At 50.3% G+C, this 576716-nt stretch overlaps 2 protein-coding genes and 2 long non-coding RNA genes across 12 annotated transcripts; 2 read left to right on the top strand and 2 right to left on the bottom strand.

Annotated features, from left to right (window-relative positions):
* Window positions 1-61088: 61088 nt before the first annotated feature.
* LOC125754144 (uncharacterized) lies at window positions 61089-83531 on the bottom strand. The gene is made up of 3 exons (XR_007407634.1): window positions 83445-83531; window positions 65449-65630; window positions 61089-61271 (listed from the first exon to the last, which is right to left on the bottom strand). It is a non-coding gene; the product is annotated as an uncharacterized LOC125754144 (long non-coding RNA).
* On the top strand, window positions 79623-94248 carry C2H16orf78 (chromosome 2 C16orf78 homolog). 2 transcript variants are annotated; one of them, XM_025447853.3, is made up of 5 exons: window positions 79623-79933; window positions 82743-82853; window positions 83305-83431; window positions 91363-91621; window positions 93950-94248. In XM_025447853.3, exons 1-5 carry the CDS (start codon window positions 79784-79786, stop codon window positions 94095-94097), a joined length of 795 nt encoding a protein of 264 aa, XP_025303638.3. In that variant the 5' UTR covers window positions 79623-79783; the 3' UTR covers window positions 94098-94248. The 2 variants fall into 2 exon arrangements, with proteins under 2 accessions (XP_025303638.3, XP_025303639.3); XM_025447854.3 differs by having other exon boundaries at window positions 79624-79933; window positions 82746-82853.
* An 89028-nt stretch (window positions 94249-183276) lies between these two features.
* On the bottom strand, window positions 183277-527298 carry ZNF423 (zinc finger protein 423). Of its 8 annotated transcripts, none has more exons than XM_049104667.1 (10): window positions 526937-527288; window positions 526575-526606; window positions 525057-525183; window positions 454765-454824; window positions 403723-403923; window positions 321300-324529; window positions 314267-314351; window positions 214258-214389; window positions 212539-212654; window positions 183277-183982 (listed from the first exon to the last, which is right to left on the bottom strand). In XM_049104667.1, the coding sequence occupies exons 3-10, from the start codon at window positions 525133-525135 to the stop codon at window positions 183953-183955; spliced, it is 3933 nt and encodes a 1310-aa protein (XP_048960624.1). In that variant the 5' UTR covers window positions 525136-525183; window positions 526575-526606; window positions 526937-527288; the 3' UTR covers window positions 183277-183952. The 8 variants fall into 8 exon arrangements, with proteins under 8 accessions (XP_048960624.1, XP_048960627.1, XP_048960629.1 ...); XM_049104670.1 differs by having other exon boundaries at window positions 525057-525180; XM_049104672.1 differs by lacking the exon at window positions 526575-526606.
* LOC118353992 (uncharacterized) lies at window positions 208453-209140 on the top strand. Its single transcript, XR_004813784.2, has 2 exons — window positions 208453-208662; window positions 208803-209140. It is a non-coding gene; the product is annotated as an uncharacterized LOC118353992 (long non-coding RNA).
* Window positions 527299-576716: the final 49418 nt, after the last annotated feature.

The raw sequence follows: 576716 nt of genomic DNA, 5'->3' as shown, positions 1-576716 counted from the left end.
GCTTTATCTTTATATTATATGAGGATCCTAGCATGATAGAATGCGCCTGAGAGAATAGCGTAGGTGAGCATACTTGAACAAAATTTAGTGTAGGCACATTTGTGTATTTAGTTTATACACTTTACAAATTCTTACTGTATAATTATTATGAATTTGGCTATCAAATTACATTTTCTTTTGTTAACTCTGTAAATTAGAAATGTACTCATTTATTTAGCAAAGTAGAGGGAAAGAAAATGGCAGAAGTTTAAACCAGAATGTTTAAACCAGAATGATCTGATAATCTAAAACAATGTCCTTTTTCTTCTCCTCAGTGTTTCCTCCTCAAAGTCCAGTTTACTCTTAGAAGTCTATTCCAACAGGCACCATGTCATAGTGAACCATGGTTTTAATATACTTTGAAAACTGGTACATCTGTTCTGTAAATCAGTATACCAATTTTAGCCTCTTTACAAAGTACAAAGGAGACTTTACTAACCAGAGAAATCTAGAACTTAGTAATTCAAATACCATTCAAAACACATATTTATCTAATAACTGGAACTAAATGTTAGGCCTCATGGCAGCTAGCTCAACAGCTAAACAAGTGTTAATAATAGGATAAGCCCACTGTATCCAGAGCAAAGAGAAGCATACCATGTTTACATATCCAAATCACTTACCTTCTATGCTCTGATTTTAGCCCTCTGGACTCATGACTGTTGCAGCAAGTGGTTGTTTTCGGTGCCTTCAACCTCCATAGTATACTGTATATTGTATATATTGCTTTTAGCAGCTACTACAAGTACCAAGTACCAGGCTAAATTCTCTACATGCAGTGGTTAGTTAATCATTGGAATAATCTTATGATTGTTTTTTTTTTTAATCTCATTTTGCAGATGAGGAACCCAGGATAAATAGATTGCCCAAGACCTCCCAGAGCCCTGCCAGAATGTGTTGAACAGGGATTTCAACCTGTCTAGTCAGACTCTAGAGGCAGTGCTCTTTAACTGTTGCAACTCGTCTCTTCCAGGCATGCATCGCATGAGCCTCATAGCCAACTTTATGAGATATGTAGTATGGATAGAATTACTACTATTTTACAGATGGCAAAACTGAGATCCAGAGATTTCTAGTGACCATGAGCAGTGGCACTGGCCTATAAACTCTATGCCAGGTAGTCTTCTCTCCTATAGCACTGCAACTCCTCAGATTTCTTCTTCTGACACTGGCAAGGGTGTGTTCTATATATTGATATTTCTAGTTTGGAATGAAACATTCTGTGGGTTTTCATCTTGATCAGTAACCCATCTACACTGCACCCCACTGCAGTAGGGATGGCCTACCTCTAAACATGGCATCTGTTTGTTCCCACCTCACTCCCAGAACTATAACAGGTAGAGCTGGCCAGATATAACAGGGGTGCTTTGTCTTGGTCACCGACCACTTCCCCCTTCTCTGGCTTTTATTTGACAGGGACATTCCTTCCCCTTTTTTAGTTCATTACTGTCCTTATACCATAAATACTTCCCCACCGTAAAAATAGAAAAGAAGCTGTGAGTCATTTACACGTTAGCATAAATGTGCCTTCATGATTTCATCAAGGCTGCTGGTGCCTAACTCTTTAACTGCAGAATGAAAGTCTCTGGACTATCCTGGTTTCCTTCCTGAGAAGGATCAACTGGGAGTTGGTCTAGACATCAGGACCACCACAGACTTATTACCCAGAAATACATGGACTACATAATTGTTGCAGATCAGCACCTAGGGCAGCTTTTTCTAACCAATGGGACTCTTAGCTCCTGCTCTCTCTTCCCCTCTCTGCTGCGCCAGGTAGACTCTTGCCCTCACCCTCTTCCAACTTGTCAGGAATCCAGAGAACATACTCCATTCTATTAATGATCACATATTCTTTTCTCTTCCTGGGGTCCATAGCATGATGAGTGCTGCCCTCAGGAGCAGCACAAGCTTTTAGCATAGCTCTTCAGCAGATGGCTGTATATGGGAAGGCTGGATGTGATTGGTTGTGTGTGTGTGTGTGTGTGTGTGTGTGTAGAGTAGGAAAGCCCTTAGAGGAAGGGAATGCATCTGACTTGCAGCCCCATCACTGGAGCACTCTCTTACTTTGTGTTCCCCCCAGAAGCAGACCTGGAGATAAGGATTCAGGTGCAAGTGGCATATATGCAAGGTGACTCCATGAAGCACTGGTGAGAGAGTGGAGAAGTGAAGCAAGGAAAGAAAGACGGTCAGAGGGGCATTCATGAGTGTTTAGCACCGTGGACAGCCCATTGGAGAACTCTGGGGGTGCCTCAGCATTACTGCCCCTTTCCCTGAGGGCTAAGAGGTAAGAATCTTCCACAGATTCCCCTTAGTCACTGGTGAGAGCTGCTGGGTGGCAGTTATTATTTCCCAACAATTCTCATGTACCCCTTTGGGTCATAGAGTCTTTCTTTAGTTTCTTTGTTTCATAAAGGCAGAGATCCAGCCATTAAAGTGGGAATACACTGACATGTAGCTGTGGGCAGAGTACCCATATGCTTCTGCTTCACGTGTTTTAGGAGGTCGAAGGAGTTCAGAGAGCCTTACCTACCAAGCCTTACCTACCTAAAAACCCTGTCTTTAACAAGGGTTTCTGTGTCTCTGCACTGAAGATTAAATTATTCATTTCTGAAAAGCCGTTCAGCACTGGTAGTTATATTAGGTACAGAGAATTAGCAACAAAGAAAGGGGGAAAATGCCAAGCAGTTGGTTTGGTTGAACACAAGTAAAGACTCTTATAGTCATTGGCTTAGACAGCTTATTATTAATGGCTATTACAATGCTGCATAATAATAATTATGCATGTCATTAAATATGTGTCTGATTAACTTTGTCATAAAATTTATGACAATATTAAGCTTTATTCACATGCTCAACCTTCATAATTTATTGCTTATATAGCATAGTTATGACTTTAAAAAATCTCCAAGACACTGTTGGTTTGATGACTACTTTCTTATCCATAAGTCTAGTTTATCCATTCATTTGGAATTTCCATATTACATGAGTCACCAACTCTGCTTCTGCTACTGCCCATGGCAAAGCAATTTCACTTGCCCTGTTATTGTGGCTGAGAGGATCTCCTCCCTTATGGTGTGAGTTCTCTCATCATATATTACTGATTAATTCAACCAACATTTATTTGGCCCCAGTCATATTACATTCATTCAGATGGTATGAATTTACATGTGGATTAGAACCTATCTGTCCTCAAAGGGCTCATGGTTTAGTAGAGTATGGCACCTCCTTATAGATGACTATTCAAGAAGGGAGCAAACATGAATAAAGAACCAGGCATCTTCTGTTTCCATAGGTATGCAATAACAAAGCTGTTCTTATATTTGGTTTCCAGAAAACATCTCTAAAGCTACCAGTCATCATTTTGTGCCTTCAACAATGAGTAGCACTGTAGGATAGTGCTTATTACATGGCCTTAGCTTTTCATGCTGGCTGGGAATTTGATAAATGAAAGTCATTCACTGGTAAAATGTACTTCCTTTAGCCAAGTGCACAGTGGTAGCCCTTTCTAGAATCTAAGTCTAAAGATGCCATCCATCAGACTCCATGCCTATGCACTTCTTAACAATAAAGTAACTAAAAGAACTTTACTATTCACAACAAAGGTAAAATGCTATCAAGAATGAAGCTTAGTATCACAGGGGAAAGAGTCAAATAGGTTCTTTAAGTTTGTAAGTTTACATAAAAAGGATGTTCTGGGAAGCCAAGCCTGCCACTGTCAGCTCTCAGAATTGCTGTTGGCAGGAGACATAAGGGTCAGAAATGGAATGCAGCAGGTCAATAGAAGATTGGCTAGAGACACGATAAGTGTTGATCCTGTAGTCCAATGACCTCCCAAGGACTCTAATGTGGGTCTGGCAGTAGACTAGATAAGTGGATATGGGTCACACTTGCACCCTAAAGTGAGAAAGAGGTTAGTGTGGAAAGAATTTATTTATTTTTAAAGATTTTATTTATTTATTCATGAGAGACAGAGAGAGAGAGACAGAGAGAGAGAGAGAGAGAGGCAGAGACGCAGGTAGAGGGAGAAGCAGGCTCCATGCAAGGAGCCCAATGTGGAACTTGATCCTGTGACTCCAGGATCATGCCCTGGGCCAAAGGCAAGCGCTTAACCCCTGAACCTCCCAGGTGTCCTGGAAAGAATTTAAACAGCTTATTTTTAGTCCCTTCAAAGAATTTTATTTTCCTAGCTACCAACATAGAACATCCCAGATGATCATGCAATTTAAAGTTATGGTATACCCATGGCAAGTAGAATAGTCCCAAGAATAGCAGGTAAGTCAAATGATAGCAACCAGGTTTGAAGCAACTCCATCCTTTCTTTGTGGAGCAGTGATTAAAAATCACAAAAATGCATACAGTAGTACATCCTTAAAGAGAAGATCTGGCCACACCACTTTCCTCTCCCTCCACACCGAATCTGTACTACATGAGTTCCCTGTATTAGTAGGAAACTTTACTCCCCACCTCCTCCTTCAGGCTGGAACTTTGAGGCCATCTTGGGATCCTCCTTGGCTCTCTACAGCCAGCAGGGAGCAAACCTCACTTTTATCTCTTTAAATGTTTCTCAAGCCTCTACCTTCCTTCTCAATCCCATTCCTTCTGCTGTAGTCATAGCCTTTGTGAGACCAAGTAGATTTCTTGCTTCTGTCCTTCCTTTTCTTCAACTCATCTTCCAGAGTCGATGGCATGATTTCTCCTGCTTGCCTAGAGAATAAAGTCCAGACAGTTTGCAACAATCCTTAGTTCACTTTCCCAGTTTCATCTCCAGTGACCCCTTGCTTTCTCTGCTCCATACCTGTTACTCTGACTGACCTCACCTTCATTCTTTGGACATACCAAACGGTTCACATCACCATCCCTTACCTACCCAATTCACTACCTTTCTGGAAATGACCAAAATCCTCCCAAGAGTATTTGTCACTTCTGCATCTATACTCTAAAAGCTAAGTTTCCATTAGAGTGTTTATCATATTGGTTGTCAATCTTAATTAGCTTTGTAACACCTAGCATAGTCATTGAAACAAGAGTAGATGCTCAAATATAGATTTATTTTTAACTTAAAGTGAGATAGGATTTTTACAATGCCAGAATCTTTAGGTCAAAAAGATTTGGCTTTTTATATTAGAGTTCTTAGTTTCAAGCAATATAAACAACTCTGACCCATTCAAGCAAGGAAAGCATGAACTGAGGGCTGTTGGGTTTCTCACAGGCTTTCTGGGAGGTCCATAGAGGTACTGGGGACCCCAGTAGTAGAGCAGTACATAAAATCTCTGCAGAGAACCATGTAGCTGTTGCTGCTGGGTGCAGGTTCTACCAGAAGTACCCTGTACACCCCAAGCCTGACATTAGACTCAGCTACTCCCTTTGGAAACTGACATAGCTCCCGGTTCTGCTGCTGCTTCAGCCAAAATGGATTCTCTGCAGTCCCCACTTGTCCCATGTCATGTTAAGAGTCAAACTCCTATCCAGTTGGTTGAGCTTGGATCACATGTCTGAGCCTAGCTGCAGGGGAGGTTGGGAAAGTGAGCATGTGGCTTCCAGGAGGTAAACAGTTTCTGTCACCCATCAAGAACCATGAGGTAGGGAAATCCCCAGACAGCTCAGATACAGGAAGGGAGTGGGTTTAAGGAAAGTGCAAGAAGAATGACAAGTTTTTACTTGAACTTTCTTTCTGGACACCAAGGACCTGATTAAGAGCTTCCTTTGATAATGTATTCTGAGTCTTAGCAGGAAAAAAAAAGATGGCACACTCAAAATGGGTGATTGGAGAAGAACTGAGTAAAGAGCATATTTACAGAGGATAAGCCGGGTATAGGGAAACCACAAGGGACAATACAATATTCTAGGACTAATAACAAGAGCTGTTACCACCTAAAGGGGATGAGAGACAGAGGGAGAGAGAGTTATAGTGTTCATATGTGTGTGTCACCTGATAGGAGCCATGCAAAGGAGACACAGCCAGCCCTCAGTAACCCCTCAAGGAGAGAACAAGAGTTGTAAGTGCCCTGACTCTTCCCCTTCCTTTCCTATGAACTCTAGGCAAGGCTCCCATTGGCCCCAGTCAGATGCCAGAGAATGAGGAGCCCATTCGGGCTATTCATTCTTGTCAGTCTGGTAGAGCAGAAGCGTAGTGGGGAAGGATAGAAGTGGATTTGGAAGGGGATCCCTGGGTGGCTCAGCGGTTTAGCGCCTGCCTTCAGCACAGGGCATGATCCTGGAGTCCCAGGATCGAGTCCCAGGATCGAGTCCCATGTCGGGCTTCCTGCATGGAGCCTGCTTCTCCCCCTGCCTGTGTCTCTGCCTCTCTCTCTCTCTCTCTCTCTCTCTCTGTGTGTGTGTGTGTGTGTCTCTCATGAATAATAAATAAAATCTTAAAAAAGAAAAAAGAAGTGGATTTGGAGGAACAAATAAAGATATGCAGCGCACGAGGTTTAATCAATATATCACCAACATTTTTCTTTTCGTTTTATTCAATATCCCCTTTGGGACGTCACTTTACATTTTTAGTACCCCAGCCTACAAGATAGATGATCTTAAAGTGTCCTTCTCATATTGAATTTAACAAGATTCTCTTTTCCCCTTGCTTGCTGTTTAGAATGCTCTATCATATGGTTCAACAATCTGTACCATTAAAGGGTAGTGAATACCAACTAGTCCATTTTTTTCCTTCACAGAATTGGGGGAAAAGAGTGGGAAGTGGGACCTGTGCACACATCAAGATTCTCCCTTTGTATTATCTTCATATGTATTTTGTCAACACATGAGATTCCCTGCTGCTTATCTCTGCCTCTGCCTCATTAATATCTAGCCTTACTAAAGAAAGTGGTTATAAGAATTATCATTAAAATGAGCCCCATGCCATCACTAGTTATAAGCCCCCATAAAGATTCATGCAATGTAACACCCAGTGCTTCCAAAGTATATGGTAACGTATACAAGAACAACCAGTTATTGGCTGTTTACTCTGGAAAAGAATACTGTGGGGAAACTTTCATCGTTGTTTCCAAGTATATTATGGGTTCCTTTGCAGAATATGGAAACCAATGGTTTTTCCTATTCCCAGGAGCCTCAAATAGGGGAATTGTGGTGTATCATGAGATGTGTAGATAAGAGAAGAATATTCATTTTTTTACTCTTAAAAAAACTACATTAATTGAAATCTTATGTTTAAAATGCAAATGATAGAGAAATACACTGAGCAAAAAGCAGAAGTCCCCCTTTCTCTGTGTTCACTTCCTTCTCTACCCCTTGTCCCTTCCTTCCCACTACCAACATTTACAGTATGGCAGATAAAGGAAGACTTTTTCCTAGCCACATTATTATAAGCTATGTTCTAATGGGTCATTGAGAATAGGGTCTTGAATTGGTGTTTACTGTGCTGCTCTTTCAAGGCCCAGGCAGCCTTCTACATCCTGCTGCATCACACTTTATGAGAACGAAAACCATTTGCAAAGCTGCAAACCTGAGTTGTGTCCATGGCAGCCACTTGCATGGGGTTCCTAAGCTCCTTCCATCTATTATTTATTTTAAGGGCTAATTGTACATTTCAGATTTGCCACTTACCTACCAAAATAGGGATTTTGCTTCATTATTTTCCTTTTTTTTTTAAGATTTTATTTATGAGGGAGAGAGAGAGAGAGAGGTGGAGACACAGGCAGAGAGGGAGAAGCAGGCTCCCTGCAAGGAGCCCAGTGTGGGACTAGATCCCGGATCCCAGGATCACGCCCTGAGCCAAAGACAGATGCTCAGCCGCTGAGCTACCCAGGTATCCCTTGCCTCAGTATTTTCAAAATTTGAGTGAAGGACTCTACTACTAATGAATATTTTACATTTCTAGATATGGTTTTTGGCACTTGTAGGTATCAAATGCTAAGAGCATTTGCTTGCCAAGAGCAGAATACGTACACTTTTGTTAAGAAGAGATGTCCATGCAATGAGTATGATTTATATTTGATACTAAGTATAAGAAATAATTGTTTTCAGCATTACACCAAACACAGTGAGTTTTTAACATGAACTTTAGGGATCTGTTAACAAGGATTTTGAAAGCTGCTCACGTGTCTCATCCTGCAGGAGGCACTCACTCACCTAGCCCATCCTGGCCCTTCTCTTCTTCGGACTTTTAGGTCATGTGGTGTCAGTATTTCTTATTGTATCTGATCTACTTATCTGATCCCAAGCACTGTAAATGGGCAGATGCTTAGGCGCTCAGCTCACCTTAGCAGATTCTGAGTTCCTAGAGGACAAGGAATTTATCATGGCTAACACAAACAGTGAGTTCCTTGACCCTTCCCATCTGTAGACCTCTTACAAGTACCTTAACCTCTCTTTTATTTACAGCTATGGCAAAATATCAATATTGGGTGAATAAGAAAGCTCACCATTGGCAGTTGTCTCTTATTACCCATAGCTCATTCACCACCTATGAAATCTATAGATTTTACCTCTGAAAAATATCTCTGAAATCCATCCACTTCTATCTTCATGACCACATCTTTATCCAGCCACCATCATCCTACTCCTAGAACACTACAGTGGCCATGTAGCTGGCTTCCTCCCATCCATTCTCGTGGCTTCCCCCTGTCTATTCTGAAGCCCTTCCATCAGTTCTCCACGTGGCAGAAAGAATTGTATTTCTAAAATGCAAATGTGTTCATATCACTCCTTACTTAAAATTCTTCAAAAGCTTCCCATTTACCATTCAAGAGGAACAACATTCTTACCATAGCCTGCCCCCGGGACCTGCCTCTCCAGCCTCATCTCACTTGTACTCTCCTTTATCTCTGACCTCCAGTCCCACTGGCCTCTCTGACTCTCCATGCTCTCCCCTGACTATAGGCCTTTGCACATGCTGAGCCTCTGCCTGGAAAACTTCTCCAGTCCCTCACTCACTAAAATCTCTTTGTCATTCAGATCTCAGCGAAATTGACACCTCCTGAGTGAAGATGTCACTGTGACCCCTTGTAAGTGGATCACTTTGCCCTGCACCCCCTCCTTAGGAATTACCACAGTTGGTAATTAAACAGTTTGCTTAATGTCTGTCTTCTCCGCTAGTCCATAAAGTCTGTGAGGCCAGGTACCCAGTCCATTTTTCTTCATCATTGTAAACCCCACACTATATCTAGCCTATGATAAACTCTTCATACTTATTTATTTTAAAAAGAAGAAAGAAAGGAAAGAAAGGAGAGAACAGAGGAAGAAACAGTACGAAAGGCGGGAAAGATGGTGAAAGATTGTTGAAAGCCAGTTTAGGCTGCTTGCTTCTAAAATTATTCAGGGATTTCCACATTTACTACCTACAATGGCTTTTTTGCTGTTGCTCTGTTGCTGTGGAATTTGATAAAAGTCATTTTCTTTTAATATTTTCCTTCGGGCTTCATGTTGTGTGTAAAAGTACATTTTTGTCATGCAGATCCTCTTACTCAGCCTGCTGCAAACATCCAGCTGGCTGCTGGATATCTCAGCCTGGCCTTCCCACCAGTGAACCTGTGCAGTACTTACTTGTGCAATCCAAAACTAGTGCATGCAATATTTAACTCTTCGTACCCCCCAAAGCCCCAGTCCTCTTTCTGAATGTATGACTCCGTGCTCACCTACCACTCAGTCTACTGATTTGTCCTGCATGTGCCTTGCCCGCCTTCCCATACCACTTTCTAGTTCACTCATCTGTTACCTCTACCTCTCACCCTGGAGGGTTACAGTAGCCTCTCTACTGGCCTTTCAGTTCCAAAATTCAGGCACCTCCAGATCATCTTTCTCTGTATTGCCCCCAGAATTCCCTCTTGAACATGCAAATCTTACCATGCACCTTCCTATAGAGTTCCTCCATGATGGCTACCACCCTTGGCTTCACAGCAAAACATGACCTGGCATTCAAAGCCTTTTGTCACTTATCCCTTGTCATCTCTTATCCCCAGGCGTATGCCTCCTGGCTTCTTGTCTGCAGTCACACTGAGCTGCTCAGTATCCCTCTACTGGTGGAGCTGATGGAGACCCTCATACTTTTGCACATGCTGTTCCCCTGGGCTGGATACCCTTCCCCATCTGTCTGGTAAACCTCTCATCATTGAATCCCACTCTTGACAACACCGGTGTGAAGAACCAGCCAAACATGTGATCACAGTCACTTTCTCTATACTTGCTTCATAGAACAGGGCATGAAATCTGCCTAGAGAAGGCTAACATAGCTGAGAGGGGGTGGTAGCTGAAATTAGGGTGGTAGCTGGGGGGTGGAATGAAGAAGGTCTTGAATGTACTCCAAATATAGGGCTTTTAGGACCTGCTGAAAGAGCGGATGTTGGAATGAGAAGATGGGAGGAATCCAGGGGGCTATAGCCTCTAATCAGAGGAGACAGCCTCAATAGCAAAATTATAAGGAAAAAATTCACGTGCTGATCACCCAACTTCAGTAAATTTTAACTCTTGCCTCAATCTCATTTCTACCCCTTTATGACCCTATCCACACTGTCTGTACTCCCTATATCCCACCTTCCCCCCACACACAATGGATTATTTTGAAGTAAACCCTTATCATTTCCTCTGTAAATATTCTAGCTTGTGCCTCAAACAATATCACTCCTAACAAACATTAACAGGAAAAGAACACAATGAAAAATTGAAAAATTGTGTCTTTGTATCATCGGATATATATTTAGTGACCATATTTCCTGATTTGTCTTTTTTTCAAAAGCAAGTGTTTTATTTCTTTTGTTGTAGGTATGTTTGGATCAGGATCTAAGTTAGCCTGGGCATTGAACTCATCTGCTATGTCTCTTTGACTCCGCCCCCCCACCATCCCTTTGGTTATTTTTTCCAGTTTGGTTGCTGTTGCATTGTTGCTGAAGAAACCTGGATGTTTGCCCAATAGTATCAGGATCCCACTGCATCCCTCTGGTGTTGTCCATCTTGTTCCTGTGTCTCCTTTATTTCCATGAATTGACTTTATCAGATACAAGAGTGATGTTGTTGTTGCTTTTGGGAGGGGGTGGGCAGTAGGACTGTTTCATAGGTGGTGTTTTATACCTTCATCAGGAAGTTCATAATGTCTAACAATCCCTGTTTTTGTGATGTTAACAGCCATTGACAATTATTGCTTATACCTTATTTATTTAGTAGGACTGCAAAAATGGCAATATTCTAATTCTGTTATTTCTTCATTTATTAACTAAAATGTTCTCTAAGAGAAAATTCATCTCTTTACCCATTTGGCTGTCTTGGGACATAGTTCATATAGGAAAGGCAGGATAAGAGCTTTATTCTTTCCCTTATACACAGTTGTCAAAAGAATGAGTTATTTCCCTTGCGCCTTCTAAAGGTAACCAATGAACATTTGTATTGGTTACTATTATTTTATTGTGAATATTGTTAAGAGTTTATGTGTTAAATATGTTTTATGTATCAGTCAAAGTTACTGTATGTTATTGATGTTTAAATGGTTCTGTCTGGGACCCCCAGTGGATTTTCAAGTTGGCTCTGGAATTCATTTGACATGGTCATAATTCTCTTTGATAGCTTCTTTGCTTTCTGGTATGTTCCAGGCTCATCTTGTATATATCCTGCCCCAGATCTGGAAGCAGCCATTTCTCTTCAGTTCCTTACAGTTGGGAATGTTGTTTGGAGACCACGAAATCTGGATAGTAAGTGGATAGAAGCCTCTGGTAGAAGGTTATTGCTTCTCAGTTGTTTACCATTTACAGTGGGAAAAGGTAGAAAATTTTTTTGTTTTTGTTTTTTAATAAAATGATGACTCCATTCTGATAAATGCAATTCAAATTCAAGACAACAGTGGGGTTTTTTGTTTTTTGTTTTAGAGAGAGAGAGAAAGAGGGTGCACAGGCACAAGTAGGGGGAGGGAGAGAGGGGCAGAGGGAGTGAAAGAGAATCTCATGCAGGGTCAGTGCCCAGCATGGAGCCTGAGGCTGGAGCTCAATCTCATGACCTTCAGATCATGACCTGAGCCAAAATGAAGAACTGGGTGCTTAACCAACTGAGCCACCCAGGTGCACCAACAGTGTTTTTACTTATTTTATGGATCTTATATCCATGAAGTATCTCCTTCCTCTCATGCCAAAAATCCCAGTTCTGAATAACCCTGATGTAATTACCATTTTGCTACATCCCACACTACACACGATCAGCCTCAGAGTAATTATACAAAAACTACAGTCAACAATATGATTAATGAAAACAGCCAAGCTTTTTTCTCTTTTCCTCTAGGGTATATCCCACCAGGGACATAAATTATTGTGTTTTAGAGTCACTTAGAATAGACTCTATCTGTGTCACTGTCCCCGCAACTATATACATAGTTAGGTTATTTGTTTTATTTTGCTTTAAATTTTTAATAATTCATTTTAAAATTTTATTTTATAATTATAAAAATATTAACATGGTTGCAAAGTCAAATCTACTAAGCAAGGCATATTCAAATCTAGCTTCCCTGCACTCTCTTTCCCTGCTCTCCCTCCAAATAACCATTTAAAAAAATATGCAAGGACCTCTTCACCTTGTCCCCACTTCTACCCTCCACCCTTATGGTCTATTCTCAATACAGTTGCCATCATGAGCCTTTGAAACATAAGCCAGTGCTCTGCTCAGGACCATCAGAGGATCTCATCTCAATCTGAGTGGAAGCCCAGATCCTTACAATGGCCAGCAGGCTTCTACACTGTCACTTGCCTACCCTTCTCATCACCCTTCTCTCTGATCGCTCTCCTACCCCTTTCCTCCTCGCTCCACTCCAGCCTCTGCTGCACTCCTACCTTAGGTCTCTTGTAGCAGCTCTTATCTCTGCCTGGTGTGCTCTTCCTTCTAATATCTGCAGTGCACGCTCTCTCACTTCCTTAAAGTAATTGCTCAAATGGCACTTTCTCAGTGAACCCAACCCTCCACCCCTTAAAAATTGCAACCTGACCCTTCCCCAACTTCAGATTTCCTATAACTCCTCTATCTTTCCTATTGTACTTTTTTAAACCTTTAATCATGCTACATAATCTACTTATGTAGATTACATAATCTACTTATATATATCATGCTGATTGCTTGAGTTTTGCACTAGAATATAAATTCTACAAGGATAGGGATCTTTATATGTTCTGTTTACTGATATAGCTCAGTGCCTAGAATAGTGCCAGGCATATAATAAGAACTCAGTAAGTGTTTGTTGAGCAAATGAATGAATGAATGAATGAAAAATTTCTGAATTTCAGCAGAAAAGGTTATCAAATTATGTCCCAATGTTAGGAAAACATTCAGAGCCACACTGACTCTTGGGCCTAAAGTGAATAAGGATCTCCCTTCTGACCAGAACATTGCTTCTTCCTCTGTCATGTTCTGGTGCTCTGGAAGTGAGGCATGATGAGACCCATGTGGCACATCAGTAAAACAGATGAAAGACAATAATAACTTCCTATTTATATGATGTTTATTACATTGATATAAGCTCTACGTTTAATCCTTACAGCAATCCAGTAAAGAGGATCTTATGATTTTCCTCATTTTACGGGTGAGGCCAGAGGCAATATAGATTAAGAAATTTGCTTATGGGCAGCCCTGGTGGCGCAGCGGTTTAGCGCCGCCTGCAGCCCAGGGCGTGATCCTGGAGACCCTGGATCGAGTCCCACGTCAGGCTCTCTGTATGATGCCTGCTTCTCCCTCTGTCTGTGTCTCTGCCTCTCTCTCTCTGTATCTATGAATAAATAAATAAAATCTTAAAAAAAAAAAGAGACTTGATTATGGTAAAATGTTGCAAAATCACGAGGAAGTGACGAGTTGTATTATCTTTAAAAAAAAAAAAAAAGAAAAGAAATTTGCTTATTGGCCAGGTAGTTTGTAAGTTGTAGAGTTGGGACCCTGGAACCCATGCTCTAAACTAGTGCTGTCCAATAGAACTTTCTGCAATGAAGGACATGTTCCATATTGGAACTATCTAAAATGGTAGCCTCTAACATGAGCATCTGAAATGTGGTTAATGTGACTGAGGAACTGAATTTTTAATTTTATTTACTTTCAATTAATTTAAATTTAAATTTAAATAAGAGCCTGTCATTACTGTCCTAGACAGCTCCGTTCTAAACAGCTATACTATAGTGCATCTTGGTTTTGACTGGCAGAGTGACAAAGAGTTATTTAACTCTCTGTTGCAACTGTGATTTAAATCCAAAGGTGCAACATCTTTGTGGGATTCCATGGAATGCTGCAACCCATGAGCTCCTTTTCCAAACAGTGTCACCCATGACTTAATGAAACATACGCCTGCTTGATCTTAAAACTCTCTCAAACAAGCAAAAAAATGTCCCAACACATTATGTTCCCTTCTATTGAAGGAAATGGAGGACCAAAGTGTTCTGATCCTAATTTGTTCTTACTTAAGAGCCTAGGTTTGTAAGAAAAAATAAAGAAAAGCTAATGACAAGAGGTAGTGTGTGACACTGCAGGGTCAGCTGAAAAGTACAAGTTGTATTTCTATTGATTTTTAAATTATCTATTTTTTTACTTTGGAAAATTGAAAAAATGTGGAAGTTTTTTTAAAAAAAGAAAAGAGCAAACATATTTTTACCATCTGGAGTTAATTACTGGCATATTTGATTCAGGCTTTTTTATGTATATAGTGTTTTTAAAATTATATGAGTGATATAAGAGTTTCTCCCTTTAAAAAGAAGAAAGACCACCTTATTTTTTTTTAAAGATTTTATTTATTTATTCATGAGAGACACACACAGAGAGAGAGAGAGGCAGAGACACTGGCAGAGGGAGAAGCAGGCTCCATGCAGGGAGCCCGATATTGGACTCCATCAGGGTTTCCAGGATCACGCCCTGGGCCAAAGGCAGGTGCTAAACCGCTGAGCCACCTGGGCTGCCCGAAAGACCACCTTATTGAGTTAAATCTCCCTTTGCACTTTCTTCCAATTCCAGTCCCCTTGCCTTACTCCCCAGAAGTACACACTAACCTGAACTTGGTATATATTCTTCCAGCTATTTTATATACTCTTATATATACATGCTTATAATTACACACATATACATAAATACTTGTATATATGTACATATATGTGTATAAGATATGCATGTGTCTTACATATATAATGTATATATATGTGTGTGTGCATATATGTATGTGTGTACATATGTGTATGTATATTGTTGACCTTTGAACAACACAGGCTTGAACTGCAGAAATCCACTTATATACAGTTTTTTAAAAATAAATATAGTACAGTACTGTAAATGTATCTTCTCTTCCTTGTGACTTTCTTAATAACATTTTCTAATAATGATCTTAATAACATTTTCTTTTCTCTAGCTTAGTATACTGTAAGAATACAGTATATCCTATATATACATGTAATACATAATACATATAGTATACAAAATAAGTGTTAGTCGATTGTCTATGTTAGTGGTGAGCTTCTGGTCAACAGTAAGTTACTAGTAGTTAAGTTTTTGGAGTGAAAAGTTATATGTGAATTTTTTACTATTTTTGGCATTCCTAACCACCCCCCATTGTTCAAGAGTCAATTGGACATATACATACATTCACATATATATGCAAATTCTTGGAAACATGTAATATTTTTGTATGGGTTTGTTGACACTTATATCAAGAATATCACACTGCATCCTGTCCTGCAACTTTTTTCACTTCTTATGGTTTTTGAGCTTTGTGCATTTTTGCTACATTTAAATCTAGATTAGTGTCCCTATTATATCATATGAACATGCCACACTTTGGTTATCTATTTCCTTACTAATGAATATTTATGTTATGTCCAATTTATTTTAAATAATACTGCAGTGACAATTCTGCTAGTGGATCTCAAGGACAAATAATTTTTAAGATCATAGAATTTACTCATTTTCCCTTTTACTAGGTACTTCTACAATGCCTCAAAATTGTGCCATTTATTATCCCACTAGTAGTATAGAAAAGCATTCCTTTTCCTACACTTACACCAGCATCTGATGCTGACCAACTTAAAAATTTTGCCCGGCTGAAGTAGGTAGCTTATTGTGGTTTAAATTTGTGTTTACCTAATTACGTTCTACATCCTTCCCTGTTTATTAGTTGCTCTCATTTCCTTTTCTATGGAATTCTTGGATATATCATGTATGCTTTTTTTCTGTTTATTTTATTGATTTATAGGAATTCTTTATAACTTCTGGTTAATCCTTTGTATACTAGATATGTTACAAGTATTTAATCCTCATTTATAACTTGTCTTTTAATCTTTTTATGGTTTATTCTGTTATACAAAAGTTTTAAGTCTTAGACTCTAATGGTGGCTTCTAGCAGGCTTCTCTCATTCCCGCCGAACTGGTTACAGATCTTACTAAGTCTTCATGTGTTAAGTTCTTGGAAAAGAGACAAAAGCTGATATGTGATGATGGTTTATGGGTTGATTGCCATTTTGGGGAGAAAAATGTTATCTTGTGCATATTTATAGCATTTTCCTTAAGAAACAGAGTTTATTTTTATATTGTGAATATTGTGTTGTTGTGGTAATGATTTTTTTCTATCTAATAATAAAATGTTGACAGTGGTAAAATCCTTATAATAGATTTTAAAATAAGAATTGATTTTGCCTTTTATTGTATACCCTTTGAAAGTGTTTATTTAGGACTCTTTTTCTTGGATTTTGTATTTATTCGGATCTTCTATCTATGATTATGCTGCAAATGATTTCAGACTGTTTAAAAAATATCTTAAATAATGTCTCTTTATGGACAGAAATCATAGCATGCTGGAACCAGTCTACTAGCTTTGAATCCCAGCTCTCCACTTATTAAGCAAAAACCTTTGGCAAGCCACTTGTGTTCTTTGTTTTTCAGTTTCCTCATCTGTAAGAAGGGGTAATAATAGTACTGATCATGGGACTGGTCTAAGGGATAAATGTTAACACACTTCAGAACATCCCAGGGTAGTGGTTTGGCATAGGGAAAGCCCTCTACAGATGCTGGCAGTAACTGTTTCTCAGATCTTTCAAGATTATTATAAATGAGGAAATACATTGTAGATTTAGTGCTCTCTGGAAAATATATTCAAGCTGAAGAGCAGCTAATTTTCCTAAATGTCATGTGATGTGCTATTAGTGATACCAGAAAATGTACAAATACAAAAAATGCTGAGAGTGCTGATTAACCCAGAACTCTTTTATAGATTCTTTGTGACACCTTTCAGTCCCCAAAGCTCAGTCCTTGTCTCCTCCAAACACATGAAATCAACAATTTAAAAACCAAAACACAAAAGGTATGACTTTGAACCACACCTCCAAAAGCCTGGCCCTTCACATGCGTAATTGTACAATTGTTTGGTGTAAATATTTGTTCACTTCTCCCTCCCCTACTCATCTGTAAGCTCCATGAAGGCGAAGGCAATAGAAATGCCAAATTGTGTATCAGTTGCACTCACTCATTCATATGTATTTACAGCAGCTTGATGACCCTCTGTTCTGCCCACAGTCCCCAGCTGGCTGGATGCCTGGTTGTGGACACCCTTCCATCAGCTTACCATAGGGCACAGGGTCTGGAGTGACAAGAGCTGAGTTTGAGACCTGGTCCTCCACTAACTGAACAGGAATTGACACAACCTCTGTACATTCCAATTTTTTCAACCATAAAGGAGATGCTATCATTAAAGATTGAGTGAAATTAATATGTAAAGTGTTGTAAAAATGTAGGGTTTTAAATGGTGAACGTGGAATTCACTAGAAATTCCTCTGATGACAGTAGCTGGATATTAAAACGAAGACTGATGTATTACGTATGATATGAACTCGAATGATTTTTATGTTTGCAGTCTACACTCTCCTTTTACCTTGGTAAATCATTCTGAAACAAGCTCACCCCCGCCCCGCAGCTTCTCCATTCAAGAATGATGCAATCCTGACCTGTGATGTTTTCAGAAGTGTTTTCTGAGCATTGGCAGCTTAAACTAAAAGCATCCTCTCTATTTTTTCTTCTTGCTATTGCATATGGGATAACTGCTCTCACCTGTTAACCCCCTCGCAGAAAATCCGCCCACCGCACAATAGCTTGCAAAACACAGCGTGGCACTCTGTGTGTGCTGCATAAAGAAGTCAGTGGGCAGGGTGTGGGGTCAGCCTGCTGTTGGGGGCAGGCTGGTTTTGTTGGCACGTCCCTTTTGTGAAGGATGTAGTCATTGTTCTACAGTCTGTACCGGGCTGCACACCATCTATTTACTTGCTGTCCTTGAACTAACAGGGGGTCTTTTCCCCCAACCATAAATGGGTTGGTGTGAGAGAATCTTCTCCCGCTGAGGGACTCACTTCTGCACCAAGTCCTCTTTGTTAATCTTCTGCAAAATAAGGCAGTTTTTTGTTGAAGAGAAAGCAATCATTAATTTTTCATAAGAGCAGCAAAGTTGTGAATAGCAGAGGACCTCTTGAATAAAGAGCTTAGAGGTTCCAAAGAGAGAAGAATAACAAAGCCCAGGGGGGGAAAAAGTGTATTCTTTCTTATACTATTTATCATTCCCCCAACCCCTTCATGCCCTGTTAAGAAGGAAGAAGCCATTTATGCAAACTAACAGTTCTTCAAATCTCATGAACCTTAATTTTAATCTTTATCAGTGCCTTTTTAAATGAATAATACAGTGACCTTCAGTTTTGTCCTGTATTATGTGAGGTTGATTCATAAAGACCGCTTTAGTTTTTTAAATTAAGGCAGAAGCTGTATGTATTCTACTCAATTCTAGCATTAGCGTTATCCCAAGTGTGGCATTTATGTTCTTTCGCTTCTTTGGTATAAATAAATATCAAAGTAGGAAGACCAGTGTGAACTCTACAAGGAATAATAAACTAAAATAATATGGCATTGATTTTGTTCAGGGTGTCTAAATGCATTTTTATGATTGTGTATGTTTATAGCTTCTTCACACAAGTGACATGAATTCCAGGCAATTAAAAAGGACATGAATTTCAAGACATTTAGAAAGAGTCTCTGCTTTCCAGTAGCCCTGCATTTGACCAAATTGTAGTTCTTGAGAAAAGCACGGCAGATTTGAGACCTCCACCTTAAGAAATGGTGGAGTTATTGCCATTTTGTATTGTTTTACAATATTATTGCAAGGAAACCACATTAGGGGACTTGATTTTGGCTGCTGAAGTGCTGTAGGAGGATATAACAATTTAATAAAAGAGCAGAGAAAGATTCCCTTACACTGCATGTGTGTTTTCATTTTGCGTTTCCTCCAATCAGGGGCTCTCAGACTGGCCTAGAGTCTTGTTGCTGAGGTCTCAACCTATGTCACCTTGAGTGAAGGAGACATGACACAGGAGCTTGGGAGCCCTGCAGGGTCACAGAGAGGACTCCTTGATAAAGGGAAAGGGAACACCACATGGACAGCCTTCCACAGAATGAATTTAAGATGTGTGATGTTCTTGTGCATTTCAGTAAGATAATAGACACTCTCTTTATTGTTCAGCTAACTTCTCTGTCTCCTCTCTGACCTTCTCAGGGCATTACTGTTATTCTCTTGAATTTTTTTTGTATTATCTAAATTACTCAAGTAATACATAAATATCAACTCCTTGAAGAAATTAAAACATTACAGAGAAGTTAAAGTCCTCTCAGACCCCCTACCACTAATACATGTTCCTGTTTGCCCTCCTCTCCCTGTACCTCTATCTCCCATTTCAGCAACCATGCTCAGTTTAGTCTGCATCCTTGGAAATGTCTTAGATACATTTAAGCACCATCATTAGCATTAAACAACTAGATAGAACTGCTTTTAAAAGGTTCCCCTCTCCCATATTGGTATAATATTCTGTGTATCTTTCTGCTTTTTAAATTCATTAATATTTCCTGGAGATCTTTCCATGTTAATCCATATAGATCTACTTCATTTGTTTTAATTGCTTCATGATATTTCATGGTGTGTCTGTGCTGTAGTTATTCAGCTTTTATCCTAGACGGGCTCATTTAATTGTTTTTCCAATTTTTCTCTATTAAAAATTCTGCAGTAGTCTGTGGCTTCTTGTGCACAAGAGTGCTTCTCTAGATCCATACCTACAGGCAGGATTGCTGGACCACAGAACATGCACATTTTAGGGTTTAACAGGTAGGGCCAAATTGCTCTCGAAACTGGAGGCACCAATTTACTTTCCAACCAGCAAGGTATGGGGGTTTGCATTTCTCTGCATCCTCACCAATATTATCAGACATTAAAAGTTATGTGACTTGAATGGGTACAAAATGGTGTCTTTTATAATATTTCTCTTATTACTAATGAGATTAAGCCACTTGTTGTATGTTTATTGGCTTTTGGCATTTCCTCCGTATGATTTGTTTATTCTATTGGGTTATTTGCCTTACGGATTTGTAGGAGTTTTGTGTGTGTGTGTACATGTATATATATGGACATATACATGTGTATATGTACATGTACACCTATATTTTTACACACACACTGTATTGTAATCTTGTATCTGTTGGATGCATTACTGTCTCTGGGACCATGGCCTTCATTTAAATGTGTTTCTGGTATCTTTTTTCTCACCATTGTTTTTGACTTAGATTTTTTTTTCTCAATCTTACTGTTCTTTTCCCCCAACTTCCTTGTAAACATGCAGTGATTATCATCCTGAGCACATGGTACATTGGTTACTTTTTCCATATCAGAGGGGGGTTTGATGACTTTGTTGCCACCTCCCATTCATAGCTGTAGGAGAAGCTCAAGTGAGAAGGAAATAGTAATTGCTACTAAAACCCATTAGCAGCAGCCTACCTTGGATGCAACTTTTCTTCCACGTATTTATCTACGTTGAGGGCTTGAAGTTTGAGGAAACGTATATATGGGGATGGTGAGTGCAATTATATGTGGGAGGTTGAGGTTTTTTTTTTTTTTTTAAGTATAATTGGGAAGGGGAAAAAAACCAACTCAGCAGTTTACCTGCCATCTACTTTTCAGAAACTATGGGCCACGACTCCCAAGGCTGTATTCTGGGTTTTATTGTACACTTCAAATTGGGATATATCTCACAACAGTTGCATTTAATTGGGAGATTATTAAGAAGCATGCACAAATTCAGAGCTTCTCACCCAGAAAATGCAGCTGATATCCAGCCTAAATGAAGTTATTCTTCCCTCTGTGTTCCACTGTCCAGCAAGGAAACACATAGAGAGGGTAAACCAGGACAGAGCTTTGGTTACACTGCTGTCCCCCAAACTTCAGTGATTTGAAAACCACCTTTCCAAATATTGCCATAATAACTTTCCTCCTGTGCTATTATTTACTTAATAGTCTTCTTAAATCACCTAATCTCTGATTGTAAATAACTTCATTGAAGAGGATATATTTAACCTTTACCACTACCACAAGTGTTTCACTTGTCATATATAAAATAGATTGTAACCATGAAAATAAATACAAACACAGTAATTATGTAGCAGGAAAATACTCTGCACCTGCAGTCTGCTAGCTCTTGTTTAAAGAGGAGATTCAGTTAGGGCGCTTGGGTGGCTCAGTCAGATGAGCGTCCAACTCTTGATTTCAGCGCAGGTCATGATCTCAGGGTTGTGAGATTGAGCCTGGCTCCACTCAGGCGGGAGTCTGCTGGAGATTCTCTCCCTGCGCTCTTACCCCTGCCTGCGGGGGTGCACAAATGTGTGTGTGCGCGTGCTCTCTCTCTCTCTTTCAAATACATACATACATACATACATACACACACACACACATGAAATCTTTTTTAAGGGAGGAGAGGGGCACATGGCTGGCCCAGCGATTTAAGCATCTGCCTTCGGCTCAGGTCACGATCTCAGAGCTCTGGAATCAAACCCCAAGTGGGACAACCTGCTCAGTGGGAAGCCAGCTTCTCCCTCTCCCCGCCCCCACCTCTCCCTCCCACTCAACACACACACACACCCTCCCTCTCACACAAATAAATAAGTAAAATCTTTAAATTAAAAAAAAATTTAAAGGGGGAGATTTAGCAACTATTACAAAGAGAAAAAGGTGTTAAATACATAATGGTACCAAACTAAGATTTTTCTTTCTGATGTAAATAGAATGGAAAGAAGATTGAAATGAGATCCAATGCTGTGCTGCCAAAATCATGTTGGGAATCACCACTATCCCACATTCAGGAAAATGTTGGTATGGCCAATGGTTTGGAGTAACCCAGTGAAGTAGAGTATCCTTAATCTGTTTAGTGCAAAGTATGTCCCTAACACTTTTCTTAGTAATTCTGAGGCCAAGTTGCCTCTTCCTCCAAAACACTTGCTTTGTCCTATCTCCCCTTAAATCTAGTGCCATTGATTGAACACATCACCTTCGAATGAATTGATTGATTGTACAGACCTTTGGGTACCTGCATGCTTTTATTGGTGTGAGGCCATTGCTGTGTATCCAGATCAGATACTCGGTTGGGTTTTGCTTGGTCCTAAACCAGTGAGCCTCACCCAGAAGCAGTGTTCCATCAGAGTCACACCCAACAAATGCTGTTTTTCACAGAGAGCATAAGGTGGGAGGAGGGAGAGAGTAGGAAGGATCAGAAACCTATTCAGTGGAATTGATGCCTATTTTAAGAAGAAAACAAGTGGCAACATGCAGTGACATAAGATGTCATGGCCATATTTTGAAAAGTACATCTAGGTGACCTTAGAGTCTACTTACCTTCCTTTGGGTTCAGATGCCATCATGTACCCATTTTATTTTTTAAATATTTGGAAACCATGCATGGACTTTAAAAATAAGCAATAAAAGGGGTTTTTTTAATGATTGCACTTATTTCCTACCCCATATTCTTTCCCTTCTAGCCCTACTCCTAGAGGGAGCCAGCCAATTTTAACCCATTTGTTTGTAGGTCTTCTGCTGATAAGCTCCACGTTTCTATATAATATGCTCCCACTTTTGTTTGGCCATTTACTACCTTTAAACAATGTCTATCTACTTCTTGCTGTTTGGGATGAAAATATAAGTAATAGCATCACCCTCCCCTTTTCCTCTTGCTTCATTGTGTTTTGGCTGTTGAGAAGTCTAATGATAATCTGATTTTCAGTCCTTTATAGGCAGTCTGTTTAGTTCCTGTGGAAACCTCAGGATTCCTTATTTTTTTAAAGATTTTATGTATTTATTCATGAGAGACACACAGAGAGAGAGAGAGAGAGAGAGAGGCAGAGACACAGGCAGAGGGAGAAGCAGGCTCCATGCCGGGAGCCCAACGTGGGACTCAATCCTGGGGCTCCAGGATCACACCCTGGGCTGAAGGCAGAGCTAAACTGCTGAACCACCTGGCTGCCCAGGATCCCTTATTTTTATGGTTCTGAAATTTCATTATGATGTATGCATAATTTATGCCCACGTATTTCAGATTTTTATAAAGATACCAATTCAGTTATCTCCAGTAATTTCTTAGTATTTCATATCTTTTGATGCTATTAGTAACAGTATCGTTTTTTACATTTTAATTTCTGAGTATTCATTTTAGCATATGTAAATATAATTGAAATTGCATAATGATGTACCTTACAACATTGTTAGACTCATATTAATTACATTAGCATTTTTGTACATTCTCTTGGATTTTCTACCTAGACAATCATGTCATCTAAAGACCATTTTACTTCTTCCTTTCCAATCTGGCCTTTTGTTTCTTTTACTTAACCTCATCCATTGGCTAGAAACTCAAGAGCACTATTGAATAGGAAGGGTGAGGGTAGACATCTTTGTCTTGTTTCTGGTCTTGGGGGGAAATGTTCAGTCTGTTACCATTAAGTATGATACTAGTATATGTTTTTGGTAGATACATTTTTTTCATGTGGAGGTATTCCTTTTTAATTCCTACTTTTTGAGAGTTCTTATCAGGAATGTATGTTACAATATATAAAAAACTTATATAACTCAACACCCAAAAAACAATCCAATTAAAAATGGGCAGAGGGATGCCTGGGTCGCTCAGCGATTGAGCAGTCTGCCTTTGGCTCAGGGCGTGATTCCAGAGTTCTGGGATTGAGTCCCGCATCAGGCTCCCTGCAGGAAGCCTGCTTCTCCCTCTGCCCCTGTCTTAGCCTCCCTCTGTGTGTCTCTCATGAATAAATAAAATCTTTAAAAAAAAATGGGCAGAAGATGTGAACAGACATTTCTCCAAAGAATACCTAGAGATGGCCAAAGACACATGAAAAGGTAATCAACAACACTTATCATCTTGGAAATGCAAATCAAAACTACAATGAAATATCACTTCACATCTGTCAGAACAGCTAATATCAACAACATAAGAAACAAGTGTTGGCAAGGATGTGGAGAGAAAGGAACGCTCTTGAGCTTCTGGTGGGAATGCAAATTGGTGCAGCTACTCTGGAATACAGTATAGAGGTTCCTTAAAAAGTTAAAAATAGGGGCACCTGGGTTGCTCAGTCAGTTAAGCATCTTTCTTCGGCTCAGGTCATTATCCCAGGGTCCTGGGATGAAGCCCCAGGACGGACTTCCTGCTTAGCAAGGAGGCAGCTTCTCCCTCTCCCTCTACTTGCCCCACCCCACTTGTTTTTTTTTTTTCTTTCTCTTTTTCTCTTAAATAAATAAGTAAAATCTTTTTTTTTTTAAGTTAAAAATAGAACTACCCTAGCATCCAATAATTGCACTAGTGGGTATTTACCTGAAAAAAACACAAAGACACTAATTCAAAGGGATACATGCACCCCTATATTTATACGACATTATTTACAATAGCTAAGATATGGAAGCCACCCAAGTATCCATCAGCTGATGAATGGATAAAGAAGATATGGTATATGTATACAATAGAATACTAAACCATCAGAAAAGACGAATACCCACCATTTGCTTCGATGTGGATGGAACTAGAGGGTATTATGCTGAGTGAAATAAGTCAATTGGAGAAAGACAGTCATCATATGGTTTCACTCATGTGGAATATAAGAAATAATGAAAGGAATTATAATGGAAAGAAAGGAAACTGGGGGGGGGGGGCGCGGAATTAGAGAGGAAGACAAACCATGAGAGACTCCTAACTCTGGGAAACAAAGGATTGCAGAAGGAGAGGGGGGGTATGGGGTGACAGAGTGATGGCACTAAGGAGGGCACTTGATGTGATGACCACTGAGTGTTATAGTATAAGTTGGCAAATTAAATTTAAATTTTAAAAAGATGTGGTATGTATATACAATGGAATACTATTTCATCCATAAAAAAAAAAAAAGAATGAAATGTTGCCATTTGCAACAACATAGATTGGAGCTAGAGAGTATAATGCTAAGCAAAAGTCTGTCGGGGAAAGACAAATACCATATGATTTCACTCACATATGGAATTTAAGGAAAAAAAATGAACAAAGGGAAATAAGAGACAGACGAACAAAGCAAGAAAGAGACTCTTAACTATAGAGAACAAACTGATGGTTACCCGAGCGGAACGGTGTGGAGGATGAGTTAAGTAGGTGACGGGGATTAAGAAGTGCACTTGTGCTGAGCATTGGGTGATGTATGCAACCGTTGACTCACTCTCTTGTACACCTGAAATTAGTTTAACACTATATGTTAACTACACTGGGATAAAAATTTAAAACTCAATAAATAAAAAAGGAATGTATGTTAGATTTTATCAGAGACTTTTCTGTGTCTATTAAGGTGACCATATGGTTTTTTTTACAGCTTATTAATATAGTGAATTACACTGGTTGATTTTTAAATGTTAAGCCAACTTGATGTTTCTGGGACAAAACTTTCTTTGTCTCTCTATGTATTGTTGGATTTGATATACTGAAATTTTTTTGGAATTTTTGTAGGCTCATGAGGGATATTGGTCTGTTTTGTTGTTGTTTTTTCTTCTGTCAACATCTTTGTCTAGTTTTGGTATTAGGGCAATATTGAGCTCATACAAAAAATTAGAAATTATCTCCTCCATTCCAATTTTCTGGAAAGGTTGTATAGACTTGGTATTATTTCTTCCTTAATATTTAATGTAATTCACCAGTGAGTTCTCTGGCCTGGAGTTTTCTTTGTGGAATGTTATTTTTTAATTAAAAATGTCTTTAGTAGATATAGGGCTCTTAGGTTATCTGTTTCACTCTCAGTGAACTTTGCTAATAATTTGTGTCTTTCAAAGAATTTGTCCATTTCATCTAGTTATCAAATTTGTTGGCATAAAGTTCTTCACAATATTCTCCTTGTTATCTTTTTATTCTCTGTAGAGTATATAGTGATGTCACTTCTCTTGGTCCTATTATCTGCAATTCTGTCTTCTTTTTTTTTTCTTGATAAAACTGACTACAGGTTTATCATTTTTATTCATATTTTCAAAGAACCAGTTTTTGGTCTCATTGATTTTTTTCTATTGTTATTCTTTTTTCTATGTCATTGTCTTATGTTCCTGTCTTTATTATTTCCTTCCTTCTACATAGTTAGGTTTAATTTGCTTTTGCTAGGATGCCTCGGTGGCTAGGGGTTGAGCATTTGCCTTTGGCTCAAGTTGTGATCCCGGGTCCTGGGGTCAAGTCCCACATTGGTCTCCCTGCAGGGAGGCTGATTCTCCCTGTCTGTGTCTCTGACTCTGTGTGTCTCTCATGAATCAATCAATAAAGTATTTTTAAGAAATATTTGCTTTTGATTTTTAAGTTTTGTACAGGGAAAATTAAGACTTGTCTTCTTTTCTAATATAGGCAGCTGGTACTATAAATTTCCCCCTCCATACTGCTTTAGTGGCATCCTCCAAATTCTGTTATCTTAATTTTCATTCAGTTAAAAATAACTTTCTAAATTCCAATTCACCTTTGACCTATGAGAAATTCAAAAGTATATTATTTTGTTTCCAAATATTTAGTGATTTTTCAGGGACTATTCTGTTGCTGATTTTTAATTTAACTCCATTATGATCCTAGAATATGCTTTGTGTGACTAGAATCTTCTTTAATTTACTGAGACTTGTTTTATAGCCCACAATATGGTCTATCGTTGTAAATGTCCATATGCTCATGAAAAGAATGTGTGTTCTGCTGTTGGGTGAAATTGTTCTATAAATGTCAATTAAATAAGTTGTTTGATAGGGTTGTTTAGATCTTCTATTTCCTTATTGATTTTCTGTCTACTTGTTCTATATATCATTGAGACAAGAGTATTGAAATATCTGGCTACATTTATGGTTAGTCAATTTCTTCTTGCAATTATACTAGTTTTATCTCATGTATTTTGAAGCTCTGTTATTAGGTTTGTGATTATATGTGCTCTTGATGGATGAAACCCTTTATCAATATGCAATGACATTCTTCATCCCAAGTGATACTCTTTGATGTGAAATCTCCTTTATTTAATGTTAATTTAGCTTTCCTTTGATTGTTCTGAATATATGTTTTTCCATTCTTTTACTTTTAACCTACTCTGTCATTATATTTGGAATGTGTTGCTTATAGGTAAGTCTTGCTTTTATTTAATCTGACAATCTCTGCCTTTTAATTGTGGCATTTAGACCATTTATATTTAATGTGACAGGTGATGTATAGGTTTAAATGCTATTTCTTTTTTATTTGTTGCATCCCCTCTTTTTTTCTTTCTTCCTCTTTTCCTCCCTTACTTTGGATTAATTGAATTTTTTTACAATTCTATTTTATGTCCTTTGTTGGCTTATCAGCTCTAACTTTGCTTTTTGTTATTTTACTCGTTACTTTAGGGTTTATGAGAATATATTTAGCTTATCATAGTCCACTTTCTAGTGATTTTATGCCACTGCACATTTGGGGTAAGAATCTTGAAGTAGTATATTCCTGTTTCTCCCCTGCCAACCTTTTTTGTCATTATTACCATACCTTTAACCTCTAGAAATGTTACAAACCCCACATTATATTATTAATTTTATTTAGACAATTATCTTTCAAAGATATTTTCAATAAGGGTCTATATATGTATATATACACATATGTATTTATGTATGTATGTATGTGTATATATATGTGTGTATATCCATTTCCATTATTCTTCTCTCCTTTTTGTAAATTCATATATCCATCTCACATCATTTTTCTTTTGCTTAAATTATTTTCTTTAACATTTCTTATAGTGCAGTCTGCTAGTATTGAGTTCTTTTAGCTTTTATATGACTTAAAAAGCATTATTTACCTTTTTTTAAATTATAATGTCCAATTTTATTCCTATAAAACTGAATGAGTTGTCCATGAGTTGAAAACTTATGTCCACATAAAACCCTGCATATAAATGTTTACAACAGCTTTATTAATAATTGCCAAAACATGGGAGCAGCCAAGAGATCTTTCAGCAGTGAATAGATGAATGAACTGTGGTACTTTCAATAATGGAATATTATTCAGCAATAAAAAGAAGTGAACTATCAAGCAACAGAAAGACATAAAGGAGCCTGGAACACACTGTTAAGTGAAAGAAGCCAATCTGAAAAGGCTACAAGCTATATAATTCCAACTCTATGATGTTCTGGAAAAGGCAAACTAGGGGGCAGTAAAAAAGATCAGTGGGGCAGGCAGAGGGGGTGAGGCAGACATGCTAGTTGGGAGGGAGGGATGAACAAGCAGAGCACAGAGGGCTTTTAGGAAGAAAAAGGGGCTTGGCAAGAGTCACAACATCACCCTTTTTTTTCTACAATCAAATTTACTTTCCCCCAAATATTAAATGACACATGGATACTTAGAAGGACAAAGAAAAAGCAAAATAAGAAAGAAAACAAAGAAAATCACTCATGAGTACACTACACAGACTACTGGGAAATTTTAAGTGTATTTTTTATTTTCAAACATTAGGAATATTTTCCTTTGTTATAAGAAAATACCCATCTAACACAAATTTAATGAATAAAATTGGTGTAAAAACCAAGAAAAAGAGGGCTTTTAGGGCAGTAGAACTATTCTGTGTGGTATTGGAATGGTGAGCATATGTCATTATACCTTTGCCAAAACCCATAGAATGGTGCAGCCTGGGTGGCTCAGCAGTTTAGCGCCGCCTTCAGCCCAGGGCGTGATCCTGGAGACCCGGGATCGAGTCCCACGTCGGGCTCCCTGCATGGAGCCTACTTCTTCCTCTGCCTCTCTCTCTCATTCTCTCTCTCTCTCTCTCTCTCTGTGTCTCTCATAAATAAATAAAATTTAAAAAAAATTAAAAAAGAAAAAAAAACCCATAGAATGTACAACACAAAGAGTGAACCCTAATGTAAACTATGGACTTTAATAACATATTAATAATGACACTTATCAATTGTAACAAATATATCACAGTAATGTAAGATGTTAATAATAGGGTAATGAGTAAGGAGTGGCAGGGTACATGGGAACTCTGTACCTTAGTTCAGTTTTTCCCTAAAATTAAAATTGATTAAAAAAAATGAAATCTATTTTTTAAAAATTGAGTTAAATAGTATATATTGTAGTTACAGAGTATGTGTGTGTGTGTATAAAGTATATATTAAAAAAATAAGTATGTATTTATTTATTATGTTGATATATACTACTTAACATAGTAGTTAAGCCCATGGATTCTGGAATCACATTGTCTGGGCTCAAATCCTGACCCTGCCACTCAAAAACTCTGTGACTTTTAGGCGGGTGGCTTAAAAACTTTGTGCCTCAGTGTCCCCACATAGAAAATAATAATAAAATGATAAAAATAAAACAATAATAGAATCAGGGTGACTCAGTGAGTTAAGTATCTGCCTTTGGCTCAGGTTGTGATGTCAGGGTCCTGGGATTGAGCCCTGAGTCATCAGGCTCCCTGCTCAGTAGGGAGTCTGCTTCTCCCTCCCCCTATGCCCCTCCTCTCTGCTCATGTGTGTGTGCTCTCTCTCTCTCTCTCTCACAAATAAATAGTTTTAAAAAACAATAATAGGATATTTCACAGTTGTTATGAGGATTAAATCACATGTGAAGCCTTTGAACAAACCCTGGTACATGCTAAATACACATAATGATATCTATGGTTAATGTTATTTGATCATGAATACTCACTTGAAAAAGAAAGACTGAACATATTTTGGAAACTACTTCTTGAATACACTTTACATGATGAAGAGTGGGGTCTTAAATATGTAAATTTTTATAAGGATGCAAAGTATGCCAATCCAATATAATTGCCATTTTGCACATTAAATTCCTGGTTTTGGTACTGCCTGATTGGTGCTGCTGGCCATGGTGGCATTGGTTTTGGTGCCATTTCATTTCATTTCATTTCCTTCAGATAAAATATTTCTGAATTTAAGAATTCTATAAGGACACTCAATTAAAGCACTTGTTAAAAGCCAGAGGCTTTCCACAGATTCCTGCTCTGGGCAGGAATAGCATGAAGCTACTGAACATCTTCCTTGAACTAGTTCTGTTTCCATGAGCCAGTCAACTGCAGATGTCACAGCATGGGTGCTGTAGCAGTCTCTGCAGAGGAAAGATGTGGATGGCCAGATACTCTTCCTCAAGGGACTACACCAGTACTCATGGATCTCTCACCTGCTATAGGCACCCAGCCCATTCAGTCTCTACTTGCCCTTTCATTTAAAAAGGATAGGTTCACTACATATAGAATTCTAGGTTAACAGGTTTTTGTTTTCCTTTTAGTACTTAAAAAAATGTGATTCCACTGTCTTCTCACATGCATTATTTCTATCTAGAAAGCCACTATAATCCTTAGCCTTTATTATCTCTGTATAATGTGTCTGTTTATCTAAAGCTGCTTTCATGATTTTCTTCCCATCACTGGCTTTAAGAAAGTTGATTAGGATATACTTTGTGGTCTCATTCTTCATGTTTCTTATACTCAGGACTCACTGAGCTTTGTGGATCTGTGGTTTTATTGGTTTTTTTTTTTAATCAAATTTGGAAGTTTTTTGCCATTTGTTCCTCAACATTTTTTTCTGTCCCACCCTTTCTCTACTGTATTTCGGGGACTCCAAATTCCCATGTATTCAGTGGCTTCAAGTTATCCCACGGCTTATGGATGCTCTGCTCATTTTATAAAATTCTCTTTCTCCTGGTCTTTTGTTCTGAATGTTTCCCATTGCCTTGTCTTCAAATTCACTAGTATTTTCTTCTGCAGTCTCTAATCTGCCATTAATCCTAGCCAATGTAATTTTTGTCTTAGATTTTGTAGTTTGCTCTAAAGATTTGTTAGGTAAGGGTCATCTGAGTGGTACAGTTGGTTAAGTGTCCGTCTCATGATTTCAGCTCAGGTGGTGATCTCCGGGTGATGGGGTCAAGCCCCACATCAGGCTCCATACACAGTGTGGAGTCTGTTTGTCCCTGTTTCTCTGCTCCTCCACCTGCTCATGCTTCTCTCTCTCTCAAATAAATAAAATGTTTAAAGATGTGTTAGGTAAGATCAAAGAAGTGTTTGGTTTGGGGGTAATTATTCCCCACAATTGAGGCAAATCATTCTGCATATGTACACAAGGTACTGCAAATCTTGAAGTTTTCCAATCTCAGTGGTTGGAAATAGGCATTATTTCCAGGCCTATGTCACCAATTGACACTGTTCTCTATCCTTTTGAATGGATTTTTACCTGGCCTTGGGTAGCATCTCCCCATGCACACACTTTTATTTCCTCAGCTGAATACTCAAGTAGAACCATGTTAAGATCTTTGGAGTTCTCTCTCTGTACAGCCAGCTCTCTCTCTCTGGTACTCTTCTCTGTAAGTTCTGGCTGCCAAGGTCAGTTCTTTTTTTTTTTTTTTTTTAATGAGTCTTTTTTTTTTAAGATTTTATTTATTCATGAGAGACACAGAGAGAGAGGCAGAGACACAGGCAGAGGGAGAAGCAGGCTCCATGAAGGGAGCCTGATGTGGGACTCAATCCCAGGACTCCAGGATCAGGCCCTGGGCTGAAGGCAGCGCTAAACCGCTGACCCACCCAGGCTGCCCCCCAACGTCAGTTCTTATATTCATCTGCATCCACTTAACTCCAGGACTCCCACCTGGGTTCACCCTCTTTGTGCTGTGGCCTGGAACCTCCTTCCAGGCAGTAAGCTTGGGGAATCAGAGGGTTACCTCATTTGTTTCCCTGTTCTCAAGGACCACTAGTTTTTTTTTGACCAATGTCTAGTGTCTGGTATCCTATTGTTTCCTACATTTTGTCCATTTTTTCTAGGTTGTCCTAGATAGGACGGTAAATCAGGTTCCTGTTATTCCATTTTGGCTAGAACTAGAAATTTGGCATTTACTCTCATTTTAGTGGGGTTTCAGTGAAAAGAGGAAATACATATACTCATTTCACTATATTGAACCAGAAGCGCAGAGAGCACATTTTTTTAAAAGGATGCTGCTGCTTATTGTATTAGAGCCTCTATTAACACAAGCTCATGGCCTTGTAATTATTTATTCAAATTCATAACCTCTGAATGGACTTCTTGAAGAGTGGAAACTGTGTCTCATTGATTTTGGGCTTATCTTAGTGCTAAATGGGAGACCTATAGATGTTTGTTGAATGAGTGAGTGAATGAATGATGCTGTTACTTCAGCATCATTAATATCTATAAGGTTGCAGCATCATTAATATCGGTAAGGTTGCAGATATTAGGAGTTGAGACTGCAGGTAAGTTAAGATCTTTGTAGGGAAATGCAGTTTACCCTCCAGAACATTATTCTTTTAGGCTGCAGCTTTTTGGGAGTCATTAACATTAGCACTTGCTTCTGCCTTCATGGCAGGAAACACTTCTTTAAAATGCTGTCATACATTGTTCTGGTGGAACATGTCCAAAACACTTGGGGAAATTTTATTCTTGGCCATTAATCCTCGTAGTTTTCTAATCTGATCTCAGTGTGAAAATTATTGTAGAATAACAGAAAAATATATCTTTCCAACCCATCTATTCGCTTGTTTTATTTTCATGTAATAACAATTTAATATTTTAAAAGTTCCTTAAGGTTCAATGTATAGTGATAAAGACAAATGGATATATTTTAAGACCAGATTATCCTTTTCTAAAGAGTATGGAACTGTATCATATACTTATTGAATCTTTCAGAGACTCAGAAACTGAGAAATGTGAGTGAAATCATCTAAGTATGTCACTTCTTAATTCCTTGGATTATAAAGGTAGCATAGCATCATGGTCTCAAGTAACTATGGAGCCCGATTGCTTGTGTACACTTTCACCTTTTACTAGCTGTCTGACCTTGAGCGAGTCACTTAACCTTTCCAAGCCCCAGTGTACCTTATGTAAAAATGGGCTAACAATAGCACATTCTCTGTTGTTACAAAGATTAAAATGGTTATTGCTAATGAAATGCTTTAAATGGTGCCTGCTACATGGCAAGGACTAGGTAAGTGTAAGAAAATTAAAATAAGACAAAATGAAGTGAGATAGAATAAGAATAAAACCTTACTCCATCATTTAGCATTTTGTCTCATTCTACCGCTCCCAAAGGTAAAAACTCCAGTGCTTTATCAAAGTATTTCCTGCTTTAATAGATTGCATTTTTGGAAATCAGTTGGCTATTGAAGATAAAAGAACCTTTCCTAATTTCCTCTTCTAGATCTTTTATGCAACAATGATTCCTGTCTCTGTTTATTTCATTGAGTCATGTTTAATCAGGCTCTTTCCTTGGTACCTTCATGTTTTCTTTAGTCAAGACCTTCAGTTTTCCTCAGTTATACCATAAATTCTACCTCTGCGCTGTCCCCTCCCCAGCACCAAGTAGACGCTAGGGATTTCCCATCATAATGTCCAATCTACCCTCACCTTTGTTATGTGGCTATTACCTGGCATGCTTTAACACAAATATGCTTTCCATCCTCACTGGGTTCCTTCCTAATTTAATATCCTTATTTTCTACGGTATCCTGATTTCACAGGTATCTAAGGCTTACAGCATTATTTTGGGTTGTTAGAGACATACTTTTGATTTACTATCCCTTTTCCATTTTTAAGCTTATTTATCTGTTATATTATTTAATTTGCTATTATAATATGTATAATATTCTCTATTTTATATAATATGATTTTTAGTATGCATTTAAAGTACTTGTTTTATTAAATAATAATAATAATGTTTAATTAAATACGTTTTATTATTTAGCACCATCTGTCTGCGTTATGATTGTCCTAGCATATCATTGTCCAGATTATTAAAAAGTTGTTTAAAAAAGCTTAGTCAGCAATGAGTGATTGAATTTATTTTGTAAATATGACTCAGCTCATGGCTTTTTGAAATTTATATTGATTTATGTTTTTATTCTGTATCTCGGTCTATCTGATGCCATCTTTGGGGACTTCTGTGCACAATGCATATCCTTATATCTGTTTCTATCTGGGTATTTGAGACAAGGGAGACCCACAAGGAAAAGTCCACAGCAACAAAGATGAGCCTAAAATCAAGGTTTCCTAATTAGAATTAAATTTTTTAAGATTTTTTTACTTATTCGTTTCAGAGAGAGAGCAAGAGAAAGCATGAGTGGTGGGGAGGTGCAGAGGGAGAAGGAGAAGAAGACTTCCTGCTGAGCAGGGAGCCCTATATGGGGCTCCATCCCAGGACTCTGGGATCATGACCTGAGCTGAAGGCAGACGCTTAACTGCTTAGCTGACTGAGCCATCCAGGCGCCCCCCTAATTAGAATTAATTTCAATTCAGCGCAGTCCCGTCCAACATCAGAAGACTTGACAGCTATCAAAAGGGCATCTCAAACACACATCACAGATACCTCTGCCTGCCTGCCCCACTGGGGCAGTCACTGTTCTCAGTGTGTAGATGGCAAAGGCTCTGTGGGTATCTGACAAGAGAACCTCAGTTATGCAGGCTACACTTACATCACACAGCAGCCCTGCGCAATAACAAGTACTTATTATGAGGATGGGATAAAGTGTAGATTAAATAAAGCCACATTGTGATGGGTCACGGTTTCTAAACAAACCTTCCTGGCTGATTTGGGCCTGACACTTTGAAAGCTGCTGGTATGACTGCACTTGAACATGTGGAAAGAAGAGTCAAGACAGAATGATGAAATCCTTTTTTTTAAGATTTTATTTTTATTATTTATTCATGGGAGATACAGAGAGGGAGGCAAAGACATAGGCAGAGGGAAAAGCAGGCTCCTCAAGGGGAGCCCGATGTAGGTCTTGATCCTGGGACTCTGGGACCACACCCTGAGCCAAAGGCAGATGCTCAACCCCTGAGCTGCCCAGGCATCCCCAGAATGATGAAATTCTGGAATGCTTTTGTTTAAAATTACTCTCTTGTATGTGTGTATGGACACAGGCACACACACACACACACACACACACAAACCCCTCCCCCACATCCATATCCACATGCACCTGCGTATGTGAACTGTTCCCTGGGTGCACTTCTTATCATTTTATCCAACCAAACGCTGGTCATTCCTACTGTGGTCCTTCTCTAGATGAATTCTCTAAATATTTGGAGAAATAAGAGGGTATCCTCTATATGTGTGCAGTAGTAGATTTTGCTGGCTCTTAAAACATTATCTTTTATAAATCCCCAAGTGTTAGAAGTGAGAAAATCATCTTTCTTTTGAATTTAGCAAATAGCATTTGTGTGCATACATGCTTATGCCATCTACACACTTACACTGTAATTGAAACACTGTGGAAAAGCAAACCATCAGCTTTTAACGTTGTCAGGCATGAGCTTCTCCTTCTTATCTTCTCCTAAATTGATGTTTAGAAGAACAAGAGGCCTCTCTGGCTTGGTGTTTATAAGCCCTACTGGAAAAAAATGTCAGTGCCTTTTTAGACTCAGAATCACATGATAGTAAATGTGAATCTAAGCAATGGCTCAAGTGCTTTCTAAGCAATGATTCCGATAATCACACACATCCTTCTTTTGTTTAGTAAATGGCCATAAAAGCTAATAAGAAAGTAGTGCTATTTGCATGTTTCATGCTCTTACTCTGTATGGAGTCCAGTAGTTGAATAGTCTCATCTGGGAGCTAAGAGAGGCAAACAGAACTGATTTCCTGAATCCCCTAGTGAGTGTCTCCAGACCTAGGGAACAAGTGTTTTGGGGTACAAGTTAAGACTGGAAAGGTTTTGCTAGTACAGTGACCTGGACATGCTGCTGGAGAAACGAAATGCAGTCCTAGGGAAGTTGAAGCCTTTCCTCTCCTTGAATGGGCTCTGTTCTAGGATGTTCCCCCATGTGAGGGTATTGTACTTACCATGGAGTTAAATGTCAGATCATCACATCCTTGGGATGGAAGCAATTAGAACAAGATTTATGTTTGTAAAAACATTTGATTATCAAAGTAAGTAATCAGGGTACTTGGAAAAAAGATAATGCAGAGATATGGGTTCTGAAGTCAGACAACCTCGTTTCAAATCCCAGTTCTACTTGCTGAGTGATCTCAGGCTAGTGACTTAAACTCTCTGGGCCTCAGATTCTTTCTGTATAAAAGGAGGGAAATATTGGATAATCATACATTTATAATAAGTGTTAAATGAGTTGTTATGTGCAAAACAATTCACAAATAATATGCACTAAATAAATGTGAATTATTATGATTTTATTCATATGTGTGAAGAAAGGACTTTCACAGCTAAGGTATCAAAAGAAGTGGAGATGTTGAGGAACTGTTTGGCTTTAAAGGATAAATTCCAGTATGGAATGAGGCCCTGTCTAACAACCAAATCCCATATGACATAATGTGTACCTCAGGCTTCAGAGGGGGAAAATGTTTAAAGGTGCCAAAAATTACTTTGTGGGTTTTTTTTTTCAAATTATAATAAAGGATATCCTCATTCCTGTCTTAACTTTCTCTCCCCTAGCACTATCTCTTACTCTATGGTCTGTGAGTGTATCTCTCTTCCGAGTTTGGCCCTTTTTTTAGAACTAGTTGTGAACTCTTTGTTCTCTCACATAGACATATGATAGTGGGGGAGGAGGGGTGTGTATTTTTTAAATTTCAGTTAGAAATCTGTCTTGCCATCTCCGTAGAGTAGAAAATTTAGAGTCTGTTAATTTCATTCCCCTTTCAAATCCCATTCAACAGTGTACTTAATGCATGATCCAGGTTAACCAGACATTTCCACGTGAGTAATGTGCAGCCTTCAGAGGTTTGGGGTGGGCTTTGGATTTTGTATATATTAGAGAGAATCCTTGGGGTATCTTTTGAAGTGGTCTATTTGGGGACTGTGCTAATATTCACTGTCAGACAGCCCAACCCTAGGCTACTGGAATACCTTTTGTCCCTAAGCATGGGAAGCTGCAAGTATCTGCAAAGTTAGGATCTCCTTGGAATCCTTAACCAACAACTGCCAGGTATGAGTATAAATACCCCAGCTTCCTTGCACTTTGGCTGAGGGAATTCTGAGGCATGTGTGTTGCAGTTTTCCAGTTTCCCTCTGAGTCACCCACTGGGATGGCTGGCTTCCCACTGTCCCTCTTCCCCTGTCCACCTTCCCTTCTTTGTCTCATGTCTCCCCTCACTTCCCCCAAACTCCCTGCGCCACCCCAGAAACCACTTAGCTCTCAGATCCTTGGCTCTGAGTCTCTTCTAAGATGGTATACACACTGTAAAGGCAGAAGGGCATCTGCTAAGCCTGGATTGGGTTTTGCCAAAACCACTTTGTGCCCTGACTTGGCACAATTAGTAGACCATTGCTTTCCCTGGGTTTGAAATTCTCTACCCACTCAGAGAACAGCTTATCATGGATGCCAACCTGTCAAGGTTTAGACTGTTGGAAAGTGGGCGAGGACCATAGCCACTCATTGACTTACTCAACTGGGACAGCAGGACAGCCAATTTGTCTTGGGGGAGGAAAATTTTAGTAGCAGCAGACTGGCTTCTAGCATCCAGCATACTGTGAGTGCTGGTTTCTCAGCATGAGTGGGCCTCAGCAAATGCTGCTATCCATTTCATCCTCTCTCTTTGCAGACAGACTTTTGAGACAAGTACTTTGCTGTTATTCTAGTACCAACCTAGCTAAACCAGTCACCATACCCACTATTGTGTCAAAGAAAACACCTGCTTCCTATAAGATTCTCTAGCTAATGGGGAAAACAGGTTAGTTCATGTGGTCTCTTACTGCAAGCCAGCTCATCCTTTGGCAATTGGAAACCAAGATTGCACATTTAGACAGGTGGATCTTTTAAAAGCATCTCCTTTACCATATTCTCCGTTTCAGACTTATCCCTATCTTCTTTCCTGTTTTGCTTTATCACCTTTGTGATGCTTTAATCCTCAGCACACCAGCTGAAGCTCTGTGAAATCTGTATCACAGTATATTAGCATTCCAAAATACAGGCAATCTCTGAGTAGACAATAAATTTGATTTTGCACAAGTGGCATCCTTTATACTTTGCTCATAAGGCAATCTCTCAAGTGTATCTTTTTTTTTTTTTTTGAAACACAACACAAATAGTCTGGTGAAGTAAAAATGGGTTGCATGATGGGTTTTGTGCTCAGCAAAAAGAACTTGGACAAAGCAGCCATGCTGATGTTCTTATTTACAAAGGTTGCCGTCTGGGAAATTAGTGTCTGCTGCTGCTCAGTAATTAGGAAAATTTAGGACCCCTAGCGCTCCAACATCTTGCATTAAAGGTTGTATGTCATCGGTGTTTTCATGAGAATTTGCTGGATTTCTGTCATTAATAACAGGCATAAACCCAGCAAGCAGTAGAATATGCATTACATTTAATCAATTTGCTATTTGTATTCATTATGTATGTCCTCCATTTTGAGTCATGAAAAATTGAAAGGCCGTTACAAATAGAAGGAGCATCATGGATTACAAATGATGGAACAAGAGCATAAGCACTATTAATTGGTCAATTGTTCTTGTCAGTACATTTAAAGTGATTAAGGCAGAAAAATTAGAAGGGACATGAATGTGCTTGGGAAGTAGAAGCCCAGGAACACTGGGGTGCTCCCAAGTGCCTCGTGCCCACATAAATGCAGCAAAAGCCAACGGCATTTATTCCAGCAAATTCACTCAACAAGTGTTTGTTGAGCACATGCTGTGTGCCAGGGGTTGTGCTGAGTGTTGGGAATACAGCAGAAAACAAAGTAAATGAAGTCTTTGACCTCTGGAGGCTTATATGCAGGTGGGGAGGGAGAACTGTGAAATGATGCAAAATATGTAGAGCTAAATACTTAACACAGATATATAATATCTAGTAGTGGTAAGACCCGTGAAGAGCACCAAAACAAGAGAAGGGCATTGAGAGTGATGGATGGTAGGGGGGCAGGCCTCTTTGGGGAAGTGACATGTGAACAGAGGTTTAAATGAAGAGAGAAGACAAGCCATATGGCTCTCGGGCCAACGAAGGGTATTTCATTCATATGAATTGGTCTAACATCTCAACTTTTATCTAACTCTCAAGAATACAGGAATCCTTGTAATTCTTTGTGTTGGCTTTACCCAGTGGAATCACTTCTCCAGAGCTACAAAGTCTATCAATAGCAATTGTCTCACTACTGCCCCCTTCTGTGCTAGCAGTCCTGTTAAAGTGAAAACTGATGGCTTTAGTTAGCATTTTAATTGCTAGCATCTAAAGCGCTCATCACAAAAATAAAAATAAAAATAAAAAATAAAGCTCTCATCACGGCTCACAAAGCCTGAGGTGATCTGGCTCCTGTCTCTCATTTCATACCAGTCTTCTCTCTCTTGCTAAGTTCTAACCCCTGGACTTCCTGTTGCTCACACTGCTAGCTCTAGCTGTCCCTCTGCCTGGTAATCTGCCCTCAGACTCAGAGAAGCCCTTCCTGACTAGCAGGCCAAAGTTGTTTCTTGGTCCCTTGCTATGAGGTCCTCCTGCTTTATTTTCATCACGGTCCTTACTGTTGCCTGAAGTGCATGCTCTCTGCTTGTTTGTTTCTTGTGTAGCTCCCATATTTGAGTACACACTCCCTGAGACCAGACACTCACCACCTGAGTTCACTGCTATATTCTGGTGCCTGAAACAGTGCCTGGCACACACAAGAGTCTCAAAGGCCCAAGATGAAGGAAGAGATGAGTGCATTAATGAGTGAGTCAATCGATCAATCTGCTAAGCAGCCAAAATAAAGGTAAAAATGGACAGTTTGATGTCTGCCTTTTTTATTCAGGTAGCTATTTTCAAATTTTGCCTGAAATCCACATGGAAGAAATGGGTGTACATTCTGAGCAGTGCTATCTACAGTTTGGGGCAAAGGAAAGTAATTAGGTAACATTGATATTTGTACTATTTGGCTCTTGCTATACCTTTTTAAGTAACTTAAAATTTATTTTCAATGCATTGATTCATTTCTATAGGTTAAAATGGTATGTTACTGTCTTTGATTATTTGCGGGTGATAGAATGGGGGCCCAGGTGAACCATGGCAAAGGAGTTTCATGGCAATTCTGCTTTTCAGAATTGATGATCTAAGAATCCTTACTTAACACATAGCATCTGGAAAATAGATCAGGAGAGGGTGATGTTGTGTGGTGGTTCCAGACCCCACGTTCATTCCAGGATATGGTTCGTAGCAGACTTATGAGTATCTATCATGTAACAGACTCTGTGGCAGGTTCTGGGGTACCAGGTGAAGGAGGCAGTATTGCTCCCTACCACCAGGAAGAGCTGATGGTCAACAGCAGTGGTTCTCAAACACCCCCTCACACACACACTAGAATCACCTGGGGGTCCCCTGTATATACCTATGTCTGAACCCCCTTCCAGGAGGCCAGTTGGTTCAAAATCTCTGGCCCAGGGACTTACACATTCATATTTTTTAAACCCTACATGCTGCTCATGAGCATCCAGAGTTGAGACCCACTGGTCTAGTAGAAGAATGGACGTATATAGAGCAAACCACAGGCAATGGCCTGATATTTCTCTTTGGTGCGTAACTGCAAGTCAGAAAGAAATGTTTTTAGGGATCCAGAGGCCAGATGACCTGGTTACACAGAAGATAAATGTTACATGTATTTATTATCCACTCCTACCCCCCAAAAAAAAACTGATAAAAAAAATGGCAAATACCATGTATTAAATGATTATTTTTCCTATATGGAGCCAAGCAGATGATTTTATTTTTCTCTATAAGTCAGGAGCTGGCTATTGTGTCCTTAGGCAAATAAAGAATTTTAATTAAAACATAGTGTCTTTCCTAACCGGCAGACATGAGAGAAAGGAAAATATGAGAATCCACAGGGTAACCGTCAAAGGGAAGGAATTAACATGTCCTCTAAAATGATTTTAAAAGGTCAGAATTTCCCGAAGTGCGGTGGTGAAGGTGATCTGAAACTGTTCCTTGCCCTGCCTGTGCCTTTGATGGTGGGCATTGAAGTGTTTAGACTGGAAAAAAGGCAGATCTTTCTGAGTAATTAATTGAGGTTTAGGTTATTCAGCTGAAGATCAAGCTTTGCTTGTTCCCCCCTTGAGTTGGGTGAAAAAGAACAAGAAAGTGAGAATGATTTCATAAGGGCTAACATGTTGTTCTGAGTGGCACTTCTAAGTAAAATATTGGTAAAATATTCCTGTCTTGTCTAGTGATGAAAGGTGAGGTTTTAAAAAGCAGTCTTTGCCATCAGATAGGTACTTCACAAAAGTCAGCTATCATCTTGTCAGGAAGTCTGCAGGCAGCGTCTTGTCCTCAGGCTTTGGCCTCCCTTGCTCTACCACACTCTCCGCTCTTTGCAGGGAAGACTGAAGTTTCCATCCACCGTATAAACTCAGATGAACACCTTTGATGGTAGAAGGAACAGTCGCCCAAACCTCCAAATATCCACTCTGCCACTCTGTCTTCTTGGATTTGAGTTACCAACAGTTGATGATCTTGAGAAACACTCAGTTTCACAGAAACCTCATACTCAAATACTTAAAGAAAGTGATATTTTACAAAACAGAGGGGTGACCTGGGAGAGTGGAAGAGGGAAGCAATGAAGACCCAGGGGCCTCTCTAGAAATGAAGGTGACCAAGAAGGCCGGCCCCAGGCATGTGGCTCCTGGGGACACACTCCATCCAAGGAAGTGGCAGGTCTCAATACTGGCTGCACACTGCAGTCACCTAAGGTCCTGAAAAATACTGATTCCCCCTGCCCAGATTCCTGAGGGTCAGGGGTACTGGGTCTATGCATACTTTGTAAAAACTCCTAAGGGACCTGAACGTGCAGCCAGGATTGGGAACCACAGATGACATCCCAGATTAGTTACCACAGTGGGTCACCAGGGAAGTACCATTGATGGTACAATCCCCTGAGCTCAAGGTCTTGGCACATTTGGGGGTCAGCAGAGGACAAAGACTCATCATCAAGGGAGACACTTTGATGAGAAAAACTGAATATATCCACAGCGGGGCCATTGTCCCCTTCCTCCTGTGACTTCTTGACTGTAATTTCCTGCAGAAATTGCAACATGCAGGACGGACATGTCTTTCAGATAAATAAATTCCTGTCGTGCAGGTCCCTCCTCCAGTTAATGATACTATGGTGAGAAAAGCCATTTGCAGATGAAGGGAATAACGTGAGAGAGAATCAGAAGTGGGGTGATAGGATGCCTCGGTGGCTCAGTGGTTGAGCGTCTGCCTTTGGCTCAGGGCGTGATCCTGGGGTCCTGGGATCAAGTCTCACATCAGCCTCCCTGCAAGGAGTCAGGAGTCTGCTTCCCCCTCTGCCTATGTCTTTGCTTCTCTCTCGGTGTCTCTCATGAATAAATAAAACATTTTTAAAAAAGATGAAGTGGGGTGATAGTGGGCCTGGTAAGCTCCACTTTGTAGGAGAACAGGTAGGGTCTTTGGGGAGGTTTATGCAGAGATCCAGGGCAGCCTGGGGCACCACAGGCCAATGCTGACTAGGGCTCCAGGGTTTGGAGATGCCATATGATTTCACACCTCCTCCATTTTCCCAGGACAAATCAGAGGCAGGGAGAAGATAGGGAAGGGGAAGAAGCCAAACAAGGATGCAATAGAGGTGACATCTCAAATGCAACCTGGTCCCAAGAGGAGCCTGGGCACAAATTATATCTTGGGGCTTGTTCAGCCTTGGGGCAGAGGAGAGTGAGGTCTGTGTACTCCCAAAGGGGCCATGCATCGGGTAAAGGCCATCTGAGGCTTGGTGGGTTCATTTTAGGAAAGGTAGCCCCAAGGCCCAAGGAGCATCCCCTGAAGGTCATAGGTGGGAGCTGGTAGCAGCATAGCCTACAGAAACTGGGAGATAGGTGCACAAGCTGATAAAGGGATCCAGAGGGGTCTGGGCAGGGTGCTAACTACCTGCTTCCCCAGCCAAAGCATCACCTCCTAGCTCCCTGTATTTCTATTGACAAATCATAGATCATGTTTCTACATTCCCTCCTCTGACTCAGTAGATTTCCTCTCATAACCTTTCTCTTCCTTACTGTCTGGTTCCTTGTTTTCATTGTTTTCTGTTTCTTGTGATCAGTGTGGGACATCTAGGAAGCCTGGAGGGTGCCACTGAGGGAAATGGGACAAGGAGTCCACTCTGACCTGCGCAGCAGCTGTGATGCTCTCTGCAGCCAGAGACAAGACACCCAACCAAAAGGGCCCTTGTAATGGGAGACTTTTGCTCAACACAAGAAATCAGGCAGCAGGTGGCCCAGGTTTGACTCAGTTGCTCAGCAACGTCAGGACTCTTAGTAAGGGTGTGATATTCTGATTTATATAGTAAGAAATATGTATTTGGTCTTTGTTCCGTGCTTCAGGTACAGACTTCCTAAAACTTGGAACTTCCTAACTGAAGAGAGCTACAGGTGATTTTGTTATGTTAATCAGGCAAATTTTGGATCCCGCCTCAAGGATGGGGGAAATTTCAGCCCCACCCCCAAGCCCTAGGGAGGGGAAAGGGGCTGGAGGTTGAGTTCAGTCACCAGTGGCCAGTGATCTAATCAGTCAGCCTTGTTAATGAAGTACCCATAAAAACCCAAAAGGATGGGGTTTGGTGAACACATGGAGATTTAGGGAGGGTGGTACACTCAGAGATAGCATGCAAGCCCCTCACTCTTTCCCAGGACCTTGCCCGTGCATCTCTCCCATCTGGCTGTTTCTGAGTTCCATCCTTTTATAACAAACTAGTAATCTACTAGGTAAAATGTTCCTCTGCGTTCTGTGAGCTGCTCTAACAAATTGAACCCGAGGAGAACATCTTTAGAACCTCCTGTCTGTAGCTGATTGGTCACAAGCACAGGTGACAACGTGAACATGCAATTGGCATCTGAAGTGGGGGAGGGGAAGGGGCAGTCTTGGGAAACTGAGCCCCTAACCTGTGGGATCAGATGCTATCTCCAGGTAGATGTGTAAGAACTGAGTTGAATACTTGTAGGACGCCAGCTGGTATTGGAGGACTACTTATTGGTGGGGGAGCTGCCCCCCTACCCCCAAACACACACATGTTTAAATTGGGTGCAGAATTATAAAGGGCTCTCTGCCATCCTCTTGGCCTTCTGTCCTTCATGGTGGTTGCATGGCTTCTAACATCACGTCCTCACACAAAAATGTCCAAAATCAGGGATGGAGGGATTGGCTTTTCCTCACACATCATTCTCCAATCAAAAAGGAAAATATCTGCCAGAACCAGGCACAGACTCTATAGGTAAAGGGTTAGCCAGGTATCATTTTTCCATTACTTTGTTTTAAGGAAGATTGAGGACAAGTAATATCTGGCATTTTTGGCTTCTGCCTGCCAGCAAAAGGAGGGTACTGGTTATTCTCCAGTTGCCCCTTTGGATTCATCCTCTGCCCTTTTCTGCCCTGCCCCTTACTCCATGCTCTTGGAGGTCGGTATCTACAGATTCACCACCAGACTTTGCCCTTTGGCTTTTGATGGGGTTCAGCCCAGGGGAGGCCCAGGAGGAGATGAGAAGGAGTAGGAGAGAAGTTGACATATTTCTTCCCTCTGCTATGACCCTGCCAAACCAGAGTTTGGCAGTGTCTGTGTTTCTCTACTAAAGGACAAGATCAGGAAGGTACTACCTCTTGTTATCTTCTGAGGTCCTGTTTCACTCTCCCTACTTAGATCTACAGTCCACCTGGAATGGATATTTTCCTTCTACCTTTTATTTTGAAAGTTTTAAATCGACTGAAAAGTTAAATAAGTTAATAAAACACATTCTTCAATAAAACACATTCTTCAGTCCCAAGTGGTTAATATTTTGTCACGTTTTCTTTATGTCTCTCAATACAGAGAAATAAATAGATATACAGTTAACCCTTGAACAGCACAGGTTTAAATTACACAGGTCTGCTTATATGTGTATTTTTTTTCAATAAATATAGTACAGTACTCTAAATGTATTTTCTCTTCCTTATAATTTTCTTAATAACATCTCCTCTCTAGCTTATTTTATTGTAGGAACACAGTATAATGTTTAACTACAAAATATGCATTAACTGACAGTTTATGTCATCAGTAAGGCTTCCAGCTAACAGTAGGCTACTAGTGGTTAAGTTTTGGGGAGAGTCAAAAGTTACATGTGGATTTTCAACTGCACAGGGATTAGTACTGTAACCTCTGAGTTGTTCAAGGGTCAATTGTGTATAGAAACATAGTAGATAATTCACGGAGCTATACAATCTTGGATTTTGCTGAACCTTTTGAATGTTTTAGACATCTTGACATTTCACTCCTTAACACTTCAGCATGCATCTCCCAAAGATAAAGAAATTCTTTTACCTAATACCCTCAAATTAACAGTAATTCAATAATATCACCCAATTTTTTTTTAAAAAATTCGTTTAAAAATACTTTCTTGAGGGGCACCTGGGTGGCTCAGTTGGTTAAGTATCTGCCTTTGGCTCAGGTCATGCATGATCCCAAGATCATGGGATCAAGCCCCACATCAGGCTCCCTGCTTGGCAGAGTCTGCTTCTCCCTCTCCCTCTGCCATTCCTGCTTGTTCGTTCTCTCTCTCTCTCTCTCTCTCTCTCTCTTTCTGTCAAATAAATAAATAAAATCTTTTTTAAAATCCTTTCTTGACAATTCCTGACATTTGAGCTCTTTCTTAACAAAGCACTCTCACCTATGTTTTTTCATTTCATACCACAGTCACCTTCTGAAGCATTTGTTATCATCCTGGCCGTATAGATGAGGAACAGAAGAATCAGAGAAGCCAAGTGACCCACCCCAGGTCACACAGCTAATAAGTAGCATGACTGGGATTCCAAGGCAGGTCTTCCAACTCCAAGTTCCACATACTTTCTGTGACATTTTGGCCAGAGTGTTAAGTTTTCCAGAACTTATGTCCCTCAACACTTCCCTTATTTTTTCCCTACCAACTTGCTATCCACCATAAATAACGAGGCTCCTATTCTCCTGCTTCAAATAGTGATACTCTAGATATGCTGGATTTTCCTCCTTGGCCTCTCTTTGATGTAGAAGAATGCTAGGCAACGTATTTGGACCTTGCATTTAATTTAAGCTAGCGTGATTGATTGCATAGTAGTTCTTAACTGCATTATGCTTGATTCTCGCCTTCATACCCTGGCACAGGGTGAAAGAAAGCTTCCCTCTGGAAACCCCTGGATTTTATCCTCCTTGGTGGCCTGCTTTATGCTACTCGATAAGCAGGTGAGAACAAATATCCTGAAGCCCCACCAGGGCAGGATTTCAGACTCTGGGCTGCCAGACCTTCCTCTCAAACATTTCAAGGATCAGCCTCTTTCTGTGCTTTGCCACTGTCATGTACCAGACCTGGCCTCCTCCACTCTCACTGGGACATGGCAACAGCCCCTCACCTGGTCCTAGATGGCCCTCTGCCCTCCGTTCTTGCCTCCTGCATTAAACAGGCGAACCTTATCAGTGATGTTCGATGACCCTGGAATGAGGTGTATAGTCCATGCTCTGGCCCATGCCACCCTTCCCCGACCAGCGCCCACTGACCTCACTGCCACCTCTCACACCACACTCCCCAACCCCACCCCAAGTTCTGCTATGCTAGCCTGTTTTCCTCAAACGAGCCGGGGCCCCACCTCAGGGCCACTCAACCTGCCTTGTTGTCTGACTGCCTTGTTGTCTGCTGCTTTGCCCCCATCCTTTACACCTCAGCCTGAGACCTGGGCCCTGAACCCCACCCTAGATCCCCATAAATGCTTGCCTAACACCCTATTTTTCCTGAGTGCAGCCCTAGCATCTCCACATAATAGATGTTCAGCAAAGTGTTCATATCCCTCCGTATCTCTTGAGAAAGAAGGGAGACCCAGAGGGGTCAACACCTGAAGTCATTCCATGGGTCACTATCAGAGCCATGGTCTTTCTCACCCAAAGCTGCTCCTTCAGGAAGGAATCTCCTCCTGCTTCATCCTTAGGCTCCATCGTCAAGGAGAGGGAAGTCCCCTTGCCCCTGCCACTGTCACAAGACACCGCCTTCCCTATCCTTCCTTTCGTGTCTTCTCATGAATCCGCACCTGTTTGCCCATCCATTTGTCCATCCCCCTCCCTATTACCATTCGCCTATTTATCAAATATTTATTGAGCTCAATTACATGTGTGGCATTGTACTATTCATAGGGACACAGTGTTGAGTGGGACAGACAGGTTGCTGTCCTCAGGGAGTCACCAGGTGGTAAAAACCACAGACCGAATCACGTAAACAGATCAGAGAATGTTGGCTGGCACTCAGAGGTGCTGGGAAGGAAACCAGGAGAGCAGTGTGATGGAGGAAGCAGTAGGCAGTTCCCCGTTCCTTCCTCCTTCCTAACAGAACCCCAATTGCTTTCAATGGTCACCCCCTCAAGCATCCCCTTGAGCCTCAGGAGAAACCACCCTGACCCCCACGTCCCAGGGTGGACCAGATTGTCCCAATGGTACTTTCACCCCCTTGACAGTGATGGGCTTAAGAAAGAGTATATGAATCACTTTGGGCCAGATAGTTCCTCCAGGGGGCTAGAAACTTCTAGGGAGAGTGTCCTTGCTTTAAAGCCACAGAAGAATGGCTTCTCTTCTTCCTCTGGATGTTGTTATGTTCAGATGTGATGATTAGAACTGCTGCAGCCACTTGCTCCCAGCAGAGGGTGAAGCCAACGCCACACCAGCTGAGCGGAGAGGCAGAAACCTGAGTGAGCTGCTCTATCACCCAGTCCTGGAGGCCTCAGACTTCCCATCCAGGGTAGATCAAAAGTTATTGTTTAATGTTCCTTTTTGTTTTTTTTTATGGCCCATGGAAAGCACTGGAGACATGGACTTCGCTGCTTTGTCTCTAGCTCTGACCCTGGTGACTGATAGATAGTAGATGCTCAATAAATACTTGTGGAATGAATGGTATGTCTAAAGTCAGATTCCCCAGAGGCAGACCTTGGAGACAGGCTTCCTGTGAAACTGCTATGTTATGGAAATGCTCCCAGGGGGCTAATAAAAGGAAGTGAGAAAAGGGGAAAGCCAAGCACAGTGAGGAAGCTTAACCAAAGCCCCCTGGAGGCAACTTTCACCTGATCCCCAGATAACTCTGGAGTGTAAGCCCCTCCTCCTGAGTTGTTCCACCTTCAGCAAGGGGGCTGGTCTTCCTAATCCCACTCCTCATCTCTGGCTGAGGGTCATCCCAGGAGAATATAAACACCAAGCCTCCTCCCAGCTCTCAGCTCTTATAATGGTTCTAGGAACCCAAGAGTGGCACCTGCTGACCACTGGAGGCAAAAGTATAGTGACACTACCAGAAGGAAACATAGAAATGATAGAGGGATCAAAGAGGATCTAAATGTGGGCCACAGTGTAGAAGAATGAACAGGCTATGGGTGCTTCCACAATTGATTCTCAAACAAATAGCAAAGCTGAAGCTGCCTTCTGGTCTGCAAATCCTCCCCCCACCATCCCTCCTATGAGGGGGGGTGTCTTTTTCTGCGGCCCACACAGGATGGCCAATGGGACTCCCCAAATCTTATTAACATGGAAAAAATTGGGGATGCCTGCGTGGCTCAGTGGTTGAGCGTCTGCCTTTGGCTCAGGGCGTGATCCCGGGGTCCTGGGATCGAGTCCTGCATTGGGCTCCTGATGCAGGGAACCGTCTTCTCCCTCTGCCTATGTCTCTGCCTCTCTCTGTGTGTCTCTAATGAATAAATAAATAAAATCTTTAAAATAAAATAAAGTGGAAAAAATGCTGCATTTCAAAATTATTACTGTGCTTTAATATTCATCTTGAGGTTCTTTTGCAAAACATTGAGAGCTAGATCATGATTTGATGATGGAATATTGATTAAACATCTATATTTGTATTCAGAGGTCTGTGCTGTGTAGATAAAACACCCACCCTGTAATATCTTCTATTTTAAGTCAATATGAAGATGGATGTTCCCCCCCTGGCAAGTTTTGATAAAATGCTGCTGTCGATACAAAAAGACATTAATGCCAATGCAAGTCAATACCTGTTTATTGGTTTGGGTTGCTGCTTCTCCATGCAGCAGACTCCAAGAGGGGTTTTCAAACACCACCAACTCCTAGCCAGTCTGCATATTTCTTCATTTATATCATGTGAGTGGGAAATGTCAGGGGAATGTGGACTGGCAGGGGGCTGCCCATGCCTGCTCCCAAATTGAGAAAGGAAGGAAAATAAAAGCAAGCACAACCTGTAAGTAAGTCTGGGAGAAGCTTTATTACTGTCATTAGCAGTGTGCTTGTCTTCTCTCAGTTTCAAAAAGAGTAAAATTAAAACAGCAGAAGAAACAAGAATCATCTCCATCTCTGTTAGGTTCTCAGCATGTGACAGATACTAGGGCTCATCTTGACTGTATCTGCTGTGTTTTCCTGCCTGGCACTTAATCATCACCTGAAACTCCATATATTTAGTACTTCTGAAAAATCTCGTTTATTGTCTGCCTTCCACACCAGAAAGTGAGATCCAAAGGGACAGAGGGTTTTTTGTTTTATTCACTGCTGTATTTTTTTTTTTACTGCTGTATTTTTTTTAAAGATTTTATTTATTTATTCATAAGAGACACACAGAGAGGCAGAGACTAGGCAGAGGGAGAAGCAGGCTCCCTGCAGGGAGCCCCATGTAGGACTCAGTCCCTGGACCTCAGGATCACACCCTGAGCCAAAGGCAGATGCTCAACCACTGAGCCACCCAGGCATCCGATCACTGCTGTATTTCTAATGTCTGGATGTTGAATTAATTTCTTTCTGCTTCATGCGTTCATCCAATAAATTGAGCAACTACTATGTGACAGGATTCTACTGGGTTCTTAGGATACACCAGTGAATAAAACAGACATTCTAGGAGTGCCTGGGTGGCTCAGTCAGTTTTAAGTCCCTGCCTTCAGCTCAGGTCATGATCCCAGGGTCCTGGGATCAAGCCCCATGTTGGAGTCCCTGCTCAGCAAGGAGTCTGCTTCTCCCTCTGCCTCTGCCCCTCCCCACACATATTCTCTTTCTCTGACTCTCGCACACGTGCATGCATATGCACACTCTCTCCAATAAGTGAATAAAATAAACACCATTCTAGTGGGCTGTAGGGCAGTAAAGATAGTAAATAGTATGTAGAGTAAATTAGAAGGCAATGATTGATAAGGTGGAAGAGCAAAGTAAGAACTGGAATGCTGGGGACACAGATTCTGTTTCTAGATCAGGTGGTCAGGTTCAGCCTGCATGATAAGGTAGATTCCAGCAGAGTCTTGTAGGAGGTCAGCAAATGAGAATGCAGGGGAGGTAAGGATTTCCAGGCACTGGAGTAGAGCACACTTCCCAAGACAGGAATATCCCTGGCTTATTTTTTAAAAACACAGAGAAAAGTGGGTGGCTAGATGGAGTGAAGAGAATGTTAAGACAATGAAAGGGGTGATTCTGAGGTACCCACAGACCACCTTGCCCTCAACAGCTGCCCCCTGGGGAGAGCTCATGTGAAGAATAAGCAGAGACAAACAGCCCCTGGATCCAGCCACACCTGAAGCAACTTCTAGCCCACATCTTATCAGTGCTTGAGCCAATATATTCCCTTTTTAGAATCACTTGTCACTGAACGAGTCCCTGCTGGTTTTTATGAGTTTAGCCCTGCATCTATCTGCTCCTTGCGGTGTGGTCTCAGTTTCCCCATCTATGAAATAAGATGAGCAATGGTCTGTTAACTTCCTTTTGCTTCCCTTCCCTCCCTCTTGCACTGGTATTGATTCTACATGTGGCTGTCATTGAGTTGAGGAATATTCCAGGATGGAGGGCCAACCTTGGCAGCTGGTCCGAGGTAAGGAACAGGGCAGGAACTCTGTCCCCTTGCTGTCTATGGCCTCTGCTCCCTCGAGAGCCCTGAAACCCGAGGGCCTAGGACACCTGAGTTGCTGTGCCCATGGTGGATCTCAGAGATACCGGCTGGCTGGCTCTCAAGCAGTGGGAAATCTAGCTGGGAGGGCGAGGCCTGGAATCTGTCTATGCAGGGAAGGCCTGGACAGCTGACAAGTGAGAAGGAACCTTTCAAATTTGCAATTTTCAAGTGTCAGAAGGATATTGCGCCGCTCCTCTGACACTTAGCATCTCAGGCAGATTCTCCCCATTTTTCATCAACACATCTACTGTGTGACATATGCCCTTTGCACTCACACGATCCGGAACCCACAGCTGAGAGCAAGAACTCCAGGTGTTAGGTTTTCCACCAAGTCACATTTGAAGGACCAGACAGGCCCTCTTCTTCAATTACCCACATTGTCAACACAACACTTTGAAAGGAACCTGTTCAATTCAGCAGGCGCTTTGCATGGTTGTTCTTTAAGATGTCGGAGAGCCAGAGACACACACAACTTGGTCTGTCCCCTTAAGAGGCAGATAATCTAGTGAGTGAGGGGTCCTTTGATTCATTGCATGTGTATTCCATGCTAAAGGCAAGACACTGGGTGCTGGGGTAGAGATTCCCCAAACGGGAAAGACAGACATTCACATGTAAGTACTTTGTATGTGCCCACTCATCATTATTCATTCAGCAAATGTGAAGTAAGTGCTCCTTGTGAGCCCAGCACTCTTTTAGGTAATGAGGTTACAGCATCCAGCAAGATAGGCAAGACCTCAATTCATGCGGAGCTTATGACCTATGGTGTAGATAGACAATAAAGCGACACCAATTTTTTTAAGATTTATTTATTTTAGAGAGAGAAAGAGAAAGAAGAAAGAAAGAAAAAAAAAGAAAAGAAAGCAGAGGGAGAGAGAGAATCTCAAGCAGACTCTGCGCTGAGTGATGAGCCCAACAGGGGGCTCGATCCCACAACCTGAACTGAGATCAAGAGTCAGACACCCAACCAAATGAGCCATCCAGGCACCTTGACACTAATAAAAAAAAAAAAAAAAAAAAAAAGATGATTTCTGTCAGCAAAACATGAAAGAGAGACCAGAAAGGATCAAAGGAAGTCTTCAGAAACAACCACAAAACAAGTAATAAGATGGCAATAAATACATATCTATCAATAATTACTTTGAATATAAATGAACTAAATGCTCCAATCAAAAGACATAAGGTGACAGAATGGATTAAAAAAAAAACAAGACTCAGGGCACCTGGGTGACTTAGTTGGTTAAGGGTCTGATTCTTGATTTCAGCTCAGATCATGATCTCAGTCTTGTGAGATCAAGCCCCATGGCCAGGCTCTGTGTTGGGCATGGAACCTGCTTAAGATTGTCTCTTCCTCTCCCTCTCCCTCAGCCCCTCCCCACCCCACTCATGCTCTCTCTCTCTTTCTCTAAAACAAACAAAACAAAACAAGAAAAAAAAAACACACTTCCATATGCTGCCTACAAGAGACTCATTTATTTATTTATTTATTTTAGTCTCATTATTTTTTAATGTGGACATTAATTTAATGATAAGTAGTAAATGGTTCAAGCAAAACACAAGTGAATTTATCACTCTGTATGGGCTTCCAAAATTGTACAGCAGAATCACCATGTATCTGCATGCTGAGAATCCCTCACCCCGCAAACCTCAGGCAGATGTTGATTCAACTTCCAGGAGCCTCTAACAGAGAATCAATGCCCACGATACTCTGCAGAATCTAGGGAAGCTTTTGCTAATTTGTTCTGGGGTGAAATCTTATCAGTATCAATCAGGCATGAAAGTAGATTATTTTCCAATGTCCATCAATATTGTGATTGATATGTTTAATGAACTTCCACTGGTTTAGTGGTCCCTAGACAGTGTGAAGAGGCTGAGAAGAACAAGATATACTCAGTGCTGAAATCCAGCAGGTACACACCTCTACTGCCACACCAGTTATTTACCTATTTATTTCCCTCCATCCTACTTGGTCAGCTGTCACCATCCAAGTCCCAGCCCTGTTGGCCCTCAGGCCCTGCAGGAAAGAGAGTGCCCCAGGCACTACAGAGGCCAATCCTCACTCATCTCACTGCCTGGGACTGTGGCCACCTGTGGCTTTCCTGCAGTTGCCCTCATGTGGCCACTTGTAGGAACTGCAGCATCACACACCAACTCTAAGAGAAAATAAAATGATGAATGTCCTCCCAAATGCCCAAATTGCTTCACAAGAGACTCATTTTAGACCTAAAGACACCTAATGATTGAAAGTGAGGGGATGGAGAAACATCTGTCACGTAAATGGATGTCAAAAGGAAGCCAGAGTAGCAGTGCTTATAAATAAATAAAGATATTAAATTAAAGATAAAATAGACTTTAAAACAAAGACTGTAACAAGAGACAAAGAAGGACTCTATATAATCATAAAGGGGACGATCCAAAAAAGAATATGTAACAACTGATATTTATGCACCCAACATAGGAGCACCCAAATACATAAAACATAAAGGAACTGGGAACAGTACAATGATAGTAGGGGACTTTAACACCCCACTTACATCAACAGACAGACCATCTAAATAGAAAATCAACAAAGAAACAGTGGCTTTGAATGAAATACTGGAACAGGTAGATTTAAGACATCAGAACATTCCATCCTAAAACAGCAGAATACACTTTATTCTCAAATGCTTATGGAACACTGTCCAGAATAGATCACATATTAGCCCACAGAACAAGCCTCATCAGATTCCAGAACAACAAAGTCATGCCATGCACATTTTCTGATCATGTCTCTATGAAACTAGAAGTCAAACACTAGAAAAAACCTGGGAAGACCACAAATACATGAGGTTAAATACTATGTTACTAAACAATGAGGGTCAATCAGGAAATAAAAGAAGAAATAAAAAAGTACATGGAAACAAATGAAAATGAAAACACAACAGCCCAAAACCTCTGGGGTGCAGCAAAAGCGGTCCTAAGAGGAAAGTATATAGTATTACAAGCCTTCCACAAGAAGCAAGAGAAATTGTGAATAAACAATCTTACACCGAAGAGAGCTAGAAAAAGAACAAACAAACCTAAAGCCAGCAGAAGGAAGCAAGTAATAAAGATTAGAGCATAAATAAAGGATATAGAAATGAAAAAAAATAGAACAGACCAACAAAAACAGGAGGTGATTCTTTGAAAAAAAAAATAATAAAACTGATAAACCTCTAGCCAGACTTATTAGGAAAAAAGAGAAAGGACTCAAAGAAAATCACAAATAGAAGAGGAGAAGTAACAACAAACACTACCAAAACAATAATAAGAGAATATTATTTATTGATTTGAGAGAGAGAGAGAGCACAAGCAGGGAGAGCAGGAGAGGGAGAAGCAGGCCGCCCATTGAGCAGGGAGCCTGATGCAGGGCTTGAGCCCAGGACCCTGGTATCATGACCTGAGCCAAAGGCAGATGCTGCACCAACTGAACCACTCAGGTGCCCCAATTATAAGAGAATATTATGGAAAACTATATGCCAACAAATTCAACAGCCTGCAAGAAATGGGTAAATTCCTAGAAATATGTAAACTACCAAAACTGAAACAGGAAGAATTAGAAAATTTGAACAGACTGATAACCAGTGAAGAAATTGAATCAGTATTCAAAAAAACTCCCAACAAACAAAAGTCCAGGACCAGATGGCTTCACAGGCAAATTCTACCAAACACTTAAAGAATTAATACCTATTCTTCTCAAACTATTCCAAAAAATAGAAAAGCAATGAAAACTTCCAAATTCATTCTATGGGGTTAGCATTACGCTGATACTAAAACCAGATAAAGACTCTGCTAAGAGAACTACAAGCCAATATCCCTGATGAACATAGATGCAAAAATTCACCACAATCAAGAAAGATTTATTCCTGAGTTTCAAGGGCGGTTCATTATTTGCAAATCAATCAACGTGATACATCACATCAATAAGAGAAAGGATAAGAACCATATGATCATTTCAATAGATGCAGAAAGAGCATTTGACAAAGTACAACATCCATTCATGATAAAAACCCTCAATAAAGTAGGTTTAGGGGAAACTTACCTCAACATGATAAAGACCATATACAAAAAACTTACAGCTAATATCATCCTCAATGGGGAAAGACTGAGAGCTTTTCCTCTATGGTCAGGAACAAGACAGGATGTCCACTCTCACCACTGTTATTTAGCACAGTACTAGAAGTCCTAGCCACAGCAGCCAAACAACAAAAAGAAATAAAAGGCATCCAAATTGGCAAGGAAGAAGTAAGACTTTCACTATCTGCAGATGACATGATACTCTATGTAGAAAACCTGAAGGACCCCACCAAAAAACAGCTAGAACTGATAAATTCAGTAAAGTCACAGGATACAAAATCAACATACAGAAATCTGTTGCATTTCTATATACCAATAATGAAGCAACAGAAAGAGGAATTAAGAAAACAATCCTATTTACAACTGTACCAAAAACAGTAAGATACATAGGAATAAACCTAATGAAAGAGGTGAAAGATCTGTACTCTGAAGACTATAAAACATTGATGAAAGAAATTGAAGATAACAGAAAGAAATAGAAAGACATTCCATGCTCATGGATTGGAAGAACAAATATCATTAAAATACCTATACTACCCCCAAAGCAATCTATATATACATTTAATAACCCCATCCAAATACCAAAAATACCTCCGTATTTTTCACAGACCTGGAACAAACAATCCTAAAATTTGCATAGAACCACAAATGACCCCAAATAGCCAAAGCAATCTTGAGAAAAAAGCAAAGCTGGAGGCATCACAATTCTGGACTTCAGGTTATATCACAAAACCATAGTAGACAAAAATAGATACACAGATCAACAGAACAAAATATAAAATCCAGAAATAAACCCACAATTATATGGTCAATTAACCTTTGACAAAGCAGGAAGCAATATCCAATGGGAACAAGACAGTCTCTTCAACAAATGGTGTTGGGAAAACTGGACAACAGCCTTCAGAATAATGAACCTGGACCACTTTCTTACACCACATGCAAAAATAAATTCAAAATCTATTAAAGACCTAAATGTGAGATCTGAAGCCATAAGAATCCTAAAAGAGAAGATAGGCAGGAACTTCTTTGACATTGGCCATAGCAACTTCTTTCTAGAAATGTCTCCTGAGGCAAAGGAAACAAAAGCAAAAATAAATTATTTATTTAAAATAAATAAATAAAAAAAAAAAGCTCTACACAGTGAAGGAAACAATCAACAAATCTAAAGGGCAACCTACAGAATAGGAAATAATATTTGCAAATGACATATTCAGTCAAGGGTTAATATCCAAAATATGTAAAGAATTTCTAAATCTCAACATTCAAAAAACAAATAATCCAGTTACAAAATGGGCAGAAGACATGAACAGACATTTCTCCAAAGCAGAGTTAACAGACTCATAAAAAAATGCCCCTTATCACTTATTATCAGGGAAATGCAAATCAAAACTACAAGGAGATATCACCTCACACCTGTCGTAATGGCTAAAATCAACAACACAAGAAATGAAGGTGTTGGCGAGGATGTGGGGAGAAGGGAACCCATGTGCACTGTTGATGGGAATGCAAACTGGTGCAGCCACGTGAGAAAACAGTATGGAGGTTCCTCAAAAAGTAAAAAGAAGAGAGCTACCCTATGATCCAGAGATGAACTATTGGGTGTTTACCAAAAGAATACAAAACATTAATTCAAAGGGATAATGCCCTCCTATGTTTATAGCAGCGTTATCTTCAATAGCCAAGATATGGAAACAGCCCCAGTGTCCATCGATTGATGACTGGATAAAGAAGATGTATACATGCAATGGAATATTACTCACCCATCAAAAGAATAAAATCTTGCCACTTACAACAACAGATGGAACTAGAGTATAATGCTAAGCAAGGTAAATCAGCCAGAGAAAGACAAATACCATATGATTTCACTCGCATGTGAAATTTAAGAAACAAACAAGCAGAGGGAAAAAATAAGAGAGGGTGAGAAAGAGAAAAAAAACAACTCTTAACTCTAGAGAACAAACTGCTGGTTACCAGAGGGGAGGTGGGGGGGGAATGGATGAAACAGGTGTTGGGGATTAAGGAGTGCACTTGTGATGAGCATGGGATGATGTATGGAAGTGTTGAATTACTATGTTGTACGCCTAAAACTAATATAACTCTATATACTAACCAACTAAAATAAAAACTTAACAATTTTTTCTTTAAGATTTTATTTATCTATTCATAAGAGACACAGAGAGAGAGAGAGGTGGAGACACAGGCAGAGGGAGAAGCGGCTCCATGCAGGGAGCCTAACATGTGACTCCATCCCAGGTCTCCAGGATCACGCCCTGGGCCGAAGGTGGCGCTAAACCGCTGGGCCGCCGGGACTGCCTTAAAATTTTTTTAATAAAAAAAAAACAAAAAAACAATGATTTCTGAAATTGATAAGTGCAGCAGGGAAAATACATCAGAGAGAGCTATTACAAAAGAGAGGTAATGGGGAGTAAGGAGCAAGATGGAGAGATCAGGAGAGGCCAAAATGAGACCCATATTGGTCTGGCTGGGAAGGAGCCAGCTGGAGAGATGCAGGGAAGTGTGCCCGAGGCAGAAAGGAGGGTGGGTGCAAAGGCCCTGAGCAGAAGGGAGCTTGGCCCACCTGAAGACCAGAATCAAGGTTTGTGTGGCTAGGGCTTAGTAATGGGCAGAAATGGGAGGTGAGGTCAGGATGAGCATAGCCAGATCATGAGGAGCTGGGGTTTTATTCTGGGTGCCGGCACCTTTATTTCCGGGTGATGGTGACATACTCCTACTCAGATAAAATAACATTCTCACCTTAGCAGATCATTTGGGTAGAAACCAGAAATGTACCCAGCAATGCAAAAAGATGAGGGGGTTCTATTTCTCAAGATTCCAAACATGGCACTTTGTTTTTCTAAAAAAAGGGGGGGAGGGGGGAGGGGGGAGAGAAAGCCAGCAAATATACAGAGCCCCAGATGGAAAGTAAAGGAGGGAGCAACACAACACACAAAGTGAAGAGCAGCACCAAGGCCAGAGCAGTTCATCCTGAGCTGAGAGGCTTGAGCGGAGTCGGGGCGGGGGGGTGGGGGGGGGGGGCTCACAGAGGTGGGGAGAGATATGTCTGCTCTTGGAGTTGGCAGGAAGACCAGCGGCAGGGCGTGTGGAGGAGAGTGGGGTCTGAAGGCAGATGTAAAGTTAATTGGCTGCTGTGGACTTCGTGTGACCCCATCGGCCTCTACCCTCCTAGGGAAACCTCAGTGCCAGGCCCAGGGAGGTCTTCCCAGACCTCTGTTTGGTACGTGGGCTGCTGTCGTGGCCATCAGGCTGTTGGAAGACTGAGTTCCCAGGCTTACAACAAGCCACACATCTCATCCTCAGCAGTGGCTGCCATGGTTTTTGGCAGTGGGAAAAACGCAAAGGAAGTTCATTTCTCTGTGGCAGCTACAGTGATGAGCAGAGAGAAGTAACTGAAAAGGTCAAACATGCCCTTCACCTACTCAGCTCATAAACCAGGGGGAAGGCTGAGCACTGAGACCTCAGGAGGAGAGTAAATCATCCCCCGTGCTGAGGCCTGTAGAGCTGGGGTCAGAGTCAGCCCATCTGGGGGGACAGCTCCATCTGCTCCAGCGCCCTGGGCCCTCTGGCTTAGCTTTCTGTACAGAGTGGGCTAGGAGGCACTCTGCCTCCAGAGTTTAAAGTCAAGACACCTTAGAGAAGCAGTATAGGGTTGGGCTGACTGCAGAGAATGGGCCCTGGACTCAATGATATCAATTCAAATCCTGACTGTCATTTTAACTTGAGGATGGCACCACTGAGGCTATAAACAACCAATAAGATATTCCAAAAGGAGTCCATCAGCACGAGGAAGGGGCTTGTTCCTCCCACTGTACCAATGCTAGAGGGCCACCCCAAGGTTTGTACCATGCTGAGAGAACAGATTCTCAACTGCCACTAAACCCTGAAGCAGTTAAGAGAGGCAGCAGCTTGAGTGTCTCAGGCGGGTCCCATGCTAACAGGTGCAAGTCAGCGCAGAGCCCAAAGGTAAAGTGTTAGTGGATTGCTTCCAGCATTATCTGGGACAGAGTGGGGTCATCATTCCTGAAAGGCCCTGAATAAAACCTCCAGGAAGTTATATCCCAACAGCCATCATAGTTTGGAGACCACGTCATTAAAACTATCCAATGAATTTAACTCTAGTTTTGTGCCCACCAAGCATTTGTCTGGTTTCAAATTAGTTTCCCATGTCATGTGCAATAGGGAGAGAAGGTGTTGACAGAAATGAGACCAACTAATTATTTCCCTTGGCAGGCATGTTTTTCATTAGTAAACCAACCTTTTAGTTAATTTCTCTCTGTCTCTGTCTCTCTCTCTCTCTCTCTCACACACACACACACACACACACACACACCTACACACACACACATTCAGAATGCCTCTCACTATATTCACAGTGGAGGGAGTTGAGGGGGTTATGAATTTCATCTTCCAGGTGTGGATTAAACCAAACACCAGGGGATATCTCGATGGTTCCAATCCCCAAGGTAAATGTCGCTGGCCCACAACAACTGCATCTCCTTTCTCCTCTTCTGTGCCTGCTCTACTCCTCCCTTCTTGGTACTTCAGAGCTCAACAGAATCAGGTCAGAGCTAGAAGGATTCTGAGAGTCTATTGAAAACAATGACTCCTGCTCTGAGGTTCACAGAAGTAGCACCGGGTTCTGTGAATTCTTGGCAAAAATTCAGAAAACCTAAGGGAATCCACACATTAGCCGATAATGAGGCCACACGGACTAACTAAAGCATCAGCCACCTCATTAAACCGGGAAGCTTAATACTGTTTTTATTGCACAATCACTTCTAAATGTCTTTTATTAATAAAATTGGGGAAATGAATTTGTTATTCCTTAATAAGTGCAGTGTATTTAGTTGACAAAATGATTACCAAGATAGGGATCAATGAGTGTTGAGAATACTAAAAGATACCCTTGTTCTACGAGGTTGGAAACCACCAAGGTACCACCCCACTACCAACCATTTTGTAAATGAAGAAGCTAAGGGGGAGAGCAAAAAACCACAGACTTTTATTCAAGCTTCAAATTTCCTTTAAACTTTTAGAATATTCTGTAACCCCATATAGCCAGTAGCAGCTATAGTAATTAGAGTTAATATCTCTAGAATCTGTTTGTTTCTCTTAATTCACTCAAACTTCGGTGAATAACTGGCTCTTGAAGTCAATATTACACAAAAGTATGAAATTGTCCTCTTTAGCTGCTACTTTTGGTAGAGAGGGGAAAGAAAAGGTTGGATTTTTTTTTAAGGGGGGAAAGGGGATGTAAAAAAAAAAAAAAACCCACACCTATTACACTAATAGTTTTTCTGCATTATTTAATGTCCACAACAATCTCATGGGGAAAGTATAATTTCCCATTTTACAGGTAAGAAAATTATCATTGGAGAGGTTTAAAGACTTTCCAAGGGAATATATGTTTAGAAGTAAAATCCAGGTCTAATGTTTGAGTCCAGGATCATTTCCACTACTCCGCTCTGTAAATCCCACTAGATTCAGCACCGTGGACAGAGGCAGAGTCCCTAGAGTCTTCACTGGGGAAGGGATGGGGGCAGAGTGGGTGGGAAGGTGGGTATTGAATCCCAGAGAAGAGCTAAAACTACAGAAATACCTGAACTAATAGGATTGGGTCAGGGCCAAGGAAGGGCCCATCATCATAATCCTTTCACATTCATATCAAACTGCTCTTTTTGGAACCGATTTCTAACCTTCCGCCAACTAGTTAAGCTAGGAAAAGCATTTTCATCTGTAAAATGCCATTCCCAGACTGCCACCCAGAGTTTTTATAAAGCAAAGGTGAATCAATGAATGGAAAAGTTATCTGAAATTCATAAAAATTCACTGTTAAAAAAAAACAACTGTAACAACCCCTCAAATTCCAGTGATTTAACATAACAGACCCTTAATTCTCATTTGTGTGTGCCCCAAGCAGGGATTCCTGATTGTCATGAAGCTCGCCTCCAAGAGTGATTCTGGTACCCAGGATCCTTGCTCCTTGTGACTCTGCCACCTTACATCATGGCTTTGAAGATCCTCATGTTTATCTGCATCAATCTAGAAGAGTAAAAATCATGAAGAATATCCAAGAAGATTTTTATAAGCCAAGTCTGGAAGTGGCACACATCCCTTCTGCTCACATTCTATTGGTTAGAACCCAGCTCATGGCTACACCTACCAGAAAGGGTCTGGGAAGTATAGTCTAGCTGTTGGTACAGGAAGATAAACAAGCTTTGAGGAACACAGAGCAGTCTCCCAATCTTGTACAAAGCTGAGAAATTGTCACAATTACGTGATTTTTAGCCCCATGCAAGAGCTTGAGAATGGGAATAAACTGAGGACCAATTTTATAAAATATTTTGACTACTGGGCTTTTACTGGATGCATGTGTGGGTAATTTTAGATTCCCTAAATGAGCATCTTGCATCCTTCCGTGGTAATTGATAATTGAGATTATCAAAAGCTAGAGTTGTTAGAACATTAGATTCTCCAGAAAGATCAATCTATCTATCTATCATTTATCTATCGCCTCCATATTCCTGGAGATTCTAATTCAACTACCAGGGAATTCTAAATCAGTGAACTTGGGAATGTGTTTTTAACATAAGGGAATTAAGACTCAGTTGCAAGTGACAGAAGTCCAATTCACATGGTCTTAAGCACCAAAGGAAATGTATTAGTTCATGAGACTGTGCCAGTGGTGGGACTACTTTGGGGCATAGATGGATATAGACATGAAGAGTCTCATCGGGTCAATCCCGCTCTCCATCTATCACCTGATCTCCTCAGTAAAGGATCCAGTTTTGGGCCATCTCCTGTCATGGGTCAAGGTAGCCATTAGCAGCTCCAGGCATATGTTTTTATGAACAGCCCCATGAGAACTACTCTCTCAGTAAAAGTCCCATAATTTATCCCTTTGGCACTAATTGTCCTGGTTTGGATCCCATGCCTGTTCCTGAAGCAATCACTGTGACAAAAAAAAATAATAATATCCTCTGATTGTCCAGGCCTGGGTCATGAGACCATCCTGAATCTGAAGGTAAGGTTAGACCCATATCACAAACGTAGACCAGTGGGCAGCAGGGGTAGCTCCTGAAGAGAGAATGGGGGCAGGGAAGGGATGTTAGGCAAGCATCAACAACAGGATTCTCATACACTAAGTTGTAGGAGGCTCCAAGAGAAGTGGGAGCTCTGAGCTTGGGACTCCCCACAGGACTGTGGGAAGGAGCAATCCCTCAGACCTGCATAAGGGCCTCCACTCACCAAGCTGCTCGATGCCTTCCACCCACCCCATCCCAGACCCTCTGTGGAGTTCCCCATGCTTGAACACATGAAGCTGGTGTGACTCTCAGACTTTCTTTGTCAGAAGGCCAGGAATCTACTTGGCCCTTTCACCCAGACCCTCTCAGTGGCCCTACCCCCAGCAGGCTTGCCCCTCCCTGCCCCCAGCCAAGGCCTAGTGCTTGATTACCAACAACACTGAGGACTTAAGCTAATAATGACTTAAAACAGAGATTTCTGACTTCAGGCTTATGGGCAACAGAGGACCCATGAACTCCTAAATATGAATTCAACATTCTGTGTGTATGGACATAATGTATGTGAGTGTTTCTCCTCCTAATCAAGGGAAAAAATTCACAACTTTCTTTAAATTACCTAAAGACACTTAACCTAAAAAGGACTTAAGAACCACCAATGTCAATTGTGGCTTCTCTGGGCATCTGTTTCAAGTATTTAGTGGTGCAGTTTCATGTTCTGTAGTACTTATTCTGGAGAAGCAGGAAGCTATGGGCCAAATTGAAATGATGCTCTTAGATCAGTATTTCCTGAAATGGGCTCTCTGGAAGATAGGTTGATGTGATTTTTTTGTCTAGCAAGAGAAACAAAAATATCTTCATGTTCAAATAAGTTGGGGGAATGCTGGGTGAAACAGACTTCTTTTCTGCAGGACTTGTCATAATGTTCTTTAATGTTCTAATATGTCAAGTGACTCTCCAGGAGGGGTTGTAGCAGGCACCGTTTCCCAGACTGACTTACCACAAGCAGTCTTGTATGGGGCTTTGCTATGTTTGCAGCATCCTGTTAAACATTTCCCTGAAAAGGACTCATGGGATTAGCCATTTGGGAAGCCCCTTGTCCTCAAGGCATGTATGTTTGTAGTAGCAGCTTTGAGTTTGTGCTGTGAAGGGATCTGGGAGCAAGCATGGAAAGGCTTCAAAAGGGGCAATATTTAAGAGAAATCGTTCTCTGTTCTTTGCCTGAATTAGAACAAACGAGGTGTCAAGATGTTTGCGAGGCTCCATGGCATCTCTGTATCTGTGAGCTGTGGAGTGTCAGGTAGAAAGAGCAAGGGGCTGGGGTCAGCATGCCTTGGGCAGACTCCTGGCTCTGCCACTGACTGACTATGTAATTAAGGCATGGGCTTAACCCCTCTGAGCATCTGCCAGTTATCTGTAAAAGGATCTGATGGGAGGATTAAATGAGATCGGGTACTGAATGTACAGTGTCTGGCACACAGAAATGCTCCTCCATAGCAGCTGAGGCAAAAAACTGTCTTGGTTCTTTACCCTTTGTTCTGGAGGCTCCAGGAAATTCTCCCATTGTTCTTACCTCCCTTATCCTCTTGCCTCAACCATCTCTCACCTGCTCTTGACAGCTCCCCACTCTCTCCTCCTCGAGCTGCTTTGCTTATGCTCCAGACATGTCCAAATGCTGCTGACCCTCTTCCCTGCCCTCTTGGGGCAGCTGGGGTGATGGCAGCTGGACCATGACCTCCAAGGCCAGCAACTTTCCATGTGCCCCAGAAACTACCCTGGCACCACCTTGGGCTGAAAAACCACATGGAAATGGATGCAAAGGCCACACTATTTGCTGATGCTTGCAGACTGTCCTTAAGGTCACCCTTTGTGGTATGTCACCAAAAGCCAACAACTCCACGCTGCGTCTACTCTATCAGAGCTTGTTTCTATCTGCATCTGTCATCGCTGATTGCATTTGAATGGGTTTAGTCTCTATTTTAAATAAAAGATTTATGCCTTAGCTGTCAGAGCCTGCTTTTATTTGAAAATTTAATCTTGTTTCTAGGAGTCTAGATTAACTTATTAGATTTAAGCGTCCCTTGTGTGTCTCTGAGAGAAAAGGAGTACATTCTCTCCTCTACATACGGCCCTGCACACACCATACAGTGGAAGCTAAGAGCTGCATGGCCTTCACTGTCAGCGAACCAAAGCAGGATAGATGCCCCTCCTGGACAGCTTTCTTTGGTTACCTCGGGTCCAGGGAGTGTTTCTCCGGTCTCTGGGCCAGCTTCCAGGCCGTTCCCTCCAGTGTCTGTCTTCCCTACAAGTGCACCCCACCAAACTTGCCCATTCTTGGGGGCTTTGAGGAGGCTCCCCACAAGGCCCCAATGGGAGAGCAATCTGTCAGCCTTGGCTGTGCCAAGGAGTTCCAAGTTTCCTTCACATCTGCATTGTATCTTCTACCCCTGTCAAGGCTCTCACCTTACTGGATGGACCATGGAGTCAGAAGACCCGGTTTGAGTCTCAGCTCAGACCTTAGGCAAGCCACTTAACCCCCTGACCCTTGGTCTCCTCATCTGAAAGATGGAGATAATGTAATGCCCATCTCATAGGTTGCGGTATCACTGAGTGAGGAAATGGGGAGAAGCTCTTGAGAGCTCCTCTCTGTGACCTTGTCACTATTTCAGTGTGTACGGGGTGTGGGGTGTACCATGATCCCCTTTGGAGGTAAGGATGGGACAACCAAAGGGAAGAGTGACTCGCTCAGGATTGCAATAAGGTAAACAGCAAAGCCAGCCCAGGACCAGTAATCTAGACCTCCACCCAGTGCCACAGGCTCTTCTCTCCTTCTCTCACCCCACCCCACCTCACCCCCACCCTTTGCCTCTCTCTATCTCTCCCCTCCTTTCTTCCTCTCTCTCTCTCTCTCCAATGGATTCAGTTGTGTCCCACTGAAATTCATATGTCGAAGCCCAATGTGACTGCATCTGTTTTCTGGGAGAGGGTCTTTAGGAGGTAATTAAGGTTAAATGAGGTCCTGAGGATGCGGCCCTAATCCAAAAGGACTGGTTGCCTTATAGGAATAGGAAGAGCTGTCTGTCTCTCTCTGTCCCCCATGCTCCCCCACACACCTACACGCACTGAAGAAAGGCCTGTGAGCACAAGGTGGGAAGGAAGCCACCTCAAGCCAAGAGAAGACGCAGAATGAAACCTACCTTGCTGGCACTTTGACCCCTGGACATCCTTGCCTCCAGAATTGTAAGACATTTCTGTTGTTTAAACCAGCCAGCCAGGGGCGCCTGGGTGGCGCAGTGTGGAACATCTGCCTTCAGCCCAGGTCCTGATCCCAGGGTCCTGGGATCGAGTCCAGCATCAGACTCCCTCTGTCTCCCTCTCTCTGTCTCTCATGAATAAACAAATAAAATCTTTAATTAAAAATAAAATAAAATAAATAAACCAGCTGGCCTATGGTATTTTGCTGTGAAGGCCCAAAGAGACCAATGCACTCGGTGTCTGTCTCTCCTCCTCACCCACCAGCTGTCCCTGACTTTCCCGTAGCACTCCCGCCATCTGCTGGTCAGTCTTAAGATAGCAGACAAGTGCCGGTCTCAGGGAGGCGGGGCCTCCTCCAGGGCAGACACACACACACACACACACACACACACACACACACACACACACACACTCAGCAGCCAAGGAGGAGAGCTGAGATGGCTTCTCACTCCCCTTCGTTTGTCCTCTCTCATACCCTGTAACCTGACATACCTCAACTCCTGACATGAACCCTTATTTTTCGTTATAAGCTCCTTAGAGTGGGGCACCTCGGTGGCTCAGCCCTTTGGGCATCTGCCTTCACCCAGGGTCATGATCTCAGGGTCCTGGGATCCAGCCCTGCATCTAGCTCCCTGCTCAGCAAAGAGTCTGCTTCTCCCTCTCCCTCTCGCTCTCGAATAAATAAAATCTTTTTTAAATTTTTTGAAAAAAGCTCCTTAGAGTCAGGGCCACAAGTGACCCATCTCTGTCAACCCTCATTCCCACCTACTAACTGCCCCGGCACACAGTAGGTGCTCACTAAATGCTCCTCACATGACAAAGGTAAGAGACTTCCTTTTAGGGATTTCATTCATGGCCCCTAACTTTGGGGGCCTGGGACTAAGGAACAGCTCTTCCTCCTGGTGGGATCCCATAGCACCACACTCACATGAGCTCACACCCAGACTCTGGCCCCCATGTGCGGCACCAGGTGCCCACCTGGCTGGATCAACAGGTCATGGACGAGGAGCACCGTCTCCCGTCTCATTAGAACGGCCTCAAACCCAGCTCTGCAGGCCAACCCTTAGCGGGGACATGTGTCTCCTGGTTTGTCACTTGGCAAAACAACTCGAAGGGAAGGAAGACACAGTGACTGTGTCTATAAGTCAGCTGCCTCAGCCTCAGAAAGAACTGTTATCTGAGGGGGCTAATTAAGATGAATCTGCTCAATGGGGGAAGAAGCTCCAGCTCCAGCTTTCCAACTTAGAGGCTCCTCTACGACTCCAGTTGCTTAATCAGCCCAGAGTGGCTGGGGAGAGGAGACTCCCGGGCCCAGTGCGCTCAGCCAGGCCCCACTCATCCCCACCAGAGCCAGGACTGGGTGAGGAGGTGAAGCGCTTCTTTGGGGAGAGGATTTAAGGGGGCACCACAGACAGGCTCATGGCAGGTGCTAATTACCCACACCTCCTTTCGCCTCAGACTCTTGCGTGGCTCAGCACAGTGCCGATCCTGATCTTGTCTTTCACATGTTGACAGTTTATTCATCACGGACTTTTTTGCATGAGTTGTGATTTTTATAAAATATTATAGAAATGAAAATGGGGACTTAAACAGTATCTGTACACTCACGTTCATAACGGCATTATTTATAACAGTCAAAAGGTAGAAAGCACCCCACATGTCCATCGATGGGTGAGTGGATAATCAAAATGTGGTATATCCACAATCAAATAGGATTCCACCTTAAAAAAAGAAGGAAGTTCTGACCCCTGCTTCCAAATGGACAAACCCGGAGAACATCATGCTAAGTGAAATAAGCCAGACACAAAAAGACAAAGACTGTATGATGACGTTCCTAGAGTAGTCGACGTCATAGAGACAGTAAGCCGAATGGAGGTTGCCTGGGGTTGGGCCCAGGGTTGGGGGAGCAGGGAATATGCAGTCAGTGTTTCATGGGGATAGAGTTTCAGTTGGGGAAGATAGGAACATTCTGGAGATGAATGGAGGGGATGGTGTGACTGAATTGAACACCACTGGACTACACACTTAAAGATGGTTAAAATGATCAGTTTTATAGTATATTTTACCATAATAAAAAATTGCATTAAAATATTATTGAGCCTACTTGCCGAGCTTTTTGGCACCCTCTGAAATTATATGCCTGAGTCCAGAGCCTCTGGCCTCACCCTTGCCTGACCCTGAATGCTTCACATTGTCCCCATTTTACCAACAAAGGAACCCAGCCTGGGGGATATTAGGGATTAACAGCCCTGCTCAAGGTCCCCTAGAAGATTATTCGTGAACCAGGAAGTCAAAAGCCAAGGCCCTGGCTTCCAGCTAAGGACTTCATTCAGTACAGCTCCCCTTGCCTGCCAGGTGCTTCCAGGGAGCTCTGGAAGGTACCACCATCCTGCCAGAGTCAGCTGAACCTGGGGTGAAGTCTTACCCCACAAATAAGGGGCTCAGTGGACCCAGCCCCAGCCCACCCTCCTCTTATGGAGACCCCTCATCTGAAGCTACTATTCCCCTTGCAGACAAATCTCTAGGCAGAGGGCAGGGCCATTGGGCAGATAGTGTAGGCGAAGGGGCCAAGTCTATTTTCACACTCCCTAGCTACGTATGCCAATGGCTGCTACTTTTCCCCCAGCATCTATGCCCCCTCCTGCCCAGTAACAGAATCCAAATTTAGCTGGACACAGGCTACCTAGAAAAAAGCATTCATTTCCTAGTTTCCTTGCTAGCTGGATGTGCTGACACACTTTAGATGTGGCCCCAAACCTGGAAGCCAAAGCATCATGTGCACATTTGAAGATGTGACCTTACAGAGAGTGGCACCCCCTTTCTACTCCCTCCTCCCTCCTGTTGGCTGGAAGACCAGGTGTGATGGCTGGATCCTGTGCTGCCATATTGGAGGCTGGCAGGCCCAGGATAAAAGGGGGCTGGGTCCCTGACTGGGGCAAGGCCAGAGCAGCCCTGGAAGCCCCATACACACAGGTCCAGTTCCCAGCAGGACATAGGCCACGAGTGAGCTGCCCCAGCCTCCCTCTCCACAGGACAAGTCCTCTCTCTCCATGTAGATCACACCTCAGCCCCTACTGGTCATTTCAGCAACACTTCCTAATGAATTATTTTCACAGGAGTCTAAGATGAAGGGTCCTTCTGGGAACCCAACCTACAACATTCCTCCCTTCACAGCTTGTATGATATAGGCCAGCAGGGAGGTAATATAGCTGGGCCTAAGGGCCTGCCCTGGGCCATCAACTTGCACACTTCTATAAATGACAGAGAAACTTCTATCAAGCTTAAGTCACTGGTGCGTGAACCTGGGCAAATCCCTTGACCTCTCTGGCTTTAAGTTTCATTTCTGTAAAATGCAGATAAAGCCAAGTGAGAAAATGAACATGAATGCATTCTGTAAGGGGTAAGAGGTTACAGACTGAGTATTCGTACCCCCAACCTCCAAATTCATATGTTGAAATCCTAACCCCCAATGTGACAGCATTAGGAGGTGGGGCCCTTGAGGAGTTAATGAGGTCAAGATGTGATTAGTGTCCCTATAAGAACACAGGAGAGCTGGGTTCCTCTCTGCTCTCTAGTATGTCAGGACACGGCCAGAAGACAGCCGTCTGCAAACCAGCCAAGAGGGCTCTCGCCAGAGCTCGAACAAGCTGGCACTCTGATTTGGGGCTTCCAGCCTCCAGAACCGTGAGAAATACATTTCTGTTCTTTAAGCCACCCAGTCTATCGTATTTTTGTTACAGCGACCAGAGCTAAGACAAGGCACTTGTTTGTATTATCTGGTGAGTGGCCAGTCCCAAAACCAAGAGCTCCCCCAAAGATCAATGATCAACTGCAAGCCCCAGATATTTGCTTTATTCCCAGAAGTTCTGGCTGAGAAATCGGGTCCCTCAGACTTTGTTACAGGGAATGTGACCTGAATGTTGTCTATTCAGAGCACAGCTGTGGGGACCAGCCTATCGGGAAGTGGCTGAGGACCTGCCACCACACTTCCAGTCCTCACCACATCCCCCACACACCCCATCCTGGGGCCACCTCGGCCCCTCACCCCACTCTGCCGACTGCCTAGCACCTCTCCCCTCCAGATGAGGGAAAAAGGACAAGACCCTGGAAAAGTCTCCCTACAGGAACACAGGCAGGTGTGAGCCCTAAGGGTGAAGGCAGGGAGAAGGCAGAGGAGGGTCCTGGGGGGAGAGATGGCCAAGGGAGCTGATGGTCAGGAGGCAAACAGGCAGCTTCCTCCTGAGTCCTCACCAGAGACCAAAGCAGTCCAAGCACTTTTCCTTCTATGTTCCTTATTCCCAGCAAGGAGACAGGTTCAGAGAAGGCAGCCAGTTTGCCCATGGCCACACGGCAGCCAGAGAGACTGCGTTGACGCGCCTTAAACATCCCTCAGACTTTGGAGAACATTCTGGACCCTTGGGCCCTTTAGCGATAGACTTAGGGGCAATGTGAAGGGACACCTGACTTTTCCCAGCTGTGACCTGGCCCTTAGGAGAGGATCTGGACAGATGTTGGGGCCGAGGCAGAGCAACTTCCCTGGGGTCCGACACGCCTCCCCTCACAGATGTGGACAACACATGCCCGTCCCAGAAACGTAGACTGGCTCAGTGGAGGGGACGCATATGTGGGCCCGCTCCCCTCTTCTGGTGCTAGCACCCCAGGATTGCTTTGGAGAGCCAGCCCTCCTCACAGGAGACATTTTGAGTCCTTCATCGAGGGTCCCACCCCCACTTCTTGGCAGAGGGGTGGTCATGTAATGGTGGCCCAGACAGTTAGCTCTGTTTCCCCTGGACCTTCAAGCAGAGGGACACACAGACAGCATCGGGGTCTGCCTGCATCTCAGGCTCCCTAAGACCTAATTTTCTACCTCTTCCTCCTACTCTGAGAGCTACTCCAGATCCTTCCAATAGATGCCTACCTGGTTCAAGTTAGCCTTGGCTCCCAACCCAAGCACCTTCTGGATAACCCAGCCAGGCCCAACAAAGGGAGACTCTCAGGGCTCGGGAGTTCCCAGCAGGGCACAGGACACAAGCCCTCCAGCTGCCGCCCTGACCTGCCCCGCCTCTCAGGGCAACACTCCCCAGACCCCACTTGTCTTTTCTGGGATTTTTAATGAATCACTTTCATAGGAACCCTGGATGCAGAACTATTCCTGGGAACCCAGCCTCCCCATGGACTTTCACAGGCCTTAAGATGTCCAGCCAGCAAGCCGCACAGATGGCCAGAGGCCCGTGAGGTCTCCCACCTTGCCCCAGTGAGAGATGACCCACCCCTGTGGGCCCTTGCTTGCCCTGCTGCCTCCTGGCCTCATGCTAGTGCCCGCTCACTCCAGCCTCCTCCCCTTGGCAGGCACCCCAGGCGCCCCTGCCATCCTAGGACCCCTCCCAGAGCCACAACGTCTCCCTTCTCTTGTTCACCCTTTGGGTGTGAGTTCCAGCAACACCTTCTCAGTGAGGCCCCCCAGGACCCCCAAAAGATGGAACTCTACCTCGCCCCACCACCACCACCCCAGGCCTGCTTGAAAGCAGTGCCACCAGGGCAAGACAGGGTGGAAGGGGTCATCCCTGCAGGCTATATTTTGGAATCAGAGGTGAAGGGCGAAGATGGTAGAGAAAGCCCCTGTCGGCGGGAAGAGAACCAGCCAAGGTTGGTGGCGACTCAGGGACCTGAGGCAGCGTGGAATTAAGGAGAGAGAGAAGAGAACTGGGAAAGATGAGCTGGAGCAGACGGTGGGGGGTGTGAGAGCCAGGTAAGGACGGTAAGGACATAGGAGTTTCTCCTGTGAGGTAATCGGACATCCAGGGCCGACATTAAAGACAGCACAGTCTCGGTACTTGCGGTCCTGCAAGGTCACCATGATGGGCAGAGCCAGAGACCCGAGCGGGCCAGGCCCCGGAGCATGACAGAGGGTAAAGTGGCAGCTCAAGGGGGGCCAACTGAGGGCACTGCGGGGAGGCTGCTCCTCCTGGAGCTGCTCCTCCCAGCTCCATGTCCTTGCAGAGCGCAGTAGAAGGCAGTTCCAGCCTGTCTTTCTATCCCCCTGGGAACCCCAAGGCCTCTCTTAGGGGAGGGGACGAGAGGGGACGGGAGGGGTTGGAGCACCCCAATCCCTTCTAAGGGCATTGGCCCTTTATCTCTCCGGAGGCAGTAGCCCTCTGCTTTGTAAGCTAATGCTATTATATTAGGATTTTTCAAGTGCTTATTGGGTTAGGAAACGTTCACATTGATTAATCCTTGCCACAACCTGGTCGGCGGCGGGGGGGGGGGGGGGGGGGGGGGCGCTTATAGGTGTGGTTATGAATCCTAGATTTTACAGGGAAGGACACCGGGCCTGAGAGGTTGGAAATCATGTCCATGGTCACCTGGGGCCCATCAGTGGCAGGGCCATGACTCAATAGCGCTCTGGCTCTACCGCAGACCTGACCAGGTACCACAGTGCCTGAAACGAAAGGGGGCTCATCATCCGCACACCACAGAGCTGTCCCCAGACCTGCCCAGTCCCTGTGGCCAGCTCCCTCCCCGCCTTCCTGAAGTCCCATCAACCCCCCCACCCCCAGCGCTAACAGTGGCTCCAAAATCCTGACAGCCTCTGCTCCCTTCCAGCCCCCTCCAGCCCCACCCTACACCCCTATCCACAGCCCCCCACAGTGATTACCATGTCTTCACCCTCCACCCCGGGGCCCCTTTCAACTGTTTCTCCTAGAAGCGTTAAGCAGGAGAGACAGCTGGGAATCTGCTCTGCAACCTGCTTGGGACGGCCACACTGGGGCCACCCAGGCCTCCCGCTGCCACCGCCGCCCAAAGGCAGACATTTGGAGCTTCTCAGCCGACTCCAGCAGAGAATTCGCCGCACCGTCACCGACTGCCATCATGCTGTGATTAGTTAATCACTAAGTGCATGGGGCTTTTAATTAACTGCCAGCCCCGCGCAGGCGGGCAGCTGTTCCACGAACCACATCAGCTCGTGGCTCCCCCAGTCCGAACCGATGGAACACTTCCATCCCGCAACTGACGCTTGGATATTTTGATGCTTCAGGGATGGCAAATGCCACTGCTGCAGCCCTGACGGGAGCTGCCAGCTACAGGAAGGAGAAAAGAAGGCCGGCGGTCAGTTGGGGTGGGGGCAGCATCAAATAAGGGCGAAAGGGGGAGTCTGCACAAGATCTGTGACTGTGCAAATGTGTCATCTATCTACCTATAGATGAAAAGTAACTCAACTCAAATAAATGTAAGGCACAAAAAGCAAACCTATAGGTGCCACGTAACCAAAAAGTATGAGACTTCAGGCATGGCTGGATCCAGGGGTGCAAGTGAAATCACCAGAGCAGCAGCAGTTGCATCCTGGGTGAGTGAAGTGCATACCAGGAGCTCACATGAGGCATGAGCAAGATAGCAATGTTGTGGCTTCTCCAAACAGGGATTTCTCTTTCTTCTTTCTGATTTAGCTATTCCCTCCCACCTCTGGGCTTCCAACTAATTCTGGCCCTATTTCTATCAGAGTCTTACTAAATTTCATTTTAACCATTTGTTCACGTGTCTGTGTTGCCTGATAGATCAAGATTCCCCAACCCTCGCACTGTTAGCATTTGGTGTTGGATAATCCCTCAGTGCAGGAGCTGTCCTGTGTGCTCTAGGATGTTCAGCAGCATGCCTGGCCTCTACCTGCTAGATGTCAGTAGCACCACCTCTCCTGCTTGTCACCACCAAAAATATCTCCAGACATCACTAAATGTCCACAGAGGCAAACGCCGCCCCCAGGGGAGCCCCTGCAAGAGACGCTGAGGCGTAGGGAGTGTTACATCCATGGGCACAGGGCCTGGGGCCTGGGACCTGGTGGGCTTCCCAGGTGACTTAGGTTGGGGGGTGGGGGAAGCCGGTGGGGGGTGCAGAGAATACATGGAGGGCCTGACAGCACATAGTCTCTGTGCAGGACGGAGGTCTACCTGTGTGATGTGTGCCCCATCTCAAGAGGGAAGATGCTAACCCTGTCATACCACATCATTCATTAAACAGACCAGAAATCTGATTTTGTTTATGACATGCCCTGATTTCCAAAATACTTACACAGGCTGAATGAAATACATCTGCAGGCGGAATATCGCCTGCACCAGTTTGCAACCCCTCCCTGAGTCCTATTCCCTCTAAGACTACAGAGGCCAGAGGGCAAAACCAAGGTTACACAGCCAGGAAGCAGGGCCATGGGGCCCCCTCCTGGGCCTCTGGCTCCCTGACCAGCACAGTCTCCCCAGCCCCATGCTGCTCAGGGCACCCCCAGAGCCATCCAGGGCCAAGGCCTGGCCCCTGGAAAGCCCTGGAGCCTCCTTGAGGCCCTGCAGAGTGAAGGAAGGACATTCTCAGGCCGCAGGAGACTGCAGGGCTCTGAATATGTAAATCACAGCCCACTCCACAGCACATCCATCCTGTGGCCTAATTGAGACATTTGCTTGGAGTGTCCTGGAAAACTAGGGCAGATGTGGCGTTCTGAGAATAAGAGCCACCCTCCTCGGACAGCCTGCCGAGACTGGGGACCAATGGCTGTTCTCTGGAACTTGGACCAGCCACAGGGAAATAGTTTTTGCTAATAAGACTATATATGTGTGTGTGTATATATATATATATATTTTTTTAATGGCCCTTGAGTACTGCCATGATACTGGGTATTAAAATGGCAGAAAGGAGGGCAAAGTGAGAACACACAGCTAGCCCATCTCTACAGAAACGATGTAGCACCAAGTGGAAAAACCTGCTGATTTGCCCCCATATGTCCCTGCAGCCTGAGCTGTGAGGTTGCAGGTGTATTCAAAGTTTTCCTGACCCTGGAAGTTTCCTCAATTTGCAGTTTGTCTCACTAAGTATCACTTGGTGATGGGAGTGAGGGGAACACTGTCCCCCGCTCTACCCTAATATCCCCCCATGGCTTTGTTCCTTTCTCAAAACCCTCAGCCCCAGCCCAGGCCCTATTCTGGACTCGGGATGCCAGCTTGCCAGCAACAGTGCTCTATTTGATGCTGCCTCTATATATATGTATGGATTCTTCTGGGTGTTTCTCTGGCTCAGCCTGCCCACTCTCCTCCTCACCAGCCCCCATTTCTGCTTACATCACTCAGAGGTACCCAGCCCCTTGGAAGCATTCAAGAGCCGCTTGTTGAATGAATAAATGAATGAATGAATGAGCTCTAAAACAGCAGAGCACCTCAACATCTTCCTTCTCTGGCTCTGAGCTAATTCTCCACTCCCTGTCCTCACGCTTCCACTCTTTTCTTTTTTTTTTTTCACGCCTCCACTCTTAACACACAGGTTGTTTCCTCCTCCCCACCCACCTGCAGCCCTTGGCAGCTGCCTGTTCCCTCCAGGTGGATGCCACTCCCCTATTGTCGAAGGCTCTGATTCCTTCAAGCTTTCTCGTTTTTCTTGATGGAATGTCCTCTGACACCCCCCCCCCCCACCAGCAGACTTCACAATGCCCTCTCTTGTTCCTGTAGCACATTTTCGTGATGCCACTCTTGTACCATTACCATCTCCCCTATATTATTAGCTATCTGTTTCACATGAAAGATTTGTATTGCAAGTAAGAGAAAACACAATTGAAGCTCATTAAAGGTCTGAAAAGCTCAGACAATGGCTCCATTTCTCGGTGAGTCCCTTGGCTCTGCTCTGCTCTGCTCTCTGAACGGCATTCATCTTCACCATAGCTTCCCTCCTCATCAGAGCAAAATGACCACCACCATTCTGGGCTTCACATCCAAATAAATGCCCCACTATTCCCAAGAGGAGGCTTTTTCCTCACATTGCCAGCAGAAGCTCCCAATTCTATGCCTATTGGGTCCCTCTTGTATCAATCACTCCAGCCTGGGGAACGCAGGGTATCAATTTCCACTCCAGAAGAGGGCTTCAAGAATATAGACACTGATTTCTACTGCAGATTTGGGGATAAGAATCCAGAGATGAGGAGGCCCCGATGTATTATCCATTCACTCACTCACTCACTGACCTACTCACTGTATTGATGCCTATTTATCATTGCCACCCCCCCATACACACACAGTCCCTCCTCAATGGGGACAGACCATATGACTGTACACCACCACCACTATCCCAACCACCCTTAATTGGTTACAATTAATTATTTCATTGGTTCTTAATGGGGTGGTTCCATTCCCTAAGAGGCATTTAGAAAATTTGAAGGATTGCCTTCTATTTTAGTTGTGACCAAGCATTAAAATATTGAGATAGACCCAAGGGGAGACTGTATGTTTTTGAAAAATTTCTCTTTTATACTGGTTTCGAGGATTATAGTAACTTTTAAAAATACATGTGTGCAAACAGGTTAAGTTGTATATGAATTGTATGTCAAGATGGTAAAGGGGATCTTAACAGAACATATAAGAGTGTATTGGCAGAAGACTTCTGTCAATGGCTGATTAAGGAGATAATGAGTCCTCTTCCCTAAAAGCAATAATAAAGCTGGACAAAATTGATCAAAACAACCATGTCGCACACTGGACACCAACCAAAGGCATACCACAATGGGAGAAGTGTTTGTGCTTGAAAGCTAGAAATTTGGGCAATAACAGTGAGAATCTGTGGCATTCTCTCTTCCTAGCTCCCAGCAGACAGCTTCCGCTAGTGTGGAGAAGTTTCTCTGCTTTGGTTACAAGGGGATCGCTGGATTTGGGGCAGTAGGCAGCACCCGCTCTTGGCAGCCTTATAGGTTTAAATGAAAATCTCCAAGGCGGAAACGCAGGAGGGCCAGCAGCTCCCCCAGATTCAGGTTGCCAGTTGTGGGGGCAAATATATCCCTAGCTAAACTTGCAAGCATGCACTGTGGAAACTAGAGAAAGCCCAACCCAGCCACACCCTCCTGGCTAATCCCTAAGCTGTGCATGTGCACAAAGATGGGAATGAGTCCAGCAGAAAGTAAACGGTAGGAAACACATGAAAACGGCCTGCATTTGGAGTGTGCTCTTGTTAATCAGCTGCTTCTAAAATGACTCCCACTGACCCTCACCTCCTAGGATTGGTGCCCTGTGTAATCCTTACTCTGGGTGAGGCCTGCACATAGTGATCAGCTTCTTCTAAACAGAACATAGCAGAGTGATGGGTGTCACTTCTGAGGCTAGGTTATAAAAAAAAATGACTTCCGCCTCACCCTCATTCTCCCTCTGGTTCCTCTCCCTTGCTGCTCTGATGAAGCAAGCTGCCATATTGTGAGCCTCCCTATGGAGAGTCACATGTCACAACAGCCAGTGAACGTGGCATTCTGCCAACAGCCAGTGAAGAACAAACGCAGTTCAGTGACCTGCAAGCAACCCAGGCCTGCCGACCACCAGATCGGATTGGAACTTGGAGAAAGATCCTCCTCCAGTCAAGCCTCCAGATGACTGCAACTTGGCCAACACCCTGATTTTAGCCTGAGTCAGAGGACCTGGCTAAGTTATACCCAGAATCCTGACCCATGGAAACTGCAAAAATCAATGTTTTTGTTTTAAGCCACTAAACTTTGGGATGATTTGTTATACAGCAATAGGATGACTGACACAGCTCCCCTCCCCACACACAGATTCCTCAGCAAAGGACAGATAGCTTAGTGGCTTGAGGTATTTGAGCACAATCTATGTCCAGTCAGATATGTGGACATGGAAACAATGCTTAGGAAGCCAGACTAAAGTATAAAAAGAAAAATTAAAAAAAAAACTAATCAGAAACTTCAATTGCTTCACACCATGAGGAAGACAGGATTCCCAGATTCCTATGACAGGAATTGTCTGATTCACAGAGTCTGGGTAAGTTATTAAATAAATAAACACAGGGAAAAAAACAGCAATGATAAACCTGGCAGGAATCAGAATCCAAAGTTGCTACAATATTTTTTAGTGTCCAGTTTTCAACAAAAAAATTACAAGATATGCAAAGAAATAGGAAAGTCTGAGACATACTCAGAAAAACATCTGTCAATAGACACCGTCTCTGAGTTTTCTCAGATGTTAGATTTAGCAAACACCTCAAATAACTACTTATAAATATGGCCAAAGAATTAAAATTAATGATGCTTAAAATTTTAAATGAAAGTATGACAACAATGAATAAACATAAATTCTAAATAAGAGGACAAATTATTTTTCAAAACAGGGAAATTCTGGGGTTGAAAAGTAAAATTGAAATGAAAATTATACTATAAAGATTCAACAAAAGATTATATTAGGAAGAAAGAATTAGTGTACTTGGAGATAGATTGATAGGAACTTTCTAAGATGATAGAAATTATCTTAGAAAAATCTAAGAACAGGGAAAAATTATTGAATAAAAATAAACAAAACTTTAGAGCACAGGGGCACTTGGGTGGCTCAGTTGGTTAGGCATCTGATTCTTGGTTTTGGCTCACGTCATGATCTCAGGATCATGAGATCGAGCCCCTTGGCAGGCTCTGCACTCAGTGGGGAGTCTGTTTGAGAGTCTCTCCCTCTGCCCCTCCCCCCATTCATGCTCTCTCGCTATCACTCTCGGTATCAAATTTTTTAAAGCTTAGAAAAAAGAAAACTTTAATTTTTTGTCCCCCCAAAATGGGACATTAAGCACATCAACAGATATGTAATGACTGTTCCAGAAGTAGAGAGAAAAAGGAACAGAGAAAAATAAGGGGAAAAACAATGGCCAAGGTTTGGATGGAAACATTAAACACATAACCCAAAAGTTCAGCAGGCCCCAAAGAGAATAAACACAAAGAGAGCCACACCCAGACACACCATAGTAAAATTTAAAAGACAAGAACAGAGAGAAAAAATCAGCAAAAGGAAAATTACTTGCATGTGTAGGGGAGTGACATGATTAACAGCAAACTTCCCCCTCAAAACAATGGAGAACAGAAGGCAGTGAAATGGCATATGCAAAATGCTGGCGGGTTGGGGGACTGGTAACCAAGAATTCTACTACCCAGCAAATCTTTCTCCAAAAATGAAGATAAAATATAGACATTTCCACATACATAAAGGCTAATAGAATCCATTGTTAAAACCCTGAAAATATATTTGTAAAATGAATGAAGCCAGCTACCAAAGACTACATGTAAACATTTCCATTTGTAAAACTCTAATGGACAAAACAAACCTATGAAATTAGCAGTGAGGATAGTGTTTACCCTTAGAGGGAGACCATGACCAGGACCCTGGGATCACTGCCCAAGCTGAAGGCAGATGTTCAACTGCTGAGCCACCCAGGTGTCCCTGATTCTGGAACATTTCTGTGTACATTGTTTCCTTCCATAAATGTTTACTAAAACAAACAAACAAAAAAAAGGAAGCTTGATATTATCAATCTTTCCTCTCTTTTTGAACCCCTTTATTGTTTTCCCCTTCCTTCACCATTTGAGCACATCTGTGGCTTCCAAGGTCATTTTCTCTGGCTTTTGCACACGTCTCCAGCACTACCTGGTGCTCTAGACTTTGCCCTTCTGTTAGTCTTCAAGTCTGTTGTGCTTTGATCCTGCCACAGGGCCTTTGCATGTGCTTGAGTCCCCACAGAGACCTACTTACCCTTTAGCTCTGAGCTTGAGTGGTAACCCACCCACCACACATCCAAATGTAATTCTCTTGTTTGGCCTAGCTTCCAGAATCACATTTCTTTCCTTCAGAGTGCTCATTTTCACTTGCCATTATGGATTCATAGAGTCATTTGACAGCAGCTTTCTCTTTCCCACTAGCCTGTATGTTTTAGGAAGTCTGGCTATGTTATTTTGCATTGTGTCGCCAAGACTGTGCCTGGCATATAGTAGATATCTGATAACTATCTGCTCAATGAACACAAAAGTTATTGAGACTATAAAAATCTTCATTCTAACACATTGTGAAAAGCCTGGGTACCAAACTGAGGAATTTAGATTTTTTTTATAGGCTGCAGGGAGCCACTGAAGTTTTTTTGAGAAAGGGAGATACGTGACCTTTGTTTAAGATCTCTATGGAAGTAGAGGTGGAGAGGCCATAAGGGAGGCTGTGGTGGGTTCCAGATGAGGGACAGTGCCTACAGAGGGGCAGTGGCCATGTGGGGAAGCCGATGTTGTGCCCCACTCTGACCCCACGGGCCAGCCGGACAGTGACCTCACAATCACCCTCCAGGCCTCCCACCCTTGAAAGCCATCATCCCAGCTGTTGGCCTACATCTGCCTTTTACATTCACATCCTAAAGGTCACGTCTGAGGCCCTCCGGGCCAGCTTCTAGAGACACAGGGGTCAGCCAAGCCAGAGCGTGCCACCTTCCCACCAAACACACAGCCAGGACTTCAAAATGACAGAGAAATCGGAGCCCCTAAAGGACGTGACACCCACAGAGAGGAAGTCCATGTGGAGGACCGCCGAGGAGAGGCGGATGTCTGACCTCACGCGGGTGCTGGAGTGGCTGGAGCGGAGACAGGGGAAGAAAAGACTCATTTTCCAGGTGTGTGCTGTCCAAGCAAAACTGTAGGGCAGATGGACTCCAGACTATTACAAGAGGGGAGAGATGGAATTTGACTCCCAGAAACCAGGAGGTGGGAGGAGCTTTAAGCATGGGAGTAAATGGGAAGAATAATCCTCGGGGAGAGGAGAGGTTGTCCATGGGGTTAGGCGGGCTGTGTTTGCCAGCTGTCGCTCAAGTAGTTAGGCTCCTACCCTCCCACAGAGCCTGAAGAAGCGGATGCTATCTTTCCAGGTGACTACATTTCTTTCCTTTATTATTTATTTTTTAAGATTTCATTTATTTATTCATGAGAGACACACAGAGAGAGGCAGAGACATAGACAGAGGGCAAGGCAGGCTCCCTGTGGGGAGCCCAATGTAGGACTCAATCTCAGGACCCCAGGATCACACCCTGAGCTGAAGGCAGATGCTCAACCATGGAGCCACCCAGTGTCCCTGGTCTCTTATAAGGGCACAGAGCCCATTCATGAGGGCTCCCCACTCACAATCTAACCACCTTCCCAAGGCCCCACCTCCTAACACCATCACACTGGAAGTTAGAATTTCAACATATGAGTTGGGGTGGGGGGAGACACACTATCAGTCTGTGTACTGCCCTTCCCTCTTTCTCGAGGAACTATGGCAGTTTTGCCTCAGTTTCCCCCAGAGTTCCCCCAGGCCCATCATCTATGGAAACTCAAGCCATGTCCTTAGCAAATGGTCCCCTCTGTAGAGGATGCCACTGGACCTTGAATTCCCCAGCCCCCAGAGAAAAATGGGTGAAACATGGCATTCCTAATGACAATGTTTATTAAGCATCTACTGTGTGCCAGGCCCCGAGCTTAGCATCGCACATGAGTTAGCTTGTTGGCTGCTCCCCGCGGGGCTACAAGGTAGGCACCATTCTTACCCCTCAGCTCAAGTGAGGTGGTAATAAGGAAGCTGAGTGGGGGGCAGAGTAGTCATTTGCTTGAGCTCATAGAATTAATAAAGGGACAAGCCGGGGCTCGAACTCAGATTTCTCCTGTTCTCAAGCTCATGGGCTTTGTCAGAGTAACTCCCCATAGCCACCCCCACCTTCTCTGCTCCAACCACTATGGTACCCCTGCCTTTCCAAAAAGCTCCCGTCTGTTTATATGCTTACTTGAAATTTATGTTCAGAAAGATCTGGAGTGCCAGTTCCATCAAACATACAACAACACATCTGATAAACATATTTCACATTAAGGTGCATTTAATGATTTATGGATGGGCTACCCCCTGCCCCCCATTTCGACTGCTGAGTCACTTGGAACTCAGTATCAATCACGGAAATTTATATTCACTTCTGTGATTAACATGCGTCTCTTCTCACGAAGATCATATTCTAATAATGTTTTCACAGCTTTACCTCTTATGTGGCTTTTACTGGAAATAATTTTGGACTCAGGGAGGGAACAAATTTAAATTGAAAATACAATGAAATCTTCAGGCGTTATTATCCTTCCCAGAGGCACCTGGCTTTTGAAAGCAGCTCCTGTGGGGTAACTGGGTGATGGGCACTTGATGGGATGAGCACTGGGTGTTATACTATATGTTGGCAAATTTAATTTATCTTATTTTTTTTAATGAAAGAAGCTCCTGAGAAAGACGATGGTTCTGTGGCAGCTCTCAGGCAGCACAGGTGGAGGGCGCCCTTTAGTGGAGCTGGTTGGAGGGAGCCTGTCTGTGGTCTCCTCTCCCTTCTCCTGGTCTCCACATAGTGATTCATTAATTTCTCAAAATAACCCTAGGACGTAGATCCTATTATTCCTTCCATCTTCGGATGAGGAAACCAAGCCGTGGTTCCTCTGCCACCAAGCAGCCGAGCAGGATCCTCACTAGGCACCTGACCTGGAGACCAGTCCCAGCCGGCATGTTCACACAACCACAAGCAGCACACCCTAAGCGGAGACCATGTAGATTCAGCCTTCCTCGAGGGGCTTTGTCCCCCCAACCCTCTACGGCCCCTCCCCCCTGGACCCTGGAGCTCCCTAACCAATGCGTCCTCCCTGCCTGCCTGGTGGGAGTAGAGGGCCAGGCAGGTGCACAAGAAAGTCCATATATGGGCCACCTGGGAGGCTCAGCAGTTGAGTGTCTGCCTTTGGCTCAGACCGTGATCCCAGGTCTGGGGATTGAGTCCCATATCGGGCTCCTTGTGAGGAACCTGTTTCTCCCTCTGCCTGTGTCTCTGCCTCTTTCTGTGTCTCTCATGAATAAATAATAAAATAAAATAAAATAAAATAAAATAAAAAAGAAAGAAAGAAAAGAAAGAAAGAAAGTCACATATGCCCTGAGGAGCACCTAGGGAAAGAGAAAGGTAGGATGAATTGTGATGATGGGCTGGATGGGGAGAGGTCAGGCCAGAAGGGAGCTCTGGGGACAGAGGGAGTGTCCTGGCCCGACTCTGAGACAGGGCAGCCCTCCTGTGGCTTCAGACCACAGGCCATGGCAACAGCTATGCAGGCTATTTGGGAGCCAGAAGGAATTCCTACCAGCTTGGGGAGAGGGGGCCCTTGTGTAGAGGGTAATAGGGAGCCAGTGATGGCTTCTGAGGTTGGGAGGCACAGCCAGACCTGAGGTTTAGAAGGTTGTTCTGGGAGGGCAGTGACATTACACCGGGGCATGTCTGGAGGCAGGACAATGGTGAGGGGGCCCGAAGTACCAGAGTGGGGGCCAAATCTGGTGGTGGGGAGGGGGCAGCCCGCTGGCCAGGGGGCCACCCCTCTGTGGGAGCCAAAGTGGCCTCTGACCACTTGGCAGTCACAGGGCAATCCTCTTTTTTTCAAAAGCAGAAACCCAAGGGGATAGTGCTACCGAAAGTAAATGGAAAGGAAGAAAAGAAAACCCAAAACATCCAGAAACAGCAGAAAGGAAAACCCCAGGGGGCATTCATCAAGAAGGTAACACGGGCCCCCCACGTTCAGGAGGGGTACCTGCTCTGCTCCTGCACAGTGCCTGGTTGCGTTTCTTAAATTTAAGGCTCTGAAGTCTGCTCCTGCCCCACAGGAATACCCAAATGAATCACCGCACCCCCCCCACTTCGCATCCCCCCCCCAAAACTGCCTGCCCCGTGGAGACTGGCACTCCTGTGCTAAGGGGCCTTCTTCCCAGGTGCGGCCCACCTGCTCCTGCCCCCCTCTGAGATAGCACGCCGGAAAGTGAGACGTGGCTGAGCAGCCACCAACATGCCATCCCTGCCCCCCTGACCTGTCCCAGGGCCCAGAGAGGCCTCTCCTTGGGCCACTTTGCCTGCCTTTCAGCAAACCCTTGCAGTCACTCATTTCCGGGGTGGAGGGGCCCTGCCCAGTCCTATTCCTCATGCCTTGACTTCTCCCCCCGCTCCCCTCCAAGCCCTCCAGTCACGTCGCCAAGAACGGGGACCCCATCATGTACCGAAGGCTCTACAGTATAGACCCGAAGGGACCCCGCCTCAGCATAATTCCTGGCAACTACACCAAGGATGGCCCCAGGAAATCCGGTAAGGGATGCACCTCGGTCCTGCAGTGCCAGTATCGTCCCCCACGATCACCTGCCTCTCAGAGGGAAGTGAGGCTCACTCTGCTCTTAGGGCAGCAGTGTCCGCGACAACCTGGCCACTGTGGATGGTCATAGAGGCCACACGGCTCTGTAGGGATGACACCATCAGCCAGGTATGACCCAGGCAGCAGACGAGGGGATGTCTAGGCTCGGCCCACACCTGGGGCTCTCTGCTCAGGAGGCCAGCCTTCATGGGCCTGCCCCAGTCCGTGAGCTCCAAATTATCTAATTAGGTACGTGACAACGTCAGAGTAGCACAAAGGGACCTCACCTGCTGGCTCGAGACCTACCAGGTGTTGCTCACACCCAAGAAGAGGCAAGCTTAGGTCATGCTAGATCTCCGGTTCCCAGAGCTGCCCGGGTTCGAACCTTGGCCCCACCACTCTGCAGCGAACTCAGAGTCGTGCAGTCTGGGGTGAGTCAACCGCTCCATCTCCGGGGCTCAGCGTTCACGTCTACAATATGGGACGGTAACACGACTCGCCTCGCAGTAGCGTATCCGTGAGATGAGGCATATAAAGCATGTAGCCTGATACAGACTAGGTGCTCAATAAACAGGGGCAAATAGCGATTTCTAAGAAAAGAAAAATTTGCTAAAATGCTCAGGGGGGCTGGACCCTGGTGCTGGAAAAACAATTGCTTTAATTGTGCCTGGCTTCTTGGGAGCGAGGTGTGTGGTTAAAGAACGGCGGAAGGTATCCCAGTTAGCCCAAAGGGGGAGCCGGCAAAAGCGTTTGAGCAGCCGCTGCCAGTTCGCCTGCGCAGAACTGCTCCCACTGTGCCCCGCAAAACGTCCTTTTCTTTCCTTCTCATTTAATACACCGAAGCCAATGAAACCAAATTGCGCTCACTTGCCTGTCAGATTTAAATATGATTGGCTCTAAATGCCGCGCAGGATCCTGGACTGAATCCTGGAACCGCGCTTTAGTGGGAAAACTGGCGAAATCCAAAAAAGCTGTTATGCGCCTGTGTTAATTTCTGAGTTTTGATAAACGCGTCCTGCTTGCGTAAGATGTTAGCATTCGGGAAACCATTTTTGCAACCCATCAGCAAATCTAAAATTACTCCAAAATAAAAAGTTTAGATATAGTTACAGATAGATTGACATACGGCCTACGGGGGGCCCGACACCTTTCCCAAGTTTTCTGTGACTCCGGGTGCAAGTCTGGCTCCCAAGTCCTAGCTCCGCTGAGCCTCTGAGCACCTGCGGCTCTCGATTCCGGGGGTCGTTCCCTTTTCCCTGCTCCTTGCCACCGCAGACACAGACACAGAACACGGCCCCGTTTCCCCCCAAACCTCTCACGTGAACCCTTTGTGTGTAAACAGACTTTACTGAAGGTTTGGAGCAGCAGAGGGAAAGAATTTCGTGGCAGATTTATACAGAAAACAGAAGTTGAGGGATCCCTGGGTGGCTCAGCGGTTTAGTGCTGCCTTCAGCCCAGGGCGTGATCCTGGAGTCCAGGGATCGAGTCCCACGTCGGGCTCCCTGCATGGAGCCTGCTTCTCCCTCTGCCTGGGTCTCTGCCTCTCTCTGTGTGTCTGTCATGAATAAATAAATAAAATCTTAAAAAAAAAAAATTGATCACAAAACCCTCTCAAGGGTTCTCAGAGTCCTTCCTCCCCTGCCACCAGGAGTTCCCTGGCTGCATTTGCCTGCAGGGGTGACCTCCGGGTGTTTCCCTCACCCCAGCACAGGAACCTGAAGGAGCCGAGCCAGGCACCCAAGGCGAGCCAGGCACCCAAGGCGCAAGGTTTCAGGAGTCACTCCCCCTCTGGACTCTGCACTTGCGGGAGCCTCAGGGTGAACACCTCCTTAAATTTTGCACCCCCCTGGGCGCTTGGCTGGTGTCCTGGGCCTGCCTCGCTCCACATCTTCCTCTCTCTTTCCTCTTCCCTTTCCTCCAGGCTCTGTTGTCCTCACGCCACGGTTCCCACTGGCTTGCTACCTGGAAGGACCACTTACTTTCCTTTGTTCCACTGTCTTAAACCCTCAAAAGATGTCTATCAAGATATTTTCCTAAACAAAGGCAGTTCCTTCCCTAAGAGAAATTCACGTACCAGCTGATTAAATAATCCTTTTCATAACTGCACAAAAACGCCAGCAGGGCGGACTGACTTAGCAGTTCTTTGGTTTCTCTGCAGTACCCACCCCTCTCCCGACCCCCCCAAGACAAGTCCACCCAGTTCAAAGAGGGTCGGTTTTGTCCGACCTAATGTAACGCAACAAATAGCCACTGGAGGGCAGCAGGTGCTCAGTCGCCACAGGTGCTCGGAGGCACCCAGGAACCACCTGGGCATCCGAGTGGGGGACCCAGGAACTGGGTCAGGGCTGAGTCTGTGCACAGCAAGGGGAGCTTCCTGTGCAGGCCAGCAAGAGGCCTACAATGAGTGGGAGTCAAGTTCAACACAAGGCGGCGCCTAGGAAGGGCATGGAGCCAGTTAAAGGGCGATGGCAGGAGTCCAAGTGGAGATACCCGTGGATCAAGGAAGGGTATTCTAGACCAGACTCCTAGTTCTGGCCTCCTCCGCCCCAGTCAGTACTGGAACCATCGGAGTCCTTGTCAAGAGCCGGATCCCCAGCCTGTCCAGGTTTCCCTCTCAGCAGAGTGAGCCCCTTGCACTCTCGATGCCAAGTTTCTGTGTGATCCGGTGAGCAAGAGTCTGTGAGGAATGACCAGCAGCCTCAACACTGAATGTGACCCCTCCATCTGTACAGACACAACAACTCCCACTCGTCCACAGTTTTAGTGTTGGGACGGCCACAAAATCAAAATCTGTGTGAAACTCTGTGTGTCCCAAATGAGTGACATATAAGTGTCTCCAGCTCCAGAACCCCAAAGCTAATTGAAAACAGCAGTGACAGCCCCGATGTGGAACACAGTGCTCCTCGAAGCTGACCATTTCATCTTTGTCCCCCTCCTCATTTTCACAAACCTCCCTTTCACTTCTCTTAACAGCTGAAATGCCACCTCCCACCACATCCCACATCCCACCACTGACCCCCCCGCCACCATATCCAGGAGGCAACAGCCTGCTGCCACAATGACACTGTGCTCCAGGGCCACTGCCCTCTCCCTGCGGCCTCTCCTCCCTTTAGTTCCCTGAAAACAGTCTTTTCTGTTTTCCCTTCCTTTTTCACCACCCTCCTGGGCCCTTCTGAGGGCCACCATGTTGATTTTGAATTCGTAAAAGGTCACTCCATCTTTGGGCCAGCAGAAGAGCCTGGGAAAGCAATTGGAATATTTTTCCAAAGTAAATCTTGGCAAAGTCTGAGAAGCTGGACTAAAAAAATGGAATTCACTTGGCTTTCTCTCCCCGGGTACCTATGCCCAGGGAGAGAAAGTCATTCTGTAGATGCCAGAGCAGGAGTGCATCCCTATTGCCAAGGTCTAGAAGGCAATAATACCCTCTGTCTCCATGAGCACAGTCAGCCTCTGGAGTCTCAAACACAGTGACTATTCAGCCACAGATTCAGGAATATGTCATTTTTACCCAGACAGTACCCAGGATGGGTGCCCAGAAAAAGGGACCATATTCTATGTTCACATTTCCCTGGATCCACCACTAATCAGCTCTGGTGTCTAGGGCACATGACTTAATCTCTCTGATCCTCAGTTTCTCATTTGTTAAATGGGCATGATATGGTTGTGAGACTGTAGTGCCACCCTCCCTGGAAAGCTCTTTGAGCACTGCCTGGCACACAAGTCACTCAATAAATATTAGTTCATATGTTTAATTATCATTACAATTTATAGTAGTGCTCTTCTTTTCTACATGAGACCTACCTGGACGCAGGCGATGCTCAGATATCTCAGAAAAAGCTATGGTTCTTTCTCCAAGGGATTTTCCATTTGTGTTGATGAGGATAGGCAGCTCATGATTCCTCTGGAACATAGCACCAGTTTTCACTATGTATAAACAGAATCTGTTAAGGCTCCCTGGCCAGGGACCTGCTGGCAGTCCAGAGCACCAAACTGGGTATACAGAGTCCCAATTCAGCCACTAATTTATATGAGACTTTGGGCAAATCACAGCCTCTTTCCAGGTGGCTACTCCTCCATTTATATAACTGTGGGAGGTCTAGACTCATTCTCCCTAGACAGATCTCAGTAAAATTCTTGAACTTTATTGATGAAATCTTGTAGCCTTACAGGAAGAATGACTTACTTAAAGGGAAAAAAAAGGGAAAAAAAATACTCTAGGTGAGAGCAGAGGTACTAAACTAGAAATAATTGGTTTAAAAATCAGAATCTAGATACGCTTAAAATCAGATTTAGTATAGAAAGTTTGAAAACAAAAGGATAAGCCAAGACTTAACAAGAAGTGCAAACACGAGGTGGAATTAAGGATAAAGGAAACACATAGAGTAAAAGGATATTTTTAAATGTTAAGGAGAATAAGTAATAATCATAAGCCTACACATACCAAAAAATACAGTAATTAAGTAGATAACTATTGAGACTGCAAAAAGAACCTAATAAAACTACAGTTATAGTGGGAGATTTTAATATACCTCTTTTAGAATCAAATAGACATAACTTTATATTTGAATACAGAAGGCATTTTTGTGTGGCCAAAGAATATCTACAAAGTTCATCCGCATATTTACCACTAAGAAAATATTAACATTGAGAAAGTAAAGATTTTAAGGCAACCTACATTATCTTAAAGCAATAACTAGAAATACAGTTTAAATTAAACGATATTCCCAACTTAACAGTCAGAAATTAAGAAAAAACTCCTACAATACCCTGTACCAGAGAAAACAAAGCTCATAAATATGCTCCTGTTTCTTACCAAAACCTATGAGAACAAAGGCAAAATCTATTCTCAGAAGAAAATTTATGGTAACAACTAAAATTAATAATTCTTGTCTTTATAATACAAAAAAAGAAAAAAATGAATACTTTTAGCAATTCTTTATTTACAATAAGATAGGAGAAATAATATGAGAAAAAGAGTTTTCATACATTAAATACCAGCTGAGATTAATGAAACCCAAGATAAAAAGTAGTCAAAAGGATAAATCCAAAGCTAGCTTTCTGAAAAGCAAGTAATAAATAGTATAAACACCTCATGACAACTGTTCAAAAGAAGAGTAAAGGGGTGCCTAGGTGGCTCAGTTGACTGAGCATCTATCTGACTCTTGGTTTCAGCTGAGCTCATGATCTCAGGGTTGTGAGATCCAGCCCTGCAACAGGCTCTGAGCTCAGCAGGGAGTCTGCTTGAGATTCCCTCCCTCTGCCCCTCCTCCTGCTCATGCTAAATCAATCAATTAATCAACCAATCAATCAATCCAAGATTTGATATGAGAAAGATTACATAAGCAAAGATGAGAAATATGTAACTGAGCGATAATAGAACACTAGATGCACCTCTCTATGATATATTTGAAAACCTAGAATAATTTCCACTCCCACAATAAATTATTAAAAGTGATAGAATAAAGAAATTTGAAGACAGTAATTTCTGAAGTAAAAACTGAAAGGTGATTGACGCTTTACCACTGAACAAGTCACCAAGACAAAAGGCTTCACACCAGGTTCTGTTTGCCTTTTCAGGAACGAACAATCCTAATGTTGCTTCAGCTACTCCAGACCATGTAAACTACAGACACTTCTGCATTAATCCAACAAGCCATCAGAACCATAGTATTAAAATATTTGCAAAGAAATAATATAGATGCAAAAAATATATTAAAATTTTAGCAAATATACCAAATACATGTGTGAAAATACATCAGTGTATGAAATCAATAACATGCCATGACCAAATGGGATTTCTTTTTTTTAAGAGAATAAAGTTTATTTATTTATTTATTTATTCATTTATTTATTTATTTATTTCCAAGATTTTATTTAAATTCGTTAGCTCACATATAGTGCATTAGTTTCATGTGTAGAATTTGGTGACAAATGGGATTTCTTATAGCAGGTTAGGAATGGTTAGGTTTTCAATATCAGAATATCTAAGAACATAATTTATTCCATCAACAAAGTAAAGGAAAAACCATAAGAGCATGTCAGTAAATGACAGAAAAGCAAAAAGTAGAATCAAGCAATTATTGCTTATAAAAACTGTATGTAAACTAAGAATTAGGCTGCTAAATATTATAGAACATACCAAATGTGTCAAGTATCATTCTGAATGATGAAATACTAATTATTTTAATTAAAATCAGGAACAAAATGAGGCATGACTGCTATCATCATTATTGACACTGTTAGAAAGTCTGTCAAATGCAATATGTCAAGAAGAGCATATCATTTTCCTAAATGTTAGAAGGAAGATATTTTCATTTTTTCCCTTGATATGATTACACAGCCATAAAATTCAAGAAATTCTAGTAAAGAAATAATAAAATATGGTTTTGTTGTTAGTGTACTAGAAAAAATACATTGAAAGACGATAGCCCTTTCTCTGTACTAGTACCATTTCTAGAAATGGAAATGCGAAGGAAATATCACATTCTTATCAGTAAAAAATCTATAAAATACTTAGTGGTAAATTTAGAAAGAAAAAAATTAAGTTCTTTACCCACTAGCCCTACAGTGTTTAATTCAGTACAAGTCCCGTATTTGGGTAACATCAGACACCATCACAGTTCATATATTTGTGTCTGTGTGCAGCTGTCCTGCTGTTCCTCACACCTGTACATGCTGTTCCGCCTGCCTGCATATGCTGTTCCTCACACTTGTACATGCTGTTCCCCCTGCCTGCACCTGCTGCTCCTCACACCTGTACATGCTGTTCCCCCTGCCTGCACCTGCTGCTCCTCACACCTGTACATGCTGTTCCCCCTGCCTGCACCTGCTATTTCTCACAGGTGCTATTTCTCATCTGTACATGCTGTTCCTCTTGCCTGTACCTACTGTTCTCCTTGCCTGCGCATGCTGTTCCTCACACCTGTACGTGTTGTTCCTCCTGCCTACACCTGCTGTTCCTCACACCTGTACATGCTGTTCCCCCTGCCTGCACCTGCTGTTCCCCCTGCCTGTACATGCTGTTCCCCCTGCCTAGACCTGTTGTTCCTCACACCTATACATGCTGTTCCCCCTGCCTACACCTGCTGTTTCTCACACCTGCGCCTGCTGCTCCTCACACCTGTGTCTGCTGCTCCTCACACCTGTACGTGTTGTTCCTCCTGCCTACACCTGCTGTTCCTCACACCTGTACATGCTGTTCCCCCTGCCTGCACCTGCTGTTCCCCCTGCCTGTACATGCTGTTCCCCCTGCCTAGACCTGTTGTTCCTCACACCTATACATGCTGTTCCCCCTGCCTACACCTGCTGTTTCTCACACCTGCGCCTGCTGCTCCTCACACCTGTGTCTGCTGCTCCTCACACCTGTACATGTTGTTCCTCCTGCCTACACCTGCTGTTCCTCACACCTGTACATGCTGTTCCTCCTGCCTGCACCTACTGTTCTCCTCTTTCATCCAATAAACTGTTTTTCCTTTAAAAACCCCATCTTGGGGCACGAGGGTGGCTCAGCGGTTGAGCATCTGCCTTTGGCTCAGGTGGTGATCCCGGGGTCTTGGGATCGAGTCCCACATCGGGCTCCCTGCATGGAGCCTGCTTCTCCCTCTGCCTGTGTCTCTGCCTCTCTCTCTGCGTCTCTCATGAATAAATAAATAAAACCTTTTTAAAAAAATAAAACATAAACAACGCATGTCGAGCAACCACCCAAACAACCACCAGGTCCAAGTCCATCTGGGGGTTCCTTGGGGGAGGAGGGGCGGGCGGCGGGGAGCTGGGGCCACGCTGGAGGGAGGAAAAGGCTGCGGGAGCTGAACCCTGCGGACAGGGGCCCCGGGACAGGGCTTTGTCCCCCTCCCCCCGCCCCCCAGGCCAGCTCTAACTCCCGTTTCAGAAATCAACATCAAGGACGCCATCGCCCTGGAGTCCACGCAGCGGCCCCTGTCCTACCGCCACCAAAGCATCGCCGACTCCCTGCTGCAGGAGCCGTCAGCCTTCAGCGCTCGGAAGTCCACCCTCCTGAGAGACTGGGTAATGAGCAGGACGTCCGACGTGTCCTACGAGCGCAAGCTGAGGAGCCTCATGGAGAAGGGCGCGGAGCCCAAGGCCGAGGCGGTGAGGATGCTGAAGCCCGAGGAGGTGCTGAGCTGCCGGTGAGCAGGTCCCCACTGCTCCAGACGCCTGGGCTGAGCCTGGGCTGGGGCCCCCGGGGGTGGCGGACCCCGCTCTTTGTGTCCCGAGGGGCCCTTCCAGGGCTGAAGCAGTGGGTTCCCCCGCAGCCTCGCCTGCTAGTTGGTGGATGAGCTCTGGGATGGGCATGACATTTGGGTCCTGCCATTCTGATGCCACACTTTTGGACCCGTGCGCCACCCTTCCAATATTTCCACATGTCTCACAATAGACATCATTATCAAAAAGAAAAAATGAGTTGTCTGTGGCCTAGTGTTAAGAGAAAAATCCCCCTATGATTTGCTGGTTGAGCTGTTGGCGGCCTTGGGTTGCTGGTGTTGTCGAGTTGCTGGTGATTGTAGCCACCATCCCCCAGATTGTGGCCACCATCCACCCACACATGGCTACCTGCTACGTGTGGGGTCTTAGACATCCCAGGGTACTACGGGTGAAGCCCTTTGGTATTTACCGCTCTTACCAGAGGTCTTCCTCCTCACTTGCCCTTCGTCTTATTTATCAGGAACCCCCCACCCCCAAGCCCAATGCTAGCAAGGCTCAGAAACTTCAGTAGAAGAAACAGACAACACAATGATGTGCATGTCCTTGTAGACTGAACAGCAGTGAGCTCATCTGTAGGTTTCAGATGGCCTCAGATGCCTGGCATCCAGTGACCCCATTACAAAGTGCTACTCTGTTCCCTGACTGGCTGAGAGATGGATGTGGCAACCTCCCCAACCGGAGGGGGCTTTAAAAAAAAAAAGATTTTATTTATTTATTTATGAGAGACACAGCGAGAGAGAGGCAGAGACATAGGCAGAGGGAGAAGCAGGCTCCATGCAGGGAGCCTGACATGGGACTTGATCCCAAGTCTCCAGGACCATGCCCTGGACCGAAGATGGAACTAAACCGCTGAGCCACCCAGGCTGCCCTGAAGGGAGCTTTTTGCTTGACCTTTCCATGGATGGATGACTTTGGTTATGGCTTTCACTTTGATGGGTTGATTCTCATTGACTCCGGCCAATGGACAGCCTACCTGGGCTTCAGGGTGGGCAGAAAAGAGATTTGGGCAGGGCCCCTGCCTGCCAAGGAGAGAGGGAGAATATTGGGAAAGATGGCCTCTGATGAGCCATTAGAAAAACATTCAAGACAAAGACGAAATCGTCCAGAATGGGATCCTAGCGAGTGCTCACGTGTACATTTGTGTGAGACCCTATAGGGCTGGGTTGGCAAGGAAGGGAAGGGGACAGACCCTGCCTGGCGCTGTGAGGGAAAGGTAGTCCAGACATGGGGCTGTGGAGAGGGGTGTAAGATGTCTGTAAGAACAGGTAAGCTCTGGGCAGATCTTAAAGGACAAGGAGACCATTCCCAGTGGGTAGAAAACCCAGGTTATATCAATATGCAGCTCCTCCTCCATCGTCTGTAGCAAAGTGACTAAGCAGCAGGTGGCCTGAGTAGGAGACCCTTCTCCTTATTCTAGAGCTGAGAACGAGGTCAAAGCCCCTTGTAGAACTAAGAGCTCTGAGGATATGATGGTAGAGCATCTCTCTGGACAACACAGCATTGACGGCATCACTTCTCTCCAGTACAAGTCAGGATTGTGGGGCTTTAGCTAAGATTTTAAATCAACGGCCTAATTTTTTGTTTGAATATTATTAAAAGAAAATACTCACCTTTCCTACAATTTTACTCAGCTTTTATTGCCACTGTTCTGTATTTTGCCCAGGCCTTGGCATCACTGAGATTAGACACACCTGGCAGTGATGGAAGTCCTGACCACTGCATCTCTCCCCATGTGGCATAATGCATCGCCATCACCATAGTGCACCTGCTTCTTCCAATGCCATGTTAATGCTGGCAGAAGGGTCCTTGAGATGGATATTCCATTATTTGCTTAACCACTCCTCTGTGGATGGAATTTCCTCTTTTCCTATTGTTGATAACCCCGAAACGAACACTTTCATTTATGTAGTTTTTCATTCCATTGGCTTCTTTTCTTGGGATTAGTTGAAGGCCTGAGTGGAGTTCCTGAGTCAAAGATACTGACTTGTGGGGGGACTTGTGGGGATGGGGACGGTGCCTGGAACAGATGTTGCCGAATTAATTTCCAAAAGAGTTACACCGGTAAAAACTCCTACCAACTCTGTGGGGTATCCCACTCTTTGATAAGACCTCTGTCAGTTCCAGAAACATCTACAGAGTCAGTTCTCTTTAGAGACCCCACACTGCTTAAATCTAAGCTCTTTTCAATAAAGGTTGAAGCTACGAGGACTCCACACTCAACTAACTAACCCATTTGGCCTTGTCTTGCACAGATACCTGAGGTTGTCCAAGAACAACATTCGAACCTTGCTCAAGCTGTGCAAGGATGCAGGCATGAATGTGGACATCCATCCCCACATGGTCGAAGGAGAGATAGATGCCAAAAAGGTGTTCGCCCCAAACCCCAGCATAGCCCTCTAAGCAGCTCGTCTCCCCGGCCACCTCAGGGTCCCTCTGTGTTGGGCCCTCGCCCCCCACACAACATCCTCTGGTATGGCACACCAAGTCCTTCAAACCTGGTGCATCCCTTTTAGATGGTCGTGATTAGCAAACAAGGCTAAACTGCATGGATCATTGTGTTCATGTAGCGTTTGTCCTTGACTCGGATCAGAACCAATTTAGAAGGAACTATGGACCTTCCCCCCCACCAAAAGCAGATTCTGTAGAAAAGCCTTCTTAGAAAAGTAGTCTTATTTTTATTTTATTTTATTTTATTTTATTTTATTATTTTATTTTATTTTATTTTATTTTATTTTATTTTTATTTTACACACACACCGAAGGTCTCACACACCACCCCCACCCCTGCCCATGCAGGACTTGGTTCTGTGGGGAAGTGAATGCCACATTTTCAAGGGACTGCTTGGTGCTCCCAGGCCCTCAAGGAGGGTGTGCTGCAGGAGCCTCACCTTTCAGACCCCAAGTGCCCCTGCAGAGTTGGGTTGCAGGCTTCCTCTGGGGTTCAACAGGAACTGGAAAAGGGAGGGGAAATGAATGAACAGGAGACATCTTGTCCTACCCCAGCAACTAGGGCCACCTGGGTGCTCTCCTAGGGTCCAGAGGGCTTTCCTGTGCGGACTCGACAGGCACAAGCCTCCAACTCAGCTTCTTGGCATTCTAACCAAATAAGCCTACAGTGAGCCCCAAGATTTATAGATAACACTGAGAAAGGAACACTTATCAGCAACCCCAAGCCAGGGTCGCTTGGCAGACAGGACCACCTGCAGCACACTATACACTAGTGTTTTATTAACTCTGAAATGACCTCGTGATTACATTTCTTAACAGAGTTATCACTAGATACAGAAACAGACACATATACTAGGAACAGATTCACACAGGTACAACCCCCTGGTTTATGGCAAAGGTGACACTGTGGCCCAGTGGGGAAAAGACAATCTTTTCAATAAATCAAGCTGGTCAATTAAATGTCCATATGGAAAAAAATATCGACCCTCCACCTCCCAGCATATGCAAAAATCAGTTCCAGATGGATGCAGATTGTGAAGGCTTCTAGAAGAAACATGGAAGACAATCTCCATGACCTTGGGGTAGGCCAAAAAATTTTAAACAACACAAAAAGCCCCAGTAATAAAAGAAAATATTAATAAATTATATCATAGTAAAAATAAAACTTCTGCTCCTCTAAACACATCAGTAAGAGAATGAAAAGACAAGTAACCCAAGTGGGAGAAGATAGACCTGACAAAGGGCTCATACCCAGATGACCTATTTTCAACTCCTATAAATCAATATGAAAAACGCAGGTAACCCAATCAAAAAATGGGCAAAAGTCTTGCATAGGCACTTCACAAAAAGTGTTAGCTAAGTGACCCATAAACAGAAGAAATTTCATGAGTTATCAGGAATGCAAATGAAAAATATAAGGCAGTACAACTAACACCCATCAGAATGGCTAAAAAGAGTGACAGTGTCAATTATAGATGAAAATGTAGAGCAAAGAAGACACTCAACATGTGATTGAGATGGTAGATTGGCACAACCATTTTTGGAAAACTGGTCATATATACAAAAGTTGCATATACGCCTAAGCTGTGGCCCAGCATTTCCATTCCTTGATACATGCTTCACAGGATCTTACAAATAAGTGCACCTAAAGACTGTCCCAGAATGTTCATCGTGGCTTTATTCAATACAGCCAAATACTGGAATCAACCCAAACATCCTTTGGCAGTAGAAAGGATAACTCGCAGTATATCTGTACAATGGAATACTGCGTAAAAATGAGAATGAACAAATATGGGTGAGCAAACCACACAATATCGCACAAAAGTAGCAAGATACCAGAGAGAGCGGCTGGGTATAGTTCTGTGTATACAACAGTCCCTCAGGCAAGATGAATCTACTGAGTCAGAAGCCAGGCTAGTGGCAGCCCCTAGGGGAGGGTGTGTCGTGGCTGGAGGGGCACCTGCTGTGCTGACCACACAGGCGTTCACTTGTGAAGTTCATTCACTGTAAGCTTGGCTTTATGCCTTTTAGGCAGGTACACACTTTAACTAAAAGTGCATTTTTAGGACAGCCCCAGTGGCTCAGCAGTTTAGCCCCGCCTTCAGTCCAGGGTGTGATCCTGGAGACCTGGGATGAGTCCCACATGGGGCTCCCTGCTCCTCCCTCTGCCTCTCTCTCTCTCTCTCTCTCTCTATGTCTGTGTGTGTCTCTCATGAGTGAATAAATAAAACCTTTTTTTAAAAAGTGCATTTTTAAAAGTATCCTAACAGAGTTCTGGTTTTGTTTGCTAAAAACAGTAACAGCCTCAAAAGTAAAGCAGTTCAGGTTACCTCCACCTTCAAGGTCAAGGTGGCCAGAGGGGTAGAAACTTCTAGTTAAAAGAAAAATAAGTCTTGGAGCGGGGGTGGTGGTGTAGTCTACATCATGGCGACTTTGGTTAAGAATGGGGAGCTGAATATCTAGGGGTTGCGGTGTATTTGGATCTGAAAATTCTCATCACGAGAAAAAAAATGCATCCTACACACCAGAAACCAACATGTTATATGTTCATTATATCTCAATAAAAAATAAAATCGGAAAAACCATTAAAAAAAAAAACAAAAAAACAGGAGCCTCAAAAGTGAAGGTGGTTCAGAGTAGCTCCCCTCCCCCTCCCCTTCCGCAGCTGCAGTTCCCACTCTGCGCCACCAGGTGGGGCTCGATCACAGCAGAAGACCTGCGCCCACACCTGCCGGGCTGCTGCTAGTGGAGCGGGCAAGCCCAGGTGAGGGGCAGCGGGGCCCCAGGTGACTCCAGCCTGAGCCCAGAGCCGGTGGGCAAAGCCCAGCCAGGCAGGCACCAGCTGAGGCCCCCTGGGCACATCACTTCTCTGAAGCTTCAATCCCTCCCCGCAAACGGGGACAAGAAATGCAATTTAAAACAACAATAAGGTATCACTCTACACCTAATTAGACTGGGAAAATATTAGTAAGCTGGGGAATGCCAGCGTTGGCCCAGATACGGAAATAAAGGCGCTTCTGGCCTCTCTAGTAGGTAGTCCAGGCCACTGTGGCCTTTCTTGGTGAAGTCACACAGATTTCTTCACTGTCACATACACATCACAGCCACTAGCAATTCCACTCCTTGGTCTATATTCCAAAGAAGGTCCATCCCAGGGGAGATATTTGAGGGGGCTTCCCCCACTGTTGACAGGTGGTGGGTGCTGGGGGCCATCCGTGCGTGGGAAGGTGGACGGCAAAATGCGAGTGGGATGAGATGTGACACAGCAGCCCTTGTATAAATTAAAAGTACATACATGTGAACAATACAGTGCTGATAAGAAGAGGTGTAAATGCATCAGGACAGCTGAAGTAGGGGAGGGAGGAAAACCGTGGACAAGAATACCAAGTTTCTAGAGTGATTATAAAAAGAAGAATCTAAGGGAAGCCTCTATAGAATCTCTAGTATTTCGTGGGTGCCCAATAAGTTATTTTCTACTTGTGCCTTTACATATTCGTATTTCTCGAATGCCTGTTGTGCGTTAAGCACTGTACTAGGCTCTGTAAGACAACAAGAAGCAAAACAGACCAGAAAGAAAAAAGTTCCGGCCACCAGGAGCTTTGAGCCTTATTCTACAAACCTGGGTGTGAAAGAAACAGCACATTTTCCAAACCAAACTACTACCCATATGATTTTGTGCCCCTGTCATGCTGGACGGGTGGGAAACTCAGTTGCAGTCAGCAGTGCGGTTCCCTTGGTCACAGGTCCTGGGATATAATATGGGGTGGTACCCCAGGGTGTGTACAATTCCCTGTCCCTGGCATCAGGTCACTGCTGGATCACTATGCGTCACGGCCCACAAAAGCCCAAAAGTTTCCTGCAGATGGGAAGCTCCATTTGGTTCTGCACCAAGCTGGCTCCAGGACTTGCATGGAGGCCCACGGCTATGATCCTGCCTCCTGAGAAGGGCCACACAACCGAGGACCTGACACATCCAGGACACTGACAACAATGAAGACACATCTCCATCACAGCCCTGTCAGCTCCTTTTTCCCCTGGCCTATGCTTCTTTTCCCCCCAGTTCCCACCTCAAAGCACTCAGGCCACCAGGCCAGGGCAAGCAGGCAGTCTGCAGACACCTTCTGCCCCTGGCCTGGCAACAGAAGAGTCCTGTAGATGGTGAGTCAGAGCTGCTCACCCCTGGGAAGGTCGGGGAGGGAGAGTGAAATCCAGAGAACCAAGCATAAGGAATTTTCAGGCTTTTCCATTCCTCTCCCATTGTGCAAACAAAAATACAAATTTAAACCACGATAAATAGCCCTGACATCATATTTCTAGGCTCTTATTTATTCAACACGGTGGTTGAGTGCATACTGAATGATGTGTGTTCTAGGCACTCAGGGGGCCTTCAGTGATTGGTGTGACAGTTGATGGTGCTGTGAAGACCGTGAGAGGGAGGTGGCATCCCTATCCGGTTTATTTGGTTGCCAAAAATAGTCAACTCTGGGAAAAAAAAAAAGAGAGAGAGAGAATGCATGTGTTTGTGTACATGGGCGTATATGTGTACACACGTTGTGCACATTTGTGTGTATGTATACATGTGTGTATACAATGCATGTATGTGTGCATGTAATGATACATGCGTGCGTGTTTATATGTACATAGTTTGCATGTACATAGGTATGTGTGTGTGGTATCACGTAGTTTTTAGAATTGCCTTACCTCCCAGTGCTGGACCAGTATTTCAGCTGCAGACACAAATCCAGGGAGAGAGCCTGACTGCCTCTCCAGACTCAGGCCCTCATCCCTCGGCCCAGCGAGGGCGGAGCACCAGGAGAGACCAGTCCACCAAAGCCACACAAGGGGAAACAGGCCAGTTCCCCAAAGGAAACGGAGGATGCTCACTGGTTATCTCCTCCCAGGGAAGAATTTCCCCCACTAACCACAAACACCGTCTCACACTGTGTCTGTCGGTTGGGAGTGGAAGAGCAGTTTGCAGGATGTTGTGGCTTGGGAGCACTCATGAGGTCACGCTGTCTGTCTGTCGTCTGAAGGCTCGCGCCAGCTTATCACAAGGGTGGCTGGTTGGCGCTGAGTGTGGCGGGGAGGCCTCAGGACCTACACACGGGTCTGTCCTGATGACACGGCTGCGTCCTCTGAGCGAGCAATCCAAAATACACAAAGGCAGACGCTCCAGGATCCTCTACACTCTCATCTTGGAAGTCATGGGCACCATCACTCATGCAATGTCCTGTGGTCACACAGTTCAGCCCCATTCAGTGTGACAGGGAACAGGCATGAAGAGCAGGAATTGAGTGTCACTAGGGGCCATTGTGGGGACTAGCCGCCACAGGTGCCGTTATTGGAAAAAGGGGACATGGAGGAAGGCAAGCAGAAATGACACGTTCGACACACAGATGATGCCCTTGGAGCTTGCGGTCTAGAGGAGGACAGAAGGTAAGAACGTCCCAGTTAATTGGCAATTACTCAGCTGAAATATGCACAATAATGGAAGGAAGGTAGGAACCCAAAGAGGTAGCAAGTGACCTTGACTGAAAGGGTCAAGGGAGGCCTCTCAGAGGAGGTGACATCTGAGTTGGACCTTGAGGGTAAGTAGAAGTTCACCAGGCAGAAATGGAAGGAAGAGCACCCCAGGAAGTGGGATGCGGTGGAGACTCGGGCAGAGAAAGCCTTTGAAGCACCCCCAGCACTGCCTGCCAGTGTGGGGCCTGCTCCCAGGCCTTCCTGGCTTCCTGCCCCCAGGACTCCAGAGTCCAGCTGCTAGGGGAGAATGGGCTTGGTGTCTCTGCAGGAAGGACCCACTTGCCCCAGCTGTCTGCCCATCTGGGAAGATGTGACATGAGGCTATCCCTTCCTGGGAGAAAGGCTAGACTCCTGCGGGGCCCCGTCCTGTACCCCCACTGAGGGCCAGGGCGCAGGGTGAAGGGGTGGAGGTGGGGGCATCTCTACGGCTTCCTAGTGTCACCGGGCCCAGGCCAGCCTCACTATACTCTATTCCTTTCTGGGTTTGGGGACAGCCAGTCAGAGCCCGACTGGTCCATTTGGCCATCCCTGAGGCCTCCAGCCCCCCACCCTCACCCCTGCCCCCCAAACACACATACAAATTCCCACTGGTTCCAGGCCAGCAGCCCCAAGCTTCAGCAGGGCCAGGGGAGCCACTTTGCCTAAGGCATCTGCCTCCCCCAGGATGCATTAGGCAGGCTTCGCTGGCCAGAGCAGGGCAAGTCTGCAGAGAAACAGGCTGGGGATGGGGTGGGGGGAGCTCAAATCCCCAGAGGAGTGGGGGCTGTCTGGCCCCTGCTGTAGAAACAGCAAATGGGCATGGGTGCACACAGCACCTTCTCCCTCCTCTCCCGTGGTGGGAGGGAATGAAGGAGGAGGGAATTAAGGTGCAGGCAGCAATGTCACTTTGCATCCTGAGTAGCTGGGGGCCAGAGTCAAGTCCACACCTCCTGCCGCAGAGCCCAGTGCCTGGGACCCGAGGCTGCTGCCCCCGAGGCTCCAGGAGCTGCCACCCAGGACCCAGGACCTTTGTCCACGGAGGGCCCCCCACCCCACCCCAGTTCTAAAATAAACCAACTCTCAAGTTCAAAATATAATTCCCTGAGGCCACCAAGCTCAGAGGGACAGGCTTTGTCCCAGATCTTTGGAACCCCTGAGGTGGGAGGGTTAGAGTCCCCACATAAACAGCTCCAGGCCCTGGTGTAGAGAAGGGGACAGACTTGGCCCAGCACCTGGTTAGGAAAGTACAGAGCCTGGACTCAACCCAGGTATGTTGACAAGCAGACCTGGGTTCTCGCTTCACCTCATGGACTAAGCCATTCAGTCCACTTGCAGGTCCACTTGCAGGTCCCCACTGGGGACCTGTGGGACTAGACCAGTTAGGTTTTAGACTGTAACTCAGAGCACATGGTGGCAGTTCCTCTCAAGTCCTGCTTCCCTGCCTCAGGGAGGGAAGATCCCCAGGAGCAGACAGGGAGCCCACAGCCTCTGCATCTCAGGCCACCGCTTGGCTACTTCTCACAGTTTAGAAGAAGCCAATGCTTCTCACCCACGTGCCTACTCTGTTCACCCTGGGGCCATGTGCTGACACCTACAAGGCAGATGCCTAGGAAGTTGATGGACCTTTGGAGAGAGAAGATTAGCCTGACAGTGAGTAAGTCCAGTGCACATAGAATCGATGTGTGAGAACTCGCAACAGGAGCTCAGGGAGGACGGGCCAGTCTCAGAAGGCACCTGGGAGGCAGGTCTATCAGGACGAGTAGACCTTAGATGAGGAGGAAAGACAATGGGGAGAAGGGACTTGCATGGAGAGGGGGAGAGTAGAGAGGGATGAGGAAGGAGATGGCTGTGTAGGGAGTAGAGATCTTAGGTAGATTTGGCGAATGCGAAGGAAAGGTAAAGTGCAGCCAACTCATGGTGAACCTTGGTTGTCAGCCTGTGAGTTTGGAGTCATGCTCTGAGCCTAAGGACCATGGGAAGCCACCATGACTCTTCCAGACAAAGAGCCCAGAGCCCGTTGTCTGGGGCTTTAGGAGGGATGGGCCGAAGACACATCCGTGCCACTTGGAGGCCAGATTTTGTAGACAAGGGGAGAAAGGCCTCAGGGAGCCAGCAATGGATGACTCCTCCACAGCTTGGTTTTCAGACCGTGTCTCATCAAAGGGGGCCGGTCGCCTTATTAGTTCTCCAAACAGCACGTCTTCCCTAGATCAAGAGTCCGGTAGAAACACAATGGCCACAAAAGTGGTTTTTGTGTCTTGGTTTTCTGGGTCTCCCATTCCCCCCTCCTCCCGCCAATATCTGTTCTCCATTATTGGCCAGACAAAGCCCATCCCAAGATGCCCACGACTCCGTTGTCGGGCACATCTGTCTTTGCTCACCTGAGCATTTACCCGTCCGCGTCTCCACGAAATCTTTCATCCCGTCCCCACTGTAAGGATTCAAAGTAAGGAGGTTCATGTCGTCAAAGAAGCCTTGAACTGAATGCCTTCCCCCCACTTTCTCCTTAAATGAGTTGTTAACAGGAACCCAAGTGTCTGTTGAACCTAAAATACTTTTTTTTTTTTTAAATATAACATTTCAAGGTAACTTACGGCGCGCACTTTAAGAAGCGAGGGCTCAGCGTGTCCCCACAGCTTCCTCCTTGAAGCTCTGGTCTTCAGGGCTGTGGGAGGCATCCAATCAGACAGGCCGCCGCTGAGGGCCAGGGGAGGAGGGCTGCGCTGGTTTTATTTCAGATTTGAGCTAAGACCATGAAATGGAAGGCAGGAGGAAAAGTGAGTGAGCGAGCGAGTGTGTGTGCGCGCGCGTGTGTGTGTCTGTGTGCGTATGGCCAGAATAATGAGTCGCACTAATTCATAGAATTCCATTTTGGCCATCACACACGGCTCCCTTTTCTCTTGAAGGCTACTTTGAAAAATCCCGTTTTCATAAGTCATTTACTTCCCCTAGGAGGGCAGGCCTTCTAAAAATATTCCCCATTTCTTACACCTCAGAAGCAAATTATTTATGTTAAAGCAGCTTCGTTATCCTGGTCCCACTGGGCCAAGCTTGGAAGTGGAGGTGACTTCAAGAAGGCACCATTGTCAACGGCAAAGTCCGTCCCAGCGAGGCGAGGCTTTCTGCAGGGCCGAGAGAACGTTTGTGGGTCAAGAAGGAGAAGTTGTGCTCCCTTTCCCACAAATATTTATGGACCAGGCACTGCACTAGGCACCAGAGACAGGCCAGCTGGTGGGAGCTTGTGTTTCAGTGAGGGGGCACCGGCACTTGATAAACACACCAAGTCGTGAAATAGGGGAGAGCGCCCTCTGCAGGGTGGACATGGCCTTCTATACTGGGTCAGTGGGTCTTCAGGGTCATGGGGAGCAACATCCTGATGACAGGATGGGGGTGGGGGGTGGGTTGCACAGAGGTTTAGGAGTTGGCTTTTGCAGGGAGGAGAAGGCCAGAGGTGGGGGTGAGCTGGAGGTGTTAGGAGGAGGGTGAGGGGGTACGCAGGGCAGCGAGGTGGGGGGAGGTGAGCTTCACTGGGAGGCAGGAGGGACCAGGATGGTGAATTTGCCCACTACCCGTCACCCTTCAGGCTGCCCTCTTGCACACGTTCACCAAGAATTGAAACACTGCAAGACCTGGGTGCCCCAGTACGACTGGGGTGAGGCAGGTCCCTGGCATTGAGAAAGTCCCCGGCCCCCCACTCCTCTTCCCAATCAGGAAAACGCAATTAGGAATCACCTCTGAAAAGTCAGCCGGAGGAGGAGGGGTACCGGGGAGGGTGTAGGGAGGGTGTAGGGAGGGTGTGCGCTCTCAGTGCCGAGGAACCTGCCAGGGCCCCCAGGAGGGGGCTCACCTCCCCGTCTCATCAGTCATGAGTTCTGTCCTTGTCCAATGGGGGAGAGAAACCACTCCCTGGAGAAGCCCCTCCATTCTTTCCGCGTCCATAAGGCAATTAAGTCTTAGCCCTCGTGAAGCGGAAAGCTTTCAGGGGCTGAGCCAATTGGTGTCTCTGTAATGAGGGGGGGCCTTCTGCTCCCAGAGACGCATTTTCCCAGAGCTTGTCCCAGCCCCGGCCTCGTGGAGAGGCTGAGGGGCAAGGAGGCCGGAGCAGCTCCGGTGCTCCTGGGGCTTACCTGGGACGGGACACACACGGCCCAGGGTGCCAGAGGAGGCCAGAGGCACGGTGAGCCCGGCCAGGGTGCAAGTGAGGGGCTTGCGCCCCCTCTACCCTGCCCCCATTAACAAAAGGGGGGACTCGGTCGCACAGCTGCCAAGGTAGGAGCTCTGGAGCCGAGGGCCGGGATAAAAGGCCTTCTGTGAACAGCCTCGTTACCAATGAGCCTTAGTTTAAGCCTCTCTTATGGGCCTAATTGGAGAGTTAATTATTAGGTGCCATTGTGTGCTGCCAAGGAGCCAGGATGTCTCACCCAGACATGGGGCCAGGTTCCACCCTATAAGGGAGGGACAGAAGCAGGAGCAGAAGAGCCCCTACCCCTGGTACCCACCACCCATGTGAGGCCTGTAATCTCGGGGGCTGGGAGGGCGCAGGGGATAAATAACCCCAGGGAACAAGAGATCACACATCAGGGAAGGAACACATCCAGGGCATGCTGAGGGTGGTGATAAAGGGCCCTGCTCCAGACTCGGGGCGGGGCAGCCAGGGAAAGCCTCCTAGGAAGAGATGTTGAGCTAGACAGGAGCCACAGTGATGGGAAGGGTGCCCCAGGTTGAGGGAACAGCATGTGCAAAGGCCCTGGTGACGGACCGGGAAAATGGGGCTAGAGGGGCTACCATGCTGGGTGTGCGGGTAAGACCCAGAGACTGGTGGGGACCCGACTCTGCAGACCGTGAAGACATGGCAGGGATTTTGAAACCCAAATCCTTCCCGGCCAACTCCTCCAAGTCTCTTCGAAGTGCCAAGAGATCTAGACACACTAGCAAGGATAGAAGGCCCATATTCCTCCAAAACCCACCTCCACATGGGTACTTAGGGCTGGCAAAGAGGGAGAGCACCTCCATGGAGCAGACAGGACTTAACATCCACTGTCAGGTGCCCGCCTGGAGGAGGTGATAGTCAAGAGGAGAGAGGCATGGTAAGACTTGCCTAGAGCTACCAGAAAACCAACCCTCCAAACCCCAGATTTTCAGGATTCACAAGGACTGGGCTTTCTATGGGGCTCACACCTGTGTGTTCCAAGGCAAGAGTGAGTAATCCCAGGAGTCAGCATTGGCTGGGGATGGTGAGGAGCCTTGAAGACCCCAAGGACCCTCCCAGTCCTGAAGTCTCAGAATCCCTCTGAGTCCATGTGTCAAAAGCTCAGCGGGTGTGGGGCTTTGGGTTTGGAACTGCCACTCCCATGACTGGGGAAGCAGCTCCATGATTGCTTCCTCTTCATAACAGTGGGGGAGAGGGGCAGCCCAGGTAGCTCAGTAGTTTAGCACCGCCTTCAGCCCAGGGTGTGATCCTGGAGACCCGGGATCGAGTCCCACGTCGGGGTCCCTGCGTGGAGCCTGCTTCTCCCTCTGCCTGTGTCTCTGCCTCTCTCTCTCTCTGTGTCTTTCATGAATGAATGAATAAATAAAATCTTTAAAAAAAAATAACAAAAAAAAAAAAAAACAGTGGGGAGAGCCTCTTGAAGGGAAGGAGCCAAGCCCACGGCTGACACAGCCCGGGACCCTGAGCTTTCTCATGACCATTTCAGTGGCAAAATTGGCCACATTGTTCTTCTGGGATTCCTGGAGTGGAAGCCCATTCCTCATTAGCAAGGACAGTAGCGGCTGACTCAGAGGCCAGACACGCTGCCATCCCCTTCATGGGCATCCTCAAACCCCATTTTACAGATGAGAACCAGGATTGGAGAAGTGGCATGAGTTGACAAGAGTTACAGAAGCCATCTGACTCCAAACACTAAGCTCTCAGCCTTCTCAGTACGCCACAGTAAAGGGATGACATTTGGTGTTTGGTGACATCTGTGGAAAAGTTGGAGCTGTCCTTTGCACTAAGATATGGCCTGGCATGTCCCTAAAGCCACCAAGGAGCTGGGGCCCCTCTCAGGTGGTCTCTGCCGAGAAGCCCAGGGCCTGGCCACACTGCAGATCCCCCCACCGTGGACCCCAAGCTTTCATCACAGCCACCCAACGCCCAAAGCGGTCAGGGGCCTGGGCTGGGCATCACTGTCTCTAACAAGTTAATTGCAACGGTGGAATGTGTGTCCCCCGCCCCCACCCAGGCCCCCATCAAAGCAATCCCATAATGACATGGGACCATGAAAGGAACCTCGCAGGTGGCTAAATGAGGTATCTTGCCTTTGCAAGGCAGCGGGGCGGGCCAGGGCTGTTTTGTTTAAGGAAAGCTGCCTGGCCACTTTGATGTGAAGCTCATTCTCTCACGGAGCAGATGCTTGTGAGGGAAGCCGGTGCCAGAATGGGTAGACGGCGGAGCATCACTCTCCATGGCAGATGGAGGCAACAGGCAGAGAGACAAGGCGGCAGAGCCAAGTCAGGGTGAGTGGGGGCTAGGTTGCTCTCTTGTCTTCCTGGATGCTGTCTGCAGTGAGGCTTAGTGCTTGCCACTCCTCAGTTCAAAAACTTACAGTGACTCACTGTAGCCCCCGCAAGTGGGTTTTCAAACTTCCAGGGGCTGGATATGTTGTAGCAGTTACAAATCCTTTAGTCGCAAGTGACAAAAACCACAACCGAAGGTGGCTAACCTAAAGGGTAATATGTTGGCTTTTATTATTTTTTTATTTTTTATTTTTTTATGTTGGCTTTTATTAACAGACAAGTCCGTGGCCGGTCTTCCTTCAGATACGGCTTGATCCAAGAGCTTAATGGTGTCATCAGGACTCAGGTGGTCTCTTCCCACCCCTCAGCTCTCCCTCCTTTGTGGGTTTTGTCCCTCTGGCAGATTCTCCTCTCAGGATGGCCAGGTGGCCATAGCTGTTCCAAATTTACCCCCACCGGCCTCAAAGCCAGCAGGAGGAAGACTGAAGATCACTTACTGGTCACTCAAGCAAATGCCTGTTGATTGGCTCTGACAGCGTGGCTTGGATGACAAGGACCCCCCAAACCAATAGTGTTGGCCAGGTCAATGGGGGCTTCTAAAAACTTCAGAGACTTGGGAACTGGAAGCTGAGCTTGGAGCTAAGAGCTAGCAGTCTTGTGGGGATGTCCTAAGCCCTAGGCAGGCCAAGAGTGAGACCGCTCTTACTTCCTGGGAACCAGGAAGATACATCACCTGATGCTAATCACAAACCAGTTTGGGCCACTGCACCTTAGCATATTATGATTTTTCCACTCAGCAGGGTTTTTTTTTACTTGTCTTAAATGGTCTTCCTTCCAGCCTCCAAGTGGCATGCCTCCAGGTCTGAAGCATGGCGATGTCATGCTTTCACCTCTCCAAGCTCCTGTGGGATTGAACCCCACAGGCAGAGAGCCCCTCTGTAACTTAGCCCAGAACAGAGAGGACCAGCAGTTGATGGCTCAGCCTCTAGAGTCAAGTCTTGTTTCTACCAGGAAAGGTATTTCACCTCCAGCAACCCCAGTTCCCCCATTTCTAAAATGAGGCTATTAAAGATATCTAATTTATAGCATCATCAGGAGAACCAAATAAGACCACACATAGAAAGTGCTTAACCCAGCGCTAGCCTGGATGAAGTTCTGGAAAGTAGTGCTACTGTGGAGGAATATCCTGCTGTGTCTCTTAGCAAGACTAGCAGCTCCAGGTCATGGGAGGGGCTGCTGACCAGACGGGGCTGGAAGTGGGGAGAAGAACCCACTGGAAAGCCATGCCTCAGCATCCTTGCATTCCTTCCTGATTATAGCACCCCGATTTTGTCAGTAAACACAGCCCTCCATGGCTCTAAGGGGCCAGTGAGCTATGGGCCAAACAAATGGGATTGTTGGACAAATATTTGTGAAGGCTTCACCCCAAACCAACAGTAATAAATAACTTCTGTCTGTTGCGCTCCTAGGATAGGCCAGGCACTGAGCTCAGCATGATGCACATGACCTCACTTCATCCCACAATGCCTGGTCCGGTGGGTCTGTCATTAGTCCCATTTTTCAGATGAGAATACAGGTTCAGAGAAGGTAGGTGGCTCACCCAAGGTCACAGAGCTAATGACCAGCAGAGCAGCATCCCCACCCAGAGCTGTTGGTCTTGTTACCCATCAGTGCTTCACTGCCAAATGGGACATCCACAAGCCGTGGGGGCTGTGCAGCAGCCACCTTGCCCTCCGCCCACCACCAGGAGCACCATCCCCTCGTGACCACAGGAATGCCCCCAGATTACAAACCCTGCCCCTTGTGGCTCTCACCTGCAGGAAACTCCAAGTGGCTAGACCCAGTCCTATTTCACTCTTTCCCGGCCTCACTGAGAGCCCTCTGGGGATCCCTCTGCCCATCGGACCACAGACAAACATGACATGCTGGCCTCCCCAGGGTGCCTGACTCCAGAGCTGGGGATGGCACCAAGCTCCCCGACCTCCTCTGCTCAGCACCACATGAGTCCCAGCCTCCGTGGCCACTCCTGTCTGTCCTGCCCAGGGCAAGGCTGATTCAGTGCCAGTGTTAGAAGCCGGGAACCCCCATGCCACTTATAACCACCTTGCCACGTGTGAGTCGGTGTGGCATGGGCTACTGAACAGGCGTCCTGAAGGCTTCCTCAGCTTTCTACCCTCAACACCCACCTGCTCTGCCCTGCCTGGAGGTCAGCCTGTAAGGCTAAGGGGGATTCTTTCCAGGAGCTGTGAAGGGTGAGCTAGCCACAGGCACAGGACAGCAGGTCCCCCTGCCCTGCCAGGGCCCCAGTGTGGACAGTGGCCATCAGGGGGCTGCTTTTCAAGAACACCATCGACATCGGTACCCCCACCTCTGAGTTTAGCATACTCCCTCATCTCTTTTTATTGATGATTTCGTGAGCCAATAGTAAGTGTGTGTCATGTGCTAGGCTCTGGGCTGAGCACATTTTACACACTATTCATTCATTCACCAATGGGCTCAATAAATACATTTAACCTTAATCATGGAAATCTTAAAACCCACCCAAAAGAAAGCCAATAATATGATTAACCCAAATGCAATCATTGTCTGCTTTTAAGTTAACACTCAGCATTCTTGCTTCATCGACTCCCAGTTTTCTCTTAAACTGGAATATTCTAGAGCAAATCCCAGGCAGGCCACTTTGCCCACAAATACTTCAGCTTGTGTCCAATAGTTAAGGCCTCTTGATTTTCATCGTGACCTCAATGCCATTATCACACTCGACCAAATTAACAGTGATTTCTTTTATTTATTTATCTATTTCAGAGAGAAAGAGAGAGAGAGCACAGGGGGCGGGGGGAGGCAGCGGGAGAAGGAGAGAGTATCTCCAGCAGACTCCCTGCTGAGTACAGAACATGACGAGGGGCTGGATCCCATGACCCTGAAATCATGATCTGAGCCAAAATCAAGAGTTGGACGCCTAAACAACTGAGTCACCCAGGCACCCCAACAGTGATTTCTTACTGTCTTTTGATCCCCAGTTCTTAGTCCATTCCTTCCAATTCTTGCCAAAATGGCTTTCACAGCCAACAAACATTTTCAGGCACCAACACATTATTCACACTTGTGAATAAATAAATGCTGTAATTTAATATAGCAATAAAGATGAGAAAGAAAACTAAAGAACAGGCAAGGCATGAGATGTGCACACATGGATCCTCCAGGCAGAGCAGACAGCAGGTGCAAAGGCCCCGTGCAGGCATAGGCTCAGTGAATTCCAGGAAAACATGGCTGGAGGGACTGTGAATGGGGGCGGACAGAGGGCCCTGCTAACTGCTGGGAGGTACTGAGTGGGATGGGAATTACAGAGGGTTTGGGACAGAGAAGGGACTTGCCTGGGATGGAGGCAGGGTGGGGATATTAAGAGTTGTTTGGGACAGATTACATTTTGATGTCCATTAGACATTGGGGATGAGCTATCACGTGAGTTTCTTTTTTTTTTAATTTTTATTTATTTATTTATGATAGTCACACAGAGAGAGAGAGAGGCAGAGACACAGGCAGAGGGAGAAGCAGGCCCTATGCACCGGGAGCCCAACGTGGGATTCGATCCCGGGTCTCCAGGATCGCGCCCTGGGCCAAAGGCAGGCGCTAAACCACTGCGCCACCCAGGGATCCCTCACGTGAGTTTCTAATTCACACAACAGCCCTCGAGAAATGTGCATCATGAGCCCATTTCACAGATAAGGAAACAGAGGCTTCAAGTGGTGAAAACCATGGTCATTCAGCAGGCACGTGTTGGAGTCACCCTACCCACCATGCTCTGTAAGCTCCTAATTATCTGAGTCAGGTGGCAGGGTACAGATGGGGAGCCCATTTGACAGATGGAAAGACAGTTCAGAGACTTAGATGATCACTCAAGCTTCCACAGCAAGACAACAGCAGAGACCAGACCAGAACCCACCCCTGTCACCAACTCCAGCACCTTGGGAATGGCTGGGATTGCTCACTGGGTGCATCTCCACCAAGAGGTGCTCACAAGTTGTCTCACCGCTTCTGCTTCCTGGGAAGCCTGGTCTGGTCTCAAGCGGGAGCGGATGCGTACCTGGGTTCGTTTCTGCCAATCTTTAAATTCCAGGAAGCTGCTCCTCACTCTAAATGGATTTACAAAAGGCATGAAGTATTATCATGAGGACTAACGAACATTCTATTAGGTCCTTGTGTGGCTGGAATGGTGGGTGTCAGTGGCAGTGCCCACTCATGGTCCAGCAGTGAGCCTGGGGTCTCAGAAAGCCCCAGTGGGGATGGCCAGCCCACAGAGACAAGATTCAGAAGGAAGGTAAGGAATTAGACGCGTCTCAGTTATTCCAGATCAGCACTCTTAAACCTAGAGTCCACTTTTGCATTTTGCAGAGATGACATGAGACCTTCAAGATGAGACATTGGGTCAGGTATGTTCTCTAATCTCATGAAATCCCTTGAGGTATCTCGATCAGCACTTCAATATCACGTAACTAAGGAATCATGGAATCTGCAAATGTGGACAGAAAAACAAACGATGTCTTTATTTTTACTCACCTCTACCTAAGTTGTGGCAGATGCCTCAAAATAGCACGCATCACGCCTTAGAAGATAGCGCAATTCCACCTGCAATGATTATTACACAGCGTGCCTACAAGAAGCATGCCTCTAAATCACAATTTAAAATATATTTTAGGGCTTCTGGGTAGCTCAGTCAGTTAGTCGTCTGCTCTCAGCTCAGGTCATGATCCTGGGGTTCTGGGATGGAGCCCTGCATCTTGCTCCCTGCTCAGCAGGGAGTCTGCTCCTCGCTCTCCTTCTCCCTCTGCCTGCTGCTCTCCCTGCTTGTGCTTACTCTCTTTCTCTCTCTCTCTCTCTCTCTCTCTCTCTCTCTCTCTCACACACACACACACACACATAAATAAGTAAATCTTTTTAAAAATTTTAGTAGCTGCATTTCTATATAATTGTCTTCCTTTGCAATGCTATATTGTTTATTTTGTGCCATTTAAAAGCATTATTCTCCGACTGCCAAGGGGTCCGTGGCACAATAGAGGTTAAGATGCTTTTTCTCCAGCGAGCTGGGCACAGGACCTGATGCCAGGCTGGAGTTCTGGAAGGAAGGGGAAGGCGGGAGAGGACATTGGGGCTGGGCAGGCCAAGGCGTCTACCCATCAGTGAAGAGGTGTGCAGAGCATCCCGGTTGCCAGCACTTGCCCATCTTTTTGCTCATACATCCCATAGTGCTCATAGTCCTCTGACTAAGCATGTGCAGGCTCCCCTTCCTCCCCTTCACTCTGGGCTTTCCCTTCTATTTCTGTTCTGTTAAAATTACCCGAGACTTCCTGTGCTATTAGTTGACCCATATCCTTTTAGGAAAGTGATGGAATCTTTTTTTTTTTTTTTTAAGCCAAACTTGTGAAGAGGGAGAGGCATTTTTAACCTGATTTTACTCAGAAAGGCACTGACATATGAAGTGACTTGGTGAAGATCTCACATCAAGCACGGCCCCTCCATCTCCTTACACCTGCTGCTTCACCCGACTGCCAGGCAGAGTGTGCCGCTGGAAGCAGAGCTCAGCTCGCCGTGGCTGGGGTCTAGCTCTAAATAGCATGCTCCACGTGTTCACCAAGGTTCAGGACCCCAAACACCTGGGGGCCCCTTCCCCACTTCCACTGCCAGATTCATCCTCCTGCCACTGCTTGCAGCCAGCACGGACCTGGCCAAAGGATCACATGTTTCTAAGTAATTTCCACCTCTTGATTCTAAAAGTCATTCAAGGAGATCTGATGCCAAATGTCCTTTAGTTCTGCAAGCTGTCCTACCTTTGGCTACCCTTTGGCCTGGATTGCGATGGGAGTGGGCTGGGGAAATATGAGGATGGTGCACTGGACTAACGTAGGCAAAGTCAGACCTCTCCCAAATCTCAGGGGTGCAGAGTAGCTGCTTACGAGGGGAAGCACGACCTTTGCGAGTGTGGCCTCCTAAAAGCTCTGACAATCCCCTGTCTGAGCTCACATTGGGGAAGTCTTCTATATTACCAAGATAATACTGTATTAAGAGAGATTTTGTATTTGGTGTATTTAATGAGCAAGCAACTCCCCAAAGACCTTTCAATAAAGCCAGTAAATTTAACAGGAGAAATGCATCAATTGGCTTTGCTGCTCTGGTTAAGAGGGCCGCCACTTTCTGCTTTTACAGACCCAGGCATATATTATGCTAAGAAAGCCCTGGAATCAATCTTCGAGGAGAGGACTAAAAGGTGGGTGCAATTAAGCAGCTAACGTTCAGCCCCAGCTGCCCCAGCTGAAGTGATTATTTTAATGTAAAAGCGATGAACTTGATGAGAAGTCACCCAAGTTAGGACACTGCCTATTCGCCATCAGAATGTCCCTGCTCTGAAGGGTCGCAGAGCGAGGCTGTTCATAAAGGCAGGCCAGAGGCCAAATGAAGGAATAAATACATAAAGGCATGCCGCACCCCGAACAGAGTGCTCGAAGGACGTTGACTAATGGAAGGCAATAGAGTGGATTTTGACAAGAAGGGAGAGAATATAAAATATTCATACCCGTCATCTCTTACCCTGCCTATCATGCCAAGCCACCTTGGTCCCCTTGCGGAGAGGGCTGAACAGAAGTTATATATGGGGATGGAGATGGGGGGTTGACTGAGGAAGACCTGCATCTGGTCTTGTCTTTATCCATAAGCAATATGGAACCTCAGCCAATCACTTACCCCGCCTGGCTCCCGAAACTCAGCTAGAAGTTCTGGTGGAGTGTATATGTCTACTCAGTAAACATTTTTAAGAGCAGGTTTAGGTTCCCAGCAGAATAGAGCAGAAAGTATGGAGAGTTCCCAGATAGTCTCTGTCCCCACACATGCACAACCTCTCCAACTGTCCATATCCCACAGCAGAGCGGTACATTGTTACACTCAATAAACCTACATTGAGGGGAGCCTGGGTGCCTCAGGCAATCAAGCATCTGACCCTTAATTTCAACTAAGGTCATGATCTCAGGTTTGTGAGATCGAGCCCCAAATCAGGCTCTATGCTCAGGGCGGAGTCAGCTTGAGATTCTCTCTCCCTCTTCCTCTGCCCCTGCCCCCATTCACACTTGGCTATTGAAATATAAATAAATAAATAAATAAATAAATAAATAAATAAATAAATAAATCTTTAAGAAAAATAAAAATACACCTACATTGATACATCATTATCACCCAAAGCCCATGGTCTGGGGGCAAGCTTGTAAATGGAATTCACTAGTCTTTTAACACTACTAAACACCTACTACATGCCAAGCCTCAGTTGAGGGGCTAAAGAAACAGAAACTAATAGCACTTAGTTCCAATCCTAAGGTGCTTACAATCACAGACATCCCGCGTGGACAATCTCATGAACTGAGGCCTCCAGTACGAACCTACAGATATGCTACTCATCACTGGAAATCTGCATACAGTGTATCACTTAGCACTCTCTTTTTTTTATTGTATGACAAACCATCCCAAACTTAGTGGCTTGAAACAACCATTCATTTAGCTCATGATTCCGTAAACTGGCATTCTGGGCTGGACTCGGCACAGCGGGCCTTCTGATCTTGGCTGGGCTCCCTCGTGCATCTGCGGTCAGCTGCCGGCCAGCAGGGTGGCTCTGGTCCTGGAGATTGGCTGGCTGTTGGCTGGGGCGATGGGAGTGGAGAAGGGGACAGCTAGAACACAGGTCTTTCATCACCCAGCAGGCTAGCCTGGGCTCGTGCGCAGGCCGTCTCAGGGTTCCAAGAGCAGGGAGAAAGCAAGTCCTTTCCCAGGTCCTGTGTCAAGTTTGCCCCTATTTCGCTGATGAACAAAGTCTTGGGGCCAGGCTGATTCAAGAGATAGAGCGTCTATCTTACGGGAAGAGCTGCGCTTTGGATGGGTGTGGACACGAAACCAGGAGCAGTCTGTGGCGGCTCTTACAACCTGCCACATGTATGTGTCCAGTTTAAGAGAAAACAGAATCAGGAAAATCATTGAGCCTCCTCTCCTTTGTTGCCACCCTTTCTTCACATTGCAAATTTCACAGAACACTTGACACTTGCTGCCTTTGTCCTGGCTGCTTGCCTGTCCCCACCATGGTGAGGACAGTGGACATCTACTAACTGCCACATCTGGGTGGTGCTCTTCGGACCTTGTCGTCCTGGTTCTCTTGACTGTGTTTCAAGCTGTTTGTCTCTCCTTTCTTCTTGAATCTCTATAATCTGTGTCTAGGGCATAATTGTTCAGGATATCTGGTGTCCTCTTTCTGGGGAGGATTATATCCTGCCATGTTGACCAAAGGCTTGGCCTGGGACTGGCTTTGGCCAAGGAAATGTGAGTAGGAGTGGTATCTGTCACTTTGGAGTCAACGTTTCAAGAGATGGCACTTGGTTCCAATGTCCCTTTTTACCTCTGCTAGGAGACTGGTGTGGTGGCAGGGACAGGCTGCACCATCAGCCTGGGTCCCGGCAGAGGGCAGGAGCTGACTGAGATGGTTATGTTATGTAGTCTCTGCTATAAATCTCTGTTGTGGAAGGCACTGAGACTCGGGAGGTTGTTTGTTACTGCAGCATAACATAGCATATCCTGACTGATACAGAACTCATACGGGCTTCCATAGCACCACATTCTTCCTGTTTTCCATCCATGGCTCTTTGTCCTCCTCCCTCTTAGGTTCTTCTTCCCTCTTCCTCTTCCCCATGGTTCTGTGTTTGGCCTCCTGTTTCTCCCACTCACGTGCTACCTGGTCTCACTGTCTCTGCAAAGACACCCAGGTCCCTACAATCAGCCCGGATCTATTTGCTCAAGCTCAGTCTCATAGCTCAGTTATCTGCTGGGTATACACTATCAGATGTTTCACACATACCCATAACTTACCCACCCCTTCATGCCAGTTCTCCACCAGTGGCTCCTCTGTCCTTGAAATCCCCAGGTTGTCCTTAACTTCACACTCTTCCTTGGGACATCCCAGCAGTTGAGCGCCATAGTCAGTTCCTTCGATGTCCCCAGTCTATATCCTCTTCCCTCCCAACCATTCTGCTGCCACTTCCTTTGTTCCAACCACCAACCACTGTTCCCTGGATAATGGCCACAGCCTCTGATAACCTTTACTGTTCCCTCCAGTCTCATTTCCCCACTCCTACCTACTGTCACTCAGCCCAGACCATAGTTCATTTTGGCTTCGAGATCTATCAAAAATATACATCTGGCCAGGCTGGTCTGCTCATAGCTGCCAAGGTTCCCCATTGTCCATGACACAATCCAAACCCCTCACCGAGACTCACAAGGTCCCCACAGTGGGGCCCCTACAACCCTCAGCCCCTCTCATTGTCCCACTGTACACTCCTGTACATGCCAGGACCCTTGTCCCATTGTCTACTGTGCCATTGCCTCTGCTGCTGCTGGGTTTTTGCCAATACCCATCCCTCTATTCCTGGGTAAATCCTATTTGCTCTTTAGCATTCAGCCCCCTACCTCACCACACACACACACACACACACACACACACACACACACACTGGATTAATGCCTTTCTCTCCTTTCAGAAGATGAGCTTCCCCTCATATCCTGGCATTTATGATGCATCTGTCACATGCTGCTACCACGTGATGCTTGTTAAATGTATGTCTGAGCAAGTGAATAAAAAAATAACCATTTTCTACAATGTCTTATTTTTGGCCAATCTGGAAACCTGTTTCCATCTCTACTGACCACTCTTTACATACTTCAGGTCATTGTTCCTGTGGGCCAAAGAGCAATGCCCAGCATCCCCAGATCCTGTCATAACAACTGTAGCCAATACTTCAGAGCATCCTCACCCACATGGCCACTGGCACCTGTGACCACATGCACAAATGGCTGGAGAAGGTTCATCACATGTGTGAATCCTCCTTCCCATCCAAGTACTGTTCTTTGCAGGAGGACATCCCTGGTGCTACACCCCACCTGCCTGTACGACACCCAGCTCCAAGTCAGGGCCACATGCATTGACAGCTTTCCACGGGCAGTGGTATGTGGCTGGTCTCATGGAATCCTGACAGTTATCCATTACCTAGGCTGTGATTAGTCCCTTTTTACATGTTAGGAAACTAAAGCACAGGGAGGTTAGGTAAAATTCCCTTGGCCACACAGTTTCTAAATGGTTGAACTGGGATTCCCACCCAGGTGGCCAGTCCCTAGAAAACCTGCTCTCCATCACTTTGCTCTGCACATGCATGAGCACAGGGAACATCTAGTGACTTCAGTCAGGGACAGAGTGATCAGACATTTAGACTTGCCCACATTTTAGCCTAATGTCTAACCAGATCATTCTTCTAAAATTTTGGTCCCCAAAACCTGGGTTGTGATGCAAGGACCTAGAACCTGGATTCTGAAGAGGCAACCCAAGGCTCAGCTGGACCACACCATCATGTGATGAACCTCTCCAACTCCTGGCTCCTTACCTGTAAGGTGGGCTGTTGCTACAGATGCTGCAGGGAGAATTCAGGGGTGGATGTCAGGGGCACCCCGAGGCACCATGCAGCCTCGCCCTGGTTCCCTCAGGAGAACCACTCTCCATTTCTATTGGAGAAAAGGGAGTGGTGTAATGCACTCGCCTCACCTGTGCTGTGTGTGTGACACCTGACACCAGCAGCCGATAGGAGGTGACCCGTTGTTCAGTCCACACAACCCTGCAAATGGACTTGGCCATCCTGCTCTTTCTCGACTGAAGTGATTGATTGTTTTGGCATCATGAGGACAACCCAGACTGGATGCCAAAATATCTAACCAGTTCCATCAAACCAGGTGTCAGGTTGCCCAGTGCCAGCCACCAGCACTCAGATTGCGCCTTTTCTCACAACTGGGTCAGGATATGGTTGAACAGCACGACCAGTTCTCCGTCAGCAAGCAGCTGCTAACCAGCTGTTCATGGGAATCTGCTCTTCTATTGTTATTTTTCACTTCCCTATGGAAGATATTTACCAGCCCTACCCTATGACCTGCACTAAGGATTCAATGTCAAAATCGGGTTCTTTCCCCCAAGATCTCACCAATCAGGGGGAAATGCAGGCAAAGAAAAACTTGGCTGATGTGCAGATCAAAGAAAGCACTCTCTTGGCCCAGCCTTGCCCAGCTCCAGCCTCCTGCTCTGCTCAGCCCGGTGTGTACACTGAGCCCAGACACACACACAGACCCACAACTTGGCTCTTCGCCCTCTGGACACTCTCCTCCCTCTCCTCTACCCAAAGCCCCTCCTCCAGCCAAGCCTGCCTCGAGCCCACCTCCCCTCAAACCTTCCTGAGCCCCTGCCACCCACCTAAGTCCCACTCTTCTGAATTCTTGGTTCACAGTACAGGTGTTTGGGCCAGGCTTTTCAGAGGGCACATACGCTGCCCTGTACCACAGGTGGTGCTATATCAAAACAAACAAAACCTTTTCAGATCATGTAAATAATGCACGTTTACGTTACAGTATGTAGATAAGCAGAAACAGTCACCTGTCACTGCAAACATCTCAACGTCTATCCCTCCAGTTCATTTTCTTGTAGACATATTTGCCGGCATGGATATTTTATTTTTGTTCTGTTGTTTTGTAGCTGCTTCTCAAGGGCAGGAATCCTGCCTCCCGTCTTTACACTCCCCCAGGACCTCACCTCCAGCAGGTGCTCACAGCCTGTCAGGTGGGTGTTTACAGCGACAAGTGCTCACAAAGCTGAAGACTCTCGAGTTCAGGTTCACTGACCATTTAGGGTTCTTGAACCCTTGCAAAAGAGTTCGTTTTGAGCGGGTTGCATGGGTTACTCCAGTGAGGGGCCTGCTAATAGGCTGCTGAGCACCAGTGCCCCAGAAGGGCTCCTCTCAGGGAGATCCTATCAGGCAGCCAGTCAGAGGAACCCACAGCTCAGGCTTCCACTCTGTACCTGACACCATACAGTGAAACTAAATGAGTGGTAGCCCTTGACCACCATCTCCTGTGGGACTCATCTCTCACAGGTGACAAAATAAGCTCAAAGAGGGATGCCAAGCGAAAGACAGATACCCTCTGGTTTCTACCCAGGAGACAGTGATGGCAAAATCCACCAGTAGATGCATCCTGCCCGAGATAGAACCTGTTCTCCACCCTGCCATCTCACATGGCCTCTTTAGAATCAAATCTGGTTCACTCATTTATCCTCATCCTACACATGTTCTTGGAGCACCTACTATGCACCAGACATTTTTTCTAGGCTCCAAGGAGGCAGCAGCTAGCAACATAGTCTTCATGACACTTATAGTCTCATGGGAGAGAAACAGGCAATGAACAAGTAAGTAAGTAAGTAAACAAATAAATAAGCCAAGTTCCAGAGATAGTAACATAAACAATAAATGGGGAGGCAGGATAGAGGGATGTGTGGTAGGAGTGGAGAAGCTACTCTACTTTGGTCAGAGAAACTGCACATAGGAAGTGAAATGTGAGCTGAGACCTAAATAATAAGAAGGAGCATCCAAGCAAAGACATGGGGCAGAGGAAACAGCAAGTGCAAAGGCTCTGGGGCAGGAACAAACTTTGCATATGTGAGAAACAGAAAATAGACTCCTTTGGCTGGAGTGGCATGGGTGGGAGGCTATAGGACAGTGTCCATGGCACAGGAAAAGGTGCTCAACATCACTTACCATCAGGGAAATGCAAATCAAAGCTACAGTGAGATATCAACCCATACCTGTCAGAATGGCTAAAATCGACAACACAAGGAACAACAAGTGTTGGCAAGGATGAGGAAAAGGGGAACCATCCTGCACTGTTGGTGGGAATGCAAACTGGTGCAACCACTCTGGAAAACAGTATGGAGTCTCCTCAAAAAGTTAAAAATAGAACTACCCAGTAATTGCACTACTAGATATTTACCCAAAGAATACAAAAATATTAACTCAAAGGGATACATTCACCCCAATGTTTATAGCAGCATTATCTACAATAGTCAATTATGGAAATAGCCCATGCATCCATCAACTGATGAATGGAGATATATATATATAAAATATTATGTTATATATATATAATGGAATATTACTGAGTGATATAGAAGAATGAAATCTCATCCTTAGAAATGACATGAATGGAGCTAAAATATATATATATATATATTTTTTTTGGAGCTAAAAAATATTATGCTAAGTGACATAAGCTGATCAGAGAAAGACAAATACCACATGATTTCCTCATATGTGGAACTTAAGAAATAAAACAAATGATCACAGGGAAAAAGAGAGAAGGAGGCAAACCAAGAAACAGACGCAACTCTAGAGAAGAAACTGCTGGTCACCAGAGGGGAGGCAGGCAGGGAGGTGGGTGAAACAGGTGATGAGGATGAAGGAATGTGATTACCGTGATGAGTACCGGGTGTTGTATGGAAGTGTTGAATCGCTATATTGCACACCTGAAACTAATATTATACTGTGTGTTAACTAACCGGGATTTAAATAAAAACTTAAAAACAAAGAGGACGTCAGTGGGGTCAGAGACAGATCACCAGTCATGATGACAAGCTGGATTTTATTCTAGGAGACATAGGACAGGATTGAAGGGTTTCTTTCACCGGGGTCTTTATGAATAGAATGTTCTAGAGCTGGGCCAGTGTTAAATGTGGCCCCAGGACAAGATGTAGGTAAGAAAGAAGTGGAAGTCAGATTAAACAGCTACAGTTAGCTCACCAGACATCTTTACTTCCTTCTTTAAAAATAATACCACAGGGTGCCGGGGTGGTTCAGTCAGTTAAGCATCTGCCTTTGGTTCATGTCACAATCCCCGGGTCCTGAGATCAAGCCCGCATGGGGCTTCCTGCTCAGTGGAGAGTCTGTTTATCCCTCTCCCCCTGCCCCTTCCCCTGCTTGATAAAGCAAAATAAATTTTGGCAAAATCCAAATTAAAAAAAAAACCTTTAAAAAATTAAAAAATCAAAATGATACCACGACTAGAAATCTGCAATGATGTCTTTCCAGAACTGAGGATGTCCCTGGGCTCACTCATTGTCCTCTGTGAGGTCCTAACACATGGCTCTCATGTATTCTCCCCACCTCCATCCCGTCCACCTCCTCTGGCTGGTGGCACAGCTCGGCCAGAGGGCCTGTGGTTCAGTGAGTCCTTACCAAGCATCTATGATGGCCAGACCCTGCACGGGGCTGGGGGAGGGGGGTTCCACAGCGAGGACAACTCATGACCCCTGACCCCACTGGGCCAGACTTTGGCCAGAGAGCCAGATACTGAACAAATGATCACACCTATATATCACTGAACAGGTATCAGAGTGTGAAGAGAAAGATTGGGATGATAAGAGAGTTTATTGTGGGGTCCCATGTACATCAGGGCTCAGGACATGCACAGAACTAGATGAGACGGGGTGCAGGGGATGGATTCCAGCAGAGAACAGCCTATCCCAAGCCCCGAGAAGAACATTTGTTGAACAAGATACACATGGTTGCTGCCCTCATGGAGCCTGCGGCCTGCCAGGGAAAGGAAATGAGCCCCAGTCCTGTCCAAACGCAGCCCCCACACCACCGCAGCAGAGGCCCCCAGCTGGCCTAGATGGCCAGGCCCAGCCCCAGCACCAGCCGGTCAAGATTCTTAGAAATAGGTTCCTTAAAAACAAACAAAACAGGGACACCTGGGTGGCTCAGTGGTTGAGTGTCTGCCTTCAGCTCAGATCATGATCCCGGGGTCCTGGGATCGAGTCCTGCATCGGGGTCCCCATGGGGCGCCTGCTTCTCCCTCTGCCTATGTCTCTGCCTCTCTCTCTGTGTCTCATGAATAAATAAATAAAATCATTAAAAACAAAACACTAATAAGGGTTTTTGTTGAATAGAGAGCTGCCACAGCACCAAGGGAAACATCTCCCAGAGATTTGAACACAGAAGCTTCTTTTCAGGGGCGCCTGGGTGGCTCAGTTGGTTAAAGTGTCTGACTCTTGGTTTCAGCTCAAGCACTGATCTCAGGGTGGTGGGATCCAGCCCCAGGAGGGGCTCCATACACAGCCCAGAGTCTGCTTAAGACTCTCCCTCTCCCCCTCCCCCTCCCCTCGGTGCGCACGCGCACATGCTCTGTCTCCTTATCTGTCTCTAAAATTAATCATTAAAAAAAAAAAAAAGATTCTTTTCAGGCTCAGGCTTTTCCTTCCACTCAGAGGGTGGACCTTTCTGGGCCTCAGCCTCCCCAACTTTCAAATGGATTACCCTGACCTGCTCAACGGCATTTCATGGGGATCAAATGAGGGGGGAAAAGCCCACTGCTCACAAACGGCCTGCAGCTGGAACCGGCGTGCATGAGACTGTCCCACCTTTTGGTGGTGGGCTCCGGATCTTCCTGCCCATATCCACTGAGGAAAGAAACCCCGAACGGAAACAAAAATCATTTCAATGAGACCATATAGTAGAATCAGAGCTATGGGGACACCTGGCTGGCTCAGTAGTTAAGCATCTACCTTTGACTCATGAGGTGATCCCCAGGGTCCTGGGATCGAGTCCCACATCGGGCTCCCCACAGAGAGCCTGCTTCTCCCTCTGCCTATGTCTCTGCCTCTCTCTCTCTGTGTCTCTCATGAATAGATAGATAAAATTTAAAAAAAGAGAAGAATCAGAGCCAGGTAACTTTGAGCAAAAGACTCCAGCTTTCTGAACCTCAGTTTCTGCATCCGTAAAATGGGGATAGGAATAGTACTGGTCTCACCGGGTCGTGGAGTAAATAGGGAGTAAATAGAACGGTGCAGGCAGAGCACTTTGCATGGGTCAAGGACTCCTTCACATTGGCCATCGCTATTGTAATCAGATTTCCCCCAGATCTGACATTTCTGAGCCTTGTAGAGAGGCCAGCCTGGAGCTAGCAAAGTGCCACCACCTCCCCACCCCACACCCCCTGCATCCCAGTGCCACAGGGGACGATGTCAGGAATCAGGGTGGGGGTGAGCAAAGGGTTGCAGTGGGGGCTCAGGCACCCAGTCTCAAGAAGGCTGGAGGAAAGGGCCAATCCCAAGGCTTGAGCTTATGGAGAGCCTCCATATACTTCATCCAGCCAAGCCTCACCGGGATACCCCACGTTCTGGGCTCCCTTGGAACCAGCCTCAGGCTAAATCTGCTGCAATAATTCCAGGAGCTGGAATGGGGAGAGAAATGGTGGTGGCAGTGTTGGCTGAGCTGGCCCCACGGGCCTGCAGAGGACGGCCCTGGCCACGCGGTCGGCATGCAGACCCAGCCAAGGAGGCAGTGGTGAGGGCACACAAAGACTCCAGGACCCAAGTTCCCATCGTTTGCAAAAATCAAACCGAGAAATGCCAAGCTGCCTTAAGGAGGCGGCAAGTGCTCCCCAGACTTGCAGCACAACAGTTTCGAATGCAAATGGCACAAAGGAGGACAGGAAGCGAGGGACAAGATCCTGGGTGTGGGGGACAGGGATGTGACTCGGCATGGTGAGTGTGCGTGTGTGTGTCCCGTGTGTGCACAGATGCACTGATGCACAGATGCGGGCGTGCTGGGGGGCAGAGCGCTGGGCGCGGCCGCAGCAGAGGGAACTTTCCCAGCCGCAGCCTTGGAAGCAGGCGTGTGTTTTATCTCATCCCACCCCGGCCTCCTCTTCCCGCGTCCGTCTCTGTCTCCAGTTCTTTCCTCCTGTCTGTCCCTTTCTGCATTTCTAGGTCTTTTATCCTCAGTTTGTTCCTGTTTGGCTGTCTCTGTCTCTGTCTCTCCGTCTGCCTCTCTCTGGGAGTCTCCCAGTCTCTGTCCGTCTCTTTGTCTCCCCATCCGTGTGTGTCCCTGTCTCTCCCGGTGTGTCTCTGTTCTCGCTCCCTCCAGGGGCCTGATCTCATCTCTCCGCCCTTCATCCCCATCAGCTGCTTCCTCCTCCTCTGCGCTGGGAGAGGTTCTGTTTCCAAAAGAGCAGCTCCCTTGGGGGACGCGGGGTTGCCAGCTCTGCATGCTTCATGTCACATTCCCGTTGCACAAGGGCAAAGCTTGCAGCCACATTGCATCCAGGCTTATCACACACACCCCACCAGCTCTGGGGCAGCTGCGCTCCAGGGCCGCCAGCCCCTGCTGCGGGAGAGGGGGAGGCGGCACATTTCAGGTGTTCTGGCCAACCCCCACCCCCGCCCCTATGAGGGACACTGGGGGCAGGAAGTCAGCAAATTCCAGGGGAGACCCGCACCCTCTCACCACCCTGAGGGTGAGCCTGAGGCTCAGGAAGGGCAGCTCAACTCAGCTTTCCCGAGGGTCACACTCGTGCTATCTGTTCTCTTCTTTTCTATCTTACTCTATTCCAATTCTATGAAGTAGTGCTTACTGGCTTCCAATTGTACTTTGTCCTGTTACAATTTGAAAAAAAGAAGAAAAAAAAAGAAAACCTACATAAAACAGGCAAAAGTTCCTCAACTACTTAAGTGAATGAACACACGCAAAAATACAAGGCTTATTCCTTCTAATGTGTCCCCATTTTACAGATGAGGAAACTGAGACACGGAGAAGTTAGATAACTTCCAAGGATACAGCCCGCCTTCAGGGACACAGGTGTCCCCTGGGCAGAGCCTCCCACCTCAAGACAACGCAGAAACGCACTTCGGCATTTTGTAGGATCTTCTAGAACAACCTCATCCCCCCCTCCCCCCCCAGCCGGTGGGCCTGGGCTCCCTCACATTTGTACAGGGCTGCTCCCTTCTCTGATCCTTCTGGTCTCAGCCCATCCAGGAGCGCCTCCTCAGTGCAGGAGCCCCCTGAGTGCTCCAAAACATCACCCTGTCTGTTCCCTCCAAAGCTTATCACGTTAGAGATTTCATTGCTATTTTTCCTAAATCTGTGTTCTTAGTCACTGTCTCTCCTCCCCAGTTTAATCCCAATGTCCAGAACAGAGTCAGAGTTCCAGAAAGATTGCATAAACAAATAAATGCAAAAGGAGCAAGATTTGATCTTGTCCAGATTATGATGCACAAGGCTGTCAGGAGTGTTTCAGGAGGAGAGCACAGGTGAGCAAAGGCACAAAGGTATAGAAACATGGTGTATAACCAAGGCACACAGACATTCTGTGCCTTCTGTGCCCTCTGCTCCTCGGGGGTGCTGGCAGGAGGGTCTGGAGAGGTGGATGGGCTGGGATGAAGGGCCTTGAATGCCAGGTAAGGAGTTTGGGCTTTACCATCAGGCAATGGGGAGCTAGTGAAGGAGCCAGAGAAATGCCAGGACAGCTGCTCTGGTTTCAGGGAGAATGACCTGGCGGGGCAGGGTTTGAAGGAGGGAGAGGCTAGGGCAGGAGGCCCTATAGGACCTAGCTGAGGGCTCATCCTAGCAAGGAAGACCCAGAGACCCAGAGGAGGGGCAGGGGCAAAGGAGGCCCAATCTTGGTCTTCAGCTGGCAGTACCTGGGTGCAGGGAAATGCCAGCTGCACACAGTGGCAGGAGCAGGATTGAGAGAGAAGGAGCCCCCATGATCTGAAAGAGTGCCCTGGGGCCTGAAGGAGCCCCCCCATGATCTGAAGGACTCCTCCATCCAGGATCTGAAATGGCCCAGATGCATTTTCTACAAATCAGAGCAGCTCAGAATCTTTGTTTTCTATTTCTCCCCCTGCCCACTTCAGGGCAATGCGGAGCAGATTGTGTTTCCAAACACATCACAAGAATCTGCAGTGGAAGTTGGAAGAATAACCCCAGGCTTCTTGGTCTAATTCTCAAGGTCAACTGATATCATTAGAATAACATGAACTCAATTTGAGTTACAGCAGGGAAATCACGTTAGGAAATATGGGTCACTCATCGCTGAGGAATGAAGCTGTTACCTCGCGCGATCGCAAACGCGCTCAGAAGCCCGTCAACCACCCTCGTCCCGCGGTCGGGTGGCTCCTAACAATGGAGTCACCCACGAAAACCAAAGACCACTTGGAGAGGGAGGGACACGCGTGGCGGAGCGGGGACGCTCAGCCTGCAGCCTCAGAGCCAGCCAGAAGGGTGGGGACGTCCCGGAACAAAGGGCACACCTGTTCCTGGTGGTTCTCATTGAGAAGCGTTCGCTGCGATTTTTGAGATTTGCCTTAAAAGCCACAGTGGGACACAGGCAGAGGGAAAGGCCCTGAAATCACTGACCACGCAAACCCCAGTGCTCCATCTGCCAGGGAGGACTGGTTAAGGGGACAAACAGCCAGGCTTGCCCAGGGGCCCGCTCCAGCAGTAGCTCCTGTCAAGGGTAAGACTCGTGACCCAGATGTGTAACCGAGGGTCGTGGGCCAAGGCCACCCACCCTGTAAAAGGGCCCCCAGCTGCACAGCATGAATGTGGCCCTCCATTGCAGGATCTCCCGCAATGAAAACTAGAAATTCAGAGCTCTGTATGAAATCTCCTCGTGATGAGGGTGGTAGCAACTAATTAAACATATTTTAGGGATGCCTGGCCGGCTCAGAAGGTAGAGCACATGACTCTTGATCTTGAGGTTGTGAGTTCGAGCCCACGTTGGGTCCAGCAATTGCTTAAAAATAAAATCTTAAAAAAAAAAAAACTTCAGGGCTGTAGCATCTACACAAAACATGTCTTGGTGTTTGTTGCCAGTTTGTGACTTCTGGGGTTGAGAAAAGCTAACTCATACTCTGCCAAGAATTTAAGGTCTGGCGTTAGACCTGGGGCTCCATGGACTCCCCATGTCACACTAAAGAGGCACTGTGGCTCTGCTCTGGAGCCGGCCTGGACGAGGGTTCAAGCCCCTTGTGGTAGATGCCCTGCTGCGCCCGTGCCCCCTCCCGAGCTGAATCACTTGGCAGACGGCAGCCAGGAGAGAGTTGGCCCTCTGCTCTCCTCGAGGCGCTCCCAGGTCCTGCCCTCCGCTGAAAGAGACCCTTCACCCACAGACACCCCCTCCCTGGAGCAGCCCACATCTGAGGGCTGATGTTGGGGGCTGGTGGTACAGTGGCCTGGATTCCTTACCCCATGTGGGAATAGTTCTGATGAACCGCACCAGCTCCAGGGCTCCCAGGACGATCGCCTGAGCCCTTTGTTGTGACTGCATCATCACTAGGCTTGTCCTACCCACTCCTGCTTCTCTCCCTCCCTACGAGTGACCCCGACTACTACCTCACAGGAAACCCCCCTTAAGCCCCAATCCCCTCATGTGTCCCATGGAGAGCATCACCTGCCTTATCACGTCTTATGAGGATGTAATGAGCGAATGCTGGTGGAGGTGGCGGAGCTGGGACCACACCACACATGCACCGCGCATGCCTACAGCTCCATGAATACTTGCTACTCGCAGAGTGAGGGCTTAGAAGGCGGTCACGTGCAGTTCATTCCTCTGACCCAGAGTTCCTCTGCCTGATAGTCTGGGCCCAGGGGTCCTTTGTCGTGGCGGAGGAGGGCCTTGTTCTGTGTGTTGTAGGATGTTTAACAGCCTCTACCCACTAGATGCCAGTAGCAACCCCCAGTTGTGACAACCAAAAATGTTTCCAGACCGTGCCAGCTGTCCCCTGAGAGGCAAAGTGGTTCCCACGTGAGAATCACCACTGCCCTAACCCACAGCTGGAAGAGACCCCAGTCTGGGCCCTCCTTAGGCCTCCTCCCCCGGGAACTGGGAACCCAAACCAGGACAAGGGGTGGTACGGGACAGTGAAAGGAGCCCAATGGCTTGACATCCCATTTCACTCATTCCCCCTTACCAGCCAGGGGTCCCAGGGACTGTGTGCCACCTGGCAAATGGCTGCCCTTCCCCTGCCTCCATGTCCTCATAGGAAACAGAGAGGTAGCAGCTCCGCTCTTTCCAACCTCCCAGGGATTGGGGAGTGTAAGAGTATTTTGACAAAATGAAAGTAATGTGCGGAAGTACAATAGAATTGATTCATATCTACAGCTGGCTGCCTTACCCAAATTCAGCTGAGTGAGCTCAGCCAGAGAGAGGGACGGAAAAACAGGCAGGCAGACAGACAGAGGGGCCTTAATGTCACTCTTCCTTTGCCCTCACCACCCCGGGGAATGGGAAGCCATGGCTGAAATGCCCAAGTATGAGATTCTAATAATTTGCAGGATTTTCAAGGTAAATTGGTAAAACTCATGGGTGATTTTGCCTTATATGGCCACTTTCCTAACCTTGGGTAGAATGTGACGAGGCTTTTAAAATATTTTTCTCCAAAAAAGTGGGGAAAAAAAAAAAGCCTTTCAAAGAAAGTTATGCTAATGCGACAAGCCCCTTCCACCAGCAGTGGGCAGCAGAAACAGGAGAAGAAAAGTTTGCCTCTGAAACACCTGGTGGAAGCAGACACACTGGCTCCACCTTCCTCCACTGCCTGCCCTCCATCCTTCCCTCCCTGGAACAGAAGGGAAGCAGTGAGATCCTGAAATAGCCTTACTCCCAACGGTGAGGCAGGAAGCCACCAGCCCCAGACCGAAGCCATCATGCGGTTGACACAGAGAGCCCGCCACTGCCCGTGTCATTTGCCTTCGGGGGACTCGCAGCCTCCCACGCAGCCAGGGTGGGGAAGCTGGCAGGGGTCTGCGGGCGGGGGGGGGGGGGGGGGGGGGGGCAGGTTGGCTTCCCCAGAGCTGTCCAGAAGGAAGCAGGATGGAGGGGGGCAAGTGGCTCCCTCGCACCCACCCGGGAACCCCTTACTCTGGCTCATCTTTCCCAGACCCATGGCTCAGCCTGGTTTACCCTTGGGTAAGCAGCGAAGTCTACAGATTTTTCAGGGGTCATTAAACATGCTTGAGATACAAACAAACAAAACTAGGGTATTGGCTAAAAGACAAAAAGAGAATTATGAAATCAAAATAACTAATCTAATAATTTCAAAAACAAGACTCTAAACCCCATTCTAACATGTTTAAAGCAAAATGATCATACAAAATAATTTCGTTCAATGTCAGCTGAGTAGATTTTAATATGTTGACATAATATGGAAGAGGTCTTAAATTCACTCCCAAAACATGCTCCTATCACCCCCTGAAGCAAAAATTGTCTTACCCTGCTATATCTAAATGGGACACGAAGGCCGAAAATCTCTGGGCCCACACGGCACCCTTCTTGAATCTGCAAGACGGCCCCAGAGACCATGGGGCACAAACACAGAGCCCGTGTTCTGAAGCTATGGAGGGTATTACACAGATCTGGGTTCCTGGGAGCCTCGAGCACGCCTCCAGCTCATGTCATCAGAGCCTGTGTAAAACCACCCGCTTTCATCTTGGCAGGTTTGGTGGAAGGTTCTAGGCTATGAGTTGGGAGCAGGGTTCTGGGCCAAGCCTTGTCCTCTGACTATAGGCAAAGGAAATAGAATATTTTCTGCATCGGTATCACTACAAAAACAGAGAAAAGCAGGAGAAAAGACCAACAGTGTCGTTTTTATTAGAAATAGAAATGGGGAAAGGCACATTTCCTTGTGAAAGGGGCCAGCTCTTTGTGAAAGAAGAAACTCTTCTCGCTGATTCCAGATGCAAGTAAAGGGTACCTGCGTCTCCATCTTGACATCCCATTTCACTCATTCCCCCTTACCAGCCGGCCCTGGGGGGGCACCTGACCTTGCAAGCCCTAAACTGGGTGCTTCCCACCTCTGACACCGTGATCCTCCGAGGTCCTGAAATCCTCCAGGAGATCACACTCGGCCAGTGTGGAGCGCAAATGCTGCCAGAACCAAAGGCGGCCCCTGACACTGCCTGCTGGTTACCCCGGTTGGCAGAAATCTCTCCCCACAGTCGGTGGGCAGGGTTGTGTTTATTTTGCAATTAACAAAGAACAAAGGAAGTGACAGTGGGGTTTGGGGGTGGTGCTCATGGCCTGCTTTTGGGGACCAGAATTCCTGCCTTGCCCTGGTTCTGTTGACTGCAGGTTTGGGGAGGGTGGGAGGGATGTTAATGGCTTCAACGATTTCCGTCTGAGTCTCTTTTGGCCAGATCACCAGCTGCTCAGATGGGCCTGTTCTCCAAGAGAGGCAAGGGGCAGAGCACTGCTCCGACAGGCCTCCAGGCCTGCACGGGTCTGGGGTGATGAGCACAGGTGCCCCTTTACCCATCGAGGGTGCCTACGGGAGACCAACGGACTAAGGGACTCTGGCTGGGCAAGTCTCAGAGGACAGCCTCTGCTGGCTGTTTGTTATGCCATCTTCAAAGTGGGCACTGGGTCCCTGTGCCCTACATGAGAATGTGGCAGGCCCCTGGTAACAAAAACGGGGAAATTTGGGGGGCACGGGCAGTGCTGATACAAAAGATAGGGCTCCATATTACCCACAGTAAACAAAGCAAATTATATTTACTTCCACGGGAGCCTGAGATTTTGACAGCAAAGAGAGACTTATGCTGGAGTTGTTGCTGCATTTATATTTAATAAATTTAAGAGAGAGATGAAATAGACTTTAGCAAGGCTAGTGAAATATTTATAAAAGCACACCGAAGCCATGTAAGGGAGAGAGAGGGAAATAAAACAGCTCACATGTGGGATCAAATCGAGCAAGCCAGCTTTTAACCTGACAGCTCCCTAGCACTGCGGGCAAGAAAGCTGCCAATGGGCCACAGATGCGCCACACCTGAGCTAGCCGGGAAGCGGAGGGAGGTTTGGAGAGGGGAGGTGGGATGGGACGGTGGCGTGTGCGCAAGGCACAGCCAGCTCCATGTGGTCCAGGGCATCTGTCACACCTGCCCGGCTGCTCAGGTGTGCCTGGCACCTTGCAATGCCAGCCAGAGCAGGTTCTCCCGCCGCTGGCCTACGTCCAGTCAAGCCTATGGCCTGATAGGAGCTGCAGGGCCCCTGGGAAGGCTCACAGACAGATGGAGGCTGGACACCCCTGGGCTTCCATCTCGCAGGGAGAGCCGGTCTGTCCTCCGGCTACTGTTCCGGGAAGGTCTGGTCTTGAAAGGAAACAGGTTAGGTTTGCTGGTTTGCAGATTCATAGCATATTTTTTTTTGAATGACACAGGTAACATACACTGGTGGTGGAAAAATCACTAGAAAACACATTAACAAGCGTACAAACCTTACCACCCATAATCTCAACCACTGTTGGCATTTCCAAACTGGCTGCATACCATTAATCAAGGGGTGGTTCTAATATTACGCAGGATCATTTGGAAGTGAGCGCTCCTGACACTGACATGACACAGAACTCGCTGGCTATTGTACATCTCATCTCTTACCCTCCGCTCAGGGCCTTTCCCTCCGCCTGGAAAATCCTTCTTTCCTGTCCTCATCCAAATCTAAATTCATCTTGTAGGCCCGTGTCGGTCCTGTCTCACCAAAAAGACATTCACAGCCACCTGCCACCCCTGTGGCCCCGTTTTTCCTCTGCTGAGCCACCATATCATCTTTCATGTCACCCCATTGTCCTTTCTTTGGCCATCTTGTTTGCGGACCGTATTGAATATGGATTTTTCTTGTCTGCCCTGTCCCATGCAGATCCTGCCTTGTCCCTTCTCCCTGCCACCTCTGCCTTCATCAGGCACCCCCAGCACAGCCTAGGCCCACAGAGGATTTCAGACAACACCCCACTCACAACCCTGCCCGGGGGGTCACATCCATATTTGTCGGTCCCTCTCAGGGCCAGCAGGAGGGTTTGCAAAAATCAGGTTGGGGAAGATCACCCACAAAATGATCAGCTGGCCTAGCTACTGAGGGGTGTTCTGGAAGTGTCAGTTTCCCTGTTCTGCTCTTTGCCCTGCTATGGACACTTCTCATGCAAGTGCATGGGATGTTTCAAACCCTGCTTGCCCAGTGCTCTGCCTCCCCATCCAGCCTTTGCTCTTGACACAGCTGCAGAGAACTCTGATAGGCCCATGTGCGTCAGACAACCCATTCAGCAAACCGGGCTTGGTCAAACATATCCTCTGCACATAAGCTTTTGTGAACTCATGCAGATCCCCACGGGGACATGGTCTGGGGCCCATCGGCCTGCACATCCCCAGGCCACCCCCTCCAGCCTCTGAACTCATGATACTGGGCACTTGCCATCCTCTCCTCCCAGCTGACAGCCTCCTTCCTTCAAGCCCTGACTATTCTGGGCCCTGACCTCAGGAACGGGCTCACTTGAACATCTCCATGGGATGGCTGAGTGTCACGGGAGCCTGCAAGAAGCAGGAAAAACAGGATCGCCGTGGGGCAGGCCTGGGCACCGTCCAAAGCTTCCCACAGATCCTGAAGGAGGCACAAAACAAATTATAAACGCATCACAAGGGACCAATAATCAGCTTCATGTCTCCCTACTCTCAACTTCCCGCCATGTTCTCCAGCCATGCAGAACCTTCTCACTTCTTAGAACCCCTCCTGTCCTCATCTCCAGGCCTCTGAAACCTCTGCCTGGAGCATGTTCCTGTCCCTTCTCCCTCACTACCTCCTTTTTTTAATAAAAACAAAACAAAACAGGGCAGCCCGGGTGGCTCAGCAGTTTAGTGCCGCCTTCAGCCCAGGGTGTGATCCTGGAGACCCAGGATCGAGTCCCATGTCAGGCTCCCTGCATGGAGCCTGCTTCTCCCTCTGCCTGTGTCTCTGCCTCTCTCTCTCTCTCTCTCTCTCTCTGTCTCTCATGAATAAATAAATAAAATCTTAACAAAACAAAACAAAACAAAAAAACAGCTTTATTGAAGTGTAATTGAGATGCAATAAATTGTACACGTTTGAAGAGCATATTGTGCTCAGTTTTGACCCACAAACACACCTCTGAAACCATCACCACAGTCATGGTAGTGAGCCTAGCCAGCGCTCCCCAAAATTGCCTCCTGACTCTGCACCCCTTTGCCCTCGTACCCAGCCAACCATTGATCTGCTATCTCCACAGATTCCTTTACAGTTTCTAGAGGTTTATGTACACTGACTCCTATGACTCTTATGACTCACATGCCCTTTTTATGTCAGGCTTCTTTCACTCAGCATAATTATTTTGAGATTCATTGATGTTGTTGTGTGTATCAGCAGCTCGTTCCTTTCTTTTGCTAAATGTTATCCTATTGTATGAATATACCACTTTGCATACCCATTCACCCATCAGTGGACATTTGGGTTGTTGCCCGTCTGTTACTATTAAACATAAAGCTGCTATGAACATTCATGTACAAGTTTTTTTTTTTTTTTTTTGATAGTCACAGAGAGAGAGAGAGAGAGGCAGAGACACAGGCAGAGGGAGAAGCAGGCTCCATGCACCGGGAGCCCGACGTGGGATTCGATCCCGGGTCTCCGGGATCGCGCCCTGGGCCAAAGGCAGGCGCCAAACCGCTGCGCCACCCAGGGATCCCAATGTACAAGTTTTTTGATCACATATACTTTTATTTCCTTAGATGTAGAATGGCTGGATTGTACAACAGGTATATGTTTAAATTTTTAAGAAACTGCTAAACTGCTGTTTTTTGAATCAGCATTATAACAAGTATTCTGGTTTAACAACATTCTCACCAACCCTTGGTATGGTCAGTCTTGTTCGTTTTAAATATTTTATTTTATTTAAATTTTTAAAGATTTTATTTATTTATTTTGAGAGACAGCAAGCAAATGTGGACAAGTAGGAGGAGGGGCAGAAGGAGAGGGAGAGAATCTGAGGCAGGCTCCATGGTGAGTGCAGAGCCTGATGGGGGACTCAATCTCACGACCCTGAGATCATGACCTGAGTTGGTCACTTAACTGGCTGAGCCTCCCAAGCACCCCCATTTTAACCATTTTAATAGGTGATTAGTGGTAGCTCTTTATGGCATTATGTCGCATTTCCCTAATGACTAATAATGCTGAGCATTTTTTCACGTGCCTATTTGCCATGTATCTTCTTTGGTGAAGTGTTTCTTCAAATCATCTGCGTTTTCTATTGCTTTATTTGTGTTCTTATTATTAAATTTTGAAATCTCTTTATATATTCTAGAAACAAAGCCATTATCAGTTATGTGGTTGAAAATGTTCCATCACATTCTGCAGTTTGTGTTTTTATCTCTAATGGTAGTTTTCAAAGAACAGAGGTTTTTAATGCTAATGAAGTCCAATTTACTGATTTTTTTTGCTTCTAGAGTTTTTATGTCATTTCTATGAAATCTTTGCCTACCATAAGCTCAAAATTTGTCTCCTCTATTTTCTTTCATGTTTTCTTTGGGATTTGTATGGCTTCCTATTTTACATTTAGGTGTGTGATTCATTCTAGGTTACATTTCATACATGATGAAGGGTGTAAATCAGAGTTCATTTTTTGCACATGGATATCCAATTGTTTCAACGTTATTTGTTAAGACAAGTATCTTTTCTCCACCTTTGCCCTTTTGTCAAGAGTCAGTTTCCACATATATGGGGGGAGCCCATTTCGGGATTTGCAATTCTGTTCCATTCATCTCTTGATCATTACACCAGTACCACACTCTCTTGATTACTGTGGCTTTTTGTAAGCCTTGAAATCAGGTCATCCTAATCCCTAAATTTGTCTTTTGCAAAGTTGTTTTGGCTGTTCTACTTCCCCCTTTGCACTTCTGAATGAATTTTAGAATTAGCTTGTCAATTTCACAAAAAAGCCTGCAGGGATTTTGATTGGGATTGCTTTGGATCTGTAGATAAATTTGGGAAGACATCTTAAAAATACTGAGTCTTCTGACCCATGAACAAGGCATAGCTCTCTATTTCTCTCAGCAGCGTTTTGTAGTTTTCAGCTGTCACACAACTTTTATCAGAAATATTCCTAAGTATTTTTTGAAATTAGTATAAATGGTATTTTTAATTTTAATTTCATATTGTTCCTTGCTAGTATATAAAAATAGAATTAATTTCCGTGTATTGATCTTGGCCTGCCAGTCTTTTTTTTTTTTTTTTTTTAGATTTATTTATTTATTTATTTAGAGCGAAAGAGAGGCAGAGACACAGGCAGAGAGAGAAGCAGGCTGCACACAGGGAGCCTGACATGGGACTCGATCCCGGGTCTCCAGGATCACACCCCGGGCTGCAGGCGGTGCTAAGCCACTGCGCCACCGGGGCTGTCCTGGCCTGCCAGTCTTATTAATTCTAGTGGCTGTTTACAGATTCCATCTGATTTTCTACATAGACAATCATGTCATCTGCAAATAAAGATATTTTTACTTTTTTGCCAATATAAATGCCTTTTCTTTCTTTTTCTATATTTCTTTTTCTTTCTTTCTCTTTCTTTCTTCCTTCCTCCCTCCTCTCCCCTTTGCCCAACCTCCTCATTCTTTCCTTCACCTTCTCCTCCTTCTTCTTCATCTCCTCTTTCTCTCTCCAGTTTTCCCATTCTCTTTTCCCCCATTTCACTGGCTAGAACATCTGCTACAGAACTGAATAGAAGCAGTGAGAATGGACATCCTTGTTTTCTTTTTTATCTTAGGAGAAATGCATTCAATCTTTCATCATTAAATGTGGTATTAGCTATAGGTTTTTCAAGTTAAAGAAGTTCCCTTCTATGCCTAATTTGTTGAGAATTTATTTTTAGTCAGGAAAGGATATTGAATTTTATCCAGTGCTTTTTCTGTATCTGTTAAGGTGATCATATAGGGTTTTGTGTCTACTTTTTGAATATGGTCAATTGCATTGATTAGTTTTCAAATATTAAACCATCTTGGTCATGATATTTTTAAATGTTATTGGATTCAATGTCCTAAAATTTTGTTTAAAATTTTTACATCTAAACATGAAGGATATTAGTCTATAGCTTTTGCATGTCTGAAAAACTCTATTTTGCCTTCATTTTTTCATTGTAGTAAAATACATATAATTCATGAAGGAATTGGTCTGTAGCCTCCTTCTATTGTAGTGCTTTTCTCTGGTTTTGATATCAGGGTAATGCTAACCTCATAGGATGAGGTGGTAATATTCCCCCCTCTTCAATTTTCTAGAAGAGGTGGGTAAAATTGGTGTTATTTCTTTTTTTAATATTTGATAGAATTCACTAGAAGGCACCAGGGCCTGCAGTTTTCTTTGTGGGAATGTTTTTAATTACAAATTCAATTATTTTAAAAGACATGGAGAAATTCAGGTTACCTACTTCTTGCATGAGATTTGGTAGTTTGTGACTTTCAAGGATTTTGTTCATTTCATCTAAAATTTTGAATCTATTGACATAGAGTTGTTCATAAGATTCTCTTTTCTTTTTTTAAGATTTATTTATTTATTTTAGAGAGAGTGGGGGGAGGGGCAGAGGGAGAAGGAGAAAATCTCAAGCAGACTCCACACTGAGCACAGAGCCTGTCACAGGGCTCAAACCCCTGACCCTGAAACCTAACCTGAGCTGAAACCAAAAGTCAGACATTCAATCGACTGTGCCACCCAGGCACCACAAGATTCTCCTACTATCTTTTTAATATCTCTAAAGTCTGTAATGACATTAACACTCTCATTACTGGGGTGCCTGGCTGGCTCAGTGGGTTAGGTGTCCAACTCTTGGTTTCAGCTCAGGTCATGGTCTCAGGGTTGGGGGATCTAGCCGTGGGACAGGCTTCACGCTTAGCATGGAGTCTACTTGAGATTCTCTTCCTCTCCCTCTGTCCCTCCCCAGCCTGCTCGGGTGCTCTCTCTCTCTCCCTCTCTCAAATAAATAAATAAATAAATATTTATAAAACAAAAATTAAAAAACCCACCCTCATTATTGAAGTTAATTTTTTGATCAGTCCAATTAAGGGTTTACTTTTTTAAAAGATTTTATTTTATTTATTTGACAGATGGAAAAAGAGAGTGGGGGGAGCACACAAGCAGGGGGAGAAGCAGCAGAGGGAGAAGGAGAAGCAGGCTCCCTGCTGAGCATGAAGCTCAATGTGGGGCTCAATCCCAGGACCCTGGGATCATGACCTGAGATGAAGACAGACACTTGACTGACTGAGCCATCCAGGTACCCCAGGGTTTACTATTCTTATTGCCCTCCTAAGGGAACTAGTTTTTTGTTTCATTCATTTCCTCTATTTCTAGTTCATTGATTTCCACTGATTTTTTTTCCACTGATTTTTATATTTGCTTTTTTCTGCTTACTTTCAGCTTAATATGCTCTTCTGTTTCTAGTTTTTTAAGGCAAAAGAGGAGATCATTGGTTTGAGAATGTTCTTCCTTTCTAATGGAGGCATCTAATGCTATAAATGTCCCTGTAAGTACTGCTTTGGAGCATCCCACAAGCTGTGATGTAGGTTTCATCTTTTTAATTCAAAAAAATACCTTATAATTTCCCCCCTTTTGATTTCTTCTTAGAGCCATGGGTTACTTAGAAATGTCTTTTTGTTTCCAAATATCTGTGGTCTTTCACAGATCTTTCTGTTACTCATTTCTAATTTAATTCCTTTGTGAGCAGACTTAAATCCTTTTAAGTTTATCAAGATTCAGCTGATGGCCCTGAATATAGTCTAGCTTGGCCAATATTCTGTGTGCCCTTGCACTTGCAAAGCATGCCCTTATTGGTGGAGTCAGGGTAGTGCTGTTCGAGCCTTCTACACTTTTTTTTTTTTTTTTAAGATTTTATTTATTTGAGAGAGAGGAAGACAGAGCATGCAAGCACAGGTAGAGAGAGGGGCAGAGGGAGAAGACAGAGAAAGCCTCAAGCAGACTCCTGCTGAGCACAGAGACTGACGCAGAGTTCAATCTCAGGACCCTGAGATCATGACCTGAGCCAAAATCAAGCGTTGGAGGCTTAACCAACTGAATCACCCAGGTGCCCCCAGCCTTCTACACTCTTATTGATTTTCTGTGTATGTGTTTTATTAAGTAATGACAGAAATACTTGTTGTTGTTGTTGGAACCCCTAGCTTTAATTGTAGATTTTCCTATTTCTCCTTGTAGTTCTTAGTTTTTGCTTCATGTAATTCGAATCTTAGTTAATAGGTATATACAAATTAATAATTGTTATTGCCTCTTGATGTACTGAGCCCTTTCTTATAAAATAACCTTCTTGTAGTTGTACTTGTTTGGTGTAAAATTGATTATCTACTTTCTTTTATTAGCGTTAGCGATGGTTTACCTTTTCCCATCTTTTTGTTTAACCTATTTATGTCTTTGTATCTAAAATGGAGTCCTTGTGTTTTTGTATGTCTAAACAGTCTTTATTTTTGTCTCCAATTTTTTTTATTGTGGTGAAATATGCATAACATGAAATTTTCTATCTCAACCATTTAAGGCATAAAGTTCAGTGATATTGAGTACGTTCATAGGTTGTACAGCTGTACCACCATCTATCTCCAGAATCCTTACACCTTGGGAAACTGAAAGTCTACACCATTAAACAATAATCTCCCATTCCCTTCCCCTGAGCTCCTGGCAACAATCTTTCTCCTTTCTGCTTCTTTGATTTTGACAGAGTGAGAACCTCACATAAGTGGAATCATACAGTTTTTGTCTTTTTGTGACTGGCTTATTCCATTTAGCATAATGTCCTCAAGATTCATTCATGTTGTAGTATATATCAGAATTTCCTTCCTTTTTAAAGCTAAATAATATTCCATTGCATACATATACCACATTTTGCTTATCACTCATCCATGGATAGACACTTGGATTATCTCCATGTTTTAGATATTGTGGATTAATACTGCTATGAACATGAGTGTACCAATGTATATGCCCAGAAATAGAATTGCTGGATCACATGGTAATTCTATTTTTAATTTTTTGAGGAATCTCCATACTGGTTTCCATAGTAGCTAAAACATTTTACATTGTTACCAGTGTGCCCAAGGGTTACAACTCCTCCACATCCTTGCCAAAACTTGTTATTTCTTTTCTTTTCTTTTTTTTTTTTACAATACCCATCCCAATGGGTGTGAGGTGGTATCTCATTATAGTTTTGATTTGTATCCCCCTAATGATGAGTGATGTTGAAACACCTTTCTATGCATTTATTGGCTATTTGACTATCTTCTATGGAGAAAAAACTATTTGAATCCTTTGCCTGTTTTTAAAACTGAGTTGGATTTGGGAGTTCCCTATTCTGAATATTAATCCCTATCAGTCATATGTTTTGTAAATATTTTCTCCCATTCTGTGGGTTGCCTTTTTACTCTGTTGACAGTGTCTTTGTTGTTTTAGTGGGATCAATTTTCAAAGAAAAGCATCATTTTATTTATTTTGGGTTTATCTTTATGTTTTTAGTTAACGTACAGTGTTATATTAATTTCAGGTGTACAATAGAGTGATTCAACACTTCCATACAACACCCTGTGCTCTCCATGACAAGTGCACTCCTTAATTCCCTGTTGACAGTGTCTTTCAGTATGCAAAAATTCTTAAATTTTCATAAAGTCCAATTTGTCTCCTTTTATTTTGTCGCTTACGCCTTTGATGTGATATCCAAGAAATCATTGCCAAATACAATGCTGTGAAGCTTTAGTGCAGTTTTCCTCTAAGAGTTTTATTGCTTTAGGTCTTTCATTTGGGTCCTTCACCCATTTTGAGTTCATTTTTTTATACGGTGTTAGGTAGATGTCCAACTTCATTCTTTTATATGTGAATATCCAGTTTTTCCAGCACCATTTGTTGAAAAGAGAGTTTTTCCGCACTGAATAGTCTTAGCTCCCTTGTCAAAACTTATTTGAATATGTATGTACAGGTTTAGTTCTGAGCTTTTTATTCTATTTCATTTTCTGTATGTATCTCTATGCCAACACCACACTGTTTTAACTATCATAGCTTTGTAGTAAGTTTTGAAATAAGGAACTGTGAGTCTTTCAGTTTTGTTGTTCTTTTTTCAAGATTATTTGTGGCCTAATATATGTTCTATCCTAGAAATTTTCCCATGTACACTTGATAGAAATGTGTATACTGTAGTTGTTGGGTAAGATGTTCTGTACATGTCTGTTATATCCTGTTGGTTTGTTGTGTTAAGCTCTTCATTTCCTTACTTATCTTTAGTCTGGTTGTTCTGTCCAGTATTGAGAGGGGGGTATTGATGTCTCCAACTATTATTGTAGAACTATTTTCCCCTTCAATTCTGTCAGTTTTTGCTGTCTATATATTTTGATGGCCTGTCATGAGTTACACAGGTGTTTATAATTGTTCATCTTCCTTATGTATTGAACATTTTATTAATGTAAAATGTCCTTCCTCTCTCATAAACTTTTTTGCTTTAAAGTCTATTTTGTGGTACGCTTGGGTGGCTCAGTGGTTGAGCGTCTGCCTTTGGCTCTGGGCGTGATCCTGGAGTTCCTGGATTGAGTCCCACGTCGGGCTTCCTGCATGGAGCCTGCTTCTCCCTCTGTCTGTGTCTGCCTCTCTCTCTCTGAATAAATAAATAAAATCTTATTTAAAAAATAATAAATAAAGTCTATTTTGTCTAATGCTAGTATAGCTAGCCACAACTGCTCTCTTGCTCAGTCTCTCTCTCTCTCTCCTTTTTAATATTTTCAAGGAATATCTATTTTCTTCCTTTCACTTCAATCTATTTCTGTCTTTGAACCTAAAGTGAGTCTCTTTTTTTTTTTAATTTATTTTTTATTGGTGTTCAATTTACTAACATACAGAATAACCCCCAGTGCCCGTCACCCATTCACTCCCACCCCCCGCCCTCCTCCCCTTCTACCACCCCTAGTTCGTTTCCCAGAGTTAGCAGTCTTTACGTTCTGTCTCCCTTTCTGATATTTCCCACACATTTCTTCCCCCTTCCCTTATATTCCCTTTCACTATTATTTATATTCCCCAAATGAATGAGAACATATAATGTTTGTCCTTCTCCGACTGGCTTACTTCACTCAGCATAATACCCTCCAGTTCCATCCACGTTGAAGCAAATGGTGGGTATTTGTCATTTCTAATAGCTGAGTAATATTCCATTGTATACATAAACCACATCTTCTTTATCCATTCATCTTTCGATGGACACCAAGGCTCCTTCCACAGTTTGGCTATCGTGGCCATTGCTGCTAGAAACATCGGGGTGCAGGTGTCCCAGCGTTTCATTGCATTTGTATCTTTGGGGTAAATCCCCAACAGTGCAATTGCTGGGTCGTAGGGCAGGTATATTTTTAACTGTTTGAGGAACCTCCACACAGTTTTCCAGAGTGGCTGCACCAGTTCACATTCCCACCAACAGTGTATGAGGGTTCCCTTTTCTCCACATCCTCTCCAACATTTGTTGTTTCCTGCCTTGTTAATTTTCCCCATTCTCACTGGTGTGAGGTGGTATCTCATTGTGGTTTTGATTTGTATTTCCCTGATGGCAAGTGATGCAGAGCATTTTCTCATGCTTGTAAATACCGTATGATTGGATCATGTTTTTATCCATACTGCCAATTCCTGTCCTTTGATTGGAGAGTTTAATCCATTTATATTTAAAGTAATTACTGATGAAGGATTTCTCTCACTTTGGTATTTGTTTCCCATATGACTTAGAGCTTTTGTCCCTTATTTCCTGCACTACTGTCTGCTTTTCTGTTTAGTTGATTTTTTTTGCAGTGAAATGTTTAGATTCCTTTCTCATTTCCTTTTGTTTATATTCTATAGCTGTTTTCTTTGTGGTTACCATAGGGATTACATTTAATTTCTTTTTTTTTTTTTTTTTTTTACATTTAATTTCTTAAAGTCATAACACTCTAATTTTGGGCACCTGGGTTGTTCAGTGGTTGAGCATCTGCCTTCCATTCAGGTCATGATCCCAGGGTCCTGGGATCAAGTCCCACATGGGGCTCCCTGCAGGGAGCTTGCTTCTCCCTCTGCCTATGTCTCTGCCTCTCTCCGTGTCTCTCATGAATAAATAAATAAAATCTTTTTAAAAATAACAGTCTAGGTTTTTGTGGGTGGCTCAGTGGTTGAGTATCTGTCTTCAGCTCAGGGCATGATCCCTGGGATCGAGTCTCACATCAGGCTTCCTGCAAGGAGCCTGTTTCTCTCTCTACCTGTGTCTTTGCCTCTTTCTCTGTCTCTTATGAATAAGTAAGTAAAATCTTTAAAAAAAGAACAGTCTAATTTTCATTTATACCAGCTTAACTTCAATCACATACAAAAAAAACTGCTTCTTTTCAACTCTGTCCTCACCTCCTTTCTGTTGTCGATTTCACAAAATCCTACCTTTACACACTAAGTGCCTCACAACATAAGTTAATAATTCTTTTAACATTAGTGTCTCGAGTTATGTAGATACAAAATGTGGAATTATAAAACAAAGTTATAATAATCCTCTTAGACATTAATCATTTTTAATGTATTGATCTTTTAAATTACGTATAAAACAAAGTAGAGTTATAAAACATTGATATAATAATGCTAGCTTTTGTAATTTCCCACATATTACCTTCATTGAGATCTTTATTTCTCCATGTAGTTCCACATTACTATTTTGTGTCCTCTCTTTTCACCTTGTAGTACTCTCATGAACATTTCTTGCAGGACAGGTCTAGGGGTCACAAACTCACTCAGTTTTTGTTCATCTAGGTATTTCTCCCTCACATTGGAAGAATAGTTTTGCCAGATATCAGATTCTTGGTTGACAGTTTCTCTTTTAGCACTTTAAATATATCGGCCTACTGACTTCCAACATTTCTGATGAGAAATATGCTGCTGTTCTTATTGAGGATCCCTCGAATATGATTATTCACTACTTTTTGCTGCTTTCAGGATTTTCATTTGTCTTTGGGTTTTTGCAATTTTAAATACAATGTGTCTTTGTGTGGATCTCTTTGAACTCATCTTAACCTGGAATTTGTTGAGCCTCTTGGATATTTATATTCATGTATTTCATTAAATTTGGGAAGTTTTCAGCCATTATTTCTTCACATATTCTCTCTGCCCTCTCTCTTTCTGGGATTCTGAACCACATTGCTTATGCTTCTACTTGATGGTGCTCCACAGGTCCCTTAAGCTCTGTTCACTTTTCTTTATTTTTTCGTCTTTCAGATTTCATATTCAAATTCAATCATTTCCACTGTCCTCTCTTCAAGTTTGCTCACTCTTTCTCCTGCCTGCTCAAATATGCCTTTGAATCCCTCAGTGAAGTTTTCATTTCAACTACTGTACTTTTAAGCTCCAGAATTTCTTTTTGGTTTTCTTTTTATGTTTTCTATCTCTTTTTGAGATTTCCACTTCTTTCATACATCATTTCCTTGACTTTCTCCACATCTTCTATTAGTTCTTTGGACAGCGTTATGACAGTTGCTTTAAACTCTTTGTCTAGTAGATCTGCCTTCAGACTTTTTCAAGGACAGTTTCTGTCAATTTCTTTTTTCTTTTGAATGGGCATACTTTCCTGGGTTTTCTTTTTTTTTTTATATGCCTTATGATGTTTTTGTTGAAAACTGAGCATTCAAATCTAATAATGTGATTTCACTAGATATCAGATTCTCTCCCTTTCTTATGGATTATTGGTTGTTGTCATTGCTTTGGATTTTGTTTTTTATCATTTGTACTAAGGATCAGCCTGGCATGGAAATGTAAGGTCTTTCCAAGTTTTCTTCTGAACCTATGCCTTTCCCTAGACATGTGTGGTCATTTTCTAATTTTCCCTGTATATGCAGTTACTTATGGAGGTCCTAGGCTTGTGTGTCTGGCTCCCAAAAGGAAGAAAGAAGAGAATGAAGATGTGGGGAATATGTGTAAGCTTTTCAAATCTCTTGACAGTCACTTCAGCAAGAGAAGGTGTTCTCACAATGGGAAGAGGTGCAACAAAAAGTGGCTGCCAACCTCTTGGCTGTAACTCTGTGAATAAAACCTGTAAGTAGCAATCAGAGCACAGATTCCTACTGTTTGGGGGACAGAGTCATTTCTGCCCACTCTGGCTCCCATAAACTGCATTAAAGCTGCTTCAAAAACATGGGTATGGGGGATCCCTGGGTGGCTCAGTGGTTTGGCGCCTGCCTTTGGCCCAGGGCGCAATCCTGGAGTCCCGGGATCGAGTCCCACATCGGGCTTCTGGCATGGAGCCTGCTTCTCATTCCTCCTATGTCTCTGCCTCTCTCTCTCTCTCTCTCTCTCTATCATAAATAAATAAATAAATAAATAAATAAATAAATAAATCTTTTTAAAAAATGGGTATGGCTGCCTGCTATGGGACTGAGTGCGGGAGATGGATACCACTCTACAAGCTGAAATTAACCAATATTAACTGCAATTGACCATCCAAGCCTCCCCTTGGAAGTTGCAAGGCTTCAATAGACTTCAGAGTTCCAAAATAGTTATATCAGAAAGGTTCTGCCAGTGTAATTATTGTCTAGATGGGGAGACACTGATATTTCCTACTTCACCATATTTTCAGGGTCTTCTCTCTACTTGCGTTCATTTTTGAAAAATATTTTCATAAAAAAAAGAAAATTATTTTCACTAGGTATAGAACTATAAGTTGACCATTCTTTCAATATTGGCATACCTTGTTTTATCGCATTTCACCTTAGTGCACTATGCACATGCTGTGGTTTGTTTGTTTTACAAATTGAAGGTTTGTGGCAAACCCTGCATTGAGCACCATTTTCCAACTGCATTTGTTCACTTTGTGTGTCTGTGTCGCACATCACAATATCTCATAGTCTTTCATTGTTATTAAATCTGTTATGGTGATCCATGATCATGATGATGGCTTGCTGAAATTACAAATGACAGCAATTTTTAGCAATAAAGTATTTTTAAATCAAAATATATACATTTTTCTGGACATAACACTATTACACACTTAATAGACTACAATATAGTATAAACCGACTTTCATATGTACTGAGAAACCACAACAGTCCTTTGACTCACTTTATTGTGATATTCACTTTATTACAATGGTCTGACACCAAACCCACAATATCTTTGAGTTGTGCCCGTTATTTTAAAATATTTTGCTTTACTATCTCTCATTTGCATTGATTCTTGCAAGAAATCTTTTGTAATCTTTTGTTTCTCTGTACATCATGTCTTTTTCTCTCTTTTGCTTCTTTAAAATTTTTCTCCTTATGACTGGTTTTGAGCAATTTGGTTATGATAGGTTTGGGGGTAGTTTTCTTTATGTTTCCTGTGCTTAGAGTTCATTGAGCTTCCTGGAACCATGGGTTTATACTTCTCATAAAGTTTGGAGGAATTTGGGTCACTATTATTTCAAATAAATTTACTGTACACACCCTTTTCCTTAAGGTACTCTCATTACAAGTATGTTGCCACTGAATATTGTCCCATGGTTCACGTATGCTATTTACTGACTTGTTTTCTTTGTATTATTTTTCCCCTCTTTGTTTCATTTTGAATAGTTACTATTGCTTTGTTTTAAAGTTCACTAGTCTTTTGTGCTGCAATGTGTAATCTATTATCCCATCCATGTGCTTTCCAGTCTCCATCATTGGAGCCTTCCTTTCTCCTAGCTTGATCTGGGTCTTTTTCATGTCTTCTGTGTCTCTAATTAACTTTTTGAACATATGGAATAGGGTCATGAGAACTGTTTTAACGTCCTTGCCTGCTAATTCTAACATCTGCATCAGTTCTAGGTCAGTGTTGATTGAGTCATTTTCCTTCATCCTGGCTCATATTTTCCTGCTTCTTCACATGCCTGGTAATTTGTCAGTGGAGGCCAGACAATGCATTTTACCTCTCTGGGTTCTGGATGTTTTTGTAATCCTGTAAACATTCTCGTGCTTTATTCTGGATGCAGTCACTCTTCACTCTGACCCTTTGGGTGATTCATTCCCTCGCCTCACTTACCATTCCGCACACATATGGGCTGGTTGATATTCTGCTGAATACTTGAGAAGGGCATCCCTCTGCATATCTCCAGAGTTCTCTCTGTCTTGAACTTTCTCCTGTCAGAGCTCCTCCCCTGCAAACTCTGGCCACCTCAGTCTCCAGGTTCTCAGCTCAGTCACCCCAACACAGGGAATCTATCAGTCTTCCCCTAAATTCCCCTCCTTGTGCTGTGGTCTGGTACCTCCCTCAAGGCAGTGAGGTGCAGTCGGAGGGCTCACCTCATTTGATTTCCATCTCTCAGGGAACTGAGAGATCTTAATGTCTTCGTTTCTTAATGTCTAATGTCTTGCAAATCATTGTTTCATATGTCTTGTCCAGTTTTAGGTTGTTTCAGGCAGGAAGGTAAACCTGATCCATGCTACTCCATCTTGGCTGGAAGTAGAATCCCCCTCACTAGCAGCTAATGACTCTTCACAACTCAGCTCAAGCGTCCACACCCCCCTCCAGTAGGTGTCCCTGAAGGTCCAGAGACCAGGTTCAGCACCCTCCCCAGCCACAAGGCTTCCTCTGTTATCGTTCTGTAACGGTCTGTATTGCTCTTGCTTATTTGCTCACCTCCCCACCTAGACTACAGGTTTTGTTTTGTTTTGTTTTTTAGATTTTATTTATTTATTTATGAGAAACAGAGAGAGAGAGAGGTAGAAACACAGGCAGAGGGAGAAGCAGGCTCCATGCAGGGAGCCCGATGCAGGACTTGACCCCAGGACTCCAGGATCACACCCGGGGCCAAAGGCAAGCACTAAACCGCTGAGCCACCAAGGGATTCCCCTAGACTACAGGTTTCTAAACACAAGGATCTAGGTCTTGCTCATGAGACTTTACCTGGCACGTAATAGGTATCTCCTTGATTAATGTTGCCAATCTCGGACATGTTTTAGTTCCAGAAGACTGGAACGGTGTGATCGAGGATGTCCTTCTGCCTGCAGCCAGACAGTGGGAGCCCCGAAGGTCCATCTGGAAAGGTGTGGGCATAAGGTGCAGCGCGCCCCCTGGGGCAGGATGCTAACTCACCTGTTCTTGTCCTTCAGACGGCAGAAATCACAGTGGGTAGCTGGGGAGCCCGCAGAAGCAACCAGGAGGTGACCAGGGAACCCGTCTCTGGAACGAACCACTCGTGCAGCTGCAGCCCTGTGGCCCCTCCAAAACTCCCCACGCCCCCCGGCCGCCGAGTGCGGGAGAGGACCCCAGCCCAGGGCCCTGAAGGACTGAGGCAAGTTTGCAAACAGAAGAGATTTCACGCGCTCTTCAAGTCTGCGCTGGGCGAGGGGGGAAAAACTCCCGCTTTTCAAAGAATGAAAAGGCTTCCCCCACCGTCCCCTCCCTTTCTCTTCAACGCCGGCATTTCCATAAGAGAACCGGCTTGATAGGCCTGTTCCCTTTAAATTATTTTCTAACGATCCAGGCAGTCGCACGCGCCGGCCGCCTCTCCTTGCCTCACCTTTCCTTTCAATTACTCGGCTTCTTAAGCGAACAATGGCGTTGGCGGCGCGGCCTCTCCTCGCCCGGCCTCTGCGGCCAGGTGCCCGGGCCGGGCTCCGGCTTTGTTCCCCTGGCCAGACGGCCGCCCTTTCATCTTCCCGGCTCCCCTTTCTGTGCCATTTAAACTTTAACCTGGTAGTAACTTTGCCCGCCTTGATTCCCCATTCAAAGGCTGGCAGATGAAAAGCCCTCCCCTTGGATGTGGCTTGAAAACTCCATCCCCAGTCTCGCTCTTCTTTGAACTGCCTTGGAGCCTTTTGCCCAGACTCTTTTATTCGCCCTGGGCCTCTAGCTTTCAGGCCTGGTGGCTTGGGAAAGGCAGCCACCGAGGCTGCTCGGTTGGGGCCCAGGAGGAGCCCCAAGTGCCCAGGGTGGGTAACCCTGTGCCCCCCACCTGCACCCCGGACCCGCGGGGCCCACACCAGGCTGGGGGTCTGGATCAGGAGACCGTCGCTGGCCCTGGGGGCCGGGCCCCTGCCCTCCCCCAGCCCTCCCCCATCTCGGCTTCCCTTCACAAGCCCCAGACCCACAGCACTTCAAGGCTTCTGGCCCCAGGTGCGTCCTCCAGAAACTTTTTCCTTTTCAATGCCAGGCGGGCCGCTTGCTGTTTTAGATGTCGGGCAAGGCACAATGAGAGATTCTGTGATCACAGAAAAATTCACGTAATCAAGACCAAATGGGACGGTGGGGGAAATGAGCCAGGGAGAGGTTAGAAGTAAACCCCAGGGCCGACCTCACTTTTCCTCCTCCTCCAGGCAGGTCCTGCTCTGCTGCACCTCTCAGCCTCCTCACCCGCCAAGGTCTCCTAGGGAGCCCGCTTTGTTAGATGCTCAGTGTCTTGCCTGTCTCCCAAGATGAGTTTCCCCCACCGGCTTTACTTATCTCCACTGACAGGACTAAAGAATATTGAAGTGGGTTGAACGTGGTGCTCAGAAACATATGTCCACATCCCAGCCTCTGAATCTGTTACCGACCTGATTCAGAAGAGGGCCTTGACGCACATAACTAAGTTAAGGAGTTTGAGATAAGAGCATCCTGAGTTGCCCGGGTGGACCTAAATGCAAGGACTTGTGTCTTTATGAGAGGCTCAGGGGAGAAGGGGAGGCCCTGTGACCACACAGGCAGAGTAGCACAACGTGGCTGCAAGCCAAGGAACACCTGGAGCCACCGGAAGCTGGAAGAAGCAAAAACTGATCATTCCCTAGAGCCTTTGGAGAAAAGCATGGCCTTGCCGACACCTTGCTTCCAGACTTCCGGCTTCCAGCACTGTACAAGAAGAAATTTCTGTTGTTTGAAGTCAGGGGGTTTGTAGTAATTTGTTACAGCAGCCTCGGGAAGCTCAAACAAGTATGCAAAGGTGCAGAGGGGAGTTTTCATGGGTGGTCACGCTCCTCACCAGTGCCTGGTGCTGGGTGGGGGAAGCTCAGCCCCTCCCCAGCCTCAGAGGATGGGTCCCCAGAGGTGTCGGCCAATCATGATTGCCCTGCGACCTTCATCAGTGACTTAAAGGTGGGAGCACCTGGGTGGCTCAGGAAGTTGAGTGTCTGACTTCAACTCGGGGTGTGATCCTGGAGTCCTGGGATTGGGCCCTGCATCGGGCTCCCTGGTGATCAAGGAGCCCATTTCCCCTTCTGCCCCTTACTGCACTCGTGCTCTCTCTCATTTCCTCTATCCAATAAATAAATAAATAAATAAATAAATAAATAAACAAATAAATAAATAAATATTAAGAAAAAAAAATGGTGGGCATGTGACCATATGTGAGGCAATGAGAGAGGAGGGGAAATTATGCTGGGAAGAAGGTATGCTGGAGGACACACTTCCCTAGTGTGATCAGCTCTATCGGTGAGTCCACACAGCCAGCCTGAGGACAACGGCAGGATGGAGAGACAGAAAGGGCCTGCAGAAAAGCAGGGCAGGAACAGGCCATGATACAACCTATCATGGGACAACCAGTTCTCTCCCAACTGCTTCCCAGAGATTCATGTCCCAAGTCCTTGTGAAAGGGAAAAGTGATCAACAGAAACTAAAAGACTGGTTTGCATTGAAACTCAAAAGACATCAGGACCAATGACAGCAGAAGAGAAAAGGGATTGGGGTAGAGGAGAACCTTCCCCATGGCAGCTCTGCACAAGGAGGACTCCACAATGCGAGGAGCCATTGGCTGCTCGAGAGCACCAGCCCAACAGCATCGGAAGCATGATGCTCAGAGGCAGCTGTGGGGCCGGAGATGAGTGGCCCATTGGAGGCAGTGGGAGCCAGCAAAGGGTCTCAGGTGTGTCCAGCTGGCAACACGGGGCCTAAAAGGGACCAGACCCAGTGGAGGCACAGAGAGCAAGGGACTGGGAGACAGGGCCTACAGAGGCAGGGCTGGGCCACTGGTAACAGCTCCGTGGGCAGATGATCGGAAGCAGAATGGAGGTCTATCTGTGCCACGAGGTAGCTAACAGGTTCGTTTACAAGTCCACATGAGACAAGCCTAGGGAGTCCCAAAAACAACTGAGTGACAATTTGGGGGGTTTCAGGAGTCCAGCAATACCGAGGAACGATGTAAATACATATCCCTGTTGCTGGTGCCCTGGTGTGGCCTTAGGTTGTGTGGCCTGGAAGACACAGTCACATCATTCAGCAGCAGCAGCAATTCAGATCGAAGCTACTCCCTTTACTCGCCCTGTGTATCCACCCCAAGCATTTCAGAGACCCTGGAGGCCTGTAAAAGATGCAGAGCACAGGCCGACCGGACTCGGTCCCAGGCTCATATTTGTTCAGGGCTACCCAGGAGAGGCTGATGTGCAGCCAGCGTTGAGATCCACACTCTGTGCTGGTGCTATCGACCCACCCAGGCAGGAAGCAGGATGGAACAAACCAGAGAACCTCAGTTTCTCCAGATCTAACGTAGGAGGTTGAGCTCAGTGGCTTCCCAGGACATTCTCGGCTCAGCTCTACTGCAGAGTGAAAGGCTGCTGAGTGTGACGTGCCCCCACCCCCAGCTGAGCTAGAGAGCAGGAAGGAGGAGGCAGGGGGAGGCAAGGGGGGTGGGGGGGGGCAGGGACTGCCAAAGCCCCTCCTCCCAGACTCTATGGCAGTCACTCCCCATGTCTTCCTACTGTGAAGGTTGAGCCTTTGGCGGTGTCCCAGCCCCGGGTGGGTGTGAAGGAGGAACAGCCCCCACCCAGGAGGCAGGAGTCACCCCGGAGCAAGCCTGTGCACCAGCCCAGGAACTGCTAATAGGTCTGCACAGTCGTTAGGCAGAGGACAGACCTAGAGGGGCCATCTGAGCCACATTTAACTCATCATTTAAATTTACTAACAGATGTAAACTACCCTCAATGAGAGAGAGATGGGCCATAAGCACCCTTCCTCTGACCCACTCTGAGGAGGCTGAGCTTTCATTTCAGGGTGGATGGCCTTCCGGAGAGCTCTGGGCCCTGTAACGGCCATTGCTAAGTGATGATGACAGGCAAAATGGAGGGCAGGCGGCCCCAAGCTCTCCTCGAGGGAGGCATCCACCATCCAGAGGCTCCCTTGCCCCCTGCAAAGGTCCCAGTGTCCTTCACCACCCCCATGCTTGTGCCTCCTCCTGCCTGACCCCAGGCTCAGCAGCTCAGCAAGTTCTCTGGTCCCAAGGCAGAAATGGTGGCATCCAGGCCTCTGGAGCAGAAGCCATACTCTACCCAATGGGAGAAGAGGAGGTCCAAGGGAGGCCTAGTCAGCCCAACGGCTGAGTCCTCAAGAGGCCTACTCACTCAGGGACTCGGCCTGTAGTTCCGGGGCCTGCTTAGGCAGAACTTTAAGGAGCTGTTTGCGAGCTGCTGAAGTGCTTTTTGCCAAGGTGGAGCCACTAACCGTCTTTAAGCAAATCTTCTCTGTTCACAAAAGGGCCTTTTGAGAGGCTTCCTTGGGTGGGCAAATGATCAGCAAGTAGACACCTATGGTGAAGGAGGAGAATGTGGCCACGTTTCTGGGGACCTGATCAAGTCTACCTCTCCACAGCTCTCATCCTCACCTCCCACCTCCCATGCCATGGACACATTTGCCCAGGAACCCAGGAACCTCACGGGAGGAGAATTGACACTTGCCCCTTGCTTACTAAAGCACAGGGCTTTGTGAATTAGCAGAGTTCTGACCACAAGCCCTGGCTGGAAGGGACCTGAGGACCCCAAGAGGACTCACCCCAAGGAAGTCTGGACTAGAGAAGAGGCTCTTCCCTGCCTGGATGGTCAGAAAGGGAGTTGGCTCTGACCCAGCCACTTGGCTTGGAGGGTGACCTTTGGTTGGCATGGTTGGCCATGTGGCTGTGAGCTGGAACCAGAGGAGGCCACACATAGCCAAAGAGCAAGTAGGAACCCTTCTTTGGAGAACTCTGTCCACCTGCTGGCGCAGAGAACATAATGTTCCCCAGCACCCCAGCGGCTCAGTAGCCCAAGCTACCTGTTCTCACCAGATTTATTTGTCCTTCTTACTTGTCTCTTCCCTCCACAGGGGTCCTGTAAAGACAGGTACCTTGTCCTATTCGCCAACACCTAGCACATAACTAATAATTCATAACTATGGATTAAGCAAACAAATAAATAACACATCTGAATCCCATTTTATGTGTGGACACACCTTATTACCCACGTGCTTCCCCACCCTGTGGATTTTCCACAGCAAACACCTCCTCCTGGCTCCTAGCCCGCTTCAGGCATCCCACCCTCACTTTCTGTGAGCTCAAGGATTACAAACTAATCCTAATATATTTGCCTGAGCAAAACCTAATTAGGAAGGTAAATCTGAAAAAAATAAAAGGTAAAACAATATAAAAACTCAAGGAGTGTGCCCCTTAGCCCCCAGAGCAGAAGAGAAGGTGGTTTGGACTTCCTCATTCTGCACTGTCCCTCCCTCGGCTTAAAGAGGAGGAGACAGATCCCCTCTCTCCACCAGGCAAGGGCAAAGGAAAGACACAGGATAATTTGTTTAAAAAGGCAGCCCGGCCTGGAATCCCGCTGTGGAAAGGACCTTGGGGGGGTGGGGGGGGCCTTGACCTGTCTTCCTGCTTTCAGGGCTTGGAATTTCAGAGCCACTGGAGGCTCTAGCAAATGGTTAGATATTTCTATTGCAAGGGATGAAAATCCAATTCCGAGTGGCTTTTTAAAAAGAGAGGTAGGTGTGTGTGTGTGTGTGTGTGTGTGTGTGTGTGTGTGTGTGTGTTTGCATGCGTGTGCACATAGGCAGCATTCATTGGCTCATGCCACTGAAAGTCCAGAAGTAGGACTGGTAGAAACGGTGACTTACACTTGTCTTTTTTTTTTTTTTTAATTTTATTTATTTATTTGAAAGAGAGAGCACAAGTGGGATGAGGAGAAGAGAGAGAAGCAGACTCTGCAGAACACAGGGCCTGATGCTGTTTCATCTCTGGACTCTGGGATCACAACCTGAGCCAAAGGCAGCCCTTGACCTACTAAGCCACCCAGGAGCCCCAGAATTCAGGACCAAGAGCAGGTGGGGTCTCTTTGTAGCCTATGGAGTGGCAGTGATTGGCCCTGATTGGCTTCTCTTTGGCCACGTGGGCATCCATGAGCCAATCACACAGCCAGAGGGATTTGATACTCTGACTGGTCAGCAGTGGGTCACAGGGTCCACCCTGGGCCGCAGGGTGCAGTCCATCACTCCCAAGGCCCAAGGGCCTAACCTGAAGGCAGGAGGTGGTTCCCCAAAGGAAAATAAGCAGGAAGAGTGTGTTTGATCCCAAAAAGGGGAATAGAGGCTGTCCAAACAATAGGAAATGTCCACTATCAACTTGAATCATGAAGGGAGGGGAGTTTGAAGTTCAATGGGCAGGACATACAAGGATGGGTCGGGGTGGAGGGCGGTGAAATGCTGTGCTGGTGTGGGACCTGAGAAGCTGGGCTGAGTGCAGCAAGGGCTTCCCAAATGCAGACCCATGGGTCTAAGTGGGTAGGCTCCACGGACAAATGCTGAGGTGTCCCTGGGGCCGTGGATAGGGCTGAAGGGTCTGAGCTCCCTGTTGAAAGAAGCATCTGAAAAGCCTCACTTTGGGGGAACAGCAAAGCAATGTATTAGCCTTATGTTCTACTTTGGGGAGACCAACGTTATGCAAAAGGGGAAAGAGAGGAGGAAGAAGCAGACAGACCATCTGATGACCAGGGAGCTGCGAAGTTGTTATTGTGCATCCCCCAAACCCAAACCGACTTTGGGTTTCCTGGAACAGCTGAGCTTTTTTTTTTTAAAGCATCAGGATAGAGCAGAGAGCTGCCTTCAGGCTCCAGAGCACTGGGGATTGGCTAAGTTGAGTGGTAGCCTAACCCGAGGCAACTTTCAAGGGGTGGGCTTCTAAAGATCAGTTTTAATTCAGTTCAGAGTACTTATGAGGCATCTAGTGTGTGCAGGAGACTGGCTGTGTCCTGCAGAGTCAGTGGACAACAGAAACTCCATATGGCCTCCAAACGTCCAGTTGAGCCCATTGCTGCCATGGCATGGGGCATCATCAGTCCGTCTACAGATCCATCTCATCAGAGAACCCTGCAAGGGCAGAGAGAGCACCCATTCCTCTGGAACCCTCTTGTGCCAGACCAGTGTCCTGTATACAGGAGCCATTCCACATTTGCATCTTATAATGAATGAGTAAGTGAATGTTTCTCAATAATAATGGGCATTATGAAGAGGACTGCCATCTGTTGAGTATTGTTTATATGCCAAGTAGTTAAGAATCCTATCAACCCAGTGGTCATCATTTCTGGTAACTTATTTGTTGAGCACCTACTGTGTTCCCCTGCTGGAAATATAGCAGGATGTAAGAAACAGAAAGCCCCTCTCTCATGGAGCTTACACAATGGAGGATATAGTCATCCCCATCTCCAGCTGGGGGAAGTGAGGCTCCCAGGGATTCAGGAGTATGCTTACAGTTGTTCAGGCACGAAATGAGGACACTAGCTTCCCCTGCTTCCAAAGTAAAATAAAAACCAAATTCAATCATACAACCACTGAAGAAGGTGTGGCTAATTTTTACTTGAGGGAGGTGGAGAAAGATGTCCCAGAGTAGGTGGCACTGAGCTGACCCTTGAAGGATGGAGGAGACTTTCAACCTGAGGAGGAAGTATGAAAGAGGGACCCAGGGAGGCAAAGCAGGATCAACAGAGATTCAGAATTGGAAAGGTGCAGGGTGAGTTGTGCCACCAGACTGGCGCTTGGTGGAGAGCAGGTGTTTTAAGTAGCTGATGAAGCTGCATGAGAATTGAGGACCAACTCTCGGATGTCTAGGGGACCAAGGGCTTGCCCTCTTGTGATGGGTACCATTTATCAATCCTTCACTCTGTGCCAAGCACCGTGCTAAGCACTTTCTGTGTATCATCTTACTGCATTCTTATTTATACCATCTCTTTGTGAGTACGCGTTAAGTACTTATTACTACTATATTAGAATCCAGTTGCTGTTCCCACTGTACAGATGGAACAGCTGAGGCCCAGAGAGTGCAAGTACCTGCCCAAGGCTGGAACACAGGCAGCCTGCCTCCCACCATGAGGTCTCCCGCTGCTTGATGAATGGAGGGTCTGGGGGAGGCAGGCAGCTGAGAGCCCTGCCTTCCTCCATCCAAGCTGGGCCAGCCAGAGGAGGGCTGAAAAAGCCGCTGCTCCGAGGCCCCAACCCCTTCCAAGCCCACGAGCAGAGCAAGGAGCAGATGGGAAGTCGCCCACCCAGGGACCAGCTCCAAACCTTCCAGAAACCTGCAAACATGAAACAATCACAGATGAGAGGAGGCTTGAAAGCCACCGTTTTTAAAATAAAAGGAAATCGCATTGTAAAAGCCCTGGCAAAGATGACAAAAAAAAAAAAAAAAAAAAAACTTGTTAAGATCAAAAATGCAGCCAAACCTCAAAAAAGAGGCTTGGGATAAAGGAAGGGAGTGGGGGTTTACCTGGGGGCTTTCAAGGGGGCTTCTGAAGCAGGTGAGGGCGGGGCTGTCCCCAGCCTGAGCTGGGGCAGGGCTGTTCCTCGTCCTCCCCTCTGAGGGCCCCTTTCATGTACCCCTCCCCCCACCAGGCCCACAAGGCCGGATGGTGGCGCCGAGACATCGAGACATCGGACACCCATCAACTTTTCCAACTTGAAACTCATTTCTTTCCCTTTAAACTGAGGAAACTTGGAGTCCTTTCAAGACACAGAGAATGGCAGGGATTCAAAGGGTGCCTTCTCTCAGCCTTCTCACCCCTCCTCCCCCGACGGAGGTGGAGGGACTTTTCCGGCCCCGCCTGGGAGAAGTTCAATCCTCACCCAGGTGGCCAAGGGCAGGCCTAGTGGGACAGTCTGTGGCCAGAGTCCCTGAGCTGCCCCTCGGAAGGCTGCTCCTGTCCTCGGGCCCCTGAGGAACAGATGACCAGACAAGCCCTCAGCACAGCTCTGACTTACAGCAGGTGTTCTATGGGGATTTATGGAATAACATTTCTCAAAAATAATTTTATCCTGCCACACAGCAAAGGGGGAGCGAGGAAGGAAGAAAGCGGGCCTTGAGGTTCCCCAAGACTCAGCTCGGCCTTTCAGCATCTCCTCAGCCCTGCCGGAGGGCCGGAGGGCCAAGCAGGGGTTCCTGCGGCCTCTGGCTTCTGTGGCTGACCTGCTTGCACGTCATGCAGCACCTGCTGTGGGCCGGACCCCGTGGGGCACCCCAGAGAGGTCCCAGAGGAGCCCGGCAGAGTAGAGGCAGGGCCTCCTGTGTGTGTCCGACCGTGGCAAAGCTTTGGCTCGGTGACAAGGTAGGGGCTGGGAAGGTGTGGCAGGGTCCCCCGCCTTCAGGACACGCTTGGCCCAAGCCCGGGGATGCAGGCGCCCACACACAGGTGGTGTGGCTGGGTTCTTTCTAGGCTCCTTCCTTTGCCAGCCAGTGGCAGCCTGCTGGCCGCCGTGCACCTCTGGCCCCAGCCTTCCCAGCTGGGGTGGGGACCAGGCCCTGGGCCTGCCTGCTGCCCGCAGGGCTGTGGGTTCACACAGGGCCACGTCGGCCTAACGGGCCGGGCTTCCTGAGATCATGGACAAGACCTACTCTGACAGAGCGGGGGGAGGATAGGATAGAAGTGGGCGGAAGATGACAGACGGGACCTGGGAGGACTTCAGAGGAAGCAAAGGAAGGGGGGCAGACAGAGAGGTGGGGTGAGCGAGACAGCGTGAAACAGGCCCGCCCTGAAGCAGACAGAGAGGAGCTGAGCCCAAGGTAGACGGACAAAGGGAGGGTGAGGAGACCCAGACAGACTGGCAGGAGCAGAGAGAAGGACCCAGACAGACTGCCCCCATCCTCAGAGACACACACTTACAGAGACGAAGACCCAGAAGCAACACACACATGTGCTCAGTGCCCGTCCGTCCGTCCACCTGTCATGCCCCCAGTCAGGGGATCCCGGCACTCGTGCTTTCAGGGAGACAGTCCTGGTCGACAGGCCGGCACTCGGGAAAGCTGGAAGCAGCAGCTTCGGCAGCTAAGAGCACAGGCCCTGGGGTCAGGCTGGGGTGGAAAACTAGCCGTGAGCCTCGGTTTTCTCATCTGTGAAATGGGAATTCTGTGACACGCAACTTCACAGGTCACCAAGAGTTTCCAGAAATAGACACCGAAAGCCCCTTAGTGCTGGCCAGTCCCCTGTGAACACAGCCACCTTCCTCAGGGGCCTTTGGCCTCCGCTCCTCCCCTTCACAACCTCCCTTTCTCTGTCTCTTCTCTCCTTCACTAGGATGCCCTCCGGTTCTGGGGCCCCACTGCTCGAGGGGCACATTAGCACCCAGATTAGCAGCACTTTCCACTCTGATGGACACATGCCTGCTGCCAGCGACCACAGGGAGTGTCATGGGGACCTGTGACCTCTCAGCAGGGGATTTCATCCTAGGATTGGCCTTCCCCGTGACACACTCCACAGGCCCAGCCTCTCAAAGGCCAAGAAAATAAATGCCAAGATTCATACTTCTTCCCTTTAAAGAAATTCCTATGTTAACTTCCAGGAATCAGGGGGTGGGGGACAGCGAGCAGGTCAGGGGGGGACATGTGGAGCAGGTGGGTCTCACTAAAGCTGATGAGCGGCTTTTGCACAGAGGTTTCAATGCTCCAGTTACTGGACAGTTGTCAACCTCGTGACTAAAGCCTCCCAGGACCACGGCCAAGGAAAGGGCCAAGAGGTCAGCATGGCACAAAAGCACAGACTCGAAAAAGCAAGGCAGGTGGTCGGGGACCTGCAGGAGGTAGCAGTTTAAATGTCACCCCCTCAGAGAGGCCTTCCCTGTCCCCTCTCCCCAATGAGGCCCATTCACATCCGTCTCTGAATCTCAGTGTTTAAAATGAATACATTTAGTTACCTACCTGGTAGCTGGACTAGTCCCGGGGCCACGCGGTGCCTGGGAAGCCCCTCCACTGCGGTCAGTCTTCATGCTCTGTGCCTGGCACAGCATAGGTACTCTTGTGATAGTTTTTGTGAAGAAATATAAGTTACTTCAAGTTAACGGAGAAGCTGGGCTGTCAGCACACCTGGAGATGGGGTTCTGGGAAGGGAGAAGAATTGGACATCAGGAGGAGCTGGCATGGAGCTTCGGCCTGGAAGGGCAGGTCACCAGGGTCTCGGCCCTCTGTCACTGCCCATGCAGCCTGAAAGGTCCCCTCCCTGCCTTGTCTCTGTGTCTCCCCACCTGTAGAATGGGAGGATGGCACGTAAGTAACTGTGAGTCACCGGTGATGCTTTGGCAGCTCTGGGGTCAGAGGGGCAGTCTCGGACACCGTGTAATTAAAAAGTAGTATTATGTTGGGCCCACGACAGTGCACTTCCTTGTGGATCAGAAATGGCCAAATATTAGCAATTTCATATGGTTTGACCTAAAAATAATAAGAATCACAATAACAATAATCGAGATTTAAAGGGACCATGAAAACAGAATGGATCTGAGGTCCTTGTAGGACAAAGAAATGAGCCCCCTGGGTGGCTTAGTTGGTTACACAGCTGCCTTCAGCTCAGGTCATGATGTCAGGGTCCTGGGATCAAACCCTGAATAAGACCTCCCACTCAGAGGGGAGTTCTTCTTCTCCCTCTCCCTCCTCACTGCTCATGCTCTCTCTCTCTCTCAAATAAATAAATCTTAAAAAAAAAAAAAAAAGAAAGAAAGAAAGAAAGGATCCCTGTGCTCTGTTAGCCCAGTCCCTCCTGAGCCAGCCATGTGTGACATTGAACAAATCTCTTCCTCTCAGAGCCGAGCAGAGATGGTCTGCAACACCTAGCCTTGTCCACGGGGCTGCTCCCAGGTGACAAAGGGTGAAGTGCCTGGAAATTAGAAGAGTGGTCCAAATGTAAGGCAAAGTCACCTTTGTCAAAAGTGAACACCCTTAACTCCACATTAGGGGCAAGCAAAAATCCTGGGGTGCAGCCAAAAGGGTTCAGAAGCATCCATATTGTGGAGGAGAGAAGATTCCATCAGTTACCCCAGGATGGTACAGCCAAACCCCAGCTGTGTCTGCCAAACAGCACCAATTATTATAAAATACACACACACACCAATAATAAATAAATAAATTAAGAAAGGAAAAATATGAACAGAATTTTAATGGAAAGAACACTGGGGAATCTCAGCTTCCCCACCTGCCTGCTGTGTGACTTTGGGCAACTTATTAACCTCTCTGACCCCTCGTTCCCTCACCTGTGAGATAAGAATAAGAACATCCCTTTTGCAGGATTGTCCAATCCCTTCCAGCCAAAGACCACCAAGAACACCATTTTCGTCTGACAAAGTTGGGTTTCCTGGTGGATTGCATGGATGGAGAATGCACTCCCGGGGCCTGTCAGGGAAAGGATGTTAGAAAGATTATTCTCAGACTTTGGCTTGTGTTAAATTATTTTGTGGGCTTTTTCTCTGAGTCAGATGCGTCAGGAAGCAGGGGTAATTCTAGGATTGGACATCTCAACAATTCTTATCTGGAAGGCAGGAGGAACCAAGCAAAGCAACACTCCAATTAGAAGAAACCATTTTAGCCAGGATGGAGGATGTTTGCGCAGTTGTGTGGTTCGGACAATGTTCACATTCTGTCTGCATTCAGACATGGTTACGGGGTGGCCTTGTCTTTGGGTGCTTAGCCTTGGTTTCAGCTCTGCTGGAGCCACAGTGATCCAGAGGCTGGTACATAATGCAGCTCCAGCTGCCCATAGCACAGTGGCTCAAAGGAGGGAGACCCTAGTGTGCCCCCAGAAGCTTCCAGCCGCAGTTAGGGCCTGAGCTGGGTTTTTAAGGATGAGTAGGAGATGCAGGGAGAGGAGAGCTGACTCTAAAAGAATTAGAGAGCACTGGCTGGATTAGTCCAGTGTGGTTGCCAGAGATAGTAGCCCCATTCCCTCTCGCCCCTGTAGTTAGTAGACGGGATCACTGCTCCCCCACCTCAGACTGCAGGCCCTGGGCCAGGCCACATCTGGGTTTGAGGGTCACAGGACCTGTCCTGGCCAACCTGCAGCTCCATCCATGGCCATGTGACTGTGTAGGTTGGGGCTGTGAGTGAGCTGGTCCAGTCAGAGAGCATCTAGAGCTTTCCTGAAGGGCCAGGCCCTGTCCTGTCCTGTATGGGAGCCTGGAAGAGTGCTATCCCAGAGCCATTGGTGGTTATTTGGTGAACTGGACGGGAACACTTGTAAAAGCTGGGCTCTAGCCCAGGGAGAAGGGCTAAAGAGAGAGAGGGAAAAAAAAAAAAGAGAAATAAGCAGAGCCTCTGGGGGCACCCCAGCCCTGTGCTGGGCTATTCCTGATGCAGATCATCTGGGGACCCTTCCCACCCAGGAGCTGGTGCAATTCCCTCTGGGCTGAAGGAGCTGGGATTGTGTTGCTGTCACTTGCAACCAGAGAAGCCTGACCGATTCGCCGGGCATTCTGATTCCAGTGTCCATGCAAGACTCTTCCCCAGCCTCCTTTTCCAGACCCAGTTTCACAAAAGAGTTTTCCTCCTGTACCAGGTTTCCTTCCCCTCCCACTCTCCCACCCTCTTGGCCACTCCTGCTATCTACAGATGTCTGGAGTGAGCTAGTTAGCTCCTTTCCTGCAGGGGAGGAGCACAGAACCCATTTTATAGATGAAAAGTGGAGGCTGGGATGCCTGGGTGGCTCAGTGGTTGAGCATCTGCCTTCAGCTCAGGTTGTGATCCCGGAGCCCTGGGATCGAGCCCTGCATTGGGCTCCACACAGGGAGCCTGCTTCCCCTTCTGCCTGTGTCTCTGCCTCTCTGTGTGTCTCTCTCTTTTTTTTTTTTTCTCTGTGTGTCTCTTAAGAATAAAAAAGAAAGAGAAAAGAAAGAAAGAAAGAAAGAAAGAAAGAAAGAAAGAAAGAAAGAAAGAAAGAAAGAAAGAAGGAAGGAAGGAAGGAAGGAAGGAAGGAAGGAAGGAAGGAAGGAAGGAAGGAAGAAAGAAAGAAAGAAAGGAAGAAAGAAAGGAAGGAAGAAAGGAGACTTACAGGTCCAAGGCCCTACAGCCCATTGAGTGGTGGGGCCACACCTGGCTGATTTCAGCAGCCTGTTCATCTATGCCAGGCCCATTCCAGATGCTGCCTTCTGACCAAGTGGATTAATCTACAAGTTATCCACAAACATTTCTCAGTATGTATGATTGCACCCAGCTTTAGGCCAGCTGCTAACATGATCTTTAGGGGAAGGGGCACCTGTGGGTGATGAGAGAGACCAGCTGCCCCAACACAGGACCCCCTTCAGCAAACTACTCATGCCCAGATTCTGTGGTGCCTGTGGTAATGGAAGAGGAGCTTCGGTAAGGCCAGCGTGGGGCCCCTGCTCCATGGAGAGGCATCTGAAGAACAGTCAGGGTTTGGGAAAGGACAGAAAGGTGAGAGTTGGGGCCTCACAGTGGACACTGTGCTGGCCTCGAAGTCAGGCTGATGTGGGTCCAAGCCCACCCTTTCCTAGTGTGACTGCCTGGCTGAGCCTCAGGGAGAATAATGATTCCCCTTCCTTGGAGAATCATTCCCCACCAGCCCTAGGTCCCAGCAGGCACTAACCTTCCATTGCCCGGTGCCAAATCCTGTAGGGGGCATTGGCTGGCCACATCCTCCCCACCCCCCGTATCGCCTACTCATCCTAAAACATCCAGCTCAGGCCCTAACTGTGGCTGGACCGACCCAGGAGAGCTTTAGGTGGCGAACTGAGGACCCCAGGCAAGGAAGCTGTCGTCTGGAGACTGAGCATGCAGGCTCCATGCCCTATGAGCCTCCCTCTCCCTGCCCAGGACCACTGGAACAGAAGCGCCAGAGGGCAGGGCTTCTGGATTGTTCGACTCATAGACCCAGCCCAGCACTTGGGGTGGAGTCTGACAAAGAGCAGATGCTCCATATGTATTTGCTGCATGAACGAAGGAATGACCCTCCACTCCGGTGGGAAGGAGGCTCTTTAGTAAGCTCAAGAAACGGAAATGTTATTAGCATAGCTGCACACCAGAGTTTTCCCGTGAGAGGCCATCCCAAGGTTTGCTTGCATGTAGAAGATTCTTCTGTGAAGAACTTGAAGTTGCTAAAGCAAAGAACTCAAAAGCAAATGAGAGGTAATGGGAGGGGGGGCAGGTGTCCATCGAGTGGGATGGGAGGACACTGTGGCCACACAGAAAAGACCGGACACACTAAGGGTATTCAGACCACAAGAACTAATTCCCACCCAAGCAGGCCAGTGAGAAGCCCCCTGAGGGCCACAGTCAGCCCAAGGCCTCCAGTGTGTGGTTCCTGAGTCCCGTCCACCTCGAAGCCCAGAGGGATGCCTTCTGGGACAGTGCCTTTCACGTGCAGGGCAGCCTTTCCCATGACATCCTGCTCTGTCCACATCCTTCTTGCTCCCTACAAACCCTCCACCTCCTGAGGAGAGACGGTCCCCTCTTGACTCCTCTTGCTGCTTTCAGAGCCTCAGCTGGGTCCCTGGGGCACCTGGTAACATCGGGCCCACGAGACCCAGCTCTGGGCCCATATGCGTGCATCCTGACACTCAGAACCGACTATGCACGCACATGTACAGGTATGAGTATCCAAGCACCTGTTCCCAAACACATGTAAAGGGACTTCTGGGCCCCTGCTGCTCTGTTCAGGGGTCCCCTGCTCCAGGAAGTCCTTCCTGACCGACCACACCCCAACACCCTGCAGGCCAGGCCTGCCGCCCTTCTCCAGGCCTCCATCCCACCTGCTCTGACTTGCAGCATCCTCTCCTCTTGGGATGATTATTTTGGGAGGAAGGAGCGTATAGGACTCACCTCTGTTGTACCCTCAGCACAGACCTGGCACAGAGCAGGTGTTGACTGAGCACAAGAGGGAGGGCTGAGGAGCATTTCAGATAAAAGCACGGGGCCTGGGTTCAGCTCTCAGCACCACTCTTTGCCCAGGTGCATTGCTTTGACGTGAGCAAGTTTTTAAACCTCTCTGTCTTCATTTTCCCCAAGTGCGAAATGGCGGTGCCTACGTTGTTAGTCTGGTGAAAATGACCTGCAGGTGAGTTTCTATAGCATGTGTGGAACCCAGCTGGCTGCATGGCCTCCCTGAATCCAGCTGGGCGGGGTAGGATTGGATGAAGACATGAAGTACTCCCTGTGGTCTTTCCGGAGAGATGCTCCAGCGGTGGGGCGAGACAGCCTCCCCCAAGTGTGCGGCCTGGCCAGCCAGGCTCCTCCACACTCGGTATTGACCCGCCCGTCCTGGGGCATGTGACCTCTTCCCTGATCAGCACGTGTGGCGAGCATGGGCAGGCCCCACAGGCTGGATTGATTTTGAAATCTTGTCTCTTACACAGGAAAAGGTCATGTTTGCAGGTGGGCATCCCAAGGCCTCTTTCCAGCAGGGTGCCCTGGCCGAGCAACAGGACTTCCATTAGCATTAACGGGGGGCTTTCGGCGGAGGGCTCTAAAGGCCCGACCAAGTGTACCTCAATGTGGAATCACTCCTGAGGAAGCTGCCCAGAGAAAGCTCATCTCCAGGACAGGCGGGACCATGGGGCAGTCCCAGCCTCTGCCCACCAGGAGCAAGTGGAGCTCTGATGTGGGGGTCCCAGGCAGCAGCAAGGTCCCCAACAAAGCTGGAGCAAAAGGCCCTCCATCCTCACATTCTCAGGCAGGGCTGCATCTGGCTGGCTGGTGGACCCTGGTCAGGCACCAGGAAAAGTGGGTCAGTGGAAGAGGCAGAGGTCCCCCCACGGAGCGGAGCACAGCTCCTGCCCCTCGCTGCCAGACTCTGCTCTGTCTGGGACAGGCCTGGGAGAGGGGAGGCCCTGGAGACAGGTGTTTGGATTGGCTCTCCAGGCCCTCTAGCCTCTTAAATCAGAACTGAAGTCCCCCCTGGCCTTGCCCAGACCCTCACCCCCAAACACCTCTGGGCCCCTTCTGGCTGCCCTCTGGGGTTGGGATCCAGGATTCAGAATCATGCCCAGGAGGAACCCCACAGAGAGCTGAATCCAAAGCTGCCAACTGGTTGCTCACAGGCTGGATCTGGCCTGTAACTGAGTTTTGTTTGGCGTAAGCAAGGTTTTAAAAAATATTTTCAAATTAGCTTCCAACACTTCAAAGTTGGAAGATTCCACATTTTAAAAGATAAAGATTTTAGCTTCATCTGAAGCATTAGAAGCTCTGGCTGCTGCAGGCCTGCAATCCCGTGTCACCTGCTGGCTGCCTGCTGCAGACCTGCCACATCTGCCACAGACCTCATCCCCCCACCCCACCCCGTGGCTTCACTAATGCAGATCTGATGTCACGTGCATTTGCCAACACATTCCTGCCTGGCCCACCTCCCCTGTGACCATTGCCTGGAGCCCTGGGCACTGGAAGTCACGATTCCTGTGTGTTTCAGTGGCTGAAATCTAGTAAGGCCAACCCATTCCTGTCTCAGAGTCTTTGCATGTGCTGTTCCCTCCATCTAGAATGTTCTTCTCCAGGGTGGCCACACAGTCACTCTCATTTCATTCAGACCTCTGCTCCAGTGTCAGAGAAGCCATGGCTTCCCATTCCCATTGTTCCCTTAGCCATACCCTGCTTTGTCCCTCATAGCTCATCTCTCCTCCCCACACGCAACACATTCATCTGTTCATTTGCCCTTTGTCTCCACTCAACCCTCCAGTAGAAGGTCAGCTCCACCAGAACAGTCACGTTGTGTATCTTATTCACTATCTTACCTTCAGCCCCTGGATAGGACTTGGCACCTGATAGGTGCTCAATAAAATGTTTAAATGAATGAAAAGGAAGAAAGGTCAGGTGCAGAGCCAACTGTGAAGAGCTTTGCATGGCAGTCTGCAAGTAGGAATGGAGGCCCTCCATGGTCTGTAGGCAACAGACTAGCAGAGTTGGGTTTGCATTCTTGAAACTCTTCTCTAGGAACTACTTTCTGGGTGTATTTATGTAACCCTTGGGGAACCACATTTCCATATTAGCCACATGATCTGTATGACAGTGGCCACTGTGTGGCCACCATCTTGGGCAGCAAAGGCTATGGCCCCTGCCCTCTGGGGGCTTCAGTATAATTGGAAAACAAAATACTGCAAAGGACACAACAACAGGGTGGGAGAGAGGAAGCGAGAGGGAGAAAATACCCACCGGATTGTAATCTCTGTGAGAGCAGAATCCCCTAAATCATCCAACCAAGAATTTTTTTTTAAGATAGTATTTATTATTCATGAGAGACACACAGAGAGAGGCAGAGACACAGGCAGAGGGAGAAGCAGGCTCCATGCAGGGAGCCCGATGCGGACCTCAATCCCAGGACCCCGGGATCACGACCTGAGCCAAAGGCAGGTGCTCAACCACTGAGTCATCCAGGTGCTCCCGTTCAACCAAGATTTATTGAGCACCTACCATGGGTCAGGAACCCTCCCCCTCCCCTGGTGGAGCTCAGTCTGATGATGGAGAGATGCATTTGTTCAACAAATATACACTTATCTAAATATAAGCTGATGGGGGCTTTGCAGGAAAGGAAAGAGGCTTTGAGGACCTGTCTCCCTCCTCACTGTCCAGCAGGAAGTAGGTGCTCCCATCTATCTTCCGAATGAATGCAGGACTGTCGTGTGGACCAGCTCAGGGCAGAGGGAGACAGAGCTTGGAGAGCTGCAGAGAGGGTGCTCGAAGGAAGTGGAGGAAAGAGGTGGAGGAGCAGGAAGGGTGGCCCTCCTGGAATCAGGTTTGGCCATTCCTGGCCTCGGACACCATGCTGGGTGCTGGGTGCGGGGTCCTGGGCCCTGGGCAGGGCACCCCTTGGGAGAAGAAGGGGGCTCCTTCTCCTTTTCTGAGGATGTGCACTGCCCCTTCCCCCGCCCCGGGTGGGCCAGGCGCCACTTGGTCTGCCATTTTGATGCTCTCGGCGGGACCAGGATGCTGTAAACACCCATACGCGACTCTCCTGCAGGGTCTCCGGGTTGCCAACAATCACGGCCATCTGCTCGCATGGCATCGGGCCCAAGCCCAGCGCCCAGGGAACCGTGCCAGGCAGCGATTGGTTCTGAGGCGTGCCCCTTAAACCGGGCGGGGGGCTTCCTCTTCTGAGGGGCCCCTGGGGGAGCAGGAGAACAAAAGACAGATTTCTCTTTCCTTAAAAAAAAAAGATCAATTTCACTTAAGACTCAGCACAAAACGAGGAGCAGGAGAAGAAACAGAGAACTGGGTCTATGGGGTCCTGAATATTCACGAGCTGGCTTTGCACAGCTCAGAGTCCTGGTGATGGGGGAGGAACGAGGGCGCGCTCCATATTTAAAACATCCTTCTAAAGCCAGTTCCTTCCTGCGGGTGCCCCGTCTCCAGCCTGAGGCTCCGGGCACCAGAGGGAGGGAGGCCAGGAGGCCTCCTGGAGAGAAGCCACAGCAAGCCCTGGCCTGGGCCTCAGAGCCATCTCACCCAGCTGGGCTGTTCAGGAGCGATGTGGCTTTGGGCAGTGCACTTAGCTTCTCTGAGACCCCATAGGATGGAGGTGAAAGATAGCTGGGCGGATCGGATGGCTTAGGGGACGTGGTGGTAGCATGTCTCTCCGGAGCAAGGAACTGTCCCAGTAGGGGGTGGTCACTAAGTGCTATGCACGTCTCTTGCATGTATGCACACAGTTGTGTGTATCTAGTGAGCTCAGACCTATCAGCATCCCTCTGGGTGTGCGTGCTATTGACCGTGTCCTGGTGTGGGGCCATCTGGGTTTGCACATGAGACTCCGGGAAATTATATGGGCGAGTCTCAGCTCTAGCGTCAGGCCCACTTGTGCCTGTGGGTACATGGAGGTTCGAGTGGGCACTGGGGTATGCGTGTATGTGTGCAGATAAAGGGACTCGGCCCCCACCCTGGCCTCACCACTTCTGGGAGCCAGGCCGACAGTGCAGATGGGAGCTGGACCCCAGGGAGGACTGGGGAGCTCTTTTCCAGCCACTCTCCTCTCTGCAGAGGCCATAGCACCTTCTTGGTGGCTTACCCTCAGCCCACCCCACCCACTGTCCAGCTGGCACACACCAGGGGCTGGCACTTGCTTCAGAGTCCACACAGAACAGGGATTGTGCATTGGTGAAATCACTCTGGACACCCCAGCACCAACTGGGCCTAGGTCAAGGACTCTGGGGTTCTCTCCCCCAGGTCCTCACTACTGGGGCAGGTGACCTGCACGGAGGGGTTTGGATGGGCTTGGAGCTGAGCTGTATCCCCAGCTCTGTGCTCCCCGGAACAGGCTCTAGAGGGGAGGAAGTTATGGCACAGGATCCCACAGGGAAGTCTCAATAAGAGAAGTGTGGAAGAGGAGGGAGGCCACATTGCCCTTGGGCACAGCACCCAGTGGTTTGTCACATTCATTGCCGTACAGTAGCCCATTCCATTCTTGCCAGAGTGAGTGGCAAGCCCACTCCAGAGATGGGGGACTCTGGGGAGAGGGTGCAATTGCACGGCGATGTCACTGGCACTGGATCTCAGACCTCACCCTCGGCATGTGAGGAGACCTGGGCCAGGTCTGCTTTGTGGAGCAGGACCTCACGTGCAGGGGTGGTTAGCTAGCAAGTCCCCTAGCTAGCAAGTAGTGTCCGTATGGGCAGCCTGTCACCACCATCCTGGGCTGCCTTCCACAGAGGCCCATTTAAAAGAACAGAGAGAGGGCCAAGTGGAAGCACTTCTTGCCTCCCCTGCCCAGAAGAGGTGGGTACCATGGCCATTCTGCTGGACAGAGGGGCTCCCCAGCATCCAGATGCACTCCTCTGCCCTAAGACCCATATGGGAAGTTCACCACAGCAAGAGTGGGGGACAGGTGGCTCCTAAGCCACAGGACAGCACAGGGTTTTCCCCAGACCACCATCCAGCCCCCATCCTTCCTCAGGTTCTGACAAGTGACCCTGTAGCCAAGGGTGCCTCTGCTCTGGAGCCCTAGGCAAGGGGGCGGCTGGGAAGGTACGGGACTGAGGTAGGCATCCAGGCCCCTCGTCCCCCAGCCCACCACAGCTGCCTCTGCCACCACTGAGCCCGCGCTGGATTATTCAATGTAACATTTAATTACACTGAGAGTCTAACGAACACAAGGAAAGTCAGATGTGGAACTCGCACCCCCCACTGGGCCTCCTGGAAACCATGGGGGAAGGCAGGGTTGCTCCATATGCTGCCATGTGGGTGTGTGCGGTTCACGCATGTGTGTGTATCTGGGCAGGGAGGGGGGTTGGGCGCTGTCTCCACGTGTGTGCGTGTGTCCAAGTGGGCGGTCTCTATATCTGCCTGGTGGACGCCTCTACATGTGTGCTCACGCGCGTGCATGTGCATCTGGCTGCGTGTGGGCTGTCTCTGTGCCTGCCTGTCTTTGTCATGGCTGCTCAAAGTGGTTTGCCTCTAATAATAAATAATGCTGTCAGGCCTCCAGTAAGAGAAGACTGGTCCAATAGCCCTCCTCGAGTCCCCAGGACCCCCCCTTGGGACTGCCAGAACCTGGAGGAATTCATTCCAACTCCAACTCTCGGGCAAGCCTATGCCAGTGACCACGCATGTGCAGGGGCCTCCCTTCATCCCCTCCTCATCACTGCTGTTCCTTCAGGACTTTCCCTAGACCCAGACAGCCTTCTTTCTGGTCATTTTCCCCAATATGTCCATTCTAGAATGTGGCTTTGGAAAGGAACTGCTCCACTGACTTCGGGCTTCAGAACCAAATCCCCAGCGACAGAACTCTGTGTCTGCCCTTCCCTGGTGTGTGACCTTAGATGAGTCACTTCACCTTGCTGAGCCTGCCCTCCCACATGATAGAGTACCAAAGGAGATGATGCGTGGTAAGTGTGCTGTGTGCTGCGCAGTGCAGTCAGGGGAGCTCCATCACAATGGGAAGGAAGCACCATGAGAGAGGACACCCTTTGGCCTCTACCAGAACCATCCCTCCATGGGCAAGAAGAGAAGGTTGCGTAGTATCCAAAACCGACCTCAGGGAAAGATGGAAATCAGAGGGTGGTGCCTCCTGGACACAGAACCAGGCTGGGTCAGGGCCCACTAGGAGTTTCCCAGAGATCTGGGCAACACCTCTGACATAAACTGGGGCAGTGCTGTGGATGATCAGCCCCAGCCCTTCTCTCCCCTCCCCACTCATTCTCACTGACCTTCCATCTGTTCCCCACCCAAGTCTTCCACCCAGAGAGCCAGCTTACCAAATGAAATCTAATCTGCTCAGTCACCACATTCCAGAATAGTTACACGCTCATACAAAGGCACAAAGACCTGTGAATAAAAGTGTTCATGGTAGCACTGTTTATATCACAAAGGCTCCAAACAACATAAATGCCCAACAACAAAAGGGGGTCGGTTCAATCGATTATCATTCACTTTTCTAACCGGATCCATTGTGGCCCTGATAAAAGAAATAAAACTGGGGGGACTTCCAGCAAGGTGGTAAAGACATATTTTCCTTATTTCTCCCTCTACATACAACAACAACAACAGCAACAACAACAACAAAATCCCTGGACATTATATATTTAAAAAAAAATAGAAAGACTCAGAAAGGTGACAAAGGCAGACTGGCTAGGGACCTTAGGACCTGAGAAACAACATGCTGGTGGGCTCAGTGGGCTTTCTTTCTGCTTCCTATATCCCACACTTAAAGCTGAAAAAAGCTAGAAACCAAGAAACACTAATGGGCACAGACCAAAAAAAAAGCCTGCTAACAAATGCTTGACCTCCATAGCCAAAGAATCAGTAAAGAGACAGCCTTCTAAGACAGAAAGCTTTTAGACACTAACCACTCTACTCCAACACTGTGGAGAAAGACCTGTGGCTTCACTCCCACCATCTAGGGTCCCTAAGCCTTGACCCTCACCAGTCCATAGTGACATCCCTGGTGCTCCTGACCAGGGTAGGGAATTGGAGGCTGAGTAGCAAGCCAGGTTTTCATCCTTACTGTTAGTAACGAAACCCTCCTCCAGAGTGCCAGGGGAAGCTGGGCATCTGCTGCCCAGCCAGCATTACTGATGCACTTTACTCCCTCCCTTCCCACTGGGGTGGTATCAGAGCAGGCCTACTGGGGAAGCTGACTTGTGTCCCTGCCCAGGAGTAACAAGGCTACCCATGTGTGTGTTATCAGTGAAGACTACACAGGAAGCAGTAACTAGGCACGCCTACCTTTTCCATTCAGAGCTATCACTGCACACCTAGTAGGGAGCCAGAACTCCTACCCTCACCCACTGTAATAAAGAACCCCCTCAGGTATCCATAAAGGTGAAGTGGGAAACTTGACATTCCAATCCCACCTGGCTTTAATGAAGCTGTGACTTGCGCTTTCACCTTCCCCTGCTGGGGCAGTATCAGAGGAAGGCAGCTAAGAGAGAAGACTTAAATAAGATTCAGAGTCTCATTACTTAATATGCAAAACATAGACTTTCAATAAAGAATCAATTGTCCTACCAAAAAGTAAGAAGATATCAAACAGAATGAAAGAAGACAATTAATAGATGGAAAATTAAAATGACGGAGATATTAGAATTATCTGCTTTAATGAGCACTTACAACCTACTTAATAAATGAATAAAGTAGAGTGTCTTAGCAAAAAAGTCAAAGATATAAAGAAGAACTAAGTGGAAATCTTAGAACTGAGAGATACAATAAATAAGTGAAATAAAACATTCAATCAATGGGCTCAATAGGAGAATGGGAATGGCAGAGGGGAAAAGAGTGAATTGGAGGATATAGCAATAAAAATTACTCAATCTGAACCCCCCCCGCCCGCCAAAAAAAGGGAAAAAAAAGAATATAGCCTAAAGAAAGATGTAACATTGGTGTTGTCAGAATCCTGGAAAAAAGAGGAGAAAGAGAGTTGGGTTAAAAAATATTTGGCTGAGGGGATCCCTGGGTGGTTCAGCCGTTTAGAGCCTGCCTTTGGCCCAGGGCCTGATCCTGGAGACCCGGGATAGAATCCCACATCAGGCTCCCTGCATGAAGCCTGTTTCTCCCTCTGCCTATGTCTCTGCCTCTCTCTCTCTCTCTCTCTCTCTCTCTCTCTCTCTCTCTCTTTCTCTATCTGTGTCTCTCTCAGGAATAAATAAATAAAATCTTTAAAAAATGTATTTGGCTGAAAGAATCTGAAATTTAGCAAAATATATGATGTGATTCAAGAAGCTGAGCAAATCTAAAATAGGATACCCAAGGAAATCCACACCAAGACACATTATAGTAGTCAAATTTCTAAAAATTAAAGACAAAGGAAAATCTTAAATGCAGTAAGAGAGGAATAACATCTCACCTAGATGGGGGAAAGAATTTGAATAAAACTGAATTTCTCATCAGAAATCATCAAAGTCAGAAGAAAATGGCACAACATTTTTCAGGTTCTGAAAGAAAAGAACTGTCACCTCAGAATCCTATATCCAGTGAAAATATTCTTCAGGGATATAGGAAGAGGGCTATATCCAGGTAGTCTTAGATGAAGAAACGCTAAAAGAATTTGTAGCCAGGTAACCTACCATAAAGAATGGTGAAAGGAAACTCTCTAAACGGAAAATAAATAATTAAAAAAAAAAAAAAAAAAGGAATCCAGGGACATGAGGAAGGACAGGGCAACATATAGCAAAAATATGAATAGGAAATACATTTTTCTTATCCTCTTGAATTGTCTAAATTATGCTTACTGATTGAAGCAAATTTTAGTGCTGTCTGACATGGTTCTAAATATATGTAAAAGAAGATTTAGACCATTATAAATAAGAGAGGATGAAAGAGGTAAGGTTTCTACATTTCACTAGAACTGGTAAAATGTTGACACTAGTTGATTTAATAAACTTTATATATCTAATGTTATGTCTAGAGTCACTACTTTAAAAACTATAGAAGATACACACAAAATTACCAAATGCAAACCAAAAAGAAATTCTTTAAAAGAATGTTCAAAGTAGGAAAGCGAGAAGAATAAATTAAAAAATGAAAAACAGACACACAGAAAATTTTTTTAAAAAAATGGCCAAGGTAAGCCCAAACACATCAATAATTACATTAAGTATAAATTATACAATACTCCAATTAAAAGGGAAAGATTACTGCCAAATGATTCAACTACATGCTGCTTACAAGAAATTCATTTCATATATGACATACACAGGTTGAAAGTAAAAGGTTGGAAAAAGATATATGATGCAAACATTAATCAAAAGAAAACATAAGTGGCTATATTAGTATTAGATAAAGCGGACTTTTGAGCAAAGAAAATTACCATAAACAGAGAGAGGTATTACATAATAATTTGAGGGTTAATCCACTTCTAATGGTAAGACACAGAATCCTATATGTGTATGCATACCAAACAACAGAGCTGCAAAATGTGAGGCAAAAACTAATGGAATTGAAAGAAGAAACAGACACAGCTACAATTATATTTGGATACTTCAAAAACATTCTCTCCACAACTGGTAGAGTAACTAGATAGAAAGTCAGCATATAGAATTCAACTACACCATCAACCAAGAGGATCCAACAGACATTTATGAAGCATTCCATAAAATGATAGTGGAATACATATTACTTTCAAATGCCCATGGAACAGATACAAGGTAGGCTCTATTATGGGCCATAAAACACATTTCAACATATTTAAAATAATTTAAATTACAGAGTATGTCCTCGAACCACAATGGAATCAAACCAGAAATCAGTAACAGAAAGATAACAGGGAAAACAATACTTACAAATCATCCCTGGGTCAAAAAGGAAGTCTTGAGAAATTTTTAAAATGCACTGAACTGAAGGAAATTGAAAAAAACAAAAATTAGGGAGCACAGCCAAAGCTGAAAGAGAAACGTATAACACTGAACATGTGTATGTATGTGTGTATGTGTATACATATATATGAAAAGAGATAAAATCTCAAATTAATACTCTAAGCTTCCATCTCAATAACCAAGAAAAACAAGAGCAAACCAAATCTAAAGCAACCGGAAGGAAGGAAATAATAAAGAGCAAAAAAGAATGAACTTGAAAACAGAGAAACAACAAAGAGAAACAATGAAAGAGCTGGTTCTTTGAAATGATCAACAAAATTGATGAACCTCTAACCAGACTGGCAAAGGAAAAAAGAGAGAGGACTGATTGCACCAATATGAGGAATAAAATAGGGTATCATTGGAGATCCTACAGACATCCAAAATATAATAAGGAAATACTAAGAACAATTCTCCACACACAAATTTTACAAATTAGATGACGTGAATAAAAAACACAAATTGAAAACACAAATTATCACAACTCACCCGATATAAAATAGATCATTTGAATAGCCTTGTACATAATTTATAACTATTTAGGAAATTGAACTTGTAATTGAAAAACTTCCCCCCAAAAAATGAGATCTGTGTGTGTTAACACAAAAAGAAAGGATCAGCTATTGATAAAGGAACAAAAAGTATGTCTGAAGACGATGTGCCCAGTAACATATTTTTGTGAAAGAAAGAATAAGGGACATAAACCAATGTATGTTTTCATGTGCATAGACTATCTCTACAAGGAATTAGGTTGGAAAAATGGGAGAATAGTTGATTCTTTTAATGATTTTTATTTTACATCCTTTTGAATACTTTAAAATTTTTTCTATTATTTAATCACTACATTTAAAAAATCACTTTATTTTGAGCATCCACATGGTTTGTCTGGCTAGAACTGAGCCTTACAGACAAATCACCTGGCTTCACATCTTGGCTTTACCACCCGCCTGCTGATAGAGCTGAGCCCCACCTTCCCTGGCTCTAAAACGAGAATAAAGAAAATGAGGAATAACCGTCAGGACTGTGAATTCAGCAAGCAGCACCCATGTGCCTTCCACTGCCGTGAATGTTGTGGGGATTTTGGAGTGATGGCAAATCTAGGCAGGTGCCACAGTCAGTGGTGGCATTTGAGCTAAGCCCTGAAGAAGCTATGGGTTCTCTTTGGGCCCTGGAGAAGAACGAATGAGGGTGCAGAGATGCCAGGAGGTAGCAAAACCCACGATGGTTGGGGACACAGTGGCCAGGGTGTGGAGCAGAGCTGGGAGCCCAGCCAGGAGCCCTCAGGGTGCCAGGAAAGAAATTCTCCTACTAGGGGGTAACCTGGAGCTCTATTTTGTTAAGAGGACAGAAGGTCCAGTGTAATTTCCTCGGCACGTTCTGAGACCTGATTTTCTCCCTGATTTCCATAGGACTTTAAGAACCATCAGCTAATAAAACTGTCCCTTCATGCAAAGTACTGCCAAGTGCGGCACGTCCCCAGATCATCCCCTTGGCCTCAGGTAGAGGAATCTTTGTCCCCATTTATAGCTTCAGAAGCCATTCTCAAGGGCAGCCCTGGTGGCTCAGTGGTTTAGTGCCGCCTTCAGCCCAGGGCGTGATCCTGGAGATCAGGAATCGAGCCCCACATCGGGCTCCCTGCATGGAGCCTGCTTCTCCCTCTGCCTGTGTCTCTGCCTCTCTCTCTGTGTGTGTCTCTCATGAATAAACAAATGGAATCTTAAAAAAAAGAAAAAAAAAAGCCATTCTGGAGCCCTATTCCAGGCCCCAGGCCTCCCAAGGAAGCTCCCTAAGCACAGGGAGCTCTAAAGCCAAGATCAACTCACAGGGCTTCTGATTCAATCCTCTCATTGTACAGATGGGAAAACTGAGGCCCAGAGGCCCAGAGTGGGGAAGGGACGTGCCCAAAGTCACACGGAGATGTGACAGAGAAGAGCATAGACTCCCAACCCCGCGCTTGCTGCTCTGTATGAGAAGCACACAGCTAAGGCCCCACTCCATGTGTGCATGATGCAGCCTGGTATCAACTCAGAGCCCTGGAATTCCCTCTGTTTCCGCGGTTGTCTGTTCCACATCAGCAGCTGCTGGATCATCCCTCAGAAATTCAGAGACAAAAACTGGTTTCCCCTTGGCCTCTCTCCTTCTATGACAATTTTCTTGATGCCTCTCGAGCACTCAGCCCATCTATAGGAATGAGGTGACCATCTGCTTTTATGCTCACCTTACAGGTGCCAGCCAGGAAACGTGCTAAGAGCCCTCTGTGTCATCTCATCAGATCTGTCACGGCTCCAGGAGAGCTTATTTATCCCTGATGTACAGATGAGGAAGCTGAGGCCGAGAGAAGCCTGCAAATCCAGCTCTGACTACCTGCAGGCCCTGACATTAGAAAGGAAAGCAGACCAATCTATCTGATGAGGAGAAAAGCAAGGTGTGCCCTCCTACTTCCACCTGCAGCCCACGATCCAGGAGAGGGCCCTTAGAGCCAACTCAGCTCTTTCCTGGCTGCTCTGTCTCTCTGTGATCTAAAATAGAGTTGTTTGCATGCTTCCCTCTCTTATTTGGTGCCCAAAGTTTGAGCCCCTGTGGCATTGTCTTGAACTTGTGGCCCCATGACCAAATGCAGCCCCAGGAAACGTTTTCCTTGGCACACCTGCATTTTGTGGCTTTCGTGTTTTTTTAGATTAAACTCTGAAGTAATTACCAGGAGGAAAAAATTGAGGTGTTTTCACAATAAAAGCTGGATTTCTTCCTCCTCAAAAATTAGAAAATCTCAGCAACCTGTGTCTGCAACGCACAGGGCAGCAAGCACCTGGATCTCCCTGAGAAGGACACTTACTGCCCAGCTCTGTGGTCCAGTCCCCACCCCCACCCCCACCCCTGCATTTCTCTCATTCACCTGGCCTGCCTTGTTCTCCCAGCCCTGAGTCTGTGGCTCCTGCTGCGGGCTCCCAGCTATTCATTCAATAAATATGGACTAAGCACTTGCAAGATGCAAGATGGTGATTTTGAAGGGAAGAGAGAAAGGGGGTTCTCCCCTCCAAATGATCCTATCAGAATCTTCAGGGTGCGATAAGGATAGCTAATGGGCAAGTGCAGTTTGAAAAACAATTTTGCTTATGATGATCAAATTTTATGTTGGGGAAATAAAAAAATCCTGCTGCAAGAATACTACTAGTAATAATAATGAAACAGCTAGAGTCGTCCCCCCAGTCCCGCTCCCGGTCCATCCAGGGTTTGCCTTCCACCTTCCGGGGGGTTTTAGTTACCTGCAGTCCCCTGTGTCTGGAAGCAGAGGATCCTTCTCCTAAATACTGTCAGGTCAGGGAGCCCAACGCTAGGTCCCAATGCCTGTGCCATTCACCTCACTTTATCTCATCACCTGGGCATTTTATCGCCTCACATCATCACAAGAAGAGGCGTGAGTATAATATAATAAGATATTTTGAGAGAGAAAGAGAGAGACTACATTCACATAACTTTTATTACAGTTTATATTATTACAATTGGTCTATTTTATTATTGTTGTTAATCTCTTACCGCGCTTAATTTATAAATTAGACTATTGTAGCTTTGCACGTATAGGAGAAAATCCAGCATGTATCTGGTTCGGTACTATATCTGGTTTCAGGCATCCACCGGGGGTCTTAGAACATAGATCCCATGGCTAAGGTGGGAGGGTGCTGCCTGCTGTACTGTGTTTGGCATTTTTTAATCCATTCACTAGGTCAGTAAATATTCATTGAGCATCAGCTGTGTTCAGGCACTGTTCTAGATGCTGGGAATACAGCAGAGACAGTAAGACAAAATACCGCCTCCCTAGCAGACCTCCCAGGATCCTCATTCCATCTTCACAGCAGCTTATGGAGGCAGGAAGAGCACAAGCTCCACATTCAGATGAGGTCACCCAGGTCCAGGGAGGCTGGACAGCTTGCCAGAGCTCACACTGCTGCTGAAGGCAGTCCTGGACACTGACCACAGCTCCAGTGGCCCGTGCACCCTGCCTCTAAGCCCACACTCCAGGCAGAGCGCTTGCACCACACACACACACACACACACACACACACACACTCACACAAGCAGCAGATGTCTGGGATGTGCCTCCATGGATTTGGACTACGACACAGGCTCAGCTGAAGGTTCTGGAGCCTGCCAACCTGGGAATCCCTCAAGGGTGCGGAGGTGGGCGGTTGAGAGCAGTAAGCAGGCAGGTGTTCAGAAGGGAGCCTGGTTATCCGCTGGAGACCCTTCCTAGGTGTCCCGAGAATTCCCAGGCCCTCTCACTAGGGAGCTGTCCCTCTCCTCCCAGTGACCTTGATCCAGGTTGGGCTGGTCCCTCAGAGACTGCCTGGCCCTCTACCCTGAGCGCCTTTTCCCAAGGTCGGGGTGTGGATGGCGAGAAGGAGGGGGGGTGCACTGAGTAGCCTACTGACTGCACAGGCATGGGCACGACAGGGCTTTTGCAAGGATCTGTTTTTGTTCTTTGTGGGCCTGGGGCTGGGTAAGGCCCGTGACTGGGCTTGGCGTTAAACTAGGAGCGGCCAGGGCAGGTGTAAATTATGCATAGCTATTTCTGGAAACTTCTCAGATTTCTCAAGAGAGAGAAATTAATTTGCCTGTTTGGGCAAATAACACCAATTTTTTTTTCCCTGCTTAAGGTCATTTTGTTAAGATAAAATTGATTAACGTTCTCTTTAAAGTTTAAGTAGAAACTGCTCAAACATATTTTTATGCACAGAAGCACGGTTTGCGCCCTTCAGTAATTAATAACTCTACAAATAAGTCCGCAGCGCGCGGCTCGCGCTCAGCCCGCGGCCCGAGGCGGCCGCCGGTGGGCGGGGCCGGCGCCCGGTCTGGCCAATCAGGGCTCAGGGGAGGGAGCGGGGCGGGGCGAGCCGCTGGGTCCCCACCGCCCGTCCTAGAGCTGCAGGTGCAGACCCCTTTCGCGGGGACCAGCCCTGGCCAGGCTCCGCCGCAGACCCCGGTGGACCCACACCCAGCATCAGCCCCAGGGATGAGAAAGCACGTTCCTGTGCGCTCTGCCGAAGTGCTTCTGGGGCTTAAAACAGGGCCGGGGAACCAGACCGCCTGGGTTAGAATCCCAGCTAGAGTCACTTAGGCTCTCCGCCTTGGTTTCCTCCTCCTTAAAGAGAGGATGACAGTACCCACGTGATAATGTTGTGTGGATTGAATGAATTCATACCTGTACCGGCGCTTCAAATAATGCGGGGCACAGAGTAAATGCTCACGTGATAGTTTTTTAATGTCATCATCGTTCTCATCTCATTTCAACTTCCCATGAATTTGTGACCTAAGGCTATTTGCTATCTGCCCCATTTTTGCCCATGAAAACACTGGGTCTCAGAGAAGTTAAGTACTCTGCTGGAGATCACACAGCTAATAAGTGGTAAAGCTGAGGGCTGAATCCTGAATCCAGAGCTTTAGGCTGTACTGTTTCTTCATATACACCACGCTTTCTCCTCCCCTAGGCCTTTTTAAGGGTCATGTATCCACTTTTGCAATTTCTGCATACATTCAGTAAATATGTGTCTGCTCCAGATCCTGTGCAGGCTGCATGAGTCAGCCTCCGCCCTCAGAAAGATCACAGTAAGGGATGAGAGGAGAGGAAGAATGTAGTTCTTAGTGCCATTTACCAAACCTTCCCTGTTCTTAGTTGTTCCGGGCTCATGGCAGGGTTGCACGTCCTGACTTCTTGTGATACGGTAGGACCATATGACAGCTGCTGGCCAATGAGCTGTGGGTTGAAGTGCTGTGTGCGTGTGCGTGTGTGACTCCCAGGCAAGAGTATTGAATTAGCAGCGTGAGACCCTTCCAAGTTCTCTCTCTCCGGCTTGATTATTGACTATGTTTGTGGCAGTGGCTGCTCCCAGAGCTGGCCTTCCTAAAGGACCATGATAGAAATCCCCCTCAAGATCCAGGATGGCAACGTAATATAAGTGAGAAATAAATCTTTGTTGTGTTAGCCTATTATAACACAGGCCCTTTTTATTACTGTGCCATAATCTCACCTATCCTGACTGATACACAGTTTGGAGACAGTTATAAAAGTGTGCAGGTACCCAATGATAGTGTTTGCATTGGGTATTATCAAGGTTCTTATTATTAGAACATTTTACCCAACTGTGGGGGTCAGACTAGGTTGCCTGGAGGATGGATGGGGCCAGAGACTAGGGTAAAATGAGGACAAAACTTCAGTGAATGGCAGATAACTCAGAGCAATACTTTAATGCAATGTTTTTCCAAAAAAAAAAAAAAATCAAAATTAATGCAAAAAAACACAATGAATAAAATAGTGACGTTTTTGAAAACATTTTAAAAGATTTTTATTTATTTATTTATTTATTTATTTATTTATTTATTTATTTGAGAGAGAGATAGAGAGAGAGAGAGAATGATTGGGAGGGGCAGAAGAAGAAGAGAAACCTCAGCAGACTCTGTGCTGAGCATGGAGCCCAATGTGGGGCTTGATCCTAGGACCCTGAGATCATGACCTGAGCCAGACCTAAGAGTTGGATGCTTAACTGACTGAGCCACCCAGGTGCCCCCCAAATAGCAACATTTTTAAAGATTTTATTTATTTACCTGAGAGACAGAGAGAAAGCACGAGCAGGGGTAGGTGCAGAGGGAGAGGGACAAGCAGGCTCTCCACTGAGCAGGGGAGATCCCAGGACCCTGAGATTATGACCTGAGCTGAAGCCATATGCCCAACAGACTGAGGCACCCCCAAATAGCAACATTTTAAATAAAGACAGGATCTAATGCTGCATTTGCATGACCCTGCCTCATTGGCTTCACCCTAACCCAGCCCTGGTTCCTACAAATCTTTTTCAAAAACAGGGGGATCCCTGGGTGGTGCAGCGGTTTATCGCCTGCCTTTGGCCCAGGGCGCGATCCTGGAGACCCGGGATCGAGTCCCACGTCGGGCTCCCGGTGCATGGAGCCTGCTTCTCCCTCTGCCTGTGTCTCTGCCTCTCTCTCTCTCTCTCTGTGTGACTATCATAAATAAATAAAAATTAAAAAAAAATCAGGCAGCCAGCCTGTTGCAGTTTGCCAATTTGATTTTTAAAATATTGCATTAAAATATTGTTTATCTTGATTACTGAGTTTATTGGATCTCGCTGAATTGTAGCACCCAAGGTGGGTGCTTCCCTCACCTCACCTCACCCAGGTCCTGGCCCTGAGAATTACTAAACTTAAGTTTAGTGAACTTAATGAGTTCAAGGAGCTGAGTTTAAAACTTGGGAGCCAACCAGGCAAAAGAGACGGGAAGGGCATTCTAGGCAGAGGTGACAGCATGAGGAAAAAGCACAGAGGAGGGAACAGCTGGGGTGTGCATGGCAGACCTGAAGCCATTTGGTGCTTCTGGAGAGAGACTGAGCAAGACCATGTTATAAATGTTCAGTCTCTGTTAAGTGTTGGGAGTTTTCTCCTATTCCCTGAAATGGAATGTGCCATGCAGAGTATATAATCCTTGGCCAGTGTCCTAGGAAGACTGAGTGAACCAAATTCAACTGTAAATTGTAAAAATAGTGGCCCTGTGAATCTTTGAATTCTTTGACAGGTGGCAAGCATTTGGGAGACTAATCTTTTGAGGGTGCCTCTCTTCTCCGAAAGTCATGTCCAATCCACCAAGGCTAAGCTGGACTACCTCGATTTGCCCATTTCCAAAACTGTGGTCACAGATGGTACCTATTACCAGGTTTAGCCTTGGGTGGAAGGAAAAGTGGCCTTTCAGCTCCGTGGTAGATTAGTTATATTAATGGCCCTAATTCCCCATCCTTCCGAGTCCAGCCCTTTCCCCTTAGTTCTTGCAGCTTCTCCCATGAGAAGGTGAAGTGCATTTCCCTGCCCTGGAGTCTAAGTTTGGCTGTGAGCTTTCCTTTAGTCAATGTGACACGAGCAAACATGATGTACAAGCAGAAGCTTGCAAACCACTCACTCCTTTCTGCTCTTGCCCTGGGCCAATGGCATGAGAACATGCTCAGGCTACCCTGCCAGAGGGTAAAACACGAAGAACAGAGTAAAGGTGCCCCCATCATCCCAGCCAAGACCATCCTATAGTAATAATCGCCAGACAACCCAGCTCAGGTCAGCCAAGCTAATCCGAGACCAGCCCAGATCTGCCCAAACCAATGTACTTACTGGCCAAGTAGATATTGATTATAGTATGTCCTTGAGTTCTCTTAACCTTTAGATATTTTTAACCATCTCATGCCCTTTCCTTAAACCTTCTAAGTTTACTCTTACTTGGAAGCCACGTATGTATATATTTTAACTTATAGTAGTTAAGAATTGATTCAATTACAATAAAAAAAAAACAAATGATAATGGCTTAAGAAAGAAGTTTATTTCTCTCTCAAGTTTAAGAAACCTATTGGGAAGCAGGACAGAGCTGGTAGGCATTTGGCACAGTTTGAGTCCCAGGCTCCTTCTATATTGTTGCTCAACCCATGTGTGTCTTCCATTTCCAGGTTACCTCATGGTTCAAAATGGCTTTTGGACCTCCAGCTGTTGCATCTACATTCCAGCCATCAGGAAGGGAAAGGGATGACCTCATTTCATGTAAGGAGAATTCTTAGAATTTATGGATAGCACTTCTATTTATATCCCATTATCAGAACCAGTATAGCTTCCAATAGTAATATGGCCACACCTAACTTATTTTATTTTATTGTGTTTTTAAAGATTTTATTTATTTATTCATGAGAGGCACAGAGAGAGAGAGAGACAGGGAGGCAGAGACAGGCAGAGGGAGAAGCAGGTTCCATCCAGGGAGCCCGACATGGGACTTGATCCCCGGTCTCCAGGATCATGCCCTGGGCTGAAAGTGGCCCTAAACCACTGCCACTGGGGCTGCCCCACACCTAACTTTTAGGAGGGATAGGACATATAATCCGACACCTTCTCCAAGGTAACATTTGCTCAGATAAAAATCAGTCAATTTATTAAGGAAAAGGAGAGCTAGCATTCTTTCCAAGAGTATGCCACTTTATTCATAATAATAATAGCTACTATTCACTTTGCTCTTCAATAAATAGGTGGTCACAGACGGAAATCAGACACCAAGGCTAGAAGGCAGGGCACCCAAATTATAGTCTCAATTCTACCCTGAATCGTATGACCTTGGACAAGATTCTGAAATTCTCTGGGCTTGTTTCAAACCATCTGAAATTGAAATCCAGTATAACTAGAGACCCCGGAGAATACTTCCAGTTTGCTTCCAACTCGAGGCTTCTCCCTGGGGCCCTTCCTTTTCCAGGTCTCAGCTCATGTCATTTCTTTAGCAAGGCCTTCCTCCCTGCACCCCTGCCTCTGGCATGGTCCCTACTCATCTCACACAGCTACAGTCCTTGTCCATCATAGCACCTGTAACGATGTGTGATGAGGTATTTACTGACAGGCTTGCTTGCTAAAGGGGTGTCATGTGACCATGAACCCCATGAGGGAAGGGGCCACATTGCCTGGCCATCTCTGTATCCTCAAGGATCCCTAAGAAATACCTGCTGGTTGGATGACTAATGGCTTGAAGTCTCGGTCCTACCTCCTAAATGCTTATAGGTACAGAACCCACCCTTAAGAATGCATATTCTAGAAGGGAATTTTTTTAAAAGGTGGAAAGTTCAATATCAAACATACTGTGAGTGTAGGAGGAGCATGGTCTGTGGCTGGGGGAACTTGAGAAGATTCTTCCTATGGCGGTGTCCCCACTGAGACCAAAACCCTTATCCACCTGCTTCCAGAAGCTCTAGGCAGGTACCCAATGGCAGGAGTCTGGGGCCCAGGTGTCCTAGTCCATTTTTCAGCCTGGGCAAAATTCCTGCACCCACAGAGCACTAGAAACTGCTAATTTGTACATGCAAATACAGCAATAATGAACCCTCAGCTTCAAGTCACCTTGCCTACGCCAGCATCTAAACTACCAGTCACTGACTCCATAGCACCCTCCAGGCTGAGAGGGGCCCTCCTGGTGAGAGGCCTGGCTTTGTCATCTTCCCAACAACCACCATGTCACTGCCAGCCTTCAGCCCTGCAACAGGGCATCACAGCATGGAAGCCACCCCCCCCACACACACCCCGTGGCCCTGCAAGGCCCCTCTGGGCTGAGAGGTAAACTGGCTCATCCCAGCTTCAAATCCTCTGATGGAGTGAGGTGGGGGCTGGTCTCCAAAGCACAGGCACATAGCCCCGCACGACCCCCACCCCAATACTGTCTGATGGTGACAAACACCAATCCCTGTAAGGGCCTCGTGTCCCCCGTAGAGCCCCCTCCCTGCACGAAGTCACGAGGGGCTCTCAGCAGAAGGGTGGGGGCAGAGCCAGCCGGAGAACAATGGGCCCAGGCGAGGGGGGAGTCGGTGGGGTTCCCTGGCTGCCTTGTCATCGCCATAAACCTCATTACCTCGCGGTCCCCTAGGCCGCCTCTCTCCTTACCCAAGGCATCCGCCGGCTTCTCTGCTGATTCCCACATGGCGTGAAAAGCTCTTAAACCCCCCGCTGTATTTTTAATGGGGGCAGTGACTAATTTAGCCCTACGCCACCAACCGTCAAATCAAATCTTCTGTTGGTACTTACCGAGGACTCACCTGGGCTCCATGGGGTTCAGGATAAATCTGGAGCTGGAGAGGGCCCAGAGACGGTGATCTGGCAAGCCCTGGAACGTGCTGGTCCTGCCCACAGCCTTTGGTGCCGTCTCTAAGGTGAGCCTAGCTGTGGACCGGGCCGGACTGTGGCTGGCCACACTTTGGGGAACAGCGTGCCTGCCCTGAGTCTCCCCCCAAACAGCCAAGTCTCCAGGGGACTAAATATTGAAGTTCATTGCCTTCGACTTCCAGGAATTCCAAGGGTGACTGCTCCCTTTGGCCCACCACTGGCAGGAGTCTGCCCTGATTTGCAGGTGCCATGGGCATTTTATAAAACTAAATGCCCCACCCACGTGAGATTCTTACATGCGGTGGCCACGGGGGGGAAACTCTTACAGGTCACCAGAAGCCCCTTGATATGGGAGTCAGAAGATGCTGGGTATAATTGCTACAAATTCCATGCCCGTGACTTTGTATTACATTGTAATTAGGTGCAATCTGTCTGCCTGTTTCATTTCCGCTCTGCAGAGGGTAATAACCAATTTTCTTGCCCCTTGTGAAAAGTTAACAAGGGCTTCCCCACGCAGGTTCTGAAGCCGCGGCCTCTGATTGGCAAGTCAGCCAGGCACCAGCATGACGGAGGGGTGGGGAAGGCAAGGCAACTAGGATGTAAAATGTCAGGAAACACCCCTTCTTGGGGTTTGCAAGTACGGGGGTGGGGGGCCTCCTGAGATTTTTTGGTGTAGGAACTTGCCTCTTACCCCGCTAGAGCCCTGGCTGGCCCTGGCCACAGGTCTCAGCGCTTCCACGTCCCACTGATCTCTGGGATTGCAAACTGGCGGCTCCCACCTGCCTCGGCTCGGCAGCGCCCCCAGCCCTGGATCGCATGGGACTGGAGGGTTACCCCCAGCTCTTGTCATGTCCTCACACCTTGGCCACAAGTGGAATCCAAGTCCCTTCTGGGGTCCTGGCCAGGTAAGGGTTAACCACCTGCCCATCCCCAATGGGAGAAACAAGGAAACATCATGGGTCAGCCCACTTACCCCTGAGCTTCCTTTCCACAAATGAAAAGATCAGAGTATTTCATCTTTAAGGGTTCCTTCTGTTTTGACTTCGGTGGCCACCTGCCACCTGATCCAGACTACGCGTGTTAGGTTTCTATGTGTCCTCTTTCCCAAGGGAAGCTGGGTCTGTGGTGTGCAGGTCCCCACAGGCCCCGTGATCCCATGGGGACTCACATAGGGACACAGCACCCTATGGGTGACGACAGTCTCCCCACCCCACCCCACCTCTGCCCCAGACCCCCAGGCCGGGAGGAGAGAACCAGGCAGCCGATGCTAATCGCATGGATTCCCTTTATTGAACTGTACTAGTAACTGCAGTCAGATTAAGTCACATTTAAAAGCAGACCATCCAGTTGCACTGAAACCGATTATATTCATTACATAGTTTTAATCACTGTCCGGTGAACTGGCAAATCCAATCAAAGCATTAGTCTTTAATTAAAAAATTAAAAGGAAATATTCAGACAATAGCCAAGCAATCACATCACGATGCACAATTACCTAGAATTGCAATTAAAAAGTAGTTAACCGAAGGGGGGGAAAGAAAAACAAGAAAGAAAAAAAAAAAAAAGAAGCAAAGGAAAAAAAAAATCACACTAATCCTTTTTTTTTTCTTTAAAAACTATCAATATAATACATGAAGGAACAAAGGACAATAGCCTCAAAAAGCGGGTTTCTCTAACTCTAGAAATGTAGTCTTCGGCGGAAACTCTAAAAGCACACTAGCTGTAGCAGGACAATAAAAAATACTGAGCATGGAATACTTTTAATCTCTGCCATTAATATTCATTTCCAGCTGCTTATAATAGCAGCGCCTCATGGCCAAATCATTAGAGTTTTACATCTGGGTTGCAAATGACACTTTGATTGGATGTAATGTTCAAATGGCCCTCCCCACGGCGTCTCCGGCAAGCCTTCTGCGGAGAGGTGTCCTGTCGAGCGGTCCCTCACTGTGCGTGCTGGCTCATCGTGTGGTTCTGCAAAGGCGAAGAAAGGAGACACGCATGAGGGCAGAAGAATGGAGAGCAGGCCCGGCCCCTCCCACTCGGTGCATTTACGCCGGGAGCCACAGAAAAGCGGCTCGATTATTACAACACAAAATGCAACCTGGAAAAAGTGCTCGGGGGACACAGCTGCCAAGACGCCACGTTGATCGGGGGCTCGGGGATGGGTTCCTGTTGCTGCCAACCTGGGCTCTCTAGAAATTGTTGTGTTGTTTTTTTTTTTAAAGACCGTTCAGGTCTTACCACGGGACTGGCTCTAGGGAGGGCAAGGGGACATGCCAGGAGGGGGTGGCGGTGGCAGGAATTAAAAACAGCCTTGCTCACCTCTCTATCTCCCTTTTGCTCTGAGGAGGAGGAGGAGGAGGAGGAGGAAATTATATCTGATCGCCTGCAGGCTTTCCCCAGACTCCCCCCTCCGTCCCTCCTGGGAGCTGCTCCGAGCCTCGTGGAGGGAGACAGCAGATGTGCCACGCGGCTCTCCGGCCAAGAAACACCCGAGTGGCACAGACGTGCCGAGGCGGCGGGCGGCAGCGGCGCCTGCGGCCGAGGACGGGTCACCCGGCAGGGAGGGCGCTGGAGGAGGCAGCCTGCCAGTCCGGGCACGTGAGCAGCTCCGGCCAGAGGCGTGTGCGGTCTGCCCAAGTCCCCCCGAACCCACCCGGGGCAGCCAGGGCCCAGGTGGGCCCCTCCGGCCAAACGCCTCCCTCTCAGCCTCCCTCTCACCGCAGCCCGGGGCACCTCTTCCCTCGGCCAGCAGGGTTGTAGGAGCCAGTGGCCTGGGGCGGGGGGTGGGATTTGGCCTCTAAGAGTGATTTTGTTTCTTTTCAGTGGTCCCTGTTTGAAATCCAGACCCATCTCATCAAAGCCTCAGGTAGTATTCAAGCTCTTGCCACCTGGAGAAAGGAAGCAAAATGCACCCAGGGGACAGGAGCCCTGCTTGGAGCAGCACAGGACCTGCAGTCACAAGGAGTGAGGTCTGGGGCAGGGGGAGGGGGGTGCTCCTGCCTCCCCCCACCCAGGCAGGGCAGTGACTCCTCTGGGGCCCGGAGCTGCCAGTCTGCAGCTCTGCCGATGACCACCAGAGGTCAGACGTGGCGCTGCGTCTCTCCTGGGCTCCGGGTTGAGCTGTGAGGGCCACCAGAGGATGTCCCATGCCCGCAGCTTTGCAGCTTTGCGGGGGCACAGGAGGGGGCCTGGAGCACCCCCCACTCCATGGCACTGGAGGCCCCCTGTGGCAGCCTCTTCCCACTGCCGGCACTGCTGCTGCCTCCGTGGTGATGTCACCAACCCTCGCGGCAAGCTCCGCGCCAGGGAGAGGCAGTGCCCTGTCCCCACACAGCAGATGCCTGCTGATACCCGCGGCACAGAGCGCCAACCACCGCTGTCCCTTTCCTTGGGCTCCTGGGTATGGATCAAGCAAGCACACGTGCTACATGCCGTCAGAGGTACATTTCTCTCAATCCTCACAACAGCCTTACAAGGTAGGACATGGTAAGATGAGGAAATGAGGCTCAGAGAGGCTCAGTGACGGATTCAAGGTCATCCAGCTGGGAATCAGGCAGGGTTGAACCAGGCAACTGGAATCCAAGAAAGCCAGGGCCTGGGGCGAGAAGGTAGGCTTCCAGTGCCCTGCAACTCCTGGGCATTCCAGTCCACGGATCATCCACACTCCACACCGGGCATGAGGACAAACTCTGCCAGCGTGGCCTGGCACCTCGGCGGGGGTGCCACGGACCCAGAGGCACAAGGCAGGTTGTCTGAGGCCACAGATGGGATGCGGCGGTTTCCATGGGAACGCCCACCCTCCAGCCGAGGCACCTCTCCCTGCACTTGTGTGAGCACAGGCAGCCAGTCCTGCGGGGAGCCAGACCTACCCTACAGCAAAGCATCCACCCAGCTTCCAAGCCTTTGGTGATTCAGTTCTCACCTCCTCTCTCCTCCCTGCCAAGCAAGCCACGCTTGGAGTCCTCTGGGCACATGGTCACATGCCACCCCTCCCTGCAAGCCCCTCAAGGCACTTCCAACCCACCTTCCACACATCTACGTGCCTCCCAAGTACAAGCCTAGTGTGCTCTGCTGAGTTGCAGACAGGAAGGCATCACCTCCCTTCTCAGCCCCACAGTCCTTGGCCCGGGCAGGGCACACAAGGCCCAGTGGTGACATGGCAGGCACAGCTGCCCAGCCAGGAACGAGTGGGGGTCTCCCCCTGCCCCCCTGCCAACAGCCGGTCAATTAACAGTGCCATGTGGCCAGTGCTATCTGAGTGTGGTCAGGTCCTTCTTTATGTAGGAGGGAGTGGGGGTGGGGGGTGGGGAGGACGGAGGAGGTGGATAAACATACACAGTTCTTTTTCTGTCCTCGAATTATGGTTGCACCACAAAGTAGACATTGTAAATATTTTTTAAGGAATCAATGGAAGGATAAATATACAACTAAGTGTATGGGTAGGAAGTACATATGTGGAAAGGGGAGAGAGCATTCTAAGTGGAAGGCGCAGCACAGACAAAGGTATGGAGGCTCGAATGAGCCTGGCAAACACAGGCCCCAGTGGGATGACCCCCACAGAGGTCACATGGCAGCCTGGGAGGGGTTCAGACGGAGACGGTGGAGGCCCTGGATGCCCCTGAACGTGGACTGTTCCATAAGCAGCTGAAAGCCAGAGATGATATCTGATCTCTACAAAACGCTCAAGGACCACCCGCCACCAGCACAAGCAAACGGAGGTATCCCAGGATCTGTGGATAATGAAACAGCCTCTTGCCAGGATGCCAAGAACAGGGCCAGTTTAACACACGTGGTCCACACCGGCTCCTCCGCGGGCTGCTGGCAGAGAAATCCAGGAGGCGGGAAGCTATGCTGAGGACCACTGGTCAGGAAAATATGAGAATAGATGCCACTTCTCAGGTGAAAACCGCAGTGGGCCTTTCCTCTTGAGGAGCAATAGCAGGCAGTTCTTCAGTTAGACTCAAGAAAGGACTTCCGCAGAGAGTTCTGAGACAGAAGGGTAAAACTTCCTTCCCTTAAGTTCTCTAAGAACAAAAGCCCAGGATGTCACAGCAGATGGAAATGTCGAAACTTGATGCCCCAAGGGGGCCAGGCCCCAGAATTCATCCAGCATTGCGTTATTAACTACCTGCTGGATGCTCTGCTCTGGGCCAGGCACAGTGCGGGGTAGGGGAAGACTCCAGCTGGGCCCGGCCCTCTCAAGGGGCCTGATGGGGGGGCGGGGGAGGGGGGCGAACTCAAGACACAGACACCCAAACGTTTGTGCAGGATTAATGGGGCAGATGGCGGCTCAGCGAGAGAGAACCGGTCCGTGCCACCCAATAAGTGTGTGTGCTGGGGGGTGCTGAGGAGGCCAGGTGTTCGGCCGGTGAGGGCATCCGCTCCTCCACGAGCTGAGGGCAGTCTCTGGGAGGGCAGAGGGGGTGCGGGGACCCGTCACCAGGACTCACCAATCACCCCACACACCTGTGCGTGGAGCGGCTCCTGGCAGAGCCACCGCCGATCGGCACAGCTGAATAAACCCGAAGACCCGCGGCTCCTACCCTGCGGCTCGGAGCCGTGGTTCGAGGGGCGGGGGGCTTCATCAAGCCATCTTAGAGTCCCTTCCACCCTCCCGGCTCTCACAAGGGCATTTGGCTTAATGTCTATTTCTCTATTTATGCCTGTGCTATATTTAGCCCCTTCGGAGAAGGAAGAAAATCGTTTTTTAAAGATACTACCAACCCTGCAGATAAACACTTCCCGGCACCATAAAGGCCGGGGATGGGGTTGGGGTGGGAGCCAGGAAGGACTGGAAGGCGCCCAGAGGGGAAGCCTGGCATCCACAAGGGCCTCTCTGCCTGCCAGGGAGACGCAGGTGTGGGCCGAGAAGCAGGTGAGAAAAATAAAACGGGGGGAAGGGAGGGAGGCGACAGGGGGCATTGGGTTGCGGCCGAGATGCATTCCCTCAGCAGAGTGCATGCGGCTCTCGTGGAGAGAGGTTCCTGCTAGGGCCTGTTTTGGGTGCCTATGCCTGGCGCACTGCGTCACCTGCCCCGGGGACACAAGTTAGTGATGGGCGAGAGGATGGCGTGCCATCGGCATCCGGGGTCCTGCTGAGACCTCTCTCCCTGCAAGTTGTCCGTTGCCAGCAGAGTGCTCAGGCCCGGGAGCCCTTTGTTACGGGTCTGCATTCATTTACCTGGCCACTCATTCATTCAGCAAACCTTCACTGCATCCCTGCCAGTTGACAGCCACCACGCTTGTCGTTGGGTGTTTAGCAGTAAAATGACCCTGATCTAGAGCCCAAGCCAGGGTGTGTGTTGGGCACACAGGGAACATGGGAGGAGCATGGAGCCTGTTGCTGGACCTTCCTTCCCCAAAGGCTGATGCACACTTGAATGGGCCAGTCCGAGCTTCTGGCCTGGTCCCATTCTGGTTCCACCCAAACCAGGAGGCGTCCCTCACTCTAGGCCTCACCATGATCACACATGCGCATGTGCACACCATCATAACCCTCCCTCGTCCACAAGAGCGGTTTCTTCTTGAGGTCCGGGCTCTGTTTTCTGTCCCTTGATCTGGGACCCTGCTTGGTCTCCTTTTGACAGCCACCCACCACAGTGTTGAGTAGGGGAGACTAGAGGTGCTGGCCACCCGCTGGCCTGGGAGACACGGTCTGTGAAGCAACAAGAGACTTCTCCACACACCCTGAGATGCATAGGCTGGAGAGGACTTCTCTGCCCTGTGCGTCACTCTTGGGTATCACCTTAGCCACTCCTCCTGTGCTCCAGCTACTCTGGGACAAAGTGCCTGGAAGGTCCTAGCATCTCACCTGGCCCTGGGTGATCACAAGGAGGCAGGACGCCTTGGAGGGCAGAGACGAGTAGTCTTGGGTTTGAATCCTGACTCTGCCACTTCATAGCCACGTGGCCCGAGGCCTGTTCCTTGACCTCTGGGGGTTGGCAGAGGGAGGGGTGGTGATAACAGAGCCTCTTCCTCAGAGGCCCTGAGGACTCAGGAAATAATGTGCATGGACTCCTCCCAGACCTGGCCAGGAGAAAGTGCTCCGTAAATGGTATCCTTGAGAGCTTCTTGAACAGGCAGGGAGCTCAGTGCGAGAAGGGCTGTTTGTTCCCTCCTTGGGTCCCTGGGCCGCCTTGGCACCGCAAATGCTGCAGGACTTGCGGTGGAAGCTGCATGGAAGTTTGATGGTCTGAACACTGTGCCTCTCGCAGCTCCTCCTCCACAGGGAAGGAGATGTCGGAGATTGGATGCTTTCGTCCCTGGAGCAGCAGGTGTCGGCCACAGGAGTTGTCCCCTCCCCACAAGCCCCCTGGCCACAGCCTCAGTACTCACAATCCACTGCTCTCCCTCCCACCAGGGGACAGAGTGGGGTATCTGGTGGGAAGGGGCGGCGCAGGGAGACTCTGTGGGGGAGGAAGGTATGTGCTCCTCCATTTATTCACCCACTCATTCGCTCAGTCCTTCTTCCACAGCTGTTCACAGAGTCCCCGGATGTCAGGCCCCAGCTGTGCACTGGCATATAGAGTTTGAGGCTCCAGTTCTCTGGAGGAGCTCACAGTTCCACGGGGAGACCCTCACTCTCAAGGGGCACCAGAGAAGGAGGCTCTCGCATCCCCGTGGCAAATTAAGGATGCAGGAACGCTTAGCAGCCACCCACCAAAAGTCCCTCCCTCCATCCCCTGCAGAAGCCACCTGGCTTCACCCTGACTCTACATCACCTCCCTCTGGTTCGAGGTTGGGAAAGAGGCTGCGGTCAATGCCCTGTCTCCCCACTGCCCACCACTAGGCCACTCCCGAGTGGGCCGCAGCCGTGGAGGCTCTTGTGAGGCTGGCTTTACAAAGAGCTGTCTCCAGGAGCCAGGACCAAGTCCAAGAACCTGCCTTAACCACGGGAAGATGTTCCCTCTGTTTCCAGGGGAAAAGGTAGACGCTTCAGGCTGACACTGCAGCCGTGTTCCAGCTAAGTGGGATTCTGTTGTTTGGTCATTTAACAAACACGGAGCCCAGTGCTACGCAATGCAGTGGACAGAAGATAGAATAAGCCATATCCTGGCCATTTACAAGCTCCTGGCCAGAGGAGGGGATGACATTTCATAAAAAGGGACTAAGGAGAGAGGACTTTTGACTGGCACGTACTTAAGGAAGAAGCTGGCTTTCCAGCTGCCCTTTGAAGATGGCTTGGTTGGGGTTTGCACTGCGGTGTGTGTGTGCACGCGCACATGAGCACAGAGATAGCTCTCCAAGGAGGATGATCCACCCCACCACCCCGGGGAATGGCCCGGAGGTGCCAATGATACTGATAATCATCATAGCTAACATGTATCCTGTGTTTACTGTGTGCCAGGCATTATTCTCCACCCTTCATTATAGGAACTCACGAAACCTCATAACCACCCTGAGAGTTAAGCACAACGACTATCCCTATTTTACAGATGAGAAAACTGAGGCAGCGAATGACGAGCGCTGAGGTCCTGCAGCTGCTGACGGCTGTGCTAGATCTGCACCCATGCAGTCTGTGTGTAGAGCACACGCTTACCCACGGCGCCGTTCTGCTTGTGAAATGTAGAAAGCACAGCATATGCTGAGGGAACAATGAATAATTCAGCTTGGCAGAAGCACAGGGTATGTGCCATGGAGACAAGCCTGGAAAGGAAGGTGGGGGCCTTATTGATGAGACTCCGTGATGCGAGACGAGGCAGCTCGCCCTTAAATCTGGGCCATGGGGAGCCATCGAAGGTATTTGAGCTGTGGAGTTACAGGAAAGGCAAGGAACAGGGAGACGCTCTCATCTCCAGCCAAAAAGGTGTACCAGCAGGGCCTCCGTGCCTCCCACCGCCCTCGGCTCCCTCCCTGGGTTCGCCTCCCCTCTGCCACCCAGCACCCGAGTTATACCTTTCCCTTTGGGAGGGCACAGACGCAGGCAGCCCTGCTTCCCTCTCTGCTGTGTATCACCTGGGCAGCCCCTCTCTGCTAGTGAGCACTTATTTTTAGAAGCGTTTGACAATCGTCCAAAGGTCTAAGACGAACAGATGGCCTGTCTTAAAGGCTCGTATGTTCGCTAGTTTGCACTTCTGACAAACGGTAAGCGCACTCGAGAGCACGCCATAAACAGCACTGAATGAATACTCAGAACACAATTTAGCTAATGCACGTCATTAAAATTAGGAGTGAGTGATGGCCAAGGTTCCCTCTAAATGCCTGCCCGGCGATGCAGCCGCTCCCCCGGGGCCCCGGGCCATGACGCATACGCACCCCGTGTTCCCCCACGGCCCCCATCCAGCGGGGCCGCATCTGTATGACGGCACGGCAAGGTCTGCCCTGAGAAGCGACACCCCTCCTTGGCATCGGGGTCCTAGGTGAAGCTAGTGACCCACTGGCCCAGGACGAAGCCCCAGAATGTCCTCGGACGCAAAAGCAGCTCCCTCGGTGCTCTGGGACGTGCGTGCGGCTTTCCCAGTCCCGTCTCCCAGACAGCGAGACGGCTGTCGTCTGCCACTCTCGAGCAGCAGGAAGTGAGCGTCGCACCCGCTTAGCCGGGGAAGTCTGTCTCTGTCTCTCGGGTGAGAGCCTCAATTCATCCGGAACTCCCGGCCTGCAGGGAGATTCCAACTTCCAGGGAGTCACAGGGTTGGCTTTGCGGGGAGGAAGTGATTTCTTGGAGAACCATCTGCAAAAGTAGACTTGGAGCTTCAAAGTCACCCGGGGACCCGGGACAGGGAGCTGTAGGACCCGATTGCTTTTGCTGGAGGTGTCCCCAGGGGGCTGACCACTGGGTTTCTGGAGTCCCAGTGGTGGTGGGAGGGTGGGCGAGTGCCCCTGTCCAACACCCTGCAGCACCCAGGACACAAAAGACCCCAGCAGGTGGCCTGGCCCATGACCAATTCCACGAGTGGGATAAGATCTTCCTTTGAGTGAAAATGTGAGAGAAAAGGTTGTTGTGGGGAGAAAAACAGCCCAATGAATTCCCAAAGGGGCAGGTTCTGTACTGCTGTGCTTTGGAAATAAAACTCACTGGAGGATAGATTCGAAGGAGGGAACCTGCAGCCTTTTAGGAGGAGCGCAGGCCGTAAACAGGCTCCCATTCGGAGTCACCCAACAAAAGACAGAAACTGATAATGCCCGTCTGGAGGGACAGTAGGCTCAGGGAAAACACACTTCAGAATGCAAATGTGCCCAGTCACTTTGTGTGTGCAGAACATCGCAGGCCAGCAACCAGGTGACTTCAGGTAGTGGCTGCATGAAAGAAAGCAGGAGTTTTGTGGCTGGTGTACATCAGGGCTGCTTAGGGATCTGCCCCACCTCAGCAGCCCAAGTCACCCTGACCCCGAGTCCTGCATTAATTTGCTGCCACCGGGGATGCCTGGGTGGCTCAGTGGTTGAGTGTCTGCCTTCGGCTCAGGTCGTGATCCCGGGGTTTCAGGATCGAATCCTGCATTGAGCTCCCCAGGGAGCCTGCTTCTCCCTCTGCCTATGTCTCTGCCTCTCTCTGTGTGTCTCTCATGAATAAATACATAAAATCTTTAAAAAAAAATCTGCTGCCAGCAATGTTGCCATTTTTCCACAGGGAGAAGGGGTCCCCAGTGGCTGGCCCCCTTTGAGTCAGGGTACGTAGCAGACTCAGGGCTAAGGGCTGAGAATCAAGGATTCTGGGCATGCTGTGCCAGGTGACCATAAGCCTGGTCTCTGTCTGGACCTCTGTTCTGTCGTGGAGGGGACATTCCACTGGCCCGTCAACCTCCTGTGTCACTGGAAAGTCCATTCTGACCACATCAGCCAAGTAAGTAGCTGCTTGGAACCGAGACCTTAGGGTACAGCTCATCTCAAATATGGATTAAAATCTACCCTCTTGACAGAACATGAAAGACACTTAACTCTGGGAAACGAACAAGGGGTAGTGGAAAGGGACGTGGGCTGGGGGTTGGGGTGACTGGGTGATGGGCACTGAGGGGGGCACTTGACAGGATGAGCACTGGATGTTATGCTATATGTTGGCAAATTGAACTCCAATAAAAAATAAAATTAAAAAAAGAGAAAAAAAAAACCTGCCCTCAAAGAGCCCGAGTCAGACCCCTAAAAGATATGACTGCAGCCTGCTGCAGCAGAGCAGGAACCCAAGCACACGCACCACCTTGGGGCCTGAGGGCAGATGAACCAAATATTCTGAAACTCCACCGAAATGGCTCTGGGTGGACAGGTTCCCGAGACCAGAGAGGGTCTCTCTCCCCAATCTCATCCTGTGCATGTGTGAATCAGAGACCGCACACGGAACGCTTCGGAAAGACTGAGGCATCCCGTCAGTGGAGGCACCAAACTCACAGCAAATGTAGATGTCTGGAAAAATAGCAGCTGACGTCCAGGAGACCCAGCGGTGGTGGTGGGCTCCTCTGACTGTGCGCAGCCAGCCCGGACAGAGGCCCCCAAACCTGGGGCGGGAGCGCGGCTGCCAAGTCCACCCTGCAAGTGAGTGCAGCCCAGGCCGGGTGCAAGGCAGTAAGGTATGGTGGGGACTGAGTCATCCCAAGAACCCCAAGCCTTGTTGGAAAGAGGCAGTCCTCCTCACATCTGGTCTAGAAAACCAGATTTTAAAAATACATAGTGGCTTGGTTGGTTAAGCGTCTCTTTTTTTCTACTCAGATCATGGTCTCAGGGTCGTGAGGTAAAGCCTTGTATTGGGCTCTGTGCACATGGAGTCTCTCCCTCCCTTTCCCTCTGCCCCTCCTCTCTCCCTGTCTTAAAAAAATATATATAATGTCCCAGGGCACCTGGGTGGCTCAGTTATGCATCTGCCTTTGGCTCAGGTCATGATCTCAGGGTCCTCGGATTGAGCCCCACACTGGGCTCCCTGTTCAGTGGGGAGTCTGCTTCTCCCTCTGCCCCTGACTTGTGCTCTCTCTCTCTCTCTCTCACTCAAATAAATAAATTAAATCATATATATATATATATATATATACACGAATATATAAAGAAATCTTAGTGTTTAAAGCACTATTCAGGCCAATCAAAGAATGTTTGCAGGTTGAATCTGCCCATAGGCTGCCAGCTTAGGGCCTCTCATATTTTGTGAGGACCTCAAGATGCCCCAAACATCTTCCAGCACACTGGCCGAGCGGACACCCTAGGGCCAGAGTGGAGGTAGCGGTAGCGACACCACATGCACCCATCATTTAAGGTCCTCACCCCGGGGAATAGGATCGTGGGACCTTGCATAGCTACATTCTGAAGAAGAAGGAGAGTAGAAGATGAAGTTGAGGCCAGAACTGTCCTGTGTGTCCCATGTACCGCTGTCTGTGGGTGCATCCCCACATGCAGCTGAATCTTTCCTGGTGGGCCAGGTACATGCAAACCAGGGAAATCTCCTTCCCTAGAGCCACACAAGAGCCCCAAAATGGCCAGCTCGGAGAATGGGACCAGGCAGTCAGTCCTCCTTCAACCACTCAGGCCAGCCCAAGTGTGCCCTATCCACCTACTGGAGAGTCTAGATAATTATCCCTTTGTGCCTTCCTTTCTCCCTAAGAACTCAGGAACCCTCCCACCCATCACCCACTAACAGTATCTCAGGCACTGTTGGGGGGACTGCCCCTTGGGGTGCTTGTGAATGCAACACGGTACAACAGAGCTCCTCTTACGTCCCACACTTGCATACAGTTAACCCACACACAGTCAACACTCCACAGTCACACATATACTCACACTTACACACGGATACCCATAATCACATACACACACACATACACTCACAGATAACTCACAGTTACAGACACACAGATTCACATATATCCTAGACACACATGCACACACACATGCACTCCCAGATACCCTGCAACCCCAGGCACACACCTGTACACACACATTCACACACACACACACACACACAGACATTACACTGACAATTTGCTGCAAAGTGGACAGGGGCTGGTTGTCATTCTTGGCATTTTGTCTCCCCTGGGTGTGCAGCTCATCTGTCCACACTCACACCACCAGCAGGACCCCTCCGGAAGCCCCCGCCTGCCCATGACCTGGGTTCCCTCGGGGAATCTCTCTCCTTGGCCATGGGAGCGGAGAAACTCATGTGCCCATAAGAGGCATAGCCCGGGGTCTCTCCTCAAGGGGCAGGTATTGGGGAGAGTTCTGCTTAATCCCCTAGGGGGTCCCACCCACACCTAGAACTGCATATCCCTGCCCACAGTCCTGCCAGAGCTCCCCACACAGGCCATCCTCACTGCCCTGCACACTCCCCCAGCTTCCCAAGGCCCCATCCCCTCTGATCTCTGTCCCCCCAGAAAGGCCTTCCCGCCTTCTCAACAAGGGGCCACCCATCCCAGTGCAGCTCTGCACCCGCACAGCTGTCCTCCTAGCACCTTCCTCAGCCTGCAAGGACCTGGTTGTCCCCCTGCCATGAGAATGCCCTCATCGGCCGTGCGGAGGGACCCCATCTCTTAATTCTCTGTCAATCTTCTTACATAGGCTCAGAGCCTGCACCTGCTAAAACCTCAGCGAGCATTTCTGAGATGACAGCCAGCAAGCGACGGAGGCGAAGCACAGCCTCCACTGGCAGGGTCAGGGAGAGAAGAAGGAACAGAGTTGCCCCCTCCTCCGCGTCCCTTGCCCCGCCCTGCCCAGGGCACTGAACGCTTTTCTCTTAAAAGCAGAGGGATCCTTTGAAGACATTATGCTAAGTGCAACGAGCCGGTCACAGAAGGACTAATGCTGTATAATTCCACTTCTGTGAGGTTCCCAGAGTAGTCAAATCCAGAGAGAGGGAAAAGGAGACCGGTGGTTCCCAGGAGCTGGGGGGGGGGGGGGGGGGGCGTTAAGTGTTCAATGGGGACAGAGTTTCAGTTCTGCAGGAAAGTGTCCTGGCTGGTGCTGCTGGGTGCACAACAAAGGGAATGGCCTTAGCGCCACTGAAGCCTTCACTCGAACATGGTTAAGATCGTAAATTTTACATTATGTGTATTTTACCACAATTCAAAAAAAAAAAAAAAACTGGTTGGGATCATACAGGCTGGGCAGGCAGGTAGGGGAGAGGGGAGAGGTCTCGTGCTACAGAGACAGCCAAGGCGCTCAGGGCCCATCCTGAGCTCTGGCCCTCACGTCTCTGGCTCCAGGCTTGGAAGCAGGAAGCTGTACAGGCTGTAGGAGCGAGATGCAGCCTGTGGAGGCCTTGGCCGGATGGCGGGGGGTGGCAGCTGTGGCAGCGTCCAGGGGACACGTCGCCTGCCAAGCGAGCCCTGGCTGGCATTGGATGCAAGACCTTCTCTGCTTCCGTGCTGTACCAGCCTTCCCAGGCAGTGACTGTGCGTGTGCTGTAGTCGATGGCACGGCTTCCAGGGCCAGGCCACGTTAGGACAGGAGACCTCAGGAGACTCTACAACCAGGGGCTCTCTCCCCTGAACGCAAGGGCCCGAGGCATGCCGCAGCAAAGCCTTCCTGGAAATCTCGTCCAGAGGACTGGAGCTCTGACAGCTTTCAGACCCTGCCGGACAGAAGTGCCCGTGTTTTCCCTGCTCTGTGCCTGGAGAGATGGGAAGGTGAGTGTGAGGCACAAAATGAAACATTTTGCCATGTTGGGGGGAAAAAACGTGGGACAGGATTGTCCCCTTGAATTTTTCTGAAATCTTTCCAGGCCTGTAACTCTTGAAATTTTTATTCATTAAATTTGGATGAGAAAACCCAGCTCTTCATATAGTCATCATATTTCACAAGCCAAAAACCAGGACAAGTAGCCAATGGCTAGGACGCAATACTTGAAATCAAAGCTGTCCTGGAAAATCTAGGTCACACGGCCACTAATTATACAGAACACATATGTTCATGTCCCTAAACTAACCCAGGGCTTTTAGGTTTTATAAATGATATTTTAAGACTTTGATCATATCCATTTCTACTTTCCTCCAAATTTTTGCTAAAACAGAAACTTTCCTATGTTATCAAAATTTCTAGAAAATTAACCTCTGTGGATGGAGAGCTGTTCTGGCAGATATTCTGAGGTCCCCCTCAGAAAACATGGTCCATCCCCCCCAATGGCTTCTGGGGCCCACATGGCCCAGCTCCCATCACTGATGGACCCCCAGGCTGCAGGGCAGGAGTTCTGAAGGTGGACCTAATTTGCTGTGATGAATTGTGTGCATGCCCCAGCGATCAAAACTGCAGCTGAGACCGATTATATTTAATGATTGCGATGGTTCTTGTGGAAACACGTCAGTGTATATACCTCTGCCCAATCAAAGAAGAAGTCCAGCCTGGCACGTGGAAAGAGTGATCCCTGCTACCCAGAATGGGAAGAGCCGCCCCCTCCTCAGGAGCTGGTCCCACTGACGGAGCTGAAGAACACTGGGGCCCAGCCTGCAACGCCTTGTCTGCCCTTCTTGTCTACACTCAGTTTCCAACCCAAATGTGGGCACATCATCACTGCCCACACACCTGCCCCACCATGGCCTTGTGGGTCTCCCCTGTACCTTCCCTCCCCCCACCAGGCAGAAGTCGCTGGTTTCCAGGAGGCAAACCAAGAAACATCTACATTCCCAGTCTGTCCCATCCCTCTCAATTGGCCAGAAGGGTGTGTGTGTGTGTGTGTGTGTATGTTTTCATATGCAGTTTTAGGGTGGAAAGAAAGGGGGGCAGGTAAGCACAGAATTAAGAGCATATATGGAAGGTGACATGAAAGCAGTGTAGTTCCTGGAACTTTCTTAGTACTTGATACTAATGGATGTGTATTAGTATTAGTATTAGCTGGCTGGCCAAATGGATGGATGGAAGGAAGATGGATGGCTGACTGATGGGTGGATGGCTGGCTGCATGGCTGGGTAGACAATGGATGGGAGGATAGATGGAGGGATGGTGGATGGAAAGACAAATGAATGGGGGACCCCTGGGTGGTTCAGCGGTTTGGTGCCTGCCTTCAGCCCAGGGCCTGATCCTGGAGACCCGGGATCGAGTCCCACGTCAGGCTTCCTGCATGGAGCCTGCTTCTCCCTCTGCCTGTGTCTCAGCCTTTCTCTGTGTGTGTGTCTCTCATGAAAAAATGAATATAATCTTTAAAAGAAAAGAAAGAAAAGAAAAAAGAAAAGAAAAGAAAAGAAAAGAAAAGAAAGACAAATGAATAGATAGAAGAGTGGATGGATAGCAGATGCATGACTAGTAGGAGAAAGAGGAGAGCATGAATACGTAAGTAGGTAGGAAGGTGGAGGGGGTGGTGGAAAGACAACGGGCTTTGAAGTCCAAATCCCACTTTAGTCACTTACTGTACCTGTGACCTTAGACAAGTCACTTTGTTTCTCAAAGTTCCTGTTTCCTTGCCTGAAAAGTGGGATGAATAGTACCCACTCATAGCCTTGTTATGAGCTCCAAATTAGATAACATGGACACAGTGTTCACAACACGTACAATAATATACAGACGGTCAATATTGTCATAATCAATACCAACCACGAGGTTCTTCCATCATTGTCAACTCGAAAGCATGGATGACCCCACACTTCTGATGTGGCGCCATCAGAAGGAAGGATGGAGGAGACTAAGGTGGTGCCCTGGGTCAGGGACACAGCTGGTGGACAGTGCATCCAGGTCTGGCTTCAGGGTATGGGGGGACCAGTCACTGAGCCACACTTGCTTCCCCTGCTCAAACACGCAAACCATGCAGGTGGCATACACTCCCCATTTCTGCCCCCGGGACCCTCTTTTCCTTGTAGGTATCCTATACTTTATTGTCCTTCCCAAGCCTCAGCTTTCTGGTCTGCAAAATGGCGAGAGTAAAGGGCACTCCTCGTGGTACCAGGTTGTTGAAGCGCCAATGGGATAATACTTACCAACCAGGATGTGTTGCAGCAGGAGCCTGAGACTCAGAGCCCCGGCGGGTAAGGAACCAGGTGGGACAGACCAGGTGGGGTAGTGCTGAACTGGGAAGCACATCCCTGTGTCTAAAGGGGTACAGCTGGTTGCTGCCCCACAAAAGTGTGGCCCAGAGATTTCTAGGTCTGATTTGCAGAAAAATCAAGAACTCTAGCCATTTAGTGGTGTGGTAAAGAGGACAGAATCTGGGGCTGGTGGCCTGGGCCCAGCACTGACCAGCTCTGTGGCCTAGGGAGACTGCCTGTCTGTGCCTCAGTTTCCTTACTTTAATAATAGAGGCATTAACACTGTCTGCTGCTCAATAAGCACTATATGTTAGCCACTGTAATTATAGGAAATCTCCATTTTGACACACAGATCACCATTTAAAGATTTCAATATCCCTGGCCACGGCCTGTAAGTTTTCACCCTCCATGAGGCAAAAATGTTCAATGTTACTATGGCAATAACTTTTCCTGGTGTGTTACTCCTCCCCTCAGCAGGAGAGGAGGGTGGCGGGGTCCTTCTCCATCATTCTGGAGCACTTGATGGGGGGGAAGGAGTTGGCACACTTCATAGCCCCCTGGGAACCCCAATCCCTGCTCCAGACAATTTCAGCATCTTGTGTCCCCCTCACCATACCTCCTTATCAATGTGCTATTTTTTAAAAGATTTTATTTGTTTATTCATGAGAGACACAGAGAGAGAGAGAGGCAGAGACACAGGCAGAGGGAGAAGCAGGCCCCATGCAGGGAGCCCGACGTGGGACTCGATCCCGGGTCTCCAGGATCACGCCCTGGGCTGAAGGCGGCGTTAAACCACTGAGCCACCGGGGCTGCCCTCAATGTGCTATTTTATCCAAGACCCAAAGAATATAAGATGCTCCAGTATTTGATGTAACACAGTGAACAAAAGAAATGACTAATTCAAGTATAACACACACATGAGCCAGTCCGGTTTAGGAGGTGTTACGAGAAGCTGTGTGTCGGTGAAATATGGTAATGCCTAACAATATATTGAGCTCCTTCTATGTGCCCAACCTGGGCCGCCAGGTCTCCATACATGATCCTTGCACCTCCCGACTGTCACCATTTTACCGATGAAGCGACGGAGTCTCAGAAAGGAGAAGCGGCTCTTGCTACATCATACAACTGGTCAGAGGCAGGGCTTGGATTTGCGTCCAAACAGCCCAGGCTTCAGGCTGCTTCCTCTCCTCCTGCCGCCCCCTGCCCACCCCCCTGCCACCGAAAGGAGACACCGCACCAAACCTGTCACCACCTCCGCCCGGATCCTAGGACACAGGGCATCTCACTGCAGCCGTGGGCCAGCGCCCGCCAGTCCATGTTTGATTTTGTCTGAACTCCAGAAGCAGAGCGAGTGGGGCCACGTTCATTATTGACACAGCAAAATTAATTTCTGCCATCTCCTCCCTCGCCCCCCGTGCCCGGCCCCCACCCCTCGCCTCTCCTGTGAGCGCGGACGCACGGCTGCTGACTGGCGCTCCTGAAATGCCAACTTGCATTTCTCATCATTAATTTCTTTCTAAATGTCATTAGTAATTGTTCCTGCTCGACCAAAGAGCGCAATCCAGGCTTCCGCCAAGAGCACCCGGTTCTCGCCTCTCAGCTGGCGGGGGCCGAGCACCCCCAGCCGGGCCAGACCCCGGCACCCTCGCAGGAGGCAGCCAGCCCCGCTCCCAGCACGCGGCGTCGGCAGACAAAGCAGGCCTCGTGCTTAACAGGAATGGGCTCCACGACAGAAAGCCACCGCCCGCCGAATTGGCGGAGTGCTTCGAGGCGCAGGCTCTGCCGCCAACCGGGCGGTCGGGGTTCAAGCCCCACCTCTGCCACTGCCTAGCGGTGCCTCAGTCTCCCTAGCTGCAAAACGGGAGAAGAACAGCGCTGACTTCATAGGGTTGGCCGGAGGACGAATCAGGAAGCTCGATGCAGAGGGCCCCCCGCAGTCCCCACGGGTGTCTCTGTTATTGTTATCCCCCACCTGACCGGGGTGAGGTCGGCTCTTACCAGCTGTGTGACGTGGCATGATATGGAGTCTCCCATCTGTGAGAGCCGGACATCACAGCAGCTCCACCCCAGGGCCGCCCCCCCGCCGGCTGGGCGCTGTACCCCACATTCCACGAAGGCTGTGCTGCGCCCCCACAAGGAGCCTCCGCGTCCAGGAGAGGACGGTGAGCCTCAGAGGGGAGGTCATATGCCCAAGGTCGCAGTGACAGCAAGAAGCAACTGAGATTCACCCCCTCCAGCCCTCAAGGCCTTAATCTTTGCTGAACGTGGGGCTGCCTCTTTGTCTAAGTCGGTGGGGGCTGGGGGGCAGGGCTTTGTACAGGGTCAGCCTCCGGGAGCCTCAGACCCACCCGGCACCCACTGATTATGTAGGATTGTCATTGTTCCTGAGAAACTGAAGGCATTTGGTCCGGGCTGGGACCGCGCCGGCAGGGGCTGGGCTCCCGGCACACACAAGGGCTGCTGGCTGGAGGCTCCTGGCAGCTCCTGGCAGCTCCCCCATGCCCATCTGTCGCCATGGCATGGTGCCCCTCTTAAGTTGGTTGGCCCCCCGCCCTAGGGCATGAATGACAGGCTCTGATGGGCAGACAGGCAGCCTGAGGCTGATTCCAAGTGCCATCTCTGCCCGGAGCCGGGCCTTGGGGGGAGCCCCCCCATCCCCACCTGGGCCTCCACACACTTCACTGCTCATGCGGGCAGATCTTGAGTCTCGTGAGGGCATCTGGGTACACCCAGACACAGGCTCCTCCCAGGGCTTGATCCCCTCTTGCTCCTCTCAGCAGTGACCACGGTAGCCACTGCTCACCCCACCTGCCTGGAGTGAAGCCATATCACTCTCCTGCTTGCCCCTAGCACCCAGCACCCAGCACCCAGCACCCAGAGGCCTGTCCTTGGTTCCTAGGGGACTGAGAGTCCCCTTCAAGCCCACTGCCTCAGCCTCAGGGCTGAGAACACAGATGTTAGTGTCAGGCTGCCTGGTTCATAGCTCTGCAACTCTAGCAGCTGTGCGGCCTGGGGGAGCCTCAGTTTACCCATCTGTGACATGAAGATCATAGGATGCCACACTTGTGGGGTCTCCATGAGGTCTCAAAAGACTACACACGTGAAGGGAGGTAACTGGGCTCCCAGGAAGCACTCAGAAAATACTGTCTCATTTTTACTATGTTGCGGTGAGTGGCTCAGGAGGACTAGGAGCCATCTGTGCCCCTCGCTCGTTCTCCCCAGACGCAGACCCTAAATAGCCACACTCAGCCCCTCAGGAGCCTCAGCCGTCCACAGCGGTCACAGTGGTAAGAGATGACGATGCTGGAGACAGGGAAGGCTGCACCCCACAGAAGAGTAAACAGATCAAGAGACACAGTGAGAGGGATCGCTGGGTGGCTCAGCGGTTTGGCGCCTGCCTACGGCCCAGGGTGTGATCCTAGAGTTCAGGGATCGAGTCCCACATCTGGCTCCCTGCATGGAGCCTGCTTTTCCCTCTGCCTGTGTCTCTGCCTCTCTCTCTCTCTCTCTCTCATAAATAAATAAAATCTTAAAAAAAGAGAGAGAGAGAGAGACAGTGAGAAAGGAGGAAAGCCCAGGTGCCCCAAGCCTCCTGTGATGTCACGGGGACACGTCAGGTTATGCGTAGCGTATGATGGAACTGGATGACACACCATATGTTATACTACATTATGCCACAAGCATACAGTCAACATTCATTCTGTTTGTCATCTGTTTACTGTTCCTCTCCCCACAACATTTGAGGGACTTGGGCCTCCGTGTGCCCCAACACCTGCACACATCTGGCACAGAGAAGTTGCTCAGGAAACACTGTGGGCTACACTGAGCATATCACGCGTGACGGACTGAATGAATGAATGGACGAGGGAGTGAACCAAAGGCCTCCAGGCACCCAGACCACAGGCGCAAGGACACAGTAGTGGCTGGGGCTGACCAAACCTGCGCCCGCTGCTGGAGGCTCTGCAGGCACCACTACCTTTGGCCTCACCGACACCCACAGGAAGGAGCTGTCATTACCCCCAACCTACTGAGGCCCACAAAAGGTCAGTGACTTGCTTAAGGTCACAGAGCTGCTCCCAGGTTGCCTACCCATAGTGTGGGCTGGGTGCGCCACACCGTGTTGTCACACCGAATAGAATCCACTCCGTGAGGGCAGCCCGGGGGCTCAGCGGTTTAGCGCTGCCTTCAGCCCGGGGCCTGATTCTGGAGACCCGGGATCGAGTCCCATGTTGGGCTCCCTGCATGAAGCCTGCTTCTCCCTCTGCCTGTGTCTCTGCCTCTCTCTCTCTCTCTCTGTATCTCTCATGAAAAAATAAATTTAAAAAAGCTTAAAAAAATAAAAAAAAGAGGAAGGAAGATAGCAGACAGGTTTAAAAATATATATTAAAAAAAAAAAAAAAAAGAATCCACTCCGTGAAAGGCTCTGGTGTCCTGCCCTGGTGGGGAAGGCAGGACACACAAAGCAATCCTACCCTGGAATATGCCTTGGTCACCCACAGGAAGCCTTGAGTTATTTTTTTTTTAATTTGTTACAGTTTACTTTTTTTAAAGATTTTTTTAAAATGTGTTATTTATTCATGAGAGACAGAGAGAGAGAGAGAGAGAGGCAGAGACAAAGGCAGAGGGAGAAGCAGGCTCCATGCAGGGAGCCCGATGTGGGACTCGATCCCGGGTCTCCAGGATCACCCCCTGGACTGAAGGTGGCGCTAAACCGCTGAGCCACCTGGGCTGCCCGAAGCCTTAGGTTCTAAGTGCTTTTCACACCTGAGCGCTCCACCTTCATGCCCACCCGAATCAGTAGGTCTTACCCCATTTTATAGACGAGGACACTGAGGCCAAAGAGGTACCAATGTCTGCAATGGAAAATGATGGAACAAACTGGTGGCTACTCCAAAGCAAGCAACAGGTTCTCACTCCCTGGAACCTCTGCTGGGTGTCACCAGGCACCTCCCTGTTGCTCCCCGAGGCTAAGCCCAGGCGGGCCCAGCTCCCCCTGCAGCCGTGGGGTGGCAGGAACAGGGCTGCCTTTAAAGTGGGACGGAGGAAGATGCTCCTACTCACAGAGAACTCAGCCAAAGAGTCAAATGCTAAGTATGTGCCTAGAGCACTTTTAATTTTTAATTATTATTAGTTATAATTATCTGGCTGGATCTGACAGCACGAGCGCGCAGGCAAGGAAACTGGCTCCTCGGTTACCCATCTTATAAGGACCAGGAATTTGGGACACCCGGGTAGCTCAGTGGTTGAGCATCTGCCTTTGGCTGAGGTTATGATCCTGGGGCCCTGGGATCGAGTCCTATATCAGGCTCCTTGCAGGGAGCCTGCTTCTCCCTCTGCCTGTGTCTCTGCCTCTCTGTGTGTCTCTCATGAATTAATAAATAAAATCTTAAAAAAAAAATAAGGACCAAGAATTTAAAAAACTTGGGCTCCTAGAATCTGCAACCCTAGATGACAACCCTCTTTCTTCTTCTCCCTTCCTTTTTTGTGTTCTTTCCTTTATTTTCCTACTTTCTAGGAGCTCAAAAATAATGGTAAAACATATAGGGAGAGATGGAGGGATGGATAGATAGATGGATCGATGGACGGATGGATGGCCAGACCGATGGATGAATGGATGACAGAGGGAGTTTTACAGCCCAAAACTCACATATGGGCAGGAAGTCAGGTGTAAACATAGTTATTTCAATCTGCACTGGCAAAGGGATCAAGGGGTTAAACCAAGGGCCAGAGGAGCTAAAGGAGCTAGAATCAGGGAGAGCTTCTCAGAGAAGGGACCACCTGAGCTGGGCCCTGAAGCCTGAGAGGAAAGGAAGGGTGTTCAAGGATCAGCAGAGCAGCCAGGAAGCACCTACCTCGCTGATTAGACCAGGTGCATGAAGCAAGGTGTTCACCCACCTCCAGCCCTCTCCTCTGTTCCCTGGACACCCCAAGTCTGTCCATGTCTCTGAATCTGCACTGGCTGTTCCCTTTCCCAGAAGGTCCCCAGCTTTTCCCCACACTGGCTCCTTCACAAGCTTCAGGACTCTTGAAATGCCAGCCTTCTTTGGCCACCCAATCCTCAACATTCTCTTGCCCTTGCCCTGATGCGTGCACACATGCACACACGCATACACACGCACACACACACACACTTATCGTTTTCCATCACCATGCAGTGTTTTACTGTCCTCAAAATTCTACAGTTTGGAATGACCTAGTTCATGTATTTACTGACTTACCGATGGCATCTGCCAAAGAATGACAGCTGGGTGAGAACAGGGATCATATCTACCTGTGCACACTTGTGCCTTGGACCCCCATGATGGCACCCACCTACAGTAGGTACTCGGTGTATTTTTTTTTAACAAAAGATTTTATTTATTTATTTACGAGAGACACACACAGAGAGGCAGAGACACAGGCAGAGGGAGAAGCCGGCTCCATGCTGGGAGCCCGATGTGGGACTCGATCTCGGGACTCCAGGATCATGCCCTGAGCTGAAGGCAGATGCTCAACCGCTGAGCCATCCAGGCATCCCCTCAGTGTATATTCTTAAATGAAAATGGAATGAGGGGAAGGGTCAACTCAAATATCCTCGAGGGCTAAGAAGGAAGGGTCCCATGGGGCTCAGAGCACGCCCCTTGCTCACAGACACCTCCCCCTGGCTGGGTACCAGGATTCAGCCTGGCAGGGCCCAGCTCACCCCATTGGAAGGGCTCCAGGTTGCTTGTTAGAATACCTAGCTCTGCTTTTAATCAATTGTAATCATTTAGCTGGAAGCGGCATGATTAGGCACACACAAGCAAACAGCGTGAGCTAATCCTTTAAATGCGCCCGCTCAACGCAGGGCTGGCCGCTTTGCCGCTGCAGGCCCCGGCTCGGGGAGCGCTTCCTGCGGCCCCTCACTTTGTCAATACGGGAGCCTAGATTCCAGGGCACAGGGCAGACCCACTGCTCCCCCCGGCCCAGCCCAGGCCCATCACGGAGGTCTGAGGAGCACAGGAACTCCCCCCATCAAAGAGACCCTTCCTCAGGCTCCAGGCTGTGTGTGACAGCACTCAGCGAGGCCGCCAGAGGGGGGAAAAGTGGCAGCACCAGGAAGCTTGTGGCCTTTTGCAGTCCCTGTCTCCACGACCAGCCCTAATCCTTCCTCTGCTCAAGCGGAGCCTGAGCTGAACTCACCCCATTGCTTCTCACTAGGTTTGCGGGTTCCTGGCCTCAAGTGCCAGCCTAGCAAATGCCAGGTACAGGCTCAGCAGCGCAGAAGTGGCCCCAGTGTGTTTCCACCTGGGCCCACCTGCGAGCAGGTTCTTTCACAACCGCTGTTAACCGCTACTTGTGAGCTACCTGCTTGGCCCAACTACTAAAATAGTTTCTGGGTCCCCTGACATGAAGGCTTTTTATAGTTCAGCACTGCAGGCCTCATTTAAATCTATTAGCTCATATAAATGGCAATTCATTTAAACTTTGGAGGATTTCTGTTTGCCTTGGTGGCAAAGACGATTTGGCTTTGCATGTGGCTCTGCCATTTGCTTGTGACCCTGGACATACCACCTAAGCTCTTGGAGTCTCAGTTTCCAGATCTGCCAATGAGGATCATAAGAGCACCTATTTCATGGGGCTGTGCTGAGACAATCCATACAAAATGCTTAGGTCAGAGAGTGGTCTCCTGGAAGGGAGCCACCCAGGGGAGGTGACTGCTCGAACTATTTCTTGGCCGATTTCACGGGGAGCATGTCCACCCTGTTGAAGGCCAGCCTCGTATGGCTAAGTAATTTGCACACTCCCTGCATGCAGTCCCTTGGCGACAGTGAAGAGCAGGATACAGTGAGCCTCAGGATGGGCAGAAGGACATGCCATCCCTGTCCAGTGTCCGTGGGCACGGAGGTGTCCACAGGGATCCCCAGACAGCTGGGCAGGGTGGCTGAGCCAGCCCCTCCCCTCAGCTCAGCTAACCCCTGGCAAGGGGCCCACAGGGCCCCAGGCCTTCATCTGCTGAGGCCTGAGGCTGGATATGCAAGGCCAACACCCCGGACATTTTCGGGGTCTGTGGCTTATAGAGTTGTGTTGCAGGTCCCCCACCAAATCGACATACTACCCTCCACTGAGCCCCGGGCAAGGCAGAAGGAAATGGTCCAAGGGAAAAGCTTGGGCCAGAGGCAGTGAAAGCTGGAAAGGACTTGAAGCCCCGGCCTCTGTGGCCTTTCTACCTCGCCTCCCCGCTCCGCACACCCAGCTCCTCCCTGGGCCCCAGTGTGGGTGTCCTGTGCCCGTGGCCTTCACACTTGGCTGGGTGCCACAGATGGAGAGACTCAGCATCTCACTGTGTCCACGCTCAAGCCAGAAATCAGGAAATCACAGCAAAGCCTAGTGGAGGGGGCTCTGGAAAGTCAGCTGACCTCCAATGCCTAACGTTAAGAATATGCTAATAGTCATGGTCACAGTAACGTGAAGAATAACGGTAAATGCTAATAATAACCACAGGTAGTGTCAACCACACTCTTCCTATGCACCGGTCACTGTGCCAAGGGTCTCCCGCAACACAGCTCTGAGGTGGGAACTGTTAATACTCCCGTTTTCCAGATAAGAAAACTCTGGCCTAGCGCTGGGAAACGGCGGAGCCAGGCTGCAAATACAGAGCTGCTTCACAAAGACCGTGTGCGCTCCCTGCCTCCCCGCTGCAGCATTTCAGACACCTCTGCCGCCAGGGACCTTCTACCTTTCCTTCCTTCCGTCTGTAGACTCTTCCCCACACAGTGGACATTTGCAGTGTCCACCAGCCTTGGCTCCCCTCCGCCACCCGGGGCCAGTGGAGCAGAGCTGGACAGCTGACCATCAACCGTCGGAGCTCAACCATCAGATCCCCTCTCCAGGGAATCTCGAGCCTGCTGCTGGCGTGCTGGCTGTTTCCTGCAGTCACTGTCTCTGGGCTGGCCGGGGGTTCCGTCCGGCTACTTGCATAACCAAATCCCCACACTAAATCCCCTCTTTTGAAATATCCAGGAGTGTCTGTCTCAGCAGAAATGACAGAAGCCACGGCAGCTCTGGCCAGCATTTTCCCTTCTAGAGATGAGCCCAGAGAGCCAGGCTGCAGGAAAACACAATATGAACCAGAAAGAGGCAGAAGGCAGAGTGTCACCACCTTGAGACAGGGGCACTTGATTCTCAAGGACTGGGCCACCAGAAACTCCACACCACTTCCGGCAAACAAAAGCCACCCAGCGTCCCTACAAATCCATTCCTCATCCTGCTTGAGCTAACCCCAGAGAGGGATGCATGAGCCGTGATTGTCAGAGGGCAGCATGCACACCCCGACCCTCTGCCCACTGCCAGAAGTCTGTGGCTGCTGCAAGCAAGTGGACAGAGCTTAAAATGCGTGAAGACAAGTGTCCCCACACTTTCACAGCAATCTGCCCACATCTGCTCCTGGCCAAGGGTCCCCTGAAAGCTCTTTGGAGTCAGGCTGGATCCCCATAGCCGAGCACGCTGCCTGAGCTCCCCGGGTGCATGCGTGCGTACATGTGTGCATGGATGTGCGTGAGTGCATGTGTGTGTGTTCAGGAACCTTCTCCCCTATCTCTCCCCCACCTCCAGCTCCTGGCAACCATTGGTGTTTTTTGTTCCAACAGTCTTGCCTTTTTCTGGAACACCAGGTAAACAGAACCACGTTAGTACGGCGCCTTTCGAATCTGGCTTCTTTCATTTGGCATTTGCAATACATCCAAGTGGCTGCGTGTGTCAGTGGCTGCTTTGTATTGCCAAGCAGTGAGGCACTGGATGCATGTAGCACACCTGTCCGTCCGTTCCCAGGTAAGGGACAGCTAAGGGGTTTCCAGCTGGGGGCCAGCATCCATGGAGGTTCTGGTGTGAGCATGTTTTTCAGGCTCTAGGATAAACATGTCACGGGAGGGTTGCGCAGTGAAACATTAAGTGTACGTTTGACTTTACAGGGACTCAAGAACTATTTTGCCAGGTGGCCACACCACTTCAGGTTTCCAGCAGCAGCACGCGGGGGTTCCAGCTGCCGCTCCGCACCCTGGCCAGCACTCGGCATGGCCAACTTTTTCTTCTGTTTTGATCATCCTGGTAAGGGTGTGGTGGCCTTGCGTTGTGGTTTTCATTTGTGCTTCCCTGATTATAATCATGTTGAACGTCCCCACATCTTTGGTGAAGTGTTGAAATGCTCCACTTGTTTTACAGTGGATGTTGCCCTTCATTATTAAGTTTTCAGGGTTTTAAAAAATATGTCCTGGATAGAAGTCCTTTATCAATATGTGATTTGCACGTATTTTCTTCTGATGTGTGGCTTTTCATTTTCTTGACAGGGTCTTTCAAAGACTAGACTTCTTAAATTTTGATTCAGGGTAGAAATCGGATAATACCTCTTCCCTACTTGGATTCCCATCACAGTGGGGATAAAATCCAAACTCCTTTGCTGTCCTTCAAACCCCACCATGACAAACTTCCACCTGCCAGCCCTCTCCACACCACTGCTCCCCACTCACTCTGCTTTAGCCACCTTCTGCCTTCTGTCATTCCAGCAGTACACCCAGCTCACGTGACCACAGGGCCTTTGCACTCATGGCTCTCTTCCATACACTCCTTCTCACCAGCCAGGTCTCAGCTTAAATGCCACCTCCTCAGAGAGGCCCTCCCTGACCACACTCCCCAGGGATTATCCAACCTCACCCCCATCACACTCCAGCCCATCACCTGGTTTTATTTTCTTTGTGGTGACCATGACAGGACACTGTCGATCAGTCCCTCTTGAATGCAGGCCCTGTGGGTATTTCTCTGTCTCATTCACCACAGTCTTGGCCGTTCCTAGATCTAGTGCCTGGCACGTAGTGGGCCCTCCATGTACATGCTCTGAACAAATGGATAGCTAAGTGTAGTTCTCTCCTGCTCCTAATCACTCTGATATGAACGTGTTCCAGTCTGTCCAAAGTCCTCTTTGGGCAGAGCCAGACGAACTCAGAATCAATCAGGACTTTCACCTCCCTCATCCTGGCAACTGTGCTCCTATTAATGCATCCTAAGAGAACATTCTCTTTGGAGGTAGACAAATCACTGTGACACAGCCCAAGCCTACCGGGGCCAAATCTCATCACTGTTGCCTCTATATTCACAGCAGGTATTTCCAGTTTTACAATGAGAACAATCCTCAGCCTTATATCTTAAGACCTCTTGGCTCAGAGTCACTTGTGCCAACAAACATTAGTTTCCCTGAGTCTCCCCACAGGACCTCAAATGACATACAGCCAGGAGAGCCAGTCAAGGTTCCAGCAAGGGCCCTGCCTCCTGCTGTACACACAAACCCCCACATGTCACCCCAGGGAAATAAGGCACTTGCCCACCAGCCCCAGGTTCTGTGTAATGATGATGAAAACTTCAATGCCTGAAAAACCCTCCTCTCAAAAACCCAGAAAATTGCTATTCAAGTTACTTAAGGAAAGCCATTATTTGCATAGATCGGGTGTCGCTACAACACTTCTGCATTTAAATGGTCTGTAATTAAAATCATTAATTGCAGAAAATAGTCACTCGTTAAGGCTATAATTTAGCGAGGTTCTCGGCATTTGAGGATCTGCCTTAAAGGTTGACGGATGACCCAGGAAACCACCAGCTCACAGGAACCATTCTGATGCCTGGGACAGTCTGCAGCTCCGGGTGCGCATGGCTCGCAGCGGGATCGGCTTGAGACCACAGCTCTCTGGGCCTCCGTGAGGCTCCACGATAACGACGGAGCTCACAAAGGCGAGACGGGGCAACCTTTCTGGGAAAAACCTGCAAGGGAGGGAGCATCCCTTTCTCGGCATCCAGGACAACGTGGGAGGACCAGAGGGCTGAGCGAGTTCAAAGTTTGAGTAAATCATAGTTTATAGGAGCTAGTGGCTTTAAAAGAGGCCTGCCGTGTTGAGCTATAAAAAGCCGGAGTTGTCTGGGGACCCGGGGTCTATTTTGGTAGCTGCACCAAGCAGGTGAAGCAGGTGGGAGGCGCGGAAGGGCGGTGCTCAGGTGCAGGAGGCTTCCCGGACGGCCCGCTGGGCAGGTGCTGCCACTGATCTCGCTTGGCGGACTGGGGGAGGGCCCCTAGCCATCCTCAGCCGAGCCCTAGCCATCCTCAGCCAAGGGGCACATGCTCAGTTTGTGGATCAAGGTGGGGGCAGCCCTGGGCCCCGGGCAGGGTCACCACCTTGCAAGTGGCACTTGGAGCTGGGACCCCCTCTCCGGGCCTGGGTCCGTATAGCTAGGTCCCACATGGTGACAGTGTGAAGGCAGCTCTGCTTGTCCAGCCTTGCCATGGGGCCAGCCCGCGGGAAGGGACCCTGACTGTCGGGGGTGGGGGGGAATGCCCACTGAGCCCTCCATGGGAAAGCCCCAGAAAGGAGGCACCCCAGTGCTGCCCCTCAGCAACCTGATGACACAGCCTCAACCCCCGGGAGGGGTGTGGTGTGACTGCTGAGTGCAGGCTTGGCACTTGCCCGGGTGTGCAGGCAGGCGTGTTTCCAGTGGGCAGACCCTGTGGGTCACAGTGTGCACGGCGCTTGGGAGGCTGTGACAAACGTCAGCTTTCCTTTCCTTCTGGGCACAGGGCACGATTACCCACCTCGTCCCCTTTGGAACTGGGCAGGGCCGCATCACTGCATTTGGCCAAGACAACACAGGAGTGGGAGAGGTGTGCCGCTGCCCAGCAGAAGCTTCGAGAGCTGATGTGTGGTTCACCACCTCCCTTGTGCGCTTTGTGGAAAATGCTGTTATTCTCGGTGTACGGTATCAAGGCATGTCTGCGTGTACATGTGGTGTTTCTGGGGATGTCCACATGGTGCTTCTTTTTGGGGTGTGGTCTTATGCACACTGTGTAGGTGGTATTCCGTATGTGTGTGTACACACAGTATTTCTGGGTGGACATGTGACCAATCCAGGGTTACAAGAATTTCATGCAAAAGTCAGCAGAAGAAGGCAGCTTCACCTGGACACAGACCTGAGTCCTCAGAAACCATCAACAGGTGGGACAACAGGGGCAGTGGCTGAAGGGCCTAGGGCAGCCGGCCGCCACAACGTCCCCTCACGAGGGCTCTCTTGGCCACTGCCAGGCCTGCACGGTGATCTGAGGAAGCTGGCCAAGGCCACTGTGTGGCACCCAGGGGCTGCATCAGCCTCAGGCCCTGTGGTGAGCACCCCTTCCGCTGAGTTGGGGCCCAACCCAACAGCTCTCACTTTTCTGGCTTTCTCGGGCAGAGCTGGAGGCTCTGAGACCCCAGACCCAGTCCTTGGCTGCACACAGCCCCAGGATTCAGTCATACAAGCTGCACAGACCACCAGCCACAGATCCACAGCTCAGCTCAACATCATCATCAAAGATAGGTAGAGACCCAGAAGCCCCAAGAGGGGAAGGAGCTTGCACGGAAACACCACAAATGAGAGCCTTCTGAGTCCTCACCAGGCTTAGTGGCTCCAGTTCAGCTCGTCTGAGAATCATGGTCAGTAGAGGCCCAGGGGCCACCCCGATGTCGGCCTCTGGGAGGGCAGCCACTGCCTCCACACCGAGCAACTGTTGCTTTTTTGGGTGGGGTGAGGCTACGTACAAGACCCGCCATCCTGGCTTCACCCCAAGACCCTCGGTGCCTGTGGGGGCCCCCAAAGAGCACCAGGAGGGGGTGTGCAGCGGACAAGGGCACTCACCTGCAGCTCGGTCTGGAAGAAGAACTTCTGTGGGCACTGCGAGCAGTCGTAGATCTTGTCCTCCTGCCCATGCACGGCAAAGATGTGCTGCTGCAACTTGTTGGCCTGGACAAAGACTGGACGCAGGCACGGCTGTCAGGGGCCACACTCCGGGGACGCCAGCCCAGACACCCCCACACTACTCATAAGGAGGGATCGCCCACCCATGGACACAGGTGACCAAATCCTGGGCCACTAGGAGGTCACTGCAGCCACGGGAGGGGGCCGAGCCAGAGGAGCCAAGCTCTGCCACTTACAGGCTGTACAGTGTTGGACAAGTCACTTAACCCCTCGGGGCTTCATGTCCTCCTCTGAAAAAAATGAGGATCATTACAGTATTGAGTGGCTGGGAGGGTCGAATGGCTTACTACTTGCAAAATGCTTTAAAAGATGGCCTGGCACATAATTAGTCCAGGGAACACCGGCGCCATCGTCAGCCTCAGCTTCACCATTTGCCAGATACCTTCCGTGTGTGGGCTCCTGACTCTGGCACAGGCCCTGCACTAGTGTTACCCTCATTTTACAGAAAAGGAAGCTGAGGCACTGGGAATGTTAAATGACTTGTTCTAGGTCCTGCTGCTAGCAGATGGCAGAGCTGAGATTTGAACTAAATACACTTAACATATTGTCTAGTGTAAGAAGGTGCTCAATAAACACAAATTCCTATTCTATTTGAGGTTGTTATCAGCATCCTCAGATCCCCATGCAGGGGCCCCGTGTCCTGGACCCGCGACCTGGCAGCTGAGGCCCCTCGGTGCCAGCCTCCACCTCGCCTGCAGAGTGTGATGGTAGCAGATGGGTGGAGGCTCCCAATTGAGGGGGAAGGGGCACCATGGTGTTCCAAGACCCTCGCGCACCCCAGTAGTGTGTGCGTGTGCGGGGACATCCTCCGTGGCCCAGCCCCCTCAGGCCCACCATGGAGCAGGTCGCAACAGTCCACGAGCAGCCCCGGCCCTGAGCGCACACAGGAGGTGGCCCCAAGGCAGCTGTGTGTCTGGGAGGTGAGCACTTCAGAAATCCCCTCCTGCCAGGCGCCCTCCCGGGGGTGGGCTTCCTGCCGTGGCAGACGACAGATGTCGGGGGAGGCAGGGGGAAGGCCAGGGCTCCCCCACGCACACCGGCTGCCATCTGGGCAGCAGGAGGGGGGATAGCAGAGCCCCTGAGACTCGCCTCGGGCCGGGACAGCCGCTCGCCTGGGCGGGCAGCCAGGCTGGGGGCTGGGGGCTGGGGGCCAGGGGCTGGGGACTCGGCCAGCAGAACTGCCCTTGACCCCTCCATCCTGGAGCACGGATGGAGCGTGGGCTGAGGCAGGCCCAAGAGGAAGGGAAGCCAAGAAGTGCATAGAGAGAGAGCCCCACAGTTGTAGGACAGAGCTCCCAGCTCAGGGAGATGAGCCTGGAGCCCGTGGAAGGCAAAGGTGGGTGACACTGGGCTGGAAAATTCAGTTGTGCCTAGGGGTGAAGGGTGGCTAGGAAAGGACCCTCCATCTGCCTAAGAGGAGGGGCTGGAGGTGCACGGGGTGTAGGCCAGCTCTGCGTGAGGCAGGCAGGGTGATGGGCTGTGGGGCCCTTGGGGACTCCAGGTCCATGTCAGTGCGGGAGCATATGCTGAGGTCCAACAATTAAAGGGCGAGGCCTACATCCTTCCCCCAGCTCCCCCCTCATCCCCTCACACACTTACCTGTGAAGCACACGGGGCATTTGAAGGTGCCGCCCATGCCCTCGAAGCTGTGCTCGATGAGGTGACAGAGGAGCTTGGCTGGGGAGTCGAACATCTGGTTGCACAGCTTACACTCGTGGTTGATGCCTTCCTCTGCAAGGAAAATGATGGCCAGTCAGTGACCTTGCAAACATTGGGCAGGAGCCCAAGGGCCCCCAGTATAGCCAAGGCCAACCTGTGCCTGGTCCCCAGACCCAGGGCTGGTGTGAAGGCCACAGATGCCAGGACCCATCCAGCTCCAGACAGTCCCTCCCACAGAGCCTAGAGACCCCAGGGGCCAGCCACAGATATGTGGCTCTTAAAGCCACTGTCTGCCTTCATTTCTCTTGTTGGTCAAGCAGCCAAGAATGTGTGCAGGCCACGGTCAACAGCCTGAATCTGAGACTCCACCATGTCACTGTGGAGAGGAGCCCAGGATGGGGTCTGCACAGAGAAAGGAGTCCAACCAGAGTTTTTAAGAATCTAGTAGAATATTTACTGAGCATATACTGCATGCCAGGCACTGCAAGCTAGGAATCCTGTGGGGAACTGAACAGATAACACGCTTGCCCCCATTCTAATGGTGGGGGAGACACATCATCAGGATGACCAATGTGTAATACAGCATCAGGGGGGATGTGAGAACATGGGAGGCTCCCTAGGTGACAGTCAAGGTGGGCCTGCGCTGGCTTGCCAGTAGCAGGAGAGCCATGTGCCTGAAACTCGGGGGTTGGGTTGGGGTGCAGTGGGGTCGGGTGGGATCGGAGGGGACACAGGGATGCACATTGCCCAGGGCCTTGCCAGCCACTGGCGGACTCTGGCTTTGACTCTGAGGGCTGAGCCACCATAAGTAGATGCCACCAAAACAACAAATGCTCTTTGTAAAATATTTGAAACAGATGGCCTATGGATAATGGCTGATGGACAAAGGGCGGACACCCTGTCCTTCCAGATCAGAACATGGCTCCATTTACCCACCTGGAAGCCGCTATGACCTTCACTCGAACCCAGGAGCCCCAAGCACCAGCTTCTCACCAGCATCAAGGGGTACAGTGCCAAAGTCTGGTGACCCAGCCCAGAGTCAGCAGGGAAGAGTTCAAACCCTGGCTTCTTCTCCACACTGTATAGCCCAGGGGGTGAGTGTGCTCAGAGTAAACGAGGTTCCCCGAGCCCCTGTCCCATGAGGCTGTGCGAGGCTGGAAGGGGCCAGCATCTGCAACCAGTGCAGCCCTCAGCTCAGCAAGGGGGTACGTCGGGGAGTCACCCTGGCTTGAGTGTCACGTCATCTGGGGTTGGAACCTGGTTCTGCCACTCACTGCATGATCTTGGGCAAGTTATACAACCTCTGTGTGCCTCAGTTTCCTCTTTTCTCAAGTACACGACAACTGCCTTCCTCACCACTACGCACCCATGAGAATGGCCAAAATCCAGAACCCTGATGACAGCAAGTCCTGACAAAGATGTGGAGCAATAGGAACTGTCACCCACTGTGGCTGGGAATGCAAAATGGCACAGCCACCTTGGAAGAGGCTTTGTCGGTTTGTCACAAAATTAAACCTACTCTTACTATACATCCAACAATCTCGCTCCTTAGTATTTACCCAAAGGAGTTGAAAACTTATATCCACAAAAAAAAAAAAAAGCTATAAATGGAGATTTATGGCAACTTTATTCATAATTTCCAAACCTTGAAAGCAACCAAGATGTCCTCCAGTTGATGAATGAACACATAAACTGAGGTCCATCCAAAGGATGGATTATTACTCAGTGCTAAAATGAACGGAGCGATCAGGCCATGAAAAGGCGCAGAGGAAACTTCAATGCATATTACTAAGTGAAAGAAGCCAATCAGAGAAGGCTACCTGCTAGGATGCCAACTATTCTGGAAAAAGCAAAACTACGAGGACAATGAAAAGACCAGCTGGTTGCTTAAGGTGGGGGCAGAGATGAGCAGGCCAAGCACAGAGGATTTCTAGGCAGTGGAAATACTCTATATGATATTCTAATGATGGACACGTGTCATCACACATTTGTCCAAGCCCTCAGGAGGTACAACACCAAGGGTGAACCCCAAGGCAAACTACAGACCTTAGGTGATTGTGATGTGTCACTGTAGGTTCATCTTGCAAAAATCACGTACCTGGTCATTCTGGAAAGTGGCAAAGATAATGAGGAAGGCTATGCATGTGTGGGGCAGGGCATATAATGGAAATCTCTATCTTCCTCTTAATTTTATTATAAACCTAAAACTGCTCTAAAAAATATATAAAAGTCGGGGCGCCTGGGTGGCTCAGTTGGTTGAACATCTGGCTCTTGATTTTGGCTCGGGTCATGATCTCGGGGTCCTGAGATAGAGCCCCCTGTGTAAGGCTTTGGGCCCAGTGGGGAGTCTGCTTGTCCCTCTCCTTCCTTCTCTGCCCCTCCCCCTGTGCATGCACTCTTTCTCTCAAATAATTAATTCTTTAAAAAATAATAAAAGCCTTCAAAAAAAGTCACATATATACCCCCCCACATAGCCTTCATCTTTTTTCTTTTTTTAAAAGATTTTATTTATTTATTTATTCATGAGAGACACAGAGAGAGAGAGAGAGAGAGAGGCAGAGACACAGGCAGAGGGAAAAGCAGGCTCCATGCAGGGAGCCTGATGTGGGACTCGATCCTGGGACTCCAGGATCACGCCCTGGGCCAAAGGCAGATGCTCACCACTGAGCCACCCAGGCATCCCTAGCCTTCATCTTATAGTGGATGTGACAATTAAATGAGTCAATACAGGGGCACCCAGGTGGCACAGTCGGTTGAGCATCCCGAAACCAAGATCTCAGGTCCTGATCTCAGGGTGGTGGAATCAAACCCCAAGTCGGGCTCTGAGCTCAGTGGAGAGTCTTGCTAAATTTCTCTCTCCCTCTTCCTCGGCCCCTTCCTGCTTGTACGCTCTTGGTCTCCTTTCTCTCAAATACATGAACAAATCCCACCCCCCACTGCCCCCCACCAAAAAGAGTAAACGAGTTAATACACGAAAGAGGATTGGACAGTCCCCGCACACAGCAAGTGCTCAATAAGTGTTTCCTGTCAGGTGTGCCAGCATCAGCGAGAGTATTATCTGGGACAGCCAAGGACACGGGCTCCCTCTTGGGCTCCCCCAGGGAACCAGCCTCACCAAAGGTGCCAGGTGCTCTGATTTGCCCTCAAAGGCAAGAATTAGGTAGCAGAGGGGCTCTGCCAGTGGCAAGACACAAACACAGATGGGCTGAGGCTCCTGGCGAGTCCCTGGGTCCCCAGGCCCTGGCTGGGGCTGGCAGGGACAGCACACATCCCCCTGGCCCAGCCAGCCCCCAGCCCCCACCTCAGCACCCCCCTCCGCCCCCCGCAGAGACACATGCACACACGTGCGCGAGCAGGTGGGCCTGCCCCACATAGCCCACTGGCTGGAATCTACCGGGTGTTCGCCGTGCCCCTGGAGCCCCGGCAACTAGGCCACATGCACCCGACAGAGAGCCAGGCAGAGCTTCCATTTACACTGGCAGAAAAGGAATTCATTGACAAGTTTGGGGACGCAGGGCAGGCTCAGCACGCTCGCCGCATAGGCCCTACTCACGTCCTCCACTTCCCTTGGGGAGACTCTCATCATAATTAGAGATGGCCTCCTGTGTGGGGGCTGCCTCAGAAGACCCCCAACATGCCCCCTGTCCCCCACACAAACGATGCTCCTCAGGGCCTGGCACAAAGTAAGGAATGAATGAACGAGAGAAAGAGAGGTACCACCCTTATGGGTGACCTCCCTGAATGTGGACACCTCTCGGACGTTAATAAGGCAGACGGTATGTGAAATGACAACCGTACAGAGGTTTCTATTATGGTTTATACTATACCTTAAGTTTAAGCTGATAAAAATGAATCAAATACCAGAATTAATCCTGCTCGCTGGTAAAACCCCATTTCTAGGAAAGAGAATTAGACCTCTTGCCAAGGTAAGAGAGCCAGCTGGGGGGTGGTACTCGGAACGGAACAGGATACAAAGGCCTCCCCATCCATAGGGATCCCACCTGCATGCCACCTCCAGGCAGGCTCCCCTGACTATGCCTGCATGCACAGTGGGACCTGGCTGGGCATGGTGATCCTGGATTCATCTAACCAGATCCTAGGAATCTTTCTGATCCTGCCAACTGGATTATGGACACAGATAGTGGCTTCTCCTTCTCCAGCCCCCACAGCATCAGGCCCTGCCTGGGCACGCAGAAGGGGCCCGGGAAATACTCCCAGCGGAGAGACACCCCTGGCTGGGCCCTCACTCCCTGCCCAGCCAGAGCCAGCTCCCCGGGGCGGGGATGGCAAAGGAGGATTTACTGCTCTCTGCCGAGCAGGGCCGAGCGGGGCCGAGCGAGGCCTTTATCCACTTGGCTGTGAATGGAGACGTGCCGTCTGATGCACAAACGCCGAGAGGACAAAGAAGGTTCCCGCAACTGATAAATCAGAGAAATCATGTCTGACAGTCACTTTCCGTTCTCCGAGTGCCGAGCAATTCATCAGCAGCTCCCCGTGATTCATGGACGCCGCTACACCCTGCACCCACGTTCATAAATATGTGCACAGTCAGGCAGCCTTGGAGCCGCCAGCCGGTTCCAGGCCCCAAACAGCTGCCATGTAAGCAGATCGCACCCCCGAAGCGGTGTCGATGTGAGGTTGTGGGCTGATCAGATCAGGAGCCCGACAGGTGCATGCCACTGCTCTCTTGCCTCGCTCCGCCCTCCCTCCCGTGTTAAAGAGAGTCAGACCTGGGGAGCCCTGGGAGGCAAAATAAAACAAACACAAAGTGAAAGCAAGAAAGCCGGGGGGGTTCCCCCAGACCCGAGAATCGGGCCTTCTGGTTTGCAGACCTTCTTTCTGAAGGACAAGGCCCTCTCCCGGCCCGAGGGGGGTTGGAGGAGCTCCCTGGGGTGTCCGTAATGTGTCCCTCTGCCTCTCCAGCCCTCCAGGAAAAAGGGGGGTGGGGAGCTGCCCTAGTTAGTGTGCAAACAGTCCCTCCGCGTGCCGGTGACCCGATACCAGCCAGCCCACGGTACTGGCAGAACGTGCCGCCGCCGCCACCGCGGCTCCTTACCCCGCCGACGCGGACAACCTCGCACTCTGTCCCAAGTCGTGGGGTCCGCAGAGAGCGGCACCCTCCGAGAATAACTCTCCTGAATTCTCTAAGATCACGCAGCCTCGGCGGACACCTCGGAGCAGAATGACAAAGCTGTCTGGGAGCCCGCAGGCCCCTCTGCCCCGGTGCAGGGGGTGGGGGTGCGGGGGCTGGGAACTGGAGGATTTTGTGAGTTAAGACGCAAAATCACTTCCTCTCCTTTCTGTTCTTTTTTTTCCCCCCTTATAGCACATGACAGGCATCCATAAGAGAGACCTACACAACTCAAGTGAATTATGCAGCCCCACTCATTTGTAAAGTGAAATGCAGATTTTGCTTGCTCACTGTGCCAGAGCTTTCCTTCCAGTCCCCGTAAGTCGGGGCTGGCACGGGGAATCCATTGATACATTATGATTTTTTTTTTAAATAAAAATAAATACAAACCCAAACTGGCAAAGAAACAACCCAGCAAGCACGAAAATCCCAGAGTTCCCCCCTCCCACCCCAAACCAACCAACAACCCTCTTTTTTTTTTTTTTCCCCTGCTCAGGAATAATAAGTGTTAATTTTACACTTCATTTCTCAAAAAAATAATAGGATGTGCTTTTGCTTAAAACCAAGTCAGCCTGCTGGAACCTTTCAGGCTGAAACTGTGTCAGCCCAAAAGAGGAGCAGAGGGCTTTGTGGAAGAGCATCGTGCCGAGATGATAGCTCCCTGTAATGTCCTCGGTACCGACTTTTGTCTCCAAAAGCATTTGATCCTGGCAGACACATACTTATTTCCATACAGGTCTTGGGGGAAGCCAGGAGGAGAGAGAGCTGATTATCAGAATCCTGAAGGTGAAGCTCAGGTGGGCCCCACTGATGTCAAAGGCAGGCCTGGGCACACATTTGGAGGCCATAATTTGCTGCCTGGGAGGGAGGGGCAGCAGGCTGCAGCGGGGAGTGGACAGGGCATTGTTCTCCGGCTCTAATGCACTGAGCCCGACCTGCTCCCGCCATATCGCTGGGCCTCGCCTGGCCCTTCTCTAGGCAGGGACCCCACTCGGGGAAGCTGACCCACGAGCGGTATCATTACGGCACAGACCCCTCCAAGAGCAGAGGACCAGTGACTGTCACCTGTGTTGACAGGGGGCATAATTAGCCACCTCCATTCAGGAAGCAGCAATTAAGGACACCAAAGTAAGGACTAGAAACACTTGACTTTGAGTCCCAGTTCCAGTCGTTCGCTGTGTGTACTTGGGTGAGTTACTTAACTTCTCTGAGCGTCAGCTGCGTCGGCTAGAAAATGGGAACAATCATCACAGGGTTTTTTTAAGGCCACCAATCAGGCTTCTTCTGTCAAAGGATGCCTGTCTTCAATGAAAACTCTCTGCCCCCCGACTGTCTCCTTGTCCTTGTCCCTCACTTCATTCAGGAGTCTGCTCAAATGCTAGCTCTACTAACAGGCCTTTCCGGATGCCCCCAGAGAAAGCAGCACACACCCCTATCCTTTCTAGCACCTCACCCACCTTCTAATTTCCTTTACGGTGCTTACCACCACCTGGCGTATGTGTGGGGGCTGTGAACAGAGTTCACCGTTTTGTTTTTGTTTTTTAACTAACTGACTCTTTCCCTCATACACATCTTATGCATGCACGCACGGAGTAAAGTGAGCTCCGTGAGGGTTATTTCGCTCATTGCTATGTCACCAGTGCCTGGAACAGGGCCTGGCACATAGCAGGTGCTCAATAAATAGGAAATGAATGATTTGTGTCAAGCACTTAGTACAATGTTTGGAGCATGGGGTAAGGTTGCTGGTAAATGCTGGTTATCACTCACCAGTGGTGGGTCCCCACCACCCAAACTCGCAGGACTGTTGGTTTATAGAATCTGTGCTTGCCTTCAGAGACTCGCTATTTGGATCCTCACAAAATGGCCCGCAGGAGTGTAGGCCTAGAGGGTCCTGCCAAGTGGACAGAAAAGGAAAAGAAGGCTTAAAAGGACAGCACCCCCCTACCAGCAAAGTGGCAGAACCAGGGTGAGGACATGTGGTCATCCCCAAGCAGCCCTCTATATCTTCAAAAATACCAAAAGAGGCCCAAGACCTGAGACCTGGGACCTGGGACCCAGCAAGCCACCCTCTGGTCCCTGATCACCTAGAATTCTGGGGAGAGGAAGACAGATGTACTCTCCTGGTTCCCACATTTGAGCCTGGACACCCCCCTGCCAGCACCAGCTTCAGTTGGCAGGAGGGTCAGAACTTTCCCCAGGTAAGCAGGGAGGTAGCGCCCACAGCGATGGCATGGGCCAGCCCGGGGCTGTAGCACTGTCCCTGCAACAGCATTTCTGGGAGGGGATGCCCAGGCTGCCTCATCAAGCTGAAATCCTCTGTTCCCAGCTCAGATAATAAATTCACCAGCCTTCAATTCTGCAGCCCACCCCAAGGATCAGGTCAAGGAAAGACCCGCGAGATCCAGGGGCCCAGGCTCAGACACACACAGGGCAAACAGAGATAAGGAAGAGGAGGAACAAGGAGCCCAGCATTCATCCAGGTAAATGAGTAGGCAAGACGGGGACCCCAGGAGAGGACCCCTCTGATGCTGCCCTAATAAATAACCAACCACAAACAGGCACCGAACAGGAAATAGAAACATAGGCCAATGGGGGACACAGTCCTTTGTTCTCTGTAAGGAACAAAGACCTCTGGTGGAAGAGAAGAGGGCAGATACTAGTATCTGAGCAGCAAGATCAGGCTGTTTATCTATTGATTCTTATTAAATACCACAAGGAAATGAACCACGGCAGGCTGTAAGGGAAAGGGGGGGGGATGATAACTGACCTGGGAGCTGACAAGGGGCAAAGGAGGAAACAGGGTCTAAGGGGTGAGCCCTTCCCCAGAGGCCAGGCAGGAACTGGGGAGCACACAAGTGGAGGCATCCGCTGATCGTGGGACTCCCAACACCCTAGGGCCCTGGCCGCCCTTGAGGATCTACATCCCTGCTAGGCACGGTGTGGTCCCCAGACCAGAAGCTCGGGCACCTCCTGGGCGCTGGTTAGAAATGCAGAATCTCAGGCCCCAGCCCAGACCTGAAGGATGAGCATCTCCATTTTAAAAGTGCCCTTGTGATTTGGGCATGCCTTCAAGTTTGTGGGGCAAGGAGCTCTATACAAAGGTTTCTGAGGATGCGGATCTTATTGGAAGCCTGTTGTCATGAAGCTGTGTGTTCACAGCTATGATCTTCCCAGGATTGTATGCTTTGGTCTCTAAAAAGGAGTAAAGTTTTCTACGGTGACTTGTCTACCTTTTACAGAAGACAGAGAAATATAACAACAGTGGGAAACACTCTTCTATTATCACATGAGAATGACTTGGGGTGTCTTTGGAGGGGCTGCTGGAGACTCTGGGGGTGGTGGCTGACAGTGTGTCGAGCACCCTGGTGTCTCCGCTGCCCCAGACCCCAAATGCGAGGGTGCTCAGGGCCGCCCAGCACCTCTCATCACTCAAGAACAGTGATGAGGCGAGCCCCGCCACCACCGCCCCCATTCCGGGCTCCCATTTTCCTAATTAATCCTGGAGGATGGGCTGTGCCCTTCCTCCTCCCCTCGGGGGCACCTTCCCAGGCCTCTCTGGCCAGGAGGGACCCATCTCAGGGTCCCCCGTGTTTCAGAAAGGCTTATAAATGAGCTCTGGCAGCCTGAACCAGGGCCCCACGGGGGACCCAGAGCCTCTTCAAAACAGAGCCCTGACAATTAGGCAGTCTGAGTTTTGAAAGGCTTGGGATTGATGGCGTGGACAGTAAAAATATCACCTGGGGAGCTGGGTGTAGTCCTCTGAGGGTTGCCTGAGGTCAGTTGCCATGGCAACGGAGAATGAGCTCAACCTTGTAACTGACCCTTATCTTTTTTTGATCTGTGGGCCACTTGGGGCCAAGGCTTGAAATCAACTGGAAAATAATCCGGTCACATATCAGAAAGAAAACTATTTATACTTATTTACCCAGGTATCCACCAACATCCCCATCCGGCAGAGACGAGGATGTCCGCCCCAATAAACCGATGTCGCTCGTCCAAACGGGGGCTGCCGGACTGCAGGACACAGGGGGAGACTGACCCCCCACCCCACCTCAGCAGAACGCAGCTCCGTCCACTCGCGGGCAGGTGCACCCCGGTGGGAAGGGTTCTCCTCCCCCCTCCCCGCCCCTCACTCATTCCTGTCTGAAGCACCGGGCCCTCTCGCAGGCCAGCATCCGGGAGAAATCCACCAGAGGAGTCTGGACTCGGGTTTCTCCTCTCATCTGCTGTTCAGGCGTGTCGGTCCAGCCTGGCTTGATCACGAGGCTGCTTGGCTTTCTTCCAGGGTCGGATGAGACTCTCCTCGACCAGAGGCGTGTCCCCAGCCGAGAGGCTGGGCCGAGCTGCCAGGCAGATGTGCATCTCTGCACCTGAGGGAGGTGTCCACGTGGAATTTGGGGAGGCAGGCTGGGGAGGGCCAACCGCAGGCCCTCCCTCCCGGTCCCACACCCCGGGAAGGCCTGACTAGCTCAGCCACCCCCACGCTCACCCTGGGGTTCCCATGGCAAGACAGCCATCTGGCCAAGGCACGTCTCCAGGACGCTGCTATCCTGAGTTATAAGTACTCGAGCACTCTCTTTTCCTCCGAAACTCAAGTCAGAAGACTCCAGATGGTTCCACTGACCGACTGCTCCCAAGAGCCACGTCACATGAATGTTAGTGAGGGGTCAGCTAAGCTTGAGGATGATTCCGGGTAAACGCCCCCTGAGATTTCCCATCACTGCAAACAGGACGGCTCCACGGACTGCCCCCCACTCACCCCCGTTCCATCAAGATGAGCTTCTTTTGGGAGTGGAGGGGAGACACGTGGCTGAAAACCGGGCAGCCTGTAGGCGATTCCTGGCTCCGCCTCAGACTCCGAGGGAGACTGGGCTGAGCGCGGTCCCTGTGCAGCTCAGTCCTCTGGCCTGTGAAATGGGCAGAAAGCCACCTCCCTCACAGAGCTGTTAAGCAGAGGGACTGAGAACATGGAGAACACTGACCACAGGACTACTGCCGAGCTCTCGAGATTTTGGACACGATTCTTCCCTGAAACTCACACCCAAGGCCTGTAACACAGCGTGCACTGTGCTGGGGTGGGGAGGTCCCCAAGCCAGCAGAGCCCCCACCCTGGGGAATGTTCCAGGAGCCCTGACACGGCCTCTAGCACGTGGCGGCCCCTATGTCCATCTGGCAGATGTCTTAGTGTCAGTTTTCCTTGTCTCCATCCTCCTCCGCCTCCACACCACTCCCCATATCTGTGATGGCCAAAGTTGTATCCAGATTTCAAACCCTTTTTTCAACTGTGGCTCACTGCAAGCTTCCCTATTTCTGGCCCCCTGATGCTCCTGCAACCAACATTTCTTATTTCTTCATGGTTCTTTTCTTTGTTCCTCTGTCTTAAAACTCAGTGGGATTTCCGTGGGGTGGGGGTTCAAAGCAAGGCCAGGGACAAGGGCGTGACTCAGGTTCGTGCGGCATCCCCCCCGGGCTTTGGCCTGCCCTTCCTGCTAGCTTGGCCCATGCAGGGGGCTCCCCAAGGGCACCAGTGCTCCAGGAATCTCAAACAGAGGCTGGCCCAGTGCAGAGATCCATGATGGAGGGAGGCTCCTTCCAACGCCATGGTCTGTTTCTGCACCTCCAGGGAACCCTGCCCCCAGGCGCCAGCGGTCCTGGGTGGTTAATGAGGAAACACACCACCTTTGCAGAGGCCTCTGCTTGCAAGCTTGGTGTAGTGGCTGACAAAGACATGGGTCTCTCAGCAGTCTCAGCTGTTTGTAATCTTCAGGACATGGTAGCTAGCTGTCCTCGGTGAAAAGAAAGTTACCGAGAAGGCCTGGGACAGTCACCAAGAGATGGGACGTGCCTATCTGAGCTGCTTAACAGAAAAAGAGCGAATACATGGGTGAATGACCAACTTGACCACAGCCGGAGCAGTGGACCTTTACTGGGATTTGAAGGAGAGAAAGTTCTACAGAATTCACATTTCTAGAACTGGACACCTGTGGATGAAGACATCCCCCTTCCCTGCTCACACACACCCCCTTCCACCTGGAAAAGACAAAGGCCTTCAGAAAATGAAGACCCCACTGCATCCCCTAGGGACCCACTAGGTGAAAACAAGTAGCTTATTCTTGCTTAACACACCAAGCACCTACTGATGTATGTCACTGATCTTCAGATTCAAGTTTTCCTCAACAAGGCAACTGCTTAAAAATCCATCATGTTAATAATCATCAGATTAATGCCCTCTAATAACATACAATTAACATGACAGGCAGGCCGCAAAACCCTTGTTGTCACCGACCCCGCCGGGGACACGTGAATTACCCCCGCTTTTACTACAAGGGTTTTCTCTGTGGCTGACAGCATTTCCCCTACCACGAAAGACCACATTTTTAAAATGAGCACAGCAATGCGTCAAAAATCCAGCGGTTCTCCACGTGCACAAATATAGCGCATCCACGTGGCACGCGAGATGTCCCCATCTTTTCAAAAGTTTTCCAACCAGGGAGTCTTGGATCTGTTCCTGCAGTCCCTAATAGCTGGAGCTCAGATGGGAAATGGCGATCCACCACCTCCATCCCTCTGACCACACTGATTGGACCCTGGGCATCCCCAGTCCTCAGCAACGTCCTGGGCAATGGTAAGTGACAAGACAGGGCTGGTTTCTATTGCAAAGTTTTCAAAAGTATGCATCCGCTAGATCTGTGTGGTCCAATTTGGTCATTACTAGCCACGTGTGGCTATTTAAATCTCAACTAGGGGCAGCCCCGGTGGCGCAGCGGTTTAGCGCCGCCTGCAGCCCAGGGCCTGATCCTGGAGACCTGGGATCGAGGCCCACGTCAGGCTCCCTGCATGGAGCCTGCTTCTCCCTCTGCCTCTCGCTCTCGCTCGCTCTGTATCTCTCATGAGTAAATAAAATAAAATCTTAAAAAAAAAATGAATCTCAACTAATTACAATCAAATAAAAGTAGAAATTCAGTTCCACATTTCAAATTCTCAACAACAATGTGGCTGGCGGCCATGGGTTTGGACAGCACAGAATGTTTCCGTCATGGCAGGAAGTTCTATTGGACGGCGCCGTGGAGGCAGGGGTTCTCCCTGTCTTGTTGAGCACTGTAATCCCAAACCTACAGCTGTGTATGGCACACAGCAGGTACTTAAGAAATATTTACTAAATTGTAGTATATGTGTTTCAAAATGTTTTAAAGAACTCCTCATTCTTTATTCGTTAGCAATTGTAGGGATTCCCCTGAAAACTGCCCGGATGCGAGCCTCTCTGGCCTTCAACTTAAACCTCTTCCCTAGTAATCATGTGGCCCCTCTGCCCAGGGTAGATCAGAGTATGGGGAATGCAGAAACATTCAAGAGAACAAAGTTTTGGGTCACCTGGGTGGCTCAGTGGCTGAGCGTCTGCCTTCTGCTAGGGCATGATCCTGGGGTCCTGGGATCAAATTGCACATCCAGCTCCCTACAGGGAGCCTGCTTCTCCCTCTGCCTGTCTCTGCCTCTCTCCATGTGTGTCTCTCATGAATAAATAAATAAAATCTTTAAAAAAAAAAAAAAGAGTAATAAAGTTTCTCTGAAGGGCATAACCCAAATAATTGGGCAACTTTGGACCAATAGGGCCCAAAGTAGATTGATAACAATTGGGTCACTAGCTAGTTTAGAAGCCCACCTGCTGTGCCACTGAGCCACCTCTCACTGAGCAACCTATGTCCTCTTCCTGGAGAAGGGCCCGAATGTCAGCAAACAGGACACCTGCCAGCGGTCAAGGCCAAGAGAGAGATTGCCGGATGCAGGGATGGCCCACCTTTAAACTGGCTTAGCCCCAAGGCTTGTGAAGGAAGTAAATGCTTGCATTTGTAATGCGTAGCTAAGTAGTTTGTGTGGTTTCTTATTCCGCTTCTGCTAGCTACAGCTCAAAGAACCGGGGTTTTACTGTGACCCAAGTAAAATGAAAATTGAACTAAAATTGGAAATTCAAATGCAACATGGAATAAATGAATACATTCAAATCAATGATACATCCTTCCAGTCATCACCTGATCCCAGCCATAATACCAGCACTGAGCCGACTTTGAGGGATCAGTTCTCCCACAGTTCGGCTCAAAAGCCAATGAGACAGAGCAAAGCTTCGAGTCACACGCACGGTCCTCCAAGGCGGTTTCTGGGGTCAGGCTTCCTCTCGTCCACTCTGGTCTCCACACCCTCTCCCCAACCACTAGTCAAAAAATATCATCCCCCAGAGGGCAGAGGGTGGCCTGTCTTTCTTTCTTCCTTCGAAAGACCCAGGACCGAGATAAACGAGGCCTATTGGAAGCTCCAAGCTCACAGCTAACATGAGTTCACTGATATGGTCTGCTCCCAGACCTAAGTTCTCCCAGACACAGCGATTGTCTGGGATGGTTTGAGCCATCCAGCACTCAGAGACCGGATGACGGGGAATCTGCCAACTTGGGGCAGCTTAGCCCCCCAACCCCCAGCAGCCCAGCTCCCAGAGGCTGGCCAGTCTGCCTCCCTCCGTCCACAGCCAGATCTGTCCATCATCTGGTTGTGCCTCCACTTGGCCACCAGTGCCCCCAAATCTGGGGCCACTCCCACCTCACCCACCATTCCTAGCCCAACGAGGCCATTCACAGCCAGCCACGGACAACACCCATTCCCTGCCCAGAGGAGTAGGGGACAAGCAGCTGGAGCCCAGGGGAGCAGGCAGGCTGTCTGGGAAGAGGCTGGGGGGAGGTGGAGCTGCCCCTGTGCAGCCCTCCAGGCCCCATGCTGGCTCAATGAGCAGAACAGCTGCCCCTAGCCAGGACGAAATGCAAGCCGTTCGAGGCGCAGCACTGTGGCAGGAGAAGGCCCCGCCGTGCAGCTGTGGCTGGCACCTGCCTTTCTCCTTGGAAAGGGCAGCATCATTTACCTTCATGAAAATGTCCATCTAGCGCCTGGCAAGTCATCCACTGCTACTTGCCCTCCCGGCCCACCTTTCCATGTCTGCTCTAATCTCCCGTCCTCGCTCCCTCCAGCACACACTGACCAGAGAACACGCCCCGGGGTCTATGGCCATCATGGCACTCCATTCCTCAAGAACCTGCAGTGGCTCCCATTCTCCCAGACCAAAAGCAACATCCTTCTGCCACACCTAACCAACACCTCTGCTTTCAGCCACACCCACTCCCTCCTACCCCACTGGCTCCCTAATCCCAGGCCTTGTTCCTGACCCTGCACCTTTATTTGAGCAATTCTCAGTGCTTGGCGTCTGTCCTTCCAACCACGACATTCTACACTGACATTCAAGGCTCTGGATCCAGTTGCACCTAACGCTATCCAGAGTTATGTGAAATAAAAGGTATCCTTCAAAAATTTTCTTCACTTAAGCTATGGCTTTCTCTCACTTGCAACCCAAATAGTCCTGCCTAATAAGTTCTCTATAGGAAAAGAAAAGCAGTTCTTTTATTTGTTGTGCCATGAACAGGGTCAGACAACATGAGGTGCTCAATCAATGTTACCAGTTTGGTCGGTGCCTAGATTCACAGCCCCACCCCCACAGCTCTGGATCCCACCCCGACCACTCAGGCCAGGGGTTCCAGTCTCGTGCTGCCCCTGATGCAGGAGCTCAGACACGTGCCTCCAGGTCCGCAGAACCCCTGGCATGTCGAATGGTGACAGAACAGGATTGGGTCAGCCCTGGGACTCCACACCCCATGCAAAACGCTGTCCTCAGGGCTGAACATGGACCTCTGCTTCTGCACTCACTGCATTCAGTCAGCACAGCACACGGTGGGAAACAGAGCCTCAGATTCACGGTTCAAATCCCCCTCCTGCCACCTACCAGCCGTGGGATCTTGGATCAGCAGCTGTTCCCTGCTACGTAAAATGAGGAGTGTCACAGGGCCTACCCCATCGGCCCGCTGTGGGGTGAACGGCCCTCAGAGCTTCTGCGATGTTATGATCACCATCACTGTTAGGGACTCTGTGGCAGGCCCGGGGCGAGGCACCAGGTTGACAAGCCAATGACACACACTGTGGCCCCAAGTTCCCTGGAGGTGAGGAACCTGGGAGGCCAGGTGAAGGGACATGGCATGTGTGACAATGCAGCCACCCAGAAGCCCTGAAAGTACCCCAAACCAGGCCCTTAAGGACACGCAGTAGGGACAGGATCTAGGGAAGACAGATGGTCAGAGGCCCTTGCGGATGGAGATGTTGGTGGGTACTGGGTGCCCAGCAGTCCTGCTGGGCCCCTACCAGAGCCCCTGGTCCTCCTGGCATGCCACATCACAGCCTTGCTGCCCCAGGACCCAGGACCCAGGACCCAGAAGCTGTTCCACTGGAGGGTGGGCAGAAGGGCCAAGGCGTGGTGTGAGGACCCAGGGTCCTTGCTGTCATTGTAAGGCTTGGTCTGGCCTGATGACACCTCTGGCCCCACAGGGCACGACCAGGAGATGGACACACACACACACACACACACTCCTCTAGAACCCATTTTGAGGTCCTGCAAATTAAAGGAGCTTCTCTCAATACAGAATCTCCCACTACAGCAAAAGCCATGACCCCCAATCCCATCCACAATGTCAACCTGAGACTCTGGGCAGAGGGCCATCCAAAGACGTTTTCTCTGCCTCCATTTCTTGCCTTGATCACACCCTCAACGCACAAGGGCTCGACCTCAATGGCAGTTTAGAAACCAGAAACCAGATTCTAGGGAATTACCTTACGTTCTGGTTCCAAAATCAAGAGCGTGTCTTGGCTTCCCTAGGCAGGGACAGTGCCTAGCCCTATCCTAGCCTCCATCTGGAGGACTCCCTTCTCCTTGTCCAGAGTTGAGGAAAGCAGAAATCCCATGCACCTGCAGAGAGCGGTGTACATGTTGATGGGACTGGGATCCCACCCAAAAATGGGAGTCCAGGTGGCCTTCTGCCCACTTCACAACAGAGGACACCCCGTGCCTCCCCACAGGCTGAGTCCTCCCCGGAAATCCCTACCACACCTTCCTGCCCACAGACAGAGGTCTTCAGAGTATAGCTCGAACTGCCACCTCAAGAGAAACACGTCCTGTCCTCCTGCCCCTCATCTCCAGCCTCATAGGGGACCTCTGCTCTTTTGCACCCGAAAACTATCCTTCCCACCCTTGGCATACTCACACCTGCTCACCCCCTCCCTCCCCCAGCCTGGGTGTCGTCCAGTGTCCAGCAAGGTGGCCGGCACGCAGTGGGAATCAACGCTTGCTTCGTGGAATCAATAGAGCTCTCTAGGGATCAACAATATTTAATCCCTGCCCACAGGACCAGGCACCAGCGACAAACGCCTTCTCTGAGAGGACACGTATAGCTTTATTCCATCAGTCTTCCACCTCACATATAATTAACCTGGAAATAAAACCAGGTACTCAACACAATCCTATTTTGGTGGGGTTTTTAAAAAACTTTTTAAGATTTTATTTTTATTTATTCTTTTATTTTTTAAAGATTTTATTCATTCACTCATGAGAGAAACAGAGAGAGAGGCAGAGACACAGGCAGAGGGAGAAGCAGGCTCCATGTAGGGAGGCCAATGCGGGACTCGATCCTGGGACTCTGGGATCACGCCTTGAGCCGAAGGCAGATGCTTAACCGCTGAGCCACCCAGGCGCCCCTTTGGTGGTTTTTTTTAGAAAAAGGAGTGTGTGTCACTACATGCGTATGTGCTTTTCGAAATAACCGGTGAAAGGACACACGCAAAGGCATTAGAGGGTCACCTCTGGCTGGCAGGGCAAGCCACTGACCTCTCTGAAGCCCAGGAGGACCAGACGAGGCAGCCTGCAAAGCACTGATTTGAATGCAACTATCAGCCATTAGTTTTTTTTTTTTTTTTTTTTTTTTTTTTTTTTTTTTTTTTTTTTTACTATCAGCCATTAGTACAGTCACATCATTGTTATCCTTAGGTCACTCTCCTTGTGGCTCGGCTGAATTTTCTAGTTTTCCTGCAAGGAGCATGAGCAGCTTTTATAATAAATAGAGAGAGTAACAGCTTTAATTTTAAAAAATAAGTCTACTGATTAATGACAAAGACAAGGACAGCAATGACAGCGTGCCCTCTCTGGTGTTCCCACCTGGAAGGTGAGGTGGTTGGACCAGAGCTCTCCATGGCCCCATTCCCTCCCTGCTCTGCGGTTCTTCCCAACAGAGACTCTGGGCAGCAGCAGCAGCAGCAGGTCCCACTCCTCGCTCCTTGCTGCCTGCCAGTCCCTGCAGGGTCCCCACCTCTGCCCCTATCGCCTTGACTCCATTCTATCACCTGTCAAGTGGGATGGGCAGGCCACTTTGCAGGTCTGGATTGTGCTACTGTGCATCTTGGCAAGTCCCTTCTCTGTGGTCCAGTCTCCCCATCTGTAAGATGGGGACAGGGGGTATGATCCATAGAGACGTATGCAGCTTGGATGTACCTGCTGCACCCTCACAGGCACTAGCTCGGAGGCATAGCTGGCCAGGAAGGTGCTCTGGGAAAGTGCCTGTGACCATCCGTTCCCACACCGGGCACTAGGCTGCGGGGAAGCTGGTGGACTTTGTTCCGGGCTCCTAGTGGAGACTAGGGGAGCAGGGCTGGTAGGATTCCACTGCCACAAGACCAGAGGCCAGAAGCAGTGGGGAGATGGGAAGTGAGGTCCCCAGTGGGCAAGAGATGCCAGGAAGGCCACGACCCCAGGTGAGGAGGCTGGCGGGCAGGGGCCCCACCACCAAGTGCAGACGTTCTTAGCAAGCACTGCCTCTGCCTGGGTCCAGGACGGCCCAGCCCGCAGGGGAGGCGGCGGCTCCAAGGGCTCGGCAGGCCAGATGCAGCCTGCCCGGATCTGTGCCCTCCGTGAGATTGGAGATGACAGGCTCTGGGGGCAGGAGGAGCTGGGTCACAGGAAACTTGGCACCGATCAGGGCAGGGGGAGCAGCTGGGCTCACAGGGCCCGGAGGCCCCCACCCTCTACAGGGCCCAGCGAGGGGCTCTCCCCTCAACCCTGCAAGGCTTGAAGTGCTCCCGGGCTGAGGTTGGGGTCAGACTGCTGCCCCTTCGCGTGCCGCCAGCTTCCAAAGAGGTGGGAGGAAGTGGTCCAAAGACCCAATATTTGTACTTCGAATGCTAATTTGACATAGAGGAGTGGGCATGGGGGAGTGTTTATAATCAGCACTCCAATAAGCCCACAAATGACGCCAGTATTTTATAAGCTTGTTAGAAACAAATCACCCCTCAGCTGATATTTACTTACTGATGAATCATAAAAGGGCTCAATATACAAAGACAGCATCCAAAAAGAAGGTCTTTCTCCAGTCCCATCTTCAGCAAGAATGTCAGGAGCCTGAGCCCACTGTCCCCCAGCCCCCGTCCCCAGCCCCCTCCCCTGCTCCGGGCAGCCTGGGGTGGGGGGAGGAGGGGGCAAATCACTGGCACCAGCTCCACGCCCCCCCCCGGCCCCCCACCCATCAACTGGCCTAATCGGAGGCTCAACCCGGCGCTCAGGAGGCAGCTCTGTCCTTCTGCCGCCCCCGGAGCCCCCGGAGTCCTCTGCGGGAGCAGATCCAATCCAGCTAATTTGCATAATGATGAAGCCCTCCAGTGCGGGCTGGGTCTTAGGAGGCTTGGGAAGAAATATGCCCTGTCCTTTGGAGAGGCACACAGAAGGCTCCGTGCAGCCCGGGAGGAATGGGGCGCCCGGCGGGTGGGCGGGCGCGGCGAGAAGCTGCAGCTCGCCCGCCAAGGACAGCGCGGCTCTGCCGCCCGCTGAGCCTGTGTCCAGCTGGCCCAGCGAAGGAAGCACTGCCCAGGGCTGTAAACCAGCAGGAAGGAGGCTCAGAGTGCCAGCTCCAGACTCCGGCTGGACAGACCCAGGTCACAGCGACCGCCGCTCGCTGGCTGGCTGACCTTGGGCAAGCCACTGACCTCTCCGCATCTCAGTAGGGCCAGACAAGGCAGCCCGCAAAGCACTGATCCCAAAGCCCCGAGAGCACGCAGTAACTGCTGGCCATTATTATAGTAACATCGCCATCCGTCCATTTGTTTATTCAGCAAATGCCAGGTATTGTGCTGGGAAGTCCAGGAGACACAGGGACACATATCCCATCTCTAAATCACTTGTGGTGACAAAGCCATTCTGCAGGTCCAAAGGTGAGGGCAGTGCTTGCCCTTGAGGTGAGAGAGTGTGGAAAGGGGGTGTGGGGAAGCCACTGGAGGGCCATCAGGTTCCGCTTCTTAGTCTGGACGCATTCGGTTTCTGAAAATTCATCAAGCTGAACGTTTATGATTTGTGCATTTTTCTAGACATACATCATACTTCAATAAAGTTTTTACAAACCTCTCATCCACTTGAGGAGAGAGATCAGCCAAGTACGTACATAACACCAGGCAGGATAATCAGCTCCTTAAGAAGGGTGGATTTTAAAAAAATAGCAAAAATAAAGAAGAGTGGATAAAATGTTAGGGGTAGGAAGTGGGACAATACTGCGAGGGAAGAAATCCCTTCTTCGTGAGGTGAGGATCACTCTGGCATGTGTCTGGTGCGTAGCGGGTACTCAATATAGATACTTGCTCAATGACTGAGTGACACATGGCTTCCTGGAGGAGGCAGGTCTTGGAGGACCAGGTTCAGATGAAGAAGAAGGGAGGGCATTCTGCAGGGGACTGTCTCCAGGGGCAAAGGCCCTGGAGTGGCTTTGTTCTGGTGACAAATGCTCACTGGGCCAGGTGCCACCCGCAGCAGTGATCCCAGGAACAGGACGTATGCCTTTGCTGGGCTCATGGTCTGAAAGGAGCCAAACATCCAGGAAGCAATTCCAGGGGAATCAGACCATTCTCCCATTCTGCCAATACTGACTGAGTGTCCAAGTGCAGAGGACAGTGCTGGGGGCTGGTGACATGCAGGTGAACAGGATGACCGGGCCTCCGACCTCACAACACCCACTGCCTCTTGCAAGTAAGTGCTTTTTTTAAAACTCCACTGTGAATAACATGTCAAACCTAAAGCTAAGCCAGCTTTGCACGGAGTTAGTCACTAATCATCACCCAGTGCTATGAGGCTGGTGCTATTTTATTCCCATTTTACAGATGATGATACTGACACTGAATGAAGTTAAGCAACTGATCCAAGGTCACAACGCTTACGGATGAGGCTGGCACAAGAAGACATGGCTCTTACCCTCTGCACTGCCTCTGGGTGCTGGTCAAGGAACCAAAGATGACCTTTCCCCTTGGCCTCTACAGAACATTTCACACCCATGGCTCCCTCACAGACCTGGGAGTAAGCTAGATGGAGGCACCATCCTTAGACCCATTTTATGGATGGAAAACACTGATATCCTAAGCACTGGGCCACAAACGGTGGTAAGTGACAATGGAAATGAATCCCAGGGGCTCAGTTCCTTGTCCATGCACTTCCCCTCCCATCAGATGCTGTGGGGTGGGTCAGTGGAGGCTGTCCAGAAGAGGAGAGGCCAGGGGGGCTTGGCAGGGGCAAGCCCAGCATGCCAGGATGCAACGTGTGCAAGTCTGGGCCCCGGACCCCGCAGGACCACCCCATCTCATCGACCCTGCTCAGAGCTCACAAACTACGCGGGCATCGTTCCCAGCCCTGCCCACCATGCACCAGCCAGGGGGGACCCCCCACTCCACCCACTCACCGCCCGCAGCCCCAGTGAGAAAAGCAATCACAGCTGAAGCAATAGCTCATGCTGAAACAATTCTCCAAAGCTGCCTGTGAGCAGACATTGCTGCTTTAAATGGCGATTTTGCAGTTTGGGGTGCAAAATTATTTTCCATGGCACATGGGGAGTGGGCAGAGTGGATTTGCCTGTGCTGAGCTGAGGTCCTGCATCCCAAGCAAACGTGAACAGACGCTGGCGGCGACTGGGCTCGCCAAGCCTCAGCTGCTACGGCTCTGAGACAGGACAGGCGGACTAATAATTATTACCATTTACTAAGTGCTGACTATGTGCCAGGCATTATGCTAAACACTTTCCATCTGGGATGAGCTCATAAAATCTCTACGAGGAGGTAACAGTAAGTGATGGAGCCCAGCATTCCAGCCACAGAGCTGTGCTCTTAACCCCTGGGCTGCACTAACTTCCTTACCATTATTAATTATTACCATTGGTAGTAGGATAAAAGCAATTAAATTCAATACTTAATTTCTGTTATGTGCAAAGGCATAGGGCCGGGTGTTCGGAATATAAGCAGGACTAGGAACTAAACCGCCTGCAAGAAGTTCCCTATTATTACCCTCACAAATGCAGTCATCTTATCACTGAGGTTATTTTTAATGATCAAGCACTTGACCAGCACATGGCAAGTCCACAGTATGTGTCTTTGCACTAGGCCAAAAAAAAAAAAAAAGTTAAGACACACATACATTCACTCAAACAGTTACTTTCCCACTTCCAAACAGTGACCCTTTAATGAAGAAACCACGAGAAGCGTGTCCTTGGGTAAGTCACTGTCCCTCTCTGAGCTCCAAGTCTTCATTCGTTGAGAGGACAAGCTGGGATTAGAGAACTCACGAGGTCCCTCAGAGTCTGGGGTATCAGGGTGAAGGGCCAGTCCCCATTCGAGCTATAAAAGTCCTTATCAGATCGTTGGAGGATATCAAGGAATAAGCAACATGAATTTCATTTGAAATTTCAAGATTCAAACTCAAGGGCCAGACCTCAGAAAGAGACCCTCGTAGGGAGCACACAGTAGCAGCTAAAGAAATGTTTCTTTAGAAGCTCAAGCTGTCATTAGGACACAGAAGTAAATGCCAAAGCTGATAGGCTGTGGGCAAAATGCTGAATTTTAATGCTTTCGGAATATTCCCTGCAGTCCTCACTACTTCCTATTATTTATAGCCACAGCCCCGCCCTCTCTCTGCCTGATTCTCAAAGGTAGCTGAGTTTGTGACCTCTGTTAACAAAAAATTCGTTTTTCAAAGGCAAGGCAAGAGGGAGGAAAGAGCCTATTTGTAACTGGGAGACATGGATGCCTGATGCCTCTAAAGCTGTGTGACCTTAGGAAAGTCGCCTAACTTCTCTGAGCCTGTTTCCTCACTACCAATAGTGGGCACACATCTGTATCTCCTTGATAGTTTTTCCAGGAAAGCAAAAAAATAAAAATAAAAAATAAAAAATAAAAAAATCGACCAGCTTCCTGGCCCTCCCAGCACCCTGAAGAGAATCATGAAGGTCGGGGGAACCAGCAGAGACCAGTATCAGTCAGGGCAGGAAGGGAAATGTGTGGTAACGAGCAACCTCAAAGCACAAGCTGCCAACAACAAAGGTTTATTTTTCGTTCGCCCTTCATGTCCATTGCAGGGGGCTCTGCTGGTGGGCATCACTTGGGCACCTAAGGTGGGGAGCACCTGCATCTCTGGCATTGTCAGCTGCCGCACCTGTGGAACAGAAAGTACCCTAAAAGGTGTCACCTCGCCATTCAATGCTCCAGCGGAGAAGTGACACAGGCTACTTCCACTCACAGCTCTCTGGGCAGACTTAGCCACAAGACCCCACCCAGGACAAAGGAGCCAGGCTGTGTCATCCTACCACATGGCAAAGGATGACACTCCTCATGGCCCCGTTCATCAGAGCCACGAGGCCCACCAGGGCACTCCAAGAATCTCAAGACGGGCAGAAGTATAAGAAAGGAAACGCAACCAGAACACCCCCAATGGTGACAGCCTCTCAGAGAACATTCCAGCCCGCCAAGGCCCAGGATTTGGAGGGGTGAGAAGCAGGCGCCATGCTCTGGGTCTCCCTGGGTCTGCTCCAGGGTGGCGAGTGGGGCCCCCACAGACAGCTCCAGCCCCCACACCCTCTCCTGAAGGCGGAGGTGACGTGCTCCTCCTGGCCACCCTGCTCTCGGAAGAGCACACCAGGTAAATGCCATGTGCTGTCCTGGGGCTTTCCGCAAAAGTCGCTCTTGACGATAATGGCTTTAGGAGGCTATGCAACCGCACGCCTGGCATCTAAAACGTCGTCAGAGGCCAGGTGTTGCATCTCTAATTAGGATGGGGATTTTTTTTCACCCCACGCAGAATTTACATAATTGGGAAGGAGGTTACAAGGAGGACCCTCCCCACCAATTGTGCGTCTTCCAGGCCTTCCTTCCACTTCCCCTTGCACACTTCAAATTTAAGGGAGAAATGAATCGATTTGAATTTTTTGAAATTAATTATCATCATTGCCATGGCAAATGTATCCACCACCTTCCTTCGGGAGTTGAGAGAGGAGGGGGGTGATCTCCTGTGGAGAGGAGCCCTGGGAGGTGACACGCGTCCCCCCCAGCCCATCCCCGCCCCTTGTACTCTTAAAGAAAAACCTTACCTCACCCAGTCTCACCCAGCTGGATCTCAGAGCACCTCCCGGTTTGGTCTGAGCGTTCTTCAGAATTTTTTTAGCAACCAAAATTAATGCTTTAAAATGTCACTTGCTACAGTAAAATTTATCAACATTATTATATACCATAGAAACTGCCATCCCAGACAAATGCACGACATTAAAATTTGGTCTAGAGCTCCCCAGAGGAAACGTTTGCTGCAATTTGTATAACAGTTTATATATTTATGCTATTTAATGGTACAAAGCAATAATTATGACTTCATTCACTGATAAGCAACGGCATTACATAAATCTGATGCGGATTTAGAACATGCCAGCTCTGACACCAGTGTACTAGTTGTAAATTATGTTGCCGTTAAAAAAAAAAAATCCAAGCAAATATGAAGGAGCAGCGGGAAACTAATAATGCATCTCCAGCTGTTCCAGTTAACCTGCAAATGTGGCCATCTGCACCTCGGGAGAAAGAGAAGGGGAAAGACACGGGAAGGCGGAGCAGAGCAAAGGGAGAGAGAGAAGAAGCTGCCTTCTGGAAGCACAAAGCCTTCCCCCGACATCCAACCAATGACCTTGCTCTCACGACATGGCAGATTGTGCCCAAATCAGGAAAAGTTCCCAAAGAGTAGAGGGTCCCCTCTCCACTGCTTCTCTGAAACTCACGGCCAGCCCCACGCACTCCTGTCCCCTTGCTAAAAATACGTCTCCAGAGTCATCTCTCCTGCCCGGCCCTTGCAGGAGGCTGGGTTTCCACCCCGGATTTCCTACTTCCTGCTGCACCAGCCTGACCAGGCAACATCCTGGACAACTTTTCTTTCATTTCTTTCCCTCTTCTTTTTTAAATACCTCTTCACAGACCCATCTTGCGTTGTTAAGGAAAGGTGAGGTGGGGGAGGGTGGCAGGAAAAAAGTCATCATTGTCATAGATGTGTGCCCACTTCGTGTGGTTCAAAGCAGAGCCGGGGGCACAAAGGTTCGCACAAAGCAAACAACACAGAAATGCTCAGGCAGGCTGCAGGTGACAGGTCTGGCGCCCACTGACCGTCAGCCGGGCTCCCCACGGCTGGAGCTCAATGGCTCTCAGCTCGGCCCGGGAGTGGCATGCAGAAGAGGTGGTTGTGTGGGCGATGTAAGGCTGCCAGCCCATATCCAACCCTTCTGGGGCCTCCCCCAGCCTCCCCCCAGAGCGCACAGAAGAGCTCTTCCCCAGACAGGCACAGGGCTCTGCTCAGGGACGGGGCTCCCATCAACCGCACATCAGCTGCTCCTGCCTGGGACGGTCCTTGGGCTCTGCAGGAGAGCTAACGCACTGCAGGCCCCATTTTTATCTCCTCCCCTCCAGAGGTTAGCTGAGGAAGACCCAAAGGGTGATAAATCTGGTACCTCACCCCCTTCTGCACACCTGAGAGTGTACAGACACACACCTGTAGTGGTAACAGCTAGCAATGAGCACATACGGTGCACCTGTGGGCTCAACGCGTCACACGACTCCCTCCCTCATTGAATCTTCCTAACAGCCCTTTGTGCTGGACACTGAATGACTCCCATTTTACAGAAAAGAAAATCGAGTCATGGAAAGATTATTACAACTTTCCCAAGATCAGCTCAGCTGGTGAGCTACGCTTACGAACCATAAGGTTTAGAAGAGTGCTCTTAGAAGAATGCTCGCCAACGAACCCATGCTCTTCCACATTGTTAAGCTGTAACCTATAGCAAGAAATCTACACATGATCTAGTCACACACTAACACACATGTGAAGTCAAAAAAAAATCTTAATCTAACTACATGTGAGCTTATTAAGTAAGTGTGATGTCTTCTGGCGTTTTCCTTCCTTTTGCTTACACTTTTCCTTCTCTCTTCCCTTCCCTCGATTCCATTGCATTCTGCTCCGTCCCCCACTCTGCTCTGCTAATGCTCTACTAATTCCTTTTTCATTTTATTGGCTGGGACTGCCCCAAGCTGATGTGATTTGCTAGTGGATGAGATCCTACAACTTGAAAGCCTCTGGCTTGCTTCAACTCCCTCGTTTTACAGAACGGAAGCTGCGGCTCAGAGATGACAGCCCATTTTTCGAAGATCACATAGGTTTGTGGCCCAGCCAGAACCCAGGCCCAGGCCTCCGGCCCTCTCTCCACCAAACCTTGCAGTGTCCGGCATCCTTAAGCCCTCCCTGGGCTTCCCAGTGCTCACTGCTGACCACCCTAGGGACAAGAGGGTCCCCGGCCCCTTCGGGTGCCTGCCTGCAGCTGGGCACAGACAAGGGGATTAATATGTGGGTGAGGCAAGGCACGGGAATGACAAGGACACAGGAAGAGGACAGAGCCCTCAAGTAGAGCTCCCAATTCATTCGGTCAACAGTTCTGGAGTGGGCTTGACCCAACCAGTCTACCCCTGAGGGCTACACCCCAACTGCCCCACAGCTGGCTGGGGAGAGTCAATATGATAGGTCTGCAGACAGCGCTGGGCACACGGCCTGGCATAGCAGTGTCCTCCACTCTGGCCAGCGCTCCTTCTGCTCCTGCAGGGAGCCCTTCACAGCGGGGGATGTGGGGAGCTCGCCATACCATCATGGACACACAGAGGGGACAGAGTGGGGTGTTTCGGGGCACCTGGGTGGCTCAGTGGTTGAGCGTCTGCCTTTGGCTCAAGTCATGATCCTGGGGTCCTGGGATCTAGTCCCGCATCGGGCTCCCCACAGGAGCCTGCTTCTCCCTCTGCCTGTGTCTCTGCCTCTCTCTGTGTGTCTCTCGTGAATAAATAAATAAAACCTTTTAAAAAAAAGAGTGGGGTGCTTCTTGTGCCACAGGCAGTATCAGCACAACCTCCCGAAGGCTTGGGCTCTCCCTTGACGTCAGCATGTACCAAACAGAGTGGTCACTCCGGTCCCACTTCCATGTGGGTCCCCAAAAGGAAGGCCCTTCTGCCGGGACGATGGGTGATGAGCATGGTTCCCACCCCCCCCTTCCTGCTTACAACTTCCTATCATTCTGACTAAATGATTTTGCAATGAAGAAAACAATGGTTTTGGCTGCTCCAATTTTCACAGATCTTCAACAACCCTAGTTCAAACGTCCAGCCACGAGCTGTCCCCCCTCCAAAGCCTCTCCCTTCAACTCCAGTGGCATCAGTCACTTTCACAAGCTGCGGGGCATCGGTTCCTATCAGGACCTCAGAACACAACTCCATCCATCCCCCTGCACATCAGCTTATTCACAAGACAACTCTAAGTATCGAGGACACGGTCCTTTTATTTTTATGGTCTAAGCAGCATCAATTCCAAGAACTAGAAAAACAATCCCTCAGTGGGAACCTATTCAGTGACTCACCCGGAAGGTCCTGGAGGCCAAGCTAGTAGCTCTGTCTTCTTAACAGCACGGGGACAAAGGACAGCCAGGCCTGAGGGGTGGGGTCAGGCCTGTACATACTTCAAAACGCACAGGGTGCGTTTAGGCTGGAACCCAGAGAGCCCAATTGGTTAGGAAAAGCTGGCACTTTCTCCTCCACTGGAAGAGCAAGAAGACCGTCCAGAGCCCAGGGGGCTTGAGTCAGGGAAGGGGCTTGCAGAGAAGACACAGGGAGGGAAGACGGGGGCAGGCCCCCGATGCTGGGACAGTGACATGTTCATGCAGGCAGGTCAACCAAGTGGCTCCAGCTCTGGCTGGGACCCAGGGTATGGCCACTACCACCCTCAACCCACAGCTATGGTTTTCTTTGAGGGGGCCTATTATGTGGGGCTTTGTAGGGGGTAATTAGTTGCCAACATTTAAAACAACAAGAAATTTTATATTAAAATATGGATTTGGGGCTTCTGTTGAAAATTCAGAACATCTGGACTCTCCAAGATGCAATCCCACAGGACAACAATGGATAGGCACAGGCTGTCTGCTAGGACACAGGAGCCCCCACTGTTCCCAGGATGGATGCTTTACTTGCTTTGCAGACACAGTCGGTGGCACCTGGATAACCCCGGTAAAAGAAAGGCAGAGGAGGCCCAGCTTCCAGCGCCGACTCCCTGTGTGACCTTGGGCAAGCTCCTGCCCCTCTCTGGGCCTCAGTGAGAGCTGTACAGGGAAGGGGGTAGAAATCCACCACCCAAGCACCTGGCGCCCCCATGACACCACCTCGGGCTCCTTCAAATGGTGAGAAGAGGGGCTGGAGCTAGAGCGAGGTGCCAGTGTGCCCTCACAGCCAGGCCCACCACCGTCCCCAGGGCTGTGCTGACGCCACTCCTCGGCAGCTTGATATGAATATTGTGTCAGAGACTGGAGATATTAAGAATGACAATGCATTATTACTGCAGCAGGGAACTCTCCTGAGTCCTAGAGATAGGATTTCGAAATCCTCAGCCAAAAATCAATAGTAATGCCCAAGAATTTATAAAAGAAGCACGTCAGTCTGCATTTGAGAAGACACACTTTCGGTTTCTGGCTAAACCAAAGGGACAAGCGCAAGTGTGTCATTCTGGTAGGGCAGGAAGAAAAAGAGAAAACCACATGCATGATCCCAGGTGATGGAAGGCACCTTGCAGGCTCGCATTCAGAAGCCAGGCCGAGATCCCTCAAGGCAAAAGAGAAACCAGGGGTACTCCCCTAAAGAAGGGCTCCCTCTGACCCCTCCAGGAGGGGACAGGGATACAGGAGAGCCCAGTTCCCTGGCCACTCCTGGACCCACTGTGTCCTGGAGACCGGTACCCACAGGGTGAGCAAGAATGAATAGCTGCAGGGCCTTAAACACCTTTAGGTCTACCCCCAGCTATAAAATGGGCATAAGATAGTGGCATTCCCTTTCTCTTAGGATTGTGGTGAGGACCGAAATTCATTTTACAAAACCAAAGGTGCTTTAGGAAGCATTAAGACCAAGCACAAAAGGCACTGGCTCTGAAGGCAGAAGGAGCTTGAGTTCAAACTCCCACTCCACCGCTGCAAAATGACGATAAGGACACTTACCTTGTAGGGACATCATAAGGGTTAGAGGTGGCATCTGCCTGGTGTCTGGTACAATACAGAATCTCAATAACCGACAGTAGTTTCAATACTACAGTCATTATTAAAAATACAAACAAATATAAGGTATCATAGCATTACAATCTGATAGTATTTCTTAGTAACAAGAGTAGTAGATGAGTAGATTAGTAGATCAGTGGATGGTTTTAAAAGTCTTCACGAAATATTGTTTTTCACTGGTGCAAATCTCCCCAGTTTCCAAAATGTTTCCATAACCTTTTTCTTGAGTGATGATGCTCAAAAGATGGAGGGAAAGATTCCCCATTTGACAGGAAGCTGAAGCCCCCAAAGGCAATGTGACTGGACCAACGTCATTTACCAAAAAGTGACAGGGAAGGGTGGCACTTCCTCCTAGCACAGTCCCATGCTGGAGGCAAGGGGATTCCCAACCTGTCTCCAGCACCTATTCTGTTTCTAGGCTTTCTGGTCCCCCCAAAACAATAACTTCTTTTCTCTACTAACACTGACTTTGTAAAGACTTAGACAATGTCCATGTTCACAGAGCACCAAAGAGCATCCTATCTGGGTCCCAAGCCCGAGGCCACAAGTGGGCACGAGACATATCACCATAGCTGCCGACTCCAGATTCTCAACAAATGGACAGAGAGTTCAGGGCTTGTTTGCATACTTCCCCCCTGCCCCAATTTAAGACATCCCCCTCCTCAGGTGATGAAGCCCAGCACAGCAGTGCCCTGCAGCTGACGGCAAGCACCATCATATCTTCCACATATCTGCCATATGCAAAAGGTAGGATCCATGGCCACTGCCAATCCCCAAAGCCTGCCTTGATGGCTATGCTCACTCAACATCTTCTAACAGGTGACAGAGGACAGAGCTTTCCCAAATCCCAGTTATTTCCCAAACAGACTGGCTGAACACCCTCTCCTTTCCTTGTCCTGTCTAGACAATTTAATTGAACTTGGATGGGGTGCTGTGAGTGCCAAAAATCAACTAGGCAACAGCTAGTGTGTACTCAGGTGTCCCCGAAGGCTAGCTATTCAGAAGACACCGACCCAGTGAATTCCACTTGTTTTTATAGAGTGTAGTTATGTTAGTGCAATCCTACAGCAGTACTACTCCAGATGGCGTAAATGGTGGTTTTCCTGCTTGGCGGTAAGCTCTGCGAGGGCAGGGGCTCAGACTTCACTTGATTGTTTTTAGTTGGATTTTCTGATGATACGAAAGCATGGTGTGGCTACTATAGAAAATCTGCAAAGCACAAAAACAGATAAAGATCACCCTCAACTCACCTCTCTTTGAAAGCTATTGTAAGATTTTGGTCAATTTCACTCTAGAGATATAAATCTTATGCAAAGTCACATGAGATCTTAAAGACAGGGATACTTGGGTGGCTCTGGTTGAGTGTCTGCCTTTGGCTCAGGTCGTGATCCAGGATCCTGGGATCAAGTTCTGCATCTGGCTCCCTGCAGGGAGTCTGCTTCTCCTTCTGCCTGTGTCTCTGCCTCTCTCTCTCTCTCTCTCTCTCTCTCTGTTTCTCATGAATAAATAAATAAAATCTTAAAAAAAAAAAAGATCTTAAAGATAACCACCTGCCATGGTGCCTGGTATACAGCTGATGCTCAACCCATATACATTTAAGAAAGACATGAGACAAGAGTGGAAGAAAAAAAGAATTAGAATGTAAGTGGTAGGAGAGTCTATGCAGTCCAAATGGCATCTTCTAATTAAATGCCTTGTCCAGAAAGCACTTGGGATCTTAGACACCTCAGCAAGAAGTTTCCTTTTCTTCGGTATTTTATATGTTTGTTTCATAATTAATTGCTAAAAAGAAGTTTTGAAGAGATCTCATGGATATGGGCAAACATGCCTACACAGGGTAGGGGCAGATAAAGGAGGTGGGAATCTACCCCCCCCAACCCCGCCATCAGCAATAAAAATAAAACACACGGGCTACTCCTTACTGCGCCATAATGTCTGTATCATAGGTCCCTCCTGCCAAATGCCAGCCCTTGCTATGAGGAACTTCTCCAGACTCTGCCTGGAGCACTAAGGGGAGTCCACTTCAGGCTGTGGAACAGCATCTGGCACAGGTGTCACTCAGCAAACAAAACCAACATTTATGGAGGTTTTGTGCCAGGCAAAACCTTACTACGTGCCAGGCACTGTGCTAAGCACTTTGTGTGTAGGATCTCATTTAATTTCTGCAACACACTTTTGCTGCCCTCCATTATTTTCCCCATTTTACAGATGAAAAGGGTTAACTCAAAGGTTAAGTAATTTGCCCAAGGACCTTAATGCTAGTGATGGAGATTGGATTTGAATTCAAGAAATCTGACTACAGAATCTCTGCTTTTAATTCCTAAGCTATAATGTTTCATGGATCCAGATGGATAGGTGGATGGATAGATGGTGGATGAACAATTACATGGATGGTAGATGGAGAGACAGACAGACATATGGGTGGATGGTAGATGCAAGGATGAATGAGTAGATGGATGGATGAGTATATGGGTGACTAGATGGGCTGGTGGATGGAGGGATGGGTGAGAATAGATGGATGGATAATGAATGGATGGGGAGGGAGTAGATGAATACTTTCTGGGTGGATGTCAGGTGGATCATGGTCATGCACCTGCCCCTTCACCCAGCCTTAGCACCAGAGCATAAACAAGGGGATGACTCAAAGGCTGCTCCTATCAAAACTACAATAACATGACAGCCACAGGCTGACACCACCCCCCCTCCCATTTCAACTACGAATTACCTTCGCTTGACCCACCCGGGGGCTCAGTTTTCAAGCCCACTCGGCCATGAACATCTCCCTATCTCTTGGAGTTTTTGAGTTGTGGGGTGTGGTGGAGTTCTGGGGCACCGAGGAGAAGGCAAGCCATGCACAGGGCAGTAGGTGGAGCTTGCTCAGAATATTTGCTTGCATGCTAAAGATGGACTTGAGTTTTGTTCATTTTATTCCCTGTGGCTCTTCTCACCCTTCAAGACAGAGTGAAGCATCACCTCCCCTCAAAGCCCCCTCCTTCCCCTAGGCAGAGTGGGGTGCCCCTCCTCAGTGCTGGCGTACCTTCTTACTCTAGCAGCTCTCATATTGATTTGCTGGTTGTCCTCTCCCCCAGGTTTATAAATGTTAGAGTGGAGATTTGGCTCCATCAACTCTGAGGCCCCCGTAGCCCTCAGCTCGGTATTCTGTACATAGAGGGGCTCAATAAATATGTGTGCCATTGATCCCAACGCCCGGAACACGGACTCCCAGGGACACCCCCTCCCTTCCCGGCCAGAAGTAGTGCAGCCACCACCAGGCTACAGACGCTGGCCGCATGCAGTTACCTCTTTATCCACAAGAGAGCACCGTCTTGGAGCTCCACGCAAATTCTTTTGTAAATGCCTGGTGTACTTACAGAACACTGTATAACTCAAAAATTATAATTAAAATGTCTTAGCTCCTGTATTTATAGTAACATTTAAACTACTGTGCTTTCTTGCAGTCAGTCATTTACTTGAGAGCAGCACACTTTATGGTGAACAGATCTTTGAAACAGTACCGCGGGGATCTAGCCCAGGCACATGTAACTCAATATATGTCAACAGCTGTAAAAATATTGGTGGGAGAAGCCAGGAAAAAAAGCCATGAAGCCCAGATCAAGTGCCCTGTCTCTCACATCTGACTGTTTTCAGCTTGCTCCCTCCTCCTCCAAATAATTGGGCCATTTTGGTGCTCGCTGTCATACGAGGCGGGCCCTCTTTGAGGCTGGATGATCAAAAAGGTTATAAATGAAAATGATTTCGATGTCGGCGGCCTGGAGAGTGACCAGGGCGTGTGCGGCGGCAGAAGGGCCTGTTCTAATCTTACCAACTGCACGCCGCCTTCGGAGAGTACTCCTAGGGCGCGAGCAGCTCCCCAGGGTGAGGCCACGGTAAATTCCGCTTAATCCCTTCTGCATACAAATGAGCGCCTGGCAGGAGGAACGGGCCAGACACTGCAGCCCGAGCCTGCTCCTCCTCCCCGGGTTGGCTGTCTTCGCTGAACAAACAATCAGAGACAGAGGAGAGGGCTGCAGGCAGGGTGGAGTGGGGCGGAGCACCCAGGGGCCGGGGCGGGTGGCGCCAGGCGGTGCTCCGGCCCTCTGACCCCGCAGCCCGGTGGTAGGTCCACAGGAGCCTGGGTAGCCAGGGGTGGCATGGCCGGAGGCTGGGCCTGATGAAAGAATGAGATATTCATCAACCTAAGGGCAGCAGCAGGCACCCCTGTTTCAGAGCTGGAGGAGCTGTGTGGCGACGGGACAGTCGGTGGGCACCCAGTCCTTCCACACGCAGGGCTCTGGACTCAGCTCATCTCCCAGGAAGGGCACACAGTGTCCCAAGGGACCTGCTCACCCTCCGGACGAATGGAGCCAGCAAGCAGGGAAGACGAGGAGGGAAGAGTTTCCATTCTGAAGTCTCCCAGGCCCAGCTCTTCATTAGCACTCAGTCCAAGCAAGTCAGTCGAGTGCTGAGAGCTAGGTTTGAACGAAGGGGCTGAGGCTGGGAACCTGGAGGAGCTGACGCAGGAGAGTGATAGGGAACCAGCCCAAGGACCAAGGAGGGAAGGGGTGTGTGTCTGGTCACAGAGAAAGTGAACAGACCAGCTGGGACCAGTCACGGTGTCGCTCCACAGCACGGAGGTCTCTGCAGTCAGGCTTGCCTTCCATAGAGTGGAAATAAGGATTGTTTTTGAAATCAATTCCCAGCCCCACGGTCAACGTGCTAAGGCAGGTGTTCGTAACTTGGGTTTATGGTTAGACTCTGAAGGACCCAGACCCTGAAAAAGTGGGTAAGTTTCGTGGCTGTCCTGCAATGGAGCCTTCCAACCTCCGAGGAGCACTAAGAGGTGATTTAAATGAGCTAACATATGTCAAGCACTTCAACTATTCTAGGCACATCACTCAAGAATTATTAACTAGTGTTATGATGTTCACTCTGGTGGGAGAGAAATCCCATGGCGTGAGAAAAGACTCATGCTCATTGCCCCAGGCTGGCCTGGCACAGGCCCTACGTCACTTCCCAATTTGGCTGATCCAGAATAAGAGGAGGCCCAGAGGGGGCTGAGGGGACCGCCCATATGGGGGAGACATCACACCCTTTGCTCACAGAGACTGATCGACAGATCCAGGCCCATGTGCACATCCACACACCTCAAAAGTTATCATTTGCCCAATTTTCCTAGAGATTCTCTCTCTCTCTCTCTATCTCACACACATACACACACACACACACACCCCTTCCATGAAAATCAGCAGGAATTGCACATTTTGAGGACCCAATTAGGCTCAGTGTGTATTTGACAACCTTTCAACCTCCAGAAGACATTTATTTTTACAACGCTCTCCAGCTGAGAAATTACTAGGTTCCTGACATTCTCTGAATCGTCTTGGCATCGGGGAGCACCAACATGTATCTGGGCATGAGGAAGGGGGACCCACTTGGCCAGGCCCAGCAATGCCTCTCCTGACCACTTGGAAAGTGGGTCTCAGAGGTGAGGGCTGTTCAAAGTGGGGCCACATCCTGAGCGGCTGAGAAGCCTCCAGAAGCCCCTGGCTGCCACTATGGTATTCTGGAAACCTAAGTGCACCTCCCACTTTCCATCATCCCCTGTGACTCATACTTCCAAAGTGCCACTCGGGGAGGCAGGTGTGCATTTGGGTAAGGGTGCTTCCTATCTCACATATAGGGAACCTGAGATGTCCTAGCCTCACCTGTAACCTCCACTACACAAAACAGCCAGAGCCAAGGCTGCACCTCTGGGTATTCCCACTTCCGGCCTCATTCCGTCCCACCCGGCACACGTGGCCACACTCCGTCTGGTCACCTGAGAACACTAGGCCAGATGAGGTCAGGGGACGAGCAGAGCATGGGAAATAAAAAGAAAAAAAGAAAAAGCTTCTTTGGTGAATAAGGTAAGGTGGGTGCAAGCATAAGCCTCGGGACAAATGGTAAGAGATTTCCCCTCTACCCCAGTGGGACCAGGAGGCCAAGCAAATCTCCGCATCAGGCTCTGTCTATCTGTGGAAATGGCTCCAACCCAATCCTATCCCAACATCACGGATTTCTCTCTCCCAAGACTGTGCATCCCCCGCCCCCGCTTCAAAGACGAGGGCTTCACACTCTCATCGGGAAAACAGAGGTGGATGAAGATGTTTTCTGGCAGACGGCAGACCATGGCTCCCGGCTCCGTTCTCCTTCATCAAGCCTCGTTGTTTGTGCCTCTGAACCAAGGTCTCCCATCTGCATCAAAATCATCACAATCCTGAGCAATGACAGTGAAGATCCTTGAATTTCCTGGGTAAGTCATATCAGGGTCCCTCATTCACGAGCATCTTCAGACAAAGATGAGTGAAATCTGGTACTATCCCAGTTCAGTGAACTGGGGGACACGCTCCCCAACAGGCAGCGCTGCTGCTTGTGGGTTTACCAAGTGGACGGCCAGGATTTCAACGTCAGCCTCTCTTTGGCCGTTGGGCCCCTAAATGTCATGACGGCTTAGCCGGGGGTGAGAGATGCAGCCAGAAAAACGCCTCCCCGTCACAGCAGGCTGGGGTACCCAAAAAAGCGCATGCTCCTCTGTGCGGCTTTATTTGCACCTCTGACTCTGCTTTCTCAGGAGCAGCAGATTGGCGATTAGCAAGATAGCAATAGCGCCAAAGCCGGTGACAATCGCCGTGATCGTGACAGTGACAATAGTAGTCACCTGGAGCCGTCAGGCCTGCCTCTCCGTCCCCACGAGAGTCCCCACGTAGGCAGGAGCTCCGAACATTTTAGGGAAACTTGGCCAATCATCGCCATGAATCTTTACTGCCTGGACAGATTAAACCCAGGCCCCAAGTGGCTCTCCCAGTTGACAATTTTTCTTTCAAAAAGGCAGAAGTTGCTGTGAGCCAAGTTCTTGCAGCCGAATTCCTGGACACAGTTTCCAACTATTCCAATCAGCCGGCTCTGCGGTTGGGCTGGGATTTCAAGCTTGCCACAGTATGAAGTCCAGTTTGGGCTATATTCCCTTCCCTCTCCCAGCGTGATGAAGGTTTCCCCGCAAAATCAAAAGGCTTACTGTCAAGTTTTCGATTGGTCTGGGCTCCGCGCTATCATGTGTGTGGTGGTGGGAAGGAATACGAATGTGGTACCGGCTCTACCATGGGGCCTTGAGGCCTCGTCCGAGCCGTCCAGGGACCTTATGAAAGTGGAGCGGAACTCTTTTCATGTATATTCCAACTGCTGAAATTCCCCAGACGCGCCACAGTGTGCAAACGCGGTGCAGAAAAGAACAATGGCTGGATAGAAACCGAGGCCAGTCCGCTGAGCGTCCTGAAGACGCACCGGTGCTGCTAATGCAAGGGGAAGCGGAGCCCGGGGCCTGCCCCTCCTCCTTCACCTCTGCTTTCCCTTCGTTTTCCCTTTTTCCTCTGGAATATAATGAAAATAAAGTCGCCAGGCTTCCAGGGGAGGAGGCCTGCTCTTTCCTCACATAAAACATCCGTGCAATTCACCAAAGGAGGTTGATGCTTGGCAGAGACACACAGATGACACTCAGGGCCCCAAGTGATGGAGGTGACTCACATCTCCCTTCTTTCTGCCCTTAACCCCACATACGCTATGTCTCTGTAGCCAGATGAAATCGTGGCGTGGTGCAGTCAGCTGGTACTGGCTCCTAAGAGCGAACTCTGTGCCTCTCTTCCCAGCCTCAAGCTCAATGAGGCTCCTACTGGGAGCTCAAAAATCAGCCATGGTGGGAGCATTTACACCACAGAAATTGGCAAATGCTACAAATCAGAATTCTTTTTTTCCCCCCCCAGATAGCTAGTTGTTAAATATCTACCAGTGGGATGCCTGAGTGGCTTGAGATTCTCTCTCTTCCTCTGCCCCTCATCCCGCTCGCCAAGCGCATGCTCTCTAAATAAATAAATAAATAAATAATAAATAAATAAATAAATATTCAATATATAAATAAATACATACATACATACATACATACTTACCAGCATGGGCATCACTTTGTGTGCGCATGCGTGTGTGTATAGATGTATGGAGAAATATATTGGTATATATACAAATCTTACAGATACACATATGTGTGTTTATAGACAGAGGCACATTACACACACACATTATTCACATTTGTACCTTCCCCCTAATTTATACCTTCTTGTTAAATATTTCTTTGAAAGCAAGACTAGGACCAGAGATCCAAGTGAACCTGTATGCTTTTATAATAAAAAAAGAAAGATAAAACCAACCTGCTCTCCCCAAATATAATAGCAATAGCTAAATTGATTTCTTTTTGCCAGGCATTAACTTTCTCCTATTACTGCAAATTTGCTGCACTTGTATTTTCTTCCAACCCCAGAATTAAACACACTTCTAATTTCTCACTTCAGGTGCATTAAGTGCGGTATAGGGCACAAATGAATAATTTTATTGATAATAAATTTTATAATCCATGCAGCACTTGCTGAAAATGGATGTGTTCTGGATGCATTCATTATTTCTCCTAATTTGAAGACCACAGGATTGCAGCAGCCCTGCTCGCTGAGCCTCTGGTAATTGCTGGCTATTTTCTATCAGTTTGAGGCCCGACTGACAATTCAGGCACATGCTCTGCTTTATGTGGATAAATTATAATAGCCAGTTTATCAGATTATTACTTTTATTAATTTAAGAGACTATACAAGAGTGGTGAGTGGTCTCTGTCTCCTGCAGACAGAAGTTATCTGACTAGCTTCATGGTGCAGTGAGAAACTGGATATATAACACCCTGCTCAAGGTAACAGCCCCACACACACTCCCCAAATCACGCAACTAAAACATCGACCAGAAGAGACCATTATGGGAAGGTAGGCTCACTGAGGTGGAGAGGGAAGAAGCAGAGAAAGGGATCAAGGGACTGTTAGTTGGTTTTGAGCTTGCTTGGAAAGGATAATGGTTAAGAACAAGGGTTTTGACATCAGACAGACCTGATCTCAGTCCCGGCCAGCCCACCTGGATCCATGTGACCCTTAAACAAGTCGACTCTCTGTCTGTTTGTTCATCGATAAAATGGAGGTGAAATAATACCTTCCCCTTAGGACTTGGGTAGATGAATGAGATAATGTAAGGACAGTACTTGGCAGAGGACCTGGCCCCTAGAAAGCACCCAATGGGTGACAACTATTAACTCTTCTTGGGCATCTACAGTGAAGAGAAAGTTAGGGAAGTCTTTGGATCAGGCGAGAACTGCCCAAAAAAAGTACAGAGTTTGGAAACTAGGTCCAAGCAATCTATCTATAATTGTAATGGCGGTCTTGAGTGAGTTCCCCATCATGGCAGGCATGCAAGGAAAGCTGGGCATTTGTGGAAAAAGCTTGTGAATGGATTCTAGATACACTGAGGTTCTAAATTTCGTGTCAAACTGATCTAGCTTAAAGAGGAATTTGACCAAACTGCTCACATTCATTGGGTTCTTACAATGCCCAAATAAAGTTGCAAACAGTTTACATGCTACTTCTTTTCATCTTCGCCACAGCCCTATGAGACAGTTGCTATCATTATCCTCATTTTATAGAAGAGGAAACAGGGCCACAGGGAGGTCAAACAGCCTGCCCAAGGTCATGGAGGCCACCAGAGACAGAGCTGGGACACAAACATAGGCCTATGATCTGCCCCCCAGAGTTGTGTCCTTGGCTGCTTCCACCTGTCTGAACTGCTCTCACCCACGTCCTTGGGCCAGGGTGGCTTAAGCCAATAGCACCGGTCTGTACCCCTGCCTCACCCCAGCCTGTCACCAGCATCCACTCATCCCACCAGCAGGGCCAGCTCAGGAATCCAAGCAAACACTAAAACCCCTAAAATCTCACCTCACATCAGGAAAGAGGCCACCTTCTCCACATCTGCTCGGGAACCTCAAGTCATGCCACCCACACGCTGATATCATTTCCCGCCATCTAATGGGCAGAGGGCATGTGCAGGGGCTTTGGAAAGCAGACCACTTCCTGATATAAGAGCATCCCGGTAGATACGTGACACCAAGAGAATTTATCAGCAGGCTCTTTGCCTGGGTCTGTGCATCCTCAAACATCAAGTGCACCTGAAAATCACACAAGCTCCCACACACAGGGTTCATGGCCTGCCTGAACAAGAGCACAGTACATGTCCGTGAAAAGAATTCACTGTGATATCCACAGACACAATTGCAACTGAATTATGGGCATATGCTGCACTATTTATAATCCTAATAATGGTAACAATTTAGTTGAATTTAGCCCTTCCCTTGCCCCCCAGTAAAGACTCATCTTCCCACTGCCCTTCCTTCTAGTGGGAAGCATTCTGTTTTTTGGAAAAAAAAAAAAAAGACATACCACCCCCCCCCCCAAAAAAAAAAAAACCATGCCCAGATCTCTCCCTTGGCATTGTTGATTTTTCTAAGCATGGGGTGGTCTAGATGGGCTCTCAGGTGGCATCTGTGACAATGGCAAGTACCCCTCCCCCCATCTCTAGTCAGACTCATTGGCCACAAAGCCAGACCCCCGCCAAGAGCCTTTCTCATCATGAGAGGACACGACATCCCTTAAAAACTCAAGATTGAAGTCGAAGAGCCTGGGCTTCTGTATGGCAGCCCAGGTGAAATTAAGGTCAGCTGGTGGCAAGTGATGGTGGGAGCTCATTTTCCTGGGCACAGGTAGACCTGTGCAGCCCCCCAAATCCAAGAGCCGCCCTGTTATTTTAGCCAGGAAGCCCTGAGCTCTCAGGGCCCTTTGGACATGTGGAAACACCTAGATGTCTTTCCTATTCTCCCAGCATCCAGGCCAGCGGTCTGGAGCAAGGCACAGGGAGAGGCCAGGACACCACGGCTGCCACGGGGCCCACGCCACAGCAGCCTCTTTGTTCGGGGCCCTGGAGGCCCCAGTTGGGTACAAAGTTCCGGGACCAGGAGGGACAGCACCAACCAATCCCCTCCTCCTCATCTCCTACATCCCCAGCCTCCCCCAGTCCCTCTGCACCCCCCTCCCGATTAACAGCCGGCCACCTCATTTAGAAAGCTAACTTTTCTCAGAGTTCCATCCTGTTCTTGAGGTTTCAGTTGGAAACTTGGCCTAGATGACAGCTGTGTGGGCCTCTCCCCAGCTCGACCCAGCAGGAGTTCTAATACACTTCATTCTGGGGCTGGTTGCTGCTTTTAATCTATCAGCACGGCGCCGCAGCTGCTGTAAGCTAGCTGAAAATTGTGTGCATACGGGGCAAACCGTTTCTAACCCTTCTCAGTGCAAACGTGGGTTTCTGCCCATGCCTAGGAAATGTGCAGGCCAGGAGTGGCCAAGGCCTTTCCCTGTGCCTGGTGCCCCTCCCCTCAAAACCCAGAAACTTCCAGAAGCCTATACTGGTTATCGGCTTGCCAGTTCTACCCTCTGACTCAACTACTTCACAATAGCATGTACTCCTGTATCCAGGGCTTGGCCCCAGGACCCCCCTAACCAGAGCTTCACTTTGATTCTTGAGACAAGAAGTGCCTTCCTCCCCAGGGGAGCAGGCTCAGGTCTGCAGAGGACCTCCCGAGGGCTGCCATCCCCAGACCCGAGGAGGGCTGGGCCCAAGGCAATGCCACCTGCCTCGCACATCGGCTGGTGCCATCAACTGTAAGGGGCCTCCAGTGGACCAGCTCCGCAGCATCAGACCCGATGGGGCTCCGCCAGCATGGTGGGAGGGAGGAGCTGAAATCCCTGCCAGATATGAACGGTTCCAGTTCTTACAGAATAACCAGTACCCTCAGGCATTACACACAAGTTTAGATGTCAATGGGGAAAGAGAGAAAAAGGAGAAAAATACCAAAATAAAAGGGAAAGGAAAAGGATGGAAGGAGAGAGAGAGAAGGCAAAGGAAGAGGGGGCGGGGAGGAGAGACAGGAACCAGAATGTGCCATGCGCCCATCCCTCCCTAATCAGTCCTTGCAAACCCCCTGGTGGTCAGTGGGAGGAGGCCCAGGCCTCTCTCCATGTTCAGTGCAGATGCTCAGAGAAGTCTTTCCCCTCACCGCCCACAGACATCCATCACTAAGGGGGAGACAGGCTCCCTAGTGTCTCTACCTGCCACGGGGGCCCAGACAGCATGCCCAGCCTCCTGTGCCCCCAGAGCGGGCCCAGAGAAGGGACTTTCCCTCTACCACCCAAGGAGGGCCTCAGAGTCCTCCCTCCCTGCCATCGGCCATTTGATTTCTGTCTGTGGAGCAGCACCCACCGGAGTTGGGGTCACCAGCCAGGGCAGGCCCCACACCCTGCCCCTGCTCACATGGGTGCAGGTTCCCGGTCTCAGCACCACTTCGGGGAGGAGGGGCTACGCAGCCCAGAGCAAAGAAGCGGGGGACACCTCCCCAAAAAAACAGTCCAACTCAACACCCAGTCTTCCCTCAGCATTGATCCAGCAGCAGCTGTATCTCTTTCATTTGAGTAATTATCATATAATTAAGTGCATGAATTACAAGAGAGCCAAGGCATTAAATTAAAATATTTAATGCTTGTAAATCTGAAAATGATTACTGTGCTGATGTGCAGCCAGTGAGAAGTGAGGCTAATGGCTCGTCGGCCAGCATGGGGACGTGGCAGCGGGCACCAGCATCACCTCCGAAGGCTGGGAGGGCAAGGGGAGGACCGGGGGGCATGGGGGGCACTGGGGGGCAGCCCGCCTACAGATCTCACAGCAGATTCTCCCAGCAGAGAGGTGCTCATCCTAAAAAGGAGGGCCTCGTGTTCCAAAGCACCGCTACCCCAACAAGGGGACAGGAAAGGGCAGAGACAGAATTGGCTCCCTGGGAAACACTGTGGGCTGTTTCGAAGGCTCCAGAGACAGGACGGAACAAGGCCAAAGCTGATGACACCACTACGTGTACACCTTGACCCTCTGGAAGGGATTCATGTTCCTGTGTGAAAAACGGAGAAACCAAGGCACAGAGAGGCAGGGAACCTGGCCGAGCTCTCGCAGCCAGTCAAAGCCGAGCTGGGACCAGGGTCCAGACCCCCGACAACCCAGACTTCCTGCACCCGGGCAGCTGTGACCAGCTAGCTCACCTGGTCTGAGCCAGCTTTGATGTGACCTAGACGGCATTCACCGAGCCTTTCATTTCCCAAACCAGCCTGTCTTCCTCTTGGGACAAAAAGGAGGTACAAAGCTCCCAGAGCGATCCCCCATGATGCCGACAATTGGCGCCACAAAGCAGAAACGAGGGTGAGCTTTGGGTTTCTGCCCAGAAAACACCACACACTCCCCAGACAGAGGCAGGCCAGACAGGTGCCGGGAGGGTTCAAAAGGAAAAGCGAGACCCGCCATCTCAATCATCATTTGTGGTGGCCAAACAGGAATCAGATCACAGGTGGCCTGAAGCAAAAGGCCCCCTTCCCATCCTGGAATGTTCTCAGCAGGGACAGCTGGGGAGGATGCAAAGAGCAAACATCCAGTCCAGGTGTGAGAAAATCCAGTGCAGGAGAGGTCAGGAAACTGGAGAGGACGAGGGCCCTCTGCCCATTCCAGCCTCCACCACAATTCATCATCTCTTGGCTGAGAAGAATTCCTCTCCCTGTGGACCCACCTCTCTGTGGGCGGCCAGCTTCTGCCTTTACTCCTGCTGGGGGGTGTGGGGGGGTCGCGGCAGGGAGACTTGGGTTTTACTCCTGCGGGCATCTCTTCTCTCTTCTTCGGGGAACAACCACCCAGCTGCCCTTTGGGGAACTCCTACAAGAGGCTGAGGCCACTCCCCGCCTTGCCTCAGGTGGACACATGACGCAGACCTGGCCACTCAGAGCCCATCTTCAGATTGGGCATGAAAGACTCTTGCCCCAGGGCACCCGGGTGGCTCAGTCGGTGAAGCATCTGCCTTCAGCTCAGGTCATGATCTCAGGGTCCTGGGCTCAAGCCCCGCATCCGGCTCCCTGCTCAGCAGGGAACCTGCTTCTCCCTTTCCCTCTGCCATTCCCGTTTTTGGTGCTCATGCACTCTCTCTCTTTCTTTCAAATAAATAAAAAATAAAAGACTTGCCCCAGGGCACCTGGGTGGCTCAGTTGGTGAAGCATCTGCCCAGGGCCCTAGAATTGAGTCCCATGTTGGGCTCCCTGCTCACTGGGGAGACTATTTCTCCCTCTCCCCCTACCTGCCACTCCCTGTTTGCTCTCTCTCTCTCTCTCTCTCTCTCTCTGTCAAATAAATAAATAAAAAATAAAAAAAGACTCTTGCACCTGAGGCTGTTGAGTTAACAGGATGTGAGCCCAGAGGACACATTTTCCTTAGGGGAGGCCGTGTCCTTAATGGTATGCCCACCTGGGCCTTGAGAACTTCCATTTCAGACCCAGTGAACCCGTTCCCTAAGCCAGCTTGAGGCAGAGTCTGAGCTCTTGCAACTCAAAAAGTTCTGACAGCTGAGTCCCTCCTAAATCTAGGTTCCTCCCAGGGAGAGATGATGGTCTGAACAAGTACATGAATGAATGAAGAACGTTCCCTGCTCAGGCCAGTGCTTTGGGTCCAGCGAGGGTCCCAATCACCTCCCACCCCCACTCCAGTTTCTGGCAGCCGCTCCTGAGCACTAATATCCACAGCCCACCCAACTTTGTGGAATATCTGGTGTTGAATGTCATTCTGCTTGAGCCACTATGGGCCATAATCCCAAAACACACACTCCTTTAAGGCACAGCCTCATCACAGCCTCCTAGAGTTTCCACAGCTGGTCTACAGGGCTTCCCATTCCCAAACCCTTGTTTTCTGTGTCCCCACTGTCTGAAAGGACCCAGGTTCTCTCAGGCAGTCAAATCAAGCCCCAGCAGCCCCTACTAGGAAATCTTCCCAGAATACTATTCTCCCAAAGACGCCGCCCCCTCCTCAGGCACCTACTGTATATACTGCAGGTGTTTAATCATGAGTTCTCCAGAATTTGCCCACTGCTTTCCACCTACACTGCCAGCAGCCCCCATCAGGCCACCATGTTTTCTGCATATGTGACAACAACCCCCTAACCAGCTTCCCATCTTTCAGGGAGTGAGTTTGTCCAGAATAAGCCTTTTCTGGATGCCCAGGAAAAGGGAGTTGCTAAGGGTCAGACTGTTCCATTGGGAGTCACCACAGAGACACTCCAAGACTTGTGGATAATCTAGTGAGACCACAGATAGGAAATGGTCTACACAGAGCATATGCCCAACGAGGGTCAGGTTCAAAAGGTGTGTCTCCCTGGGTGGTGGCAAGTAGAAAGACTGTTGCTTTGGAATCCCACAGTCTTTGGGTACAAATCTCAGCCCTCCACCTTTCAAGCTGTGCAGATGGCTTCTGCGAGGTGACTTTATGAGCCTGTGTCTTCACCAGAAGATGAAAGTAACAGCAAGCTTGTTGACAAATCCTAAAACCTGGATGTGGAGCACCTCCTATGGGTCTCTGGTGACACACAGTAGGTGCCTGATAAGTGGCACCTGCTACCATGGTGATGCTGGCTGTGAAGATTCCCCAGCCCACAGCGTCAAGTGCCCACAGAAAATACCTAGCAGCTTCCATGGGCCACAATCCTGAATTGAAAATGCAAATAAATGAAGAAAAAAAACCAACATGTATTGGGAGCTTACTCTGTGCCAGGCACTGTTGAGGAGCTTGCCATTTCTGAAACTCATTTAACACTAGGAGATCGGAAAACACCCTTATCATCATCCCCATTTTACAGAACAAAAATCTGTGTAGCAAGAGCTTCAGCAACTGCCCAAGGGAACCAGAGCAGAGGGGCAAGCCAGGATCCGAAGCTAGAGTCTATACACGCCGGCCCTCCCCTCTTCCAGAGCTGCCCTGAGCTATGGATTATGGATAATAAGGTAAAATAAGGTAGGAGGCTCCTCATCCCTGCTCCAGAATCTGACAAATATGCTAGGAAGAAAGAACACTCTGAGATGCATTTCAGGCCCTGCCTGGGTGGAAAAAGGACTTCTGATCTGATCTGGCCCTGACCAATGGGACATAAATCACCCAGCCTCAATGTACCTCTGTGCCACGAGGACCCTTTCACGAAGGGCACTGTGTGCTGGGAACTGTGTGTTTTCACCGCTGTTCTCACTTCATCTACACAGCAGCCCTGTGAGATGAGTATTCTTATTCCCATTTTACAGATCAGATGGCTGAGGCCCAGAGAGGTTAAGTGATTCCACTGCGGTCACATAGCATGAGAGAGCTGGGAATCCAAGCCTGTAATGGTGGCAGTAAATCATGCTGAGTGGAGGTTTTTCAGCTATTTCCACCCTCTCTCCTTCCTTCTTCCTCCCCCCAACCCCCTACTGTCTCTCAGCTCATAGGGAGTCAAGAGAGGTGCCTATTAATGAAGAATGAAAGAGTTTGCTACAATTTGCCCCAAAACAGTATGTTTAATTACCACAAACTCTTCCCCAACCAAATCACTTAATTGAATTCAGATAGCATGTTTGATGTTATATATAATATTTTGCAAGTTGGCCCTCTTTGGGGAGCGTATTGATTGAGGAGGAAAACAGATGTTCTGGAAGATGGTTTCAGATCAGGGCTGGACCGGATGGAGGCAGAGTTGAAAGAATTATACGGGTACGTAGACAGTTGTGACACCAGGGGCCATGGGCCAGGGCAGGCTCCATCCTGCTCCTCACCTAAAGGCCACCCGACCCCAGCGCCCATGCCTGACCCCGGCACAGCTGTGTCAAATGGCAGCTTCCAGGGCCACTGTCTCCACCCTCACTCACTCAGGGCTGGGTGGCAAGGGCTGGTGAGAGGCAGGCACGGGGGAGGGACATCTGGCAGAGCAGAGTCTCCTGCAGCCGATGGAGTGAGCACAGGGGGCTAAGAGGATGGATGGACAGACATCCTCCCTGGTCTGAAGGGGGCCTAACTGGCCAGAGTTTTTCTAAGAAAGCCCTGAACATCCTTCCCTATTCACTTATTTTTTATTTATTCAGCAAATCTTTGCTAGGCACCTACTACATCATTCGTGTATTCATTCAATACAATTTACTAAGTACCTGCCCTGTATTTTTTTATTTATTCATTCATTCAAAAAACATGAATCAGAAAGAAACCTGCCAGGTGCAGAACCCCAGGCCTGCATGAGGCCCGCGCACTTGGAGCTCATGGTCCAGCCGGGGAAGGAAGATGTTCACACCTGGGCACAACCTTAGTGAGGCAGGGGGCGTAACACGGCACAGAAAGGGCATGGAGCCCACCGAGTCAGGACAGTGAAGGCAAATGCCCACATGGGGGACGGGTGCCTGGGGCAGATGGAGGAGCATGCCCCAAGGCATGTGCCTGGAAGAGAGGCTGGCATGGCTGGAATGTGGAAGGTGAGGGGCAAATGCTGGAGACAGACGGGGCGGGGGGGGGGGGGGGTTAGAGCAGGGCGGAGGGACCTTGTAGACGGCCTCTCCCTGAGGGTGATGGGGAGCCAGTGAGGGCTCTCAATGAGAGAGACACACTCAGAAAGGCACTTTGAGCCCAACAGGTTAGCTAAGGGTGAGGGGAACAGAGTAGGTTCTGGAAAAGCAGGAAGGATGCCAGGTTATACAGTGAGCACTGGGGCTTCAGCAGTGAGGAAGACCCAGCCCCTGCCCATTAAGCATCCACAGGTTACTCCAAGAGTATAGAAGATAGCAGGCACTTGTAATCCTAGGTGACTAGCACCTCGTGGGGAAAGTTGACTTTTGAGTTGGTAATATTATTCCTGTTTTATTTGGTCACTATTTAGTTTGAAATTATAATCAACATTAAAGGGGAGGGTGAATCTTTTGTTCACTCTTCATCCAAAAAGTATTCATTAAGCACCTACTATGTGCCAGGTCCCGTGCGTTCCAGGGAGGAGACAACAGTGTGTAAGCCCAGAGCCCAATAGGACTTTCTAGGGCACTCACCTAGAGCATGCATGTTAGACATGTAACTAAGCCAAAAGTTGCCCACTTAAAAGCAGCACCTACTGCGTGTCAAGAGCTATGCAGTGAGCTATGCTGGAGCTGCCACAGACCTGCTGCTGCCTGCAATGTGAGCGTGAGCCTTGCAAATGAGAGCCAGACGCATGATAATGTGGAACCAGAGATGTCACAGCGTTCTGCAGAGGGACATCCAGCCCAGCTGGAGACAAAAGCGGAGGTCATGGGTAAGGTTGCAGGCACTGAAATAGACCCACAGAGCAGGATTTCAACAGGAAGAGCAGGGCGTATAGAGTGAAGGCATTTTACACAGGAGGACCACATGTGCAAAGAATGTGCAAGAACATCTGAGAACAGCAAATCACCTACTTAGGCTGAAGCTTCGGTTGGAAACCACAGGGTCCTAAGGTTGATAAGAAGGCTGGGAACGAGCCTGGACTCATCAGATGGCAGAACAAAATTATAGGCTTTGTCCTGTAGCCAATGAGGAGCCAATCAAGTCTAAGTAGTGAAATGGCATGATCAAGCCCTACACACTTCCAGAATGTGAATTACGGCACCTGAGTTGGGGGAGGCTGTTGAGGGGTGGCCAGGGCACAGGCCACTACTACAGCTCAGAGGAATAGGGATGAAAGTGTGGCTGCATGCACATTTGGGGAGAACGCTTGGTGCTGGGGGGTGAGGCAGGAGGGCCTCGGCAGAGCTGTGGGCAGGCCAGAGCCCAGGCATGGTCCTATCTCAACAGTGTCTTACAGAAGATGGCCAGCTCATGTGACCTGGGTAGCTTAAGCTCCCATCTGTTGAGAAGGATATAAAAATGCCTGGTGCATAGTAGGCTCTTTGTAGGGGTGGGAGGGAGAGGGGGAAGGTTTGTTTAACGTGTGGATAGGAAAATGAGTGAAGAAATAGATAGATGGATGCATGGGTTGGTGGGGGGATAAGCAGATGGTGAATAACAGCCATTTGAATATTTGGAGGGATGCACAATGATGTGGACAGAAGGAGGAGTAAGGATGAGAGGACTGATGGAAGGTGGGAGTGAGCAATAGAAGGATACAAGGCTGGAGGAATGGAGGGATGGATGAATGGATACATGGATGGATGGATGGTTGGGTGGGTGGGTAAGTGGATGGATGGTGGATGGATGGATGAGTGGATGGATAAATGAGTAGGTGGGTGGGTGGATGGCTGGATGGCTGGGTGAGTGGATGAGTAGATATGTACTTGAGTGAATAGGTGGGTAGGTGGGTGGGTGGGTGGATGGATGGATGCATGTGTTGGCAATAACTCCCAGCAGAACATGACTAGAGAACGCTGGCAGCCTCCAGGTAGGTAAACATATTCTGGATTGATACTCTTGGCCTTCTCCTTGGCTTACCTCATCACTTCCAACTGAAACCTCTTCTCCCAGCCTTGCCCTTAATATTCAAACAGACCATCTCACGGAAAGGTCTGCAATCAAGAGAGCTGGCTGATTACTAATTCTAGTCTTGCTCTAATTTGCTGTGTGGCCATAGATAAGCCACCTCCCCTCTCTGGGCTTCTCTTTGCCATCCAGCACAATGAAGGAACAGGACTAGATCAGGGATGTCTCTGTGCTGTCCATTCCCACACCCTCACCCACACCTTCCTAGCCAAGCTTTCCCCAAGTCTAAGGGTTCATTTGCCAGGTGACCTGTAAGGATGGTGGTTCTATAATTTAGCAAGAATCAGAATCAGCTAGAGGATCTGTGAGAACAGGGACTGCCTGCTGGTCCTCACCCCCAGAGGTTCCGATTCAGTAGGTCAGGTGGGACCAAGCATTTGCACCTCTAAACAATTCCTAGGAGATGAAGATGCTGCTGGTCCTGGGACCCCACTTTGAGAACCGCTGACATCGGGCATCCCGGTCAGCCACTGCTCTGACAGTTTGTGCCCACACCTGCAAGTGTCCCCTTAGTCGGGGGCAGCTCACGCCGTCCCAGAGAGGGGGCCTCCTGGAGCCGCTGAACCCTGCGGGCAGGCAGGGGCAACCCCAGACCTGGCTAGAGGGGACCTTCACACCCCGCAACCAGCTCCGCTCCACGGCCCTGTGTCCACCCTCCCCGCCGTGCGCCCCCGCCCGCTTGCTTCCTCCCGGAGCCTGCGAGAGCACTGTGCCTTCTGCCGCCTGCGCGCCGCCTGCCCCTGCCGCCCTCGGAACAGCTGTGGGCTTAATTATCAAAATAACATTTTAATAGTCTCATAACTGAACTCCCTTCAAAACATGCCAGCGGAGGAGGCGGGAAGGATTCTTTTTAGCACCTCTTCCCGCCCGACTTGCTAATCGGAGGCATTTAAGCTGCCAGGAGGCCCAGATGCCCGGCCCTGCCCACGGAGCGCCTCCTTCACCCTCCGTGGCCGTGGCTTCCCCGCGAGGAGCGGCCGGACCGAGCCAGAGCCAGGAGTCACCGCAGGGGCCTCACTGCCCCCTCCTCGCAAAAGCAGAAGCCATTCGTTCCCGCAAGCCCCGTCATCGCTCCGGAAAGTGGATCTGCTAAGAGAACTTAGGCAATTCATTTGCGATCACCAGGGGTTTTACTTGCTTTTAACACGTTTTTTTTCCTAATTTAAAAAAAAATTGCTATCACAAGCATTAACTCTGGCTCCCCCTTCCCCTACTACTCCATGTAATAATTCTACAGGGAGTCCTAGCTGGTATTTAGCTCCTGAGTTAAGCTCCACTAAACAAGCCTCGTGCAAAACTAGCTGCACAAATCACAGTGTTTTTCCCTCCCACTCACCGAAGCCCCCTTCACTCTTCCGTTCTTAGAGCGAGCTAACATCGCATTTATCCGGGGCTCGCTCTGCCTGGGCCGTGCGCTAAGTACGGAACATATGTTCTATGTTATTACATCTAATCCTCATTCGGCAGCCCAAGGAGAAAGGCCCGACTGTTTCCAAGATCCCGCTTCACCCGGGAGGAAACTGAAGCCAAGCAGGCTACACCCCCCAAGTGTTACCTACGGGGGGAGCTGAGACAGGCAGACGGGTGGGTGTGTTTTTAGCAAGGGCACTGGCCCACCTTCCTTGGTGTTGGCCCCCCCGGAGGAAATGGTCCTTTAGGCTACTGCTTCTCAAACTTCAACAAGTATGTGAATCCCCTGGGGCTCTTTTTAAAATGCAGATCCCAGGGGATCCCTGGGTGGCTCAGCGTTTAGCGCCTGCCTTCGGCCCAGAGTGTGATCCTGGAGACCCGGGGTCGAGTCCCATGTTGGGCTCCCTGCATGAGGCCTGCTTCTCCCTCTGCCTGGGTCTCTGCCTCTCTCTCCCTCTCTCTATGTATCTCATGAATAAATAAACAAAATCTTTTTAAAAAAATGCAGATCCTGGGGGTGCCTGGGTGGCTCAGTGTGGTTAAGTGTCCGACCCACGGTTTCGGCTCAGGTCATGATCTCAGGGTCATGGGATTGAGCCTCGTGTCTGGGTCACACACCAGGCAGGTCTGCTTGCCACTTTCCCTCTGCCACCCCTAGCGCTCCCAGCTGGAGCACTTACTCATGCTCACGCTCTCTCTCTCTCTCTCTCTCATAAATAAATAAAATATTTTTACAAAATAAAATAAAATGCAGATTCTGGGTCAGCAGGACTGGGGTGAGACCTGGTAGTCCGTTATTTCTAGTGCACTCCCAGGGATGGGGATAACTGTCAGGTCACTGGACCACAACTTTGAGGGGCAAGGCTCTAGAAGGCATGGCCAGCCCCCCCAGTATACTTAGATCAGAGAGACCATGTGTGACTCCTGCAGCTCAGTCTCTGGCTGGAGGCCCTGGTTCTCCCCTGGCGTGCTCACCCGCAGCCCAAATAGAGGGATAGGAAGGAAGACTATTCAGACGCCTATATTCCCAGCCTACCTGTTCATTTGGCTTCTCAAACTCCATGCCCAGCCATGCAACAAGAAGTTGCCTTTGCTGTTTGGAGGAAATCACCAAGACTGAGCAAATCCCTTTGGCCCTCATCAAATTCCCTGCTGCCTCCACTAAGCACCTACTATGTATTAACACAGGCACTGTGGGAATACGCAACAGGACGTGGTACCTGTCCCCAGGCACATGACAAGTGGACAGGAAAGAGTGTTCCCATGTATGGCAGCCCATGGTTCCTCATGGGCTCATGGTGGGACAATGGGGACACAGAGGCAAGAGCAGAAGCTGAGCTGGGCTGGGCACCGTCGTCACCCCGAGCTCTGGGGAATCCAAGTCTCTTTGAGATCAGCCCAAATGCAACTAAATTTACCACCAATAAAAAAGCAGGTCTTCATGCCACCCCCGTACACCGGCTGGGGGCAGGCACTGTGTCCTAGACGTGGGGACTCATTAGCCCACCAAGGTTTGGAAGAAAGGGGCCTGGGCATGGCCCAACCCATCAGAAAATCCATCCTGTTTGAGGATGCCCAGAGACCACACATCTTACTGGCCACAGGCCTGCTCTAGAGGAGTCAAGAGTCTTGAATTCAAGTCCTACCTCTGCCTTTCCAGCCATGTAGCCTCGAGCAAGTCAGGCTTTCTTCTCTGAGCCTGATACCTGCAGCCACGACATGAACATAACAGCAGCAGGTGACTTGATTCACAGGGTCAAACAGAGCAGATGCAGTATATTTACACATTTCATTTTCTATTTTCTTTATTGAAGTAAAAGGCCTTACCCTCATTTTCCAATATAGTTTCATACCATTCAATTAAGTAAATACTTACTAAGCATTTTGTAAGTCCAGAGCAGGGGTGGGACGTGGGGGCTGGCACAGATGAGGAGACAGACAAGACCCTCCGCTCAGAGAATTCATAACTTAGCCAAGAAGGTGTGCTGAATGCACACGGTGTCACAGTGTCAATAAAGACAGAGGACAGACGACAAGGCCATAGTGATGAGGTGTGTCAAAGCACTCAGGGCAGACAGTGAGAGACCCGGGCACAGGCCAGCTGGGAAGAGGGGTACCATGAGCTGTCTCCAGGAACGGGGAAGATTTGTAGAAGAAAAACCATAACCACAGTGATAATAATATCATACCTTTCCCCGTTCATTACTCCTCTGTGCCAACGTTGTTCTAAGCCCATTTGACACTCACGACCACCTAAAGGGGAGGGTCCCACCATCACCACCGTTTCATTGAGGATCAAATGGACACAGAGGATCCGGGAGCTGCTCGTAGTCCCCAGCTCATGGGGAGCGATGCTAGCCCGGAGTCCACATGCTCGACCACTCCATTCTCCTGAGGCCAGGACCCTGGGGAGGCCCGCGGGGGCCACATCTCCCACACACACAGAGAGAGGGAGGGCTGGTACCCCACGTGAGACATCACATGTCGAGAGCGAAGTGGGGTATGGACAGTATTGGAAATATTGGAGAGGTATTGGCAGGCCGGTCCAGTGCACCAGAACTGGCAGCGAGTCAGCGCAGGGGAGCCAAGACCCCAAAAGTACCTGGCGGGCCCAGCAGAAAGCCTTGTCTGTGGCTCCCCAGCAGCCCCTGGCCCTCCTTGCTTGGGGAGGGGGCTCCCCTTGTGCCCTGCCATCCCCCTGCCACTGCATTTTCCCTCCACCATGCAGGTGCCAGAGGCCCCTCTATGGTACAACGACACCTCTGGTGCCCAGAGACCCAGCCCCCAGCTGCCCTGGCCCAAGGCTGGTTCTGAAAGTCTGCGCTCACTTCACAGTAAAGATCTGTCCCTGCTTGGCCTGGGCACCTGCCAGGCACACACACACCGCTGGGGGGCAGAGAGCAGGAGGGGAGAGGGGGCCAACGCCTGCATTTGGAGGCAAGGCCACAGCTCAGGGAGCTTTGGGAAGGCAGGAAGTGCAGAACAGAGTAATAGTATCCCAAAATCCTCGCCTCTCCAGGCAGGCAGGCAAGTGGCCTTCAAGGCCATCCAGGAGGCACTAGTCCCAGCAAACACCCCCAGAGACAGGACAGAGTCTGAATCTTTGTCCTAACACGGCCCCCTGCTCGGGACCCCTTGGGCAATGAGCTCTTCCATCCCAGGGGCAGCCCCGCTCCGCCCTCCTCGGTCAGCCCCACAGAGGCTCCCCCATCCCGCGGCTTCCAGCTGGGGAAGGGCCTCCTTCCACTTGTTACGGATCCTCATTTCTTTCACTTCTTACAACTGCACTTTTCAGAACAGGATATTAAGGGCAGAGAAACCAAGGGCTTTCGGGGTTTTTAGTCTCCGCTCCAGGGAAAAACAGACACTCATCCCTGTCTGAAATTGCTTCACTCTGCGAGCTTGTGGGCCGCAGGAGCCCTCCCGCCACAGACGAGCAGAAAATAGAGTTTGTTTCTCTATCTCCCAGCCCCCCTGCCCCTGCCTCTCGCTGGCTCTCCCTCCTCCTCCCTCTTCTCTGCCTGGCGCACGGCTGGAGGCTGGGGCCTCGTGGTGCCATGTGGCTGTCTGGTGCTGGGGAGCAGGGCACGCACCCCCAGAGCGCACAGCCCTAGCAAAGGAGGAGCAGCAGAAACCCTTCCTGCCGCCTGCCATGCCCCCTGGACCATGTGGCCTTCAAATAACCCTGGACGGAGGCCCTTCTCGGGAAAGCAGACCCAAGGACCTTTTGTTCCCTGAAATATTCAGGTTTTCAGGTCATTCCCTGGTCTTGCCAGCAATGCAGTGTGCTCCTGGCTTGAAACAAAATGCTCTGGTGTTCAAATATTCATTTGGTTTTGGTTAGGACTCCAGTGAGGCGTGTGCATGGGTAGAAACAAGCACACCCCGTTTTCCCCTCTTCCTCTGCTCACTGGCATACCTGCCAGGTTCCACCTTGAGTTTTGCAACATTTCTTTTTAGATTCCTTGATGGCTCCCCAGAATGCAGAGAGCCAGAGACAAACACACAAGGATGGATTCAACTAGTTGTTGCCTCTCCAAGGGAAAGAGGAGAGATCAGTGATGTTTTCTTGGAAGTTAATTCAACCCAAAGCTGGGCATCAGGGATATTCCATCCATGCAGTTCCTCCCTGTCCCCTCCTACCCACAGCCCCACCCCTGCATCAGCAAAAAGCCTGCCCACCTTCCAGACGGCCAGGTGCACACATGCCCTCTGACCAGGCCCCACTGGGGAGGACCCCTCTTGGGCCACCTGGACCAGACTGGGGCCCTCAGGATGCTTTAATTATCCATCACTCCACCTCCTTTCCCTTCGCTCCTCTGTCCCCATCATACAAACCTGTCAAGCGTCCACCCCGAGGACTGGAGAAATCAGCTACCTACTGGCCCTGGTCTTTAACTAAAGGCTCAAGCTCAATTATCCCGCAGACCTTGGGGATCTGAAGAGTGGTGGCTGGAGGAAGGGCTGTCAGTGGGTGTGGGAGGAGGGGAAGGAAGGGTCAGGCATGCTGAGCATGCTTCCATGCCCTTTCCAGGAGGAGCTGGGGAAACTGAGGCTGGAAAATAAATAATGGAATGCATGGCGGCGGCTGCAGCAGTGGCAGCGGGGAGGTGGAGAATCCAGCTAGCCTCACTCCATCCCTCCTCAGGGGGCTGCCATGAAGTGTTCCAAGTAGTCTGAGGGGAGAAAAGATAGACACCCTAGGGGGTTAGTCCTGGGAAGCAAGAGGACCTCTGCCATAGGAGGATACAGGTAGACGCTGACCACTGTAGAAACTCGCAGAGACATTCAGGCCCAACACCTCCTCCTGCCTGGCACATATTTGGCCAGTGGGGACATACATCTCCTTTTTGACATGTGACTTAAAGGGGGTGTCAGCCCCTCAGCCCCTGCTGCCACCATGGACCCCCTCTCTTGCCAGGATAACAGCAAGTGGCTACCCACTGGACTCTGAGCTTCCACTCTGCTCCCCGATGGTGTCACAGCCACCTGGCAGCCAGGCCAATATTTCTTCAAGCTTCAAATAGGATAATGTCCCTGGCGGCCTAAAGCTCCACACTGGTTTCTTATTGCAGAGAATAAAATCCCAGTCCTTGACCGCACCCTGCAAGGCCAGACACGGCCCAGCCTCTCTCACTTCACTGGAGCCACGGTCCTGGTTCCTTCCCACACCCCAGCCCCACACACCTGCTTTCAGCCCCCAGAAGACGGCTGTGGCATTTCCAGCCTCAATGCACATGCTCTGTCCCAGCCTCGTCACAGGCCTGGCTCCTTCTCAGCCTTTAAAGCTCAGCTTAACCAGCATCCTCCCCACTTTCCTCTGTCCTCACACGAGTAACACATCTCTCCATCTGTAATAACACAGTGGCTTGTCCACCTGTTTCGTCTTGGCTTCCCCGTCCAGACATCAGCTACATGAACGACGGAGAAACACATTCGCTCAGATATTCACTCACCAGCGCCCAGCACAGTGCCTGGAGCAGAGCACTCTCAGTACGGACATTTGTTGAATGAATTAAAGAACACCCGGCTGCCAGTCAGCTCAAAAGCAGAACTCCCCTATAGTCAGAGATGAAGACAGGAGGGCTCTGAACACTCAAGACCAGGAAAAGCAAATACTCTTCCAACCTGCAACGCATTATCAAGCTTTCCTGCTCCGTCTTAATTCCTGATCACATCCGGAGTCAGATATCGAAGAAGCCAGAGAGGCAAATGCTGCATCGCGCCCCCGAGAAAGCCCCTGAGGGTCTGTGTTCCAGGGCAGAAAAGTTTCACTTTCATAAAACGTAATGAAATCTTGCTTCCACCGAGCAGGCGGCGGAGAACACACTCCGAGAGCCCACGGGCGCCCTGGATGCCGACGCTGCGCAAACGCAGGCTGTGACCAGCATACAGGAGCCCGCAGGACGCTCCAGGCGGAGGGCCTGACGCCGGGCCTGGCCGCCACGCGTGCCAAGAAAGGGCAGATTTATACCCCGGCCGTGAGATTTATAACAATAAATGATTCCCCCGATTGCCACAGCCCACAGCAGTCCTCCTAAAGATCTGTGGACAAAAAGCAGACACGCACACAACCAAAACACACACAAACAAAACAAAACAAAACAAGAGGGAAGAGCGGCGGTCTGTGCCTCTGGCCCCACCGATGTGGGCTTACCCATTACTCTAATGTAATCAGAAGAACATTAAACATTTCTAAAGTCTCCTCTCTTTTCCATGGCTGATTAAGCAGTTGGGAGCAGAGAGTTTACCGTGAAAAAAGCAAACAATTATGTGCTATCCGAGGTAAACATTACCTTAGGAATGGAAGCTGAGATGCACAGCTCCATTGTCAGTAGGGATTATCATTATAATACTTAAAATAACATTTATAACACTTACTGAAATTACACGAATGAAGTCTGCCGAGACACGGAAATGAAATCAGCTCAATGTGTTTTTATAAGAATACTGAAATCTCTGTCCCTTGGAGGGAAGTTCTAGGCATTAGCAGTTTTTGCTGGGCCTCCATTAGCTGGTAAAATTTGAATACTGTTTCTTAGGTGAGCTCTAATCTTCTTTGAATCCTCCCAACACATTTTATCTGTAAAAAATTGTAGTTAAAAATTTAGTTTGATGGAATGATATTTAAGTGCTTTTCCTCATCTAACTCCCTGAAAGCACCCCAGAGAATCTCCCTGTAATTTGTTCAAACGAAATAATATTTTCGTTTCCCCGTTTCTCTTTGTTGTCTTGTGTGATGAAAAGTAACATTTCTTTTCTTTCAATCCTATTAAGCGCGGCTCGAGGAATGCCAGCCACTCAATCCAAATGCAATCTGGCAGACAGGCACTCAGCTTAAAAAACGGGGCCTGCCAAACCAGGTTTCCGTCAGGAGCTGACATGTCACCGGGCGTGGGTTCCCAGCAACATTTCCTGGGCAGTAACGGGGAAGCAAGCCGGGCAGGTTGGTTCCCTCCGGGTAGGTTGGTCCCCGCTCTCAGTGCTTTCTTTGTCAGCTGACACACTGGGGTTCTCAGCTCCAGTACTTGGGCATTCCTATATACTCCGACTCCCCGCGCTCCTACGTCCTCCTGGGCCTGCCTGACACCTATACTCGACTACAGACGCGGGTAACTGGCCTGTTTTCCAAACCCAGGACTTGCCCACCTGAACAGGCCTCTCCAGGCAGGAAGGGACACGGCAAGATCCTGATCTATTGCCTTCCTCTACCTGCTGGGGCTCCTTTTCGCCTCTTATCCTGCACGACTTCCCTCCCCAGTGCAGCCTTCGACGAAAGCAGCTTTGCAGTACACAAATTCCAACTTCGCTCTCCAAAACCTATTACCAAATGTCACCTCCTCTCTGAAGCCCTCCCAGCAACCCAAGGCATCCGAGTTCCAGTGCGGAAAGTGAGGGAAAGTCGAGGCAGAGTCCAGAAGAAGGGAGAATGTATAGTCTTCTATGTTATTTGAATCTTTTCTCCATGTCAGAGAATGATTTTCTGATTTAAAAAATCATGAAATCCAGGGGTACCTGGGTGGCTCAATCAGTTAAGCATCTGCCTTCGGCTCAGGTCAGGATCCTAGGGTCTTGGGATTGAGCCCCACATCAGGCTCCCTGCTCAGCAGGGAGTCTGCTTTTCCCTCTGCCTCTCCCTCTGCTTATGCTTGTGTGCTGTCTCTCTTTCTCAAATAAATAAATAAAATCTAGGGATGCCTGGGTGGCTCAGTGGTTTGGCGCCTGCTTTCAGCTCAGGGCATGATCCTGGAAACCCAGGATCAAGTCCCACATCGGGCTCCCTGCATGGAGCCTGCTTCTCCCTCTGTCTTTCTCTGTCTCTCTGTCTCTGTCTCTCTCTCTCTCTGTCTCTCATGAATAAATAAAATCTTAAAAAAAAATAAGTAAATAAATAAATGAAATCTTTAAAAAATAGCGAAGTCCATTTATGTTGATAAAAAAGACATAGTAGCACCATTTGAATTTCTATATTAATTCAGTGAAATGAATGCCATCCCAAAGACCAATCGCCATCACTAATTATCAGTCTTATCAAACAACTTTCTCAATCTAGATCTATATTGAATGTCTTGCCAACATTCAGCTATCAATTTACTGTATAATGAGCAATCCTCTGAAGAGGAAATGCTCTTAGTGTCCTGCTCAAAACTAAGCTCTTACTTCTTCTTTCTAACCTTGGCTAACTAAAAAACAGAAAGGCCAGCCAAGAGGTATAACAACAGGACTCCAGAGGCCATCCTGGGGCTATAATCTCAGGCAACAGCAAAGGAAAAGTACCCTTAGGGCCTTGCTGGCCTGATTGTGACAAACTCTTGTCTTTGGGACATGCTGGCCTACGCCAGATGACAGGTTTTCTTATTTCCTGGATGTTCCCCTCTTTGGAGGAAAGAATAGCTACAACAGCATGGCCAGGTCTACTGACAGCATACTCATATCGGGTTCTTCACATAAAGCTGCTACTTGATACCAGAAAAACATGCTGTGATTAGCCAATCACTCCATAAGTGGAGGAAAAAGCCACAATGGCAACAGCATTTCCATTCTGTACAAAATGTCAATGGATTCAAAAGTATTTGAAAATAATTATACTTAGGCACAGAAACATTTACACCTCTCGATTTTATTCTAATGACATAATTTTCTTTACAAATACATTAGCCACCTACAAAAGTGCTCACACACTGTTATTCATTGCACGCGCACACACACACACACACACACACAACCATCATCCAGCTCAACTGTCCACTGCCCAGAGAGTAAGGCACTCAGGAGTGGAGAACGCACCGAGTCTACACCCCGAGCACCAAGCATAGTGTGACACCGCACCAGTGAATAATCAGTAACATATACTGGTCATGTTTAGGCCATTTGTCCCATCACCATGTAGAGCAATGCTGGAAACGGCAACAATCTGCCCAGAAGTGAACAATCCAAATGATCTCCACTACTTTGTTTTCTAAGTTAAAAGAAAACTGAGTTCCCTTAAGTTATAAACCGGAGTCGCGGGCAGGAGGAAGTTAGAGCCCGAGGTGCTAAGGAACCGTGTCCGTCACAGACCTGGCTCGTTCACAGAGCAGACACACGGCCTAGAAATAAACTGGAATGAACTCAGATGCCCACAGGCATTGTCTTCCAGGCTCAAAAAGTCCCTTTCTTTGATGCCGGTTTGTAGGTACCAACACTCACATCATGCTCAGCGGAGGAAGGCAGAGGAAGGCAGACCTCTCCCTCGCCAGCCAGGGAAACGGGGTCAGAGGAGCCGGAGCCAGAGGGCAAGAGGCCTCGCTGCCCATTTCAGATAACAAAGGAGACGCCTCCCCCCGCAGCCCCTGTGTCCCTTAGCAGCCAACCGAGGGCACGCACAGAACAAAGTCTGTCAATGCCATTTTAGGACCGGGCCTCTACTGTAGAAGGAACTTGGGGTGGCCACTAGCTCACATCAGCCTGGGGCATCCTTTGCATTGTCCTAAAATTCTATCTTTCAAGTTTGACAGAGAGCTGCTCACCTTTGGTTTTCGGAGACTTTTCCGACAAGACCCACCTCATTCCATGCAACGGCTGGGATTTGCTGTATTAGCTTGGGGCCAGCCATGACAAAATGCCACAGACTGAGCAGCTTACACGCAGGAATCTAGTTTCTCACAGTTCTGGAAGCCATGAGTTTTAGATCAAGGTGTCAGCAGCATCAGTTTCTTCTGAGGCTTCCCTCCCTGACAGGCAGATAGTCTGCCTCTCACCCTGTCCTCACATGGGCCTTCTTCTGTGTGTGCATCCTACTTGGGGTCTCCGTGTGTCTAAATTTCCTCTTCTTATAAGGACACCAGTCATGATGAATTAGGGCCCCCATCCTAATGGCCTCATTTTAACTCACTTGCCTCTATTTAAAAAAAAAAAAAAGGCCCTGCCTCCAAATACAGTCACATTCTCAGGTCCTGGAGGTTGGGGCTTCAACATACAAATTTGGGGGAGATGCGTTCAGGTGTCTGGCATTCCAGAAGGAAGGAGCTCATCTGTCTCATCCATGTCAGGCCCTCCCCACCCCACCATTATCATTTGGTTAGTGGTGTGTCCCTTCCCCAGGCCTGTCTGGGCGCTGGCATGCTTTTCTCAAGGTGGGTGACGTGGTTCCAGGGAAGGATGACACACTAGCTATTGTTCCCCCACCCACCCATTTCCAAACTACCTTCTGGCTCTGGTGGACGAGACTCGGAGATAACCTCACCCCATCCTCTAACCTCACCCCATCCTCTCCCTGGAACCCCTCAGGATGACAGGGCCCAAGTGGAAGACTCAGTGTAGAAATAGTCTGATTACGATCCAAAAGGCCAGAACCCCGCGTGCCCCCCAGACCACCGACAAGGGATGGGGTGGGAGGTCCCTCAGGACACAGGCAGTACAGCTCGGCCTCTCGGCCTCCACACGAGTAGCGGCCAGGCCCTTCCCTCCCACTCCCAGTTTCCCCCACGTCTCACAGCCTTCAGACTCACGAACCCACTACCAGCCCATCGCCCGGAACAGCCAGCCATGGCTGCAGAGTGCTGGGGGTGGGGGAAGAATTTGTTGTTGTTGTTGTTGTTTTTTAGTTGAATGCGTTTTTAAAAATCTATTCACGTGTGAAGTGCAGCCTGCCTCTGCCACAGAGGGCATGCTTTGCAATCTGAATCGGCAAATTTGTTAACTGACTGTTGAGCCTAATGTTATATCACTATTCTGCTTCTCGTTAGCAACACAAATTACGGGCAATTAGCCGGCTGACTGTTCAAAGGCAGTTCAATTTCATGTATAAAGAGAACTATATAATGCTTAATGTATCTATCAAATGTAATAGCCCAAACAAAATTAATGATATGAATACAATGAGTGCTTATATGGGATAATTACAAGGTGTCCATCACGAGACGCGTGCCATGGAGTCAGACACACAATTCAGGCAAACAGTCACCAAAGTTGTTGAGGCTGGCCCAGGCTATTTGGAGAGAAAAGTCACCGCGAAGCAGAGTGCGGCTCAGCCTCTCCCAGCGACAGGCGACAGGCGGCAAAGGCAGGCTGCCGCGGTGCCTGAGCAGCACAAGCTGTGGCTTTCGAGCCCCGGGCGGAGGGGGCTGCACACAAGTCCCCGAGACTCCACTTCCTCGTCTGTGAAATGGGAACAGCAGCACCTACGTCCCAGGGCCTAACGCGGCACAACAGGAGCGCGCCGGTCACCAAGGGCTCTGCAGACTCTGCCGGCCTCGCCCGGAGGAAGGCGGCGATGCTGCTGAAGTTCCTCCGATTACATAAGAATTTCCAAGGTGAGGCCCCGCAGACCTCTTCCCGCCCGCGTCGCTGACGGAGTCGCGTGGCATGATACAAACGACACTTCGATTTAATTACCACCTTTTTTTTTTTTTCCCCTCTCCTCCGGTAACTAAACATTTTCCTCTGCTCGGTATCCCTGGAATGGCAGGGCCATTCCCAGTGTATTACTTGCATATCTATAATTAAATAATTAAGAATTGTTCAAGCCCTTCCAAACACAACAAAAGGCGATGATTATTTTAAACCCACTTTAGGAAAAGTCAAGCCCCTATCAGCTCCATTTTTTGCTAATAGTTATGCAAGGCTGCACCGGCAGCATTCCCTCTTGCATGCCAGCACACCAATAAATTAAGATATTCCTGGCCGCATCTGCACGAGGGAAATTAGAGCATTACCTGGTCCCCGCCAGTGTGCCAGCTCCGAGCGGCAGGCGCAGCCCACGCTGGGCGACCAGCTGTCTGTGAATGGTGTGTGTGGATCACAGCTCAGAGCCAGGGGATCTCTTAGGAGGCCTGCTCTAATATCACAACTGCCTCGCCGCAGGACTGTTCCCTTCACAGCACAGTATTCAAACACTCTTCCGCCTCTTTCTTTCCGGCTCCGGACCAGGGAGAACCAGGACGTGGGGCCTCCGAGCTGCTCCCCGATGCTGAAACGTGCTTTGGCTGAGTTTCCCTGCTCGCCCTGAGTCCTGACCGGCGAGGACAGCAGTGAGGCACTTTTGTTTTCTGAAACCCCAGCCCCAGCTGCCCAGGAGGAGGGGCGACCTCATTCCTGGTGGGTGTACCATCCCTGGGCCGGGCACCTCTGGCTCGATGGGGACAAGTGGCCATTGCAGAGGTGTAGATGCCAAAATGAATACGAGATCCTTTACACAAGCATGAACCGACTATCCCAAAAGAAGGCAAAGACCTATTTCCCCAGAAACGGATCCGTGTGTGTATGGGGGTGCGTGTGTCTCGGGGGACAATATGCAGTGTCTGTTGTGTTCCTTGAAGTCTGAATCCCCCTCCCCCACAGGGCTTCCGAGACCCTGACCATGACAGGCCCTGGAAATGGTCCCTGGCCAAACAAAAGCAAAGCCTAGAGTGCCACGGGCCTTGAGTTTGGCAAACGAGCAAGGCCTCCAGGACGCACCCTCTTTGGCAAACAGTGCCCAAGGCGCTGCAGGCCTAGACCAGAGCTGGAGCTTGGCTGCCCAGAAGAGCCAGCTTACAAGCAACGGGGGAGCAATGGGGGTCTTACAACTGTGTAGGTAAGGGGTTGTGGGGATGGACAGAAGGAGCTGTGGTAGGAGCAGCCGCCGAGGTAGAGGACTGCGATGTGGGTCTTTGACACTGGACCATGGAGGAAGGTAAAGACATTTTCCAGCCACCAATTTGGGGGTAGTCAGTTATGCATGAGGACAAGTGTGCAGAGAATGCTCAACAGGGTCCAGTGGCCTAGAAAGACCCTGAAAGCCATCAGCTTCCAAAATCAGGAGTTGCTGGTGACCCTAGCAAGAAGAGTTTCAAGGAGCATCATGCTCTTTTTAATACCTCCGAGTTTTTGTTGTGTCCACCATCTAGAATTATCTTTCTCTTTTCCTTCTAATGAACTCCTAGTCATCCTTCAGAGGCCCAGCTCAAATGCCTTTCCACTTTCAAACCCCCACTGACTACTCTTTAGCCTCGCGTATCTACCTTCATATAACCAGGATGGGCGATCACTCCCTGTACTACTTAGGAACGATCTGTACTACTTAGGAACTGGGCGATCTACTACTTAGGATCTTAGGGCGATCTGTACTACTTAGGAACTTGCACATCAGCAAGTCTACCTTCCCATCAGACTGGGGAAGGGGGCTTTTGAGTGGGGGCTTTGTTTGCCTCAGTTAGGGATCCCTAATACTCAATGCAAAGCCTGGTATTGAGATGGCCATAAAGACTGGAAGGCGTAGGGAGACTCTCTGCTGAGTCTGGGGCAGAGTCTGAGAGCTATGGATCTTCCCTGTGGCAGAGGGGATTAATTCAAGAGGCTGTGCCTGGGGTCAACTCTGCAAACCAAAGAGGTGGTCGTGGGGGTCCTGCATGTTCTACTTGTACTCAGTGCACCACTTCCTACCCTGGGCACACCTGGGGCCTTTGCACAGGTGGGTGGCAGCCAGCTCTGATCTTATACATGCAGAGGCTAAACCCCATCCCCAAAGGACAGAGCTCCCTTAGGGTTCCATGAGGGCCTCGCAAAGTGGAAACTAGATTCTTCTCCCCTTCTCTCCATCTGGGCACCAGCTATAAACTGTGCTACATACCCTTCTTTATGAGCAGGTTAAATGCCACCCAAGCTGGCCTCATCAGTCCCCAAACATGCTATATCCTTCCTGGTGTCTTTTTGGACTACTCCATTCTCCATATCCTCTGTCCTGATGACAAAGTATACTCCAGCATTTAAGCATAAATTTTTTTTTTAAGATTTTATTTATTCATGAGAGACAGAGAGAGAGAGAGAGAGAGAGAGAGAGAGGCAGAGACACAGGCAGAGGGAGAAGCAGGCTCCATGCAGGGAGCCAGACGCCGGACTGGATCCCTGGTCTCCAGGATCAGGCCCTGGGCTAAAAGCAGCGCTAAACTGCTGAGCCACCCGGGCTTCCCCATAAATTGTTTTTATTTTTATTTATTTTCTAAAAAATATTTTTATTTATTTATTTATTCAGAGGAGAGAGAGAGAGAGGCAGAGACACAGGCAGAGAGAGGGAGAAGCAGGCTCCACGCTGGGAGCCCAACACGGGACTCGATCCTGGGTCTCCAGGATCACACACGGGGCTGCAGGCGGCGCTAAACCGCTGTGCCACCGGGGCTGCCCCATACGTTGTTTTTAATATGAGGTGTTTTCTGTAGCCACATTTGCCTGTCAAATACACGGAAAGCTCTTAGTGGGCAGAAACAAATCCTACACCTTTCCGATATCTTCCTTGATCCAGAGCAGAGTACGGGAGCTCAGTAAGTCTATTTGACAGACAAGGGCGGGAAAAGCACCAATTCACCATCCGTGGCAGACATTGCCAATCAAGCACCTATCTGCTAGCTCTGTGATGGATGATTCACTCATGGAACCTGATGGCTCCTGCCAGTCATATTTGGTGGCTGCTCCCCACCGGGGAGATGAAGTAGCTGGGAAATGCAAGAGTTCCAGGAGGCCCCGAGACGGGGAGGCTCAGAGCAGCAGTGCACTTGGACAGGGCCCCCTCCTGAGACTCTCCCCAGCCCTCTGCTGTGGAAAGCTGAAGAGGTCACAGAGACGCAGGAGAGACAAAGAGAAGAACCACCATCCCCATTCTGTGTTTTGGCACAGAGTCACGGCAACCCCTCTTCCCACTCACCGCTCCAGTCACCAGCAGCTCAAAGTCCAGAGCCAAGGGGGGAAACCCACCGCCCTATGACGTGCCTTTCTCCGGGCTTCTGGCTGCCTACCCAGCCAAAACCAGACAAAGGGCTAAGACGGAAGGTGGGCAGCTCTGACGCAGTTCATTGGCTGCTTTTAATATTCCTTTATAAACATTCTTTCTTCCTCCTTTGCTACTTGCTCTTCTCCGGGCTAAGAAACGTAGCTCAAGACCTGATCGGGGTATCACTTTTCAAATGCCCAAATCCCTGTAAAGGTTTAGTGTCTGGCTGTGTGCATTTTGCTCAGTATTAACATGTTCAATGGAGTACTTTGATTTTTTTTTTATCTAGACGCCAGAAGCTGGTGAATATATGCTTCATAGCTTCAGATAAACCTTTTGTTCTTCTGGGGCTGATCAGCTGGTAGAGCAGCGAGAGGGAGAAGGGGAGGGGAATTCACAGGGGCTCAGCGGTTTCAAAAAGTCAAATTACCTCTGAGCCATAGCAAGGCTGATAATTTAAATGAAAAAATATATATACAGGCTGCAGCACACAACACCGTCTCTGGTAGGACTTTTAATGAAGCCCCAGTTGTGATGACACTGAAGCCGGAACGCTACAGTGGGATAATTACTTGGCTCCCACACAGCTGAGTTCCATAGATGCATTATTAACGGCACATTCCTCGCCATAACGAGAGCTGAACAGAGGTAAGCTCCGCAGACCTGGGCGTCCGCCATTAGCGGCCTGGTGCAAACACAAATGAGTGTTTTCACAAAAGCATGCAAAGGTTGTGAAATTCCAATGAATCCAGTGCTGGGAGATGGGGATGGGGTGGGGTGGGGGGAGGGGAAGGGAGGACCGGGTATAATAGAAATATAAATATATAGTGATACACACACACACATACACACACACATATTTGGTCCACACAGACGTGGCTGGAGATGTCACCTTTCCCTGCACTATGTACTTGGAATAAAGCAACCTGGGAAATTATAGAGTCAGAACACATTGATTTTCCCGCAACAGATCCAGGCGGCAGCCCTGATGAAGAATTACAGAGGAAATGCAATAACCTAATTCTCCTCCAACCTGGCCCTGCCGCGCCCGCAGCCCCGAGCTTACCTGGCTGGGGCCACGGGGCAGCGCCTCCTGACCTGGGCGCGCTGCACAGCTGGGCTCCCGTTTGGCGCTGCCAGGCTGCCCCCTGCCACCGTCTCCCTTCCCAACCCTAGTTCCATTCTTGAGCCCCAGCACTCGCTCAGGCCACATTTTCAGGGCATGCAGGGATCACCAGCTGCCTCAGAGTCCAAGGGTCTTCTGGAAAGGGGTAAGCCACAGAGATGGGTATTCTTGCTCCCAACTCACCCCAATTAAAGCCTGGGACAAAGACACACATAGCATCGTGATGCGGGGTCAGAGGAAGCCCATGCACGGCTCATACAGAGGCTCCAGAGCACTGGGGTGACTTGGAGGAGACGGGTGGGAAGCCAGTGCCCCGGCCCTGTGCTTCCCCTGGAAGCGTCTGTTTCAAGGTGACCCTGTTTCGCGAGTTAGCCCCAGCGTCCCCCGCCTGCTCACAGAACCAGGGGCCTCCCAGTAATTAACACCCGTACTTGATGAGGTCCAGCTGGCAAACTGAAGCGATGCCAGCATCCTCCACTCGACAACCTGGGCTCCTGCAGCCGGGCCCCAGCGAGGGCCCCTCCCTCCACGGCCACTCTGGCCCCCTGTCCCTGGAGGAGAAGGCGAAAGTCACCCATCTAGCATGGATGTTCAATAAGAAGTGGTTTAGAACAGTGAAACGCTAAACACTCCAACGGGGAATTTAAACTGTGGCACTTCGAGAATGAAACAGCAAGCAGCCACTAATAATGATGGTGCAGACGTGTGTATGTGTTGTACGTGTTGACACGAGAGGCGGTCACCCTATACTGCTGGGGGGGAAAGGTCACAAAATAGTATGGATATTATAACTCCACTTAAAACTAAACACTTGTGTATGAAAGAGTACACAGAGGTTCCATTTGTACGAAGGAACAAAAACAGGCACCACTGTCTTGGCCGTCGGAAGTCAAGATCACGGTTCCTCTGGGGTGGGACTAGAAGGGGGTACGAGGTATTCCCCTGGGGTGCAGGTAAGGCCGCATCATGATCCAGCACTATCTGCACTGGTTCAGTGTGGGAAAACTCAGTGAGCTTATGCTCATGGCTTTTGAGCTTTTCTGTATGTAAGTTATGCATCAATAACAAGTCATTACATATTTATTGACATGTGTACTTTTCTGTATAAATATCAAACTTCAATAAAATGTTTTTTAAACCTGTGTTTACAGGTGTATGAACACACAGAGTCAGGTAAGGTAAACACCAAATTGTTAACAGCAGTTTTCCCCAGGAGATGAGATTAAGGGTGATTTCTATCTGTTCTTTTTATGTATCAGCATTTTTTTTTCTTGTAAGGAAAATACATTAAGTTAAAAAAAATAAAAAAGATATTTTTAAACAGAGAGGGGCAACCTGCCTGAAATTATAAGGAACACGACCAATTAGCAAGATGAATAATAGCACCCACCACCACCCACCACCACATCATCATCTATTCAACAAATAAAAGCGCTCAAATGCAGTTTGGGACCTGCCTCTGCCTGAGCCTTCTGGATGCGGGCTCTCCTAGAAAAAAACAGAGACAGAAACCTTCAGCAGAAGTCCCTTGCGGAGTGAATTGTTTTTCCCAGGCCTGGTCCAGGAGCAGTGTGAACCAAAACCTAAATAAACAGCTCTGTGTGGCCGTTCATCACTGCAAAGCTGAGAGCGGTCCCCCACACGGGCCGGGAGCTGGCCACGTGCACTCAGAGAATAGTTAGACAAAAGAAAAGCACGCGGGAAGTTCCGACCCACGCGCAGAGTGTGTTATTCCCCTGCTGACCTTAGCCAGAGCCCACCGGCCCCTGGCAGGCACCTCTTCTCCCCCACACCCCTCCTTGCTCATTTCTGACCACTTTCTAACACATCCATCTTAACCCCCCCCAATTCCCCACTTGGCGCACTTTCTCACGGGTGCTCAAAACACAGGTGAGAAGAAATAGAAGGTAAGCAAGATGTCAGTGTAGAAACAGCTCGAGGGGAAGAAGTCGGTCATCCAGGCGGATTATTCATCTGCCCCCAATCCAAACCGATATCCTTTAAATACCTAATCAAGATTTATTTAGAGGAGACAGGAGGGCTGACAGGGGAGGTGGGGGGCAGCGAGTAGAAGGGGGGACCCCTGGTGGCGGCTGCAGCTAGTCTGAATCTGTCCCTAGCAATCCCGTTCTGACCCCAGACTCTTCCTCACACAGCAGAACTAAAGCTCTGCGGTCCACTGGCACCCCCCGACACACACACACACCTTAGAGGGTGTCCCTCAGGTTTGGACCGAGCCCTTGCTGGGACCCTGTGGGGACCCTCTTTCCAGAAGTCTCGCCTAGAGTTGCTTCCTGTGGGATTGTAGCACCTCCCAAAGGTTTGCTCCCAAATTCAGCCAAGTCACTGTCCCTCTGCACTCTGGCTTCTCCGGAAAGTGGAAAACTTCCATCAGAAGCCTGTTTCAAGGAGGGGGGGATGGCCTTGGCTCTCCAAGAAGCCACGAGACCACGCGTCTAGAAGTGTGTGGCATCTAGAAGGTCACTTCCTTTTGGAAAGGGGACAGAGATTATTTTAGAAAAGCACAAGGGAAAAAATTCCTTCCCACCAAAGGGGAGACCAAGCACTTTGCCAGGGGCTTAGGGGCAGCAGTTTCTATCTGTGGTGCTCTCCCAGGTCCCTGCTGGAGGAGTGGTGAGCTCATCGCCAGACCAGCCGAGGAAGGCCTCCCAACAGTGCCCGAGGGGCCCCAAGACGCAGCTTCCCACACCCTTGCAGGAGATCCCTAGGAAATGTTGTCCTAGATTATGGAGGATGGGCCAACCCAGCAGAATAGAACCCAAAACAAAACCACTAGCAGGCAAGGCCCCTCAGCTGGGGGTAGGGGGTCTTCAGACAGAGGCCCTGGTCTGGTCTCCTCCGGACATGAGAAAGGGATGTCTCTGGATTAAGAACCAAACGAAACAAACTTCCTCTTACAGATTGCTCTGGGTGTTCTGAGACCAGGGTCCAGTTGTCTCTCTCTTTATTAAAAATTCCACACTTCCCTTCCCTTTGGAGCCTTTTTCCTACCTCTCCTCTCCTCATCTTTCATCAGAAAGTTTAGTGGAAAGAACTGGCCACACACCAGCACAGCCAGCAATCTCTGTGCTGGAGACCCTCGAGTCCCTCCCAACGAAGAGGCCAGTTGTTCTAGAGAGGGGATGCTCCTCTCTCTTTCTCTCTCTCTCTCTCTCACACACACACACACACACACACAGATTCAGAAACACACAGGCACATAGCAGAAGGGGCTACCTACCCCTCACACTCACACACACATGCAAAATACAGAGACATACACAGACACGCACATAGCAGAGAAATAGCCTCCTAGAGCCAAATACATAGACTCAAACAAATATACAAGGGCTGCAAACACACCCAGACCCCAAACACGGAAACAAACCCACAACTGTCAAATGCACTGACCCCCCTCAAAACGACACACACACACACACACACACACACACACACTCACTCATAAATACAAGACTCAGCAACAAACTGACAGGCATGCAAGTGTTGAGACACACAGAAATACAAATTACACACAAATCCCCTGCTACAACAACAACAAATCAAACATGCAGAGACCAACACCCATGCTCAGGGACAAATCCTCTGATAGGGTTGTCAATTCAGACTTTTCAGAAGAGCCAGTAGGGCAAAGCGGACTGGTTATGAAAAAACTGGACCAAGTGTGCAGGCGAGGCCAGAACAGGATCTTCCAGGACTCCTCTGGAGGCCTCTTCCTGCTTGGGGTCCTTAAGCACCTCCCCCTCCCTCCCCACCCTGGCCATTTCCTGAGGCCCCATAGGAGGACCCTCCCCACTAGGAGGACCCTCCCCACTATGAAGGCTGCCAGCTAGAGGGCAGGGAGTGATCCAGGGGGTGGACGTGGCGGGGGGCTCTCTCTTGTGTCTCCTCAAGCTCATTTTCCTCTCAAGTGAGGACTATACAAAAGAGGGGTTCAAGGAGTTAAGGGTACCCTTGCTCCCAGGCTGCAGAAGGGATCTCACAGGGGCAAGCCAAGCCGGGGACACGCCTCGCTGGCTGCAAACAGAAGCTGAGCGTGGAGGTCGAATCTTTATAAACCCCAGGACTAAACTGACCTCCTGACAGCCCTAGTCCTGCTGGAATCTCAATTCTGCAGAAGCGCTCAGTTAGCGTCTTCCCGCCACAGATCCCCCTCAGCCCGTCTGCCTTATACCCAGAGTTAGCAGCTCTAATATTTAGCGCTCCATGGGCAGGATTCACAGCCAAGAATTCAACTGGAAAAAATACAGTATCTACCAATACCCCTGTCCAACAATAGGCTAATGAAATATCCATCTTTGCACGTCACCAGTTCTCGTCCAGTAAATTAGGAAATAAACTCCAAAACCGACCCTGGTTTTCACTCGTCTTGAAACATCCACCAAAATAGCACCAAACTTTTATAGCACACTCGCTTCCTGGAAAATAAACATATCAATTGTCTTTTTAAACCTCTATAGTATTTTGTCAATATTTTTTTATTACAGCGGAGAATGTATAAATATTTTATTATAAACCAAAGGCCTAAAATAAACAGTTTAGTAAATAGTTATTACATTACAAGGAAAAACATCTGTGGAAACTGCTTTCCATGTAATTATTCTTGCTATTTTACATTAGCGCTCAACGTGAATTTCTTTGGCACTAATGTTTCACTTGTTCTAAATCTTCCTCCTTGTTGCTATTATTAAAATCTTAAAAAGGTGCCAAATCTTAAATGAAGAAAAAAAAATGATTCACTAGAAATTATTCATATCACAGTGAGTCGCTACTAAACCTGGCAGGGGTGCAGTATTTTCGGTGAAATTAACATAAAATATACAACTGCAAATTATCCAGGAAATAGCTATGTTCTTTACGGCATGCTTTTACATTCGGAAAAAAAATGTTCTCCTTCTTCATCTCACACAAAGCCACAGACAGCTCCACTCGGGCAAGTTTTAAAGGGAAAGTAATAGATTTGTCAAAGGAGCACGGGCTTTGAGAAACAGACAAACAGCTCATGGGTGGATCAGCCTTAGGTAATTACCAGAGACAACGTCAGAAACGTGGGGAAGGCAAGAAAAACAGCCGGCAGCTTTCTTCCCCCTCGATTTCAGAGAATGTATTTCCTCTTACAGGCCTCAGCTCTGTCTCCTAAACACAAGAAAAACTGTAACACCATGTAAAATGCAAATCTCGCTGTAAATATTTTATAAAATTGTTGCATACATCCCAAAAGCTATAGGTCTTAATTGAGAGCAGGCGATTTTTCTAGTCAATATATGGAAATGGAAAATGCTAATTTGTGTTTTTCTACTTATAAAACACCCTGGAGAACAGCAAGCCACAAATGCACTCACTTTAATATTATAAATATAATTTGGCTCCCTCTTTACCATCCCCACAGCCCTGGCTTTTATCTCCCTGTGGCTGCAGGAGGAGAGATGGAGAATCGCTTTCACAGCATCAGGCTGGGAAGACGGCCTCGGATGATGGCAGGGGGGACATGAGGCAGGGAGCTGTGTGCCCCCACCCCTACTGTCTTCCGCCCCCAGGGACTGGCAGGCAAGGGCCACAGGCCAGGAGGGACTGCCCAGGGTCTGCTCCCCCAAGGGCCAGAAGCAAGAATGAAGGCTGGAGCTTTGGCCACGTGGCTCCTCCCTCCCCTGTTGGGCCTGTTTGGGCTCCACGCTCCATCCGACTGCCTCAGAGCTCCCTCTGGGCAGGAAGACTTCTCCAAGGGCCACCCCTAGAGCAGCTGTGACTAGCAAGATGGCCTGATCACTCCAAGTTGGGAATGCCTGTTTCCAGACTCCCAAGAGAGACTAAGGCCTCTACCAATGATCCTGAGAGCCTCCCACTCCCAGCAAGGGCAGCAGGGCTCCCTGGAGGGCCCACAGCCCCCACCTCTCACACACGCCTCCACCCCTGCCTCACAGTGCATTTCCCACCGGGAACACACAGGCTTTCCCACCTAGAGCATCACTGTCCTAGCCACGGGTGGCTCCTGAGCACTCAAGATGTGGCTGCTCCACATTGAGACACCTGTCAGTGCAAAATACGCAGCAGATTTTGCAACTTTAGTACAAGAAAATGAATGTAAAAAAAAATTTCATTAATTACTTTTTAAGCTGATAGTACAGTGCAATCATAATATTTTGGATAGATCGGGTTAAATAAAAATATTTCATCTGTTTCCTTTTACTTTCTTTCAGTGCAGCTAGTAACACACTTAAAATTACACATGTGGCTCGAATCTTATTTCCCTTGGACAGCGTGCTCCAGAGAGCACTCCGGTTTGCTGCGTAAAGCCTGGTTGTGGGAGTGTGCATGAGCGCGGCTCTCCTAGAAACCGTGCAAATGGGAGGTCCCCAACATTATGATCCCAGAGCTTTACAGGCCTCAGAGTCCAGCTTTCTATGATACCATAAATCTGTACATCCACAGTTCTAAGAAAGCACTACACGCTAAAGAAATTCTATTACTATTGCTCCCCAGCATTTAACAAAGGCTTTACAATGACAGTCGTGAAGAGGGCAGGCCCTCTGGCCCTGGTCTTGCCTACTCCTCAGTCAAAAAGACTTCAAATATTTGGCAATCACAGTCCCCTTCCCCCTACCTGCTCCTGAGCCCAACACAGCAAGCGCTCCCTACCCTACCACCCCCATGAGGCTCCCCATGACTCTTGCCCTCGCTGACTCTCCCCAGCCCAGAATGCAGAAGGGGCCTGTGGAGAGAGCTTGTCAATCACATACAGCCTTTCTCTGTGTGTTATCTTCCTCCTAGAAACTCTTCCTCAACTTCTCCTCAAATTCAAAGAAATAGCAAGGAAGCAGAGGGACTGGTGAGAAGGACATAGTTTAACAAGTCAGGTAGCCTGGATGTAACCTCAGGCTGGGCCCCTTCCTAGATGTGAGGGCTTAGGTAGGTTCCTGAGCCTCTCCTTGCTTCAATTTCCTAATCTGTCAAATGGGAACGAAAACACTGACTTTATAAAATTTAGGGGGAAAGTTGAAATAATGCATGTAAGGTGCCTGGATGTAGTACACACTCCATAAATAGCAGCTCTTATTATCTTTTTTTTTTTTTTAAGATTCTTTTATTTATTCTCGAGAGAGAGCTTGAGAGTGCCAGTAGGAGAAGCAGAGGGAATCTCTAGCAGACCCCACGCACAACGTGGAGCCGGACATGGGGCTCAATCCCAGGACCCTGAGATCACCACCTGAGCCGAAATCAAGAGCTGGTTGCTTAGCCAACTGACCACCCAGGCACCTCGAGATTCTCTTATTATTTTTACTATTATTGTCATTTCATTTTGTCATTCCAGAGCTATCCCATGACTCAAAGCCAAGTCTTTGGGTGCCTGGACCAGCATTCCTGGGGCAGAGGCAGGGGAGGGGAGCTGATCGCAAAGCCAGAGTACAGGCCTGTGCAGAGGTGCAAGGGCAGGCCCTGGAGGACATCCCAGCCCCTCACTATTGACAGACAAGGCAGCACCCAGACGTGGGCACAGAGCTGGGCCTGGCATTCCACTGCACAGGAAACCCAGGGAGTGGGGCCCATCCCCTCCAGAGATCCAGGCTCTGCATGCACCCCTAGATGTGCAGAGACACTCCGAGAGCCCACAGTGAGGGCTGTCTGCTGAAGAAACTCACTGTTTTATTTCCAAGCACTTTCAGACATGCACTGCCAAGAAAATATAGGGGGGAGGGGTGTACTGTTAGTACTGGATGGAAATTATTTATAATTAATGCAGCAACTGTTTACTACAAATGATTGCTTCTCAAGGCCTGAAAATCTTAGGCTGAACCATATAAAAACTGCCATTTCTATAGGCCAAAAATTGGATATTTGACTTAATAGCTCTAACACCTCAAAGCAGCCTGGAGTACAAGGCTGCGTTGTGGTTAAGGAAGTCCCAGTTCCTGAACTCCACCCTGGGCACCTTGGGCTAAAAGAAACCCCTCACCAGATATGCACACTGTGTGTACACACACAGGCATACACATGTACATGCTTGTTTGCCTTTGAATTTGCTTACAGATTAGAAAAAGACAGAAAAGGGGGGGAAGGAAGGAAGGGAGGGAGGGAGGGAGGGAGGGAGGGAGGGAGGGAGGGAGGGAGGGAGGGAGGGAGAAGAGAGAAGAGAGAGGAGAGGAGAGGAGAGGAGAGGAGAGGAGAGGAGAGGAGAGGAGAGGAGAGGAGAGGAGAGGAGAGGGGAGGGGAGGGGAGGGGAGGAGAGGGGAGGGAAGAGAAAGAAAGAGAGAAGAGAATAGAAGAGAAGAGAAGAGAAGAGAAGAGAAGAGAAGAGAAGAGAAGAGAAGAGAAGAGAAGAGAAGAGAAGAGAAGAAGAGAAATGGAGACACAGAGCCATTGGGCCTGATGCAACAGCAAACTTCAATGATCCAAAGAAAAAGACTGAGGATCACTAGGCAGTCTTTAAAACTCAAGGGAGCACTTTTCCCACTGTAATCAGTGCACAAAAGCACCAGTCCAGGGGAAACCAACTCATAAAAGAAGCAGCTCCAATCACTGAGCACTGCTTGATGAGCTGAGTACTTCATAGCAGACACTCTAACCCCCTCATTTCACAGATAAGAAAATGAAGACTCAGAGAAGGCGATGAACCTGCAGAAGGTCACACAGCAAATGAGTGGCAGAGCCAGATCTGAAGCCAGACTCGGAGACTCCAGAGCCAAGACTCAAAAACAACATGCCAGGGTAGAAGGCTGGGCTCAGGCCTGGAGTCCAGGGTTTCTGGCCTGGGCTCAACTCTCCTTCAGGCCTCGCCACCTTCACCTGCTAGGTGAAGATCATGGTCCCGACCTCCTCTTCCTCACAGGAATGTGGCCAGGGTGGGAAAACTGGATACATAGCACGTTCGAGCTTGAGATGCTCTAGTCCATTCATTCTTCTTGTCATGACTGGCACCCACTATGTGTCTAGGTGCTGAGTGGACAGGCCAAGGACAAGATAGTCAAGGTCCCTGGTCCACTCTGGTGGGACAGGCAAACACGACACAGACACACAAGCAGGTGAATGAGATGAACGCTGAGGGTGAGAAGCACTATGAAGGAGGTAAAACAGGAAGACAGAAAGAGTGCCGTGGTCCGTGTGGGGGTCATCTGCCCTGTGAGGGGAGACACAGGAATGGGAAAAAGGCAGCCGCGTGAAAGCTAGAGGAGAACATTCTACATGGAGGGCACACACGTGAATGTGCCAGGCGCATACCTACCTGCGCACATTCTACATGGAGGCCTTTGCCTTCCGGGGTGCTCAACAACAGGAAAGAGACAGGTGTGGCTAGAGCAGGGCTTGCAGGAGGAGGCGGGAGACGAGGTGGTGGGGTGGCGGTGGCGGTGGGCTTTACAGGCAGGCAGGGTGAGCAGGCAATCCCTGCAGGCCGCCCCCTGGAGAACTGCTGGGCTGCCCCTCCTCAAGCCGAACAAATCCTTTCCTCCTGAGCCAACAGCTCCCCTCCTGGCTCTGCCAGCAAAGCCAGGGGTGCACATGACCACGGAAGACCCCTCCGTGGCTGAGACCTCTCCGCAGATGGCCTTCGAAGCACCATTCACAACAGTCCCGAACCGGGAGCAACCGAAACATCCAAGCAGCAGCAGAACACAGAGCAAGGCAGGACACACTCGTACAGTGGGATACAACACACGACCAGCTCACAAACAAGATGGGCCTCAAGAACTTAACAGTGAGCCAAAGAAGCCAGACACAAAGGCGACACACCGGACGGCTCCATCACATGACACTCAGAAGCAGGGCAAACTAACCCCTGGCAGTGGAGGCCAGAAGCGCGGCTGCCCTTGGCAGGGTCCTGACTGGAAGGCGGCAGGAGGGAACCTGCAGGGGCAGGGAAATGCTGATGATGGAGGCAGGTGCTCGTGAGGCGGCTCACATTCACACACGCGAATGTGCCAGGCGCATACCTACCTGCGCACATGCACACACACACTCATGGGCCCTCTTGTATCCAAGTTCAGCCTCGGTGTCCAGGGCGCAGGGTGGACGCATCATCCCCAGGCGTGGAGCGGCTCTCGCCCCGCCCCTGTGTCCCACGAGCCCTCCCCACGGGGACGTGCTGAGTTCCCGAAACCCTGCAAGAAGACACCCCGGAAGACACCCAAGCCAGCAGAACCCACAGCCCCGAAAGCAACCCCAGGCTTCTAAAATCTGGGTCAGGCGGACAAAATTCTGGGCAACTTCTTGGCACCCCCTCGCCCCCGACGTCTCGGCCGAGAGGTGGCACGAGCAGCCCGGCCGGTCGGAGGCCAGCAGGCCGCGTGGGCCGAGCCCCCCGCCCTCGCAGCGAGCAGGAAGGGAGCCGGCGACGTTTATTACCCGCCAGCAGCGAGATTGACTGCAGGCCTCTCTTGCCCACACTGAGCCATTAGCTCGTAATGGCCCCGAAGGCTCCCTCGGCCACAGACCCGGGCCCGAGCGCTCGGGCTCCGACACCAAAGATACTAATGACTACCACGTTGCCGAAATAAATCACCGCCGCTCAGAAGGGGCTCGGCCGGCGGCTTCCAAACTTCATTTCACGAATCTCCCCCTTAATACTCAGCCGCCTTGCCGAGCGGGTTCTTGGGTGCACGCGTCATCGGCAAATGTCTCTGCTACGGTGTTTATAAAGGAAAGAAGAAAGGAAAGGGGGGGTAATTAATCGATGCGATGCCACAGGATCCCCCTTTGGTGGGAATTCGGGGACCGGAATAAAATCCCACCCCACCCCACCCCCGTTTGACGTTCCCTCAACAGTTTGACGGTCCAGAGCGGGCAGCCAGAAGCACCCATGAAAGGCAGCTGGAGAGTGTGTTCCAGGGATGCTCTAGGGAGATGCTCCAGGAATGAGGCTCCATGAGCATGTGGGGGCAAGCTGGTGTGGGGGTTGAGCACACAGGGTCCGCAGCCAGACTGCCCGGGCTCTGACCCTGGCTCTGACTCCCGCACGCTAGGTGACCTGGGGCAGGCTGCCCTGCCTCTGTGTTCCTCAATCTCGCCCATCCATAAAATGGGAGAAGAGGGGTATCCCTCGAGGGGATCATGCAAGAACTAAGTGGGATATTCGAAGTGAAGTGCTGCTTGGAACAGGGCCTGGCATATAGGTAAGTAAGTGCTCCCTGTGATCCCTTTGGTAGTCATCATAGTGTCCCAACTCCGTAAAGACGTCCAGGAGGAAACCTGGTTAACATGGTGACATGTCCACTTGCTCCCATTCGGGCATGGTAAAGTTGCAGTGGGTCCCAGAAAGGAAAATGATCTGCTCAACGTCATAAAGCACATGAGGGAGGACAGGCTGGAATCCAGGCCTCCTGTCTCCCAGACTGTGTCCCTTCCCCTAAAGACTCTTAAGGGCCCCACAGTCTCAAAAGGCAGCACTCTCTATAAACATAAACAACACAAGGACCTGTCCAGGGCAGCTGTGAACAGGCTTCTGAGTCCCAAGGAATGTTCTAGGTTTCTATCTGGGCCTAGCTGCCCTGTGGGTCCACCCTCAGGCTTTGGGACCTAAAAGTGACCCTTAGATCACAGAAGCACCCAGAGAGCACCCTCCCAGCCTACCTGCCTTCTTAGAGGAAGGAGCCCAAGTCTTGCTCCTTGAGACTCCTGGGAGCTCCCCTAGACCCCAGCCTGCCTTCTTCTCCCCCCTTGGCATCCCCTTCCCTGGCGCCCAACCCACCTCTCTGGCAAATCCAGAGTTGTCACTCCATAAACCTCAGCTTCAGCCATCATCTCTTGTGCTAGCTCTGAATCAATTCTGATCCTGGCAATGGGTCTTGCATACAGTTGGTGCTTAATTATTGTTTGGGTGAGATTTAAATTTCCAGGCCATGTTATCCCAGCATAGGCTTTCCCAGCTTCCTGTCCTGGAATAGAAATGTTCTGTTCTCAATCTTACTCCCTAGGGGCTCCCAAAATAATAGAAGGAAAGGCTAGACTCCAGTTCATCACTGCCTCTGCCAGGAAGCCCTCCTTGACTTCTCCAGGATGCCGGCTTCAGCACCCCTTGAGCACTATTCTTTCTGACCACCAATCCCACCAACCTGCGTATCTTCCAACCACCCTCACCCCCCAGCCCCACTGCCAGGTCCTTGAAGGCAGGGTCTGATGAGGACCTGCTCATCTTTTCCCCTTCCCTCCAGCACGGAGCATAGAGCTGGGCACTGGAGGTTATCGCAATGCGAGATGCCCAGAACCACGGCAGCCCAGGCTTGGGTGGGGGGCAGAGGCCAGGGGTGGTTATGCAGGACTAGCTGGGGCAGCTGGCAGGTCCTCAGACCACAGTGAACCCTGTGAGGCTCCAGTGGCTGCCAGTTTCACCAGAACCTTCCATGTCACCGAACATGGAAGCAGAGGCAAAACCCGGCAGCCCCACCCAAGTGCCACCTGCACAGGAAAACACGGCCCCAAGCAGAAGGCTCCTCGGGCTGGGTTTGGACCAAATTCCTTCTCGGCGGCCGCACATTTCCAGCATACAGGGATTGCTCCTGCCGATTCAAAACCAGGTCAGAGAAAACCGTCTCTCGTTTCCGGCAGGGGTGAGCGTTCCTCCCGGGGAAGGGCTCCGCAAAAGTCTCCAAACCGAGCACGAGAGACAAGTGGGAACCAAGCCTCATTCCCTCGGTGGCCCCGCGGCTGCCAAAATTACTGACAAACTGACCTACAAAGAGAGTTTCTATTTTATGAGCAAACCCCAAAGGTTAACAGCGGAGCCGCCGGCAGGCGATGAGCACCGAGGAGCGGAAGCTTCCCCAGCAGCACCCGCATGGAGCCCGGGCACCTCGGTTTCGCACAGAAACGTGTCCCTGAAACGCCAAGGAGAAAGGGAGGATGGAAGGGGGAGGTTCCAGAACCCCAGCTAGAGGGAAGAATGGGGACGGGAGGACACTACCCACTGCCAAGTGGCCTCTCCGTCGCAAAGTTCTGGATAACTGCCACTGCAAGGGCCACCCTAAAGGCCACAAAGTGCACAGCGTCCCCTACAGTTGTGCAGTCTACGACCTGCACAGCCATACCCTGCAGACCGGAATCCTGTGGGGTTTCTGCCACTCAAAGCATCTTGCCCCAATCCGGTGCTAGTTTCATGGGCATGTGACCTGTGGGGTAGCACAAGGGCCTGCATTCAGAAGGGCTCACACTTGGTTTGTAGCCTCTAGTTGTCGTCTTGTAAGAAAGTCTTAATTTTCTAACGTGGGCCCAGCATTTTCATTTTGCGCAAATCATGTAGCTGGTGTCCCCTCCCTGTTGAGAGCACCAGGGCAGTGTGGACAGAGAGAGGAAGGATGAGCAATTATCCAGAGGATTCATCACCGAATTATCTATACAAAAAAGTAAGCAAATGTCCAGCCTCCGTTCTTCCTCATCCTCCAAGTTGTCCAGGTGTGGAGCTAGTCCTGAGGCCTGCCAGGGACAGAGGGAGGGCTAGAGGGGTCCCAGGGATGGGCGAGGGTAGGGGGATGCCAGAAATCTCCTAGGCGTGCACCCTCATGCAGGAAGAAGCTTTTGATAGCTAGGAAACCCATTTGAGACTAAAGGCCCTTGGGTTTTCTCATATTATACTGATGCTGGAGCTGCAAGAAAATCTCTCGAATTTTGGCAGAGGGTAAGTAACAAAAAGCAGGTCAGAGAACACAGGCGAACAGGCAGGAAACAGGGCCCCCATCAGCACCCCGCAGACTGGGCACTCGGGCACCTCACTGCTGCCCCTCAACCCAGACCCAAAACACCAATCAATCGCCAGTGACATCTCATCAGACCTGCCCGTGACCTGGGACAGAGCATCTGTGCCATCAAGAAGACGAGTCCAGGGTTCACCGAGGTCTGGAGACTGCCCAAGAACCTCCCCGCAGGCCAGGCCTGACCTACAGTTCTCCTAACTCCAATAATGGTGCGAAGTGTGAGGACAGAGAGGACCAGGGCAGCGTCTTCTGGCCTCCCCAGTGAAATCTTACACAAACACAAATGTACAGAACAGAACATAGCAGAGCTGCTCTCAGGCCCCATGTCCTACCCTCTGGGCATCCCCTCAGTCCAGGCAGCCCGGGTGGATCCTGCATGGGATGGCAGGCTGCTCGGTTTGCACTTTGAGGGCCAGGGATCTACTGGCCTCTTTTCTGGCTGCCATCAATAGTGAATGCCTGCGACACCTCAGGAGGGGTCCCAAAGCTCGCTGCGTCTCTGCATCCCGGCAAGGAGCATCCCGGATTTCTGCAGAGCTCCAGCTCCTTTGAAGGACACATGGTCACAGCAGCAATTTGAGATTATCCCTCCATCCTCAAGCTTCAGAATATTTTGCAGATACCTGCCCCCATGTCTGACCACCAGCACCAGTGAGCACCACGCATCCACCCGGTTGCTGGGTGCCCACGAGCACCGCACTGACCACTGTGAGCAAAGCAGGAACCTCTCCTCACCACTATCCCCCAGCTTCCCAGCTTATCCACATCACCAGGTCCTGGGAGAATAAAATTGGAGTATGAAAAAGCAAAGACAAAGCAAAACAAAACCGCACGAAGGAAAGCAGGGATAAGGCATTATTCTTTTCCCCCCAAATTATTATTTTTACCCTGGTTATTTCCTGGCTTGATTTATGGGGCCCCAATGCCCATGACAGCCCACTCTTCTCTTCCCGTGCCAGCAGACTGGAAGTTTCCAGACACAGTCCTGGCCCAGGAGCCAGGCCACAGGCTCCCAGAGGCCCCGCTCCAGGTTTCCTGCATGAATCCTGGACCCACCACCAGTAGAGGCAGTATAGGCCAGAATTTCCCAAACTTCCAGACACAGCATCAGGTGGTCCAGAAGCTTCCTGCTCTGACCCATCTTGGCTTCTGCAGAACAGCAAGATCCTTCCTAGACACTGTTCCTAACAAAAGAGGGGATTCCATTCACCGTCCTCAAAGAGGATGGAGCCGGCCCCACCTCCTCCCAGTCCCAGAGCAGACCCTCACAGACCAGGAAAGAACAGACCCCTCTGGAGGGTGGCGGGGTGGGACAGGACCACAGGACCACCATCCCCCATCAGGAGAATTAAATAAATTAACCCTCTGCTCAGCACCACGCTGGAAGCCAGGGAGCTGCCTTCCTGCAGATGCTCACTTGTTAATAAATCACCATATATCCTGCAAAACAGGATAGAGGTCAAGGCCGGAGCGGCCGCAGGGGGCAGGTGCTCTATCCATAGGCCCGAGAATCTGAACTTGGGGCTGACACACAAGAATCCCATACCCGCTTGCTGAGGGGTAGAAAGAGAAGCGTTTTGTAAAAGATTTGGTAGCAAGCAGGGATGATGTGCAAAATGTATTAACCATGGTCCACGGGGCCCCACCAAAGTTTTTAATATGTGTCACCTGGTGACCCCTGATGGCCCAGGAGTTATCTTCTCTTGCACTGGATCTAGGGGAAGTGTCCAGGCACAGGGGCAGGATCTGTGGGTGGGGGATTCATGGCAGAAACACTTCACCAGCCAGTTAGGAACATTTCAGTATTTTATTTTCTTATTTTTTATTTTTTTAAAGATTTCATTTATTTATTCATGAGAGACATACACAGAGAGAGAGGCAGAGACACAGGGAGAGGGAGAAGCAGGCTCCATGCACGGAGCCCAATGTGGGACTCGATCCCAGGACTTCAGGATTATGCCCTGGGGCCGAAGGCAGACGCTCAACCACTGAGCCACCCGGGTGTCCCACATTTCAGTATTTTAACCAACAGTCCAGTGGTATTGGGACATGGCAGCTAAATATCGACCCTCTACCAAGTGCCTTGACACAGGGGCCCTAACGCAGGTTAATTTATGTGCCTGCGACAGACCACTCTTCTCTCCCCGTGCCATCAGACTGGAAGGTTCCAGACACAGCCTTGGCCCCAGGGCCAGGCTGCAGGCTCCCAGAGGCCTGGCTCCAAGGTTCCTGCCAGGCTCCTGGACCCACCACCAGCAGAGGCAGTATAGATCAGAATTTCCCAAACTGCTATGAGGATACAAATCTCAGGGGGCGGGGGCGCTCCTCAACTACACAGACTCCCAGGCCTCTCCTCTGGAAACTCACTCCAGAGGCCAGCTGGGGGCATCACGTGTTGCATGAGCAAGTGGAGTAATGAGGGGAGATGGAACTTGAGTGTGTACCAGCCTGGTTTGCATTCACCCCAGCTTCTGGCCATCTGTGTGATGCTAGGCGAGTGTCTGCCCCTCTCTGAGCCTCAGCTTCCTGATGAGTTCAGTGGGTCAGGTGTTCCAGAAATCAGAAATATGTTCTACCTTTTGATTCATCTGTTCATTTGTTTTGGGGAGTAGGGCTCCCACCATCCCAGAGACAAGATTCCCTAAGCCTCTAAGAGAGAAGTAGAGATTGTGTAAATTCTGCCAATGTCATTCAAACCCGAACAGAGCCCACGCGGTGGGTTTCCTGCAGGTTGTGTGGGGGTGGGTGCAGACTGCCGACAGGTCACTGGGAGAAAGCACTGAACTGCCCCAGGAGCAGGAAACAGCTAGATATCTGAAACCAGATGTTGATCCTGATGCTGCAGACAGAGGCCCCAAAATGTTTTACACTGAGATATTAATTTGGTGGCGGGGAACAGATCTTGAAGGCACATGCTGGGTTAGTTGAAGCTCTTCATGTAGCCTATAGCTGAGGGGTGTATGTGTGTGTGTCTGTGTGTGGGTTTTTAAGGAGGGTACCCCTTATTAGAAATCTTTCATGAGGGGGCAGCTCCAGGGTGGCTCAGTGGTTGAGCCTTTGGCTCAGGTCGTCATCTCAGGGTCCTGGGATCAAGCCCACATCAGGCTCCCTGCAGAGGGTCTGCTTCTCCCTCTGCCTGTGTCTCTGCCTCTGTCTCTGTGTCTCTCATGAATAAATAAATAAAATCTAAAAAAAAAAAAAACCTTTCATGAGAAGCTCCCTGGGCAAAGTGCTTCTGGAGCTCCCGTACACTGGAACAATGCCCTTCATGGCTCACTGCAGCCCTATGCATGGTGAACAAGCCACAGAATTCTGAATATGTGGACAGAGCAAGATGAGCCAGGCCTGATGTGGACTAGAGACCTCAACCTCAGAATCTTTTATGGACTCACATTACCAATAGAAATACCTTTTCGTCCGCTGTTAACACAGTATGTGTTAACACGTGATAGGAATCCAACCCTACCCAAGATCGTGGGTACGGATTATCAAAACCGAAGTGGCTGTGGGGAAGCCAGGTTTGTACCACAGTTTCTTGCATCTCCACAAGCCCCAGCAACTTTCAAAGAACAACCCCTGAAATCTGCTTCCCAGAGCAGAAGGATTGGGCAGCGGAGCTGTTTCAATCACTGAAAGGAAGAGTTATTCTGCTTCTTAAGAGGTCCATGATTAATTCACACATTGAGCTGCCAGGGCCAGAAACAGGTTTGTGTTGACAATTTGCATGTGATGCTTTGAACACAATCTGTCGTGTTTTTATATACCTCGTCATCTCGGAGACACCATCACTTTCCCATATCCATCCAAGTGTTACAATTCCACTCCAGTTTGCTGAGCCCTTGCTTGTGGCTATGAGGGAGGGGACTCAGAATGCCCATGGAGGGAAAGTGGCGTGAGTGTAAGAGCTGTCCTTCTTTGAAGGGACAAGACAACCAGACGGCCAGGCAAATCTTGGTCTGCCGTCTCCCAATTCCCAGGACAGCCTCTGGCCCTTAGCTCCACTGATTGAAGTCATTCTTGCAGCCTACCTCTCCAACACTGGACTGCTGGGTGTCTCCTCCACACTTGGGCACCAGTACTAGTCACAAGTGTTCAACTCTGGGTTCTCCCAATCAGAGTCCCTAGCTTATGTCAAGTAGGACCCCACCCTGGCTTGTTGACCTCATCGGTTACTACAAGGATAAAGTCAGAGTGACAAGTATGATGAGGGAAGAAAATAAAAGGCATTGCTAGAAGCAGGGACAAGGCATCGTCAGTATCAACTTTTACTTTGCTGGGCTTGGTTGATGACTGTCACCAATGGGTGAATCGAGGGTCTCACACCGCCACTGTTCTCTCCCCTTGCAAAGGAAAAGGAGGGGAGGGGAAGAGGAGGGTCCTCAAAATGGGCCTGGCTCAGGTCTGAGCTACAGGTCTAAGTTACAATTTCCCCACAAGCCGTTGGACCTAAATCGTGTAGAAGTTGTTATGGAATAAAGCAATGTTTTCTACATGTTCCCGAGACCTTCAGATGCCTATTCAGCTGGAAGATTTCTCCTCTGGACATAATTTCCCCCTATTCCTCCAGCTAAGTACAACTAAAAACCCTGGACATTATCTATGAAAGAAACATAAGAAGATTCTGAAAGGAGGAGAGAAGAAGGCAGAATGGCCAGGGATATCAGGACCCAAGAAATGACACAGCAGTGAGAACCCTGGGTTTACCTTTTGCCTTCTGTAGCTCAGATTGGAGCTGACGAAGTTGGCAATCAGGAGAGGCCAACAGAGATTTTTAAAAGCCCCCAGGAAAGCCTGCTCTCTCCAGCCGGAAGACAAGAATAGGGGCAGCCTAATGAGACAGAAGACCCTGAGACAGCAACAGTTCTGCTAGAGCCAAACCCCACATAAAAAGCTCTGCCCCTCTTTTCCAGCAAAGACTGAGTGGGGCACGCCCACCTCTATGCTCCCGAGGATGCAACAAGGCACCAAACACCCACTCCCCACTCAACATTGAGGTGATGTCAGAGAAAGCCTCATAGGGAGTCCGGACCTTCATGCTTGCTGGGCAGTAACACAGTCCTCCCCATGGCATCAGGAGAAACCATCTGGGAAGATGACCCTCTGCTCTCATCCAGCAGTAGCAAGATGTCCCTACCCCTCCACCCAGTGTTAGTGAATGCCATGTGAGGACCAGGAGCAAGACACTCCTCTCACTAGTCGGAGAGGCATCAGTGGAGACTTGGTAGGGAGGGACAAACCTGGAATTCTTCCCACCTCAATCAAAAATCATTCATCCCACCAAGAACCAGAAAATCTTGGGTTGAATTGGAAAAGACAATCCGGATATGCCAAGCCTGAGATGACAGAGATGTTAGAATTATCTGTCAAAGAATCTAAAGGAGCCATCAAAAAAAAAAAAGAAAGAAAGAAAGAAAAAAAAAAAAAACTTTCAACCATTATGACCACATGTGAAACACATGGAAAAATAGAAAATCTCAGCAAAGAAATGGAAGATTAAAAAAAAAAAAAAAAAAAAAAGCAGTAAATACAAATTTTAGAAATAAAATTTTAATTTTTTTTAAAGATTTTACTTATTTATTTGAGAGAAAGTGAACAAGACAGAGAGCATGAGCAGAGGGAAGGACAGAGAGAGAGGGAGAGTGAGACTCCTCACTGAGCAGGGAGCCCAACTCAGGGCTTAATCCCAGGACCCTGGGATCATGACCTGAGCCAAAGGCACATGCTAAACTGACTGAGCCACCCAGGTGTCCCTAAACAAAACTATTAAAATAAGCAATGATGGGCCCAACAGCAGAAAGGAAGAGACAGAGGAATCAGCACACTAAAGTCTCAGGGGTTGATGAGACTTTAACATTCATGTGATCAGAGTCCTAGAAGAAGAGAAAAACGACATGCTAGAAATATACTTAAAACAATTTTTTTGAGAGCAGTGAGAAAAAAATTGCACCTTGCTGTAGTGGAAAAAAACTTCAAATGACAGTGGATTTCTCATCAGAAACCATGGAGGCCAGAAGAAAGCACAAGTATGAATGAAAAGAACTGGCAACCTAGAACCTAAATCCAGTGAAAATATCCCTCAGGAATGAAGGAGAAAATTATATTCTCAGATGAAAAATAAATAAGGAGACTTTGTTACCAGAAGACCTACTCTAAAAGAATGGCTGAAGGAACTTCTCTAAATGGAAAGGAAATGATAAACGAAGGAATCTTGGAAGATTGGGAAGAAAAAACACAGTAAGAAAAATATGGTGAATAAAATGGTTTTCTACCCCCTTTGAGTTTTCTAAATTATGTTTGATGGTTGGAGCAAAAATGTAGTGTCATGGCTCTAAATATATATCAAAGACATATTTAAAACAATTAGATTATATATGGGGGAGGATAAAGGAAGGTAAATTTTCTATACTTCACTTAAACTGGTAAAATGATGACACCAGAAGACTCGGATATGTTTATTTAACATAATACCTAAATTATCACTTAAAAAGCTATACAAAAGGGAACACCACAGATAAACCAAAACGCAATTCTTAAAAATGTTCATGTAACTCACAGAAGGCAGGGAAAAGAAAAAAAAATTTAAAAAACAGAACTAACAGAAAACAATATATAAAATGGCAGGCTTAAGTCCTAGCATATCATGAATTACATTAAATATAAATGGTTCAAATGGTCTAAATATACAAATTATAAGACAGAGATGGGCAGAATAGGACTGTGGGGCAAGGGAGAATGACCCACCTACATTCTATATCCAAGAAATTCACTTAAAATATAACCATACAGGCAGGTTAAAGGTTAAATAATGGAGTAAGATATATCTTGCAAACATTCATCAAAAGAAAGTAGAAGGGCTCAATATTAGATACACAGGTTTCAGAGGAAAAAATTAGGAGACAGACAAGGACATTATTATAATGATAAAGGAGTTGATTGACCAAAGAAGACTTAGAAATATTAAACGTATATGCACCAAACAACAGAGCTGCAAAATATGTGAAGCAAAAGCTAACAGAACTGAAAGAAACAGACACATCCACAAGCATAATAGATCATTTTAAAACCTTTCATTCAATGATTGATAAATCAACCAGTTAGAAAACAGCAGAATCTGCCTTCTTTTCGAGTGCCTAAAGAACATAGACCAATATGGACCATATCACGAGGCATAAAACAAATCTCAACAAATGTAAAAGAATTGACCTTTGAAGTCACACATGGTGTTTTCTCCAATCACAATGGATTCAAACTAAAAGCTAATAACAAAAACCAAAAAGAAAAAAAAAGGAAAACCTCCAAACACTTGAAAACTAAACATACTTCTAAACAATGAGTCAAAGATGAATTACAAAGGAAATATTTTATAAAATACAATAAACTAAATGAAAATAAAGCTATAGCATATCAAAATTGTGGAACACAGCTAAATCAATGTCGAGAGAAATTTATAGCACTAGATACATACATTAGAGAGAGAAAAAGTTTCAGATCGATAACCAAGCTTCCACCTCAAAGACCTAGAAAAACAAGACCAAGATAAACCCTAAGGAAGCAGAGGGGAGGAAATAATAAAAATAAAAGCAGAACTCATGAAATTAAAAACAGAAAACCAATATTGAAAACCCATTTTGAAAAGTTGGTTCTTTGAAAGGATCAAAAAGTTGACAAATCTCTAACAAGACTGACAGGGGAAAAAAAATGGGAATGCACAAGTTACCAATATCAGAAATGAACCCGAGGATATCACTACAGACCCTACAGACACCAAACGAATAAAAAGATATTACTATGAAAACTGTACACACATAAATTTGACATGGTAGATGAAATAAACCAGGTCCCCAGAAAATACAACCTACCACAACTCAGCCAACATGAAATACATAATTTGAACAGCCCTAAGACTATCAAGAAAATTATATTCATAATTTAAAACTCCCTAAAAAGAAATCTCGAAACTTAGATTATTTTACTGGAGAATTCTAACAAATCTTTAAAGAAAAACAAACACCAATTCTACATAATTTCTTCCAAAATACAGAAGAAGGGGATCTCTGGGTGGCTCAGCAGTTTAGCGCCTGCCTTCAGCCTAGAGCATGATCCTGGAGCCCCAGGATCAAATCCCACATCACGCTCCATGCATGGAGCCTGCTTCTCCCTCTGCCTGTGTCTCTGCCTCTCTCTCTCTCTCTCTCTGTCTCTCATGAATAAATAAATAAAATCTTTAAAAAAAAAAATACAGAAGAACCAGGGCACCTGGGTGGCTTAGTTAGTTGAATATCCAACTAGTGATTTCGGCTCAGGTCATAATCAGGGTTGTGAGATCCAGCCCCACATCGGGCTCCCTGCTCAGTGAGGAGTCTGCTTGAGATTCTTTCCCTTTCCCTTTCATTCTGCCCCTCCCCCTGCTCACACTATTTCTTTCTCTCTCTCAAATAAATAAACCAATCTTAAAAAAATAAAAGAAGTAAAAAAAGATCTAAGTACATCAAGAGATATACCATGTTCATGGATTAGAAGCCTTAACATAGTAGATGTCAATTCTACCCAAATCAATTTGCAGGTTTACACAATTCTTATTAAAATTATAGGAAGAAGGGCACCTAGGTGGTGCAGTCAGTTAGGCATCCAAATCTTGGTTTCAGCTCAGGTCATGATCTCAAGGCCATCAGATTGAACCCTATGTCAGGCTCCGCTCAGGGAATCTGCTTGAGTTTCTCTTTCCCCTTCTCTCTGTTGCTCAGGCTCTGTCCCAAATAAATAAATAAATAAATAAATGTTTTTTAAAATTATATGAAGAATTTTTGCATATATAGATATGATTATTCTCAAATGTATATGGAAAAACAAAGGATCTAGGATACCTAAAACAATTTTGAAAAAGAACAATAAAATAAGAGGACTCAGTCTACCTGATTTCAAAACTTACACAGCTACAGTAATGGAGACTGTGTTATATTGACAGAGGGACAGACACATAGATCCATGTAAACAAGCCTAGCTGGTCTTTAGTAAAACAGTTTAATGGAGAAATTATAGTGTTTTCAACAAATGATTCAAGAGCAATTGAACATTTGGAGGGGAAGAAGCAGCAGCAGCAGCAGAAGCAGCCACAGCTCAATCCAAGCCTCACAGCTTATGTGAACACTAACTCAATAGATCATGGACTTAAATGTGAAATATAAAACTATAAAATTTTTCTGGAAAAAAATAGGCAAAAAAATCTTTGGGATCAAGAGTTAGAAAAAGAGTTCTTAAACTGGGCACCAAAGGTATGAGCCATAAAAAGAAAAATTGATAAATTAGACTTTATCAAATTTTAATCTCTTGCTCCACAAAATACCCTGTTAAGGAGTCTGTTAAGAAGATGAAAAGACAAGCCACAGTCTGAGAGGAAGTATTTGTAAACCACATAACCAACAAAGGACTAGTATGTAGGATATATAAAGAACTCTCAAAACTCAACGGTAAAAAAAGCAAGCAATCCAATTCAGAAATAGGCAAAAGATATGAAGAAGTATTTCATCAAAGAGGACAAACAGATGGCAAATAAGCCCATGAAAAGATGTTCGACATCATTAGCCATTAGGGAAATGTAAATTAAAACCACAATAAGATATCACTACACATGTATCAGATTGCCAAAATATAAAATAGCGAGAAACCAAATGCTGGCAAGGATGTAGAGAAACTTGACATCTCCTCTGTTGCTGATAGGAATGCAGAATGGCACAGCTGCTCTAGGAAACAGTGTGGCAATTTTTTTAAAAGTTAAATGTGCAAGCACTGTACACCCAGCAAACTGCATACCTGGGCATTTATCCCAAAGATAATGAAAACTTATGCATGATTCCATTTATATACAAAATAATCTACAAAATTATAGAATTGGATAACACATTAAGGATTTCTAGGAGTTAAGGAAGGGGCTGGGACAGAATGGAAGTGGCTATGACAGCCTGAAGGATGGCTGGTGGTAATGGGAATGTTCTGTAGCCTGAACACATCAATGTCAATATCCTGGTTGTGTTACCATACTCTGGTTTTGCAAACTATCACTCCTGAGGGAAACTGGGTAAAGGGCACAGGGGATCTATCTGTGAATCTCCATGTGAATCTACAATTATCTCAAAATTAAAAGTTTAATTTCTTTTATTAAAAATATTTTATTTCATTATTCATGAGAGACACAGAGAGAGAAAGAGGCAGAGACACAGGCAGAGGGAGAAGCAGACTCCCTGCAGGAAGCCCGATGCGGCACTTGATCCCAGGACCCCAGGATCACGACCTGAGCTGAAGGCAGACGCTCCACCACTGAGCCACCCAGGTGCCCCAAGGTTTAATTTTTTTTAAGATGAGAAAATTTTTAAGGATGAAAAAGGCAAGAGCTTTAAAAGAAGGGAAGGTGGGGATCCCTGGGTGGCGCAGCGGTTTGGCGCCTGCCTTTGGCCCAGGGCGCGATCCTGGAGACCCGGGATCGAATCCCACGTCGGGCTCCCGGTGCATGGAGCCTGCTTCTCCCTCTGCCTGTGTCTCTGCCTCTCTCTCTCTCTCTCCTGTGTGTGTGTGTGTGACTATCATGAATAAATAAATAAAAATCTTTAAAAAAAAAAAAAAAAAAAGAAGGGAAGGTGGGTGGAAGCACCCCTATTCCCCAAGCTAATGCACTTGAGGCATGGAGACTGTGGGGAGGGAATAGGGTGCCAGGTAAAATTAACTATGACCAGTTAAACTTAAATTTCAAATCAACAACAAATCATTTTTTTAGTAGAAGTATGTCCCATGCAATACTGGAGACACACTTAGACTAAAAAACTATATGTTATTTGGAATTCTGTGTTTTTATTTGCCACATCTGGACACCCTAGAAGGGAAGGCTAGCACACAGCCGTCTGGAGCCACCCAGGGGCTGTGGCCCAGAAGAGGCAGGTGGGCACAGGGAGATGTGAGAGAAAGACCATAGGAAAGTGGTCAGAGGGCCAGCAAAGAGATGCCAGGCACCACAGACTCCACAGGCTGGGCAGTGCCTTAGGAGGGGGGAGGGTCCCCCAGCTGCTGGGTTTATGGGCCTCTGCTGGCAGAGTGACCTCTGTGTGTGGTCTGCACAAAATCCAGAAAAAGACCAAAAGAGTGAAGGCTTGAGCGGCTGTTACAGGCTCGAGGGGTCTCTAGGCCCTAAGGGGCTCCTCTCAGCATGGTGAGCCCTGTCCCCTTCCTATGGGAGACAGACACGCAGACCAGCGGGCCCCAGTGTCCAGGTCAGCAGGCTATCACCATCTGCAGAAGCCAACACTCTCTAAGCACTCCACTCTCAGCTTGACAGTCACCTCCTAGGGGTGCCTGGGTGGCTCAGGCAGTTAAGTGTCTGCCTTCAGCTCAGGTCATGATCCCAGGGTCCTGGGATAGAGCCTGCATCAGGCTTCCTGCTCAGCAGGGAGTCTGCTTCTCTTCCTCCCTCCCTCCTTCTCTCTTTTTCTCTCTCTCTCTCTGCCCTTCCCCACTGCTTGTTCTCTCTCCCCTCCCTCTCATAAATAAATAAATAAATAAATAAATAAATAAATAAATAAATAAATAAATAAATAAATCGAGCAGTCAATCAATCAATCTGGGAAGGAAGGAAGTCACACCAGACCACTGCCAAGCGAGTGTGGTCACCCTTCTCACACACAAACCATGACCTTCACTTATTTTCCTCATGGAACCTATTACAATTTGAAATAATCAGGATTTCTTATCGGTTTGCTTGTTTAACACCCATCTGCAACCCACTAGCTCCAGGATCACGGGATTTTGTTTTGTTTGCCGTGACATCCATGCTTGGTGCCTAGCATGTAGTTGGAACTCAAGAAAGAAAAAAAATTCAGAATGAATGAAGGAGTAAATGAAAAATCATCCTGATTGGAGCTACACTCTTTGATCTATCCTACAGGCACAGCCCCGCAGAGCTTGACAAAGGCAGAGGACAAGTCTTCCTCTTCCAGGAAGCCCTGGGCAGCACCCTCTGAGCTGCCTTGGGCTGGCACCTGGGACGTGTGCTGAGCAGGGCCACAGAAAGCTCTTTATCCTCTCTAAACAATCATTCTACTATCATCATCATTATCTTAAGTGTTATCTTTAATTATCTCTGCCACAGGGACTAATAATAATGTTATTAATAATATCGATGTTAACACTTACCACTTACAACTTACATGTGCCAGGCAATGTGCTGAGCACTTTTCATCTATTTTTAGCTCATTTAATCCTGCAAGCAGCCACCCCCACCCCCACCCCCACCACCCCCAGCAAAAGCAGGGGTAGTGACCTTCTCTGTGCTGCCCCCATCTTGTGGAAACAGATACCTCCTTTCTTTTCAAGAACACCATCCCTATTCCCACTTTGGGGGGAGGGGGCAGGGGGCTGACACTGACCCAGCCCAGCACTCAGGAAGGGCAGGTGGTGCTCGCCTGAACAATCAACTACTCCATCTCCCAGACTATGGTAATTCTTTCATGGGTAGGTTCAGGACCCTCCCGAGACAGGGAGCCCTGGTCCTGAGACCCTTTCCATAAAAAGCAAGCACACGCCACTCTCTGCTAGGCCTGCTGGACTAAGAGCTGCTGGCTGTCATCATGCACCAGGGGATGAAGGCAACAAAGGAGGCAGAGCTGAGAGACAGAAGAGAAAGAGACTGGTGACGACTTTGTTGGAACCCCTGGATCCAGCCATGCCTGAACCTCTTACCCAAGGAATCCTGGGACTTCTCAGTTACATGAACTAATAACTCTCTTTTTTTATACATTAGTCAGATTGAGCTGAGTCTGACTTGCCATGGAACATCCTGCCTAAACTGCAGTATATCATTAGGATGGGGGTATTTTATAGATGAAGAGCTGAAGTATAGAGAGGCAGATAACTTTGTTAGCCATGCAGTGACACAACCATGAGCTGGGAGTGCTCTTAACCACCGTGACTGACCATAGACGTCTCCATTCTGAGTGTGTGTGTGCGTATGTGTGCCCACCTGCATACTCTATTTCTCATTAATATTCATAGCTACAGCAGACGGAGCAAACAGTTGGTGCTTAATAAAGCTCTACAGGAGGGTGGGGAGATGGGGTAACTGCGTGATGGGCACTAAGGAGGGCACACCATGTAATGAGCACTGGGTGTTACGGGCAACTGATGAATCACTAAATTCTACCTCTGAAACTAATAATACAGTATATGTTACCTAAATTGAATTTAAATAAACAGTTCAAAAAAAAAAAAAGGCTCCACTAGATAAACTCAAATCAGTAATTTCCTAAATGAGTCTTTGTTTAGAAAACGCTACCATCAGTGATTCTGGATTCTTCCTCCAACTCAAGCTCACACCGCACAGTGTGTCTTCGGGGAACCATTGTCCAGGCAGATGAGCTGGAAACCAGAGTGGCCAGGCACCTGGGAGCCTGATGCGCCAGTGAGGGCCACCCCAACTCCCTTAGGAGAGGGGTCTACGGGCAGAAGAGGAGGTCGGTCCGCCACTCCCACCCCACTGGACTCCAGAGACACATGAGGAAGGGGGTCCAGTGTGAGGCTCTAGCACCTGCTGGAAGCTCAGGACAGAGGCGTCCACGCTCTGGGGCCACCACTGACCACAGGACCCTTGTTTTCTGCCATCACTCCAGTAAAGCTCAGCCAGAGGCAGACACGAGGGATGTCACTCGTGTCTCAACTGCTCCCAAGCAGCCAAATGACCATAAAGGACACTCAGGGAAGTCCATCCAACAGTACAGGCAACGAAAAGCAAGAAGACCATGCCTTTGGGCTGGCCCACATGGGATGGTGTCGGGGCCCCAGGCCCCACCCCTCCAGGACTGGCTCCATTGCTAGCTCCTCTCCATCCTTCCTCCTCCTCTCCTGGGTGGTGCTGTCCCTGTAACCTGGAAACATACTCTGGTGTCTCCCTCTTAAAAACGCAAAAGCTTCCTGTGACCCTTGGATCCCTCTGGCTCCTGCCTCTCACCCTCCCTTCCCAGCCTGGAACCTGGCAAATTGACACTGATCTCCCCCGTCCCCCCAACTCGTCCCTCCATCTGAGTCCACTGACCCTGCTCTCACCCCGGACAGTCCAGGAGATCCTCCAGCCTCCCTGCCATGGGCCTCTCCGTGGCCTTTTGCAGTGCTGCCCGGAAGCACTTTGCTATCTGGGCATCGATGACACATGCTCCTCCCTGCTGCCTTCTGCCTACGCCAATGCTTCCAGACCCCTTCTCCAGGCCAGGCCTCTGTCTTGAGCCCTCAGCCCATGTGGCCGAACGCCGGCCAGACACCAGTACACAGTTCCCCCATGAGCATCTTGTGCAAGACCATATCACACCCAAACTTGAGCCCATCGAGTGTGATGAGCATTCAGGTGTAAAAGTTCAGAGGATTCCAGGTTCTAGAATCACACTGCCTGAGGTCAAATCCCCCCACCCCACCCCCGTGCAACTTACTGACAACAGACAAGCCCCCTGAACTCCCCGCGTCCAAAAGTGGGGAAATACTGGTGCTCCTCCTCCGTTGTAGGAGTGAGTGTGACAGCAGGTATGTAGATACTGCTACCTGGTGCTACCTGGGCCTGGTACTCAGTAAGCCTCACCTGGAAGGTCCTTATCAGGGTCATCAACTTTGCCAGCCCCACAATAGCTCACTCTTCCTCAGGCACAGTATCGTTTTCTACCTGTCACCCTAAACTCGGTCGCCTGAGACCTTGAAGTCACTCCTAACGTCTCCCCTTCCCATATCCATTCAATTTTGCACAGTCCTGCTGGGTTTGCCTCTTAAATATTTCTCCAACCCACACCCTCCTAACCAACACCCTCCTCTTCTCTCACTGAACCCATTGCACTGTCTCTGTGATCTTCTCACCTCCTGCTTCAGGATTTTTCCTGAAGCCACACCACTTTGTCTATAATTTCCCCACATACTGCATGGGTCTCCTCTCTAGAAATTGCTTCTGGTGTTTTCTCTGCCTGGAATGCCCCTTCTACCATACTTCCCATCTTCTTAGGTGTCATCTCCTCCAGGCAGTTTTCCGGGGATGCCCGGATTGGGCAAGATGCTTACCCTCTGAGCTTCTATATCTCACACTCGTGACATTACACGGAACTTCTCCTTTGGGGTTCTCATCTCCCCAACTGGATGAGAGGAGAGTTTCCTCACTGAGCCCCCCAAGGATCTCAGACATGTTTACTGAACTAAAGTTATCATTAGAGGAAAGACCTACAGGAGACCTTTTCCTCTTAAAAAAAATTTTTTTAAGGCAAGAAATCTATGAAAACAAGAACATTTCCACTATTTTAAAATCCAGAATTGATGGGTCCTTCCTAAACCAAAGTGCTTGATCAACAGCTTCCTTAAACCAACCAAAGAGGTTCAAATTCAGGGAAATGGAGTCCTCTCATGCTAGGGGGGCTGCTAAGGGATTTTGCAAAAATAAAAATAAAGAAATTAAAAAGAATGGGATGATAAGCTGTCTGTACAGGCTTGCTATTCTGACAGAGCAGTTCCAGAACTTGAAATGTAATCTCTGGGGGGAGAGGGAGACATTTTTATCACGTATTAAGGGTAGACAGATGTTTTAGGTCTGGCATTACCTGAATCAAAAGCACCATGGAAGAGCCTAGCACAGCCCCACTCAACAACATGTGTTCACGGTAGAGAGTAAACAGGAACCCCTTCTCCTTGTCCTTTTCATGTTTTCCTCTTCAGTTATATCTGAGGGGTTTTCTATTTCCCTGGTATGAGGGCAAAACACTGATTTCCACACCAGACCTTCCTTCCCCTCCAAAACGCTGCAAGCGGGGTCCTTCAGCTCGGGTCTCGGGCACATAAGCAGCCGCAGAAAGAGTGGGTACCCGGTCTGCAAGGTGGCTTCCAATACGCCTCCAGGGTGTGCCTCTTAAAGACTTCGAAGACAGACCCCCACCACACACACATGCATATGCACACGCACACACCCCCTCCAGGCGCACACACCCCCTCCAGACGGACCATGGGCCGTCCTGCCACAGCCAGGGGAAGGCCTAGGGACAGCACAAAGGATAAGGACCACGAGCCCAGCGTGGGCGGGGGGTGGGGGGGAGGCATTTCAAAGGCCTGAGCAGGAGGTGGGAGAGGCTGATCTTCCGGATAGCCCTAATTTCTTCACCCCTAATGGCAAAGCTTAGCCCTCAGAGGCACCCAGGGAATACAATTGATGTGACCAGGAAAACAACATCCCCAGAAGGCCTAATGCCCCACTGGGCTGAGTGTGACTCTGTCCCGGCTGGCTGCCTGCCAGGGAGTCCACACCACTTTCCAAGGACATTGAGGGTGGACGTTCCTGTCAAGATTCCCTGAGGACCATCCCTCCCCAGCTCTGACCTCCTTGGGGCTCCCCCCAGGGACCTGTGAAGCCCTGGGTAAAGACACCAGGGCCCAGAGGCTGAGTCACCCCCTTAGGGCCAACCTAGGTCACAGCAAGTTCATTATTCCAAGGACAAGTTCTCAGACCCCTTACACAGCCACACCCGGCAAGAACGGAGAGGAGAGACATCACGGGCAGCTGAGCAGTGGGCAGGCCTACCCTTGGCAAATCGGCTTCCTTGGGACCTGAGGCCTCAGGTGCCCTAGGAGGGCTGTGCACACTTTGTCTATACATGTTCAACATGCAGGGGAAGACACTCCTCCCTTCTCCAGCCTTCTCCAGGAAGGGGGTCCTGCCTCTGGACCAGGCTATAGGAAACCCAGGAAGAGCCATAACGGGATTGTGGGGCGGGGGCGTGCAAGGGACATCCTTCCAGATGTGAAGGAAGTGGCTGGTGGGCAAGGGCAGCCAGGCGGGGCCAGGTCATCCATCCCTGGGGGAGGCCCCAGAACAGGCTATGGACCGCTCCAGGTTTCTGATGGGCCTGCTGGGGGAAGGGGGGGTCGAAAACCATTTCAAGATCTGGGGGAAGCCCAGAGAAGGGGGCCTCGTTCCCTGTGGGGAGGGGGGATTTCAAAGGAGACCTTGCTGCCGGAAAGGTTTCAAAAAACCCTTGGCTCTCTATGGGCTCCAAATCACTCCCTCGCCAGCAGCAGCCGGGAGAGGGTGCTGGGAAATGTTCCCAAGGAGATGCGTCCCTGAGTCATCATAACTCCCAGGGTCTGGAGGCTGCACAGCCACGGAGAGGCCCCCCGCTATAAAAAGGCCAGTTTAGCATCCCCCAAGGGAGGTCTCCAGCAGTCTGGGTCCCCGGGGAGGCTGGCCTCAGACCCCCCCAGCGCCCCATGTTTATGAGAAGGCCGTCAAGCTGAACAGTGCCACTTTTACCCGAGTCCCCTTGGTGCAGCTAAGGGGGGGCTTTTGCCCCCACCAGCTCCAGGCATCCACTCTGGCCTTGGGCCATTTAGCAGGGGAAGCTGTCCACAGGGACACTGGGCCCCAACAGTTCTTACTGGGACTTCGGAGCCAGCCCCAGCTGGGGCTCTTGTGCCCACCACTCTTCCATTCATATCTCCCACGGTTGCCCCCTGCCACCTTCCCCAGGCCACCAAGGCCAACTAGGCACAGGGCACAAACTCAGTATCAGTTCTATCACCTCCCTCCTCTCTTCTTTCCCGGCCTCATCCCCTCACCTCCAGACCAGACCGGGCAGGTCTCTGTTCTCTCCCATCTTCTTCCCCGCTCAACACTGCAGGCAGACTCATCTCCCTATAGCACTCAGCTACATCCAGGCCATACTCTGCTCCAAAACCTTCAAAGCCTCCCTAGTGCACACATTCAGGTGCCCATGGGGACCAGGCTGGGGCACAAACGAACAAAGCAGCTCCTAAAATACAGTCGGGATTTGTGCCTGGGAACACACAATCCCAGCTACCACCAAGGTCCTGTCAGCTGTGCCATATGGGAATTCAGGGCCCTGGCTGCCACCTCTTCTGGTTTTTCAAGAGAAGCCAAATAAAATATCAGCCAAGGGACCCCCCAGATTTGAACCCTGGCCCTCACGGTGGAGTCCAAACCCGAACCTCTGAACCCGGCATTCAAGGCCCTCTGTGCCCTGGCCCCAAGCTGCCTCCCACCTTCACTGCCCACGATGCTACCATATGAGATACCTTCATCCCAGCAAGGTTGGGCTCCTCCAGCCCCAAAACTCCCTCCTCTGCTCTTGCCTCTGAGCCTGGCTCACCCTACAGTCCTCCCACAGACCCTTCTCCCCGCCTTCTAGGTCTAACAGCACATCCCACAAGGACCTCCTTCTGCCGAGCCCTCCAAGAGCCACTGTTTCTGGTGACTGGCCTTTCTTGTCAGAGCTGCTGCCTCTACCAGTGATGCACCTGCCACAGAGAAAACTCTTCACCAGCCTCCAACACCCAGGCCTTTCTGACAGACCACTTTGGATCCAGCAGTCCTCATTCTGGGAGCATCAGCCCCCTGGCACTGTGCTTACCTGGATGCCATTAGCTTTCCCTGCAGGCACAGCACCCAAGGGTGGCACTGGGTCCTTCCTGCCACAAACCCTGGCAGGGAGCCACACATGGTGGAGGGAGCCCAGCTTTATTCAGACCCTGGTTCTGCTACGCCATCTCTGGAAGAACTTGGATAAGTCATTGGAGCTCCTCGATGAGATGGTGGGGCTCAGCGCCCTCACCCAGTGACGCCTCCCTTTGCAGCATGATGTGTGTGCTGGGGTGTCTCCTATGGGGTGCCGTAAGGTTTCTGCGGGCGGGACTGGGTCCCCTGCTCCCTCGATCACCTGAGACCATCCCAGTGCTCTGCATTCAAGAGGTGCTCAGTCGATGTTCTTTGATAAATAGGGTTGATGAGGCCAGACGAGGACAAGGATGTGGGGAGGGCAGGTTAGAGCAGGAGATCTTACCCTGCCACCAGAGAGAGGCATGGCTCATGTGGGGCCCCCAGTCCATGCCTCGCAGTGTGGGCATTGCACGGTGACACTGCATGGTGACGGTTTCTGCAATTGTGTGAACGTCTCACTCAGACCCTTGAGCCCTGAGACCATCAGCTCCTTGCTTCCGGCTCCCTGTGCGTCCTGGGAACCAGGCCAGCTCAGACACTGCAGCGCAGGCTCGCGAGGCGCCCTCCCCAGCCACCAGACAGGACCGTCTCCCTCGGGAGCCTGGTGCTCTGCTCACACAAAGGTCCGGATGCCCCTCACGCCCCCCCTTCCATGGGCCAGCCCACCTCTCTATTTAGGAGCAACCTGCTCGCCTTCCACCTGAGGGTACGCAGCTTCCAGACTCCGCACACAAGGAAAGGTAGAAGGGGGGTGGCTGGGGGAAGCACCTTGGAAATCACCGTGGTCCAATTAGCCAGCCTCTCGCCCTCCGTGCTTACAAACAGGCGCACACATTAACACCTGCTACAAAAGCAAACATTTTTAGATATCTTCATCTTTACCTCCTTGACACTCCCATGAAAGCACTCTCAGCAGCCGGTGACTGACAGAAGAGTTTCCTCCTTCTACCTCAGCAGGGGGCTTTCAAATAGAAGAAATTAAAAAGCCACCAATCTCCCTGTCAAGCTGAACTCCCGGGGCCTTCCCTGCCCCTCCTCAGCTACCCCTGCCCCCTCACCACCAGGTGAGCCCTACCACGCACACCCCAGCACCCTTGGGGGAACCACTGCATCACCGGACACTGGACATCCAAACCCACTGAGTGCCCCAAGGCTGCAGCTAGGTGGGGACCGGGCCACCACCCTCACCCCGAGCATGATGCCTCTGACGAAGGGCCCTAGCCATTGCTCCTTTTGTGGAGAACGTGGGTGGCGGCACAGAGGTGGAGCAGTTCTCATACATCCAACTGCCTTGGAATTCTGTCTGTGGGTACCTACTGAAGGTAAACCCCCTCATACCCCATGGCCCACCCATCCCAGCCCTACCAATCTTCCCATGATGACTGCAGGCACATGCTCACCAAAACACGCATACGAGAGCATCCATAGCAGCACGCTGGCTGCAATGGCTCCAAAATAGAAATGACCAAGATGCTCATCAAGAGTAGAAAAGAGAAAAAAAAAATTAAAAAAAAAAAAAAGAGTAGAACAGAGAAGATACGCATTCACACGACAGATTATTATATACCCGTGTGAAGGGGCGATGTCCAAACTATAGGCACTAATGTGAATGCGCCAAAGCCACCAGACACCGATGAGCAGAGACAGTATGATCCCATTTATATAAAGTGCAAAATGGGCAAAGAGCCTTATGCCACTTGAGATCAGGATGGTGACCTGTCGGGAGGGGGTGTGTAGAGGGGCCAGGAGGGGGCTTCAGGGATGCAGAAATGCTCTGCCTCCTTGCTGGGCTGTTGGTTACACAGGTGTGCTTGGTTCAAGAGAATTCACTGAGCTGCATGGTTAAGGGATCTCTTTGAATGTATGCAGTTAAGGGTTTTGTAAAACAGTACTCTGTTGGCATGGTTGTTTTTAAGACTATAATGGAAAGACTGTTAGAAGAAGAGTCAGGAAAAAAAAAAAAAAAAGAAGAGTCAGGATGCTGACCCTACACCTGAAGCCTCACTGCTCAGACTGCAGGACACTTGGAGACGGTGATGTTACTTCCACCAGAGACCCAGGGCATCAGGATTCCAGAAGCTCCCAAAGCCCTCACTGCCAAGTCTTTCACCCCCTTGGGCCAGCCCCCAGGGTCACTGGAAATCCACCTGTGCTCCCTCTTGCATGGAGGGCTCCCCCCCACAGCCGCCAGAGAGGCCACATCCATCCATGGAAGGCACAGAAGACCTCCCGACTTCCCTCCGTCCCGCAGGTCAAGAGGGAGCACTGTGGCAGTTTGAAAGTTCCCCTTCTGGAAAGGCTGAATTTTCCAAAGTCCAAAACCACTTGAAGAGGACTAGGAAAAGTATTGAAATAACTTTGTAAGCGCTCTGTTTTGACAACGTGCCTGAGGAATTCACCACGTTTAGCGGGGAAATGTGAGCAGTTAAATCTATTCAATGTCATGACATACGAAATTGAAGCATAATTGCCCCTGAGTGCTTGACAACTGGAAAGCACTCCGTTTCAGAAATGGAGGGAAATTTATGCTGGGAAATGGAAGAGATTGTCAAAAGTTTGATTGTAATGTGAGTGGAGCTGCGACAAGAAGGCTGGGATGAAGAAAGTGCTCCAGCTTACATTTTACTCCCATTTGCAATGTCTCTGAAAAGCAGCAGTGACTGCATCTTTCGCCCTAAAAGCAGTGAAATGATGATTGGAACCACAGATTTCAAACCCCGATGAGTGGCCCCAGCATGAGTGGGAAAACGCTCTCTTACCAATCATGTGGTTGGCAACATGGATTTGGATCTCTCTCTCGTTCTCAAAGGTCATCTGGCACTTGATGCACTGGTATGTCTTTTTCTGTTTGGAAGTCAAAGAAAAAGGAATTAGATAGTCAAGAGGTGGAAAAGAACATAAAGCAATAGTGCCTGGAGGTACTGGCTCAAGACTTTCCAGAATGGCTCTGGTCCCCTCCCAGGGTCTCTCTGGGCCATTCTCTTCCCACCTGCCTCCAAATCCAGCCCTCCAGCCTGGGGAAGGGGACTAAGCTACATTCTAAGGGAGCTGCTCCTCTGTTAGATCTGGGGAAGTTGCCATGATAGGAATCACCATCCCAAGGTGAGAGCACACAGTATGACCATGGAAGAGATGCCAAGGGAGGCTGCTCTGCTTGGAGCATGCTCAAATCCAGCTACCCATCTATCCGTGTAGCATCATCCACCCATCTACCCACCATCAACCCACCTATCCATCTATACACACACGCACACGCACACACACACACACACACACATAATGCACACATCTGTCAACACATCAATCCATCTACCTGGCTTATCATCCATCTACCTATACATATTTACCCATCCATCCATTCATTCATCCACCTTCTATCTACCCATCCATCTGCCTATACATCCATCTACCTATCCTCTATCTACCCATCCACCCACCCACCCTTTTAACCCACCATACATCTATCTTTCCACCCATCCAACTACTCTCTCTCTTTACCCACCCTAAGGACCATGGGCCAAAGAGGGATACTGCTCCTGACAATCCTGGTGCTTAGAAGTAACTGAGGAATTCCTCATTTGCCCTAGGTACACACAGGTGATCCTATGGCTGGCTTCCACACACAGAAAGCTGATACCAGCTGCCTTGAGGGGATGGGAGCAGGACAAAGGAGATGATGGGAAGCTTCGGAGCTTCTCGAAGACCCAGTGCAAAAAGCAGAGCTCATTCTCAGCAACTAAGCCTGGGTGGGTGATTGTGAAAGCAGCCCCCTGTGGACATGGGCAGTATTGCCTGTGTGGGGGAAGGTCTGTGGCTGTGGGTTTTTATGAAGCGGGGGTGGGGGTGGTGGGGGTGGTACTGAAATCCAAAATATCCAAGCTTTTTGAAGACCACTTCAGCTCTGGGATGATGGGGCCTTCCTCCACCTCTGGAAAAGGGAACAGGACTTTGGATTTCCTGGCTGAACACTCAGGCCCAACCCTCAACTCTACAGCCAGTATGAACCACCAGGGGGCTCAGTTGTCTCAGCTCCCAGGGTGGCTCCAACCACATCTACAGCTCCCCTCAAGGACCTGGTCCCACCTCCAGGCCTTTGCCCATGCTGTGTCCTCCAGTTGGAGTAGACTTTCCATCCTCGAGGACACCATTCAAATGTCACCTCTGCCGAGAAGCCTCCTCTTCCCACCCCAGGATGTTTTCAGGGGCTCCTGAGGCCCCCAAGCTTATGTTTAAAGCATCTAGTTAATCAGCACATGGGTTCGTCATGGCTAATTGACTCGTTTGCTCCCCCACTGCACCACAAGTACCCAGAGAGCTAGGAATGGGTTCTGTCCACCTGTGTGAGCTCCTTTGCCAGCAGAGACTCGTACTCAGGAAGCATTTGTTGAACAAAAGAGCAGAGTTTGCAAATACTATGTTGCAAAGCACTCTGCTAAGACAGAAGGAGAAAAGGAAAGCAAAGATGACTTCTAAATCCTGGGTCTTCACCACCTGGCACAGCACAAGGCCTGGCTCAGGGCGACTGCCTAATAATGACTTGACTTTTATTACAGTTGTTACTGGTACTGAGCAAATGCTGGTCGAACATAGGAATGAGGAAAGGACAGTCTTAGCTGGTGCCGGGAGCTTCGGTTCCAGCGGTGGCGTCCCTGCTCAGGCTCCAGGACCGGCTCAGAGAAGACTGGGGCCCTTCCCTCAATGTAGCAGGAGGACTAGGGATTCAAAAGAGTGGACCAGAAGCGGACACTCAGCATGGAAATGCGCTGGGGAAGAATGGCATGAGGCTGGGAGGCAGGACACGGCTGGGGATTCTGGCCTCACAAGAGACAGGGACGAGATGTTCAGGCCAGAAGAGGCTGTGGGGGCTGAGGTCTTCTGGGGGGACACAGTCCCAAAGCCCCCATGCTCACGGACAGCAATGATCTCGGGTCTCTCCACTGTCAAAATCAGTCATTCTTTCCCTTCTCACACGTATGCCCCAGTCAGGGAGGGAGGAGTGAGGGAGAATGAACCACACCCCAGGAAGTTCCACACCAAGGAAGCCCAGAGTAGGCCACGTTTCCCCTCCACGGTTCTGCTTGGGAAGGAGTCTGTGGAGGCCATAGCCGTGGCCAGTCAGGACCAGGACAGCAGACAGTCCAGGATCAAGGTGATTTGGGTTGTTCCTCCTAGGAGTGGGTAAATGGAGTGGGTCACTGTGCTTGGAAAAAAAAAAAAAAATCACCAGGGGCCGGGCAGGCTGAAAAGCTACCCCCCAGTGCTCCTCCACATGCAGCCACCCCTCAATGGCAGGAGGAAGACTGCCCGATAACTGGGCCCTTCCTGATGGGGAAAAAGACTCAAGGGGATTCCCAAGGGAGTGGACATCACTAACCACAAGAGCCTAGAGGTACACACACACACACACACACACACACACACACACACACACAGCCTGCATGCACAGGTATAGACATGCCCATGAGGACACACACAGACAGGCAAGCAGACGTATGCACCCTCCCTTGCCCAACTCACTGTCAACACACAAGACCCCCAACCCACAGCAGGCACACAGCAACTTGCTCCCCATAATACAGACACACAGGTACAACACCCTCAGAGCAGCAGAGGTGTCCTCAAGTCCTCAGGCCACAAGTTCACATGGGTTGACGTATCCAAACTCACCCTGAGACACAAAAGCTTGGGGCTCTCTCACTGGATCCCCAACAGCTACATCCATCATGCCCAGACGTGCCCACGGCTGCACAAGCACATGCACAGACCCCTGCCATACACACCTTCATGGACACACGTGGTCACTCCCAAGTGTCCACATGTGCACTTGCACACGGGGCATGCATGCTCCACCACACACACACATTCACTGACACCAGCATCACTAGCACATGTATTATACCCAGAGGCGACCATTTGGAGACAGCCCTCCCAGCCGAGCATGCAGGGCCAGGGTGCCCCCAGGTCCTCCGTGCTAGTGGAAGTTCAGGGACAAGCAGGCGAGCACTCTCTCACTCTCTCTCCCTCCTGGTGCAATGTTAGCCAGATCCCATCCTTACCCCAAGACCTCCTCTTGGTCTGTCTCCCCTTCCCTATCCCCCAGGGATCCCCTCCTCCTCTGGAGCTTCAGTCCCCACCAGGAGACATAATTAAAGAAAGACAGAACTTGGCATTCAAAGCACCTCCTCTGTCATAAGCCCCTTCCCCAGGGCCCAGCCCAGGAGAACCAAAGCTGAGCCCTCGGGCTTGCAGACAGGGCCACCTCCCCATGCATGGCTCCCAGCAACCTCAGAGAGGAGCCCAGGGCAGAGGGAGAACTTTTGAGACTGGCAGAGAGAGGAGACAAGAAGACAGGAAGATACAGAAGACAGCTCATGGCTGATGAGTTTCCACAATCATGATGGCAGCTCACATTTACTGAGCACCTACTATGTGCAGGCTCTGTTTATTCTGTAGACTCACAATCACTAGGTAAGCCCCACTTTAAGGGGGGAGAAAGTGGAGTTTGGAGAGGCTAAACCACTTGGCCAGAGCCCCACAATGCTGAGCGAGGGGACTGGGATTTGATGCCAGGCAGGCTGCCTCGGGAGCCACTGTCTGAGCAGCTTTTCTCAGTTCCATGTCCCAAAACACCCCAGACAGTCCTGGGCTAGGGGACAGACAGCTGGTGTGGCCTGCCCAAGCCCTCTAACCCATGTGAGACCCCCCCCATTCTGCCCACCTGGCACTGTGAGGGCCTAGGGAGCCAATGGAGGGCTGGGGTCTGTTTACGCTGGCCTAGAATTGGGGTGATGTTGTTACTACCCATAAACAGAGCCAGGGCAGGGGGGGCGGGGTTAGAACCTCCATGCTTCCTGCTCCAGCCGATAGCAGCCTCAGCCCCACGGGAACCCAGTCCTCCAGGGGCTGGTTGCTATGGCTACACTCCCGAGGGTCCCAGCCTGCCAGCCCCCAAGCCCTCACACGGCCCCCAGAGTCTGCTCTTGCATGCGTGAGTCCTGGGGGAACAAGGGGTGGGCAAACAGACAGCTGGGCCCCTGCCCCCAGGCGTGCCCAGGCAGGGGGCAAGGCCCCAGAGGCTGGGCCTCCAAGGGGAGGTTCCAGGCTTTGTCTAGCTCCTTTCTGCAAATGGCCCATCTGCCCAAGCCTCTAGATGTGACTGTCTGTTCACCTCCCTCGAAAGGCCTGGGACAGGGAGAGGAAGGTCTGTCGGGCTCCTAGAAAATAAGCCCCCTCGGGTTTGAATCCCTGAGCTGCCAGGCACAGCTGTGCATCCCAGGGTATGTGCTCCTACTTTTCTGAGCCTGGGTACCATTTTTGCCAAAACAGAGGTCACGGCAAAGCTCCCAGGTTGTTGTCATGGAAATGGTCTGAGAGGCTTTGCCCACACAGTCGGGGCTTCATGAAGTGGTACTTGATGCAGAACCAGGGCAGAGACTAGGGAGGGGCAGGCTCCAATAGGCCAAGGCATTGGAGGCACAAGAAGCAGCCCCCCCACCCCCCGGCCATCAGGCACCCCAGCACCGAGGTGGGGAGGCAGGGATGGGGCTGGGGTGCACCCAGGAGGGGGTGTACAGGGCCTCAGGCCTGACAGTCTGAACAAGGGGGGTGACCACCTTGGAATGCACCCCAGCCTGCAACCAGGATGGGCCCCAGAACCTCCAGGCAGAATGTGCGTCAAGAGCGCGGCTATGGCACCACACTTTGCTGGGTTCGAATCCCTTCTCTGCCTCTTGAAAGCTGGAAGCTAATAATGGCCAACTCTTCCGTGCCTCAGTTTCTTCATTCATAAAGGCAGTGTCAGAGGGCCGATAGAAAGCACTCGGCACATCCTTCCCCCTCGGTAAGCATGAGCTGTGATCGTAAACGGGAGAGACAGCAAGCGATGTTCACTGTGCACCCAGCACTTCCCTTACGCCCTTAAAGCTCAGGGCGAAATACCGAGGTCAGCACAGGAAACAGTCACTGTGTTTAACAACCCATGAGGCACAGGCACCAACCAATCAGAGCAGGTGTTCGTTAAAACCCAGAAGGCCCCCTGCCCCCACCCCCCCGTGCCTCCCACGTGATGTCAGCTCTGGAGACGGACCCTGTCGCTACGTGTTGCTACCATTATCACCATTACTCTCTGGCTTCACAGGCGAGGACGGAGGCCCAGAGAGATCAAACCCCTGGGGGGTCCTGGAAGAGGGAGATTTCCACGTGAACCCAGCCCTTCTGATTCCAGGGCCCAAAGCCCGCCGCTCCCCCCCCCACCCCCCAGTGCACCCACACTGGCCAGCCAGCCAGCTGAGGCTGAGCAGAGCTGAGAAATGGTGGCCAGGGCCAGTACCCAGTACCCAGTACCTCCTGTGGGTGTCCTAGGTGACCCCTGCCCAGAGACGTGGCTCCATCAAAAGGCCCTGAGAGAGTAAGGTGTTCCCGGCCCCACAGGGAGGCTCTTCACTCCAGAACAAAGCCCCAGGCCCCCAGCGGGACACTCCACTCTCTCCTCCTTCCCATGTTTCTCTCTCCAGCTGAGGGCACACAGACAGGCCGTGGGCTTGCTGGGGCTCAGTGGGGAGCTGGGCCAGCAGGCCCCGAAGGTCCCTTCCCCTGCACCTTTCCTTCTACTCTCTCCAGCCCTCCTCCTTTCTCATTCTCACCCTCAAAATCCCAGAGTCCCAGGCCCCAGTTCTGATCCCACTTCTGATCCCGTAGTGAAACACCCAGAACTACATCCCTGTCTTCCAAGCAAGCACCTGCAGCGGGTGGCCCTTCTCCAAACTCTGCCTTCCTGCCCGTGGCGCCAACAGTGGTCCTCAAGGGAAAGATACTCCCGAGATCCGCCTGGCACCTCCTCAGTCTGGAAACAGACAACAGACTCGGTGGGAATCTCCGGGCCCATGCTGTCTGACACCCAAGGGCCACACAGGCTCCAGGCCCACCACAAGGTGCCCCTTGGCCACTGTACCCATGGCCCACGTGGACCCACCAGGAGCCCGAACCTGCCCCGCCTCACAGAACCCTACTAGCTACGGGCCTGTGGCCTCCCCTGTGCCTGGGAGCCCCCAAGGTAGGGTCCATTTCTGATTCTCCTCGACTGCCAGGCACCCCAAACATAGTGGGTGCTTAGGACAAATCTGATGAAGGAATGAATGGATCCATCCATCACTAAGGAGAACAGTAGCTGGACCCATTCCTGGGTCTTCCACGCACCACCAGCTGCACTAACTATAATGACGCGCTGTTCACCATAACATGAGCTGGGGATTCCAGCTAGCATGCTCGGCCCAAACTAAGTGCAGGTCCTGAGCCCTTTATGTGGGATATTCTCTCCATGGATTATGAAAAGAATCCTGGACCTGAAGCCCAGAGAGCAAAGGGACTCGCCCAAGGGGACTCAGCGAACAAACAAATCCATCTACCCCACGTCTGTAAGAAAAACGGCATCACCAATGCAGCGATACCCTGTGTCAGCCGGCACATGAGGCCCTTTGCTTATCTTACACCACGGGTCCCTAACAGCAACCCTACAAAGTCCAGACAGTTGTTGTTCGTTCCCCTTTTGCAGATGTGCACTCAACAAATGAGGCCAAGAGAGATGGATAATGTACACCATGCCACACAGCGGGAAGGAACCGACAGCCTAGGGACCACCTCAGAGTCTGCGACAGAGCGGGTGTACTTGACCACCGCACGTCGGCACAGCTGCTCCGGGGCACTAGAAGCAACAGCCCGGGGAGGTACAGAGCTCAGCGTGGGCGGCACCCTCGGGGGTCAGCAGAGCCCCAAGGAGCAGGGGCAGGCTCTTACCCGGGGCACTGGCGACGTCTGGGCGCCTTTCCGGGGCCCACTGGTCTCCGGCGTGAGGTCGCGGTGGTCCACCTGCATGTGGCTCTCCAGGTCCTCGGCACACTCGAACTTGACGCTACACTCGGGACAGCGGAGGCCAGCGCAGGGCCGGTCGGCGGGCTCGGGTGGGGCCAGGCCGCCCGCCTGTCCGTTGGCACTGCGGGCCATGCAGCCGGCGCAGAGGCCATAGGGGAGCCCGTTGACGTCGAGCTTCACCAGGTCCTGCTTGCTGCGGAACTCCTTGAGGCACAGGGCACACTTGTAGAGCTTCTGCAGCCCCTGGCCATTGGGGGAGGAGGCTGCTGAGCTGCCCGCCAGCTTCTGCATGTGGAAGGTGCCGTGGATCTTGAGCTCGAGCGTGGAGGTGACCGTCTGCATGCACACGACACAGCGGAAGCCTGTGAGCGAGTTGCGCAGGTCGGGATGCATCTGACAGTGCTCAATAAACTCCTCCTCACTCTGCAGGGGCATCTTGCAGATCCGACAGGTGCCCGTGTCCAGGCTCTTGCTGTGGGTCACCTTGTGCTCGGTGAGCGTCAGCAGGGAAGGGAAGCGCTCGCCGCAGATGGGGCACATGTAGTGCTTGGCGGGGCCCCGGTGCGTCTGCAGGTGCTCCCGGAGCCCGTTCTCCGAGAAGAACGTCCGCGAGCACACGTTGCACTTGTGGCTGCCCTTGATGAACTCGGCCTTCTTGCGTGAGCCGTCGTCCTCGCCGGGCCGGATGTTGTGATCTCGCAGCCGGTGGTTCTGCAGCAGCACCTCCATGGTGTAGGCCGCCCCGCAGATGTCGCAGCCGTACATGGGCTCCGACGCATCCACGTCGTCCTCACTGGCTTCATGGCTATTGGGCGCCTCGGGGTTCTTAAGCAGCATGCCCGGCAGGTCAGCGGGCTCAGTCTTCTTGGCAGCGGCGGCGGCAGCGGCAGTGGGGGGCACCCCATTGGCTGTGCCATTCTCTGTGGCAGCATCGAACACGCAGTGCTTTTCACGTAGGTGCTTCTCCAGCAAGATGATGGCATGGAAGGCCTTGCTGCAGAACTTGCAGTTGTACTTCTTGCTGTGCGTGGTGATGTGGCACTGCAGCTCCACCTCGGTGCTAAAGGTCTCCCCACAGAAGATGCACTTGTGTGCCTTGGCCGGGTTGCCTAGGTGGCTGTGTTTGACATGAACCTGCAGGTCAGCCTCCTTGCGGAAGTCCCAGTTGCAGGCCGTGCAGCGGTACATCTTCTTCTCATTGCTGTGCTTCACCGCCAGGTGCACCTGGATGGATACCTTGGAATCGAAGACCTCCTGGCACAGGGTGCAGTGGTACAGCACAAAGGTGTGCATGTCCAGCAGGTGCTTCTGCAGGTCGTCCACAGAGGAGAACTGCTTATCACAGCTCTCGCACACGTAGTGGGTCGACGTGGTCATGTAGTGGACTGTCAGGTGCTGCAGGAGGGACTCCTGGGAGTCAAAGTCCTCTTTGCACTGCGGGCACGCCTGCTTCCGCAGCAGCAGCTCCAGGTGCAGCTTCAGGTGGGTCTGGAAACTCTCAAAGTTGGAGAACTTGAGATCACACTGGTTACAGGGGTACTCGCCATTGGAGATGGAGTTGGCACTGGCCGAGAGCCGCTGCCGCTTGGGGGAAGACACCTCCACATCGGAGGACACTGGGCTCTGCTCCGCCTTGGACTTCTTGCTGTGGGCGAGCGGGATGTTCTTGTGGTTCTCCTTAATGTGCTTGGTGAGCTTCAGGATAGAGCCGAAGATGGGCGAGTTGGTGCAATAGGGACAGGAGTAGACCTCCATGAAGGACTGCGCGGGCTGCACGACCGGGGACTCTAGCTTGGCGCCACCCACACCACAGTGGGCCTGCTGGATGTGCTCTGTGAGGGAGGATTCGGTAAGGAAGCCCATGGAGCACTGGTTGCAGAAGAAGGCGTTGTTGCCGTCGGGCGGGTTGACATTGGGGCCGCAGTGGGAGACGCGGATGTGCTCCTGCAGACTATTGATGTCAGCGAACATCTCAGGGCAGTAGTTGCAGTGGAAGGCAGAGATGTTGCCGAACTGCATCACGGGGTAGGCATGGTTCTTGTGCAGCTTGCGGACGTGCTCGTTGAGGTTGTACAGGGTGGGCATGGAGTCCAGGCAGATCTGACACGTGTGGCTCTGCTGGGGCTTGTCCGCGTGGATGGTCTTCAGGTGGATCTCCAGCACTGCCAGGCTGTGAAAGTCCCGCTTAGAGCAGTAGGGGCAGCTGTAGACCACCTTGGACCAGCCCTGCCCATCATCCCGCAGTTTCTTCGGGCCCCGCAGCGGCTTCAAGGTGGAGTCCGGGGTGGAGCCGCGCTCCACGGAGGCGCTGGAGTCCGGCGTGGCACTACTCATGGAGGCCACGCTGCCCAGCACAGGGTCAGGGCTGACGCTGTGGTTGCTGGAGTCAGGCTGCCGGTGGCTGTCCAGGTGGCAGTAGACACCCTCCACCGAGGAGAACTGCTCGGGGCACATGGGGCACTTGTGTTTCTGGTTGGCGTGGGCTTGGTGGATGTGGGCGAGCAGCGCGTTCTCGTCCACGAAGACCTCAGGGCAGTGGATGCACTGCAGGTCGGCCTTCTCGGAGAGCTGGGGGTGGCGGGTGAGCACGTGCTTCTCCAGCTCCTCCGTCTGGCTGAAGGTGTCCTCGCAGTAGTCACACATGAAGTCGTCCTTCTTGGCCTCCTTCTCCGACTTGGCCAGATGCTCCTTGTTCTTCTTGTGCGCCTGCATGTGGCTCTGCAGCGAGCTGGTAGAGGAGAAGCCGCGCTTGCACACGGTGCACTTGAAGGGCTTGCTGGAGCTGTGGGTCTTCAGGTGGATCTTGAGGTGGTCGCTGCGGGAGAAGGCGGCCTCGCACTCGTGACAGTGGTACTTCTTGTCACCCGTGTGCAGCTTGATGTGCCGGTCGCGGCTCCTCTTGTGCTTGAAGAGGCGGCTGCAGTAGGTGCACTTGAACGGCAACTTGTCACTGTGGATCTGCTCGTGCCGCTTCAAGTAGCTCAGGCGGATGAAGGACTTGTCGCAGAACTGGCAAGGGTATGGCAGGCCCGTGCCCCCTTCCTCCTCACCCAAGCCGAGGTCACACCCATCTCCGATCATCTGCGTGGGTGACGCGACATCCTTGCTGGAGGGAGACGAGGCCACCCAGGAGAGCTGCGGGTCGTCATCACCATCTGCAGGGGGTGGGGAAGGCAGAGAGGAGATTAGAGGCAATTCCCAGGGCCGCCCAGAAACAAGGACAGAGCCGGCTTCTCGACAGCTCACACGGGCTGAGGCCCTGCAGCTGCCCAACTGCTGCAGGGGGAGTCAAGGGAGGGAGTCTGGGAGCAGGCGGGGGTGGGGGCGGAAGCAAGTGGACACAAAGGCCCTCAGGGTGCAGAGGGGGTGGCAGTCGGGTGGCAGGATAGGGAGGGGACAGTTCTTTCTCCTCAGTGACATCTGCCTGGGCCTTGCTGGACACCATACCCCCCCACAGGAGGCGAGATCTCTAGCACTTCCCTGATGGAGGTGGAGGGGAGGGGGGCATGCAGTCTGGAAAAAGTCACCAGAAATGACCTCACAGACCAGCAGTCCCAGAAGCCAAAAGGAGGCAAGTCCTCAACTGATCGAGACCTGGGGATTGACTCCCCTTCCAGCCCCTCATCCTCGTGGGAAATTCCACTTGTCCTTAGGGGCGTAGGCAAAATAGTGCAAGAAAATAAAAATGCACCTTTATGAACTCTGCTGCACGCATTTGGGGATGGAGCTGGGCCCACTGCTTCAGGGAGCAGTCAGACCCAGGAGGCCCAAGTCATGGGCATGTGGCATCAGACCCAGCAGCACAAACAGGAGTAAGCAAAGGGCACTTGAGAAGGATCTGCAAACAATCGGGGGGGGGGGGGGGGGGGCAGTGCTTGCTCCGTTCACTGCTCCCCCTCAGATTTGCCCCAAGTCCACTCAGGACCCTGGGAGATGGCCTGATGCAGGACAATTAGGGCATGAGCCCAGGCCTGGATGGCCCCTGAGCTCAGAGTCCATCGGGCCCTTAAACCCACCTTGGCAGGCAGGGGAGACTGTCCTTGCACAGATGACCACATGGCCCACCCTCCCCGGCCTTGGCTGGCCTGTCCATCCTCAGAGGAAAACTAAACAAACTAGGGGCTGGCCATTTCTGGAAAAACAAAGGCACACAGGATACAGCAAGCAGCGCCAGGAAAGCTCCCCCAAGCCTCGGTTCCACGGCTCAAGTTTCGCGTCAGGTGGATTTAAAACTTAATAATGAATGAAACGGACCGCAGGCTGCCACGGGCAGGGGAGAGACAAACAAAAGCTCAGATTCGGCCGCGCTGACCTTGCTCTTGTAACCCCGAGGAAATAAACCACTGCCCCCGCCAGCACAGCTTAGTCTCCAGAAAAAGCTTCCCAGACGTAACCCAGAAAGTCTGGGCCAAGGCAGCCCAGCAGATACACATACACATCCGTTCACACACTCTGTCTCCGCAATGACTCACACACGTGCATACATGCACACGCACGCATGCTCACACCTGGTCAACTCACCACAACCACAGGCATGGCCCTGGCCCTGAGGGTCCCATACCTCCCAGGCTCTCACAGTTGCCTCTGCTGTCCCAGGGAGGGTCTCGAGGGCTCCCTCAGCTCTGAGTCCTCTTCCTGGACCCCACCGCCACCCCAGGGTCCACCCGGGTCCCTGCCCCTGCCCCTGACCATGTGAAGATCTGCCTGACGCCAGCTGGCAGCACCAGTAAAGCCCTGCCCGGCAGGAGGAGGCTCTCTCCAAAGCTCCTGTACCTCCCGGCAGCCTCTCCACCTCTGAAGCCCCAGCGCCCAGCCGCCCAGCCTGGCACAGGGCGCCTCCCCGAACGTCCTCCTGGGGCGAGGGCGCCTGTTCCCTTGGGGGCCTCCCATTACAGGGCCCTTTGGACGGGAAGGGAAGGATGCAGCTGCTGCCAGCATCTCGGGATTAGATGCGGTGGGAGATGCCCTGGCCCCTGCCTGGTAATTCCCAGCTCTTGCCAGCTGGGCTCTGCAAGGCACAGACAAAGGGACCCAAGAGAGGAGATGGCTGGAGCCACGGGGACCTGCTGGGCCTCCACCCCCTGGCCAGGTTCAACTGGCTTTTTATTATACTGATGCCTTAGTTCAGACTCACTCAACCTGCCACAGAGCCCTTCCTGTGTGCCTGGTGCTCTGCTAAGTGCTTTTCTCACAATCACCAATGAGGCAGGAGCAGGGCTCCTCCTACCATACGGATGAGGAGACTAAGGCACAGCCACAGTGACCTTCCCCAGGAAATGACAGCACCAGGACACAGATCTGGATGAGGCTCGGCAGGTCAGGTACATAAGACTACCCTGCATAGAGAAGAAAGGCGAGGGGACCCATATGTCCAGCCCCCAATACAGTCACAAGCTGCATCTCCATTGAGCACTCCTTGACAGCACGACCACAACAAGCCCACTATCTGCATTCAGGGAGGCGCCCCCCCAGAGACCAAAGAGGTGCAGGTGCTTGCAGGGCCGATGAGCAGAAGACACAGAACCCAGGTCAGTTCAAGAGTGAGGGAGACAAGGAAGATGCCTTGCCCAGACCTAGACTGGCCGTGTCTTTCTGCCAGCGTTCATTTGCTCCCAAGCCCTTCACCCACCCCCAGAGAGACAAGAGCAGAACCCTGCACTCAGAGCTCCTCCCCCCTTTATTCTTCAGCCCGGGAGAATTCTTAACCTTTCTGACTCAGTTTCCACATGTGAAAAGGGAGAACCATGTGAGAAGCAGATGAGAAAAATTAACATGAAAAAGCCCTACTACTCCCCTTATACGAAATGTCCAGAAAAGGCCTAGCTGTGGAGACAGAAAGCAGGTTACAGTGGCCTGAGGCTGGAGCAGAGAGCAAGGCAACTGCAGATGAGCCATGAGGCATCCTTGTGAGATCAGAGCAATGCCATAAAACCAGGCTGTGGTGAGCACCGCACCGCTCTGGAAATCTACTACGTTGCTAGTTACTTAGAACAAGTTAAGTTTGTGGTATACAAATTATACCTCAATAAAGCCATTAAACAAAAGCACTATTTGGCCAATAATAATAAGAATTAGCCCTAATCAGGACCATCAGCACTAATGATATTAGCGGCTACGTGTATTGGGCATGGCTCCGTGCCAGCACTGTGAGTGCAGTGCGTCTCTTACCCTGGTTAATTTCGTTCCGTCCCCATGACCATTGGTGACACCCCACTTTTGAGATGAGGAAGCTGAGGCTCAGGGAGCCGAGTAACTTGCCCTCAGTCCCACGGCCAGATGCCCCAGCGGCATCTGGGCCAGAGTGCCCCATCTCCCAGCAGCGTGGCTTGACTCACCCTTGTCCCACCAGACTTGGAGAAGGAGAATCAACCTGCCGGGCACCACAGTCCCCAAGGCCCATTACTGGGCTGCCAGGTTGGCTCTGCTTTTCTGCAAACAAGTTGCAAAACTAAAGCAAAGCACATTATTCTGGGAGCCACAAATGGAGCAACTGTTGAGATTATAATCATCCAAAGGGAAATGACAAGAAGGCCCCTTACACTGAATAGGTGCAATCGGGGGAAATGAGCTTGTTGACATAGAAAGTCCCAAATTCAGAACTGCACTGTTCAAAGTCTTCTGTTCTCAACACTTAACCTTGGCCACTGCCGGTTCACCCCTCCAAGTGCCATTCGCTTTGGGGGCACTCGGCTTAGTGCTCTAGGAGCAGGCTGGACAAATGTGCCAGGGCCAAAGCACCCAGGATGTAGATGCAGGGATATTGACAAAGGACAAGGGCCCCCTGCCTTACTGTAGTAATGCTCCTCACACATGCACGCGTACCATGCTCAGGCGCATTTGGGACTGCACACACTCTCTGGTAGATGTGCAAAAAGAGAAGGGGTGCAGATATGGGCCACAGGCCCCAACTCACAGAGAAGGCAGTTCCAAGAAAAGTCCAGTTCCAGGACGCCTGGGTGGCTCAGTGGTTAAGCATCTGCCTTTGGCCCAGGGCATGATCCCAGAGTCCTGGGATCGAGTCCCACATCAGGCTCCCTGCATGGAGCCTGCTTCTTCCCCTGCCTATGTCTCTGCCTCTGTGTGTGTGTGTGTGTGTGTGTCCCTCATGAAAAAAATAAATAAAAACTTTAAGAAAAAAAAGAAAAGTCCAGTTCAACTAGCTACCCTGTGACTCCCAGGTAAATGCTTGAATAGATGACTATCTTCTAAGAGCTTTGCATGTGTTAACCCATTCTGTTCTCTCAGCAGCCCAATGAGATGGTTGCTATTATTATCTCCATTTACAAGTGAGAAAACCGAGGCACAGAGAAGTTAAGTAACTTGCCAGTGTCACACAGTTGGCAGGCAGCGGAGCCAGGATTCAACCCTGGTTAGCCTGGTTCTGAGTCGGTGCTTTCATCCTCCATCTCCCACTACTTCTTTCCTTTGGGAGGGTCAGCTGTCACCCGAAAAGATCGAGTGCCAAATGCAGTGACTAATGCAGGCCCCTGGCTTCCCCTCCCCCTTGAATGAGTTTGAAGTAATATGACAAAATGAGTAGAAAAATCACTTTCAAAATGGAGATTAAAGTCATTTAAAAATTACTAATCTTGCAAAAAGGCCTAGTAGGAAATGGGTTATATGAGGCTTTTGCTGTCTGCTGCAGGAAGAGAATCAAAACAAGAATAAAAGAGGGGAGAAATTTCGATAAAAATTCAATTAAGTAGCAAAAAGAACATTAACTGGGCTTCAGAACGCATCAGCGACAGAAAGCACAGGGTGGACCCCAAGCTCACGTGGCAGCGCTGGGTGCATTCAGGAGACTGAAGCTCACGCACCCGTCCGGGCAGAGCGCAGTGGCTGCCACCCGGAATGGCTGGGAGCCACAGTCCACGGCCTCTCCTGTCACAGAGAATCAAGGTCGCAGCTGCCGAGGAAGTGCCTGGACAGAGAAGGGGTGGCAGGTGGCCCACAGACCACAGGAGTGAGCAGAAAAGGGGACCTTCCTGAAGGAAGTGAGCCTCACCTCCCACTACCAAAGCTCTGCAAGAATAAATGGCTCTGAAAAGAGCCCCGGGAGGTGCCCTGCAGCGGATGGGAAGGGGAAAGAACGGATACCCAGGGGCTCCAGGTTTCTAGGACATTCCTGGGCTGGGCAGTGCCATCCAAATGAATGAAAATGACCAGATATTCCAGACCATGAAAGAAGGCTGACGTACAGCAAGTAAGGTGCCTGGGGCAGAACGTGTTGGGGGCAGAGGGAAGGGAGCAGGACAAAGAATCCATCAGGAAATCCTGGGCCTCAGCTGGCTCTGCTCTCATATGGGAAGGTGGAATTTTGGTCTCCAAGGTCCTTACAGGATAAATAGAAAGGTCATTTTGTGCAAGATTCCAAGCATTCAGATTGTCTCCATGAGAGCCACAATAAGGCCTGACAACCCTCGTGAAGCCCCAGTGGCCTGCCAATCTTCATGAAGCCCCAAAAGATCTCCTCACCACCCCCATTTCCTTGGGAAAATGAAAATTGCCAAGGAGACAAGATCCCCACAGGACAGAGCTCTATGGTGCACCAAGCAGAGCCTCCCCTGTGCCTCCATCAGGAGCAAGAAGGAATGAGAATCGCGACCCAGCCCCAGCTCAGAGAAATGGGAACAGACTCGGGAACCATGTACGCCAATCTTGTAAGATACCAAAAGTCCAGAGACAGAAGACACTTTCCAGGGATGGTAAATTGGTAGCGGTTGCCTGGAGTACTGTATTCAGGAGGATTATAAAGCCATATCTGGACTCTGACGACATGAGTGCTGAAATCAATTGGTAATGTCTGCTGTGAGCACAGGTCTATACAAGTGGAATGTTCCAAGGGCACTGAGCGAATCAGAGTAAGGAGTCTCCGGACTCCTGACTCCCAGTGCTAAAGAAGAGGGCTTTAGCCAGAAGGTCTCCTCCTCAAAGAAAGGAGCCGTCCATCCTCTCTGAAAAGGAAGGCCTTGAGGCAGGGCCCCGAAAATCCTGTTGATTGAGTACTGGTAATAGTACCGTGCAGCTGTGTTGTGATCAGAAGGGTGTCTCTAACCATAGAGAGGGGTCAGCTCCACCCCTGGCTGATGGGGAAGCCCACCCACAGTAGGCAGCAAGCAGCCCCAGCATCCTGGGATTTGCAGATGCAATGTTCCCAGAGCCTAAGATGACAAGAGCAGCAAGATGTGAACGTGCTTCAGGACACACTACAGACTACACTCCCCATAGGGCAGCCAGAACCCAAACAGGTGTCTCTCCAGACCTGAAATGATACAAATTCAGCTGAGGGGGGCATCTAGCCAGATTCCCTATCTCTTCATGGAAAACTTCATATGTACCAATCTGTGTCTCCACACCCCTGGAAGCCTGGTACAGTGGAGGGAACATGAGGGCACCAAGCAAGCTCTGAGGCCCTCTCCTGGAGCTGCTTCCAGTTCACAGTGATGGGAGCTTCTCTGGGAGGCCTGAGGCTCCCCTCCCAGCAAACCCAGGGCAAGCAGGGGCCTGGATCCCAGGACACGAAGGCCCAGCAGGAGATAGGAGCTGGCAGGCCAAAGCTCCCAAGCTGGGTGGGACATCCTTAGTATCTCAGTGCCAGAGGAGCTCAACATCCAGAGACAGAATCCAGTCTCAAACTAGGCCTGAGGGAGCAGAGGCCACAGACAGCAAGGGGCCCTGTTCCTTACCTCGGACCAGCTGCCAAGGCTGGCCCTCCATCCCGGAATATTCCTCAACTCAATGACAGCCACATGTAGAATCAATACCAGTGCAAGAGGGAGGGACAGGAAGCAAGACAAAGTTAACAGACCATCGTTCATCTTATTTCCTAGATGGGGAAACTGAGACCACACAGCAAGGAACAGATAGATGCAGAGCTAAACTCATTAAAAACCGCAGCACTCGGGACACCTGGGTGGCTAAGCGATTGGGTGTCTGCCTTTAGCTCAGGTCGTGATCCCGGGATCCTGGGATTGAGTCCTGCATCAGGCTCCCTGCAGGAAGCCTGCTTCTCCCTATGCCTGTGTCTCTGCCTCTCTCTCTCTCTCTCTCTCTCTCTCTCTGTCTCTCATGAATAAATAAAATCTTTAAAAAATTAAAACTAGGAAGGCATGGAAACAGGCCCTCCCCCCTGCAGCGTCCAGAAAGAAATGCAACCCTGTCGACGCTGCAATTTTAACCATGCAAGATCCATGTCAATCTTCTGACCTACAGACCCATAAGAGGTTAATTTTCATTGTTTTAAACTACTAGGTATTTGGTCATCTGTTACAGCAACAATAGGAAACTGATACGGATTTTGGCTCCAAGAGAGGTGTTTCTATAATCAATAACTAAAAGTGCAGAAGCGGCTTTGGAAATGGGCAGCCTTAAAAAGATTATTCATAGTAGGAGCCACCTGGGTGGCTCAGTCAGTTAAGTGTCCAACTCTCAATCTCAGCTCAGGTCAGGATCTCAGGGTCGTGAGATCGAGCCCCACAGTGGGCTCTGCGCTGCGTGTGAAGCCTGCTTGGGATTCTCTCTCTCCTTCGTCCTTTGCCCACCCTCTCCCCCAAAAAAGATTGTTCGTGAAAAATTGGGATGTTAATGACTCTGTGAGTGAAGATGCAGAAGGAAGTAAGGAGTCCAAAGGAAAACCTAAATTGTGAAAATACCTGAACTGTCATGACCAGTTTGTCAAGAGAAACTCAGACACGAGGAGCCCTGATGGTGAGGGCTTAGAAGAAAACAAGGAACACGATACTGGAGACTGGAGGAGAAAGATCCTTATTACAGAGCAGCAGAAAGCTCAGTGGAATTGTGTCCCACAATTATGTGGAAAGCAAAACTTTAATGGATAAAAATGGATATTTAGCTGAGGAGATTTCCCAGTAAAATGTGGAAAGCATGGCCTGGTTTCTTCTTGAGAAGAAGGAGCTAGGTCAACAGAGCTGTCAAACTAAAAGGAAGCCAGGAATTGATCCTTTTGGAAATCCTCAGCCTACCCAGATTGCAAAGACATTATAATTAAGAGATTCTCCAACAGGAAAGCACACTCTAGAGAGAAGGCTGGGGGTATGACTCTACCTTGTGCTAACATCTCAGAAAAATCAAAAGCTCGGAGTTTTCAGTCCCATGAAAGGCTCTTTGAAAAGAGTAAGAGTGTGGCTCACAGATCCCCTAGATCAAACCAGAAAACATCTAGGAAATTTGGAAGACCTTCTCTACAACCATCTCTTTAAAAGCCAAAAGTAAAGATAGGATTATCTAGAAAATATCTATGGAGGAACCTCTTGTCTGATAGAGTAGATTCCCATGACACACACAGGAGACCCACAAGGTTATTGAGAACTTTGTATCACAGAAACACAGCCAGATCATACCTAAAAGGACAGAGATGAAAGAAAGAAGGCTGTCAGACTCCCCAAATTCTCCAAAATTCTACAGCAAGAAACAGACTAATAAACTATTCAGCTGAGGGTGCCCGGGTGGCACAGCTGGTTAAGCATCCCACTCTTGATTTCAGCCCAGGTCATGATCTGAGGATCATGAGATCGAGGTCATGAGATCTGCTTTAGATCCTCTCTCCTTCTTCCCTTGCCCCTCCCCACGTCCTGTATTCGTGCTCACACTTTCTCTATTAAGTAAATAAATCTCTAAAATAAAACAAAACTATTCAGCTGCAAACATGTGCTACCTTTTCATTTGAAAAAAAAAAAAAGAAAGAAAAAAAAAAAAAAAAGATGACTCAGAGGGTGGAACCACAAGCCCAGAAGGCAAAACCGCAGCCAGAGGGTAGAATTTTGACCACAGAGGGTGGGGCTGTGAGCCCAGAGCATGGAGCCGTGGGTTGTAGAGACTGAGATCATACTGGACGGGGTTCAGATTCTGGCGCTGTAGAACCATAGGCAAGCACATCCCCTCTTTGAGTTTTCCTTTTTCCAGCTCTCTGGAGAAGGAATGCGATAAACTGGTCTCTGAGAGCCTTTGCTGCTCTAAGAGTCTGTGATCCATTAGTGACGTCTGCCCTGGGTCCAGGAATGAAGAATGGCAGGTAGCAGGCATGCAGTCTGTTGCTAGTTTAGGTATTTTTTTCCATTGAGCACATATTTGTCAAGCTTGCTCCATATGCTTGGTCCTCTGAGGGCCACAGAAAGCACTCAGCATTCTTAGGTTGCTATGCTCTTCTCTGCCCAACCTGTCAATCAGTTACTGTCTGAAGTTGCAACTCTAAACAAATGTTTTGCCTGTGTGCTTTGAAAAATACCAAAAAGCCCTTTTGTCATGGTGATAGCCAGTCCTCTAGATATGTGGTTTCCCTAAAGGGACAGTTGGGGTACGGCATAAAGGACAGAGACCCAACCCCTGGAAGTCAAGAACCCTCCCTGGGAGAGAAGGGGACAGGCAGGCTGGAAGGGCTTTCCTTAGAGGTAGGGCAAGGAGCCCCATGGAGGCTACCAGAAGCTGACGTGACTCCACCTGAAATCTTAAATTAGAACTATGCTATTAGCAAAGATAATAGCAGCTCGTCTTCACCCTCCCCTCCTCCAGGGAGCTCAGAGTGCCTTTGTGGATAGGATCTCAGCATCTCCGGTGAGACCACAGAGAGGGGAAGGGGGGATCATTCTTGTAGTTTGGGGATAAAAACTAGGTGGGTTGGGGTGCCCGGGGGCCAGCGGGTAGCACAGTGGTGGGGACAGGCACGCAGAGGTCAGCAGCCCAACACCGCATAAAGGGGAAAAGTATTCTTGCCCATGGGGCTGGTCCTGGAGGGGGAAGAGTGGGACCCTGTTCTCTGCCCTGCCTCCAAGGGGCACTTAGCACATAGCCTCTGGGGGCCGCCTGAAAGCCAGGCCCAGGCATGCTTTTTTCGAGCTGGCCTGGGACTGTGTGGAAATAACACCTCACGGTGAACAGTGGCCATCAAAGCCCTTAGCAAACCTTCCCCAAGCCCAAACCCTCAGCATAATCATAAAGAGCATCAGCCAATCGCAGGGAGCAACAGGGAGACAGGAGAGCCATGGGGAAGAGTACAGGCTGCTCAGACTGAACTGCCACTTGTTGGCTGTGTGACTGTGGACACGTTACTGTACCTCTCTGGGCCCCCATTTCCTCATCCACAGGATGGGGATCACAAAAGTGTCAACCTTACAGAATGGGTAATGTGTATATGCTACTAAGCACTCAACCAACGCTGGCTAAAGAAAATAAGGCAGTTGCTAGCATAACTTTATTGTTAATTATAAATGCCCTTGTCTGTATGGCATTTGAAGTTTTGCACAGCGTTATCCCATTCGACATCGAGCAGCTTGATCAGGTTGAAGTGGTGGTGATTAGTCCCATATTTCGAGCAGGCAGGTGGCTCACCCCCAGGTATCCAGGTGGAGCCCAGCACCCCACCCACTGAGTGTCCCTCTCTCACACTCGAAGTAGCTGGGTTTACACACTAAGCTGCGTGGTCACCCTACAGATGAGGAAACAGAACAGAGAGGTTAGGTCACATCCTATGTCAGAAAGCAGATGGTAATTAGAAAAGCTGGGGCCGGACTCCCAGCCCAAGGGTTCTCAGCCAGCTGGACTAGAGAAATGATGACCCTAGCAGTGGGACACAGATCACCAGGGCTGTCCTCCCACGGGACAGTCTGGGGGCCACCCAGTTATCAGTTATTTTGTAAAAACGTCAACATTGAGAAATCAAGAACTCCTGCAGTTTTTTTTGTTTTTGTTTTTTTTAAAAACCATGCACATTCATTTCTGGCTTTTCTTAAAGGAGAAGGAGACATAGTGGCACAGGCTCTGCATCTGGCACATCCACGATGCAACTGAGCTGCGGGGCTCTCCGTCTGGACCAAGTATGTTCACTCTCCTGTTTGTCCAGACTTGCAGGGTTCACTTCCCTATAACAATGTGTCCTCAGACACTCAGCTCCACTGAGTTAATCAACCTCCCTCGGTTTTACAGATGAAGGAAGCTGCCTCAATATCTCCATCTGTAAAAATGGGAATAGTAATGGTCCCAATAGTCACCCTGGGTGACTCAGTTAGCAAAGTGTCAGCCTTTGGCTCAAGTCATGATCTCAGGGTCCCGGGATCGAGCCCCATGCTGAGCAGGGAGCCTGCTTCTCTTCTGTCAAATGAGTAAATAAAATATTTAAAAATAATAATAGTCGTCCCAAACACCAAGTTGTTATGCAAAGTAAGTGAATATCTATAACATGTTACATATGAGAAATTCCCTGTATAATATAAAAATAGTCACTGGCTCCTGGCTCCCGGCTCAATATAAGGTGGCAGGACAGTGAGTAGGGGAGAGAGGCAAGCCACAGCCCTGTTAGTTTGAATGGACACAAGATTCATTCTTGTGGAGTGGTCCATGAGTCCATTTACAGTCGCAGGACAGCAGAGAGAAAGGAGCTCTCTAGAGCAGCCAGCCCAACCCCCTCTACAGATGGAGAAACTAAGGCACCAGCAGCCATGCTAGGGAGTGGACCTGCGCCTCCAGGCTCGAGGAGCCTCCAGGCTCCAGCACCCATGGGTCCTGCCGTCCCAAAGGACCACTGGACACGCAAGACGGGAAGCAGGCCCCCACCTTTCCCCTTGCAGCCTCCGACTTCACAGATCGCACTGCCTGCCTGGCTGCTCTATCCCTTAGACAAATTTACTCAGCACCGATATTGAAAATGCAATTGAGTTTGAGTTTTATTGCAGAAATTAAACAGACCAGAAAAAAAAAAAAAAAAAGAAAAAAAGGAAGAAACGAAAAAGCCAGCCCTCGTCAACTCACCCGAGAGTTAACTGTGATCAAACTAACTAGTGTGGAATGACACGATCAGGTCCTGCCAGGGAAGAGGACACCCCCCCCGCCCCGCCCGCCCAGTCTGCCCCGACGAGGTGCTCCCCGAAGACGGGCACTTGCAGCGAGCAGAGGGGCCGTGAAGGCTCCCTCGCCAGCCGCCTGGCCCGGGGCCACCCGCGCACCCCGCCGCCCGGGCGGGGAGACAGCGTCGTGTGAAGTCACCTCCGAGAGCTTCCACGGAACAGCACCGCCAAGGGCCAGAGCAAGGACTCACTGCTCGACTCGAGAGAAAGCAAAATGCTTTCGGGGTTGAATCACTGTTTTTCTTTACTCCCTTTGGAGATCGGCAGAGCCCACATTCGGCCGCGTTCGTGGACCTGGGACTGGAAACAGCTGCGCTCTAATTACATGTAAAGTGTACCAAAACATCCCTTTTATCACAGACTGGAAATCTGTTAGCATCTGTCTCTCCTTTGTTTCTTCCACAAGATACAAGCTTGTTTCTACATTTTTCTCACCTGTAGCGGTGATTAAAATTCATTATAAATGAAAGGAGTGAACAGAGAAACAAGTTCCTCTGTGTACCGTTCTAAACTCAAATTAGAAACAGCTGCTTGCTAATTCATGCAGCGATGTTTTGTCGTGCTCTGTGAATCAATAATAACTCACCCTATTGCTGCAGAAATTGGGGGATAATCCATATATTTAACTCGGCGTTGGATTCTCCAAGCAGGACCGCCACAGCAGAGCCCCGGCCTGCCTTCGGGCTGGCAGGAGGGGACTTTGGTTCGGCACTCTGGAGACATCCACAGCTGCCCCGACACAGAACCCCCAATTCGGGAGGCGCCCGATACACGGGCCCTGGCAGGACCAGGAGGAAACCCCGAAACACTAGCCTCGTCTCCTCCCCTCCCCCGGAACCACCACTTAAAAAAAAAAAAAAAAAAATCAGCTCTGATTAAACGCAAGCCACACACATCCTCCAGCCGCCGGAGGGAACAGCAAAATTAAAAGTCTAATTGGTACCCGGAACAATTTAAAACTATTAAGTATAGGTGAAGCTTTTTCTGTAAGAAAATAATCCTTTGATTGGGATTAAGCTTGTTTGGATAGCATTCTTTCCCTTCCCCACGTTTCAGCTGCAGAAGTCAGAGCTACGGTTTGGAAGTCCCCGATGCTTCTGGGAAGGCTTGGCCAGCTCCTCTGCCAACTTCAGAGGAAAGGGCACGAGGCATCCAGAGCAGGGTCTCCGTCTGAGGCTCTGAAAGGGAACGGGTGTTCTTTCTCTTTTGTGTGGGGGGAGGTGAGTAACGCACACTGTTTCACCAAGCCTGTTCTGTCCTCGCCAACAGGCACGTCCTTCACGACACTGCCTCCAGGGAGCCCTTCCTGATTCCCTCTGTCACCATTACTACCTCTCTCTGACCTCAGGGCACTGCCTTTGGGCCATTTCTCACCCTGAATTTGGCTCTTGGTATCGCGGCTAATTCTTGAGTCCTTAGGACACCCCCCCCCCGTGTCCCTGGCAAGCTTTCCAGCCTGGGATACGATCTCACAGAGCCACTCTTTGAACTTCCGATTGGTATTACCTCCCACTGGCCATGTCCCAGCCCCACCTTTCAGCCAACAACTGCAGAGCCCTCTGTGTGTGTCGGGCATGGTGCCAAGCTCTTTGTAAACTTTACCTCATTAAATCCTCACCTCCACCCTATATGGTGAACACCATGATTTCTCCCATTTTACAGATCAGATACTTGAGACTCAGCACAAGTACCCTGAGTTTCACAGCAGTTAAATGAAGGGAGTCTGGGATTATCCCTACATTTCTCCAGAAAACCATCAAATCCACCCGCTGTTATCGGAGATCATGCCGTGCCCGGCCTGTGAGACTTTGGGCCAAAATGCTCATCAAGGCCGCCCTCCCCTGGTTGCAGTTCACCCAGATCCAACCTGTTAGGTATCCCAGCAGGAGTCATCTGCGTGGCTAACGGGCCCTCATTTTCTGGTGTATGTTGGAGCCTAAGAAGAAAGCAATGCAGTACGCCTGGGGTCTGCAGGGTGTAGGTGAGAACGCACAGCCCATGCTCATCTGTAGGGCCGTAGGGAGCTTTCCCTCAGGGAAGGCCAGTGGGGGCCAGACGCCTCAGTCCTGGACGGGACCAGGAAAGAGTGAGCACAGACGAGTTGCCAGGTTGAGAAGCAGGGGGCACACAAATTGGGCTTGGTGGAAGGAGTAGGATCTCCACTGACCCATGTTCCCCAAAACATGGGAAATGCCCCATTGCTGGGACCCATGATGATTTTAGGGGGCAGCCAGGGTGGCCGTCTTTAACTTCTAACGTTCCAGCAAGGGGAGAACAAACCCCAGGCTCAGCGTTTTCAAGACCTCACAGGTTCTGGCTGGTACAGTATGAGTGTAGGGCTTCTTCCTTAGGTGTGTTGTTAATTTACTTTTAAAGTGACTGTCCAGGGGGCGCCTGGGTGGCTCAGTGGTTGAGCGCCTGCCTTTGGCTCAGGACATGATCCCAGGGCCTGGGATCCCTGTGGGGAGCCTGCTTCTCCCTCTGCCTGTGTCTCTGCTTCTGTCTGTGTCTCTCATGAATAAATAAATAAAATATTTTTTAAATAAAAATAAAAAATAAAGTTTCTGTCTACCTACAGCAAAGGATATTTCTTATCTATTTGCAGAATTAAATCAATGAATAAATTTAAGCAGGAAAACAGAACCTGACCCAACATTAAATACTAGGTAAATCCCAGCACCGGGAACACTCAAATCTCACAAAAATCATGACAGCGGCCTGCGAAGGACTAAAGGCTGACACCACCAGTGTCAAAGTGAGTGTGAAAGCCTTCATCACATGGTCACTCCGGGGTTCGCCCAGACTCAAGCCCATGTGGTTTTCCCTCTCAGAGTGCGTGCTGTTGAAGCCCTGAAAGCCAAGCGGGTGAACAAGGTGGCCCCGGGACAGGGGGCTTCTGATCACCTGATCCAGGGCAAGTCTCTAGGTCTCCAAGTGTCTTTGCTTCCCTCCCTCCTACCAGCACCTCCAGTTAGCCAGGGACCCTAAACAAAGGGCTCTCAACTTGGGCCCCATTTGCCACGTCCACAGCAAACCCTTCTGATAGGGGACCAAGTAGAAACTGATCAGGCGAAGTGTGGGTAGTCAAACGTCCACCCCATTCTCCCCTCCCCATAATGCCCACGTCCGGGGCTTTCCTGAGGCTCTACGTCATGGGCTCGAGCAGCCCGGGCTGGGCCCCCAGTCCTGGCATAGTCTGCACCAGGCCAGGTGCGCCATGTCCCATGTCTGCACCGAGGGAGCCGGGTCCCCAGGGCCCTGGGGATGTCACGGTGAACCCAGCCTCCGCTCCTCAGGGAGCAGGTATGAGAGAAAGTACATGGGAGTTGCAGCTGGGAAAACACCTGTCCTGGGAGCTGCTGCTACAGCAGGCCCCGCCTCGCAGCCCTCCACCCTCAGGCCTTGCCCCGGGTCCCCAGAGACCACCACTCAGCTCTCCCAGCAACCCAGGCAGGTACCAGGGGGAGGTCACGGTCGGGGCATCTGGGCAGGGCCCAAGCCTGGTTCAGGAGGTCTCTGCAATTCAGTGCACCCTGAGGAAACACGAAGAGAATCGGAACTCACAATACAGGGGCTGCCATGGTCCCCTCCAGGTCTGGCTGGCCCCAGGCAGAGTGCAGCAAAGCCCAAGAGACTGGCCTGGGGCCCCTCATATAGCGGGGCCGGACCAGCACTGGGCCAGCACCTTAGTTCTGGGGCTGCTTCCAGCCCTATCCCACCCCCACCGCCACAATATGACCTTGGGAAAAACCTTGGCCGTGGGCTCCCCTTGCCTCCTCTACAGAATGCAGCTGGGATATGTGACTTTCTCACTGCAAGTGTGGACACAAGAAGTACTCAGTGAGCAAATAAATGAACAGATGATCAGATTCCAATTACAATTTTCACAAAACCCAGTATCAGAGAAAACCACGTGGTGCCTCCAACTGAGAACTCGGAGCATAGAGAAGACACTGAAAAGTAATTGATATGTATGGTGCACCTTATATATGTACCTATATGCTACATGTGCACATAAAATTGGGTAACAAACGACATCAGTTATGCACTATACATTTCTCGAGTATTTGCTCTATGCCACATGTTGTCTCATTTAATATTCACATAGCCTCACAAGTCGTTATTGTCAAGCCCATTTTGCAGATGAGAAAAATGAGGCTTACAGAGATTCATTAACCTGTCCGGACAGGTCAGAAACAGCTGAGCTGGGCTTTGAATATGGGTCCCCTGACCTCAGAGTCTGTGGGATGCATGTGCGTGAATCATCCTGCCTGCGGGACCGAAACAGAGTGGGTGACACCGGCTCAGGAGCACAAACATTCCCGCATGGAGACAGCTTCCCTCAGAACCCACCCAGCAAGAGTCCCCAGAAGACGTCTGGACCATGTCCACGTTCTCAGCCCAGACACCTCCACAGACAAGGCATGCACGCAGTCTGACCTAGAAGCGCAGACCTGCTGCCAAAGCTCAGTGAGATCCATCTGAGGCCCAGCCCAAGGGGTCAGCCCCCAGCACTGGAGAAGTGAGGGGCCTCCCGGCATCTGGGAGGACAGAGAACCCCCGTTCAAAGCACCCACTCTCATACCGACAGGTCCAGCTACCCTCTCGGCACCTCTAAGACACAGTTATGAGCTTGGCTCCACTTTACAGAGGAGGACGCTGAGGGTTGGAGGGATGGTGGGGCTTGCTGTGGCAGCACAGCCTGGCACCCCGGTTGCCTCCACAGTCGCAATGGATGGTTGGAGCCCCAGGCTGGAAGGTCACCTCAAGCTCCTACCCCAGATCTCCAGCTCACTCCCGCTCAGCCCAAGGGCAGGGACCTAGTGTCCACCTCCCAGAGTGGCCCTCAACAGACCGGGGCCCGTGGCATCCCACACACACATGGAGCTCCCAGGGGAGCTCCCAGTGGTCCAGGTCACCACAGTGGTGACCTGGACACTCCCTGGTACAGAGCATTCCCGTGCCCCACCTCACTCTCTCTGCCCCTCACAATCACCTCCTGGGAGCACTGCGCCATCACAGCACCTGGACCTAAGTCCTGGCCTTGGGCTCTGCATTCTGTGATGCTTACCGTGGGGGCGGGGGTGCCTCCAGAAGCTGAGTTCATGCAGTCCCTCCACCCACTCTGTGCCCCTCACCCAGGCTTGCCACACTCAGGTCAGTGGGAGGCCCCTTCGAGACCCATGCCTGGCACTGTTAACTTGTCCTTCACTTGCCTCGGACCTAAGCATACTACCTACCCGAGAGTAATCCTGAATAACTGTCTTGATGAAATCATGGGTATGATGTTTTTGTGATGTCCATCAAAATAAATATAATTACTAAAAATTTTTTAAAAATAAAAAATGAAAGAAATTGCTGGAACTGCCTGAAGTCAGGCTGTATATCCCCAGAAGTGGCCCGGGGCCTCACTGTGGGGCCCCTGTTAAAGCCCATGCCTCACGCAGGACAGCAGCTCCCAGTGGGCCCATCTCTCCCATCAAGCTGAGAGCCTCAGGACGGGTGGTACCCCTTCCCGGTCATGTGTGCCCAGCACAGCGCCCAGCCAGAGGCAGCCGTCGGGACAGAAGTGGACTGATCCCCGCAGGAGAAGCCCTAGGATCCTCACTGGTGCCAGCGATACAGCCCCTCTGCAGGTCCCACTCACCCTTTATACTCATCCAAATATACAACTCAGCAGAGAAAAATTTCAATTTTCCCTGGATTTTCATGTTTCGGCCTCCAGAAAAATTGCCATCATGGGCTTTGTTTCTGAGCTACTGAGCCTCAATATCTGAAGGCTGCCCCAGCCCTGCCTGTGCTGGAGACAGATTAAAGCAAACTGAAAGTCCCAGGAAAGGCTCCAGAGGTGCATCAGCCACCCGGCCCAGGACCACAGGAACAAAAATGAGCGCCCCCCACCCCCCGCATTGTAGGGCCAGCATGTCAGCTCCACGCCCCACACAGGTGGCTGTGGCCAAGTGTGGACAGCGCAGCTCAAGTGCCAGACATCACAACTAGGGTGCATGGTCCCCTCATCCCTTCTCAGCATCACTGACCCCTGCCTAGGCACCCCTTTACCATCCTCTGCCCCGCCCCTGCATTCTCAGACTGAATGGGCCACCACCTCCTCGTGCAGTAACCGGGCCTTCATCTGGCCCCATGCTGTGCCTACAAGCCTCATACACAGACTTGAAAATCATCTTCATAAACTATATTCACTTAGCACTTACTATGTGCTATGCTAATTTTCATGTTAATTATTTAGTTAGTTACTTAAATTGTTGGTCATCCGGGCACCTGGGTGGCTCAGTTAGTTAAGCATCTGCCTTCAGCTTAGGTCATGATCCTGGGGTCCTGGGGTCGAGCCCCACATAGGGCTCCCTGCTCAGCAAGGAGTCTGCTTCTCCCTCTGCCCCTCCTGACCCCACTCATGCTTGTGTGCTCACTCGCTCTCCCTCTCTGAAATAAATAATTGAAATCTTTAAAAAAAAATTTTTTTTAGTTGTTGGTCATAAATGTTTTGCTTGTATTAATCCATTTAAACCACATACAGTTCTTTCACTAGACACATTTTACAGATGAGGACCCTGAGACACTTTACCTCAACCTGCTAAAACAGACCTCAGGACTGCCCAGCTAACCATTCACTGTGCATGTGGGGGACACTACGCCCCTTGACATCTGAGGAGGGGACTTGCTCCAAGGAGAATCCTGCAGAGCCAGCAGGATCTACCTGTTTGATTCATCCATCTTATCGCTGGATTTATGGGAATCCCACAGCCCTACCACACACACACACACACACACACACACACACACACACAGATGCTGAGAAGATTGAATAATACAGAAGTATAAACTGAGAGAGACCACCCTGATGGAAAGTGATCCATCACCAGGATCCCAAACACAGTGTATCATCCTGTGAGCATGACATCCTCCTCCCAGGGCCATTCAGAAAGGGGAACACAGCCCGGGCTCAACTCAGGTGAACAGCATCCCTGAGGGTGATGCTAGACCCACTTCCTGCTAGGGGCCACTGTCCCCAGCAGGGCTGGGTACCAGCTCGTGTCAGTGCCAGGCACAGAGGGAGTCCCATGAGGGAACGAACCAATGACAAGAGTTTTAGCCAGGTCACCCTGCTGAGTGCAGGCTATGAGTGGGCTGATCCCCTTACTCCTCCACCCAGCACTATGTCTGAACAGCACTTCTCACACCACTGTTCATCTTCCAAGGATATAAGGGCTTCCCCACCAGTGCTCTTGCCTTAGAAATGGGGAGACAACTCTAAAAAGCCTCATATTTCTGGATCCCTGGGAGCCCCCACAAGGTGCCTGGTGACAACTATCTGCTGGGATGACAACTATCTGCTGGATGGGTGAATAATGAATGAATGAATGAATGAATGAATGAATGAATGAATGAGTGCATTCCAGGTCTTAGCCTAGAAGAAGCACTTGGTAATCATGGCGTGAATAAATGAATGATGAATGGATGGATGGATGGATGGATGGATGGATGGATGGATGATAAAGCTAATCACAAAGAAGGTGCAAGGAGGGACACCTGGGTAGCTCAGTTGGTTAAGCATCTTACTCTTGGTTTTGGCTCAGGTCATGATCTCAGGGTCATGAGATCGAGCCCCATGTCAGGCTCCAGACTTCGTGCAGTCTGCTTGCGATCTTTCTCTCCCTCTCCCTCTGCCCCTCCCCACCCCGCTCATTCTACAAATACATACATACATACATAAAATCTTTAAGAAAACGAAGGAGGAGGAGGAACTAGGAACTACTCCAGGAGACTCCTGTCAGGTGGAAGCCAGGGGTTGGTGAGGTAGAGGTTCCAACTGGAAGCCAAGGAGTTAATGAGATTGACTGCTAGCTTGGCCACCTGGCCCAGAGGGGCTGCCCCCTGCAGAGTCTGTCCAGGGGTCCCCAAGAGTCCCAACACTGTGACAGAATGCAATAAGTCCAGTCTTGAGTGTGGCACACTCTGGTCATTCTCTAACTTGGAGGAACCTCTTGGAAGCGGAGAGAGAGCAAGGGTACAGGGAGGCACAGGTAGTGTAGGGATGGAGGCAGAGCTCAGTTCCCCTGCCTCTGCCTGAACCCCTACAGAAAGGGCATTAAAACAAAGGAGACACCAGGAGTAGAGGGGAGGGAAGAACTGGGGTGGGGTGGAGTGGGGTGGGGGTGGGGGGCTCCTTAAATAGACCAGACCAGAGCAGAACAAATGACTAGGTTTAATAAGATAGTAGGCTGAGTTCTATGTACTTGAAGGTACAGACTCAACAATGTGACTGGGGGGTGGGGGGTGGGGCGGCGCAAGCATCCACACACATGCCCACACATGCATGAATGTGCATGCGTGTCTTCCCTACCAGGGACCTCCGAGACTTTCCCACTAATCACCCAACACCCACGAACAAGCACGCCCTCCCACTAGGAACACACAGCTAAGCAGGCCCCCTCCCCTCTTAAGTTCTTCTAGGGAGGAAGTCAGAACAGCCAGGCACGAGTGGGTGTCACGCCTTCCCAGCCACCATTGCCCTGGATTTGTCCCCTCCTGCTGCCCAAAGAGGCCAACAGTTCTAAGTGATCACTCCCCATTCATCTTAGGAAACTCCCTGCATTCATTCACTCATTCTCCAAATATTTACTGAGCACCTATTCAGTGCCAGGCTCTCTCCACATGCTGGGGCAGTGAACACATCCAGCAAAGCCCCACGCATGGAGCTTGCACTCCAGGAGCATCAGGACCACATCTGGGAATGCTCCAGAACCGAGAGCCTGGGTTCACATCTCAGCTCCACCACTGACCAGCTGTGTGACCTCAGACTATGTTCCCGAACTTCTCTCAGCCTCCTCTGGTTGTGGTGAGGATTACATCGGATAATCCAGGTTAAGCACTTTGGCCCAGTGCCAGGTGCACGGGAAATAACTCAATGAACGGCTCACTGCATGTCACTTCCAGACCTGGGGCACAAGAGCTAAGGCTGCTAGGAAGACCCCTGGCTCACCCCAGGGCTCCCCACACTCGGCGAGCCCTACTTCCCACTGCCCGTTCACCCTTCCCAAAAGCATCCTTAATTTCCCACGTCCTCACACCACCATTCCCCGGGTCTGGAACAAAAGCCACTAACGTCCTGTGATAGAGAAAGCCGACCCCGCTAGCTTAGCACTGAGCTCATCCCAAAGCCCAAAAATAGAAAAGCCTTCAAGGGGACACGATCCATCTCCGCACCCAGGACTGAAATCCCCTCTGGAGAAAGGTGGGGTCCCTTCTGGTAGTGGGGAAACTCCTTCCCTTCTAAGCTTCCTTATCAGCAAGAAGAAGTGACTGCCCACATGAGTCCTAAGGGAGGACTGCTGCCCACCTCTGAGGGACAGGAATGACAGGCTCCCCCAACACCCACTGTCCTCCGAGAGGAGAGAGAAACAGTCATCCTTTACGTGGCAGCCATTGTTTTAGATGACACTGCAATTTACATTGGTTTTTTTCCTTCAACAACTATTTCCAGGTGCCCATACTACCAGCCCTGTTCCGGGCTCTGGGGACAGGGCAGTAAGCATAACAAAGCCCTTGCCCTCGGAGAGCCCTCGGTGTAATGAAAGGAGACTGGTATGAAAGCAATAAATCATCTCTAGTAAGTCAGGTGCCACCGTGAAGAAATGTGGGGCGGGATGGGTGAGGTGCCACTCTGGACGGGCGACAAGGTGATACCTGAGCAGAGCCCTGAAGCAAGCAAGGAAGCAAGCCAAGGTGGACTCTAGAGCGAGAGCATTCCAGGCAAGGGACCAGCAGGAGCAAAAGCCCTGAAGCTCGAGCAGGCTAACTTGGGTACGTTCCAAATCTCTTATTTTCCGAGATGCCAACATGATGCTCAGAGTGAAGGCACTTGTCCTGCCCTCGGAGATCACTGGCCAAGCTATTCATTCCCACGGGGACCTAAAGTCCAACCCCACATTGACTCACTGTGCGACCCGATGCTGGTCTCTCAACCTCTCTGATCTTGGTTTCGGCGACAGCTAACCGGGGCTGAGCATCCTCCAGGAAGGCACTGCCCCTGGGGGCCTCCCCAGGCTGCCGCTCTGTGCAAAACGCACCCACCATTCCCCTCTACCCCATGGCGCCATTCTCACACCCGTGCCAGCAACGCCACGCAGGATTGGTACTCCTGCCAAAATAGCTATTAACCCAGTAGCCAATAATAACACGTTATCCTATCAATTTGCTTCTGAAACGCTGTGTAACTGCAGAACCCGTTTGCCACCTCGGTAGCCTGGTTACGACATAAACAGAAAGAAACTCACCAGTTCCTTCCCGAGAAGAACAAGTGGCTGGCCGCGACACACGCCCGCTCACCACCGAGTCCCCCCGCTCCGCCCCACGGGGCCCCACGGAATCAGCAGGAATTAGGGTCTGGGGATCAATAGTCCAGAGACCTGTCTCCCTGTGCTCTTGGCAAGTCATCTCTGTGTTGGAGACAAGACCAGAGCCTGGGAGGTGATGGCTCGGGGCCATGCTGGCTTTGTGGGTGGCGAGGCTGGGCCCGGGAGCCGGCCCTCCAGCAGCCGCCCCGCTCCGGGCCAGAAACTACAGTGCAGACGAAGAGGCGCAGGCCTGAGGGTCGGAGGCCACCTAGGGGCCAAGCAGGCACTCGGGGTCGCACCAGCCCAAGGGGCACGCAGGCCATACGTCGGGGATACAAGCCAGGACTCACAGTTGACAGAGAGGCCAGGAGGCCAGCGGGCTAGGGGCTGGGGAGAAGACAGAGGGAAGAGCAGGGAACACAGAGCCCGACCCAGAAATCAGAGTGCTCCCCGAGGAGCCCCCATCCCCACGATCGGATACCCCACCGCCCATGCCTCCTAGGCCCTCACTTCTCCTCTCCCGCCCCAGGAAAAGTTTCCTTCCTTCTGGATTAGAATCCACTCAGAGCAAACATTCCGCTTCCCACCGAGCTGGAGCCTCTAATGGGACTCTTGGCGGTCAGTGCAGACACGGGCGGCCTGTTTTACTCATTCTTCCCCCGTAACCCCGCCCCTCCGCTTACCTCTCCCCCTGCTCACCGGGGCACCCCGGGACAAGTCGGTGGCTGCCCTCGTTGCCGGCACCCAGCGGTGGGGCAGCCGAGGCTGGAGAGGAGCTTCCCACTGCCCCACCGGTGACCTCAGCCCCGGGACGCATCCCCACCCTGGCCTCAGCCGGGAAAGGATGGGTCGAAAGAGTGCGGCTCCCGCCGCGGGGCTTGGCGGAGCATCCAGCAAGTGGGGAGAGGAAGGGCCTCGGGGAGGGTGGGGAGGAGGAGGCAGCGGAGGCCAGAGGCTCGGCCACTCGGCCAGATGTTGACCCAGTTGAGGGCCCCAGGCCCCAGGGGCGCCGGGGAAGCTCTGACTCCCCCTGCCAGCTCTGGGATGTTTGCGGAGAGGGGGCCCCGGGGCTGCACAGCTCCTCAGCCTGTCCCCAATGTCGGGGTTAGAGAAGGCACACAGAGAGACGCTCCGGGGCTGCCAGGACAGGGTGGGGGACAGCCCTCCGGAGGCCCCTGGGTGGGGTGGGTGGGGTGCTGTCTGTGGGAAGGAGCTTTCGGCAAATGGAAACCAGGCCTCGGAAACTGGCCGGACCACAGCCACTGCACAGCTCCGGGGAAAACCCTGCTGCTCTCTAAAAGGTGCCCCAACCCAGCCAAAGGTGGTGTGAAAAGGGAAAGAGCGGGGAGGGGGACCCAGGTGGCTGAGGCAAGATTGGGGGGTGGCAACAGGAGGCAGCCACACAGGACCTCCTGCTCTGTGCTCTGAGCACCCCGCATTGTTGGCACATTATCCCCCAAGGCCTGCTTGCCTGTAAGTGCTGGAAAAAGCCAACTCACAGAGCAACCCCCCAACCCCTCCCTCCACAGGGCCTTCAGTCAGATTTCCAGCAGGGACCAGAGCTGCATCTCGGCCTGGGGCTCAGGCTCATGTGAGGCCAGGAGAGCAAGTTCCCAGCACGAACCATGTTGCTTTTGGGGATCCAGCCCTCAACACTGAATCCTCGCTGAATATCAGTGAAGAAGAGAGATTAGGCGTGGGATTGAGGAGGTGGCCCATGGACCCATGATTACAGCTGACAACTGGAGGATTTGGGTCCTGACATCAAGAGCCTGGGGTCTAGGAGAGTTCAGTGAGTGTAGACATCATCCAGTCATTCACTCATTCACTCATTCGTTCATTAGATTGTCCGACAGAAGTGGATGCCAAGCTTCTGACCCACCAGGTACTTTGGAGCTGGGGGTATGAGGGGAACAGGCAGGCCCTGCTCTGGCCCCACAGGCCTTGTGTGGGAGGCAGACATCCTGCGTCTGTGGTCCTCGCTGTGACTGGAGAAGCCTATGTGCCTGCCGGGGAATGGGGCTCTTTAGAATGAGCGACCTCCAGAATCAGCCAAGGAAACGAAGTAAAGACGCAAAGAGAGGGCCAAGCAGCAGCACAGCACGTGCAAAGGCCCGAGGCAGCCGGGACTGGGGTCTGTGGCTGCTTCCAGCAAACCTCTGCCCCTTGGCCGGGTCTCCTCACTCAGCATCTCACACTCAGCGGCAGCCCCACCCCAGCTCACAGACTCGGGGAGGGGGTGCGGGGAGGGGGGGGGGGCGATGGCACCTCTAGCCACAATGCCCATGCTGGAGCCTGGCTTTCCCAGCCCAAGTCCTTGTTAAAAATGTTTTCAGATGTTTATTTTTAAGGGAGGGAGGGGGGATGGGAAGAGAAAAGGGAGTCCTGAAGGTCTCTTTCCAGAAAAGAAAAAAAAATTAATAAATAAATAAAACCTCAGGAAAAGGGCATGGAAAGGCCTCTGCATCTGTAACCACTGTACAAATGAAAATTAGCTCATTTAATCAGCTCCTCATGGCCTGGCCGTCCCGAGTGGGCCCCAGAACACAGCGAACTTCACAGCAGAAACTCGCCAGCCAATGTCAGTTTATCCTACAACAAAGGGATTTTCTAAATAGCGCGATCAAAACGCAGTGAAGGCCGCAGAGAACGGGGGAGCCAGAACTCGACCCCCCAGATCCTGGCGGGCCCCCACCTCCCAGCTTCATCCCTTTGACAGCAATTGTTCTTTTGGCTTTTGTTCTAATTATCTAAACATGTGTGTGACTCTGTTCTACAAAGCCCGTTCTCACCGGCAAAGAAGGTCACGCCGTACACTGCTGCAGCCCCTGCCCCCAGCCCCTCGCTGGCACCACCAGCCTCCCGCACACCTAGACACACGGACGCACACGGACGCACACGCACACCGCGGTCACACTTGCACACACAGAGTTACAGACACGTACAGTTCGTGCGGTCATGTGCCGAGCCCAGTTACACGCGCGCAGTTCCATACGCACCGTGACACGCAGGCACAGGCACACACACCACACACAGGCACACAATACACACAATACGTGGGGCTCTCCAGTTCCTGGCTAACAGCTGGGAGCGGGGGAGGCGCAGCTCACCAGACCCCCAGGGAGGGCCGCTGTGTGCACACCTGAGGCCCAGGCTGGTAGCAAGGACGCTTATTTCCCCGGAGAACTTTTTCCACGCAACTTGCCACCTGGGCTAAGTCATTAGGGCAATTGAGGAGCGGGGAGCAAAAGGCCAAGGAAGGGGGGCTGGAGGGTGGGGGGCAACAGGGGAGGGGTGCACGATGCCAGGGTGAACAGGAGCCAGTGGCCACTCCCGGGCCTCACTGCCAGTGTTGACCCCCCTCCCTCCACCCCCACCCCCCACAGACTCCGGGTCAGTCCACCTGCCAGGTATCTAAGCCGGAGCCATCCCCGGGGCTCAGCCCCACAGGGAAGCAAGCCAGGCTGGGTTCGAATCCTGGCTCCACCACTCACTAGCTCTGAGCCTGCACCTCCCCTCTGTCCAATGGGAAGCAAGAGCAGCCTCAGAGAACACTGCCCAGGGCACAGCAGACTGCATAAAAGTTTGTGCTGTCGCTGGTTGTCCATGTGGGCACCGAGGCCCAAGAGGAGGTCACACAGAGGGTCGGTGACACAACCAGATGACAGCTAGTCGTTTTGTAGCTTTCGATTTCTTACCCGACCCGAATACCTAGTACAAACAAGGGGAATTAGAAAAATTAAATCAAAGAAATTAAACAGGGTGTAAGGAACAACTGACCAGAATGATGGGAACCTCCAGAAGGTTTCTGATCCAGTCTGACAACACTCTCCAAACGCCTACTCTGATTTTCACCGCAACACCCTGGGTAAGTGCAGTGGTTATCCCCAAGCCACAGGCAGGGAAACCAAGGCTCAGAGAGCTGAGGAGCCTGGGCTGGTGTCATGGGGTGGCAGGTGGCAGGGCGGGCTCGCAAAGGAGTCTGCTCACCCTGGCACTGGATGCCCCCTTGCCCCCCGACAGTGGGAGCCCCAGGATGCAGGCAGGGGTTGCCCCAGCCGGGCAGTGCCTCCATTCTCAGCAGCATGCAGAGGTGCGGCCACCAGACACAGCAAACAGGGCAAAGCAGGTGTTGTTGACTGGCTGACATCGGTGTTTCCCCAGCCTCCAACCCTCACAAACCTGCTTTTGTGAGACACCAGTGTAGACATCCACAGATCACAGCCAGGAAAAGAAAACGGCTCCTCGAACAGAAAGCCGACTGTGCCTGTGCTTGTCAAGCTCCAGCAGTGGGCCCGGCGAGGCAGCAGACCCCACAGGGCCCTGACCCAGGAACAGTAGTGGCAGGGAGGGTCTGCCCACTTCACAGGCCACCAGGGGCTACCTGTCCCTACCTTTCCAACTGTCTGCTGAGAGGCTTCACCAGAGGCCTTTGGGAGGCCCAGGGACAGAGTCCAGAGCCCCAGATTCCAGTCCTGCCTGACTCCTGCCCCTGTGCCGTCCCTGACAGGGCACTCCTCTGTCTGAGACTCAGTTTCCCCAAGTGCTCCAGCTCCCTCGGCCCCACAAGCCAGGAAACCAAGTGAAGCGGCACGCTGCCTCCTTCTGAGCTAACATAGGCTTGAATTGATCTGAGGTGGGGATTTTCTTAATTGCAGAGTTTTACAACCCAAACAGAAAAGATAAAGTACAGCTAGCTAAAACGCTAGCTTGAGGCAAAAGATATTTATTTAAAGCATCTTTTTTTCTATGAGGGGGAGGACTCTTTAAAAAGTTGGTGTGGTATGAATGCAATCGATCCTAGAGGACAGAGACAGAGGCATTGCCCGGATGAGTGTGCAGTTCCCTTAGACAGTCATGCCAGAAACACTCAGAGGGAAGCATCTCAAAAGAGAGTTCTTACCGGGGGAGCAGGTTGGGGGGTGGGATCCAAAAAGTAATACGTAAATAAATTGGAGGCTCCCCTCCAATTTTCCTAATTGGCTTCCTTTGCAGACAGATACAGTTCCACACCCCCCAGACCCTCTAGAAGATGGTGTCCGGGCCACCAGGATTCCCACGACCAGGAAGGCCAGGCGTCCCTCACTAGCTGGGCCCAGCCACCCAGGGGAAGCCAGAGAAACGGTGTCAGCATGCACCAGGCCGTGTCCCTCCAACACAACCATGACTGCCCCCCGGCAAGGCAGAAGGACAAAGTGTGGCTTCTGGCCCTTGCAGGAAGCTACAGACCTGGCAGCAGCCACCTCAGAAACAGACACACCACAGGCATCAAATCCCAAGGCTGATACCTCAGGGCTGGGCCAGACATTGGCCCTTCCTCCATGTCCCAAGCACAAATCAACCTGCTATGGAGCAGCCCCCTCCTGCCCAGGAGGACGGGCACCAGTGGGTATGCCTGCGTGCACACGCCGTGCCAGGACAGCTCAAAATCGAATGAAGGACCCCACCCTGCACAGCCAAGAGCAAGAGGAAGGAAGGAAAAGGCAGTTTGGTGGGGCTGAAGGCCAGCTCTACCCTGACGACTCCTGAGCATGACTGTGGGAGTCACCCCACACACCTTGCATGGGCCAGTCCATAACCCCTGCCCTAAACCCTCGAAACCTGATGTGTTCCAGAATTCAGACTTTCAGATTCTAGAAAGATAACATAGTGCATTTCCTGAGTATCTGGGAACACCTCAGAAGCAATCAAGCATGTTGATATGTCAGCAGCAAAACACAGAGATATTCACTAACCTGACTTAAAGAAAGACTATAAATAACTTCCCATCAAGCCAGGTCAAATTTTGCTGCCAAATGAGCTACCGAAGACAAACAAAGAAAAAAATAAATCAGGTTTCACACTTTCTGAAATTTAGAATTGTCAATAAGGGACGTAAGGACCTATACTGCCTCTTTAATCTTCCCAGTGACCGTCAGCGACGGGGGGGTACTGGTGCTCCTCCTGCTTTCCAGAAGAGGAAGATGAGGCAAAAAGTTAGGAAGAAATTTCTCTATAATCACACAGCACGTCTGTGGGGGCCCCGTGGCCGTCTGGCCTCAGGGACTGTGCGCTCCTGTAGTTGATCAAAGTACAGAACCGCAGTTCACAAGCTTCCTGAAGAAACACCTGTGTATGTCCCCAGCACGTCCACAGCCCACCCCACCATGAGGACGGTGTTCAGGCCAACCCCCACCAGGAGGCGCCCTACCTGGAGGCCACAAGGACCCAGGTGTGGCATCACCACACCTGTCTGCACCCTTTCTGGAGCCCAGAAGCCCAGGGGTGGATTCGCACCAGCAGGTGAGGCTCCCTGCTCCACCCTGATGCCCAGGTAACTACTCCTCACCTGACACAGTGTGCACAGATCATTTTACCCCCAACAAATGTGCTCAACACATCCCCAGTCTGGGAGAACAGGCACAGGTAAGCTCATCTGTCAGAGGCCAGGGCTCCCAGGTGGGCTCCCAGAGGGCTGGGACCCTGTCTTGTCCAAAAGATGTGGGAAACCCACAGCTCCTCAGGTGTACTCCTGGTCATCTCCGACGTCTTTTCCTCGCCAGGTTTTCTTAACTGCGGGGAAAGATAGCAGCATAGGCAAAATCCCGATGCCCCATTACCAAACAATTACATAATTTTGTGGATACTAAATCACTCCCACCAGCATGAGGCAGTGTCCAGCCCCAACAGGCGCCACCCTGGACCGAGAGCACTTATTAAGGAGAACGCCAGCGTTAAGAAAAACCTCCAGCAGCAGTGCTGGCCCATTCAGTCACTGCTCTGACTTCTAATTAAAATCAAAGCAGGCGCCTTTTTTCCAGAAACCCAATGAGACAAGTGCATCAGGCTGATGGGCCAAAATGTGTGTGTGTGTGTGTGTGTGTGTGTGTGTGTGTGTAGCACATGCCTACGCACAGAGGCAGGCACACACTCTGCTTCCTGCCTTGGCTGCAAATCCCAAATCCACCAAGTTCTGGGCACTGCGTGTGGCCAAGAAGGCGAGAGCCAGGACTCTGCCTCCTTATTCTCTAGAGGAAGCTAAGAAAAGCGCACGAACCAAAGCAGACCATGGCGGGACCACACAAGGGTCCCCATCAGGCCCAGAATGCTCAGTTCTGGCTGGTTTATGCAGGACACGAGGAGGCAGAGGTGTCTTATGCTAGGTCTTAATTTATGGTAAAAAATGAAAAGTCAAGGGGAAGGTAGAGAGAACATTCAGGGCAGAGGAAATAGCAAGAGCAAAGGCAAAAAGAGGCAGCTAACAGGAGACTGGAAATTATTGCAGTTGATAGATAACAGTAGATAAATGTAGATATAATGGGAGTTCTACTGGGTGCACTTTTAACCTACACGAGTTTAGCAATGCATTCAGCAAAACGACAGAGAAACAGCTAGTTAAGCGCTGCCTGTGATTCCCCGATATTTCCCTGCGTGAGCAGGTGCCCAGGAGGAGTGTGAGATGGGAACAGAACTTTGCTTTTCCTTCCACCAGTTTATGCTCCATTGGCCTCTCCGACCACAAGCGTCTCGGCACACCTAGGGACTTTCAGAGTGAGCGCGCATGGTACACAGTGTGTTCTTGGGGGACTGGCAGCCCAGCCTATGTCTCCAACAAGAGTCTGTGATGCTGGTCATGTGTATGTGATGAATCACAGCTGATATGTACACACTGCGTTGTCCACTTCACTAGTAAGGAGAATGAGGCTCTGAGATGTGACGTCACTCCCCGGAACGGAATCACGAAACCAGTAAGGGTCATGCCTACATCTGACTCCAAGCATCTGACTCCAAGAGCCTACCCCCTGGACCACTAGACAGGAGAGAGACATGAACAGAGCTCTATGTCAGCCAAATAACCAGGAAGGAGCCCTTGAGGGAAATGAGACAAAAAGAAAACAAAGCCCCGAGGGCCCAGTGAAGCAGCAGTGGCCACACCCACCTCAGGAGGAGCTAAGGGGTGGACTGTAGCAATCAGCAGGCCTCCGAGCCTCGGAACAGACTGGATAGCACAGCAGGGGCAATCTGGAGGGAAAGTCCAGCATTCCAGAGGTTTCCTTCAATAACTCCAACCTGTGAGCTCCCCATGGCCAAGTGTCTTGGGAAGGGACAGCCCCAGCCCTTCCCATCCCGCCATCACTACCCTCCCCCACCTCTCTCTACATCCCCAAGAAGCCCTGGGAGACCATTTTTCCCACCACCCAGATGGACAGGCTGGTAAGTAGACAACTGGAAGAACTCACTGAAAGCAGAGGGGGAGGACAGCACCTGTGGTGTGTGTATTCCTCTGGCCCTGAAATGACGCAATGCATTTCTTCACACCAGCATTACAGAGTTGTGGAGAGAGTATCAGAAACAAAATCAAAACTTCCAACTGGTCTACTGACATGCTGTGTGACCCTGAAGACATCACTTAACCTCTCTGAGCCTTGCTTTCCTCCATCTGTTAATTCATCCATGCAACAAACATATATAGAGGTCCCATTATGTGCCACTAGGCTGAGATAGAGGTTGGTCAGTCAAGCCTGCCTGGCTCAGGAGCTGAAGCCTGCCTGGATGCACGTCAGGAGTTGTAGGACCGCACCCATGGGCTGGACCCATTACCCTGGCTGCCTTCAACTAGGTGCGGAGGAGTCTTGAAAATTCTAGAGAGTTCGGCCACTCCCCAGATGCCCCCCTGGCTAGGCCTGCCACCCCACCACTCCATGGTGCCATCAGCCAGGGCTGAGCATGTGGCGGGCTCATCAGAAGCCTGGCTGCCATGGCCTCAGCCACCAAGGCTGCCACCGCCCCGCCCCCCTCCAGCTGCCTTTGAGCCTGCTGCCGCCGCTGCTCATTTCCAGGCAAATGTTCTAGTTAATTAAAACACACCCAAGTGCTCACACGCACATGAAGCCAAGCTACAAAATCTGCTCTACCAACAGCAGCTTCTCTTCTCCAGCCTGGAATCCATACAGGCAAGAGAGGTTTTCCAAAGCCGTTGTTACTGGCACCAAGACTCCACTCCGACGATCCAAGAGTGACGCACGTACACACACACACTGCACGCAGGCACGTGCGTGTGCACACGTATTCATGCGTGTGCACACGTATTCATGCACACATACCTCAGTGCTCCACAGTGTGTGCAGGTGTGTGACACACATACCCATGAGCATGTGCACACTCACACGTGCATGAACGCACACCATGTGCTCCCTCCTCCACACTGTCTTCTCCAGCCACTTTGGCCCTCCAGCTCAGAACATAAGCCCCGATTAGTAAATAAACACTTGCAGCACAGGGGAATTAATGAATTAACAAATGAATCAATCGATTATTGATGCAGTCAGCAAACGGGAACAGCCCAGCTCTGGCCCCAAGCCCAATGCTGTGCACTCACTGAATCAGAAGAACAGATTGAATTCTCCAGGGAACAGGAAGTGCAGGTGGGTTGGGAGCAGGGTCAACCTCGTGCCCTTCCACCTATGCTGTGGAGCTCGGCCAGGCACTGACCGGGATACACACACACACACACAGGTGTGTGTGCACCTGTGATGAGTACCAGTGCGTGTGACCAGAAAACTCACCTTCCCAGGTCTGGACATCCTTAACAACCAGTGGCTGGCAGGAGAAGAGGGCTCTGGGATCGCAGCCAGGAGATGAAAGCAATCCCTCTGACGAGATCCAGCTCCCAGAAGGGAAGCAGAGAGGGTCTGGTGGCCCATGGGACCTCCTGGCATTCTCGGCCTAAGTTGGATACAAAGCCATCACAAGGCAAGTGATTCTAGATGATAAAACAGCCAAGGTAAAACAGCTAGCCATCCTGCCCCAGCAAGCATTTCTAGAACACTCCAGGTCCACTAAGACACTCTTGCTGGTAGGAACCATGAATAATCATGTTCTCGACAAGGATTTGACACTCATGCAAGAATCCAGCCACTCGGAGCCCCAGATAAGGCATGGGAACGATTTCTGTTCATGGAGATGGGGGCAGCTGAGCTGGGCACCTCAAGCCACATCACACGGACAACTGACCTCTAACTCATGCCACAGGGCTGGCAAAGCTCTCTGCAGAGAGCAAAACATGTGGGAAGGCATTTTTGGAAAGATGCGGAGTCAGTGTATTCAGAACCATCCCTGCCACCCACTCAAAAGGCAGTCTTGCACCAGCAGCTCGCCATTGCTTACAAGTTTGAGAGAAATACAGAATTTCAGGCCCCACCTGGATCTGCTGACTCAGAATCTGCGTGTTAACACATTCCATTAGTAATTGTGGTTATTTAAGAATGAAATGAAAATGGTTTTTTCTTTGAATTGATGTGTTTTATTTTTCAAACAGCCACTAAGTTGTTAGGACATCCTTATTCAGCTGTTTGGTCCTGATACATTAACAAAGGTAACTGTGAGGTATTCCTTTTGGCTTGGCGTTGGGGGGCGGGGAGGGGGGCAAGAAAAATCACCAGCTAATGTGTCATGAAGCAAGGAAGTTGGGAGCCCCCGAACTCTGTATGAGGCATGGTCTGGGTGACAGGGACACAGCAGGGAATAAGGTAAAGTCCCTTTCTTCATGGAATTGACATCCCAGTGAGGGGGCTGGACGGTTACCGATTAATCAAATGATTAGGTGTTAGATAACGGGAAGTGAATGAGAAAAATAAAGCAGAGCAAGATACTTATTGGCCATCCGTTGTGTGTGAGCCCTGCACTCCCACTCTCTTCTCCATGTCACCCTGTTGCCATGCCAGACAGCTTTCCTCCTTTTCACCCCTGTATTCAGCGGGTCACCAAGTCCTGATCACCTGCCATCAGCCAGGTCTCAAGTCTCTTCACTGCCGTCACCTGAGTTCAAGCCACTGTGAGTGGGTGGCTTGCTGGTTGGTTGGCTGACTGGTTGGTTGGTTGGTTGGTTGGTTGGTTGGTTGGTTTGGACCACTACTGTGGTCTCCTAACATGTTTCCCTACATCTAGTCTAATCCAGACACATTAACTCAAAGGCTCTTTGCAGAGCACAGGACTACTCACATCACCGCCCCATTTGAAATCCCTTTGCGGTCTTCCCACTGCAGCAAGGTAAAGTCCCTAATCAACCCCACAGGCCTGAAGTCATCTTTCCCTTGGGCAATAGGAGACTTCTCCAAATTTGGAATTGGGGTGGATCCACCAGCCTCATTTTTTTTTCCATATTGATTTTCGTGTATTACTTGCTTTTCCTCCATAGCAACCATTGAAAGCCCAGCTTTGCAAAGATACGACATTATCAAAAAGAATATAGAGCAATCTGATGTTGAAATGGTGGAGAGTCCTGGGCTTAACAGTTCACCTCATGTCCAGTAGATGCAGAGTATTGCTGTGTTTCCTCTTGAAATTTTAAAATATATCACAGAGCTTCTGTGGGTGAGCTGTGGTGTCCTGAGGCAGCTTGACACAAGTTTGGAGACCAATCTCAATTATTTATTGAATGAAGGAAGGAATGAATGAATGAGAAGCATCATGTGAATCTGATGTGAGACATGAAAAATGCTAGCTCAAGAGCACCAGCCCTGAACGCTTCAGAGCCCACCGAGTCTCTCTCTCCAAGTCTTAGTCTTCCCAGCAGTATTCAGGTCAGGAGCCATCAGTACACAGGTCAGAAGCCATCAGTATATAGGTCAGGAGCTATCAGTAAACAGATCTTGAGCCATCTGCCACTTATACAAGCACAGCCTTTGAGCCAAACAAGCACCTGTGTTGATCAAGGCTAGTGAGGAGAGACAGGAAGGGAGAATCTTCTAAGGAATGTTCATGTCCCACTGCATGTCCCTCAGCTCTGTCAAACCCCAGAATTGGGACAACCACGTGGGGAATTTGGTAAGAGTCCCAGTAGGAAGGGAGGCGAGAAAAAAAAAGGGTGGGTTTAGGGGTCATGGCAGGGCCCCAAAGGCTTCCTTTGTCCTGAGCAGTAGTGGTGGCTGTGCCTGTCTACGGAAAACGAAACCCACCAGCATCCGGACTACACTGCTCCCAAGTTTAAGTGGAAAATGAAACATGGGTTCTCCTTTGGCAGCTTTCTTCCCCCTGGGCAGCAGGGCTTTGGTAACCTAGCACTTCTGGGGGTGGGGAAGGGGGAGAAAACACTCCTGTGTAGGAACAGTCAAATTCACGTCAGCACCAGACTTCATAAAACAAGCAGAGCAGACTCACAAATCTTGGCTTTGCAACTCTGAACGGGAGGATTAAGTGGCAGGGTGTACACAGCAAAGCAGAGGCTAAAGAGACCTCAGGCCAGAGACCTCAGACCAAATGTCAGGGACTTCAAGGTGATGGCTCTGCCTGTGGGGGAGCCCTCGGGCGCACCCAGCCCCACAGCATCCCATAGCCTCCAGGTGCCTGCTCTGGGTTCTTGGAGGCCTGGGCCTCTACCCACACATGATGAGCTTCCAACATCAGGATTTCTTCTGTACCTGACACAGCGCCCTGGGTGCCCCTCCGCCTCCTCCTCGCTGGCCTCCCTCCCCTGCCTTCCCTCAGTCCCTTGTCCACTATGTTCCTGCTATGCTCCTGCTGTTTCGCTTCCTCTCACTCCCATCCCATCTCCCCTCCGCCCTGCTCTTCCCTCTCAGGAGCCACCCCTCCCCTTTGTCTGCTTGCTCCTCTACCATTTCCCTTCCTCCACCTCCCTGCCCACTCCCTCTCCACTCCCCAACCCTGCCTCTCTTTCTCTCAATGCCCCTGCCCTGCCCCACTCTTCTCTCCTTGCTCAAACACAAGAGAAAGGAGGCAGGAAGAGCCAGGTTGCTGGGCCTGCTGTGACCCACAGGACTGACCACACAAATCCCGTCCCACAGGCACAGGGAAAGGAGGGTGAGCCAGGGGCTCCCGCTGAGCACAGAAGGCCCGGCCACGGGGAGGAGCCCAGGGCTGCCAGACCCTCCCAGGCCATGCATGCCAAGCCGGGGTCTGGAGCAACGGGGAGACCTGGGAATTCCCTTCACCTCCCTCTGTAGCGACTGTCCCGGCCTGGGGTCCCACGAGGGGCATCGCATCTGGCCAGAACAGAACCTCTGACAGATGGGATGTCTCGGAGCATGGCAGGAGGGCACGAGAGACAGGAGGAGAGGGGAGAGCAGGCTTGTGGGGGCACCAAGCTGACAGAAGCGGGGGAGGTCAGTCACGGAGAGTGTGAATGCTACAAGCAGGCCGCCGGGGGAAAACATTTCCGTCACCCTGGCTGCATGACTGTGGGCAAATTCTAACTTCCCTAAGCCTCAGTTTCCTCATCTGTAAAATGGGAATGGTGGCCATCGTACCCACACACAGGGCCATCACGATGAAACAGGGTGTTACCTGCCGTAAGCCCTCGACAACTCTGAGAGCTGTGCCTTGTGTGGTGGCTGCGAGTAGGTGTCAGGACTTCAACAGAGCGGCCACCTAGGAGACCTCCCACCCGAGGGCCCCCACCCCACCCGGACCCCTGTGCCAGGCAAGGGACCTCAGGCCTAAGGGGGCACCCAGCAGCTTGTCTCCTGCTTCTGACCCTGATAAAGAAGGGGCTCCTCAGGGCACCTGGGTGACTCAGTGGGTTAAGCATCTGGCTCTTGGTTTCAGCTCAGATCATCATCTCAGGGTGGTGAGATGGAGCCCTGCATTGGGCGCCGTGCTCAGTGGGGAGTGTGCTTGAGATTCTCGATTCTCTCCTTCTGCCCCTCCCCCAACTCACACTGGCTCACTTGCGTGCTCTCTCTCTCTCTCTCTCTCTCTCTCTCACACACATACATACATACATACATACATACATAAGAGGGAGCCTGGGTGGCATAGTCCATTAAGGATCCGACTCTTAGTTTTGGTTCAGGTTGTGATCTCAAAGTCATGAAGCTGAGCCCCGCATGGAGCTTCACATTCAGCGCAGTCTGCTTAAGACTCTCTCTCTCCCTCTCCCTCTGCCCACGTCCTCTCAAATAAATACATCTTTTTAAAAAGAAAAAATAGGGACCCCTCTCCAGGCCACAGAGCTGCAGTGCCCGAAGGACCGAGGAATCGCCCCCATCACCTTGTGTGTTCTTCACCAATTACGAAGCAGAGGGGAGCCTGGTGCCGGCTACTAGCTGTGCTCTCTGACCTTCCACTCAACAATGTCTCCTGAGCTCTCCTGCATGCCACTCCTGGCGCCTTCAGCGGTGGCAGCAGCCGAGGTGGCCCCTCATGGACCTGCCCAAGTCACACAGGCCACAGACCGTGATCAGAAATATACCAAATACATATAAAATCACCACTGGGGGAAAGGCTACAAATAATTTAAATATATTCTTGTATTTAATACTCACACTTGTTATAAGCAGATTCCTTCTTTCGAATCCCAAATGTTGCAACGTCAGAGGTGGATGAGATCCACCTTCATCTTTAGATGGGGAAACAGAGGGCCTTGTTCACTCCCAGCCAGTGGGCGGCAACACAGTGCTACAACTCAGTCCTCCCCACCCCAAATTCGGAGCCCCTTCCTCTCGGCCACCAGGCACAGTGAGAACAGTCCCTCAAGAGGCCCAGAGTCTGAAGGAAAAGTTGGAGAAAGAAAATCCTCCTAGGAAATCCCCACATGCCAGGAGTGACACTGAGCACTTTATCCACATCTCGGGCTGGGTCTTTATGTGGTTGTTAGGTACAGCTCTATGGACCACAGACTCTGAAGGCAGGTCAGACCATGACCTCACTGGGCAAACAAAGTAGAGTTTATTAGATCCCCTCTGGTTATAATCCTGTAAACCCACATGTGTGAGGACAAAGACCAAGAGAAAGGATACAAATAGGAAAATAAGGTCTTTGGATAATAAGGATTTTTTTTCTCCTCAAATTCAACTAACTGTGGTCTCTAATTCATCTATCGAATTCTTAGGTTATAAAACTATAATAACATAGCCAGATATATCAGGGATATTCAGATTCTCCAAATGCTCTGGGGGAAATCCACCATCATGAGGAAGTTTATGCCATTAATTAGCCCAAAGGTTGGATGGTGAGAGAAATAGGGCAGAGATGAAAAGACCCCAGGCTGCGAGCAAGAGAATCATCCATACACGTGGTACGCTGGCTTTGCATTGCCTGCCCAGACCTGGCTGTGCCCCTCTTGGAAAGTCTGCCTTGTGGGCAGCCCGGGTGGCTCAGCAGCGGCTTAGCACCGCCTCCAGCCCAGGGCGTGACCGGGGATCAAGTCCAATGTTGGGCTCCCTGCATGGAGCCTGCTTCTCCCTCTGCCTGTGTCTCTGCCTCTCTCTCTCTTTCTCTCTGATGAATAAATAAATAAAATCTTTAAAAAAAAAAAAAAAAGAGGAAAGTCTGCCTTGGGGATAAGGATGAGAAAATAAGCTGGGCCTCTTGAGGTGCTGGTCAGGATATGAATGGTCCCTTGACATCAGGCTCCTTGACTCCAAGTAGCAAATCTAGGGAAGCTGCCTTGAACCGACAGCAGAAATTCAGCTCATGAAGAGTGTGGAGCCCATCTGGGAGCCCCATCTTCCCAGAAGACCCCACTACCCAGAAGCCTCTCCCAACATGAGCCACTTCTAGGCCCCACCTGCCAGGCTAAGCAGGACTCACTTCCACCCCAACCAACAGTAGGAGGGAGTTGCTTAAGTCAGTAGGTCATAAATGAAGGGGTTGGTCCTGTCAGGTGCTGGAGAGTCCAAGCCCCCAAGCTCTGCCACACACCAAGCAAAGCAGATTTGGGGTGCAGTTCAGAGAGCAGGTGGAAATAGACATTCCTCCCACATCAGCCCAGAAAGGCACCAGCTATCCCCAGCCTCAGAGGCCTGGCCTGGCCAGCCAACAGGATTTACAAGGGAGCAAGGAACACTGGATAAGCTGCCACCATCTGAGCATCAGGCAGCCCAGGTACGCAAGCTCAAGCCTCTAGGAGGTGGGGAAGGAGGTAGCGCAGGGCCAAATCTTCAAGTGTCAAGCCAGCTCTGGCTCCTTGGATTTGCACCCCACTTCCCCACCAGCTTTGCCTCCAGGCCTCTGGCCTGGCCCAGGGCTGCCAGAGTAGGGAAAGGACTTCACACACAGTCCTGCTTCTCATCAGGCCTCCCCACTTCAGGAAAGCCCTCTGCATTCACCCTTGCCCAAGCCAGAACTCCAGGAGTCCCCCTAGCACCCCACATTCCCTTATCCCTGGCTTCCACTCCATCCCCAGGTCCTATCGATTTTGCCATCTAGAAAACTCTCTAATATGCCCTTGGTTCTCCACCTCTGCCACCTGCACCACCATTTCAGCTTCCCCACCAGCCCACACCCATCTTCCTCATGCCCCCAGCACTCCTACCTTGGCCTACAAGGCCCTGCAGAGGTCGGTCCCCACCACTGTTCATTGCGCTCCCCCACTCCTCAGCCCTGCCTGCTGACAGTCCTCCAGCCTCCACACACCCACCTGCCTTGGGGTCTTTGAAGCCACTCTGGATCACCATCTCTGCTATTTACGTGCATCCTTTTTTCTTTTTTTAAGATTTTATTTATTTATTTATTCATGAGAGACACAGAAAGAGAGGCAGAGACATAGGCAGAGGGAGAAGCAGGCTCCATGCAAGAAGCCCGATGTGGGACTCGGTCCGGGAAATCCGGGATCACACCCTGGGCTAAAGGCAGACGCTCAACTGCTGAGCCACCCAGGCGTCCCTATTTACATGTATCCTTCCACGTCACTTCTACGTCAATTCTTCAGAGAAACCTTTGCTTCTCTCCCATGCCATACGCATTTCCTTCAAGCCACTCATATGCCGCTAATGACATATGTAGTGATGTGGCAATTTGTCCCTTGTCCATCTCCCTTGTGGACCAGATCTGCCTTGCTGAACATTGTATACTCAGCACCCAGTCTGAGGGCTGGCACACAGTAGGTGCTCAATGAATATCTATTGAAACATCACTGCCTGAAAATCCTGGTACTTGAGCCTGGGGTAGGTGGGCAGGAAGGCCGGCCTCAGACCCTCCCAGGAAATGCTCCATCAGCACCACCCAAAGAACAAGGAGGTTCTTATAGGGGCCTGTTCCCATGGTAGCAGGATGTGTCCACACCCTCACGGACACCGAAGCTCAGTGGTGATGACGTGTGGCCTCAGACATCATGTGCAGAATGCTTCCAGCCCAGTGGAGCTCCCTGCTAGGAAGGGCCCCTGCATCCATCTTGGAGCCAGCCACTCTCAGGCCACAGGCCTTCCCACTCTGCACCGTGCACCATGGTCCTGCAGCTTGGCACCCTCGCCATCCGCTCCCAGGCCTGTCCCACCTCCCAGCCTTTGCCTTCACTGTCCTCTAACCAAGAAAGACTTCCATCTCAGCTCAACCCGAACTTCAGCCCTCAACAACCCGAATTCCTGGTTTCTCTTGGAAGTCTGGAAAGCCTGGGTCCAGCCCCCGGGCCCAGCAGCACGTATCAGGAGCTGAGGAGCAGCTGTACACCCATCAGTCATGCGAGCTCCGTCACCCACCCCCCTCCCCCGGCACCCTTACCCCTCCCCCCCAACCTGCACTGGTGACCCCTGCCTTGGTCACACACGTCCTCGTGCCAGGCCTGGGCCACTGGCCTCTTCTGGTCGTGACCACGTGTTCTCATCTGTGCCCAGCCCACGGGGCCCACCGCCCGGAAGAGCAGGGAAAGGGGGTGCAGACGGTGACACCCGGCCCTCTGCCACCCACCTCGCCCGTGTCTGCCCGGCGCCCCCACTTCGACCCAGCCACCTGAGTGACCGGCTCATATACCTCCTCCTGTGGCTTGTCCCTTAGAGTTTACTGACATCCACTAATACACAGGGGCAGGCCCCCCGCGGCACCGGCTCCGCGGGCTGAGCCTTCCCCGGCCGGCCCCGTTCCGCACATCCTCGGCCAGGAGGGAACAATTAGGAAACACTCCCTCCAGGTTATATTTAGAACAGGGGTGGAGGGGAAAGCCTTCCTCTAGTAATTTTCATTCAGTCGCCCGGACCGCCTGGCCCCACCTACCCCCAGGCCAGCGCCACGGGGCAGGCGACCGCCTCTCCCCCCGAACGCGGGCTAAAATCAAGCCCAGCCTCTGCCCAGCCCTGATTATGCCCGTGTTTAAAAATAAGATGTGAAAGATGCATTATGTAAGACCTGTAACACTCTCCTGCCCACCTCCGACTCTGGAATCAAAGATCATCATTTCTGCCATCAAACAAGAATGAAAGAAAGGCACGAACAATGAAGATAGCCGCCCGACATGAGCCAGATCAAAGCCACGGGCACAGAAAATGAGGAGCCAGGGGGGCCTTTAATTACTGCCTGCCTCCTCCGAGTCGTGTGGCGAGAGGGGAGAAGAAAAGTTTTGAAGGCCACCGGGTTCCGTCCTGCTGCGGCTCCTGCTTCCACCGCCAGCACCAGTTCCCGACAAACTCGCGCCTTTCATTTCCCTCCCTTTTTTCCCTCCTTTGGCTGGGCCCCCCACATGCCAGACAGGACTCCCAGACTCCCCAGGGCTCGCTGTCCACCAGCAGAGAGAGCTCAAAGGGGCTCCTCGGAGACCCCGGTGAAGGGACATGGCTTCCCCCCACCAGAAGGCTGGTGGCCGAGGGGCTCTGGGGGTGGGGGTGCGGGGGGAACCCAGGGACCCAACTGTGGGAGCCGGCGCCGTGGACCACGGTGACTTTTTTATTTTTTTATTTTTTTATTATTTTTTTTTTTTTGCAAGTCTCCCTGGTTGAGAGGGGGAAAAAAAAACTTCAAATTCACATTGGGCAGGGCTCCGTGGGGCAGCAGATCAAACCTGAGGACCGGCTGTTTGAGCTCAGCGGCAGAAAAAAGGATTGCCCAGGGACTGAGCTTAAGTAGAAGCTGGATTAAACTTCAAACGCCGACTCCCCCTTCTTCTACACAGCAGACAGTCATGGCTAATATTGCAATATGGACTCTAAAAAAATGCATTACAAATAACTTACTCTGGACCCAGACTCGGGCCCTTTGTATCAAGGGGAGGAGCTAGGGAGATAATTTCGACAGGAGAGGCACATGGGAGCCCGCCCTCTTTCTCGAGAGCGGAGGGAAGTCCATCGAGCCTTGGGCCCAGGAGGCCGGCGGCAGGCCCCACGCGGGAGCTCATTCAGAAGAGGCCCTGCTGGCGGCCCGGGAGGCTCTCCCGGAGGCTGAGGGAGGCTCGGGTCTTCCCCAGTTGGGAGGATCCAGGTGTACGTCGTACGTGAAGAGTGAAGAAATGCCAGGACGGGGCGACAAAACAGTGGCACATTTAAAATGCCTAATGATTTAAATGAATCACTGACATTCTTAAAACACATCCACAAATCATGGGATGTAATTGTATTATTCACGTGATAAATGAGTGACTCGTTGCAGAAGAAAAAACTTGCAAATTGCCAGGTGGTGTTCATGGGAGCAGAAGGCAAGTTCGAGGCTGTAGGATCTTCTTCTTGCAGCGCCTGCAGGGTAATCCTGTGGCTCCTGGGGGGTCAAGAGGCCTGTGCCAGCAGCGGTGCTGCAGTACTGGGGAGGAGCTTGGGCTCGGCTGGGCCGGGCTGGGGCCAGCCCCTCCTGGGCTCCCAGAGCCAGCACAGCAGGACCACGAGAGATCCTGGCTGTGCACACAGGCATGAAAGTGAGGAGCTGGGGTTTGGGTGCAGGCTGAGGAGCATGTGTTCCTGTCTGTGTGTGGTGGCCCAAGATGTTGCAAGATGATAAAGAATTGCGAGGATACGCTGCTTTCCTAGGGAATGCTCCCAGAGTGTTTCCAGAAATACCCAAAGTCCACCCTTCTAGGATGATACCTCCCTGTGACTATCAGGGGTTTGGCAACATCTACTATGTCCGTCAGATGGAGATGAGGCCTGGCTCCCTTTCGTTCGTTCTAGAATGCCCAGGAAGAGACCAGTATTCTCTCAAGTGGACATCCACCATGGGACACATATGGGGCTGGAATTTCCAGGATAGCTTCACAGAGGGCAACAGTAGGTCGGTCAGGTGGCCTGGCTGGAGAGGGGTCTGGGAGGAGCAGTTGGGAGCGTTGTCCTTCCCCAGACATAAAAATCAGGGGGATCCTCCTTTACAATGGCCACATCTCTGGATCCCACTGGCCCCCAAGGGCTCCGAGAACGGGACCTAGCTCTGTCACACAGGATGACTGGACACTCAAAGCATATGGAGGCGGCACCTCTCCTGGGTCCCCTGTTCTATAGCCTGCATTGTTCCATGCTGCTCCACCTGCCATCCATTAGTGAAGGTTCCCTCTTCATACCCTACTGCACTCCATCTGATCTCTTTGGGGGTGTCCTGTTCCTTATCAAAGGAAACAGAACCACCACTCATTGACTGCAGCCCCAGTGTGCCAGGCAGCGTGCTGGCCCTTCACCCTCATCCCTCTGAATCCTCCATCACCACGCAAGTAAGGCTTCGGTCGCCCCATTTCACAAAGGGGTAAACTAAGGCTCACATAGAGGTTAACTGCTAAAGATCACAGACTTGGGGCAGGGAAAGAATTTGAAGACAGAATTGTCAAGGTGCAAATCCTCTCTTCTTTCCATGGTATGTATCACCTCCCAAAGACTCTCTAGAGCTTCTACGCTAGTGATGATAAGAATAATAATAAATACCTTTGATAAAAAGGTAGTACCAGAGAGTTTCCAGAGGAGGCACCAAGGTGGTAGTGACAGGTTAAGCAAATGAGTCATTCATGCCCTCAAAAGAACCCAGGGCCATGCCTGTTGGAAGCCCTCCCCAGTATGGGCATACACAGAGCAGCACTGTGCATCGTCCCCCAGTGAGAGCGGGGCTCGGAGGGGGGCCAGAGGCAGAGGGGAAGTGTAAACCTCCTCCCTTTCAGAGGACAGGACAGGTCAGCCACCAGCTTTCAAAAGGAGGAAACTTGAAAATCTAGGGGAGCCTCCTCCCCACACTCCCTACCGTCCAGGACTGAATGGTGTGGCCAGGCCCAGGCCCAGAGAAGGCCCCTCAGAAATGCAACCAGCTTGGGGGTTGGAGGACAGACAGGCAGCCCCAGGGGTCTGCCCCAGGCAGCACAGATCCCCTCCCCAGGCTGGAGGTGGCAGGCTGGGGGGCGGAGCCAGTGGGGAGGGGGAGGAGGCTCCAGAGAGGGGCCAGGAGGTCTGCGGGCAAACTTAATGAATTCCTGTGAGCCAGATTCCTGTCTGGCCAGACCTAGGCCCTGGGGACTGTGTGGAGACAGGAGGGGCGACCTTCCCCAGAAGCCATCAGCTCCAGCCTGAGGCACAAGCATCCGATCAGGCTCATTGATTACTTCCTTCTCAGAAGGAGGCCTGCGGCTCCTGACTTCGGGCCTCTGGTCACCAGGAGGGGGTCTTAGTGAAGGATTTGGTCAGACCAAGACAAGGGGTTCCTTTAGGAAGGAAGGATTACAGCCCACGACGATACACTCAGGGTCATTACCTATATATAAAGAGTATGTACAAAGATATACTCTCATCTACCAGGGTTCTTATCTCTTGGCAATTCTGGTCTCTGAAATTTCTAAAGATTTTTTTTTTTTTATTCGTGAGAGACACAGAGAGAGAGAGAGGCAGAGACATAGGCAGAGGGAGAAGCAGACTCCTGAAGGCGAGCCCGATGCAGGATTCGATCCCAGGACTCCGGGATCACAAGCTGAGCCAAAGGCAGATGCTCAACCACTGAGCCACCCAGGTGCCCCCTGGTCTCTGAAATTTCTAACTTGTAGAAAGAAAATGCCACCTTCTGGGCCTCTCCTAGCTGGGGAGAAGCCAGATTTTGTGCACACCTCAGTCTATGGGACAGTACAACCAGGAACTTGGGATCCATGGCCAGAAAGACATGGGTTTGCCACCAGCCCCTGCCATATCCCGGCTGGGCACCTTGAGCAAGTTACTGAACATCACTGGGCCTCAGTTTCTTGATAGGTAGAAATAAAGGATCCTCAAAGCACATATCTAAGATAGACGTTGAGGGCATTAAAGGATGAGGTCTCTGTTTTCTCTACTGTGGAATCAGGCACCACTGCCCCAATTCTTATGCACAGTACTTTGCACGAGAGAGTAAACCCACCCGTGGGCTAGAAGGGAAGTTTTCTCCCTCCCCATCCTGTCCTCCTTCAGAATCCTGGCATGCATCCTTGGTGCAGAAGACACCCCAGCAAGGCCACAGGGGAGCCAAGCCTAAGACCTCACCCAAGAGCAAGCCTCAGTGAAGCCAGATAATAGGATCCACCGGGCCCAGTGGCTGCCACCAAGGACCAACATGGGGACCCAAGCATGATCTCCCCCTCCTGCAGCTGGAGCACAGAAGCCACCTCATCCATCTTGCCGGCAGCAAGCACAGAAGCTAAGGAGACTAGTCCACACAGGGAGAAGGTTCTAGAAAGGGACACAAGGAGGGGGCTGAGCAAAGCTCAATCAAGCCCCAAAAGGCAAACAAATGCCCACCCACTGGTAATTGGCCCAATAAAAAGCCACTTCCAGATTTTTCACACACTTCCACACCTTTTTCCCTTTACGCAGTCTCTGTGGAAGATATTATTGTCCATGAGGGCAGACACCACGCTTACTCGCTTCTCGTCTGAGTGCAAGAGCTCATGAACAAGTGAAGGACTTAACGAAAACCGCAACAGCTAACATTTTTTAAGTGCTTCTTATGTGCCCAGCATTGCCCCGAGCACCTCACACAGGTTGACTCATTTGATGCTCACAACAAACATGTCATACGTGGAACATACTATGTGTCGTTTCATTTGACACATAAGGAAACTGAGTCACAAAGTTAGGTTTGCCCAACATCGCCCAGTAAGTATGAAGCAGAACTGGAATTAGAACCCAGGCAGTCGGGCTCCAGAGCCCGTATGACTCATGAACAAAGTTCAAAGGATGCTTCCCGATGCCTGGGGTGGAATCCACTATGCTGCCTACCACCCACCCCACCTTCTGTAAGAGCAGCCCTGTCTTCCTTGAGCAAACACTCCTCTGTATAGGATTCAGATACCCGAGGCCACCCGGTGAAAAGTGCTGCATCTCCCAGCCACCAGACCGGTTTGGGGTGGGCATGTGACCGGTGTGCACCAACCAGGAGTGAAACCTGAGGCTTTCTTACTAGTAGTCAGAAAAGGGATGCTCTTGCTCAGCTAGGAGGAGGTGAGTGTGGGGCCACCGAGGGGAGAGGGATTAAGCAGCCCCTCTTAGGAAGAGCCTGGCTGAGAATGAAGCCAACAAAGAGGAAAGCAAAGACAAGACAACATGAGAGGTGAACTCCCAAGGATCCCTCCATGCCTCAAGGTTTATTCTCGAGCCAGTTTGAAATGTGGTTTTGTACCTCCGGCGACTTCACAAAGCTCTTCTTTTGCCCACGTGGTAAAAGCCTCCAATCTCTGCTCCTCTGCAAGCAGAGATGGCTGCCCAGGCACTGAGATGCCTTTCAGTTTGCCTTTCTTCCCGTCTCCTTATGCCCATCGGACTTCCAAGGGTTGGAGAGCCTTCTTCTCCTGCAAAGGGCAAGACCCTAGCTGGCCCTGCCTTCGTCCTTCCAGGAAGGACTCTGATGCCTTCTCTCTAGGACAGACAGCCCCCAGGCCATGGTGAGGGTGAAGGGGACCAGGCAGCCCATTTTTGGTTACCCAACAGCCTCTTGGGGTAAGGGCCTCCAGAAATCCTCACGAGCATTTCCAAAATACAAAATATGGTCCAGGGATGCCCAGGTGGCTCAGTCAGTTAAGCATCTGCCTTTGGCTCAGATCATAATGCCGGGGTCCTGGGATCAAGTCCAGCATCGTGCTCCCCAATGGCAGGGAGTTTTCTCCCTCAGCCTCTGTCACTCCCCCCACCCACTCGTGGTGCTCTCTGTCTCTCTCGCTCACTCGCCCTCTCAAATAAATAAATAAAATCTTTAAAAACAAAAATATGGTCCAATACCATGTGAAGAAATGAGTCTCTGCAGTTAAGCAAATCTGGCAAATTACACCCAACACCTACATACATCCTACACCTGCTGAAGACAGAAGAGCATGGCCCTCAGAGGCACCTCTAGCTCCCATCCCAGAATCCAAGAAACCTGTGGCTCGGACCATCCCTATCCCCTCTCTGGGCCTCTTTCTCAGCTCTCCACCCAGCAGGTTGGACCAGTCATTCCTCAGCAACCTTACAGAGTTTCCCTTATTCGGTCTGGGAGCAAAAAGGGCACTGGTTCTGGAGCTGAGAAGAGCCGGACCAGACTCCAGACCCACCAACTTCAACTAAGAAGAGCCGTCGCTTATCGGGTGCCTACTGTGCTCGCTTGCAGCCCTTGACACGGTATTTGAAGGCATCCTCCCAGCACCGGCGAGGTAGGTACTGTTATTAGCCCCATTTTACAGATGAGGAAACTGAGACACAAGGATGTTCGATAAATCACAGGCGCCACAGAGTTTGCAAGTCACAGAGCTGTGGGTTCTCAGGCAGCCTTGCCTCTCCTCTTGGCATCCCAGGGGCATCATCCATGAAATGGGACAGCGGCCCCGCTCTCTGTGTTATTGCAAGAACGTGGGAGCCCAGAGGAGGAAAGAGCTAAAGCCCTGTGTCCCAGGATGGGTCTTTGGCTCCCTTCCTCCCACCTAAAGGACAGAGGCTCATCCCCGCTCACATTCCCACCTCATCAAGCAGACAGAAAAAGCACTCGGGAGAGGTGGGGAGAGTTGAGTATGCACTCTGGACTCAGGGCCATGTATGTGTCCTCATACGCTGGATGTTGTTGTTGATGATGATGATGATGATTTGAAAGGCTCTGATTTAAATAATCAGGCCATCTTGAGCTCTGACTCCAAACAAAGAAAGTGAAACAAGGCTGTCAGAGAAAGACCCCATACCAAGGGCTCCCCATGGAGCTAGATTCCAAAAACCAGACCCCATGACCATGTCCTCAAGGTGTTTTTCCACCTCCGGTGGCAGGCTGGGGAGCAGGAGGCCCAGGCCGGGGCTGGACTGGGCTGGCCTCTCCCCTCTACCCCTTTGAAGTGCCCAGCATGGGGTGCGCTGGACGGAAACCCTGGGCCGCAGAGGCCGGCTGTGGCGGCACCTACCCGCCCCCACCCGGCCGCCTCCCCCTCATTGTGCAGCCTGACTGGGCCTTTGTTGCAGGAGCCCGGGCAGGGGACAGCCAGGGACCTGGCCTCATTATGTGCCTGACCTCAGGCAAGCCCCCTCCCCCCAGGGTGGAAGGTTAACGTGGCTGCCCGCCATGCAGGCCTGGGCCTCCGGGAGGCCTCCTTCCAGGGACAAAGAACCAGCCCCCTTCCTCCTCTGCAGGCCCCAAAACAGCTGCCGGCCTGCAGAGCCCATTCAGGAGGGGAGCTGAGGGGCCTGGAGGCGTGCTGTCCCAGGCTTTGATGGCTCAGAAGTCACCAGGGGGCCTCCTTTCCAAACCTCCTTCCTCTGACCCTACTGGGGAGACAAAGCTCTGGGGGAGCTGCCGGGGGCTGATGCAGGAATGCAGCCCATCCTGGGGGAGGAGGCTGGCTGGGGAGGGGCGGCCCTCACCTCTCTCTCTCTCTCTCTCTCTCTCTCTGGCCACACTCAGGACCCCACTTCCATGGAAGGCTAATGTCAGCCCCTCACCAAGGCAGGATGGGATGGACCTGACAGGAGGTCCAAATAAAATCAGAAGCCTCTGAGTCCTGCCCCACTGGGTCCCTCTGTCACCTGACCTCTGTCACCTAGCCAGAAAGAGAAGAGGACAGAAAATGTGTGCCAGGGGAGACAAAAGTCCCTCAAGCTTATGGTATCGCCCTCCAATAGGAGGGCTCCTTTCCTCACCAACGCCAACCAGGCAGGATCCTGGTGTATATGCCAAGCACCAGGTAGAGTCGCCTGGAAGGCTGCTCCCGATCGCTTTCCTTGTGCCATCTCTGTCCAGCACCTACACGCCGGACTGATACGACGTTATACTACACGCCAATTTTAATTTCGAAGGACCCCAGGGAAATTTTTTTGAACTGTTTTATTTGCTTAAGATCCTGGAGTCGACACGGGGGCTCCCTGGGGCGCAGCCGGACCCACTCGGGAACCAGCAGGTCGAGGCCGTGCAGCAGAGTGGGTGTGTGCACCAGAGTTGTGCGTTCACGCGTGTCAGCAAGCAGGTGTGTCCCAGCGTGTGCACAACAAAAGGCCGGCTGAAAGCCTTACCTACGGAGCCAGCGGGCAGCATGAGGCCGCGGAACCAGCCTGGTCGGCCTATTGTTGAGAAGGGCTGCCTTTCAAGGGACAAAAGGTAGAGGCGGGCAGGCCTACACGCGCAGGAGAGGCAGGCACATCTGTCCACGGCATACGCATAAACCGCTGTCCCATTATCGGCGCAGTCTCCCCGGCAGCATCATGTGGGAGGCGTGGTGTGCGTGTGCACGTGTGCGCGTGTGTGCAGGGGCCGGCCCCACTCACATTGTCCTGCCCAGCCAGGAGACTCGGCGCCCTGCGCTCTTACAAAGACATCGACTTTCCTCCTTGCCTTCCAGAGCAAGATCAGATGAGCTCCGGGAGTGACACATCCCTAACTTTTCAGTGGGGCTTTCTTCGCCAACTTGTTTGTTTGTACTCTTCGTGTGTGTGTGTGTGTGTGTGTGTGTGTGTGTGTGTGTGTGCGCGCGTGTGCGCTTAAAAACCCGGTCTCTAATTGTGTCTGTGCCCGGCCGCATCTTCCCGGCTCCCAGCCCGCGAAGCGAGGAGGGCATGCTGATTATCTGAGCGCGCAGGCTGCTCGCGGGGCATCCAGGGCCCCGGGAATGCCAGGGGGTTAGGAGTCGGGGAGGGGGGGAATTAATTGCCAAGAAAACACAAGGCTGTGCTGTGACTTTGATTCCATCAATTACCATTATCTTTCTCCGCAGGTCCGCCAACCATCCCCCGGAACCGGCCGCGTTTAACTTTCTTTGCCAGTCCTGATACCCCGTCAGATTCCTGGCGGTGCCACGCCGCCCGCCTGGGCTCCTTCTGGGCCCTTATCAGCCGCTCCCAGTCAGCCTGGCCCGGCACAGCTGTTCCAGGCCCTCAGCCCCTCACTTTATCTGCTCGCGCAGACCTCGGCCTGGCAAGCGGCGGGCCCGGCGCCTGCCTCCGCATTCCCCAGGAAGCCGGCTGGGAACACAGCCGCCCTGCTCCCAGAATCCTCTGGGAGTTCATTACCAGCCAGGGTACCCCAGCCCGGCAGCCAAGGTGCGGGCCGCGCCGCCCAGCCTCGCCGCCGGCATCATTAAAACTCCAACCTTCTGAAGAGAAGAAAGAACAAAACCACAAATTTAGATTAATAAAGCATTTGTTGATTCTACAGCAATTTAGCAGGCCCCTAAGAAACCCACCAGAGACCCGCGGAGCTCCAGTAATTTTCTGTTATATTATCTTTCTTGTAAAATACTTCCCCAGACAGAGTCCCCAAAGGGGCTCAAATATCACTGTGACTAACCAAAATCAATGTGCACTCACCTATTGACATTTTTACATAGTTTTTGGATTTAGTATCCAGCCGAAAACACAATCAACTCCTCTGCCAAGGAACCGACAGGCACTTAGCTAGTCAGCTATTAGTGTTACAAAGGAAAAAATGCAGGCACCCAGGGGAGCAGGGCGAGGAGGTACTGACGTCAGGGGGTAATTGGGTGTCTGAGAGAAATTGCCAGCGGCTGGCCAGCTCCCCCGGGGCTGTACAAAGCTGAGCTGTAACTCTAATAAAGGAGAGGAAATTCTAGAAAAGGGGGCTTTGCTACAAAGGAGCCCGGGCAGACGCCAAAAATAGCCCTTTGGAAATAAATAAATAAATGTGGCCAAAGCGTATAGATCTAAAAAATAAAATAAATCACTGCACAGAGGAGAGAGGCTTTCTGGCCTCCCCTCCCTGGACATCTGTTTGGGGCTCACGGACTCCACCTCCCCCCCAGCCCTTCCTCCCTGGAACCACACGGATTTTAGTGCTGGAAGGAGGTTTGCCATCTATTTTGGCAAATAGGATGGGTTTTTCTAAAGAACCTAAGTTGGAAATCCTCTCTTTCCCAAAGGCAGTGTCTTCGCTGTTTACTTTGAGGCACACAAGGAGGAGGAATTTCTATTGTTCGGTTTGGGTTGTTTTTACGGTTTGGGTTTTGGTTTGTTCCCCACCCCCCACCCCCAAGGAGCAGGAGGGCGAGGGGGTGGCTCTTACAATGCCACCTCCCTTGGGTGAGAACTGCAGAGGTTCTTGCCACGGAGCTGGGGCCTCCCCTGGAAGAAGTCTGTCTCCCTGGACGTGGGCTGAATTGTCTTGCTCTACTGGTCTCCCACCCATCGCTGCGGCCCTCAACCCTGAGGTCAGAGGCTACAAAAGGATCTGGGCAGACGTCACTGCCTCCCCCCAAATGAGGCCAAAGCCTGCGGGAGGAAGGAGGACAGGGAAATGGCGGCTCCCACCCAGCGGCTCCGGAGCCGGCCCCAGGCTGGGAGATGGCCTCCCGTGGGAGTCTGCAGCCCTCGCAAGACCCGAGGAGGGGGCAGGGAGAGGATGGTCTGAGACCCAGAGGCCACTGGGAAATTCAGGCCTTCTGGCTCAGGCGGGAGAGGGTGGCTGAGGGAAAGGAGAGATGGCGAGAATGGGATTCCCGGGGTCAGGTTCTATTGCACCGCTTTGAAAGAAAAAGGAAAAATAGGCCCAGGATATAAAAAAAGAAGAAGAAGAAAAAAAGAAAGAAAGAAAAAGAAAAAAGCAGAATGTACTCCAACCCAAAGCTACTTGGAAATTGGTCTGAACAAAGGTCTTCGGCTAAAAATGTCAAATCAGCGCCACGGGGCTCCTCGCCCTCTCAGCCTTGGAACCCCTGCTGAAGCCCACGGGGCCCTGCTGGCAGGAGAAAAATCCCCTCCTGGGGTCCGCCCGCCCCAGGGCGGTGAGCCCACAGCCCCACCCACCAAGACAGCACGGGAGCCCCTGGAGCTTCCGGGCTGGGGGGGGGGGTGCTGGGCGGGCGGGGAGGGGGCAGGGGAGACGGTGGCTGAGACACAGGGGCCCCAACTCCTTTCCTTGCCCAGCGCCCAGCGCTGGCACGAAGAGGAAAATCCAGCTGGAAAAAAAAGAAAAGGATCCTACAACTGACAGCCCAGGGGAGGGAAGCAGAGCTCAGGAATGCGCCAGCCAGCGCCCTGGCACCAAATCACAAACCTTGAATCAATGATGCAATTGCTTAATTAATCAGCCCGCTCAGGGTGGGTGCAGAGGATCTCTGTGAGTGTCTGACCCAACCAGCTCCTGATGGGCAAACCCCCCTCCTCGGGCCCCCTCTGCTGGACCCACGGGACCACAGATGGTTGAGCACCGTCTGGGAGTCTCACCGAGGGGGGAAAATGTGAGTTCCCGAGTCCCCTGTGTGATCCAGTCACTCTGGCAGAAAGGAGGAGGGAGGAGGGAGAGAGGGGGAGGGAGGGAGGGAGGGAGGGGGGGGCGGGGGAGGGAGGAAGGAGGGTCTTATCAGCAACTTAGAATTTCTTGGCCTTGGCTGCTGCAAGTTAGCTCTCTCGATGTTATTTTCTTGTCCCAGTCAATGAGACTGTAATAGAAAGAGAGAGCGAGAGACCTCTTTTCAGCAAGCCAGCGAGTGCCAGATTTAGAAAGGAAAAAAAGCAGCTTAAATTAACCCTAAGGCTTAACATGTGCAAGTCTTGTAACTTTTAAAAAAACAATACCGAAGGTGAGCGTGCAGACAAGAGAGGCTGGAACGAGGCACACACAGAAGCTGGTGTGTGCGCGTGCGTGCGTGCGCGTGCATGCGTGTGCGTGTGTGTGTGCGTGTGCTGAGACACAGGAGAACATCCCTTCTGTCTTTGCAAGACTTCATCAACAAAACGCTTGCAAAAAAGTAGCCGGCAACCTCGCTATTTCCTATTCTGATGGCCCCGACTAGGAGAAAGGGTTTGAAACCAGTTCGCACGGAGGGGTTGGACCCTCTCCAAGGTTGATTTTCTCATCTTTAATGCACAGAAGGGAGGGGAGGCGAGAGGAGGGGAGGACAGCGAGCGGGCCAATATCTCAAACCGACCCCAAACGGTTAATGATAATGAGCCGGCGCGCGCCCCAGGAGTTTAACAGCTCTAAGGAAGAGGGGAGACCCCGGGAGAGGGGGGCACGGCAGAGGTGTTTTCAATTACCAAAAAGAAAAATAATTTATTTTTAAACAATACCCCTCGACACCGGGTGTTTAAAGAGAATATGCTCTGGCCCCTAAAATATCAAAGTGAGATTTAAAAATAGAAAAGTCATTTCCCCCCTTCCCCGTTGCAGATTTTACTGTAGCGTTCTAGAAGGCAGATTAAATGAAGGGAGCTCAAACACACTCAATTTTGTCCTTTAGCAAATTCTTCTCTTTCACTCTTGCATGAAGAAAAAAAATCTCCCCACAGAGTTTTTCTCTTCTTCCTGGTGTGGATCTGGGCCCCTGCAGTGCCCTGTGTAATTTCCAGTTCCTCAGAATTCAGGTATTAATAAAGACCCCATGGGGACTTCCAACAATATAACCCTACATTTTGAGGCATTATGAAAGGAAACCCCCAGGGGTCTGTGGCTCAAATTTCTGAAATGTAGGCATTGTAAAAGGCACCCCAGGGGATGCCCGCAATAGAAATCTGCTGAATTCAAAGCATTTTGGAAGTCCTGGTGGGAGTCATTACTCCCACTGGAAGCTTTTTACAAAACATGTGTTGCTGACATGTTGACAGATTGCTCAGTGAAGTGTTTAGGTGCATGCACAAGGCGGGCCTTTGGAGACGCTCGGCGCTGCCAGCGAGTCTCCCAACGCTGGAACCGGTACCATCCATATTTCATAACAGGGGAGGCCGAGGCAGCCGGGGACAGCAGGAGTGTTCTCCGAACCAGCAGCGAGCCTCGCACCCCTCCGCCGCCGCGCCACTTCAAGTGGGCCGGCCCAGTCCTCGCCTTTGGAAGCCGGTCTGTGCAGCACAGCTGTGACGGCCCTTGCATCCCTGCCAAGGGCTTTACTGAAGGAATCTTGAGGCGACCTCGCTGATCACTGCAAGGCGGCGGGCAGACCGAACCGGGGAGGGGGCCGGGCGGGGGTGGGGGCTGGCGGGACCCTCACCGCCACCACCCACCACCATCACCAGCGTCCCCCCTCCAGGAGAGGCTGCGTGGCGGGGAGGGGTTGGAACTGGGGCGCGCTGGTCTTGACAGCGTTAAGCTCGCGAAAGTGATCTGTGACTTTAATAAGGCAGAGGGGCTCAGAGGAATTAGCTGCCTAGGTGATGGGGGCCGGAGATGGATGGAAATGTATTCATGGCCTGGTGGGCCAAGGGCCAGGCTGGGGGGCCCTGGGGAGGTCGGCTCACCCACAGCCCCACAGCCCACAGCCCCACAGCCCCACGCGCTCCGCGGCTCTCTCTCCAAAAAGACTTTCTCGGCCACTCAAGGAGCGAGCGCCAAGCAGGCCTGCTTGCACGTGTACACACACACACACACACACGCACGCACATGCACACGCACGCACAGGCGCGCACACACACACACACTCACACTCCATGGCAGGATAATGCGCCATATGCCCATGTTCATAAAATTTTAAAGGTAAAAGCAGATGTAATGTGATAAATGTGTACATGTGTTGATAGGAACACACACACCAATACATAGGCAGGCACATTCCGACGCTGAAGCTTTTCCTTCCTCCAGGGCTCTGCTTTTGCCTTCAGGACCTCCCCTCCACGTGCGCCAGAAGGAGACAGGCGACCAGCCTCCACCACACCGGGGCCGCTGGAATGCACAAAGAAATCTCTAGAAATTTTGGTTGCTTCTTTTAAAATTTCTCTTTGTACTCCCGTACTATGACGTTGCCGGCTCGGGGTCATCCTTCATTGAATTTTTTTAATGCGTGTTTAAGAAATCATCGTCATTTCTGCTGGACACAACAGCATTTAGAATCAGGGGGGGTCATGGGGGATGACAACCACATGTCTAGCCCGGCCCTACATTTTCCCAGACTTCACCTCCATGCAAGACACTGACTCTGGAGTTGGCCTGCAGGACACACATTCTCACCCTGGTGGCTTTACTATTCTTTCTCCTCCTTTCAAAAGCAAATGGAATTTCCATAGACAAATGGCTTTTCCAAAAGAGAAGAATGCAAGATTCCATTCTCCCAAGCACCCTCACAGCCTTCTGGGCATAAAGGCTCCAGAGGGGTACCCAGCAAGGGAGCCTCCACCCTGGGGGTCAGCCCTCAGAGAGGCCCACTAGGGATGGATAAGGCTCTATTGACTTAATGCAGTCCTTCCCACCAGCAGCCCTAGGCGAGAAATAGCTACTTTTAGAGACTGCTCCCAAGGCGCTGGGCTGGCAGGGCTTTACAACTGCCAGTGCCTATGTGCCCAGCACTGGGGTCAGCGCACCACAGAGGCACCTAATAGATGATCAGTGAAGAAGTGAACGGAGAAATAGGCGAACAGGCCCAAGTCATGGATGAGGCTGTCAAGAGTCAACCCCAGGAGGTAATGTGACTTGATAAATATAAACTGATGAAAAATTTCCTAGTCCCAAAGGAGAAAGGACAGGTTTCCCCTTCAGTGCAGACTCTGCGGAGTCCTCTTCTTCAAAGAGAAAACCGTGGTCCTGGAGGCTGGTAGGAGCAACAGAAGCCAGGCCCCAGGCATGGACTTTCCAGCCCCTGGGGATGCTCTGCCCAGATGGGGACCATGTGCAGGGGTCAAGGTGTGGAGTGGCATGAGGAACTGAGAGGGAGGGGAAGAATCTTTGGTAGAAACCATTTCCAGGGTCGGCACAGCTCCATGTAAAGCTCCCACTAGGCATGCCAGGCCTGTCACACGACATCCCTCCTTGAGTCCATCCCCCCACCTCCCCCGCCTGTCCCCGTCCTTCGGTGTCCCGTGCCTCCCAGTCCTGGCCGCAGGGCTAGACTGCTCCTCCTTGAATGACTGGAATTTATGTCTACGACTGACAAGGGTGACCGGCTTGTCCCAGTCTGGCTGGGACTTTCCCAACTTTAGCAGGGAAAATCCTCTGTCCCAGGAAGCCCCTCAGTCCAGGACAAACAGGGACAGTCGCTCACCCTATACCCTTACCCCTCAATGCAAGCTCCTTGAGGGCAGGGACCAGCGCAGAGCCTGCTACATAAGAGGTGTGTAATAAACGTGTGTTTCATCCACACATGTATAAATTAAGGCCTTTGATCCCAGGTTCCAGCAGGCCTGCCGGGGGTATAATGGGTTGTGTCTCATCACCCAGGGCCCAGTTCCGCTCCCAGGTAACCTCAGAGCCAGAGCGCATGCACCAGGCACCCAAGGCAGCAGCACGCCTCCCTACCCTGGACCCCTTCGAACACAGCTGCAGGAGCTGGGAGGTGGCGGGGACTCCGTGCTCCACCGGAGTTCCTCCTGCCACAACCAGCAGCAGCCCCTGGGTTCCCCAGAACCTCCCACCCTCCGGGCCTGGAAGCCACTTAGGAGTGGGCAACACTGCCATTGACCTTGAGGCTGCTCTCCATCTACCCACTCCCAACCCAACCCCTCCAGTATCTCTGGCATCCAAGCCTTAAAGGTGCAGCAACAGTAGACTGGGTTATATATAGACTGTCCTTTCTGGGAGAAGTTGAGAGGATACTTGGAGTGGGGAAAAGAAAGGGTCCAAAGTACAGTCTTCATTAGCTCTGCCCATGACGGGAGAAAGAAGACTATTCTGGACCATTCGTTCATCCACCAAACACATCCCATGAACCCTCCAGTCAAATGCCAGCCCCTGGGCGAACACAGGTAAAAGGGCAAGGTCCTGCCCTTCACAAGACCCGTGGGTGGGCTGCTAGGATGCCTGTGTCTGATCTGGCCATGGAGGGGACCGCGATACCCATCTGAACGCAGCCAGACACTGGGACGCTATAAGGCCAATTCATGGAAGCCTTAGGAAAACATTTAATGAAACAATAAGCTCTTTACCATCTATAGGTACGTGAAGAAAGCAGATTGCAGAACCAGAATCAGAAAGGATAAATGCCAAAACAATTGCCCTGGATCTCCGGACCATGGCTAGAAGATGGCTATCTTCTTCCTTTGGCTTGTCCTTCTCTACTAGATCTTCTACGACGAATTCATCTAAGAAGCACGAAGCAAGAAAAATGTATTTGGTAAACAAGGGCATGGACCGAGTGCTGCTGGGAGCCCTGGAGAAGGAGCCCAGCCTGCAGTCTGCTCAGAGGCCAGGGAAGGCTTTCGGGAGGCGGGGAGGATGAGGCTGGCTTTGCCAAGGAAGCAAACAGTGGAGTAGGGTTCCAGGCAGAGAGAATGGCACAGGTAAGCTTTCGACAGACTCTGAGGACAACAGCAAGGTGGAGAGCAGTAATTCAGGCCAGAAGTTAGGGACAGAGCCCACCATAAATGGCCACCATGAGTAAAGAGCCAATTCTGGTCTCATGGGCATTGGAGGCTGGTATCCCTCGGAGCCCCAACCCATTACTGTTCCACATCAAATGTGAGGCCACATCTGCCTTTGAAGAACTGGTTTCCATCAGTCAGTGAACAAGACGGGTGGAGCTGCAGTCCCACCACCCTCACACCGCCAAGCCAGCCATTGCTACAGTGTCTGGCCACGCAGACACCCTGGAACCAGTCCTGGCCCATCCAACAGGCAGTGGACTTGCGGCCTCACGTTCGAAGGGGGCTGGCTGTCTTATGAGGGCTGGGGCCACCGTCTTGGCTGCTCTGTTCCTGACAGAGCCTGGTGTGAATGGCCCCGGGGCCCCACCGCCTGGAGGTAGGCTCCCAGCCGCTGGAGGGACAGCTGCCACCGAAAGCAGAGTCCAGGTGTCAGGAGGAAATTAAAACAAATGACCCTGCCGCATTTTTTATTATCCATTCATAAAAAATACAAGAGCGAGATGGGAGAAAATAGGTCACTTCAGTGAGATTTACAGTGACTTAGAAATCTAAACATCACCCGAAGGTCTCTGGACTCCATCTGGCTTCTGAAGGCCAGGTCTGCGTGACCCAGAAAGGGAAGAGAGAGTCTAGAAGCGCAGAGCAGAGTGGGGTGATGATCTGGGCACCGATGACGCAATGGTGCCTTCATCTTCACAGCAAGAGTGGCTCCAGGCCACATGACTGCTGGCCCCAAGGGGAAAACCCATCAGCAACCCCCCCCCCCCAGAATGACCTGCAGATGAATCTACTCTCCACATGGCAGCCACAGTGATCTTTTAAAAACACACCCCCAATCATGTCACTCCTTGGCTTATCCCTTCCGATAGCATCCAAGGCCCTACTTACCTGGCCCCAAAAGACTCTCAGCCTGATCCTACAACCTCAGGTCACCGCTCACTGTGTCCCTGTCATCCTGGTTTCCTGGCTGGTCTTCCAACACCCTGTAGAAGCCCTGCTTCCCCAAGGCCTTTGCACACACTCTTCTTTCTGTCAGCAGCGCTCTCCTCTGGAGCGTTTACCCACTTATCTCTTACTCATTCCAGATCCAGGGCCAAGACTTTCAGAGGCCCTGCATACAGAAAAAGAGTATGCTCTACACTCGCATAATTCAAAATAGAACAAAACTCACTCAACTACGAGAGTAAAGTCTTGACAAAATTTTTATTGATTCATTTATCTGTGCAACCTCTAATGCTTTTTTAAAAAATACTTTAAATCAAAGTCTTGCAAAAGAACTTCTTTCTCAGGTGGGAGTGGCCCTGCCTTACTGGTACCCTGAACACTAACTTGGACATGATATGGTTCCGTGCTCAGCCCCAATCTCACCACCTCCAGGAAGCCCTCCAGGACATCTTATTGGTACCAGCCCCAGCACAAAGACCAGACACAGAGGCCCCTCTCAACACATGCTCAAAAAAGAGCTGTTGAACAAATAGACTAGTAACAGCATGAATAAAACAGGGAGGACGACTCATGTTGCAAACACAATCATCAAAGAAACAAGAGGAGCCATCACTGAGCTCCTGAGATGAGCCCGTTCCCCTCGTGAATTCAAACCATTCTTCTGCAAACATCCACAAGAAGCCTACTAAGTGCCGGGTCCCGAGGACACAAGGATGGACAAGACAGACTTGCTCCTCCAGCCTCTCTGCTCAGAAAGGACAGATACACCAAAAACCTGTGATAAAAAGGGAGCCTCAAAATTCTGGGGGAAAGCTAAGGAAACGGAGATGAACTTCAGAATGCTCCCTCACTTCCATGTCTTGTGTCACCCCCGCCCATGATAACACTCAGGTCAGGGGGGTGCTCTCCTCAGCTGGTGCCACCCTGCCGGGTCTGGCAGAGGCACACAGGTGGCTTTTCCTTGAAGTACACAGGATTATTAGAACTTGCTTTCCCCAGTGCCCAGCAGGCTATGCTCTTTAATGCAACACACACTGATCAAGCTCCTACTCCATGCCAGGCACGGTGCCAGCTTCTAGGGACATGGAGACCAGGCCATGGTCCCTGCCCTCACCAAGGGCCATGTCCGGCTCGATGGTTCTCAACCAGGTGCAGCCATAGCTCCCTTCAGGGGCATTTTTTTCAAGTGCTACAATAATCAGGGAGGTTGCTACTGGCATCTAGTGGGCAAGACCAGGGGTGCTGAATGTCCTGTAAAGGAAGGGCCAACCCCTCAGAATGAAGAATTATCCTACTCAAATGCCACCCCAAGGTTGGAAATTCTAGCGCAAGTCTATCAGCCGTAAACAAACCAACAAATTCTGCCTTGACTTGGATGCCGCTGTTGGAGACCGGCATGCCGAAAGTGCAAAATGGAAGAATTTATAATTCCCCAAAGTGAGATCTGCCAGAGGCGTCCAGCTCTGGCCCCTAGAAAAGCCCCAGCTCCCACCAAAACACCCCTTCCCCTCTTCCCAGGTCCTCCCAACCTCCACAGTTTGCTTAGTGATCCCAGAGTCCTTGCTGCTCCAAGTGTGGTCCAGGTACCAGCAGAGCCTGCACCCCTGAGAGCTCGGAGCAAAGGCAGAGTCTTGCCCCTTCCCGCCCCCTAGACCTGCCGAATTAGAATCTGCATTTTCACAAGATCCCAAGCGATCCACACGCACTGAAAAGTTTGAAAGCACTGCCAGAGGCTCTTCCAGGACAGCCTCCCTGGAGCTTTCTGCCTGCAAACCCTCCTATGGCACAGCTGGAGAAGGAGGCTCCCACCACTGCTGCCACCTTCCTCTCCCAGCCCGTGTTTTCTGCATCCTCCCTGAGAGACGGCAGAAAACCTTCAGGGACAACAGACCAGGTGTCAGAGGACAGGTGGGCAGCTCTTTTCTTTCTACTCAGCTCAAAGGAGGGAAAACGAGAGAGAGATCTCACCCCCAGAACAACCCAAACATGTCAGCCTTAAGAACACAGCTGGGGAAGGTTCTCGGTCATGCCCTAGTTAAGTCAAGGGGTGACATGAATCGGTGCAAAGGCGTTCTTTTTGTTGTTCCTAAGGGCCTGGCCTCAGAAGACCCAGAATGAGTAGAAAACGAGGGCCAAAATGCCTGCCTCAGAACCACAACAACACCTGTGCTCCTACCCCCGATGCTGAACTTGGGGATACTCCGGAATTTTGATCCAAGACTCATTTCATGTCTACTCTCCCAGGTGGACTATAAGCTCCCAGGGAGGCAGGATCTGACTCCCTGCTGTAGACCCCTCAAGCCACAAAACTGATCAGGCACAGTATCTAATACCAAATAAGTACTGTGGTTGTAGATGAAGGACAAGGTGGGATGAGTGGGATGGAGTGGGATGGAGTGGAGTGGGATACAATAGGATGGGATAGGATGGAGTGGCATGGGGGGAAATGGGATGGGATAAAGTGGGATGGATGGGATGGGGTGGGATGGGATGAGCAGGAGGGACAGGATGGGATGAGATGGGATGGGATGCAGTGGGATGGGCAGGGGTCAGATGGGATGAGTGGGATGGATGGGATGGGATGGGTAAGGATATGATGGGATGGGATGGGATGGGATGGGATGGGATGGGATGGGATGGGATGGGATGGGGTGGGATGAGTGGGATGAGTGGGATGGATGGGATGGGATACAATGGAATGGGATAGTATGGGGTGGGATTGGGATTGGGATGGGATGGGATGGTGTGGGATGGGATGAGTGGGATGGAGGGATGGATGGGATGGGATACAATGGAATGGGATGGTATGGGGTGGGATGGAAGGCAGTAGGATGCAATGGGATGAAATGGGGTGGGATGGGGAGGATGGAATGGGCTAGAATAGGATGGGATGGATTGAAATGTGGTCGGGTAGATGGGGTGAGGTGGGATGGGGTGGGGTGACATGGGATGAGGTAGGGTGGGGTGGGATGGGATGGGGTGGAGTGAGATGGAATGGGGTGGGATAGGGTGGGGTGGGATGGGATGGGATGGAATGGGGTGGGATGGGGTGGAATGGGGTGGGATGGGGTGGGATGGGACAGAACATATAGAATGGAATGCAAGAAAGGTTGGGTGCAGCAATGCCTCCTTCTTGCTATCAACCATGGAAAAAGTGCTCCTATAGGGAGACATGTACAAGAATGTTTACTGCAGCCAACAATTGGAAACAACCTAAATGCCCATCACCAGGGGACCAGCTGCGTAAACCATGGTACATCCATGCTGTGCAAGGCCACGCAGCAGTTAATAAAAAATAAGGGAGATCTATACACCAACGTGTAAAACTCTCCAAGGCATAGTATTGTGTGAGAAAGAGAAAAAACCCGTTGCTAAATGATAGATCTGATATGGTATCATTTATTTTTTTAATAAAAAATCAATATGACATTGTTTCTATGGATACACGTATACCATATTTCATCAAATCTAAGACCCCGTGGTTTGTAAAAAGCACCACTATTTTACATACCACTAAAAAAGAAAAGAAAAAAAAAAACTTGTCCATTAAACCACAACCAGCCCCTAATTACAGGACTCATCCTGATTACAGAGACGTTAAGGTATGTCTCAGAACCTCTGACACGTGGTATTACGCAAATTTGGAGTAGAAGATCCTGAAGTACTCAAGCCAAAGTAATGAATGCAAATTAACATGGGGCAGGCATATCTGCATCTGAAATTTTCACAAATAGGGTACATTTACGCGTCCATGATATTTAATAATCTTGAAAAATGGGGGGGTTTTAAAGATTTTATTTATTTATTCATGAGAGACACACAGAGAGAGGGAGAGACATAGGCAGAGGGAGAAGCAGGCTCTCTGAGGGGAGCCCGATGCGGGACTCGATCCCGGGACTCTGGGATCACAACCTGAGCCAATGGTAGACACTCAACCTCTGAGCCACCCAGGCGCCCCTAAAAATGGTTTTTAAATAAAGAGCAAGGAAAGGCTCCTCTGCTCCTCACTGAAAGGTGAAAGGTGGGGGTAACAGTGCTGGACAGCACATGAGTCACAGGAGAGACCAGGACTTTCCACGAGGCTAAAGCAGGGTGGGCCTTGGGTGGGTGCACAAGCGGGACGCAGCCAAGCTCCGTGAAGAGGAGACGGAAGCGCTTACGAACATCCAGGGGGAAGTGTCATGGAAAAATGAAACAACAAGAAAATAATTTGATTCGAGGAAACAACTCACAGTCAACTCGCAGACTAACACAGGGCTACTTGGGGACCCGGGGTTGTCCCCCAAAAACAGCTCCTTCATCTACCCTTGCAGCTCTCCGCAGAAGCAGCCTGGAAAGTCATAATGCCATCCTGCATGCATCACTCACAAGGGATCTCCTTGGACTCAAGCTTCTAATTCCGCCTTAATATCCAATTCTGTGTGTCAGGGAGAGCTGAACCTCGGCCTGCAGCAGCCGCGTCACCTTGCCCTGCGCACAAATAAAAATAGCTTTGGTGCTCAGAGCACAGGTTCCCTTGCCTTATCCTCTGGGGGTCCCGGGAGCGGTGCAGCCGGCGAATGGAAACCACGCACAGTATAAATACATAATGAACAAAGAGGCTCCTCAGAAGCATCCTTGACCTTCCTGCTTTCCTTGACTTTTCCCCTGCCATTGTCCCCAATGAAGCCATAAATGGAATGGCACCATTGAGGGGGGGTGACGGCCACAGAGCGCCTTCCTTGCCAATTTCTCCAGTAGTTAAGCAGTAAATGGTGTTAATCGGAACGATTGCCTATTCCATTCTCCATTTATGCAAATAGCAAAGTTTTGGCAGCTCAGGCCATGATGTGAACAGCTATACCTGCCAGGAGCCAGGCCTTGCATCTGACAAATCTGCTCCTCTGTTCCCATAATCTGCAGCATGACAGCACAAGACCGAATCACAGACTAGTAGGGTGTCCCGGGAAAAGAGAGAACCAAAAGTCGAAACCCCCACAGCAACCTGACACAGCCCCAAGCTCCAAGACAAACACTTGGCACAACTCCCCCAAACAAACTCCACACAGGAAACCTTGTCCTTTTATGAACTGGGGTTCATCTCCAAAATTTGATTTCTCAGCAGCATCCAAGCCAGCCCCAGGAGTAGTGGGGATGCAGAGGGCAGTCATCATCAGCCCCTCCAGGTCCACCGTCCTCGCTTCTCCACCCTGCTCTGTGCCCCAGGGAAGCTGACCAACAGGCTCCTCCGCTTTGGGGCTCCTCTTAGGTTCAGAGACTGGAGGTTAGGAGGGGACAGAGTCGGGGTATTCATTCTCCTGGCAAGCTCCCTGGCCTGCCACAGGTTGCCCATCACCAGGGAGCTTTCCTACAGGGGCAGCCGTCTCCAGGTTCTAGCAAAAGCTCCTTACCGCGCCTCATTAGCTTCTCCAACATTGGCCAGGATGTCCTGAAAAGGCTCCCCATCCCTATCAGCTTCCCATCGGCCTACCCACCTCCGTAAAGGACCCTTCATTAAATGTTCTTCAATTACCTCGCTTGAATGTACCATCTGTTTTCTACTGGGACCCTGACTAAGGGGGTATCTTTTAAACAATTTTTAAGTAAATGTGTCGACACAAGGTGTTTGTGAAGATGGTGATAAAAAGCCGTTAGAGGATGCGGTGTAAAATATGTCATCAGTGAGAGTGACAAGAGATTAAAAAAACAAAACCAAAAATATCAGTGATGAGGCAAGTGGCCTGTGGCAAAGGTGGTCAGAGGGCAAGACCTCCTTAGGTACTCACTCCCCTTCTGCCCCGGACTCCCCAGGACCTTCCCTCTGTGACTCAGCACTTCTCCCAGCACCTCCGCCTCCCCTTTTGCGGGGAAAACAAATCACCCTGGCTGGACCCCACGAGATGCAGACACTTCCAAAACCCACCTCTGGGTTTCTTCTCTGCCACTCCACCGGTGCTCCCCAAACCACCCCCGGGGGACCTTAGGGTCTTCCCATGCTCTCCCGTGGGTATCCCAGGGGTCCTTTCGCATTTGTCCATCTACCGCTTTAGTATCCGACTCCTCCACCAGCATTAAAGCTTCCTGAGGGCAGAGATCTGCTATGTCCCTAACACCTATTTTTTTTCCTGGCATTGTTTTCCCTGAGCTGGGCTTGGCATATAGTAGGGACTTCATAAAAAAACTAGAGGTCCAGAATGTAAAACATCCCTATCCCCTGGAAGAGCAGAATACACCCTCTGGTTTGACAGTCCTAGGAAGCAGGTGGGAAGAAGAGCTTCTGAGGAAGAAGGGGAGGTTGCAGGAGGTGTGGCTTGGTGGCATTTGAGAGGAACAAGGATCCTCGCCAGACCACAGGAGACTGTCCACAAGAATTCCTGGTCCTTAGCCACTCACTGGAGTGACAAATGCAACAACCTGCCAGCACCTGCACCACTTCAAACTAATCATTCAATAAATATTTCCTTGGAAAAAAAAAATAACAAATAAATAAATAAATAAATAAATAAATTAATAAATAATGTTCCTTGGGACACCTGGGTGGCTCAGTCGGTTAGGCGTCTGCCTTATGCTCTGGTCATGGTCCCAGGGTCCTGGGATCAAGCTCTGCATTGGGCTCTCTGCTTGGCGAGAAGCCTGCTTCTCCCTCTCCCTCTGCCTGCCACTACCCCTGCTTGTGCTCTCTCTCTCTCTCTCTGTCAGATGAATAAAATCTTTTTAAAAAACAATAATAAATAAATAAATATTTCCTGAGCACCTACTATGTGCTGGGCCCTGTGTTAGGCCAGAGGCAGATATAAGCATGAGAAAGATAAGGCAGGACACTCTTCTCAAGAGGGTCCCCTTCTTATAGCAAAGACAATAACCAGAAAAGCCAATCAAGAAGAAAATGTGAACTAAAAAGAACTGCCAGGAAGGAAGTCGAATGGCATGATGTGATAGGCAGTGAAGAAGAGCAACTCTAGCTGGGGATCAGAGGCATCTAAGAGGGCCACTCCTGTGCAAGTGACACTCACTGGAGCTAAGCCCCAAAAGGAAGAGAAGGAGCTGTCCTTGTGAAAACCTGAAAGAGCATCCAGGTGGAGAGGAGAGGTAGTACAAAGGTCCTGTGGCAGGAATAAGCATGGCCTTTCCAAGACTCAAGAGGAAGAATGGACTGGAAGTTAGATAGGCCAGGAGAGGCCGGCCCAGGTCAGCGAAATGGATTCATTCTAAGTGCACCAGGAGAGGGGCAGAGTCAGGTTGAAGCTGCCCAGGAACTGGTGCTGGGAAGGAGCTGGAAGGCCACAGGCAGTCGCCAACCATCTCTCCTCTCCGGGCCCCCTACCCCTGCCCTCAGCCACCTTCCTGCCACCTCACCACCCAGCCCCTACCAGGCCTCAGAGGGGTCAGACCTGCTCCAGGAGATCTGACCTTATCACCCTCTGCCACTTAGTGAGGCCAAGACACGCACAGCCAACCACTTGGTGAGGCTGAGACTTCCGGCACCCAAGGAGGCAGGGTGGGGGAAGGGCCAGGGTGCGTGTGCTCCCCTCAAGCCAGTGGCCACCCACCACCACCACCACCACCACCACCTGCACAGCTGTCCCACAGCCTCAGTCTTCCCAGATGCCCCCCTCCCCAGAGCAATGATGTCATTTCCAAAAGCAGCCAAATTCTAGCCAGTCAACTCCAAAATAAAACTGTTTAACACAAAATGAAGCATTTTATAATCCCCTGTACATTTTTTCCCTGAGCTGGCACACACAGTGTTCAAAAACACTGCCAAAACACTCAACCAATAGTTCAGCTTTATTTTAGACCAGTGCCAGAGTTAAATTTCAGATTTTCTTGCTCCTTTCCCGTTCTGAACCGCCCCCGCCCCCATCCTCACCCCCATCCCTGTCCGTGTCCCCCACCCCAGCACCACCACAGCCTTTGCCACGGCAGCACAAGCAGTTGCTACCTCCCTCTCTAAGGCCAGACCAGGCTAGTCCCCTGCTGGCTGCACTCCTTGAACCACACGCCCTAGCCAGCGGGAGATATATTTCGTTGATTTCTCATTTTGTTTGGGGATGTTCTTTATTTTCCTGTGTTTAGGGTGTCATTTTAGGGATGCCTATCATAGGATCTCAAGGTTCGGAGGGACCTAAAAACTCAACCAGTGCTGGCCCTTGAGCCCCACCCCTACATCCCACTCCCCTACCCCTGCAGCCATCTGATGGGTCATCTCCAGGTTGCCACCTCTTTATATGTGGGCCAGAATGAGTGTCCCTGTGGCCCTGAGTTGGTCTTGGCTCTGTCCCTTAGAGTACCAAGATTGCAGGAGTGGAGAGAGGGGCTGGGGTATGTCATCCTTGCTCCCCCACCGCTTTGATGCACACCTATGACCAGAGCTCCCACTGCTCAGCCCCCTCCATTCATACATTTTATCCCAAAGTGAGAGTAAAAATATCAACCACTGGAACAGATGGCAGCTGCACTGGTGGGACTGGCCAAGCTCATGCCTACCCCTGAGGTCAGGTCACCTACTCTGGACTCTGCTTAAATGGCATAAATGGCTCCTTCCCTCTTGAGGCTGATGCTACCCAATAGCAACCATTCCCTCTCTTCTGCTAGCAGCACCCTCATTTCCTCTGGGGAACATCTCTGGGTGCCATTTGGAGCACTTCATTCGGCCTGAGCCAAAAGCCAACAGAGCATTGACGGGGTTCCAAGGCCTTCGCCAGGATCCCTGGATTTAGCAGCACCTGAAGCTAGTCCTAACTAACCAGATCCGGAATTCCTACTTACATGCGCTGCTAAATTCCCCTACTTGATTTAAGCAAAGGTTTAGTTTTCTGACACCAGCTACCGAGAAGCCTAACTTCCCAAACTGCAAGCATGGCTTTGAGGCCTCCCCTCGTCCATCTTCCCCTGAACCCCTCCGAGTGCTGGTCTCTCCAGCAGCATGCAGGACAGAGCGCTCACCTCCTCGTCCCGCTTATGCTGACACAGCCTCCGACTCCGAGCACACTAACCGTGTTGGCAGGGAACCCGTTACTTGTTCTCCCCGTTCATACTGCTCACATGGGCCTTGGCCAGCACTCGGCTACACCACGGAGGGAACCAAGCGGTTCTTTAGAACAAAATAACTACATACAGGTCAGTTGAAGAATCTCATGGCCAAAGCCAGTGAGGGACCAGGTGCTATAAAATGTAAGCTCCAGAAGGCCAGAAGCTACTGTCCGTTTCACTCACTACTCTAACCCTGTGTCTAAAATTGTTCCGAGCTCATAGTAGGTGCCTTTTTTAAAAAGATTCTAGGGAACCCTGGGTGGCACAGCGGTTTAGCGCCTGCCTTTGGCCCAGGGCGCGATCCTGGAGACCCGGGATCAAATCCCACGTCGGGCTCCCGGTGCATGGAGCCTGCTTCTCCCTCTGCCTATGTCTCTGCCTCTCTCTCTCTCTCTCTCTCTCTGTGACTATCATAAATAAATAAAAATATTTTTTAAATAAAAAAAAATAAAAAAGATTCTATTTATTTATTCACGAGAAACACGGAGAGAGAGGCAGAGGGAGAAGCAGGCTCCCTGCAGGGAGCCCAATGCAGGACCCGATCCCAGGACCCAGGATCACGATCTGAGCCAAAGGCAGATGCTCAACCACTGAGCCACCCATGTGCCCCCACAGTAGGTACTTTAAAGGATCACTCTGTTTCTGAATGAATACATGCCAGGGGGTACTGTGGTTCTAAGGAACACGTTTTTCTTTTGACAGGTAGGTTGCTTTGTTCTTTTGGGTGCTGAGAATTGTGGTCTAAGTAAGGCACCCGGCAATAGACCATCGATAGCTTCCAGCTATAAGAAAGGACTCGGAGAACAATACTCTCTGGTTGCCCCTTTTACCCCAAAACCCGTCAGGATCCAGCTGCAGGCCACTCCAGTCTTCACCTACAGGCTTTTCTCAAAGCTTTTCAAACGTCAAATTGGAGGAAACCTAGATTGATTACTCAGGAAACACAATTTTCAGGTCTCTATGCCCAACAGAATGAGGAAATCATGCTCGCACCTCCAAGAGAAAAGCACGAGGGCTCCTCCGAGGGGCTCTGGTCCCTATGTATCCTGACCGGCAGTGATAGAGGAGGCAGGCAAGAGCAAGGAGGGCTGCACTAATGAAACCGTAGTCCTGATGGGAAAAGGCGTGACCAGAGCGCCACATAACTGACCCGGGTTTGCTCGGTGATGCTGAGATTTCAGAGCTATATATTTATACATTGGGGGGAAACATTTATTATTGAAATACCTATAGAAGAGAGAAAAAAATCTTATTATTGCAATTTTGGGATACCTTATCTGTCCCTCTTCCTTCCCCCTGAAGCTGATGGTGGATGATGTGACTTTGGGTCACCCCTGGGTTTCACAGCTGCCTCTCCACCCCATCTGGGCACCTGGGCCACTCAAGCCTCAAGGCCAGACCAACCGGATGGCTGCCCAGCCTCTGTCTGGCCTGGGCCCAAGGCCTGGAAACAATGTCCCGGAGGCCCAGCATCCAGGCGATGCCACCAGGGTATGCATGATTGGTCCTCTCCCAGAACTCTGCCCCTCAAAGAACCAAGAAAGGAGGGTAGGCCAGCTTCAGTGGGTCCCCCCCAAAGTAGGGGAACAACTTCCACCAAGTTTATAAGAATTCAAGGGTCAAAGTCACTCCCCTGGAAGAAGTAAAGAAAAAGTCCAGTCCAAATGATATGAGGTTTATGGGTCCAGCACCAGTCCTCTGTCCATCCGGCAGGTGCACTGCCTCCCAGGTATTATCAGCTACCTCCTGGAGAAGGAGGGAAGGCACACCCAGTAAGCCAATACCTCCCTGTGTGACCTTGGACAAGTCCTACCTCACTGAAGAGCCCAGCCCCCGTCTAGGCTTTTACACTGCCTGAGGGGCTCCTGAACAGGCTGACAGGGCGGGAGGAGAGAGGTAGGCAGAGCTCAGAATCTGCAACACCCTTTCACAGAGCGCTCTACTTTATTTATTTATTATTACTTTATTTATTTATTATTTATTGGCTTTATACACTAGCTATGCTGAGAATAAGGGTTTGAGAGTAAAGTTAGAAGGTGCTAAGCAGGGCAGTCCCGGTGGCACAGCGGTTTAGCGCCGCCTGCAGCCCAGGGTGTGATCCTGGAGACCCTGGATCAAGTCCCATGTCGGGCTCTCTGCATGGAGCCTGCTTCTCCCTCCACCTGTGTCTCTGCCTCTCATTCTCTCTCTGTGTCTCTGAATAAATACATAAAATCTAAAAACAAAAATTCCTTAAAAAGAAAAAAAAGAAGGTGCTGAGCAAGGTGATCTTTAAGGAACCTGCCTCCTTAAATGATGGGGCACCTGGGTGGCTCAGTGGTTGAGCATTTGCCTTTGGTTCAGAGTGTGATCCCGGGGTCCTGAGATCAAGTCCTGCATTCAGGCTCCCCACAGGAAGCCCGCTTTTCCTTCTGCCTATGTCTCTTCTCTCTCTGTGTGTCTCTCATGAATAAATAAATGAAATATTTAAAATAAAATAAAACTTTGACTGAGATGGTTAGATCCCATCAAGAGCAAAGTGAATGGACTTAACCACTGATATGGCAAACTGGCATTGATTCAACTATTGAACTCTTCCATATTTGCCTGCATATCACTCCTTCTTCCAACAGAAGATATTCATCCGTGTTTCCTGGTACCATCCTGGGAGCCTTCTCCCCAGTTCTCAGTGTCAATGGTCTGTATGGAGGTCCTCCCGACTCCCACCACCCCGAGCCTAGCTAATATGCATGTCTGTCTCCCCACTGCCTCAGCGATGATTTTGGGGCTAAGCCTTGGTCGTGGCTGCTCCATGAGTAGTCAAACTTAGGAATTCTGTCCTGGCAACTGGAAAGAGGCTGCTGTTTCTCTGTGGCTGGAGGGTGGAAGCCTGGAGATGGCACCTCTGCCTCTGAACACATAGTGATGGGGTTTATAAAGACAGCACTGGGGCATGTCTTCAGAGGGTCATGCTTGAAGTCAGCCTTGGTTCTCAGTTTCCTGAGCCATGAATCTGCTTTTCTTGGCTTGTCAGCTAGAGTTCAGTATGCAGATAGCATGTTAATTGAGGACCTATTATGTGCTGGGCAACCCAAAGGATCATGGCAACTTCGCTTTGCATCTAGATTATACATTTCTTGTTAGTAGAGAGTCTCTGTCTCTCTCTCTCTCTGTCTCTTTCACACACACACACACACACACACACACACACAGCCCCAGGCTCACAGCAGGTATGGTATCACAACTTACTGGCATGACATGTGCCTTCTGGAAACTTCCAGGCTGAAATGGATGACAGCAGGCTAGACTCAGAAATATACATGCAACCAGCCTGAAGGCCATCTTGGGGTTTGCCTTTTCCTCCCAGGACCTTGAGGTCCCACTAGGTGTACATTCTGGCCCTCACAACAGGAAGCCAGTGGAAGGCTTGGCTGCTGCCAGGGAAGGAGAAGAAACCAAGATCCAGACTGGGCCAGTCCCAGACCAGTCTCCTTCAGGCTCCCAAGGCTTCTCCAGGGCCCCCTCATTGAGGCTCATCCCAGGGGGTCACAGACACCTTCCCTGTGTCAGGCACCACACCTGAATTCCACCCCCCAGACACAAAAGAATCCACCTTTTGGCACAATGATTCAGAAACTCATTGAGGTATAGTCATGCAAGCTGGGTGGGAAAGCAGGAAAGGATCCTCTCCACTTTGGAGAGCCCTCGGGAACCTCAGAACACACGTACGGACACTCTGTTTCCCATGGAAACCAAGTGAGATATGGATTATTCCCATCTCAATCCCTGCCTTCTATATTGTTAGATTTGGTGTCCAATTTTTGGAGAGACCCACAATGTGATAGCAGCATTCAGTCTATATAACCACGTCAAGGGGGACACATTCTATAAACCTGTGGGCGGCATGGGAGGTGAATAATTACACAAGCATCTGAAAAACAACTCCCCTTCACATGACCACCAGGAGTCAGGGCACAGCTGCCCGAGACCAGAGAGAATCACGGTTCCACGCAGCCCACCGGCTTCCCAGGCACCTTCTAATGGGCAACTCAGAGGGCAGGGAGCAGGCAATTTAGGGAAGGTTCTGATCCCACCACAGGCCAGGCAGACCCAGACTGGCCAGTTCCTCACCCTGCCCATCCGCTTTCCTCCAAAATGGCAGCACAGTAGCAGGGCAGCACACACAGTTAGCATCTTCTTAGAGAGCTGTGGGGCATGACATCTCAGTACATGTCAGCATCTTTTATTTATTTTTTGAGAAAGAGAGAGAGAGCATGACAGCGTGCACAAGCACGGGTGGAGGGAGGGGGTAGAGGGAGAGAGAGAATGTCCAGTAGACTCCCAGCTTAGCGTGGAGCCCAACTCAGGGCTTGATCTCATGACCCTGAGATCACAACCTGAGCTGAAACCTAGAGTTGGACGCTTAGCAGACTGAGCCACCCAGGTGCCCTTGGAAGCATCTTTTAGGCACCGGGGAAGCCATCTATTTAAAGGCCACCTAGAGCACTTTGACATCTTACAAGTCAGAGAATGCTTTTGTGAAGTGAATACCCTCTCCACTGAGTTACCCTTTATTTAAATAAACAGTTCCTACCTCCCCAGCACCCAGAAGGGTCCCTCCATATACATAGCACATACTCAATACTTGTTCAATGAGTAATCATCTCTTCTTCTGTAATTCCCCCTCCTTCTGAAGATTCATTAATTGAAGATCTACTATGTCCAGGCATGGTTCATGGAGTCTTTATTCTTACAACCTCATACCTAAGAGCCATGGCCTTGCCACTGTGGGCCTTACTGCTGACAGCTCTTACCTCACAAAGGCTGTGGCCCCCTTGGGAACAAGATCAGCAAACTTTTCTTGAACACCTACCACATGTTCTGTCTATAGGCCAAGGCAATCTGGAGACAAAGAGAACAGGATCCCAAACCTTGGCATCAAGGATACATGTCCTCACCACACAAGGGGTTACTAAACGTCTTTGCCAACCTGGCAGTTTAATAATAGTAGGTAGTTTCTTGTGGCTTAGATTTACAGTTCTTGGCACACCTGGGTGACTCTGTCCCTGTTAAGCATCCAGCTCTCAATTTGGGCTCAGGTCATGATTTCAGAGTTGTGAGACTGAGCCCTGCGTGGGGCTCCAGGCTGACCTGGAGGTCTGCTTAGGATTCTCTATCCCTCTCCCTCTGCCCTCACCCCCACCTCCTTGGGGAACTAGCTCTCACACATGCTCTCTCTCAAATAAATAAATAAATCTTTAAAAAATCATAGTTCTCCTCTTCTTACTCTTCTTCTATTCCCACTCTTCCTAACTGTGTAAGATCTCACTGGTGTATCTTTTCCTGGTTCCACTTCTGTCCTTTGTGCACGAGAGATATTCAAAGTCTCTGAAGACCAGCATGGCACCAGCTATTCTGAACAGGTCCTGACCTCAGGCAGCCCAGACTTCATCCTGCTTTCCTGTTGATTTATTGGTTATTTTCTTAGTGTTGGTAGGAGCTCCTTTACACATTAAGGAAAAATATCTTTTGCCTGCAATATGTGTCTTTGGTTTGATTTACTGTGGTTTTGGCAATGCAGAAATGTTTTATTTTTATGTGGTTGAATATTTTGTCTTTTGTTTTATGGCTTCTGGGTTTATGGTTATATTTAGAAAAGGCTTCCCCACTCTGATCGTATCATATTTTTTTAAAACCCACTTATGTTTTCCCTTAGTGTCTTCAAGTTTTCTTTTTCTGTTTAGATTTCTGATCCATTTGGGATTTGCTCTGGCTTTAGGAGGACAGGGATCCAATTTCCTTTCTCCAGGATGGTTACCACATCACCCCAACCCCAGTTACTGAGTGATCCATCAGTCCTCCACGGATATGCAATGACACCTCTCTCAAACACTGAATTTCCAGCTCTATTTCATGTCCCTTTCTGCTCTTTCCCGTGCCACTCATCTGTTCCACACCACTTAGATTCCTACGGCTTCAGGATGTGTTTTAAAATCTGGTCTGGGGATCCCTGGGTGGCTCAGTGGTTGAGCGTCTACCTTTGGCCCAGTGCATGATCCCAGAATCCCAGGATCGAGTCCCACATCGGGCCCCCTGCATGGAGCCTGCTTCTCCCTCTGCCTGTGTCTCTGTCTCTCTGTCTCTCATGAATAAATAGAATCTTAAAAATAAATAAATAAAATAAAATAATTAAAATAAAATAATAAAATAAAATAAAATAAAACAAAACAAAATAAAATCTGGTCTGGTTACCCAGCCTTTCCCATCGCTCCTCTTGTTCAGAACTGTCCTTCGTCTCGCCACATGCCCATCTTTCCTTATGAACTTTAGAATCAACTCGTCCATGTCTAAACAAATCCCAATGTTACTTTCAGGGAGTAACATGAAGTTAACAGGTTCGTTCAGGGGAAACTGACCTATTTACGATATCGAGTCTTTCCACCCAAGGAAAAGGTCTGCTTTCTCATTTGGTGAGGTCTCTTTTGTGTCCCTCCAGAGCTCAGTGTGCTGGTTTGTTTGTCCTCTCCAACCATTTCACTGTTGCTTCCTGGGTCCGTTCCCTGGTCTTTCTACATTCTGTGACTCCCGTGAGCAGGCTCCTTCCTTGCTCTGTGTTTTCTAGCTGGATGCTGTTTGCATGCAGGAAAGCTTTTGACATGGGGGGTATTAATTGTGCTCAGGCCCCCAGGCCTTTTGCACTGCGAGACGCCGGCTGACACCAAGGCACAGTGCACCCTCCCCATGGGCAGAAGGCACTTGCGCCCTGCACCTGTGCACTTGGCAGCGCACCGCCCAGCGGCTGGCCCGGGCCGGCTCTGCTTTGCCCAAATGGAACCAGGACAAGGGGCGCCCCGAGCAATAGGCAGGGAGGGCCCCCACCCATGCTGTCAGAGGGAGAAAGGGCCTGAGCCGGCACACAAAGGCAGGATCCCGCCAGCCAGCGGACAGGAACGAGGCTGGCAAAGGTGCCAGCCTTCACGGAGCCCCAGCCCTGTAATTAGGACCCACAGGTCACTCTGGCCACAGCTGAACAAACCAGGGTGTAATTAACTTTCCACCCGGCTTTTTACACAGCAGCATTTCACCTTCGCCAGAAAAGGCGGGTCTGCCTTTCCGAAGGGGCTGGGGAAATACTCCTCGGTCCCAGTCCTCAGGAAGTGGGGGGCAGCTGAAGGGGGAGCAGCAAAATTAACCCACAGGGAGCACATTTTTTTGCTGTTGCTATTTGAACAAATCCCTCTCCATCTCCATCTTTTATTTTTTTTTTTTTTTAAGTTGAGCATTCAAAAAAGCCACGTCTGTCTGGAATTTAGTTGGAAATGGTTCACTGTCCCCAGTCCATGTTCTCAGGGTGAGCTGTTCGGATCTTAAATCTTAGCTCAAGCTCTGTAACCTCCAGCAAGATCCCCTACCTCTCTGAATCTCAGCTGTCTCATGTGTAAAATGGGGATGAATGGTAAAAAGTAGGATCACCCTGCTGGGACCATCAGGAAGACTAGGTGGGATCATTCCTTCATCCAACAAGCACATATGAAGCACCACTGCATGCCAGGCACTGGGCTAGGACATAACAGAGAACAAAACAGACATGGCTCTTGGCCTCATGAAGCTCAACAATAGTGGGGAGACCGGAGATAAACACATGAAAAACTATCGCAGGGGGCGCCCGGGTGGCTCAGTCAGTTAAGCAGCTGCCTTCAGCTCAGGTCATGATCCCAGGGTCCTGGGATGGAGCCCTGCGTCATGCTCCCAACTCAATGGCTGAGTCTGCTTCTCCCTCTCCCTCTGCCCCTCCGCACTGTTCATTTTCTCTCTCTCTCTCTCTCTCTAATAAATAAATAAAACCTTAAAAAAAAAAAACACTATTGCAGAATAACCGCAGCATCAGACTCATGTCATGCACTGTGTTGGGGATGGAGCTGCTGGCAGAGCGATCAGGGAGGCTTCGCCCACAGGGGAGCCCTGGGGGACAGCAGGGATCCCGTGTGCTTCAAGGATGCCTCTCTGCGGCCAGTGAGGAGCCTGGTCTGTGTCAGAGATCAGGGAATGGCGCCTGTTGAAAGAAACCAATGCTTGGTTCCACCCTGATCCTGAAGACAATTTCTCTTCTATGGAGAAGAGTGCCTGGCCAGGCCCAGAGTTAGAAACCTCAGTCTTTCTAAAGAGACTCCATCTGTCTTTCCCTACCTACGAAGAGAACAAAAACCATACTAGTGGTGCCTTTGTCGAAGAGGTTAGGGATTTCCAAAAGCCATCGGGTGCTCTGGCCCCAGGGACCTGCCATGTTCCAGGACTGGCACAGTGCACACCCCTGCTGACAGCCCCTTCCTGACACAAGGAAGAGCGTCCCTACAAAAGTCGGATCTAGAACATTACAAGAGCATGGATCCAGCACCCAAATGTCCTCGGGCAGTCAGCTTCATTAATTTAAGCCAAAGCGGCAGTCAGTGTAAATCACAGAGTATCCTTAAAAGGTAGTATTCGTAGGAGAAAGCAGTAAAACACTCCACCTGAATCCACACGGAAGGTCCACAGCTGACCTGCTTCAGTGAGCACATAAAATATTGGAATCGGCCCCTGGGTAAATCAAACCTCTCATACCTGCTTCCACGGTGCCCCAGGAAGTTTCCAGAGATACATTCTAAAGCAACTGAAGTCCTCAGGGCTTCTGGAAGATGATGAAAAACATCCCCTGCAACCGTTTATAAGGTCCACACATGCTCGGCCAACACTTCACAAACCAGGTCAACGTAAACTTTAGCCCACTCCCCGTGTTGACAGCATTCACCTTAGGAAAGCCTGAAGCAATGGAAACATTCTATCATCGGTTCAGACAGCCACCAAATGCTCTGGCCGTTTCCTCGTCCGGTGCCCACAGATGATGCTCCATGAGGAACAGACAGGCCCATCACAGACACCAAGGCAGCCTTTGTCCACTCTTGCTGTAGAAATCCTAATCTCCCGGCGGACCGATCTAAATTTCATATTTTTGTAGCACATGGACACAGTACCAGCAACCCAAGCTTTATCTGCTTGAGTGCTGCTGTATTAAAAAAAAGAAGGATCCTCCTCTCCCCTACCCAAAAAAGGGATTAATGGAAAAGTGGAGAAGATCATGTCGCAGCCTGGGAACCGTTCAGAACATGTGCAGTGAACAAATGCAGAGTCCAGAATGGCATGTGCCCCCGATGCCAAGCCCGTACACACGTGTCACTCAGTGGGCCGCGTGTGGAAGAGAACAAGGAGGAATCAGCTATTGGGGGTGTGAGCATCCACGGAGCGGATGGCTCTCGGCTGATCTCATTTTGTGTCAATGTTTGATGCCCTGTTGGTTTAAGGCCAGTTTGTCCTCAGACGCAAATGAGAGACAGGGGAGCAAAAAGTCGAGGAGAAAGAGGAGGGAGAGGGGCAGCCCAGGTGGCTCAGCGGTTTAGCGCCACCTTCAGCCCAGGGCCTGATCCTGGAGACCTGGGATCGAGTCCCGCATCGGGCTCCCTGCATGGAGCCTGCTTCTCCCTCTGCCTGTGTCTCTGCCTCTCTCTCTCTCTCTCTCTCTGTGTGTGTCTCTCATGAATAAATAAATAAAATCTTTAAAAAAAAAAAAAAAAAGAGGAGGGAGAGAGAGAAAGAGGTCTGGGTTCTGAAGTCCGCGCTTGGACAGACTCTCCTGGCCCCAGCAGAGCCACTCCTGTGAAGGGGCAATGACGCAGGTGCCTTCTCAAGCTCCGGAATCTGCAAGTGAGGGTTCTTAGGTGCAGGGTCCCGGGACTTGCCTCCCCTCTGAATGCCACCAATGCCATCCTGGCAGGAAGTCTCCCCCGCCCCTGCTTTTGTGGGGAGCTTCCCACCACCTCAGAAAATCTCCGATCCTCAGCTACTCTTCCAGAGTCTGATGGAACGAGGCGCTGCCCCACCCCCACCCCAACGGCCACAGAAACACACAGAAAGAGCCAAGAGGTCACCCTGCTGAAGCAGTTTTAGAAAAGAACCCCATTCAAGATGGGCCCCCCCAACACACCCCACCTCCCCGGGACACACCTGCTTGGCCAAGGGTGTGCAGTCTCCACATTCCGGCAGTGACGGCCCCCAGCAGGGGACGAGTGGGGGACGAGTGTTGTTCACACCCAAGGCCTAATTCCCATTCCAGGAAGAGCGGACAGCGGGATTGACAGGTGGCGCTGCCCTTAGGCCCCAAATTCTCAAAAGCAGAGAGGGCCCGCCTTCCCTCCAAACAAGACTTGTTTGTTCCCTCAGAAACATCTGCTGAGCACCCAGAGCCCGCCCAGCCTCAGCAGAGCGGGGCCCTCTCTGAAATGGTCTTTGTCGGGCTGTTGAGAGCCTACCTTTCCCTCCAGGAGGACACTGGCCACACTGCCCGCCTGCATTGTCCCTCGTACAGTGGCCGGACGACCGATGGTGAGCATCCAGCAGCCCCCAGAGCCTGGCCCTGGCGACCCACTGGTGCCTTTTTGCGCCAGGTCCAAGTTTTTTAAAGCAGAAGCCAATTTGCACACATCTTATGCTAAAACCCAATCTATAAAAGACTTTTTAATGTGGACAGCTCCAACCGGAGTGGGTATCAGTGCCCCCTCAGTCAGACAGGCCCCAACACCCTCCCCAACAGTTCCAGAAACCTCTCTGGGGACCCAGTGGGGAAACCACTGCAGATCAGAGAGCGTGCAGGCGGCCTAGGTAGGGACCTGCTTTGAATGATACGCGCACAATTCCCAGTGGTTTATCTTGTCACTGGGTAATCCTCAGAACCTAAGACCTGGGGGGAAATCGCTCCTCACATATTTCTTCCATGTCAGGGAGACTCTCCCAGACTGGGTCACACCTTCACTGGGCGGTAATGAATTTCTCAGGGATGCTATTAGGCAAGGTCATTTCCCATACTCTTTTAAGGAATTTCTGACTCCCTTCTGATGCTCCAGGGCTGGGGGATCCCTGGCTTCCACGTCCCCATGGAGGTAGTTAGCGGGGTCCTGTTAGGAAGCAGGCAGGAGTATCGGTGGCTGAAGACCCTGCAGACAGAGCTCCCTTGATGTCAGCCAGGCTGAGGCTATGGAGAGAAGAGACAGCCACTGGGAAAAGAATCCTGCCCAGGACCAAAGCACAATTAGCTACTCCTTCCAGCACAGAACCCTGCTACACAGCCTCAGAGCCTCATGTTGGCCCTACTCCACCTAGAAACACCACCATTAAAAAAAAAAAAAAGAAACACCACCATTCTCAAAAGTGTGAAGAGAGACAGAGTATCTCCTCGGTTCTAAAGAACTGAGTAGGGCTGGGCCTGAGGCCTCCCTCCAAGAGCCACAGAGACTCAACGTGGCGTCACTTCACAGGAGTCCTGAGGGGCACTGCGTTAATGCGAACTGAGCCCCACATGTTCTTTTACATTTAGAAAATAAAGAGAATCACTTTTAATTAGAAGATCCATTCATTGATTGTTTTCCAAGTCGGGGACAATATTTCATTCCTGCCGTATCGTTAAGACTCCACCTCAGTTCTGGGCTAAATAAAGAAGCACACAGGCCATCTCTTGCTTTCTCAAGCAGGATGAGAGTCCTAGAGAGGTCCTGGCTCAGCCACCAAACCCCGGGTGACCTCAGTCCATCACCATCCCCTCTCCTGCCCCAGTATTTCCTCCTCAGGAAATGAGGGCACTGAAAAGCCAACCACATGTGTCTCTTCCAATTCTGATTCTCAGCTTCTAAGTTGGCTGTTGCCTCTGCCTGTGGTTGAAATACCACAAATTCCCAATAACTGGGGTTTGGTTTGCTGAGCCCCCCAAAAGTCCAAAACTGTAAAGAGTCCTGTAGGGTCCACTGTTTTTGGTTATATGTTTTCTCCAGAGGTTGAAAACCAGGGATTCGGTCTAAACAGGGCTGTGCAGGTACAGATGTCACCAGAGGGAAACTCATAGTTCCCCAAACACTTGGCTTTCAAGCTTCTAAAAAAGCCATGAAAAGTAGAGGAGGCAAGAGTTTTGCATACTAAACTACTACTTCCAACCAGCCAAATTTCCCCAAAAAAACCAGATGACAGGTTCCCTTTGGAATACTGGTCTCAGAGTTTAGCTCCTCTCCCTACAAATCGGCATCCAAAGTCTTGCATCAACAGCCACGGTGGTGAGAGATGTCAGGGACAGCTGTGTAAGGAACATAGCTCGGGGCCTGAAGATGTGTCAGCCCCCTGTTCCTGTGGCATCACTGCCACAGCTCCAGGCAACACACACCCCCCACTCTCCCACTCCATCCATCCCGTGTGACCCAGACACGCATGACTCATGATGTCTTAAATCGCTCCTGTAAAACCATGGGCTTGGCCACCTTCCCTGCAGCTGCCAAGACTGGAAACAGGGCTACAGGTGGGTTTAGCGGAACAGCTCCCAGCCACCCCTCTCCTCCTCAGAGAAGCAGGAAACCAAGTACAGAGGTAGAACCAGGGCCCTCTCTGCATGAACGAGCTCTTGTTGGCCTTTCAAATTCTCCCCATCTCATCCAGGCCCTGCCTCGGAGCCCACTCCTTCACGCACCTTTCCATACTTAAGCTACTTCACTTTGCACTAACAACCTCTTAGTCGCTGGGTTTCCAAAAGGCCTTCCAGAAATCCAAGGTGCAGACCCTACCCACTAAGGGCCCACATTCTGTAGACTGCAGTTTTGGGGAGGCAACGACAGGGCCCCCTCACCGAATCCCTGCTTGCCAGAAAGCTGTTGCTTTTATTTTTAATTTTATTTAAAAGGCGGATACAGGGTACCCAAGACACCACAATAAAATGACATTAACTGTAAAATTACATTATTAATTCTTTAATCTCACTTGAGGCTTCAAGCTGTTGCTATGTCCAATTATCCGTATAACCACCTGTCAGAATCCCGGTGCTATTTAGCATTACCTCCAGGACAGCGGTGAGCCCGGTGGTCCGTCAGGTCTGCCAGACACTCGAAGTCCTGCTGACAGTGATCGCAGGTGTAAATTGACTCATCCTCCATGTCTTCATCGTCCTCATTTCTCTCCTCTTGACTTGTCACGCTGTTCCTGTCTTCCAGCGCACGGCTGGTTTTCCGATCACACTCCGGCTCTCCTTCCAGGCCTCCTGCCAACAGGAAGAATACAGTCCATGTCAGCTGACGGGGTCTTGGGAAAGGGTTTTAAAAGAATCACCCAGCATTTATTAAGATACATTTAATTACTCTACCTCCCAGGGTCCATTATTCTTGACACCTCTCAGTATATTAATATATGGGGGTTTTTTGTAGCATGCGGTGCCATAATTCTCAACTAGATTCTTTAATTCTTGGTGCAAATCTTCTCGGGGGATTTCCTGTCATCTTCCCTCTGAGCGTGGATGCTGGGGGTCGTGACCCATCACGGAGGTGAAAATGCCTTAGCATTTTGTCTCCTGAAAACCCAATTCTCTTACGCACTTCTCCAGAGCCTCCTCCTAATGCATCTAAACTTTTAGTTTTCCCCAAAGCCTTGCAATTTAAGGGCAAGGGATCTCTTAGCCGAGTTCACCTTCCACACAGCATGCCTCCCAATGTGGTGATATTGGCTCTGTTCTTTGCAAACATGTCCTGATTCTGGAACCAAGGAAGCCCGTGTGTTTGTAAGACCACGGAGAGTCAAATCACAAGCTAAAATGCATCTGAGTCCCCACTCATGCCCTGGGATCAGCCCAGACAGTGAGAGCCAGCTTTGGAATCATTCAACCAACTTCTGTAAAATAAATCACCTATTCTGCGCTTAGCACTATGCAGACACGTGGCTAAGCGGCACAGCAAAGTTGACTTAATGATCATGATAGCGATGCCTTGTGATTCATGTAGTGTTCCACACTTTCTCAAAGCCCCGATTACATATGCACAGCCCCATTCCCTCGGCTTTCACTTTCTAGTGCTAAAAGGGGGCTCAGGCAATCATGTGCTCCTGCCCCTGTCCACAGAGAGGGACACCTTTGTTATTTCCATTTCATAGGTAAGGCACCTGACATCCTTCCAGGCACCCAACAGACGTTTAACTCCACATGCTAACTCCTGTCCAGTGCACTTCCCGGCACTGCTGGGGGACACGGAGCACAGCCTCAATCTGAGAGATTAATAGGGCACATCAGGAACTTGTAAGTCACAGTGCAAAATATGCATGGTAAATCTAACGCACAGAATATAACAATAATCCCAACAAATGTCAGTGGATTAAACTTCCTCATTAAAGTACAGAGACTCGAACTGGAAAATCAAAGTGTGTGTTATATTTTCTACAGTCCATCCTGGAAAACAATCTACCCATCCAGAAACAAGTACAGATTTGAATTAAATAGAGAAATCTCTATTATGCATAAGGACACTGATGGATGCAAACATACACGCATACGTAAAGATGTGTGTGTGCCCACGTGTGTGTACACGTGCGTGTGGCACATAACACTGCAGTTACAGAAAAAAGCCTTCAGCACACAGCCTTTAAACCCCCAAGGACTAGTCGCCAAAGCAAGGAAGAGAAACGAAGTAAAGAATGCATTCGATTCGAGGTGAAAGCCACAGTCCTATAAATATTTCAATTTAGAAACAGATAATGTTATAAGGGATCTATTTCTCCCATCTGCACAAAACACGCACTTCCAAGCACCCGACATCAAGAACCTGCAAACACAAATCAGCTCATCGGAGAGCCAGCTGCCGCCTTCCGTGGCGGGGAACGTGGCATGACACGCTGCTTGCAACTGCTCGGAGGCAGTAAAAATCAATGTTTCCATTTGTGGCCCATCAAAACATCTCTCTTCTTACCAATTAAGGGATGTACAATTTTTAGGTTCTTTTATTATCAGAACACGCCAACTCCTGGCAATACAGAAATCCCATTAAAAGCCAGGCAGCATATTTATCTCAGGAAATCTGATCGGCTACTGCCGTGGTGACAAGGAATAGAAAGCAAAGAAATGAGAAATATCATTTGGAGCCTTCAATATTATAAGTCATCACACAACCACGGTTACACAGTCAAGCGCCTGTCTCTGAAATTCCTAGTTTACAGTCTCTTTCCTTAATAAAAAAAAAATTTTTTTTAAGTGTTCTGAAGAGGGGCGGGGGGAGAAGAACCATCATTCCAGCTTTATCTACTACACCAAATCTCCAGATAATAAGTTACATTCGGCACCACACTTGTGCTACTTTACTTAACATACAATTTAATAGACATATTTAAATTATCCCCTTGTTATTATTTTTTTTTTTTGCCATATTTACTTGGCAGCGCTTTCCATAATAGCTCATCTAATCCACAACTGGAACCACAAACATTACAATGCATTTGATCTCTTTAAATCTGGTACATCCTGTTGACTCAGGAGTAGATAAATCAGAATGTCAACTCTTGGGTTTTTATAAGGCAAAAACCCATAAAGTCATCCAAGAGCATAAATCTGTTTTAAGGAACTGTCACCTCCCCTGCCACCGTCTACTAATGGGAAAGCAAGGTGGCTGCACACAAAAGGGGCAGGGGAGAAGAGGCACGTGGAGGTGGGGGGGGCCCCCCCATCCTCTGGGGTTCCAGGGGGTCGTGCGGCCAGCCAGCCTGCCCCTCAGGAAGCAGAGAGAGAAGACAGTGGCCTGAAGATGTTGGGGAGCAGGACCGCCTGAAGACCCAGTCCTGGAGGGGCCCTCTGCGTGCTGCATGCACGGAATCAGGACCACAAAACAGGAAGCCCTCCATCCGGCGGGCTTGACTCCCCGCAAGGCACTTTCATTGCTGCATGTCTCAAGCTCACACTAGGGGAAAAGAGCTAATGGTGCTATCTTTCCATTTGCAGATGAGGAAATAGAGGCTCTAGGGGGTCATCCAAAGCCATGCAGGGGATTTCTGACGTTAAGCAGCGCGCCCTTCCCCCCAGGCCTGGGGCCTGTTGGGGCCCTAAGCTCTCCAAGGCCCAGGAGGAAACAGCTCTGAGGACGCTGTCCCTGCTGGAGCACCTCTTGGGGTCTCCTCATTCCCAGATCCCCCTCCCGGAGCACCTACTCAGGAAGCCCCTGGGAAATGAATGAATGAATGGCCCTTCCCTCCTCCATGATGGCCCTGCCTGTCCCGTGTCCTGTCTCCATCCAGCCCTGAGTGAGCACAGACGCCACCACCAGCCCTGAGTCCCCATCCCAAGGGTACCTCGAGTTTCTAGACACTGTAATCTCTGGGCCTGAACTACAGGTGACCCACTGGTCTCTCCCATCAGCAGGCTGAGGTGGTCATTCTTCTCCACCCAGGCTTCTGGGGCTGAGAAGGACTTCCAGAACACAGACACTGAAGGCTTTCCTTGCCTCGGCTCCATTCACGTCCTCCTGGGAGCTGCCTGGAGCTATCAGAAGTGCACCCCGGGTAAGGGTCCCCCTGAGCTGAGCAGTTGTGAGTGGGGACCTCTCGCTGAGGGTCACCAAGCCCTGGACTCTCTGGCTGGTTGACAAAGCTCCCCATCTCCCCAGCCTCACGTCCCCCATTGGACAACTCACACCCTCACTGTTTGCTGATGTGCCCACCGATGTGTGCTTGTGCGCTCCTTTGGCCAGGAGCAGCTAGCGTTTATTGAGGACTTGCTGCATGCCAGGTACCTTCTGTGTGGGCACTGGTGCCAAGCAAGGCCACCAGGGGCAGGTTTCAGACACAGTTGTGTCTGACTCAGAAGCACCCTGCTACACGGTCTCCCCACAGTAGAGACTCAATGAAAACCTGTTGAGAAGTCTGTAAACCCTTCACAATCACATGCTGGGTCCCTGTCCAGGCCCCGGAGGTCCAGTAAGGGCTCTGCTGACCTCACTGACTTATCACTTACCCACAGCCACACAGACCTTCTTTCAATCCCTTAAAATGTAGGTTTGTCCTGCCAAGGGCTTCGCATTCCTGTTCCCTGGTGACTCATCGCCCAGCTCAGAGGGCTCCCCACAGGCCTGAGCGCCAGTGTCACTTGGATCCCCAGCACTCCTTCCCCATAGCGCCTTTCCCTTTGCCACCACTGCATTTGGCACAATGTTCACTCACGCTTTTGAAGGTTACCTTTCTTCCTCCCCACCTCCCCGTGGCACCTGGCATTTTCCAAAGACATCAGTAGCCACACCTCCCAGTCCACGTGCCCTTCTGTAGTGAGACCCTGCACTCACCCACCAAGAAGAAGGATCTAATTCCCCTCCACAGCTGCCCTTTTGGCTGGCCGCAGTGACTCCCTTAGTATGTAACCGAAGCAATGTTCCAGGATTTCTGAGGCCAGATCAGAAGGATTGCAGCTTCCACAGGGTCTCCTGGTCTCTTGGATAGAACCAAGCTGCCATACCATGAGAGAGTGTAGTTCCTCCTGTAGACAGCACCACCAGAGCTCCCAGCTGTCGGCACCAACTGCCAGCCGGGGGAGTGCACCACCTTGGACATGCAACCCCGACGAGCCTTCAGATGACATCAGATTCAGCTCACTTGGCAACTACATGAGAAATGCCAAGTGGGACCACCAACCAAGTCCACCCACAGAGCTGTGTGAAATAGTAATCATTACTTTAGGCCATTGAGTTTTAGGGTGGTTTGTTACAGTGTAATGGACAGCTGGAATGCTCCCTGCCCAGACCACAAGCTCCATGAAGGCAGAAGCTCTGTTGGTGCTCAGTACTGTCTCCCCAGACCCTGGTACAGACAGACACACGGTGGGGGGCTCAATGTTCAATGAATGAAAAAATCGGTTTCAAAGAAACATGTCTCCAAATATCAACACACAAGACGATTAAGTATCATTGGGTTGAACCACACAAAGTTGCCGTCTTCATGAGTCAAAGAAGCTGAATATTGGCTGAATATTGGCTCACCTCAAATGGTTCAGCCTAACATATGATGGGGCCACTCTGGCCTGCCAGCTTCTTCCTCAAAGCAGGAAGAAGAGGATCATCTAGACTGGTGGACCCCACTACACCACATCCGTACACCTCACAGTCCCTGAGCCCAAGGTGTGGGTTTGAGGAACTTTCTATGAGCAAAGAGAGGAGTAACAAAACCATGTTGATTTGCCACTTTTCATCAGAAAGCAGTGAATTGTTCCACCCTAAGCAGCCTCACTGAACCACTACCCACGAGAAAGGGCTTTCATTCAAGATGACAATCCGAGGCCAGTGGAACCCTACAGAAAGAGTGCACAGCAAGAGATGCTCAGCAAGAAAAGTGGACCCCCATCCTCTTGAGGGAAGAGGCAGGAGAAACTGAGTCAGGGATACAGGGAGGTGGCTCTGCCTACCCTCTTCCACACCCTCACCCCCCGAGGGATGCTGACCACAGTAGGAGCATTTCTGGCACTGTTCTACGCTCACATCCCATGCCCTCATCATGGGATGATGCATACCCTTATGCAAAGGGTTGGTCTCCCCACTCTGCAGATGGGAAAGCCAAGGCTCAGGACCACACACAAGTCATACACACTGGGAAGGGTGGAGGTTGGACTCAAACCCACACCTCCTGACTACAGATCTCTACTCTTAACCACTGCATGGGAGGGCAAAAAGGGGATGTCTGTGAAACGGCTGAGCAAGGGACAGCTGGCTGAGCCTTGTGCCAGGAGAAAGGGAAAGGGGATCAGCCCCAGGGGGGCGAGGGCAGGCTGCCCGCAGGCCACCAGGTCTGGGAACTGGACATTTCCTACCTTCTCAGCGAGGCTTCTGGAGCTCATGAGTCAGGGCTGGTGGGGCCTCACCACCCCCAGGGGCAAGCTGAGGGCAGCTCAGTCTGAGAACGCCAGTAAGGGTCTCCTGCCTCTGGCCCCAGCGCCCAGCCAGCATGAGGGACCTAAGTAAGAAGGGCAACCCTCCTCTTCCTGGCAGGGACTGTGAGGATCAGCTTGCCAGCAGGGAGTCCCGGACACCCTGAGGACCAACCAGGGACCACTGGGAGTCCCGCCTCTGGGGCCCCAGGGCTGAGTACCTGCCCAGTGGAGGCAGGAAGCTGGAAGAAGCCCCATAAGCCAAGGAGAGAGGAAAAAGGGCAGAGCTTGGGCAGCCCGGGTGGCTCAGTGGCTTAGCGCCGCCTTCAGCCCAGGGCCTGAGCTGGAGACCCGGGATCGAGTCCCACGTCCAGCTCCCTGTATGGAGCCTGCTTCTCCCTCTGCCTGTATCTCTACCCCCCTCTTCTGTATCTCATGAATAAATAAATCAAATCTTTAAAAGGGGGGGGGGCAGAGCTTGAGAGCCATGAGATACACCAGTGCCAATAATCACACATGTTCATTCATTCTTTCCTTCATTCATCCCACAAACACATATTGAGTATCTACTGAGTGCAGGCATCACATGCACACACTTGCTACAACACACAGGGTGCTCCCCAGTCTTATTCATCTTGAAGGCCTCAAAGCCCACACAAAGCCAGCTCAACAAATATGGGGGTGGTAAATGAGTGAACATATGAATCCATGAATGCTGAAAGGAGATACAAGGGTAAGTGCCGGCAGCCAGAGCCAGCGTGAGTTAGGGGCCCAGATCCCAGTCTTAGCTCCAGCATCCCCACCACGCCCCTAAGTGACCTTGAGCAAATCCCTTCTCCTGCCTGACAATGATCTCTTGTCAGTAAAGAGCCCAATCATGATAGACATGACAGGTGGAGGGGAGGCTCACCCAAATGGATGCCCGTGGATGCAAAGATTGTGCGCAGAGCTGCACACTTATATGTGCAAGGCCAGGAGCCCTGTAAGCCCTGTTTCTTTGGAGAAACCCAGAGGAGGCTGAGGCTGGGCAGGTGCGGAGAGGCAAAGGTGCACGGCAAGGGTGCTGGGGAACAGAGAGCAAAGCAAAACCAGGAACAGAGCCAGGGGACAGTGGGAAGGCAGGGGAGTTGGCTTCCGGACGACCAGAGTCCCCCCAACCAAATCCACTTCTCATCCCCTCTCCCAAGAAGACTCGGATGGGAGGCAGCACCATCTACCCCTGCAGAAATTGAAACCACTGGATAGTGACTTCCAGGCACATCCAGGGCTCAGCCAGGGAGCCCTAATAACTGTACAGGAAGCTCAGGGAATGGCAGCGCAGGGGTCCAGCAGGGCTGATGGGCCAGGTTGCTGCAGTGAAGACCCCCATCAAGCAATGACACACCAGCAGCAGACAGCTGGAGTCACGCTCCAGGGGCCGTCAGGACGACGCACAAAGAAGGGAAAAGAATCACAGACTGTGGAGCCAATGTGTCTGGGTTCAAATCCACATGCTGGGGGACCCTGGATAAGTCCCTTACCCTCTCTGAGAAAAAAAAAAAGGAAGTTCAATTATGTTAATGAGGTAATATTATACAAAGCCTGATACCTGGCCTGCAATAATCCTGGAGAAGAGCGTAGCCACGATCACTGTCTTATTATTGTTCTTATCGCTCAAACCAATGCTGGTAGCATCATGACTCACACAGGAGCTGGAGACACAAGGGGAGTTCTAGCCAGCCTCAGGCTCCTGAGGATGCAGAATGTCTGGGTACAGGGCCACCCAAAGACACAAAAATGTCGATATAGAGAAGAAAATCCCCCGGAGCAAGAGAGGAAAGTCCTGGGCTCCCGTCCAGGCTCCCCCCTTCTACACCGTGTGACCTCAGTAAGTGACAAGCCCACCTCCTCCAGGAAACAGCGTGACCTCCACTGGGGGGGGGGTCAGTCCCAGCCACCACCCCCCCATCCCAGGGCTGACAGTGTAGACATGTTTACTTTAGAAAACACAAGCCAGTTTTCCTGTGCTCCCCGCCTGGATGTAGTTGGGGGGCTCCCAACAGAATTCATAGTCTAGGAGGGTATCTACCATTTCCAAAGCGTTTTTCCTAAAGCAACATTTTTCTTTAATAGAGAACGCATACTCCATCCTAACAGCCTGCCTATCTCCTAAGGAAAAAAAAGGGTTTTACTAGCAGCGTGTTCCCTGGGGCCAGAGCAGAAGGAAGCACTTCCAGAACCTGGGCGCTAGGTCAAACCCCTGGCTTAACCTGAGCTCGCTGTCTGGGCTCTGCCTGCAGAGAAGGGCACGGTGTCTGTGAGCACTTTCTCATGCACGCCTGGGCTGGTGGGATGGAGGACAGGAGGGGCTGGGCCCGGGCCGGGCAAGGAGCCTGCCAACCCCAATTAGACACTCGGCTTGTGCATCCAGTGCTGGCCCCAAATTCCACGAGGCAGCCACTATTTATCTTCAGATTTAAAATATCTGCAGTGCAGGCAGCAGGGTAACATTTAACACTCAGCCTAAAGGGTCCCCTTGGCAGCAGAGCTGTAGGCAAATATTTTAACACATAATTTGCTGTCCAAGTTCCGCTTCTTAAATAAGGAAGCAACTTCCGGATGGCTGTCTGGGGGGGCGCCTGTTGCTCCCCTGTCAGTGCTGACGGCTCTGTGAATGGAATTTCAAAGCCACGGTCAGTCAGATGTCTAACCTGACCTGGGCTGCATCACACAAGCCTTGCATGCTGGGATAACCCACTCTGGCTGACGACGCCGGACTGGGTATCGGGCCTCCCTCTCCGCAGGCCCATGGCTGACCACACAAATGACTACAACCTTCCTGAGGATGTCTCTTGAGTTGTCAGGAACTCTAGAACCTGAGCCCAAAATGATTACAGCAGTGTAGAGGATGGTAATCACTTCCCTCAGACCAGACCTTTTCATTCATTTGCATCCCTTACTCAGTGATCCGTGGCCCCACAAAGGAGATGTTACCATTGTACCTATTTTACAGATGGCAAAACTGAGGTTCAAATGGCTGAGAGAGCTCCTCATTCCCCATCACTCAGCTCATGAGCGGGCCAACGCTCACAACTCCAGTGCCCTCTACTGTTATACGAATGAGTAGATCTGTGGAGGAGGCTGGGGCAGCCAGACACCCACCCAACAGGCTGGCCCCTGCTCAAATGCTCTACATGGTCACCATACAGAAAAGTGACACCCAATACAGATACATCAACTGACTTTTAAAAAAAGAAGAAGAAGAAGGAAATCCATGTTTTTATGTGAAATCTCTTAATTTTTAAATGTTGACTTCAAGTTTTAGGAAGTGCGATGTGGACAAAACAATAGGCCTTAGGAGGGCTGGATGCAGCCTGGGGCAGGGGGTGCGGGGGTGGTGGTGGTTGTCCAAGGCAAACACAAGCAGTGCAGACGGAGCCCAGGGCCCTGCCATGAAGGATGTGCAGCAGGAGCCCTGAGCCCTGAGCCCAGGACACTCTGCTCCATCCTCACCAGACAGGAAGGTTGTTAGCTGGGCGAAGACGGAAGCGTCCCTTCTCTGGAGATTTAGAACCTGCATTCCAGTCCACTCCCATGTGACCTCAGTGGCTTATACGTCTGGGCCTTGTTCTCCTCACCTAAAATATGGGATGATATCACCTCCTCCTGCTCAGGTGGCCCCAGGTCTCTGCCACCCGGGCCCTGGTGGGCAGCAAGCTCCCCAAGAGCTGAGCTCAAACGCCCCACACGTCAAGTCAGTCAAGTTTCCTGAGCACCTGCTGTGCGCCCACTGCTGTTCTAGGCGCTGTGCGTGCATCACAGAATAAAGCACGGCTGCGTGCCCGGGTGAGGCCGACATTCCATCAAGAGCACCCTGCCCTTTAGGGGTAAGTGCGTGCAGCACGAATGCATGAGCGCCCTCCCGGAGGGTGTGCAGTGCGGAGCCCAACCCCAAAGGCAGAGAGAGGCGGCGGCTGCCCCCAGACCCGGCTCCCTGCCACGATGGGTGAGGGAAGGAGCAGAAAGAAAAGGTGGTAGAGGTCAGGAGCGGAGGACAGAGGGGCAGAGCAGGAAGGAGAGAAAAAGCAATCACAAGCACCCCCACCAAAAAGGGGGGGTTATATTTTTCCAGCAAGTCGTTAACAGTGTCACTCCTCCGAGCCTCACCATCTTAATAAAACTGATCTCGCCGCATGCAGTAATGAAGAGCGGTCGGACAAAGCCACCCTGGAACCATGAAAATTGTGCGCTGCTACCTCCTCGTGACCTCCTGAGGCTGTGACCACTCTGCCCTCTCCGTGCTGTCATGTTTGGTCTCCCGACGGCTGCTGGGAAGGAGGAGATGGAGGAGCGGCCGGAGGTGGGCAGGGGAGGGAGGGCGGCGGGGCAGCGTGGGGAGCTCGATAAATCCAGCTAATTTGTGGCCTGCGCCGTGGCCTGGCGCTCCTAATTGCTCCCGGTCCTGGAGCAAGACGCAAGGCGAGGATGCTGGGGGACAAATCACCCCCTGGTGGCCAGGGCAGAGAGAGGAGCCCCTTGTGGGGAAGAGGAGGGGGCGGGGGGAGGGCGTGTACCCCAAAGACTGGACCAGTGGCTCAGTGTCCAAGGCAAACACAAGCAGTGCAGACGGAGCCCAGGGCCCTGGGGCCACGCCGAGGTCACTGGGGGACCCCAGCAAGCCGCACCCCCTCCCTGGACCTCGGCTGCCCCCATCTAGGAATTGAGGCATGGACCGTGGAGCAGCAATTTCTAAAACAGAGCACCTTAGTGACTCATCACCGTGCCAAGGGCAGACCCGAGGGCAGAACCCCGATGCACCAAAGGGAGTCCACTCTGTCCACGTTAGACCCTGGGTCCCCACAGAGAGGTGTTTTCTGGCTCCACTCTAAAACCAGAACATGTCCAAAAGCTCACTAGCCAACTCCTCCTCACTGTCCACGCCCCAAAGCTCAGGGAACCTTCACCCCCACAGGCTGGCCACCCAGGAGCTCAGGACACTCCCTGGGCACCTTTTGCTCCTGCTCTGGTCACAACAGCCATGGCCCTTTCTTTGCAGGATACCTGACCGTCTCCTCCTGGGTCAGGGAGCAGACCCCAAGTGGCCAGGATCAACAAGAGGCTAGCTCATCTTGCACCCCCTCCCCCACCCGCAGGCAGCGTAGAGCCGGGCACATAGCAGGTGCTCAATAAATATTTGTGGGGTGAACCAGTGAACAAAACCACCTGGAAGGGCCCTTCCTACTCTAACACCCAGACATCCAGCCACAGGTCTGGGCATCACTGGGGAGGGTCAAAAACGGGAGCAAATCCAGGAACAGACCCCCGGTCCTGCCCTCTGCCCTAAGACACAGAGGGTGGCAAGGATACCCTGCCCTCAATCCTCAGGAGCCACCCACCCAGGCTCCCGGCCTGCCGCTGTAACCCAGAGGCCACTGCCAGCCCCTTGCCAGTGACTGACCCAAGTCTCCCATCCCGGCCCAGGAGCCCAGGAGCCACAGTGGAAAAGCTGTGTAAAGCCTTTAAAAATTAACAAGTTTCTGGGCATGGAGACAGCCTGGTGTGCAGCAGCGTTCCAGGGAATACTGAAATAGCGCCTGGAGGACCAGGAGCGTGTCTGATGGAGTGGTTCTTACCATGTTGTTGCTACTGAGGGAGAAGCCAAATGGTAGCATGCTCAGCTTGCAAGCAGCCGGTACCACTGAGCCTCCACCCAGGCCCTGCACTCCTCCAAGGGCCCACGCGAGCAGTGAGCCTCTCCAGGAGACCACGGAAGTCCCTCCCCACTTAACCTTATCCACCCGCTAAGGCCCGCCAGCTTTCCACGAATTTCCCTCCGGCCCACAAAAGGGTGTCAAGTCCCACAAGTGAGCTGTAAGACATTCCAGAAGAGTCTCCAAGCAAACCTAGATCCTAAGACAGCTGATAGAACAAAGCCAACGGCCCACACACAGTTGAGGGGCCTCGGCATGAATATGGCCAACCCCTCAGGCGGGGCGCCCCCTTCCCAGGAGACGGATTTTATTTTTTTTAAGATTTTATTTATTTATTCACCAGAGACATAGAGAGAGAGAGAGAGAGAGAGGCAGAGACACAGGCAGAGGGAGAAGCAGGCTCCCCACCGGGAGCCGGATGCAGGACTCAATCCCCCGAACCCCAGGATCATTACCTGAGACAAAGGCAGATGCTCAACCCCTGAGCCACCCAGGCGTCCCCCCAGGAGATGGATTTAAACAGGCAGTGCACTGGGCCCATACCCATCCAGGAGAGCAGGACCTGCGTGGTGCCTGGGACTCTTGGAGAAACATTCCCACACAATGAGGAACAGAGACCTGGAGAGAATTAACCACAGATCAAAGGTCAAGTGGGCAGCGCAAAAGAAACTTCCAGACCCACCCCAGGGGCCTGGCTGCCTCCTCCACCATGGCCAATATCCGCATGATCTATATGCACACGCACACCCGCACCCCATCACCACCCCCCGCTCATCCTCAAACCATCACTTAACTCGGATTTCAAACTGCTCGCGATGTTCTTTAGTCAACATGAAGCAGAAACCTTTTATTAAATGCTGCTAATTTTTTATTGATCACACTGTGAATCATTTCATTTTCCATTACCGCAAATGTCTCCTATCAGGGCTCCACGATTCTGCTTCTTTATTCCGTTCTCAAGCAACTTGTCACTTTTAATCAGTTTCCGGTTTCAGTATTGCTCAAAAATTAGAAAGCGGGGCTCTCTGTATCATTACTGCTTTTGTTTAAAGACAAAAAAAAAGTTTCCATACAGGAAAGGTTATTATACTTGGAATAAATATACATGAATCAAATTCAAATGAAATTCCTCCCTGACTCTAACCAATTTTAGCATTAGCTTTTATAATTTTTTTAGGTTTATTTTCACGGGAAGACTGTTCATAATTATTGCTCGTGCTCTCCCAAAACACTTATGTTACTAAAGTGTGAAATGTCTTCTAACACAAAGACAGATCTCTGGGAAGTAATTACAGAAATGCATTCAGGGGCAATAATTCTATATTAGCTGTCAGCAGCAGACATCCTCTGAAAGGCACTTGTTATGAAGGAATTATTTGTGTTACCATTGAAGGCATGGCAGGCAAGCCCAAACTGAAAGGCTGCGTCCGACCAGAAACACGGGCCTCCTCATCGAGGGTCAAATTAAGTTTAAATCATTACCTTGAAGCCAAGCAAACGCGTACCTGACTGTCTATTGTGGAGACGGTTTTGAGACGCACTCGAGCACGACGTGGTCTTCCCGTTGCCAGCGTGGCGCAATTACCCTGAGTCTCAAAAGGATTCTGCTGGGAGCTTGTCACAATAGGGAGAGAGGAGGTGGCAGGGTGTCTATTAAATGCTAACTCATGTCACCAAACAGAATTTTCAAGAATTATAAATTGCCGAGATGTCTCGCAGCTGACCCCCTCGCGTTAAGAAGAGCCTAGAATATTACCAGGAAAGTGCAAGAATTTGCATCAAAGGCAGGAAAGGACTCTGTGGGGAACCCAAGGGGTTGCAGCCGAGGGGACCGAGGGGACTGGGACCCAGAGGATTATCTCCTTGCCCCCGTGGAAGGGACAGGTGGGGTTTGGGCGGCTATACCGGCTCCATCTGGGGCAAACAGCCCACGATGAGGACAGGTGGAAGCAGCACTAGAGGGAACTAGGAGACGGCCTGCATTGTCCCCTAAAAACAGGCATGACCTTGGGTCAGTCCAGTCATCTCCCATCTCTGAGCCTCAGCTTCCCCACCTGTAACAACATCCTGCATCGACACCAATTCAAGGATATTAGATGAACAAATGGAAGCAAAGAAAGTGCCGTGTTAGCCCCTCCTGCTCCAGGCTGGTTCTCCCACCTGTAAAACAGCAGGATTGGTTCTAGGAGCCATTCACAGACCCGCCTGGCCTCTGAGAGCCGGGAAAAAGCTTCGGGAAAAGAGCAGAGTATCTTCCCACATTCAACGGGGCCCACAGACACCTCCGGGGATCTAGTTGAGATGAGCCTCAGTTTCCCGATGAACCTCAGTGTCCCACCTCTAAAAAGCATACACAGATCACTGCCCTCGGTGGTACTCGTGAATCAGACAGAGAGACAGAGACTTAGGGCTCTTTAATCTGCTCACTCACTATTGCTTCCAAAGAGACTGGCACTTTCTTTTCTTTTCTTTTCTTTTTTTTTTTTTTTTTTTTGAGAATTTTTATTTATTTATTCATGAGAGACACAGAGAGAGGCAGAGACACAGGCAGAGGGAGAAGCAGGCTCCCTGTGGGGAGCCCGATGCAGGACTTGGTCCCAGGACCCAGGGATCACAACCTGAGCCAAAGGCAGATACTCAACCACTGAGCCACCCAGGTGTCCCAAGACTGGCACTTTCTAAGACAGCTCAGGGCAAAAGGCAGAAGAGCCACTTCCTCTAACAGCTTGGGGCCAGGCTACCCTCAGCAGTGCCCATGGTGAGCTGCCCAGGCCCAGCCCCACACCCTCACCTTCTCTGGGGACAGCCTCCCCATTCTCCTTTTGAGGCTCACAAAGGGCTGGATGCACCCCAAGCCGCAGGGGCAGCCCAAGACTACCCAAGACTCAGTCTCAGTCTCCTGACTGGCCCAAGACTCAGACCCAGCCAGTCAGGAGTGGTCACGTGACCCAAGCAAGGCTACTGCAACAATGCAATACCATGGCATTTTCTGGAACCACAGGGAAAGAAGTTACTTGAAGTGACATAAGGGAGAGCAGAGCAGATGGTCGGACGAGAAGAGGGGCAAAAGGTGCATGAGCCATGCCCTCTAATCCAGTCATTCCACATCAAGCTTTCCATGCTAGAAACTTCTGTACCTCAGTTCCCTGTGGGGACGTCCACCTCAGAATGGTTTAGAAGAGCCAAAAGAGTTCGACAGCATCAACATTTCCATGAAGGAGACAGATGATAGATGAAGGGGTAGTACAATCACACAGCGGACCCCAAGCCCACAAGTAAAACCGTGAAGAGAGAGCCACACGTATCAGCAAGGATTAATCTTCAGAACATGACTTCGAGAGAGAAAGAAAGAGAGCTAAAGATAAACCATGGTAAAAATAAATAAATAAATAGTAGAGATAAACTATGGTAATATGGTACAAAATACGACAACGTTTACGGCATTTACGGAAAGTTTAAAACATGTGCCAATAACATTTCTATTCCCTCCACACGTATTTCGAGAAGAAAGCCATACAGGGACGTGATAGATGCCAAGTCCCAGAAAGAGGGAGAAAAAAGTAATTGGGAGCTCCACGGGTGGCCTGTGACCTGTCCCTCAAACTGAAGGGTTCATCCTGGGGGAGTGTTACTCTTTTCCATATCTGAAATACTGTATAATTAAAAAAAAAAAAAAACTATTGCTGAATAGTTGGTGTTCGGATGGTGAATGAATTGGAGAGCTGTAGATAGAGAAGGCTCCTGAGAAAGGAGTCAACGCCATCCACAGCTTTTGCAGAATGAAACACCCATGGGATTGTTTCCAGGATCACATGGCACGTTAGTGGGAGCGCCACAGCTAGTCCTTGGGTCTGTTAGCCCTACCTCAACCCTCTGCTCCTTCCCTACACCCAGTGTGATACTGGTGGAGGAGGGAGTTTCTAGCTTGAGGCAATAAATGGCAGGTAAGGACTTGGTTCTAGTGGAGCAGGAACATCTGTCTTGTTCACTGTGGAATCCCAGCACCTGGACTAGCGCCTGGCACATAGTAGGTGCTCAATAACGATTTGCAAAGTGAATGAATGAATGAACGAATGAATGGATGGATGGATGAAGACAGGGGCTAAATGAAAGTTGTGCACATCCATTCCTTAAAGCAGGCCTCTTGGACAAGATCCCTTGCTGGACAAACACCAAGTTAGTCATTTTTAAGCAAACGCAGATTTTTCACCTCCCTGTCAAAAAAAAAAAAAAAAAAAATCAGCGCTCCAACTCTGACTTCTCACCAATCTTCTGACCCTCCTATGGGTAGGCTGAGATTGTGAGTCACGGCTGAGTCTGGAAAACCACCTTTGGGGAGATGAGAATGGAAAACAGTCTAATTTAAGGAGGAGCCAGGTACTGCCTAAAATGCATCGCTGGCCCCCTTCCATGAGCACACATCGCATGGAAAAAATTACTCCAACTCTCTCTATAGGAAAGCGTCTGATGGCTGGGCGGACCAAAGGAGCTGGTTGCTAAGAAATCACACCAGGCAACGTCAGATGATCACTTGCTACAGTCAAGACATGGTCAGGGTCAGAGTTCAAAACCGTGTGTGGAAATCTTTCCAGCAAAGCCCTTTCTCTATGCAGGGAGAAGAGGAAAAAAGGCCACCTTGTCGGGCACCCACTATGACCTCTGCCCTAAGAGGCTGGTACTATCTCTGCCTCAGTTACAGATGGGGAAACTGAGACCCAGAGAGAAGGTCACACAGCCAGTGGGTGGCAGAGCAGGGATTCCAATTTCCAAGAGATGGGTGCTCCACACCTGAGCATGAATGGGCTTCCCCGGGGTACCGGCCTCTGAGATCTTCTGTGTTCACCCCTCTAGTGCAGAAAGGGGTGAACAGTGAAGTCTACGCCACGGCTCGACCACAGCCTGCGGGGACAACGCTGAGTTTCCATATAGTCCAGGTACTGCCTCCTAGCATCACTGCATTAAATTAAGAGATGAAGCAGGTGAATTGACACCTTCTCTTTTTTAAGATTTTATTTATTGGGGCAGCCCCGGTGCCTCAGCAGTTTAGTGCAGCCTTCAGCCCAGGGTCTGATCCTGGAGATCCCGGATCAAGTCCCACGTCAGGCTCCCTGCATGGAGCCTGCTTCTCCCTCTGCCTGTGTTTCTGCCTCTCTCTCTCTCTCTCTCTCATGAAGAAATAAATAAAGCCCTTAAAAAAATATTTTATTTATTTATTTGAGAGAGCAAGAGAGAACCCGAGCTGGGAGAGGCAGAAGGAGAGAGAGGGGGCAGGCTCCCCACCAAAGAGGGAGCCTGATGTGGGGTTCAATCTCAGGACTCCAGGATCACGACCTGAGCAGAAGGCAGACACTTCACCAACTGAGCCACCCAGGCGTCCCAGTCACCGCCTTCTTAAGCCAGGACACCACCCAGAAGGGCGACCAGTAGCACTAAGACCCGCCAAAGATATGGACACCAGGGAGTGGGACCCCAAAGACACCTCAGCTAAGGGGAGCACAGGGACCCCAACACGGAGGCAGGAAAGACCAGGGCAGTCCAGAAATTCCCAAGCTGGGGCTCTACCCAGACTTCCCAAAGGAACCCACATTTCCCGACCTCGGGGCTCAAGCCAAGAGGATATCAGCCCAGCCAGGGCTCCCCGCACCTGGCTTTCTCCCACCACCGCCTCTGTATTTCTGAGTATCTCTCCTTCCCACAAAAAAGGAAGCCCTGCTCTTATTTCTGATCACAAAGACGACAGCAACCGAAGGACAACGTTGGACAGACAAGCATAAAGAAAAGTCTAAATCACCTGCAATCTCAGCGCCCGGAGGTCCGCACTGCGGCCACTCTGAGGAACAAGGTGTGCCATTCACAGACACGCGCAGCAATCATCTCCTAAAACTAGGATCCCGAGCCACACACCAACGTGTAACCTTTCTACACACTCTGTCCTGCTCTGAGCCTCAATGATCGCTTACAGGGATGGTTTTGAGTCTGCCTTTAAAGCTTCATCTAGAAGGAACTGCAAAGGTTCCCGGCTCCTCCTTAAATACAAACAAGTCTCAGTAAATGAACTGGGGTGAGGTGGCGGGGGGGAGGATTTTTCTTAGAAAACATTTCCTTGCTCTGCAAATGGGTTTACCCCATGAGTTTGCATTGGAAGATTCTACAAGCATGCATGGGTTTCTGGGGGTACAGGTCAAAGGGCCACCTGGTTGGCATCACCTGGAAGCAGGGCCTGTTAAAATGCAGATGACACACCAGCAGCCACTCTCTGAATATGGGGCTCAGAAATCTGTATTTCTCCTCCGGGGTGCCTGTGTGGCTCAGTCAGTTAAGCATCTGACTTCAGCTCAGGTCATGATCCCAGGGTCCTGAGATAGAGTCCCACGTCGGGCTCCCCGCTCATCAGGGAGTCTGCTTCTCCCTCTGCCTCTGCCTCTCCCCACTGCTCGTGTGCTCACACTCTCTCTCTCTCTTTCTCTCTGTCAAATAAACAAATAAAATCTTTTTTAAAAATAAATAAATAGGGCAGCCCGGGTGGCTCAGCGGGTTAGCACTGCCTTCAGCCCAGGGCGTGATCCTGGAGACTCTGGATCGAGTCCCTCATCGGGCTCCCTGGGTGGAGCCTGCTTCTCCTTCTGCCTCTGCCTCTGCCTCTCTCTGTATCTCTCATGAATGAATAAATAAAGTCTTTTAAATAAATAAATAGATGACAGATAGATAGATAGATAGATAGATAGATAGATAGATAGATAAACAGCCTCCAAACATCCATCACTAAATACTGTCCAAGTACATTTAAAACAGAATGGAAATAATCATGCTTCTGCAATATAATTTCTCAATCACCACACTGGACCAGAAGGCTGACTCCCCACAAAGAGAACCTGCTCTGTTCTTCAGCGTGGGGTCAGGTCTGTGGGACGGGCACGTTCCCAGGGCTTGGCCGCCTTCTCTTCAAAATCTTCCAGGCCCGGCACTTCCCACTGCACCTGTGCAGAGGACAAGAGGCGTGCGGTGGACAGCGTGGGCAGCCAAGCTTGAAGGGAAAGCTGCCCTCAGCCTGTGACCCCGCACAGGGGCCCGAGAGCCCCATCTGGCTGTCACTCACACGTGTGCACGCACGCACACACGCACACGCACGCACACTCTACTGCTCAGGGGAGTCCAGACGGGGCCTCTTCCTCACCCCCACCGATCCCAGGGAATAGACCAGCAAATGCCTACTCTGGAAATTCTCAGTGGGCGGCTTCCTCTCTTCTCTCCACCAACCAACAAAGGAGGTTTTCAGCTGGTAGGCATGAAACCGGGATGCCTCCTGGCTTTTGTCACTAACAGCAAAGCACCGGGGCCAGGAGGGTTTCCGGGAAGCCCCTCATTGTCCTGTCCTTGAGGGAGCCCAGGTGGGGGAAGTGAGCTGGAGGTTTCTGGGAAGCGAGCTCCTCTGGGATGGGCCTTTCCCCCTCTCCACCAGCTGCCGGCTCTGAATCACAGAAGAAAGGCGCTGGCACCTGCAGCCACATGAAGACGGCCACGGACCCCAGGGCCAGCCCATGATCCTCTCCAGCAGAGACACATAGGAGCATTTAAGATACATCCGCTTATTCACAAAACATTTCCCAAGACCTGCGATGTGCTGGTGATGTGTCACTGTCCTCAGACACAGCAGGGCAAGATGAAGACATACCTTCCACTGGGAGAAAGAGGCCAGATACATAGAGAAACCATCCTTTCCACCCGCGATAGCACTTTGAAGGAGATGGAGAAGTGGGACGGGGCGGGGAAAGGCCAGCTCTAGTGGGGTGGGGGTTCTCGCGGGGTGGGAGCGCTGAGCTGCCACGGATGAGCAGGGACCAGCCGGTCAACACACAGAGAAGAGTATTCGGAGGCAAAGGGGCATCGAGCCCAAGGGAGCCAGAGGGGATAGAGAATCGGGTCCATTCAAAGAACCCAAGGATGCCCGTGTATCAACGCACAGCCTACAGAGAGCAGCCCTAGGCCTGGGGAAGGCCCAGCACACTGGGCCCAGTATCATCAAGTCCTGGATCAGACAGTGACTGGGAAAGAGCCTAGAACCAAGGCTAATATCCTGATTCGGGGCAGACAAGAAAAATCCAGGCTGAAGACAGATTGAAGGTGAATGCGTACAAATGAAAGACTGAGAACCTCCATACTATAGTTCGACTTGGTCCTGCATCTCGTTGGCAAACATTTCAAACGTCAGAGTGCTGTGTTAGCAGGATACACCCTGCAGGCTCTGTGCAAAGCACCTCGGCCGGGCCACAGGCTGTGAGGTCAGATCTTGTTTCAAAATCCACCGTTTCCACGGCCAGATGAGTTTTCTGGTTTATGAAAGCTGGGATTGTACTGAAAACCATGCTGGTATTCCAAGGGTCAAGAGAGAAAGTAACAGCGCCACACGTGCATGGGCCTCTGCTTACCAAGATAATGATGGGATTGGCCACAACAGCCCAGCTGTGCTAGACCTGGAGGTGGGGGCTGCCTATCCAGGCAGGCACTGGAGTCACAATCTTGGAACTCTTAAACCACTGACTTTAGCCTTGGAAAGATCAAAGTGCCACCAAGTGGGACACCAAGGAGGCTTCTGCAGTCCCCTGGGGGCAAGGATCTTAGCCAGAACCCCAAGCAAGGAGGTAGCAAATTAAGAGCAGCAAGTTTATCTCAGGACCCCTAGTCCTGCCCAGCCAAGCTCTCAGAGCCATGTCAGGGGGCTTAGCTCCAGATCAAGCCCCTAAAGAAGAACACTAAATGGAGGGGCCATACCCATGTGACAATGTCTTCCACCCTGCCCATGATGCATTGGCCTGGGAACCCAAGAACTTGGACTGCGTGGCTGTGAAGTAGCCCAGGAAGACATCTGAAGAGGTGGCCAGGTGCATCATCCGGCTTCCCTGGACCACAGGCCAACAACAGCACACCAGAGGGGACCCCATCAGTGGCCCTTCCCCAACCCACCCGGCCAGGATCAGGCCTGGGGGGCACTCAGCAACCCCCCATGATGGAGCAACAATGTTCTCTCCTGCCCACACAGCCTGCTCTGGGCTCCCAGCCCCAGCACCAGCTGTTTGACAGATTCAGGGGCCTGGGGGTTCCCACCTTGACAATGGCAACATCATCAGAGAATTCTAGTCCTGGATCGATCTCTCTCTCTGAACATCCCATCTTTTTTTAAAAAGGGAGCAGGGGGGAGGCCAGGAAAATTGTCTGCGGAAACTGCGGCTCTGCGAGCAGGCTTGTCCTGGAAAACGACAGGCACAGAACTAGAGCCTATGGGGCTGACGAGGTGGAGAACCTGCGTCGACGCACCGCGAGGCCAGAGCACATATGTTTGACTGCAGACGAGCTGGAGATGCAGGCCTGTGTCATGCTCACAAGCTGTGCAATTGCGGCTATATAACCTCTCCAAACCTCAGTTTCTTCCTCTGTAAAATGGGAAGACAATAGTGTAGGAGGTGTGGCAAGGATGGTATGAGAGAGCCATGGGCCTCATCCGCTCCACATTTCATAACTGAGGGCCTATCGTAGGCCGTGCCAGGCAGTGTCGTTGGGCCAGGGGCACAGCAGTCAACAGCACCAACAAAATCCACTAGGTAATAAGGAAGGAATTCTCAGGTGGTGATAAATGCAAAGTGGAGAACCGAAACACGGTCAAGGGGGTAGGAAGCAATGACAGGCAAAGAGGCAACTTCACCATGAGCATGAGAAAGTCGTCTCTGGGGACGGGTGTTTGAGTAAATACTTACACAGCACAAAGAATCCAGGCATGGAAAGGTGGAGGGAGACCACAGCAAGAGCCAAGGCCCTGGGGCTAGCAAGCTGGCAGCTCAAGAAACAGAAAAGTCAGTATGAGTGGGCAAGGGCCAGGTCAAACAAAGTTTTATAAAGACAGAGCTGGGAGCTACTGGATGGCTCAGTCGGTGAAATGTCATGATCTCAGGTTATGATCCCAGGGTCCTGGGATGGAGCCCCACATCGGGCTGAGCCTGCTTCTCCCTCTCCCTCTGCCAGCTGCTCCCCCTGCTTGTGCTCTCTCGCTCTGTCACATAAATAAATAAAAATCTTAAATTAAAAAAAAAAAGAAAAAGAAAAAAGAAAAGAGAGACAGAGCCACGAGTTTTGGTTTAATACCTCTTCCTCGCCCAAACAGGACACTGACACTCCACACTCCCACCCTGTCACCCTAACTGCGTATAGATTGTAGAAACACGACCTTATGGTGTTTATTGGTTTTTTTTTATATTTTTTTTAGTTTTTATTTATTTATGATAGTCACCAGAGAGAGAGAGAGAGGCAGAGACATAGGCAGAGGGAGAAGCAGGCTCCATGCACCGGGAGCCTGATGTGGGACTCAATCCCGGGTCTCCAGGATCACGCCCTGGGCCAAAGGCAGGCGCTAAACTGCTGCGCCACCCAGAGTTCCCGTGTTTATTGTTTATTGTCTCCTGACACCCAATCCAATGTGAGCTCCAGGAGGGCAGGAACCTCCACCTTGGGTCATGGAGCAATCCTTACCGCCTGGCCTAGAGGAGGGTCTCAACAATATCAGTTTAATTAAGTAATTATTGGCACTCAGTAAGTGCTCAATAAATATGGTAATTCTGGCTGTCATCAGGGCCCTGGCTGCTTTGGAGGAGATGAGCCTCTCATCCCTGGAGGTATTCAAGCAGAGACAGGAAGAACACACGTTGGAGACCCTTGGCACCAGGAGGGGCTTGGATGGTGGGGGCTCTAGGTTCTCTCCCCTTCCAAGGGTTTTGAGATCTGTGCTCTGCCCAGAGCCTGGAACAGTCAGCTCCTGCAGCCGTTAGGAGACAGCCAGGGACAGACACCATCTGAGCGGCTGCGACACATGTGACAGAGCTTGGGCAGCGCCTCGATTTCTGGATCACTCCAGGTTTACGAGCACCGCCTTGGTGAGAGATAGAATCATCACGGGGGCCGTGGTGGGGGCCAGGATGAGAAGGGAAGAAAAACCTTTTTGCCAACATTGTTCATTGAGTGCCAGGTGGAATGGACTTAAATTCTCCCTCAAAGGCCAGCCCCCCCCCAACCCCCCCCCCCCGCCCCGGGGCAGGGCACTTCCTGCAGACAATTGGAATTGGCCTGTAGGGTTCGACTTCCTTTGTGTCAACTAATTTCTGACTCGGGGCTTTCAGCTATTTATTTCTAGAACAATACGCTGCTCCCTGCAACAGCCATCCAGTGAGGCAGTCTTCCTGGCAGTGACAGCGCGTCTCCCCCAGCTTTTCTCCTCTGCAGGAGGGGGAGGGAGGTGTGAAAAGCCATCTGAAAGAGGGGGATGGAAGTGGTCAAGCCTATCCCCTCTCCCACCAGCTCCCCCAGGGCAAGTCTCATTCTTGGCCAGCCGGAATGGAAGCAAGGACCCCAGGAATTTCGGGGCAGGCCGGTGGCAATGGGGGGAAAAGAGGGTCTGGCCCCCACAAGCAGCTCTCCTTCCGCACAGTAATTAACCGAGGCTCCCAGCACCCTTCCTTGGCTCGCCGGCCTGCCATCCCCTTTCTGTAATATTTTTCTAATTTGCGTTGCCGCTTCCTGCTTCCTCCAAGCCACCTTAATTGGAAACTCTGTAGTTCACACGGAAAGTTCCTCTCTGCTCTCTGAGGACACCTATCGAGGGTGGAACCGGGCTCTTCACAATAATTCTTACCAGACACGGCTAATAATGACCCTCTTTCACTAATGAAAAAAACACACACATGCACACATTGTGGCTGCTGTAATTAAGCTTGTGACGAGTTGAGTTGGAGGGAAATTAGATTTATTTACATGCTGTTCTGTTGCTGATGAAGCACTAGCTATCGGGAAGACTTCTAATTAACCCTCGTTTAGAGGGTGTGCTCTTTTGTGTCTCCTTCCCTCCCTTTGTAAATTGCAGTTGGTTAAAAAATAATAATAATAATAATTAGCCATTCTTAGAGTTGGGTTCTTTCCTGTAACTCAGTTTAATCCTTGAGCCGTGTTGCCCGGATGCTGACGGTAATAAAATGCCCGCAAGCTTCCAGTTCTGAGCTATAGTCACATCAACTCGACCAGCCAACGAGCGTGGCCGAAGTAGCCAGGCCCTGTCCTAGGCACCCAGCCAGTCGAAAGTGGAGCCAGGGCCAGCCCTGCCTCCGAAGAGATTAGGATGACCAGAAAGGAACCGGGTTGAATGCCAGTTGAGGCAGAAATAATGGCCGAGCGGCCAGGCTGGAAGCAGGCCGCATTCAGGTTTGTAGGGGAAGAACTGGGGTTGCGGGGGGCGCGTTGGAGGGTTTGTAAGGGAGGGAAGAAAAGCAAATGCAGGATTTAAGCAAGATCAGGGCAGAGCCCACAGAGGCAACTGGAAGGTCTCGATGTCCAGGGTTTTCAGAACAGATTTGCTGTCCATGGCTGACTGCCTCCTCCGTCTGTGTGTGCACAGCTGTGTCTGGGAAAGAAGCAGGCCCAGGATGCCACGGCTATGAGCACACAGGTCCCGGGCTAGGTGTGCTCGTCCCCGGAGTCCTGGATTCTTCAAATCTGGTGCCCAGGAGGCAGTGGGCATCGGACGAGGGTGCCCATCCCCAGTTACCGCAGCCCCTCAGGTCTAAGAAGCTGCAAATGCAGGACACCCACCAACTTAATGCCAGCTTGTTCTAGAGGGGAGGGGGGAGCCATTTCATTAGACAGATGCATAGACCAAAAGGTTGCTCGATTTCAGAAATGTTGGGTTCCGACAAAATGCAATCTCAGAATCAAAGCAACACGAGATAATCAAGTCTTCGGAGGACAAGCCTGTCCCATGGAGGCCAGACTCTGCGTGAAATCCACAGAATCAGGCAAGCTCCCCGTGTCCCGTAGATGGCCAAGGCAAGGAGCACCTGAGCTGTCACAGGGTTCTCCGGCGCTGCCCATCTCCCAGGGTCACCTTCCATGCCAACCGTATGGCTCAAGTGGTCCCAGCTCATCCCTTTAGGTACCTAGGGAAACCTCTGGTTGGAGGGACCTCAAAGACCCACCTGACCCAGCCCAGCTCTCACCTGGTAAAGCCTGGCCGCCCCCAGCACCCCAGCATCCCTCCTGACGGCTGTCCAGAGCTGGCTGGCACCTCCAGGGAAGGGAGGTGGTTGCAATGGTCACCACCTCCCAGGGCACTGCCAGGCAGGGAAATCTGATGATGTGGGAAGGGGCGAGAACAGGATGCGTATGTGGGGACAAAACCCATCTTGAGTTTAGATACTTGCGAGCACCTCTGGTGACAAGGGGGGATGCGGGGAGAGTGGACACGCACACGAACAGGCTTCAGAAGCCACGTCTGGGGAGCCGCGGGATTACCTGACGATTCTTCTAAAGCACTTGGGATTTTTTAAAAGCCTGAGTCCTGCTGAAAGACAGCACAGCTCTAGACTCCAGAACAAGGTCCGTGAGACGTCTCATCCATCCTGTGTCACCACACACAAGAACTACTCGCCTTGTGTGTGGGTGTTTTGTTTCTCTTCTAAACCTCTCGCCACACTGTACAATGACAATTATTTCTTTCCCCTTAGACTACACAGCACTAGGCAAGGGACATGTGGCCCCTCTTCCTGAGAGGGATCCAGAGCCTCTGTGTCCTCCATGCCAAAGGCAAAACAGACTTTCCATCAATGTGGGTGGTTCATGAGGCCAAAATTTTTCAATCTCACAAATCGTATTTTTCTCGCCTTTCAATATTATATTGGGGATTCCATGGGTTTCTAACGCTTGCCACTCACTCAACCTAATAACTGGCTATATTAATATCGCCCATATTCTCCTTCTATTTACTCTCGCTTGGGAGTTGACAAACTGGTAGCAAAGGGACTCCTCTAACACGCTCACATAATCACTGCCGCCTCCCCTGCCCCAGGGAAGGGGCTTCATATATGCCTGGGAGGTGAACGAGGAGACCAGCCCCGCCAGCTCCTGCTAAGAGGATGGCGTTGTCATCCACCTGCTCGAAGCAAGTTTCCAGGACACTGAGGAGCCCCTGTGTGATACGGACTGCATGGCCCCGCCAAAGGTTAACGCTGTTTAATTACCCAGCATTTTAAAATCATCATGTCCCAATCACGCAAAACTCATCTGCCAGTAACTTCTAGAATTCGACACATTTCTGCAGGTCATCGGGGCTCCTGGGAACTTGAACCAAGCCAGACGTGCGGCCACCTGCTTGTGAATCCCCCCTACTTGGGTGGAGTGGTGAGGAGCCTGACTCAGCAGGAAAACACCCCCTTGCCATCTGAAGAATGGCCTTGGGGACATATGTGTGCACCCTGGACAGCCCCATCAGCGAACTCGGGTTTACCTGCCACGGCAGGTACAAGGAGAATAATTTTCCAAAATGCTCCAACGGGGCGATCTGTCACAAATGACAAGTCAAAGAAAGGATGATGGACGGCGGCTCCTCGCTCAGAAGCATGCATCAGCTCCTCCCCTCCACGCGGTCCCTTCCAGCCGCCATCGCCCCAGGTCAGGACTGTGCCACCTCTTCCCCTCGATGACCGACGACCGTACAGCCTCCCTGGCTTGTCCAACCATGTGTCGAACCCCGAGCGGATGCGTGCTGTATGTTAAGCACTAGAATGTCCTTGTCCCACCTTCACCTGCCAACAGTGGAAAATGGCTCATCCAAGAACCTCAACATCAGAAGGATCTACTTCAGGGATTTGTTTTCAAGGATTTTTAAAAGACTCATCCTTTCAAAAAAATATTCTCCCTCAGACTCCTTAAAGAATGACACTCCAAGACTAAAGTATAGTGGCAAGAAGTGCACATTTGGGTGATAGAATTTTTTTTGATATTTTATTTTTTAAGATTTTATTTATTTATTCATGAGAGACACACAGAGGGGCAGAGACACAGGCAGAGGGAGAAGCAGGCTCCCTGCGGGGAACCCAATGCAGAGCTTGATCCCAGAACCCCAGGATCACACCCTGAGCCGAAGGCAGACACTCAATCACTGAGTCACCCAGGCGTCCCTATTTTATTTATTTATTTGAGAAGACAGAGAGCACACAAGCAGGGGGAAGGAAAGGGAGAAGCAGACTCCCCGCTGAGCGAGGAGCCAGATGTGGAGCTCAATCCTGAGACTCCGGGATCATGACCCAAGCCAAAGGCAAACGCTCACCCACTGAGTCAGTCACCCAGGCGCCCCTGAGTCATAGGACTTTACAGAAATACAAAGAACTGACTGCCATAAAAGCCAGGCGAGTGGTTACTTCTGGAAGGAGGAAGGGGTCTGTGACCAAATGGGGCGTCCAGGGTGGCTAGCAAAGTTCCATCTCTAGACCCAACTTCCAAGAATCCCTTCAGCCCTAAATTGGTTTGTGGGGCATCTGTATCTGCTTTTCATTTTACAATAAAACAGTTCACCCCCTGCCCTGTTCTCTTTCACTGTGCTGAGCCTATAAAGAGAAATTTCTGGTCATGAACTCCCCTCCTGGGCTGTAAGCTCTATTATGGCCAAGATCACATCCAACTTGCTAACACTACAATCCCAGTGCCTAATGTTGCTGAATGAAGGAGTGAATGAATGAATGACCCTTCCAGGAGAGCTTTCCTCTCCAGACTTCACTCCAGGGATCAGGAACCACATGTGCCCTACTTAATCATAGAACCAGCAGTGCCTAAGCCAGAGCACAGCACACAGAAGACCATCGATAATATATTTTTATAAAATAATTCAGTGAAAGAAAACTCAACTGTGCCAGGCATAGAGGACACAAAAATGAGCAAGATGTGATCTTGCTATCAAGAACCTCTTCAACTAGCAAGGAGAGACACAACCCAGACCATGTGACAATGCGCAGGGGGTGATGTAAGCACTGTGAGGGGGAATCCGGGAGGGCTTTTCAGAAGAGGGGACATGGAGCTGATTCTTGAAGGAAAAACCAGAAAGTCCCTTCACTGGGAGGCAGGACAAGCACTTCCCGGGAGGTGTTGGGATCTCCCCACCCCATCCACTTCTCCCCAAACTATCTGAGTTCCCCAAGGCGTGCCGTTATCACCACCTCCCTTCTAGAGCATGTGTGCTTGTGCACACCCACACGCATACACACACACACACATACTGAGAAAATGCCTCCCACATACAGTGTGACCCAAGACATTATTTGTGTGCACACGTCCCAACCATTCTGTGAGGCTGTCCCTGCACCCAAACCAGAGGACAGAGGCTCACAGGAGTCAAGTGAATCGCCTGAGATCAGCCAGAAAGGTGTAGAAAAGGGGGGCATAGGAAGGCCTGAACCTCATTTTCCATCCGTGGAAGAGTGAGGGGGTCAGAGCCCTCTCCCCACCTCACTGTCACTCAGAACGTCAAAATGACAGTTTGGGTTCCCCCAACACCCTCCACCCTAGGAACTGCAAGTAGTGACCTCTGTCTCTTATCTTCTCCATTAGTCTGGAACGCTGGCAGGGCCAAGCCCAAGACTGGCCCTGGAATGCGTTCCTCTAATAACTTCCGAGGAAACGAGCTAAGTAAAGAGCCACAACCCCCACAACTCTGAAATGTAAGCTTTGCTTCCTGTGCTTCTTTTCATGTCCCTTTTTTTACTGAGACTTAACTTCTGTAAAGGGCCCAAACCTTTTTTTTTTTTTTAGATTTTATTTTTAGGCAATCTCTACACCCATCGTGGGGCTTGAACTCACAATCCCGAGATCCAGAGTCGTATGTTCTACAAACTGAGCCCACCAGGCACCTCTTTAAAGGGTTCACATCTTAAGTGAAGTGGGTGGTAAGTTCTTCCAGAAGACATTCCCAGCACCCACGCAAGCGCCCTGTGTCCCCTCCCAGCCATGTCTTCCAAGGACAGTCACTCCTAAACCTCTACCCCCAGACGGACCTTTGCACAATGCTGAGCATCACATACACGGACACACTCCATCTGTTGTCTTTTTTTTTTTTAATTTTATTTATTTATTCATGAGACACACAGAGAGAGGCAGAGACACGGGCAGAGGGAGAAGCAGGCTCCCTGCGGGGAGCCCGCTGTGGGACTCGATCCCACACTCCAGGATCACAACCTGAGCTGAAGGCAGACACTCAACCACTGAGCCACCCTGCTGCCCCTCTATCTGTTGTCTCCCTATGTCTGACTTCTTTCGCTCAACATCAGGTGTGCAAGATCCATCCAACCACTGGGTGTGGCAGTAGATAGTTCCTCTTCATTGCTGTGTTCATCCTTGTCTTTGAACTTTTGCTCTCGTAAAGGTGAAGTCCAATCCAATCCTTTTTTCCCTATCGGTGTCAGTGATGAGGCACAGCTATGAGATCACGGGACCAGCTCATCCCATATTTCTGTTCCACCACGTATGTGGAGCTAGTTGGAGGTTTAAAGCATTTCTGGTCCCACGGCTGGCCACCAAACTTCACTGAGCACCCAGCTCCCTCTCCTCCTCCAAGAGCCACTGCTGCTCCGGCCTGAGGGGCTGGAGGGAGGCAGGAAAGGGGCTGTGTCCATGGGGCGCCCCCCATCCCAGAGCCGAACTGCGGCAGGAAGGAAACCCAGGGGACTTGTGTGAACCAGAGCCTCACCACACCCTTGCCTAAGCCCAGCTTCAGAGAACCCGACAGACACACCCCACGAGCCTGGGCCTCTGGCCACGGTGTCCTTCATCCAAGCCGAGCCCGGAAAGGACCACGCTCTCCAGGTTCCTGCTCATTCCGCTGGCAAACAAAGCTCTACAGGAAGGGTTGTAAAACGGCACAGCCACTGTGGGAGACGGCATGGAGGGTCCTCAGAACATCGAGCGACCATCATCGGGTGAGTGGAGAACAAAATGTGGTCTGTCCATACAAGGGAATACCATTCGGCCTTCAAATGGAAGGAAGTTCTGACACCTGCCACACCATGGATGAACCTCGAGGACATGACGCTCAGTGAAATGAGATGGTCACAAAAGGCTCAATCCTGGGACACTTGGGTGGCTCAGCGGCTTCTGCCTTTGGCACAGGGCATGATCCCGGGGTCCCAGGTTCGAGTCCCGCATCGGGCTCCCTGCAGGGAGCCTGCTTCTCCCTCTGCCTGTGTCTCTCTGCCTCTCTCTCTCTCTCTCTGTGTCTCTCATGAATAAATAAAATATTTTTTAAAAGGCTCAAGCACAGGATTCCAGCTCTACGAGATAGCTAGTGTCGTCAGATTTAGAGACAAAGTAGAATGGAGACTGTCAGGGGCTTGGGGGACAGGGAAATGGGGAGTTTGTATTCAGCGGGGACAGAGTTCTAGTTGGGGAAAACGAAAAGAACTCTGGAGACGGATGGTGGTGCTGCACGCGCAACAGTGCGAACGTGCTTAGCACCCCTGAACTGTACACCTGAAAAAGGTTAAGGTGTAAATTTTATGTTAGATGTACTTTACCATAATTCCTTTAAAGTTTTAACGCAAAAAAAGTCAAAGGCTGAGAAAGGGTATATAGTAGGCAGGTGCAAGAAAAACCAAAACAGAAGTCATGATATTAATACAAAACAAAAACGCAATTCAAGACAAATACCATTAAATAAGAATGGTTTCAGACTTTTGTTCTTTTAAAGAGAGGGAGAGATGGGGTGGGAGGGGCAGAAGAAGAGAGAGAATCTTAAGCAGGCTCCACGCCCAGCTCAGAGCCCAATGTGGGGCTCGATCTCGTGACCCTGAGGACCCTGAGATCATGACCCGAGCCAAAACCAAGAGTCGGACACTCTACCAACTGAGCCACCCAGGCGCCCCTCAGAATTTTTTCTTTTTTTTTTTTTTTTCAGAATTTTTTCAAAAGTGTGGTTTGTAGCCACAGTAGGTCCAAAGAGGAAACAAGATGTAAAAGAGCACAGAATCTCCAACCAGAGAGAAAAAAGGACAGTACAAGCCTCCTGTCTTGTCTCCCCCTTGCTCCCCACATCCTGGCCAGAGAAAGCAAGACTTGAGGTGGGCAAGAAAACACACCAGCTTCCATCAGATGCAGAAGGACCTGACGTGGTCGGTGAGACACTCCCCCTTGGACATGGTCATCCACGCTTCTCTCAAATCTTGGAACCTTCAGAAGAAGATCTAGGCTCTGAATGACTCCCCTTTCTTTGGCTTCTTTACATAGACGTTTTAGGGCAGCCCGGGTGGCTCAGCGGTTTAGCGCCGCCTTCAGCCCAGGGCGTGATCCTGGAGACCTGGGATTGAGTCCCACGTCGGGCTCCCTGCATGGAGCCTGCTTCTCCCTCTGCCTGTGTCTCTGCCTCTCTCTCTCTCTGTGTGTCTCTCATGAATAAATAAATAATCTTTAAAAAAATAAAATAAAAAGAGGTTTTATAGGGTGCCTTCAGTTCAGGTCACGATCCTAGGGTCCTGGGATGGAGCCCCACATCGGGCTCCCTGCTCAACAGGGCATCTGCTTCTCCCTCTCCCCCAGCTTCTGCTTCTCTCGCTCTCTCTCAAATAAATAAAATCTTTTATAAAAGTAAAACAAGGCTTGTACCCAGGAGGGCCCAGGAAACTCAAAACACCGCAGGTCTGAGCCTGATTCATGGGGAGGCTGCCAACCTCCAACCAACAATGCATCTGGAATGGACACACAGATTCCTCTGCTTCTAAGCAATAAAAGCAACAGTCCCAGCACCGCATATGAGCCTACCTACTCCCTTGGAGCCCAGGCTGGTCACGGTGTTACTCCTGCACTTCATTGCTAGGAGCCGGCGACCACTGGCTCCATTTCACAGAGGAGAAAACCAAGGCTCAGGGAAGTCAAATAACGAAGCTTAGGTCCCAAGCACGAGGCAGGGCTGGGATTCGGTGTATACCTGACAGATTCTAGAGCCGAATTCCTTTTTTTTTTTTTTAAGGTTTATTTTTATTTGTTTATGATAGACAGAGAGAGAGAGAGAGAGAGAGGCAGAGACAGAAGCAGGCTCCATGCACCGGGAGCCCGACGGGGGACTTGATCCCGGGACTCCAGGATCGGCCCTGGGCCAAAGGCAGGCGCGAAACCACTGAACCGCCCAGGGATCCCCTAGAGCTGAATTCTTAATCGTCAGGCTATTGTGTCCTTCCGAGGCCTTCAGACAACCTGGGGGATTTCACAGGCTGGAAACCAGGGTTCAGAGTGGACCAAGGCTGAACCAGGTACACCAAGATCAAACCATCCCCCATCCCTTAGCAGTAATATCGATTCACAGGGACACTTCCGAGTTTTCAAATCATATCTAAGAATCCATTTGATCCAACAGATCAGTGAGGACATAGGAGGGGTTTTGTGGTCATCCACAGCTGACATGAAGCCATCTGAAGAACGACCAGAGAGGGGCATGAACCCTCCAAGGTCACACAGCACGTTCCCACGGAGGCAGGCCCAGCATCCAGCCAGGCCTCATCCAGAGACAGTCACCCCACCAGGGCCCCCAGGAAGGTACCCTCAGACGCAAGCCTCGGGTGGGCACCAGGACACAGGTGGAATTCTCCGAAGTCCATGCAGCCTTTCCGCAGGCCACCGCACGCTGCCCGCCTGCCAGTCTGACGCTCTGCCCTCCGTTTTTCATTGCTAATTAATTTGGATGGAGATGTCTTTAAACCGAGACTTACGTCGGGTCCTCCCCACTGTCTGTGAACCAATTTCATTACAACAGAAACCGTGTTGCCAAAATGAGAAATCCCCTCCTTTTCAGGCCTGTGCCCTTGAAGGCATCTTATTAGAAAAGACCATTTCTTAATTAACATTTTTGATCTTTAATCCATTACACATCCCTCTAATCCTGTACGGAGGTGCGGCTGGCCCACTTCCGCGGGCTGGCTCTGGGCTGCGCGAGGCTGGCAATTTCAGCGCTGAGGGCTCGCTCACAGCTGGACTCCGCCGCGGACAGTCTGCCGCTCCCAGACACCACCTCTGGTCCAGCCGCGGGGGCCTTGCCCGAGCGGGAGCCGGGGAGGGGGGGCCGGCGCAGACACCCCCGGATGGGCCAGTCTGCAGACGAGAGTTCATTTCATTAACCCCTGAACCCCATCTCTTCTCGCCCCAGAATGGTTTCTAGCGGAGGCTGTTTTCGCAGATCTGGCTCCTGCCAAGCGTGAGGGCCGCCAGGCTGGTCGTCCTTTCCGTCCACGCAGATCGCAAGCAACCCGACCACATCGACACAAAGAGCTGGTCCCATCAAGGTCAGAGGGGCCCAGCGTGGAAGGCTTCGGACCGCCCGGTGACTCCCTGCCTCCTGAAAGACTTTCTTCCCTGGGTTTTGGGGTCTTTGCCTTCAATGCCGATGCCTCCCGGCTGTCTGCGCTCACTCCCGGCGCTAAGTGCCAGCTACACACTCGGCACCCAAACTCGTCCCGGGGGCCCCCTCGTCCCCTATCGCCAGACCACACGTTCAAGTGCCCACTGCACCTCCAAGAGGCATCTCCAACTGTGGCCAAACCAAGTTCCCGAGCAGCCCGCCCCACCATCATATCAGACAGAGCAGCTCTCCCCAGGGCGCCCCGTCGCCCAGCTCCTCACCTCCAGCCACCCAGCTGCCCTGGAGCCTTGGAGGCACACTTGCTTCCTCTCCCTTCCTCACCCCAACATCCAACCAGTGCCATGTCCTGTGGGACCTGCCTCCAAAAGAAATTCCTAGCCCGACGACTTCTCCCCTCCTGGCCGGGGTCCCAGCCCCCATCATCTCCCACATGGGTGAGGGCTTGGTCCCCTTCCCTCTTGCCCACAGGCAGGCAGCTAAAAGGATCCCTTCTCCCTTCTGCCCCCCTTCAACTTAGAGTAAAATCCAGTATCCACCATGGCTCAAGGCCTGCCTGGCTCCCTCCCACTTCCACCCTGACCTCCACTCCCTCCCCCAACCTCTCTGGCCTCACCTCTCCCCACCACCTCTCTGGCCTCACCTCTTCTCTCCCCAATCTCCCTGGCCTCACCTCCTCCCACTTCACTTCCCTGGCCTCACCTCCTCCCTTTTCACCTCCCTGACCCCCCCCTTGCCTTCCTCACCTCCCTAGACTCACTTCCTCCTCCCCCACCGGACCTCCCTGGCCTCAGCTCTTGCCCCCCCCACACACCCACCTCCCTGTCCTCACCTCCTCCCCACCCACCTCCCTGGCCTCACCTTCTCTCTCCTTCACCTCCCTAACCTCACCCCCACCATCTCCCTGGACTCACCTCCTCCCCCCCTTACCTCCCTGGCCTCACCTCTTGCTCCTCTCCCCTGGCTCCCTTTAGTCCAGTCACAGGGACAGTCCTTCTGCCCTTCAGCAGACCCAGCTTGTCCCTACAGCAGGAACATCTGGATCGCTGCTCCCAGCCCTCTGCACGGCTCACACCCTCTCTTGCTCAGATGCCCCTCCTGGGCACAGAGGCCTCTCTGACCACCCTCCAGGTGCCCCCTCCTCCTCACCACCCCATCTCCCTCTAACTGACCACTCTGCCGGTCATGTCCCAGTGAAGCCCATGACATATTTGTTCATAGACTTTGCCAGCATGGTGCCCCGCACCAGCATGCCAGCACGTGCACAACCAGGGACTCGGTCAGCCCATTCACCACCTAGGGCAGCACCCAGCACCTAGTAGGGTCTCAGTAACACCTGTGGCTGAAAGGATGCAAGCTGTTGGGATCCTGCCCATGGGGACACAGGCTCCCAGCCATCACTGGTGTCAACAGGTGGTCCTGAAATGCCAGCACTGACACTCATCCAACAGCAACTGAGGAGGTGGTCAGACACTCAACAGAACTTCCTGGTGATATACATTCTGAGGAATTGCCAGTCAGTGAATGAAGCAGAGCTTGAGCCATGCTGGGTTACAAGGGAAGGAGGGAAGGAGAGAAAGCAGTCCGTAGTGGCAAGGGGGGCAGAGCCGATGAACAGTTAAAGTTAAGGAACAGGGACGGGCTGGCATCAGTTCTTCCAGGCCCCGAAGGACAGGACAGGGGTTCACAGACACAGGAGGCACGTGTGCACAGGCTGCACAGAGGGCAAAGAGCGGGCAGGGGGTGGGTGCATCCCAGGAGGGGCACAGCCGGCGGGGAGCAGGGGCGAGGATGAGGACAGGGGACACAGGAGGGAAGTCCTGCAAGAGGCCACTTTGGGAGTTGTGCAGTCCCCTGACCTGCACCTCAACTCTTGAGCTCCATGTACCAGTGAGACTCTCCATGGGTGCCTCAGGACACCATGACCTCCCAAGGCTGCTGGTGGCCCCTGAGCTTGGGGCTCTGGACTCCCGGTCTAGGGTTCCTACCGTCCCCACTCCCCAGGCTGGCTCTGTCTGCTGCCCCAGCGACCAGCCCAGGCCTTGACCTGACCTGAGTCCTGAAGGCCATCATGCCGCAAAGCCTGAGGCCAAGGCACCCTGGTCCCTGCCTCCACACCCCCAGGCCAGGGAAAGAAGGGTGCCGCCTGGCCAGGAGGGCCACCAGGCTGGGTGTGGAGGGGCAGGCCAGTCTCTCAGCACTGCACAGGCTCCTTTTAGGCAAACTCTGCCTCAACCAGAATAGGCAGCCCCAGGGGGTCTGCCCCAAGATCTGGACTGGGGGTGCCAGGGGAGCCCCAAGGAGAACATCCATGACGGAGACCATTCAGCCCTCCACATACACCCCTGCCCTTGCACGCAGACCCACATACCACCCTCCCCCTTGCAGTCCCTTTGCAAATCTGTGGGTCAGACTCGGGCCCTGCCCTAGCGCCCTGTGTGGGGACTCAGTTCGGGGGTGGGCTGAGAGGGGGTGCATGCCAGGCAGCCTCCGAGGCAAGTGGGTCACCTGCCCTGAGATACACACATGAGGATCAAGGCCACGAGGTGCTGGGCTCCTGCATCGGGCGTGAGGAAGGGAGACACCCATCTCAAAACCCCAGAGTCGAGGCCACCTGACACCCCACCACTTGAGGGAAGCAGAGTCCCACCCACATCGCAGGCTCACTCAGCAGCCCCAGTGACTGGAACTGCCGACTCCCTTCTTTTTTTTTTTTTTTTTTTAATTTTTATTTATTTATGATAGTCACAGAGAGAGAGAGAGAGAGGCAGAGACACAGGCAGAGGGAGAAGCAGGCTCCATGCACCGGGAGCCCAACGTGGGATTCAATCCCGGGTCTCCAGGATCACGCCCTGGGCCAAAGGCAGGCGCCAAACCGCTGCGCCACCCAGGGATCCCGACTCCCTTCTTTATTTGGGCAAATGTGCACCTTAACTGGGAGAAGTTAAATAAACTAGTAATGACCAAGGTAGGCAGGTGGGGTCAGGTGCGCTGTGCTACAAACTTGCTGTGTGACACTGGGCAAGACCCCTAGCCTCCTCTCGGAGGCTCCATGTCTGCCTATGGGAAAGGAGAACACACCCTATGATCAAAATGCTATTTCAAGGGTTCGAAGAGAATTTGCCTGTGGAAATGCCCTCTTAAGGACAGAGAGGACAAAAAAATTAAAAAATAAAAATAAAATAAAAACAAAAATAAAAAAGGAGAGAGAGGACAGAGTGACAAGCACGCAGGCCTTGGGGACAGAGGGAGCCAAGTTCAAATCCTAGCCAGGCACCAGCCTCTGTAGGAGAACTCCAGGCCAGAGCCACAGGGACACGTGGCAGCCGGCCACCAAAACAACTCTTCCCTAAGGGGTGGGTCCTCGGCAGCCCCACCCCAGGCCCCTTGGGGTCCCCCAGGCTCCATGGCTTTGCAGGAGTCAGGGGCTCTGGCTGGAATCCCAGGCTGGCCGTCTCTTTTCTTTCCCTCTCCACATTTGGGGAAGGCATTTCCTCCTGCTCGGGGCCTACGGGTCAGGTTTCCACCCAGATGGAAAGTCCCACCCAGGGGCCCCCAAAGGAGAGCTCACCATGGAAACTCCATGGGGTGCCTGCCAGACACAGGGGCAAGTGGCCACCGGCGGGCCTTCCTGGGGCCAAGCCCATAGTCCTGCCAACCAGAGGGGGAAGGGCCAGGAGGGGGCTCCAGCTGGACTTTATAGCTCAGGCACAGAGCAGTGTCCATACATACAAAGAGCAGCTAAGTGTGAGTGAGCTTGGGGACGCGGGTGTGCATTTAGGCACATGTGTCTATAGAGAGACCCCGAGTCAGCCCAGGCCCTGAGTCCTTGAACACCTCTGAGCTTCAGTTTTCCTGACTGTGATCCCCGCTTCCCCCCAGAGGCCAGACCCTCCTCGGATAAAATGAGTAAACACAAAAACCTATAAAAAGGGAGCAAAGGATGAGATCTGTTGGGTGAAACCCCCAGGATCAAGTCTAGTCCACAAACCATGGCCAGAGGGGCCACGGTAGGCAATGACGTGTCTTCTGAACCACTGAGCTCAAACTTAAGGATGCAAAGAGAGCTTCCCAAACTGTGTCCCGAGACTTAATGAGCGGGGGGCACCTGGCGAGCTCAGTTGGTTGAGCATGCAACTCGTGCTTCCAGCTCAGGTCATGATCTCTGGGTCGTAAGATCAAGCCCTGTGTCAGCCTCCATGCTCGGGGGGCGGGGCGGGGGGTAGTCTGCTTAGGATTCTCTCCTCTGTGTCCCTCCCCCGCACTCTCCCACATGCTCTCTTTCTCTGTCTCTCCATCTCTCTATCTCAAATAAAATTAATACATTTTTTTAAAAAGACTTCATGAGCTGGGGATCGGTGGTCCTCAAAAACAGGGAGGGGGTAGTTTCTGAAGCCAAAAGTTTGGGGAACCTTCCCGAAGACTTCCAGCAACCATGGGCATGTCAAGGGCTCTTCAAGGTCCCACACGGGAGGAAGACCCTCCGCTCGATCGCACTTAACCAGGCAAGTAACCTGAGCAGCTGCCCCAGGACACAGCGTGGCTCTGCCCTGCTCCCTCCAGGCGGCACCGCATGTAAGTTCGTGGCTGCGGTGTGCACTCAGGCCCTGAGCATTCTCCCAAGGTCAATTTAAGAAAGCACTCTAGGAAAGTTGTTTCTGTATTGTGTGCCAAATTGTTACTGAGACAGTGGCTGTTGTTTGTTCAATGATTAATGAGGATCCGCACAGTAAATTCCTCAGCATTTAGTGCCAGGGAAAAACATGTGTCCGTCCCCAGTGCGTCAATCAGAAAGAGCCAGCCATGCTGCCCTTTGTCCGGTTTCTCTTTTGGCCTGAGCTGCCAGGAAGCTCACCTGCATAGTGACCCTTACCTTGGGCTTCGGACATAATTAGTTCTTTCATCTATTATTTCAGCTGCCCAATGATGTAGAGGCCACCTCATCTTGTCTCATTAATAATACCCAAAGCCAGCATTTATGAGTGCTTGCTGTGTGCCACGCTGAGCACATAACATCTACGTTCTCGTTCATCCTTGCAAGGATGCCACATGCTAGGGATCGAGTATTCCCACTTTACAGATCGGGAGACTGAGTCCTGAGAAGGCAATTAACTAAGTCAAGGGCATCCTCGCAGCTAAGTGAAGAGTGCTGCTCATTGTCTCCTCACTCTAGAATGTGAGTCCTGCGGAGCCGGACACCACTGCATCCATGGGGCCTCGCTGGCCCTAACGGACACCTGCTAATCAGGTGCTGAACAAACTGGTGGGGAAGCCAGCACTGAGACAAAGGTCTGTGCTTCAAAATCCACGCTCTGACTCCTGGTTTTTTTAGTCGTTAGGGCTTGGCAAAGTTAACCCTGACCTTAGCCTTCAACATACCCCTAACCACATTACTAAATCTGAGCTTTTAGCACAATCCCAGATGAATTAACAACCAATACGATGCTCCCCGCCCTGCCTCGTCCCCGATTCTGTGAGGCGAGTACTCCGGCCACGAAGGCTAGGGGTGCAGAGACTCGGCTTCCAGGCAGATGGCGGGAGCATGTGGGGTCTGCAGCAGGGAGAGGTCAGCAGAGCCGCGGGTCGGGTTTCCCCTCCTGGGAGGCCCCGGGCAGACCTGAGCAGGGCAGGCCCAGCCACGCAGGCCTGGAGCAGCAGACGGTGGAGAAGGCACGTCGTGCCGGCCCCCTGCTCACAGAAGCGGCTACTCTGGCCTATGAGGGCCAGCCCAGCGGGTGGGGAGGAGATGCCCTGCCCCGCTTCCTGCCCATTTGCGGCTGGCGAGGAGCCCCGCAGCCAGCACAGGAAATAACAGGGGCCCCCAGAGGCCGCCCATGCAGGCCCTGCTCCGAGGCCGCCCAGGGAGGGAAGGAGGCCATTGTCGGTCTTTGTTTCGGTTTCCCCAGCATTGCCTGGGCTCCAAGAGGCCCCTGGGAGCTAACAAAGCTTCCCCCCAACCCGCAGCTGTCCAGCCTCCCTCAGCCCAACCCTGGGGACAGGCCCACCAGGCCTCTGGACTCTTAAAGTGGCAGGTGCAGGGTGGAAATGAAGTCATGTCCAAGTTGGGGCTGGTGGGGGGGCGCACGTGGGCCAGAGCAGGCCAGGCAGGCGAAGAGACAGATGGGCACTGGGGTCTGTCTGCGCCCGGGTCAGCCCAGCACTGGGCCCAACAGCAGGGGTTCGAATCTTTGGACGGAAACTATGTCTCAGGCACTGAGGGCACAACAAAGAAACCAAAGAAAGAAAAGAGAGAAAACAGCCAGCACAAAGTCAACCTGGGCAGTCCGTGCAGTCCCCATCCTTGCAGGGCAGTCCCCATCCTTGAAGAGAGACCGCCCAGAAGCAGGATTTTTCTGCTCATTTGCAAGCCTAGGGGTGGGGTGCATGTGTGCACACATCTCTCTTTGTACACACATTTTAAGTGTGTGCACATGTGCACCATGTACATGTGGGCACAAGTTAGTGCGTGCACATGTTGTGTGTACATGCCTGTGTTTGTGAGCATATGTGTGCGTGTTAGGGCATAGGTGAGGTATGGAGGGCCACATATATGAATGTGTGTGTGCAGGGGGGGTGGAGGAGTAACATGTGAATATGTGTGTACGTGTGTTGTGAGTACAGGTATACGTGCAAGTGTGTGAAGGTGTATGCACATGTGTTTATGTCTGTGAGCAAGTGATTGTGTGTGTCGTGTGTGCACACACTTGCACCCACAATATTTGGTAAGTCAACACATCACTGTTGAGGGGCGCTCTCAGGCTTATGCCCGCCAGCAGTCACCCATTCCCACACTGGCCCTGGCAAACTCTGTCCAGCCCCAGCGGTATGTCACGATTGTGACCTCATTAGGGCTCTTAGCACATCCTCTCGTGCGTCCTCACACACACACACACACACACACACACAGTACATCTCCACTGGGTCCTGGTCACTGAATTAGCAATGACAGAAGGGGGCCCTGGTTTCCGATGAAACCAACCCAGGCTCAAATCCCTGCTCTGGCCCCACCTGCTCTGAAAACCTGTACCAGGCTGTCAACCTCTCTGAGCCTCAACTGCTCATCTGTGAGATGTAGATGATAACACTTCCTACCAGCTGTGGCTAAGGAGGGTAAAGTGAGATCACATGTGCTGGAGCCCAGCCTCATGTCTGGCACCACTGAATGCTCACTAGATTGTTATTATTTTCATTGTTACTGTTACTACTGTTGCTGGTAGCAATAGCTGGTTGCTGAAGATATAAAAGTGAGCAAAACAGGCACTGCCCCTGCCTCCCCAAGCTTGCAGGTTTTGCAAAGTATTTAGCTGTAAGAAGGAGAAATGCATAAGCAACGTGTCCTATTTACTGGATTCAGTATCCATCTACTGTGCTAACCAGCACCAAGTATGGCCAGCAGCCATCAGTTACAGCAACCGACCACAATGAAGGAGAAAAGAATTATCAGGGTGGGCAAAATAATGGTTTTTCAAACCAAAAAGGCATCAGTTAGCCAGGTTCAGATGCATACACACATGGAGTGGTGTGTATTTGTGTGTGTGTGCACACGCACACACAGACCCACACCTGCCTGCACACTCACAGATTTTAGGAGAATGTCAGCTGAGACAACACTGGGCCACCCAGAGCCTACAGCAGGACGCCGGCTGACCATCCCCGATCCAGGAGCTGGGCCCTGCAGAGTGCCCGCCCAGGAAGCCAGGAGCAGCCAGGCAGCATGACTGGGCTGACCTTGGCCATTTCCTCCTGGGCACCGACCCAGGGTTGCACTGGTTGATGCGTCAAGCCCTGCCCAGGGAAGGAGCCTGGTCATATGACATCCCCACGGCCTTTGCCTTTCAGAGCAGACCCTGCCCACCAACCCCTCAACTGCTACCCACCCCCACCGAAGCCTTCTCCACTTAGAAAACAAGCAATGCCCCCACCAACCAGGGTCAGCATGAGTGAGGACTCAGTCCTAACCTCATCCTCCCCACTGTGGTGATGCCTAAAGATCGCCAGCCAAGATGTTGGTGCAGGGTCTGGTGGCATCTGAGCTTCCTCTGCCACCTTAGCTCAGAGCTAAGCTCAAGTCCAAGCTTCCATCAATGCATTACCAAGAGCAAAAATAAAAGTACAGAGCACCAGGTGCCACCCTAAAAGGCTAAGGCCATGTGGATTGTGGATTCCCTCATATAATCCTCACAATGGCCTAGGAAGATAATTATCCCCATTCTAGATGAGTAAATGGACGCACAGAGAAGTTAAGTAACTTACTCAAGGCATCACAGAGCTGCTGAGTGTCTGGACCTCAAACCCAACACTTGCTCCAAAAGTGAACAGATATCTGGCCCTGGACTGCCAAGGGCAAATACAGACAAAAGTAGAGGTGAAGTTCTCCACCTTGGCAAACATTTGCCAGGTACCTGCCAGTAACCAAGCCAGGGCTAGGCTCTGGGAGCACAGGGAATCATACGTGGTCACTGCCCAAAGGAGCAAGCAGAGCAGCAAGGGAACTGGGCATGTCCAGCTGGAAGTCATAACCAAGCAAAAGGCAGTGAAGGCCAGACCAGGGCAGTCTCCAAGGCCAAAGGGCACAGAGGAAGGTGCGATGATTATGACAAGGCTATCCTGGCGCACTTCTGGGAGGAGGTGTCACTTAGGCTGAGCTTCGAAGGATGAGCTCCACAGGCAGAGGGCCCAGCTAGAGCAAAAGTCAAGGGGAGCAGGCAAGAGAGCTTAACTCCTCAAGCCCTCTAAGCCCTCACCACTCGGAGTGCTTCATGGTCCCGCAGCATCCACACCACCCTGGAGCTGGTTAGAAATGCAGAATCTCGGGCGCCACCCAGACCTGCTGAGTCAGAATTCACACTTGAAGGAGATCACCAGACGTGCATGCACATTCAAGTTCGAGCAGAGCTGGCGCTAACCACACCTGGGCAGCATAGGGAGACGTCCCCAGAGTCACAAGGAGTGATGTCATCATCACGCCTACGCGCGCACGCGCACGCACACACACACACACACACACACGACTATGGCCCTGGTTCATAGCCAGGCTTCAAGTCACCAAAGAACCGCTGCTTTCCACTGCCCACCAGTGGGGTCCTCAGGACTTAGGGAACGGCCGACACCGCAGGGACTCCTGACCTCAGGGAGCACCCAAGCTCAGAGAAACCAGGACCGGCCCCTCCCTCACTAAATTCCCCCTACTGACACCCCCTGAAAAGCCCAGCACACAGGAGAGGCGACAGGGACCCAGGGCTCGCTGAGGTGGACTGCCCCACGTCAGCAGGGCTGGGAGCAGCAGCGGGATGGCGGAGCGGCTGCTGTGTGCCAGGCTGCAGGTACTGACAAATGACAGAGTCCCTGCCTCTGAGATAGCCCAAGTCCACTCGGGAGGTAAAAACCAGCAAGACAAGCCCCACTCCGTGGATTCACTCCAGCGAAACCATCAGCCAGGCCAAGGGGGGAGATGAGGAGTCCAAAGAGAGACACCACACACGCTCCCTCACACACACCCCAGGCGCCAGCACACACACACATACACACGCACACACGTGTTCATAGCAGACAGGGCACAGAGGAAGTGATTAGAAGGTAGGCCAGCAGGGTTCCCTGGCTAGTCCAGAACCAGAGGACGGGGGGGCAGGAAACGCCACATTCCCCCTCCCAGACAACTGGTTTCAGTCAGCCCCAGGGGCCCAGAAATGGTACAGAGGGGTGCAAAGGCCCTGGGGTCCCCAGGGGTCTGAGTCAGGGCTGTAGCACCTGGGCACACACAGAACACACACGCATGTGCACAGACACAAGTACATGCCTCCATGTGCACGCAGGACACAGATGCCCTACACCTCGTGGACTGCTCACCATGGTAACAGAGTGGCCACCTCTCAGCTCCAGTCACCCCCTGAAGGTTTCTAGGCCTCCTGTGCCGGGGGAAGCAGCTCTAACAAAGGAACAGGCCCGCTGGCCTGGCCGGGAGTCCGAGGCGCAGACCAGCCGGGCGCATGCCTGCCACGCTCCCCTGGTGAGCTCGGGGCCACCGCGTCTTCCTGCCCAGCCTGCCTGGTTCCACTTAGCTCAACTCCCCACAGACGCCCCGACCGAGCTAATGAGAAACTCCCCAGCTGGCCCCACATAAAAACGCATTTCATAAGTCTTTAAAATGCCGGGAAATTATACATCTATTTAGACCTTTTCTGCTCTTTTAAAATGTCCCCTGGCCCACATTGAGAGGATGACTGGGTTGGGGGCTCAAGCTCAAGAGGGGGACAGGACCAGCCAAGCTAGCGGGGGCCACAGGCAGCCTAGGCCCTCTGTCATCAGCCATGGCATCATGGCCAGAGGGGCCAGGCTGGGCTCGCCCATGAGCCAGGGTAGAGGGTCACTCCAGAAAGAACTCAAGTGAGGGACCCTACTGATGGGTGGGGAGGAAGAGGGAGTTCCAAGTTCCTCCAGCCTTGATGTGAAGATCGAACGAAAAAGTCAAAAGGCACTGGGAGCCCCTAAGAAAATCTCCAAAGTAGCAAACAAGCACCTACACCAAGGTCCTAGTCCTAGTATGATCTACAAGAGCCCAAAATGAAAAGTAGTCCACATGTGCGACAGGGCGGGGGCAGTTAGGGAAGTGAATGCCCATCCACCCAGTCACCCCGATGCAGTTTCTAAGACAGAAGGCCACGTGGGTCCAGGGGGTACATAAAGCTCGGGCCGAGCGGCGGGGGCAGGAGCTACACGGAATCTGCGGCCCGTTCACCATCCTGTTCATCTAGGTAAGCCTGCTTTTATAGGACAGAGCTGGAAAGGGGGCGGGAGAAACAGAAGAGGCAGGAGCATAAGGCGCAAGCTTGTAGGTGGAGTTTCTAAGGAAGTAGTTGAAATAATAAATATGCACTCTAAGAAAACACAAGTGGGGTGGGGAGATAGCTCCGAGAAGGTTCACAAGTACAGGCTGGGCAGCATGGAGGGGCCTTAACTCCCTGCGCAAAAGGCCCAGTCTTCCAAACATTTCTGTCTGCTTCACTGTCAGAACTTCAGGGTGAAGGGCCGCAGGGGTGGGGTGGAGGGGAGGCTGCTACCTTTGTCAGGAGTGAGGACCCTGACCACTCTCCCTAACCCACTACACACCCAGAGCCACAATGAAAGGGAAAGGACAGGCCTCCAGCACCCTCTCTAAGGCAACCCCCCACCCACCACCAGGATACCAGCCACCCAGATGCTACTCTAATATCCCCCCCCGAGCAGGTCCCAGAACCTGCAGCCCTACTGCCAGCCTCCCCTGCAAACTGCACCCATGCCCAACACCCGGGGACAGTCGTGAGCAGGGGGCCCAGCAGCGAGGCAGTCTGGGGCTGAGCGTGGAGGAGTCCCCACAGAGAGTCTGGCCCATGGTATTCTCCTGGCCTTTGAGATGGGAACGTGTACAAGGCCTTCAAAACATGCACCTCCTCTCCTTCCAGGCAAAAAACCAGGAAGCCTGGCCCGAGTTAGCCTCTTTCACCTGAGCCAGGAGAGCACTGGGCACACAGCTGAGTCCCTCACCAAGCCTACGGATTCCCACTACAATGAAGAGTCTGGACAACATCCTCACAGGCAGCTCTGCCATTTATTTACAGTTTTGGTGTTACACTCATGCATGAGCTGCCTGGGTTCAATTTTTTTTTTTTAATATTTTATTTATTTATGACAGATACAGAGAGAGAGAGAGAGGCAGAGACACAGGCAGAGGGAGAAGCAGGCTCCATGCACCAGGAGCCCGACGTGGGACTCGATCCCGGGTCTCCAGGATCATGCCCTGGGCCAAAGGCAGGCACCAAACCGCTGCGCCACCCAGGGATCCCCGAGCTGCCTGGGTTCAAATCCTGACCCTGCCACTTCCTGGTTGTGTAACTTTAAAACAAGTCACTAGCATCTCTGTGCCTCGGTTTCTTTTTTTTTTTTTTTTTTTACGATTTTATTTATTTATTCATGAGAGACATAGAGAGAGAGGCAGAGAGAGAAGCAGGGCCCCCATGAGGAGCCCAATGCAGGGCTCAATCGCTCAACCGCTGAGCCACCCAGGCATCCCTGTGCCTCAGATTCTATATGTGAAAAGCACCAAAAAGGAGGGATGGCTCCCAGAAGTTTGTAAATGGGATGGATCTTTCCATTAACCAGGACAATGAGATCTGTCAGGTGACAGGAAGGCCCAAATGTCCTATTACACCAATAGGGTCTAGGGCCATCACAAACAACTAATTATATTGAGTGGTTCTCTGCAATCCCGAGTGTCTGTCACCAGAAATAAATCTGACTAAACTGCCCAAGCATTTACAATGAGTGTATGTCAACAGACTAACTGTTTCCCACCTCAGGGCCACCCCTAGACCCTCCTCCTACTGCATCCTCCAGCCCACGCCAGAGCTGCCATGTTGGAGGGAAGCCCAACCTGTCCTGAACCCGGCCTGGAGAGGTGGGAGGTTCCAATGACGCTACAACCAGAGAGTTTTAAGAAGATGAGTCCCCTCAGCCCCACATCAGGCTTGGGGACCAGAGCAAGGGAGGCAAAGCTCAGTTTAGTTAAGTTGGTTCACTATGAGTTCACATTTAGGGCTCACAATTATCCTGGTGGCTGCCACTTGGAGACCACATTCCAAAGGACTTGAGGGAAGTGAGAAGAAACATTGAAGGGAAGATCAGCTGAAGCCAGCTGGTGGAGGCCTTTCTGTGACCTGGGCAATGTTGTTGCTGTTGTTTTTAAATATGAATTGTCCAGGGACACCTGGGTGGCTCAGTGGTTGAGCGTCTGCCTTCGGCTCAGGGTATGATCTTGGGGTCCTGGGATCAAGTCCCACATGAGGCTCCCCACAGGGGGCCTGCTTCTCCCTCTGCCTGTGTCTGTGCCTCTATGTCTCTCATGAATAAATAAATAAAATCTTTAAAAGTAAATAAATTATATATACATAATATATACATATATAAATATGTGTGTGTGCGTGGATATATATATATCCAAAATGAGATACCCCTTCACATTTAGGAAGGGTAAAATAATTTTTTTTTTTAATTTTTAAAAAGGAAAATAACAACCGTTGGTGAGAATATGGAGAAACTGGAACTCCCACACGTTACTGGTGGGAGCATGAACTGGTGCAGCTGCTGTGGGAAAGTCTGGCAGATCCACAAAAAGTTACACAGAGAGTTACTACATGACCCAGCAATTCTGCTCCTAGGTGTATGCCCTCCCCCCAAAGCTGAAAATGAGTCTTCAAGCAAAAACTGGTGCACAGAAGTTCACAGCAGCATATTCTCAACAGCTGAAAGTGGGAAGCAACCCAAACGCCCATTAACAGATGAACAGATAAGGAAGAATGTGGTCTATCCATCCAGTAGAACATTATTCAGTCATCAGAAAGAATGTAGGGCTGGTACAAGCTACGATTTGGATAAACCTTGAAAATATCAGGCTACATTGCTTCTCGGCCTTTTAGCTAAGATCAAGTGAAAATATCAGGCTACACAAGGGGTGCGTGGGTAGCTCAGTTGGTTGGGCATCCAACTCTTGGCTTCTACTCCGGTCATGATCTTGGGATCCTGGGATCAAGTCCCTGCATTGGGCTTCCTGCTCAGTGGGGTGTCCACCTTCTCTGCCTCCCCCTCTGCCCCTCCCCTCATTTGTGCTCTCATTCTTTCTCTCTCTAAAATAAATAAAATCGTTAAAGAAAATATTAGGTTACATGAAAGAAGCTGATCAATAAAGACTACATATCCTATGATTCCAATTATAGAGAAAGTAGATTAGTGGTTGCTTAAGGGCTGGGAGTGATGGAAAGATAGGTGATACCTAAGGGGTACAGAGCTTCTTCTTGAGGTCATGAAAATGGTCTCAGTTGACCTCAGTAGTGGTGATACACATCTCTGAATATACTCAAACCACTGAATTGCGCACTTCACACGAATGCACTCTATGCTATAGAAATTGTATCTCAATGAGGCCACCTTAAAAAGATATGAGTTGCTACATTTCTTGAATCTGATGATTTCATACAAAAATCCAGCTTTCTGGTCTCTCTGAAAACCTCAGAGGATCTGGCAGTTCTGATGCAGGTGCCCAGGCACAGTCAGCCGGTGCTGAGGGACTACTGCCCCTGTAGCAAGGCCTGTGTCGCAGTTCACCACAGCCTCTGCCCAGCCTACTGCCTCATCTGTGCCATGGGCCAGCCTCGGGACACGCAGGACCTCTACGGGGCTGTCACTAAAGACTTTCCCATCTCTGAGGCATTCAAACCTACGAACTCCCCTGAAATCACACGTAAAATGTTCCCACTGGATGCTCAAAGGCATCTGTGGCTCAAAACAGGTTCAGAAGGGACGCCTGGGTGGCTCAACTATTGAGCGTCTGCCTTCAGTTCAGGGCATGATCCCAAAGTCCCGGGATCGAGTCCCATATTGGGCTCCCTGCATGGAGCCTGCTTCTCCCCCTGCCTGTGTCTCTGCCTCTCTCTGTGTCTCTCATGAATAAATAAATAAAATCTTAAAAAAAAAAAAAGGTTCAGAATTACACTTAAATTATTCCCTTATAAGGTATTGTACTCCTTGTGCCCCTCTCATGAGTGAGAAAAAATAGGATCCAGAGGGGAATGATTTAAAACCCCACACCTGGGGATCCCTGGGTGGCTCAGTGATTTAGTGCCTGCCTTCAGCCCAGGGCTTGATCCTGGAGACCTGGGATCAAGTCCTGTATCGGGCTCCCTGCATGGAGCCTGCTTCTCCCTCTGCCTGTGTCTCTGCCTCTGTGTGTGTGTGTGTATGTGTGTGTCTCATGAATAAATAAATAAAATCGTAAAAATAAATAAATAAATAAATAAATAAATAAATAAATAAATAAATAAATAAAACCCCACCCCTACTACATGCCCCATACCGAGGCTCTGAATGCAGTGCTCCGTCCTGGGGCTCCACTATCAGGAGCTGAGAGGCAGGAGTAGGCCGGCACTCCCTCCTCCAGTAAGCCCTGGCCAGGCCGGAGAATACTGCTGTGAGCTGATCTTCCCGGCAGGCCAGGCCAGGCTCTCCATCACTGTCAGGGCCCTGACACGAGGGCATCGACAGAGCAGGCCAGGTTGTTTCTGGGGGTGGTGACCACAGGGTCCCCACGGGCAGGGGAGGCCGGAGGAGGCCAGAGGTGAGCAAAGAGCACACTGTGCATCCTGCTTCTTTATTGGAGCTCTACATCACGCTCCCACAGCCAGGGCGAAGCAGGCGAGGGGGAAGGGCACCGTGAAAAGCTTGTAGCCCGGCTGCCCGGGCCCCCACGGAAGAGGAGCTGCCCCGTGCCCCACAGCTCTGCACTCCTCCTGGTAAAACGCTCTCAGCCCACCCTGCTCACCTCACCCTGAATTCCTTTGACCCGATGAGCCAAAGAGCCGCTATGGCCTATACCGCCAGAGACCGTCCTGAAGCCCCCAGGATGCCACACCGTCAGGTTCTGCTTCATTGCTCACCTCCAGTGCCAGGCAGTGCAAAGCTTAAACCATAGGTTCTGGCTGCAGGAGGACTTGGGTTCGAGCTCCTTCTCCCCAGCTTGCTGGCCGGGGTCCGTGGATCTGCTACTGTACAGCTCTGAACCTCCTTACCCCATCGGCCAATGAATGCAATTCTCAGCAGCAGTGCCAAGGGCGGCTTGGGGAGGCTCTGCTCCCCCATAATCTTCCCTGGCACCTGCCCCCATTCTCTGATGCAGCCAAGTGACATTTTCTCAGCTTAATGAAAAGCGTTATACTAAAGCGGCTTTAACCAGCCCTCTGGTCCTGTACCCCACCAGATGGCTGCCCCGAAACCAACCTATGGAGAAACTCTGGAGCTGCTGCTGGAAACAGCACCCACCTCATAGGGTTGTCGTGATGGCTCAATGAGCTGCTGCTGGTGAAGTGTTTGCTCCACGCCTGGCACGTGCCAAGTCAATGCTCAAAACATGTGACATCACCCACATCTAGGGCTGCCTCCCAAGCTGACTTTGTCCTGTCACCCAGGATTTGCCTCATCTCACAAGTCCCATGCTCAGGCACTACAAGCTGATTTTCAGAGCCCCAGCCCAACAAAATTGGGAAGGAGAATTTATCACATGCACATGCTGTAAAAAAATCATCAAAAATGGGCCAAAGAAAACAAAACAATCCATCGCTTGGCTGTGGATTATCCAAAGCCCAGGACGCTCTGGCCCCCCCTTCCCCATCTCTGAGCAGACAATCCAAAGCTGACTGGCACCACGGAGTCCCAGAGGACCAGAGGAGACTCACAAAGAGTCATGTACCTCTTCCTACACACGCGTACGGGGCATGCTCAGCTCTTGGCTGGAAAGTGACAAATCCCACAAGCTCCGCTCGGCCCAACTGCCCCAGAGAGGCCCTACGGCTGGCCATTCTGCTATGGCATCAGATAACTGCAGACCAGCAGGGCCCCCACACAGCCCCTTGGCATCGCAGACCGAGGGACAGTTCACAGCCTTAGAGATGCAGCCTGGGCACCTGATGCCCCCCGTGAAGAGCTGTCCACCCACCACAACCAGTGCCACCGCCCTCCTTGCACCCCCCTGCTGCTCCTGTCTGTTCTCGCTGCCCCTGGCACCATGGAGAAAGCAGCAAGGCGGCAGGACCTTAACTGGACACCACGCTGGGCACTTTCCTGGTTCGGGGGTTGGGAGCACAGTGGGGATCCTTTTCAGAGATGTCAGAAACCTGAATGCATGCACCCCCACATGGATTAGGATCCCCGGATAAGACATGGAGCTTTCTGATCTCACTGTGTTTCCACCAACCACAGGGAGTGCATCTCCACTGCACAGTAAGAAACAGGACAGGAGCTATACAGTCGCTTCCTCCAACCTACCCAATATGGACCCCAAGGTCTATCCTTACCCTGAACTCTTTTGAATATTTGAGCACCACCCCTCTCCTTCTGGCTTCAGACAACACCTCTCCCATGGAGGAAGCCCCTGTCACCCCACCCCCTAGGCACCTGTAGATACAACAGTGCCCAAACCTGAGTCAGCCTGGACCCAATGAGGACCCTTCAGACTCTCCAAGCAGCATCCCATTCTTGCTGGAAAGAGCACAGGATAAGAGCACAGGATAAGGCACAGGATAAGTCCAAGAACCTAGGCTCTATCCAGTGCCAGCTCTCCACTCCTTTCTGTGCAAATTTCGGTCATTTGCAAACCATCTTTATGATTTTCGCTTGAACCCAAGCATTATGCACTATCACTTACAACTGTCAACACAATTTTCTCACTTAAATGACTTTAGCATCATCGTAAGTCACAAACAGCTATAAAATCACAAATCCAATGTATAACCATTTGAGTGTTAAATGTTCATATGCCTAACTCACACCACATTTCTGGAACTATCAACCCGGAGCAAAGTTCCCTCTGTGCCTCAGATTCCCCAGCTAGAAGACAAGGAGGTTGGACTAAATGGTTCCCTCAGAGTCTCCTCAGGCCCAAGATTCCTCGAGATCAACCTGGCTCCAGTTCCCCCAGGAATCCAGAATGAGCTGGTCAGGATCCTGGAACATGGATGAGGCAGGAGAGGCTGCACCTGCTGGATGGGGAGCCAAGACCATTGCCAAGAGAGGTGCTGGCTGGATTTCCGAGCAAACAGGAGAGTCATACTCTCCACTCAGGGGCTCCCAAAGACCCCAAAACCAGTTCTACTCCCAAGCTCCATAGGCAGCTCCAAATTACAGGACTTTACAGTTAGAAAAACTTTATCCATTCACTTCTTTTTATAGCTGGGGAAACGGAGTCGTGGAGGAGTTTCTGCAAGGACAGAAAAGAGCTGAAAACCCAAGTCCCCTGACTGCCAAGTCACCCACCTCACCCAATGGGGGCCACACACTCCGCAAGTCTGAACTTCCCCTATTTACCTCCCCCTAGAGGCATGGGCTTGGGTTGCCGGCCTCGGAGTACAAAGTAGCCCCTTCTGGGAGGGGAAGTCTGGGGACTGTGATTTCAATTGGAATTTAAACATCCTATTAAAGAGGTTTTATGCAATTAGACTGGAATGAATGTACAGTGAGGCCCACGGCAGGGAGCTTCAAAGTGCGTGTAGTGGGGGTATCGTGGCCCATCTGAATGCGCCCACAAGAAGGAAACGTGGTCCCCCAGGAGAATAGGGCATATTAGTCTCCGTATGTAATAGATTTTATTGACCATATGGAACTGATATAAAAATCATGTTGCACGGGGTAGTCTGGCCTGGAGACAGGAATGTGACATGAAAAATATGATTTCCATAACCAGCTGGGTGGTTCCTAAGTTCCTGAGCCCACCCCCCCAGGACCCCCAGCAACTCCCTCAGCAGCCCCTCATCGGGCATTTACCTGATGCCGTCACGGAGGAATCCCAGGCCAGCGAGAAGTCCGAGGCCTCCCCCTCTTCAACTGAAAGAGAGAACAGAGATGGGTCTGTGAGTTTTGAAGCTGTAAAAACAAGCCATCAGGGTGGGGAACAGGACACGGAAGAAGGATCATTTGTGGGGGTCCTTATAATGCCCACGACCAGGAGCAACAGGGTAAAGCCTACAAAGAGGCCTTTATTGGTTTGACCGAGATGTTAAATAATCAGAATAAAACCTGAGCAGCGACTAAGTGCTAGATCAGTATGCTTTCCCCACCGCTGTGTCTGTAGTAGACATCACGAATCAATCACAGCACTGCCTAGAGCCAGATGCACCATCAGGATCTTTCTACACCATGCTACAGCCGATCACTAGCTATCATCAGAGATTCTGCTTGAAACGAAGCCATTTACCACTCGCAGGAAGAGAGCAGAGACTCAGACCCTCTCCCTGATCCTACAGACATTATCCTCCACCAAGAGCCCCTTTAAGCCACCACTGAATTGTGAGAGCTTGTTTGTGAAACAGATAAGATCACTCTCAGGGGTTGGAGAGGCATGGATGGCGTGCTGTTGCACACACTGAGAGACCTGGCCCACAGACAGACCTCAGCATATGCTAAGGTCCTGTGGTCAGTAGTCATGGGGTGGTAACATTAGAAAGTAAATCACCTCTCCACTCCCCTGCTGAACTCACAAAACGAGGCTGGGTATGGATGGGGCGCCTCCACCACCCTGTACCCCAGCATGTGAAACCAGGCTGGTGGAGATAGAGGCCAAGTGCTATGAGAACACAGAAGAAACTCTATTCGGCATAATAAAGCTCTTGTCCTGGAATTAATCCCAGTCTGGGGCATGTAATAATATTAGAGCTGGGTTATGGACTCTGTAAAATGGAACTTTGTTTAAGCCAAAAATGTGCATACACAGTATTTTTCAGATTTAACGGTCTCTGAAGTTCCACACATGTGCACACTGAAGCTACCAGGTCCCGCCCAGTTCCCTGCATGCCGTCATTGTCCTGCGTGGGCACACAGTGTGAGCCAGGCATCGTGCTTCCCAGGCTGCATATACTCCTCATCCTCAGACTCCCAGAGAGGCCAGTGACGTCCCTGAGGTCTTACACAGCTACAGGGAGTACATACAAAGTTTGGGCTAAAACCCACAAGTGTGTCTGGAAGGCAGACCGGTGCATACTGAAACCACTGTCTACAGGGACACAGAGGATGCTGTCGGGATTCTAGCAACCCGGGACTGACAAGCAGCACCCCCAACCCGCCCCACGGAAGGCAGGTACACAGTGCGCTGGGCGGCCGAGCAAGGAGCAAGCAGGGCAGGCGACAGTCATACACTAGATTCGAATCCTGATTCTGCCTCTAGCTCTACGATCAGGAGCAAATTACTGAACCTCTAGGCTCCAGTTCTGCCATCTCAAAATTAGATAATAAAGGTGCCTAAGCCATACGATGGCAAGGAGGATTGCGTGGGGCAATGGAGTCATCTGGTGCAGGGGCTCAAGCAGGTCTGGGGGGTTCAGGAGCCGGGGCTGGAAGAGCACTGGGAATCCACAGGACCGGCTCTGCATGGCCCTCCCCTTCATCACATACCTGTCCCGGGTCCCGCTCCCCAGCCAGAGGCTCGCAGACGGCGCCCAAGGGGGGGACGTCCCCCGACAAGGAGCGACAGGCCAAAGTCTTTCCCAAGTTTGTGTCCTGAGAGCAGAAACTCAGAATCCAGACAATAAAAGGCAGAGGCCACCTGGGGCAGGGCCGAAGCGCTCCTTTTACTCAGCGAGTGGGTTTTCAAACATGCAGCTTTGTAAATATGAATCAAGACCTCGCACCAGACAAAACTGCTATTACCCACTAAGCTGACTCCAAGCAGACAGTCCCCAAAACACATGTGGATGGGGCCTCCAGCGATCCGAAGCCAGCCGTGCGGAAGAGGAGCTGCTGCGGACAGCACCCACTGCCACCCCTGAAAATCCCTTCCCGTCACATTCCACTGTTTACTTACTTTAAGTTATAGGTATTTTGCTTCCATTAAGGAGCCATTCCTAGTTTGTAAGGTCACCATGCGGCAATTCTATGGGTCACCTTCAGCAAGATCGGCCTGGGTCCCTACGGGTACCATGTCAATCACGGGTACCATGACATGAATGCACGACCTCAATCCTCCCTCTGTCCATAGTTTACTCCTGATATCAGCACAAGCAGTCCCACTCTGGGCCCACCCCATGTGGTTTGGTTGAGAAGCGACCTTCCAGATCACTGCACTGGGGGGTGGCCCCCAAATGCCAAATCCTTCCCTCCCCAAGATCTGGCCTCGGCCATCATGGGAAGGCCATGAAGACATCTCCCATTCTGGAGTTCTTGGGGGGATTCCAGACTCTCTTGCCCAGTACAAGAAGCCTGCAGAGGTGGGAAGAGGAGGGCGAGCTGATGCCGGCATTCACCCCACTAATGTCCTATCTCCACATTTTGTTCATCGAAGGTCTCAACACACCATCCTCTATACATTCCTAATGAGAAAAGGCCATGCTCGATGCCACCCCTGCTGCCACCACCACGAGGCTCTGCGCTCCTTGACACCAAGAATGTACAGAGGCTCTCCTTTCCTCCGGCCGGACCCTCACTCTTCTGTCCAGACTGGTCTCTTCGATAGCTAGATACCTGGCAGGGGCAGCAGGCACGGGGGAAGGAAGGCCTTCCCGACAGCCCAAGCCAGGCACCGGCCGGAGGACCCTGAGTCCACACTGGCCGCAGGCACTCCCTGGGCACCTGAGCCATCCCCAGGTATGATAGACACCAAGGGACAAGCATCTCAGAGAAAACTCTATCAGCACAGTGGCTGGTACGGATAACACCCAAAGGGGCTGCCCAGCCAGCCAGGGGAGTTAGGTGCTTTCTGGAGATTTCCCCAGACTCTTCCTCTAACTTTTTCTTTCATTTTTTTTTAATCTAACTTTTTCATGTAAAGGTGTTTGGCCCCACTGAGGCAATCTCAAGGGGACCACAGGGACGTCAGCTCCTATGGATGAGGGCAATTTGTGAGTGCGAGGTGGTGCACAAGGCTGGCATGCACACAGAGGGAAGGAGTGTGGGCACAAGTGTGTAAGCGTGGGGAGAGGACACGGGGAGTAGGAACACACAGGGTTGGGGCGCAGCAGCGAGCATGTACACACATGGGGGGTGTGGGGCCTACATTCACACTGGAGAGAGCACAGAGTGTATTAACCACGGTTTTTAGGGTGTGTTAAGTAGGATTCTGAAGCTCTATCAGGGCTGCAGACAGATCAGCACTCTGTGTTCTCTCTCTGCTCTGGGATCACAGGTGGTGGCCATCTGATCGCCCTATGGGAGTATACAGCTCATGAGCCTCAACAGACCCTGTCTCCCCAGCTCAGCAGGGCTTGTAAGTGACGACAACTGCCCTACTCTGGAAGTGCCTGTAGCTTAACCCTGTGCACCAGGATGGCCTTGCCATCAGTGACATGCCAGCCAGACCCCAAAGACTGCTGGGCCTCTGGACTTTGGAAATCCAGAAGCATGGGGCAAGTGGCGCTAGATGGGCTCCTGCGTAAGCCACCTCCCCAGGGCCGCTTGCTCCAGGGAGGCTGGTGGGTCAGACAGGACCTGTGTTGGCAGTACAAGGTGCAGGTCAGAGGCAGGAAAGCTCAGGCACAGGTGTGACAGCAGACGGTGTCTGGAGGTGAATGAGAGAGATGAACAGAAGCAAGCACTGCCCGAGGGCCAGAGGAAGCCCCCAGGGAGGCCAGCAGGGCCCAGGAAGCCCCTTCCCTCCTCCAAAATCCACACACCAGTGCAGGCGCTCAGTGAAGGATGTGAGAAGGCCCTGCCCCTGGATGTAAGCCTCCAGACATGGGTACAGACAGGTATTTTTCTGGGAAAAGCATCCATGGTTTTCAATGAAAAGATCTAAGAACACCTCGACCACCCCCTGCCTGCCAAAGAAAGGTTTAAGAACCACTAATTTTTTTTTAAGATTTTATTTATTTATTTGACAGAGAGAGAGCAAGAAAGCACATGGAGGGGAGCAGCAGAGGGAGTGGCAGAGGGAGCAGGGGAAGCAGACTCCTCGCTGAGCAGGGAGCCTGATGTGGGGCTTGATTCCGGAACCCAGAGGTCATGACCTGAGCCAAAAACAGACACTTAACAGACTGAGCCACCCGCGTACCCCAAGAACCACGAAATCAATGGCTTTTATTTTGAGAGGATTCTCAGCTGGCCCCACCTCTGGCTGGTGTTCCCAAAATCTTAGGGGACCTCCCTGCACTGTCCTTGGCCCCAGTGATCATCCCACTCTTAGGGAAAGGCTGGCGCACACTGGCCTAACAGAGGCTGCCTAGAGGCATCCCTGTCCCAGTGGAGGTGGTGAACCAAGCAAGGGGCACATGGCTGCCTCTCCTGGGCCCATCTTTAAAGAAACCCTCTCACGGGCAGCCCTGGTGGCTCAGTGGTTTAGTGCCGCCTTCAGCCCAGGGCGTGATCCTGGAGACCCGGGATCGAGTCCCACATCGGGCTCCCCGAATGGAGCCTGCTCCTCCCTCTGCCTGTGTCTCTGCCTCTCTCTCTCTCTCTTTGTGTCTCTCATGAATAAATACATAAAATCTTCAAAAAAAAAAAAAAAGAAAGAAAGAAACCCTCTCACTTATACCAAGCCAGGGCCAAGGAAGGTAAAGGAGATACCTAGAGCCCAGATTCTCATTGACAAGCATGGAAGGGAGTGTCACTATTCCTGACTAAACAATCTCAAGGAGTTGAAAAAGTATAAAGCAAGGAGGGCTGTTGAGTATAGCTGTACGGGTTGTGCACTGCACAAGGGGCCCAGCAGAGGTAGTGAGAGAGAGTTGAAATTTAGCCCACAGCATGGGGTGGTGCAGGGCTATGAATGCCTAGAGCGAGATGTACCCATTCTTTTGCACAAAGGGCATAGCCAGGCTTTTTTCTCAACTTACACAGACATGCTGTAAAATGCAGCCCATGACCATCTCTAGCATCAGACCTCAGGACAAAATGACCAGGGTCAAGTGCAAAAAAAAAAAAAAAAAAAAACAAGCACTATGCTGTCTGGAGTCCTCTCAGGAGCCATGAGCTCCAGGCAGTGGGTTGAGTCTGGGGGTGGGGGGTAGTGACGGCATGGGAAATAGCAAAGGCTCTCTGCAGCTAAAGCTAAAACTACCCAAGACCCCCCATGGCAGTCCCCTGGGCACCAAGCTCAGACCCTCAGAGAAGCTGAGATCCCATAACAAGGTCACATCACAGACCCGTTTATTTCACTCTCACGATTCCCTGACCACCAGCCAGAATGGGAATAAACTAACAATTGAAGCGGCTCAGTTAGGACCCCCTGCCCTTTCCCCCAGTGAGCGCAGCCCGAGAGCAAGGGCAAGGCCTCTGTGTCCCGTCTCATCAGTTGGTCTGCACCTCACCCCTGGGAGGGTAGATCTAGGATTTAAAGAAATCTATTTTTTGGACCACATGGCTCCTCCCCAGAAGCCTTCTTCCACCTGGTCTCTTGCTTAAAACAAACGGCAGAATGTTCCAGTGTAGGAGGCAAAGCTGTTTCACAGACCCATCAAGAGAGTGTGGGTGGGTCTCCAAGTGGGCAGCCTTCAAACCAATGTTTACAGCAATCTTAGCAATGCTTGACTTTCCCCCTTCAACACTGGCTTTGGAACAAGCACCTATGAAAAGATGCAACTTGCCTGAGAATTATTCATCGATTGTTCCCCCGGCCTATCCTGGGCAGAGGGGGGTCAGAAGCCTGGACCTCACTCTGCCATTGCCTTCCTTCTCTTTCTCTGCCTCGCTTAGCTAGCAAACAGTGGGAACAGAAGGACACCCCGCAATAGTCCAAAAACTCAGGAAAAGAAGTTGGTCCATCCTTACAGGGAAGGTTAACCTTCCAGAAGTCACCCAAAAGAGTTTGTCTGGTGGGACAGACCAACTAGATGAGGGTACCCGGAGACAAGCTGTAAGACAAAGGAGTTCCGGGGTGCCTGGGTGGCTCAGTTGGTTAAGTGTCTACTTTTAGCTCAGGTCATGATCCCGGGGTCCTGGGATCAGGGCCCACACTGGGCTCCCTGCTCAGCGGGGAGCCTGCTCCTCCCTCTCCTTCTGCCTGCCGCTCTCCCTGCTTGTGATCACTGGCTTTCCCTCTCTCTCTGTTAAATAAGTAAATAAAATCATTTTTTAAAAAATGGAGGCGTTCAAGTAGCAGGTCCTCAAATAGGGCTCCGTGGGACTAGCCTCCAGCTCTGCCACATTCAGGCCAATAGATCTGGGGGCAAAATGCTTAATCCACTCTGACTTTCAGTTTCCTCCTCTGTGAAATGGGCATACTAACCAGCAGCATACTAACCAGCTCCCTGACAGGAGTGACCAGAGGACTGAATGAGCCGGTATGCCTAACGCACACAGCCCAAGGTAAACACGCAATCCATGCCAGCATTCCCTCCCCCAGATTCCCAGGTGACCGTGAAGATCTCACTGTACTTGTGAAGACAGGAGGGCTCAAAAGGTGAGATCAGTTTTCCCATTAGATTCACCCACCCCACCCCCAGGAAGGGCCCAGTCGCAGCCCTGTGTCCTTAGGCATCACTGCCTCCTAGCCCCAGCCACGGTGCATGTGGAACCATCTGGTGGCCACAGCCAAGAGCTCAGGTTGGCTCATCTCCCCTCCCTTCCGAACTGTCCCATCATCACCCCACAACCACACACCCCAAAAGTGGAGGACCGGGAGACATCTGTGGATGGAACAGGAGCGCCAATCCCAGCACTCTTCCCTAAAAAATGAAAATGATGACAATGATGTGAAAAATAGGGTGACGGATGTGACATACTTCAAGTGTGCTGTTAAGTGTGAGAGCAGTGGTTTCTCACTAGACCAGAGATGGAATACATGTGGCAAAGCTGGCCCAGCTCCCTGATCCCACACCCATGGCAGACATTGCTAATCGATCAGGGCTCTCTTCCTCACCAGGCATGGATGCAACTTTAAAATCCTCAAAGAAGTGGATGAAAATCTATTGGCCTTCTCCATCCTGGTCCATACAGCTTCCCCTTCCTCAAGGATCTATGCATGGCACACACATACTGAGCACATTTGCACACACACCTTCCACTACCCTTGGGTATGTGTCCACCTAGAACAGATCTGGGTCACAGCAAGGACTGCCCTCCCCTGGAGAAAGGCAACCCTCACTGAGCCAGGGTGACACCAGGCACCATGCCACACATCCCACCTTCTGGTTCTCGCTTTATCCTCCAGCCTCCCTCTGAGAAAGTCTTCAAAATCCCCACTTTTTTGATGAGGCAATGGGGCCCTGAGGAGCTAGAGCATCTGTCCAGAAGCCAGCTCGTGGACTCACAAGGCCAATGGGGACATTTCCAAGTGTGGCTTTAGCTCAGAGCTGTGAACATCCAGCTTCTTACCCCTCACCCTGCCTGCTCCATCCCAGGCACGGGGCAGGAAAAGAAGAGGAAATCGAATATCTCGGAGACACCCAACATGTCTACTTTCGTGGATAATGGAATCAGGAATGGAGAAGCAAAGACAGTATCGCAAAGGCCAGGCATCCAAGTGAATTAAAACAGCTCTTTTCTTATCTACTGAAGGAGTACCTCGAAGCTCTGTCGGAGGGGGAGCAAGGCCCAGGGAGTCAGCAGCCCCCGGGGACTGGTGAGGGGCCACAGCCTGCCCTTCTGTGCCTGTCCCAAGTGGGTGCACCAGAGGGCTTTTACGGATGCTCCCTCAGCTGCTCCCTCAAAGTTAAGCCTTTACTTACCCACTTCACAGAAGGGGAAATAAAGTCCCAAAGAAAAGAAATAGCTCATCTAATGGGCAGTGGAGATGACAAAAGCTAGGGTGTCTGCCCAACTCAGCCGGGCACCCTAGCTTCCAGGCCCTCGAGTCCACATATACAAAGCTCCCCATGTGAGGTGCCCCAGGGCTTTCACCAGGCTCCAAGTTCTGTAGCTTCTCTGACTGTAGACTCCAGACCACCATGGCCATGTCACCTGGCAGGCTTGTTAGAAATGCAGACTCCCGTGGCACCTGGGTGGCTCAGTCAGTTGAGCTTCTGACTCCTGGTTTCAATTCAGGTCGCGATCTCACGGTCAGAGATCAGGCTCCATGCTCAGCACAGAGTCTGATTGAGCTTCTCTCCTCTTGAGCTCCCTCTACCCCTCTCCCTGCGCGCGCGCGCTCTCTCTCTCTCATAGATAGGTAGATAGATAGATGATAGATAGATAGATAGATAGATAGATAGATAGATAGATAGATAAACTTTCAAAAAAAAAAGAAATGCAGGCTCTTAAAAGCAGAATCTCAGGGCGGGGCGGGGGTGGTCAGCAGCTGATTCTCATGCATGCTAGAGCTTGAGAACCATACAATCCTGCGAGTACTTTTGTGAACCCCATTTTACAGAAGAGAAAACTAAGACCGAGCAACTTGCCCACGGTCGCAGAGCTGGGCCAGCATGAAGCTGACTGAGATTCTTAGCCCCTTTGTATCACTTCAACAACCAGAAGCTCTAGCTCCAGACTGAGTGGGGTCAAACAACAAAAGGAAGACTCTGATCCTCTCCGCAGTAATTCAAATTTATGGAGGATTCCTTACGTTCCTTCCTGTGCCAGCACCAGGGGAATCTAGGAAAAGAATTCAGACTTTGGGCTCGCCCAATGCACACAGAGTCCTTGGGGCGTCAAGGGGACACCATGTGGGACAGTGGTGTATTGGCCAATGTTTAACAGGTGGTTTGGGGAGAATGGACACTGGCCTGTAGTATTTCTTTCTGTAGTGTAAATACTCCCACCAATGGGCCAACCTCAAGGTCCTGAACAGGGCACTGCTGAACATGGATTTGGGAAAAGACATGCTCGGTTAGCATAGGACATGGATCAAGGGACCCACCATGGGAGGTGCAGGAGGGGTAGGGAAGGAAGGGCAGCGGCCGGAGGATGGAGCCAGCCCTGGAAGCCACGGGAGCCCACGGCTCATGCCACTGCTCCTCCCCGGCTCACCCCACCGCCTTCACCCTGCCCGGACTCTGCCTCTTAGGGGCCCATGCATGTCAGAAATCCAGAACTCACTGAGTTGCCTTTTTCTTACTGCTTCCTAGATTAAGCATCTTATTCTTTTTTTTTTAAGATTTTTTTTATTTATTTATTCACAAGAGACACAGAAAGAGAGAGAGGCAGAGACACAGGCAGAGGGAGAAGCAGGCTCCATGCACCGGGAGCCTGACGTGGGACTCGATTCCGGATCTCCAGGATCACGCCCTGGGCCAAAGGCGGGCACTAAACCGCTGAGCCACCCAGGGATCCCCAAGCATCTTTTTCTTTTTATAAAAGTCTCTGACATAAGCAATCCATGTGCAACGCACAAAACTAGCAAATACATGTGAGTTAAAATTGAGAAAGGAAAAGTACAGCTTTCTGGGTATTAAATACATTGTTATAGCCTTCCAGAAAGCTGTAACAACATGTATCACTGAACACCACAACGGTTCCGGAACCGCTTTTCTAACTCAGCCAGTTACCACGATCAACAGCTTTTCCCATAGAAAAGGGGCACAGCCCCTGTCAGCACTGCCGGCGGCCCCGTCCTAGGAGGCTCCAGGGCGAGGCGACCCGGGGCCCGGGCGCTGGGCACCCAGGCTCCTCCCAGCTGTTGTCCACTGTAAGAGAAGCCGTTGCAGAGCACCTCCACACCCTGCACCCAGGGCCACGAGCCGGGTCAGTGATTTTTCTCAGAATGAGTTCCCCGAAGCAGGATTGTTGGGACAATGACTTTGCGGATTTTTAAGACACACATCCGATGCATATTTGGTCTTTTTCCTCCTTTACGAAGCACTGAGCACCTCAAGTGACCTAGGACTCTGAGCCAGGTACTGGGAGAAAGAGGAGAAAGGCACTTTGACTTTGATCTTCGACCCACAGACTGTGGACTCTCCGGTGATGTGTTGTCGAGGCAGGACCCCGGGGCGGGGGGGGGTCCCTACAAGCTGAACAACTAAGTTAGGGTATGATGGAGGATGGGGAATGAATCCCAATCTCAGAGTGAGGCAGAAACAGGTAGGACCTGTAAAAGAGAGGTGGGAGCTGGGGAAGGTGAGCGGCAGGCCCCAGCCCGGAGCTGAGGCCCACAGTCGGGGCCCCAGAGAAGGTTCAGGGCTGGGGGACCAGCCAAGAGCCAGGGTGAGCGGCCACTTTAAATGGGGGATAACATCCTGACTTCCTTTTACACGAACACGCAAATCCCATTTCAGGAAGAAGGATAAAAATCATAAACAAAAAATCTTAGAAGTCTTTGGGTCCCTTTTTTAACGTAAATAAAACGTTTCCTGCTCCTAGATGAAGTTCAGGAAAATTCAATCAAATTGCATTTGCCTGAGCAAGGAAATAGAAATGAGGTGGGGGTAGGGGATCTGAGGCTGCCCCACCCGGCCCAGCCTGGCCCTCCTCTGGGTTCTGACTATGGGGACAACCTGGACACGGGCCCAGGGCTCCAGGCTTCTCGCCCAAACCCTCAGGTCAGCCTGACCACCGGCTGCAGAGCCACCCTTCTCCCCTGGTCAGGAACACCACCCAGAGCTCAGGCTCCCCTCCTCCGGAAATCTCTCCCTGAACAGCCTGGCCCTGCACTTAGATTAGCCCCCGTCTGGTGCAAGCAAAGCAAATGCCCTACAATCAACTCCTGTCCGCCATGGTGTGCTGTGGCCTGGATGAGTTAGGGGGATGAGCTAGGGAACCCGTCTGCACATCACCATCCTGCAAGGCAGCTCTGGTAATAAATGAGAAGCTATCACAATGTATCTGCTCCAGAGCCCCAAACCCAGGAGCCAGGCAAAGGGAAACCAAGACATGTTGTCCTCACTTGTACTCTCAACCAGCCCTTTAGGGAGACCCTCAACATCTCCTCTCCCCCGCCCTCCACTTGACATAAGATGACACACAGTGACACCAGAGACAGCACTCCCACTCTTCATGAAACATGTAATCCTCCCAATGGCTCTGTGAAGGGGCTGGATGATGGCACCCATCTTACAGTTGGGGAAACCAAGGCCTAAATGAATTTTTTTGAGTGAGCTAAATTATGTAAGCGATGGGAGATCAGGCTCAGATTTGAAGCCAGGTCTACATGGCTCCCAGAGCCCACGCACCTACCACCCAGCCCCACCTGCCCCTCTCAGCCTGTGCTAAACAAACAGCACTTGATAGACTGAGCTTCCCAGCTTCTGAACTGACTCGGGAAAACCTCAGCTGAGGGGGGACGCTTGGGGGTAAATGACTCCTCTTTTTGGAAGCCTCCAGAGCTGAGTCTGTGTGGTCAGTGTTGGATGTGCCAGTCTGGGTAGATCACAAACTCTCCCTTGCCCTGAGACACTACCCAGTCTCAATCCCTCATCTATAAAGCAGGAGTAGGGACACTTGTTTGGCTCAGGCTGAAGAACACATGACTTTTGACCTCAGGGTTGTAAGTTCAAGTCCCACGTTGGGTCTAAAAATAATAAATAGGGACTCCTGGGTGGCTCAGGAGGTTGAGCGTCTGCCTTTGGCTAGGAGGTGATCCCTGGGTCCCGGGATCAAGTTCCGCATTGGGCTCCCTGCAAGGAGCCTGCTTCTCTCCCTGCCTGTGTCTCTGCCTCTCTGTTTCTAATGAATAAATAAATAAAATCTTTAAAATATAAATAAAATAAAATAATAAATAAAAATAATAAATAAAACAAAAATAATAAAGTGGAAATAATAAAGTCCCCATTTGTTTTGAAGGCAAAGTGCAGTAACATACATAAAGAACTTAGCCCAGAGCGCCTGGGTGGCTCAGTCGATGGAGCATCTGCCTTCAGCTCAGGTCATGATCCCGGGGTCCTAGGATAGAGCCCCGCTTTGAGTTCCCTGCTCAGTGGGAAGCCTGTTTCTCCCCCTCCCTCTGCCACTCCCCCCACTTGTTTTCTCTGGCTCTCTCTATCTCTCTGTCAAATAAATAAAATCTTAAGGAAAAAAAAAAAAAAGAGCTTAGCCCAGTGCCTGGCACACAGTGAGCAACACTAAATAGGATTATTGTGTCTGCACTCCCAATAAATCTGTTCAGGGTTTGGGGGTTTCCTGCAAATTCCCTTTCGGTGCAACTGCCTGCCTGGGCCTTAACACTTGGAGGGCCTCAGGCCTCCCAGGCTGTCCTCCTGTTTAATCCCCTCTCCCTGGGGTTAATCTCCTCGTTCATATATATATTTCATTTCATACAGTCACCCCTGCACGATCTCGTTAACCAGCAACATGCAGCATATAAATGTGGATTTACAACAGGGCCTGGCTCCCACTTCCTGGTTCGGTGGCAACACTGGGTCCTCAGCCACTAGCTGTCCAACCCTGATGGAAGGTGACGAAGCCAAGAACACACACTGCTGTGCACGGAGGGGCCGTAACCATGTCCCATGCCAAGGGGTGGACGGAAGCGGCCCACTGTGTGCGAGGAACCTGAACATGGGAGCTGGAACCAGGGGGTCAGGGAACACAGCCCCTCGCTCAGGAGGGAAAGGGACAGCACCCACCCAGACCTGTCCACTGCTCAAGATGCAAAGGAAGGAGCAGATGAGACCAGAATCCCACTCTCTTGCCTTTTTTCCAATTTTGTTTGAAGAAAAGCACCGTAGAGTAAAAACTATTATTTTTTACAACCCCTTAACAACTTATCCTCTGTGCTAACATACTGTAAATAAATGTCACTACTTTGTTATACATGTGGTTTATCTTAAACACAAGCAAAGAGGAAACTGAGTCTCTTATTAGAAACGGATGTGCACGTACGTGTGCATGTGTGTGTGTGTAAGTGTTTTCATCTGGTTTGGGACATGCAGACCAGCTCTCCGTCTGCTTCTTCATATCAAAAGCCCCAAGCCTTCCACAGGAACAAATGTAATGGCCATTTCCAAACATTTGGTAATTCCACATAGATGTCCCAGGGGTAGGGGCAATCATAATAAATACTTTACAGTCTCAGGAGTCAATACTTTTCATAGGTCTGATTTGGGAGGGGGACATTTCATTGGCACCACGTGTCCCCCAGCTCGGTCCCATCGCCCACCCATGGTGGTGAGAATGCACCTGGGGGCCTTCAAGGGGCCTAGTGTCTCCCCCTGGCAGCTGGCCCCACCAGGGCAGGACTGACACCACCTGCCCCACCTGACGTTCCTGAGACGATGCCCAACAAGGCGGGTGTGGTGGGAGTCTTCCTGGCCATGAGCCCTGAGCAGTCCGGTCCCCAGGGCTGGCAGGGCTCACCCCACCCCCTCCCTCCAGTCCTCCCAGGAGTTTGTCCAGGAGCACACATATCTGTAACTTGAGTTACAGAATGCTTCTCTTTCTTTCTTTTTTTTTTCTTTTTTTCTTTTTTTTTTTTTAATGAGATACACACAGGGAGATAAGCTGAGACACAGGCAGAGGGAGAAGCAGGCTCCCTGCAGGGAGCCTGATGCGGAACTCGATCCCAGGACCCCAGGATCACGCCCTGAGTCGAAGGCTCAACCAACCACTGAGCCACCCAGGCGTCCCAAGAATGCTTTTCTTTACCTCAGCTCCCCTCCTACCTCCTTGGCTTACATGCCTTCGCGTCGCGCCTCCGAAGGACACTCCATGTGAAATCACACACCTAGTGTGCTACTCACAATTTTCCTAACAGATATTAGAAGAAGCATGGCAAGTAACATTTGCCTAATAGACAGTAGAATAAACCTGTAAGTATGGGGGAGGGGACTCTCGTTCGCCTATGGGCCATCTGAACCACGGCAGGATCTGGGAATGTGGAATGTCACACTTGGGGGAATGCAGGCACACCCTGATAACTAGGCAATGGGGAGCCAGCGACCGCACCCCCTCCTCACTTCCGCCCGGCCCAAAGTTCCCATCCAGCATCCTATATGGAACTCCGGGAAGAAGTCCAGCCCACTTCAGTTCAGTGAGGGCTGAACGTCAGGTGACAAGGGCAGCACTGGGCAGAGGTTGGCAGGGGACATGCCAACTACAGACTCTCCCCCCACGTGTGGCTCATCAGCCCACCAAGGCCTCAAGCGGGGGATGGAAAATTCTGGGGAGTACGCAGGTCATCTTCCCGCACCAGAGCCAGGCTCTCGGGCCTCAGCGGTGTGGGCCCACTTCACAGGCTGCACTTCCATGGAGAGCACCAGGACGGGCCCAGGCAAAGCAGCTTCAGAAAGCCTAAGGGGAGCCCTACTGAAGCCAAAGCCCCAGAGGGGCCTGGTGGATGGCAAGGGATGCAACCCAAGACAGGCCGCCTGCAGCCCCCCAGGCCCCAAGAATAGCACACAGCCCTAGAAGGAGGAGGCATGGCCCTGGGTGGGGGTACACCCAGCTCTTCTCACCATCAATCACATCTGTCTCACCCCTCAGCCCTGAGAGGCCCAGTGCTTGCCAGATGTGGGCCGCCCGTGGGGACAGAGTTCATTTTTCCTCGAGTCCTGTGATAATACTTGGCTGTGTTTATTTAACTTTCTGCTTTGGATGGGCCAGGAAAATCAGTTTGGCTCCCTTCGATCAAAACAGAGCAGCCCACACATCATGCAAGGACACCCACACAGAAGACGCTCCCCCTACACCATCCGAAAAAACACATCTGGCCCACTGCTGGCAGGGGCCGGCCTCGGGGCCCAGGGGAGACTGCTCGGTGCAGTCGGGGGTAGGCCAGGACTCCCACCCAGGCTCCCCACCACCCCAGGGTGGCATCTCGGTCCCTCACCAGGCCCAGGACCTCTGGGAGGGTGCAGGTGGCACAGGTGCAGCTCAGGGGTCTAGGAACCAAAGTTCACTTGAGGAAGGTGAGAGAATGATGAAAGGACAGAAGGACAGTCCACGGAAAGGGTCTGTGGACTCCGACTCCGAGTCCTGGGTTCCAAGGCCCAGGAGGTCCGTCCAGCACCTGCAAAAGCAGACGTGCTGCCTTCTTCCTGCAAGGCCCACACTCTAACTCCCAGGGGAGAAGGTGGGTTTACAAAGCCAGGAAACACCCCACACACTCCCTGTTCTTCTGTTCTGATTTGTAGTGCCCTTGTTTAGCGCCATGGTACCTGTTGCATGCTTCTATGGCTGGCGACAAGGACACCGGGGCTCCGGGGCTGGCCCACAGGCCACCCCCTTCCCACCCTCACCCCCTTCCCTCAGGAGAGGACACCCAATGCCCAAGCCCCGCCCAGGCCCTACTCCCTGCAAACAGTCCTCCTTGCCCTTCTTTGACCCCTGGGAGATGCACACAGAAGCTCCATCCACCCTTTCGAAACAAACATTGGAAGAGACCCACAGATGCCCAGGGTGGTTGGGGGGGCAGGGGGATCCAGGGGACTAGGAGACTAATCCAGAAGCAGAGGCATATCCCATCCCCCCTTGCTCAGAAGCTCCTCACCCCACGCAGCCAGCCACAGAGGGGTTGCCTAGAGGTCCTGCCCCGCCAGGTCCAGCTCTCTGCCTGGCATGTCGCCGACGCACGCTTCTTCCGCACGAGCTTCCGCACGGATGCTCATCAGTGCATTTGGTCCATAAGACCTCCCAGGCAGGAGACTCCAACAGCTAAGAGCACAAAGTTTGTCATCAGACAGACCCGGGCTCGAGGCCTGGCTCCGACGTTAACCAGCTGTGTTACACCAGGCATGCAGTGTCTCTGTGCCTCAATTTCCTCATACCGCATTCAGCACGCTCTCACACCCTGAAGGAGTCACATTTGCCAACCGGGTCAGGGTGCTGGGTCAGGATGGGCAACACGCGTGTCCTGTGTCACAGAGAGGGCTGAGGCCCAAGGATTGAGGTGTCTACTGCATCCTGCATGGGAAGCCAGCCCATCCCAGACTCCAGTCCCATCAGATCCTACCTCATTGTTACTGATCCCTGCCGATCACACACCCTGGTCTGGGGGTGAGCAGGGCACAAGCGGGGCCCCTAGAAGCCTATGCAGCCAGCACTTCCTTACTAGAACAGTTTGCAACAGTCGGACACCTCTGCAGACTGAGGACCCAGAGGCCCCTGGGTACCACTGAGCCGGGGAAATCCTTCTAGCGCACAGCCTGGCCCTGCTACAGAGAGGGATATGCCACAGCCACTCACCCTGGCCGGCTAGGCACCAACCAGACCCAAGGGCCAGGCCAACAGAGGAGCATGCAGCCTCTCTTCCAGCCATTCCAGCCCAGGTTGTCCCCCACAGGGGCCGAGGACAGGACTCCAGCTCACCTCCAAGCCGGAGGCTTGAGTGCCTGATAGGAGGTGCCCAGTCCCCACCTGGGCCTGCCACCCACCAACAGAGCCCCCCAGCCCTGCAGCCTTCCTCATTATCAAATATTCTCTGGAAACCAGATGCCCTTGAGAGACATCTGCACCAGGCACAACCCCCAGGGCAGGCATGCCGCCGCCCCCCAAGCTCCTAAGAGGTGGGCAGGGTAGTGGGAAGAGGCCAGGCACAGAGCCCAGCAGGCCCAGACATACGAATACTGCACGTCTGGCTCAGCAGACACATCTGTAAAATGGGAGAAAGAGAGGTGCGTGTTCAACATCACGCAGTTATAATCACTGGATAAGGTCTGTATGGGCTTAAAGCACCCACGAGCACATATAAAGGCCACAACACATAACAGCATATCATCAGGGTGACCTCAGGTGCCAGGCACCAGGCTGAGCATTTGGGGAGCATTAGCTACTTTAATCCCCACAGCACCTGTATGCCATCCGACACCAGGAATCCAAGGCTGGAGAACAGGAAATGACTCGCCCAAGGTGACACAGCCCTAGCTTGGGAAAGCCAGAGTAATGCGGCTCTGCCTCCAGAGATAGCCAACCGCTGCCGTTGCAATTACCAGCGCTCTTACTGCGGGGCTCGTCACCCTCAGAATAGCCTCCAGAGTCTCCATCTGTGTCCAGGCCCTGGACCCCCAAGGACCCCACCCCAGCTCAGGCACCTGAACTCCCGCGTCCCAGGCAAACATTTTCCTGTCTCAGTGCCTTTGCTACAGGTGCTCCCATCACCTAAAATGCCCCCCTCCGTATCAGGGGCCCCACCTGACCTCTGCCGTCCAAAAGCCCCATCCATCCCTGGGGAAAGAGAGCCCTCCCTCCCCTCTGGTTCCCATAATCCTCTTTCAGTGTGAGGCGAGGCTGGGGCTCCAAGGCAAGGCTACCCCAGGCAGGGAGCCCCATCCTGCCCTCCCCACCTTGTCTCTCCTCCCTCCCAGCCAAGGCCTCGCCCCAGGAGGCAACACTGCCAGCTGGTTAAAGCCAATTCATCCCCAGCCCTTTGCTTTTCTTACTTTTTTTTTAATCCCCCAGGGAAAAAAATTCAAATACAGGCAGGCACACCGAGAAAAATCAAACTGACCCATCACACCCCACTTGGAAACACTGTAGGTGTTTTAAGGAGTTCGGCCTTAAGGAACACTTTCCATGCATTTCCTTTTGTAACAGAACAGGGGGCCTCCCCCGCGTGTCCTCATGCCCCCAACTCCAGGTGTGCACGGCAGCGCTGGGAAGTCCAGCTGCGAGAGGCTCAGAGCCACCAGGGAGGTGGCCGAGAAGGTGCACCAGGATAATGGGGGGATCTTGAAACCACATCTTGGGAGGCAAAGCGAAGGAACAGACGCCGCTGAGCCCAGAGGGGCAGGTGCAGGGCTGACTTCAGGCATCTGAAGGGCTGTCATGGGGAAGAGGGACCGAGCTTGCTCTGTGGCCCCGAGGGGTCAAGCGGAGACCAGCGCGTGGAAGTCCCTACAGGGAGACTGCAGGAAGGAACAGACAGGATTCTAACAGCAGAGGCTACACGGGAAGGTGCACTCAGGAGGTAGTGAGGCTGCCGGCGTGGGAGGGGGTCAAGCAGAGCTAGAGAGACCCTCGGGGAAATTCAAGGCTCAGCGAGGAGGGGAGGCTGGAATTGACCTTGACAGGCTCCTCTGGTCCAGGATCTCAAACACGCACAGGGGCACCAGAGATGAAGAGGGGAAGAGGGGGAGACAGTCTCCACCCCTGGCTCAACCGAGCTGCTGCCCGGGAGCACGCTCAGCAGGGTCAGATCTTCTAGATTTCCCCGGAAGGCCAGAGATCTGAATGTTTATATGAAACACTGCAATTTTTAAACTTTTTTAAACAATTTTTAAATTTCAGGCCAGATATAGTCTGCGTCCTGCCTGCTGGAGACCCCCCGTCAAACAAGGAGCTCACAGGGCCCGTGAGGCAACCAAAAAACAAGGGGAGCCCCTTCAGGGCCTGGAAGAGCAGCCATTCCCGCAGGAACAGAATGGGTTAAGTGATGATTTGGCTCTCTGCTCCACTCCAAGGCTGCAAGGCTGCAGCTGGCCTCCTAGGCCCCGGGAGGCTCTGTCAGCTGCCCAGGCCCCCGCCCAACCTGCCCGCCCCAGCCACCCAGCCTGGAACCCTGGATCTGGGAACAGGACAGCTGCCCTGGGGCTGGCCGGCCACAGCCAGCCAGGGAGAGATTCCGTTCTCCATGCCCCGCTGAGAGCCATTTGCTCATTTGGGACGGATGCCACAGGGGCAGAGAAGCAGGCTGCTGTCCCTGCTCTCGTCCGCCACTTCCCCTGCAGCTCCAGGCCTGGACAAGGAGGAGACCTCCGGCAGCATGACCGTCGAAACCATGACAAGTACAACTGTTCCCTGAGCACCTACACCAAGGACCCGGCTGGGTGTTCAACACACGGTGGGCTCGTGTGATCCTCATAGTGACCCTGTGGGGCAGTTTCTAACCATCCTCTCGCTTCCCTAGTGAGGAAACCGATGCTCAGAAAGGTTAAGACACTCACCCACGGTCACACAGCCAACAAGAGGCAGAGCTGGGATTCAAAGGCAGGTCTGTCTGGCTCTAAACCCCACACACAGCAAACCACTGGGTCAGAGGGTCCCAGCTGCCAGGCACCCATGTACCCCCCTCCACCTGGTTATGTCCCATGGAATCTAGGTACCTCGTGCCTCACTACGGAGGAGAGACAGAGGCGGCAAGGCCAATGTTACTGGTATAGGCTGAGGCACATAGGCCAGCGAATGTCAAGGCATTTCCCTTGGGTTCCCCTCGGGATGTCCACTCCAGATGAGTCATGTCTTGTAAGAAATGGGGGAGCTTAGGCTTGAGGGCCACAGCAGGAGGAGACAAGGCCCCCGTGGCCCCAGGAGTAACCTCAGGCTGGTCCCATGGTCATTAAACAAAAGGCAACTCTTAGGTCTCCTCAGATGGAGAGGCTTGGACCTAGGACTTTTTCATCCGAAGCAATAATCCCTGGGAAATCTCAAGTTGGATGAGCTGCCTATAACTTTTTCAAAAACACATGGCAACAGAGGCACCCGGGTGGCTCAGTCAGTTGGGCATCTGCCTTCAGCTCAGGTCATGATCTCAGGGTCCTGGGATCGAGTCCCACGTCAGGCTCCTTGCTCAGCAGGGAGTCTGCTTCTCCCTCTGCCTCTACCTGCTGCTCCTCCTGCTTGTGAGCACATGCTCACTCTCTTTCGCTCTCTGTCAAGTAAATAAACATAATTTTTAAAAATGTACACACGTCAAAAGAAACACGCAGATATTCAGACCTCAAGTGTTCGTGTAAGGGTGGCCGTTACTCTTGGCCAGGGGCACGAGGCTGGGGGGCAGGCTCCAGGAAGCTGGCCAGGCTGTTTCCTGACCTGATGCTGGTTCTGCGGATGTGTTCAGTTCACGAAACTTCATCAAGCTGAACGCATACGGCAGGTATGTGACACCTCAGGAATATAAAGCTAATGCACAAATCACAGAAGCGGCGCGCTCAATTAACTGGTTTGGAATCACATCTAACAGGTTGGAGAGTACAAACATGTGAGGGATTGCAGGCATACTTCCATTTGTACGGGGAGGGGGAGAGAAATGTATGTTTTTCCTGTGTGTGCACACACACCAAATCCTTCTGGGACAAGAAACCAGTAACACCAGTGGCCTCCAGGGAGAGGAAGTGGGTGGCTGGGGGTGTTTTGATTTTAATGCCTTGTGTATCCATTAGCAATTAATTTTAAGGTTATATGTGTTGTCCTTAAAATCCCCGGCCACACCACCAGAGGTACCTGCACTGCATTCTGGGGAGCAGCACTGTATCATCCGTCCCTTGTTGGTCTCCTCCTGTGTTCTGGCCATGCTAAGGCTACAGGACTGTGTCCTTCCTGTCTCCCATGTCCCTGTCTGCATAAAAAAGACACTACACCGGGATCCCCCCAAGGCCCCAGCCCATGCTGGCACCCTAGAAGTCGTGACTTGGTAAATCCCAGCCGACGGCCCAAAGCCAGCCAAATAGGCAATGGTCCCCTTCAGCCCAAGCCCACCCTGCATCCTGCCCCTGGGGGCTGCTGGAGCCTTCCGAGATGGCCGGGCAACCTAGCAGGGCATCGTGACAGGCAAGTGTGTCACCCACGGGGTGCCCAGTGCCCCAGCCTCTGCTATCAGCACCCGGCCTGTGCCCAAGGGAACCACTTCTCACCCATTTGGACCTCGATGGACTGTCAGGCAAAAATGCCTCCCCCTCCCCTGGGACCCCACCAGGCTAGAGGCTCACAACCTTCCCAGACACTGATCCTGGAGCACAGCACGGCAGGGAATGGAAGGAAGGGGTCTTCCATCAGCTCCCCCTTAACCTCCCACTAAATTCCCTTTGGCCTGAGTCATCCAGAGCTCACTTCCGCCGTGAGCCACCACTGAGCCCTCGTGGAGGGGGAAGCAGCGCGGTAGCTGAGCCCCCGGGACGGTCCCACCATTATCCCCCACCCAGAAACCCACCCAGGCAGGGCCAAGGGTCTGCACCCCTCCTACTGGCAGAAACGCCATGGAAAGGCAGGAGGAGGCTTCACTCGGCCTTCCCCAGAAGAAGCTGAAGGAAGAAAATAAACACCTCCTCCTCGCTCAAGGATGTTAGCAGGATTAGCTGAACCCCCACCTCTTCCTCCTGGAAACCCCGGACAGCTCAGGAAGCAACAGTGCAGGGGAAAGCAGGAGGCCGTGCCCCCAGGGGCTGAGCACTGGCTCGGAGAAGGCCCCGGTCACAGTCGCAGCCTGGCCCTCAGCAGCCGGGGGACCCCAGACCAGGCCCGTAACCCCGCCTTTCCAAGCACCATCTGTACATGGACCTGGTTAACCTACTTCCCACGGGGCTGCCCACCTGGTAAATGGAGAGCCAGTAAGTTGAGTGTGGTGAGCCTCGGTGAGTTATACTAGCTTTGCCGACGACGGTGCGGGCTCTGGAGGCGGACAAGGACAGGGTGGGATTCCCTCTCTCGGGCACGGACAGGAAGCATGCTCAGTGATGAACTACCAAAATTACTCCCAACTCTCCGGGTGCCTCCCCCAAATTCACCGGGTTGGCTATACAATTTGATCCAGAGAGTTTTATAAGCCAATATTGGTGAGATAGATAGATGATGAGATAGATAGATAGATAGATGATAGATAGATAGATAGATAGATAGATAGATAGATAGATAGATGATAGATTGATTTTATAAAACACAAAGGGGAGCCTGGATGGCTCAGTCAGCAGAGTACGTAACTCTTGATCTCAGGGTCATGAGTTCAAGCCTCATGTTGGGTGTGGAGCTTATTGGAAAACACTCATGGGGCACCTGAGTGGCTCAGTTGGTTGGACATCTGCCTTCCACTCAGGTCATGATCCCAGGGCCCTGGGATCGAGTCCTGCATCAGGCTCCCTGCTCAGCGGGGAACCTGCTTCTCTCTCCCCCTCGGACCCTCCCCCCTACTTGTGCTTTCTCTCTCTCTAATAAATAAATTAAATATTTTTTAAAAAAGAAAACACGCATGCACATGCACACACATGAATAATTCACAGCTTGGCAGGCCGCAGAGCTCTGGCCTCCCTTCTGAGCCAGGCAGCCCTCCTGAGGCTCTCCTCCCCACACACGTACATGAGAACGCCCTCCTCTCAAGCCACCCCAGTGGAACAGCATGCTGTCAGGGTCTCAGGGTCTGGAACGAAACAGACCCAGGCGTGTAGCTATCTGACCCTTGGCACTTATCCACTGTGTGACCTTTGGCAAGTCATTCAACCTCTCTGAACCTCAGCTTCACCAACTACAAAATGAGGAGAGCATCTATGTTCATGAGAGAACAATGCTGGTCAGTAAATGCAGCCATCATTAGTATTATTAATTATCAATAATAAAAGTATTATGATCCCTTCCCTGTCCTGACACCCTCAGTCACTCCCCTTGGGGCAACAGCAGGACAGATTTTTTTTTTTAAGATTTTATTTATTTATTCATGAAAGATATACAGAGAAAAGCAGAGACATAAGCAGAGGGAGAAGCAGGCTCCCTGAGGAGAGTGCAGTGTGGGACTCGATCCCAGGACCCCGGGATCATGACCTGAGCCAAAGGCAGATGCTCAACCACTGAGCCACCCAGACATCCCAGGATGGACAGATCTTGACACGAGGTCAGAACAGGAAGTGATCTCACAGCCTCCCAGCCTTTGTTAAGCACTTCCCTGACCTTGCCAGAGAAGTCTAATGTAGAACCTTCATTTATAAAGGCAAGAAGACATGGGGGCCCAGCACCTCACCTCTCAGCCTCTCCTGGCAGGTTTATCTTAGCACTGTGGGAAACCGCTGATCCGGTCCAAAGTCCCACTGGACAGACGAGGAAACTGAGGCACAGAGTAGCGGTGAGACTGGGGCAAAGTCACACAGCAAGCAGGAAGCAGGGCTGGAGTGGGAGCTGTCACTGCCACAGCTCACGTAACCCTCGAGTACTGGCAGTGCTTGAGAGCTCTGGTGCCAGCCAGCTAACACGAAGTGGGGAGCGAGGCTCGCCATAATACAGCAGGGACGCGTGGAACCGTGGCATTCGACAGCACGCACGCCCTCGTGGCCATGGGCAGCCCCAGCCGATCTCTGCTTATGCAGTAGTGCCAGGCCAGTCAGATCTTCCGATTACTTTGAAAAGAAGCTACAAATTTGGATTTTTTGTGTGTGCGAACTTTTCTGAATTTTATGTGCGATGTTCTGATTCCAAACAAATTTTAATCCCGAGCGGTCAGCAAAACAAAATATTCTGGCCCTGGAGGTGGGTCCTTAGATAACCAGTTTGCAACCTCTGTTCCAGTGTTTCAGTGGAGACCCTGAGTATGTTCTTTGGCATTGAGTCAAAATGACATGAGAGACGCTGGGAAGGTCTCTTTCCCTGCAAGTCACTATCTTACCTGGGTGGCTAAAATTCTACTGTTAGCTATTCATTCCTTTGAGTCAAACAGTGCTCTCCTCGGATGTTCTTTTAAAAAGAAGATTCCAAAGAGATCATTGTAAGTGTCTTTGTCTAGAGGACACACCTGGGCACTGTTTCAGTCCTGGAAAAACAGAAATTAATAATAACAATAAAAATAGCCACATTAGGGGCGCCTGGGTGGCTCAGGGTCCTGGGATCATGCCCTATGTCTCACTCTCTGCTTAGCAGGGAGCCTACTTCTTCCTCTCCCTCTGCCCCTACTGCTCTCTCTGTTTGTGCTCTCTCTCTGTTCCTCCATCAAATAAATAAGTAATTTTTTTAAAAAAATAGCCACAATAGCAATAACTAAGCTATACTGAGCAATGACTTATGCTTAAGGCGCTCTCCCAAGTACCGGGGGGACAGCGCGGACTGCAAAAGTTTCGGAGAAGGAAGAGAAGCACATGTCTATTTTAGAGAAGAAGCTGCTAATACCCCCCCTCAAAATACCACCCCCCATATGAGACCAGACACTTGGTGTCTTTCCAGCAGAGAAGCATCCACCACATTTGCGATCTCAAAATAAGTCTGGCGTCTTCCAGGGACAAAACTTTCAGCTGCCAAATAGCTGGGGCTCGGCCGAAGCTCTGGCCACCTGACGTTCTGGGGTCAGGGGGGTGCACAGAGTCCTGGCAATGGGGAGGGGAGGGCAGAAGGTAGGCAGGGGAGAGTTATCTCGACACTTTTCCCTAAAATGCTGATCTTAGGTCTAGACAATAGAAAAGACACAGCTAAAATTACTATGAAGTCTTTCCCCAAAAGGCCATTGGTTACATCTGATTTTAAAAGGCACTTGCAGAAGTGGCCACCCTCTAGGCCCATCGGGGAGCTCCGGATGAGGGCTCTGGAAGAGGCCTGCAAGATTACAGACTCAGTAAAGAGACATGCAGGGCTGGGGAGGATTTCCCAGGAGGCAGAGCAGGAACTGGAACATGGGTCCCTGACCCCAATCCAGAGTCTAGGTCCCAGAGCCACAGGTACCACCACATGCCTTAGTCTAAACAAGACCTGGGTAGAGCCACACTCAGGGAGGAATTCACAGGCTGAGCTAGAGCCCTAGAGGTAGGAGAACTGGGGAAAGGGTAAAGAACACAAGAAAATAAATTCAAAACCATCCTCCAATCCCATGGTTGTTTTCAGCACATTTGTGCTCAGTACATGCACTTTTACTCCTTCTGTCTTTTGGAACCCTTTAGATAAGTGAGGAGAAAAGTATGGCTATCTCCATTTTATCAAGGCCCAGAGAGGTTAAGACACTAGTCCACGATCACACAGCTGGAATACCAGGTCTTCCAACCTCTGTAAGCTCAGTTCACAAATCCACTTCTCTGTGCTTAACACATTGGCCTCTCCCAAGTTCATCCAGCCTGCCAAGCCTTCTGGGGGCTGGGGTGTTGGGGTGGCGCTGGGCACTTCTATCAGCACCATGGGCCCCCACCCCCGTGCCAGGCCCACACTCTTCCCCAAATTTTTCATGGTTCAGTCTCAGTTCTATCATCCCTTTTTCCAGGAAGCTTTCTATTCACTTGAAATCCAATTCCCCTGCTCCTTACCATATCCACCCCCCAACTGAATGGCAGTTGAGCATCCAGCCAAGCCTACCTTCCCTCTGCGGCAAATTACCGGGAGGCATTGTAAAAATTCAAGATTCCTGAGCTCCACTCACAGAGATTTGAGGCATCAAATCTGGGGTGATGCCTGGGAATCTGCATTTCAATCCAGTTCCTTGGTGATGATCCCGATCCGGTGTGTCCAATATGATAGCTGTAGGCTTCCCGTGGCTATTTTAGTTAAAATTAAACGAAATTTAATATAGGGGCTCCTCAGTCCCACTACCACATTTCTTTTTAAAAAAAAATTTTTTTTTTTTTTAATTCATGAGAGACACAGAGAGAGAGAGACAGAGACACAGGTCCAATGTGGGACTCGATCCCAGGACCCCGGGATCACTCCCTGAGCCAAAGGAAGCCGCTCAACTGCTGAGCCACCCAGGTGCCCCGCACTACCACATTTCAAGGGCACAACAGCCACATGTGGCTCCTTCTACACTGGACAGCACAGATACAGAACATTCCCTTTATCAACAAAAGGTCTGTTTGACGGTGCTGGTCTAGACTCCAAAGAGGTATTCACAGGCTCATCAGTGTGAGTAGTTGATGACTACCATCTCTTCCACAAGACTATCCACTCCATGGGGACTGGGCCTACTATCGTGCCCAGCTCATGGTAAGCCCTAAATAAATATTTGTCGGATGGATCATGGAAGGTTGGATGGATGGATGGATGGATGGATAGATAGATTTTGAGGACTCTGGAAGGGACAGGGATCCCGGCGGCCTAACCTCACTCTGGGGGACCACACCCCCATCAACTGATGAAAAGACAAAGCTTTACACTTCACACCCCCTACACACTGTCCTGCCAGAGCATGAGCCCTCCACTGGCTCCCATAGCGCCTGTCCCCAAATAGGAGCAGTTGAAGAATGTCCCCCAAATGTCCGGTAACCATGCCCTATCTGAGAGCAAGTTGCATTGGAAAAGAAAGTCAATTCTCAAATGCCTTTACTATTTTGAGTTCTTGGATACCTGGCAAATCAGAGCTGACAATCTGCCTTAATAGCTCCAGTTCTGAGTGTCTTAAAGACATTTCTTTCCAACTAAGTAACCCAAATAAATTTAGCGACTTTTTTTTATAAGGAGAAATAATTAAAGAACAGATGGTGTTGCTTACTTTGAAATTTTTGCTCTAAAATAGATTTTGTGTGCACCTTGGTTGGAGTTCAATTCCCCCCCACCCCATCCGTGTGTCAGAAAAGGAGATCGGCTCACTAATTACCTGGCTGTCTTTTCCCTACAAGATCCCAATTTAAGAATCTCGTTTCATTCTAAGAAAATTAATTCAAAATGCCAAATAATTTAAAAATGTATTAAGATTCCCTTTAGACTAAAAAGCAAAAAGGAGCTTTCATTTGCTAAAAAATCACCTTGGGTAGTCAGATTAAAGTTGAGCGCTGAAGACTTGATCCCAGAATTGAGCTTTTGGCAAAGCTATTGGTTCCATATGTCCACAGAATGTTTCATTTAAAATATATGTGCTTTTAAATTGGTCTCTGACCATTTCTGTGCCACGGTCTCTAACCGCCCCATGCATTTTCCCAAGCCTTGGAGGCTTGTTCTCCTCGGAAGCTAGACTGTTTTATTTGCATTGGAGGTAACCTATTTCCAGCATGCCAAAACCTGTTCACTTTCAAAGCCACTTTTGGAGATTTTATAGCCTGAAATGGAATAAAATTTAAATTTAATAAAATTTGAGACCTGAACCAAAAAAAAAAAAAAAAATGAACTGGTTTAAAAGCCAGCTACCCAGACGTTGAGGAAAATATTCTGAGAAAGCCCCAGAGGGAGGAGGGGGAAAAAACCAGACCATCGTTAGCCTGCCAAATGTCATTTGGGGCTGGTTTTAGAGGAGAACCAGAGCCGGGGATGCAATGCAATTATTTAAATCCAGAAAGAAAAATGTTTGCTCCGAAATTTGGCAGCAGCTGATTGCCTCCGATTCTTCTTAAACTCATTCCATGCATGGGTGGGGAAAGCTTCCAGCCCAGCAGAGCTGGATCAGATAAGGGTGTTGTCACACCTGGCCTTGCAAGTTGAAAGGTCCTGTGTTTGTTGTTGTTGTTGCTGTTGTTGTTGTTTTATTGGATGAACTGAGAGTTTTGCTCTAAAGCATTGTGGGGTGGCAAGCCACATTTTTCTTTAAACCACAGGTTGTACCAGGAGGAGATTTTCTCTTCCTTTGTTTCTCTCGGTCTCTGTCTTTGTCCCTGGCTGGCAGCCCCCTCTGCCCCTGCCGTGCTCACACGCTCTCACGCGCGCAAGCTCTCTCTCTTTCCCCCCTCCCTCCCTCTCCCTGGCACCCGGTGTGTGAAGGCCTCGGCTGGCTGTCACTCCACTCCCTTTCTGGGCTCCACAGGCCTCAGGGTATTACAACCCCCCACTGCCCTGGGCCCTCTGCAGCCTCCAAGCTATGCTCAAAGACTGGCCACCGAGAGTCTGCTGTGACACCCACAAAAGGGCTCTGGCTCTGGAGGATGCACCAAATGCCCTCTGTGGTTTTCCATCTCCCCCAGAGATGGTTCCTAAAGGAAACCACATCGCCTGTCCTACAGTGGGCAGGAGCTGGAAAGGTGAAAGAGCCCTCCAGCAGTCCCCTGGCCAGCTCACTGATACATCAGTTACAACAAGAGCGTGGGCAGAAAACCTGGCATGTGGGGGACAGCACCCAAGACACAAAATTGTGGGTGAGTTTGGTCTGAAAGGTCACCCATTTGCCTAAGTCTCCCCTGCAAGAGTTTCTAAAGACAGGTCTGTTTGACCAGAACACTGCTCCCTCATCCTCCCTCCTGCAAATAAATGCATGTCCCACTGCAAGGCGCCCAGGTGGGTCAGAAGGGATAAGACTTGTATTGCTCTTCTAGCAACTTCCATCTCCCTGCTTCCCCTGGCCCCACCCTTCATACCCCTTCTTCTGGGGGAGATGATAATAGCACTGCCCACTGCAAGTTATAAGCAATTTGAACCGCACAGCATCCTCAAAGCATCCATGAGAGCTAAGATACTCCTGCTATCCCCATTTAGCAGAGGAGAAAACTGAGGCTGAGATTGCTTCCTTCAATGGCTTTGCCAGCTAAACAGTGTGTGACTTCTTTTAACAGATGGGTGAATGGATCCCCCATCTCTCTGCGTGGCCGTCACTGTGGACCTTCCACCAGCAAGGCTCAGCCCTGGGGTGCGGCCCAGAAGCGGGGATTGGCGGCACTGAGTCATTCCCACTCTCCCATCAGGCCACCCTGGTGACTAATGACTCTGGGCAAAGCCGAGAGGCCCGTGTGGGGGACAAGGCCTGTGACCGACCTTGAACTTCAGAGGCTCCCAGCTCTGACCAGCGTCGCTAATGGGCCCGGGGTAACCCGAGCCAGGCCTTGGATGGAAGCTCAAGGCATTAAGGCTGGCTGGCCTGCCGGCCGGCTGGCAGCACTACCTGGATAACAGCCGGACTTCTCCATTTCACGGGGCCTCTGTTCAGGGCAACCTTTTCTCATACGGCAACAAAGCCATTCCCATTTATCAAGCACGGACTAAGTGCCAGCGCTCCGCTAAGCCCTTTACACACATTATCTTGTTTAATCTTCACTACCCCACAGAAAAATGGCATTAACACTGCATTCTAGGCGAGGAGACTGAGGCTCAGAGAGGACTAGGCGGCCACCCAAGGGCACACAGCTACTGAGCTCCAAGCTGGTATCCGAACAGGCCTGTGTTCCGAACCCCAATCCCGAGCTGTCTTTGGAAAGAGATTTTGGATTGAGATTATTGGTAAATTGCTAGCTTCTTTTCATTTTAGTGCATTTTCAAATGCTCTGCAACGTTCTAAGAGGAAAAGAGGAGTTGTAACTCAATACGAAAAAAAAAAGAAAAGGAGGAAAAACAGAAGGTCAGGGAAGAGTATTAATATCACTATGTTTGATGCAAAGACTTTACACACACACACACACACACACACACACACACACACACCCCGTCTTAATCTGCTGTTTATTTGGAATTTTGTAATTGTCAAGAATTAAAAATCCCAAAGGCTCATTTTTCTTGTCTAGGGCTTAGGTCATCAGTTTCAAACTGGGCAGAAGGCCCCAGATACAAATTCTTCCCTATCATGAGCCCACAACGCTCTGTAGCCCCCAGCCCAACCCCACCCAGGCGTCCTCACAGCAGTCCAGGAGGTGGAGATTAGAGTCCCTCCCCAAGAGGATCCTGAGCTTCACAGGCAGTGAGGACCACGCCCGCCATCACCTAGCTTACACGTGGCAGACCAGATCAGACAGGGTTTCCAACCCAGGGCAGCCTTCCATAGCACTTCCAACCCGCTTCCAATATCGGCTCCCTCCAGTCCTCAAAGGGGTTTGCCCCCAGATGCTCCTGGGCCCAGGGAGTGCCAGGCAGAGATGCCCACATGGTGCTCTCGAATGATGGCAGAGGCTCACTGAGGTCCTGAGCCCTGGTGGGATGCCGGGGAGGCCGGAGCACCTGCTGTAAGCAGTGGGAGACCCCCTTCCCCTCTCCCAGCCTTTCCAGCACCGATCTTACATTCTCCTGCAGAACAGGAGCTTTTCTAGGGCCCCGGAGCAGAAGGAAACCCGACCCCTTGCTGTCTCTTTCTGGACCCCACAACCTGGGCAGACACCGAGCTGCCTAAGAAAGGACACTGTTCCAGGGTGCCCTGTGGCACAGGCCTGAGAATCTGCCAGGCTGGCACCCTCACCCACTAGCAGCTGCCCTTCTCCCAGAAGGGAAAGAAACTCGTGGGCGGGTTTTTAAGGCTCGAAATAAAGTTTAAATATTACGTGGAAATTACTAAACAAATCAAATCACTGTTAAGTGGATGTCATGGGCTTCCTCTAGACAATACGTTTAATGAAGATTATTGTCCTCCTGGTTATAGTTTGAGATTTGCATTTTATTATCAGAGAACCACTTATGCATTACTCCAGGATTTTCATTAGGTAAATAAATTTTTATGTGGATTTCATTATATTCCCTTGGCTGAGATCCTGATCACTTAACAGCAAGAATGCTGCTTCGACATCCTGTGTGTCAATCAGGATGTAACAGTTTCCTCCGGTTGTTGAAAAGTACTTTTTAAAAAATCTGGAGTTGATGGCAAAAGGAAGAGGGACCTGGTCAGAACTCAGGGTAGAGTCTGTGTCCAGTGCTTTCCCTGAAAAAGACACCCACAACTGAAAAAGGAATCTCCTGCTTAAAAAAGATGTATGTCGTTACCTATATATACGATCTGTATATAAAACTTATATGAAGATGCTTTATATATAAAACTTATAGGTCACGTATAAATTTCTTTTCCCCCTGGTGTTTTCTCCACCCTGCTTTGGCCATTCCAACACAAACTGATGCAATCGCCCTGGGAATAACAGGGCTGAGGTGTAGGCCAGTCCTGGAAATAAAAAAAAAAAGTTGAAAGAAATAGGAAGAAGCAGGAAGGAAGACGGTGGGGGTAGATGTTCCTGGAACCATAACTATCAGCCGGAAAAAAAAAAATCTTTTCTAAGAAGTCTAATATGAAGCAATTAAGCTAATTGGAGTCTAGATTGTACCGGGTGCCTCCGGAAACTTGCGACCAGGGGAATCTCCTTGCTGGAAAAAAATCACACCTCAATATGAATGAGTGAGGGAGTGAATGAATGAATGAAGCAGCTAAAAGCAGACCCAGACATCCAGATCTAACCCGGGAGGCCCTATAAGACACAGGTGGCTCCACGTGTCCCTGTTCTAAGGCCCGAGAAGGTTTCAGAAGAATTTGCTTATAATAAAGCCTCCTGGTTATTAAAATGGGTTGCCACGGGCCAGGGACTGGGCCCAGCTCTATGTGCATCTGGCATCCACCTCTGCTCCACCCAGCCCAGAGGACCAACAGAGAACCTCCTTTCCAGAGAGCACATCATCGGAGAGACAGACACCTCGAAACAGCCCAGGGAAGAACATCAGCGGGGGCCACACAAGCCACTGAAGGAAGGGGGCAAGGGAGTCTCATTGTCAGGACAAGGCACCACATGCCTTCGCGTGGGTCTCCATGAGGCCAGCCTGCAGCTTTTTCAACCTTAACTCTCATAAAATACTGAGGCTCCAGTTCTGTCCTGGATCATCTGCATGATTTGGGGAAAACCAATCACCTCCCTGATTGCCCATCAGTGATAACAATGGTACTGGCTTCATGGAGTTGAGTGAGATGAAAAGAAAATTGACACAGAATGGGAGAAAATATTTGCAAACCACAGATCCAGAATATTTCAAGAACTCCTACAACTCAACAGCCCAAAAAACAAACCATCCAATTAAAAAACAGGCAAAAGGGGGCACCTGGGTGGCTCATTTGATTAAGCATCTGCCTCTTGATTTCAGCTCAGGCCATGATCTTAGGGTTGTGAGATCCAGCCTCACATGGGGCTCCACGCTCAGCAAGGAGTCTGCTTCTCTCTCTCTCTCTCTCTCTCTCTCTCTCTCTTTGTGTGTGTGTGTGTCTCTCTTCCTCTGCCCAACCCCCCTGCTTGTGCGCTTGTGCTGTCTCTCTCAAATAAATATATAAATCTTTGAAAAATAAAAATAAATAAATTTTAAAATAAAAATGGGCAAAGGACTTGAATAGACATCTCTTCAGAGAAGATAGACACATGGCTGATACATACACAAAATGATGCTCAACATCACCAATTATTAGGGAAACACAAACCAAAATCACAGTGTTATCACCTCACACCCATTAGGATGGCTACTATCACAGAAAACCAGAAAACAAATGTTCATGAGGATGAGGAAAAACCGGAAGCCTTGCGAGCCCTCAATGGGAATGTAAAACAGAGCAGCCACTATGGAAAATTGTATGACACTTGCTCAAAAACTTAGAAGTAGAATTGCCATGTGATCCAACAATTCAACTTCTGAGCATAAATCAAAGGAATTGAAAGCAGGGTCCTAAAGAGACATTCGTACCCCCATGTTCACAGCAGCATGATTCTCAAAACAGCCAAGAAATGGGAACACCCCAAGTGTGTACTGACAGATGAGGGGATAAAAGAATGTGATGTGTACCTATAACGACATATCCTGCAGCCTTAAGAAGGAAGGGAATTCTGATGCCTGCTACTACGAGCATCAACCTTGAAAACGTGATGCTAAGTGACACCAGCCAGTCACCAAAAGACAAATACTATGTGTTGCTCTTACATGAAGTACTTAGGGTACCAACTCCATAGAGTTAGAGAGTAGAATGGTGGCTGCCTGGGGCTGGAAAGAGGAGGGAATGAGGAGCTAGTGTGGAAGGGGGACAGAGTCTTAGTTTTATAAGATGAAGAAGAGTTCTGGAAACGGCCGGTGGTGAGAGCTGCACAGCAGTGTGAATGTACTTAATGCCACCTCGCTGCGTCCTTTAAAATGGCTAAGACAGTAAATTTTTGGGCACCTGGGTGGCTCAGTTGGTTAAGCGTCTGCCTTCTGTTCAGGTTGTGATCCTGGGGTCCAGGGATCGAGCCCCCACATAAGGCTCCTCGCTCAGCAGGGAGTCTGCTTCTCCCTCTCCCTTTGCCCCTCCCCTTGCTTGTGTTCTGTCAAATAAATAAATAAAATATTTATATTTATATATGTATATATGTCTTATATATATAAGACATTACATTTGGGTGTATTTAATGGCAGTTAAGAAAATGGGGCAAGGGAGGGTGGGGAGCACCTGGAAGGCACAATCGGTTAAGCATCAGGCACCTAATTTGGGCTTAGGTCATGAGCTCAGTATTGTAAGATCGAGCCCCATGTCAGGCTCTGTGCTAGGCATGGAGCCTGCTTAACACTCTCTCTGTGTACCCCCCACCCCCCACCCACCTGCTCTCTCTCTAAAAAGGAAGAGGAGGAGCAGGAGGAGGAGAAAAAACATGGGGGAAAGTGAGAGAATTGAATGAAGACCGCTTCCATCCAGCTCCTGGATGCAGTAAGGATCCACACTGGCCGGTAGCACCGAGCGTCTGCACAAAACCATTAGCCCTCCAGCGGCTCCTGTTTCAACAGGCTTTTCAGCTGTCAACATCTTTCCAAAACTACCAGCACTCCAATTTCAAGTTTTTGAAGAGCACAACAAAAACCTCCTTACTCTTCAATCCTAAAACCAATCACCTGTCCTACCCAAGCAGAGGCTCAGCTCAGTGTCTCTCGGCACCCTTCACAAAGACCAGCAAGAAAGGGAGCGCAAGGGACAGGATAAAGGAGGGTGCCTGAAGGGAGGGTCCCCCAAGTACAGCAGCAGTCCTCCTCCGGGTGGGGGAGGGACACTGGGGTTTTTCTTCTCTATATTTTTGTGTTTCATTCTCATCTTCTACAACTGAGCGAGCGTTACAAAGTAGTCAAGGCGTTTTCATTCTGTGAAGTAAATGTAATAAAAAAAGAGAACGGCCGGGCAGCTCAGAAGCCTCTTCTTGCATAAAATAGAAGGCTTGATTACACTCCCCTGCCTGCCAGCCAGCTCTCTGGTGTCAGCACTCACCCCTCTCCATCACCTCTCAGCCCCCAGGCTCACGGGCCTCCTGGCCTTCCTCAGACACACATCCCCCTCCGCATACTCTGCTGCTCTGGGCCTTTGCACGTGCTGTTCTGCTGCCTGGAGAGTCACATCACCCCCTTCACATCTGCACTCCAAGTCACTTCCTCCGTGAGTCCTTCCCTGACCAAACCTGCCCAGCCTGGCCCTCCTTTACCATGGACCTTGGCCCTGACCATGAGCACCACACACGGGTTACCCGATTGGGCGGAGGAAGGAAGGTTAGCTTTAAATCATTCTTACCCACTTAGTAAAGCGGCCCCAAGACTCGCTCCTGACCACACTTTCTAGTAACCCCAGCACAAAGTGCTGATAGGACTTGACAGAAATACGTTGATTCTTTCCTAATTCAGACTGCTCACTAATTCCGAGTGGCCTCCTGCCCACGGACATTAACAAGAACACCATGCGATGGCCCATCTCCAGGGTCCTGACCCCGCATTCCAAGTCTGGGGCATTTTTCTTGAAGAGCATTTATCACTCAATCAAGCCACCCACCCTGCCAGCGCTCTGGTGAGCGCCACTTACAAGAGGCTCGGCCATCGCTGCTTAAAATCTCACTTGTCCTCAGTATCTCCTGTTTATCTTGGGAACAGTCTACATGAATAGTCCGTTTGTTGGAAGAACATAATATTTTCCTTGGCTTTTAGGCAACAGTCTGGCAAATGAGCTTTCCCCATGTAACTTTCTGATGGCTTTATGCGAGCAGTTAATTAGAATTATACAGACATGTTTATAGAAGTTTAAATGAAGCATAGTTCGAGTTTGGGAAAATATATATAATTACTCACACCGACACTTCCCACTGAAAGAGAAAAAGCAACACAAGCAAGAACACTCAAAGCAACAGCAGGCACTAGGAAAGCTTCCACCAGCTTCAATGGCTCCACTTTGGGGACCTTGGGGAGCCTGAGCCCTGGTGGGGAACCCACAACCCCACCACCTAACACTTTGCTCATTAGGCTCATACCGCAGCCAACGCACTCCCGAAAGGGTCCCCGGGGTGGGCGCCAAGCACCAGGCCGGGCCCGCGTGAACCCGCGTACACACGCCGTGGTCCTGCCTGCACACACAGCGCCAGGCCGCAACCTGCTGCACAACCAGCTATGGAGAAGAGGTCCGGAGCCCCAGGGAGGTGCCTTCTCTACCCCGAGGGAGAGGCCCCCAGCCTTCAAAACCGAGCGAGGCTTCTGGCAGCCTGCAGACCCAAATTGGGGAGCGCTTGGTGGCAGGCTCCCTTAATGGGGCTCCACCGGCCTTCCAGCTGGTTCCCCACGCCCTCTGTGACCCTGCTCTGCCTCGACGCTGCCCAACCTGGCCTGGCCCTTTCGTCTCCCCATTCCGCTCCCATGCTGACATGTAGCAACGTCCACTGGATGTGGGGTTTCCCAGAATCCACTTCATCTGACCCCTGCAAGTAGTCAGTCTGACTTTTCTGTTCAAGGATTTCTTCAAAATTATTCAGATCTCCTGTCTTTATTTTTTTAAGATTTTAGTTATTTATTTATTCATGAGAGACACAGAGAGAGGCAGAGACATAGGCAGAGAGAGAAGCATGCTCCCTGCGGGGAGCCCTGATCAAAACTCAGTCCCAGGACCCCGGGATCATGCCCTGAGCCGAAGGCAGACCCTCAACCACTGAGCCCCACAGGTGTCCCAGATCCCTTGTCTTTCAACTTAGAAGAGCCACAGCCAACTCTCTTCACCTTCGTGTTGTCGAGAACAACCAGCTGGCTCCCACTCGAGACTGAGCATTTGGCATTCTCACCAAGAAGTGCATGGGGTTCCCAGAAGTGGGATGGGCCCCACACCCCTGACGTGGGCTAACCCCACTGTCCCACGGGCTGAGGGAGTCTCCAGCAGTGGACAGGAGCTTCCCTCAGGGCAAAGTGACCCGAACCGTGTAGGCGAGGATCAGGTCCAGATGTGCGGGCAGGCATTGGTGTTGCCCACTGGCTTGGGCCAGACAGGTGGCCCCCACGGCTCCAGTCCTCAGCCCACCCACTACAGGCCCCCCACTGCATGCCGACCTCCAGAGGTGGCTTCTTCCTCAGAACCAGCCCTTGGTGAAGCCACTGCCCGCAATCTGGTCGCTGTAAAGAGAAAACCGGTCCATCAGCTCATGGAGATGTCCATCTCTCTTCTTCCTCGAAGAGCAAGGAACACAGAAAGGCATGTGGATCTCCAGGGGAGAGGCAGACAGAGCAGAGGAGGTAGAAGAAAGGGAAAGGAATTCAGAAGGGTCCTTCACTCGGTACATATTCACTAAATGCTCACTCCACACAACGTGCTTTCTGAACAACCCCCCACCTCTCCTGCCCCCCACCCGGCCTTCCTCCTGAAGCCTATGACACAGGCGTGGACAAGTCAAACCCAGTCCCTGTCCAAATAGAGATGAGAAGCAGGGCAGAAGGGAGACTGTAAGTGATCAAACGCATAAATCCCCACCAAGAATAACTAACGTGACATAAAAAAAGAAAGACTAGCAGTAGTGGGCTCACTTTAGGGGAAAGGCAGTCAGGAAAGGTGATGCTGGACCTAAGTCCAGAAAGACACAAGGGACCAGCCACACTAGGAAGAGGGGTGGGGGGGAGTAATTCAGTCAGAGGTAAGGATGTACAAAGAAACGGGGTAGTCCTAGAACATGAGGTGAGCAGAACGGGGACTGGAGAGATTAGGGTGTGGGAAGTGGCCATATGAAATGAAGGAAGTGTCCCAGGACCTTGCCTAGAAAGAGACACAGCCCTCCTAAGGCTGCCTGTCCCCCACACAGCACTGATAGCTCCCCAGCAGCCTTTCCACCCATTCTTTCTTGTTCACCCCCTTTAAATCATGTTCGGATATCCCCAGAAGCCACTAAATGCAAGGAAAGCTGGGGTTCTCTAGAGCCTCAAGGGTGATGCTCCATACCTGGCCTAGGATGTGCAGGGGATGCCATTCTCCCAGTGAGACACAAGGAAGGGACTGCAGAGCCATTTAAAGAAGCTATACTTAAAAATAAATAAATAAAAATAAATAAAGAAGCTATACTTCCTCTCTAGAGACAGGCCTGAGTAAAGGAGCTTCTCTCTCCTGGCCTTTGGACAAAGACATGGCAGGAAACTAAGGGGGTGACATCTGTGACACCACAATAGCCATTTCTTCACCACGAGGAGACATATCTGAGGTTAAGAGCCAACGTGTTGAGCAGGACAGAGCATAAAGATGGAAGACCCCTGCTGACAATGCTGACTATTCCACCAAAAACACTCTGTAGCCACATGCCCTCCAGACTTCTCATCCTATAAGATGATACATCCCCCTGTGCTGGAGCTGCTCTCAACCCGGACTGAACCTTGGTCTTGCGGCCCAAAGCATCCCAACTCATACGATCCCTTGTCAGCCAGCCAGTTCTATCAAAACCGAATGTCTGGCCTGGCTGCTTGCTCTTCCACTTTCCAGAAGAACTTTTAGGTTTCTCTGTGCCACTCCCTGCCAAGAGAGGTCCCAACCAGTCACAGATGCAATCCTCTCCCCAGGGGGATTTCACAACTTCAGGATCCTGGGGGAAATCCAGTCCTGAGCAATCAGAGGGTCAAAATACAGATCACAAAGATTAGAGGGAGAGAAAGGGAGAAAAAGTTACTTTTAATGACACCATCCAGTAATAAAGAGCTGAAGAAACCTCAAAATGCCTGAGTCCACATTCCTGCTCTAATGAGTAGAGGTCAGAGGCCACAGTGAACTCTTTCTTTGCTCATTTTATCTTAGTAATAACCCTAGGAGGTGGGAACGGTTTCCCCAGTTAAAGTTGGAGAAACTAAAAGCAAATACAGTCACAGTTAGGAGGACTGGGAATCAGAGCCAGGAGGCCTGAGTTCAAATTCCAACTCCTCCATTCAACTGCTGTGTGATCTGGGGCCTCAGAGCCTCAGGTTCCTCATCTGTAAAATGGGGACAACATACCACCACTTAGAGGTGTTGTGAGGATAATGGAAGACCATAATATGAATGGCACTGAGCCCTGTGTGTGGATTCCACCCAGGGCTGCCCATGGTAAAGGCCTGGTGGAGCAGAGGGATCTACCTTCCAACGGGGCGTCCAGGGCACCCAGGCTCCAGGGCAGAGCTACGCAGAGAAAACAAGTTGCCAACATTAGCCAGTTTCATCCACTTGCTTTGTGGCTTCTGACTTTTCCTCCTACAAAGTGGAGACTCCAGAAAAGCTATCAATTATCTGAGGGCTCTGGCTGCCAAGGTCAGGTTGACTAGGGTGTGGGGCAGGCCCAGATCCAGCCAGAACCTTCCATCCAACCATTCCCTTTATGGACAGGTATCACTCCGGGCCCCCTGAAGACGAGAAGGTTTTTAATGTGTCAGGATTGGCTACAAAGTCATTCTGGCCAAGCCTGCTGACCAGGCCAGGAGACGCCACTTGCGTCTAAAAAATAGTCTGAGATCATGAAACGCCTGTCTTCTGGGGGCAGTAGGCTCTAAAGGGAGCCGCTAAGGAGGCCAGGAATGTTCTGAGCAAAGCCAAGCTCCTGGGAATAAGGGTGTGACCTCCCGAAATGACTCCTTTTCCAGATCCCTGCCCTTGGCCAATATGGACGTCAGGAGGCCTGGAACCCGCAGCCCCTGGGGCAGAGCCACTGGGCCCAGGGGAAGCTCCTCAAATAGGCCGGGCCGGAGCATACATCTCCTAAGAGATCAGAGCAGGGCACCGAGAGCACTTCCCAGCAAATCACCGCCTCCAGCCCGCGGACCCTGGCTGAGTGGGACCCATTGCAACCAGGATCCCAGGTCTTCCTGGGCCAGGCAGGCACACACGAGTGACCTCTGCCCACACCCACAGGAGCGGCCTCCACCCCCACGGCCAGCATCGCTGCCAGGCAAGACCACGGGCCTAGCAACCCCAGCTCTGTCCATTTGTTAAGAGACATAAGCAAGAAATCCGGATGAGTTTTTCTGTGAAATCTCCAGAATTTTAAATGTTGGTTTGTTTCTTTAAAGCACAGCACAACCCAATCAAAACATATCTGTGGGCAATCCTGGGCCTCAGGCCACCCGTATGCAACCTTAATCCAAAAGGATGGAAGAGCAACATAAAGGGGTAGAAGCTCAGGTCTGCAGCTTTCCCCACCCCACTCCCGGCGGCTGACCCCCCCCCCCATACTTCCACCCCCTTCCCTGGGACCCCCTTGCCAGCCCCTGATTGCAACAGGGTTCACATGTGTAGGAGTGGTTTATCGGCCTCCAAAAGCTCCACCCAACAGGCCATACCCTCACCCAGGACTCGCCCAGGACTCGCCCAGGACTCGGGGAAACACCTCTCTCCACCAAGAAAACCCTCAGCACTTGGCTCTTCCAGGAGGCTGAGTTTCCTCCCCAAACAGGATGGATTTCATGGATTTCCATGTAGAGAGGAAAGGTCTGCACATGCGCCCTGGGGCCCCAGACCCTGGTATTTATACAGTTTCAAAACTGCAAGCGATTATTTTGTTTCATAAGAACAATCGCTATGCAAATGAAACCTCCAGCTAATACAAACAGGGCTGTTAAATTCACTTGCCAATATTTATGAAAAGAAATTCGGCCTGGCCCTGACCAAGCCGCTAAGAAAATGTTTAATCACAAGATACATTTGAGTAAGGAAATTAAGCAAATAAGAAAAGATGCCCTGACTTGGCTCCCTGAGCCCCCCACTACCTCCCACCCCTCCTTTATTCAGCAAGACAATGATGGTGAAATGAAAAGGCTCCCAGGGGATGGGCAGATGTTGAGCCTCAAGGAGGAAAAGCCAGAGAACGCAGAGATGAGGCTCCCAAATTCGAGGAGCCCCCTCCTGGGTCCACCCTCATTTTTTACCTTTGATTTCTGGTGGGGCTGTGGGAAGGGAGGAGGGAGAGAATGTGCAAGGGATTCAGCAGAGCTGGCCCAAGGGTGCACAGAAAGTCCCCACTGACTCCAGGCACCTGCAGTTGGCAGCACTGGAAGCCAGGACACATCCTGTCCTGGGAGCGGTGCTCACGCATGTGGCCAGGCCCTGGACCACAGGCCTAGGGTTCAGGATGAGGCCTCGGCTTCTTGCAGCCTGTTGCGGGGCAGGGGGCCAGCTTGGGGAGCCAGGCAACACCAATGCAGGACAGAGTGACTGGGACTGGGGGGCCAGATCCCTGGGGGAGGCTCTCAAGTCCTGAGAGGGCCAAGCAGTAGCCCCAGAGCAGTAAACAGCCCCAGTATCAGGAGGAATTCTAGAATGTTAGAGCCAAAGAAACACTCCTGTCATCAGGCTTGCTTGGGCTCCAAGCACTGCGGTTCCACCACGTGGAGCCCAGCCCATGTGACCTCAAACTACTGCTGTTCCCTTTCTGTGCCTCAGTTGCCTCTTCTTTAAAATGGGGATAAGGAAAGCATGCCTTACAACACTGCGGTGTCACACCATGGGATCACACATGTAAAATGTTTAGCCAAGTCCCCAGAACTTAGTAAATGCTCAATAAAGGGTAGGCATCAGGCCCAAATCCCTTATTGCCCAGAAAGGGCTGCTGGCTTTCCCTCAGTCACACAGATGAACTACAGGCTCAGACCCGGACCCCAACTCCAGGCTCTCCAGCAGATTTAGGGGAAGAACGGGTGGAGGCTGGGCTTGGCTTTGCAGAGGCCCCTCTGGGAAGTGCACTCGGCAAGGAGGCAGGAGGGGATGGTGGTAGGAGGGACCTCTGGAGCCCAGGCTCCCTGGGGCTGGGGGAAACCGGAGCCTGGCCCTGGCAGGGCCTCCCAGGGGCCCAGGCAGGGGCAGCTGTCCAGATCTGTCTGTCCATGGAGGGGGCAGGGAGGCTGCCACTCGGAGCACGCCGTGTGCCAGTCCCTGGGGCCAGGCCGGCTCAGCCTGCTGGCTCCATCCAGAGCCAGCCCCAAGGGATGCTGGGGGAGGCAGCCAGGATCAGAGCCGCTGGCTGCGCACTCCCCTCCCCCAGCAACAGGGGACTAAAGTGGGTCAAGGAGGAAGGAGGGGGCCCAGGAGGGCTGGGGGAGGGGCCCGAGGAGCTCAGAAGGCACCCAGAGGGAGGGGACCAGGGGAGGATGCATGGAAAAGCAAAACCATGTGTGCAGTGGCCTTAGGGGGCCAGGGCCGAGAAGTGCAGAGGCTGCCGAAGACTTGGGGGTTCTCAGAATCACCTCAGAATTAACTGCAGGGGGGACGTCCGCCCTGGCTCCTGCCCCTAGGGAGCTGGTCCTTCTCTTTCTCCTCCCTCCTCCCTGGCCTTGGGGGCTCCGTTTCCCCCAACACCTCAGCCTCTTCCAGAGCCCCACACCCAACAGCCCCCAGCCAAGGGTCTGTGAGGATCTCTGTCAGCTTTGGCCTTCAGCTCAGACCTGGAGGTGGGCCCAGCAGGGAGGTGTGGTCCGAGGAGGGTGGGGAGAAGCGGTAGAGCTGACCCCATCCTGGGATTAAGCTCAGCATAACCTTGGCAATGCCAGGCCCAGTCAGGCCCCAGTCACCAGGGAGAGGAGAGTGAGCCCACGTCCCCCCAGGGGTGTCCTTGGGGAACCTGGTGTGAAATGAAAGGAAAAGAGGCAGGAAATGCCAAACAAGGCTGTCCCCCTGCCAGGAGGGGAAGCCAGGCCCCAGACCCCTCGGGGGTAGAGGCTGGGGGCCAGAGTTCAGCCTAAGGAGACGTGGACTGTGGACTGGCCTCCACCCCTGGCTGGCCCTGGCCCAATTATCAGCTTCTCTCCCAGCTCCCCCACCCTGCATGGCCCAAAAAAAAAAAAAAAAAAAAGAAGAAGGAAACAACCACCCAGGCAACTCGATATGGTCCAGAAACCTCCAGGGTCCCTGGGTTCCAGGAAGCGGGCACAGGAGGGGGTGGAGGGCAGAGAAGGCAGAGGGTCGGTGCCCAGGGAGAGGGATGAGGGAGGGAGGTGAGGAGGAGCCGCTGCTCCCTGGCCTCTCAGCCGGGGTGGGATGAGCACCAGTTGAGGGGCAGCCCAGAAACCTAGCCCAGGGGAGGCGGCACCCCTGCTTTGAAACTCAAGCTCAGGGGGAAATGTTGAGGGGGGAGAAGCTGCAGGCTCAGAGGCCTGAGGGTGGGGAGGATGGGGCCCTTTAAATCTGTGAGTCCCTTAGAAAGGCCACCTACCCCCAACCAGTACATCCAAGATTTCTGGGCTGAGCCAGCTGGACTTTTGGGGCCTGGTTGGGGGTGGGGGCACAGGAGAAGGGAGGACTCCCAACCTAAATGCAGAAAGCACTTCCCCTTGCAACCTAGCAGAAGAGAGGGGCCGGCCAGGCTGGGTGTGCAGTTCCCAAGAAACAAGGAAGCAAGTACAGTCCTGTCCACTGCCCACCCCAAATGTTCCGAGGGCCTGGCCTCATCCTCCCACCCCCCCCCCACCTGTCCAAGCTGCTTCTCCCCAATGTGAACTTGAGGAGCAGGCCCAGGCAGACAGGAAGGGGGAAGGGTCAGGGGCTGTGAACTTGGCCACCAGCTGGGTCCTCAGGGGGAACGTGGTGTTACCAGCCTCCGAGCTCCTAACTGTTTATGGGTCTGTCTCCCAGCCCTGCGTGGGCTCCTGGGGGAGGGGAGGCCTGCTCATTCACCAGGAATGGAGAAGGTGGCTCTGGGAGTGACTCAGGCAGGCACCGCAGTGTCAGGCAGCCCGGCTGTGACATGTGACTTTGGATCACAGGCTGACACTCAAAAGTTTCCTCACCTGCTGGGTGGCAACCGTAATGGTACCACCCTCAGAGGGCTGTTGAGGGGATTCATGAGAAATCATGTAGAAAGGGGATTACTGGGTGGCTCAGTGGTTTAGCGACTGCCTTCGGCCCAGGGCGTGATCCTGGAGTCCCGGGATCGAGTACCACGTCGGGCTCCCTGCATGGAGCCTGCTTCCCCTCTGCCTGTGTCTCTGCCTCTCTCTCTCTGTGTCTCTCATGAATAAATAAATAAAATCTTTAAAAAAAAAAAAAAAAAAAAGAAAGAAAGAAATCATGTAGAAAGCATTCAGCACACAGTCAGCTCAGTAACAAATATCAGGAAATGCCCTTACTCCTTCTCCCTATGTCTGTGGCCCAAGCCACACCTGTCTCCCCAGAGAAGAGCAAACTTGGAAGTCTCCTAACAAAACGAAGGCAAGATATGATGCACAGAGGTGGCTGCGGACAGGCCCCACCCCATTCGTCTGAGTGGGGAACCACGCTCAAACTCAGAACCCATGACAGGCCTTGCGCAGCTCAAGAGCCTATGCAATGGGTAGTTTGTGGCAATGAAGACGGGATTCAGAATAAAGTCCACTCCGATACCCAATTCACAGTGAACTCTAGATAGAGTGGGCCCAGAGGGGCAATGATTTTCCCACTGTCCAGGCTGAAGGTGGTGGGAATTAAGGCAGCTCCGAGCCCTGGGTGACAACGGACATCTGCATCTCCTCTCCACCCCCAACCCTAACATTGTGCAGAGTGGGCACCAGGCTCCAGTGAGCTAGGGCCTGGGGGTTAAGACCTCTATGTCCCTGAAAAGAAGCAGCCTGGCCGATCGATGGCTGGACACAGGCTGTGCCCTGTGCTCAGGGCAAGGCTGTGGGTCTGGATGTCCCTTTCTCCTCCGGCAAATTAGCAAGCGCCCCCTCCAACCTACTGCCTGGGTCCTTGGAGGTGTCTGTGGAACCATACGATACTCGGGGGTCATGGAAATTTCAGGAGTCTTTATGCTTGAGTCATGGGGGCCCATCCTGGAGATTCTCTAGAAGGGACCAGCAGGCCACACCAAGCCGAACAAACTCCTTCTTCACCTGTGTTCCAGTCCTTCCAGAAAAGCCCACTGCACTTGTCCCTGCCTCTCCAGGCACACATAGTCTAAATTCCCCGATTCTGTGCCCTCAGGTCCTCACAGACTGCGACCATGGCCTTCTCTGTCCTCCCCCCACAGGGCCAGGCCCAAGGCAGGGGGTGGCAACCCTGGGAATGAGTTCAGAGCCAAAGGGCACCACCGTCTGCAGCTCCCTCTCATCCTCCCGGGCTAGCTGACACTTCATGTCCTCTGAAATGCCCTCCTAAGGACCAGCGCTGCCCAAGGCTGACAAGCCACAGCGAGTTCTCCTGAAAAATGACGTATTGGTGTCAATCTTCCCACTTGGTCGTCATTCTCGCTACCCTGCCCCCAACTAAACCATAAGCTCCCTGAAGGCAGGGACCTGGCCCTATTCACTCATCACTGTGCACCCAGCTAGAGGAGCAGTCCTAGCACAGACCAGAAGTGTGCATCCAGGGAATGAATGAAGTCAGAAGTACCCACCTCCTCAGTGAAGGAGCGAATTTTAAGTGGCAAACACAAAATCATTATTCACATCTGTTTGCCAATCTTCTGCCTGTAATTTCTTGAACATAAATGCACTCAAAATTGCAGTCCGGAGCTCATACACCCCTTCCACGCACGCCTGGGCGGCGTGTAGCCAGAGTATCTGCGTTCAAGTCTCGTCTAGTCCTAGCTGTGGGACACTGGGCATTTAATCTGCCACCCTGTGCCTCAGTTTCCTCCTCTGAAACCCGGGATAATCACAGTACCTACCTCAGAGGGATGCTGGGCCGCGCAGATGAACTTAGTGTGATCAGAGGCCATCAGTGACACTTATCTTTTATTATTAGACACTCATGGAGGGCCCAAGCGGCCCACCGCCGCCCCGCAGCCCCGCCCCGGTCCCCCGAGGGCCCCCCAGGGGCACATCTGGCCAGCGGAGCCCCGCAGCCCACCCACGGGCGGCCGCCAGCTGCGGGCCAGGCGCCGCGCCGCGCCCCGCCCCCCCCCGCCCCGGGCCGGACCCCGGAGTCCTGGGGGCGCCGGCTGGGCCCCGGGCTCGGAGGGGCGGCGGCGGCGGCGGCGGCCCGCGGTGCAGAACAAGCCCGGGCCCCCCTCGGGGCAGCGCGCGCGAGCGCCGCAGCCCGCGCCTTCCCAGCCGGTCCCCCGCCGCGGCCGCTTTGTGCCCAAACCAGGGCCTGAGTTATTGCGCCGCAGCCATGGAGCCTCCCGGGCGGGGGCCGGCCCGACGCGTTCCCAGGACCGCCGCCTCAAAGGGGTCCCGGGGCCGCCCCCGCCGGGGTCGGGGTGGGGGGAGACCCGGGCCGGGAGGGGCCGCGTTCCCAAGCTCCCGGCTCTGCGCGCAGGCCCCGCCCCCGCCCCGCCCCCGGGCCCGGCCCCGCCCCCTCCGCCCGCCCTGCCCCCGCCCCCGGCCCCGGCCCCGCCCCCGCCCCCTCCTCCCCCACCGCTTCCCGCGGCCCTGCCCCATACCCGCTCCCCGGAGCCCAATCACCCGCGGCAGCGTCGCAGCCTGACCCCAGGAGGGCCCTAGGGGCCCCCAAGCCCCACCTCTGCTCTCCCCCATCCCACCAGCCTCAGGTCACAGCCCCGGCTTGGAAAACGGTTGGATTCTGGGCTGAGCCTCTGAGGGAATGGGTTGTGGGAGCCTCCTGGCCTCATTTTCCCATCTGGCAGATGGGGGGGTGGGAATGTGGGTCCAGTGCCAGGCACTGGGGACATGGCGGGGAGCGACACAGGCAGGGGCTCTGCTGCGTGGTGCTCAGAGCCGGCTGCCCAGGGAGGGACCATCGCTGGGCTGTCTGCCGCAAACTAGCACAAGCTAGCAGTGAGATGGTACTGCATGGTTTGGGGACGCAGGAGATTGGGATCCAGAAGCCTTGCTTGCCCCATCAAACTGACTGGCCACCCAGAGACGCCTACCTCTGAGGCCTGGACTGTGCCCTGAAAAACAAAGAAGGCTGGGCCAGTGGTGGATCCTCCCAAGGTGGGATCCAGAGACCCAGGGAAGGACCCGGATGTCCCACATGCCCCAGCCCCTTCAAAGCACCAAACACAAAGGCTTCCAGCCCCCATCTCCCCTCATGCCCGCCCCCGTCACCCTGGGCTCAAGTGTCACTTTCCAGATGGCCCTGTCTGGACAGCCTCCTCCACCCCTACCTGCCTATCCCAGGATCTGCTTTCTTTCCCAGAAATTATGTTACTCGCTTGTGTACTTGTAGATCGCATCGCACCCCCACTAGAATAAATTTTCACCTGTCCACTCTTGTGGCTTCAGCACCTTAAACAACCTGACATATAATATAATAGGTGCTCAACAACCACGTCTGAGATGAATAAGTGAATGAATGAATGAATGAATGAACAAATAATGACAGTAGCCCTTAAAGGCCTGGAAACCCTCTCTGTATTTTTTTTTTAAGATGTATTTATGATAGACATAGAGAGAGAGAGAGGCAGAGACACAGGAGGAGGAAGAAGCAGGCTCCATGCAGGAGCCTGACGTGGGACTCGATCCCAGGTCTCCAGGATCACGCCCTGGGCTGCAGGCGGCGCTAAACCACTGCACCACCAGGGCTGCCCACCCTCTCTGGATTTAGACAAGAGGATTCCAGGATTAGTAATCAAATAAGTTTGGAAATCAGAGACCATTACCATCTCTGAGTCTCACATTAGCATTTTAAAGGCTCTGAGAAGCCCTGAAAGTTTTTAAAACTTTTAACTCTGTTTAATGCAGTGTTTGCCAAAGGTGTTTGGCCACAGAAAACTTTTTTTTTTTTTTTTTTTTTTTTTTTTTTTTTTGGTAGAGCATCAACAAAATCCCAGACTGCATTTTGGGAAACATCACTGTAAACTCACTTCCCACCCTCAAAACTATGACTTGACAGATGGCAAACTGAATCTTAGATAGAAAAAAGGACTTGCTTCTTTCGTTTTGTGGCATCAAGTCAAGCATAGTGCTTGGCACATAGTAGGTGCTCCAAAAAGATCCGAATGAATGGATATAAAGTAAATTCATGATTAGAGTCCACCACGCATGTGTATTTGCTCTGCCCCTGTACTGATAGTCTGAACCATGTAAGCAATGACAAAAATCTCTTCCCCTGGGAGGCTGGCATGCATACACACACACACACACACACACAAACATGTACCTAGTACACATATGCACACACAGACACACACATGCACACATACAAACAGGCGCGCACACACACTCATACACACACATACACACAGGTACACCCATTCTGGGGCATATGGCTCCCACGCAGTCCCTTTCCTATGCCTGGTCAATGTGTCCCTTAAGAAAGGCAACTGTCCTTGGTGGGATGGACAGGACATGAGGGCTGGAGAAGCTTCATTCACAATCGCAATTCCCAGAGGGGAGGGTCACTCCAGCAGGTGACAGTTTCAAAGCTAGATTTTTTTTCCCACCCATTTTCTCTGGCAGTGCATTCTCCAGCACAAATATACAAGTGTGAGAGAAAGAATGGCAAAGTTAGGCTGCCCCAAGTATGATCCCACTCGAACCCTCTGGATGGCCATTCCTTCCTCACCACTCCTGAGATTTCACCCTCACACCTCTCCTGGGAATGGAGCTCCCATTTCACAGCAAATGAACTGAAGCTTTCCAATAATATGGTGAGGCTGTAGGTGGGAGCCCAGGTACCCACACCCCAACAGCTGAGTGGTCCCAGGTGTTTCCAAGGTAAGATCTGCCCTGGAACAGTGATAGCAAGATCTGCCCCCCTCTCCTTGCCCTGATCTCGGGCACAATTCTGCCACAAGGTCATTATATGACCTTGGACATCTGACTTGCCCTCTCTGAGAAAATCTGATCATTCACATCAGAAGGGAGCTCAGCTGAGGATTCTCTAAGATCCATTATTGCTCATGAATAAGAAAGCCTGATGGGATGCCTGGGTGGCTCAGCAGTTAGGCATCTGCTCAGGGCATGATCCTGGAGTCCTGGGATCAAGTACCACATCAGACTCCCTGCATGGAGCCTGCTTCTTCCTCTGCCTGTGTCTCTCCCTCTCTCTATGTGTCTCTCATGAATAAATAAATAAAATCTTTTTTTAAAAAAGCCCAAAGCCCCCACATGAATGGTCAGAAATGAGTGTCCAGATTAAATGAGATACTGCCTGTAAAATGCATTGTCCAGTGCCTGTATACAAGTTGTGTTCATTAAATGGTAACTGTTCTTGGTGTTGTTCTGGGTCCAAATCAAACACTACCCCTCTTCCAGATCTTGCCTGATTCCCTCCATCAAAAAGAATCCCTCCAGGGGCGCCTGGCTGGCTCAGTCATTCAAGCATGTGACTCTTGATCACAGGGTCATGAGTTCAAGCTCCACATTGGATGTAGAGATTACTTAAAAAACAAAAAAGAGGAACCCCTCCAACCTCTCTTGGCCCTTATCCTACACCTCCATCTTAGGCTGCCCTATCTCACTCTATGGTCAGGGTCTTATATCCTCCCCAGACTGTGAACTACCGGAGGGCATGGCCTCCATTTGGTTCATCTCTGCATCCTCCTTGGAGCAGGGGCTAAGATTCTCGCCTGGATAAAATATTCAGGATTTAGATGGAAGGGAAAGGGAAGGGAAGGATGGATAACAGATGGATGAATGGACAGTTGGGTGGATGATGAATGGATGATGTATGGATAAATGGATGATTGATAGATGGATGATGATGGGTGGATGATAGATGGATGGATGATGGATGAATAATGGATGAATGGATGAGTGGATGGATGATGGATAGATGGATGAGTGGATGACAAATGGATATATGATGGATGGGTGATGGATGAATGGACAGATGATAGATGGATGGATGGGTGGAGGGATGGATAGATGGATAGGTGATAGATGTATGGATGATAGATGGATAGATGATGGATGTGTGATGGATAAATGGACAAAGGATGGATGGATGGATGGATGGATGGATGGATGGATGAATAGATAGATGATGAATGGATGGATGGATGGATGGATGGATGATGGATGGGTAGATGATGAACAAATGATGGATGGATAGATGGTTGGAAGGAAGAAGAGACATGACTGAAGAACTAACCGAGGGAAAGAAATGCCCAAACCCCCAAGCTCCACATTCAGTGCAGTGCCCCTTCCTGAAGAATAAATAAAAAGTCTATAAGTATAAGAAAAATAGTCAACCCAGCTAGTAATCAGAGAAATATAAATTAAAAGACAAGCTATTTCTTGCCTGTCAGATTGGCAAAAGGAAAACAGGAGGAAAAAAGAAGGTGGAGAAGGAGAAGAGGGAGGAGGAGGAGGAGAAAAAAAAAGAACACACCAGCACGTGGGCAAGAGTTAGGAGAGGCCTGCATCGGTACACCCTTTGTGGAGGACGATATGAAAATACCTATCAAATTTTTCAAGTGACTACCCTTCAGCCTAACAATTTAACTTCTAGGAATTTAGCCTAAGAAACACAAAGATGTTTAAACGAGAAAGCTCCCTGCTTCATTATTTATAACAGTGGAAAACTAGAAACAACTAAATGTCCATCAACAGAGAATTGTAAATAGATTCCGGTGCACCCATTCTATAGAATGATGGCAGGTGTAGTAAATCTACAATACCAACATGGCAGTATCTCCTAGATGAACGGTTCTTAACCCTGGCTGCACACTCAAATTCCCTACGAAGCTTAGGAAAGAAGGATGGAAGGATGGAAGGAAGCAAGGAAGGAAGGCAGGGAGGGAGGAAGGAAGGGAGGAACAAACAAACGAACGAACGACTAGGGCCCCATCCTCGAAGGTAGTAGGGTCCAGGCAATGTTATTCCTCGAAGTGCCTAAGATGATATTAATGTGCAACCAAGATTGGAAATTCACTGCTACTTAAAAATAGCACCTAACAGAAAGTATAGTCAAGCAGTATATCATGCTATGTAGGGTTAAAATTACGTATGTATGGGTATATATACATGTTTTTGTGTAAATGCATCACATAAAAAGGTCTGGGGGCAAAGACAATTGTGGATAACAGTGCTTACTTCTGTGGAAGAAAGGGATTAAATTATTTAAGATGTGTAAATCCTTTTTTTTATAAGATGTGAATGTAGATACCCCAAAAGGCAGGTTACAGATGCGTGGGGAGCAGAGCAGAACTCCTGTGCCTTTACCCATGGCCCCCTCTCCTGGCCCAGAGTCTGAGGATTTCTCCAGACCCCAGAGAAAGCATGAGCTTCTCTGTTGCTTCTTCCAGCCCATTGGGCAGTTATAAATAAAGATCGTGGTTATTGGCTTGGTTTGCTACCTCTGACCGTTGACTCTGAAAAAGGTAGTTCTGTGCTTGTCTGTGCCTCTGTAAAACTAAGATCAGAGAGCTGAGGCGACAGCCGGACGAACACATGAGAAGAGCTGAAGGCAGAGTCTGGCACAGGGAAGTCCCTCCATGTATCCTCCCTAAGGGTCAAGGTTGGCCATGCTGCTAGCTTTGGATGGGCATATGTGGGACCCGGTCATCCTCTCCCTACACTGTTCCCAGATTACAGAAGCACCAGAGAACCTGCTCCCATGATGTTTGTCAAAACCGCCAAAGCCCAAAGAGCCAAGGACATCACCAGTTGAACTCTCGGACACCTGCAAAGACACCAACATTACAGTCAAGCCCTTGACACTTCTCTTATCTGATGTTCCCCTCAGTGCTCAAAAGGGTCTGGAGCGAGGCAGGACCCAGCTGCCCTGCACAGGATTCCTAAAGCTGCTTCTTCAGAATTCTCACTCTGTGGACTGTACAAAGTAACAATTGATAAGACCTAACAATATCTTTCTAGCCTTTTTTTAAATACTTATTATTTTGAGCCCAAATGTCTATCAACTAATGAATAGTTAAGCAAGACATGGTATATTTATAGTATATAAATAAATATTTATATATTTAATAACATGCTTATAAAATATATAATAACATGTATTATATTATAAATGTATAATATTTATATATTTTATATATTTTTATAATATGAAATCTTGGGGCACCTGGGTGGATCAGCAATTGAATATGTGCCTTTGGCTCAGGGCGTGATCCCGGGGTCCTGCATCGGGATCCCCACAGGGAGCCTGCTTCTCCTTCTGCCTGTCTCTGCCTCTCTCTATGTGTCTCTCATGAATAAATAAATAAAATTTAAAAAAATAAAAAGAATGAAGTCTTGCCATTTGCAACAACATGGCTGGTTCTAGATGGTATTAGGCTAAGTGAAATAAATCAGTCATAAAAAGACAAATACCATATGATTTCCTCATATGTGGAATTTAAAAAACAAAACATAAACACAAAGGAAGAGAAAAAAATGAGAGAGAGAGAGAGAGAGAGAGAGACAGAGAGGCAAACCATAAAATCTTAACTATAGAGAAGAAACTGAAGGTTAGTGGAGTGAGGTGGGTGGGGGGTGGGCTAAATGGGTGACAGGTATTTTTTGTAAGATTGATTTGAGAGAGCGTTAAAGAGCCTTAAATGAGAGCATGCATGCACTCACAGGGGGAGGGGCAAAGGGAAAGAATCTCAAGCAGACTCCCCCCTAAGCACTGGGCCCCTCACTGGGCTCTACGTAGGGCTCAGGCTCGATCTCCCGACCCTGTGATCATGACCTGAGCCAAAATCGAGAGTTGGACACTGAACTGACAGGCATCCCAGAGGATGGGTATTAAGGAGGGCACTCGCTGTGTTGAGCACAGGGTGTCATGAATCACTAAGTTCTATACCTAAAACCAATTTTATCCCATATGTTAACTAACTAGAATTTAAATAAAAATTTGAAATTAAAAAAAAAAACTTTTTATTTATTTGTTTTTTTAAGTAAACTCTACCCCAACACAGGGCTTGAACTCATGACTCGGAGATCAGAGTTGCATGCTCTACCCACTGAGCCAACCAGGCACCCCTAGCCTGTATTTTTTTAAAACCGAAGCTTCTTGGGCAGCCCGGGTGGCTCAGCGGTTTAGTGCCGCCTTCAGCCCAGGGCCTGATCCTGGGAACCCACGTTGGGCTCCCTATATATATGGAGCCTGCTTCTCTGTGTGTGTGTGTCTTTCATGAATAAATAAATAAAATCTTTGGGAAAAAAATAAAATAAAACCAAAGCTTTTTATGTTTCCCCCTTCTCACGTTCCAGGAATTAAAATCCTAAACCATCTAAGGCAGGTAGCTCAGCCAACCAGTTCCATCCCATTTCATAGACAGGAGAACTGAGGCCCATAGAGGGAGCTGTCCTGCCCAAGATCACAGAACATGTTTCCTCCAACCCACAACTCCCACACTCCAGAGAGAAATAAATCACTCTTGACTCAGGCCTTCAGCCAGAAGGGGATCTTTCCTTTTCATTCTGAGTTATATTTAATTGCCAGGTTCCCTTGCAAACACGTCCCATCTTTTCTCTCCTGCAAACTTCCCACAACTCCATCCTTCACTCCACGTGCTATTCAGGGGCAACAGGTCCCTGAAAGACGGAGGAGGTCTCAAAGGCAACTGAATAAAAGCTGGGCTGCATAGGCCTGGCCAACACCGAACCAGTTCAAAAATGTCCAATCCAAAGCCCCCTGGGCCATGTAGCGGGAAGGGGGGATGGAATAGGGAGTTTATTCAATGAAAAATTGTTTTGTTTTGAATTAGTACTAGAATTTGCTTAGAATTTTATTGAGAATTTGGTATGAAAGTGTCATATTGCTTTTAGCATTTAAAAACAATGTTTAGGGATCCCTGGGTGGCGCAGCAGTTTGGCGCCTGCCTTTGGCCCAGGGCGCGATCCTGGAGACCCGGGATCGAATCCCATGTTGGGCTCCCAGGGCATGGAGCCTGCTTCTCCGTCTGCCTGTGTCTCTGCGCCTCTCTCTCTCTCTGTGTGACTATCATAAATAAATAAAAATTATAAAAAAAAATAAAAACAATGTTTTTGCAGGGCACCTGGCTGGCTCAGTCGATTAAGCATCTGCCTTGGGCTCAGGTCGTGGTCCCAGGGTCCTGGGATGGAGCCTCGCATCAGAGTCCCTGCTCAGCGGGGACCCTGTTTCTCCCTCTCCCTCTGCCATTCTCTCTGCTTGTGTCCTCTCATTCTCTCTCTCAAATAAATAAATAAAATCTTTTTAAAAATAAATAATAAAAACGATGTTTTACAATCTAGCCCAATGCGTGGCACACAGCCTTGGATCACCAGTAGCAGCAAGCTCACAGCAGACTGCTGCAACCCACAGTGTAGGTGAGGATGAAGGGAAGAATAGGCACAAGCCATCCCCACCCAACCGCAAGGGGTATGAGGGCCCCCAGTCCTCCAGAATGGGGCATCTCACTTCCTGAACAGGAACAGGGGCTGGAGGAGGTGGAGGGGGCAGATGACCCCAACAAAGATGCTGGGAAAAGGGGCAGGAGTGAGAGGGGGGCGATAAGCCCAAGTCAGATCCTCCTCTCACTCACTCACTTGGAGTACATCTGCTCATTACTCAGTCACTGTCCACTACTCATTCACTCACCCATCCAGTTATTTATCCCCTCAAAGTTTGCACATCTACTCACTCACGTAAGAAATCTTCTATAAACACAAGGACTCGGGAGCTCAGGTCAATGGTGTCTACCAATGAGCATGGGGTCCCAGAAGACCACCAGGTTGACCATATCCCATTTGTGATTTCCTGCTCCTGAATGAGTGGGGCAAGGCAGGCTTTGCCAACTCTCAATAGGGCTGCTCTGGGAACTAAGGATTTGAGTTACTCCCTAAGGCCCCAGGAGACAGAACTAGGACCAAAGCACCCTACATTATGGATTTAAGGGAAAGAAGAACAATGAAACTCAAGCTAAAAATGCATAGAGGTAGTGAGCTCCCTGAGAGTGGAAGTGTGCAAGGGGAGGCTGGATGAAACTAAGGATGCTACAAATATACCCAAGGAGGTCTGAGTGAAGTGACCTCCAGGTGCTTTTTCAACCTGGCACTGGCAGGAGTCCAAGAAGTTCAAAGGCAAAAGGAATGAAAGTCTGAATCTTCCCAACATATGGGCCAGGCCCCTGGCTGGCCACTCTCTCCCTGAGGGGCACACGGCATCTGCAGAGCCGTCCTGGGCACCCAGAACGTGTGCACTGCTCACTGCTCCCTAGAGAGTCCCGCACTCTGCAGCCTCCACCCCAGGCGACAGGAGCCTGCCCCCTCTTTCCATCTCCCCTCCTCTGGGAACCCACTCTCCACCCTCCCCCTCTCCCTGGAGACTCCCTCGACCTGGTGGCTGTCTCTTCTCTCCCCAGGTTCAGACCTGCAGCCCCAGGGGGTAGGGACAAAGCCATTTCTCTGGTTCATGAACTAGAAATATGCTATTTGTTGCTGGTGCCTACAATGTCCTGCAGCCCCCAGGCCAAGGGGGTACACCCAGCCTGGATGTGGGGGCCACTACCACCCCAGCTCTCTTCCCCAGCCATGCCCTGCTCCCTAACCAAGCCCAGATGGCCATCACTCTGCCTTCAGGCAGGTAAAATTCAGTGCAACAGGAGTTAGGTGAACAGTATGTTTTATTTAATTAGGATCAACAGAAGAGATAAACCTCACAGCAGGATAGGGAATGACAACACTGCAAAAAATAATTCATGCCCAGGTAACGAAAGGACAAATTTCAATTACAGAGAAAACCAGGGGAGAGAAAGGTGCCTGGCATCTCCAAGGAGGAGAACACTACGAGTGTCAGCAATGCCCAGACCCGCGGGCCGGATGGAGGTAGTCGGCCCTCCAGGACTGGAAAGCCAGGCAACTAGGTGGTTCCAGAACTGCCGTCCCTCCCTTTCCTGAAGGATCCAGAGCCGGGGGAGCCAGGGAGGGCTATCTGGGTCCTGGCAGGCAGGTATGGGTGTCGTGAGGATCTGCCCTGCCAGGGCCACCGGACAAATTCACACCCAGCCAGGCCCAAACGAACACTGTCCCCAAGGAGAGAGAAACAAATGTTCTAATCGTGACACTGGTCACCAGATCACTCAGCTGCTAAGCATCCCCCTGTGCTGCCCTCTGCCACCAGCCCCGATGAGGCCCCTCATCTCATGCCCTGCCCTATCTCTGGGCACACCAATCTCTTTTCTCACACTAGAGCCAGCTTTCCAGAGTCCCTTCAGCTTCTGAGCCTTCTTCTCCTATCTACCCCAGAAAATTGAGCCCTTGAATTGGGTGGTTTCCTCAGAGGGTGGTGGGCTCAGACCCCACCCCCCGCAACCCACCACTAGCTGGGTGCTGCCTGAAAATGAAAAGTTAATGGTGGTGATGGTTGCACAACAATGTGAACGTACTAATGCCACCGAACCATACACTTAGAAATGGGTTAAGATGGTACATTTTAGGTTATGTATGTCTCATCTCAATTTTCTCTTCAAAAGGGAAAAAAAAAAGAAGAGTTCTGAGCCCCTCCCCAGACCAGCTGGGTGAGCATCTCTAGCATCTGGGCCTGGGGAAACGCAATTTTTAAACATTTATTTATTTAAGTAATGTCTACACCCAATGTGGGGCTTGAACTCACAATTCTCGAGATTGATCAAGAGTTGCATGGTTTTCTGGCTGAGCCAGCCAGGAGCCCCAGAAATGCGATTTTCACCAGCTTTTCGTTAGGGGGAGGTGACCAACATGCAGCTGACAGTCCACTCTGCAGGAATCCACGCTCTCCCAGAGGATCAAGGCTCCCCTTACCTTTTCTAACATAATGCCATGCCATAATCTCCATAAATACTTCTTGTGCAAATAAGTATTCAAAACGAGGAATGGTCCAAGTTTCACAGCTCAAGGAAAAATTTTATTGACATATTCTCCCTCTAAAACGAGCACACCCACCACACCTTCCTTCGCAGGGCTTGGCCGCATGCACCCCAGACAGGAGAATTTGCACAAGTGGGCTCAGTTTTCTCCCAATCTCTCTCTCTCTCTCTCTCTCTCTCTCTCTCTCATCCTCTCACCCCGACCATTAGGTGACAGCAGCCCCAGCACCCCCATTAGCCGAGAGGAAAATTGCTGTTAAATTAGTGAGCCCATCTACAGAGCCCCATTTTATATCCCAATTCAGAAGATGGCATGAACATCTGCTTTCACTTCAAGACATTAATTTTCAATTATTGGAGAAAAACAAAATTAGTCCTGACAAATTGCTGGCGAGCATAGGCTCTTGTCTGGTGGTTCATAATAATAACTTCGGGGGCCCACAATTAGTGTCCTCGGACGGAGTTTCCTGATGGGTCCCTGTCATCTGAAGTCAGTGGCAGCATCATCCCCGATCCCTGACCATTCTCAGGAAACTGCCTCTTTGGGGCCAGTTCAGAGAACTAAGGAAGTTAGGTTTTTTTCTTTCTGGAGAAGGCAAGGCTGGGGTGAAGGGGAAGGGAGAGGATGAATATAAAACATCCACCCCGATCATTTTCAGCTTTGGACCTACCAAGCCTTGCTTCCCTTCCACACACATACATGGGAATGCAAATCACTGCCAGGTCCAGGGGCACTCGGTAAATGCATATGTAGACCACCTTAGAATCCCAGTCCTCCCCTCTTCAATGGGAGACAGATGGGTGACATGAGTCTCTTAGGAGACCCCTTCCACCTCTGCCATAATGTCATTCGGGTTTTCTAATTCCAGAGCTCAACAGCTCCAGCCTCTCAGATCAGAATGCGTATGAATCTTCTACAACAACACTGTTGCTGGCGTTCCATCAACCCAGGAACCTGGTTCAGCCCAGGTCAGACTCCACTGGAAAAACAAGAAAGAAAACTCTGAATCTGCCAACCGCAAGGGTCCCAAATCCAGAGAACAACCCACTTGATAAGATATTATCAACACTGTAATCTCATTTGATGGGTTTTTTATGTATCTTGGCTGCTGTAGTCACTATATCAATAAGAAGCCACTGAAATGTGAATGAGCAGAAGAATTCGGAGATAATGACGTGGCAATCTTTGAATTTGACTTGTCACAATTGAAACTAGAGTGTGTTTGCCTGGCGAATACGTTCAGACTCTTGTGGGGGTGGGGGGGTGCAGGGGGCCGGAGGCAGGTCAAAAAAGAAAGAAAGAAAGAAAGAAAACAAAACAAAACAACAGCAACAAAGGAAAATTATATCTTTAAGATGAGAATGAAAGACGTTGCTACTTCCAAAGTCAACTCGGTAACTGAGCTCCAACATTGTGTAATTGACTTTGCAAGTAGAACAACAGCAACGTAACAAAGAAAATGTCAGTGTTTTCACAGCACTAATCTATAACGCTGGGAGGCCCTCCCGCTGTCAGCCAGGGCTGACAATACAATAGCTTTCAAAGGGATATTACCATCATGCTTTTATTCCTGACATCAATCAAGACAAAGAGAATCCTTTTCACAAGACATTAAAAATCAAACCTTTGTACAAGAAGATGGGTAAAACAGCATTCTCCTTAAAGACAGCCACACAGAGCAATCAGCTAATTGGCGCTCCTTCAAAGAGGTAAAGTATTTTTATTTACTGAGTGTACAACCCCAATCGTTGGCTGCCACCGATCCTGGCAGGTAAGCTATGAATCAAAACTTTCCATCAGCATTTCCCCCACTCCACTCCACCCTCCCTCTCCCACGGTAGGCAGAGGCAGCTGACAGCGCTGAAAACTTCAATTGGGATACAACCGACCCAGGCTTAATTAGTCCATTTTGGGTGCAAAACTACTCTGATTCCCGACTAACGTGCGCACAAAATGCCCTTGCAAGCTGACAGGAAGCTGCAGAAATTGTCAGATTTGCCAATCCAAGTTTTCCCTGGTTACCCACAGTAATGCGGAGCCCACTAACAATTTTCAAGGTATTCTTCTGTCGCAATTACCCTAGGCCCGCAGATAAGAAAGAAGCCCTGATATCCATGGCAAACGTTTTCAAGACACGAGGCTAATATTCTTTGCAAACACTAGTCTATCATAGACAAGGTCCGCGAAAGGTAAATTCACCTTAGCCTCGACAAAAGGGTTAGTTTATTTTTCTTTAAAGATTTTATTTATTTATTCATGAGAAACACAGAGAGGGAAGAGAGGGAGGCAGAGACACAGGCAGAGGGAGAAGCAGGCTCCATGCAGGGAGCCCGGCATGGGACTCGATCCCGGGTCTCCAGAATCATGCCCCCGGCCAAAAGCAGGCGCCAAACCGCTGAGCCACCCAGGGATCCCCATTCAGTTTAGTTTAAAAAGAGGGGGTGGTGGTGGTGGAGAGGCAGTCAGGAAAGCTAGCCATCTTCTGCTTGCTTACCAACAAAGAGTTTTTGATGACTGTATATCAAAAGTTGGTGCCACCTATAGCACCCTGCAGGTGCAGGAGCAGGGAGTTAAGAGGTGTTCTGGAGGCGGGGATGGGGGCAGGGTGGGGGGGTGTAAGGTGGGGGAGAGGAATCGGACAAGACACTCAATCTCCAGCAGGGGGTCTCTTTGGAACTCAGGGCAAAGGTGTTTTGTGACTTTTCCCTCTGGTACCTAAAAGACCACCTGCCAAAAATATGTGAGTCCGGCCACTCAAAGACAGAGCTGCTGCTCTATAAGCATCTGCAGCAGGGAAGATGTTTTACTTTTCAGAAATAACTGTAAACGCTCTCGGTTTATTTTTTAACTGTTTATTTTTAAACAGTATCTGAACAACAGGTGCTATTCATTCCACAAGCAGAAATGCGAAGAGAGGGAACCGGCCTCAAAACCGCCCTGAAGAATCCTATCCTCCTACCACCACTTCCATCAGCCTTTTTTCCGAGAGCCAGGCAGCCAGCACGCCCCTACCATCAGCCTCAGTGGCAGGTTCCTTTCGTTTACACATCCAAATGAACAGTTAAGAGAAATCAATGCATCTAATTGCCAGACTATTAAATCCTACATCAGGGGAAGAATTCCACAGCCACCAGCTTAAGAGTTGGCTACCGATACAGCAATTATTGCAACTTTCTATTAGACTGAACCGGATCCCCCCTTGGTCTCCAGCTAGCAACACTGTGCTCCAAGATGCTGTACTCCTGCTTCCTCTCTCTGGTTTCTCCCTCCTCGTCTGCTGACACACCGTAGCACACCACAACAGTGCCAGGGCTGGCCGGTTCTACCGAGTTACTTTACCACTGTAAAGTCACCAGCTTTTTGCACTTTTCGTGATGAATGCACGCTGGGCACCTATGGTTAGATGTTTAGCAGGGTCCTCCTGCCACACAGTTATTTTATCGCTAATTAAGTTTTTGCAAGAAAACGGGTCTAAGAATCTAATAAACAGCAATCACTTAGCCATAAAAGATGTTTTCTAGAGTAAGACAGGCTCGTCCAACTGGCTGGAAGTCGGTGACTTGATAGAGGAGGGAGAGGATTAAAAATTAGGATTAAATGTCACTGCTCAATCCACGTAGGAGTTTCCAATAAAGGATCTGTTTTGCCCTTCCTACAAGATCACGTACCTTTAGCCAAACAAATCTCGACAATTTACACTTGTATGTGGTCTCAGCTGAATCAAGAAACCTGTAACCTCAGAACGCCTCTGTTTATTACATCTCAATTATTTCCATGGAAACACAAGCAGTGGCGAACTACTGTTCCCAAGTCCCTAGACCACCAAATTTCTAAGATGGACTTTCTGAGGAGCTGCCGGCTGGCAGGAGAGGAGGACAGAGAAGGGGAGGGGAGCGCAGAGAAGTCACAGGGTGGGGTGGGGGGGGGTAGTTTGGGATGCTGACTGGGGTGGGGGGTGCGTGGACACAGCCTGAGTGCTAATTAATATTAAGAACGGTAATTAACAGGCAGTTGCTAGATGGGGAAAATCAACAGTATTAAAATCATTCAAAAGTTTTAAGCTGAGTCTGGGGGAAAAAAGAAGATGTATTAATTTCCGTATACATAAATAAAGAGGCTGTTTCGTGGATCTGAGGAGGCAGCGCAGGTGAAGGGAGACAGGTTACCAAGTCACCTGATATCATCAGCCAAAATAACATCAGTGAGAAGTGATGAGAACAGCCCTGGAGAATGAGGCCAAAATTATCAAAGGAAACAAATCACCTCACAACTGCCACACCACACCACCAGGAGACAGGAAGGGGTAGAATGGTGTAGGGAGGGAAAATCGGTCAGAAAATGTGACTTTTGTAACATTCATGGGGTTTCAGTGTTATTATCATTATTGTTTTTAATCACAAGGCTTTCGAAAACCAATGAGGCTATTCTGTCCCTGTTCTAGTGCCCTGGCCTGTTCCCTATTTGCTGGGTGGCCTCCCTGGGAGCTAGGTTTTCCAAAGAAGGACAAACAGCCAGAGGGGACAGGTGACCCCCCACTCCAGAAGGAAGGTTATGTCGGGGAGTGGAAAATGAGACCCCCCTACCCCCACCCCTCCCCACCCCCACCCCACCACCCCACGCCTGTTTGAGTTTCAAAGTAGCAACACCGGGGCTTTCAAATCACACTTTCAGGGCATCCATTAGAAATTGTTATATTTCTGTCTTTCCTTCCTGCCATGGGCTTTCACATTTCCGAGATCAATTACGAATTACAGTCAAGCGACTCTCACAGCAGAATGCGCGGGCCCGGAGAAGTCTGCAACGCCTCCACGTTAGCCCTGACACACAGCAGTGGAGGCAAAATAAAATAAAATAAAATGTAAAAGCCACCACCGTTCCTTAAGAAGCACCTTCAAGCATCTTTAAAGGTGAAGCCCTTGTCATTTTAAACACCTGGTGTGGAGCTGTCCACGCTCAAGCACACACTTTTGAATATTGTCTGAGAAAGGGGGGAGGCAGTTCTTGAAATGCAATAAATCCATCACCTGCTGAAACTCTTATCTATTCAAATTATCATCTCTCTTAATTCCTCCCTTGATAAGTGGCCGAGTCTCCACCCTATTCACCCCAGTAAACTGAATAAAAGGCAAGATGGTGAGAGCCGAGGGTTGGAGCTGCTTCTGGAAAATGCAAAGAACCACAGGGAGAAACAGAGGATCTCATGCTCCAAGGGCAGAAAGGCGCTGTGTGGTTGATATTTACAATACTTCTCAAAATGCCTCCACTGGTCTGGTTCTCACTTTGCTGTCTTTCCCTCACCAATTAGTTTGAGTTGTTGGCTATACATGCCCGCATATAGATTTAAAGAGAGACACTCATTAAAAATCACGCCAAGGCTCATTTCATGAAAGGCTGAGACCAACTCTTGAGTCTTTCCCGGAGATAACACCGAGTGGTTTTAGAATTAGGTCCGAGCAACTCTGAAACACCCACCCATCTGTTCACTGCAAATTGCTCTACCTTTGCTTTCTGTGTCTCGCCTTCTAAAATAAGGAGGTTTGGAGGCAGGGATTGGGGTGACAGGTAGCTAAGCTTTGCAACTTCCTTTATACAAAAAAACCTGCTCCTATACACAGAGTTCACTCAAGATCAACTGCCTGAATTAAATAAAACTGTTTTCCCAGCCAACAGATCCTGAGTCTACATTTTCTTCGGGGCCACCTTAAGTGGCTCTTGAAAGAGCGAGCAGTGAGCCAGGGAAAGAGAAAAAGAAATCAAATATTATCTCAAGTCACAGAGCCCCTTCTATTCAGCAAAAGGACAAACATCTATCTACCATCTGCCAGTCCCCTGTTTGGGATTCTTCTGGTTTCCTTGCGCCTGGATCAAGAACATCCTTGGGATCCCCAATTCTGCGGGGCAGGCCAGGTTATCCCAGACTGGGATGTCTGCCCCGGTGAGGGGAACAAGACCAACTTCTCTCAAGGAAAAAGGACGAAAGGGAGCAGCTGCCTTGCGAGAGTTTGGACGGAGTTGGTCTGCTTCTAAGATGACAGGGACAGTCTCTGCTCAGCCAGGCGCCCTGGAATCTGCTGGGACTTTAGGAGGAAGGCAATGGCGGGTGTCTCAGGACCCTCCTTGCCAGATTCAGTCCCAGACTTTCCAGCCAGGAGCAAGGCTGGCAGGAAGGGAGCGGGGCCCCAGCGCCTTCCCGCGCAGGCCTCCAGGAAATGAACTTTTCAGAGCAGAACTGGGCTCGGGCCAGAGGTCATCAGGGGAGTTGGGAGAGGACAAGAGCCTCGGGACTCTTGGCTCCAGAGACCTAGCAGCTCTCATCCTGCCCCTCCTCTGTCATCTCTCAGCTCGACGGTCCGGCCGGGCACCCACCCGAGGCGCTGGAATCGGGACAAAGCAGCAGGCGAGGCCTGAAGAGGCCAGTCTGCGGGGAGCGGAGGGCAGGGGAGGGGCTCCGTCGCCTGCGCGGCCTCTCCCTGGGGCCTCTGCTCTCCAGGGGCCCGCTGGAGCCGGGGGCCCGGGATGGAAATAGAAAGCAAAGCAGAGGAGGCGGGGGGCGGGGGGCGGGGGGGCGCAGGCGGTCTGTGTGTTGTGCGTCCCCCCTCACGTGTGCACCCCGGGGCCCGGCGCAGGGAGCCGGCTCGGTGTCGGGGCCGTGAGGGCTCGGGCTGGGTCCCCAGCGCCCTCCACCGCGGCGCGCGCGCAGCGGCCGCAGCGCTCCCCCGGGGACCCGCGTCCTGCCGGCGCTGCGCAGACAATGAACTCCTGGCGGAGGCTCCCGGCCCGGCTGGCCTCGGCGCAGGAGGCAGGAAGTGCGGGGGCCCGGGCCGGGGACAGGGAGGGGGCGCCCGGCGGCCGGGGCGCGCGCAGGCTCTGCCCGCCGCCTTCGGCCTCGGCGTCCCGGGGCGGCAAGGCCCGCGGCCCGGCGGGGGCGGCCTCGGAGCTGCGGGCCTCGCGCGGGCCGTCCCCGCCGCCCCTTCCTTCCTCCCGCGCCCGCCCGCCGCCGCCGAGATTCGCAATCCCCGCCAAGTCGGGCCCGCACCCCTTGATTGGCCACGCGGGCCCGGGGCCCGCACGGCGGGAGCGGCCAGAGCCCCTCGGCGGCGCCCCAGGCCCGGGCCCCCCGCGGGCGGCGGCGCGGAGCCCCGGGAGGGTCCGGGCGGGGGGGGGGTCCGCCGCGCCCCCCCCGCCGCCGCCGCCGCCGCCTCGCGCTCCCGCTGCCTCCTCCTCCTCCCCCTCCGCCTCCGCCTCCGCCTCCGCCTCCTCCTCCGCCGCCGCCTCCTCCTCCTCTCGGCTCGCTCGCGCGGTCCCCGGCCGCCCGCCCGCTCGCCGGTCCCTCCTCCCTCGCTCCCGCCCTCCCCGCCCGCTCGCCTGCTCGCGCCTCCGCCGGGCCTCGCTCGCTCACCTTTCACCGAGCGCGGCTTCGCCTGCTTCCGCCTGGACATGTCCGGGGCTCCCGGCGCTCCGTCGCCCTCCGCGGCCGGCTCCCCCCGCCGCCCCCCGCCGCTCCGGGCTGCCCTTCTCCCCCTTCGCCGCCGCCTGCCTCTCGGAAACTTTTTTTTTTGCAGCCGGGTCGGCGGCTGCGGGGAGCGGATCGTAGGTCCGGGGCGGCCTCCCTGGGGGGGACGGCCCGGGCCGGCCGAGGCCGCTCGGGGGCGGGGGGAGGCCCGGGGGCCGCGCCGGGGCCCTGCCTGTTGCAATGCGGCAGCCGGGGGCTCTCGGTCCCAGCGGCGGTCCCAGCGGCGCGGGGAGTCCGGAGGCCACTCGGCCGAGCCGAGTTATGCAAAAAAAAAAAAAAAAAAAAAAAAAAGCCGCCCCCCTCCTCCTCCCCACCCCCCGCCGGCCCCCGGCCCCTGCGGCCCCCTCCCTCCCTCCCCCACCCCACCGCCACCCTCACCCTCCTCCTCCTTCTCCTCCTCCGCCCCTTGCCGGATTTTTGTGCAAAGTTTGCAGGCGTCCGGCCACGCAGCCCGGTGCGGAGCTCACAATGAACCCATCTGAGGAGGGGGGACGGGGCTGGAGTCGAGGGGGTCTCGGGGGGGGTGGAGACCGGGAGGCGGTCGGGAGCGCGGAAGCTCAGCACCCCCCGGAAAAAAAAAAAAAGAAGCCTTCAAATTCTCCCCTGCCGCACAAAAAAATAATAAATATTAATGGCTAAAAAATGCCCAAACGCCTGGTTTGGAGATTATGATGGATGGGGAGGGGTGTCCCTCAACTCAGCCTACTTGGGGGGGGGGGCTCGAAACGGCCGCAGTGGCTCGGAAGCCGCAGCTCGGGGCCCCTGGCTCACGCCCCCTTCTCTGGCTCTCGGCTCGGTCCGGCGCCGGCCCCCCGGAGGAGGAAGGGGCGCGCGGGGGCGCTCAGGCGGCGGCGGGCAGGCGCGCCCGTGCCCCGGGCATCGCTCAGCCCGTGCGCCGGGCCGCCGCTGCCTGCCCTCGGGCTGCGGAGCTCAGCGCGCGGCGCGCAGCCGATCCCCAGGCCGGTGCCAAGTCGCCGGCCCCGCTAGCTGCCTCCATGGGCCAGGGGCTCGGAGAGGGGGGAGGCGGCGGCCGCGGCGGCGGAGGAGGACGAGCAGGCGGCGGCCGGGCTCCCGTCCTCCCGGGCAGCGGCGGCGGCGGCGGCGGCGGCTGCGCCCCGGCTCCTCCGCGCTCCAGCCGGCGCCGGCCCGCCCGCCAGCCTCCCTTGCGCTCCTGTCTTCTTTGTGGTCGCTGGCTCTCCTCCTCCCGATCCGGCTGCTGGGGCTGCACTGCAGAGACACATAATAAAGCCAGGCTTGGCTGGAAATGTAGCCGGGTCCCAGCAGGAGGATGTGAGGAGCGGAGTCCCGGCGGGGGAGCGCTCTGATCCCGTGGGGCGCCCCGCACTGCTCCGGCTCGGATCAGACGGAGAGAGGGCCAACAGCACCGAGCGATGGACAGCGCTGGAAATACAGCTCCGGCCGCCCGCAAAACCCGGACCGCGGCGGCGGCGGCGGCGGCAGGCACGGCGCGGGCGCGGGCACCGCACCGGCACGCGGGGCCCCGACTTGGGCGCCCGCGGCACCCGGGGCGGGAGGAGGGAACTGACACAGGGCCCACGCGTGCTGCCAAGATGAATTAGCATCACAAACTGCAAAAAGAAGGGGGGGGGCCCCACTGGGGTGAATTGCCCTAGCACGGCCACTTCCGCAAATTATGCCCCACGCACATGAATTATCTGCGAACTCGGCTTTTCCCTCGTGGACTCTGCCCACCGGTCGGTGTTTGGAGACCATCCCTGCCCCCCATCTGCAAACTCTCCCACCACGGAGCTAACTCTTTTCGCCCCTCCACACCTGCATTTGTAAGGATGGTGCGTCTGGGTGCGCATTTCTTAGTCAAGACAATAAAAGGAACATCTTCGCCCCCAAAACGTTGCAGTAGCACTGCCTTCCCCCCCCCGCCCCCCCCCCCCCGGCGCTTGACAAAAGAAACCTGCTCCCGCTTTCCCCCAAAGTTTTGCCCCAGCCACCAGGGGGCGCCTCGCGTCCCTGCGACTCCTGAGCCAACGGAGGCTCGGCCTCAGAGCCCGCCCGGGAAGCGCTCAGACGCAGGAAGAGCCCTGGGCAGGCGACTCCCCGAAACCGTCCCTCTGAAGCCTCCCCCTCCCCCACCCGCGGCAGGCGGCCGGGTCCAGGGTGGGGGAGAGGCCCCGACCCCGCCCCCCTCCCGGGCGAGTGGCGCCACCTTGGGCCGGCGCGCCCCGGAGCTGGGAGAGCGCAGCGGGCGCGCGGCGCGGCGCTGGGGGTTATCAATCTCGCGGATCGATAAGTTGCCACTTGGAGAGGGGAGGGCTGTGTCCCCTCGGAGACGAGTTACCCAGGGCAACCTTTCAGGGAAAAACCCGCTGCCCGCCGAGCGCCGCGCGGGGGCTGGCCGGGCAGAGGCGCCCGCCCCAAGCAGGGCGCCTGCGCCCCGCCGCTCCCCAGCCCGCCCGCCGGCCCGGCCCGCGCCCCGCTCGGCTCGCTCCGCGGACCCGCCCGGCCTGCGGGCTCCGACCCCTCGCTGCGCCGACTGCGGAGGTCGAGGCCACCCCCGACCCCCGCACCCCGCACCCCCGCACCCCCGCACCCCGCGGCTGGGGAGCGCGGGCCGGCGGGTGCGGGGAAGGCCTGAGGCTTGCGGGGGGGCTGGGACGGGGGGAGGCCAGGCTGTCGCGCTCAAGGCCGCCTCCGAGGGACAGTCGGGGGGCCGGCGAAACGCGACGCCGAGGCGGACACCTCGACCCCGGGAGGCGGCGGGGATCCCCAGAGGGGCCAGGGGCCGGACAGAGATGTCCCCTGACTGAGACCCAGGCCCCAGCCCCCGCCCCCGCAGTTGGCGCTGCCCACACCACCACCCCGGGCCGCCGCCCCCCACCCCCCACCCCCCCCGGCGCTGCTGTCCCGGAGCGTGCAACGTCTTGGCCTTCCCGGAGGGCGGTGGGAGCCGCCCCTCGCAGCTCGGGCACGGCCGCGAGGGCGGGGAGGGGGTGCCAAGGGCCAAGGCGAGGGCAGAGGCCGCGAGGCGCCTGGGAAGGAGCCAGGAGGGAGGGGCCGAGCGAGCAGCTCCCCCACCCCCGCCGGCGCCTGGGATCGAGGCCCGCGGAGAGAGGCTGACAGGCGGCAGATGGCACACGCTGGGGGAGGGGGGCGGCTGGCCTCGGCTCCGGGGTGCCCCCGCCGCGGGCTGCCTCTCCTCGGGGGAGGGGGCGGAGAACAGCCCCCGGCTCGCCCGCCCCGGCCCTCTGGGGGGCCGAAGCCTCGCGGATCTCGCCCAGCCGGGAGCCGGAGAGAAGGGGACGGACAAAAGGAGCGCGGTGGGGAAGGGGTGTGCTGGAGGGGAGGAGGGGTCAGCGGGGGGTGGTGGGAGACCCGCGGGGCCGCCTTTTCTCCACCCTCCGGGAACGGCGGAAGCCCCCGAGGCCAGAGGTGGGGTAACAGGATGGGGGGCGGGCGGCAGCGGATTCCCAGCGAATCCACCAGGGCCCGGGTCCTGGAGAAGAGCACAAAGTTTTCTGGACCCCTTCCCCGCACGTCGCAGTCGCACACGTTCGCCTCCGGCCCGCCCCCCTCCCCCCTCCCCTGCGGGACCTGTCCGCTGCCCCCCGCCCCCCAGCTCCGTGGCAGCCAGGGTGCAGTGGGAGCTTGACCTCAGCCCTGCCTCAGCCCGGCCCCGCTTTCTCTGAAGCTTGTTTCATTTTTAACTCCTTCCAGAAAAAATGCTGTTTTAAGGTAAATTCCAGAGCAGCAAAAAGCCAGGAGCTCCTACTAAAAGGGTCTCAGGGGGCACTGGGTGAGGGCAGGGCAGGCCTTGTTTCTCACCGCCCTGGCGACCAGGGACCAGAAAAAGGTCACCTGCCCGACTTCCATCAGTGTGTCCGGGGTCTGGGCCCTTCCTCTGTGAGCAGGGCCTCTCGGGCCTCTTCTTCCTCATCCACAAAGTGGACAGCTGCTCCTGCCCCAAGGAGGGGCCGGGGACATCCTGTGTAAACTCAAAGAAGCCACCATCATATAAATGCAACAGAAATTACAAATTGACGTTTTTGAAAACAAATGAGACCTTGCTCACAGAAACAGGCGCCTTCCTTCCAGGTCATAACTTGGCTGCAGGAGCGGCCACCTCCCACCCAAAGGGCTGTCTCCCCACCTTTTCTGCGCACACCTAATGATGCATTCCCAGACCCACAGCAAGAGAGGCTTCCTTCTTGAGTTTCAAAAAGAGGCAGGTTGTCATCCTGTGAATGCAGGGGGTGCTGTGGCCGACAAAAGGTAAGACAGGGAAGTCAAATAAGGTAGGGCACCCTTGGTGGCCTCTGAACTAGTATCCCTGAAGGGTCTCCAGAGTTGTTCAAGAGCTGCTTTGCAGTAAATCACCAAATGACCACCTTCTCCCCATCCGCAAAGGCTCACGTGTGCGTGCACACACACACCCTTGCACACATTAATACACACCCTGCAAGTAAACAACAATCACTGGAATATGTACAATATAGAATTTATGATTTTTGTTCACCTTTTAATTACCCGAAGGTCACACTCTACTGGGAAAACTTGCATTGGCTATAAGGAAGAGCCCTTTTGGGGAAGGAAGATTAAGGCCCCCCCCCCCAGGTCTCCCCCCAGGAAACAAGTCCATTCCTTTGTTCATTTGTTTATTCAACATGTGTTTATTGATTGTGTGCCTACTGTGTGCCAAAACCGAAGGGGAGGCAACGATCAGGGACCAAGGCCCTCCCTGCTGAGGCTGGTTCTCTAGTGGGGAGGCTGACTTTTAATAAATGGCCCCATAAATAATTATTTAATTACAGTTTTTGAACAATCCTAAGAAGGAAAAATATAGTGTAAATGAGGCCAAAAAACAGAGGGTCACAGTGGTGGTCTGGCTGAGAGCCTGGAGGAGGAGGAAGGAGGCAGGAAAGAGGGGAGAGAACAGAGTTCCTGGCAGAGTGAACAGTGTGTGTAAAGGGTCTGAGGTGGGAAGCTGAGTGAGTCTGGGGAGAGGCTGTCGCAGCTCCGAGCGAAGAAGAACGAAAGGAGGCAGTAGTCACAGCCGGGCTGATGAGCTCATCTGACCCATCTTCCAACCCAGCAGCCTTCCTCATTGTCTGGCTTCAGAATTTCAGGCAAGGGACTTCCTGGGCCTCCATTTACCCATCTGCAAAAGGGGGATGCAGATAGTGTGGCTCTCAAGAGGCTGCCCTGAGGATTTCATATTAGTGAGTATGGCCTGTCAGGCCTAGGGTAAGGCCACAAGCCCTGACAGCCATGTTCCAGCCTCCACTCTCCTTCTTTCCTCTCACCTTCACCACCCCCCAAGGTCAACCACGTTTCTAGAGGGAGATGCCTATTGCACAACTGGCATGTTTCCTCCTTGCACTGACAAGTCCCTTCCTCCCCTGGTGTTCCCTTGAGAGATGGACAGACATGCCCCTGCTTTCTAGAAGCTTTCAAGCAGCTTTAGGTCTATTGAGAGGGAATCTGTGTTTGAGTGGATATGATTTTTTTCCTTTTTGTCTTCTGCCTTGTGGTTTTATTAGCATGATCCACCTATTCGTGGCATCCAGGTTTCTCTGGGCACTCCTGTCCTGGGGGTACTAAGGTCAAACCATCAGGAGAAGGCCTGGCACCCCTCAATTGCTAACAGGCAGTGGCCTCTACACGGGTGTTTACAACATTGAGAGTCCCTCTTACAGGACTTGTTCTTGAAGCTTCTGAGGCTTCCGAACAGAGTAAGACAAGACAAGTCCCTTTCCCTGTTCAGTTCTCAGCCTGGCTTTTTGGGGCGGGAAGTCCCCACAGATGCCCCTGAAATTCTCCAAAGGTCCCCATTGCCTCCCCCGCCCCCTTCCATGACCACGACTCAGAGAGCCCAGACATCTGCCTCCCGGGGGCTTTGGGAGTACAGTGCCAAAAACAATACAACGGGTGTGGGAACCTCCTTGTCTTCAGTTTCTGTTCAGCTGGAAAAGCCATTTCTATTTTATCATCATTATTATAATTATTTAATTCTTCAAGTGTCAGCAGTCTTTGCAGGGAACACCCACAAGGCGGCAAAGAAACCAACTTAGCAGGAGGGTCCCAGTGGACTCACACCCTCAGAAAGCTTGAAACTCTTGGCCTTGGCTCTGAGAATCTCCCCGGACCACCTCTAACTGCCCCGGTGTGTGGCACACACATGCCTGAGGTCACTGGACTCAGGATCACTTGTTGCTTTGTGCTCTCAAAAGACTTCTTTTCCAACACCTGTGATTCTTGAAAAGAGACAACAATTCAGTATATAATGAATGTGATAGGTGCCCAGTTTCGTACGTTTTAACTAGGAGTGGTTGTATCAGGCAGGGCACACTCTGGAACACATCACAACACCTTTGGCCATCTGTAGGTCAACCAGCAACCAATGTTTTGCTATTTTGCAAACAGGGTATCAAAAAATGTGGCAGATTTAAACAAATGAACTCTTGTTGGTGAAATTAAAGACATTCAAAATGTGCTTTAGTGAAATGATCTAGAGACACTTCCACCTCACCTAAACAGGGAATGCAGATCCACTGAGCCTGGGGTCACCTGTACCCGGAGGACAGCTGGCTTGATCACTCAAGGGTCCGTGTCCAGCCAGAATGGATTCCATGATACCCAGCAGGGACACAGAATCCTGTCCAGGACTGTGACCAGGGGGTGGGATGGAGGGGGGGGGCATCCCAAGCACACCTTTCATGCCAGAAGTGGTTAGATAACCTGAAAGGACAGAATGCTGGGACTTCATTGAGCTGGTTATAGGAACTGTTTTGTCCAAGGTGGTACTGTTTTAATAACCACTGGTGTGTGTGGTAAGATCTGGTCAGGGACTTGCCTTCACTCTCACCTGGTAGAAAGGTTACATGAGAATAGCAGACCCTCTCCCACCTCTTTTGTGGCCACTATTAATTACCAACAAGGACCTAAGAGTGTGCAGGACCAAACTAGCTTAGATTTTACACACACACACACACACAAATCTGATATTTGCTTATTTCCTGTGCATGTATCCTTTCTCCTTCCAACCTCCCCTCCACCCCCTGCCGCCACCACCACCACCACCACAACCACACACACACACACAACCACACACACACACACACACACACACACTGTCATGAAAAGAAGCTACTAGGTGCCCAGGACTAAGAGAAACGCCATGGAGATTTCAGAAAAACACTACTATGGGTGGTATCAGTACTTGGCACATATAGTTGGGGACCCCATACCCATGGGCAGGAAGGAGAGATGCAGGATAGGCAGGGTTGAGTCTACCCAGCTCCCCCCTGCTAGTGCCCTGCAGATGCTCAGAACTTAGCCATGGTGTTGGGAGAAAGATCGCCAATCCGTGTGACAGTAGAGGAGTTGCCTAACACATCTCTGTGCAAACAACCATCTTCACATAAAGGGTTTCTAGTGGACAGCACAGGTGGATTGGTAAAATTCTTTGCCCACCCAACTACAATGGAACATACTTCAAGGAAGACCTGTGGAGTTTGATATGTACACCCCGGCCCCCCGTGGTGCTCACTTCATGCCCAGTGGCTGTGGCTGGAGAAGCAAGCTGACCAGAGAAGCCAGAGGCAGGCTCTAAGCAGACAGGGCACAGTACCAAGGAAAGGGTTCAGCTTCTAGAGCCAAAAGGGTCTGGCATTCCATCCCAGGACATAGCAACATCATGAATAAAATGAGGAGAATAATGCCAGTGGCATGGAATGGTAGTGCGCAATAAGATAACGTCACCACTGACCTGCTCCAGGATGTGCAGAGGGCATGAAACGAGCTGGCACCCAGGACCTTGCATATAGTAGCTGGTTGATAAATGTCATGTTTTGACTGTGGTCCTTCTTCAGTGATGGATATGGTGTGTGACCCTGCTGAGGGGTGGACAGACAAGGAGGAGAGCTCATTTGCAACAAATGGAACCAGCAAAGGCCCCAGAAGAGAGCTGGTAAGGCAGCTGCTGGGAGAGGTGCCTTCGCACACAGTTGTACCTTTCTATCTGCTAGGTCCCTGGATTCATTAACTGGGCCCTTCCATGCTACAAGGGCATAATAAATATTAGCTAATGTTAATATTGATAGGCAAAGCACACACAACAGGCCCTCAAGACGCCTATATTCCTTGAGGTTAACCCCAGGCAAACCCTCCCTTTTCCTCAGTCTCCCCGTTTGTGAAATCTCTCTAGTTCCCAGACCTAGCACCAGGCCAGGATTCAAAGCCAGAGGCAGCAGAGGAAATTCAGGTGAAAGACCACCAAAGCAGGGTGGTAGGGCTCAGGCTGGGAGCAGAGGGGGGCCGGGCTGGGGCCCCAGTGAGCCCAGCCTGCTGCAGTGTTTCCCAGGGCCTGCTGCTGCCTCCTCTGAGTGCCCCGGCCCCATCCTGGCCACGCACATTGGGACATGCCAGGGCCTGGCTTCCCAGGGGCCAGAGGGAGCTCCCGCAGGGGACTTCAAAAGCCCAAATGCCTTTCAGAAAGGAACTAAAACTTTCTGCCTAACCAAAGCCTCCACAGGAGAAGAACAGCCTAGCCCTTTTCTTTTTAAGTCTCTTTATTTTCCAGCCGGCTGGCCTGGTCATTCTCTTTTTTTCCTATTATAAACGGTCCCAGCTGCAGCACACAGGGAAAAAAACCATCTCCCAGGCCTGGGCAGGGGCCGCTTGCAGCCAAAGCCGCCTGGCTGGCCTCCTGCGGGAGACAAAGGCGGCTCCAGCCTCCGGCACCCACTGGGAGAGGCCCTGGAGCCCCCACCCAGAGCCAAGGCCACAGCAGGAGCTAGGGGAAATTCAGGAAGTTTCTGCCAGCACTCCAAACCTTCTCCCGCCCCTGGGAGCAGAGCCACCATCCGGCTAAGCCAAGGACTCCTGAAGAGCCTGTTTGCCAAGGGCAGAAAATGAAAGATCAGCAACCCCCCACCCCCACCCCCGCTCCCATAAAGGCCACAGGATTCAGAGCTTTAGAGATGATCTAATCCAAACACGCACCTCCAAAGATGGGAGCATCTTTCTGATATCTAAGGGGGAACGACTTGCCCAAGGTCACATTGCCAACTACCGGCAGAGCTGACCCTTGAAGCCACGGCTCCCAGTTCCCATACCAGGTGGCAGAGAAGTGTTAGGGGAGAAGATGAGAGACCCAAATATCCTGAGGTTACCGGGTGGGGTGAGGATGTCATTTCTTTTAGTGATAGGTAAAACTGATATGGGACAACCCGAAAGAGGACAGCCAGCTTTGTATTCTCAGCTCCCCTGCCTTCCAGCAAGTTACCTCCTTTCTCTGTGCCTCTTCTGGTTCCCCATCTGTGAAAACAAGGATATGCTGGTTCCTACCTTACAGAGCTATCGTGAGGCCTGAACAAGCCAGTACATAAAGCAGTTAGGATAATGCTCAGAAAAGGTACCTATTGGGGTGCCTGGGTGGCTCAGTTGGTTAGGCGTCTGCCTTGGGCTCCAGTCATGATCTGGGGGTCCTAGCCCCCAGCCCCAGGTGCAGCTCTCTGATCAGCCTGAGTCCACTTGTTCCTCTCCCTCTGTCCCTACCCCACCCCATGCACTACCACCCCCACCACCCCTGCTTATGCTCTCTGTCTCAAATAAATAAATAAAATGTTAAAAAAAAAAAAAAGTTACCTCTTACTATCTGTAAATGTAAGGATTTGTTTTCTTCACCCAGCAAATGTTTATTTGCAACCTCTGGGGTCTTCTCTGTGACAGGAACGGGGCCAGATGCTGGGGATCCAGCTGGGCAAGGCAGAAAGGTCCTGGGCCTGCTGGAACTTCCCGTGGAGGGGGACAGGGGGTCTGAGGGATGCGGGTCGTCTAGCCCAGGGCCTGACTCATGGCACTCCAGGTCCTCGGGTCCGGTAGGAATCTAGCGGGACTCACAACCTCCCTCGGCCGTCTCCAAAGCAAAGCTGACCCGGCGGATGACGCCAGGATCCTGGAGAGGCTCCAAGGAGAACACCCTTGCAAAGAGGTGGGAAGCTACCACGCCGCTGCTCTGTGTGCCTTTGTGTTTTAAATCCTGGCAACCAGCTTAAGTATTTTTAATTATGTTTTTAAGTAGGATTGGGTCCCGGGCGGACGGTTTGCGACCCCCCACCCACCCCCCGCAGGTCTGCTTCATTATCTGAAGAGCCCGGGTCCCCGTCCCCTCCCCTCCCCTCCCCCGCCCCTGGCACCAGGGAGGCCGAGGTGCTGGGGCCGCCCGGGGAGCATGCACCCCGCCCCGGCACCTCCTGCGCTGGGGGTGGAGCGGCCCGGGTGTGGCCGCGAGCTCGGGTGGGGGCGCGGCGGTCGGGGTGCCGCAGGGTGCTCCACGCGGCGCCCACCCCCGCCCCGCCGCGGCCCCGGGGACGCCGCCAACCGGGGCCCCCCACCTTCAAAAAGGCAACACACCCGCAAACCCGCCCCCCAAACTCCGCTCATCTGCCCTCTGAACGTCCACCGACTCCCCGGGAACGCGGCTTAGCGCCGCCTTCAGCCCAGGGTGTGATCCTGGAGTCCCGGGATCGAGTCCCACGTCGGGCTCCCTGCATGGAGCCTGCTTCTCCCTCTGCCTGTGCCTCTGCCTCTCTCTCTCTCTCTGCGTCTCTCATGAATAAGTAAATTAATTAATTTTTTAAAATAAAATAAAATTGAAGGTTTTGGAGTACCTGGGTGGCTCAGTGGTTGAGCATCTGCCTTTAGCTCAGGGCCTGATCCCAGGGTCCTGGGATCCAGCCCTGCATTGGGCTCCCCACAGGGAGCCTGCTTCTCCCTCTGCCTGTGTCTCTGCTTCTCTCTGTGTCTCTCATGAATAAATAAACACAATCCTTTAAAATAATAAAATAAAATAGGGCAGCCCGGGTGGCTTAGCGGTTCAGTGCCGCCCTCTGCCTAGGGCCTGAACCTGGAGACCCAGGATCGAGTCCCACATCCGGCTCCCTGCATGGAGCCTGCTTCTCCCCCTGCCTGTGTCTCTGCCTCTGTTTGTATGTGTGTATCTCTCATGAATAAATAAATAAAATCTTAAAAAAATAATAAAATAAAATAAAACTGAAGATTTCCCCCTTGCCCAGTTGCCATTTCTTCGCCTTGCCTGCCTGAAGCATAGCCTTGATGTATTGATTTTAGATGGATAAATGTTTAAATACGCACAGATAAACAGATAGAGAGATCAAGATGATGTCTGGGAACCACAGACAATTATCACCTGTCCAGTTGGTGGGGAGGGAGGGATATTCTTCCCCCAAATCTCTATGGAGTTCCAGGTTCTTTTAATTTTTCTTTAAGATTTTATTTATTTATTTGAGAGAGAGAGGAGAACCCAAGCAAGGAGGAGGAGTAGAGGGAGAGGGAGAAGCAGACTATCTGCTGAGCAGGAAGCCCAATGCAGGGCTCCATCCCAGAACCCTGGGATCATGACCTGAGAGGAAGGCAGACACTTAACCAACTTAGCCAGACAGGCGCCTTTTTTCTTTTTCTTTTTTTTTTTAATTTAATTTATTTATTTATTTATTTTTGGTAATCTCTACACCCAATGTGGGGCTCCAGCTCTCAACCCCAAGATCAAGAGTTGCATGCTTTCAACTGAGCCAGCTTGACACCCCTTTGTTTTAATTTTTAATTTTCAATTAGAGGAGATTTCCAACAAGCAATAAATAATGTAGCAGATACCTGTATGCCCCCAATGCATGTTAAAATTTTACACATTTGGGGTGGGGGTGCTTTCTTTGATATTGATAATGGATGTTTTCTCAGTATCACTCAAATGTAGCAGCTTCAAGTCAAATCTCCTAGGTTCAAGCCCTTTCCTCTCTCCAATCGAAGCCTGTCTTATTTTAAAGTGCTGCTGTAGGATCAAGGGGGCTGCCCTGGATAAGCAGCAGAGCAGGACAAGCCTCTGGTATTTAGGTATTCGTAGGTCAAGAAGGAAGCTCCAGGAGCCTTATCTGAAATATGGGATCTTAAACAGTACTCAAAGGTCATTTGACCCTAAGGGAGGGCTCTGTGAACAGGCAGTGGAGGTAGAGAGGGTTCCATTTTACAGGGGTGCAGTCTGAAGTTCAAGAAGTCATCCACCGGGATCTCCTGGACGGCTTAGTCAGTTAAACACCATCTTCAGCTCAGATGATCACAGGGTCCTAGGATCAAGCCAGGCATTAGGCTCTCTGCTCAGCTGGGAGTCCACTTCTCCCTCTCCCTCTGCCCACTCCTCCCCACTAGCTCAAGCTCTCTCACACCCTCTCTACCTCAAATAAATAAATGAAATCTTAAAAAGAAGAAGAAGAAGAAGAAAGGAGAAGGAGAAGGAGAAGGAGAAAAAGAAGCCATCCACTCAAGATCGAGACTCTCCTCCCTTCCCTGGCTCTGCTTCTCTGTTTGCCTCTTTGGAAGCTCTTTGGATGTGCAAAAGAAGGGGTGCCTGTAGAAGGAAAGGCTGAGAAACCAATGTTCCGGACAAGAGCAAAGCCGCCAGGCTGTGCCCAACTTCCAAGGGAGAAAATTGCAGGGCCCTGGGTGGTCTGCTGCCCTGCCTGCTCCACAAGGGCCTCAGAGTACTTGTTAGGTCTGGGCAGAGGGTGAGCAGAGACATCCAGCAGCGCCTGTGGGGGCTGAGAATCTGTGTTCACAGGCCCTCAGGAATCAGGCAGCCTTGTATCTCTAGGCAGGCTGAAGGGTCTGCTGGTCATGGTGGAACATCCACCTAGTCACAGACTGCGGCTCTCATGCATAGATGCCTTTCAACATCCAGGAACACAGAGAAAAGCACACACCTTTTTGGGATCTTCCCCATACAAATGTATCTGTCAAGCTAAGCCCAGAGTTTGGGGACTCTAAAGCCAGAAATGCTGCTGCATCACCTCTTGGGCAGGTCTTCAGCCTCACTTGGGCTTTTAGCAAAGTCACAAAAGTAGAAGCAGTGAGATAACAATAATTAATAATAATAATACCTTAGGAATTTTTCTATCGCAAGTGATTTTTTCTAATCTAACTTAAACGAAAAGGATGTGGTCCCAACTTCAAGCATGAGAAGATTCAAGTATTTAAAGAATATCACCAGGGCTGTGGTATCTCCATCACTCTGCCTTTCTCTCTTGCATGGTGGCTCCTTTCTCAGACCACACAGTGATAAAATAGCTGCCCTGCCAGTTTCAAGGTCAGTGCAAAAGATCCAGCCTCCTTCCCCAACTCCTTATCCTGAGCACTGTGACTGGCCCAGCCAACGTCAGGCACCTGCCACGCACCTGTGTGCTCTGTGAGACGAGCACCATATGACACTGTCTACATCATGATCTCCTTTTATCTTTTTTCTTTTTTAAGAATTTATTTATTCATGAGAGACAGAGAGAGAGAGAGAGGCAGGCAGAGGGAGAACCAGGCTCCATGCGGGCAGCTGGACGTGGGACTCGATCCCAGGTCTCCAGGATCACGCCCTGGGCCAAAGGCAGGCACTCAACCACTGAGCCACCCAAGTGTCCCTCATTTTATCTTTTTTTCTTAACTCTATCTTCAAGTGTATGTCATATACTTCAGCTCATAGTTATTTGTTGTTACTTAATAACTGTCTTTCCCATTAGATTATAAGCTCCATGGGAGCAGGGACTTTGTGTTTCTTACTCATTGCTGTGTCCCCAGTGCCTACAATAAACCTAGAAAAGCCTAGGCACTAAAATACTTTTTTTTAAGTTTTTTTTTTAAGATTTTATTTATTTATTCATGAGAGACACACAGAGAAAGAGGCAGAGACACAGGCAGAGGGAGAAGCAGGCTCCATACAGGGAGCCCGATGGGGGACGGACTCAATCCCGGGTCCCCAGGATCACGCCCTGGGCTGAAGGCAGGCGCTAAACCGCAAGACACCCAGGGATCCCCTAAAATACTTATTTTTAAAAAATTCATATTTAGGGATCCCTGGGTGGCGCAGCGGATTGGCGCCTGCCTTTGGCCCAGGGCGCGATCCTGGAGACCCGGGATCGAATCCCACGTCGGCCTCCCGGTGCATGGAGCCTGCTTCTCCCTCTGCCTTTGTCTCTGCCTCTCTCTCTCTCTCTGTATGACTATCATAAAAAAAAAAATTCGTATTTATTTATTTGAGAGAGAGAAAGATAGCCAGAGAGAGAGCATGAGGAGGGGGCAGAGGGAGAAGCAGGTTCCCTGCAGTGCAAGGAGCCCGAGGTGGGGCTCAATCCCAGGACCCCAGGATCACGACCTGAACCAAAGGCACCTAACCGACTCAGCCACTCAGGTACCCCTAAGATATTTATTGGAAAGGATGAAGTTTTACCCTCCAGTTGTTCTCACCTTCCAACCAGCTCGATTTTTTAGCCAGTTTCCCTATAATGGAGGAAGTCTTATCTTACCTCTTTTCCAAAGCTCCTTTCAAACTCCTGAGCGTCCCATCCCTAGAAACAATCAATTGGCCAGTCTGCAGTTGGGGATCGTGCTGCCATTCCACGATCTCCCTTCTCTTTTTATCCCCTTTCTATTTCTTTTTTTAAGATTTTATTTATTTATTCATGAGAGAGAGAGAGAGAGAGAGAGAGAGAGAGACAGGCAGAGGGAGGAGCAGGCTCCGAGCAGAGAGCCCGACATGGGACTCGATCCAGGGTCTCCAGGATCTCACCCTGGGCTGCAGGTGGGGCTAAACCGCTGCGCCACTGGGGCTGCCCCTCCCTTCCCTATTTCTTAAACACTGTATAAGAAACAATAAAATGGAAACTATAGAAACCCAGAAGGAAAACTGCCCACAGACCCACCCAAGATTAAAGCAACGCTTTCCGTTGTCTGTGTCACTAGCTTCTCATTGTTTGTGCACAGATTTGTTTTCATAGATTTGCAATAACATCCAACATAAAACATTAGGTTACGGACTTTTAGTACAAGCTTTCTCAGTTTTGTTGTGGACCAAGTTAGCTTCCTCTCTTACCTTTCTACTTCCTTCCCAGTCCCCGCTGCCAAGGTGGCAGTCTGGTGTATAGCCTTCTACAAGGTTCTCTCTGCTTACAGGCCATATACAAACAAAAAGTCCATGTTTGGGAAAAAGCGAGCTGGTAGTAGTGTTAAATGGTTCATCATGGGGTGCCTGGGTGGCTCAGTCAAGTAGGCAGGCGTCCAACTCTTGATTTCTGATCGGGTGGTGATCTCAGGGTCATGAGATGGAGCCCCGAGCTGGGCTCTGTGCTGGTTGTGTTGGGCTCTGTGACTGCTTAAGATTCTCTCTCTTCGGGATGCCTGGGTGGCTCAGTGGTTGAGAATCTGCCTTTGGCTCAGGATGTGATCCCGGGGTCCCAGGACCGAGTCCCAGATCGGGCTCCCCCACAGGGAGTCTGCTTCTCCCTCTACCTGTGTCTCTGCCTTTCTCTCTGTGTGTGTGTCTCATGAATAAATAAATAAAATCTTTTAAAAAAAATATTTTCTCTCTTCTTCCCTCCCTGCTCCTTCCCACTCGAGCTCTCTCTCATCCCTCTCTAAACAAAAAATAAAATACAATAAAGCTGCATCATACTATAGACACTAGACATTTGTCCACCTCTGATGCTCCTCACTTGACCATGTATCATGAAAACCCTCCAGGGCACTGGGAGCAAAGCCCACTCATTCTTTTTCATAGCCACATAATATTTTATGTATAGCTATATCATCACCATTTACCTTTCATCCTGGAGGGAAATGTTCCCAGATTTTTAGCACCTCAAAAAACATTTTAATAAGTATCTTTGTACATTCATCCTTAAGTCCCAGGATGAAATCTTGGGAGCATGGTTGTGGGACACAGACTATGTTTTTTGTTGTGTTCTGTTTATATTTTAATATGTATTGCCAAATTTCTTCTCCCCCGAAGCTGCAACAATTCATATTTCCACCAACTATGTATGAGACTGCCTTCCCCACCGCTGCTTACCAACAAGAACTAGGTGAGATCACCCATTTTAATTTTTGCTAATCTGATGGGCAGAAAGAGGCTTTTCATGCGGCTCTAATTTACATTTGTCTGGACCAAGAGTCATATTGAGTTTCTTTTCGTGTGTTTTTTGGCTGTTTGGGTTTCCTCTTTCCTCTTCAGTGAAATGTCTGGTTGTATGCTCAGCCCATTTGGGGGGCCCTTTGACTATGCACTTATCTCAGTGCATCATAATTATTTGTCCAAAATGCCGTGGGTTCCACCTGGGAGGGAGGGGCCAGATCTTATTCCTGGCAACAGCACCAGCGCCCAGCACACAGCAGGATTTCAGGAAACACTGAATAAAGGAAGGAGCCTCCACCCACCGCCCTGGGAGTCTCTGTTCTGCAGCCCTCAGGCCCAGTCACCTGGGCAGGCTGGTATGCCCCTCAACGGGAGGACCCGAGAATGTTCCCACACTGGGATTATCTGTTTCTCTCTCTCAGCCAACTGTCACAGGAATCTCTCACCAGGATCTTTGAAGGGCCCCCTGGCAAAGCTGAGCAGAATCTCACCATAAATGCTCCCAGCAAGCCCTGGGCCTCCCCTTCCTCCTCTCTCCTCTTTCCTCCAGGAGAGGAAGGCCCACCCACAGCCCCTTTGCCGTGGAGCACCTGGCCCAGGAAGGTCACGTTCTTCTCTTCAGGAAGCTATCCTCAAACTCCTTCCTGCTGTGAATGCGCGGAGGAAAGGGATTGGGACCTCCCAGTGACTACCCCAAATTGCTTCTCCCTAGGGCTTGCTCGTGTGGTTTGGCTGGATAGAGAGGAGTAGAGTTGAACAATGGGAATGTCTCACCTAGAGGAGGGCTGAAGTGGGCAGCAGTTGTTTCCCTCTGAGAGGGTGGGGGTGGAGAGATTCCCCCTTTGGATCTCCAAAGGGACCCCCATTCCCAGCTCGGGGAACATGTTGGCCTCAGTCCCAGCATTACCTGGGACTAAACTCATTCATCCAACTTAGTGGGCATCTGATATGTTCCAGGCACTGTTCCAGGTGCTGGAGATACACGAATGATCAAACAGGCAAAACTTCTTGCATGAGTGGAGCTGACATTGTCACAACTACTTAACTCTGCCCTTGAAGTGTGAAAGCAGCCATACACCATATGCAAACGATGGCCGGGGCTGTGTTCCAATAAAACTTTATTTATAGACACTGAAATTTGAATTCCGTATAGTTTTCTCGCATCCTGAAATATTAGTCTTCTTCTGCTTCCCTCCCCCAACCATCTTTAAAAATGTATACACCTGCCTGTGTCTCTGCCTCTCTCTCTCTGTATCTCTCATGAATAAATAAGTAAAATCTTTAAAAAAAAAATGTATACACCATTCTTAGCTGGGGGGGGGGGCATATAAAAACAGGTGGTGCCAACCTCTGTCCTAGATAATAAACAGTGAGACTTACACAATACAAATATGTGCCAGGGCCATTCTAGTGCTTACGTGAGTTGACTCCTTTCGTCCTCGTAATAAACCCTGGAAGGCACGCCACCACCACTGGCTCCACTTTCCAGAGAAGGAAAGAGGCATACAGAAAGGAGTAAGTTACCCAACTGTGGGGGCAGGATTTAAATCTGGAATCCAAAGAGTATGCTCTTTGGCACCATACTCTACCTCCTCCTGCAAAAAGCCAAAGGACTAATAGAAGTTGTCCTTGGTTAGTACCTACTACGTGCTAGACAGGCTAGCCACAAGACATACCAAAAAGGAATTAAACTCCAAACAAGGGGTACCTGAGTGGATCAGCGGGTTAGGTGTCTGCCTTCGGGCCTTCGGCTGGGGCCCGAGAACCTGCCATTCCCCCTGTTTGTGCTCTATCATGCTCTCTCTATGTCAAATAAAAAAATAAAATCTAAAAATAAAATAAAATAAAATAAAATAAAATAAAATAATAAAATAAAATAAAATAAAACTCAAAACAACCTTGGCAGACAGGTGTTCTCCTCCCCACATGGGTGGGGTGTCCTGACCTTGAGAGACTTCACTCTGCTCCTCTGGCTCTCAGCTTCTCTGCCTTGCCTGCCTCCACGCTCCAGACACCTCCAACCACACTGCTCCTGGGTGGGGGTGTCCCACGTGCTGGCCACATTTCAACTGGAATTCCACTGCCAGAGTGAGTCCTCTGAACACCCCCAGATATTGGAGGGGGTAAGATTCAGAGTTTAAACAGCCCCAGGAGAGAGACAGCCTGGGGTGGGGGTGGGGGTGGGGGGCAGGAGCAAGTCTTTAGTGGAGGGAGACACGGAGGGGTGGGGAGGCCCTCACTGCAGGGAAGCCGCCCCCCTCCCCAAAGCCTCTGCCTCGGGGTCTTTAAGCGAGGAGGAGGGAAGCAGGTGAGTGTTCTACGACTCCCAGAGCGTGGGGGAAATGCTTCTGGCATTAAACAAAGCCTTTTTATATTTAAACTGCCAGCCCAGGATTTTCAGAAAAGTTTCCCCAAGCGTCACTGAGTGTGTGTGCACAAAAAATTATACACCGGTGTATAAACACAGTTGGATGCAGAAACACACGCGTGTGCACGTGAGTCCACGCCGGGCAGGTCCAGGCCCGGCCACGCGCGCCCGAGAGCCCCGCCCCACGCCCCGCCCGCCCACGGGGGCGCGGGCTCCCCCGGGAATTCCAGAGCCGCAGGAGCCGCAGCGGCGGCGCAGATCGGCCCGCCCCGGCCCCGGCCTCGGAGCCACCCCGCGGGCGCTCGGGGAGGACCGGGCGGCGGGGCCAGACCCCACGGCCGAGGGGCCGGCGCAGGGCGGGCGGGGAGGGGCGGGGAGGGCGGGGACGTGCGGCCTGGCCCGGGAGGCGGGGGCGGGGCGGGGGTGGGGATGGGGGCGGCCGCCCAGGGTGTCACGACCCGAGCCCCAGACCTCCTTGCCCTCATGGAGGAGGCTGGGGGCGCGGGGCTCGGAGCCCCGGCTTGACTCCTTAGGCCCTGGAGTCCTCCCACTCTGAACAGCGGCCCGTGGGCCCTCACGGGCCACAACACTTGGGTATTATTATTATTTTTTTAAGATTTTATTTATTTATTAGAGACACAGAGAGAGAGAGAGAGGCAGAGACACAGGCAGAGGGAGAAGCAGGCTCCATGCAGGGAGCCCGACGTGGGGACTCGATCCCGGGTCTCCAGGATCACACCCTGGGCTGAAGGCCGCGCTAAACCGTTGGGCACCTGGGTTGCCCTTATTATATATATATATATTTTTTTTTAAGATTTATTTATTTATTTATTTATTTATTTATTTATTTATTTATTTATGATAGACATAGAGAGAGACAGAGAGGCAGAGACACAGGAGGAGGGAGAAGCAGGCTCCATGCTGGGAGCCGGACGCGGGACTGGATTCCGGGACCCCAGGATCACGCCCTGGGCTGAAGGCCGAACTAAACTGCTGGGCACCTGGGCTGCCCTTATTATATTTTTAAATGTGAGTTCTTTTGGCTGGAGTCTGGGCCCTGCTGACGAGCACAGGAGCCCCAAAGCCAAGGCCTGGTTCGGAAAGAGCCCAGAAGAGCCTGATCAGGGTTTGGTGAAGGAGAACCTCTGTTCTCTCCCCTGACTACACACCCAGCGCTCCCCTCTGCTTGCCCCACCTGCCCAGCCCCTGAAGGCATTCCCCACCCTAATCATGGGTGTCCCAGACCTTTGTGTCCTGGGTTTCAAAAGCAGCAGTGCTCCTCTTTCCGTGGCTCCCCAAGGGAGTCACACCACTCAACCCTCCCTTTTTTTTCATCAAACTGGCCAATCCTACCTACCCTCTAACTCTGCCTGAGGATTCCGGTGGGAGCACCTAGGTACACACGGAGGCTTTGAATTGAGTCCACCCATGCACCACCCTGAAATAGGTTTGGGGTGAATTTTTGGCATTCGCAATGAAAAGAGAGCCTTGGCCAATAGACTTAAAGAAAGTAGATGATGCTGAGCTCAGGGAACCTCTTCCCAAACTCCACAGCGAAGCCACACAAAAGTGGACCTGAGAGCCCCGTGTTTCCCAACCCTGGGCACCTTTGCCGATGACTCAGTCTTGCAAGCAAATAGCATTGTTTTCCAAGGCGACACTCAAGCCACCAAGTCAAAAGCTACCCATTCCTTTTTTGGCCTTAACTCACTGAATACCATTCATGTGCCAGGTCTGTCATGTGAATGAATCCTGCCGGCAGCTCTGCCTCCACACTCCACAACTCCAATCTTGAAGACAAGACCGGGGAGGTGACACAACTGGCCCAGGTCTCCCAGCTGATCCATGACACAGCCAGGATTCAACCTTAGCCCTGGTGTCTCCTGTCCACCAGCATGCGTGATGCTGGGGCCTTAAACCTGGGAGGTCAGCCTTCTCTAATCCCCAAGGGATTCTAGTGTGTAGCCGGGATGAGAGCCATAGCACTAAATGTCAGATAGAGATTTTTCCAGTCCAAAGTTAGCAAGCAGGGGTCCCTGGGCCCAGTCTGGCACACTGGCATGTTTTCTTTGCCCCCACCCCACACAGTGTTTATTGTACATGATTTTGAATTCACTGCCAAGAGGTAAAAATCAGGGAACTTCAGGCAGCCCCGGGGGGGCTCAGCGGTTTAGCACCGCCTTCAGCCCAGGGTGTGATCCTGGAGACCGGGGATCGAGTCCTACGTCGGGCTCCCTGCATGGAGCCTGCTTCTCCTTCTGCCTGTGTCTCTGCCTCCCTCTGTGTGTGTGTGTGTGTGTGTGTGTGTGTGTGTGTGTTTCTCATGAACAAATAAATAAAATCTTAAAAAAAATCAGGAAACTTCACACCAAAATCCAGATTTCTAACATCTTCTATAGTTGGAGAATTAGACGATGAAGGACAGATTTACACAAGACAGCAGTGACAGTTGGCTGGAGCAGAGGGACAGGATGGAGCTGCTCAGGCCTGGCACAAGCCACCAGTTCAGGGCCTCATCCCCTCCATCACACTGGCTGACGTTCTCATTCTGACCTTGCCCAGGGCACAGATGGGGAACCTGATGTCAGAGAGGCCAGAGGTTTGTCCAGATACCCACAGGTTAGGTTCAAGGCACAGAACTGAGACTGAGAAGAAACTAGGTCTCCAAGCTCTCATTTCCTGTTCCAGAATCTTACAGGATGTCTAGTTCAGAGGGCTGGGAGGCTCCAGCAAATGAGTCAGCATCTGCGTAGATAATTTCAATATCCCAACAATTACAGGTGGGTACATTATGCACTGCATTTAGCTACCTGTTGAGAGCTGTTAAGGGTCACAGTGGAAATCCATAGGTAAAAGGAAATGTGCTGTGGTGGGAGCTGGGGCAGACCCTGAGGAAACAGATGCCCAAGTGAAGACAGTCTGATTCACACTCTCAGCCCCTTAGAATGAGGGCATAGGTAGGGGTCTCTTCTCTCATCCTACAGAAGGGCAAACTGAGGCTGGAACTGTCTTAGCCAGCAGAAGGTGGAAGCCAGGAGAAACCTTGGGACTTGAACTTGTTCAGGGCTGGCAGATGGGTTTCATCTCATGTGCCATCTGTGATCAAGTGGTCCTGCTGCCTGGGGCCTGGGGTCTCCAGGTGGGCCCAGCAGGAAAGAAGGCCAAGCTCTGTTGGTATGTCTGCCATGGGCTGGGTATGGGGAACAGGGCAGGGAGATGGAAAAGTCTCTCAGACTGAGAAGATGTGCCAAGGCCTGCAGGGCCCACAGAGAGTCAGATACACAAAGATTTCAGAGGAGGAGGACAGACTCGGGAATAGAGCTCACACAGGCTGCAGAGAAGGGACAGGCCTGGTGAGGATGCTGTCCCAGATGCCCCAGCCAAAGAAGATGATTCTGGCACATGGAGATGGGGGGCTAAGAGATTCAGACACCCAGCCCCCACCCAGCTGCCTGCCCAGTACAGGCCAGATTAAAGATATCTGTGGGTGGGCAGCTGGGAGTGATGCCTTCTATCTTTACAAGTCAGCCTGGGAGCTGCTAAACCTTTTATTGGTCCTCAGCTCTCTTTTCATGGGGGGAAAAAAAACACAGCGGCTCAGGAGGCCTGAGGGCAATATGGGTGTGAAGAGTCAAAGGGCACAAGGAACTCTAGGCCTGTTTCTGTCTGTGGTCTAGGGAACCATGTCCCCCACCTTTCGGGCCCAGGGGTGGAGGGCTGACAGTGTGGCCTCTAAGCAGACCAGATTTGCTGGATCTTCTTACCGCTGAGCCAGGCTCAGAGTGGCGGTTATGATTAGAGCCTGCGAGGATGCAGGAAATGTGGGCGGCAATCCTCCCTTCTGGGGTAAGGAGGTAGATCAAGGATACCTATTGAGTTTCTGGATACAGGTCTCTCCAGTGAGGGCCACAGGACCCCGAGAAATCCTTCCTCACCCATGCAGGCCTCTGAGCTCAGGGAATAGTGTGCAGATACACCTGGCTGTTAGCATGGAACAAGTGATGTCGTGGCAGCCTCTGGGGGTTGCTGGTACAGGTGTATATACACCCAGGATACCAGACCACTCAGAGTCCCGGGCTCTCGTCCCCTCCCAGGACCCCAGGCACAATCTCACATCCTTCTGGGGCTGCCTGGCACGGGCAGGCCATGGGACCTGGGACTATAGGAGGAGCAGGGCCCTCCTCACTCTTCGCCATTTCCGAGCTGTGCGTCCTTGGACAAGTTGCTCACCGCTGTGAACCTTGTGTCTCCTGCCCACACCGCACAGGGCTGCGACGAGGGCCAGAGGAGGAAACGGACTGGCAGGACCAGCCACAAACAACCTTAGGCTAAGTGCATTTTGAACCTGGTTCGCAAACAGATCTCCATGGAGGCCTGTGTTCCGAGCTGGGGGTGCTCCAGCACACATGCCAAGGCCGGCCCCAAAGACGGGCTCAGTGTGACAAGGGAGGCCAATCCTGAACAGATCATTTCAGCAGCGTGGCAGCCAAGTCGCAGAGGCGGCCGCTGTGTGCCCCGGGCAGCAGAGTGGCAGGAAGGGAGGAGGCAGCACTGCCAAGGTTGCTTGGAATCAGCTTTTGTCTGGATTTGAATCCTGGCCCTGCTGCTTACCAGCTGTGTGACCTTGAGCAAGTTACTTAACCTCTGAGAATCTCTATTTTCATATCTGTAAAATGAGAAGAGTCATGGCCAACATTTAGTGAATACCAACTACGTTCCAGGAAATGCAATAAACCCTTCGTTCATTTTATTCTTTAAATTTTAATATTTAAAAAAATGTATTTATTTGAGAGAGAGACAGCATGAGCAGGAAGGGCAGAGGGAGAGGGAGAGAGAGAATCTCAAGCAGACTCCTTGCTGAGCACAGAGACCAACACAGGGGTCGATCCCAGGACCCTGAGATCATGACCTAAGCCGAAACCAAGAGTTGGAGGCTTAACCAACTGAGCCACTCAGGTGCCCCAATTCATACATGTTAAACCATTCTTTTTTTTTTTTTTTTAAACCATTCTTTAAAACCACCCTAGGATGCAGGTACTATTTTAGTGCCAGTGAGCAGATGAGGACGTAAGGCCCAGAGAAGCAAAGCACTTTTGCTGAGATAATATCGAAGGTAGGTAGCAGAGCCAGGCTGACCCGACAAGGTCCCTGATCCTTACCTTCCGGGGTCAGTGAGGAGAGCAGTGACACATGGAGCGGGCTTGGCACCAAGCTTGGCACACGGGAAGTTCACAGCCCATATTCGCTGCTGGTAGGGCTGCTGGTAGGGGTGTGAGTTGACTGGGGCTGCCATAGACGGCACGGCTTAGACATTAGAACTGTGTGTTCTCACCAATCTGCAGGCTGCAGGTCAGAGATCAGGGTGTCAGCAAGGCTGCTCTCTTCTGAGGCCTCTGTCCTTGGACTGCAGCTGGCAACCTCTCCCTGTAGGTTCACCTCATTTTTCATCTGCAGTGTCTGTGTCCGGGTCTCCTCCTCCTGTAAGGACATCAGACACATGGCTTAGGGCCCAATGACCTCGTTTTAACTCAATTGTCTCTGTAAGACCCTGTCTCTAAATGCAATCACATTCTGAGTTACCTGGGGGAGGGGGGGTGGTTAGGACTTCAGATACCAAATTTGAGGGGACACACTGAGCCCATAATAGTGGGAGATGAGGTTGCCTGTAGCCATGACAGGGGCAGAGAAGAACCCCTGGAGGAGAGGTGCTGGCTGCCCAGATGCCCCCTGGCCCTGCGGACCTGGCTATCCAGCCCCCCAGAGCCCTGATGGGTGGTAAGAGGACAAGCTTGGCCATGGGCCCCAGACACCAGGTCAGGGCTACCTCCCTCCCCCAGGCTTCACCCACTCAGTCCCCCAGGACGGTGGAGCCAATCTCCCCAAACCTGCTTCTATGAGGAGCTTATCCCCAGGGCTAGAAAGGGGACATGGGCCCCAGTTGCCACCCAGATAGCTTGCCATCATCCCTCTCACCCAGTTGGATCATGGACCAAGAACACACTCGTGGGATCGAGAAGCTGCCTCCAGCTCTTGCTCTTCCTCAGGAAGACATTCTCAAACCTCCTTGGGAGTTCTGTCTGCCAAGAAACAATGACAATAAAGGGATCCCTTAAACTCACCCAGGGACTCAGGGCTTTTCCACATTTGTTTTATTTCAGCCTTGCAGTCGGCTGGGTTTGGCCAGTCCTGGAATGCATGTTGACCACAGCCCCAGGCGTGGCCTTGATGCCTTCAGGACTCAAATCCCAGAGCTGCCACCACAGCCGGATTTGGGCTCACCCAGGAGTGAGGGGGCTTCCCACCAGTGTCAGCTGCTGCCTCCCCCCCAGCTCGCTGCCACCACCATCCCTGTCCTCTGAACAACTAACAGCTTGCCTCCCGGGTGGTCTCCTGGCTTGTTCCCCACAAGGCAGCCAGAGGGACCGTCCCATACATCACAGCATCAGTCCCCAACATAAAGGCTGTTAGGCAAGCCCATACCCGACCTGATGCTGACCCCAGCCTCCTGCACAGCCTGGCCACGCGCTTGTGCCCTCTGCCTGGGATGCTGGGGTGCGGAGGGCGCTCTCACTTCCTGCTGGCTCCCACGGTTCTCACAAGCCCCTCCTACTCCCAGCGCTTTGAATTTCTGGATCTTCTGGGTACCCACTGCGTAGCTGATGCGCGTGCCCACATTCTCAGTTTCTTCTGCAGCTACGGCCTGTGTCTGTCTGGATCATTCAGTGGAGAATGTCTGCCTCTTGAGTTCACCGTAGGCTCAAGAAGAACTAGGGAATCATTTATTCTGCCCAGACATCTCTGAGCTGTGAGACCTCCTGCCTCCCAGCTGCCCCACTGTGTCCTTGGGAATATTTCAGGCAGAACCAGGGCTGAACTTGGGGCCAAGGGCCTAGGGAGGTGCAAACACTCTGCCCAGGTGTGCACATCCTGTGATAGGCTTGGTCGGCCCCACCTGCCCTGGACATGCTGAAGCTCCTGCTGCCCTCTCAGGGAACAGACTTAACCCCTTAAAGGGCTTGTCAAGGTCACCATATTAGTTTCTTATTGCTGCTGTAATAAATCCCCACAAATAGTCACCTAAAACTACACAAATTTATTTGTGTTGGCAGCCCCAGTCAACTCACACACCTACCATCAGCTCTACCAGCAGCAAATGTGGGCCGTGAGCTTCCTGTGTGCCAGGCTTGGTGCCAAGCCTGCTCCATGTGTCACTGCTCTCCTCACTGACCCCAGAAGGTAAGGATCAGGGACCTTGTCGGGTCAGCCTGGCTCTGCTACCTACCGTCTATGTCTGGTCTTACAGACTCAGAGGTCAGAAGTCTGAAATTAGTCTCAATGGGGTGAAATCAAGGTGTTGACAGGACTGTATTCCTTCTGGAGACTCTAGGGGAGAATCCATTGCCTTGTCTTTTCTAGCCTGCAAAAGCCACATACATTCCTTGGCTCATGGCCCCTTCTATCTTCAAATCCAGCAGCAGAGCATCTTCAAATATCTGACTTCTAGCTCCTCTTCTCTCTCTTTCTCTTTCACTTTATCATTTTTTTAAAATCTTTTTTTAAAAAATATTTTATTTACTTATTCGGCAGAGAGAGAGAGCACAAGCAGGAGGAGTGGGAGAAGGAGAAGCAGGCTCCCCACTGAGTAGGGAGCCCAATGTGGGGCTTGATCCCAGGACCCCAGGATCATGACCTGAGCCAAAGGCAGACGCTCAAGCAACTGAGCCACCCAGGCACCCAGGCACCGCTCTCACTTTCATTTTATAGGACTCTTGTGATTGCATTGGACCCACCAGGATAACCAAAGAAAATCTCTTTATCTTTTTTAAAAGATGTATTTATATATGAGAGAGAGAGTAGAGGAGGGGAGGGGCAGAGAAAGAAGGAAAGAATCTCAAACAGACTCCATACTGAGCATGGAGCCTGATGAAGGGTCCTGACCTGAAACCAAGAGTCAGACACTCAACCAACTGTGCCACTCAGGTGCTTTGAAAATCTCTTTATATTAAAGTCAGCTGATAGCAACTTAAAAGATGTTATTTTTATTTATTTTAGAGACAGAAAGTGAGGAGAGAGAGAGAGAGAGAGCACGCATGTGCACACAAGCAGAGGGAGTATGAGAAGCAAACTCCCTGTTGAGCAGAGAGCTCAATGCAGGGCTCAAGATCAGGACCCTGGGATCACAACCTGATCAGAAGGCAGACGCTCCACCACTGAGCCACCCAGGCATCTCTGATAGCAATTTCAATTGCATCTGCAACCTTAACCCCTCTTGTCATCTTACACACCACATTCACAGATTCCAGGGCCTGGACATAGACATTGCCTATCACAGGGAGGGGCATCATGGCCCAGATAGAGAAGGTGCATAGGTGGCAGGTGAGTCAGCCCGGGATGCAACCACCTGGGCTCACGTTCTCCATTTAACAGCCATGTGACCTTGGGCGTGTACCTTTATTGCACTTGAGTCTCCTCATTTTTATTTTTATTTTTTTAAAGATTTTATTTATTTATTCATGAGAGACACAAAGAGAGGGAGAGAGAGGCAGAGACACAGGCAGAAGGAGAAGAAGGCTCCATGCAGGGAGCCTGACATGGGACTCGATCCCAGGACTGCGGGATCACACCCTGGGCTGAAGGCAGCACTAAACCACTGGGCCACCAGGGCTGCCCGAGTCTCCTCATTTTTAAAATGCCTAGCTGGCTCATTCAGAAGAACGTGTGATTATTGATCTTGGGGTCATAAGATTGAGCCCCACATTGGGTGTAGAGATTACTTGAATAAATAAATATTTAAAAAATAAAATAAGGGGCATCTTGGTGGCTCAGTTGGTTGAGCATCTGACTTGAGATTTTGGCCCTGACCTGCATTTGGCTCAGGTCATGATGTCATGAGTTGTGGGATCCAGCTCCATGGTGAGTCCATGTCCAGCTCAGAGTCTGCTTAAGATTCTCTCCCTCTCCCTCTGCTCCTCCCCTCACTCTCTCTCTAAAATCAATAAATCTTTAAAAAAATAAGATAAAGTAGAATAAAATAAAATGGGGGACAATGTGATAGCTTTGTGCAATGGAATACTTCTCAGTAAGGAAAAGGAATGGACTACTGATCCACAGGGCAAGGTGGAGGAATCTCAAAATTATTATGAGTGGGGGCATCTGGGTGGTTCAGTCAGTGAAGTGACTGCATTCGGCTCAGGTGATGATCTCAGGATCCTGGGATGGAGCCCCATGTCAGGCTCCCTGCTCCGTGGGGAGCTTGCATCTCCCTCTCCATCTGTACCTCTCCCTGCCTGTGCTCTCTGGCTCTACCTCTCTGTCAAATAAATAAATAAAAGCTTAAAAAATTATGATGAGTGAATAAAACCAGACCAAAAAAGTATATACTGCATGATTTTTATTGTATTACATTCTAGAAAATGCAGATGAATTTATGATAACAGGGATGCCTGAATGGCTCAGCAGTTGGATGCCTGCCTTCAGCTCAGATTGGCTTAGGTCGTGATCCTGGGATCCAGGATAAAGTCCCACATCGGGCTCCCTGCTGGGAGCCTGCTTCTCCCTCTGCCTGTGTCTCTGCCTCTCTCTCTGTGTGTATCTCATGAATAAATAAATTTAAAAAAGAGAGAATTTATGATAACAGAAAGCAGATCAGCAGTCACTCGTGGACAGAAGAAGCCAGGACCATGGGTGAGAATGAGGCATCACAAGGGGCCCAAGGAAATGTTTGAGGGTGATGGATACGTTCCTGTCTTGATTGTATTGATTTGCATTGATATATGTGTGTGTAGGTGTGAGTGTGTGTTTGCAAAGACGTCAAATTATATACTTTAAGAGGTACAGTTTATTCTATTCAATTATCCTGCAATAAAGCTATTAAAAGTATGAGAAGATTGTAGTTCCCCTCGTAGGGCAGTGGTGTAGATTAAATGAGTTCATTCATGAAAAACCATAGGCCCGATACCTGGCACATAGTAAATACTCAGAAAGCATTAGCCAGCATCAAGCATCATCATTAGTGTTGTTGTCATGGTTAAGCAGCAGTGCTTCTCTGCTCTGGCTGCACCTTTGGATCACCTGGCAGGCATTTTTAAAGCACCAATACCTGCCCCCCTCTGCCCTGCACAGAGGGTGGCTCTGCTGACCTGAGGCGGGGACCGTGGCTGGACATTTGTAAAGATGCGCACATGATTTGATAGGATTTGAATGGTCAGGGTTTTTCTTCACTGTAACAACATCCATCTAGTCCCATGATGTGGAAACTATGTCAGTATCTTCCAGATAGTTCTGTTGTGCAGGCCAGGCCCTGTGGAGCGACAGCTCTGGCCTCATTCATGCATCATCCTTCAGTGATTGTAACCAACTACATCGTGCAGCCCTGACCGGATGCTGGGGGATAAAGGGGAGCCCCCGTCCCTGCCCTCCAGGATGGATGCCTGGTCCAAGGGGACAGAGGGGTGAGAAAACAGACCCGGGTGGTGAGGAAAGGGCCACTGGAGGCACACAGCAGATTCTGCGGGGGTGGGGAGGAGTTGGAGAAGGCTCCACACAGGAAGAGGTGGCATTTTTACAGGGCCTTGAAGAATGTGCAGGAATTTGGCAAGGAGAGGAGGAGGAAGAGGGGAAGGACGAGGGGAGGGGGACAAGATGATCACGTGTGTATTGGTTATCTGTGGCTGTGCAACAAATCACTCCAAAATTGAACAGCTGAAAACAACCAGGGTATCATCGTGTTCACAGACTCTGCAGTTCAGGAGTTTGGAGAGGGCAGAGTGGAGACAGCTTGTCTCTGCTCCTCGATGTCCGGGGCCTCAGCTGGAAAACGTGCAGCCAGAGCAACTGCAAACTGAGGGCTGGGAACATCTGAAGTCCCACTCGCAGGTCTCACTTCGCCAGGAGGACGCAAGAATGAGGTCTGCCGGCCAGAGGGCCTTCAAGGGATCTGTCCATGTGGCTTGAGCTTCCTCAGATCGTGGCCGCCTCAGGGTGGGGGACAGGAACCGCAGGGCTCTGTTAATGAGTATTCCAGTGGAAAAGATAGAAGCCTCATTCCCTCTGGTCCCTTGGCCTCAGAAGTCACAAAGCATCAGGGCGCCTGGGTGGCTCAGTCAGTTGAGCTCCCTACTCTTGATTTTGGCTCAGGTCAAGGTCTCAGGGTCAGGGGATAGAGCCCTGCGTGAGGGCTCCTCACTTAGCCTGGAGTCTGCTTGTCCCTCTCCCTCTGCTGCTCCCCTCCACTCATTCTCTCTCCTTCTCTAAATCAATCAAATCAGTCAATAAAATCTTTTTAAAAAGGGGTACGTGGGTGGCCCAGTCGTTGAGCATCTGCCTTCAGCTCAGGGAATGATCCCAGGGTCCTGGGATGGGGTCCCACATTGGGCTCCCTGTAGGGTACCTGCTTCTCCCTGTCTGTGTCTCTGCCTCTCTCATGTGTCTTTCATGAATAAATGAATACAATCTTAGAAAAAAAAAAAAAAGAGGAAGTCATAAAGCATCTTTCCCATTGCATCCTATTGGTAGAAGCGGTCTTAAGCCCACCCAGATTCAAGAGGAGGGGCCATGGACCCCGGCTTGTGGAAGGTCACCTTTAAGAACTGCTCAGTGTGTTCAGGGAATAATCACAATAAGGAGAGGGTACAACACCTTGCAGAGGTATTGAGAGGTTATGATACTCCAAAGACCATTCTAAACTCTCCTCATATATTAATTCATAGTCCCCCCTCTCCAAGGCATGTCACTACCCTTATTTTCTAGCCCATGAAACCTGAGCAAAGTCAGAGAGTAGTAGGTCTATAGAGGAGCTGAGATTTGAACCCAGACAGCCAGACTCCGATACCCAGGCTCTAACCACTACACAGCACTGCCTCCCATCTGCAGAGACCAGTGTGGCTGGATCCCGGGATGCCTATGGCATCTGGGCATGCCCACGGAACTGCAAGGCCCTTGTCAGACACATGGGAAAGTCTGGCCTTCATCGCAAAAACGGTACAGAGCCAGCGAGGTGTTGTAAGCAGGCAAATAACACGACCAGATCTATGTCACAGAGCAATCCCACTAGAGACTGGTGGAGAATGGACTGGAAGATGTAAAGCCACACTAATCAGCAAGCCAGTGCAAGGACTGGAATATTGAGGACCAGGACGAGGAGAAGGGTGGGTTCCGGAGAGCCAGGAAGTACCAGTCCTTGAGATGTTCCACAGCCATTAAATACCACGATTTTGAAGACTATTTGGCCACTTGGAAACATTCTTGGAATATGTAATTTTAAGTTTCATTTAAAAAAAAAAGAGGGGGGATCCCTGGGTGTCTCAGCGGTTTAGCGCCTGCCTTTGGCCCAAGGCACGATCCTGGAGTCCTGGGATCGAGTCCCACGTTGGACTCCCAGCATGGAGCCTGCTTCTCCCTCCTCCTGTGTCTCTGCCTCTCTCTCTCTATGTCCATCATAAATAAATAAATAAATCTTTAAAAAAAAAAAAAGAGGGATCCCTGGGTGGCTTGGTGGTTTAGCACCTGCCTTTGGCTCAGGGTGTGATCCTGAAGTCCCAGGATCGAGTCCCACATCGGGCTCCCAGCATGGAGCCTGCTTCTGCCTCTGCCTGTGTCTCTGCCTCTCTTCTTTCTGTCTCTCATGAATAAATAAATAAAATCTTAAAATAAATAAATAAATAAACAAATAAATAAATAAATAAATAAAACAAAAAAGAATGCAAAATCACATAAAAATATGACCCGAATTTATTTTTTTTAATTTTTTTTGACCCAAATTTATTTAAGATGTACTTACCTACTGCGCTATTGACGCTCCACTTGCCCCTCTATATATACTCTTCACCCTTCTCCTCCTCTTGACTCCTGGTCTTACTACTCCAGACCACATCGCTGGGCTCGCCTATCCTCTGACTCCCTCTGTTAAAGCCAATGGGGGCACATTAGAGGAGATCAGAGGAGATCAGAGGGCAGGAGAAGAGAGGGGCCAGAGTGTTCTCTGGTTCCCTCCTCGCCTTTCTGTGGTTCTGGCTATACCCTTCAATTTCAGGTCACAGCTGGGGGCAGCCCCTCTCCTACTGCTCCCACACTCACAGGTTCTGGTTCCATCACTCCTGCCCCCACCTTGAGGAACGAGACTGTACACAAAATGAAGCCTGGATAGAAAAACCCAGATTGTAAATAACAATTATTTAGGTTGTAGGATTAGAAATGTTTGTCCCTATTTTCTACTTTTCTATGCTTTCTGAATTGTTTGCAGTGAACCTGTATAACTTCTATGATTTTTTTAAAAAGTCATGTTTACCATTTAACATTTGAAGCTGGACTTGAAGCTGGTCAGCTCTAGAAAAGACAGATGCAGCAGGGAAGCATCTGTGATGGTTTTCAAATATGTCTGTAAACCCTCTGACACTCCACCCTCCAAATAGTGGAGTTAATTCCCTCCCCTTGAGTGTGGGCTGCCCTTAGTGACTTGCTTCTAATAAATCAAATACGGTAAAAATAATGATGAATGTCTAGATCATAAAAGGCATCACAGCTTTCTCTTTGCTATCTCTCTCTGGTGGATCGCTGGCTCTTGGGAAAGCCAGTGACCATGTCATGAGGACACTCAAGCAGGCTTCTGGAGAGATCCACATAGAGAGGAACTAAGTCTTCCTGCCAACAGTGATGTGAGTGAGCCATCTTGGAAGCACTTCCTCCAGCCCATCAAATCTTCAGGTGATGGCAACCCCGTCCCAACATCTTGACAGCAATCCCTGTGAGAGATCTTGATCCAGAACCAACTGGTCCAGCCACTCCCAGAGTCCTGACCCACAGAATATGTGGGAGATGACAAATGCTCACTGTGTTAATGCTGCTAAGGTTGAGGGTGACTTGTTGCATAGCAGTGAGTAACTATCTGCAGGTTCCCTGGGTCCCAACTTAGGTATTAGGATAAATGAGACACAAGGTAAGGAAGGCATTGTGGGTGAAGAGGGTAGTTTCCACTGGGGAATGTTGGGCTTGCCAGTCCTGGTAGAGGTGGCCCATGTTCCCTGGGCATTAAGTTTTGGGGGAAAGATCTAAATAGAGGATAGAGATCTAGAATCATCAGAGGAGGAGGAGGTTGAAAGAAGCTTCCAGAATGCAAAAGGTCACCCAGAAGATCATGCAGAGTGGAAGGAGTAGAGGGCTAGGTTAGGGGAGGACCCTCACAGGAGGAGGTTGCTGAAGAGAAGCCACAGGACAAGGAGGCAAGACGGAGGAAAACAGAGCCTATCCAAGGCCAGGAGAAATGGGATGAGGACTGTGAAGCGGGCCCTGGGGCTGGCCAGAGTGTCCTGGGTGACCTTGCTGTGAGAGCAGTTTCCTGGCTTCTGTCCTGAGTCCCTCTGACGGAGGCTCTCCGCGTGGCATCCTTCCAAGTGCCAGGGACAACACAACCCAACCTGGACCAAGCTTGCTCACTCAAGTGCCCAAGCCTGGGACACCAGTCACCCAGAGCTTGTAGGAGGTGGGGGGTGGGGGTGAGGGGGACACGACCCTCATATTTGCAGCTCCGGCTCCCTGCGCTCACTTTGCCAAAAGTAGGTTGGTTTTTGTTTTTTCTTGTTCCTTTCAAGAACTTTCTTAATTTCCCCTTTCTTTCTTCACGCTCCTGTCAGGGGATTGAAGTGTAGAGAAACCCACCTCTAAACATAACACTCGACAGAGACACACTCAAAAATCTGTACGTTCAGGGGCGTCTGGGTGGCTCAGTCGGTGGAGCCCCTGCCTTGGGCTCAGGTCATGATCCCGGGGCCCCTGGGAGGATGAAGCCCCAGCATCAGGCCCCTGCTCAGCGGGGAGCCTGCTTCTCCCTCTCCCTCTGCTGCTCCCCCTGCTCGTGCACGCACTCTCTCTCTCTGTGTCAAATAAATAAATAAAATCTTTAAAAAAAAATCCATACGTTCAGACTGGGGAGGTTGCTCTTAAGATCCCGTGTCTTCTCGAATAATTCCAGAGGCAGTAGCTTCTCGGGGAGGAAAAGGCTCCTTGAACACCCTTCCACGGCGTCCGTGTGGGACTAACTCCGCCTCCCTGGGTTCTCAAAACCCAATTTAATCCAAGCTTATTAACACATAACATTTTAATTTGCCTTTTCAATATGCTCTGCGCTGTATAAGCGTAACAAATTTAATAACATCAGAAGTAAGGATTTCATATGTTAATTACAATGTTTCCATTTCTTTGAGAAGCTGGATCCAGTTGGGGTAACCCCTGTGGAAAACAGACCGCCCGAAAGGAAAGCGAGCCGGTTCCTGGTCCTCCCCCGACTCCACCCCAGTCGCTGTGTTGCAATCAGAGAGAAAAAACGTGCTCCTTAGGCGCCAGATTCCGCTGAAATGCACTGTTTCCCGGGACGCTAGTTTGCGTTCCCCCAGACGCACAGGCTGAGACCAGGGTTTCAGGCTAAGCTCTTGACTTGGGGGGGTTCTCAGGAGGTCCCCATGGGAGGGAGGGGACAGCAGCCACTAAAGGGTGTGTCGGCAGGGTGTTACCCCTGAGGGCCCCCGGGGTGGAGCACGCAGGGGGCCTGGGTGGGGAGGTGGAGCGCGATCTCCTAACCCTGTCAGTCCCTGGGTAGGGGCTACACCTTTCAGTCTGCTGAATGGGTGGCCAAGTGGGCTTCCGTGCCCAGAGAAAGCCTGCAGGCCCAGGACCAGGTGCCCTGAGTGGTAAGGGGTGAGGGAACACAGAAAGGGGGTCAGGGGCAGGCAGTGATGATGTAACCGGGCTCCACAGGTTCAAGCAGAACCCCAAGCCCGAGCACAAGCTGGTGTGGACCTGGGTTCTTGGATTGTGCTGGATTGAAGAAACACAGCTCTGGATTTTCCTGGCCAAAGGAGACGCTGAGCCTCAGGCCTAAAGCAATCAGCAAACAATTCTGAACAAGGAGACACTGCCTTGGAGGAGGCTTGCTTTTGTCCTGTAAATGCTACGGCGCAGCATTGCCCAGAGGGGCCTGCGAAGCCCTGGGGGCAGGCAGGATCACTTCAGGGGGTCCTGGACACACTTCTTGCTTTGTCCATTATAGATTTATTTTCACAGGTGTTCAAAACAAACTTTACCATCTGACTCTTGCTTTCGAATATTACTGCTTAAGACAGCTGAATTTTTTTTTTTTAAGATTTTATTTATTTATTCATGAGACAGACAGAGAGAGAGAGAGGCAGAGACACAGGCAGAGGGAGAAGCAGGCTCCATGCAGGGAGCCCGACGTGGGACTCGATCCCGGGACTGCAGGATCACACCCTGGGCAGAAGGCAGACGCTTAACCTCTGAGCCACCTGGGCTGCCCCACAGCTGAGTTTAAAAAGGCAGATGCTCAACTGCTGAGCCAACCCAAATATCCATCACCAGAAGAATGGATTAACATATATGATATATAATACGATGGAATATTAGTTGGCCGATAAAAAGTCAAAATCTGCCACATGCTACAGCATGAATGTGCCTTGAAAACATTACACTTAGTGAAGTATGTCAGAAAAACAGGAGAACAATTTAAATGGTAAATTTTAGGGCAGCCTGGGTGGCTCAGCGGTTGAGCATCTGCCTTAACCCCGGGGCCTGATCCTGGAGACCCAGGATCGAGTCCCTTGGGTTCCCTGCAAGGAGCCTGCTTCTCCTTCTGCCTCTCTCTCTCTCTCTCTCTCTTTGTCTCTCATGAATAAATAAATAAAATCTCAAAAAATATGATAAATGGTCAATTTTAGGGGCACCCGGGTGCCTCAGTCAGTGAAGCATCTGCCTTGGGCTCAGGTCCTGATGTCAGGGTCCTGGGATCCAGCCCCGCATGCGGTTTCCCTGCTCAGCAGGGAGCCTGCTTCTTACTCTTTCTTGACCCTTTCCCTGCTTGTGTTCTCTCTCTCACATTTGCTCTTGCTCTCAGATAAATAAATAAAATATTTATTTTCTTAAAAAAGATTTTATTTACTTATTCATGAGAGACACAGAGAGAGAGGCGGAGACACAGGCAGAGGGAGAAGCAGCATCCTTGGGCGGAACCTGATGCGAGACTCAATCCTAGGACCCTGGGATCACCACCTGTATCAAAGGCAGATGCTCAACCACTGAGCCACCCAGGTGCTCCAATAAAATCTTTAAAAAAGAGAAAAAAAAGTAAATTTTATGTTGTAGATATTTTACCCCCCCCCCCCAAAAAAAAACCCTGAGCTGATTATAATGTTGATTTAACTAAAAATATCAAGTAAAGTTAGAGTACACCCTACATCCATCTGTGACTCAGGGAGGTTGGGAAACCACCAGGTAAGTGTAGGGAAGTGACAGGCCACCAGGCTTCTAGAAGCAAGCAGGTGCATGAAGGTTGCTAGGGGAGGAGGGGGAAAAGACGTTCCAGGTACAGGGCACAGCATGGGTGAAGGTGTGAAGAGCATCACTGAGCCTAACTTGACTTGCCTGGGGCTTCACATGAGTCTTGCATGGGTGATGGAGGCTTCCATGAGTAGGACAAGGCCAAGTTATTGTCCCTACTCCTGGTTATTTTTAGTTTGCCCCCCCTACCTGCAAGGACATCCCAAGATGAGGATCCCAGGGCAAGTAAATTATTTAGGAAGCAATGTCAAGAAGCACACTAGGGGAGCAGGGAAGTGAGGCAGGAAGGGGGCCGGGTAGCCTGAGAGGGTGTGTCATGGCGCAGGTGACCGTGGTGGGGAGGCACATGCTGGGAACAGCGAGATGCCAGGTTTATTCCACAGAAGCACCAGCTGCTCCCAGGGAGCACTGACTCCTCAGCACCAGGGCCTGCCTGGCCCTCAGCCCAGGTGGACTCCAGGGGCCAGAGAGAAGTTAGGGGCTGGCAGCTGGAGCCCCACGATGTGGGTGATGAGGGGCTGCAGGCAGGTGCCCACAATGGCAGCTGCAATCCCACCCCCTCTCAGTGGGGGAGACCAGGTCGCAGTGAGGGAGGCAGAGGAGGAAAGGAAATGCTGATCTGCCCCCACTCCCTCCAGGGCCAGGTGAGCACAGAGCCCTCTCTCCCCACAGTCCCGCTCAGGCCTTCATTCTCTTTACAATGTCAACTTGTCCCTGCACCCAGGAAAACCTAGGGTTTCAAGTTTTGTATTTCTCTTACCACTTGATCCCTAAACACAAACGGAAAACATCACTCAGCCCAAAACCCTGGCCATGTGGGGGAGAGGAGGGCAAGATGCAGTGAAGCAGGAGGACCCCAGGCTCACCTCATCCTGTGTATTCAACTAGATAACTATCAAATCATCCTAAATAACCTAAAAACTGGCCATGTTGGATTCATGGGAGACACTGGGAAGGGTGTGGGGTCTCCAACATGTCACTTTCCTAAGGTTTACTGGAGGCCTCTTTGGGGCTCCCATGCCCACCCCACTTGCCCTTCTTTTTTTTTTTTTTTTTTTAAGATTTTATTTATTTATTCATGAGAGACCCAGAGAGAGAGGCAGAGACATAGGCAGAGGGAGAAGCAGGCTCCCTCCGGGGAGCCTGATGTGGGACTCGGTCCCAGGAACCTGGGATCACGACCTGAGCCAAAGGCAGATGCCCAACCACTGAGCCACCCAGGCTCCCCTCCCCCTTGCCCTTCTGCAGCCCTGTCACCTCTGTCCTTCTCTGGCATTCCTTGTCAGTCTTCCTCCTGAGGTTCTGAGCGCCACAGTCAAGGATGGGAGCCAGTTAACTGGGTTCACCTTGTAGTTGTCCCTGGTGGCCCAGGGCCTGGCCACTGAGAGGCACTTGGCAAATATCTGTCACCTCAAGGGATGAAGAACCCAATGCAGAGCATGTGCTGTGGCCCGACACTGAAGCAAGCGCTTTACAGCACTTTCTCATTAAATCCCACAGGATTTAATCTCCCCATAGGAGACAGGGCTCTATATTGGTTTTGTAGAAACAGGGTTGCTCTTACTATTCTAATTTTACAGGTGAAGCACCCAAGGCTTGGGCTGAGTGACCCACTGTAGCAGATGCTGCAGGTGCACCGCCCATCGTTCCAGTGCCGAAGGCCTGACTTTCAACAGCCAGCAGCTCCTGCTCTTTGCCTGGGGTCTTTATCTGGTCGCCCAAGGGGACTCTGGCCACACACGCGGCAGGCCCGGGTACTGCAGAGCTAACACTCCTCCAGGCAGCCCTTCATCGGTGGTGGTGAGAGTCGGGCGTATCAATATCTCAGCTCCCCCACCCTTGGGGGTGTGCTAAATCCTCATTCCCAGACTTCCCCAGAGGGATGAGTTCCAGCTACTCGAAAACCCAGTGCTTATGACCTTCCCTCCTGTCCCCCCACCATTCCCCACGCTCCTCCTGGCACTCCCCGAGATCACCTCTAAATAAACACTTGCACTTGAGGCCTTATCTCCATGTGTGCTTCTGACTGAGCAGCTCTGCAGACCGAAACATAGGGGTACCTTGCTTCGCACCCATACTCTTCACCTTGATGCTGCCCTAAACCATGACTGACTGTCAGGTTTCTCCCACCAGAAGCTTTCAGGGCCACTGACACCTCCATGCTCCCTTGGAGTTCCTGCCTTGGCAGAACCATCCAGCCTCATGAATGCAAAAGCTCAGGGGCATGGGTTGAGTGGTTGAGCATCTGCCTTTGGCTCAGGTCATGATCCCAGGGTCCTCGGATCAAGTCCCGCATCAGGCTCCTTGCAGGGAGCCTGCTTCTCCCTCTGCCCATGTCTCTGCCTTTCTCTGTATGTCTCTCATAAATAAATAAATAAAATCTTAAAAAAAAAAAAAAAGAATGGGGAAGCCCAGAGTTAGAATTTTTTTAAAAGATTTTATTTATTTGAGGGATCCCTGGGTGGCGCAGCGGTTTGGCGCCTGCCTTTGGCCCGGGACGCGATCCTGGAGACCCGGGATCAAATCCCACGTCGGGCTCCTGGTGCATGGAGCCTGCTTCTCTCTCTGCCTGTGTCTCTGCCTCTCTGTCTCTCTCTGTGTGACTGTCATGAATAAATAAATAAAATCTTAAAAAAAAAAAAGATTTTATTTATTTGAGAGAGAACAAGCAGAGGAAGCAGCAGAGGAAGAGGGAGAAGCAGGCTCCCCTCTGAGCAGGGAGCCCGACACAGGGCTCCACCCCAGGACCCCGGGATCATGACCTGAGGCAAAGCAGATGCTTAGCCTACTGAGCCACCCAGGTTCCCCAGAGTTAGAATTTTAAGCACATGTAAAGGATTCTATCTGCATCTTTGTAACTTTATCCTGCTTTTTCCAGAGCCTTTGGAAAAGTGAAGCCTTGGCCTACTGCTTCATCTCCTTCAATCTTCTCCAGCCATCCCCTAAGCTATTCCTCTACCTCTCACTAGACCTAACTCGAGATTTTTCTCTTTAGAATTTACAACTGGGTGTTTCTTGCCCACTGGCAATGAGAGACTGGGTCATTCTGGTGACAGTCCAGAGACGGGCGGGGACAAGCTGCTGCCCCAAGTGCATTCCGCAGAGAGGATTATTACTAGTAGAATAATGATCATACCAGCAAGCTTCCACCTCACCACACTAGCTCCAGGTAAGCACCCGCTTTCCATCCCGAGAGGCAGTGGGGAAGTCAGCTTCCTAGGCCGCCTCCACGGGGCTTTGTCCCGGAGTGAGGTCAAACTCCGGGGTGAGTGGTGCTCACTGACCAGCTGCCAGGCCAATGCCTTCCCTGGCCAGGGCTGGAGTCCCATCCCTTCTTGCTCCTCACATTCTGGAAAGCACAACTATGTTATAATGATTGCCTCAGCCCTCCCTCTAACCCTACAGCAGCCACAAACAGTAAATTAAAAAGCAAGGTAAGGGGTGCCTGGGTGGCCCAGTCGGTGAATCATCTGTCTTCGGCTCAGGTCCTGATCCAGAGGTCCTGGGAAATAAAAAAAATAAATAAATAAAATAAAACAAATCAAGGTAAATCCCAGTTGTAAATCCCACCCTTTTGTTGCCTTGAAGACTGAAGTGGAAACCCAGGGCTTGCCTCAAGCACCTAAAGGACTTCAAGGGTCTTCAGGGACCCCCTCCACCGCCAGGCCATCCTTCACTCTAACAGGTCTCCTCCACTTGCTCCTCCAATCTGTTCCCCTTGTAGCCTCTAGAACAATGTTCTCCAAATACCAAGATGGTCACATCAAACCCTCTGCTAAAACCTTCCAACAGTTTCTCTGACAATTATAATAACAGTCACCCTGTGCCCACAGCTGGCCTGGCCCAGCATGAGCGCAGGCCCCCTGACCACTGAGCACGAAGCTCTGGCCATCTTCCTGACCCTGGAACTTGTCCAACACTCCTGCCTCAGGGCCTTTGCCCTTTTTTTTTTAAAGATATTATTTATTTATTCATGAGAGACACAGAGAGAGGCAGAGACACAGGCAGAGGGAGAAGCAGGGAGAGCCTGATGCCGGACTTGATCCCAGGGTCCTGGGGTCATGCCCTGAGCCAAAGACAGACACTCAAGCACTGAGCCACCCAGGTGCCCCAGGGCCTTTGTCCTTGCCTGGGGCCTCCGTCCCTCCCTGTGGAAGCGCCCTTCCTAGAGAGGCTGGCCCTGGTTGCCGGGCTACCTCTTTCTCCTCCTCATCACTTTCTGCAAAACCATTGTACAGACCGTCACCTCAGCTCCTGTTGCTTCTGGAGGACATTTGTCTGTCATTTGTCTGCTTCCTGGCTGTCGGTTCCCTGAGGTCAGGGACTCTGCGCCCCTTGTTTGGCCCTGTGCCCCGCCAGCCCCTGGCTCATGCCTGGCCCGGAGCTGGTGCTCAGAGCACCCCAGTGCGGTGTGACAGCAAGAGGAGGTGATAAAGCAAGGTGCTTCTGTGCGCCAGCGTCCCTCAGGGAGGCCAGGCTGCCTTCTTCCGCTTGGAAATCCTGACAAGCAACCCTTGCAGAGGCGCCAGTGAGCTGCACCTGTAGGATCCCTTGCCAGCTTGCACTCCACCGTATCAGTCTTCCACCTGGGCGGCTGCTAGTGGCCCTGGGGGGGGCCCCACCCTCCAGGAGCTCAGGGAGTTCAGCTCCGGTCCTGGAGTGGGAGGGCCTGGCAACCGGGCCCTGGGAGCACCAGACCTTAGGGCTTTCTTCAGGCTTCTCTTGGTCCCCAGGGTCTTTGGTGGCCTCTGCTCAGCAACCTGGGCCCCAAGCCCGGGAGGGGACAGGTCCTCGAGGGAAAGGACTGGAAAGTGAGGCTCCAGGGTCAGGGGTCCTCCTGGGAAGGAGCCCTGAGGGGCACGTAGTTTGCTTGGAAGTTGCCAGGCTCTAATCACCCACAGCCCCCTCCCCAGGGCCCCGCACCCATGGGAGACAGAACCCCGAGAAGCCACAGGCCATGTCCTCAGAGGAAGCTCAGGCCACTGGAAAGTTGCTTGTAAAAGTTTGCCAATGTTTTCTCTCTCTCCCCCCTGGGGACCCTCTGGGGCTCCTGGGCTCTTGCTGCAGGGAGGAGCACAGGGACGTGGGTCCCAGGAGGCCTAATGCCTGCCTGGCCTCACTCTTTCCGAGGTGGGTCTTCAGGGCCAGGAGCTCGTGGAGAATAAGGATCTGGGCCCTGGAGACCACAGATCTCACTGGATCTAGGCCCTGCTTTCTGCTCAACCACATCTAACCTGCCCAGAACTGCACATGATCATAGATAGTCGGGAAGTGCTTTCTTAGATCTGACTGTAGTCTCTCCTGCTTTCATGGAAAACATATTTTGAGAATGTGGCATCCAAAGGTCAGATGGTCATTTATATCTTAGATTATAAGAAAATCAGATTTAACAACTAGACATTTGATGGTTGGAGGAAATCCTTAGAGTGAAGGATGGACTGGCTCTGTGTGTGTGAGGAGTCCCTGGTTAGGGAGGTAAGGAAGTGTCGGGAGACTGAGGAGGAACTGTCTTCTCTTTTCTCAGCTTCCTACTTGAGCAAGATGAAGCAGGAAAGAGCTTGGGCTCTGGAGGCAGCAGATGGGGGTGCAGCCCCAGTGCTGCGCCCTGCCCTCATGACCTCTGGAGCCTGCAGATCCGTACCTGATTGGTTTACACAGAGTCAACCGATCCCCTATTTGGCGTGCAGCTCCGTAAATTTTTAGCCATGTGTACACCTGCGTGACTACCTTTCCTGTGTAGGTACCAGCCACCAGCCACCAGCAGCCCCATGTGCTTGTTCCCCCTTCCATGCCTCATGTCCCAGGCCCTGGTTCCAACTCTGTCAACACCCATGATAAAAGGCCCCCCCTTTTAAAAGATTATTTATTTATTTATTTATTTATTTATTTATTTATTTATTTATTCATGAGAGACACAGAGAGAGGCAGAGACATAGGCAGAAGGAAAAGCAGGCTCCCACGACCCCGGGATCAGGACCTGAGCCAAAGGCAGACACTTAACCACTGAGCCACCCAGGCATCCCAAAAGGTGCCATTTTATTTTATTTTATATTTTATTTTATTTTATTTTATTTATTTTATTTGTAAGGTGCCCTTTTATATCACATATTTCATCATACCCCTTTCACTATCCTAGAACAAAATTCATAAATACCCACCTAAATTAAGAAGGGAGGGCAGCCCCGGTGGCGCAGCGGTTTACCGCCTGCAGCCCGGGGTGTGATCCTGGAGTCCCAGGATCGAGTCCCATATCGGGCTTCCTGCAGGGAGCCTGCTTCTCCCTCTGCCTGTGTCTCTGCCTCTCTCTTCGCTCTCTCTGAATGAATAAATAAATAAATCTTAAAAAAAAAAATTAATTAATTATTTAAGAAGGGAAATACAGTGTAACATATACACATGTATTCATAATACAACAGCAAGTATGCGGGATGTGAAGGTTCTCATAAGAGTATTCCACAGGTGGGGTCCCAGGTGGGCTCAGTCTGTTGGGCGTCTGCCTCTCGGTTTCAGCTCAGGTCATGATCTCATGGCCTTAGGATTGAGCCCTGCATCGGGCTCTGCACTCAGCATGGAGTCTACTTCAGGTTGGCTCTCTCTTTCCCTCTCACTCACTCTCTCTCTCAAATAAATCTTAAAAAAAAAAAAAAAAGAATATCCCAGATGTAAGCTTCCCTGGGGAGCATTTACACGCGTTCAAGAACTACTCCCTTGATCGGCAGAGCTGCAGGGACTTTGGAAACATTCAGCCAACATGCCTGGAGTTGGAAGGGCAGGCAGGACGGCACCTGACCACGGTCGCAGAGTTGGCCACTAGCAGAGTCACGCCAGAACCCAGGTCAGGGGGATGGTGTCACACCGTGTTCAAGAGCACAAGCTGAGGAGTCAGACGTCCTGGCCCGAATCCTCAGAACTGTAGTTTACTTGTCTCCATAATGGTGATGGCAGAAAAGCCTTGTGAGAACTAAACGAGATAACGCATGTGGGGCGCTCAAAATTCATCCAGATAAGCATTTCCGTTCACTTAGCAGATAGCAGGTATCTATTCCCTACTGTGTTCCTGGCATTGGGCTGGATGTGGGAGGTAGACAAGGATGGATGAAGCTTCAGGAAGCTTACACTCTGGTCAGGGAGACACAATACACAGGTGACCAACACTTAAGAAAGTTGTGGCTGGTGAAATATGACAAGCAAATGTTAAAAGAAATACTAAGTTACTAAGAAGTAGGGTTTTTTTAGATTGAGGGGCTACAAGAGGAGACACTTGTATTGAAACATGAGTGAGGAGGGATCCCTGGGTGGCGCAGCGGTTTGGCGCCTGCCTTTGGCCCAGGGCGCGATCCTGGAGACCCGGGATCGAATCCCACATCAGGCTCCCAGTGCATGGAGCCTGCTTCTCCCTCTGTCTGTGTCTCTGCCTCTCTCTCTCTCTCTCTCTCTGTGACTATCATAAATAAATAAAAAAAAATTAAAAAAAAAAAAAGAAACATGAGTGAGGAGACATTACTCAGGTAAAAATGGGAAGAAACAGCATTCTAGGTGGAGGGGCAGCCAGTGCAAAGGCCCTGAGGTAGAAACAGGCTTGAGTACTAGGCAAGGAAAGAAGCATAGCAGTAGGGAGTAGGGGTGTTAAGATGTGATATTGGCCAGAGACACAGGTCCAGATCATGCAGGGCTTTGCAGAATTGCATAGGAAACCTGAGGGTTTCCACCAGGGGAGGTGATCTGATGTACTTTGTTGCTGTTGTTGTTGTCTAAGGAGGTTCCCTGCCTGAAGTAGGGCTTGAACTCCCCACCCCAGGATCAGGAATCACATGGCTGGCTCTACCCTCTGACCCAGCCAGGAGCCCCTTTGACAAGCTCCCTCTGGCTGCTGTGTGGAGAAAGGATGGAGAAGGTAGAAGGAGACCAGTGAGCCGGCTATGGCGGGTGTCCAGGTGAGAGGTGATGGAGGCCTGGGTCCAGGAGGTGGTGGGTAGACACCACTGGACAGATGTGGGTTGCTCATGACTCAGTGAACATTAGGGGTGATTTCCATCCAGCGCTCTTAGGCCACGCATTCAACAAACATGATCCAATGTGTCCCTATATCGCCTTGCTTACTCCGTTCAGTCTTTGTCCAGGACCGACTGTGTGCACGGCGCTAGGCTGACCTGAAAGGGGGAGGTGGAAGGAAGCAGAGATCCCCTCGGCCCCACCACGCTACCGGAGACCAAAGGAGCAGGGCTGGGTGTCCCAGGTGGCCACGAGTCCTAGCTCACCGAGCACAGCACCTTCCCGATTGCACACTTGTCTGCTCCAGGCCTTACCTTTAACCTTGCAGTTTGGGAGGCTGAGCCCTACTGCCTCCATAGTACAGATGAAGAAGTAAAGGCCTAGGATTCTCACGGGCATCTGTCACAGGAGACCTGGGCTTACACTGCCCCCATGAGGACACCCAGTTCTCCTCCAGCCCCCCCAGCACCCCACTGGAGTGCATGGCCCTTTCCACACCCCTCCCCACCCCAGCTCCAGGGGCAGAGCCCGTGCCAAGGGCTGATTCCACACACATCCATGAAGCCACACCCCGCGGTGCAGCTGCAGACCCAGCTTCGCAAAACACATACGCCCAGAATTCCACCTCTCAGCTGCTCACCTCCAGCCAGGATCCGGCACTGGCCTCCCTGTCTCCCAGCCTCTGCCCTTGGCCTGTACCACCTAGAACAGTCCTGTCCATCAGAAGTACATGAGCCACAGTGGATTCTCATGTCCTCATAGCCACATTTTCAAAAACTAAAGGAAAATGGATTAAATTAATTTTAATAACGTATACTTCAACCAAATATGTCCAAAGTACTATCATTTCAACATGTAATCAATATTTTATAATAGTTGATGATGGAGCACCTGGGTGGCACAGTTTGTTGAGCGTGCAACCCTTGGTTTAGGCTCAGGTCCCCATCTCAGGGTCATGAGATTGAGTCCCACATCGGGCTCAGCACAGAATCTGCTTGAGATTATCTCCCTCTCCCCTCTGCCCTTCCCACTCATGCTCACTTTCTCTCACTCAAATAAATAAATTTTTAAAATACTAGGTGAGATAGTTTACCTGCTTTCTTTCAGGATATGTCTTTGGCCTCCAATGTATATATACACACACAACGCATCTTAATGTAGACTGGCCACATTTCAAGCCCTCCGTGGCCACACACAGCCAGCCAGTGGCTTCAGTGATAGAGCAGCTCTATTGTCAGCACAGCCAGGTGGTCCCTTTTATTTTATATATATTTTTAAATTTTTAAAAAAGATTTTATTTATTTATTCATGAGAGACACAGAGAGAGAGAGAGAGGCAGAGGCACAGACAGAGGGAGAAGCAGGCTCCATGCAGGGAGCCCGATGCAGGACTTAATCCCAGGACTCCAGGATCATGCCCTGGGCGGAAGGCAGGTGCTAAACCTCCGAGCCACCCAGGGATCCCCTGTTTTATTTTATTTTATTTTATTTTATTTTATTTTATTTTATTTTATTTTATTTTATTTTATTTTATTTATTTTTTTATTTTTTATTTTTTATTTATTATTTTATTTAATTTTATTTTAATTCCAGTTAGTTAACACACAGTGTTTTATTAGTTTCAGGTGTATGATATAGTGATTCAACACTTCCACACCTCACCTCATGCCCATCAGAGCAAGTGCACTCCTTCATCCCCTTCACCTGTAATACCCATCCCCCCACCCACCTCCCCTCCAGTGACCATCAGTTTGTTCTCTAGAGTCTGTTTTTCATTTCTCTCTCTCTTCCCTCTCTTATTTTTCCCCCTTTGCTTGTTTGTTATGTTTCTTAAATTCCACATGTGAGTGAAATCATATGGTATTTGTCTTTCTCTGGCTGATTTACCTTGCTTAGCATTATACTCTCTAGCTCCATGCGTGTTGCTGCAAATGGCAAGATTTCATTCTTTTGATGGTTGAGTAATATTCTATTGCATGTATACACCACATCTTTATCCAGTCATTGGTCGATGGACACTTGAGCTGCTTCCGTAGATAACGCTGCTATAAACATAGGAGGGCATGTATCCCTTTGAATTAGTGTTCTCGTATTCTTTGGGTAAATACCCCATAGTGTGATTACTGGATTGTAAGGTAGCTCTATTTTTAACTTTCTGATGAACCTCCATTCCGTTTTCCGCAGTGGCTGAACCAGTTTGCATTCCCACCAACGGTGCAAGAGGGTTCCCCTTCCTCTGCATCTTCACCAACATCTGTTGTTTCTTGTGTTGTTGATTTTAGCCGTTCTGACAGGTGTGAGGTGATATCTCCTTGTAGTTTTGATTTGCATTTTCTTGATGATGAGTGATGTTGAGCATCTTTTCATGTGTCTGTTGGCCATCTGGATGTCTTCTTTGGAGAAATGTCTGTTCCTGTCTTCTGCCTATTTTTTAATTGGATTATTTCTTTTCTGAGTGTTGAGTTTTATGAGTTCTTTATGTATTTTGGATATTGCCCCTTTATCTGATATGTCATTTGCAAATATCTTCTCTCATTCCATAGGTTGCCTTTTTTCTTAAGTTTTATTTTTTTTTTTTATTTTTTTTTTCTTAAGTTTTATTTTTAAGTAATCTTTATGCCCAATGTGGGACTTAAACTCACAACCCTGAGATCAAGATCAAGAGTCCCATGCTCCTCTGAATGAGCCAGCCAGGTGTCAACCCCCCACCCCACTCTGCCCTGCCCCCGCTCCTACTCCCACAGGTTGTCTTTCAGTTTTGTTGATTGGTGGTCCTTTTTTTAAAAATATTTTATTTATTAAGAAAAATATTTTATTTATTTATGCATGAGAGATACAGAGAGAGAGAGAGGCAGAGACACAGGTAGAGGGAGAAGCAGCCTCCATGCAGGGAGCCCGACATGGTACTCAGTCCCCGGTCTCTAGGATCAGGCCCCGGATTGAAGATAGGGCTAAACCGCTGAGCCTCCAGGGCTGCCCTGGTGGTCCTTTTATTTATTTATTTATTTATTTTTTTAAACATTTTTTAAAATCCTTATTTATTTATGATAGTCACACAGAGAGAGAGAGAGGCAGAGACACAGGCAGAGGGAGAAGCAGGCTCCATGCACCGGGAGCCCGATGTGGGATTCGATCCCGGGTCTCCAGGATCGCGCCCTGGGCCAAAGGCAGGCGCCAAACCGCTGTGCCACCCAGGGATCCCTGGTGGTCCTTTTAAAAAGCAGGCCAGCAGGCCTCCTCTGTTTGGAAACTTGCAGTGGTTCCTCGCTTCTCCCAAGGTCATTTCAAAGTCCTGGGGTGGGGGTGATGCTGGGTGGCTCAGTTGGTTGAGTGTCTGCTTGAGGCTCACGTCCTGGGATCACAGGCATCAGGCCTCAAGCTCAGTGGGGAGCCTGCTTACCTCTCTCCCTCTGCCTGCCCTTCCCCCACTTGTGTTTTCTCTCTGTCAAATAAATAAATAGAGTCTTAAAAAAAAAACAAAAACAAGTATCAAAGTCCTTCCTGGATGAACAACCTGCTGGGCACCCTCTTCCTCCCTGGCGTCCCTCAGGGCCTTTGCACTTGCTGTCTCCTTGTACCTATAACACTTCTACCCAAGACATCCCCATGGTTTGCTTCCTGGCTTTCTCCAGATCTTTACTCTTTGCTCGAATGTCACATTCTTTCAGAGGCCTGCCGCCTCCCCCTCTCTGCCCCCCCCCAACTTGCAGCCCTGCCCCCACCCTCTCCTTCCTACCTCATCCCTAATTTGTTCTTCTCCAAAGCACTGGTTACCGTCTTATGTACTGTATAATGTTCTTATTATTGTGTTTGCTCTGTCTCCCTTGATGTGAAAACGTCAGCTCCAGGAGGGGAGGGATTTTTTTGTCTGTTTTGTTCATGGCTCTATGCCTGCAGCTTGGCACGTAGTAGCGACTCAACAAATATTATTTGGTTGGACAGATGGACAAATGGACGGACGGATGGATGGGTGGGTGGATGGACGGATGGACGCAGACCTGCTATGTGCCAGGCAGGCAGAGCCAATGGAAAGCCATCAGTCACACACAGAGTGCAGGCCCGAACTGGGGAGCCTCCAGGGTGGCCACCTTTCCCTGCGAATCCCAGATGTAGAAAGGACAACTGTGGGGGTGGGGGTGCTGTCTGGGCCACCTCCCTGGTAGTTTATTTCCTCAGGCCAGTTTCCCCCTTGTGGTCTGGGAGGTTTTAAAATAGTCTGTGACTTAAAAACAGAAAATCTCCCAGTCTGCTCAATTAATGTTTGCAGTCCATTGTTTAGAATTGCACATAAAATTTTATAACGGGAAATTACGAGAATTCTCTTTGAAGACTTCCCCCAAGGAACGGATTTGGGAAGAAAAATCCCATTTCTGCTTTCAAGGGATAGGTCCTCTTAGCTGAGTCTGAAGCCTTCCCAGGAGATAAGCAGGAGCTTATGGGGGCAGAGGGGAGGGGCCGTGGGGTTGGATCCCAGCTCTGTGGATGAACCATACAGCCAGCACTGAATCAGCGCTAAGCGCTTCGCACACAGTCATCTTCCACTTTGTGGCCCTTTTTTGTACAGAGGAGTGTGCCCATTTATTAGGCCTGAAAACTAAAGTTCAGTGGGATTCTGACCAAGGCCCATCTCAGGGAAGCCACGTAGCTTTTGCCCCCCACCCATGAAAGGCCCCAACTTTAGGCTCCGTAGGGACTCCGGAGGGGTGACACAGTCATAGAGACTTAGACCATGTCTATCATATAAGGGTATCTATTCACCCCCAGACCACCCCTGCCAGACAGGAGGATTGATCACAGTTCCTCAACACTATGATTCTCTTCTGAAGAGTACAATTGCATTGCATGGTATCTTTTGAATGGATTAAAGCATTACTCTGCTTAATGCAAAAATTTTAAATGCACCAGAATTTTTGAAATCCTATTTGGGCATTTCTCTATTTGTTGTCACTTATCTGGAGACTCAAAAACCACAGTGCCCACATCTCTCTGGACTCACAGAGGACCCAGGTATGGAATGACTCTGAGCAGACTTCTGTGTCCACACAGACCCAGGCCAAGTGTCTTCTGCTCTGAGTCTCAGCTTCCCTCACAGTCCTGAACATTCTAGGATGTTCAGATTCTCACTGCTGCCATGAGGATGCCCTGGGAGTGACGGAAGGGAAACACCCCAGGCCTCACCTTGAGCCCACCCGCTGATGACACTGCACCCCAGCAGCCTGTCCTCACAGGGTCTTAGCAGAATCGTCCCTGCACTGGTGGGTTTGCAAATCCTTCTACGTGTGTACACTTTGGGCCCCCCTTGAGTTTTTTTTTAAATATTTTATTTATTTACTCATGAGAGACACACACAGAGAGAAGCACAGACACAGGGAGAGGGAGAAGCAGGCTCCATGCAGGGAGCCCAGTGCAGGACTGGATCTCGGACCCCAGGATCACAAACTGAGCCAAAGGCAGATGCCCAACCGCTGAGCCACCCAGGCGTTGCGTGTGCCACCCTTGAGTTCTAAAGTCAGGCTGTACCCAGCAGGCATTTCGGTAGCCCGCCTCCCCACCCCCCACCTCCATTCCAGGTGGCAGCTGTGCCCTCCCCTCTGCCTTGGTTCATGCTCAGAGAACCTCCTTCCCAGCCAGCACCCTCCTCTCCGAAGGCTGCTCTGCATCAGACCCCTACACGCCACTTTTCACTCATTCTTTAAATAATTATTGAGCGCCTATTTTGTGCAAAGGGTTCAGCAGCTAACAAATTATGTCTGCCCTCCTGGAGTTTAATTCCTGGGGGTAAGAGAGGGATAATATATGCCAAAGCTAATCAATAGGATGACTTTAGAGGAATCTGGGGGCTATGAAAACAGGGTCAAGAGTGACCAGGAAGGCCATGTAGAGCAGGGAACTAAGACGTTGAGGATGAGGATGCAGAACTCTGAAGCTTGAGAAGAAAAGGCAGTGCAAAGGCCCTGGGGCAGGGTCACTGATCTTCTAGGAGGCCTCGCAGGGGTCAGCTGGGCCACCTATGCACCTGATGCCCATCTCAGGTTCTAAGTTCTGGGGGTTTTGAATTTTTTTTAAATTACTAAGTAAAGTCTACACCTAGGGTGGAGCTTGAACTCACAACCCCAAGATCAAGAGTTGCACATCCTACCCACTGTGCCAGCCAGGCGCCCCAGGTTGTAGGTTTCGTGGCCCATAAGGCTCGTCATCCCAGCAGATCAAGGCAGGGCAGTCACAGAGGGCCAAAGGGCACTGGCAAAGCTGGGGCCATGGAGCCAGCTGGACAGGGGTTCACCTCCAGTCTCTCCCAACTCACCGGTCTGGCTACACGTTACCAAACTCTCTGGGCCTCAGTTTGCTCCTCTGTGGAGCAGGACTTCAGCCTGTCTCTGGAAGTCTGCCTCATGGGAGGAGCTGAGTGGCCTCCTGAGACTGGCGTGGGCTGTTTCTACTCCTTCTCCAAGCTCCTTGCTGTGTGAGCCTATGGTTCCACAACAGAGAACCCAAATGGTGAGACAGAGCAGCTGGGATTCTGTCCAGAGCCCCCCACCCCCTGCAGGGCTGGCCAGGGAAATCTCTGATGACGCAGCCCCGTGTACCCCTTCCCTCGTCACACAGTCACTGCTGGGGTCACTCATCACTCCTATCAAAATATACGTGTGTCCTCTCCCTGTTGAAACTTGCTCTCTCTGTCCCTCTGATTTGCCCATTTTATCAAAGTCACAAGAAGAAATGTTTCACTTTCCCACCAACTTGACTAGAAGCAAAACAATAGTGCGAACCCAATAATAAATGGCTCGGGACATTCAACTTCGGGGATGGGGCCGGACAGACAATAGGACGCAGTAGGGTCTGCAGCAAATTAGAGTAGGCGGGCTCGATCTCGAAGGGCCGGCTGCTACTTGGCGTTTCCAGCCAATTCGCAGTGAAAACATCGGCCTCTGTAACCAGACGTTCTGATGGCGCAGTAAGAGTCAGACATCCCGAAGTGCATGGGAAATCGCATTTCTTTCTTTCTTTTTTTTTTTTTTGGAAATCGCATTTCTTAATGTGAGCAACCAATCCGGACACCGTACAGTCCTTGCTCAGGCCAAAGAAAACGTGTCTGTAAGCAGGATTGGTTCGAGAGCAGAGGGAAGGGTGAGTTTGTGGGACCTGCCAGGGCTGGGTCAGGCTGCCCAGCAAAGGTCGAGGGAGAGACTGGCTGGTGAGATGGGGTGTCGGGAGAAGGGGACCAACGGAGCAAAGGCCTGGTGGCCAGACCACGTCTGCTGTGGCCAGGGCCGGCCAGCTGGCCACGGCCAGGGTGGCGGTGACAGCCAGAGCATGCCCAGAGGAACGGGCCCCAAAGACAGGTGCAGAGATCCAGATTTTATCCTGCCTGGCTTTTGCCTTCCCTGCGAGGGTTTCTAAATCTTTAGGTTTTAAGGAGAAAAAGCCTAGTGGACTTTTGCTAAATCCTTAGCCATGCCCCTCCTTCCTCCACCAGAAACCCAGGCACCCCTTCCCTCTGGTGATCTCCAGCGCTCCCTCATAAATTATGAGCGCGTTCATTTGCATGTCAGAAGCTCCGCCAAGAAATTAGATAAAATTGATCCGCCACAATTTATTCTCTCTATTTTTCCAAGAAATGGCCTCCCTCCCATGTTTTATTCATGGAGACACCCAGCTCTCTCTTTTATCTCCAACTCTCAGTAACATTTTCAATTTACTCAATTTATAGCTGCAAGACGCCCTTGGGCTGGGCAGGAGGGGAGGCCACCCAGAATGGGCGCGCTCCCGCCCCGGCCGCTCCGCTCCGCTCGGGGTCGGCTGGGCCAGCGGCGCGCTCAGGCGAGACGAAGGTGGTTCCAGCAAGATCTCGGCAGCCCTGGGCTCAGGAGAAAGGTTTCCGGGGGCAGCCCGTGAAGACGGCTCTGCGCACTAATGAGGAGGGCCTCTGCTCCGAGGTGAGCCGAGCGGGGAGCCTGGGTCTCTGCTGACTTGGGAGAAGCTTCCAGCAGCTGCTGGGGCCTCGGGGAGGCAGGCCCACCTTTGGCCCGACACAGGGGTCATCTGCTGGGGAGAGAGAAATGCCTGCCTCTGACAGCCTGGGCTGTCTCCACATGCCAGAGACGCCTTCTCAAAGGAGGAAGTCGAAAAAGGATATTTTCACATCTTCAGTGTCTCCTTTATTTTTTTTTTAATTAAAAAAAAATTTTTTTTTTTAGTGTCTCCTTTAGAGAAAAGCAGATTTCTGGAAGGCACCGGGGCTTGGCTTCCCTTTTTCTTTCAGGGCTATCTTCCCCTCTCTCTGCGAGGCACGAGTTCGAGTGAATCCACATCTGTAAAGATGGTTTCGGCAGCGTCAGCTTGTTGTCCGTGCAGGGCCACCTGACACCTGTCTAGCGACACCCCCCACCCCACCCCTGGGGCCCCTTCTGGAAGCAGGGGTTGCAAACTCAAATGCCCTCCTTGACCCGGCAAGTACGAGTGCTGTGGGGTAAAGGAGCTTGGCCGGGGCTGCGGCAAACAGGGGAGGGGCCTTTCGGGAAGGGCAGCCCCTTCTCCAGCCCACCCCACTGTTGCCCCGAGGAAATACTGCAGGCCCAGTGTTGCCAGAGCTTCGAGGGTTTCAAGAGACTGCAGAGTCCACATCATACACGGACTCATCTAGGTTTCAAGGATGGCAAATTTCTTCTTGTTAAACATTTGGTTGCCAAAGGAACTCCTATCTACGACAGCCATTTCTGCTGTGGTTCGCCATCCCCGCTAGATTTGAGATTAAAGAGCATGTCCTGTTCATCTGTATGTGGCACAGCCTAGTTTATACCTGTGTTTGCCTAAAAAAATATGTGTTGATGGAGGTCAAACTCCCCTTGTGGCAGAAGTACTTTTTACTTTCCCCAGCGGGCATTCTTCCTGTATTCTTTGAAATTATCCAACCTTCGTTTCTAGCTGGTCGTAAGAATTATGGCCTAAAAGACACGTTTCTCAGCTGCCGTTGCGACCAGGGCCTATGTTCCAGCCGGTGAGAAGGGAGCAGAACTGTCGAGTGGGGCTTCTGGGAAGGTTGTTGAAAAGGAACTGACAGCGCTGAGAAGAGCCCCTGTTTGCTCTCCTGCGTTTTCAGCCTCCTGTGCTCGTGGTCATCATGATGGCTGGAGCCCTGGCAGCTATCTTGAACCATGCGGTGACAGGAGGACGGAAGCTGATGCTAAGGTTGGTGGGGCGGAAAAGGAGAAGGAGTCTGGATCACTGAGGGTAGAGCTGTCCTCCCACCACGGGCTGTTCACATTTGGACATGTTTTACACGAGAGGAATTAACTTTGTCATCTTTAAGCCACCATCACTTTGAGGTTTTCTATTATATGTAGCTAAACCTAATCCTAGCTTATGTACCTGTTTTGAAGGTATGACACACTGCTCGGTATCACATCCACAATTCCCCACCTGGGGAAAGAAGGGGAGAATCCAGTTCATTAGAGTTACCTTTTTTTTTTTTTAAATTTTATTTATTTATTTAGGATAGTCACACACACAGAGAGAGAGAGAGAGGCAGAGACACAGACAGAGGGAGAAGCAGGCTCCATGCACCGGGAGCCCAACGTGGGATTCGATCCCGGGTCTCCAAGATCACGCCCTGGGCCAAAAGCAGGCGCTAAACCACTGCGCCACCCAGGGATCCCTAGAGTTACCTTTTGCAAGTAAATCCCATGGGATGGGCTGAAGACAAGGAGACTCAAGACAGTTTGTAGACCTCTGGGATCCTTCTGGGTTCCTGTTCACCGGAGACCCAGGGAAACCACCACCTTTGGTGCAAACATTATGGTGACCTTAACTGACTAGAGATCTGCCTGGTGTGGTTTAGCTGTGTGTCTGCATGGGGGCAGGGGGAGGGACCAAATGGCTATGGATGGTCCAGATTTGATGAGAAAGGAGAGACAGTCCTTGGGGAGGACTGCTTTCATATGCGGTATCCCCCTAAGCTTAGCACAGAGCCACTGCCTGGGCCCCTTCCCCAGGGAAAACTGTCCCAGCTTTCTGAGGCCTGAGCCTTCCCCCGACACGCAGGGGTGTGGGCAGTGCTTCAGAAGAGCCACTCCAGAATACAGCACAGAGCCTGGGTCTCCATCCCCATGGGGCCCTGGCATGACAACACTGTATATGGCCTAGAACAGAAGAGTAGGAGGCTTATAGCCCATGCTTGGAAACAGCAAGGGCCCATGGCACAAAGGCACTGCAAACAGCTCAGACCTAGAGTCTGGGGTCCCTCCTGGGTCTCAGCCCCACCACTTTCTAGATGGGTGATCTTGGGCTTATTAGTGATTTTGGCCACAAGTCACAGAAGACCCAACTCAAAATGGCTTAAACAATGAGAACTTTTTTTTTTTTTAAGTAGGTTCCATGGCCAGCATGGAGCCCAATACAGAGCTTGAACTCACAACCCTGAGATCAAGACTTGAGCTGAGATCAAGAGTCAGAGCTTTACTGACTGAGCCACCCAGGCACCCTGAACTTTTATTTTTCTTGAATAACCAAAAGCTCCAAGGTAGAAGGCTCCAGGCTTGGCTAATTCAGCAATTCCATCACATCACCAGAGAGCATATTCCTTTTCTCTTTCTGTTCTGCATCTCGTGGTAGACTGGAACAGTGGTCCCATTCTTTACCTCCTCATCTGTGCCCTCTGCAGTGGCCTGGCAGTGGCCACGTTCCCAGAGGAGTCGTCACCAGCTCTGTCCCCTTTGACACTGGGCTTAGCCGAGTGGCTTGCTTTCATAATAGTACATGGATGCAGGCTTGAAATGGGCATGCACACGGGGGTTTGTCCTTTGTGCCTCTGCCACGGCCCTGAGAACGTGCCAGAGGATAAGAGATGTGGGCAGATCTGAGCCAGCCTAGACCAGCCGACTCCAGTCAAAGGAGCAATAACTGTTTCCTGCTGAATACCTCTTGGCTTTGAGGTTGTTTGTTACACGGCATTATTGTGGCCACAGGTAACTGATACACATCCTCAACACATCAACTTGCACTTTGTGCTGACTCTCTTCATGGCTCTAACAGCTATCACAGTTCCAGAAATTACATGTAACCGATAGTGACCAGAGGCTAAAGATAAAAGGGAGCAACTCTAACATGAGTCTTTTTGTCAAAGTAAGGAAAACCTCCTTACCAGCCCCCAGCAGGCTTCTCAGCCAGCCTGCATCTACTGCCCATGCTGAATGCCAGGCAAGACGAGCAGATCAACATGTCCTGGTCAGGCAAAAATCACTCCCTGGCCATGAAGTGACCCACTTCCCTTGGGAGGAAGGACAAGCAAAATGGGGATGAAGAGGGGATGTGTTGATACAAAGGGTGAGGATGGCTATGGGATGGGCAACAAACAGTGTCTCCTACACACAGTGTCTTGGAGACTGTTTTCCCATCTGGCAAATGGAAATAATACCTGCTTTACCCACCTCCCTAAGTGAAATGAGAACACACATGTGCAAACAGCAAGGCAGATATTATAAGACTATACTAAAAAAAAAAAAAGAAAAGAAAAAGGGACACCTGGGTGGTTCAGTGGCTGAGCGTCTGCCTTTAGCTCAGGGCATGATCCTGGAGTCCTGGGATCGAGTCCTACAACGGGCTTCCTGCATGGAGCCTGCTTTTCCCTCTGCCTATGTCTCTGCCTCTCTCTGTGTGTGTCTTTCATGAATAAATAAATAAATAATTTTTTTTTTTTAAGAAAAAAAGGCTATAATAGAGAGAGGCTACAAGCCATCAGATTTAGTCCTCTGGGGGGATCCCTGGGTGGCGCAGCGGTTTGGCGCCTGCCTTTGGCCCAGGGCACGATCCTGGAGACCCGGGATCAAATCCCACGTCGGGCTCTCGGTGCATGGAGCCTGCTTCTCCCTCTGCCTGCGTCTCTGCGTCTCTCTCTCTCCTCTCTGTGCATTCTCATGAATAAATAAATAAAATCTTAAAAAAAAAAAAAAAAGATTTAGTCCTCTGCCTTGAAAGAGTTCCTAATGGTGACCAGAAACCATACTAGACTATTTCCCCAGCCTTCTCCCCAGCTCCAGTGTGAGGGATCTTGCATGGTGACAGTCTGGTTGAGTTACCTGTGTTGTGGTTTGTCCCAACAGGACCAGTTTGTCCAACAGAACTCTTTCTCCTTAGGACACAGCATCTCACCATCAATCATCTGCAGAAGAGGCTGGGGGTGTGGAAGGGACGGTATCCAGGGAGGAACCAGGAATAGGCTGACCTTGGCTGGTGGGGACAGGTCCATAGCTTTCCTTCTCCAGAAGAGGGAGTGCAGTGAGGGGAGCCCCTAAGGGAGCCCTAATGAACTGGGCACCCTCCTCAGGCATTCATGCCACCAACGGTTTCCAAAGGAGAGGGAACCCTAGCACAAGAGGGCCACCCTAGGGACCTCTAGGGGCCACTCCAACCCACTGTCCCTCCAGTGTGGACCCCTGGGAATCCAGAAGTTTCTTCACTAGGGTGATGGCAAGGGCTGGATGTCTGTAAAATTCATTTCCGTATGTGCTTCATCTCACACCACAGACAGGTGCAAAAATAAAGTCAGGGCTAAGGCAGATGGTTCATGAATCAAGTCAGCCAAGTCAAGCCCTGAAACCATTGCTACAGGATACAGTCCTGCCCCGGCTCCTCCGGTCATTATGGCTCAGTCAGGGACAAAGGCATAGACTTTTCAGGCTGAGAATGTTTTTGCTGCAGGTCCCTGACATAACACATGAGTTTGTGGGGTGCTTTCCACTCTGCAAGTGCACCCAGGAACCAGGCTGCAGCACTGTTTGGGCACTTGGACTGGTAGGGGGTCGCAGGGCACAAACCCATCTGCACAATGGATTTTTCTGTTAACAAATAATAGCTGATTATTATTGTCATTATTCACAGTATAGCGTCTCTCCTTCCTCTCCTTCCAGCTCTGAAGGCTCTAGCAAGACTGACACACAGAACTCCTGTTTCTTCTTCTCGCAGCTACCTCGCGCCGCCTCCTCCCTTTGCCACCCCCTTTGCCCCCGCCCCGCGCTGGCCCCGCCCCCTGGCCCCTCCCTCTTCCCTTTGCTCCTGGGTCAGCCCTGCCGCGGGGCAGCCCTCGCTCCTGGTGCAGTTTCAAGGGATAGCGGCCAAGCCCACGTGGCTGGGGGTAGGCACTGAAAGGCAAGAGGCTCCGCTCTAGGAATGGACCTGGAGAGCTCCAAGGTCTAGGCCTAACGGGGCAAAAAAACAAGTCCAGAAAAATGTGTGTGTGAATACGTGTGCAGGCCGAGAACCTCTCTGCAAGGTTACGCACAAGAAGCTGCTAAGAATGCCTCTGGGGAGAGCAAGGAAGGAGCAGGGGTCCCAGGGCAGGAAGGAAACCTCCTCTGGATCTTAGTGCCTGTTTTTGAAAAAGCGTTATTTGAAACTATTGCCAATGTGAAACTTCTCCCTGGTGAAAATAGACTCATTCTCAGGGTGCCTGGGTGACTCAGTTAAGTGGTTGCCTTAGGCTCAGGTCATGATCTCAGGGTCCTGAGATCAAGTCCTGGATCCCAGCAGGTGAGCTTACTTCTCCCTCTCTCTCTGCCCCTCCCTCCTGCTTGTGCTCTCTCTTTCTCTCAAATAAATAAAAAAAAAATCTTTTAAAATAAATAAATAAAATAGACTCATTTTCAAAGTGTTTTAACCATTCCTCTCTTGATCTCATCAGACCCTCCCTCTGAATAGGTATAGCTATCCCTATTTAAAAGAAAAGGCTGAGTCCCCAAGAGGCAGAATGACTGGCCCACGGTCCCCAGGAAGATTCCAGTCAGGCCTGGACCAGCACCAGCCTCCTCACTCTCCTTCCGGAAGGGTTCCCAGCGTCAGCTACCTCCGGCGTGAGACCCTCTCTGGCCAGCTTCCCCAGCTGCCAGCCGCCTGGCTTGCAGGCGCCCTCCAGTCTGGGCACTGGGAGGCTGGGATGCTGAGCCAGGGACCATTGAGCCCTTAAGAGGGTCCACATCAGACCGTACTGACCCAGCTCAGTGGCAAGGCCTCAACTAGCCCGCCAACCCTGTTCCCATCACAGTGCATTGCTTCTAAAATACATTCTTAAAACGCCTGTCACATTTTATCTGATGTTTAAAATTGATTTTCTTTTTGGATGACACACAATATGAACCGGCTGCTCAATGATCTCTTTATCAGCCATAGACTCCAGCACGATGCTCATCATCCATGTCTGGACGCTGGGAGCAGGCCTGGAACTGGCCCAGACATGGGGTTCCGGGAAGGCTTTGAACGTGGTGCAAGCGTGGGGCCTGGGAACTGCCCAGAGGGTTTTCCAGTGACAAACCGGGGTCTCATCTGCTTGCTGAGGATGCTGAAACATTCTTATTGCAACACTTGCACAAGATAGGCAGCTCAGAGCCGAAAAAAAAAACAAAAAACAAATCAAATGTGTATTGAGCAGCTACTAAGAACTGGGGTTTGCACTTGGCACTGTCAGCCTGTCACTCCCTTTACACTGTATAACAGCCAGTAAGGCTTGAATAACTTCTTTTGATTTCTAGAATGAATCTCCCTGAAGCTAGCACAAGTCATGTTGCGGGGAGGCTGGTGGAGGGGAAGTCCTGGAGTGACAAGGAAGACAGACTCTCATGGGAACTCCTTGGTTCCTTCAACAAATACCTGGTTTGAAGGTCTGTGACATCAGGCACCGTTCTGGGTGCTGCAGATACATCAGCGAACAAAGTGAATAAGAAAAAAAATTCACCCCAGAGTGGTAGGCACTTTACTTTTTTTTTTTTTTAAGATTTTATTTATTTATTCATGAGAAACACAGGGAGGGGTGTGCAGAGACACAGGCAGAGGGAGAAGCAGGCTCCATATGGGGAGCCCGACGTGGGACTTGATCCCAGGTCTCCAGGATCACGCCCTGGGCCGAAGGTGGTACTAAACCGCTGAGCCACCCGGGCTGCCCGGCACTTTACTTTTTAAATTTATTTTTTATTCTTTTAATATCGACATTGAATTTTAATTGAAGTATTATTAACAATGTTATATTAGTTTCAGGTGTACAGTATAGTGATCTAACAATTCCATACATCACCTGGTGCTCATCATGGCAAGTGTCCTCTTTATCTCCTTCACCAAACCCCCCCTCCCCACACCCATTGCCCCTCCCCACCACTCAAATTCTCTGTAATTAAGAGTCTCTTTCTTTTGGTCGCCTTTTTATTTTGTTCATTTGTTCTGTTTCTTAAATCCCACATGTGAGTGAAATCATATAGTATTTGTCTTTCTTTGTCTTACTTATTTCACTTAGCATAAAACCCTCTAGTCCATCCAGGTCACAAATGATAAGATTTCATTTCTTTTTATAGCTGAGTAATATTCCATTGTACGTGTGTATACATACATATATCACATCTTCTTTATCCATTTGTCATCCGTCAGTGGACATTTGGGCTGCTTCTATATCTTGACTATAATAATGATGCAATAAACATCAGGGTACAGAGTGGTAGGCAGTTTAAAGAGGTTGGTTACAGAGGTTCCAGCAAGGAGGCACCGGGAAATCTGAAGGACAGCAGGGGTCAGGCTGAGCAGGACCTGGCATAGGAAGATTGGAGACAGCGAGGCCAAGGTGGTATTGCCCCTAAGTCATAGCATCAATCGTTGCCAATGGTGACTGGTGGCCCTGCCTCCAGATCAGCAGTGGCCAGGGGGCCTGCTTCCTAGGGGCAGAGCTAATTCACTGGACTGGGCTGTGGGTGGCCCCCAGCCAGGAAAATCACCTTCCTTTTACAAATG

This window comes from Canis lupus, chromosome 2 (assembly GCF_003254725.2).
Source record: "Canis lupus dingo isolate Sandy chromosome 2, ASM325472v2, whole genome shotgun sequence".
Taxonomy (NCBI): domain Eukaryota; kingdom Metazoa; phylum Chordata; class Mammalia; order Carnivora; family Canidae; genus Canis; species Canis lupus.
Note: the sequence above shows the minus strand (reverse complement) of the source record. Positions and strands in the feature narration are given on the sequence as shown.

Coding starts and splice junctions, on each gene's coding strand:
- C2H16orf78 (XM_025447853.3), top strand. CDS start 79,784: ATGACAGAGAAATCGGAGCCCCTAAAGGACGTGACACCCACAGAGAGG. Junction 82,854..83,304: donor AGGGGGCATTCATCAAGAAG/GTAACACGGGCC, acceptor CTCCCCTCCAAG/CCCTCCAGTCACGTCGCCAA. Junction 91,622..93,949: donor GAGGAGGTGCTGAGCTGCCG/GTGAGCAGGTCC, acceptor TGTCTTGCACAG/ATACCTGAGGTTGTCCAAGA.
- ZNF423 (XM_049104667.1), bottom strand. CDS start 525,135: ATGACATTTATCAACCAGCTACTATATGCAAGGTCCTGGGTGCCAGCT. Junction 214,390..314,266: donor TGTTGCCAACCACATGATTG/GTAAGAGAGCGT, acceptor TTTTCCTTGCAG/AGGAAGGCATCAACCACGAG. Junction 212,655..214,257: donor ATGCCCCGTGTGCTTCACAG/GTAAGTGTGTGA, acceptor GCCTGCGTCCAG/TCTTTGTCCAGGCCAACAAG.